We start from the raw sequence: 576,716 nt of genomic DNA, 5'->3' as shown, positions 1-576,716 counted from the left end.
CAGGCAGAGGGAGAGGGAGAAGCAGACTCTCTGCTGAGCAAGAAGCCCGATGTGGGGCTCAATCCCAGGACCGTGGGATCACGACCTGAGCTGAAGGCAGATGCTTAACCGACTGAGTCACCCAGGTGCCCCTAGAGTCCGCCCTCTTAATCACTCTGATGTACTGCCTCTCTAGTTGATGCATCTAGTTCTGGTTTCACACCAAAAACTTGTCTAAATCCTCAACATGAATTGTTTTAAATCTTCAGAACAACACTATGAAGTAGGTATTATTATGAAAAGTGTATTTTAAGTAGAAGAAAATAAGTATAGAGTTTTAACTACTCTGTCCAAGTTTATTCAATGAACAAGGTTCAAAGCCAAGGCAATTTGATTTATGCCAAGGTGATTTGGCTGGAGACTCCAGGCTCTTAGCCACGACTCCATACTCCCCCAGTAGTGAATGAAATTCCTGGAACCAGAGACATTGTTTATCACATGCAACTAGAGATAAAGCCAAGACTGAAATACCCAGCAAAATTGCAAATGAAGTAAAATAAAATGCAAATACGCAAAACACAAAACAACTTTAACCTGCAGGGGTATGGGACCACTGGACAATACGAGAGTATCCTGGAATGGGGTGGGAAGGATATCCAATTCTCCCAACATCATGCTTTGATTATATACTGAGGTGTATATTCTCAGTATTCAGATTCTCTGTAAAACCTATTCCTTCTACATTTAACAAACTGGTCAAATTCACTCAGTAAACAGGCTAGTGAGCCCAGTTCTCCCCCACTACCCAGTAGCCTTCCATCCTGTGTGCCCCCAAAGTCAAATGATGTGAGTTATCTCCATCACCAGGTGCAGGTCCCAAAGCCGCTTAGCCCTGCACCCCTTCTCTCTCCATCCCAGACTTGTACTGCTTTGAAAACAGCCTAGAAAACCCCCTCTGTGCTCCTCAGAGGACACCAGCTCAACGCAGGCAGGGGGCATTAGGCCCACGGCCTTGCCTTGACACTCTGGAGCAGCTGTGGTTCCTCTTTCGTAGAGGTGGCGAAATGACCCACTGAAAGCTATTACTCTGTTATCCAATATCCAGCTCAAGACATGCCCAGGCCCAGAGCTCCTTCCTCACCTCTCCTGGCTTCTGCCAATACTTGGGTTCTTTCTTTGCCCCTCTGCTTCCAGAGCTGAATGTGACTGGAAAAAAACAAAATACAGTGTCCTGGGGTCCTATGTAGCACTGTAGTTACTTACACATCTGACTGGGGAGAGGACTGACACAGTTGATTAAAATGAAGTCTCTGTATTATCTGTGAGTATCATCTGGGGTTCTGAAGAACAGCAGTATTGCAGCTTGCCAGTTCACATCCATGTGAAATAAATTACAGGTGGTACATTTGTCCTCTTGAGTTATCAGTTATACTCATGGGCATGGATGCCCTAAAAATAAATACAGAGTCTCAGAACCACATACATTCCCAACAAGTGACACACATTCACACACCAACATCAGCAACTTTGTAAGGAAGCCTTATCCTTCTCATCAAGTTTGTTCTTGGTGCCAGCAGAGATTCACGAGTAGCAGTCAGCAGCAGTACTATCAATATGTATTTTTAAGCCTATTGTGTTGTTTTGACAAACGAAATGATTAATTAACAGCAATCTAGCAAGCAGATCTCTACTTACCGCTTAGAGTGAGAGAAACACACAGATCGCCATGACCATTCTATAGTCACCATTACTGAGGAAGAATACTGCCTAATTAATTATAATTGATCACAAAGATTAGATTCAAATTCCACTAGCAGGGCAGAAGAAGCCCAAACAGAGGAAATAAATCAGAAAACTATTCTCTGAATCCATAATGAACCAACAAACTTTGCAGATAAACAGATTTGTTTTAATTGCAGTTTTTAAAAAAATAATTTAAGAACATTTGGAGGCCCTTGGAGGGAGAAGAATACAGAATGGGGGGAAGGTTAGGGCCAAAATCGGGGGAGCACTAATTCAAGTGAACACCAAAGTTCTTATTTCTGACTCTACAGAAAATCGGTAAGGTGCTCACCAGGGTGGGGTTTCTGCACAGGACGTGCAGAGATGGGGCCCCACAGATGCTTTCCGCTGATCAGATTCTCCCTGACCCAAAGATAGGTCCTTGTAAGCTGGAAGGCTCTCCCAGCTTTCTCTTCTCAGCTCTCAGAGTGAATATTCACTTTTCCTTCCCAGCGCCCATTTCCCCTCTGATTGTAGAGCCCCACCCCGAGTCACAGGAACGTGTGAGACAGTGGCCCTCACCTCATCTCCCCTCTCTCACCCCCCAGCCCCACTCTAGTGCTTGAGCCAAGGAGAAGACTCGAGACCCAGACTGGAACCACCAAGGGTCTTCTGAAATATTTCAAAAGTCCGAGCTCAGAGACAGAAGCCCCATCTCATACTCAACCCCCTTTCTTCTTTGGTTGTGAAGTTGCAAAGAAGAAAATCCATGACTGCTGCAGACAGTAGAGACAGGGAGTGTCAATGTCAGCAACTTTCTAAGGAAGCCTTATCCTTCTCACCAACTGTTTCCCTTGACGCCAGAAGAGATTCACAAGTGGCAGCGGACAGGGACTCCGCACAGCCCTGGTTCCTGCTGCTGGCCTTTCCAGAGACCCATTTTTGCTTTAGCTAATTCAAAATGGGTTCTAACAGAGTCCCAATACTCTGATACCTAACCAATTCTGGAAAATCCTCAAATAAAGGGGTCTCCCTAACAGAAATAGTCTGATAGAGAATTGGGGCCATTCTTGACAAGAGGGAAGCTTTCCACAAGTTCTTGGCTGGGCTGCCAGAATGTCATCTCCCACATGGGCGATACTGAAGCTGCAGATCTTACAATCAGGATTAGGTGGCAGAGCGAGCCAGAGCTATGTAATGGAAAAGATCTGCTACAAGTTGTGACTCGTCGGTCAAGATCAAGATCAAGATCTTGACCTTTCTGAACCATAGTTTCCCCATTCCTTAAATGGAGGTAAGAATCCCTCATCGGGGTTTGTGAAGATTAAGTGAGCTAATGCACAGAGAGTGAGTAATAGCGTCTGGAACAATACGTATGGACTCCGCTTACGTGTGGCATCACAGTCTGCCAGTATGGCTTCTTTCCTCCTCTCTCTTGACAACCGAGCACTACAACAGAATATAAACTCTCTTTCTCCCGGTACAAGAGAACATGGCAAATGAGTAATTAGGAGCTAAAATCCTATCCCATCTATAAAATATTAAAATCTGATTTTAGCTTAGAGCTTGTTGGATGTGATAGATGTACAAGAAATGTTCATGCATTTATTAATATGGTTGGTTGAATGAATAGTGACCTCACTAACTTAAAATAACTTGGGAGAAGGCCCAGTGCAATTACAGGATACTTTTTAGAAGTATACTTTAATTAGTTTCAAACATAGTCAGTAACCAAAATAATTCTGAAAAGAAATGCCTGGGATAATCTATGATACAATGCAGTGACAAAAAATGATTTATTACTGGTACACCAAAGTTGGTACACAAAATATCGGGTTAATTCCTATCATCTATGGTGGAAGAGAAAGGGCCCGGACTTTGTGCTGGAAAAGCTGGTATCTCTGCATCTTTACCTATAAGATGGGAATTAAAATTCCTCTGCCCTAGGATTACTGGGAGGCTTAGAATTCAGTGAGCAAGAATGAAACCACAAACCCCGTAAGATGGGTTTGTTTATATACACCCAGCTCAGGACAGTCGCCCAGTGCCTAGCACAGGGACGACACTTAGCCAGCTCTCAGTAAATACGTGTAATAAATAAATAAATGTGCAAGTTCGTGATACAGAGCTCGTCACATAAATTGTGAGGACCTGGCATTTCAGGGGTAATTCTGTGGTCTCTAGCCATGAGTGATTTTTCAGGTGTTTATACAGAACCTCTGGAGTCCTGCTCTGGCTCACACTGGCCACATTTACTGATGTTCACCCACTGCAGTTGGTCTCCAGCAGCCTTTTTTATAAACCATGAGCCTGTCATTCTGGCCACATTTCTCTTTTGGACCACAGATGGGCATTTAACCCAAGAAGATTCAATCAGATTTTCTCAACTCAGAATTTGGAATTAGTACTAAGAAAATCTATTTTTTTGTACAACAAAGAGAAAGGGTTTATTATTATTATTATGTTCAGCTAGCCAACATATAGAAAATCTATTTTTTTCCAGGTCAGTTGCTATAAAAGTTATATGTAAACTGAGGAGCTGTGCATGAATCATATTCCTCTATGTAGATCAGAGAAGCAGATCTCAGAGAGAAAAACAAAGAAGCTTTGGAAGGAGACAAAATATTCCATTCCTAGTTCGAGGCCCTAATTAAAGTCTAACTGCTTCTCTGCCCTTGGGATCCATAATATCTTCTCTATACTCTTATGATAAGTTTTCCTCTTGTGCTAGCTTGGAATATAAAGCAAGATAACTTTAATACAACAAGGAAAGAATAAGCAGTAAACAAAAAAAAAATTCTTACTGCAAAATAAACATACCAGAAGGTGTAAACAATCTTTGCTCACACTACATTGATTTTTTTTTTTTTGATCTATAATGCTGGGCTGCAGTAAGCTTGGGTTAGTGAGAGAAGAATCCAATACATGCTCATCATACATGTTTGAATAGCTCAGAATTCTACAAGACTAGCTGACCATGGGAAAACACATTTGCACTGCATGATTTTTTTAATATTTTATTTCATGTTGCTATTACTAACAACTCTTTTCATTCCTTCTGTGTATGAGGTCACTGAGCCTCAAAGAGAAAAAATGATTTATCCAAGATTTCATAGTGAGCAAGAAGCAAGAAACACAACACAATCTCATGCTTTCTGTCTATAAGAGTTAATGCTCTTCCTTTACCAAGCTCAAGGATAGGAGGGAAACCACATAGTTATTTTGTACTTGAGGGCAGTAGATCTCAATCATTTTAGTATGGGAAAAAGATTTTTGAAGTCAAAAGACTTGAAAAGATCTGCACTTCAGAATAAGCACAATTTTTACACTAACAGAAAAAAATCAATGAGAAAAATTAGAATGTCAATAATACTTTAAAATAATTTTTTGTTATTACTCAATATACAAAATTGAAAATTTTGCATGACCACCCTATTTTTCATTTATTCTAAATGTAGTGGTTGGTGCACTTAAGGATTCAGAATCCCTGGCATTAAACCAAGACCTCCCAGGGGACCACAGCCCTCAAGAAAGAAACCACTCCAATGAGGAAAACTCTAATTTTAGACATTTTGAAGAGGTTAATTTTAGACATGTCAAAAATGGGTTTCATTTAGTAATAACTCTTGGAGATAGCCTTGCCTCAAGATATTAAAAACAAGAGGGGGTTTCGTAAGTGAATTACAGACATCCACAGTTTTTGTTAGGGTTGAGAGAGTATAGGTCAAGGGGACCACTGCCATATTCTGGAAAACCCAGGAGTGCATGAATCATAAGGAAGCTCTTGCCAGTGACCACAGCTGCCTGCAGCACAATGTGTAGGATTCCCAGGAGGCTGCCCAGAGCATTGGCTAAACCCTATGTCTGTAACCACTGTGATTATGTGCCTGCCTACAGTTGCTGCCAAAGAATACTCGCTTCTCCTCTTCCTCTTCTCAATTCCATAGGAGGGTTTCTCATTGGTGGAATATAACCTGGAATTATGCCAGTAAGGGAGGCTGGTAAATGCAGTTCTCAGTCTTTCCTGTGACCATATAAGGGGAAAGTTAAGGCTGACTTGGTAACAAATGATCCAGGACAATCTACCCCTTTTCTCAACTCAGACCCATAAAATCCTTTGAACCCATATTTATTTTCCAACCGATATTAGCAACAACTTCGTGTGTCTACCTAAAATGATGCGTCTACCTCTCATTCAAATGTAGATACACTCATCCTCTCTTGAAAAAGGAACTATATCCATCTCTGGGCAGTGTTAACTCCTCTTCTGCTTTAGTCATGGTACTTCTTTAACAGACAGTAAAGATTAAATGAGCAAATTAATCATAACTAACATACCTTATATAAAACTGTATGGAAAAGACAGAAGATACAAAGAAGAAATTGGTGTCAAAGCAAAAACAACAACAAAAATGCATAGCTACCACAGTCCTCATTTTTTCAAGTGGTCACAAGGTCATAGTTAAACTTCCTTCTTCTACCATCAACTCCATGTTCCCTTTATAATCAGTCAGCACCTAAGCATGTCATACTTACTTATCTCCTGGGATGGCCCAAATTTCATTCCTAAAGGTGCCAGTACTGGGCTGTTGTAGACTTCCATTAACTTAACCAGTGAATATCAAATGTACACGAGTAAATCCCCCAGGCTCCAGACACACTCTGCTTTACCTCCCTTATGTACCCATTTCTCCCTCAGAACCATAATCAATCACCAGTGACAGAGTAACTCCCTTCTTTGTCTTTTGGTTCAGTGGTACAAGGAGTCCCTAAATGGTCAGAGTATTATCTCAACTCTCAGAAAGAACAAATGTTGTATCCTCTAGTGACAGGATTCTTCATTTGGGAACTAAGACTACTAAACCAGGAGAGTCCAAAGTTTTGGAGCTGGGAAGCAAAATTTGGTTTTCCAGACCTCCATTCTGACAGTGGGATAAAGGGTATAATATGTGAGTCACTAGTTTTGAGCATTTACTGCTCTTGCTTCTGAGTGAATGAGGGACAAGTTAAGACTAGTGAATCCCATGAGTGTGACTCTTTCCCTCACTTTCTTATTATTTATTATTTTGGCCACAAAATAAAATTCCTTGGGCAGAATAAAAATACTGTGTGTGACACCAAGACAGTGAATAATGCATTCAATACATCTACAGATGGTGGTGTTGGCAGCAATGGACAGCAGACCAGTGTCCATATTATGCATCTATTCCAGGGAGAAAAAAACATTGCTGCCCCCTCAGTGATGGAAGGAGTCCAATGTAATCAACTTGCCACCAGGTGGCTGGCTGGTCCTCCTAGAGAATGTTGCCATATTGGGAGCTCAGCTTTGGTCTCTGCCATTGACATGTTGACATGTTGGGCACTCAGCAGTAGCAGCCAGATCAGCTTTGGGGAGGAAAAATCCATGTTGTTGAGCTAATAAATAACATCCATCCCTGTTAACATGGCCACTTTGCTGGTAAGCAAGTTGTGAAGTAGCTGGGGAAAGAAGCTGACAGCCGTCACAGAACAGGTCATCGAGTCCCTGTGATTACTGAGTATTTTCCCTACAGCAGTTGCCCTTTGGTGAGCAGTGACATTGATAACAGTTATCCTTAATCCTATGCCCATTCCAAAAGGCCCATCCACATGCCTCTTCCTCAGAGGTTCCTATCCCCAAGTCTCTAATCTTGACCTTACCAGCCAAAATTTTTGCCTCTGCCCAGTATAGACCTATACCTCTGGCTCTCTATCAAAGTTCTTCCCATAGGTCAGTTTCCCTTACCCACTGTCCTCTAGGGTCACCCGTACAATGCAGCAGCAATCTATTTGTATCTGGTACCAAATTATCAGAAAGAATTGCCAAAAAATCAGAGAACACAGTTTTTTTCGTTCTTTAGTCAAATGATCATAAGCAGCTTCCCATGAGGCCATAAGGTGTGAGATAAGGGGGAGGCAACAATATGGAAAAAGTAGATCCCACTGGAGTGCAAACCACTTGCTCAAGCAACTTACTCCTACCTCTGGCACTTACTCAAATCCAATCTCATATATACCATTTCTACTTAATTATGGAATGCTGCTGCCCATGCCAAACTTAATGGCTTGGTTAATCAGACAACATTCAGTAGATGATATGTAATTCAGGTTGCATGGTCACATACTGTCCAATGATCAGAGATTCAGTCTCTACCAGGCCTGGTAGCAACGAATGGACTTGTTTTCAACAGGGTATGACTTTACCTCACAACTCTAGGGGTCTGCACTGTGATTGTCTAATCAGAATTTTCCTGTGATTCCAAAAAAACATTCCTACCTGGCGCAGACATTCCACAGGATTTGATTTTATAAGGCTCAAGTTGCAGAGCACCTTAACACTACATCCTGCATGTGCATGCTGCACAGCCTTCTTTTGCTGGGCTCCACTCAAAGCTGGCAGTCTGATGGGTTATTTGGTAAATGAGTCAAAGCATCACACTGAAATGTGGTATTCAGAGAGGTCAGCTATTATTGCATTTCTTTGTTAGTGAGTAGGGATCCAAAATGCAGCCACTTGTCTAACACTATATAGGTGATAGCTCAACATCCCAGACCACTGAACTCCTATAACTGCTCTAAGGTGATGAACCCTGACTTTTCATGGGAGATATTTCCAACCCCTTGTATATATATGTGCTGGTGAGGACACTTCATATATTTTCCACTCACCAGGGCAACTGGTAGGATATCATCAATGTAGAAGACTAGTAAGATGGCCTATGGGTTACTGAGATGATCAAGGTTCCTGCAGAATCCAAATAACACAGGATCTGAGAATTGGCATAGACATGAGGTAAGTGAAAAAAGGCATACTCCTGTCCCTGGTAGGTGAAAGAAACAGCCTCTCATGGACTTTTGCTAGAGAAAAACAAAGGATGGATCAATGACTACATACAAGATATGAAAGACAAGGTGGATATGAATACCAAAAAGGACAACAGGGCCAAAGCCATACATAGAATGGTATAACATGCAGATATCTTCTCTTGGAAAGAGACTATATCTAAAAAAATAGCTGAAACTAGAGTTACTACTATAACGTTTAACAGAAGCCATTGTTCTTCTTCAAGATCTAGTGTGTTCTGTGTAGAATAAATATACATGTTAAGTGGTGAAGACATAAGAATCACACTTTTGCATCTTGCAGTGTTTTTATGGTAGCACTAACTTTCCAATTTTCCAAGGGAAAATAGCTTTCGGTTTACTATTTGTATGGGAGAGACAGTCCCATGGACTTCTGTCTGGCCCTTCTACAATAATTGCTCTAACTCTACAAGTAGGTAGCCAAAGCAGGGATTTTCTAGTGGCTAAGTATGTCCTTTCTAACCATGTATTCAGGAACTGGAGAAATTAACCACAGGGTGGCGTTGTGGATGCACTGCACTGACTGAGAGGGACTAAAGCCAAAAGTCTGTGTATCATCTGACTTTATAAATCCTTACTCTAACTGGTGGTTCACAGTGGTATACTGGATCCCCAGAGATAGTATCAGTGCATAACTAAAGTCTAGGAATCACAAAAAAAATATGTTTTTTTCACTTTCCAAGGGCACAGAAGTCCTAGAAATTGGCTGCACAAGTCTTTGGGGAAGACCAGGAGGACTAACAATGTATATATACTTGTGGCAGTCCTGTAGGGTTCTTTCTCAAGAGGAGACTTTATCCCTTCATTCAAGCATCCTTAGGTCTGGAACTAGCTCCAGCCTAGAAATTGTATGAAAGGAACTTAATCACGAATTTTGTGAAAGAAATCAGGGCTCTCTATTCACTAAATGTACAGTTTTTCAGTTATTCAGATGAAGTAAGACTCTAGTAGACTTATCTGTTTTAGTCCTAAGGATACTAAGATCAACTATCTATGCCTCCAAATCTCTATGTGTAAAATCATTACGATTATTATTTCTCTGGCTCTGCTCTTCATTACCATAACCACTCACCCCTTGTTTTTGGTGTTGAAGCATTATCATCTCCCCCTGTCATTTTAGGATCCCAAATCCCTATTTATTTAAGGGAGCTCATTCCAATCATGGCATTTTCCAGCACCATTCTCAGCCTATGGAAGACAACCATTAACGGGTTTTCAAAAAATACTGATAATCCCTCACGACTGCTTTTCCCCATGCCTCATTTAAGAGAATGTTATCTAGGGGGCGGAGCAAAATGGTGGAGGAGTAGGAGACCTGGATTTCATCTGGTCTCAGAAATTCAGCAGGATAGGGATCAAACCATTCTGAACACCTACGAACTCAACAGGAGATCGAAGAAAAGAATAGCAACAACTCTCTGAACAAAAAAGCAACCACTTTCTGGAAGGTAGGACGTGCGGACAGGTGAAGACGAGGTGATATTTGGGAGGATAGACGGCGGGGGAGGGGGCCTCCATTGGCCGCTTCTGGCAAGTGATAGAGCCGCGGAGCACAAAATCGAAACTTTTAGAAGTCGGCTCCGCTGAGGGACGTCACTCCAGTGGCTAAGCGGGGGGTGGAACCCTCTCAGGACAGTGTGCTCTCAGGACCCTCAGGGTCACAGAAAGACCGGGGGTGCCTGAGTGTGGCAGAGCTCCCAGGTATCGGAACGGGGAAGCCGGCTGCAGAGACGGAGCCGAGGCGCAGGGTCTCAGCTCGGGGTTGCCATAAAATGTGATCTGCAGCCCAGTCGGGCCACTGCTCCTCCAGCAGGGACCCAACAAGCAGCAGATCTGGGAAGACTTCCCTTCCTCCCCGGGGAGGAGCAGCACGGGAGCGCACCACAGGGATCTGCTGGGTTTGGAGACTCCACATGGGGTCAGGTGCCAGAGATAGAAACGCTTGGTCACAGGCCGGGTGAGCACGGAGTGCGGCCAGAGACCGGGGAGACGGGAGTGACTGCTTTTCTCTGGGGGCGCACTGAGGAGAGGGCCCCGAGTTCTCTGCTCCTCCAGGTGGAGATTGGGAGGCCGCCATTTTCACTGTCGTCCTCCAGCCCTGTACAGAAAGCTTACAGGGAACAAAAGCGCCCGAGAGCAAACCCGAGTGGACAGCTAAGCCCAGACCGACAAGGGCGGGGCAATTCCGCCTCCGGCAAGGACATTTGCGAACCACGGCAACAGGCCCCTCTCCCATAAGATCAGCAAAAACAGCCAGCCAAGACCAAGTTTACTGATCAATGAGATCGGCAGAACTCCAGCGCTAGGGGAATACTGCACATACAATTAATGGCTTTTTTACCATGATTCATTAGTCTTTCAAAGTTAATTTTTTTAACTGTTTTTTTTACTTTTTCTTTTTCCCTTTTTCAACCAACATCTTATCAATCCCTTTAAAAAAAACATTTTTATTTTTCATTTTTAGAGTCATATTCTATCCCTTCATAGTAGTTACCCTTATTTTTGGCAGATATATATATAAGTTGTTCTCTCTTTAAAATTTTGAGATACAGTTTCTTCTAACAGATCAAAATATACCCTAAATCTCTAGTGTATGGCTTTGTTCTAGTCTCCTGCCTGATCACATTCTCTCCCCCCCACTTCTTTCTTTCCTTTTTTTTAATTCTCTTCTTTCTTTTTTCAAACATCTTCTTATCAATTCTTTTTTTAAAATTTTTTACACTTTTCATCTTTACAGTCATATTCCATCCCTTCATCATATCAACCCTTATTTTGTACGTATATAAGTCTTTCTTTAAAATTTTAGGAGGCACTTTCTTCTAACAGACCAAAATACACCCAAAATCTAGTGTGTGGCACTGATCTATGCACCAGCCTGATCATATTTAATCATATTCTGCTTTTTCTTGTTGTTGTTGTGTTCTGTTTTTGTTTGTTTTTATTTTTTCTTTTTTTTCCCTCTTTCTTTTTTCTTTCTTTCCCTTTCTTTTCCCCTGGTTTCAGGTCTTTTCTGATTTGATTAGAGTATATTTTCTGGGGACGTTGTTGACCTGTTAGCATTTTGTTCTCTCATTCATCTATTCTCCTCTGGACAAAATGACAAGACGAAAAAAATCACCTCAACAAAAAGAACAAGAGGTAGTACCTTCTGCCAGGGACCTACTCAATACAAACATTAGTGCGATGTCGGACCTAGAGTTCAGAATCATGACTTTAAAGATACTAGCTGGGCTTGAAAAAAGCATTGAAGTTATTAGAGAAACCCGTTCTGGAGAAATAAAAGAACTAAAATCTAACCAAGTCGAAAGCAAAAAGGCTATTAATGAGGTGCAATCAAAAATGGGGGCACAATGGGTGCCTGGGTGGCTCAGTTGGTTAAGCGACTGCCTTTGGCTCAGGTCATGATTCTGGAGTCCCGGGATCGAGTCCCACATTGGGCTCCCTGCTCAGCAGGGAGTCTGCTTCTCCCTCTGACCCTCTTCCCTCTCATGCTATCTCTCATTCTCTCTCTCTCAAATAAATAAATAAAATCTTTAAAAAAAAAATGGGGGCACTAACAGCTAGGATAAATGAGGCAGAAGAGAGAATGAGCGATACAGAATGCCAAATGATGGAAAATAAAGAAGCTGAGAAAAAGAGAGATAAACAACTACTGGATCACAAGGGCAGAATTCGAGAGAGAAGCGATACCATAAGATGAAACAACACTAGAATAATTGGGATCCCAGAAGAAGAAGAAAGAGAGAGAGAGGCAGAAGGTATATTGGAGCAAATTATAGCAGAGAATTTCCCTAATTTGGGGAAGGAAACAGGCATCAAAATCCAGGAGGCACAGAGAACCCCTCTCACAATCAATAAAAATAGGTCAACACCCCAACATCTAATAGTAAAACTTACGAGTCTCAGAGACAAAGAGAAAATCCTGAGAGCACCTCGGGAGAAGAGAGATGTAACCTATAATGGTAGAAACATTAGATTGGCAACAGACCTATCCACAGAGACCTGGCAGGCCAGAAAGGACTGGCATGATATATTCAGAGCACTAAGCGAGAAAAATATGCAGCCAAGAATACTATATCCAGCTAGGCTGTCCTTGAAAATAGAAGGAGAGATAAAAATTTTCCAGGACAAACAAAAACTAAAGGAATTTGCAAACACGAAAACAGCCCTCCAAGAAATATTGAAAGGAGTCCTCTAAGCAAAGAGAGAGCCTAAAAGCAGCATGGACCAGAAAGGAATACAGACAATATACAGTAACAGTCACTTTACAGGCAATACAATGGCACTAAATTCATATCTTTCAATAGTTACCCTGAAAGTAAATGGGCTAAATGCCCCAATCAAAAGACACAGGCTATCAGACTGGATTAAAAAACAAGACCCACTGATATGCTGTCTGCAAGAGACTCATTTTAGACCCAAAGACACCTGCACATTGAAAGTGAAGGGGTGGAAAACCATTTACCATGCTAATGGACACCAAAAGAAAGCTGGGGTGGCAATCCTTATATCAGACAAATTAGATTTTAAAACAAAGACTGTAATAAGAGATGAGGAAGGACACTATATCCTACTTAAAGGGTCTATCCAACAAGAAGATCTAACAATTGTAAATATCTATGCCCCTAACATGGGAGCAGCCAATTATATAAGGCAATTAATAACAAAAGCAAAGAAACACATTGACAACAATACAATAATACTGGGGGACATTAACACCCCCCTGACTGAAATGAACAGATCATCTAAGCAAAAGATCAACAAGGAAATAAAGACTTTAAATGACACACTGGACCAAATGGACTTCACAGACATATTCAGAACATTCCATCCCAAAGCAACAGAATACACATTCTTCTCTAGTGCCCGTGGAACATTCTCCAGAATAGGTCACATCTTAGGTCGCAAATCAGGTCTCAACCGGTACCAAAAGATTGGGATTATTCCTTGCATATTTTCAGACCACAATGCTTTGAAACTAGAACTCAATCACAAGAGGAAAGTCAGAAAGAACTCAAATACATGGAGGCTAAAGAGCATCCTACTAAAAAATGAATGGGTCAACCAGGAAATTAAAGAGGAATTAAAAAAATTCATGGAAACCAATGAAAATGAAAACACAACTGTTCAAAATCTTTGGCATACAGCAAAGGCGGTCCTAAGAGGAAAGTATATAGCAATACAAGCTTTCTCAAGAAACAAGAAAGGTCTCAAATACACAACCTAACCCTACACCAAAAGGAGCTGGAGAAAAAACAGCAAATAAAGCCTAAACCCAGCAGGAGAAGAGAAATAATAAAGATCAGAGCAGAAATCAATGAAATAGAAACCAAAAGAACAGTAGAACAGATCAACGAAACTAGGAGCTGCTGGTTCTTTGAAAGAATTAACAAGATTGATAAGCCCCTGGCCAGACTTGTCAAAAAGAAAAGAGAAATGACCCAAATCAACAAAATCATGAATGAAAGAGGAGAGATCACAACCAACACCAAAGAAATACAAACAATTCTAAGAACATATTATGAGCAACTCTATGCCAGCAAATTAGATAATCTGGAAGAAATGGGTGCATTCCTAGAGATGTATCAACTACCAAAACTGAACCAGGAAGAAATAGAAAACCTGAACAAACCTATAACCACTAAGGAAATTGAAGCAGTCATCAAAAAACTCCCAACAAACAAAAGCCCAGGGCCAGATGGCTTCCCAGGGGAATTCTACCAAACATTTCAAGAAGAATTAATACCTATTCTCCTGAAACTGTTCCAAAAAATAGAAATGGAAGGAAAACCCAAACTCATGTTATGAGCCCACCATTACCTTGATCCCCAAACCAGACAAAGACCCCATCAAAAAGGAGAATTACAGACTGATATCCTTGATGAACATGGATGCAAAAATTCTCGCCAAAATACTAGCCAATAGGATCCAGCAGTATATTAAAAGGATTATTCACCATGACCAAGTGGGAATTATCCCGGGGCTGCAAGGTTGGTTCAACATCCGCAAATCAATCAACGTGATACAATACATTAACAAAAGAAAGAACAAGAATCATATGATCCTCTCATTAGATGCAGAGAAAGCACTTGACAAAGTACATTATCCTTTCTTGATTTAAACTCTTCAGAGTATAGGGATAGGGGTACCTACCTCAATATCATAAAAGCCATCTATGAAAAACCTACAGCGAATATCATTCTCAATGGGGAAAAACTGAGAGCTTTCCCCCGAAGGTCAGGGACGCGGCACGGATGTCCACTATCACCACTGCTATTCAACATAGTATTAGAAGTCCTAGCCACAGCAATCAGACAACAAAAAGAAATCAAAGGCATCCAAATCGGCAAGGAGGAAGTCAAACTCTCACTCTTTGCAGATGATATGACACTTTAGGTGGAAAACCCAAAAGACTCCACCCCAAAACTGCTAGAATTCATACAGGAATTCAGTAAAGTGGCAGGATATAAAATCAATGCACACAAATCAGTGGCATTCCTATACACCAACAACAAGACAGAAGAGAGAGAAATTAAGGAGTCGATCCCATTTACAATTGCACCCCAAACCATAAGATACCTAGGAATAAATCTAACCAAAGAGGCAAAGGATCTGTACTCAGAAAACTATAAAATACTCATGAAAGAAATTGAGGAAGACACAAAGAAATGGAAAAACTTTCCATGCTCATGGATTGGAAGAACAAACATTGTGAAGATGTCAATGCTACCTAGAGCAATCTACACATTCAGTGCAATCCCCATCAAAATACCATCCACTTTTTTCAAAGAAATGGAACAAATAATCCTAAAATTTGTATGGAACCAGAAGAGACCCCGAATAGCCACAGGAATGTTGAAAAAGAAAAGCAAAGCTGGCGGCATCACAATTCCGGACTTCCAGCTCTATTACAAAGCTGTCATCATCAAGAGAGTATGGTACTGGCACAAAAACAGACACATAGATCAGTGGAACAAAATAGAGAGCCCAGAAATGGACCTTCAACTCTATGGTCAACTTATCTTTGACAAAGCAGGAAAGAATGTCCAATGGCAAAAAGACAGTCTCTTCAACAAATGGTGTTGGGAAAATTGGACAGCCACATGCAGAAGAATGAAACTGGACCATTGCCTTACACCACACACAAAAATAGACTCCAAATGGTTGAAAGACCTAAACGTGAGACAGGAGTCCATCAAAATCCTAAAGGAGAACACAGGCAGCAACCTCTTCGACCTCAGCCGCAGCAACTTCTTCCTAGAAACATCGCCAAAGGCAAGGGAAGCAAGGGCAAAAATGAACTATTGGGATTTCATCAAGATAAAAAGCTTTTGCACAGGGGTGCCTGGGTGGCTCAGTCGTTAAGCGTCTGCCTTCGGCTCAGGTCATGATCCCGGGGTCCTGGGATCGAGCCCCGCATCGGGCTCCCCACTCCGAGATCCTTCTCCCACTCCCCCTGCTTGTGTTCCCTCTCTCTCACTGTGTCTTTCTCTGTCAAATAAATAAATAAAATCTTTAAAAAAAATTTTTAGAAAATTTTTAAAAAACAGCTTTTGCACAGCAAAAGAAACAATCAACAAAACCAAAAGACAACCGACAGAATGGGAGAAAATATTTGCAAATGACATATCACATAAAGGGCTAGTATCCAAAATCTATAAAGAACTTATCAAACTCAACACCTAAAGAACAAATAATCCAATCAAGAAATGGGGAGAAGACATGAGCAGACATTTTTCCAAAGAAGACATCCAAATGGCCAACAGACACATGAAAAAGTGCTCAACATCGCTCGGCATCAGGGAAATCAGAACCTCAATGAGATACCACCTCACACCAGTCAGAATGGCTAAAATTAACAAGTCAGGAAATGACAGATGTTGGCGCGGAGGTGGAGAAAGGGGAACCCTCCTACACTGTTGGTGGGAATGCAAGCTGGTACAACCACTCTGGAAAACAGTCTGGAGGTTCCTCAAACAGTTGAAAATAGAGCCACCATACGATCCAGCAATTGCACTACTGGGTATTTACCCCAAAGATACAAATGTAGGGATCCGAAGGGGTACGTGCACCCCAATGTTTATAGCAGCAATGTCCACAATAGCCAAATTGTGGAAAGAGCCAAGATGTCCACTGACAGACGAATGGATAAAGAAGAAGTGGTATATATACACAATGGAATATTATGCAGCCATCAAAAGGAATGAGATCTTGCCATTTGCAATGACGTGGATGGAACTGGAGGGTGTTATGCTGAGTGAAATAAGTCAATCAGAGAAAGACATGTATCATATGACCTCACTGATATGAGGAATTCTTAATCTCAGGAAACAAACTGAGGGTTACTGGAGTGGTGAGGGGTGGGAGGGAGGGGGTGGCTGGGTGAGAGACATTGGGGAGGGTATGTGCTATGGTGAGCGCTATGAATTGTGCAAGACTGTTGAATCACAGATCTGTACCTCTGAAACAAATAATGCAATATATATTAAGAAAAAAAAAAGAAGAAGATAGCAGGAGGGGAAGAATGAAGGGGGGGAAATCGAAGGGGGAGATGAACCATGAGAGATGATGGACTCTGAAAAACAAACTGAGGGTTCTAGAGGGGAGGGGGTTGGGGAGATGAGTTAGCCTGGTGATGGGTATTAAAGAGGGCACGTTCTGCGTGGAGCACTGGGTATTATACACAAACAATGAATCATGGAACACTACATTAAAAACTAATGATGTAATGTATGGTAATTAACATAATAAAAAAATTTTTAAAAAAAGAGGAATGTTATCTAGGCCCTCCTGGTAAAGGAGTAAAGAAGTCATGTATGAAAAACCTAATCCCAAATTTTCTGTCTTGCTAAACCTTTAGATTTGTTCTTCTACATTTTACCCAGGAAAGTCTATCACCTCAACTTCATTTACCACAAGCCACCACTGAGTCCACATTTATGTCCACCAAGTAAGCAATTGTTAAAGTCAGTTTCAGTCGTTTGAGATAAAATTTCAACTCTATATTGATAAATTCAGCCTAATCCAATGCTATATAGTATTTATTCCTTGACATAAACTTTAAAGAAACTACTGGTAACATCTTCTTTTGGTGAATATGCAATTTCTTCCAAGTTTAGATTGTGTCTTATTCCCAGAGGCTGCTGAGTTCCAATATTAGTTTGGGTCTATAGGCAATGAGATAGTGAGGGATAAGCTTCTCCTAACTACCTTAGGTCATTTTATTCCAGGGTCTTTAAGAATGAGGAGACAAGGGCGCCTGGGTGGCTCAGTTGGGTTAAGCAACTGCCTTCGGCTCAGGTCATGATCCTGGAGTCCCGGGATCGAGTCCCACATCGGGCTCCCTGCTCAGCAGGGAGTCTGCTTCTTCCTCTGACCCTCTTTCCTCTCGTGCTCTCTATCTCTCATTCTCTCTCTCAAATAAATAAATAAAATCTTTAAAAAAATAAATGTACCATTCACCATCATTTAAAAAAAAAAAAAAGAATGAGGAGACAAACCACCAGACAGTTGGAAGAAGGAACTGCTTCTTCTGACAAGGGAGTTCAGGATGATTTGGGGTTCAAGGTCCAAATATTCAGAAAAATCCATTCAAATGTGCCAATTATTCTAAGGACCCCGAACCTTCATTAAACTCCCCTATCCATCCCCCAGAGTCCTACAACTAATTATTTCCTTCATAACTTTCTATTACAACAGACATTTTGTCACCCGAAGCATTATATCCAATAGACATTTAATAACACTAAAGTATAAATGAAAACTAAGTTTTTACCATCACATGCCATGGACTACCAGTATTCCATTTTTCCCTAGTCATTCCTATTTCAGGTCTAACTAAATGAGATAACTAATACCACATTTCATATTTGAGATTCTGTTTCTTGGATCCTACAGCCTTATCAAACAGGATTGGATCAGTGTGATGATTAATTTTATGTGTTAAATTAGAGGGTATTTTAGGATAAGATTAAAATGTTTAACTGGTAAACCTGAAGCAAGCAGATTGCTCTTTATAAAGTAAGTAGGCCTCGTCAAACCAGTTGAAAGCCTAAATAAAACTAAGAGAACAGTCTCCCCAAGCAAAAGTCAATTTTCCAACAGACTGCCATTGAACTTCATCTACACCATCTCCCATTCTGGGTCTTCAGGATGCTGGCCTTCAGACTGGAACTGCACCACTGGCTCTCTGGTCTCCAGACCGCCAGCCCACACTACAGATTTTGGATTCACCAGCCTCCATGATCACATGAGCCAATTCCTTATAATAAAATCTTTCTTTCTATACATATACACATCTTATTGGTTCTGTTTTTGTGGAGAACCCTAACTATAAGAGTCAGGAAACCTGACCTGAAATTCCTGGAGAATTAGAGGTTCACAAAACTGTTATAAGGGCTGGGGGTTCAAATGTCAAGGAGGCTGATGCCGGCTTTCAGAAAATCTAGAAGTGCAAGTATCAGAAGGAAGTCACTAGTCATGATCTCAGCTGCCTATAATACCAAACAAGGCAATTCTCAAGATAATGCCAAGTAGCCACTGACATAGCCCTATTTCTGCCACCTGCTAAGGCCCATATCCTGCTCGCAGCTACCTCAGTAACTCATGGCCTTTCTTTCCCTTTGGCTTCTAAACTTATAAAAGTACTTCCCATCAGCAAAACCCAGCACAGAACCTGCTGAGAAGGGAATCTAGGAAATGTAGTTCCAAAGAGCCAGAATCATGTGATCATGGCTGGGAGGTAGGGGCTGTTGCTGAGTGTTCAGAAAGCAACAGGGCTGCTGCCAAGTTGGATACTACTACTCTGGATAATGCACCCTCCCAGCCTGTGATATGAACAAATCACACCCTACAGATTAAAGCATCCAAAGTACTTTACTTCTAGTGGGAGGAGATCTTGGTTTATGAAAGATTCAGACACCCAAACAGATCTCCTTTTCCAGTTTTCCCTCCTTATTCCTTCTTTCTTCTAGCCTCTGCTTTAGGACCCAGGTCCTTAGGTCACCAAAAAAGAACATTCTCTCTTCTAAGGTAAAACCCACTTTCCATTAAATGTTTGATTTACAAATAATCATGACTTGACAGCTGCCCTGGATCTGCCCATCAAATCCTCCTAAACCAGGCTTTCCTTCCTGTTGGTCTACAACCATTCCAGTAAGCACCAAAAGTCTTCCTCTGGGTCTCAAATCCTTTTTTTTTTTGACCACTCATACATTTGTTCCCAGAGCTTCACATCCTGGCTTATTATCTCTGCCTAGATAAACATTAGCACAGCATATTATCATATCTAAAGCCCAATCATATTCCAATTTCTCTGGTTTCAGATTAGAATAACTTAATCTTTTTGGAGAGAGGAAATTTGGCAACATTTCTGTCCTTTGGCGTTAAGAGTAGGACTGTGATTTTGCCAGGCCGCCAGAAAGAAGGAGAGGGCTATGCTAAATCCGACTTTGCCAGGCACCTGTACCCACCGGCCCTTGGGAAAGTTCAAAGGAGCCTAAGAAACAGCAGACACATGGGAAGCATAGTGGTGGCCAGGACCTGATGCTGCAATGCAAGGCCCTCTGGACAAAACAGGAATGGACCTTGAGGGCTGAGAACTGCACCATTGCAGAAGTCCTTGTTCCTATATCCAGAAGCTACGTGTTTACTATCTTCTCCCTGGACACCAGGATGATCTTGCCTCGGCGGCATGTATACAGAGACAGGAAGAGATAGATGCTCCCAGGAAAGGCTCAGACTCAATTTAGCAAGCAGCTTTGTGGCAGGAGGTGACAGAAGGGAGAACACAGTGCCTGCCTACATGACTTAAACCCCATCTATTTCTTTTTTTTTTTAAAGATTTTATTTTTATTTTATTTATTTGAGAGAGAGAATGAGATAGAGAGAGCATGAGAGGGGGGAGGGTCAGAGGGAGAAGCAGACTCCCTGCTGAGCAGGGAGCCCGATGCGGGACTCGATCCCGGGACTCCAGGATCATGACCTGAGCCGAAGGCAGTCGCTTAACCAACTGAGCCACTCAGGCACCCCAAACCCCATCTATTTCTAAGCTAGAGCTTAGAAATCTGACCAATCTACTTAGCTGTTCTTCTTTCTCAGGGCCAACCAAGGAAGAACTCACACATGGAGCAAAGATCAGGGGTCAGTGTGAACTGGGAGCCATGAGTTTGGTCTTTGCTAGACCTGTGTCCCTTCTCCTCCTACATAAAGAACCAACATTCTCTCGTGCCAGGCAGTTTCTAGATTAAGGTGACTTGGCTGAACTCAGGAAGAGTATGGCGTGCCTGCCAACATTTGTTCCTGATTCGTCTCCAGAACTTGTCCATTTCCCAATAGAACAAACACTAAAATAGATAAAATTTCACAACTCTCTAACTGACAGGAAGAAAAAAAAGTCCCTGTTCAGCTTAAAATGGTTTTGCAGTAAGAGGCTCCAGAGAATTCTTGAAGAGATTGGCACTGGCCATGCGTAGGCCAGAATGTACGCTTTCCAATTATCTGACATCCTCTTCCAACACATCCAGGGCACTCTCTGCATCTCATTTGCATCAAATTCATTTTAGCACATTTTTGATTACTATTTTATTATTCCCTTTTCAATCCCAAACTTTCAGTAACAGAGGTTTATTATCTTAAGTAATTCCTAGGCTTATAAGCAACCTTTACTCCCCACTACCCCCTCCACCCCCAATTCTCCACAAACTACCCTTCTTCCCCCACCACTGCACACACATAAGTATTCCTTATTACCACTCCTATCACTGGTGTAAAGTATTTCATAAAAATCATCGAAACTTGGACAGAAGCTGTCAGTCATAAAAAGGTGATCCTCAAACTTGCTTAGAAAATAGTCTTTTTTTTTCATCTCCACCATTCCTGATGTTGAGGGAATCAAGTCTTTAACATAAACCTCAATAGAATAGTCCCTGGTTTCCTGTCTTGGCGACCATATCACAACAGTGAAACATGTCCTGAGATTTTGATGATTGGTGGCGCAAGGTAAAAAGCAGGAGAAAAGAAGACCAAGGCAGTGGAAAGAATTGGACAGGGCAGGAGAACAGAGGAAGGACATGGAACAAAACCAAGAGAAAGAACTAGAAGAACCATGTGATCCTTCCTCAGCATCCCCCAAGGTTCAATGTTCCAGAGTCGGCATGGTCACCTGCCTTCCCAGGGACTTACACGCAGATGGAAAGTGGTAGATAACATGTTCCTGGAGCTCACAACATTCCTCATAGGAGAAGAGACCAAGAGATCTACGTGCAGCAAGGCTGACCCACAGCATAAGAGTCACGGCCATTCAAGTTCTAGTTTCAGAAACCTCACTAGTTTATCCGTGGTCCTGTGTTGTTCCCATCTCCAGACCACAGCTAGACTTTCAAGGCTTTTTTAATAACCTACTCTCCTGTGTTCACTGACCCACACAGAATTTTCCACCATGTAGGGAGAACTCCCCACTGAGAGAGAATTACCAAGTTCACACATAGAAGTTAATAACCACGAGGAAGGGTGAATGGTTCCTACTGCATCTTTCATGCCCAGACTCTAGAACTGAGACTAGAGGAGTGAACACATCTTAGGCTATGCCAGACAGGTGAAAAATGAGCTGTGAACTACCCCCTGCTGGAGGAGACAAGGCCTCTGGTTAAATCATAATAGCACAGTTGATACAATCTCAGAAGGAGGCTTGCCCCACTAATCCCTCAGGAGAAAACTGTCCATGTATAACGTCTCCAGCTCATTAGAGCTTCAGTTCATTTATTAAATATTGAGCACATCAGATGGTTCTCTTTGGTGTGGAGAAGCAGAGTCCTTGTTCTTGGAGGGGGATGCTGTGTATCCTCCTGAGAAAGTCCAGTTGGCCGTGCTAATTGCTAACAGATTTCTCACACAGTGTTATTTCTTCATCTGCCCAGGAAGTACACGCTGCACCACAGGAGATGCGGGACAGAACTTTGTTGCTAGGAGTCTAAATGATAGTGGCAATTAATTATTCACACCAGTAAAAGGAAGAAATTTAATGAGAGCCTAGCAATAGAACCTACTCTGGGAAGTTGTCTAAGATGAGGAAGAAACACAGACATCCCTGGTCACTTAGACTATCAATTGATCTTCAGGTGGAACCATGTCCTATGGCAGTATCCAGGACCTAGGCTAAGACTCATTTACAGGTCCTGGCACTGAGAACTGAAGGAAGGAAGTAACTTGCCAAGACATAAAGAAAGTAAGTGTCCCTGAGGTCTTATGATGTGCTGTATTCTAAGCATTTTATATCTATGTACTCACTCAATCCTAACAATTCTATAAAGTTGGCACCTCACAGCAAAGCTTGGCCGATTACCAATTACACCAATAGTGCCAATAATGTCCCATGTCTGGTAACTCACCTAAGAGAGAACCCTCCCCTACTTAAATTTCTATAGCCTATTTGCCTTCATCCTAGACATAGCTACCAAAACCAGCAAAGCCAACCCAGATTAAACCCATGCACAAGAGAGTTTTCATATATCTATGGAGTGTTAAAATCATGAGACAGAAAGAGTCCAGTTAGATGAGAAACAAAGGGGGTAGCTTCAATGATATGGTATAATACTCTAGATTCCTGTTCTTGTGGCCTCTGTCTCCTATCCTTGAATGCCTGTTGAGATCAAACTCAAATTTCCTTTTAGGCTAGCTCGAGTTTCTCCTCGCAATCAAAATTTCCCTGTCAACACTAATGTGCACACATGTAAGTGTATGCATACATGCACACACGTGTGTGTGTTTATATCCGCATGGTGAATTAAAGCATGTCAGGTAAAAGAGGTTCTATTGAGAAGATAAACAGAAAAGACTTGATCTAACATAACTGAGGGCTTGGAAGGAAAAATACTTCCCCCATTTGATGTCACAGGGTATTTTCTGGTTCTGAGCCAAGAATGATAACTAATGGCAATTAATACTAAGGTCTTCCAGTGTGCTAGCTTCCAAGCATTTTACACGATTATATTCATTTAATCCTAACAATTTTGTAACATGGGTACTATTGTAATCCCCATTTTATAAGTGAAGAAACTAAAAGAAAGATTAAGTAACTAGTTCAACGTCATCCAGTGTGTAAGTTGACAGAGCTAGGACTTGAACTCAGAGTATAACCTCTCAGCCTCTGATCTAGGTGGTGGATGGGCAATGGAGTCTCTAGGTTCCTCTTTCTCTTTAGTGGACCTCAAACCCAAAAAGAGGCTTTCAGAATTCCAGAGCAAAAACCTGGTGGGCATCAGCAAACAGGTCAGCTTCCTAGGTACTAGGCAAAGGGAGGGTTTAGGATTAAAAAATTATAAAAATAATTCTTTAATTTGTCAGCCTGTGTGACTTAAACTACCACCTCAGCAGTCAGACAACTCTTCATTTTGATTTTTACCTAAATGTTAAGACCCATAGATAAGCAATGTTCCCTTTCTTAACATTCTGTCTGGCTACATCAGCCATGAGTCAGAGGCCCACTCAGTCTTCAGAGCCAGTGAGTACTGGTGGTTTGTGAATAAGTGCACACTAGCAATATTTATTATCACCAGTATGACCAAGTATTTAGCCCTCTGAAAAACAAGATTTAAAATAAAGTTTGACATTTAAAAAAAATTGTACGCTATTTTAAATGTGAAGAATTAAACTGTTATGTTTGTTTCCCAAGCCAGAGACCCAGAATCAGCCTGCAAACTCCTCCTGCAATTCAAATCAATCCACCACTCGAGAGCCAGCCCACAGCCATCCATTTCACCTTCTCTTAACTCTTGAGCAGAAAACACGTAACTTCTTCTCTTCTCACTGGCATAAAGAGCCTATCTGCATGAGAGAGGAAAGATGGTTGTGAAGAGCAGAGGACACAGGATACGAAATGCAAGAAACATACTGTAGGTTATTGGGAAAAGGTACCATAAGAGTCATAGGCAGAGCTGGACAGTCATACAAAATATAAACTTCCTAAAGAGAACAGCTATTGTTTCAACGGAATCATTCCAAATTTTGTCTTATGTCTGGAGACAGAAAAGAAAATCTATCCAATTTATCTGAGTTCAGAGTCTGAAGGAGCTGGCTTACAGGATTTCTTCCTATGAAAACTTTTCAAAGGAATAACCTGATTTCCTGTTTATTACAGATTGCCAACCAGATAATGCAATTTCAGCTCCCTGGATATCCTGCAATACTTTATAATCCAGAGAATATAAAGGAGCAAAGGGGTTGGAAAAGCAGGGTAGAGCAAAGGATAAATACCTTTTTTCTTTTTGTAAAACAACACAGGACATACTGTCAGCATTTTCAACTTCAACAAGAAATAAAAGAGAATAAAGAATTTGGAAATCTAGGGCCTAGAAATATTTCCATTCCCTTCCTGCCTTTCATTCATTCCAAGCTGATGTAAGAAACCTGGGCAATTACTAATGTTTGCTTAGTCTACATTCATAAGTGAAAAAAATCTGAGTATGGGAAGAGAGAACAGAGCATGCAGAGAGATTCTGGAGAAGAGAACAATAAGATCAGCCATGTCACAAACACGGCACTGTCCTTTACAAAGCAAGTTTCTAGTGACTCTAGAGGTCACATCTAAAAACACTTACTTAGCATGTCCAAAGTCCACCCATATCCCCTCATTTTCTTCTGTTTATTCCTATCCATGTAACACATAGACAACTTATATTTTTCTAGTATTTTATAATTTACATTTTCCCATTCATCGTGTCTCTTGGTACTCCAAGCAAGCCTACTTACAGGAACCATTACAGATAGGAACACTGAGTCTCACGAAGACTGGGACTTTTACCCAAGATGTGATAGGGATCTGTCTATAACATTTGCCCAGATATTAACCCTTCCCTTTCCTGCATTATTTTCGACTCCCAGAATCCATCTTCCCCTTTAAAAATATTCAGACACAACATCTCATCTGAGCAACAAGTACCTCTTTTTCTCTCAATCCATATACTCTAAGTAGAGCTGACTCCGTTCCAAGTGTTCTCAGATTTGGCCTATTGAGTATCAAATGTCCTCAGTTTGTCTCTTTTTTTCTTTATTTGTTCTTTTGTTTCTTAAATTCCACATATGAATGAAATCATATGGTATTTGGCTTTCTCTGATTTATTTCACTTAGCATTATACTCTCTAGGTCCACCCATGTTATTGCAAATAGACATATATTCTTCTTCATCCACTCATCTACTGATGGACACTTGGGTTGTTTCCATACTTCAGCTATTGTAAATAATGTTGCAATAAAAATAGGAGTGAATATATCTTTTTGAATTAGTGTTTTCATTTTCTTTGGGAAAATACCCAATAGTGGAATTGCTAGATCATATGGTATTTCTATTTTTAATTTTTTGAAGAACCCTCATAATGTTTTCCACAGTGGCTACACCAATTTTCATTCCCACCAACAGTGCACACGAAGGTTCCTTTTTCTCCACAATCTCACCAACACTTGTTATTTGTTTGTTTTGTTTTGTTTTGTTTACTTTAGCCATTCTAACACATGTAAGGTGATATATCTCATTTTGGTTTTGATTTGCATTTGCCTGATGATGAATGATGTTAAGCATCTTTTCATGTGTCTGGTGGCCATTTGTATGTCTCCTTTGGAAAAATGTCTATTGAGGTCCTCTGCTCATTTCTTAATCAGATTATTTGTTTTTTTGGTGTTGAGTCATGGAGGTTTTTTATATATTTTTGATATTAACTCCTTGTCACATATATCATTTGCAAATATCTTCTCCCATCCAGTAGGTTGCCTTGTGGTTTGCTGATGGCTTCCTCTGCTGTGCAAAGAAATTTTTATTTTGATGTAGTCCCAATAATATGATTTTGCTTTTACTTCCCTTGCCTGAGGAGACATATCTAGAAAAATGTTTCTACAGCCAGTGTCAAAGAAATTACTGTCTATGTTTTCCTCCAGGAGTTTTATGGTTTCAGGTCTCACATTTAGGTCTTTAATCCATTTTGAGTTTATTTTTGTGTATGGGGTAAGAAAGTAATCCAGTTTCATTCTTTTGCATGTAGCTGTCCAGTTTTCCTAGCAGCATTTGAAGAGACTGTCTTTTCCCTATTGCATGTTATTGCCTCCTTTGTTGTGGGTTTATTGGCCATACATGCAAGGGTTTATTTCTGAGCTCTCTGTTCTGTTCCATTGATCTATGTGTATATTTTTGTGCCAATATCATACTGTTTTGATTACCACAGCTTTGTAGTATATCTTGAAATCTAGGATTGTGTTATCTCCAGGCTTGTTCTTCTTTCTCAAGTTTGCTTTGGCTATTCAGGGTCTTTTATGGTTCCATACAAATTTTAGTATTTGTTTTAGTTCTGTGAATAATGTTGTGGGTATTTTGATAGGGATAGTATTGAATCTGTAAACTGCTTTGGGTAGTATTAACATTTTAACAATATTGATTCTTCCAATCCATTAGCATGGAACATCTTTCCATTTGTGTCATCTTCAATTTCTTTCATCAGTATTTTCTAGTTTTTGGAGTACAGGTTTTTTTCCTCCTTGGTTTATTTCTAGGTATTTTATTATATGCCCTTAGGATAATAATTCAATCAGGACTAATGAGGTACAAATATATTTGGTTGGGTCTGCTGAAAGAAAGGTGATCTCTTTTCCACAAGAACTGAACCTCACAAGATGGAGCCTGGTATCTCTAACAGCTATCATATGGAACCTGATATTGAAACCAACTATGGCACTTTATGAGCCTCTGGATCAAACCACATATGAAGGGAAACCGTCCATCTTTTCAGCTACATAAAGCAACATGTTTCTTTTTTTTCTTAATCTAGTTTGAATTGGGTTTTCTTCCACTTACAACTGATATATTACCCAATGCCTTGAGTCTGTCCCTCCCCAAAACATTCCTTAAGACAAAGAGGATAATCTTCCCAGATAGAAGATTAGGACATAAATGGTCACACTGCCAGAACTTCCACCTAAATATTCTATCACCAGGTAGTAAGCTTCTTTTCCTGACATCATGATGTTTATCTCTTGCTTCCACTCATAGTTTTTCCTTGGGCTGTATAATCTCACTCTTCCTCTCCTACCAGAATAATTCATGCCCTACTGACAAAGCTAGGCTCATATTTTCCCTTCTTGGAACTCCTCTGGCTAATCCTGGTTCTTAATTACATAGACTTTTTGTTACTATATATAATTTTAGATACCTTATCTTTCCAAATGGACTCTAAGATATATGAAGATGAAAGCATGGTCTTAGACTACATCTAATTCATCACTGGCCTAAAAAGTATGTACAGGGTACACATTATCAACAGGCAGTGTTCTTTACTTGAACTAGCAAAAGGAAGTGCAAAGCGGGTAAGAGATGACACCACAGCCAGATAGCTAAGTGATGAAAGAATGAAGAGATGGCTGAGTTAATCCCTGTGGTATCCGTAATACTGGCTTTGTGATTCCATGTAAACTTTATGAATTTACTGAGGAACCTACAGAATATAACAAGATTCCTAACCCCACAGTAGGCCTTCAACAAATTTTTTAAAAATCTAATTAAGAGTTGGGCACCAATCCAAGTTATTACTCCATGGAATATTCCCAGAAGTGCTTTCTTAATGATAATAAATAATCAAAACATTTTCTCATGGCTTATTTTTTCATGTTTTATTCATGTGTTAACAAATAATAAAAATAGTAACAACCATTTTGTCAAATATCTACTATGTGCAAGACATTGCCAGACTGAGAGATATTTTGCATATATTATATCCAATCCTTTAAAAAAGCTGCAAAGTATGTATTATTATTGACTTTTTGAAAATAAACAAGAGTACCTTAAAGAAGTTAAGTAGGAGTTCTGTTTGGGCAACCAGAAAACCAAACAAATCTCTTGACCAAAAATCACATAGAAATATGGGTTAAAATAATATGAACATCTGTTAAAGAGCTGAGCATGTAACAAACCAAGTGACAATTCCAAGCCAAAAACAAAGAGGGATCTGAACACACAGGAGTAAGGATGTGACCTGCAGCTGCAGCAGTGTGGGAGGTGGTAAGGACTCCTGGCTTCTGTAACCCATTCCCTTGGATTTTATGCCCAGACAGAACCAGGAGATAAAGTAAGGTACAGAGTTGGAATTAAGTCACTTCACGTAAAACCTCAATAGAAACCTCAACGGGCTGTAAATTCAGTAAAAGTGTGAACTAAAAACCCTATCTACTAGCACAGAGAAATATCAGGAAAGCTTTTTCTGTTGGGGCCTGGGCACTGGTAGAAATAAATTAAAGTTTACCCTAACGACTTATAACCAGTTATGTGTCTCTGTGAGTGTGCTGAGTATGAATTTACCACTCCCAGGCTCTAGGAAAACATAAAACAGTTTCTGGCCTATGAATGCCCCTAGAGCACCTGGGAGGAAAAACAAACAAAAAGGACACATGGTTTCAGCCCAGGCCATACAGGATTCAAATAGAAAATGCACTGCTGGATTAGCTTATACTACAAAATGTGTAATAATACAAACTACAAAATGGTAAGAACAAGAAAATCTCCTCAGTAAACCAGAGTCAGCATATAAAACATACAGCAGGATTAGACTCCTGAGATCTTCGAATGATGGAACTATCAGGGAAATTGCAAAATAAATATTTTAAATAGCTAATTTAAACTCAGTGAACAGGTTAAGCAAATTAGATATACCTGAAGAAAGAATAATGAACATGAAAGTATTTGCGAGGGAACTACCAAGAATTATGTCTAGAGAACCAAAGAGATAAAAAATATAAACTAGTGTTGAGGAATATGGATGACAAAATGAGAAGGCCCAACATATGTCTAGGGGGAGTTCCAAAAAGAGAAAACAGAGAGAAATGGGAAACACATTAGTGGAAAAGATAACAGCAGAAGATTTCCGAGTAGTGAAGAAAGACATACTTCAGGATGTACAATTATTTATGAGCAGAATAAGTACAAATAAATTCCTGCCTAGATACTCATTGTGAAGGTCCACAACAGCAAAGAAGAGATGTTAAAGACATCCAGAGAGAAAAACCAGGTCATCCACAAAGGAACAATTAGACTAACAATATGTTTCTCAGCAGCAACAACAGAAACAAAAAGACAAAGAAATCATATCTTCGAAGTATTGAAAGAAAGAAATGTCAACCTTGAATTCTTTATCAATCTAGACCATGATTCATGAGTCAGAGTGAAATAAAGACCACTTCAGGCACACTAGGTCACAGAGCTTTCTCCTAACAAATACTTGCTCAAAGAACCAGTAAAAAATGTACTTTAGAAGGGATTCTCAACCCAAAAGGAAGGGCTGAACTACATGAAGGAATGATGACCAAATAAATTTTTTAAATGTGGTTATTCTAAATAAGCATTAATTATAAAATCAGTAATAATAAGAATTGGTGAATATAAAATCAGACAAATCTTAAAACTGAACAATAAATCCTCAAAAAGAGAGAGGACAACTATATTCTAAGATTCTTTGTTGCTTAGGAGAAGAATAGAGACTTCACTAAGCCAAACATGCATTTAAAATGTTAAGCATGACCTTTAAAAAATGAAAGCAGAAGGCATGAATTTCAAAGAGTAGAAGAGGGAAAATGGATAAAAAATAACAATCAATTGATAAGGCAGTAAAAAAAGGGGAAAAACAGGACAAGCAGAGTCAAGAGAAAGCATAAAATAAGATGGAGAAATAAAATCAATTATTGTATTAATCACAACAAATATATATTACATATATTAATTAAAAAACTGACAGATTACAATTAAAAATGTTCAGTAACATGCTGCTTATATGAACAGATAATTCATAGAAAGCCAAGCCAGAAGACATATTAGAACATGAATAAATGTTCAACCTTACCAGTACTTAGGGAATTGAAAGTCAAAACAATAATAGTGTCCCATTTCAAAGCTATCACCTTAAAAAGTCTGACTACATAATTGGTAGAAATAAAAATTGGCACAACCCCTTCGGAAAGATATTTGGTAAAATCCAGTATAGTTAAAAATACATGTATCTTTAACCTTACAACACTACTCCCAGGTGAACACCCTAGAGAAACTGTTACAAAAGTATATATGAATTTATATTCAGAAATACTTATTATAGCCAAAATTTGTAATCATAAAAAAAACTACAAGCAGTAAATGTACATCATCAGAAACATCACCTTAAAATCTAAATTAAGATAAATGGAATGCTATGCAACCAGTAACACGAACAAATGAATAAATGAGTGAATGAATGAATTACAACTATGTTCATAAAGACAGATTTCAGAAACAATGTTGAGCAACAAGGGCAAGTTGCAGTCAGATATTATACTATTTGATATTATTTGTATACAGCTTAAAAATATAAATTCTTACAGATTCATGGATATGAAGTATAAAAATTTGCAAAAAAAAGGACAATGAAAGGTTCAGGAAAAGAGGGAATACACACATTGTACTAAAACTGAACTTGTAATGCTTTTTTTTAATACATGAAGCAAAAATACAAAATGTTAAAATTAGACAATGTAGGTGGTATGTCCATGGATTTCACTGCATCAGTCTTTGTACTTTTACTTATGGTTGAAATACCTCATAAATTTAGAAAATACATATAGCATAAATACATACGTTTTATTTTTTTAAAAAAGCTTTTAAAAATAAAAAAAATTAAGAAAATAGTAACATTTGAGCAGTGTGTTAGTGTTTCTCAAACTCTAATGGCATATAAATGACTGGAGATTTAAAAAATAAGTAAATAAAAAAATAAAATAACAAATGACTGGAGATTTTGTTAAAAGCTAGATTCTCATTATAAGGTTTGGGGCAAAGTCTAAGAACATGCATTTTGCATAACAACCCCAGTGACATTGACCAACTGGTTTATAGATCCCACTTTCAAAAGAAAGTTGGGAGATTCTATTATTCCCCAAAATGTGTTGCACATCTCTGACAAGGATTATACTTCCCCAACCCCGTTGATGTCAGGCTTGGTCATGTGTGGCTTTCACCATGAAATGGCCAAAAGTGATATGTGATTATTTCCTAGGAGAGACTTGAAGGCCAATATGTTCCTTTCCATGATTTCTTTCCCTTCTGCAATAAAATTAGCAATGGTCCAGGTAGACGTGTCTCAATCAGCCTGGGTCAAGAAATAAAGATTCAAAAAACAAACCCAAGCCCACTGCCTGGGTAAGGTAGCATGGGTGCAAAATAGAAAACTTACACTGATATAAGCCCCTGATATTAGGGGCTATCTGTTACTGCAATATAACCCAGCCTAGTCTCTGATTAATACAAGCCATATGGTATGGTGTATATATGTATATGTATATATATATATATATATATATATATGTATTATATGGGTTTAAAGAACCACCCTGGGGCACCTGCCTGGCTCAGTGTGTAGAGCATGTGACTCTGGATCTTGGGGTCATGAGTTCAAGCCTCATATCAGGGTGTAGAGTTTACTTAAAAAAAATAAAATAAAAAATAAAGAACCACCCTCCACCACTTACTTGAGTGGGGACTTTGGCCAAGATACTTAACTTTCCTGGATCTCAGCTACCTCATATGCAAAATAGGAATAAAACTTGATTGTCTCAGTGTAGAAAAAACATACATACAACAGCTCAGAAAGAGTGTGCTTGTGAATGAACTAGGTCCCCACAACCCCTCCCAAAAAGAAGGAAATGAAGAGGAGAGAAGAGAAGAAAAGAAAGATGAGGAGAAAGAGGAAAGGAGGGAGAAAGACAAATCTAAATTACTTTCCAGATCATACAGCTCACAGGTTCCTAGACTGAAACACCAACCCAAACAGTTTCACTCCAAAACCCAGTCCTTTTCTACTCTGCCAGGCTGATGAAGCCAGTCTGACTGAACAGATGTTGTCAATCTGAAGTCTTTTTTAGTTTGAAAGGGCTGACCCTCACTCTTGACTCATCCCCAACCTCCTCTGGAGCACCCCTTGATGCATCCCCAACCTCCTTTCTTTCCACCTAGCTTCCACTCATTCTTCACCTTTCTTAATCCCAGAAATCAGGAGCACGTGCCATGGCTTTGGAAAAGGAGAATGAATAACACTATAAATTTTAATGGACGAAGGCAGATTTGACCATCCTTGGAAGGCCAACTTCTTACAGTTTATATCTGAAAACTTGCCCTGTCTCCCCAGAGGAAACAACCTAATCACGCCTTCAGCTTTTTACTTAACAAATTACTAAGTATTTGCCAAGTTCTTTCTCAGAGTCTACGACTATGCTCACAGTTAGTTGCATGATCTGGGAACGGAAAGACATTAGCCAGTGATGCTGATAACACTGAATGGGAGAACAGTGCACATGATGAAAACTTAGAAATGGAAAACAAAGCCCCAAGGATTTAAATATATAAAGAAGAGATTGAATTTAAAAAAAAATGCAACTGTATATAAATTAAAATATCTTCATCTTAGGAAGAATTATCCCAAAGCACAGAAAGTCACTGAGAATGAAAAAGAGGCTGGAAGGGATGACAGAGTGATAGGTAAGAATGAATGTTGGTGATAAATATGTATAAGATACGAAATCTCAATGCACTATTCCAACAAAAAGGGCCATTGTTGTTTTGTTTTGTTTGATTACATAAGAAAAGGGAATGTATCCCAGAAAAAACAGATGATCATTTATCTTTAAGAAACTGATTAAACTGTACCTAGAATGCTGCACACTGCACTTGTAGCAGCTTGGGAACTAGTAATAAATAAGAGGATGAACGTTGCTCTGAATAGGATGAGTTGAACAGCTAATGGGTCGGCAGGTGACTCAGAGTCAACTAACACTCAGCACCCACGGTGGGCCCAGCTCTATCTTGGGTCCAAAGATAGAAAGTTTCCAATCCCATTTTGGTTTCAATCCTGACTGGAGTCAAAGGAAAGATCATACATTAACTTTACTATTTTTACCTTCTGACAGGAGTGAAAAGCTTCCCGAGAAGCACAAATCACATACATTTTTTGCTAATTTACTTTTAATCTCAGGAGTTGGCTAACTCCAGCACACAAGCTGCATCTGTAATAGCAGCCTTCATTTCCACTGCTCTTGTCAAGAGGGCTGAGAAATATAAACCAACTGATTAGAAAGAAAGCCCCTTTACTGTTAGAATCAACAGTATGGTGTGTTTGGAAGGCAGCCTAACAGCACTTCCCTCAGTCTCTCTGCTGTGGTTAGATTTGCTCTTTCAAATCAAAATGCTCCTCCACCAAGGCCCTGCCTCTTCTCCCTGAATGCTATAGGGAAAGGTAAAAAGTTTCATTATGCCTCTAACCAATAGTACAGTGCCATTTATAGTGGAAATTTTCCTCTCAGCCTCTACCCAAAGTGCAACATGGGATATTAGCCATTACTATTCTCAATCTAAGACAATGAAGGGAGGTACCCGTCAGAGTCTAATGAAGTCTCCATACGAATAAAGGGATAGTGGTACATCTGGGAATAGAAAGAGGCGAAAAAAAAACTTGCACAGATACAAGATGGAAAAGAAGTGGCTCTGTGTATCATGAGTGGGACGGTTTAGAAAACAGCATGGATCACCACCGGACCAAGGAATAGCCACAGGCACTAGAATTTAAACAGCTCTAGAGGACTAGGTCAGTTCTAAGCTTAACAATAAGTAAGAGTTAATATAGCTAATATTTATTACACAGCAGGTACTGTTCATGTACTCTTTCAGCCACACCCCGATCACCATCATTCCCATTTTAGAGATGAGGAGATGCAGCAGAGAGAGACAAGGTAGTGGACAGTCACAGGGCTAGTACTTTGGCAGAAGTGAGATTTGAACCCAGGAAGTCTGAAGAGGAAGCATGCGGAGACATCAAGGGGCTTATGGCACTTGAGAGCACAACATGGGAACCAAAAAGAAGAGCCACAAAAGAAAGACGTTTTTAAAGTAAGAATTACAAAGTTAATTTTAAGAAAGTCAGCTTATTTATGCCGGAAGAAAAATGAAGGCACACTCCCTGGAGAAGAAAGAGAAGAGAGAAGGAAGAAGGAGTGAGGTGCATTTATATTCTTTTGAAACCCTTGCTTTCCAGCAATTTGCTTGAAACAGGCACATGGGTTTTGACACAATTGCTTGAGCAGTTTAAACGAGTCACTCCAATTGAAGGATTAATAATTCAAGATAGGCTTGTACTTGATTGCATATGTTTAGTGATTGTGAAAAAAAACAAATTCATTTTTTCCTACACTGCTTTACATTTTTATAGGCAAAAGTATGTATTTGGGTAAGGAGGAATGTTAATAATGTCCAAAACTGAATAATGCCCCCCAAAAAGAGAATCCTAAATCAAAGTACTTGCCTCCATATGGTTATCTTTTCTTTTTCTTACTGAATATCCACTTCCCCAGCCTGGATCAAGACCTCAATAGAGGGCGCCTGGGTGGCTCAGTTGGTTAAGCCACTGCCTTCGGCTCAGGTCATGATCCTGGAGTCCCAGGATCGAGTCCCGCATCGGGCTCCCTGCTCTGCAGGGAGTCTGCTTCTCCCTCTGACCCTCTTCCCTCTCGTGCTCTCTATCTCTCATTCTCTCCCTCTCAAATAAATAAATAAAATCTTAAAAAAAAAAAGACCTCAATAAACGTGGAAGAAGAACTCACCATGTATCAGGTGCTATGTGAGGTACTGAAGACACAAGATTCCTCCCCAAATGAAGCCACAATCCCACAGAAAAGACAAATGTAGAAATAAAAGAAATATAAGGTAGAAGTAATAAATTCCAAAGTGTGGGGAAGGGAAAATTGGCTACATACATTTAAAGGGCAGAAGAGTTATAGGTGATTGAAGCATTCTGAAGAGGTTTACAAAAGAAAATAGAGATTGGATTGAATCCTAGGTAAGATTTTGAAAGGGAAAAGGTATTCCAGGGAGGAGGCTTGGCATGAATGAAGGCTCAGTAGTGGAAAAAGACAATGCATATTTGAGAAATACTAAGGGCCATAATCTGGCCAGAATGCATATGGCATGCTTATGTGGTAGAAGTGGCCAATACAGTTGAAAACCTAAACTGAAGCCATATAGAAGATTTAAAATTTTAAGTTTTAACAGAGATAGCTATTAAGGTTCTCATGCAGAAAAGTGGCAAGGTCAGAGAGGATATACTATAGAAAAATCACTATGCTAGTAGAAGTATGGAGAGTGGCTTGGGCAAGAAAGAGCCCTGAAGTAGGGGCTGAGAAATCTTCAGACCCCAGCTATGAACTACACCCTCAGCCACAAACAACCACCATTCAGAGGCCTGCCTTTGCTCATGGAAGGGATAAGGCAAGAAAACATGAATGAATTTGTCTGTCCCACCCTTGCAAGAAAAAAACAAGTCCATGTGAAGTAGCATATGAAGATGGCTACCACACGGCCAGCCTGTGGGACAGTCTCTGCCATCTGTCCTTAAAATTGAAAGTTTCTTCCTCATCCTGCAGTTATGTTCCTGGGCTCAGATAATCTCTTCAGATTTTGCTTCTGACCTTCTGCTCTGTTTCACTGTCTGACTGCTATCCAGTTTCCCCTCATTAAGTTTCTATCTCTACCCATGGGTACTTTGTTTGGTTGCAAACTGGTCGTTTGGTTGACCAGATTCCTAGACTCTACATTCCAATGTTGCCCTGGAATGGTGCTTTCAGATCTATCTTGGTTCCATACTCTGCAGCCAAGGGGCATTCCAGCCCCGTCAGTATCCAAGCTAGGATCTGAAACCTCTTGTGTCTGGAGCCCCAGAACCCCACTTATGAGGAAAGATTAAAAGACAATGTTACTTCAGAGAAGCACTTTCCAAGTGTTTCCACTTCCCAGGCTTTCTGGAAAGAACTGAAATCATCCCACTGACAGTAGCCAGAGTTATGAGCTATAAAATACCAAAACAGGAAGAGACTTTGGAAGTCATCTAGACCTTCCTATCTTCCTCATTTTATCCAAAAAAAGATATTTTAAGTGGCTCATTTAAAGGTCTTTTATTCATAGTCTGAACTTCTTCTACTTCTAAACCACTGTATGTTGAAAATTCCTATAACTGAGTATAATAATTTCATAGAAATTTTGGAGCAAATGGATTATTAATAAATACTAGCAACTAATCATCAAATTTACTATGATTACAATTGTATTCCATTTTTCATTCATTCATTTCACTCATTATTCATAGTCACACAAAGTGGCAACCAGAACTAATATCCCCTGACTCTCAATCCAATAGGTGTTTGTTAGCAGTTAGAATGTATAAGGTGTTATATATCTAAATTACATATGCAATTAAGACCATAGTAGCTGCATAATTTTTACCCTCATCCTATATCACTTTATTATATAACCCTGCATTGCTTATTAATTCTTTCATTCAATCATCTTGGCTTCCCAAATAGACTGAAATTCTTAAAGGGCAGGCACCAGACCATCTTCTTGCATCCCCAGCTACCAAGCATGGTGCTAGACACAAGGTAGACCCCCACCTATTATCTAGTATGTTGGCTGGTTAAAAAGAGGAGGTGAATTTTTACACCCTTCGTATTTAAATATATGATCTAGTATGTTATCAGTGTTCTATTAGGAGTGTAAAATTATGGGCAATTTTTTTTTACTCTTTTTTAGTGATGGTAATTTAGATATATTAATATTATACTCTTAGTGAAATAAATGAGAACTAATATCCTCATCTACCACCAGCAATTAAGGAAATATGGAGTGATTCCATTATCTGCAGATGAGAAAACCAGCTACTGAAATCTTTCTCAGGAAAAAGACCTAATCCTTTATTTAATACACATTTCCTTTGCTGAATTAAGCAAAGTGTCTCCCTTGCCGCTTTCTACCCCTTGCCATTCTTTACCTGTAACAAAACTGCAAGTGTAGAGGGAGTTCTTAATCTAGAACTTGTTACTTTGAACAAAGTGGGAGTTGTTTCCCCTTTAACACTCACAGAATAGTGGCTTCATAATCTCAAATAGATATTTCCCCAAAGTTGGGGAGAACATATGGAAGAAGCGTTCAATTTTGTAAAACCCATCATATGAATTAGGACACTGATGAGTAGTGGTCCGAACATTTTCTTCCACTTCTAAACCACTGTATGTTGAAAAATCCTGTAACTAAATACAGTAAATTTTACAGAGATTTTGGAGCAAATAGATTATTAATAAGTATTAGCACTAATCATCATATTTACTACTAATACAATTGCATTCCATTTTTCTACAAATTACTCTGGACACCTTCACAGTTAAATATAAAAAACAAATAAATGAACAAAAACATCCTAGCACCTCCGGCATTTGAAAGTAGAAATTGCTGGGCTGTAAAACTAGTGAGTTATTTGTCATGTAGCTTAATTCTGTCATAAAATGCTAATCAGCCTTTCTGTCACTTTGCTCTTGCCCCATATCTTTTTATGAGAACATTAACATGGTTATTACAGAACAGAGACTCTTATGGCTGCAAACATACTTACTATTTACGTATATTTTTGTCCAACAACAACAACAAAAAGCATCACCACCAAAAGCCCCCAACTCCCAATTAACCGTAATCCTAGTTTCTGGTATGTTGGGCTTTTAGTCAGCTATGCCATCTGGATGATGGTATCAGGTAAAGGCTAGGATTAGCTTTCTCTTGTCCGGATCATCATGTGGGTGTCAAGCTGTGAGCCTTTCTTCCTATCTCACCACAGAGCAACTGAAGCATCCTTTGTAGAGCTGGTAAAACACAGGCTATATTTTTGGTGGCTCTTTTCAATAATCCTTACAATGGAAATATAGATTCTGGAATACAATTTCTCAAAGGCCTTAAGAGTTGGACCCTATTCCCAGAAACTGAAGCAGTAAGCCCCCCAGAAAGCTTCTTCTTACACATGTGCAATCTCACTAGTGAACAGCTTTAAGACTGGGTAATTCTTCCCAACACTGGGCCTTGTGCTCGCTTCGGCAGCACATATAACAACACTGGGTCTTGAATAGAGCTGTCAGGCATCTTAGGTCTCAGTAACTTGTCTTACGACCCACACAGAAGCTAGTGTCCTGCAAAGACATGTTTATACCATAAAATATGTACTTTGAACTCAGTTCTGAATTTGAATCTTGGCTCCATCACTTAATCTGTCTGTAGCTCTTGTCAAATCACTTGTCTTTTCTGAGACTCTGGCTTTGTTGCTGTTCATTAAGTTGTTGTGAAAATTAGAATAATGTCTAAAAACCACTTGGTACAAAACAATGGCAACCATTACTATTATCCTTATCACTACCGCTACTGTTACTGACTTTCCATCAGAGCCACGTTGGGTGTTCAATTGCATTAACTATATTCTAGTACAGTATTTTCTGTCCTTCATCTAGATTTCTGAGCTCTCTTTGTTTACCTACAATTTAACTCTCTCATTTTACATGTTTTAATTTAGGCTGCCTTGGGTTCCCACTGGAAGTAGAGTAGGCATTATAAGTAATTGTCTTCATTGTCTTGTCCAAAAAAGTAAAGCAAAGAGGGTCTCTAATATTCCTGATGTTTCAATCTCTGCTTTTTGATTCTAACCAAGGAGTGTGAGAGAAATCAATCTCTTGACTATTTCCTTCTCCCCAGCTGTGAGCCCAAAAATCTGCATATAAATTCCACTTCGCATAACACCTAGACATGTGAATCAGTAATTCTCAAGTTTATTCATTAAACGTGATAGCTCTGAACTTGGATGAAAATGGGCAGAATGCAACAAGATTCATCAGCTATTCTTATGTTTAGTGACCTGAATGCAAACCATTCAGGTGATTAAAAATATTTTGGCTTTCTATCCGTATATCTTTGAAATTGTGCAGGTCTACCCTGAAGTATGATGGTGATGATGATGATGGGGAGGATAAATTAATATAGACATGCCAGGAATTATCAGAACTGCCAAGCTCATCAGAGCAAGAGTCCACAATAGACAGGCCTGTCTTCTTTGTCATAGTTCCCTTTTGCTGCCACCTGGGCCCTCTTGGGAGAAGTTTAGGGGAATCCTAGTGGGGAAAGCCTGACAGGAATTGGAGAAACTCTGAGGTCTCCTTGGCAGGTGAGCACTCGGAGTGTTCCCTGTCTCTCCTGCTAGTTGCTATGAGATGTCTAGGCAATCAGAAGTCAATTGTCATCAAGAAGAAAATTCCTGTCAAGAGTCACTTAAACTGTGTCACTCAGGAGGAAAAATCGATACCAACAATCTCACAGACACTACTGATTTGGAAAAGTCTCCCCATCCCCTCCCACTCACACTAAGGAGCTATGTTACAGCGCTCACCTAGATGGTAAAAGAAAACGGAAAATGCAGTCCCACCATTGAGCAAGCAACACCCTCACCCCAAAGCCTTGCTGGCTCATCACTCACTTCCTGACACTCTCTCTAATCAGAAAGAGCAGCAAAGAAATGCTTCAGCATACAAGTCTGAATGAATTTTATAATTTTTTCATGTAAGTGAATTCTCTTCTAGCCTCTATTCCTATCTCACTCCAAATGCAAACGGAGTTCTCCTTTGCTCTGCTTTCTTTTCATGTATTAAGGGCTCACAAAAGGTGATGCCTTGCTGATCGGAGCTGGTATTCTTTCCTGGTTCTGACCCGCATTCAGGAGAAAGCAATTAGCATCAGTAATAACAAGAGGACACAGATGCAGGCTCCTTAGCACAGGCAGTCTGATAAGTATCCAAGTAAGCAGACCTGATCTGGGAGGAGGAGCTGTTATATGTTGCTGCATATTCTGTTCTCATAAAGAACCACTTCCTTTGTAGGTCAATGTCTGCAGAATCTGCCTCCTCCAAGAATTATTCAACCTTTTCATGGGTAGAAGAAAGAAGGCTGGGTTTTGTTTTTGTTTTAATTTTTTGGTAGTAGCTCTACTGCCTGTGGACTAACTCTGAAAAAGCCCCAAATACGTAATATATATATATATAATACCTTCCCTTAGATTAGGCAGAAACACAATCTGGAATGGATGGCCATTCTGGTCAAATCTGGCGCTCTGAACTCAGATGAAAATGGGCAGAATGAAGCAGGATTCAATAAAGGAAAAAATGGTAATACATTTCATGGTTTATAAAAGAAGCACTTAAAGTTTGGATCAGTTCCTACTGAACTCACTTAAATAGGCAAAACAAACCCATAAAAAAATTTTCATACAAATGTTCACAGACAAAAAATTCATTGACAAAACTTTTAGAAGCAATTTTAGCAAAGTCTCCAAAGAAATCTGAGGTCATGGTGTCCTCTGGCTGCTTGCCGGACACTACCCAAGGTTGGAGGAGGATGAGATTTCAGGCCAACCGAGGAACTGATAACTCCTGAAGTTAGAACAAGACACTGAATATCAAAAGATATTGAATCTAAAAACATTATCTCTATAAGTGATTTCAGAAATTACCAAACCCAATCTCCCTCTTTTTGCAGAAAAGGAAAGTGGGTCTCAACGGCTTGAGATTCCGCCCTGACAATACCCAAGAGCAGAAACGTACAGCAGCAGGTTAGAACTCAGGCAGCATGACCCCCAGTCCAGGGCCTTCTCATTCTGTGGCACGTATTTCAGAGCAGCAGAGAAGCAGAAAAGGCAGGGAGGGAAGTGCAGATGGCTCATGATGCCTCCAGAGACAAGAGACCCGCAATCCAACCCCTGTGATGCATGTGCAGCCATCGTCTTCTTTCCCAAGAGGGAATGGGGCCAACTAGCACACGCCTATTCAGAAAGATGCTACCAGGAGCTACAAGTCAAAACAAGAACCCATATCAGCAAACAGATCCTAGAAACTGAGCCTGCAGTATCATTCTGTGCATGACTTTCTCTTGTACTCAAAGAAATGCTTGCAAATGGTATTTTCTTTACTGCATATCCTTATAAAGCTAGTTGACGGTTTATTTGAATGTGTTTACTTATAAGAGTTCTTTATGTCATTGTTCTGTTTTTGATTTTATGAATTTCTGAATTTATTTCTTAATTCCTTCTATTTTATTTAGGAGTATTTAGCAATTGTGTTCTTCTAGTTTCACAGATGTTTTTGGTCTTTCCTCTTTATTACTATATTTAAAACTACACCTTTTCTGGTAAGTTTAGTTTTACTTATGCTGCTCATGTTCTGATATGTAATATCTTCATATTCTTAATTTTCTAGATATTTTCCAATTCCAATTTCAATTTTACTTTTAACCTAAGAACAGTTTAAGAAAGAGGTTTCAGTGTACAAATGGTAGAAATATCTTTGTTTTCTAGTTTAGTAACTAATCTTTCATGTTATTGGATTCTGTGAATGTTGTCTGTGGTTTTGAAAATTTTGGAATCCTTCTTTTGGACCTAATATAGTTCCACTTTTGTAAATGTTCCATAGCACTTGTTAAAAAAGTGTTTTCTGTTTTCAGAGAACAGTGCACTGGTAGATTGATGTAGCTATATTAGGTCTACCTTGTTAATTATGTTTTCTAGGTCTTCTACATCTTTACTTACTCATTTGTCTACTTAATTTGTCAATGGACTGGGGAAAAATTACTAAAGTCTACTCGTACTAATGTGCTTTGGTCTATTTCTCCTTGATAATTTTTGCTCTATTTTGATGCTGTTATTTGATCGAATGACTATTAAATCTTCATTAAGAACAGTGCCTTCATGATTTTAACATGTCCTATAATACTAACCAGAGGAGTTCAAGGTCGTTTCCACATAAATAAGATAAGGACAGTAGTTGGAAAATTGAGTGACATTAACAGAAAACTGAACCTGAATTAGTGCTGCCTGTCTTATAAGCCATCCTCTAACTGCCTGGCCAAAGCAACCTTCCCTTCCACTGAAACCTCTTGTGGCTCTTAAAATCCCCTGCCCTATGATAGTTCAAGAGTAAGTTTAAAAACATACTATAAGGCTAGGAACTTCTTTATTTTATAGTCCTCATAGCACTTAGTGCATTTCATTGCTCTGAATCTACCAGATGTTTAATAAAGAACTAATGAACTAGATTGATTTATCAAAATAATAGTTTCTGTAGCCTCTAAAACATATTCCCTGACTACAGGGTTCTCCAGAGAAATAGAACCTATAGGGGATGATATAGATATGGCTGTATACAGTTCACTAGTTACCAGTATACACTTTACTACTCTAAGAGAAGAGATTTATTATAAGGAATTAGCTCACACAATTATGGAAGCTGAGGAGTCAGCAAGCTGGAGACCAAGGAGAGCCAATGGTATAGTTCTGGTCCAAATCTGAATGTGAAGGTAGGAGATCATTGTCCTAGCTTGAAGACAGGCAGAAAGAGCTAGTTCTTCTTTAATCAGCCTTGTGTTCTATTCAGACCTTCAACAGATAGGGTAAGGCCACACTGGGAAAGACAATCCGCTTTAGTCTACCAACTGAAATATTAATCTTATCCAGAAACATCCTCACAGACATACCCAGAACAATGTTTAACCAAATTATTATGTGGGTACAATTTTATGTGTCAAGTTGATACATAAAATTAACCATCACACTCCCTAATGATACTGATGAAGACCTAGGTTGCTATTTTGCCTATTATGATACTAGATGTTATGACTACTTCCTTAACATCCCTCTTAATACTTTATTCTCAAACACAGGAGAGAAGAGAAACTCAACCACATAGGTCTAGCATCACTTTTGACTTGGAATGCAAAAGGCTTGGAGAATTTATCTATGTGCTATGTATACCACTATGGTAGAGTGGGGACCCTCATTCTTTCTGGGCATATCAACAATATGAGTTTTGAAAATCACAATGAATTGGCTGCTCCTTCTAGTGTTAGGTTCATAACAGTCCTTTTCTTAGATCTAGGCCTAATACCTCTTTACTCCTTTCCTCAGTTTTAGGGAACATTTGGGCTTTTAAAATATTTGAAAATACCTTTGTAGACCTTGGATTAGTAAATTAAAAAATGTCAGTCAAAGAACACACAGGAACTCTACAGTGAGGTCAGAGAACATGTGGAATGTTATTCTCCAGAGGGATGAAGGCAACACTGTCACTGCTCTCAAAGAGCTTATAAATTTGCCTCACAAATTACTTAACTAGAAAATATGAAAGATTGAACAAATGGTAACCTGAGGTACAAGGAATGTCTACAGAGGCCCCACAGAGAGACAACTCATTCTACATGGAAGGAACAGAGAAGGATTTAAAACAATGATATGTGAGAATAAGGGATAAGGCATTCCAAAGGATGAATGTCTTATCCCTTATTGGGTACAGGTTAGTTAGACCCTAAGTAGAGGACCCATCTGACCCTGGACTCAGGGATGAATCTGAGCAAAGCCTCAAATGTGAAAGTGTAAGGCACATATAAATTATCTCTGTGACATAGGATAAGAAGATATTTGGTGGGAAACAAAACTGGAAAGGCCATTGGAGTGAGGGTAGAAGAGCCCAGTCCCTGAAGAGTCTGGAATTTCTTCTGTAGGGAATGAGGAGCTTATGAAAGGTTTTGGGATCAGAAATAATATGAAGTTGGTTATTCAGAGTCTTTATATGTGGGAGGAAGGAAAGTATTTGGAATGGATAGGAAAAGGAAGGGAAACAAAAGAAGAAGAAATTAAGAACACCAATTAGAATGTGTATTAGCTTTCTATTGCCATGGAACAAATTACCACAACCTAACAGCTTGCATTGACACACATTTATTATTTCAGTTTTTGTGGTCAGCAGTCCAGGCTCAGATGGGTCCTCTACTTACGGTCTAACCTGTAACCAAGGTGTTGGCAGGGATATATTACTGAGGCTCAATGGGTAAAAGACAATCTGTTTCCAAGCTCACCAACGTTATTGGCAGAATTCAATTCTTTGTGATTATGTGACTGAGGGCTTCAGTTTCTTGATGGTTATTGCCTAGAGGCCATTCTCAACTTCTGAAGCTGCCTAGAGTTCTTGACACATGGGATTTCCCAACACAGCCACTTATCTCCTCAAAGCCAGCAGGAGACTCTTCTGTGTAATCATATACACCCCATCATTTTGCTATATTTTACTGGTTGGAGGAAGTCACAAGTCCTGTCCACAAACAAGGTGGATACTAAAAAGCAAGGATCACGGGGACCTACGAGTCTACCAAATAATGCTACTGCAAGATTGTGGCCAAGAGATGAAAAGGCTTTGAATTAGCCAGAGGCAACAGAAATTAATGATGATTAAGAGGAAACATACAACTTCAGAGTCTATAGGCAGAGTCTGGAACATAGGTCTAAGACATATAGAAGTTGCCAAACATGGACATGCTGAAGAGATGGAGGTCAGTGGTTTATTGAGCTTAAAATCCCTGAGAAGCTTGTTAAAGATGAAGATTCTCAGTAATCCTTAATTTTTATTCTGTGAAGGACAAGGAATCTGTATTTAAATAAGCAGTCCCATTGACCTTGCCCTAGAAAATGCCAGTATGCTAGAAAGAAGGGAAAAGAGAGAAGTTTGTTTGAATTCAGTTCAACAAATATCCATTAAACATGTGATAAGATACTGTGGAATCAAAGACAAAAACACAAATCTGCCTTAGGTAAACCCAAAGTCTAGGAGGAGAGACAGACACATGGCAGAACATTATTTGGAAAACAGTGTGGAGGTTCCTCAAAAAATTAAAAATAGAGCCATCCTATAACCCAGCAATTGCACTACTGGGTATTTACCCCAAAGACACAGATGTAGTGAAAAGAAGGGCCATCTGCACCCCAATGTTCATAGCAGCAATGTCCTCAAGAGCCAAACTGTGGAAAGAGCTGAGATGCCCTTCAACAGATGAATGGATAAAGAAGATGTGGTCCATATATACAATGGAATATTACTCAGCCATCAGAAAGGATGAATACCCAACTTTTACATCAACATGGAAGGGACTGGTGGAGATGATGCTAAGTGAAATAAGTCAAGCAGAGAAAGTCAATTATCAGATGGCTTCACTTATTTGTGGAACATGAGGAATAGCATGGAGGACATTAGCAGAAGGAAGGGAAAAATGAAGGGGGGGAATCGGAGGGAGAGATGAACCATGAGAGACTATGGACTCTGAGAAACAAACTGAGGGTTTTAGAGGAGAGGGGTGGGGGGATGGGTTAGCCCGGTGATGGGTATTAAGGAGGGCACGTACTGCATGGAGCACTGGGTGTGATATGAAAACGATGGATCGTGGATCACCACATCAAAAACTAATGATGTATTCTATGGTGACTAACATAACATAATAAAATGAAATTTAAAAAAATAAAAATAAAATATACATGACATAAAAAAAATAAAATAAAATAAAGGGAAGTATAGAGCAATATGCTAGCCCAGGAGGATCAATGAGCTGTTTCAGGGGAGAGGAAGCAATGGAAAGTCTACCTAGAAGAAAGGTTTCCTAAGAGTAAGAATAGCTAATATTTATTGGGCCCTTAATATTTATTAGTGTAGGAGAATTATCTCACCTAATCCTTATAATAATCCTCATTAGATAGATGTTATTATTTTCCCATTTTATAGACATGTAAATGTAGACTTAGGGAAGCTAAGTAATTTGCAAAAGTCACTCAGTTAGTAAATGTGGGAATGTGATAAATCTGAGCTCTTAATTATTACACTCTACAACCTAAGGAGACTCTTGAAGGATCAGTAGAAATTTCTAAGGTAAATATGATAAGAGGGAGGCATGGAAGGAAAAAACAGATGGCAAACTATAAGGAAATTACACTGTAAAAAAAATTTAAGAACACTTTGAGTCTACTTGAAATTTTTGTTATTCTGTCAGGAAATTTTATAAATATTACATAAGAAAAAATTTTGTCAGGTATTGTTAGAAACTTAAGGAATGCTAAAGGATCACGGGAGAGAAAGAAGGGAAAGAACTCTGATAAGAACGCTCAGCCTAAATCAAGTAAAGTTTTGCTTTAACTAAAGCAGTTTGTTTTTCTTTATTGGAAGAAGGGCCAAATAGAAAATTGGTCTTTAAAAAGAATGACTGCCCAGAGGACATCTTACCCCTTTGCTTTGATAAAGAAAAACAGCTAGAGGAAAGCCTCTGACAGGAAATGCTTATTTTGTTAACTCCAAAAACACCCCTGACTCCAGGATGGACAGCCCAGAAAGGCCTCTTACTCTGGTAGTGAGGCCAGTGAGGCCACAGTCAAAGGTCATGTTCTGATCAATATTAAAGCTACAGAGAATATGCTGATCTATGTCTAAGGTCTACAGTTTCTTCAAAACTTTCTTCAAATTATACTTTCACGAAGGCGAAGAATAGGCAATCCATATCTGTTGACATTTAGATGGTTTTTAACAGAGCATGATATTTTATATGCAGAATAATGTCCAATGTCAAATGAATTATGAACTTTAACAATTCTCAACCAGCTGGGCTGGGAACTCTTGGTGTCTGGGTCAGTGTTCCAAGATCTTACACACATAGCGGCAGGTGCTGAAATCCCAGGTATAGTTTCTCAATAAAAATAACTAGCTTTTAGAATAGTATAATTTCAATATATCTGGGGCTATGGGATAGTCATTTTTTCTTGTTTTTGTTTGTTTTTAATGTTCAGCCCACCACAAGCCAGTTTGTGGTCCTACTGCACATGATCAATATGTTATCTCGCACTCTGGGTATAACACAACACCAGAACTGGTCTAGACCCTATTCAGTAAGATGGTGTCGCTGATCATCTGCTTGGATTTCATGGTAATGCCAAATCGCTATCACACGCCTAAATGCTCTCAATTTCTGTACTTACCTCATCAGAGATTAGAAATAGTTTGCATCCTGGCCCTGGTCTATGGATGTCTCTTTGGGAAGCACTATATAAGATGCACCTTGACAATCCGAATTACCTGCAGCAGCCATGAATGTGCCATGAGGTAAGACTAAGGAAGAAAGGAGACTGAGCGGAGCCAGAGCACGGGTCTTCCATAAGAGAGGAAATGATGGCTGAATCAATACTTTCTGTCAACATGGCCAAGCAGAATGCTAGCTCTGTGAGAGGAGGGGCCCCTCTCCCGGGCCCCCCTGAAACAAACACCAGCTCCAGCCTGCAGCAAATACATTCCAAACGTCTGCAGACACAGGGACCATGACCAAATCCATGAGGAACACAAACATATGGGACAGGATTTCAGGCTCACTGCCTTGGTTCCCCCAAGCGGGGCTGGCCTGCCCACAGAAGGGAATCAGAAACTACTTAGCTGTAGTGATGGGTTTGAAAGGACCTCAGGAAAACCCCTATCCTTCCCATGAAAGCTCTCCGAGGGCTTGAGAAGAAACCCCTAAATTCACTTCATCTTTAAGACAGTTTTTCCTACATTTTGTCATTTCTGAAATTGGTATGCATGTTAAAACCAATGTGTACACTCAGTATAGCAGTGTTCCATTTTTTTGGTCCCCCAATGTGTTTAAATTTATATTTTACAGTTGATGACATTTTAGAAATGGAGAAAATTAGATACGAAATTCCATTGTAAATCAAAAGCATGTGATATTTTCTCATAGGCAGCCTTGTTTGGGGGAAGTCTACATCAAGAAAATGGATGAGGGCACCAATATCATACAGCCAGGAAATGCTGAAGGCAGCCAAGGTTCAAACAAATGTTGATTGCTGACTGCCTGATAAAGCCGCCTAATCAATGTGTTGCCAAAGCAAAGTTGAAGTTCACTGCTTACTGCAGTAAGGAAGAATACACCCTTGACAAGAGATTTATCTTCCAAGAAGAATATTTATGATGTTTGGGGGCCTGTTTTAGGCAGGTACTTCAATGTGGGGGAGTGACATGATTGGACCAACTGCCTGACATGGTTTAGGATTAGATGACACAGCAAGAAGAGGGCTCCAAGTGAGTCATCAAGAGTAAAACAGTGGTTTGATGGCAAAGTGATGTATCCTCCCGAAAGGGGGTATTTACTCTGACGAGGGATTAGCTGAATCATCTTTTACTCAGATAAATGGATTTGGGGCAGGTTCCTTAGCCAAATAATAATTATTTGTAACATTATATTCCTGAGCAAGAAATTCCTGGAATAAGGTCATTTTAAGGCAGACAAGTGAGCTGTGTTGCTGGAGATGGTTGATGTTCTCACCAGGTGGTTGCCATCTGGTATGGACTGAACTGTGTCCCCCCAAATCCTTATGTTGAAGCCCTAACTTCCAATGTGACGAAACTTGGTAACAAGGCCTTTAGATGGTAATTAAGGTTGAATGAGGTCACACGGATGGGGTCCTAATCAGATAATACTGGTGGCCTTATAAGAAGAGGAAAAAAGACCTTGCTCTCCCTTCCCCTCTCCCTCCCCTGTTTGGCTCCCCTCCCTCTCCCTGTCTCTGTCTTCCTTTCTCTTCTTACCCCTCTCCTTCACTCCCTCCCTCCCTCTCTCTCTCTCTCTCCATCATACAGGCAGAAGGCAGCTGTCTGCAAGCCAGGAAGAGAGACCTCACCTAACCTGTGCTGGCACCCTGATCTCTGACTTCCGGCCTCCAGAACTGTGAGAAAATAAATTTCTGTTGTTTAAGCCATCTAGTCTCTGGTAGTTTGTTATGGTTGTCCAAGCTAACACACCATCCATACTCAAACATTCACTTACCCAGGCTCAGCTCCCTTACCGAATGGCTGCAAGAATTCCATGAAATCATGTGGAGTCCTGTATGAATGTTAGCTGATAGCACTGTTAATAGCAGTGGTCCCTGTGGTTCCTGACTCCGTGAAGGCTCACGACTTGGGCCAGAGCTTAATGACATGGTTGGGTAAAGCAACTGAGCCTAGCAGAAAAGACTCACCTTGAGTTAATCAGAAAGGGAGCTTGGCAAAGGGATCGAAGTACAACTTGGCACCAGGAAAATCCACATTCTCTGTGTTCCTGAGAAAGTGAACACCCAGCTGTGAATTTACTGACTCTCCCTTAAGAAGTTCTAATGGAATAAATTTTGCCTTCTTGGTGCCTGCTAATTAGACAATTATTTAACTCTGTTTCTTTTTTTAATGACTCTCTGCTGTTGTTTGAAGACTTCTGTCTATTATTTGTAATAAAAACCTCTGTCACATTTTTGCCTCATTATCTTTAACAAATAGTGCATTCCCCAGACCCAATCCCTGGTTCCCTTGGTTCTCCCTCCCTCAGCACGTCCCCAGTCTAGAGCTCCCAGAGTTTTAAAGACCAGCTGTTATCATTTTGTTGACTGAGAGATTTTTAGAAACTTCTATCACAGGCACAAGGCTCCATGGGGGGCTGTTGAATTAAATATCAGCTCTTCAAACAGGAATTAGCTCAGAGAACAAAAGCAGCAGGAAGACAAGGGACAAATATAGGCAAGTGCTGCAGTCTTCCCACCAGGGATTGGGAAACTGGCCTTCTATCCCTTCCCCAGAAACCTTGACTAGTATTCCTAGGCCTGCCTATGGCTGGAGACCAAGCCCAGCCCAGCCCAGCCCAGCCCAGCCAAGGGTCACTCATCAGAAGAGGAGTATGTTCAAAGCAAATGATCCTTTTCACTACCGCCTACAGTGACTCAGTCTCATTTGGGCATCCCAAAGGTTTTTTGAAGGTCTACTGAACTACTATGATTTCAGAAGGGAGAAGTGGGGAAACAAGAAAGTGATGAGTCCTACCCTATGTCATATCTGCCTGCCACAAAGATCCTATCTGCCTGTCCTCATGTTGTAGTAACATATAGAGGATAGTAGTATGGAGACTAGATCCTTGCTACTCAAAGCGGCCCAAGTTGCCTTCATGAGTGTGGGACCATGCAGTCACTGCATAGGAGTCTTTGCTCAGGATGGCCATACTTGGTTTAATGCTCTGCTATCTTGAGATTCTTAATTTTATCTTTCAATTTGTATTTTGTAAATGGAATCCAATGGGATTTTTTTTAACCATTCCTTGATGCCCCCTTTGCAAATGGCACTTGGTGATGCCCATAAGCACTGGATTCCAGTAGGCCCATGATGTAAGAGAGTTCAACAAGCCTCAAAGTAAGTACAAGATAAGCACGTCAAGTCCATGACTCAGCAAGCAAAATTGCTGGCAGCTCCAAGAAACCACGCTTTCCTTTCGCATCCTTAGAATTTCTTTCGAACACAGAAAGAAAAAAATGGCATTTCAAGAAACACAAACTACCAAGAACCCTTTCATTTCTTTTCTTACTCATATCACATCGCTGTGTTTGCCAGGCAGTTATGCTGAAAATAAGGACATAGAAGGAAAAGACAAGATAGAAGATAGGGCAACCATAGTTCCCTTTTCTTCTTCCTTTTTCTCTCTTACTCATCAATAACTGGAAGGAGAAAATGTAGATCGTGAAAGCCTCAAGACATGAAACAACAGCTGAGACAGGTTTGTCCAGCAGAATTCTGGGAAGAACGAAATACATGCGGATCCATGAGCAACAAAATAGGAATTGTGTTATTTTGGTGATTCCACGTATGAGTTAAATGCTCTTATATTTGCATTTAAAAGTGACATTGTATAATTTAAAGATAAATTATGAATTTCATGCTAAGAATTTAAAACGCTAGTTTTCCTTTACTTAGTACTACATTAAATAACACACACCATGACACGCTGAAAGTGGGACCGTGGAAGAAAGGAAAAAGCTTTATATTTCAGTACCTTTAAGAACTTTCTTTCAGCTTTTTGAACAAAGGATCCACATTTTTATTGTGCACTGTCCTGCAGTATCCACCCTGCCTACAGCATCACTGTGACCTGGGGGCGGTTAGAAATGCAGAATCGCAGGCCCCTACTCAGATGTGCACCTGAACACTCCCCAGGTGCCTCGAATGCAGTGTGCACATTAAAATTTGAGAAGCCCAGGAATAGAGAATCTGCTCAGCGATGCACAGGTGTCCAGTGGAGGAGCTAGGATCCAAACTCCAGCAGCCTGACTCCAGAGTGAGGTGAAGGACCATGACATTCCACTGTGGGGCTGTGAAGTCAGTGTATATTGCCCCCATTTACAGATGCAGAAACAGCTTAGAAAGGTTAATGGACTTGCTAAAGGTAGTAAATTGCCTGCTAATAAGCAGTAAAGCCAAAATTAACAGCAAATCTGTGTCATTCCAAATCTAAGCTGTTTTCATTTATACCAGTAGTTTGCAAATGAGAGTGAGCATCAGAAATAACTGGGGAATTTTTCAAATGCACATCCCTGGGCCCCACCTCAGACGCACCAAGTAAAATTTTCTTGGTTGAGGCTCCAAAGTCTGTATGTTTAAAAACAGTGGTTCTCAAATTTGGCTTCACAATAGCACTACCTGGAGATTTTTTTTTAAATCCTAACAACCAGGGGCGCCTGGGTGGCTCAGTCAGTTAAGCATCAAACTCTTGATTACAATTTCAGGTTGTGAGATCAAGCCCCATGTCGGGCTCTGCACTGAGCATGGAGCCTGCTCAAGATTCTCTCTCCCGGGAGCCTGGGTGGCTCAGTCGTTAAGCGTCTGCCTTCGGTTCAGGTCATGATCCCAGGGTCCTGGGATCGAGTCCCACATCGGGCTCCCTGCTCAGCGGGAAGCCTGCTTCTCCCTCTCCCACTCCCCCTGCTCGTGTTCCTGCTCTCTCTGTGTCTCTCTGTCAAATAAATAAATAAAATCTTCGAAAAAAAAAAAAAGATTCCCTCTCCCTCTGTCCCACACCGCTTCTCAAAAAAAAAAAAAAAAAAAAAAATCCTCACCACCAGGCCACACCACTGGTCAATTAAATCAGAGTCTGAGGGTGGCGCTCAGTCATCACATTTCAAGCCCGCTGAGAACTACTGTTTTTAAAACAGCTCCAGGTGGTCCTGATATGCACCCAGGTTTGGGAAGCCTGCTTCACACTTGATTATCTCCTGTTCACAAGACTTGCCATTGGATTCCTGGGCACAAAGATTAGGGACAAGCTTCTAATGAGCAAACAAACAAATATGTGGGATTTTAGGAAACTAATTTTATTCTTAGAGCCAACTTAATCAACCAGCTCCATATGTAAACAAATGCAATTAGTACTCAGGATGACTGGTGTATATTTTGCTAATAAAACTCTAAAACTTATCAAAGAATCATTAGCAGCCAAAAGCAAAAACTCTGTCCTAAATATTTACATCTGTTTCTAAATCAGTATTTTTATCTTCAGGTATAATGACATTCACCAGTCATTATTCTGGAATCCTTCTCAGATGCCCATGTTAAAAGAGACAGGCGCCTTTATGAACTGTTGGCAGAGAATCTCAGAAGCTCAGGGTTAAAAAGTCCCTAGAGGTCAAGAATTCAAACCCTCTTCCAAAACCTGACCCTGCCTACAGAAAAGCATCTGGCCTGACACAAGTTTCTCGAAGCTTATGTGGGGACCACCACCTGCATATGAATCACCGGGGTACTTGCTTCAACTGCAGCAACTTCTAATCCTAGCCCAAACCTCCCATATATCAGCATCACCTGAGAATGTTGCCTTTTTTAAAAACAAGTTTCCCAAGCAACTTGTATGCACATTAATGTTGAAAAACAGTTATTCTTTTTTAAAGATTTTATGTATTTGAGGGGCACCTGGGTGGCTCAGTCATTAAGTGTCTGCCTTCGGGGGTCATGAGCCCATGGTCCTGGGATCGAGCCCCACATCAGGCTCACTGCTCTACGGGGAACCTGCTTCTCCCTCTCCCACTACCCCTGCTTGTGTTCCCTCTCTCACTGTGTCTCTCTCTGTCAAATAAATAAAATCTTTTTTTATTTTATTTGAGAGAGAGAGAGAATCAGCAGGAGGAAGGACAGAGGGAGAAGCAAACTCCCCGCTGAGCAGGGAGCCTGACATGGGGCTCAATCCCAGGACCCTGAGATCATGACCTGAGCTGAAAGTGGCCACTTAACTGACTGAGCCACCCAGGCACCCCCCCCTTTTCTTAAAAAAGATTTTATTTATTTATTTATTTATTTATTTATTTATTTATTTATTTATTTATTTGAGAGAGAGAGAATGAGCAGGGGGAGAAAAACAGCTGTTCTGATAGTTCCATCAGATAGTTCCATCCCAGTGTTAGACAATGGCAAACCCACCAAGCCAATACCACTCTAGGGATGTTCTGGTGATCAACTAGCTACCTCTCCCTGCTTGAACACCACATATCTTCAAACCACCATCTTTCCTACTTACTTGAGTTAATTGGCGATTGTTCTCATGTCCTAGAAGGTAGAAAAGGAGCCATGAAAAGGGACTAGGCATTATATCATCAGATATGCCCAATACAGGGGTGACTTCCACGTAAGCCACTAGTTCCTCTTACCTATCCTAGGCAGAGCCAACTGGCTTATTTTGCAAGCTTGCACAAGCATACAAAAATGTCCTTGGTTTTGAATCAAAATCTACTCCCCAAACTACAGAACAAATGATCTGCCCTCAAGAGCTACCCAGAACAAATCTTCCCTCTTCCACAGGACAGTCTTTAAATACCTACAAATACACACCACATTTCTCTCAAACCTTTTGTTTTTCAAGCTAAATAATCCCACGTCCTGTGGGATTCTTTTTATTAATTTCCCTTAAAATTATTTGTATATGGTTTTACATAATATGTATTTTTAGTTCATGTGAATGGAATTGTGTAAGTAATATCTCATTCTGTTCCTTATTTTTTCATCAAATGTGAGGCTTTTAAGAACTCTGTATGTTGCTATGTACACCTTTAATTTTTTTCTCCAATGCCAGTTTCTCCACACCCTCCCCCCACCTCTCCAGCACCCCCATGTCTTCCTGGTTTCCATTGTTCTCCAGGTACTTCTCATTATCCATAAACCCTTTAAACAAGGCACCCAGAATTGAACATTATCTCACCTATTATAAACACACAGGATCCTGCAGATATATTTTAAGGGATGCTTGATTCAAGATTCTCACAGCAGTTAACCATCCCTAGAGTCTTAACTACAGTGACAATACCTCATTTAAATCATTCACCCTGGATGGTCATCTCCCTCCTTCTCAGGCAGAATAAGCCCATGACATGAGAAATATTGTCTCCTAAATAGGCTAACTCTGCCTTCTATTTCCATGTGTTTTTTTTGCTCACAGAAATGCACGTTATGTTGTTGAAAGAGACTTGGAGCATTCAAAAATAAACCTTAGAGATCATCCAGCATAAAGTTGCCTGAAGGACATGGTGGTAAACTCTAAACATTTTGTGAAGGAGGAAACTGAGGCCCGGAGGTATTCAGCGACTTGCCCAGGAACACAAGCCAATTACAGCCCCACAGTGGAGTCAGAAGCCCCAGGTGTCCCGATGCCCAGGCCAGCTTTTCCCAGCACCCCTGTGGGCCATGTTCCCTGCAGCACAGCAGAGGCAGCACAGCTGCCTCCCCCTCCCCCTGCCTCCGATTCTCTGAAAGCGGAGCACACAGACCCAGTCTGTATCACAGCTTCAGAGCTACAAAGCCTGCATTATTTAACACTGGCTTTAGCTATCTGGGATGGAGAATAAATAGCACTATAATAAAATCCATAAAATATACCAAATTGGATTTTTTTTTTCAGGGATGGCTCCAAGCACAAGTTGGTAATCAAAAGGTTTTCAGAAAGACTGGAAATAGTGTTTGCTGTGTTGAAATTTCCCAGAATCTTAAGAGCATCCCTATTCCCCATCACCCACTAGCTGAATACTTTAGGCATGTAACTCTAAGTCATGAGAAAGGAGGACATTTTCAAAAAGCCTGATAAAGTAAATTTCTCCTCAGGCCTTTATGAGCCAACCCACCTTAGAGCATGAAGGTCTTTAGCCCTGTGATTTCCTAATACTCCCCAGGCAACAGCATTAAAGGAAGAAGATATGGTGGATGCACTTGCCAGTGAGGTGAGGAAGCCATCTGTGACAGCGAGTGGTGATGTTTGCTATCCATTTACACACATTTGGGTTGGCAGAGCTACTAATAATGAAGCCTCCTAAGGACTTGACCACAATTTGGGATCTCTCTCAAACCTTAGGAGTCAGAGGAGCCCTGTTTACCACCAGTGTGGTCAAGTGATGGGCAGCGATGAGCACTGTTATTGTCATATTAATATACTTTACAAAGAAAACCTCCAGCTCAAGTTTCATGAGTATACCCTATTACCTCTCTCCCAACCCAAATTCCCAGTGAAATAACTAAAATGATGTTGATTAAAGAAAGAAATCCTAATAGGGATAGCACATAAGAGAGCAGGGCATCAAGAAGTTTGAGGAATCCCCAGAATATCACCACCAGAGTTAGAGATGTTATTCCCAGGAAAAGTGGGAGACAAGCCAAGCAACTTGGCATCAACAAACGACAAAGGACAGGAATAGGCTCTGAGGCCATCAGATGAGTTGATTGGAGAACTCCTTTTAGATCACCTGAGCGCTAACTCCTCTCCCAGGTATACAGAACACAAAGAGCAGAACCTCTCTGCTGGAATGAAGCTTTCTAACTAATCCCCAACACAAATGGGCAGTTATCTGGAAAAGAGTCAATATGTGCATGTTTGGGGCAGAGAGAGGGGGAAAACAAAATTTCACACATTTCTGTACTCTACACCATACCCTAAAGGAAAGGTGGAGGTGGAGGAGGAGAACAGAGCTCTCCTTCAGAATGTCCTGCCCCGGAGCCAGCCCCTTCTAGCTTCAGCTGCTGGGGCAGCCACGGACAACCTGTCTGCTTCACCTCAAGGTGCCCGCCCGTGGCCCACCCACTCACCACCTGCCCTCGAGAGGAGGTCCTGCTGACAGACAGCAGCACAACCGTAGAGGAAACTGTATCAGGGATATACGCTAACCAATCTCATTAACCAAACCCTTATTCATGTGTCTTAACCAACAGCCAGGACTCACTAGACAGCTGAGTGAAACCTAGAGAGAAAGAAGCTCCACCACTGTGACTAAACCGAACAACTGACTCGGGAAGGAACAGGGAGGACAGGGGAACTTCAGAAATCTAACTGGCAAGCTCTGAGGTATCAAAAACGGTATCATGTCCCCATGTTGATCCAAACGATGAAGCAAAGGGATTGAGAAAGGGAAAACATGGAGGGAAAAGTGAAAGTGATATGGAGGACAATGTCGAGTCCAACATCCACTTAATACAAACTCCATTAAGTATAAAGCAGAGACAACGGATGTAAGTGAATAAAGCATAATGAAACAAAATTTCCCGAAACTTGAGACAGACAAGAATCTTCAGATTAAAAGTTTCTACCAAGTGCAAGTGGGATTAGCAATATAGCATGATGAAATTTCAGAATTCCAAGGATTAAAAAAAAAAACTCCTAAAAGTTTGCGTAGAATAAATAATCACTTACAAAAGGATCAGACAGCATTTTCAGTGTTTTATTTATCAACCACTTACCCAGCATATATTATATGCCAGGCCCTTTTCCAGGCCCTTTAAAAAAGAATAACTCGTTGAGTGAAAGCATCACATTCCTCCTCAGAACACAACCAAATAATATCCTCGAAGTTATAAGAAAAATTATTTTTAAGCCCAGAATCCCATACATAGTCAAACCATCAGTCACATGTGGGGGCAAAATAAAGGCACTTTTTGACATTTAGGAGTCAAAAATTCACATGCCCTATGTGAATAAAAAAATATGCTAGAAGCTATTCCAACAAAATTAGAAAGAGATTTTAAAAAAGAGAGAGAATGTAAAATAGAAGAAGCTGTGGTAGCCGAATATGACCTAGAAGAAATGAAGAGAGTCAGAAAGAAATTAAACAATGATCCAGTGGACCTTGACGCTTAAGATACTCTCTTTTGAGCATTGGTGATTTAGTGACACAGGTTGATATTGCCTTCTCTATGGGCAGGCACTAAGCCCGGTGTGACAATGGATAATCTATGCATAATCATAACACTGCAAATGCTTGTCGGGGGCTTAATTTTTGTAATAAACCTATAGTCAAAGCAAGGAAAAATGTCATTACAAAATAAAATATAAATGCAAATGAAAAAATACCAACGTAACAAAAACTGAGGAAAGAAGAAGAGTGACCGGGAGAAAATACAGTGAAATAACATCTCATCCTTCATGTCAGGGAATCAACAAATACAATCTAGTATTAATAAATAAAGAAAAGGAAGTATTAGTGATAATTTGCAATTATAACAAAAACTAGAAGCTTTAAAAAGCAGTTACTAGGAGTGTATGGAAACTGTACTTTCTCCTCAATTTTTCTGTAAACCTAAAACTTCTCCTAAAAATGGCCTATTCTTTTTTTTTTAAGATTTTATTTATTTATTCATGAGAGACAGAGGGAGAGAGAGAGAGAGAGAGAGAGAAGCAGAGGGAGAAGCAGGTTCCCAAGGAGCAGGGAGCCCAATGCGGGACTCGATCCCAGGACCGTGGGATCATGACCTGAGCCGAAGGCAGACACTTGACCCTCTGAGCCACCCAGGCGCCCTAAAAATAGCCTATTAATTAAGAAAATAAAAAGTAGTTACCTGTGTGGAGTAGGTAGATGGCCTTTCAGCATGGCTTGGACATTTTCATTATGATTAATACGTTTAACCTCAGAGTAAGTCTTAAATAACAGACTGAAGCAGGATGGAGGGTTCTTGACAAGTACATTTGATCTTTATTATGGTTATTTATATATTTATCTTACCCCCATAAGCTCTTTGAGAACTTACCTGTGTATGTCCTATGGTAATTAACAGTACTTTTGTTCTTAGGTTGAATTAAAAAGGGTATTTGTAAAAATTTTAAAGAAATACAAGAACTTAGGCACAATTATTACTGCTTCTTACTAATTTTTAACTTTCATCCATCACTTCATGTGTGCAATATCTAGTTGAAACAGATAGTGGCTGGGAATCAAGGTCCTCTTTGTACCCTCTGCTGCCTGTCTGGACCGCCTTTGCCCATGGTTCCCTGGCTCTTGACTGCTTTTTTAAATATGTATCCCTGGCTGGCAATAGCCGCGTCCTTCTGCACGCCTGACTTTACCCTGCTCCTTCTGAAGTATGATGACTCTGTGTTGTCTGGTCTCTGAACGTCCTTCCTCGCTGCTAATAGACCAGCCATCCTACACTCCTCATTCCCACAAACCTCGGAAGTACCTCAAAGGTACTGGTTCTGGAGTCCTGTCACTGATGCCACGACCCCTTCCAAATCTGAGATGAAAAAAAGAACTGGAAATAAAAGGGAAAAGAGCCTAAACCGAACCCCTCAGGGAGTTTCATGTGTTCTCTCTGCACTTTGGTAGGCACAGTAATGGTGAGTAACTCGTGCCTTTTAAATTGAAGAGGTAAGAAAGGTTATGGCTGGCCTCTCATAACATGAGAACAAAGGTTCTCATATGGAGGCAACGGGCACTCCCTGTATTTGTGAGGGAAGTACATTTCTGAGAGTTCCCAGTGATCCAGGTGTGGGCTACTCCTCAGCCAGCAAGGAATTCTCAGAGATCCTGAACAAGAGAGTCCCCTACAGGGGCAAGGGACTTCAGCCAAGGGAGGAGGGACAAGTGGACAGCTGGAGGTCAGGAGACAGAGTAGCATCATAAGCTACAGCTGGAATACAAGTGCATTCAGAGGAGTCAAGAAAACCTCAGGTGAAAGTACCCTGATGATGGAGGGGGCAGGAAAGTGTATTGGGACATCACCAAAGTATCTATCAGGGTGGCTAATGGGAAAGGGTCAGCTGCAAACCCTTGTCAACTTGAAAAAGCATTAATGCCAGCCAACAGTAATATTTACCAAATAGAAATTTTCCCCCCACCTGTAATAGGCAGATTACTTAGATGGCCTCCATGATTCCGGGCCCCCACCAGCCACACGTTTTCGTGATCCCCTCTCCTTGAGTGTGGGCAAGACTGTGCCTTGCTTCCAACCAAGAGAATATGGCAAAGGTGAAGGAATTTTGTAAATATGATTAAAGTTCCTAATCAGTTAACTTTAAGTTAATTAAAAGGGAAACTCTCCTGGGTTGGCCTAACCTAATCAGGTAAGCCCTTTAAGATGCCCTGTCTTACTGACCTTGAAAAAAAACAAGCCACATGAATTCTATAGGTGCAAGCAAATGAATTCTACCCATAACCACAAGAGCTTGGAAGAGCATCTCAAGCCTTGGGTGATATCACAGCCCAGCAGACAGCTAGATGGCAGCCTTGTGAGACTCTGAGCAGAGGACCCAACTTATGCCTGGACTCGTGGCCCACAAGAACTGTGAGATTATGAATGGGAATGGCTTTAAGCCACTAAACTTGTAGTAGTTTGTTACAAGCAGTAGAAAACTAACACACCCACCCTACATACACTACAATTCTCTGGAGATTAAAACTAAGGTTAACAAGATGAGAGAGGGTGGGTTGAATTAATAGGTGGGCGGAAAAAAAGAAAAAAGCTGGCCACAGCCTCTGTCCCTTTGCAAGGACAAGGTCCACCCTACAATAGGACCTAACTGGAAGACAGGAAAGAAATCTTAACTTTACGTTAGGATTAAAGTTTTTATTATTGCCTGGGATTGCATTTGCAGTGTGTTGGTGTATGTGTGTGTAAACTGTGCTTGTTTTCAACAAAGAAGGTAGGGATTCAACTAGCCCCATAGTCTGGGAATTCATGGACAATGCAGAAAAGCCATTGCTTTCAGATTACACCCCACGAGTCTTGCTTGTTCAACAGAACAGTACTTTTTATATCATTTTATTATGCTGAAATCTCCACGTGCCAAACTGGAATTGTCTGTGCCTGACACTATGTCTTTTCCTAGCAGACTGTCCAGTGACCCATATGGCCAGCAACCACTGAGAAGAAACTCCAAGCCTCCCAATCCCCTCAAAAGGGTTCCCTCATCCTCATTTTGTTCCATCTTCAGTATTCTCCCTGCATTTTTCCAGCTCCTGGCTTTCTGATCTCATTTCCTTTTTCTAGCTCTAATGTCTTTCTTTGGACTTGATGACAGATTTGTTCTCCTAGTAAGCTGTAGTCCTCTTTATTCAATCAGGCCTCTCCCTGGGTCCGTCTACGTATGTCTGCTCTTGGTTACTCCCATGCATGACCAAGCCCTGGTTCCTAATTCCCAACCCTGGAATGGTCCACCTGACTGGTATCCCTACCAAGACCATCATGACCTCCCATGATGGGGGATTCCACAAAAGTTGGGTGTTCTCAGCAATGTGCTTATGGAGAAAGGAAGCATAGTCCAAGTAGCCAAGAAAAGTAGGGCACAATCTGCATGCATGCGTGCACACTACATACACACAGACATAAATCTTGGAAGCAGAAAGAGCGAAACTTAGACTTTTCATTTGGTGACTGCTGTAGGTCCATTTTATCACAAGTTTCTTCTGCATCCATTGTGCTACTACAGTTAACTGTCCTAGCCCAAGAGAAGAGTCATGGATACTGAGGGTTTCAGAGGGCTTAACTCCAGGGCAGACCTACAGTATGACAGCTGGTCAGTGACTATACCCTACTAGGAATGCAGACTCTTCCTACTGCTGTAGCTGAAGACTCAGAGGAGCTAGAGACCAATCTCCATCATGAAACCTAAATTTGAACTCTGAGAGGGTAGAGATCTTAATCTTCTGTTAACCACTGTACCCCTCACGCCTATTAACAGTGCAGCTTTTGGTTCATGTTCCAGAAAGGCCCACCAAGGGAATGAATGAATAAGGAATTAATTCCATCAGCCCCATATTAGTTCCGAGATGCCCATGCAAGTGTAGGGCTTTGCCTAACAAGTGGGCAAACCCTCAGCCCCATGCTCTCTCCTTTTGCCTCTCTCTTTCCCTCCACTTTTTTCTCCTCTCTGCTGACCCTTCTTGGACCTCTCTACTCCTACTCTCTCAGTTTCTCTCTCTCTCTCTCTCTCATTCCCTATTATCCCCTTTCTCCATCTTTCCTTTCTGTTTTGTGTACCTCTTCCTCCCACTGCCTCACCACATATGCCCATCTGTTTTCATCTGGCCCTCTCCCTACCACTTACCCAGCCATAACACCAGTTTGAAGTACATTTTATTTGTTATGTCTATTGATTAAAGTTTTATGTTCCCCGTTCTTAATTAATTTTTCATCCTGCTTCCACATATTGCTGTTGTATATTTCAAACAATAGATATATTGCTGATAAAGCAATTTGTAAATCAATGTTCTATAAACTGAATCCTATTTCAAATGTACTGGAAGAATTTGCTAGATAAAGGAATCCTATGATGAAAAATTAAACAATTCCCAATAGTGCATATTTTTGTAAATCTGAAGTTTCAGACAATGGCCATAGGGAATAAAATAAACCCATCCTAATGCACCTACCACCATCATTCTGCCCCAGTTTTGGTTTGATTTCCTCAAGAAAGTTATTCGACCACAAAAAAAATCTGTAGAAGGAACTAAATAATTCCCCTGGGAGGCTCTTCTTTATGAAAATGGAAGTGTTACTGGGTGTTATGAACAAACAATGAATCATGGAACACTGCACCAAAAACTAATGATGTAATATATGGTGATTAACATAACAATAAAAAAATTAAAAAAAAAAAGAAAATGGAAGTGTTGGAAGATGAAGGATGAATGAGAACATGCTCAAAGTCTGCAGATTTATAAGAGGGAAAAATATGAAGAGCATTCACTCATTATACATATGTATGTTTAGTTACCATGATATTCCAGGCACTCTGGTAGGTACTGAGGATAAAAACTTGATTAAGACATAGTGCTTGCCCTCAAGGACTCACAGTCTAATAGGGGACAGAAACATATAAATAAGTAATTTCAAAGCAACGTGTAAGTATTATAAATAATAGTAGTATGTACTTAAAAAAAACAAAGGCTCAGCAGTGGCACCAAGTGGGGAAAGCTTCGCAAGAGCAGAAACGGGGTCTGTTTTGTTTGCTGTTTGATCACCAGTGCCTAGCATGGAGCTCCACCTAGCCTAGACGCACAATGAATCCTTGTTGCTAAAATGCTGAATGATCTGTTCTGCTGTGGCAGGAACTGGAAGGGGTAAATGAGTAAAGTCTTCAACGGGGAGAAAATACATAAACCAGACCTTTAAGGAGAATAAAGGTTCTAGAGTAAGACAAGGATGGAATCCGTATTATGCGTAGATGCAGACTTGAGTGTAAGGTACAGAGTTGAGAGAGAACACTGCGCATTCAAGAATTAAATTTCAAGCAAGCACCTGCCATTCACAAAACATTTCCCTCATTTTATCAGGAGGAAAGAGAACTTAATTTCCTTTATGTGTAGTTGGCAATCTTGTTTTTTTCCCTTTATGACTTTGTCTGCTCTTACCATTGAATTGCTTCCTATCCCCTCATGCCTCTTTGCCCTAATTGGCCCTTCAAGGGCCTCTCTATTTCTTCCAACTACAAGCTCCCTCCCTCCTATACCCCAAAGTTATTGTCTTATCACAATTGTTTGAGGTCATTCCCTACCACGTGTATGTCAGGGCAAAAATATGCTACACATTCTAAATACATCCTTGGTTGCCCCTGTAGGACCGGTTTGATATGGTATACCTACTATGTGGGGTTCCGCAAGCAACATAAACTTTCACCAAGAATTTTCCAAGATAATCTGTATTTCAAACACTTGCTCCTGTTGTTCCCTAAACCTGCAAAGTCCCTGAAGTTTGAATATTTCACCTCCTATGTCTCCTATCACAGCATAAAGCAGCACAAAAGTCTTCTGCTAGCCTCTGTGTCACACACAATTTTTATTTCAAAAATTCTGAAGGCCAGACTCATAGGTCTTGTCCCCCCTGACAATTTATATATCCTAACATTTGCTGCAACGACTTCCCTACTCCCAGGTTACTCTGAGAGCAGGAGTGGTGTGTTTCTAAGGGTTGTGCAGCATACTGGCTAAAAACTGGAGGTCATCAGCACTGCCCTCAGGAAGGGCAGCAGGGTTAAGAGAGGCATCCTAAGGCACATGGGCTTTGCAGCCAAAGAGGCCTAAATTCAAAATCCCATCTCTGTCACTCACTAGTGAAGTAACCACATTCCACTGCAGCTGGTCTCAGCCCATCTAAGTGTTCTTCCTCTACCTGGAGATGAAACGGAGACCGAAGGTCCTCTCCTCGCAGTAGGAATCTGTTGCCCAACAGTACCTAATACAGTAATAAAGGAGGTGCCTTTGGCCTTTCCCACCCCACAGGCTCCTTCTACCACGTCACGCGTGCTCCTATACCACCGTCATTTGGAAGCATGGCCCACACTCTAACCTTCGTCTCCTCTGATTGGTCTCTTATTGATTGCTCTCCCTGCTCCAGGGTCCCCAAGCAATAATACCCCAAAGCATAACTCTGACATACACAGCCCCTGCTGCATGGTCAGGGGTCCTTACCCGGGGTTTGGCCCCTAGGGAGGAGCTCTTTGCAAACCTGAGATGTGCATTCTGGCTTCCCACTTCTCGTCTCTCTTACCACTCGGGATGCTGCATAACAGTTTGTAAGTTTGTCCCGCATAGAGGTGCCCAGCCCAGCTGCAGAATGGACTCTTCGGCAGCCACATAAATGCAAGGGGATGTCTTTCCCTAAATGACACAGAGAGCGGACGTGCCAGCAGCAGCCCTTCTCCTGACCAAGTACATGCCCTCCAGACAGCTACCTACATACTACTCAGTTCAGCCCCCTGTCACCTGCTCAGGCCCCCTTCTCTTTCCCTTGCTCATCCTCCCCCATGATCCCCGCCATCCTCTTGCCTGTCTTTTTCTTCGTTTATACTTCTCTCCATTCTCCTTTCATCCCACGTACATGCCTTGGTCATTTTATGGGAATACAAAGGCTGCACATTTCATCTTGAGTTATACCAGATCCTCTTAATTCTGACTCCTAGTGACTCAGAGCAGCCATGTGAAGCCAGAGCATAGGAAGGACGGCACAGCAATGTGCAGGCAATCATCTTCTAAGAGCTAAAATACACACCCAATTTACATGACTATTTGCATTTGTGTATAAATTATACATCAATATGTATCCTCCCAAGACAGTGAGTTACTAAAATAATTTTGCTACTTTCAAACTTGTCATTGCTCAATTTTTCCTCTCTCCCCCTTGGAACACCCACACACATCTTTTCATTCCTTAGGAGAGAGAGAGAGAGAGAGTGAAGAAAAAAGGAAGAAGAGAGAGAGAGAAGGAATAGGACAGAGAAAAGTAAAGAAGAAAATGGAACAAAGGAATGAATAAAGATGAGAAAAGGAAAACAGGGATGAAATAACCAGCATTTTTGAGTAATCAAATAAAGGATACCACCATGGTCAGCTTATAATGATGATTAAACACAATCTAATCCATGCCCAAAGGCAAAAAAATAAATATAAAATAATATATATCCAACTTCTCTATAATTTCCTACTTCTTTCAAAGAAAAACTCTTAGGACTTAAATTCTACAGAAAGTTTCTTTAATAGGTCACTTTGGGGGGCATCTGGGTGGCACAGTCAGTTAAGTGTCCGACTCTTGGTTTCGGCTCAGGTCATCATCTCAGGATGGTGAGATCTGGCTCTGCGCCCAGCAGGGAGTCTCCTTGAGATTCTCTCTCTCCCTCTCCCTCTGCCCCTCCCCCTGCTCACACGTACATGGGAACTCTCTCTCTCTCTCAAATAAATAAATAAATCTTTAAAAAAGAGAGAGAGAAAAATAGGTCGCTTTGGCAAACATATATATAGAATCACCTTTTAACAGTAAGTGAATATCATAACATACTTCAGCTACAAATATTGTGTGCCCACATTATGCGGCACTGAAAAAGGACCAATCAAGACAAAGTGTATAGTAGACAATACCCATCCTAAAAACTCACTTCATTGAGGATTTCTCTCCTCTGCTCATCCATCCCACCCCAATTCAGGTCTCTAGGCAGCCATGTACTCACTATAGGGCTCCTACACTCTGGACCAATCACATTATTTCTCCTAGATAACTGGACAGGGGGTTCAGACATGCTGGGTAGTTGGAGCTCTTCATTTGAACTCGGGAACTGAGCTTGCCCTTAGGAGGCAGCCTACTTCAACTGGGCAGAAGGAAGCACAAATAATTGCAATGAGAGAAATGGAAAGACAGAGAGAGAGATCTTGAAGTTTAAAATGTGTGCATGCCTAGGTTCTGCTGCGTTCCTACCTCCAGGCTGCAGTCCTATTTTCTGCCCTTGGGAACTCTGAGACACCCATGTGTCCTTATACTCAACTTCCCATTTCTGCTCCAGCCAGTTTGGGTAGGTTTCCATTACTTACACCAAAAGAACCTTGACTAAGACTATTTAATCCAATTAATCCAGAAGCACTTCCAATATAATTTTGTATTTCTAATAATTTTTAATGTATTTGAAGTGTTTTGTGGCTGACAGGATATTTTTCTTTTTCTGTTAAATAAATTTGACTCTTTAGGATACAGCCAGTTTGTCTAAGAAACTTTCCTTAACAGTGTTATATTTTTAGCCATACAAATATCAGATACTTTAGGGGTTATGTATTACTTTGTGTTGCACAATAGATCATGACTTCGTGAATTACACATCTTGGAAAATAAAATACACTGAAGTTCAATAAAATTCTCACCCGTGGGTCTCACTTCTTCATTTCTGCTGTCAAAATACCAACACCTCATTAAATGTGAACAAATATTGGAAATGTGCTAATTCAGTTAATAAATGCAGAGAAGAAGCAAAGGCACAAATAATGAAAAAAGTGTCAAGAAGGAGGCAATAATAATAAAAAGGAATAAGTTTGATAAATTCTGCAAAGCAGGCTGCAGGCTTGATAAGGAATTTATTATAGAAAAAAAGTGGAAAGTGGCAGAACATCAACAGAACCTAGAAGGGGCATCTGGGCCAGCCAGAACAGGGTCTGTTCTTCCGGCCACACTTGGGCGGAGCACTAAGAATTTAACATCAGCACCCCACTGTGTATTGTTTCTACTTGGCTACGTAATCATAGGGCAAGACTAGCGTCTGATAAAATGCAAATCCTTCTCATTGCACAAGGTAGAATCAGGAATTCTCAACTAACTGTTTTATGTTTCAACAAAGAAATAGATTGTGAGCTCGTACTAGTAACTTATCTGATAATTATGCAATGTTTATCCCTAGGATAGGCACAGACTGAGAGCTGCACATAAGAGACATAAGCGCTGCCTTTAGTAGAGATAGGTTTTGACTGAGTCCTATGTCCAGACTTTACTTTCTCCACTCACTGCTACCAGCATAACTAACGTTGGATTGAAAAACGCAGAATCGGGATTATCGCTATCAATATTCAGTATCTACCCTATGCCAGGGACTATATTATGCTTTCTCTATATATCACATATAATTCTCTTTATAACTCTACAAAGTAGATTCACTCTACCTATTTTACAGATAGGCAAATTGAGATTCAAAGAAATTAAGTAATTTTGCCCCAGTCACACAGTAAGTAAATAAGGGAGCCAGGATTGAACCCAAGTCTCTCTTAATCCAGGGTCTATATATTTCTCTTTCATCTGGACTCAACATACACTACACAAAACTCTCTGAAAAATGAAAAGAAGGGCATTCAATCAGTTAGTTGCTTATTCATTAATTTCTATTTTTTACTGAGTACCTACCACTTCGTCACACAACCTCAAGGGGATGCCACTCACAATGTACTCCATGCAAATCTCTTCCTGCCCACACAAGACTGTGACTGGTGCCTCGGAACTTCAAGACCTACAGACTCTGTCTACCCTTGCACATGGCATCCAAAATGACAGCAACATAAGGAAGACAGTTTTCCATAAGAAAGAAGCTTATTATCCACTGCAGGGACAAAGAAAATCCTCCTTAACCCTAAAATAAAAGAAAATATAATAAAAACATAATAACACCTCAGGAAATGTAAAAATACAGTGGACATTCCAAAGCAAGCATCCAATTTCCTAAAGGGCTGCTAGAGGAGATTAATAAAGGAGCCCTTTAAATACCATGAGCAATTTGCTGACTGCACAGGTGGCCTGACATGGCCAACTGCTGCCAAACACATTCAAAGACACCACAAGGAAGCGAGGCGAATGGGAAAAGGGTTTTGCATTTTTTAATCTTCTGTGTTGATTTATCTTCTTCTGTGCTTTGAGTGGAAGCAAGTCATTCTCCCTCCTCCTCCCAGCTTCACCTCCTTTCCCCTTCCAACATACACACACACACAAAATTTCAACTTATAATTCATCTGTGTTCTTCATTCAGGTTTCAGTGACTCAATTTCAGGGAATGCAAATACATGTTCTCTTGCTACCTGCCATCGCTCGATAATCACTTGTCAGTATACTGTCTATAGATGAAATTAAAGGACATTTGAAAAGACCCATGGTTCTCAGAATAGACGTTCGAGAATATTAAAAAGTAATGAATCCATATTTGGACACCAAGTAAACTTCCCTTCACATTATTTCTTTGGCTCATGGATATCTGATAATTCAGTATGCCTATAAAGTTAAGTATATTAGGTCAGGGATCCAATTTTGATATTTTTTTCACCTATCTAACGTGATCTATTGCTACAGTTCCATAAAAATATTAAATTGATGCTAATCACATACGTATGTGAATACAAACACACACACACACACACACACACACACACACACACACACACACACACACACACACACACACACACTCCTCCACCCAGAGATAAACTGTGTCTGTTCTTCATTTCCCTCCTTCCATTGGTATCTAAGTTTTCACTGTTACTGAGGAAGGAAGATATTAATTTTTTGCTCTAGTAGTCAGAAGATTAGAAGCATTAAAACAGATGCACCACAGTCATGTTTATTTGAGATTTTTTTTTTATCTAAAGACCAAAAGGAAGCAAATCTAATTGACAGATACATGAAACAGGGCTGTATTCTCAAATAGATTATTTTCTTGCTGCTAAGTTTCCTCTCTTGCTCTATCCAATACCTCATCTTTGCAAATATAGGGTTTGCTTCATAATGAATCTCAGGAAATCCTCCCTGTCACTCAGCCATCCAGGGAACAGTCCTCTATAGCATGGCACGTCCCTTCACAGGTGGCTACGCCTGCCGAGAAGACAGCAGAGATTCCCCAGTGGGAAGAAAAACCACAAAACAGAAGGCTTTAGAGTCAAATAAAGATTTAAGTGTGAAAGGTTGTTTTAGTTAGGGGAGGAAGGAGATTGGGGAAGAGATCCCAGAGAAAACAGAGCTTAGCCCTGGAAAATGACTGTCCTCTTCAATACAAAGTGAAATGCAGATAAGTGGTGCCTTAGAGCAAACCAAACCTGCCTGATCCTTAGGCATCTGACCTACATAAAACACAGATTCCTGGGCTCCACCCCAAAATTGCTCAATCAAAACTTCTGGGTATTGAGCCTAGAAATCTGTATGTTTTCAAAGTGCTTGACCAAATGATGGAGCTTATTCGTGTTTGGAACCATGGCCTTATAAGACACACCAATCCACGGGTTTTGTCCTAGAAGAAACCAGTCTTGGCATAGCTGACATAGGTTCTGGGATGGGAACAAGCTACTGGGACCTCTAAGACCCTGTTTAAGGTAGGAAACAACCCCTAACAGGATATGGCTGTAACTCGGACATGAGTTCATAGCTCTGGAATTCTCTGGCAAGAATGGGAATGGAAAGGAAAACACAGACGTAGAGGGTATACTGGACAATGTAAGGGAACACGCTGGCTGGTTAACTATGATGTATATTCAGACACAGTGGCTCTGAGGTTCGGATGCAAATCCAAATTTGTATTTTCTCTCCATCTCCGTACCCACCAGCCTTGACCTTATCTTCATACTGCAATGGCCTCCCAATTGGTGGCGCTATGTCCATGTTTGCCCGTTCCCTGCCAATCCAGTCCATCCCCACAGAGCACGGTAATCTAAACATGCAAGTGTGACTCTGTTATTCCCTTACTTAGTATGCTGTTCACAGTTCTTAGGATAAAGACCAAAATCCTTAACATGGCCTCAGGTCCCTTCATGAACTGATTCAGCCTCATCTGTTGCCACTCTCCCTTCCATGTCATTGTTGACCTACACTGCTTTCTTTGTTGCTTTGACTTGCAATTTCCTCTGCCACCCCCACTCCCAAAATTTCTTTTTATGGCTGGGATGTCCCTTTCCATCCCTGACTCATCATCCAGATCTTAGATCAAACATCACTTCTGCAGAGAAGACTTCCCTTCCCTCCTAGCCTAACTCGGATCCCTTGTTCTACACTCTCATGGCTCCCTGTACTTTTCCTTTGTCATTCTTCTCGTACATGTAGTAGGGTCTGTTTTTGTGATTACCTGATTAATGTCTAACTCCCTCACTGTGACACAAACTCCACTAAGGCAGGAACCATATGTTTTAGTCCATAACCTACCCAGCACCTAGAATGGTATCTGAAATATAGTAGATACTTACATTTTCTAGGGGAAAAAGAGCCAATATTCTTGGATGACTGGGAAAATAGGAGTACCACTGAAAAAACAGGGATGCCAAAAAAGGAAAAAAAAAAATGAAATGTTTGATTTCAAGTACTACCTACACGCAATGGCAGCAAATGCAAGTGGATTAATGTAAAGATAATAATAAAATTACAATGATGTTTGATTTTATTTTTTTAAAGATTTTATTTATTCATTTGTCAGAGAGAGAGAGAGAGATTGCGCACAGCAGGCAGAGGGAGACACAAGCTCCTTGCGTGGGACTCGATCCCAGGACTCTGGGACCATGACCTGAGCCGAAAGCAGACACTTAACCAACTGAGCCACCCAGGCATCCCAACAATGACACTTGATTTTAACAGGTAATTGATAATGTATGTTGTACTCTAGGGCTGAAAATAAAGACTCGGAAGATATAATAATTCAAGTGGCAGTTAAATCCTGAGAAATCCAAATGAAAAAGTGCACATACTATCAGAGAATCAAAACATAACCCTAGCATCTTCAATAGGTTGTTCTGGTTCTTACTGAAGAGATTCTAAAGAAGGCACCAACAGTGAAGAAGTCTTGCCTAAATCTTCCCCAGATTAGAACCCAAATTGGTTCTAATCTAAACCAATCATGTCATAATTCTCAATGAGTGTTTACTGATCCTGATGGTGATATTATGCCTTTAATCCATCTTCAGTGTACCCACTTTGATTGGAGCAGAACAGAATCTGTTGTGTTATAAATATCTGTGAAACATTTCATTAAATGTGAATGCAAAAATTCAAATATATAGCAGCATTCCTTCTTGGTATGCTAATTGGCAAACATAAAGGGAGAGTAGTTTGGGGCAAACAGAAAATGTCAGTTGATGCAGATTTCTACTGGACCAGAATAACCCAGACACCCTAAAGTATAAAAAAGATGAGTCAGATAAAGATCAGAGGTCACTGGTGGTTACAAGAAAGAGTTTCACCAAACTGTTGCTCTCTTTTAGCTCTAGTTCACTTGGCAAATGTACCCACCTCTGGACAAGCCCATCCATTGCCCTTTGGGACCAGTGAAAGAATTGGTCAATTGTTGGAATGTTCACGTGATTTTAAGGACCCGTGACTAAGCCCAGGGAAAAGGTAGACAAGAGAGAAGGAAGTTAATTTAAACTCCTCCAACTCCTTGCTTTGATATCATCAGCCTTGCCTTATACCCTTACCCTCCTAGCCACCCAAAGGATAGATAGGCTCATTACAAGTAGCCCTGGACATATGCAGATGTCCTAATGGCTTTAACTTTCTATAACTTCATAATGATCCAGCACTGTATCATCTAGAAATAGAAGGAAGTAGAGGGCAGGCCCTCTCTCTTCTCAGTATATTCAGACCACATCAGATATCTGTAATCCAGCCTGGCAGCCATACTTTTTAGGGATAGAGACAACCTGAAGTTAGTTTAAACCTCAGTAGATAGCCTTGGTGCAAGGCCCAAAAACAATGTCATCTGCAGACAAGTTCAAGGAAATGAGGCTAATTCTGCTCACTGAAGAATAAGATGGGGTGGGATACACAGTAGGGAGATGGGAAGGTAACCATGCGTTGTTGAACTGTACCAATGTCATTAGTTTTCCCATCTTCCCCACTTAACTGTGAGCATCATGAGTGCAATGACCACATTTTATTTGTGTTGGGGACCCAGGGCAGGTCTGGGCCTATAATAGATACTCAATAAATATTTGGTTATAAAGTGAATGATAACTGCCTTCAAATTTTCAAAGAACTGCCATGTGGAGTGGTGAGATTTGTTCTTTGTGATCCCAAGTAACAGAATCAGGAACAATGAATATAAGGTATAAGGAGACAGATTTATGTCAATGTAAGGAAGAATTTCCTATAGAGCTATTCTTAGAGAGACTAAGAACTTCTTCCTTGGAGGAATCTAACAGAGACCAACCAAGTTTGGGGCAGTGACAATGATGCAGAAGAAATTTAAGTATCAAGTAGGTTTACCTACATCATGGTTCTCAATCCTGGCGACACAGTAACATCACTCAGAGTTGAGTTTTTGGTTTTGTTTTAATACAGAAGCTAAGCACAATCCCCAGAAACTTGGTTTCAGTTGGCCCAGGGCATCAGTATTTTAAGACACTCTCCAGATGGTTCTAATGTGCAACTACAGGTAAGAAGCACTAGATGAAACTTTAAGGTTCTTTCCAAACTTAAGACTCTGATTTTACATCTGAAGAATTAGGAGCTCCCATTCAAAATACTCCAATTTGGACTGACTGCCTAATTCATTAGATGTTCTCTTAATGAAGCATCTAAGGCGATGTTCCAAACAGAAGGATAAAAAATTGGAACAAGAGATAGAAACAGAGCATGCAAGCTGTATTAAAGCGCATACCTTAATTTGTAGTTTGCAAATTCTAAATAATTGAATTTTTACTTTATCAAAATTTCAGAAGGTGCAAACATGCAAAGTTCTTCTCCTGAAGTTTCCTAATATGGAACCATCAGCAGTTGGATCACCAGTAGGTGTGGATATAATAAAAAAAAAAAAAAACCTCAGAATTCTCAAATCTCAAAATGCTGTTTGAGACCTTTCAGCCTGAGGACTGAAAATATCGAAAGTGAATGGGAGAGTACATATGGTTGTTAGAACGAAAATAGGTGACAATCAGATAATCTCATATGCTTTTTTATCCCAAACTATTTTGGTAAAAGTCTGCTCTTTGGTAAATGAATAATTCACTTATATTTCAAATGTATTTTAAATGTGTCACTTTTGAAAGCAGGGTAAGAGATATTTAAATAATATGTTATCACTTTTTAATAGGTTGAGAAGTGGTTTGGGGTACTGCTCTAGATAGAAGAAGCCAGTCAGCTGCATGGCTAGAAAAACAAAGAGGGGATGGGCACTGAATCCTTTCCTTCAACCCAATAACTAGAGACACATTCTACTCAATAGCATCCATAGTTTCAGGTTTCCTTTAATGTGCCTTCGGAGACTCTGACTTTGCCAGATGAGCCTCTTCAGTATTTAGCTGCCACTACTCGTGGCTCCCAATAATTGAGGACTTAATTGATCTACATTTACACCCTTAGAAAAGACCATAATTCTGGAATAAACTTATATCATTAAAATGTAAAGGTCCCGAAAACACACAGAAACAAACATAATTAATTTCCAACAAAGGAAGTTGGAGGTGGGATGGCACAATGCCATGTCCATAGTAAGTGTTCAAAGATACTAGAATGCAGTGACCAAAGGTCAGTTTTTGAAGCAGAGATTTTCAAGTGGAAGTCTCATGGGGCAGGAATGTAGCTAGAATACTGGAAGCCAGTGTGGCCACTAACAACACATAGTGAGAGTGAAGGAGACCATTAGGACTTAGCTCAGAAACAGGTAAGAAGAGCCTTCTAGGAAGCTTTTAAGGACTCTGGCTGTTACTCTAAGTGAAATTCAAGGTTGTGAGCAGAAGAGTAACATAATCTGACTTTGGTTTTTAAAGGATCACTTGGCTGCTATGTTGAAACTCCATCACAGGGGGCCAAGGCAGAGAAGCAGGGAGACTATTCAGGAAGGATACGGCAAAAAAACAGGTGACAGAGGATGGCATCTGGGACCAGGGTGAACAGTAGGAGAGGTGATAAGATGTGGTCATATTCTGGATACTCAAGTATTTTGGGAAGATAAACCAATAAGCTATACTGATACACTGAAAGTAGAATTTGAGATAAAAAGATAAATTAAGATGACTTCAAGGGTTTGAGCCCAAGCAACTGAAAGGGAGGATTGCTCTTTACTAAAGAGGAAAGACTAGGAGAAGGATGTTTGGGGGAGAACAGAAGTTCAGTACGGACATATTAATTTTTCAGCATACCTATTACAAATTTAAGGGGAAAGCTGAGTAAGCAATAACCATATGCCTATGGAAGGGTTTCAGGTCAGAGACATAAATTTGGGAGTCTTTAGCAGACAGATGGTATTTAAATCCATGAGCTTGGTTGTGCACGAGTGTAGACAGAATAGGGAAAACATCTTGAGGACTGAACCCTAGAGAACCCAATATTTAGAGGTCAAGAAGGTCAGGATGCACCAAGCAAAGGGACTGAGGGGGAGCAGCCACTGAGGTATGAAGAAACCAGAAGAGTAGGAGATCCTGGAAGCCAAGGGAAGAAGCTGTTTCAAGGGAAAGAGTATGACCCAGCGTAGCAACTGCTGTACTAATAATGCAAATGAGAATCAGAGCTGAACTCTGTCATCTGTTTTTACCAATGAGGAGGGCATCGGTGGTCATTATGAGAGTAGTTTGGTTGCAGTGGAGGAGGTAAAAAGTCTTAGTGGAATGGATTCAAAACAGGAGAGGAAGTAGAAAGAGCAGGTGTAGACGATCCAAGTAGCCATCACTGACTGACTACAGGAGACAGTGAAGAATAAATAGACCTATTCCCCAAGTGAAGCAACAGAATTCAGCACATAGAAAACAGGTCCATATTCCTATTCTCAGAGGAAAGAAAGAGCTGTTTATCTCTTTGTAAAAAGGTGAGACATTGTTTAACTTCTCATTTTGTGAGCCTACCTGGCTTCTGAATCTCAAGTCACAGTGTTCCTGTTCAGTTTGACAAACTCAAGTGGCAGGCTTGGATTTCATCCCCAACCCATTTTCACAGGCCATAATACAAATCCACACCCCAAATGCCTCAGGCCTCCACCCAATCAATAAATTGCAGTTAGTGCCCTTAGGGAAAATGGTCTTTGATGAGACTCGGTGTTAGCAGCCAATCCAAACCCATTAACTTCCACATCTGGAAATAGGTAAGGAAAATGAGGCTGATGGCTTCAATTTAGTTCTCATTTATCAGCATCACAATAACTCAACTCAAGGACATACAATTCAGGGTGATTGGATAAATTTGCTGAGTAGAGGTCCAAGACAGAAATAATAAAGAGGCTGAAGGTCAAGATCCAGGATTACTGATAGAGTTATGATGAAGGAGCAGGTTTAGAGTCAAGGAGCAAGAATAAAGGGCACTGTGTAAGATGCTCAGAGGCCCAAACCCAGAAAAGCTATCAGGCTAATGTAGCACGGTATCGTTTGCCACTCCCCTCTAACTTCTGACTCTTAATTTCATTAAAAAATATGTAATAACACTGATTACAATAAACTTTACATTTCTATGGCTTAATCCCCTCCAGAATGCTTTACTGTCTACTTTTTTCATGAGTCCCTTAGCAGGTAATAATATTCTCCATTTCATAGATGGAAAAACTGAGCTTACAGAGGGTGAGTTACACAGAACAGTAAATGCTGATGACCAGTGAAGAACACGCTTTGCTTCAGGGAATAACACACTCCCCTAATGAGGGAAAGAACTGGCTATTTGAGTTTAACCAAATTCGAAGAGTATATGTAATGGGATGAAAAATATTTTATCTGTGAACAACAGAATTCTTCTTAAGGAGAAAATTGTCTGTGGTTAGGAAAATAATAGCAGATCCTGGTTTGCCCAGGACAATCCCAAATTTTGCCTTTTGTCCTGGAGAAATGATTAATATCACCAACTTTTGCTTTCAAAGGTATTCCATTTCTTAGAATGTGGTCACCCTGTTAAGATATATATACCACATAGAAGGCTGCCTGAGAGAAGTCAGGGAGGGAGGAAGTGAGACCCCAACCCAAGAGCAAGGATTAGCAGGAAATGACGCGGCAAAGGGTTGGCCAAACTGCGCTGCATTGGACATGAACAGGAATGGAGAGAAGAGCCAGGAGAGAGAAGAGAAATGAGCAGTTAGAAGAAACCAGGCAAATGATGTGTGCCTGGGGCAACTGTGTGGGATTAACAGCCAAATCCCCAGTGGTAGGGTGACCTTAGACTTTTAAGAACAAAGATAGCTGATTTCTAATTTGAAATTCTTTTTATTCCTAAAACGTAAAACTTTGCCCTGCCCTCCCTTTCCCCCACTTCAGTCAAGTCTATTACACATGTAAATGCCTTATGTAAGATTTTTTTTAAGAGAAATTAAGGAAACTTGAGTTTTACAGCCAGATCTAAGATACACTGAACAAAGAGAACACATAAAGGACAAATGATGACGCAAAAACGGAAACAGAGAGAACTAGAAGTTTAGAGCCAGGGAGGCCATGAACACGTAAGCCGCGAGGAATTCTCAAAATCCACAGGGTCAAGTATGAAGCTTTGGGACCATGTCTTGCAATTCCCACAGAGCATGAACGCCGAGTTCACACTTGGGTTGCATAAACAGTGAATGTGATAGGGATTGACAGTTGTCCGGTTTATTAGAAAAATCAGTTAAAGTTCCTTAAACATTTTATTAAAACTTGAACCTATAAATGTATATTTATTCACCAATGTATTAATGTGGAGCTAAGGCTGCACAGTCTACCATGAGTCTGCTGAATGGAGTTCTTTATCGTCTTTCTTGCATAAAGCACATCCATGATGCAACATCTAATTTCTTTGGAGGAGACAAAACGATCTAAATGCAGAATTCTCCTAGACTTCTATGATATTTTTCTAATCTCATGCAGATGTTTTGCCCATCCCTAATTTGATAACAATTCTCCTTAGCAATGTGTTATATCAAATCTTTCCAAAGAAGCTTAGCTTCCATAGAAACACTTTCTTCTTGTATTAATTTCCCATCTACTTATGTAATAGTTAATAAAATTACATAATTATGATAACAAAAAACAAATGGCATAAACAAGTTTGCAACCAATGCAGCCAACTCTTGAGAAGTGGAGAAGTTATCTATGGGAGCCGAAGTGGTTGGTGAATTAGAACATTTACTCTGCCATGACTCCAGACAGTGTCCCATGTTTTGCAGAGGAGAGAGCTCTATTATTCCAAGGAACTTAGTAAAGAGAGGTTAGTTCAAAAAGTTTCTATTAGGTTTATACATGATCTTCCTGAAGAGTTAAACAGGATGCCAATGCAAGGCACGCTGGAACCATGGCCATGACCTGCTCCCTCCAGCAGCTGCATCACTGTCAACCTCCAGGTGTCCACATGGCACCCCCGTGATCGCCCTTCATTGGGATGGACATGACCCAGAGGCAAGAGGACCACCTCCCCTCATGGGAAAAACATTCCCACTCTTAACTGAATAATTATACTGTGCAGTGAGCTTTGACATTGGCTCACCCTTCAGTGAAGCCCCTTAAAAGAAGCCAAGTTGTATTAGAAGCCAGACAGAAGAGCTCCAGAACAGATTCTCAATGAGAAGTTGTAACATTTAGTGGTAATGACTAAACGCGTGTATACAGTGTAAATTAGAGGCCTCTCTTCGGCTGGAAAGGGCAGAGAGCTAAATCTAAGGAAGCCGTCAGAGAAAGCAAATTTTCTCCTAATCAGAAAAGTACAATCATGGTGAAGTGGAGCAGGTAAGTGGAGCTAGTGTGTATAATTAGGATCTTTTTTTCCTTTTCCTGAAAACTGCAAGAAAGGAAAGGTGGGCACCTGAGAAGAAAGTTATAACTGCGGGAAGAGAACTTCCTTGGTTAACTGAGCGGACAGGTTACACCGGATGACAGTCTTGGTAAAGAGCTGGGGACAACTGAGGATGTTTATGAATTTAAAGGGACTTCTGCTGTCAGAAATTCTAAAGTGATAGCATTCCTTCTTTAAAGTTACAGATTTTTTAATGGATATTAATCACCACATGCAGTTAATGAGCAAAATTCCTCACTACACGTGGGTTTTGTGTTTCTTTAAATTTCTACTCTTTAAGTTTCTACTCTGCTTATATATTCTTCAATAATACAATGATTAATAAACAGACATGGTGGTAAATTTAGCGCAAAATGCTGTTGTTTTTATAAGAAAAACAAAATTGAGAAAAAGAAATGCACCATTATCTCTGGGACTCAACCTCACCACTGGGCCACCTGGGAATCCACACTTGGGGCAGTTTAATTAACGGGAGATCTAGAACTTCAGGGGAACCGGATGGCAAACTGAAAACCATCAAGTAATGGCACCTGGCAGAAGGTGGGGGGATGGAGAAAATGGCAAGCTGAGCTGGATGTTTTGTTTTTATAATTAAAAGATATAAAAAGCATAAAGATTAAATGGGAGTTGCCTCTGGAAGCTGCAGGAATAAATACCCAAATTTTGTTTTACTTGCTGCCAACTTTGCTGAAGCAGCAAGACTGCGGCTCCAGCATAGCTCTCATGTTTTGAAGTTGGGAGGCAGGTATTACCGGAGTCTCCACACTTCCCGCTTTCTCGTGTTCTCCTCCAGCTCAAATGGATGGTGAGGAAGACCAGACTGAGGCCTCTGCAGGACACCATCAAAAGGAGCTGCTAATAATTGGAAACCTACTGACCTTCTAACGGACAAGTACAGCTAAGAGAATTGTGCAGATGATATTTATAAGAGAAGAAAAAGAAACTATGCTCTAAACCAGAACAAGAGCTGATCAGGCTGGGCACAGTTAAGCCTCGTAAAGAAAAAGCTACAGCCCTCCTAAAGAAAAGACATTTATCATGAAGGCCTCCACCACCTCAGAGCATCCACGGCAACCACCAAACCCTGGGTGTGGCGACACAACATTCACAGTGCACCGTGATGCCTCATAAGACACCTGTGTCAAGCAACATGGTGGACATTTTTTCTTAACCTGCATTTATGAAACAGTGTTGACCCACAGGCAAGACACGGTGGCAGAGTCTCCAAGACCTGGGCTAAATCCAACTGGAACTAAACAGGTTGTCAGTCAGATTCAAATATGGCCACTGTAGCAAAAGACCATGGTTGTACAAGTATTTCTCAAGCCCTGGGAAATCACCTGGTTTTACCAAATTAACCCAAAAACACATTTAGAGCTCGAAGATTTCCATCCCACCCAATCTGGCAGTATTAATATCCATGAAAACTCTAGAACAATGGTTCTCAAAGTGTAATCCTCAGACCAGTAGCACCAACGTTTCCTATTAGAAATGCACACTCTCAAGTTACTGGGCAAATCCAGGGGTGAAGCCTAGAATCTGTTTTAAAAGGCTTCCAGGTGATTCTCCTAACGCACTCAAGCTTAAGAACCACTGGTCTCTAACACTGGATCTCAAACTTGGCTCCACGTTAGAAGCGCCTAGGAAACTTTAAGAAACAAAATGCGGAGGCCAAGTTCTTACTTCCTCCCCCAACTTCTGACATTCTGATTGAACTGGCATCAGGGGCAGCCTAAGCATGTGCATTGTCTTTTAACTCCCCCGCTGATTCTAAAGTTTGAAAACCATGAGAACAAACTCAGGAAATGAACATAAACATAATTTTTCATACCTGGGGCAAAAAGCATATATGTAGTCAACAGGTATGTAGAGCCATCAATTACAAGAATAATAAGTAATCTATACTGAAGGACTCAACAATGTTTTTCCTTGATCATATTTCAAAAAAAAAGAAAATAAATTTTCCCCAAAAGTCTTAGTTTTATTTTTTTTTAAGATTCATTTGAGAGAGAGAGCGCGTGCATGCATGAAAGGGGTGGGGGGAGGGCAGAAGGAGAGGGACAAGCAGATTTCCCGCTAAGGAGGCAGCCTGACGTGAGGCTCCATCACAAGACCCAGGGATCATGACCTGAGCCAAACACAGACTCTTGACTGTAACTGAATGAGCCACCCAGGCATCCCTAAGTTTGATTTATTTAAATGTATATTTGAGATTTCCTTTTTTGTCCTTGCTGTTAGGGAACTCAGAAACTAGTTTCATCCTTAGAAATTTTATCTACCCCTTTTATTTTTTTTAAGATTTTATTTTTAAGTAATCTCTGCAGCCAACATGGGGCTCGAATTCACAACCCCAGGATCAAGAATCACCTGCTCCACTGACTGAGCCAGCCAGGTGCCCCTATCTACCCCTTTTAAAGTAACTGACTCCTGTTCTTTTATACATACTTGAAAGTCTTGTTGCCACACTTCTCACACTGAAATACAAGTAACCTCAACAGTGGCTCATATGTCTAGAGACCCCAATTTAATCAAAGTTAGGTTATTTTAAATGTCTTAATACAAACACAGATATATTATGAATTGGAAGGCACAATTCGATCGTTCTGGGTTCTTTCCCAAGCCTCCCAAGAATCGTGCCCATTTACTCTCCCCTGCCCTTCGGAGCACTTCACTAGGGGTATCCGAAAGGCACTAACATATGTGTGTGTGTGTGTGTGTGTGTGTGTGTGTGTGTGTGTGTGTGTGTGTGTGTGTGTGTATGTATACAAGCCTTATTGAAAACTGCCTGAAATTATTTTGGAAGAAGGCATAATATAAACAAATAAATGATGAAATTGCCCCTTGAGATCTTTTCTATGTACGTAAAGCATTATTATTACCTCCGAACACTGTTTATTCTTTGGATTCCATCAGACACCAATATTCAATAAAGAGAAACAAGCTATTCCCATTTGGTATGATCGATAATGAGATCCCATTATGGCAGACATTCAGAATACCTTTGAAATGATAATAAAGTTAATCCCTTCACTTATTTTTAATGAGAGTAGACGTTAAGAATGGCATGCCAGGTGAGGACTCCTATCTCCACAAGGGCTGAGGTGGGAGCAAGTCAGGACTTAGTGGTAGAGAAACAAGGGAACTGGGCAGGAAGCAAAAAAGAGGTAAGTTGCTGAAATTGGGATTCAAGGCAGAAACCTGTAAAATTATAAGGCAAAAGGCTTAGAAAATAGGGCAGTCTCACCATCTCCCAGAAGAATCAGAGAGAAGAAAGAGGAGAATGAATGACAAAAATCCAAATCAAGACTACAACCTCAAGGAGAAATTGTCAGCATTTTATATAGAATTCTTGTGCCATATTTATGCATTTATTACACCCAAAGGGTTTATTGCTCAGTCTTTCTGCTGTCCTCTAGGTAAAAAATAGAACTCTGCTCCTCAGAGCTTTTAGAGAAAATGGCAATAAAATTCCCCCTAGAGTTTGCCCTGGCGCCCAGCTTTTCCTTCTTCCTAACCAAGTTTGAGCTTTCAGAATTGGCACTCTGGGGAGTCTTTCACGCACCTTTTGCTTCAGGCAGCAGTGCACCTGCATCTTCAAGGCTTCTCACTTCTGCTCGGCTCCATCCGGTGCAGATGGCCACACGCGTAAGTGCAGCATCCCTGGGGTTTGTCAATAGTTTGGAGAAATGCAGTTTCCTTCTTTTTTCTCAGAAGAAAAATTAAAATCTAAAACTCCTGACTATCCTTAGCACTTACTGTTCCGAGTAACAAAACAGGCCTATCCATTTCCCAGAAAGTTAAGGAGAGAAGCCTCTCACATTCTGCGAGCACTGCATTTGGAGTCACAGCGTCTTAGAGCCCTATCAGCAGCCATCGAAGTCCAGACCCCTGTTCTACCAATGAGGGAATCGGGCACAAAGATGATGATCTCTCTCAGGGCCACAAAGCCAATGAGACCAGAGTCCCAGTCTCCTAATTGAGTTCAGTTTTTCCCCCCAATATGCCTTGCCACACCCCTGGAATGCCACTAACAATAAAGGAGGAAGAATGAAAGCTAATGGGGTGCAAATAAAGCCTTGACACTGGACAGGTGCGGAGAACGGATGCGTATGCCAGAGGCAGCAAGTGGATGTGCGGTAGGTCTCTGGCACACAGGGAAGCAGTGGAGGCGGACAGAGAGGGCCTCTGAGACTGCATGGGAAGCTCCAGACGTCGTCGGCAGAGTCTGGCCGAGGGCAGAGACCCTCTTGTTTCTCTCCCGTTTGGATGCTCCTGGACCCGTACAAGGTACAGAATCTTGCACCCAGGGAGGCAGAAACTGCAACAGATAATCTAGAATATGGATTCTAACACTTGGGTCCTTATCCGTAAAAGTGGGTTCATTACTCTTGCCTTGTAAAAAGTGAAGTGAGACACGTGACCTTGTATGTAAATTATACAGGAGGGTGAGATGGTACCATCACTTCTGTCAGCACAACCTCTACCATCTTGGGGGCAAAAACACCTAGGCTTTTCGGGGATTTCTGACATACAGTCCTGAAGTTTAAAGATGGACAAAGCATGTTGTGAAACGAGAAATAGCTTTGGAAACAGAGATAAGACTCCACACCAGCTGATACACAAACCTGTTTCCTAACCTGTATTAGGAAATTAGTAAACTATAGAATTTAATAATAGTAATAAACAAACATGTTAATAAAGCTCTCCCTAAAAAGGAGTCAATCTCAGGGCCAGCACAAAATCTTTTCTTCTAAATGTTCACCCACTCACCTATTGCAAAGCTAATCCCAGGTGGATACCCCTTTTTCCTGAAAACTTCTCCTTCTGTCCCTGACTGTCCAGGAGCAGAAAGCCAAACTCCAGTCATAGCTTAACCTTCAAATCAAAAATAAAAATACAATTAGAACCAAATGAAGAAGAGAAGGAATATCCTGTCAAAGCCATCAGTTTTCAAATTAGCTAGCTAACCAGAGAATCAAATATTTTAAATAATTTTGGAATATTCTTAATAATAACTGGAAATTCTTGCCTTTATTTGGCTTCCTTTTTATACATACAAGAAATTAAATCCTCTGGTAACTGCAAGAAACTTAATATCTGGAAAACAGCAAAAGGTATACTGGGGAGAAATGACAGAAACCACAGTTACCCGATCTGGATCAAAAATATTAAACAAAGAAAAAAATACTCATTATTCTGTCAGCTTTAAGACATTTTCAGCTTGCTCAAACTGGAACACGTCCCCCTGTGGTCTTGTAAAACTCACTGAATTGGAGTAAAGTAGCGTAAGCAGCTGCTTCATCTTCAAAGATGCCATGTAAAATATACATATTAACAAGCAAGGTTTTCTTATTTTTATTCCTTCTCTCCGTTTCTCTGCTCTGTTCCAAGCATCATCCATGTCTTGGTAGCATAATATCAACCATTTTACATTTGCTTGCACCTGCCACCACCCCCAACCTTGAGGCCTCAGCCACTGCCAGAGAAGCCCTCATGGGTTCCTCCAGCAGGGAGTGAACTTCCTGAGCCAATAGATTTGACATAAGTACTTACATCTCTTTCCTCTAAGACAGTACCTAGTAAATAGTGCCCAGGTTAAACTGCTTGTATTTGAAAAAGCAAATAAACCAAAAAGGCATGCTTGTGGGTGTGTGTCCCAGTGCTTTGCTCTGTAAATTCCTCCTGAATAACTGATTAGACCAGGGACAAGCAGTGTCTTAGATCTGAAACAAGAGGAGATGCATGAATTCAAATTCACAGTTCCAAATGCATCTTCAAAATTTGGGAGTTCTGATATATCTTGCTATTTCCATTTTGCAGAATATTGGGAGTTCTACAGACAAAATTAGGGATTAGTCTCCTCCTGACCCTATGCCATCCTTGGCAATGGGCAGGTGGGTAGAGCCATGGAGCAGGATGTCCATGAACTAAGAGAGAAGACCAGGTGATACTTTCATTGCCTTTTTCAGCTCTTTGAGTTTTGACTTCCCTTTTCCTTCCTACCTATGGGAATTGAAGTATGTCTCTCTAAAGGTACAGTAGCCATCGAGGAAAGTGTGGCTGTATATTTAATTCTATACCGTGCAACTAAGCAACCATTTTTGGAAACCCTCTTATAGACCTAGAATATGCAAAACCCTGCATCTCCAGCATCTAGCTCAGTGCCTCCTGCACAGGGGACACTAAGTAGATGAAGTTTGTTGAATGAATGAATGAATGAATGAATATTAGACCTAGATTGCAAAATAGAGGTTAATGCTAGAATTTCCATCAATGCAATTTCAAAATTTAGGAAAATAGACAGGTTTTGATCCTATGGCCAAAAGAAATACAGTTCATGAGAAATGAAAAAAAATACAAAAGAAAAATAAAATAAATCTCATATGACACACAAAACAATGCCTGATGGGGAATAAAAAGGAGACAAGATGAGAGAGGCAGGAGGGGCCAGACAACTGAGGGGAACTGGGGAAATGGGCCAAACCCCCAGAGTGGGGCAGGCGGTCCCTCAAGCATCCATAATTTGGACCACAGACGTACAAGCAGCATCAGTAAATGTCTGGCATGGGCGATCAGCAGACAAATAGGGTCAGCCCTGGGAAAGTCCAGCCACAGCTGGAGATGGCCCCATGCATGAGGTCTGGGTTCACAGACACAGCCCCAGGAACTAAGTACCCTATTTCTTCGGCAGGAACTCTCATTATACAGCTGCAGAAAGAAAGCCTGGTGTCCCTTAAACCTCCCTCGCCTAGAATCTCCCTTGGTCTCAATAGTGCTTAAAATGAGAGAGGGGCTGGGCCCACAACAATATCAACAAGAAACACCAATATGGTGCTCACCGTGCTGGGCACTGTTAACACAGTCACTCATTTAATAGCCTCTCCAGCCTTAGGAAGCAGGTGTACTATAATCATCTCCACCTTACAGATGAGGCAACTGAGGCACACAGCACTTCCAGTGCTTGTCCAAGGTCATGCAGCTAGTAAGTGGCACAGCAGAGATCCGAACCTGGGCAGCCTGGCACCAAAATCCAGGCTCTCAACACCGTATCTGCTGGCTGCGAGACTCCAAGGCAGGCGGTCAGGGAGCTCCATGTTCTTTCCAAGCAAGAACAATAAAACCAATTACCCATGTGGAGATCCACACTTTGAAATGTGCAGAATTAGAAAGCAGAGCACATAACCAAAGACTCATACACAGGATGGCAAGACCCTATAAGAATAATTCAGCAGGGCAAAAGCCCCAAAGGGCCTGAGGCTTGCTCATGCAGTGAATTAAAATTTACACACTATGACTCAGATGTGCAGAAATGAAGTTTAAGTCCCCATGCTCCTGAGCCCTTGTTTCCATTTGCTTGCCCCTGCAGGGCTTCCAAGCAATCTCTTGTGGCTTAATACAGTCTCTTTAGGGTGAATATTCAGTGTATTCACGATTTGCCCCTTTAAAATCTACCCCCAGGTTGGACTTACCAACTCCCCTAGCTCTGAAAAATGGACTGCTGGCTGAGGAGTCCTGCCCCGCTTACTCCTGGGCATGGACCCCTTTAGCATGTGGCTATTTCAATTAAAATTAAATAAAATTAAAAATTCAGTTTTTGGGGGCACCTGGGTGGCTCAATCAGTTAAGCGTCTGACTCTTGATTTCAGCTCAGGTCATGGTCTCAGGATCATAAGATCGAGCCCCACATCGGGCTCTGTGCTCAGCCGGGAGACTGCTTGAAATCCTATCTCCCTCCCCCTTGTGCTTGTGTTCTCTCTCTCTCTCTCTCTCTCTCTCTCTGAAATAAATAAATAAATCTTAAACAAAATTCAGTTCCTCAGGGGCACCTGGGTGGCTCAGTAAGTTAAGCATCTGACTCTTCGGTCCAGGTCCTGATCTCAGGGTTGTGAGTTCAAGCCCCATGTTGGACTCCATGCTAAGTGTGGAGCTTACTTAAAAAAAAAAAAAATTCAGTTCCTCAGTCACACTAGCCACAATTCAAGTGCTCCATAGCCACGTGTGGCTAGTGGCTACTGTAACTGCATAGTACAGACATTGATCATTTCCATCACAGAATATTCTACTGGACAGCGCTATACACACACACACACACACACACACACACACGTGTTCTTGTCTATTTGTTCTTCTTTCTTCCAAACGTAATACACCTACAATAACATACATAGGTAACAACATTCAAAACCAAGATGGAAGCTCCATGCCTTGTAGAACCAAGCTCTGCCAACAGATGGCAGTGAGATCTCAAACAACTCATTTAACCTCCTGCTAAAACCCAGGATTCCTTGGAGACAATAACATCAGTCCTACCAGTCTCTCAAGTGACACTAACAGTCATGAGATAATGCATTGGAGGTACTTTCAAATTTTTAAGACAACACTCAAATCGAGCCATTGCTATTCCTATTCTAAATAAAAACGCACGCTACAGATGGAATATGTGTGTCCCACCAAAATTCATATATTAAAACCTAAACTCCAAAGTGGTGGTATTAGGAGGTGAGGCCTTTGGGAGGTGATTAGGTCATGATGGTGGAGCCCTCCCAAATGAGAATGGTGCTCTTAGAAAAGAGACCCAATGAAACTCTCTTCTGCCGTGTGAGGACACAGCAAGAAGACAGCCATCTATGAAGCTGGAAACAGACTGAATCTGCCGGCACCTTGACTTACCAGCCTCCAGGACTATGAAAAATAAATTTCTGTTATTTAAGCCACTCCATCTATAGTATTTTGTTACAGCAGTCCAAACTGACTAAGACAAATCATTATTTTATTGTTAAAAGAAAAAAAAACACATAGCAGAACCCCAGACTAATTATATCTCAGGTGCTAAAGGAATTTACATCTGTATCTCAGGGTTACCCAGGGCTACCTACTCTACATTAGCATGATGAAATCCTGAAGCATAGACAATAAATTAGAAAACTGCAGATAGAATAATTCTTGAGTTTTTAAACGAAGGAAAAAGAATAGTTCCAGGAAACTACAGACCAACACATTACTTACCAGTTCTTAGAAAATTTAGAGCACACTTTATAACAACAGATTGTGAAATATTCATAACCAAATATATTTGTTAGAATTGCTTACCAACCCAAATAACTTTAGGGATATTGCAAACATAGTCTGCTTTGATTTCAGCAAAATATTTAACATTCCCCCAATATGTCCCTGTGATCAGGATGGTGAAATGGGGACTAACGGGCAGTGTGATTCAGTACATTTGTGTCTGTTCCAAAAAATACCCCCAAGTAGTGTTGATCATGTGTTCAAAGTTAGCTTGAAAGAGGGATGTGGAGAATATTGTCCTTGGAGCCATTCTGTTGCACATTTTTGACAATGATGGATATTCTCGGGGGGAGTCTCTGCATATGACAACACTGCACAATTTACCCAGGCTTCAACAGAGAAGGCTTGGAAGGGCTACTCTCCAGAAAAGTGTGGCAGGAGGCAACTTCAACTCTGGGCAAGAACGCACATGTACACATTATTACCAGACATTTTGTTTTGCTAAGCTAACCAGAGCCATGCAAAGACAGATTATTCACCCCAATTCAGAATTAAGGAAACTGAGCATCAGAGTGGTTACATACATCAGTCAGGGCAGAAGAGCCAGCCAGCAGCACAGCTGGGATTCCAGCCCCGATTTCCCTAACTCCCAAGCTTCCAGTCTTTCCCCTGCCCCACCTCTGAACACAGAGGTGGTAACTGTCTTGACTCCCAACAAAGTACAACTCCCTCTTTAACCTTTTTATGCCCCCCTCTTTCCTCTCCTCCCACCTCTTTCCTTTTCCATGATCTGCTCTTTTTTTGTTTTAAAGATTTTATTTATTTATTTGACAGAGAGAGAGAAAGAGCACAAGCAGGAACACAAGCAGGGGTAGTGGGAGAGGGAGAAGCAGGCTCCCCACTGAGCAGGGAGCCCGATGCGGGGCTCGATCCCAGGACCCCGGGATCATGACCTGAGCCGAAGGCAGATGCTTACCCAACTGAGCCACCCAGGTGCCCTCCATGATCTGTTCTTTACCTTCTCCCCTGCCTATGTTTTATGCCTATTCACATCTAGGCAGGTTTTATTCCACTAAGGTTCTTAAGGAGAGGCCAGGAACTGATCTCTGCTCTAGAAAATGATGTTCATGGTCTCCCAAAGGCAAAATTACTAGATATCCCAAACACAGTTGGGAGTGACCCATATTTTACTGTTTGTTCTATTTTCAACTCCTTTGGGACAAATAACTGTCCTATTTTAAACTGGAACTAGGGTGTGGGGGGTGTGTACATGTGTGTGAGTGAGGCGAAAGGAGAGGGAGAGAATGTGTAATACCCTAGCTTCCTGACTTTATAGTTGAAAACTTCTAGGTCAATCATATTTTGTCCAGTCAGGATTCCAAAACCATGACCTCTTTCGCCCAACACACACATGCATCATCGGATACCTAATAACCTTTTATTTTTAATACTGACATTTGGAACCCCAATATTATCATTCATATCTTACATGTGCATTTTTACCTTCATAACAAACCTGTCTGATAGGAAGAAAAAATATTACCATTCCTATTTTAAAGAATCATCAAATCGGAGAATGTCAGTCAATACATTTATAAGGAATTGTAATTCCAAGAAGTATCCTGGCTTCCAGGCCAGCTCTCTCTAATCTCACAGGGCTCCTTGACAGCATTGTGAGGAAGAAAACTAGGTCTCCTGTCTTGTTATTTCGTTCTTTTTGCAGAAATGCAAACCCATATCCTAAGAGGGGTGGGGGCAGTTTAAATGGAAATAATTTACTCTCCCTTTAAGTGAAAAGGGGAAGGAAAGGAATAGGAAAAGAAAAGGGACAAAACTTCCTAACACTTCAAATGCAGTTATGACCTGCTTAATCACAGACAGAGAAATAGTTATGTATAATCACATAGAGCCAAGGAATCAAAGAGCAGGGCCCCAGGGTCCTCCACCCCTGCACAGACTGTGGCATCCTTGATGATGATGATGATGATCACTAAGGTTCACTGAGCACTCTTTAAGTCCCAAGCACTGTGCTTATGAGTTTTTACATATTTTCTCTCCTTTACTTTGTCTACAACCCTAAGAGATAACTACTATCATCATCCCATTTCACAGATGAGAAAAAACTATTTTATCATCCATCTTCGGTCTTCATAACAGTCCCAAAGAGATTGTTGTTACCACTGTTACCACATTAGAGATGATAACCTGAGGCACAGAAAGGTCAAGTAACTACCCATGGGTCACGCAGGTCTCGCAATGTACAGCCCAAAGCTCTTTCTACAGAGCAATATATCAGCAATACAGAAAATACCGTCACCCCGTCCCCCCAATTGACCATCCATCATCAAAATTTAAAATCAGAACCTGATGTTGACATCGTGTGCAAACAGGCCAAGACTGGGTCTTGCAGTACCCCACTGGAGAAAGGCCAGCACTGGCCCCTGAGGAAAGCAAGAGTCAATAATTCAAAATGTAGACATGGAATTGTCACAAAAACAAACAACCCTCCAAAAAAAGAAAAGTAGTAATTTCATAAGAAGTGAATTTTTAAAAGAGAAACAGAGAACTGATGGCTTAGGAAAGGTAAAGTTATGGCAATGGGTTGTAAATCCTGATCATAAATCAAGGCTGAAAACTAAGAGGATTTTTGATGCAGTCACTAGGGGAACTGCTTTACTGGATACACTAGCACCACCTTGTGGTGAAGAGAAGGAACTTCTATCTGCTCTGTACCAACAAAAAATGCCTTTTCTATGCGGGTAAAACAATTTTGGATGCACAACACAAGCCTCCAGAATTTCACTCACTAAGAGATGATTGCTATTTTTACCAAATATCCTGCTTTGGGGAAATCTTGTCTTATTCAGAGAGGACAAAATGCAAAATGAGGCTAGTCCTGGCATCTTCTATGCCTATCTTTCTGAATGAATACTGAAATACAATGTTGAGACCATATTTCACATTTTTGTAGCACTTTCACATACATGATTTTAATTTTGTTATCAAAACAACACTGCGAGTTAGGCAGGCAATATATTTATCCCATTTTACAGATGAGGAAATTGAGTTCATTCGTGTTATTGGCCAAGTTAGGTATGAAGTTATTTGTGCCGCTTGCAGAGCGGGCTAAAAAGTTAACAGGCCTTCACAGGAAACCAGAGTCTTATAAAGATGAGCACACTGAAAAGGCCAAAGTAGGAGAATCAAGAGTCAGTCAAGTAAATGTCCCGCTCACTTTCAAATGACTTCTAAAGAGTTGATTTCTCAGCAAAGATGTACCTTCCACAAGTTGAAAAATGAATGGAACCATAGCAACAGATGCAGCCTCAAGGAGGCAGCCACAACCGGCTGGACCACTGGGCAGCCCTTTGCCAGGCCCATGTGCCGGTCCATCACTGAAATCCTCCAGGGCCAACACACCGACAGAGAAGGACATTTCTGCCAAGCTGAAATAAACACATCATCTTAACCAGACCACCCCATCCTCAACTTATCCAAAATCTGCTTGTTCTTTCTCGTCCATAGAACATCAGAGAAATTATTTTCATCCTTCTGTCTGAGTCAAGGAACTGAGCCAAGGAACTTCATTTAGCAGAGAATAGTCCTACACGTAAACTTTCTACTAGGACTGTGCTCTGTTCAGAATGGGATGGCATGCATTTGTCAATTTTTTTGGACGATGCTTTTAGAGGAACCTGTGCCGGGGGTGGGATGCTCATCTGCCCCATCTCAGAGGACACTTACTTAATTTCTTTTTCTTATGTGATGTTATGAGACATTTGGAGGGTCATATGTTCATTCAGCATTAATCTTATTGATCTCAAATGTCAATTCATCAAACTTATTAATAAATATACTATAAAAATGTATGTACATTAATCTTTATGTGCACTTCTAATTATCTTTTATTGAATATTTTTTGAAGGGAGAGGTGTAGAATTTAACAGTTATTCTAAATTGGCGAACTATACCTTGAAAGAAGAATGTGGAATTCTCCCTTTAGGGTACTCTATAGCTATTTCTAATATTTTTCCTTGTTCATTGTTTGCCTTTTAATTTGATGATGAGGATATTTGATGTAGATTACAAGAATTAGAGCATTTAGAAGAATTTTTGGCTGCAGATCAGAACTCTTTCTCCTTGGTTGGCCCCAAATTAATTAATAGATTATTTTCTAATGGCAGTGAGTGAAAAGCCAAGATACCAATCAGACATTTTTTTTTCAACAAAATTCCTTTGTTTTCTACTCAAGATAACATTAAGGCATCATCAGATATCACTTCTCCTTGAACCGTTTCAAAGGCCTGAGCCAAGCTAGAGAAACACACACACACACCGCACACATTCACTAGCTTAGGTGCAACCATAGTCAAGTTTCCAGAACATGACCTGGTCCCTCTCTCTCTCCCTTGAGTGATCGAAGCTTCCTCTATTATAATCCGAACATGATCAACAAGAGGCAGGCTTCCCATTCTCTAAAAAGATATTACAAGACAGCAAACATGCAAACATTTTGGTGACATAGTACAGTATAAAGCTAATGAACATCTTAAGTGTTCATTCTCTTTTCCATTGTTGTAACTCGTAGATATATTTATCATATATATTTAAATGATATAATACAAACAACATAATACCTACACATAATATCTATCATTTATACACACACACACACACACACACACACACACACATCTCATGGGAATCACCTAGACCCCACCTTTCACAGACGAAGGCTCCATGTTCACTGTAGCAGCTGAGAAACCTGTTGGTACATGGTGGCAGGTTTGCCGAAGGATCCTTGAGAATGCCGGGTCCAATAATAGGAAAAACATTAAGAGACAGAAGAAATCTTGAGGGACAGTTTTGACAGATTTCACTTTATTTTACCCATCAATAAAATAATACATTGATAATGAAAATATTAACACATTATAGAAAAATAGACAAGGATGAGACAATTCAAGAAACAAATACAAATGGCTGAGAAAACCTTCAAATACCATCACTAGTAGCTGCTGGAAATAGACGTTAAATAAAAATAATTAAGGAAATGTAAATTACCTCACCAACAAGAAATTATTTTCTATGGAGTGGGCAAAGATTAAAAACATTATAAAAACTCCTGACTGTTCTCTTCCATTGTGAAAACGCTAAGACAATATGCATCAAAAGTCTTAAAGTTTTTATAGCTTTTGACCTAGTAATTTCAACTCTAGATAACTACCCTAAGGAAATAATCAGAAATGCAGGCATATTTACGTGCAAATATGCTTATAATAGCATTATTTATTATAGTAATAAATGGAATCAATAAACATGCCCAACAAGAGAAAAATGCTTAAATAAATTACAGGCCATCCAAACACGCATACTGTGGACTGTTATACGGCCATTAAAAATTACATTTACAAGGAATTTTGAATGACATGGGAAAACGCTTATGATGCACAAAGTGGAAGAAAAAACAGGATATAAGGCTCTTCATATAGCACAATCTGACTTTTTTTAAGTGAGTTTGTGTGCAGAGAAAAAGCACCAAAACATAAACAATGTGTAAGATTACATGTGATTTTATCTTACTCTTTATAATAATACCTCTTTGAGTTTTTTCCAATTTTTCCATAGTGAGCATATATTATCTTAACAATTAGAGAACATATTCACTGAAAAAACATTCCAGAGCTTGGTACTGGAGACCTGGAGAGACTCCATTCTATCTACTCCCTTCTATCCCTGATTGTTTGCTAAACAAATCAGGCACAGCCACACCTCCCTGCTTTTCTTCAAGTTCTTACTGCTTGGAAGTCCTCCCAAGAACTTGAAAGTCAGTTCTTCTGGGTGACATGAGAACTGACTGTTCCCTCATCTTTGTTTTATAACCACTCGATATCTGGTGGTAGTGATGTGAAAATCTTGGGGTTCGGAGCTGACGGTCAAGAAAAAATTCTTGAGACATCTTCAGTGCAAAAAGGTAAGGTTTTCTTAAAGCACGGGAACAGGACCCATGGGCAGAAAGAGCCGCACTGGAGTCCTGAGGAGTGACTGATTATATACTATCAAGGTGGGAGGGGGTTAGGGATAGCCTAAGTGTTTAAGGAGTTTGGAAACAAGGTTTCCAGGACCTTGAGGGGCTAGCTGTTGTTAGGAAAAGGTCATGTACCCCTGTCTAGTAAACCCTTAGTCAGGAGACCCTTCAGATGTGTTATCAGTGGACCACATACTAGATGATGACTGCTAACACGGATCTTGGGGAATAGAGATAAAGGAAGTTCCCAAAGGAATTTTGGAGACTTCCTGGATCCTGGAGGGCAAGTTAATGTTAAGCTAAAGTGTTAACCTCAAGGCCGTTGAGTTCCTAGAGGAAGGCCACTCTGACTGTCTCAGGGACTTGTCAATGGGCCGTAAGCTGTAAGGAAATGAAATTTTTTCTTTTGCCTTTGTTCTCCACATCAGTAGGATGCCATTTACTAAATTCATTCTAATTATTCATTTATGTGTCTGTGTCCTACACACACACACACACACACACACACACACACCCTTGGACTTGGGACTTTGAAGTCCCTATGACTTAGAAACCTTTAAATTTCTAATGTCTGGGACCATTCCTGGGCTGCTATAAGTATTAAATATATGGATGAATGAATGATAAATGGAAGGATGCATAGATGGATGGAGGCAAACACAGAAGTTTTTCAAGGGTGAAAGAATCTAGAAACTAAGTCCTCTTCAAGTTGCTTCACATATTTGGATGTACACATCCCGCAGATAACACACAGGAAGCACTACATTGAACACTGTAAGACAAGGTGAACTATAATTAGCTTATAATAGAACTGAAATTTTTCTAGTTGAAACAACAAATCTGTTATCCTGCTTTACAATAAATGGCTTTCTACAAAGGATACCCACATGCTATTTTATTATTAAAAACCATTCCAATAAAAGATATGCTGAAAAATTATAGCAATTTCTACTAATTAAAAACTAATTAAGTCATTTGCTGAATAATACATGTACTCTTCTTGCATTATCTATGAACATGCTCTTCACTTACAAATATTTGTCTCCATTTCATTAAAGTAATTAAACTGCTTCAAGTATGGTTATTTTTACAAGCATTTTATAGCCAACTCTGAATTTTCCATACCAATGGAGAAGCATAATTGAAATATTTAAAACTGAATAAGAGATAATACAGAACCTCCCTGCAGTTCCTCTCCTCCTCCAGTTTAACAAACAACAAAAACAACCAACTTGAGTTTTAGCTTGGCTCTCTTCTCTGACTCCCACTCTGGTAGCCTGAACAGAAAATCATTGCACATAAACAGTACGATTGTATTCATACGCATGTGTCACTTCCTTCCCTCCCGCCTCTCAATACTCTCATTTTAATGTGTGTTAGGGCAAAATGGAGGGATAAGCGAACCTCCTTTCCCAGGGAAGAGGGACCATCTACAAATCAATGACAAAATTAATTGCACTCTCTCTCCGACCACATAGCCCATGCTTTGTCCCTGGCAATTAAGACAATTCCTTAAGTTCCTAGGAAAAAAAAAAAAAAACGCTGCACAAAGCAAAAACTTCTTTACGCGAAAAATTATAATGGAGATTCTGAGTGAACGTGTCAGGGTGTGCACGACAGTGTAACTGGCTGCAGGTTTGTTTGCTATTTTAAAGTAAGGGGAATTACGCAGAGGAAACTTTCCTTCGCAGAATGGGAGGGAGCCAAATTATGAAGGGGCAGAGAGTAAATATAAGTTGGATGCATCTAATTACATATATCAAGAAACGTGACAAGAAAACATATTTTGGAAACCGGTTGACAGTCCACTTTCCGTAACAGTCACTTTGTCGGGGATAAACAGAGGAGAGTTCTTCTAACTCTCTAATTCCAGTTTTTGACCTACTGCAAGAGGTGAGTATGGGAGGAGAGAAATGGTGCTGCACAGAGGAAGCAGCAGCCAGGGAGGCAGGGGTCCTGCAGAGGGGACAGCCAGGGGCAGACGCGGGAAGGAGGAAGGTGGTCAGAGTGCAGACGGCTGGGGGAGACTGGCTCCAAGGGCTTCACAGCTGCAGTTATGATACAAAACAGATGACAGATTGATGATGAAGAGATGGATAAAGAGATATATAGATACATACATACATATATACATACATAGATGGATGCATGGACAAATACACAGGCGGAAAGAAAGAAGAATATTTGGTACCCACACCTATCATACAGAAACCTAACAAATGTACCACACTCTGGAGGTCCTCATATACAATATTGTTTCCTATGGCTAAAGACACAAAACAGGTTGTGTGTGTGGTAGGAGGCAGGGGGAGGGAGATGTTATTGTTTTGTTTCCTTCTAATACAGGCCTCAGAGGTGGACTCCAAAATGTGTTCAGAAGGCTTGAAGCAGAATTTGATTCAGACCTCATGTGTTACATGACATCTCCTTTATCCTGGGCTTTCCCCTCTTTTAAATTTTATTGGATTTTAATCGGAGACCATCTGAGGAAATGTTCTGAACCTAGATTAGAATGGAGCACGTACTACAGCTGAATGAGAGGGAGGACAGTAGAATCACATAATGGAATATAAAATAGATTTTAAAAGCAATAAAACTGCAGCAGCAGAGGGGTCCCCTCAGGGGCAGGGAGAAGCGGGGCCAAGCAGGAACACACTCACTACCCAGAGAAAGAGAACCGAGTAAGTTCCTCCCCAAGCCAAGCGTGGGCCCCCCTCACCTTGGGCCAGGATGTGTTCGGTCCTGCCCAGGGCACCGCAGAAAGGAGAAACAGAGTCCAAGCTGCTTTATGTGGAAAACTGAATAGATTTTATTAAAAAGGAAGACCCAGAGCCCTCAAGAACCTGAGGCAGACTCTGGACTTCTCCAAAATTCATTCTGAGAGACAATGGAGGTCAGTTTTGCTATACCATCTAGAACAGGGTTCCTCTGAACCTTACCATGCAACTGAACCACAGGGGATCTTATTAAAACGCAGATTATGATTTAGAAGGTCCCAGGGCGAGCCTGAGAATCCACATCTCTAACAAGCTCGAAAGGATGCTGATGTGTTTTTTTGTTTTAGGGTTTTTTTTTTTTAAAGATTTTATTTATTTGTCAGAGAGAGAGAGAGCACAAGCAGGGGGAGCGGCGGGCAGAGGGAGAATCAGGCTCCCCACTGAGCAAGGAGCCTGATGCGGGACTCGATCCCAGGCCCCTGGGACCATGACCAGAGCCGAAGGCAGACGCTTAACCGACTGAGCCACCCAAGCATCCCAGGATGCCAATGTTTTGTTCCAGGGACCACACTCAGAGTAGCAGAGGTAAAGCAGTATTTTTCTCACCTGCACCAGAATCATAGCTCGAAGCTACCATGCAGACACCTGGACCCACCCAGAACTGCAGCTCTCGGGACGGCACCTAGTCATCTGCAGGTGTATCAAGCTCCCCTGATGATGTTTTAGGCCTACTCTCCCACGTGACAAATTCCTGATCATTGATAACATGGAGCTCGCTACACAGATGACTGTAAGACGGGAAGGGGAGCTCCAAGCTGGCCAGCAGAACTAAGGGTGATGTGAAGTGGTTGGGAGCGGCTCTCATGGAGGAGTTGAGCAATGAGTCTGTGAACCATGCTGGGAGCCCTCTCTCCAGGCCTCCAGGGCAGGTGTTAGGGCAGGCACACCTACTTAAATGGCTCCAGCCTCCCGAGCACGCTTGTTTGATTGAAGTAGGGCTGACACACAAAGTTGCATTCGTTGCAGGTGTACAACACAGTGATTTGACAACTCTGTACATCACTGAGCAGATGTTTTTTAAACAAACCCCATTATAGTGCCCTCCCGAATGGAATCCCTTCAGGAGCCATCCTGAACTCTGCACGTTCCCTCCCAGCCATCTGCCCACATCATGACCAGTGCTGTTGGCTGAGCCTCTGGGCCCCATCCTGGCCTCCATCTCCTCCTCCCCACTTCCACGGCTACATCCTAGTCCAAGCCACTGTCTTCTCCCCCCATGGACCAGAGTCGCAGTCTCCCAGCTGCCGCCCCAACTACTGTCTTGCTCCTAACATTCCTTCTCTATTCCACAGCTAGCCTAGAACTCCTTCAGAGGCATCCCACTGCATTCAGAATAAACTCTTCACTGAAGCCTGAAATGTTCCACATGGTCTTATTCCTCCACCTCTCTTGAACCTTCTCATTCTCTCTCTGTGCTCCAGCTGCACCGGTCCCCTCTCTGTTTCTTAAATTTACCAAGCAATTTCCCATCTCATGGTCTATGCCCGTGCTCACTTTTTGCTGAACGTTCTTTGCCAGACATAGCTGGACCCCGCTCTTCCTTTAGGCCTAGCCACAAATATCACCTTCCCTGAGCGAACTTTCCTGCCCACCTCCCCATGAGTAAATCCCTCTCTGGCCCCTTGTCCTTCCTTTATAGCGTGTACAAGGACCGGCAATTCATTTGCTTGTTTACTCATGGACTTTTCTTTCTCTTCCATTATACCACTGGTTCTTAAAGTGTGGTCCCTGGAGAAACCACACCAACATCACCTGAGAATCTGAGGGTTGGGCTCAGCCTCTGTTTCAGCAAGCCATCCTTGTGAACTGGTGTATGCTGAAGTTTGGGAACCACCGTACCGGACTCTAAACACCACAGGGGTAAAGACTCAATCTGTCTTCTGTGTACGCCCAACACCTGGCATAGTGCATATAGTCGACATTTGGTAATTTGGGACATTTCCATGTCCCAGCCAATAATCCCTTCTTGAGCCATTAGTATACTTGCAAAAGTGCCATTTGAAAGAGAAATCTCATAAATTTTGTTTCCAATGAAGGAGTTCTAAGCTGGCTTCAGAGTAGCCGATGGATTTTAGGGAGCAAGGCAGAAGTTGGGACACCCACTAGGAGACTGTTGCAGTGTCCAGCTGAGAGATGATGGTGGCAGGAACCAGAGAGATGGCAGGGGAAAGGGAGAGGAGGTGGTAAGCTGAAGGATAGAGCCCAGAGGCTGAGCCAACAGGACTTCATGACTGCTCATAGGTGGAAGGGTACGAGGGAATATGAGGGGCTAGGAAAAGCATAAGAGGTGTGTAAGGTAAAAATGGGCATTCACAAGTGAGAAAAAATAGGACAATAAAAGATAATAAGCAGACTGCCTTTGCCTAGGAATGGTCACACTGGGACCTTTCCCTTCTCTCCTTAACCTCCTTAACCCCCTGCCAAGCCTCCATCTCCCCAAAAACACATGCAAGTAGATATTCTAGTATAACCCACAGTTGGAATGGCATATTTGAAAGAAATCATTTAGTGGCCCCACATCCTTATTATGCAGCTGATAATACTGTAGCCCATACAGGGAAGTGGCTTATTCAGGTCACATGGCTGCTGGAAACCATGAGGATCAAGCCCCAGTCCCCCATCTCCTAGCCCACTGAGATAGTTGCTTCAGTGGGTGCTCTGGGGAGATAAAAGGAAAAACTCCAGGGTCCAACACGACTGAAAATGTTGCAAGCAACGATATCTCTGGAGAGTTTTCTTTCACCTATTTGGGCTGTGAGAAGTCTTCCACTGGAGGAAGCTGTTGAATCCAGCATGTCTCAAACACAGCCGACCACGGAGTCCCTCTTCCCACGCACATTCATAATACCGGTTAGCACCCCAGGCCATACATACTAGGCATGAGCTACAGGAGAGACAAGGATAGATTAATCCCAACCTAAAGAGGCCAGAGCATGCACATAAGGGTGCCTTGGATGCTCTGGAAGGAAAAACCCCCGCATACGGCCAAGAGGAAGTGGGGAACAGGGGTAGTCGGGCCTAGGGATGACCAAACATGGCTGCCCAGCAAGAGGAAGAGGGAAGGGGGAGGGGGCCAGGGCTTGCTGGTCTCTTACTTAGGGATGATGGGGATTTGGGCAGGCTTGAGGCTGAATTCAGGAACCTAGAAAGGGGATCTCTCAGCAGTGCTGGATTCCAAATTAGGAGGGGTGCACAGGCACAAGACCTGCCTAATGGGGAGGGGCGAGGACCCGACATGGGGAGCTTGACCGAGCTAGCGGTGCGATCCAGCTGTGAGGGGAGGGAGGGAAAACAGCAGGGAAAAGAGCCGATGCTCTGGAATTCATACACCACCAAAGTCCGAATGAGTAAGCTTCCCATGTTTTCACTGCATGATGTTAGACATGTGACTTCATTCTCCTGAGTCTTGGTTTCTGCATATGTAAAAGAGACACAATAATGTCTGCCTCCCAGAAATGCTGGGTGATCTAAATCAGATAACGAGTGTGCAAACACTGCCAGATAACCGAGGTGCAAATGAATACAGGTATGATCACAGTAGTTATCACAGGTGTTTACTGAGCATTTACAACGTGACAGGCACTGGGTTAAGTCCCTCACAGACATTAGGTTGTCTATGCCTTCGAGGAGCTCTCTGAGGTAGATCACAGCATAGCTTCAATTTTTCAGCTGAAGAAACTGAAGCCCGGAAAAACTAATTTACTTGCCCAAGGCACACAGACAGAAGGCAGTAAAGCCAGCATCTGAACGCAGAGTCTGAGTACAGAAAATCTTTCCCAGTCTACAAACACTGCTGCAGAAAAGTGCGGAGAGGCAGAGAGGTACATTAAGAGTGAGCCGGCAAAACTCACCGGGAGTGGGGGCTACGAGAGCTGTGGCAGGCAACGGCCCCTCTCGGGGTCAGTTTAACAAGCCCAGTCCTTTGATTTCAATTCGCAAACTCTGCCCGTGATAGGGTAAGCCCTGGAAATCCTGGCAAGGGATCCATCCTGTCCTCGCTGGTGAAAGTACAAGAGCCCAGCTGGGTGACAGGGGCCAGTGGGCTGGGGGCCAGCACCTGGGATGGCATTGGTATGCTCTGTGCTGACTTCCAGGACAGGAGCCTCCCTCCGGGCCCTCAGGCCGGCTCCACCTCCAGAGACAGAGAGCGCCGTGTATGCAAGGCCAGTGGTGCGAGATCATGGCCTCAGTCACATCAGGTGACAGTTGGTCCCAGGCGCCCTCAGGGAAGCCCCGTGGTGCCACAGCCCTCGGCGATCCAGAGGCAAAAGCTCCTAGATGGAAATTAACTCATGGGAAAGATATTTTCCCAGTTGGAATATGACGGACATACCCAGCCAGCCCTGAGTGATCTTTGAAGAAAGCCAGGGAGTGGGGGGTTAAGGAGTGAAAGCTTCCGAGGAACGAGGCAGAAGCAACCTTTCCATCACCTGCCTGCACCTGGGCACAGCACGCAGTCCTCAAAGTTTTATTGAACCAATGCTCCAGTAAAGAACAGCCAATCCCCAACTTAGTTCCGGTATTCTTAGCTGGGAAAAGAGTTCCAGAAGGGCTTAACATGAACCCCGGAGATGAATTACAGTCCTGGGTGAAGCCAAAGGGGTGGGATGGGGGCTGTAAGTGGATTTGAGGGTATGGTGCAGGGAACGGAGGGGGTGTTGCTCAGCCCCCCGTTTCATCAGGGCTGGAAAATACAGTATAGAATAGTTTCTCCCATGAGCGAAATTACAGGTTAGCCAGTAACCTACAGAGTAGGTCCTAAAACCACTCGCAGCGTTGCCTGAGAAAGACAAAATGTATCTTACAGCCCTTGAAGAGGGGGGAAGGCAGAGGAGAAGAGAAGAAGGAAGGGGAGGGGGAGAAAGGACTTTGAGAAAGCGGGAGGAAGGAGACAGAGCCCCTGAATGAAGGTCAGATGCTAGAGGAAAAAATCTTATATCCAAGGCTGGCCCAGAGATGAGAGGACCATTTTATTCTAGTGCTTAGGATTTGAATAAAATCTATCGTTTTAAAACAATGCTGTCAGACTTTTGGGCAAGCCTGCTCTTCATTGTAACTTTAACTCTTGTAATAAAGAAAAAAAAAGAGTTTAAAATTAAACATAAAGGATAAAAACCTCAAAATTTTCAAGTCAAATTTCATTAACTGATAAAGGTCTACCCTGGGCCCTGGGCAAGGTCAGTGGAAGGGATTTGGTTAATTTGTAAGATTAAAGGCATTGTGAATAATTGAGGCCACATTAGAGGGAAGGGCTGTAGTTTGAATGGCATTCCAAGGTCAAAATTTTACTAAAGAGCTAAAACCCTTATCCAAAAACACTAAGTTAACCTTTCAGACAGGAAAAATTCAAGCTACTGTGGCCTTGAACTTCAATGACTGATAAACAAGAAACAGACAATATAAATTGGTAATCTACCTGTTTATACATAGATTTATCTTTCCTTTGGCTAAGGAATTTGACCAGTGGAGTCTTGAATATTTTAAGGTGTTCTTTATAAGGTAATGTGTTATCTTGACAGTTTATTAGCAACAAAGTCAAGAAGGTCAAAACTGAAGACTTCTTCTATAATTTCATTTCTACTCTGCTTACATCTTAATAAAAAGGTGTCTCTTGCCAGAGTAAACAGAAACCAATCTGCATTTGCAGGTGCAGAAAAGGTGCTTTCAAATATATTACAAATAGAGAATGACATAAGCTTATTGGGATCAGCATTACTCAATATTCTTTGGACCTAGGCAAGATACAAAATTATCTGTTTCTTCTCTTGGCTGAATAGAAAGTGAGTAACAAAGTCCATAGGACACAAAACTAAGCCAATTAAGACTGTGGTCGTTTTGTTACTGTTGTCATTATTAGTAATAATGATATCATTACACAGTGTTTTATTGGTTTCTAATAGTTTCCCATTAAGTGGTCAGAGCTGCTTTGGTTGAAGGTGTGTGTGTTAGGTGCAGGTTGGGGGCTGAGTGTCTTGTCCCTCCATTCCCTCACACCCTCAGAGATGGCCCTCCAGGCTCAATGGAACACATAATTTGAATAACCATAGCCATAAATTGCCTGATTTTTTTAAAGATTTTATTTATTTATTTGACAGAGAGAGGGAACACAAGCAGGGGGAGCAGCAGGCAGAGGGAGAAACAGACTCCCCGCTGAGCAGGGAGCCCGATGCAGGGCTCGATCCCAGGACCCTGGGACCATGACCTGAGCCGAAGGCAGATGCTTAACCAACTGAGCCACCTAGACGCCCCAGATTGCCTGATTTTATCCTCAATGTTCCTATCATGGATATTGTGGTTGCTACCCTAACCGCCATTACCCTTCTCTTGGTAGCTGTCAAGATTTCCATTCTGGAATCCACACTCTATCAGCTGGAGCCCACCTGCTTTGGCAGAAGGTCATGCCACGTCTGCTTCTAGAAGTGGAGCACATAGGAAAAGAAGTATTATCCCAACCCCAGGCCTCAGCTGCTACTTTAAGGGTAGGAATTGACACAGTTTGAACACTGAATGAACCCTGTACACTGGAGTTTTCTAAAGGTCTGCAAGAAAAAAAAAAAAGCATCATCTCTCTTCCAAAAGATTTCCAGAGTATTCCCATATATACACACTCTAAATGTGGACAAGAAGCATATGGGTCTCGAGTTGTGACAGCAATGGGTATTTATTCTCAGGATGAAGCTGGCACCAGGAAAGGCAAAAAAAAGACCGAGATGAAAAGAGACATGATTCCTGATGACATCATCTGCTGAATCACACCAATCCTGAAGCCCATCTAATTCTAGACTTCCGATCACATAAGCTAATATAGTCTCTCTATTACGTAAGCTGATTTGATTTGAATTTTCTTTTACTTACGGCTGATCTCACCCTAACTCAGACTGGTACTGTGTGAGGTGATTTAGTCAGGTGTTAGAGATAAGAAGGCTGACGTTCTGAGATCTTACATGACATAGAGCTCACAGCTAATAAGTGATGAGACCAAGTTTCAAATCCTCTGACTGCAAGTCCAGTGCATTGTCGTGTGCCATCTCCACAATGTGGTCCTAGAGAGCCTCGTCTCCAGATTTATAATTTCCACTAAGTTTGAGTGCAAATATCTGACATTATACAATTAAAATAAAAATTTTAGTGTTGGTTCAAAATATTTTTGCCTATTAAAGGGCAGCAGTGGTTTTTTTCTAATAGCAAAGAGCCACCACCACCCACTTGTGGACCTGACAGTAAATCCATCAAATGGCTCCATTCCAATCACCACCAGTAATATCAGGCATAACGACAGGCTGGCAAAAGTATGTGTAGATGGCTAGGTATGTTGTTCTTATTGGACAGGCTATAAAATACATTAAAACAGAAGCCCTAGGTCAGTTATTTAACACCAACTGGCAACACTGGTTAGGCAGTATGGAATCATAAACAGAGTTTCTGCCTTCCAGGAGTGTGTTAGCTAATGGGAGAAGAGAGGATAGTGACCCTTCCTCCCTCTGCTGTTTCTTCCCCCAACCACACTCCTCTGCCACTGCCATGATGGGAGATTAATTCTATTCATGTATGTGCTAAGTAAGTGTGGGTGAGTTGAGAATCTTTCTATAGAGAAAAATGCACCCTGATTACCTTAAAGATCCATCAATGATATGAAAGCAGGTTGAGGCAGGAGGGACAGAGAGAGCACAGTTAGAGAAAAGAAAAGTGATTTGTTCTCTAAAGGGATATCCTGGGTTACCAAAAAGTAAACATGAATGAACCAAAGAAGAAAAAAGTCAAACTGCCTAGAGATAAAATAGACATCAATTATTATTTCAAATTAACATGATTTTTACTAAAACTAATTTCAGACTGACAGGGAGGAGTAGGAACTAGGCAGTTATAGCCAAAGAGGGGCTTATGCTCTTCTTCCCACTTGGAAGACTTCTCGCCTATCAAAATTTCTGCATAATGGGAAGGTCAAGAGTAGTGCTTAAGAGTTCTAGTTTCAAGACAGATCTGGAGCCAAGGTCCATTCCCCGTATTTACTAACTATATGACTGTATGACTGAGTAAATTACTGCATCTATTTAAAACTATCTCCTCATTTACAAAATGGGTGGTTGCAAGGATTAAGATTACAGATGTCAAGTGTTTAAGATATAGTGTTCAATAAAGTGAAGATACTATTATTAGCCATACACCAATCATCCTTCAAAATTTTGCCCAGTTTCCTAATTGTGACCCAGCCTTCCCTGGCTCCCCATAAACCCTGATAATTCGACTTACGGCAGCTACTACAGCAGCCATTACCGTAAGTCTCTCCTAAATGCTCTGGCCACAGACTCCAGACAGTTCTACAGCATTAACTCTTCCTTTTCCAGGAATCCTTAGGTGGCTTTGCAGACTCTCTGTAGGGCCAAGGGTCAAGCCTCTGTAGGACCAAGGATCAAGCCTTGTTTCCTGGGTGTCTAGGCACTCTTAGCTTAGTCTCGCCTAGAAGTATGTAACTCCTGGTGACCCAAACCAGCATTGTGGGGAAGGGTGGCTCTTGATTAGAACCACCATATAAGGCAGGATCCATGTGATCCATTTTCACAGAGGGTCTGGGGAACTGAGAAAGTAAGAACGTTCATGCCTCTTCTTATTTTCTGCAAAGACTTTAAGTCTCAAGGGCTCCCCTGTGGTATTGACTGAAAAATCCATACTACACTTCCAGGTACAAACTCAGGGGAGGTCTTACATCAGTTAAAGCAGTCAGGAGACAGAAAACACAGAAGAAATTTGAATAGAAAGAATTTAATATAAAGAATTACATGAAGTTATTGATCAGAAAGCCGAAAAGTATAAAAGAACATTAAGGTATCATGGTTGCAGCAAGTATAAGAAACAGCTGTCACCCCTAGAACCAGAGGAACAAATGCAAGAGTGTGTAATTATTCAAACTCAGAGATGAGAAAAAAAAGCCTACAGGAGGGTCACAGTCTTCAGAAAAGGGAGTGCTGGCGGACTGGTGCTGGGGAGGAGGGAGTGCAATGAGACTGATTCTCCAGGTGCTGGAAAAAACTGCAAAGGAAGTCAGCTGCTCCTACAGGGAAGACGGCTGCTGCCAGAGTGAAGAAGCTCTACTGTGTGACACTCACAGGAACAAAAAGCAAACAGAAAGGAGTAAATCCCATCTTCCTCTTCTTGCAGTCTCCCTCTTGGTGCTCCCTACTGGCAAGTCCTAACAGAAACCAGCTGACAAAGCATAAACATGATAGGCAAACCATCACAAAGTAGAATACAGAAGGGTACCTGTGGAGGTGCTAGCTTAATGGCTAGCACAAGGCTCCTGTCCTCCCCTTTGACCAGAGATTTCCCATGCTAGGAAATCACCGGAGCCTTCAGAGACATCCACTCTGCCCTTTTCTACTCGAAGGACCCCCAGACCCTCAGCCCCAAGCAGTACCTGTGGAAGGCAGGGATTTCCCAAGGATATGAAAGGCTGAGAGGTACTCCTGAAACTCCCACAGCAGATCTACCCCAGATGGGTCAAAACAGCACATTAAGTTGACCCCAAGGACATGTTTGTGACAGCTAAGGTCACTCCTTATTTAATGACCACATTCTCCACCTACATCACTCGATACACCAATTAGCACTAGGTAACAGTGCATTTAATACAACACTAGCAATATGAAATGTCCCAAACTCTCCACCATCCTCTAAGATGAATGTCTTCCCTTTGCTCTCATGGCTAAATTAACATCTGAAATGTGTACATACATTTTCTTTCCATTTATTTTGCTTAAAATCCTATTCCCGGGGCACCTGGGTGGCTCAGTCATCGGGCGTCTGCCTTTGGCTCGGGTCATGGTCCCAGGGTCCTGGGGTCGAGCCCCGCATCGGGCTCCCTGCTTGGCGGAGGCCTGCTTCTCCCTCTCCCACTCCCCCTGCTTGTGTTCTCTCTCTCGCTGTGTCTTTCTCTGTCAAATAAATAAAATCTTTTAAAAAAAAATCCTATTCCCATTTCCCTTACATTTTTATGCAGAAGCAGCTTAGGTTTCGTAAACTTCCACAAAAAGGGGAAGTCTGGGATTATGGCAACCTGGTACAAGTCCTCCCTCTCCTCCTAAATCCACATGATCTGTTGTTCCTGCCCCCAATTAACTGCTGGGGCTGATGAGCGGCTAATTGCCAGAGAGATGTCAGGCTCTGATTCATGTCTAATGGGGAGAGCACATGGGAGCCTGCAGACCACAGTCAAAGAGATGGGGTAATGATTAGATACCTTAAAGGAGCTCCATCCCCACAGATTTTCACCCCTTAAGGGTAAGGTCAACATTGGCCCCCTGTGTGAGATCTCACAGGTCCCCAGGAAGCTGAGATGTGCTGAACTATGGAGCCAAGGTTTCCCTGCCCTTCAGGTGAGAATGTGCGGGGTCTGGGGGAGAAGGCAACTTTCTCCAGAGAACCCAGACTGCTGTTTCCACTTCACCACCCCAGGAGGTAGAGATCACATTACCTCTGACTGGCATCAAGACTCCTGGCACTTGGAATACCCCAATAACAAGATCTGAGTCTCAGTGACACACAAAAGAGAAGAATAACATCAAATGGTTCCAGAGAAGACCAAACAAAATGAGCACCTAGCAAAGTGGTGCTTCCTTGGCAGAAAGAGGACTGACCAAAAGTGTACCAATAGTTCTTCATGAAATTCAAGTGCAGCTCACAAGCACACACACAAAAATCTTCTAGAACTGAAAACCTTGATTTTCAAACTAAATATCCTGGTAAATTAACTGACAAAGAAGTGCTATACACTGAGGTACAAACTAGTGCCCTGGAACTGTAATTAGAAGAACAATCATAAAGAATAGAAAAGTAAATTGTGAGGGAAAGGATCAAAGTCATGGAGGATAGACTGAGGAGAACTAAGATGTCAGTAATAGGAGTTCTAGAAATCATCAAAGGAATATAGTGACAAGATGAAATAAGAAAAATAAACAAACAATATAAGAACTTTCCTGAGATGTAGGCAAGTCCAAGTTTTCAGATTAAAAGTGTGCACTAAGTGTACACTAGGCAAATTTGACTGAAAAAGATATACTCCTGAGCACACCATCTTAAAATTCCTGAAGCCCAAGGATAACGAAAGAATTATAAGTTTCTACTAAGAAGTGGTATAGAAATTTTTATTCATCACATTAAAAGCTAGAAGATTTTGGAGAACATCTTCTGAGAGGAAAGGAATACAACCCAAGAATTCTATATCCAACCCTGATACTTAACTGTCAGGAGGAAACAATTATATTTGCATACATTTATGTCACCCATATCTCATCAGAAGAAAATGCTCAAGAAAGGACTCTATCCAAACAACTAATGAATCAAAAGGAAGAACTCAATGTGTAACTAATGAAAAGGAGAGGAAAGAGTGGTAACACCAGGCTTTGCAGTGTGTGTGCATGCGTGTGTGTGTGAGAGAGAGAGAAAGAGAGAACTATAAATGAATACTAAAAATTATGGGAATGAGTAACGTATTCACTAAATAAGGATTATTAAAATAGAAGGGATAAATGCTAGTGAAAATTTTAATAATACTAAACTCTCTTAGCCAAACTGTGAAGTTAGGGATAGAGAAAAGAAAGAGGTCTTCCAAAAGTCTCATCTGGTTTGGGACTGGGAGTTTAAGAGATGGGGAAAGTGAAAGTATTCTTAAAGTCTTATTTTATTGGGAGTAATCATCAGGAAAATAGAGGGAAGATACAGGGTCTTAATGGGGGAAATAAATAGTAGAGAAATATGTATATGAGTTTGAGCAACAGAAAAGGGAATAGGAAAGTGAAAAGTTAATAAGGAGGAAATAACTGAAATGAATCTCAACTCTAACAAATCAACAAAAACAATGAAAAGAGTACTCATGTGAATTATTTAAATATTTTTAGTATTCCATTTTAATTTATCTGTTGGCTTTTTGGCTAGGTATCTTTTGCTCTGTCCTGTTGTTAGTGGTTGCTCTAGAAATTACAGTATAAATACCCAACCTTACCTTCTCAGTGTAATTATAGCTAATTTTGTTCCACTTCAGATAAAATGTAGAAGACTTACAAGCACATAGGTCCTCCCACTGACCTTTACAATTGTCATGTATTGCTTCTTCATACATTGAAAATCCCATAAGTTTTTGCTTTTTCTCAGTCATACATATTTTTGAAAACTTAAGAGGAAAAAAAATAATCTTTTCTGTTCACCAAGAGATTTGCAATTCCTGTTGTTCTCCCTTTATTCCTGAAGACCCTTTCATCCTGAACATTCTCCTTGGCATTTTTTTTAATTTCATTTTATCATGTTATGTTAGTCACCATATATTACATCATTAGTTTTTGATGTAGTGATCCACGATTCATTGTTTTCGTATAACACCCAGTGCTCCACGCAGTACGTGCCCTCCTTAATACCCATCACTGGGCTAACCCATCCCCCACCCCCTCCCCTCTAAAACCCTCAATTTGTTTTTCAGGGTCCACAGTCTCTCATGGTTAGTCTCCCCCTCCGATTTCCCCCCCTTCATTTTTCCCTTCCTACTATCTTTTTTTTTTTTTTGACATATAATGTATTACTTGTTTCAGAGGTACAGGTCCATGATTCATCAGTCACACAATTCATGGTGCTCACCATAGCACATACCCTCCCCAATGTCCATCACCCAGCTACCCCATCCCTACCACCCCCACCACTCCAGCAACCCTCAGTTTGTTTCTTGAGATTAAGAGTCTCTTATGGTTTGTCTCCCTCTCTGGTTTCATCTTGTTTCATTTTTTCCTCCTTTCCCCTATGATCCTCTGTCTTGTTTCTCAAATTCCTCATATCAGTGAGGTCATATGATACTTGTCTTTCTCTGATTGACTTATTTCACTCAGTATAATACTCTCCAGTCCCATCCACGTCATTGCAAATGGCAAGATTTGGGGGTTTTTCTGATGGCTGCATAATATTCCATTGTGTATATATATACCGCATCTTCTTCATACATTCATCTGTTGATGGACATCTTGGCTCTTTCCATAGTTTGGCTATTGTGGACATTGCTGCTATAAACAGAGATGCACGTACCCCTTCAGATCACTACATTTGTATCTTTGGGGTAAATACCCAGTGGTGCAATTGCTGGATCGTAGGGTAGCTCTATTTTCAACTTTTTGAGGAACCTCCATACTGTTTTCCAGAGTGGCTGCACCAGCTTCTCCTTGGCACTTTTTAAGAAGCATTTCCTATTCCTGCTGATGAATTCTCTTAGCTTTCCTTCTCCTAAAAAAAATACCTTTATTTTGCTGTCACTCCTGATGGTATTTTCACTGGACATAGAATTTTGGGTTGACGGTTCATTTTCTTTTCAGCACTTAAAGTTGTTTTACTCTCTTCTGGCCTCTATGGTTTTTGATGAGATACCCAGTGTTTTCCTAATCATTGCTTCCTTGTCTGTAATGTGTCACTTTTCTCCAGCTGTCTTCAAGACTTTATCTTTAGTTTCATCAGTTTGACTCTGATGTATCTAGGTACACCTTTCTTTGAGTTTGTCCTGTTTAAGTTTCACTGAGAAGCTGCCTAAATCTATAAACTTACAGGTTTATTTTCCCTAGGGAAAATTGGGAAGTTTGGCCATTATTTCTTAAAATGTGTTTCCTGACTCATTATCTTTCTCCTCTTGTTCTAGGACCACCACAACATGTGTGTTAGACCTTTTGCTATTGTTTCACAGGCCTCTGAGGCTCTGTTAACATTTTTGGTCTTTTATTTCTTTGTTTCTCGGGTGAGATTATCTTCAAATTCACTGACTTTTTTTCTCCATCTTCTCCATTATGCTACTGAGTTCATCAGTGAACTTTTTTATTTCGGCTATTATATTTTTTAGTTCTAAAATTCCCATTTGGCTCTTTTTCATAATTTTTATTTCTCTGCAGGGAACTGCTATTTTTCCATTCATTTCAAGCATGTATGCCTTGACCTCATGAAGCACAGTTAACAATAGATGTTTGAAGATTTTGTCTGATAATTCCAACATCTGGACCAATTCAAGGTTAGCATCTACTGATTGTCTTTTCCCTTCACAAGTGGTCACATTTTCCTGGTTCTTCACATATCAAGTAACTAGATATTGAGATTATGATGTCATGTAGCTTCTGGGTCCTATTATAATCTCTGTATTGATGAGGATGGGGAACAAATGAAACTCTCATAAACTGCTAGTCAGAATGTAAAATGATAAACACTTTGGAAAAAAGTTTGTAGTGTTATAAAATTAAATATACACCTACCATATAACCCAGCCATTTTACTCCTACATCTTTACCCAAAAGAAATGAAAGCATATGTCCATACCAAGACTTCTACATGAATGTTCATAGTAGCTTTCTTCATAAATTCCAAAACTGGAAACAACCCAAATATCCATCAACAGGTGACTGGATAAACAAATTGTGGCATTTCCATGCAATGGAATATAAAAGAAAAGACTATCGCTATAACACACAAAGTAGATGATTCTCAAAATCATTCTGTCATTTGGAAAATGGCAAAAAGGAGTATATACTCTATGATTTTACTCATATAAAATTTTAAAAGATTCAAACTATATTAGCAAAGAGCAGAAGTGTTTGCCTAAAGCCAGGGGTGAAGAGAGGGACAGATTACAAACAAACACAAGGAAATGTTGCAGGTGACAGGAATGCTTGTTATCTTGATTGAAGATATAATGTCACAAATGTACATATATATCCAATACATCAGAAACTGACCAACAGTACACTTTAAATATGGTCATTTAATGTGCTTTATATCTCAATAAGCCATATCAATAAAAAGAAGACTCAACTACGTAAATGAATACAAAACAAAGCAAGAGAGATGGAATAACATCAAGTATACCTGTCTTTGCACTGTGCATGATTGAATTCTCCCATGAAAAGACAAAAGACAATCAGATCTGTTTAACAAAAAAGAAAAAAAACCTCTTAAGCCTACAAGAAATAGTTAAAGTGATAATGAAAGCTTGAAAATAAAGAAACAAAGAGATACTGGGAAAATATAAATAAAAAGGAAGTTGAGTGGAGCATTTTAAAATCAGACAAGGTTATAAAAACATCAGAGATGTCTTAGAAATATTTTGCAATATGAATGCACTATTTATGAAGAAGATGCCACAGTCACCAAAAAACACAGCAGATAAATATGTAAAGCAAAAAGTATTGGAAATGCAAACAGAACTTAATAAATAAATAAACTTAACAAATATACAAGGAAGATTCAATATACTTCTTTCAAAACTGGGTAGACCTAGTAAACAAAAGAATAAGCAAATACCTAGAGAAACTAATGCAAGCAATAAATTGAATAATACAAATAATAAATGTATTAAATATATGGAGAACCACATGGCTCCAAACAGAGAATATACATTTTTGTCTTATGCCCGTGATACATTCACAAAAAAATTAGTCCTATATTTTGCTTAAATAAAAACATATTCAAGGAAATCATTTACAGGCCATGGTTTCCATTCATAATAAATTAGAAACAAAACATAAAAGTGGCTTAATGAAGAAACGGTCAGAACTTTTCTGAAGCTAAATTCCACTTGACATTGATCACGATATAGGCTAAATAAACTCTGGGGTCAAAGGCCACCTCCACCACTGTGTGACACTAGAGACTACACAACCCCATGAAGATTCCAACACCTACAAAGAGCAGTGATTCTACCCACTCTACAAACTTCAAAGGTATTGCTAGTGAAAAGGCCAATTGATATCATGAAAACGAAAGCATTTTTCAAATATCAATTACCATACAAATGTCGGTTTTCCGTGAGAAAACATATCTAAGTAACACTCAACCTGGGGGGAAAAAGAAATTAGAAATAGGTCTTTCCATATTGGGGTCTACCTTGTATGGTATGCAAAGACCTTTTTAAGGAAATCTAGAGACGCCATACACACTTGGAGTAGTAGAAGCTATAGCAACTACCAATGATAACATGTTACTAACTTAACAACTAATGAGGAGGAAAAGTCCCTGAGATAGGAGCTACTTAAATGTTTGATGACTAATAAATTAAATGTTAATTAAATACTTCAGCAATTTTCTTCCCTGACCAGCATATAATTAACATTTAATTTGTTATAAAATATTTAAAGTTATGAAATATCCTATGGCATCCAAAATGTCTCCACTGTCAAACCATCTTGGGACAATGTGCCAAGGGTATAAGAGGTTAGATTGGCATTTAAACCTCAGGAGACAGAACATAAAAAGTACCTTTCGTGACTTTCTCACATAAAGAAATTGAGAATTAAATAAGGATAATTTCATTTTCCAATTGAATTTGGCCAAAGAATTTATAACAAAGCGTTACTAGGAAAATGATGAAATAGGAATGAGGCACTCTTCCAAATCTAAAGCTACAATATGTTTGCAATCACCTCAACAGTAAGAAGGAAAACATAATTAAAAGTTGATTAGGAAGAAAGTACCATTCACTTTGTCCACTTTGAACTTGAAATACATCTGGAAGAATGAGCACTAAGGAGGAGGAAGATTGGAAAGAACAGTTATCTAGTAACTAGGGGTGCCATAAAAGAAGTGTCCTGTTCCCAACTTCCCCACAAGGCTGTTGGGAAGTTTCAGACAGAAATGCATTTCCCCACTGGTTCACCTGGAAAGTACGTGAGCCTGGGTTTAAAGCAAGGAACATAGGGGCTGGAAAGGCAGAGAGAGCTGTGGGGAGACATCTAGCTAGTAAGGAGAAAACGATTTGGGGAATGAGCATCCACACTGCTAGTCTTCAATCTAGGACTGCAGAGAAGAGTCACTGGACCAAGAGAAACTTCTCTTGTGGATCATCAGTAGAGCTACACAATGAACCAGGCTAAGGCCAGTCTCCTAAAAGAAGGCTCCCCAGTGTGCACCTACAATATCAAAGGGAATAGGTGGGTTCCTAAAGATCATGACTTGGGGATGCAGCCTCTGCCCTTCCAACACTTCATTACCCTTCCTGCATGCATGGTTTTCATTCAGCACAAGCCCCGTTCGGGGACTCAGAAAGTAACATGTGTTCTATCAGAAGTGAGATAAGTGCACACCGGACACTAAACTTTGGCCTTCACCAGGACTGATCCCAAGAGCTCCTCAAACTGCCTAAGCCTCTGTTCTAACACACATTTATGGTAGCCCACCCAACTCTCTTACCTATCCACCCTTCTCTCACTAGCTTAAAGAGAGTCCAGCTCCAGGGCCAGGCCCCCAGCCTCAAGGAATACATTATGTTTGGCACAATATATCCTCATTGTGGAAATCTCATTCTGCTTGTCAAGTGATTGATTAAGGAATAAACAGGAACCTAGTTCTTGCCAAAGAGTTGAGGAGAGGTCTACTGGGACCTCTCTGTGAAGAAGGAGAACCTGAAAGAGACAATTCTCATGATCCTGTTTGTTGTTGTGTCTGTAGGCAACTGTAGGACAGCAACAGCCATCTCATCACCATGGATGGTCGAGCCTGAGGGAAAAGCATCCCGCTGAGGACAGAGATCAGGAAGAATGAAAGAAGTTGGCCAATCGAAGATATTAGTGGGTGAATGAATTAATCTACTCTCCAGATGCCCCACCGCTGGATTTCTCACACTGTGTCCTTTTTGTGGCAGCCCTTCTCCCAACATGCAGGCTTCCTTTTATTGCTGTGTTCAATTTTCTCAATATCTCTTGCCTTTTTTAAATCATATCATTTCCCTGCTAGCCGATTCACATATCCATGGTTTCCACTTGGACAAACCCCAGCCTGTTCACACTTAGTACAGCTCAGGACAACAAACATGAGTAGTATCTACTGTGTGTTGGGGGCTAGTCTTTGTGCCAGAAGTTAAGTTCATACCAGCTCCATAAAAATGTTTCTAAAGTCTAGCTCAAAATATGATTGGCGCTGTCCCTCTTAGAGGTTCTCCTCCTGGGTCACCCTATAATTTTGGAGATATCCTATAATCCATAGTGTCTATATCAGAAACTGAATTTCTTTGTGTCCTCTGGGCCTACTCCATCTTCCACTCTATCAATTACTGCACTCACTTCTACCTGCAGGTCTAGAAGCAGCCACCTGGGGAACAGGTATGACCTCAGGAAGAAGCATCTATAAAGTCCAAGGACTGATGATGGCTTGAGTTAAGCAGCCTGATTTTGCAGCTGTTCTTATAATTCTCAGTTTTCTTGTCTGCTTTCCTCTACTTCTTTGGCTCTATAGAACTACAAGTCCTATCCCTTTCTCTGGAAGGTAGACCACCTGCCCTTCTTCACTCTCCAGAAAATCATGGCCCCAGGTCTGGTCTGCTGGCATGGTTCCTTACCTGCGTTTTGGCCTGGTTCTTACACATGGCACTAGCCTCCATGTCCCACCTTAATCACTCACCTGCCACACAAGAAGAGCTGCTGTCTACACCCCAATGTGTCAGACTCAGCCAGAGCTCTGAGAATTACCAGGGAAAGAGAAGGAAGTGCTTGCTTAACATTATGGAACACACTGCCCTGTAAATATAACCAGAGAAAGTGGCAAGGAAGTTTCCACTGGGAAGGTGACAAAACAAATGCATGTATGGCTTTGATATATACAAAGTTATGAAAGACCAGATTGGAGAATGGTCAACAAGTAGAAGGCTGAGAAAAAATGAGGTTTGGGAAACATGTGATCTACTGCTTCAGAAACCATACTAACCAAGACAGAATGGGGAGTATCCTAAATTAAAACTCATTTCAGAGGAGGAATTCTTGTTTTTGTTGCATTGAACCTACCTATGAGAGATTCGATCGAGGAGCTAAGAATGCTGCGTAGGGCTGACTGACCTCGGACACTCCATGAGTGAACGGCAGTGTTAGCACTCTCCTCCAGGAAAGGTTACATGAGGCTCACATGAGGTTGTACGGCAACATGAAGTCTGGTGATGGCTGAAACTCTGCTTACAATGTCAGAAGATGTTTTGTTGGTAGAACAACTTGCAGCCATGCCATTTAACTCTCTGATGAGCCCACTACAGTGATAAAGTTCTTCGTATCCCCAGACCAGCGGGGAACATCAGCGTCACACCTAATTATCATCCTCAGAGAAAAGAGTCCATTAATGATCTGGGCTGAAACCAGGTCTGAATATTAATGAAAGGTGGCCTTCTTGGATATTAATTAGGGGTGACACTTTCAGGGCAAGCTTGACTTTTCTTCCTGGGATTCCAGTTGAGACCATGCATTGGATGTGAACAAAATGCAGATTAGGAAGAGAAGAAACAATGGGTAATTAAAAAAAAAAAAAAGGAAAAGAGACCATGAAAAGCAAATCATGAAAGTTTCAATCCTAAAACCCAAAAGCCCAAAACCTCAAAAATAATTCAAGTGTCTGTAACTGCAGTGTTAGCTCCCCTCTCCTTGCCATTTGAGATTTAATAAACCCAATTCCATCCTTTTTTCCAGTGTTTGGTGGGCAGTCTAATACTCTGTCCTAAGACATTTAAGGTCTCTATGATTTACATTCTTAAGGTTTCTCTGAGTCTAAGTTTCTCAATCCACTAAATGTGACAGTTCACCTACATTTCTTGCCTATGGTTCCCTTGCCTCTCTCCCCAACACTCACAATGTTGTCTTGAAACCAGAGGTATTGGTAAGATCTGGATGCTTATTAGTAAGGCAGAATCTTGGATCTACTACTGGATCAAAATCTACAAGTTTAACAAGATCCCCAGTGATCTGCATGTATATTAAAGTTCCAGAAGCTCTGTTATACTCAATTTAGAAAACATAGATACAGAACTCAATTGCTCCATGATTTCCCCAAAAGCATGGTGAATGTAACAGACTTTATTAAAGATTTGGGGCAATTGGAATTTGGGGCAATCTGGAGCATGGAAGCAATGCCTATAGCTTATATTTGATCATTACTCACCCCGTACTTGTCTTCACACCACCTTGACCTGTTGTTTGTCTAACTCTTGCCCTCGAATTTCACACTCAATTCCCCTCATTTTATTATGCAGACTAATTTAATTCTCCAATCCAGTCTAGCTCTCTGTTCACTTCGGCATACGTTAAAAAAAAAAAAAAAAACCTCATTAGTCTCCTTTGACAAAACAATGGGTTATCTCCTCCATTGGTCTCTCCAAAAAACTCACAGAGACTTTGAAGTTTCATGCTTTCCTTTCTTTCTCCACTTCTGGCCTCCATGAGTAGAGGGAAGTAGTACAGATGTATATTTTTCCTCTGATATGAAATATGTCATCCTACCCCACTTGAAGGGCAGAAATTGCTATAGTCACATGGGATTTTGAAATATTTTTCTTTCAGCCTGTAATGCTCAAATCTCAATTACTCATTGTAAAGCAAGATAAGAATAGCTCAGGTCATTCAAATCCACAGAGTGTAAACACCATACGTGAGCTACTACTTTCAAATGTTTTACCAGAATTACAGGCAAAGAATGAGAATTATTCTAAGTTCTAATTGGCTTCTCTTTATTTGATCTGTCTCTTTGGTCAAAATCGGCTCCTATTTCAGACTCCAGACATGACTTTGGCCACAGCAACCTATTAACATCTGCCTTACCTGGGTTATCGGCTTCACTTGCCTTGTAGCAATGTCTCTCTGGGGTTGGCTCCAGTCCCTAACAGGGTTTACTAAGCACTTCTTGGCTAAGGTAGGTGTTGTCTCCATCTTAAAATCTTATTTTTGGTGTCTTATGATCAGGTGACCAGGAACATGAGGTGTCATCAGACTCATTGAGAGTAGGGAGAATGGAAAGAGATTCACTTGCCTCCAAGTGAGGTGGAAGCAAGTGAATGTTTCAGACATGGAAGTCTGGAGGCACAGGCTTGATAGGGGGCCTGCATGATCAATAAAACATCAGATTAATTTGTTTTATAATGTAGGTGGCCAAATTCAATCAATAAAAGAGATGATAAAAATAGCCTAGAGTTCAGTTGAGCACCACAAACAACAGACATTTTTTTAGCACCTGCTAGGCCCTGAGAAAGCACAGATAATTGCAAAACAGTCCCTGCCTTCAAAGAGTACAGTCACATTCCAAAGTTAATTTGAATGGAATATGGTAAATCCTAAAAGAGATATAAGTATAGGAGGTCTTATGTAAGCACAGAAGATTTCTTCTCCTGTCTTGGGCAATCAAAAAAGGTTTCAGGAGGAGGTGTCACCTGAGAAGAGATTTTTCTATTCTACTGTGGTGGAGATGGATGTCCTATCTTCATCACACCTTTCACCACAAATACACTTATCTTAGGCTTTTAAACCCAATTATCAACATATCTCTCCTGGAAGGTTCATAACAGAATCGTTAAAAACTACCAGGCTGCAATGCGGAGTTGGAGATCTATGGAAAATTGACATTAGTTCATTTCTATCATAAAACAATTTGGACAGAGATTATAAGACAACAGTTCAAGGTCGAGTGGCCTTACAATTTACTGTCCTATAATTTACTTCTAAGAGTGAAGGAGAGACACTAATAATAATTTCTAGGGAATGTAAGACCTGAACCCATAAAACTCCTAAAAGAAAATATAGGTGGTAGGCATCTTGACATTGGTCTTGGTGATGATTTTTTGGATTTGACACCAAGAGCAAAGGCAACAAAAGCAAAAGTAAATAAGTGGTAAGTACATTAAACCAAAAAGCTTTGCACAGCAGAGGAAACCATCAACAAAACGCAAAGAGAGCCTTTGGAATGGGAGCAAATATTTGCAAATCATGTATCAGATAAGAAAGAAGTACCCAAAATATATAAAGAGCTCCTACAACTCAAAAGTGAAAAAGAACCAAACAACCCGATTAAAGAATAGGCAGAGGAGCGGAACATTTTTTTCAAAGAGGACAGACAGATGGCCAACAGGTACATGAAAAGGTGATTAACAGCACAAAGGACCAGGGAAATAAATATCAATACCAAATGAGATATCACCTCACACCTGTCAGAATGGTTATTACTGAAACAAGAAACAACAAGTGCTGGTGAGGATGTGGAGAAAAGAGAGAACCCTTGTGCACTGTTAGTGGGAATATAAACTGGTACAGCCACTGTGGAAAATAGTATGGAAGCTACACAAAAACTTAAAAATAGAACTACCGTGCAATCCAGCAATTCCACTTCTGGGTATTTATCTCAAAAAAATCAAACCCTAACTTGAAAAGATACATGCAGCCCCATGTTCACTACAGCAGTATTTACAATATCTGAGACATGGAAATGACCTATGTTCACTGATGGATGGATAAAGACATAGCGGTAAGTGTATACAACAGAACATTATTCACCCATAAAAAAGAAGGAAATTCTGCCATTTGCAACAACATGGATGAACTTGAAGGCATTATGCTAAGTGAAATAAGTCAGAGAAAGAAAAATATTGTATGATGTCACTTATACACGGAATCTAAAAAAAAAAAAAAAAAACCCTCATAAATACAGAGAATAGATTACTGAGGGGGAGTGGATGAAAGTGGTCAAAAGGTACAAACTTGCAGTTATTCAGTAAGTCAGTCCTGGGATGTAAGATATAGCATGTTGATTCTAGTTAAAAATACTGTTTTGTGTATTTGAAAGTTGCCAAGAGAGATCTTAAAAGTTCTCACCACAAGAAAAAGAATTTATAGCTATGTGTGTTGATGGATCTTAAAAAGACTTATACACACAGATCAAATCATGTTGCATGCCTGAAACTAATTAATGTTACATGTCAATTATACCTCAATAAAAAATAATAATTTCTAGTATTACAAATATAAACTGAGACTAATCTGGATGGACTAGTGGGGTGCCTGGGTGGCTCAGTCGTGAAGCGTCTGCCTTCGGCTCAGGTCATGATCCCGGGATCCTGGGACGGAGCCCCACATCGGGCTCCCTGCTCGGCGGGAAGCCTGCTTCTCCCTCTCCCACTCCCCCTGCTTGTGTTCCCTCTCTCGCTGTCTCTCTTTCTGTCAAATAAATAAATTTTAAAAATCTTTAAAAAAAAAATCTGGATGGACTAGTAAGTGCGTCACCCTAGTGCAAGGGCACATTTCCAGTCATCTTGTATTTTAGTCTGTTCAGGCTGCTATGACAAAAATACCATAGACTGGGTGGCTTAAAACAATAGAAATTTATTTCTCACAGTTCTAGAGTCTGGGAAGTCTACGATCAAGGTGCCGACAAATTTAACGTCTGGTGAGGAGCCACTTCCTGGTTCACAGACAAGCCGTGTTCTCATTGTAACCTCACACGGTCGAAGGGGCAAAGGAGCTCTCTGGGGTCTCTTTTCTAAGGGCACTAATACCTTATATGTACCTTTACAAAGGACCTAATCACATCCCAAAAGCCCTGCCTCCATCTAGGTTTCAACACATGGATTTTGGAGGAACACACACATTCAGCCTGGTAAATGGTAAATACCCCTAACAACATACATCGTCTTCACCATTGGTCTTCCTACGTTTCCTTCTGAAACTTGAGATTTTTGGCCTTGAGAAGAGGCAACTTTTTAATAGTGAGAGTAGGATCCCATCTGAATGGATCATTACTTAAAATAGGATGTAACAGAAAAGAGGCCGGGAGCACACTTGACCCAGGTACAGGGAAGACGCTGAGGAAGACGGTCTCAGTAAATGCCAACAGGGGTTCCTGGTCTATAGCATTCTCCCATCTCAGCCTGTGTAAATACTCACCAGTGGCCGGGGAGAGAACAAGAGAAGGAGAAGCAAAGGTAAAATTAGAGGCTATTTCAGCTGGTAGCAGAGACCACTGAAAGAATAGGTGAAACTCAACAAGTCAGGGCAGGAATGCAGTATCTCAAGAGTCCACCAAAAGGTGGTAAAGCCCAGTTGCAGCCCTGAGTTCATTCAGGTTCTGCCTGGAAAGACCTAAACCACAAATCCAAATAGTGGTGCCGAGGCACTGGAGAGAGAGAATAGTGTTTAATATAATGCTGATTTGATACACATTTTAAAATAGGTTATTTATAATAAGTCTTTTCAAATGATAGTAATAGTAGGGGCCCCTGGGTGGCTCAGTCAGTTGAGTGACTAACTCTTGATTTCAGCTCAGGTCATGATCGCAGGGTCATGAGATCGAGCCCTCTGTCAGGCTCCCTGCTCAGCGAGATGTCAGCTTGTGATTCTGTCTCCCCCTCTGCCCCTCCCCTTGCTCTCTCTCTCTCTAAAACAAATAAATAAAATCATTAAAACATTTATTGAATGATGTTTCAACCACTATTCCAAGTGCTTTATAGCTGTTAATTCATTGTATTTTTACAATTACCTTAAATGCTGGATGCCATGATAAATCTTCATTCTGTACCTCAGAAACTGAGGTATTGAGATAGGAGCTGAAGTCCAGGAGGATACAGGAAGCCGTGCAGCCACCATTTTTGCAGTCCTGCCTCTCTGGAGGTAGATGTCAGCCATTCTTTAAATGCAATGTTGCTTACTTAAGAAACACACAAGAAAGAATTTGAGATTACCCTAGAGAGTGTCTCAAGGGTTAATAAAGAAAATTCTTCCAGAAATGGTGAGAATTTTAAAGGTCTGTTCATTAACATGATGTTGAGCTTGATGCATTATTCAAACTGCATACCTTAATTAATACAATAGTACAATGTAGTTCACCTAGAACTAATGGATGATGGAGGAAGCAAGTTGGCTCCTCTTTCTCAGGGGTGTGGTAAGAAAGAGAAGCTGGAGGAAACTTTCTAATAGAATATCAGCTCTTGTGAGAAAAGTTCACAGCTTCAGAGTAAACCATATTGCAAATTCAGAGAGGGTCACTAGGTCTTGGGACCCTAAAAAGATATCTACCACCCAGTGACTCAGATTGTAATTTAGATAGCCTACTTCTGAAAAATATCAGATTATTGTTAAAGCACACTCCAATAAACTAGAGTTCCTATTTGCCTCAGGATGAATGTTTTTAATTTTGAATGCTACTCTGAATTGTTTATCATGAAAATGTTTAATAATGCAATGTGGCTGCACTATAGGAGTGCACCATAGAGAGGGGCAGAGGCTGAATAATTGACTGGGAAAAGCCTCTCAGCTAAAGCCCAGCAGGAGCACGCTAGCCAGTAAAAGAAACACTGTAGTAGGAGAGTGGAGGAAAATAGCCTGAGGAAGACAAAAAGAATCAAAGACAGTGTCACACAGAGAAAAGGAACTGCAGTTCCTTTCTCTTTTAAGTCCCTTACAGAAGGCCATGTGATGTATGCAGTAGGTTTCAGTGCTACCCAGGCGTCCAAACAACAACTAAAGATGTGCTTTTGGCAGCAGAGTTGGGCAGAGTGGGTTCCACAAGCACTTGGATGATGCCCCTCACTGAGGCCCAGGAAATATGCCCCAAGATTTCAGCCGCAAAGATGAGGTACAAAACATCACAGCTGGCAACACAAGATATTTTATCTTCCATGTGAAATTAATATTTATTGTGTGTTGTTTCCAAATTAAATTTCTGATTAACTCATTCTTTGACAAGAAATCTCCTTAATTCTTAGAATGCTGAAAGAGAATAAAGACTGCAAAATCCACAGTCAATGAAGTAAACTTCCTGAGAATTTTTTGTAAAAAAATCTCTGAATCAAGTCACAACACATGCATATTAAATGAGGTACTGGACATCTCCAGAAAATATCTTAAGTGGGGTTTAGATTTCCTGACACCACCACAGAAGGATTTTCCACCTCTCAGGACTAAACAGAACTAATAGACCATAATCACTATTTGTTAAAAAGGTGTGGCAGGGTCTCTATGTGCCCTTTCCAGAGACTATATATCTACAGTGAGGGAGGAAAGCACGTACGTCTGCAGATTCCTACGAAGAGCCATATTATATAAAAATCTCCTTTATTCTCCCCTTTGACATGTGGGTTTCTATAAAAAAATGGGAGAAGCTAAACCTTTTGTAAGTCAAAGAAGACAAAATAAAACTGTGACTGGGTGTCATATTAGGCCCACAGTTTCAGCTCAGAATAAAGCAATAAAAGGAGTCAGCATCCCTCCCCACCTTTGCTAGAATAGTTGTCTTTTTTCACCATGCTGCCTGGTAGAGGAGAAGGAAAGGCTGGGAATGGGGATCCTGTCTTTCTAAAAAACCTTTGGAAAGAGCATCTCAGCATGACAGTGAGAAACCATGTTGGTTCTCTACGGGAATTAAGCAGCTGCACTGTATGAATCTATAATTCCAGGGAAGTGACAGCCTCATAGCCACAAAGGGTATAAGCTTTAGAGGCAAAGTCACTATTAATCCCTGTGAGGTTTGCAGCAAAGGGTGTGCTGTCAGTAGCAACAACTCCAAGGGCTGCTGGCTTGAATTCTCAGGCCATGCCCACATGAACTGGAGTGTCTTTGTACTCTACAGTGACTCTAGAGGCTGGGGATGCTTATTTCTCTCATCCTATTCTGTGAAGAACAGAATCCTGCCTCAGCTGACAGTATACCCAAACACAAGGACTAGGCAAGGGCACTGCTGTGGCATGAGCTTTAAGGTTAGGACCTAAATATACAAAGGGAGCTCAGGCCAAGATAGAGTCCCCCAAGAGTTGAGGGTCAATAGAGTGACAAGCTCAGAGGCAAATGTAACAAACTGCCAAAACTCAAAGGCAAAATGTGGTAGCTAACATGATTTACAGAGTTGCCATAGAGGTAAGAGCATATTTATAATCAACTCCATGGATGAAGATTTCAGAATCCTACAAGATAATGGAAGCAGGATAGGTTTGTTGTTTATTTAATCTACAAAATTTCCTCCTGAACATCATGCCAAGTAACAAGGACAAGAAATACAAAACAAAACACACAAATATACTTTTGGTTCTGACCATGACAGTAATTCATACCAAACTAATATTCTCACAGTAATCAATGGTAAAATTGGACAAATCTATGAAGCAAATGTTTTCAGATGTTGGACAATAAGCAGTAAATAAAAGAAGGGAAATAATGAGATAAACCCTATGATCTCCCTGGCTTTCTGTATGAAAGCAATTTCTGGGCCATAATTCAGGGAGACAAGTTTGTGCAGAGCATAATGTGTTTATTACCTACAGAGACAGAAATTGGACAGGGCCTCAAAGGGGATGGATTTGTGAAGCCTTGTAGTAAGAAGAAGGGAGCTTCACACAGAGGTAGAGCAAGAAATCTGCAAAGGGATCTTAACATTTTCAACAAAGATTATGTTGCACATGCACAGAATGAGGAGATGAAGAATAACAGATAACTACTACTGGTGTTAAGATCTGTGCATTGAGGGGAGCATGGGTGGCTCAGTCGGTTGAGGGACTGACTCTTGGTTTTGGCTCAGGTCATGATCTCAGGGTCGTGAGATCAAGCCCTGTACTGGGCTCCATGCTCAGCAGAGAGTCTGCTTGAGATTCTCTTTCTCCCTCTCCCTCTGCCCCTCCCTCCGCGTGTGCACATGCATGCGCACTCCCTCTCTCTCTCAAATAAATAAGTCTTAAAAAAAAAAAAAGACCTATGCATTGAGTGGAAATTGCAGAGGTCATAAGTGCACACAGATACATGAGTGTTCCAACGAGGCAATGTGAAGAAACCTCACTGCACACCTCAAGAATTCAAATGAGACCTCAGAAAATCCGAAAATGATTTGCCTTATTCTAGCTATATAGTAAAGCCTACTCTAGGTCTATCCTAACACAGCTTAAAAATACACGCCTTGAAACCATCAAACTGATCCTCTATTAAATTAATTACCTGACAGAACAAAATCCAACACCCTTAAGAAAAAGACAACAAAAGCCAGGTGTTTTTTTGTCTGTTTTTTTGTTTTTAATGCAGCATTTTCAATGTCTTGTACACTATCAAAAATTACCAGATACAAGTAAGAAAATGTGATCCATAATCCAAAGACCCCAAAATGCTAAGAATTTCGCTGACTTCTCCTTAGAAACAATGCAAGCCAGAAGCTAATGAAATGACATATTTAAAATGCTGAATGTAAAAATGAACATTGTCAATCAAGAATTCTATACATAGTGTATTCTTCATACACTAAAATAAAATAAAGACATTTTCAGATAAATAACAACTAAGATAGCTCATCACCAACGGACCTGCCCAACAAACATTTGTTAAGAAAGTTCTTTGAACTGAAGGAAAATGGTCAAAATTATAAACATTCATGAAAGACACTAAAGTACACATGAACAAATGAAAAGATAGAGCACATACTTAAATAAGAAGACACAGTATCATAAAAATCTTAATTCTAAGTTGATTCATAAACTTATTGTAACCCTAATAAAAATGTCAATAGAATCATTTTCTAGAGGCAGACATCTTAATTATAAAGTCAATTTGGAGAAGAAACAAGAAAAAACCACCAGAAAAACCCTTATAAAAGAAGAGCAAAGGGGGAGAGGCTACCCTATATTAAGGCACTTTATAATCCTTTAAAATTAAAACAGTATAATATCAAAACATGAATAAACAGAATAGAAAGTCAAGAAACATACTCGTGTATATGATAATTTGATATATGAAAAAAATGGTTTCTCAAATCATAGAAAAAAAGACTTTTTAATAAATAATGCTAAGATAACTAGATTGCATTTTGGAAAATAAAACAAAATTGAATCCTTTTCTCACACTACCCACCAAGATAATTTCCAAATTGATTAGAGATTTAAATATAAAAAATGAAATCATATAAGAAAAATAGGCATACTCTTTTTAATTTAGAAAGAGGGAAAATCTTCCTACATGACTTAAGTTTCAGAAGTAAGAAAGATAAGACTGCTCTATTTGACTACACAGAATATAAAGAAAAAGAAAAAAACTTTTACATTTAAAAAATAAGAAAAACTAAAATACAAAGGAACACACTTGGGAAAAATGCAACTTATATCAAAAAAGTCTAGTCTCCATAAGTACATAAGGGCTCTTTAAAAAAAAAAAATACTAGCACAAAAGATCAATAACCCCAAAAAATAAAAACAACCACCAATCATTAAATTCACAAATAAGGAAACGTTTCATAATCATATGAAAAGATGCTTATCTCACTCCTCATAGGAGAAACACAAATTATAACAACATTGATATATTATTTTCTCACGTATTTGCCAGCAAAACCCATGAGTCTAACCATGTACCCTTTGGTGAGGCTATAGGAAAACATTTTTCTTCATCTTAGCTGGCAGGTAGACAAAATGACAACCTCTAGTAAGATTACATTTGCATTTATCCAACCTACATTTATTTAACTTTAGTTAGTGATGTCCTGAATTCTGTTTTTATCTGGAAACATTTTACAGACTCCTTTTATAATTAGGGTGCTTTTGGAGTTGGATTGTTCCATCAACTCCATATTTGCTACGTCGTCGTGACACAACCTTGGTATTTGACTTGTCTACTGATACAGGACGAGAGGACACTCAGAACTCTGTTCATGAACAATCAAACAAAAAGCAGAATCAGACCCATAAATACAGAGAACTGATCACTGACAAAGGCGTAGGGGATGGGGGAATGAGCAAAATGGATGAAGGGGAGTGAGAGATACAGGCCTCCAGTTATGGAATGAGTAAGTCAGAGGGATGAAAGGTATGACATAGGGAATGTAGTTGGTGGTACTGTAATAGTGCTGCATGGTGACAGCATGACACGCAGAGAAGTCGAATCACTACGTTGCACACCTGAAGCTAATGTAACACTGTGTGTCAACCATACTCAGATTTAAAAAAAAAAAAAAAAAGGTTTTTTTTAAAGAACTCTATTCAGAAATGCATGCCCCAAAAGGGTTTTCAAATGCTGACTGATCAGGGATACATATCTTATCAAGGGCCAAGATCCCAATGAAAGGCACCAAAACAAATAGCTTGAAATTTTAAGCCCCTCCCACCACTCTTAATAACTATGGAATATAGATTGTTCCAGCGGTGGCAAGAGTTTCAGATGGGAGAAGACTGTAAAATCTATGTTTTTAAGTGTGTTGGTACCAAGTCCTGGTTCAACTTGATATATTACATATTTTTTTAAGATTTTATTTATTTATTTGACAGAGAGAGAGAGAGAGCACAGGTAGGCAGAGCTGCAGACAGAGGGAGAGGGAGAAGCAGGCTCTCCACTGAACAAGGAGCCCGATGCGGGGCTCGATCCCAGGACCCCGGGATCATGACCTGAGCTGAAAGCAGACGCTTAACCGACTGAGCCAGGCGCCCCCTGTAAGAGATATTTTATATCAGGGGGCAGCCAACTATGGTCTGTGGGCCAAATCCAGCCCACAGCCAGCCCCCTGTTCTTGTAATAGTTTTATTAGCATACAGCCATGCTCACTCATTTACATATTGTTTGTGGCTGCTTTTATGCTACAATGGCAGAGTTGAGTGGTTGCAATAAAAATTGGCCAACAAAGCCTAAAATATTTACTATCTGGTCCTTTACAGAAAAAGTGTGCCAACCCCTGCCTTAAAGTAAAAAAGGATTTGAACTTTGCAAAATTCTGGAACAGTTTCGTTCTGTGAGCAGGTACCGAACACGCTGCTTCCATGATACCAAAGCAACAAAAGGCCGGTTGGATCTGAGGTCGCCGTGGTCATGAGCTGAAAGCAGAGCCAGCTGGCCCGCAGCGTCCCAGAAAGCCACGTGTCTTCAGAAGCACCAGCCACAGTTCAGAAACCCAACACTGGCCCCCACCCGGCTAACAAGGTGTGGCATGCAGAATGTCATCCTGGGTAGTTTCCACCGTGGATCTCTGAACCCGGGGACAGTTACCTCACCGACAGCTGTAATTAATTAAAATAAACCTTTGCAAAGAATCACCCTTCTGTCTGAAGTATTGGGCTTCCAGCTCTATCCCAACAAGAACAATAAAAACATGGGATTTGGGGAATATGAGAACTAGGTGACCCAGGACAGGGGAGCTGCAGCTTTCTTTCTGAGCTCACTGATCGAGGCATTTATTTTCTCCATGTCACACCCCCCACTCAGGCTAGACAGCTCCTCCGACACACATACACGCCCCTCCCCCCAACCCGGGCACCAATGATTTCCTCCACTGTTTCTCACACAAATCTCTCAACTCTGGTCTCTTCTGCTGGCTGGCCTAGCTCTCCGGTGGCTTTCAGTCTCCTGCATACAAAGCCCCCACAGAGATAGGTTCTACTTTGGTCATTCTGCGGCTAAGCACGCTTTGCTTGCGTTCTAGCTCCTGGGTCTGCACCTGAGGGAGGGAAGATACTAGAGTTACTTTGCCAGGCACAGCATGGGGGCTGGTGCCCGTGGATGTGCTACCCCCGCCCCAAGGATTTCCCGCGGCCTCTTTGCCTATCCTTGCCTCTGATAAAGGGGCTCTGTACACCCAGGACAGGCAGTCGCTGGTCTGGAGATACTGAGCGCCGTGAAATTGGCCCAGGTGTGCCCCGCTTTCTAAATGGCTTAAGCAAGACCTTCAAGGTAATTTGATTTGCATCAGTCCTCAGCCCCTTTGTTGTTTCTCCTCTACTGACTGTAAAAAGGCCCAGCTCTTCTGCATATGAGCTCCCAGTGACCTCCTGCTTCTCTTCTAATAACCCTAACTGTTGTGTAAACACGCTGATTACGATTCTGTTCCATGACATTCTTCCCTGGCTTAAGGAGAAGCTGGCTGCTGGGTGCACTTGGAACGACACTCCGACACTCCTCCAAGTGCATCTGCACATGAGGACGCAGCAGCAGGAGGACTCCAGCTGGCTTTCTGCCAGCTCCACCACCACTGCCAGGGAGCAAATGCAAAGGAACCGCTGGTCCCCAAACCAGATCCCGGCCCTTGGTTCAAAGCTGTCCATCTCAGGGGCAGGAACCAAGAGTCACATTTCCCTCCACACATGTGACTGAGAACATACCACCTAGCGTGAAGGTCTTTAACAGTAATAAACCAGAAGGCCAGATAATAAAGGTTTTTCTACTACAGAAAGTACCCATGGATTTATTAGTGTATCCGGAGCTCACCTGTGTGTGGAATTTTCGCTCTCTCTCCCACCCCCCTCAATCAATCCTCCCAAGTCCACCAGTCCACATCATCTGCTGTCTCCCTCAGCACCATGATCTTTATGTCTCCTAGGTGCCACAAGCCTGAGAAAGGTGTGGGCAATTTAAAAAATGAAGCAAAGCGCCTGCCAGTGAAAACACCAGAACCCAGTTCTGGCAGAGCTCCTCTCTTTTCCTGACAGAGTTCTTGAGTGGGTCACGATCAGTTCACCTTTATGGTCGCAGAGCTAACTTCATCTCTGATCCCCTCACAGCTGGAGTTCTTTTCTTCCTACCTCTGTTACATGGCAGATGGCAGATGACAAGAGGAACCGCTCAGCATGGATGCAGGCAGGCCTTGCCCCCCTGGCCATTTCTCCCCACCCTCCACGGTCACACTGCCAATACCCTCCATCCCCTGGTGCCTCACTCGCCTTTCACCACACTGCTCAGGTGGGAGAGAGTTTTCTCACCATGAATGTCGCGCATTCCAACTTGGTTCTTGTTATGCACTGAACTGTGTCCCTCCAAAATCTATATGCTGAAGTCCTAACCCCCAATGTGACTGTATCTGAAACAGGGCTTCTGGGAGGTAACTTCAGTTAAATGAGGTCATAAGAGTGGGATCTTAATCTCTTAAGACTGGTGTCCCTATAAGAGGAGGAAGGGACATCAGAACACTCTCTCCCTCCACCATGTGAGGACAGTGAGAAGGCAGCCATGTCTCGGCAGAAACCAACCATGCTGGCACTTTGATCTTGGACTTCTGGTCTCCAAAACTGTGAGAAAATAAATTTCTGTTGTTTCAGACACCCAGTCTGTGGAATTTTGATACAGTAGCTCATGCTGATTAACATAGTCCCAAACAAGATAGACTTGCCTTGTCGCTTGCTTCCAACACACTGTTATGTTTGTGGCTCTGTGTCCTCAGTTTGTTATACCCCCTTCCACAGGAAGTTAGAAGTGCCCTACTTGAGTCTAAGTCTGAGGCATTATGGAATGCCTGAAACCATCCACATCACCCTGCCCACCTAAACTTGTCCAGAGTTCCCTCATGCCTCTTCCCTATTCTCCTCAGAAGATCCATGTAGTCACTACCCCAAAGTGTCCCCATCCTTGACTTCCCCTTCTTGGGAAGACAGCATTAGACTCTGCAGAACTCTCATTCCATAGTGATTACTTTTCTCATTTAAAGTTCTCTTTCCCTATGTCTCTCTGTGTTTCTCACTCTTATCTTTCCTCGTCTTTTTTATTTTTTTTAAATATCCTTTTATTATTCTCTCCTTGTCTCATTCTTGAGGTCTGTCATTGTCTCTTATTCCTAATCATTCCCTTTTCTGCTCCTTCCCTTTCCTGCACCTTTCATATTGAAGTACACTTTTTAATTATTTTTAACTTCGTGAATAAGATGCGCTCTCTAGTATTAGTTTAAGTAAATGAGTCAAATGCCATGTGCCTTTTCTTGAATGAAAACAAATAAGCAAATGAAACAAAATCAGTATAACTTCTCTAATTCTTGACTATTCTTTTTTATTGGGCGCACTAACCAACATTTGTTGGTACCACAAAATGTCAGTCTATCAAGCAGATCATTTAACGCAAGCAATTACAATACCAGAGGTCAGAGGAGGCGGCCAGTGGCTTTCTCCTGGAGAAAGGTAGGGCCAGAGTGCAGTGTCGTCTGGGAAGAGCCATGACGGACCAAGAGCATGGAGAAAGACTCAACAGGTTTCCTGACTAATCAGTTTTCTTATCTATGAAATGAGTTGACATCCAACAGAGGACCATAAAAATTCATCCCACCTCTTCTGTTCTGTTGAAAATCAAGAGGTAGGGGAGGGTGGTGAGATTAAGGATGACTTCAAATCATTGATATGGCTACCAGAAGGACCCAGCAATTTTGTTACAAACATGTTGACTTTGTGATGGGAAATGGCCAAAAAGAAATACTTAGCTGACATTTGTAAATTTGCACCCACTGCTCAGAAAGGAAATGAGGAAAAAGGTGGGATTTGGGAGGTCACAGAAGCCACATACATGGAGAGCTTAATGTCTTGTGGTCTTCATCCTGATGACTTATGTACCGCTCCACTTGGTGCTTCTGTGTCTTCCCAACCCCTGAGCTGAGATCTAATATGTGCCTGTCCTCTCATTTGCAAGTGACAAAAACTCAATTCAAATTAGACTCATTTAAAAAGGGAAGTTACTGGCGACTGTACCTGAAGAGTCTAGAGAAGTGCCAACCAATAGAAATATAACATGAGACATATAGAGTTAAAAATTGTTAGTAGACACATTTAAAAAGTTAAAAGATCCTGGTGGAATTAATTTTAATGATATATTTTATTAATTCAACATATCCAAAATTATTCTATTTTCAACATGTAATCAGAATGTTAAAACTATCAATGAGTCTTTTTTTTTTTTTTACACACATAAAGTCTTCAAACTCTGGTATGTATTTTACATTTCCAGGACATTTCAATTTGGACTAGCCATATTTCGACTCCACAAGAGCCACCCGAGCTAGGGGCTACTATATTAGACAGCACAAGGCTAGAGCTAGACCTTCCTGTTTGTATCCAGGAATTCAAACAGTGTGGTTTGGCCTCTCTCTCAGTTTTGCTTCTCTTTGCATATTGAGCTCATCCTCTCTAAAAAGAGAGATACCTTCATTTAGCTGGGCAAGGTGGCCCACAAGTCAGTCCAATTTATATTATACTTATAGGTCAAAGTCACAGAGAAAAAGATATTCTGATAGTTTTGATCAATCCTGCTGATATCACCTATTCATCCATGAACCAATCACTGAGGCCAGGGGAATGGAGTCAACTCCAACTTAAATTGTCCTCAACAGTTCTAGCAAACAAAGCACTGATTGCCCAAGCCTGGTGACATGCTCCATTCTGGATTTGGGGGTACAATGAGGGGGCTGATGAGTCCCGGGTGAACCACAAAGAATCAAGGAAGATAGGTCCCCAAATGAAGGGATGTGACACAAATCACATAGATCCATTTAACATGCATATCCACCTGTATGTTTAAACTGCCCCAGACCCTGCACTCAGTGGCAAGGCAAGGGGAATTAGGAAGGTGGATATTAAAAGCTGATTTGACTACTCATTCCTCTTCATCTGCTCACAACATAATCATTGTGTCAGGGAGCCAAATTCCCACTCAATTCCCACTCCTGATCTGCAGCTTCTTTAACCAGCTTCTCCATGCCTGTGGCTGGATCCCTCCCATGCTAACCTGTATGGGATTCCTCTGAGAACCTACCTTGTGCCTCCATTCAGCCCTTGGACCTTGCATTTAATTTTAACTGCTTGCCTGTCCTTTCTTTCAGGCCGAGTGGTACCCGAGTCTGGAGCTTACATTTGTTCTGATGCTTGGGACCAGTATTCTCAGGCTCAGCTTTTTCATGCAAGTCTCGCTGCCCTTGAGAGGCAACTTCAGTCCTCATGGCTCTCTCCTGACCACTGAACTCCAACAACAGCAATAAACAGAATAATCAGGAGAGACTGTGCGATATGGAGAATAATAGATTCAAATCCCAGCTCTGTGCCTTAGTGGCTCTGTGATGCTGAGCAAGTTAGTTAACCTTTCTATGCCTCAATTTTCTCATCTTCAAAATGCAGAAAGAATAGGACCTATTCACCAGGCTTGTGTTACAAATTAGATACGTAAATACACAAGTGCCTAGAAGAGTCTAAGAGCTATCATGGAGGTTTGCATCAGGGAAGAAGAACCACTCTGACTGACATGGAAAAGGGTTTTATTATAGGGATTAGACCCTAGACGACTGTGGGGGGAAATGGGTAAGTAAAGGTGAGCATGGGGAAAACTGAAGGATCGGACAATGTTATCTCATCAGGAGCCTCAAAGGGTTGCTGATAAGAAGACTACTGCTGAAGATACGGTCTCTGCATCTGCTGGAGGCCTGAAATGCTAGGTCGGGAGAGCCGGCAGGTGGGGAAGAAACTCTGGACCAAAGCAGAGGAAAGCAAGGGAGACTGGAACCCACGACTCTCGCGCACGCATTTAACTCACTCATTGCTGGTGACCCAATAAAGGGGGTGCCCTCCTCGGAGCTGCATAGGTGCCTTACAGGAACTTGGAGATCTGGCGGGAGCGGGTGGAGCCCCAGGCCCAGGCGCTGCTCCACGCCGACGACGTCAAAGCAGAAGAGCGACGACGGCACGCGGCGCCTTACGCCGGGCGCAGAGCCCACGTCCCCCTCCCACCAGCCGCTGGGTCGCATGCGCCCTGCGACTTTCGCGGGAATCTCCCCTGTGGCCGACCGCAGACCCGAATCGCGCCAGGAGGGATCCTGGGGATACCCTCCCGCTCTAGCTGAAGCGTCAACGTGTGAAGGCACGAAGCGTTAGCTAGGACTGTTCTTACTGCTGCCAATGCCTTGCCTGGGTCTTGTGTCATTATCAGGTCTTGCCTGTATTACACTCGGCGAGTGTAAGGTCCCTGAGGATGTCTTAGCATGACCTCTTAGAGTATGCAAAGCGTTGCCACCTGTTATTTAACCCACATAACAACCACGTGCTCGGCGAGGACGTTTTATGACCCACAGAAAGGTTACAGAGCTTATAGGTTGCAGGGGACAACTCAACCAACTGTGGTCGCCTGATTCCAAGTCTAGGGCACCCCACTACGTCCCGTTGCCTGTTACGCCACACGGTGGCAGCACAGTGCACAGTGTGAGTGCTCAATCATATTTATTAACTCGCTTGTAATTTCCAGGCGTACATCAGTTAAACAAGAATGTGGTATTCCGTGCCACGATGAATCTGGTTTTCATGGGAGGTCTGTGGGATCGTGTCCTTCCTAGCCCGTCACGTCTTCTACGCCCGAGGAAACCCAAATGTTGAATTTTTAAGAGATACACTTCCTACAATTTGCAGCAGGCGTCACCCTAGAGCTACTGAGCAATCAATTCTTGATCATCTGAAAGCATCAAGGACAAACGGTGTAATGTACATCACGTAATGCAAGACGCTACCTACATTTTCACCTGGACAGAACAATACAAAACAAAGAGGAAAAAAAGAAAACCCACTGCACCATTTCATGTTACATTGCATATAACAACTTTTTAGCAGAGGATTTCTCTCCACCCTGCTCCACTTCACTATCAATCAGGAAGTGCCTATAGAACAATAGCTATGTGCTAAATGTTGGGGAGCGGCAGAATTTGAAGTCGATTTTTCAAAACCAGTTCCTGTTCTGTTATGTTTTCATATCTCCAAGTCCTTACGATTATCTCTCGCAGTTGGGATCCTCTCTGCAATGCTATCCCTAAGAGCACACCGTCCTCTCCCTGCCTCCTTTTCGCTTTTGCAGAATCAACAGTCATGATGAACTTAGCTGTCCTTAGGTCTGAACAAGCCCTTTTAGGCCCTTATAATAACGTGGGAGATAATAAAAACATTATATTAGTTTTAACCCTTGTACTTTACAAAATATTTTTCACATCTGTAATCTCACTGAAATGTATAACCATCTTGTACATAGGTAGGGCAGAAATTATTGTACTCATTTTAGAAAAGTGGAACTAGGCTGAAGAGTCTAAGTCAATTGGTCAAGGTTCCACAGCTGGTCAGCCGAGTACTGCGTCTCCTGAATCCAAGTCCAGAACACACCATGCTACTACTGTTGAAGAGAAACCAGAGTCTTATATGTACATATTAGAATAACTTATGCATGTTCTATCCTAGGTAGATGTTTTTTATATTCTTATTTCAGTAGGGTTTTTTTTATTTTATTTTATTATGTTATGTTAACCACCATACACTACATCATTAGTTTTTGATGTAGTGTTCCATGATTCATTGTTTACGTATAATACCCAGTGCTCCATGCAGTACGTGCCCTCCTTAATACCCATCACCGGGCTAACCCATCCCCCACCTCCCTCCCCTCTAGAACCCTCAGTTTGTTTCTCAGAGTCCATAGTCTCTCATGGTTTGTCTCCCCCTCCGATATCCCCCCCTTCATTTTTCCCTTCCTACTAACTTCTTCTTTTTTTTTTTTACATATATTATTTGTTTCAGAGGTGCAGATCTGTGATTCAACAGTCTTACACAATTCACAGCACTCACCATAACACCTACCCTCCCCAATGTCCATCCCCCAGCCACCCGTTCCCTCCCACCCCCCACCACTCCAGCAACCCTCAGTTGGTTTCCTGAGATTAAGAATTCCTCATTATCAGTGAGATCATAAGATACTTGTCTTTCTCTAATTGACTTATTTCCCTTAGCATAATACACTCTAGTTCCATCCACATTGTTGCAAATGGCAAGATATCGGGGGGGTTTTTGATGGCTGCATAATATTCCATTGTATATATATATATATACCACTTCTTCTTTATCCATTCATCTGTTGATGGACATCTTGGCTCTTTCCATAATTTGGCTATGGTGGACATTGCTGCTATAAACATTGGGGTGCACATACCCCTTCGGATCCCTACATTTGTATCTTTGGGGTAAATACCCAGTAGTGCAATTGCTGGGTCGTACAGTAGCTTTATTTTCAACTGTTTGAGGAACCTCCATACTGTTTTCCAGAGTGGCTACACCAGCTTACATTCCCACCAACAGTGTAGGAGGGTTCCCCTTTCTCCGCATCCCCGCCAATATCTGTCATTTCCTGACTTGTTAATTTTAGCCATTCTGACTGGTGTGAGGGGGTATCTCACTGAGGTTTTGATTTGGATTTCCCTGATTCCGAGCGATGTTGAGCAGTTTTTCATGTGTCTGTTGGCCATTTGGATGTCTTCTTTGGAAAAATGTCTGTTCATGTCTTCTGCCCATTTCTTGATTGGATTATTTGTTCTTTGGGTGTTGAGTTTGATTATCCTAGGTAGATTTTGACTGAAAGAGGATAATCAGCTTCAGTGATATCAGTAGCCATAAAACCATAACCTCCAGTTTATCTAGAATCTAAAATGATAAAGGATAGAAATTTCTGGTCAATTGGGAGGGCCACACATATCTATGATTTGTACTGTTGGGATGTTCCTAATACTTATTTCTGCTATAATTTCTAGAATGTAAATTTCTTTCAGGGAGTAACTTCATTTTATTTACTGCAGCATCAAGAACACCTAGAAGAATCCCTGGCATATAGTAAATGCCTAATATTTGTTGGAAAAAAATGATAATGAAATCTTGCAAAAGCAAAGGGGGAAGGAACACAAGTGAAAATGTGTACACTACACCGTTACATTATCCACCTTTTTAAGGTTTGCCTCAGTCTGTGTATGGAGGTAACTGTCTTCCATTTTACGTCTTAGTCTATTTGATAAGCTACCGAACAATAAACTGAGACTTTTAGCAGTAGGCAATCCTGCCTTTTCTCTGAGCCCTAGTTATGTCCCCAGCACTCATAAATGCCATATTCAAATATAAAGTTGTTCATGATCCTTCTCCAAATCAGAATCTTGTATCTCAGATCAAAGATCCCACCCAGAGATGGTATTGATTTATAAGTTTTATCCATCACAAATGGCTTCCTGAGTTTTTGAGAAGGATATAGTGTGGTTTAAAAAAAAAAGTATGCTTCTTTCTGAATATAGGTCTCATCTCATCCCTTCACTTTCTGCTTTCAAACCTCATGGTACTCCAGTTCCCAAAGAATAAGGACCAAAAACATAGCAAGGCATGTAAAACCCTTGAACTCTCACTCAAGCTATTTGACTAAATTCTTGCTCTTTTTCAATAACCACCCATGCACAACACTACCTGCTTTCCAGCATCTCCAGCCCAATTCCTTTTTTTTTCTTTTCGTTATGTTATGTTAATCACCATACATTACATCATTAGTTTTTGATGTAGTGTCCCATGATTCATTGTTTGCATATAACACCCAGGGCTCCATGCAGTATGTGCCCTCCTTAATACCCATCATCAGGCTAACCCATCCCCCCACCCCCTCCCCTCTAGAACCCTCAGTTTGTTTCTCAGAGTCCACAGTCTCTCATGGTTCGTCTCCCCCTCCGATATCCCCCCCTTGATTTTTCCCTTCCTACTATCTCCAATTCCTTTGATTATTCTGTTTTCTCTACCAGGAATGTGCTTTCCTCCCTCATGGAATAGTTGGGAATGTTTATTACTCAGGGCCTCATTCTAAAACATCACCTGAGAATACCATATGTTGCTACTAGTGTTGTAGCTTGCTATAATCTTTCTAGATAATAACTTGGCAAAAGATATCAAGAGGCTAAAGATTCATATTCTTCGACCCAATTATTTGCCAGGTCTATCTTTTCTAGGGAAACAAACTCAGGAAATTATCCATGGAGAAATCCACTATAGTATTATTTACAAGAGTAAAAAATGTAAGTAACCTAAATATCTGCTGTTGGAGAATGCTTAAAATGGGATCTTTTGAACTTCTTTGACTATTGTATATATATATTCACACACCAAACATACATTTGCATGTACATATACATATACAAATACAGCGTGAAACAAAAACTTCATGAGACAATGTTCTTACTATATTCCTACTACATACAGTGCATCCATTATAAAATGTTGATTGCAACTTGCTAAACCTACATATTAATAGGTGATGAGCTACAGTTTGAAAAACACAAGATTAAAAATATGGTAATCATGTAATAGAATATTATTTAGCTACAAAAATACTTCTTAAAATAACACCTAATAAGAATATATTAAGACAACATTAAGTGATAAAAGCAAGATACCAATTCTCTAAAGAGCCTGATTTTTAGATTTTTTTAAGTATGTATGCATTCAGATGGCTCTCTGGGGCCAGAGTGAAGAGATTGGGTACTTCAGTGTGTTTATAATTTGCCTAATATTTCTATGTCATAGTTTCTCACAGAAGGCAAAAGAGAAGAGCATGGAATTTAGACAGTCCTGGAGTCCTGTGTAACTTTGGGTTAACCTATAAAGTATATTCATTTCATTCAATAAACACTTATTAGCCATAATCATTATGTACTCAGTACTCAAAATACAAAGTGCTTCAACTCTATCATGGGAAGGCAGATGTTTAAACAAATGAATGCACTGATGTTGCAAATGAACATTAGATGTACAGTGGGGGCCCAAAAGAGAGAGTGTCCTCATTTCTCCTGGGAGGTGATTCCTGATCTGAGATTTAAGAGGAGTTCACCCCAAGAAGTCAAGGAGGAAAAGAAGAGCATTCCAGATAGAAGGATGGAGCAGTGGGGTACAGGGAGAGGGAAGGGTGAAACTTCAGAGTGAATGGGGGGGTGTCAGGCATATTAGTATGACTGGAGCATGAGGCCAGGTAGAGATAGGGTGGGAAGTAAGGCTGGAGTGCTGAGCACAGCGGGATCATGGAGGGCCTGGTGTGCAGAGCTGAGGAGCCTGGATGCTCCAGGCCAATGATTGTTAAGAATGCACATTACCATCGCCCATGCAGCTATAAAAACTTCAGATGCCCAGCTCATCCCCTGTAATACTGATTACTTGGCCCTTAATGAGATCTACCATTTCTGAATTTTTACTCCCCCTCTTTCTGTAGGCAATGAGGGGCTATTTAAGGCATGCAATAAACACAAGTGTAATATCACATTTCCCATCAGCAACAGTGTGGAGACTGGACCGGAAGTGGACAGATCGAAGGCAGGGAGCTCAGCTAAAGAGACCATCGTGATAGTCCAAGTGAATAAGGGGGGGAAACACAGGGTAAAGGAAGAGTGGTTGAGAAGGAGAGGGGAGAGGGTAGTGAAATGTCAGGGCTCCAGCTCATAGTCATGTGGAGGTAGTGTGGCTGGTTGGGGTACTGGGAGGGTTAGCTCTCCCATGATCTCCTGCTGCCCTCCTCAATAAACAGGTAAAATAAAAACATTTGCTGTGCTAACAGAATTACAGGAAAAACCCTCCACCTTCCCTTCCTCCTCCTTGCTCACTTTCCAGTAGCTTGCCACCCCTACACAGCTCCTCTTTCTGAAGCCGCCGCTAGCGTCTGGGGGCGGAGAAGGGGGACATGGAGGTGGACAGAAATTAAAAATGACTGCTTTTTTCCAACACATCAGGGAAAATATTACTTACCTCATGAATTTGAAGTGAGAATAAGTAAGATAATGTATGGACTGTGTCTGGCACATGGTGGGCTCTGGATAAATCATTTCCTTTTCCCGGATGGGAGTGACTAAGACCTGAGCCCTCTCTCTGTCTGACCAAAAATTTCTACCCAGCTCTGTTTTCCTCTGTTAAACATATTTATAAGTTTTCTAGTGCAAGACTAAAATGACAAGTTTTCACTTTCTTTTTTAGACTAGGCAGGGGAAATTTTTTCATCATATGGAATAATTAAAGTCAGAGCAAGGTGAAAGATTTTCCCCCTTTCGGTTGTGTTTCAACAACTGAGAAGAAATTCTCTTTCCTGATAATCCTCCCCAAAAAATAACATTCTTTTCACCCTCATACTCAATGAAAAAAAAAAAGTGCTAGCAGCAACACATCTGATGATTCCTTGTACCCATCTACAAGTTAATTCGTCTTCAGTGCTTCTCAGGTAACCAAAAACACTACAGTTAAAAAAAAAAAAAAAGGCTACAGAAGCCTCTATTAAAGCTGTTCTTTTTATAAAAGTGCAGTCACAAATCAGTGCATTGTTAATGCAAAGTTTTCCTCTACAGGCTTCTGGAGTTATGAAGGCTCAAGACTTGCTCAGGACTTCTTGCCCAGGGGCAGGGATAGGCTGGGAGTTTACACAATGGGGGCTTTCAGCTCCATTTGCTCCAGAAGAAGCTAGCCGAGGAAGTCACATGCCCCACCAGCCTCCTCCCCTCCTTTCCAAATGTTAAGCCCAGGTCTCGTGGAAGTGCAAATATCAGAAAACACTGTATGTCAGTGAAGAGCCAGGTGGCCTACATTTAACCCTCGTCCCAGCTCTGCTGCTTCGTAACCTTGGGCTACTTCATTGCTTGTGCCTCGTTTCCTCCTCCGTAAAAAAGGATAGTAATAGCACCTGCCTCACTGAGTTGCTGTGAGGATTAAAATGAATGAATAGAGTTAAAGTGCACAAAAGAGTGGCTGGTATGTCGTTTCTGGACACCCAATCAGCAGAGGACAGCCCCCAAGCTGATCAACTCATGGAGCTGCTAGAAATCGGTCTCTCCTAGAACAGAGACCGTAGGTACCAGACCACATTCTTCCTTCCTCCTTCCCCTCCACTGGGGTCAGCTGGGCAGCATAGAGTTGAGTTTCTACTCCCATCCTGTAGCAAGTGGTACAGGGTTACTCAAGCACCCTTCTTCTTCCCTTCTGGGTTTCAGCAGGGCCCAGCCAAGAGCTGGGTTTATACCTTCTACTTGAAGGAAAGAACATGGTATAGATTGGTGCCCAACTTTTACCATGAAAGTGTAAGCAGAGCCAAGGGGGAGCTATCCTTCTACCCCATCCATCTGCAAAGAGACAGTGTAAACACTTCACTTTTGCTGAGATGCTATCGGTGGTGTCCACCAGAAAAGCAAACATATATACACATCTGGCTCGTGTGCTACACCTCAACAAGGGGAATACTTGCTAAAATAAATGAATATTAAAAAGAGGTTACAGGGGCGCCTGGGTGGCTCAGTCACTAAGCCTCCGCCTTTGGCTCAGGTCATGATCCTGGGGTCCTGGATCGAGCCCCACATCAGGCTCCCTGCTCAGCGGGAAGCCTGCTTCTCCCTCTCCTCCTCCCCCTGTTTGTGTTCCTGCTCTGTGTCTCTCTCTGTCAAATAAATAAATAAAATCTTTAAAAATAAATAAATTAAAAAATAAAAAGAGGTTCCAGAGTCTCATAATTCCAAAATGTCTAGGAGAAAATTAAAAAATCGCTCATCATCCCAAGAACCAGGAAAATCACATGAATGAGAAAAGACCATCAAAAGATGTCAGTATTACAATGAATTGGATGTTGAAATTATCTTGCAAGATTAAATAATCTATAATAAAAATGCTTCAATAAGCAATAACGAATTCTCTTGAAACTGAAAAACTAGAAAATCTCCATGAAGAAACAGGAATCCAGCAATAGCACAGCTACAACATGGACGAATCTAAGAAAACATTGTGCTAAAGCAAAACACACACACACACACCCATATTGTAGGATCCCATTTACATGAAATGCCCAGAGTAGGCAAATCTATAGACAGAAAGTAGATTAGTGGTTGCCTGGAGTTGAAGGTGGTGTAGAACAAGGAATGACTGTTAATGGGTACAGGTTTCTTTGAGGCTGATGAAAATGTTCTAAAATTAGATTATAGTGATGTTTGTGCAACTCTATAAACATACTGAAAACTACTGAGTTATACACTTCATATGAGTGAATTTTATGGTATATAGATTGTATTTTAATATGATTTAATGGGAAATTGTAACTAATGATTAAATTTTGTTTTAAGAAGAATCAAATATACGTTGCCAAACTAAAAAATACAGTAACTGCAATAAAAATCTTGCTGATCTCACTAAGCAGAGTGGAAACAACAGAGGACAGAAATCAGTAAACTTGAGGACAGATCAATCGGATTTACCCTGAACAACAGAGAGAAAATAGACTGAAGAAATGAAGAGAGTCTCTGGAACCTGTAGAACAATAACAAAAGATCCATCATCAGAGTCCCAGAAAGATATGAGAAGGAGAGGGGAGCTGAAAGAGTGTTTTAAGAAGTAATGGTGGAGACAAACCATGAGAGACGATGGACTCTGAAAAACAAACTGAGGGTTCTAGAGGGGAGGGGGGTGGGAGGATGGGTTAGCCTGGTGATGGGTATTAAAGAGGGCACGTTCTGCATGGAGCACTGGGTGTTATACGTAAACAATGAATCACGGAACACTACATCAAAAACTAATGATGTAATGTATGGTGATTAACATAACAAGAAAAAATTTTTTAAAAAAAAGAAGTAATGGTGGAACACTTCCCAAATTTTTCAACTGCTAAAAGAAAAGAACTGTCAACCATGAATACTACATCCAGTGAGGAATGAAGGGGAAATAAAGACATTCTCAGACAAAAGAAAACTAATAGACTTCACTCCTAGCAGACCTACCCTAATAAATTGGCTAAAGGGAGTTCTTCAAACAGAAAAAAAAAAAAAGATCAAAGAAGGAATCCTGCACCAACAGAATTGAAGAAAAAAAAAAAAAAACAGAAATATGGGTACATATAATGAACTCCTTATCATAAACTTTATAAATCCTTTTTGATGATTGAAAAAAATTACCCATCATATTGTGATCAAGAAAAAGATATTTAAAAGTGGTGAAAGAAAAGGGATATATATGGAAGTAAGTTTTCACACTTCACTTAAAGTGGTAAAATGTTAATACAAGTAGATTGTGATATGTTCTGTATGTTTATTGTAATACTTAGAATAAAGGCTAAAAAAACTATATAAAGTGATATACTCACAAACACTATAAATAAATCAAGAAGGAATACTAAAAATTATTCAAGCAACCCACAAGAAGGTAAGAGAAACAGATCATTTAAAAAGGGGGAAAAACAGAAAACAAAAAATAAAATAGATTTTAGCCCTAAACATATCAACAATTGCCTTAAATGTAAATGGTCTAAATATGCCAATTAAAAGACAGATGTTTGCAGAGTGGATATAAAAATATGATCCAACAATATGCCACCGACAAGAAACTCACTTCAAATATGACATTGTTGTAAAGAATGGAAAAAGATATCCCATGCAAACAGTAACTTAGAAATGCAGGGTGGTAATTTAATGCCAGATAAAGTAAACTTCAGAGAAAAGAAAATTCCTAGAGACAAAGAGGGACATTACATAATGATAAAAGGATCAATCCACCAGGAAGACATGATGATTCTAAATATATCTGCACCAAAAAGAGAGCCTTAAAATACATAAAGCAAAAATTGATAAGCTGAAAGAAGAAATCAACAAATCTACAGTTATACTTGGGGATTTCAACACTTCAGTTTCAGAAACTGCTAGATAGACAATCAGTAAGGATATAAAACTGATCAACACACACACACACACACACACAAACTGATCAACAACAATCACCCAACTGACCAACACAATCATCCAACACACCATCTAATTGTATACAGAACATTCTACCCAACAACAGCAGAATTAACATTGTTTTTTAAGAGCCCATGGAACATGTACCAACAGGGACTGTCATAGGTCATAAAACAAACTTCAACAAATATAAAAGAATTAAAATAATACAGCTTTTTCTAACTTCAATAATACAGATTTTTTTTCTAACCTCAACCTAAAAACATTAACAGAAAAACGACCAGAAGATTTCCGATAACTTGGAAATTAACACATTTCTGAATAATCCATGGGTATAGAGGAATTCTCACAGGAAATATAAAAACACATAGAATTCAATGAAAATGAAAATGCAATAAGTCAAAATATGAGGATGCAGCTATAGAGGCGCTGAGGGAGAAGTTACAGTCCTAAATCCTTACATTAAAAAAGAGCAACAATTTGAAATCACTGCTCCCACTTCAAAAAACTAGAAAAATGAGAGAAAAATAAACCCGCAGCAAGCTGAAGGGATGAAATTAATAAAACTGAAAACAGAAAATTAGAAAAAACAAAAAACAAACAAAAAAACAAATAGCTGCTTCTTTTTTAAATAATCAGTAAAATTTGTTGACAAAGTTCAGGCAAGATTGATAAAAATAAGTAAGACACAGATCACCAACACCAAGAATGAAACAGAGATATCAGTGTAGATCCAGCTTCCGTTAGAAAGATAATAAGGGAAAAATACAAATAACTTTATGTCCATAAATACTAACAAGCCAGAACAGATGGATCGATTCCTCAAACCCAGAAACTATTAAAACTCAATCAAGATGAAATAGAAAACCTGAATAATCCTATAACCATTAAAGAAATTGAATTGGTAATTTAAAAGCTGAAAAAGAAATCTCTAGCCACAGATGATTTTACTAGAGAATTCTAGGCCGTTATACACAAAAATCCTCAACAAAACATTAGCAAATCAAATCCGGCAGCATTTTAAAAAATTATACACCATGACCAAATCCAATTTATTCCAGGTATGCAAGACTGCGTCAGCATTTGAAAATCAGTCAGTGTAACCCAACATTATCAACAGGCTAAAGCAAAAAACCAAAACAAACAAAAAGTATGACTGTACCAATTGATGCAGAAGAACATTTGACAAAATTCAACACCCATAAATGACAGATCTTCCCAGCAAACTACTAACAGAGTGAAACTTCTTCATTTGATAAAAAGCACCTACAAAAACTTAGTTAACACCATACTTAATGGTAAAAGAATGAATGCTTTCCCCCTACAACTAGGAATAAGGAAAGCATATCACACTAACCATTTGTATTTAACATAGTTTTATGAAAAAGAAAAGGCACACATATTTAAGGGAAAGAAATAAAACTGTCCCTATCTGCAGATAATGTGATTCTGTACATAGAATATCCCAAGGAATCTATAAGAAAACAAAACGCAAAACAAATAACCAGACTCTGAAGAAGTAATTTCAGCAAAGTGGCAGAGTGCAAAATCAACACAAAAAATTCAATCACGGGGCGCCTGGGTGGCTCAGTTGGTTAAGGTCTGCCTTTGGCTCAGGTCATGATCCTGGAGTCCCAGGATCGAGCCCAACATCGGGCTCCCTGCTCAGCGGGGAGTCTGCTTCTCCCTCTGCTCCTCACCCCACTCGTGTTCTTTCTCTCTCTCAAATAAATAAAATCTTTAAAAAAAATTCAATCACATTTCTATTTACTAAGAACAAATACATAGAAACCAAAACTTAAAACACAGTAACATTTATAATTGCTTCAAAGAAAATTAAATACTTAGGGATAAATCCAACAAAACATGTACAGGATCTGTATCCTGAGAATTAGAATATGCTCATGAAATAAATCAAAGTAGGTCTAAATAAATGAAAAAACATACCACGTTCACAGATTTGAAGACTCAAATAGTAAAGATGCCAGGTCTTCCCAAATTGGTCATAGGTTTAACACAGTTCCTATTAAAACAGCCCAGTGTTTTGTAGATATGTACCACTTTATCTAAAATTTATATGGAAAGGCACTGGGACCTGGAATAGTTAAAACAATTTCAAAAAAGAAGAAGAAATGGGAGAAACCACTCCACCAGTTAAAGCTTATTAAATAGCTACAGTGGTCACCATAGTATTGGTGGAAGAACAGATACCAAGATCAGTGGAACAGCTAAGGAACTCAGAAAGAGACCCACACAAATACGCCTAAATGATTTTTTCAAAGATGCAAAAACAATTCACTGGAAGGATAGCCTTTTCAACAAATGGTGATAGAGCAAATGAACTCTCAGGCATTATCTCAGAGAAATAAAAACTTACATTCACACAAAAGCCTGCAAAAAATGCTGTTTTATTTGTAATAGCCAAAAATGGAAAAAACTCAAATACCTTTCATAGCCTTCAATAGGTAAATGCTTAAACAAACTGGTATATCTGCACCATGGATGACTAGTCAGTAATAAAAAGGAATGAACTATTGATACATGCGACAACTTGGATGGATTTCAAAAAAGATATTCTGAGCAATAAAAACCAATCCTCAAATGCTACATACTACCTGACTCCATTTAAATACCATTCTTGGACAAAATTATAGAGATGGACAACAAATTAAAGATTAGGGACTTGGGGAGGTGGGAAATAGTGGTAGACACATCAGTCTACACATGTGATCAAATTGCATGTAACTAAATGTATGCACAGCACATACATGAATGCACGTACAACTGTTGAAATATGAGTAAGGTTGATGGACTGTATCGGTGTCAATTTGTGATACTGTGTAACACGTATGCAAGATGTTTGGAAAAATTTCCATATGGAAAAATTAGATGAAAAGTATATGGGAGTATCTATTATTTCTTAAAACAGGATATAAATATATAAATGATCTCAAAATAAAAAGTTAAAACAGGGGCGACTGGGTGGCTCAGTCAGTTAAGCGTCTGACTCTTAATTTCGGCTCAGGTCATGATCTCAGGGTTGTGGCACTGAGCCCTGCATCGGGATTCTCTCTCTCCCTCTTCCTGTGCCCCACCCCACTCACGCGAGCTCTTTCTAAAAAAAAAAAAAAAAAGTTAAAACAAAGGAAGAGAGCTGCAATCATGATCATAACTTTCTGTATTGGAACTTTGCAACTCAGTTTAGAAATCATCAGTCATTCACCCACTCAATACCTATAGTAGGCACTGTGCTAGGTGAGGGATTCAGAGTAAAAAAAAGCAGTCATGGCCCTGGTCTCATGAACTTCAGACTGGGAAAGAGGAAAATTGCTCATGCATGAAAAGGTCATTACATCTCAGTCATACACATGAGAACTGGACTCAAATTTCTAACAAGAAGAGTAAGGTAAAATAATTTCTAGAGTACTATTTGCTCATTAAAATTATTACGTATACTTTTTAACAGAACGGAAAATTCTTGTAACATTAAAAAGAACACAAAATATAAACTCATAAACCCATTAATATATGACAATTAATGACAACGTGTTTTTATATGAATAAACTTTTATTGAATTTTAGATAATTAGAAAGAATAAAGAAATGCAAGATAAATGCTTTCTAAACAACATCTGATAGCATCTTTTCTGTCATGGTATTTTCACTCTTCTTTATAAAAAGTATAGACATTCATTTATTTAAATTTTTACAAAGTCAAGAACGATCACATGGAAAAAATAAGTAACGCTAACATAAATTCAGCATCTCATCAATATCGAAATGGCTGCAATGGTTAGGTTCTGAGCTTAGCCCTCCCAGAAAACAGCATACGCAGCAGCTGCTGGTTTCCATTTATTAAAATGGGTCTGAGAATCAGGAAGCCACTCCCCGTGACGACTATTTTTGCAGGAAAAGAGGGCAGAAGGCATGGTGCGAAGAGGGAGTGAGAGACATCCCGGGAAAAAAATGATGCTCTTATCGAACCATGAGGTCGGCCTCGTAAGTAATTCAGAGAACGTTCTGGGATGAAATCATTTCTGTGCTGCTTAAAGTGTGATTAAGGCGAGACAGTCCCCGATACAAGTATGCCCAGATCCACACAGCACAAGACACGAGTGGGGAGTTTGTAAATTATCTGCTGAACTCCAAGGCCAGCCAAGCCAGGTAATTAATCACAGAAGGAGTCTCTTTACAGTGGTGTAAAATGCATTTGGGCAGAACTGCAACCCTGAGCTGTGACAAACATAGGGCAGACCCTCCCAGGAGCATTCTTGAAGGCATCCCTTTTGTCTTAATCTTATCTCTCTTGCAAAAAGAATTATTTTGGAAACAACAGAACAACTCCTGCCCTCCCTGTAACAACCTACTAACCTCCACTTGTCAAACAAGGAGAAAGTTATCTCCCTCAGTGCAAAAGGCATCAGGTGCTGCCTTCATTAAGGGTAACCCACTGTGATAGCCAGGGAGCCCCGGCCAGCCCTGTTCAGAGGCTGCCAGGAAGGCTCCAGTCCCTCACACCTGCCTTCCTGGTTCTACGTGGCCCATTCAACCCAGCTCCTTCGCCCGCGCGATGGGCCTCCCGCAGAGCCCCACAAACACAGTCACTGAACGTGCTGTTAATAATAATCTTTTCTTTCCTAGCCCTATGCCTCTCATGTATTTTTTTTAAAAAACAATAGTTTTCTTATAAAAAAATATTTTTCCAGGAAATAATGAGTGGTAATTATCATGGACCCAGAACAGACCCTAGAAAAACGCAGACAGGCAAGAATCTGTCAATATAGCAATATTCCAAATATGAAATTCATGGTTTAGGAAGACATAAATAAATAAATAGGAAGGGGCTTCTCAGAGAAGTTTCCTTTGTTTTCCTCCATTTCTTACTGAATTTTGTTTGTGTAAAAAAGTTTTGATTCTAGGATACAAGAGCCAGCCCTGTTGGGACCAATATGAACCATTCATGCCATTAAGCCCTCTAGACAAAGAGGGAACCACGATGATCCCAGGGTTGCTCATTATTTTTTATAAAGACAACTATATTTTTAAATAATTTCATTATTTAAACTTCACCTGGCACTTTAGTCTCTTGAAAAATAATTAAGTTAGGCATGAATTAAAGAACAAGCCCATCTGGACTGTAGTTTGGGTTTTAAGTGCTATTCTGCTCTTATATCTTTTTTCTTGGCTTGGCACATCTTTGAGATCCAGTTTTTTGAACAGAATGCTGGGACATCTGTGGTGGGGAAACGAGTCTTCAAGATGAAGAATTCCAGTTCATGTCACAAATTTCACTGGCCAGGTAACAGCATTGCCTTTTCCTTTGTGCTTTTTACTAGTATCCTTATAAGGAAAGTGTTTCTTTCCCCGCACTTGCTCACCCCCCTCCCCCTGCGTGGGGCACTCCACTGACCCTGTTATGAACACTCTGTCCGCCCAGGTACTATACCAAGGACCCAGCCCGACTCTGGGCTGGCACCATGACAGGGACAGCACCAATTCGCTCGAGTGTTGCTTGGCTGATGGTGTACGAGTGTGTATGCTGAAGCCAAGGCTTCCTGCTGACTGAGCCATTGCTCCTGGACACCACCTGCGGGGATGACCCTCTGTTGGCTGTCACTACTAGAGTCTTAGGCGGAGCTGGGACCACGTGGGTCCCATTAGCATAGATGGATGGGATGTTGGCATTGCCTGAGTGGAGAGAGAAAGACTGGCGTAAGTCACTGAAGTGGTTGAAGGTCTCCGTGTTCCTGGGAACTTTGGGATTGTTGCTCCAGTATCGACTGTTGTAGGTATTGGAAGAGGTCAATGTGTTGTTCTCTGAAGAGGATATCTCGGTGTGAAATGCTTTGGCAGAAGAAGAACATTTAGGTGGAAGATCATCCTCTCTGAAAAGGAATAAAAATAAAGTCGTCATCAGGATTTACTTGAATGTCACCCTACCCTCCTGCCCAGGACTCTTGCATCTTCTGCTAAGGCCAGTATGTCTGTGAGATACAAACCCTCAGGACAGATCAGACTATCATGAAAGCAAACACATCAGCCCTGGTGGCCTCGGCTCTGACACTCATTCCCTTTGAGACAATGCTCAAGAAAAATGTTCCCTCAGTTTCTCAATAGCCAAGGGTAGAAAAAGTAATGTCAAATGTCTCAGACTATACTTTCCAATATAACTGAAAAAAAATGTGTGTGAATATATATGTGTGTGTATGTATATATGTATGGGTATCTACCTATCTACCTATCTATCTATCTATCTATATATATATATATATATTTTGCTCTAAAAAGGAAAACAGACCTTGAAGAAAGACACTGAGCTTGTTGTGTAAAGAATTACAAGAGGCTAAGATAAGTCACTAATTTAAGATGTTAACTAATACATTCAACATTTATTGAGTACCAGGCATTCTACTAGATGTTTCATGTAAAAAAAAAAAAAAAAAAAAAAAAAAAGACACAGCTCCTATACCCCAGAAGCCTATGGCCAAACAAGAGTGCCAATCAATGCAAGAACATCTCCAAGTCTGAAAGGTTGGACAGGGACGAGAGTCAACTTCTGTGAGGAGGTCTTGAATCAGATCAAGGAATTTAGCAAAGAGGTGGATGTTTGGTGCTGGAAGAGGGTGGAGGCTTGAGCAAAGACCCTGAGGCATGAGCAGCTACGGAACAGACTGGAACACCAGTGACTGTGGAAGTGGTGAGAGAGGATCAGGGAAGCAGGGGAAGGTCAGATCCTGAAGGGCTGTGTGGATCATGCTAAGTAGACTGGAGTCATTAAAGCGTTTTCGACAAGGATATGATGTGGTGCAATGTGAGACAGAGCTTGAACTCCTCTATCCCCACAATATGCCAAGAGTCACTTTTCTTTAAAGATGATTTTCACATTGTTTTCTGAAGATGTTGAGACTGAACTCTCTCACAGCAAGCCATACTGCTTTGGCCGAGCTGTGTACACAGGTACGGGTATGCTCTTGGGGTGTTCCTTCTAGCTTCTGTTATAAATGCCAATGTCAACCACATTTCCTAAACTAACTTTTCTTCTGTGGCAGCCACCTTAACTCCACCCATCTTGGAACTACGGGAGGTAAAGGAATTCTTCACATGTGTCCTCCTAGTTGGGCACATATTGGACCCTCTTCCCCTTTCATGATCCGGTAAATAAAGCCGAGCAGTATCGTGAGGAAAAGCGAAATAATATACAAGAAAATATGACGTGGCTACTTTAACTATCTTGGCCATCACAGCCATTGGATTAGCAAAGAAATCTTAGCTGCCAAAATTAATAGAAATACAGACACTGGCAATGTAGGACAAATTGTCTGACACACAAACCTTATTTCATTAGGAATTTCTTCTTCCTCTTCCTCTTTATTTTTGCTTCTCCAGTAAAAGAATGCCCCTAAAATTAGTGCAATGCAAAAAATGATAATAACTGCACCAGTGCCAATGGCTCCAGCTATTAGTCCAATGCTCCTGGGCTGGGCTGCAAAATATATTTAAGGTAGATTTAAAGAACAAAAAAAAAGAGAGAGAGAGAGAGAGAGAGAAATAGCATACATTCATGCAACTTCATAAATATGTCAGTTTACCACGGAATCGTCTTAAAATTCACGAAATCGCCTAAAGTGTTGCGTCCTTATAAAATTAAACGCTGGTTAACCTTCTGTGGACTCACACACAGTAGGCTCACAGACACATGCTGAATGAGCGAACAGTGTAGGACTCACCACATCAGTAGAGCCACACTTAGAGCAGAACAGGCCAAAGATGCTCACCTGTCTGATCTGCCCAGAGGAACCCCGGCAATCAGTGGGATAATGCTCACCTCAGCCCAACCAGGGCACTACTTTTTTAAGTGGAATTCAAATAACCCAGAATTCTCAAATAAAGAGAAAATTTCTGCACTGCTTATTTATGACCTGCCCACCCAACAATTAAGCAGATATAAAGGGATAAGGAGAAAATACAAGAAGGTCTCACCGCGGACATGAGATAATTACAAGTTTTTATAATGTCAATAGTACTATGCAATCACTTGAAGACAAGCAACTGACTTTATTCTAATGACCCTGAGGAGAAAGACATTCTGCCATAAAGATGTCATATTGCTGAGGCTGAAAAGTATACTAATACATTTATAGAACATTTCAATAATTAATAAAACCAAAAGAATTTCTATTTTATCTTCAAACAACCTAAAAACAATTAAAAGAAACTTTTCATTCCCTGGTTTAACAAAGATCTTGGTGTTCCAGAATTTTATATACTTACGTGAAATAACCTGGAGATCCAACAGACAGGTGCTGGTTCCGATGGCATTCGAAGCCACGCACTGGTACAGGCCTGAAGACAGAGCACTGATGTTCCGGATGGTAACTGTCCCCTGGACCTGGTCTGTCACAAAAATCATAAGTGAGCAGGTAGGGGGAAAAAAATTGGAAAACCAAAGAAATCAGCAGGAAACCACAAAAATAAACACTGAAGAGTCATCCATAGCCTTTGCCGAGGAGATTCTCTTGGTTCATGAAAAGACTAAAATCACATCAAAGACCCAAAGACATGGAGGCCCTTCCTAAGTGCAATATTACAACTTAATCTGACGATTAGTCTGAGGTCCTAATTGTGGGTAGCCCTTCCTGAGGAAACAGTGGCTAAGGCCTGTCCTAGAGAATCTATGATCAGTAACACCAAATTTCAATTCTGAGGAAATGCGACAACCTAAAGATGAAGCTAAACTCATTACAGTCATGTTCACTTTATACTTGATGGAGAAAACATCCACTCTGTGCTCAAGGGTGTCGACTGTTACTTCCAACAACTATTTTAACTATAAGCCCAGATCCTCCACGAAGCAGACACCAAGATAAGTCAAAGGTTTAGTGGAAGAAATTCTAGTTCAGGAAATGGGAGAGGAAGCTGGGGAGGGTGGGAGAGCCTCTGACTGCAATGCAGGTTTGGACCCTGTGAAGAGGAGAGGCAAGGAAGGAGGGCCAGACAGGGAGCATCTCAGATTGCAGCATCATGTTAGGGAAGTCTCCATCAGGCTGCGGGGGAGGCCCGGCACTAAAATCACCTGTTAGAGGAGTCCTACACCTTGCAGGAATAGGACTGCATTCGCAGGCTCACTGTGCCCAGTCACTGGTTGGGAGCAGCCCTGGTGAAACCTGGTCTGGGTGCAAAGCAGTGGTAGATTCTGGAGGAAGCAGTTAGGGCTGTCTGTCAACTGTGTTCTCCACAGCAGGGGATGAGCAGGGCATTTTCAGGACCACCACACTGATATTGCTCAGAAATGTTTCAGTAGTTCATATTTTATTAGTTCATGAACATTAGCAGAGATTATTTCTTGTAAATAAAATGCAAATTATAGTAATAATAAAAAACTAAGATTAATAGTTGCTATTACTATGTGCCAAGCATTGGTTAAGCTTTTATAGTATTATCTTTTTTTTAAGATTTTATTTATTTGACAGAGAGAAAGAGAGAGAGATCACAAGTAGGCAGAGTGGCAGGCAGAGGGAGAGGGAGAAGCAGGCTTCCTGCGGAGCAGGGAGCCTGATGTGGGGCTCGATCCCAGGACCCTGGGATCATGACCTGAGCCGAAGGCAGACGCTTAACCGACTGAGCCACCCAGGTGCCCCTATAGTATTATCTTAATCTTTACAACGACGCTATGAGGTATTATTACTCATCCCACTGAACTGGTAAGGAGACTAATAAGGTTATACAGCTAGTGACACAAAATGGGAATTAGACGGGGTGCTGTCTTACATCTAAGCTCTAGGCTTCCCTGCCTCCCTTAGGCAGAACATAACACTACAGTCATCTCAACCATTCAAAATAGCTGCAAATTTAGAAGTGGAAAGCCTACTGATGGCACGTTTCTGGCACCAAGTCCATGTGCTCCTAGGGCAACACCTGGAGCTCCCCTTACCCTGGGCTATTTTTACGTGAAACTAACATTATCTTGTTTCTGCTGGCAATCTTCAATTCTATCTAGAGCAAAGGCCAAAGATGGATCAGCAAAAGCAGACCTAACCACAGCACTGCATGCATTTATTGGTTAAGTCATTTAAGAAATAATTATGTATTGAGCACCTTTCTGGAATTAACTTAAATAAACAAGCCAAGGAAAGAACATTTTTTTCTTGCTTTTGTTTCTGGTTTCTAATAGGAACATTTTTTTCTTTTTTTTTAAGATTTTATTTATTTATTTGACAGAGAGAGTGAGACAGCAGAAGCAGGGGGAGCAGTAGAAGGAGAGGGAGAAGCAGGCTCCCAGCCGAGCAGGAAGCCCGATGCAGAACTCTATCCCAGGACCCTGGGATCATGACCTGAGCTGAAGGCAGAGGCTTAACCAATTGAGCCACCCATGCGCCCCTAATGGGAACATTTAAAGGGTCAAATCCACATTAGATGGGTATCTTACTTATTCAGAATATGACGAAGAATTTGGACATTTGAATTGTACTGGACACACCAAGTCAATATATTCGGTGGTTACTTTGTTTGCACTTGTGTATTATTTCCTTTTCCTTAACAAACAACTCTGAGGGCTACCAATGTGTGAGAGCCTTTCAGTGAATTCACTCAATAGTTGGGCCAGTCTGAGAGGAAACTGTTTTCTCCTCCTGTGTTTTTGACTTGCTTTCCCAGGCCTTCATCAAATGCCCCCTTCAGCACCATGTATTCTCTAGTGCTGGCACTTAACCCCATTTGGTGTCATTTCTTGCCTATTGTCTCATTAAAAGAAGGGGCGGTGGGGGCCCCTGGGTGGCTCAGTCAGTTGAGCCTTCGACACTTGATTTCGGATCAGGTCATGATCTCAGGGTGGTGGGATCGAGCCCCTCATCGGGCTCTGTGCTCAGTGGGGAGTCTGTTTGAGATTCTCTCCCTCTGCCTCTCCCCTGTTCTCTCTCTAAAAAAGGGGGGGAGGGCTGGGTTTGTATTGTTCATCACTGCATCATCATCCTTCGAAGATACCTGGCACACAGGAAGGTGCTCAATAAATAAAGGAGTTACCTTCTCTTTAGTGTCTACTGTGTACCATATGTACTGTACTAAGAGTTATACATCTGTATCATCTAATTGTCAAAATCCTAGGTTTTAAGGGACGCCTGGGTGGCTCAGTTGGTTAAGCAGCTGCCTTCGGCTCAGGTCATGATCCCAGGATCCTGGGATCAAGTCCCGCGTCGGGCTCCCTGCTCAACAGGGAGCCTGCTTCTCCCTCTGCCTGCCACTCCTCCTGCTTGTGCTCTTTCTTTCTCTCTCTCTGACAAATAAATAAATAAAATCTTTAAAAAAAAATCCTAGGTTTTATATAGAGAACAAACTGAGGGTTACCAGAGGGGAAGTGGGTGGGAGATGGGTGAAATAGGTGAAGGGGATTAAATAGCACACTTAACCTGATGAGCCCTGGGTGATGAATGGAATTGTTGAATCACTATATTGTACACCAGAAACTAATATTACACTGTATGTTAACTATACTGGAATTCAAATAAAAAGCTAAAAAAAAAAAATCCTAGGTTTTCTATTCCCTACTTTTCAAAGATGAAAAAGCTCAGAGAAGCCACACAATTTATTCAAGATTACACAGTACAGAAATCTATAAAATCAGGTCTCTCTGTGTCCAAAGCTTATAAGCCCCATACATATGCTTGGTTTTCTAGTAAGGCATTTTAAACCACAGTATTCCATAGGGTGCATCGGCAGGATGTTTCCTAACCATGCAATGTTACACAGCAGCTAGTGTTAAACTAAGCTGTCTGCCCAACTCCATCTTCAATACATTACCAGATGTCACCAGGCAAGAAAACCATAATCTCTGGGCAACTAGCCCTACAATTCCAAACACTGTGGTGCTGTCTTCCTAAGCCCTGAAATTCTAGGAATTTGATCAGCTCACACCAAACCAGTAATGTTGTTGACCTTTTCACAGAGATAATTTGGGAAACTTTTAACAGCTGAACAAAGCAGCATTCTGGCATGTAGAAAGAGGTAAACTTTAAAGATTCTTGCTTTCAAAAGGTTATTTTTAAAAGGTGAAGTCACTGTTCTTCCTTTTATCTCTACCAACACAGACAGCACATGCAGATTGATGGAACAAATTCTTCCTGACTGAGGCTGACATAGCATGCTAGAGCTAACTCAGAATGTAACCAGGGAAGGAGGCACATGGATAAGAGAGGATTAGCCAGAAGCAGGACAGGGCTGTTTGTGTAGTGAAGGCAAAGAGCAGACGGGAGCCCCTCCTGAGCCAGCACCAGGGTGCTTCCAGCCACAAGCACAGGGCTCTTCCTCAAGTGAAAAGGACTAATTCTTCAACTCAATCTGTCACTTCACTGGGTCTGCTCTGGTGCAGAAGTAATTTGTTGAATCGAAGTTAGAAAACAAATGTTCTTATGATCTTCTTTCTTTTAAGGATAGGTAAAGTTCAACTGTGTGGAACCACAGTTTGGAAAGCACACATGACATCACAGCCCACGGTCAGTTCACAAGAACGATGCAGTTGGCCTAGGATGCCCTTCGGAACTACAGCGGAATAAACATGTGTCCATTTCCACGTCCATCCTTTTTCCTTAGGCCAGAACCATATTTCTGACTGCCTCAGGGATGGTGCACTGACGAAGAGCATGTGTTCTAGGCTCAGACAGCCTGGGCTGGGATCCGCCCTACCACCTACCAGCCGGTTTCCTCATGTGTGAAGCAGAGCTACCAACCTAGCCTCCATATTGTGGGTCACCGTGAGGGGGAAATGAGGTAATATGCGCAACAGCAGAGTATAGTGCCTGATAAAGCTTCGGTATAGGAATTCCATGCTGGCGTCACTTGGGAAACTTACATATATTTCTGAATCAATGGAAAATCAGTCAAGAAATTGGGAAAATGTTGGATGTCTCCAAATCCCCAACAGATATTAATACTCAGGATCTGAGGTTGAGAGACAGGAATTCCTAAATCATGAATTATTCTATACTTTTATATGATTTATGTACTTTGGAGTAATGAGTGGCCATAATAATAAAGTCAATCATTTCTTATATAAAAGTTCCAGAAGTGGGACATCTGGGTGGCTCAGTCATTAAGCGTCTGCCTTAGGCTCAAGTCATGATCTCAGGGTCCTGGGATCGAGCCCCGCATGCGGGAAGCCTGCTTCTCCCTCTCCCACTCCCCCTGCTTGTGTTCCTCTACACTGTCTCTCTCTCTGTCAAAAAATAAAATCTTAAAAAAAAAAGTTCCAGAAATATCCTGTAATAAAAAAATAATAATGAATACATGATTTCTTGTTATTTGAACCAATTATTAGTACAAAAGTATAAACTTCAATACTATGTAAGAATGATCTCAACCTGATACATTTGATAATTAAAAAATAGTAAAAAAGGGAATATCACAAAATAAAGGCCAAATTAAAATCTATTTAAAAATTCAAAGATATCACAAATACTTAATATTTAAACTGTCATTCTAAAAGAAAATTTTAAAACACTATGTAGCACTAAGTGTACTATCCAATAATCTTGATCTTTTTTCATGCCAAATATTCCAGACATAGAAAATTTTATTTCATTTTTGAGTTGATATTTGTTGAATTAAGATGTAGATGAAGAAAGGACAGGGAAAGGATCTGTCCCCATTAAGAGACTATCCAAAGTATCTTTGAGGCACACATTAAGATACATGCTGCTTCCTATTAGCTCTTTTTTTAATTTATTTAATAATGAAAATATTTTCTGTTTGCTCTGCTTTCGCTTTGCCATTGAAACAGATACCACTATTGCCAATTCAGATTTTAAATTCATTTGATTTCATGTCAGTGTATTTCCAAACCAACATTCCCAACTTCTTCTCTTTGCATTTCTGCTATTGAAGTATTTACAAAGAACTGAAGTCCACAGCAAATATTCAAACACCGGAAAACAATGATGAACATTACTGGGCAATATGTGAATAATGTAATATTTGGAACCCCCAGTATTAACATTACATAGAATCACACATCAAAATTACCAAGCTAAGGACTTCTTTTGCTTTTAAAACTTCTTATTTCCCAAATACCACTCACAAGGCATGTGTATAAAATATACTATGTATATAAACTTATTAATATTTACTTGCAAGACTGACTCACCATTAGCAACAGACTGGGGCACAACTACACACTTACAACATGGCAACAGCTACAAGCAAGACCGATTAAATCAGATCATGACAGCTTCTCTCCTACTCACTTCTGTCCAGGTTCCCAGAAAATGTTGACTCTGAGTGTTCTTGCTTTTAATTTGACATCAGTGGATTCTTTTGAATCAATATATCTCTATGTTGACTGTTAAGCTTTAATTCTCAAAGAAGAGTACTTAGTGCTCAAGAAATGTTACCTTTTATCATTACCTTGGCCCCCGGAGGACCACTAACTCACTCACTACCTTCCTTAAGCAAATCTTAAGTATTCCTTCTCTGAGTTAATACAGTTGTTATTCATTCAATGGGCCTAAAACAGAAATCTGAGTTAACTCTGACTCTTCTCCGAGTCCCATGTCTTGTTGATTTTTTGTCTTCAGTCTCTCCTGAATCCTACCCTCCACACCTCCCCGACCCTTCTCCATCCCCATCACAAGGGCCTTAGTTCCAGTTCTCCTCCTTTCATGATGGAGCTATTATCAAGGTCTCACATCTATGACCAGGCTATCAATCGCACACCCTGACTGCTGCAGCTGTTTCTAAAATGCAGATCTGGATATCTTTTCTTGCTTTATAAATGCCTGGGAACACCCACAGTCTCAAAGACAATGCCCAAACCCCCTGAATGCTATACAATGCTTTTCACAATCTGGATCTGAACTTTCCAACCTCCTCCCTCACCAAACCCTCATGAATCTTTATGTCAGCTTCATATATTTTTCTCACCTAAAAGCATCAAACTTACATTTGCAGGATTTTTTTTGCATGGCTCCCTCTACTAATAATATCCCCTTTTACCTGGTAAAACTTCTACTCATCCTTTAAGATGCATTTCTTTTCAGGAAACTCTTTCCCTATAAAGTTCTTCCTAGACTCTTTGGGGGAGAATAAAGGTTAACAGTAAACACTTTTATAGCATCTGATATTCAGTATACTAAAATTACCTATCTCTGTCTCTCCATTAAACAGTGAACTCTAGAATAAAGATACATCTCTATGTTTCTATTTCTCTACTTTCCCAAACACCCTACCCTTAAGTAGTTACACAGAATAAGGGTTGGGTCTGTGTGTGTACATATGCATACACAGGCACACATATATTCAAAGAATGGACAACTGCATAAACAAATCAATATAGTTGTGACAATTACTGGTATTTAATTTTTAAAGAGGGAGGACTGAACATTGCATGGGGTCTGCTTCTTTATGTCAGAGGGCAAAAACAGGAAAAATTTGCCTTCAGTCAGAATAACATCTTGATAAGGAGGAAATAAGTACCTATTTATTCAGCAGCTGAAGTGGGTGAGAACTATATTACTCCCCATGAAAGAATTATGGAAACACTCACTGGGAAGGGAATTAGCAGTGGCAATTCAAGGAGAATCAAGATTCCTGAGGCTTCAAATGTGGCAAAAGAATTGCAGTGCTTTGTATGTAGACACTGGACAAACTTGGTAATATGACAGTGTTACTACCGTAATGTTTGAGACACTCTCCTGCTCCATCTAAGTTCTCCATACTAAGTTCTGCAGAGTTCTCAAGCAAGCAGCAAGCAGGAGAGTTAATCACTTCTCTTCACTGTATTAAATTATGAAAGGATGACAATTCCTTAGGAACAATGAAGGAAAAAGGCATGATTAAAAAAAAAAAAACACTGAAATAATCAGTAGACGGTATGGAGAAAGGGCAAAAGAAAAAGCTTGATAGATAAAAAACATAAAATATTAGAAATTAATCAAACTATATCCATTATCACAATTCACATAAATGGATCCAATCAATTAAAGAACGAGGCTCTCAGATTGTAGATTGAAAACCAGATTAAATCCAAACACATGCTGCTTACAAGCAATACACCTAAGACTTAAAACATGGAAACCTGAAAGTAAATGAACCATAAAATAGAAACATACCAGCAAAATTAACCAAAGAAACCTACTGTAGGAATTTTAATAACAATTAAAATAAGGCAAAAATGCATATTAAGCATAGAAAATCAGGGCGATATAACACTCTGTAAGCAGATAATGACAAATAACTGGGGGTACGTTAAAAAAAATTGGCAATAACTGCAAGGACAAAGTGACAAATCCACAATCCTGTGTGACTTTTAAACACATCTCTCTTATAAAATAATAACTGAAACAGATAAGACATTGGTGAAGATAAACAATATCTGAATAATACAATTAACAAGTTTCTCATTATATACACAGCCATACCTTGTTTTATTGTACTTCACAGATAACTGCATTTTTTACAAATTGATGGATTGTGGCAACCTTGGGTTGAACAAGTGTATTGGTAGCATTCTCCAAGAGCATCTGCTCAGTTTGTGTCTGTGTCACCTTGTGGTAATTTTCACAATATTTCAAACTTTTTCATTATTATTATATTGGTTATGGTGATCTTTGATGTTACTATTGTAATTGTTTGGGGGTGCCATGAAGTGCACCCATATAAGACAGTACACTTAATGGACAAAGGTTTTGCTCCAGTGACTGGCCATTCTCCCATCTCTCTCCCTCACCCCAGGTCTCCTTCTTCCCTGAGACAGGCTAATTAATAACCCTACTATGGCTTCTAAGTGTTCAAGTGAAAGGAAGAGCCACACATCTCTACTTTAATTCAAAAACTAGAAATGATTAAGCTTAGTGAAAAAGGCATGTTGAAAGCCAAGATAGGTCAAAAGTTAGGCCTCTTGCACCAAACAGTCGGCCAAGTTGTTAATACGAAGGGAAAACTCTTGGGGGAAATTATAAGTGCTACTCCAGTGAACAAATGAATGACAAGAAAGCAAAACAGCTTTACTGCTGATACTGAGAATGTCTGAGTGGTCTGGGTAGAAGATCAAACCAGCAATAACATTCCCTTAAGCCAAAGCCTAATCCAGAGCAGGGCCCTAACTCTCTTCAATTCTAGGAAGGCTGAGCGAGGTGAGGAAGTTGCAAAAGAAAAGCTGGAAGCTAGCAGAGGTTGGTTCATGAGGTTTAAGGAAAGAAGCCGTCTCCATAACATGAAAGTGTAAGGGGAAGCAGCAGGTGCTGATAGAGAAGCTGCAGCAAGTTTTCCAGAAGATCTAGCTCAGATAATTCATGACGGTGGCCACACTAAACAACAGATTTTCAATGTAGTCAAAATAGTCTTCTACTGGAAGAAGATGCCAGTTAGGACTTTCATAAATAGAAGTCAATGCCTGGCTTCAAAACTGCAAAGGACAGGCTGACTCTTTGGTTAAGGGCTAATGCAGCTGGTGACTTTAAGCTGAAACCAATGCTCATTTACCATTCTGAAAATCCTAGGGCCCTTAGGAATTACCCTAAATCTACTCTGCCTGTGCTCTATAAAGGGAACAACAAAGCCTAGATGATAGCACATCTAGGTTTACATGGTTTACAACATGGTTTACTGAGTATTTTAAGCCCACTGTTGAGACCTACTGCTCAGAAAAAAAAGATTCCTTTCAAAATATCACTGCTCGGGGCGCCTGGGTGGCTCAGTTGGTTAGGCATCTGCCTTCAGCTCAGGTCATGATCCCAGGGTCCTGGGATCGAGCCCTGCATCGGGCTCCCTGCTCCGCGGGAAGCCTGCTTCTCCCTCTCCCACTCTCCCTGCTTGTGTTCCCTCTCTCGCTGTGTCTCTGTCAGATAATACACACACACACACACACACACACACACACACACACACACATATATATATACACATACACATATATATCACTGCTCACTGACAATGTATCTGGTCATCCAAGAGCTCTGATGGAGATAGACAACATGGTTAATGTTGTTTCTGTGCCTGCTAATACAACATCCATTCTGCCAACCATGGATTAAGGAGCACTTTTGACTTTCAAGTCTTACTATTTAAGAAATACATTTCATAAGGCTGTAGGGGCTATAGGTAGTGATTCCTCTGATGGATCTGAGTCCGGAAAGGAGTCACCATTCTAGAAGCCATTAAAAACATTCATGATTCATAGGAAGAAGTCAAATAGCTTAACAGAATTTAGAAGAAGTTGAGTCCAACCCTCATGGACGACTTTGAGGGGTTCAAGACCCCAGTGGAGGAAGTAAGTACAGATGTGGTAGAATTAGAAGTGGAGCTGAAGATGTGACTGAATTGGGGCAATCTCATGATAGAATTCTTAAAGGATGAGCAGCTGCTTCCTATGCATCAGCAAAGAAAGTGGTTTCTTGAGATAGAATCTACTCGTGGTGAAGATGCTGTGAAGACTGTTGAAACAACGACAAAGGACTCAGAATCTGACATAAACTTACATGACATGACAGTGGCAGGGTTTGAGAGAACTGATTCCAATTTTGAAGGAAGTTCTACTGTGGGTAAAATGCTATCAAAAGAGCATCACATGCTACAAAGACAGCATTCATGAAAGGAAGAGACCATCAATGTGGCGAACTTCACTGTTGTCTTATCGTGAGAAACTGCCACAGCCACACTAACCCTCAACGACCACCCTCATCAGTCAGCAGCCATCAAGACGGAGCCAAGACCTTCTACAAGCAAAATGATAGTAACTCACTGAAAGCTCAGATGATGGTTGGCATATTTTAGAAATAAAGTACTTTTAAATGAAGGTACATGCATTGTTTTTTTAGAGATAATGCTATTGCACACTTGACAGACTACAGTACAATGCAAACATAACTTTTACATGCACTGGGAAACCAAAGAATTCACTTGACCCACTTTACTATGATATTTGCTTTATTATGGTGGTCTGCAACTACACCCACAATATCTGTGAGGTGTGCCTGTATCTCCATCCTAGCACCTGTAACTGGACATCATAGCTCTCACTATCCTCTGCTTCACTTGCTCCACTCAAAACACACTGGCCTCTGTGCTGTTCATCCAAAACACAAGGCGCATTCTGGCCTCAGGGCCTTCAGATGGCTGTTCCCTCTGCCTGGAATACTCTCCAGCCCCCATATTCACAAAGCTCATTCTTTCATCATTTTTACATCATCCTTAGGTTATCATCCTCTTGGTGAGATTTACCCTAAGCACTTTATTCAACATTGCAGCAGAACTCATGCCCCAACGAATCCATTTTACCTTCCTCCATGTTTTCCCCCCAGAAGGCATCATATGATAATAAACTGTGATTTACTGATTCGTTACATTCAGTCTCCACCCACTAGAAAGTAAGTTCTATCAACGAAAGAAGCATTTCTGTTCTGTTCTCCACTTTATCTCCAGCAGCTAGAACAGTGTCTGGAACCTAGTAGGTGTCTACCATATATTTGTTGAATGAATAAATGAACAACAGAATTAATATCAGTATACAAAAGTATAAAATCGAAAGCTTGATTTAACAAGATTGATCCAAAAAATAAAGATGAAAAAGCATAAACAGAATAATGAAAAAGGAAATATAATAGAGTTTTAAAATATACAAGAAAATAATACTAATGATAAAAACATTAGTATTTATTAAATGCTTATTCATGCCAAATGCTGTTCTAAAAGCTTTGCACATGTTTTCATTTAATCTTTATTCCACCCCCGTGAGGGAATTAGTATTATTGTGTCCATTTTACATGTAAGAAAACTAAGGCACAAGGTCACATTACCAGTCACCCCTGGAGCCAGGATTCCAAATCACATCCTCTGACTCCAGAACCTGCACTCTTAACTACATTCTCCTGACTTCATAGAATATATGAACAACTTAATGCCAATATGTATAAACTCAGACAAAAAAAAAAGATGTTTTCTAGAAAAATAGAGAAGAGGGGTACCTGGGTGGCTCAACCAGTTAAGCATCTGCCTTCAGCTGAGGTCATGATCTCAGGGTCCTGGGATGGAGCCCTAGATGGGGCTCCCTGCTCAGTGGGGGGTCTGTTTCTCCCTCTCCCTCTGCCCCTCCCCTCCCCAGTTATGCATGCACTCTTTTTCTCTCTCAAATACATAAAATCTTTTAAAAAAAGAAAAAAATAGAGAAGATACAGAAAATCTAAGTAAACTCATATCACTAGAAAAATACCTACTAACAGTAGTCAGTAGTCAAAAATCTACCAACAAAATATAACAGCAAGGCAAAGCTTTTACAGGCAAATTTACAAAATCATCAAATAATCTCCATCTTATTCATACTATTATCAGAGTATAGAAAAAGAGGGAAAACTGCCTAACTCATTTTATGAGACCCTTATATAATCTGGTACTAAAATTGAACCAGGGCAATGGAAGACAGAAAAAAAAAACCATAAGCCATTCTCACTTATGATCACAAATGCAAAAGTTCTATTAAAATGTTACCATACCAAATGGAGCAGTTTATTAAAAAATAATCACAATCATATAGACTTTATTCCAGAAATGCAAGGATATTTAACATTAGAAAATATGTTAATGTCACTCACTCACTGGCATTTTGGGCCAGATAATTCTTTTCTATTTTTTCTCAGATTTTATTTGAGAGAAAGAGAACAAGTTGGGGGGGGGAGGGAAGAACACAGGGAGAGGGAAAGCAGACTGTGCTGAGCATGGAGCCTGAAATCGGGCTCAATCTCACAACCCATGAGATCATGATCTGAACTGAAATCAAGAGCTGGATGCTCAATAACTGAGCCACCCAGGTGCCCCATGGGCCAGATAATTCTTTATTGTGGTGGCATCCCTAGCCCCTACCCACTAGCTGCTGGTAGCACCCTCTTGTATCAGTTGTGATAACCAAAAATGTCTCCATATACTGCCAAATAAAACTGTCCCAGTTGAGAACCACTGAGGCAGGTGTTGGTGAACTGTGACACAGGCCCAGACACTTACTGAAACCTGGGCAAGTTGTGCAGACCTTAGAAGCACAGGCCAAACAGTACTTCATATTTCCTAAGAACAAAGACGTTCTTTACATAACCACAGTACAAGTTCCAAAGTGAAGAAATTTAACATCAATACAGTAGTATTACCCAATCTACAGTGTACACTCAGATTCCATCAACTGTACCAGTAATGTCTTTTCTGGCTCTTTCTTCCCCTGTCCAGATTCTAATCCAGGATTCTGTATTGTATTTTCTTAACTCCTTGGTCTCTTTCAATCTGGAACAGTTTTGTCTTCACCTCTGTTTGATGTTTCCTCATGACTGGATTCAGATTATGTGTTTGTGACAAGAATACCACAGAAATGATGCTGTGTCCTCCTCAAGGCATACATATATTAGTAGGCACAGGATATCAGTTTCTAACAGTATTGGTAATGTTCACTTTGAACACTCGGTTAAAGTCGTTATCAACCAGGTCTCTCCATTATAAAGTTATCTTATAATTAATAAGGAATATGTGGGGGCACACTTTGGAACTATGTAAATATCTAGTTCCTCATCAAACTTTTGCCCACTATTTTGACACCAGTGGTGATTTTCAAACTCCACTGTTCCTTCTACAAACATTAGTTGTCATTCTAACCCTAAGAAAACACATTTCCTTCTCTCCCATTTATTTATGCATATCAGCAAGGATTCGGGGATTTTCATTTTATTCAATAGATTATATATTTATTTTAATTTTCAAATTGTCCCAGATTTGGCCAAAAGGAGCTCCTTCAAGCTAGCCCCTACACACAAGGACAATTCTAATCCCCAAATATTATGCCCCTGTTACTAATTTGACTTCTAGAGTGCCCTTCCCTGATGTCAAATATTCTTTTCTCAGAGAATACATCTTGAGTTTATATTAAACACCTGCAAACATATTAGTAAAGTGTTTTTAAAATCTGTTATTTTAGTATTATATACTATTTTGAGATCTATTTTATAAATATCAGTACCAAGAGGTAAATTTAAATAAAAAATCTGATTCACTTAATGTACATTATGATAAATGAAGTTATTCAAAGTAATTCTGATAACTAATCCAGAGTTTGAATTACAAAAGCCAAACATTTTCTTCTTTAGCATTAAAGTTCACTTTCCTACCTAAAGTACTAAAAAATATTTAAGTTGCAAAGAAGATACCAAAAAACTTGACTGATACACTTATTCAAAGACAAAGAGATGTGACAGGCTCTTTCTACAGTGTATTTCTCAACTTACATACAAACAACCACTCTTAAGCATTCACTTGTAATTCCAAACCCAGCCCAATATTTCACAGAAATGTTTTTAATATAAATCATAGAATCTCAGTGCTGATACAAAGAACATTGGAAATGATTATTTAATCCCCTTATTTTAAAAAAAGGCTACACAGGCCCAGAGAGGTAAACTGTCACTGGAAATACATACTGGAAAAATCTGGAATTTAAATATGGTTTTCAGGATTTCAACACAAGAGCTAGATTAAACATGCCACTTACATGTAAATAGTGAGATTAACAAGTTAGTTCACAAAAAAAGCTATTTACCCCACAGTGTGGCTGAAACATTTAGCAATTTAGCAATCCATGGGGAACGACGGTATTGCAGTAATCATTACCAGAGTAAGTCAGAAGTTATTATGCCCCTGTCACTGAGAAGTTTTTTTAAATAATTAATTTTGAGCTGAGTAAATTAAAAAATGATGGAAAGGTCCATTAATATTTCTGTTGGGATTCTTACAGAAACCTTACAGGCTCTTACAGGGCTGGTGGCCCTGGTTCTTTCATATGCTACCTTTACCACACAAGTTAGGACTTTGCGTTTCAATGACGGCCATCGACCATCAATAGGATTCAAGCTTATCAGCAATAATTCAGGTTGTTTGGGACCCCTTCATTAACTGCCAACTCTTTAACTTAAGATTTATACACGTGCCCTGAGAATGCTACAAGGAACATACCCTGTATCACAGATGATGCAACACTCAAGGCCGCTAAATTTTATTTTGTTGGAATAGAAGATTTTATATACAATTCTGTAATTTTCCCTCATTCTATTTTATCAGTTTTCCTCAAATTTTCTAGAGTATTTCCTTTATTAACCAATTTAAATCGCTCGATTTACATGTAGAAAATCATCGATGACACTCATGTCTCCTCCTTCTTTACCTGTTTGGTGGGATCAACTCCTGGTTCTCCCAGGATCTGAGATCTTTTCCTGTTCTCTTTCCCATCTTCTTCCTCTAACTAGACTTGAGGCTGAAAACAGGATGATTGACCGCCCCCCATGATCATGCTGATGTTTCTCATACTAAAACAGGCAACTGTGCCTCAAGAAGAAAGTGGTTTCTCAGTGATAAACTTCAAGGATTATTTTACAGTTAACAATATAAAGAAGGCACCATTTAGCTATTTTAAATCTTCACTGTAATAGAATGGAATTTCCATATATAGTTACCACTGGATGAGATACATAAAAGCAGCACATGAGAGAGAAAATGTTTTATTCTCTTTAAAGTTGAAAACACAAAATGATTTAGATAGCTTTTTAGCAGTTACAGATACAGTGTGTTATTTTTCAAAATCTATTAAACTTAATTACTTCATGAGTCTTAGAATTTTAATTTTGCATGGTAACTGATCAAATGGGTAAAGCAACACCATACATACCCTGAGTGGCTGTTGGAGGTAGTTTGAGGGTATTGTCTAACTTCTCCCAAAGGTAAGTTGGCCGAGGGATGCCCTCCTCTGAGCTGCAGAGCAGGATGACATCGCTGCCGATATCCTGGGATCCTTGGATTTGGCAGTGTGGGGCAGAAGGGGGAACTATAATAGGAAGAGTAAGGAATAAAGATGCATTTACTGTAAGCCAACTGATGACGGAAAGGACATCAACATTCAGGGTGCTGGAACCTCAGACAACAATGTTTGTAGGACACATACCAGAAGACTACCACATGAGGGAAGCCTGTGGCTTGTCAGGTACTATTCACGGAGCTTGGGTACAGGTGCAGGACCCCCAACTTCAGCTCGCAGGGGGCAAACATGTAAAAGGGGCTACACCCTTTCATTCTATTTTCAAGGAATCTTATGGTCTTGGTTTCACTCTCCTTCCTCTAAAGAAGAACGTTTAAGGTCTTTAGGCCCACAGGTGGCCTTCAGAGACATTAGTGAGCACACACATGTATGCAGCAGCATGATTCACAGAGGCCAAAGGAAACAGCCCAAGTGTCCACGGATGGATGAACAGATAGACAAAATGTGGTACATACATACTATGAAACATTATTCAGCCTTGACTAGGAAGGGAATTCTGACACATACTACAGCGTGGATGAACCTTGAGAATATTATGCTAAGTGAAATAAGGTGGTCATAAAAAGAGAATTATTCTCCTTCTGTGAGGCACCTAGAGTAGTCAAATCCACAGAAACAGAAAATAAAAAAGTGGTTACCCACGGCTGGTAGGAGAAGGAAATGTTGTTTAATGAGCACAGTTTTAACCGGCTGAGCCACCCAGGTGCTCCCATGAGCACAGAGTTTTAGTTTTGCAAGATGAAGAATGCTGGAGATTGGTTGCACGGCAATGTGAATGTACCTAACACCACAGAACTGTACGCTTAAAAACTGGCCAAGATGGCAAGTTTCATGTTGTGTGGATTTTACCACAATTAAAAAATATTTTTAATTCCTGAAAGAAGCCACTTTTAGAAAAGATATTTCAAGGAAGAGCAACCAATGACCCAGGGAGCTACTCTCTGAACAAGGTTCTTTGTTACTTTACAAACAAAACCCAGACAGGCCTAATTTATATTATTCTGCTTTGTAGTGGGGGAAGTTAGAGTAAGGTTCACGTATGTCTACTGCTTGGTCGTAACTCAGTGGACATGTTAAGGCAGATAAGGACACAAAGGACATGAAATAAAAAATTACCCAAAAAGAGCAGTAAAGGAAGAAGGTGGTGCTTTGCAAGAAGAATGCAAGCGAATAAAAATATAAACTAAGACCACAGCTTGGAGTCTCATGCTGGGGTACATAAGAAGTAAAGTTTAAATCCAAGTGATGATGTACTACTTGCTTAATGACTTTTCAACAAATGTGTTCAACCTTTCAAAAATGAATGTATGAATGCATAAAAGGTAAGTGCAGTAGACATAGGCGCCAGGAAAGAAAGCGGGTGGGGGCAGAGAGAACAATGAAAGGGTATAAGGTAGGAAAAGTAAAAAATCTCAGAGAATCATAACTGCTGTGATGGGGTAAACCAATCTCCTCAATTATTGCCTTCATCATTGCCACTATGATGCTGTCAAGGAAACCCAAAACAATTCTTTGAAGGTAGCAGTAACTATAAGATAAATTAAGGCACTTTTTTTCTTCCTTTAAAAATTGAAAAAATAAACTTAGATACTGTGGGAAGACAGTTATCTAACTTAGAGGTATAAACATCAGAAAAACATTGAAATTCCATCAATACTCTGTATTCAGTACTCAAGCATTTTTAAATCTCCATATTTAATAAAAATCTGTATTAAACATTCTATATAAATATACAACATATAAAATATAATGTAACATACATGATATAAAAATAATATAATTAAAAATTCTACAATTTTAACCATATTACAGTATTTCTAGGATAGAAATCCCCAACCCGGTCCTTAGTTTTCTTATTTTGTTTGAAGACTAGGAAAACAAGGCACCAAGGCTATAGCATTTTGTCACCCAAAAAGGGAAAATGGCAAAAAGCCTCAGTACTGATATTCTCAAATAACTCAACAATGGGAGGGAAACGGAAGGGCAAAATTTGCCAAGGATAAGGGAGTAGATTCTGAGACATGAATAGGATGGAGGACAATCAAGAGCAGCAGCCTTCTCTACCACAAGTATGCATTTAGGAGGCAGTGTTTTATTTCAGAGGCAGAAGTGAGAAATAAAAAATGTTTAGAATGGACTTAATTTAGTATGAGATAGTCTAACTATACCGTATAATGGGAGAAGTGAGACAAGAGATCTACATTTTAATCTTAGCTTTATTGTTCATTGTCTATGCCACCTTGAAAAAGGCCCTAAATCTGTATGGTCTCAGTACTAAGACCAAATTGATCAAATAACTTACCATTCTTAGACTTTTCAGAGTAAAAGGAGGTCTTACTGAAATTACACCAGGACATGAGGTGTAAGCCGAGAACTGTGGGGAGCCTACTCAGTGTTATGTAGACGTGCAATAATCATTTTCTTCTCACATGTGCTGAAACTTCTACTTCGTACTCAGAATAAATGATTCTTGATTTAACTTACTCTCAACGATAAGTCCTAACCCGTAAACGCTGGAGAAAAGCGACAGGCCACTTGTGATATTGGGTATCACAAAGGGTATTTTACACCCTTTCTCCACTTTCAGAACAAATCATTTAAGAAGATTTAGAGAGCCACCAGAAGTGGAGAAACGGATGTGAAGATGATGTGTAAAAAGCAGAGAGAAGCAGAGTCCAAACAGGGCAGACAGGAGAGGAGACTGGAAAAGGACATGATCAGAGCAAATGTGTAGAAGGATGGGCAGAAATAAATACGCTCAAGAGAAAAGTCGTATCATAAGCAAAACCAAGGTGCCTGGAACATCCCATCACTCACCTAAAACTGTGAGACCGGTGACCCCAATGTTTCTGCCCCCTCTATCTGGAAGGTTATTGACCAAACATTGGTAGGTGCCTGTATCTGATAGTTGAGTGTTATTAATGAAGATAGAGACATTGGTGGCTGGCATGGTGCCTGTAAATCCTACCCTACCATGGAACCGGGGGGCACCATCAAACATCTGTCCACCCTGATACAGAATGACCTGAAAAAGAAAGCAAAATAAATAAATAAGCCACTACACCCCCTTCTAGACACATAGCACATAACAATAACCAACTGGTAGATAGTGGACTGCACCAAACATTGGAAAACTGAATTTCTCATCTTATAGTTGTCACCCACTTGTTACTACAGCACCAGTGCATAGGTATATTCTGGGATTCTAAATTCTCATATCCCAAGTTGGAATAACACTGTTCCCTTGTCTAAGTCATCACAATATAGAAAATGTCTTGAATGCAATCCTACTATCAGCCCGTAAATATTTTTATTCAAATAATTCCAAAATAAAAAGTTTAAAAAATCAGTACTCCATTCTCATGCTTAATAGAGTGACAAAACGATAGATCATAGTCATAGCCTGAATATAAATGAATGTCATAAAAGGGAAGAAGAGTTGTAGGTCCATGACTCTTCTTTCGTCAATTTCTATTATCTAAGTTAACTATTCATGAGACAGGACTCAGGATGGTGTTACAAAAAGCCTTGTGGGCTGAGAATGAAAACTTGGTTCTATTTCAGCTCTATCTGTAAATGTTTGAGTTACAGCCAAGTCTTTCTTTACCTCCTAAAATGATAAGGTTGAATAAAATCTCAAAGGCTCAGTTTAATTATAATAAATTCCATGGTTTGAAGAAACAAAAAAAGCTCCTATTAAATATACATATTTGAATTCATATCAGAAAATTTAGCTTATCACATATTTTTAGTCAGTAATAAGCTTACTGAAGCAGTAAAGCTTCATAACGGTAATAAATTATCTTTGGGAATGAAGGTATAATCATGATTACTATTCATTAATTTTCTGAGCATCATTTTCTGCAATAGTTAATACAAATTATGGGTCTTTTACCTGTAATTGGGTAGTAGCTTCTGTTTTCATGTACCCTAATTTATCTGAGACTCTTTGAGGCTGGCTAGCATGCCTGTGTTTATTTTAAAACACTTGTGAAATTAGCCAAATAAATCAAGTACTGCTATCTAATGTTACTTCCTTAACATTATCAGTCTCTAAAACATACTCTCATCCACCTGTGTCAGTGTCAGTCCCTTCCTGTCAAAGTATACTTTGCTTTTTCTGTCTTGGTATTTCCTATCAGCAATGCCTTTTGATAAAATTCCAGATTCCTACATAAAATTCTCAGAAGGAGTCCCTTGACATCTGTTAAAAAAAGGAAAAAAAAGTCTCTTAAAAAGAGGATAATCTCTTCTGATAGTTGACTAACAACACAGGAGTAAGATTTAAAACTATGAGCATAGGCTCACTGAAAGTGCTACCTTATTCTAGAAATCAAATATGTACTCAGGATGCTTTTCTACCCACCTCTTCTGAAAAGATTAACGTTTGAGAGGTAGCATGGAATGAACAAAAGTACCTGCTCAGGCTGGTTAGCGTTGGAGAGAGGAATGACCATCCAAATGACATTGAGGTTAATGAGGGCAGCGCTGGTAGTGAAGGTACAGGGCAGGACTGCCGTCTGGCCCCGGGCCACCTGGATACTCCCAGGGCTCTCGGAAACTTCCAGGGAAGCTGCGACACCTGCAGAGGAAAGAAGAAAGGTTATGTGCTCACCCTTTCCCAACAGACCAAACCTCTTGAGAAAAGGTTTGTGTGTTACGTTATTAGGAATGTAAGCAGACTAACATGACAGTCTTACTGAACAACTACTGACCAATCACTGACTCAAAATAATAAAAAATGTTCATCCCTTTATCTCTTAGAAACCACAAATGAAAAATTTTAACAGCTACTTACTTTATTTTGTAAGAAAGTAAGTAGCTGGTATTTGGCCAGATTCAAATACAACATGGGAGAAGATGACTGATAGGGTTTGAGCAAAATTGCAATGGTGAAGAGAGATAAGAAATTAATTTTTTAAGAGCATCATTACAATAGCACACTTAAAATTAAATGTTTACATATAAATCTAACAAAATATGTGTAAGATCTATATACTAAAAACTATAAAATGCTAATGAAAGGAATCAAATAAGACCAAAAATGGACAGATATGTAATGTTCATGGACTGGTAAATTCCATTCTCTCTAAAATGATCTATAAAGTCAGAGCAATCCCAATCAAAATCCCAGCAGTCTTTTTGTAGCTATTTACTAATTCTAAAACACATGAAAAGGCAAAGAACTAGAATAGCCAAAATAATATTGAAAAATAGGAACAAATTTGGAGAATTCACACTGATTTCAAAACTTGCTACAGAGCTATAGTCAAGACAGTGTAGGGCGCCTGGGTGGCTCAGTTGGTTAAGCAACTGCCTTCGGCTCAGGTCATGATCCTGGAGTCCCAGGATCGAGTCCTGCATCGGGCTCCCTGCTGAGCAGGGAGTCTGCTTCTCCCTCTGACCCTCCCCCCTCTCATGCTCTATCTCATTCTCTCTCTCAAATAAATGAATAAATAAAATATTAAAAAAAAGACAGTGTGGAACTAGCATAAAGATAGACCACCAGATAAATGGCACAGGATTGAGAGTTCTGAAATAAACCCTTATATTTTTAGCAAAATGCCTTTCAACAAAGGTACAAGACAATTAAATGGGGGAAAATATGTCTTTTCAATAAATGGTATTGGAACAACTCGATAGTAATATGCAACAAAATAACTCAGACCCTTACCTCAAGCATACACAAAAATCAACTCAAAATGTATCACAGACCTCAATGTAACAGCTAAAGCTATAAAACTTCTAGAAATAAACATAGGAGAAAATCTTTGTGACTCTGGTTTAGTCAAAGAAGTCTCAGATAAGTCACCAGGACCATAAAGCATAAAAATAAAATAAAAAGCTGGATTTCATTACAATTTTAAAAACTTCTGTGCTTCAAAAGATTTAATTAAGAAAACAAAAAGCCAAGGTACAGGCTGGGAAAAAGTATCTGTAATTCACACATCTGATAAAGGACTCAAATATAGAACATATAGAGAACTATTACAACTCAATAATGAAAAGACAACCCAACATCAAAATGGGTAAAATATTGGAATAAACATTTAGAAAAAGTAATAAGCACATGGAAAGATGCTTAACATTATTACTTATTAGGAAACTGCATATTAAAACCACAATAAGATACCATTACACGGCAGTGGAATGGCTGTCATCAAGACAAAACCAAGTTTTTATAAGGATGTAGAGAAAAACTAGACTCCTCATTCAACGCTGGTGAGAATATAACATAACAACCCAGCAATTTCACCCCTAGGAATCTACCCAAGTACAGTGAAGATATACATCACAGAAAGACCACAAATGTTCATGGTAGCATTATTGATATCACACCCCCAAACAGAAATAATAGAAATATCCATCAACTGGTTAGTGGACAAAAACAAAATGTGGTATACCCATACAGTGAAACATCACTCAGAAATAAAAAACCACAAGCTACTGATACAACATGGATGAGCTTCTCAAAACCATTTTGCTAAATGTAAGAAGCCAGGCATGAAAGACTATATACTGTATGATTCTATTTATGTGAAATGCCCAGAAAAGGCACATCTAAAAAGATAAGAAGCAAATCAGTGGTTGCATGAGGGATTGATGGAAATACGTTCCATGGAACTTTCTAGGATGATGGAAAACTTCCAAAACTGGATTGTTAGATGGTTGTACAACTCTATAAATTTCCAAAAAATAAATGAATTTTAAATGTGTGAATTTTGTGAAATGTAAATTATACCTCAATAACACTGTTAAAATTCAAAAAAGAAAATAGTTATCTGCCAGAGCCAAATCCTGGGAAGTGAAAATCAACTGTTATCTCTTCTAAAGAGAATGCCTGTCCCCCTGGGACTACAGAACAGTATGGGACTAACAGGAGATTAAAAGAGGCCAGGGAGATCCAACAGAGAAGCTATTCTCATCATGAAAAATACATTATGCCCATGGCAATATCTCAAACTGTTTTACTTTGAAGTGATATTATCTTAATTCTCCAAAAAAAGTAACACAATAGCATACCAGTATGATTAAAATTAGTTTAAAAAAATAAATCTACATAACACCTTCCTTCTATAGAACCTCATGTTCTTCACATATAGTCTGGTGATTTCTCAGGAGTTAAATTTACAGGATAAAATGTTTCATAAAATATGCCATCTGTGATAGGATACAAAGCAGTTGATAACATCAGGAAAAGTCTCTAAGGAAAATAATATTAGGGAAAGTCTCTAAGGTTCAAAACGAAAACCTGAAGGAACCTCAAGCATTTAGAGGCAAACAGGGGAGGTTTATCATGGAACAGGCAATGAACCTGGGAATGAGTGATCTTAAAGGGTAGAAGAGGGTTAGGGGAGTGAGTCTGTTACAATGATTATAACAAATGCCACTGGAGATGTTTTTAAGAATAAGAGTAGAAGCCAAACTGGCAACCTTCTCCAAATAATACTCCAAGAAGTGAAGGGAATATGTCCCCTTTAAACCAGACAGGATACTGTATACCCTCCACCCCCAATTCACTCATTTCACACTGAACTCACACAATCTTTCATACAAACTTAAAAAAAAAAGGCCAATGTAAACTGAGAACAAAAAAGAAAGATGTTGATGGGAAAACTACCAAAATGCAACAGGAGTAAATAAAGGAAGAGTAAACTCCTAGGCCAGGTGGGAGCTGAGGGGGAGGGAGCTGGTCGGGCAGCGGAGAGCAGGCCCTGGGGTGGAAAGAAGCTATCAAAGTTTGACTTCATCTCCTTCACGTTTCACAGAAGATGAACTCTGAAATCTCAAGTACTGAGATGGCTATAGAAGAAATATTCGAGACGAGGGGGAGAGATGTAGTTTGAAACCTGGCACCTTCATCAGCTCAGCTGTGTGGCTCCAAGTACAACACTTCATCTCTGATGCAGGGGCTTCATCTGTACCATAGGGCTAACTGTTCCATCACATCAGCAAGAGGGCATGATAAGGGCAGTGTCAGATGCCAACAGCTGATGATGCCAGCACTGCAAGTACTGCTACCGGCATACGCTACATGCAATGCTGACCATACGCCAAGCCCCACACTCAGCACTCTTTATAAACATATGAGTATGCACATACGTGCACACACTCATTTCATCCACACCCCAATTCCTTTCCTTAGTAACCTCCTACTCATCCTTCCAATCAGCTCAAGTGTTACTTTTTACAAAAGAGCCTTTCCTGACCCCTCAGCCTAGGTCAGGGTCTCATAAGGCAACGTTCCTTCCATCTGAGCACTGTCCAAACTTATAATCACACTTTCCTTAGTTTTCATATTCATTTCATTACTTAACATATCTTCACCAGTATACTCTAAGTACATTGAGAACTCCTTTATTTTTTTTTATAATTGTTAGCCAACATACAGAACATCATTAGTTTCAGATGTAGTGTTCAAAAAATCATTAGTGGCATGTAACACCCAGTGCTCATCACCACATGTGCCCTCCTTAGTACTCATCAGTCGGTTACTCCATCCCCCCACCCCCTCCCTTCTGTAACTCTCAGTTTGTTTCCTGGAGTCCAGAGTCTCTCATGGTTTGTCTCCCTCTCTGATTTTTTCCCATTTAGTTTTCCCTCCCTTCCCTGTGGTCCTCCACACTACTCCTTATGTCCCACATGAGTGAAACCAGATGATAATTGTTTTTCTCTGCTTGACTTATTTCACTTACAGTAATCCCCTCCAGTTCCATCTATGTCCATGCAAATGGTAGGTATTCATCCTTTCTGATGGCTGGGTAATATTCCATTGTATATATGAACCATATCTTTATCCATTCATCTGTTGAAGGACTTCTAGGCTCCTCCCACAGTTTGGCTATTGCGGACATTGCTGCTATGAACATTAGGGTGCATGTGCCCCTTCTTTTCATTACATCTGTATCTTTGGGGTAAATACCTAGTAGTGCAATTGCTGGGTTGTAGGGTAGCTCTATTTTTAACATCTTGAGGAAACTCCATAATGTTTTCCAGAGTAGCTGTACCAGCTTACATTCCCACCAACTGTGTAAGAGGGTTCCCCTTTCTCCACCTCCTCACCAACATTTGTTGTTTCCTGCCTGGTTAATTTTTGTCATTCTAACTGGTGTAAGGTGCTAACTCATTGTGGTTTTGATTTGTATTTCCCTGATGGCTAGTGATGTTGAACATTGTTTCATGTTGTCTGTTGGCCATTTGCATGTCTTCTTTGGAGAAATGTCTGTTCATGTCTTCTGCCCATTTCTTGACTGGATTATTTGTTTTTGGGGTGTTGAGTTTGATAAGTCCTTTATAGATCTTGGATACCAGCCCTTTATCTGTAATGTCATTTGCAAATATCTTCTTCCATTCTGTGGGTTGCCTCTTTGTTTTGTTGACTGTTTCCTTTGCTGTACAAAAGCTTTTTATCTTGACAAATTCCCAAAAGTTCATTTTTGCTATTGTTAACCTTGCCTTTAGAGATGTGTCTTGAAAGAAGTTGCTGTGGCTGAGGTCAAAGAGGTTACTGCCTATGATCTCCTCTAGGATTTTGATGGATTCCTGCCTCACGTTGAGGTCTTTTATCCATTTTGAGTTTACCTTTCTATATAGTGTAAGAGAATGGTCCAGTTTCATTCTTCTGCATGTGGCTGTCCAATTTTCCCTTCTGTTTTATTGAAGAGACTGTCTTTTTTCCATTGGACATTCTTTCCTGCTTTGTCAAAGATTAGTTGACCATAGAGTTGAGGGTCCATTTCTGGGCTCTCTATTCTGTTCCATTGATCTATGTGTCTGTTTTTGTGCCAATACCATGCTATTTTGATGATCACAGCTTTGTAATCTAGCTTGAAGTCAGGCATTGTGATGCCCCCAGCTTTGGTTTTCTTTTTCAACATTCCCCTGGTGATTCAGGGTCTTTTCTGGTTCCATACAAATTTTAGGATTGTTTGTTCCAGCTCTGTGAAAAAAGTTGATGGTATTTTGATAAGAATTTCACTGAGAGTGTAGATTGCTCTGTGCAGCATAGACATTTTCACAATGTTTACTCTTCCAATCCATGAGCATGGAATGTTTTTCCATCTCTTTGTGTCTTCCTCAATTTTTTTCACAAGTGTTCTGTAGTTTCTAGAGTATAGATCTTTTACCTCTTTGGTTAGGTTTATTCCGAGGTATCTTATGGTTTTTGGTGCTATTGTAAATGGAATTGATTCCTTAATTTCTATTTCTTCAGTTACATTTTTAGTGTATAGAAATGCAATTGATTTCTGTGCATTGATTTTGTGTCCTGCCACATTGCTGAATTGCTGTATGAGTTCTAGTAATTTGGGGGTGGAGTCTTTTGGTTTTTCCACATAAAGTATCATGTCATCTGTGAAAAGAGAGAGTTTGACTTCTTCTTTGCCAATCTGAATGCCTTTTATTTCTTTTTATAGTATGATTGCTGAAGCGAGGACTTCTAGTACTATGTTGAACAATAATGGTGACTGGGCATCCCTGACATGTTCCTGACCTTAAGGGAAAAGCTCTCAGTTTTTCCCCATTGAGAGTGATATTTGCTGTGGGTTTTTCATAGATGGCTTTTATGATATTGAGGTATGTTCCCTCTATCCCTATACTTTGAAGAATTTTAATCAGGAAAGGATGCTGTATTTTGTCAAATGCTTTTTCTGCATCAATTAAGAGGATCATATGGTTCTTGTCTTTTCTTTTATTAATGTGCTCTATCACGTTGATTGATTTCCAAATGTTGAACCACCCTTACATCCCAAGAATAAATCCCACCTGGTCATGGTGAATAATCCTTTTAATGTACTGTTGGATCCTATTGGCTAAGATCTTGTTGAGTATTTTGGCATCCATGTTCATCAGGGATATTGGTCTGTTATTCTCCTTTTTGATGGGGTCTTTGTTTGGTTCTGGGATCAAGATAATGCTGGCCTCATAGAACGAGTTTGGAAGTTTTCCTTCCATTTCTATTTTTTGGAACAGCTTCAGTAGAATAGATATTATTTCTTCTTTAAATGTTTGGTAGAATTTCCCTGGGAAGCCATCTGGCCCTGGACTCTTGTTTTTTGGGAGGTTTTTGATTACTGCTTCAATTTCCTTACCGGTTATTGGTCTGTTCAGGTTGTCTATTTCTTCCTATTTCAGTCTTGGTAGTTTACAAGTTTCCAAGAATGTGTCCATTTCTTCCAGGTTGCTTAATGTGTTGGCATATAGTTGTTAGTAATAATTTTTAATAATTGTTTCTATTTCCTTGGTGTTAGTCATAATCTCTCCCCTTTCGTTTATGATTTGATTTATTTGGGTCCTTTCCCTTTTCTTTTGGATAAGTCTGGAGAGAGGTTTATTGATCTTAATTCTTTCAAAGAACCAGCTTCTAGTTTTGTTGATCTATTCTGTTTTTCTGGTTTTTATTTCATCGATTTCTGCTCTAAAGTTTATTATTTATCTTCTCTTGCTTGGGTTAGGCTTTATTTGCTGTTCTTTCTCCTTTAGGTGTAAGGTTAGGTTGTACATTTGTGATTTTTCTAAGTTTTTGAGAGAGGCTTGGATGACTATGTATTTCCCTCTTAGGACCACCTTTGCAGTATCCCTTAGGTTTTGGTCCAATGTATTTTCATTATCATTAGTTTCAATGAATTGTTTAAGTTCTTCTTTAATTTCCTGATTGACCCAATCATTCTTTAGCAGGATGCTCTTTAACTTCCAAGTGTTTGAGTTCCTTCCAAATTTCTTCTTGTGATTGAGTTCCAGTTTCAAAGCACTGTGGTCTGAAAACATGCAGGGAATAATCTCAATCTTTTGGTATCAGTTGAGACCTGATTTGTGACCCAGTATGTGGTCTATTCTGGAGAACGGTCCATGGGTACTCAAGAAAAATAAGTATTTTGTTGTTTTAGGGTGGAATGTTCTGTATATATCTACGAATTCCATCTGGTCCAATGTGTGCTTCAGAGCTCTTGTTTCTTTGTTGATCTTCTCCTTAGATGATCTGTTCATTGTTGTGAGTGGAGTGTTGAGGTCTCCTACTATTAATGTATTATTATTGATATATTTCTTTATTTTGGTTATTAATTGGTTTATATAATTGGCTGCTCCCATGTTGGGGGCATAGATATTTTCAACTGTTAGATCTTCTTGATAGACCCTTTAAGTATGATATAGTGTCCCTCTACATCTCTTACTACAGTCTTTGGTTTAAAATCTAATTTGTCTGCCATGAGGATTGCTACCCCGGCTTTCTTTTGAGGTCCATTAGCATGGTAAATGGTTCTCCATCCCCTCACTTTCAATCTGGAGGTGTCTTTAGGTTCAAAATTAGTCTCTTTTAGACAGCATATGGAGGGTCCTACTTTTTTATACAATCTGAAACCCTGTGTCCTCTCATGGGAGCATTCAGCCCATTTACATTCAGGGTAACTACTGAAAGTTATGAATTTAGTGGCATTGTATTGCCTGTAAAGCCCCTGTTTCTACAGATTTTCTCTGTTTCTTTCTGGTCTATGTGATTTTGGGGGCCTCTCTTCACTTACTAAATCCCCCTTAGTATTTCTTGCAGGGCTGGTTTGGTGGTCACACATTCTTTCAGTTTCTGCCTGTCCTGAAAGCTCTTTATCTCTCCATCCATTCTGAATGACAGCCTTGCTAGAGAGAGTATTCTTGGCTGCATGTTCTTTTCATTTAGTACCCTGAATATGTCTTGCCAGCCCTTTCTGGCTTGCCAGGTTTCTGTGGACAGGTCTATTCTGATGTTCCTCCATCTACATGTAAGCAACCTCCTCTCCTGGCTATTCTCAGGATAGTTTCTTTGGCTGTAAAATTTGCAAGCTTCACTATTATATGTTGGGGTGTTGATCTATTTTATTGATTTTGGGAGGGGTCCTCTCTGCTTCTTGGACTCAAATGCTTGTTTCCTTCCCCAGATTAGGGAAGTTCTCAGCTATGAATTGCTGAAATATACCTTCTAGTCCTCTCTCTCTCTCTCTCTCTCTCTCTCCACCACCTTGGGGATCCCAATAATTCTGACACTGGAACGTTTCATGGCATCATTAATCTCTCCAATCCTTTTCTCATGTGCTAACAGCCTATCTCTGTTTTCCTCAACTCCCTTCCTTTCCATCAGCTTATCTTCTAGAACACTAATTCTCTCTTCTGCCTCATTTACCCTGGCTGTTAGAGTATTCAGTTTAGACTGCATCTCATTCATAGCATTTTTTAATTTGGCTGGATTAGATCTCATTTCTGCTCTTAGAGATTCTATATTGTCACTAAATGCTTTTTTTCAAGCCCAGCTTTATGATTGCTATCCTGAATTCTATCTCTGACATCTTCTCATGTCCGTATCTATTAGTTCTGTGGCAGATGACATTTTCTCTGTTCCTTTTCTTTGTTGAGAGTTCCTCCTCCTAGTCATTCTGTCAAGGGATGGTTGAGTGAATGCGCAGAGTCCAAAATATCAACCAATACCCAAGCAAGATGCACCCTAGCAAAATCTGGAGTGGTCAGAAGCCACCAAAACCAAACAAAGCCAAAATGAAACACAAGAATAAAATTTAAAAATTTTTTAAAAATTTTTAAAGGGGGAGAGGGACAAGGGTGCTGTAATCTCTCTCAGTGTGGACAAAGCAGGGTGTTTCAGTTGTTCCTGGGTGTATTTTGGTCTGTGTGCTAGAAGACAGTACATCCCAAAATTATAAGGAAAGTAAAACATGTATTTATATAAAGATAAAATTGAATAGAGTGAAAAAAAGGACTAAATTAAAGCATATATCTATAAAAAATATGTGTGAAAAAATAGAAGTTGAAAAGCGACTATGAGATATAAGTTGATATAATAAACATCTAGTTGAAATGAGGAGAAGGTAAAAAGAAAAAAAAACAGAAAAAGTGTAAGAAAAAGAAAAAAAGGAGAATTTTCATCTGAAAAATAAACAAGTCATGAGGCCACACCTGGAACTCAATATACAATTTTCCCCTGGCATTGGGATTTTACAGGCTTATGGGATCCATAGGATTGTCGTCCACCTGTTCTTCCAGCCTGTCTTCTGGGGGAGGGGCCTGCCGTGCTGTTTCTCAGGTAACCCTGCCTGTGCAGAGTTGCCCTGCCCCCTGTCAGGGGGATGGGCTCTGTGGAAACGGGTCCTCTATGTGGCTTTTGTTCCCTGGGGGCTTTCCACGCCTCTTCAGAGGATCAGAGCAAAAATGGCCGCAGCCAAACCTCTGGCCCAGAGCAGAAAATTCGCAGTCTGGCCTCTTCAACAAACCCTCCAGGACAAACAGTCTCCACTTCTGTATGCACCACCGAAAACCACAGTCTCCCACAGTGCGTGCCCACAGCAGCTCTCTCAGAGATCGTCCCAGGGGTCCCGGAGTGCCACCGCCCTTAATGATTCTAAAACCGCGAGCAGCTGCCAGCTCACGCACATCCCCAAAGCTCCTGGATCATGTCTGGGTGCCGCTCTAAAGTCCATTCTGGCCACTACCAGAAGCTCTGGTGAGGTTTTCCTGGTCACAGGCCAAAGTTCCAGATTTTTTCAGGCTGCTCAAGAGAAAGGCAATGGCATATATGGTGATTGGAGCTCAGAGTCCCTTCCTGGGCTCACTGACCATAACCTGCTTCCTGGCTCCACAACTCAGGCACTCTACCAGTTCAGGAACCCCCTTTTGCTCTGTGGTTCCTCCTATCCAGAGTCCACAATGCCCTACCTAGAATTCTGCCTTTTCATTTCCCGAGCCCCCTTCAGAGAGGGATGTCTCTCACTAGAGCAGATTTCTAAGAGTTCCAATTTTGCGCTCTGGTGTTATATCACTTTCCAGGAGCCAGCTTATGGAGGCTCCCTCCCCCTTCTGTTTATCTTCCAATATCTCCCTGCAGATTCATGACTCTGCACATCCTACCTTGCAAAAAGCAGTAGCTTTTTTGCTTGTAGAGATCCAAATATATATTCACACATCTCAGGCTGATTTCATGGGTTGAGTTCAAAATGACTTGATAGATATCCAGCTAAATTCAGGGGACCGGTTGAAACAGGGTCCCCTACTCCTCCCTCTACCACCTTGCTTCCTCCAAGAACTCTATTATTTTAAGAATTTAATAAAGAACTCAATAAATACATCTTACTGAATTGATCTAATGCAATTCCTTCAGTTTCCACATAAAAGACTATATACAGTATAGTATCTAGACCTAGACGAGACTGTCTAGTTTTGCCAAAGGTCTTAAGGTTAGGACCTGTGTCTTCTGACTTTCAATACAGAATGTTTTGTACTATGTCAAACTCCTCCACAGATCATATCTCAGAAAATAAATGACAATGTTATCACTTCTATTAAGATTAGAGTGAAGGGTTACTTCCTTACCAATAAAACTGATACTGAGCAATAGAAGCTCAATTTACTTACAAATATATCTCTTCTACTCTCAGTCTCTTTTAGATTTGCTTTAGAAATAAAGCAAAATCAGAAAAATCTCAATTAATAGATGGAAATATATGTGTAGTTTCCAGAATACCAGTGATCCACCCTCTGGGAATTCAGAGGTCTACCCCCACCTTCCTTCTAGTGAGATCTCATCAGCCAGCCCTCTTAGGACAATCTCTTTTAGATAGAAACATCTAACATAAAAAGGCTGTTACGTTCTTTAGCTACCAGGATTCTCTATGGAACAGAATTTTAAAAGAAAGTCATCCAAAACCCATCTATTAGGATAGCAGATACCAAAGCAAATTGTACAATACACTATCCTAAAGGACTCACGTAAAGAAAATGGCTGAAAACCGGCTACCTAACTTTCAGAACTACACGGCCAATAAAGAGGTCAAGAGTGAACATCTGCAGAGAGTCTCTGAGGAGCCTCCTTGAGGAGGCTTCCTTCCTTCACCTCACAGAGCTTGGTGAGCTACAAGTCCCAGCCCTTTCCCACCCAACAACAAGGCCTATATTCCTGGAATATGTCAGGGCCAAGGACATCTGAGAGTTCCCAATGGATCAGATGTGAAAACAAAAAGAGCTGGTGCAGGGCCACCTTCGATTGTCCTAAGAGGGCTGGCTGATGAGATCTCACTAGAAGGAAGGTGGGGGTAGACCTCTGAATTCCCAGAGGGTGAATCACTGGTATTCTGGAAACTACACATATATTTCCATCTATTAATTGAGATTTTTCTGATTTTGCTTTATTTCTAAACTCAGAGTGAACAGAAGAGTTGTGTAACCTGCTTACGTTTTCACGTCGAAAAAGGAGAACTGGATCTTGAATAAATGTAAAGAAATCTGGAAGATAAAGCTGCTTTGGGATTGTGTCTCAGAATTCCTATTTAACATACTGACTAAACTGAGTACAACTGAAAATTTCTTAGAAAGAGTAAGAAGGAGAGAAATGGGTATTTTTCACATTTTAAATGACTGATTTTTTCTATCTTATTAAAGAATCAACTAAAAACCCCCATTTCCTTTTAGAGTGTATTTCCATGTTTGAAATTCTAGGCAGGAATTTAAACTTTAATGCTAAATATTAGATTAAAAATTCATTTAAAATACCTTACAATTTGCAATATTTACATGAGAAATGCATAATTTAAGAGCTGGTTTGGCAACATTTTTCAAGCTTGAATCTTTTCTTAGTACTTTCACCCAAGAAAAAAAATTAAGTCAACTCATGAATTCTGAATGATTCTAAGCAATTAAATAAGAAAGACATAAAGCACATGGCCCTGTTTCCTCTGAGGAGCCGAAATCATAAATAACAGTTGTCTATACTCTTTCTTTAGGCCCCTGTTTCCCAAGCTTTAAAGCCAAAAGAAATTCACACTTTTCTCAGACCAAGAATTACCCGTTAGAGGAAAAGAAACTGGCAGCAAAGAATCCTCAAAAGTCCTAAGAGGGATCATCCACACTGTAGCCAAGAGAACAAAGGACATTTTACAGTGACCTGCAGACTCAGGGAACATGAAACATCCCTTGCAAATCCATCAGAGCCAGAACAGCTGAAGTTCAGGAGGAGGACTGGCACAAGCAGTCCAACTGGGATTTCAAAACACTGATATCTATGGAGCATGTACTCCTGTTTGAGGATCAGCCCAACAGCCAGGCTACTTCCCTCTGAGAATACAGTCAGCAAAGGATCAGAAGGATGTGATGGTATTTTGGGAGGACTATGTTGCCCTGTCACCCAAAATATTAATATCAGCAGTCACAAAATCCTAATTGGCTTATATGATTCCCCTGTGATTTCATAAGTGCTATTTCTAACATATAAAAATGTAATATAAAATTCATTTAATCCATGCAAATTCAGTTCTGTAGTTCCAGGAGACTAAAATAAATGTCAAAAAATAAAAATTCTACACTCCTTGTTTTCTAAAGGAAACTATGGAATAGCACAGATCTTTAATATTGCAGTGATTTTTAAAACAAATCACTTTCTCTTCATACTGTAAGCAAATTCCAATTAGATGAAATAATCTACTATTATAATTGTTATTATATGATTTTTTAAAACTGCCAACTGAACTAAAAAATAATGTTTGTGTTAGTTGACATTAAATTATATTTTGGCCATCAACACAGTACTAAACTAAATGAAGAGTAAATATCTGGTTAATTTGATCAATTTAGATGGCTTTATTTATTATACACTGGTCATCCATATTAATCAATTTGTAGGATCACTGCCAAATCTCTACTTCATTTGATGCCATATCAAATGATATACTTTATTGTTGATATACAAAGGAAAGCTACTGTAAAATTATATAACCTTATCCTCTGGTTAAAGCAGGGAATACTCCTACATAGTCTATGACTCATGGTATTGCAGTCTTGTATTTTCATGGTTTTATGGTTCCCCTTCAGGTATTATTACAGTGCCTTCTCATTAACTTCTCCTTTTCAACCACAAACATTCCTTAGGGACCATACCAAGGGCAAACAGCATACCAGGAGACCTAGGTATTGAAATTATTTCCTCAGAGCAGACCCCAAGATGAGACAGAGGGAGCCCAAAGCCCTGTACTGAACCAATGCTCATGGTCTACATTATCACTCCCCTTTGTCACTTTGCAAATAATCAAAAAGTATATACATCTGCCTAGTTGGCCCCGTCATGCCATGCCATATCTATTATGTGAGTGATTTAACTCAACAACAGCTCCTAACACTTGAGGTGAACTTGATCAGAATCCTCTACAGCAAGTCTCCCATTATTACTGACCTCTCCTGATTTCATATATGGCTTCGGGAATAGGTATTTAAGAATTCTCTTACAGGGGTGACCACAGCCTGGCAAGGCGACAGATCATTTACATACACATTTTGTTTGGCCAATATTATATGACTCACTCAAAGTTTTTCAATACTTTGAATTACTTACAATTAAATAACACAAAACTCTTAATAGATTACCACTTCTCTTGAAAAACTGTAAACATTAGTAACATTGGGCCTGCATTTCACATGATAATTAGTGCTGCCCCTGTTAGACAAAGCATGAGCTCTCCATATTGCCAGAATCCCCACAATCCCCAAACCCCTATTACTCTACAATATGGCCCACTTTACTCAGTTAGGATACCTGCCTGACTCCTGTGGGCATCTGTGTTTGCAAACCCTTTTGTAAAACTAAGTGAGTAATGTGATTATAATTAAGTGTTTAAAGAAGCAAGACACAAAAGCAGAACCAGGTTTTGCAATGTTATGATGGGACATGATATTACGACAACACCAAGGCCACAATTCCCTTCAGGGAAAGCAGAATGAGATAATTCCTTACCATGGGTTACCATGGTTTGTGACACAGGATCTCATTCACATCCTGGCTACAAGTGATTGCACCAGGAATGGGCACCTGACCAAAACTGTCACCTACAGCCTGGACAGTTGTTTGAGAGATAATTATCATGAGATCCTTGTCAAAAGATACTACCAAATACAATGGTGCCTGGCAAATCCAACAGGACCTTCCTTCTTGGTGGGGAGTTTGAAAAAGCAGCAGCATGTGAAGAGAAGAGCTAGGTCACTAAAGTAGGAATAAAGAAGGACATTAAATAATGATAAAGGGGTCAATTCATCAAGGACATAATGGTCTTGTGTATGTACCTAACAACAGGGTCTCAGAGTACATAAAGTAAAAACTGATAGAATTGAAAGGAGAAAAAGAAAAATACCAATCATAGTTGGAGACTGGAACACTCTTCTGTCATTAACAATGACACAGAACAAATTCATAGAATAGATAAAAGTCAGTAAAAAAAATCAGTAAAATACAGAAGACCTAAACAACACTACCAATAAATAATTTAACATAACTGAGATTTTTTAGGACACTCTACTCAACATCATGGAATACACATTATTTTCTAACTACAAGAAACATTCACCAAGATAGACAATATTCTGAGTTACAAAATAAACCTTAACGAATTAAAAGAATTAAAATCATACAAAGAATGTGAATTAAATTAGAAATTCAATGACAGAAAGAAACCTAGAAAAGCATCAAATATTCATGAAAATCCACTTCTAAATACCTCACTTCAAAGGTGAAATTACAAGGAAAATCAGAAAATATTTTGAATTACATGAAAACGAACATGCAACATATCAAAATTTATGAGAAGCAAGCACTACTTAGAGAAAAAATAGCATCTAAATGCTCATATAAAAAGAAGGCTTATAATCAACAATCCAAACATACACCTTAAGAAAGTAGAACAAGGGATGCCTGGGTGGTTCAGTTGGTTAAGCATCTGCCTTTGGATCAGGTCATGATCCCAGGTTCCTGGGATCAAGTCTTCATCAGGCTCCTTGCTCAGTGGGGAGTCTGCTTCTCCCTCTGCGCCCCCCCCCCCCGCATGCTCACGCTCTCTCTCTCTCTCTCTCTCTCTCTGACAAATAAATAAAATCTTTTTAAAAAAGAAAGTAGAACAAATTAAATCAAAAGCAAATCAAAAGAAGAAAAAGTATTAAGAGTAGAATTCAGTGAAAATAATAAGAGTAAATCAATGAAATCAAAAGCTGCTTCTCTTAGAAGGTCAATAAAATTGATAAATCTCTAACCAAACTGCTCAAGAATGAAAAAGAAAAGATACAAATATCAAAGAAGGGACATAACTACAGATACTAAAGACAGTGAAAGAATAATGAAGGGATATTATAAATAACTTTATGCTAACATATTTGGTAACACAGATGAAATGAGCAAATGCCCTGAAAGACACAAAATGCCAAAGCTCACTCTAACAGATATAGATGGCCTGAAGAGCCCTTGGACCATTAAAGAAAATTAATTTCATTTGTAGTTCAAAATCCTCCCCACCAAGATAACACCAGGCCCAAACAGCTTCATCAGTGAACTCCGCCAAACATTTAATGAAAAAATAATGCCAATTCTATATATAAATTCTTCCAGATTAAAAAACCCTCAATTTATGAGGCTAGCTAACATTACCCCAATACCAAAATCCAACAAAGACAATACATGCAAAGAAAATTACAGACTAACATCCCCTCTAAACACAGACATAAAAGTCCTTAAAATATTAGCAAATTGAATCCAGCAATATACAGAAAGAATTAATCATGACAAAAGTAATGTTTATCCCAGGAATGCAAGGCTCACTCATTATTTGAAATCAATATAACTTACGTGTCAACATACTAAAAAAGAAAAAAATATATATAATTTTTTTCAATAGGCACAGAAAAATTGACAAAAATCAGTATCTAGGGGCACCTGGGTGGCTCAGTCAGTTAAGCATCTGCCTTTGGTTCAGGTCATGATCCCAGGGTCCTGGGATCCTGCCCCATATCGAGCTCCATGCTCAGTGGGGAGTCTGCTTCTCTTTCTCCCTCTGCCCCCCCCCATGCACACACACACACTCTCTCTCAAATAAATGTTTTTTTAAAAAATGAGTATTCATTATAAAATATTCATTTTAAAAACTCTCTTCAAACAAGAGAAGGAACTTCCACACACTGGTAACAAGCATCTACAAAACAAAACAAAACAAAACAAAAAACAGCTAACATCATATTAATGATAAAAAGACAACTTTTACTAAATGGCTAAAGTTGCTTTCTTACGATCAGAAACAAAGTAAGAATGCCTGCTCTCACCAGGTCTATTCAACAATGGAGGTCCTGGCCATTCCAGTTAAGGCAAGAATAAAGGGGAAAGGCACATAAATTGGAAAGAAAAAAAGTAAAATTGTATTTATCTGCAGATAACACAACCATCTACATTAAAAATTCTAATAAATCTACAAAAAAGCAACAAATTAATAGCAAGGTTGCAGAAGTCAAGGTCAATATACAAAAAATATACAAAAATATTTTTATACAATAGCAAATAAATTTTGAAAATTAAAAATTTTAAATAATACCACTTATAGTAGCATCAAAAGACAAAACATTTAAGGATAACTTTAATGAAATATCTGTAAGATCTATATAATGAAAATTACAAAACTTTTCTGAGAGAAATTAAAGGACCTAGATAAATGAAGAGATAAAACACAGCCATTAATCAAAAGACTTAAATACTGTTAGATATCAAGTCTCCCCAAAGTCATATACTGATTTAGTACAATTCTAACCAAAATTCCAGTGAACTATTTTGTAGAGATAGTCAAAATGCTTATAAAATATATGTGTAAAAGCAAAGATTAAAATAACAAAATTTTGAAGGGCACCTGGGTGGCTCAGTAGGTTAAGCATCTGACTCTTGATTTTAGCTTAGGTCATGATCTCAGGGTCATGAGATGGAGTCCCACACTTCAGTGGGGAGTAGGCTTGAGGATTCTTTCCCTCTGCCTCAACCCCACACTCACTCTCTACAATAAATAAATAAATCTTTTTTAAAAATAGCAAAATTATGAAAAGGAAAAAAAAGTTTGAGGACTTGTCATATCAAATTTTAAAATGTTCTATAATGCAAGGTAGCCAAGATAGTGTGATATTGGCACAAGAACAAACTTAGTCCAGAAATAGATCTACACATATATGGCCATTTCCAACAAAGATGTCACAGATGTTCAGTGGGAAAGGATACTGTTTTCAAAATACAGAGCTAGAATACTGGACCTACAAATACAAAGATATTAATTTACCTTTACCTTATACCTTTATATAAAAGTTAACCTGAAATGGATCAAACAGTTAAGTATAAGAGTAAAAACTATAAAATTTCTAGAAGGAAGCACAGGAGAAAGTCTCTATGACTCTGAATCAGGAAAATACTTCTTAGGATACAAAATGCATGAGTTATTTTTAAAAATAATAAATTAGACATTCAAAATTAGTAATTTCTTGTTTTCAAAAGATACTGTTAAAAAAATAAAAATACCAGCCATATTTTGGTAGAAATTAATTTCAAAACACATTGGGGGGGGGCACCTGGGTGGCTCAGTCGGTTAAGTGTCTGCCCTCGGCTCAGGTCATGCTCTGGGGGTCCTGAGATGGAGTCCAGCATCAGGGTCCCTGCTCAGTGGGGAGTCTGCTTCTCCCTCTCCCTCTGTGTGCGCTTTCTCTCAAATAAATAAACAAACTTTAAAACGCACACACACACATCAAGGACTTGTAATAATACAGAAACAGCTCCTACAATTCAATAAGAACCTAATTTTTTTTGAGAGGGGGAGAGAGAGTGAGGGAGAGAGAGGGAGAGAAAGAAGGGGAGCATGCTTGTGAATGGTGAGGGGTGGAGGGAGAGGGAGAGAGAGAGAGAACCCCAAGCAGCCTCCACACCCAGCACAGAGCCTGACATGGGGCTCGATCTCATGAACCTGAGATTGTGACCTGAGCCGGAATCAAGAGTGGGATGCTTAACCGAATGAGCTACCCAGGCACCCCAAGAAACCAATTTTTTAAAGGCACCATAGAAAACATACAAATGAGTAATAAGAACATGAAAAGATGCAGAACTTCATTAGTCAACAGAGAAATTAAAACCACACTGAGGTATCACTACAAGGAGTTAAATTAAAATGACTGACAATACCAAGTGTGGACAAGAATGCAGAGTAACTCAAGCTTCTACAGCTTTCTAGAGGGACTGTGAAGTGGTGCAGATCTTTGGGGATATTTTCACAGTTTCTAGGTTAAGTAAGCACTTAACCATACTAACCAACAATTGCAATGCTAGGTATTCATCAAGAGATATAAAACCACAAAAACACCTATATGCAAATTTTCATAGCATCTTTATTCACACTAGCCAAAAAACTGGAAACCCAAATGTCCATCAACTTACAGATGAATAAAACAACTTTGGGAAATTACTCAACAAAAAGGGACAAACTACTGACACATGCGACACAGATAAATATCAAAGGCAGTATGCGAAGTGAAAGAACCCAGAAACAAAAGACTATAGACAGTATGTATCCATTTTTAAAAAACTCTATATTATGGAAAAGATAAAACTGCAGCAGCAGCAAACCCCATCCGTGGTTGGCGGGGGTGGGAGCGAGAGCGGAGGCGGAGAGGGGGGTGGGCAGGGAGAAGGACCGCGCATGGCATGAGTGGAGTCTTTGGGGGTGACAGAAATCTTCTACATCACAACTGTGGTGGTGATTAGAAGACTGTAAACATTGGTCAAAACTCAACAAACTATACATCTAAAAGGGGGGCGAGGTATTGTATATAAATTGTACCTCAATCTGATCTTTTCTTTAATTAAAAAAAAAGGATGTTGGGAAGCTCTCAGCATCATTGAAATGCCTAAGGAAACAAGCTCAAGGATAAACTTCTAGGAAAATATCCAAAACTATGCTGTAGAATGGGCCTGATGAGAAAATTGCTGCAACTGTCCCTGTCACCAAACCCTAAGTGCGAGGACCCTACCGCAATGACTAATGAGGCCAGCTCTCTATCTGGCACTCAGCCCAGCAACACCATCACCCCCAAAGCCATGCTCTTCTGCAGCTATCCAGGGGGCTCAGTCCAGAGCCCGTTTCTCACACTGTCCTCTTCCAAATCATGGTCTCACCTCTGTGCATCTGACTGGAGAGTCAAAGTCCAAGCTACGAAAGAGGCTGGAAATTTGAGTTCACACTTCTAACAGTGGGAAGTGGACATATGACCTAAGAATTTCTCCAAATATAGAAATACTATTCAAAATAGGATGGCCGGACAGTAACAGGACAAATGGTAAGTGAAAACATTAAAGGCTGTTTCTTTCGTTCTCCTCCCCTTCCCCTTCGGAGCCTGTCTTGGTCAAACCCTCTCTTGTTCCTGCCCTCACAGGCTTCTGCAAGGTGGAAAGCTGAAACTACTCAAGACAACAGGCTTCCTGTCTCTAGTGAAAGCCTGCACTCGGCGAGGAAACCATGCTGGGGGAGAGGAGCTGGGAGGGCCCCCCTCCACACTTGCGAGAGGAGAGAGAGGGCTCCTGGGAAGGGCATGGAAGCTGGCCAAGGTCCTGGAGAAGAGGACCAAGGGAAAGAGCAGTGCTTCCAAGAGGATGGCTGCTCTGGACATCAGGCCCTGTCCTTCCAAGGCTCCTTCTGCTGTGAGCACAGAGGCTGCAGGGCAAGACTTCAAAGGACCCTGGTGGTTCAAACGTGAGGAATGTAGTAGCTACTGCATGGAAGACCAGAGGGGTCTCCCGTGTTTTGGGTCTGTAGGAGACCTTGCTGTGGAGGGGGGGGGGGTCCCAGTAACAACTGATAGTAAATTTCCTGCCACAATGGTAAGAAGAGCTTCAGATTTGTATTCAACTGGACCTAAAGAAAGTAGATGAATGGACAAACCTCATAAACCTCTGTGGGTCCTAGGAATTATAAGCATAATTTTAAAATAAATCTAATGCCCTAAAGATTATATGAAGGACTTAAAAAAAAAAAATCTCAGGCGCCTGGGTGGCTCAGTCGGTTAAGCGACTGCCTTCGGCTCAGGTTATGATCCTGGAGTTCCAGGATCGAGGCCCACATCGGGCTCCCTGCTCAGCAGGGAGTCTGCTTCTCCCTCTGACCCTCTTCCCTCTCGTGCTCTCTATCTCTCATTCTCTCTCTCTCAAATAAATAAATAAAATCTTTTAAAAAAATAAAAAATAAAAAATAAATCTCTGCACTTTCAAATTTCAGAAATCCCTGTCCAGAGACAGGGCAGGGCATGGGGAGAGAAAACTGACATTCCATGGGCTATGTTTTCAGTGTTTCAGGATTGCCATTTATCACAGGGGTAACTCTCTGGCCAAATTTCAACTTGCCAGTGACTAGCCATTTTCAGGGGGAAAAAAATCAAAATTCTTTGTTGTTTAGTTTTCTGAAGAACTTCTGAATATCTAGGTTTTTAACCTGGACAACGGCTAGGGTAGGAAGAATGTACCTTTCTTCCCTGGCTTCAGTTTTGCTTTGTTTTCTAAAGAAATTACAGAGTACTTTATATTTTGGTAGGCCTTTCTGACATCATGACACTATAGCTGAATGCCAATATCAGTCTGGTTAGCAAATTGAAGATTTATACTGGGAAATACTAACTAGAGTTTCCAGATGGCAAAAGGCCAAATAAATGGCCTCTACTGTTAAATACAGCCATGTACTCTCAACTTCACCACCTGGCTGAACACAGCTTCTCTCGGCTATAATGAGCAAGCGCCAGTTGTTTAATGAAGCATTCATGTGATAAGAGAGGCTAAATCAACAAGTAGAGTTATTTATGAATAAATAAAGCCATCTGAAACCATCAGGAAGGATGTTATATTCTGAAACCAATTAAATTCTTTTTTTAAAAAAATGGTTCTACTGAAATATTTTATTCTCATTCACCAATAACACTGCCTCCTTCCAAAACTAAACACTATTTTTTAAAATTTTCTTGATCTTGTGAATTTGTCATGACTAGTTTAACTTTTAACTAGTTTAAACCATTCTCCAATGTATACATTTTTCAGTGTATACAACATGAAAAATAAAAAATTTGACATATGGAAATAGGATAAACAAAATGAAAGGACAACCTCCTGAATGGGAGAAAATATTTGTAAATCATGTATCTGATAAGGGGCTAACATCCAAAATACATAACGAACTCATACCACTCAATAGCAAAAACACAAACAATCCAATTTAAAAATGGGCAGGGGGACCAGGGTGGTGCAGTCAGTTAAGCATCTGACTCTTGGTTTCAGCTCAGGTCATGGTCTCAGGGTTGTAGGATGGAGCCCCACATCGGGCTCCACACTCAGTGTGCAGTCTGCTCAAGGCTCTCTTTCCCTCTCCCTCTGCCCCTTCCCCTGACCTGTGTTCTTTCTCTCTCTGCCCCTCCCTCCCTCTAAAATAAATGAATAAATTTTAATTTTTTTAATTTTTTTTAAGATTTTATTTATTTGACAGAGACACAGCGAGAGGGGAACACAAGCAGGGAGAGTGGGAGAGGAAGAAGCAGGCTTCCCGCTGAGCAGGGAGCCCAATCAAAATGACCCTAGGATCATGACCTGAAGGCAGACACTTAACAGACTGAGCCACCCAGGCACCTCGAATAAAATTTTTTTAAAAAATGGGCAGAGGATCTGAATAGACATTTTTCCAAAGAAGATATACAGAAGACCAACAGGTACACGAAAAGATGCTCAACATCACTGATACTGGGAAATGCAAATCAAAACCACAAGGAGATATCATCTCACATCTGTTAGAATGGCTACAATCACAAAGACAAATAACAAGTGTTGGCCAAGATGGGGTGGGGGGGGAACCAAAGGAAACACTTGTGCACTGCTGGTGGGAATGTAAGTTGGTGCAGCCACTGTGGAAAATAGTATGGAGGTTCCTCAAAAAATTAGAAATGATCCAGCAATTTCACTTCTGTGTGTTTATGCAAAAAAAAAGAGAACACTACTTTGAAAAGATAACATGCACTCCCATGTTCACAGTAGTATTACTTGTAAGAGCAAGATACAGAAACAAATGTCCATCAAAGGATGAATGGATAAAGAAAAAGGGGTATGTTTGTGTGTGTGTGTGTGCACGCACATGCATGCGAATGAGTGCACGCAATGGAATATTATTTGGCCATAAAAAAAGAATGATATCTTGGGTGGTTGTCAATTGAGCATCCAACTCTTGGTTTCGGCTCAGGTCATGATCTCGGAGTTGTGAGATCAAGCCCCACGTCAGGCTCTGTGCTGGGCATGGAGTCTGCTTGGGATTCTTTCCCTCTCCCTCTGCGCCTCCCCCCACTTGTGCTCTCTCTCTCTCCAAAGTAAGTAAATAGATAGTTAGAGAGAAAGAGAGACAGAAAGAATGAAATCTTGCCGTCTGGACAACATACACGGACCCTGAGAGCATCATGCTAAGTTAAATAAGTCAGAGAGAAAAAGATAAATACCGTATGATCTCATTTATATGTGGAATCTAAAAACAAACAAACAAACAAAAACCTAAGCTCATGGATGCAGAGAACAGACTGGTGGTTACCTGAGGTGGTGGGGGTAAGGATGGAGTAGATGGGCAAAATGGATAAAAGGAGGACAAAATGTACAAATTTCCAGTTATAAAATGAATGTCATGGGGATGTAATGTACAGCATGGTGACTACAGTTAATAATATTGTACTGCATATTTGAAACTATGGGAGTGAACTTTGAAAGTTCTCATCACCAGAAAAAAAAATCACAACTTTATGTGGTGAGAGAGATTAACTGGACTCACTGTGGTGATCATTTTGCAATACACAAATATCTAACCATGACATTGTACACCTGAAACTAATATAATGTTATGTCAATTACACTTCAATTTTTAAAAATGTGGAAATAGGGAGTTTGTTAGCTATCCTGTTAGAAGTTCTTACTAATCTGAGAATGCAGAGAGATAATAGGGCCTCATAATTATACACTGACCCAGTGCACTGGAGTACTTTCCATGACCTTCCAGGCTCTGCTTAACCTGGCCTCTGCCTGTCTCTCTAGTCAGTCTTACAGTACTTCCTCCCACAGGGGACATTTCTCAGGTCCGAGAATAGACTGGACTCTCCTGGATTAATAGTCATTTCTCTAGCTTGAACTTCTCTCCCTGTTACACACATATACCCTTCTAATTTTACCTATCCTTCAGATTTCAAAATTTCCCTGATCCAAAACAGGTTACATTTCTCCTTTAAATGCCTCCACAGTACCGTATACTTCCTTTAAACTGTAATGAGACTTTATATTCTCTTGGCATAGGTCTTTCTCACCAGATTCTAAGTATGCCTAGGTCCCAGCACACAATGACCATAATACAGCAAATGTCTAATATGTATTTGATAATATTCATCAAAAATCTGTGTGCCAAATATACTTCTAAGCACTTTCCTTTAGCTTAGTAACAAACATGACTGGAAGGTGATATGATTATTAATCATATTTTACACATGAGGACACCAAGGCCCAGAGGTGTTAAGAAAAATGTTCCTATATAACTGGGATTCAAACCAATGTCCAGCCTGACCCAGGGCCTTCCTAACATCTACCCCATACAGCCTCCTAATTATAGTGGAAAGGGCTCAGGACTTAGACTCCAGAGGCCACTACTTACTAGTTGTGTAACCTTGGGCACACTACTTAAACTCTTGGATCCTTCGTATTTTTCCATTTTTATAGAAATAAAAACATCTACCTCCCAAGATCACTTTGAGAAGTATACATTTAATGCCTGGCAAAAAGGGAGTTTTTAAAGAAGAGTAATTAAATCTGATTTAGGAAAATAGCCCAAAACAGTAATAAATAAGTAAGAAACAGAGAAGAGAAGAAAGAAAGCAGTTGGTATGTATTCACCTACATTCCTATAATTGTCCCAGTGGCAGGAAACTTCTCAAGAAAATTATGGTCATACACTTATTTTGATGCATACCTACCTACAGATCTGGTTTTCTTAGTTATTGAGAGCTCTATGGAGTTATGCTTCAGCATATGTTTAAGTTGAGAGAAAACTTCTTTTGGTGTGTGGGTGAGTACGTATCTATATCCTCCACACCCCCACCATGTAAAAGGCCAAAAGACTCAACACTTTCCTATGACAAAGCAAAAGTGAAATTCAAAAATGAAATGTGAAGTAAAAATATAAAAGAAACATTAGAAAGCAAATAACTGGTAGGAAATAAAAAGATAAATCTAAAGAAACCAAAGATAGTACAGGAAGAATAAGAAAAGAATGGGGACCATAATGGGGTAGAAGGTCCTGTATTGTTGGCAGCATCTGATCCACTGATTAATGTTATTTCTAAGCAGATTAACCAAATCCCAACTGTTCTACATCAGGTCCTTTCTCTAAGCTTTTCCTCCCTCCTATGAGCAAATAAAGAATACAAATTTTAGGGTGCCTGGGTGGCTCAGATGGTTAAGCGTCTGCCTTCGGCTCAGGTCATGATCCCAGGGTCCTGGGATCGAGTCCCACATCGGGCTCCCTGCTAGGCGGGGAGCCTGCTTCTCCCTCTGCTTCTCTCCCTCTCTCTCTCCCTCTGTCTCTCATGAATAAACAAAATCTTTAAAAAAAAGAATGAAAATTTTAAACACACAAACAAAACAGAAGGAAAAAACCCACCCCCACAAGTCAGAAGTGTTCTGAGTTGACGATCACCTGAGTACATCTATTCTTTCCTTCCATTCTGTGCCCATACTAAAATGATAAAGTGATAAAGTTGAAAAGTAAAAAAGAGGAGAATCAGCTCCTCTGTATAATGTTTTAAATAGCGCATCAAGCCACCCTCCCTTCAGCACAGCAGTGCAGTATGGAGACCGTCACATGAGGGGTAGGGCGTAAAGAGATGCTGTCACGGGGCAGGTGGGGGGGACTGTTATTTCCGTCCCAGATGTAGGAAGAACTTTTAACCTTCTGATGCTTTTCCTTACCATAACCTTCTCCATAGCAACCATGGAATTGCAGTGGCAAGAAACAGAAGGGAAGATAAAAAATATACATGTTATACATATACTCACTTATATATAAATCCTGCAAAACTGCTGAATTCAGTAATTTTTTTTAAAAAAACACATATTTCTCTGAAATTTTATATTGCTGTGGAAGACTAACCCACTAAAAAACAGAGTATACTTGTTATTTTTCTATAACACTTACATTTGTTAACAATTATTGCACTTTACAATAGATTTAATGTACCTTTTGAAGTCTAACAGATTTCCCAGTGTTTGGTCCAGAAGAACAACAACAGTAATGTTACAAGACTAAACCTTGTGCCCACTGTATGTTATACCTCTGGCGAAAAGTTTAAGACTAGAAAAGCTAGAAGGGGCCATTCCACCCACAAGGACTGTTCTACCAGGTAAAAGCAGCAAGAAAGGACTACAGTCTCTTTTCAGATACTACTTACCTTAGTTTTTGGTCACTGTTCCCGTTTTGGCTTAACTTTGATGTCTAACTACAGGATCAACAAATATGCATAAAACATACATTTCCACATGAAGAGGTTCTGCAACCAGGCAGGCATGAGGGAGTGTGCTTTCGTGAAGAAAGCACAGCACCCCACAGTACCACCTTACAGAAAGGAAAAGCACCCTTAAGGGTGCAGGTGGCAGTGACATTAGATGAGTGAGTAGATGAGTGAGTGTTCCCCATCAAGACTTGCTCTTGCGAGGGAACAACTATTACAGATCTCATTGTCTCCATTCCTAACCTCTAGGGTGCCTAGACACCACCTCAGAAGGGGTTAGACACCTGTTAGAAGCCTACACTAGAAGCCAGAAGGCCTCCCCAGTGGGGGACTTTGTGACGTTCACTGCTGAATTATTTATTACATATTATGGCGGCCTCAGTTCTCTCACTAAATGGTGAAGTGTTGTTATGGGCTGAGTTCGTAAATTTACATCTAGTAATTTGAAGTCACAGGAAGATACATTTTTATGGCTCCCTTTATTAAAATACAGGGAAACAGGCAATAAGGAATATGGGTACAATGGTTTAAGTGGAGGAGAAATGGGGAAAAAATATTTTGATGACAGGTATATTGTTAATAACTTAATGAAAAAGAATTACTGCTTTTCAGGAATGGGAAGGAAAGTGAGGCCAGAGCACTGGTGTGTGTGTGTGGTGGGCAGGGGAGGATGGGCGGGAGGACAGAAGGAGGAGGTAATGGCTGGGGTGGGGGCGGGGGCTGGGGAGCACTGAGACTCTCACTCTATGCTTCTGCCTTGGTCCACAGGCTCGCGTGTGCCCAGGCCCACTGAATTCTACACTCATTAATCCAGGCAGCTAAACAAACGCCAGGCACTGGTAAGAGTGGCAAACATAAGTGACACATTTTCTACCCCCATGGAACCAACAATCTAGTGGAAATAGAGCTGTTAATCGATTAAACACAATGGTGATAAATGTTATGCAGAGGATACCCACTTCTACTTCTTTTCTCTCAGGATGAGGTACTTTAGATTGTGAGGTTTGGTTTTAATTTGAGAGGCATTTCTCTAACACATTTGGCTACTTCTGGAACCCCTGACCTGTCAACAGATGGATGAGTCTTCCTCAGGTCTCAGGAAAACTAATATGGAGTCCAGGCTAGCTAGTGGTCTGTGACTGAGCCACAGGGCTCAGTGGATGAACGGAGGAGGCAACTCTCCCCCGGAGCCCTAGGACTCTGTCATCTGAAGGGAAGGGGGGTCTGTCTCCTCCCAATCTGCCTGCTAGTCTTTCCAGAGCTGTCTCAGGTTCAGAGAGTATTTCAGTTGAATTCTGATCAAACTGATGTTCAGAAGAAGCCCAGACAGACTGGTAGGGGGATGTTTTCTTTGGCACAAGAGAAAAATGATGGTGAACTGGAGACACCAGGCAGGACAGATAGAACTTTCCACACAGCTACCACTTTTGTGCAAAATTTTAGCAGCTTCTTGCAAGAGTCTGACTGATGGTTCCAGAATGAAACTTAACCAGCTCCACTCCAGCCACAAGGAAAACAAAAGCTGTATACAATAAAATACGTGTTTCCAGCAACTTCTGAGTTAAAGAGCTTTGAAAAGTGTAAAGCACTCTCAGAGTTAAGGTATAACAACTTATACGGTATCAATATGTTCCTTCCAAATGATTTTTAAAGTTCTCTCCTTTTCTCCTCTCAGCAGCCCTAGCCTCTGACTACTCTTTGTACAGTGCACACCATCTTATGTCCTGCTCCCAGGAAGGCCACTCTCCCAGCACCCTGTGAACTAGAGAGAGAATCCCTTAACATTCTGATTCACTCTTTTCAGACAATTCCATGGCTCTTCAAAGTTGTCTGTAGTTTTCAGACTCAGCCAGATGAAAACAGATTACTAAGTGCGAAATGGCTTCCAACAAATAAACTACCAACTTCAGATGCATCCAACACACACACGCACACACACACACATGTACAATCTGAGAAACTGGAGACAAAATCAGCAACCCACACTGGACATCAACAAGAGAACAGCATTAATAAAGTTTTATGAAGAAAATAGCCATTGAGCTGAGGACTATGAGAACAGTAAGATAACCACATTATCCACAATTTTCAAAGGGTTGAATATTTTTTTCATGTTTTTTCCCCCAAAAGAAGGAGAAGTGAGAGGTCAGAGGTCTGTTCTCTTTGTCCCAGTTTCCTAACGAAAATATCCTCAAAGTAACAATCTGCTTCCCTCACCTCCCCTTCTCCCTTGAAGCCAGATTCCAGTGAGGACCACCACCTCATCTTCTACAGAAGTGATCAATAAAGAGGAAGATGATATTGAAGACAGAGGTTTAAACTACCCACAAATGGAGTAATGCACTCCTCAGTTATGAGGAATCTCCTATGGTATTTATGACCATTCTAACACTACATCTCAAGGTATGTGTATATGCACGTAAAACACACAGAAATGACTGAAGATGAGATTGAATCAGATAAGCAGCTCAATTTAAAATTCACTAGTTGTTCTATTTAAAATAATAATTTTCTATTTTTGATGAGGAGTTGGCAGGAATAGCCTTCTCCAGATGCTCACATACCACTATCTAATGGCACGTACTATTAGACAAAACCGTATCTCTGCTGGCTCTGTAACTGAGATGGGAGTTATGTTCCGAAAATAAGTGCGTACACAGACCCAATTCAGTAAATATCTATGAGTTTTGACAAAAACTAAAGTGATACCTTCTATCCAATCCAGTAGTCAGGTGGTGCATTTGGTGAGTCAGCTTTCAAATAAAATAGTGGTCTACAACAAGTTTCTCTATTTTATAAACTAAAGCTTTAAGAAAAAAAAAGCATTTAAATTGTAAGGATTGATTCAATCTTACCTTATTTATTAGCTTTCATTTCCAAGTTGTATTTGGCTTAGGGTACCCTGCAATCAGTATTTCTACCTACAGTGAGTTTTCTATCCCTAAGTGTATCAGTTACCTAAACTGTGTTCAGAAATCAAGTCAGTGAACAGATGGCTTTTGCCACTATTGCTCTCTTATTGTGCTTTCATTAAACATCTCTTTGAAAGTATTTATTTTGAATGGTTTTATGTGCTACTCTGAAGATTCCCATAATAGCTGGGTGAATAAATAGGTTATAGTCCCATAACCATAAAGAGGTGAAGGTTTTGAAAAACTTACAAAACTAATCACACACACACACACACAAAGAAAACAGTACTTAACAGAGCTTAAGGATTCATTTTCCTATAAAAATAAAGGTTTAGGGTAAATCCTAGATATGAGAGATCATTTTATTTTTTAATTTATTTTATTTTTTGAGAAAGAGAGGGCTTGAGAGAGCGCGGGGGGGGGGGGGGGCGGGCAGAGAGAGGGGAAGAGAGAATCTTAAGTAGGCTCCAGGCTGAGCACGGAGCCTGAAGCAGGGCTCAATCTCAAGACCCTGAAATCACGACCTGAGCCACAATCAAGAGTCAGAGACTCAATCAACTGAGCCACCCAGGCACCCCGAGATACCATTTTAATGTTTGGGGTTTTTTTATTTGGAGCTTTTCAGAATGTTGAAAGAGTACAAAGTGACCTTAAATATCAACTATTCCAATCCCTTTATTTCATAAATTAAAAAAGTTTCCCACACAACAGGGAAGTCATTGGTCTGAAAGCACCACTGCCAGTCCTGAATTCGCAAATGAGTGTTATTTTCACCGTTATCAGATATGTTGTACAAAGGACAGAAACTTAAATACCCAGGAATAAATCTTAAATACTTATGAACAGGAAGCCTAAAATCTCTGCTTATCTTTTCCACTGTTATTCATTCTACTACTCATTTAAACACTTACCAATTGGTGGAGGATGGAGAAAAAGAAAATGACTTTGAAATCAATTCATCCTAATAATTTCTAGAAGACTTAATTATTTTAAATTTTTTAGATGAAAAGAGGTTGAAATTATAGAAGTGAAATTGCAACTGGTGATTTAAGTAACTTCAATTATCTATGTTTTATGTCTCCCTACCTTCTAATACTTTACATCACAATCCAAATGAAAATTCAATAAATATTCTCTAAATTAGAAAATTAAATATTGGTGCCAATGTTTCTGCATTAGCGCCAACTAAATTCAAGAGCTTTAAAAACTTACTCTGTCATAGAGAAAATACCTAAAAGATATTTGGCAACAACTATTGCCAGGATATCCTGTTTGTGATAATTTGATCCACTGTATAAAAAAACAAAAAATCTATATTTTTTTAAGTTAGTGAAATATTGTGATTTAAATTAGACAAAAATGTGTAAAGCATAAAATATCCAAATCATGTACCACAGCATATACAACCGAAGCTGGTAACATGAAGCATAAGTTCTGCAGAAAACCTACAAGTAATTTACAAGCTGTTTAAGAATTAGAAGTAAATCCTGCCACTTTGCTGAATTCCTCTATGAGTTCTAGCAGATTTGGGGTGGAGTCTTTTGGGTTTTCCACGTAAAGTATCACATCATCTGCAAAAAGTGAGAGTTTGACTTCTTCTTTGCTGATTCAGATGCCTTTTATTTCTTTTTGTTGTCTGATTGCTGAGGCTAAGACTTCTAGTACTATGTTGAATAGCAGTGGTGATAGTGGACATCCCTGCCATGTTCCTGACCTTAGGGGGAAAGCTCTCAGTTTTTCCCCATTGAGAATGATATTCGCTGTGGGTTTTTCATAGATGGCTTTTATGATATTGAGGTATGTACCCTCTATCCCTACACTGTGAAGAGTTTTAATTGAGAAAGGATGCTATATTTTGTCAAATGCTTGTTCTGCATCTAATGAGAGGATCACATGGTTCTTGTTCTTTCTTTTATCAATGTATTTTATCACATTGTTTGATTTGTGGATGTTGAACCAAACTTGCAGCCCAGGAATAAATCCCACTTGGTCATGGTGAATAATTCTTTCAATGTACTGTTGGATCCTATTGGCTAGTATTTTGGTGAGAATTTTTGCATCCATGTTCATCAGGGATATTGGTCTGTAATTCCCCTTTTTGATGGGATCTTTGTCTGGTTTGAGGATCAAGGTAATGCTGGCCTCATAAACCGAGTTTGGAAGTTTTCCTTCCATTTCTATTTTTTGGAACAGTTTCAGAAGAATAGGTATTAATTCTTCTTTAAATGTTTGGTAGAATTTCCCTGGGAAGCCATCTGGCCCTGGGCTCTTGTTTGTTGGGAGATTTTTGATGACTGCTTCAATTTCCTTACTGGTTATGTGTCTGTTCTGGTTTTCTATTTCTTCCTGGTTCAGTTTTGGTAGTTTATACATCTCTAGGAATGCATCCATTTCTTCCAGATTGTCTAATTTGCTGGCTTATAGTTTCTCATAATATGTTCTTAAAATTGTTTGTATTTCTTTGGTGTTGGTTGTGATCTCTTCTCTTTCATTCATGGTTTTATTTATTTGGGTCCTTTCTCTTTTCTTTTTGGTAAGTCTGGCCAGGGGTTTATCAATCTTATTAATTCTTTCAAAGAACCAGCTCCTAGTTTCGTTGATCTGTTCTACTATTCTTTTGGTTTCTATTTCATTGATTTCTGCTCTGATCTTTATTGTTTCTCTTCTCCTGCTGGGATTAGGCTTTATTTGCTGTTCTTTCTCCAGCTCCTTTAGGTGTAGGGTTAGGTTGTGTATTTGAGACCTTTCTTGTTTCTTGAGAAAGGCTTGTATTGCTATATACTTTCCTTTAGGACTGTCTTTGCTGTATCCCAAAGATTTTGAACAGTTCAGTAAAGTGGCAGCATATAAAATCAATGCAGAGAAATCAGCTGCATTTCTATACATCAACAACAAGACAGAAGAAAGAGAATTAAGGAGTCGATCCCATTTAAATTGCACCCAAAACCATAAGATACCTAGGAGTAAATCTAACCAAAGAGGCAAAGAATCTATACCCAGAAAACTATAGAATACTCATGAAAGAAATTGAGGAAGACACAAAGAAATGGAAAAACGTTCCATGCTCATGGATTGGAAGAACAAATATTGTAAAGATGTCTATGCTACCTAGAGCAATCTACACATTTAATGCAATCCCTATCAAAATACCATCAACTTTTTTCAAAGAATGGAACAAATAACCCTAAAATTTGTATGGAACCAGAAAAGACCCCAAATAGCCAGAGGAATGTTGAAAAAGAAAAGCAAAGCTGGTGGCATCACAATTCCAGACTTCCAGCTCTATTCCAAAGCTGTAATCATCAAGACAGTATGGTACTGGCACAAAAACAGACACATAGATCAATGGAACAGAAAAGAGAGTACAGAAATGGACTCTCAACCCTATGGTCAATTAATCTTCAACAAAGCAGGTAAGAAGGTCCAATGGAAAAAAGACAGTCTCTTCAACAAATGGTGTTGGGAAAATTGGACAGCCACATGCAGAAGAATGAAACTGGACTCCTGACCCCAGGGTTGTGAGTTTGAGCCCCATCTTGGGTGTAGAGATTAATTTAAAAAATACAATCTTCAAAAAAAAAGAAATCTGCTGCATTTCCATACACTAATAATAAAGTAGCAGAAAGAAAAATCAAGGATCAATCCCTCTTAAAACTGCACCAAAAACTCTAAGATACCTAGGAATAAACCTAACCAAAGCGGTTAGGAGTTCTCTTAACTCTTCGGCAGAAGACTTGGTTGCACATACAAAGGGCACGATTCTATTCAGCTCAGGAGAGAAGAGCTTTTGGGGTGTTGAAGAGAGACACTCCAGGCTGAGATACTGTAGAGGATCACGGCCTCAGGGTCCATGAGAGTCTCTATTTCCAGGAGAGCTCAGTATCTAATGGCAAATAGGGTGGTGCCCAGGAAGGCAGATGATTACATCAAAAGTCTACGGACAAACTGTGGTCATTATGGGTGATACAGAGATGGCAGGAGGCATGAGAGGAAGTGGCTAAGCCTCTGTAGTAAAAATAGAGTCTTAGAGTGAGAAGAGGGACACCAGTGGAAAGGCTACTGTATTGCAGTGTGGACAGACGTTAGAGCCTTTTGTTGTATAGCGTCCCATTCAAGAGAGGCTGGTTTGCAAGTTGTAGCATAAACTGGAGTAAGTAAAATTCGTTAATGTAAAATACGCTATCTCTCAAACCCAATAAGACCTGAAGACGTTGAGCCCATTTTAACATCTGCTAAAAGGGTCATCAGCTGTTTCTTGACACTGCTAGGGATAGAGTGGCCCCCAGATTGCCAAACAATTTTCAGTAATTTAACAAAGATAGCAAGGCCCTGCACTATGTGTGGGGCAATGGCTCGTGTCCTTTGTGAATATTATTAGTATGTCCTGAATGAGTCTGTTACGGGAATCTCCCTGGAGAAGAGTGTCACCAGTGTGATGTCACTCTTGTGCTTCTGGAGAAGCTGGATGTGATAAAGATCTTGCCTAGAAAGACTGGATGCAATAATGGGGCTATTGAGGTACCCCATGGATAGCTGGGTAGAGGGCTATTGTGTCCCTTCAAAGATGCAGGCAAACTGCCACCGAAAGGCTGCTGAAATAGGCTTTGAACAGAACGTATTAGTGAAATCTCTAACTGTAAAGTATTACCAGTTGCTGATTAGATGGTGTCAGTAATTTTAATAATATTAGGAAGGGGCCTTAATGGGTAAGATTATTGCATGAAAGTTATGGTAATCCACTCCTCGGCACTAGTCTCTCTTTCCAAGTTTAAGAACAGGTCAGATTGTGCTGTTAAATGCAGAAAGAGTAGAAATAATTACCCCTTCTCTATAAAGGTCTTATATATGGGTTTTAATTCTTGAAGGCTCTATTTCAATTTACATTGGGCAATATTAACTATTTGAATCATGGAATCGGGAGGAGGGCAAGGCAGTCCTCTTTTTCCAAGCCTATTGTAAGTGCCAAAGATGCAATTTAATTTAATTTATTACCCACTGGGTCAGAACACCAATGCTGACTATGGGATATTTTAGGGCAATAAATGGTATGAACATAGGAAATTTAAGCATACAATAGTTTAAATGGGGTTAAAATAAGGCATTCCTATTTGTTCTCTGTTTTATATTTGATAATTTCCCTGTTGCGTGTGGGGCTAACTTATTAAAATGTAATAGGACCCCCGTGTATAGGATTACCTTGTTTAAATTTATTGGGATTCTCAGGTGTAACCATAATCTGAGCCCCAGCATTAATTAAGACCACGGAGATGCAGTTCAGCAGATGTTAAAATCAGAACTCATGTAGAAGTGCAAAAGTCAATCAGTGCCTTTTTATCTTCTTGTTACATAAATTCTTCTAGGACACTCTGACTTTCCAATTGAGTCAAATTGTAGACCTCTGATTCGGTACTTTGTTACCTCTCCATATATCCAAGTATTTGTTTGTCTGTTGGGAGTTTTTTGGAGGTTACTACAAATACTTCAGTGAGATCCTCTCTATTTGCTCATATTTATAAATTTCTTCCTCCAGGGGGCCTCAAATAAGTATCATTACTGTTAGGGGCCTCCCCCATGGCAATGATGGCTTAACTGGGTCAGCTTTGAATTAACCCCTTGGCTTTGCCACAAAGTACCATGGGTGTTTTTCTCTATAATCTTGAAATATTTGGGATGCAGCTAAACTAGTACTTAAAGGGACATTTACAGCTTTAAATGCTTATATAAGAAAATTACATAATAAAGCAAATAAAATGTATAACAGTTGTTATTGCTATAATCAGAGACAAAACTAAAGAACAATAAATCTTTAAATTGATGGGTTAGCAAGAAAAACTATTTATGTGCCAAAAGTAAATACATCCAACCCTTAGAAATAAGATTAGCTATAAATTCATATTTTAATGTAAAATTTTTGAAGTATAACACATGTATAGAAAAATGTTCACATCTCAAGTACATGCCTTTGTGTACTTCACCTCTGGGGAAAGGAATACATTCATTTTTTTATTTCGCCAATTAATCTGAAATTAATTTACCACTAAAAGTTGACTGTAGTCCTCAAACTCAAGGTTTGGAATAAATTAAATTAGGCTAGGGGATGAGGGGACAGTTACCAACACAAAAGCTTAGGAAAGAGGGAAAATATAAAGAATTAGCCCTATATTTATTGAGTCGGGAATGGAAAGACAGATTTGTTCAGAAAAAATAGGTAATTCCCCATGACACATATAATACCTGATGTCACCAACTCTTCCTAAAGAAATCATAGCACATACACACGCTCCCACTGTGCTCTATGCTTTCTCTGTTTATGGAGAAACACATGGGCTTTAGCATGAACGGCAAAAGAGATACAATGCCATCCACTAACGTAAACCATTCTAAGAGATTTGATCTGTTCTATCACCTCACCATCATTTCAAACTTCCTCCAGTTAAGTGTTAACAGTGAAAATTCTTCAAGTCACGATTCTATGATCAAAAGTGTGCTATTTCCCCATTATACATGATAAAGCATTATTCTAGCAATAGCAGATACTGACTGCCACCATGAGATACAGCATTATGATGACAGTTAAAAAATTTCTAAGGCAATACACATTTCTTTTAAAGATTTTGTTTATTTGACAGAGAGAGAGAGAGCACAAGTAGGCAGAGGGAGAGGGAGAAGCAGGCTCTCCGCCAAGCAGGGAGCCGGACGTGGGGCTCCATCCCAGGACCCTGAGATCATGACCTGAGCCGAAGCAGCCACTTAACCGACTGAGCCACCCAGGCGCCCCAAAGGCAATATACATTTTATCTACTTAGTAAATAATACATAAAGGTTAAAGTTTCACATTGATGTACTTCTTTTAGTGGTGAAAAATACACACACGCAAACACATATACACTCCAATTTTCTCCATCATCCCTAGAAAGGCACTAATAATATATTCCTTAAAGTTTAGGGGTGGCGGGCGCCTGGGTGGCTCAGTTGGTTAAGCGACTGCCTTCGGCTCAGGTCATGATCCTGGAGTCCCGGGATCGAGTCCCACATCGGGCTCCCTGCTCAGCAGGAAGTCTGCTTCTCCCTCTGACCCTTTCCCCTCTCATGCTCTCTCTCTATCTCATTCTCTCTCAAATAAATAAATAAAATCTTTAAAAAAAAAAAAGTTTAGGGGTGGCAAAAAAACCCACCCTTATTACTCCCTATGGAATTTTCTCCTCAAACTGGAGATTCACCCAATACCAGAAGCCTAGCACCAAAGAGCTTTTTAAAAAATACTTAAAAAACAAATGTATAAATTGCTGCTAGAGAGATTAACAGCTGTAGGTCAAGCAGGTAAACAGCTCCGCCCAATCCCACACTAAGGTATATGTAAGTTGGTAGATAGCAATGAGTGAATATTTTTATAAACCATTATATCAGCTCTCTCTGATGAAGCTTTCTGTAATGATGGAAATGTTCCATATTTGCACTATCCGATACGGTAGCCACTAGCCACATGTGGCTATTAAGCACCTGAACTGTAGTTTGTGTAACCAAGGAACAGAATCTTAATCTTAATTAATTTAAATTTAAATATCCACATAAGGCTAATGGCCAACATATTGGATAGCACAGTTTTAGATTCTTAGTCTTTTAATAGAGCTGAACTACTTACCATGCACGGATTCCTCACACCAGGGACTGCAGACTGGTAATACATGGACCAAACTTGGCTGACAAATGAGTTTGGTTTGGTGATCGCAGCATTTTTACTTTTAATGTAAATTAAATACTTTTAGACAGGTACTCACCAGTTGACCATTATATCTAACATTTTTTTAAAAAGATTTTATTTATTTGAGAGAGAGAGAATGAGAGAGAGAGAGAGCACATGAGAGGGGGGAGGGTCAGAGGGAGAAGCTGACTCCCTGCCGAGCAGGGAGCTTGATGCAGGACTCGATCTCGGGACTCCAGGATCATGACCTGAGCCGAAGGCAGTCACTTAACCAACTGAGCCACCCAGGCACCCTTATATCTAACATTTCTTGTTCTAAATTCTTCACATGTATTAGCTCAATCTTTATGACCTTTATATAAGTTCTATGATTACATACTATTTTCTCTAACTTACAACTAAGAAAAGTGAGACACAGGGGGATGAAGTAATTTGCCAACTTACTGCTAACAAATGCTGGAGCCAAATTTTGAATACAAAAAGTCTGGTTCTGGAGTCCCTGCCTGAGCTTCACCACCAGGCTCTCCACTGCTTGCAGGCTAGCTTTTTTGCTTCCAATCATCACCAACCTCACTAGCAACATATTTCAAACATAAGTTCTTCAAAGTAATTACTAATCTCCACTTCAGGCTTGTTTTAAGGGGTGAAATGAACTTCCACTTTGAAACAACGGCCAGCTACTAACAAAGGTTACAGGCTAAAATAAAGAGACTGCTGGTTTTGTTACCGTTGTGAGCAGCAGTCAAGGAACCAGCATTCCTTTATTCATCTCCAAGAAAGGACATCAACCTCTGAATTTTCTTATCTTTCCTACTCTCTCTGAGCTACTGAGCCTGTTAGATATTTTCACTTTGACTAGGAAAACATTAACAAGCTGCACACCCTGCCTCCAAATTCAGTGGTGCTGAAATCCAAAAGGAGAAATTCAGAAGAAAAAGGAAACCCTAAACTTAACACCGCTTAGTCTTCAAATCACCTTGTTTCTTGTATTTCTTGGAATCACAGACACTGCCACAATGTTCTCTATATTTCACAGGAGACCTTTAAAAAACTTCAAGTCACGTTCAAGGAAGGGTTAAAGTTCACAGTTAACACTGCCAATAATGAATGCCACTATTGTTCCTTTATAAAGGAGAGAGAGAAATAAATCAAAGCTGACAAATGTGGCAGGGAACCAGAATCCAGAAACCGTCATAATTACCATCACTGTGGCCACCATTCATGCTTTAGAGGGAGACTCAAGGCAGAATGTCGGCCTGTTTTGTGACTAAATTTGGTAGTTTCAGCTCTCCCTTTTCTTACTTTAACAAGATGTACTCAGAGATGACTTATATGAGGACTGTGGCCAGGAATCTTCTAGTCATGCATTTCATTTGTCTCCAACTTTCCTTAGTCATTGGGAAAAAAACAAGGATGAAGTTATAAGCAGCAAGATAAAGAAAACCATTACAAAGGGATACACGCAAATTCACTAAAGTAACATCAAGAATTATAAACATTTGGTAGTTTGACTGCTTCTGCCACTGGAATGAATTTAAAAATGAAGAACACTAGATTTAATTGCAGGGAGTAAAAAGCTGAGATAATGACAAGTTCAGCCAGTGGCCTGAAGGATTAATAAGTATATTTTATAATAGATGTTCTTCAACACATAATTATCATGAAAGGCATTATTATTATAATAAAATAAAATAGAAATGTAGATGAACAGAGAAGAGATATTTTATTAAGGGCAAACTTTGTCGTTAGCATTGAGTTAAGTGTTGTGAGAAATACAAAAACAGCAAATGAGACTGCATTAACAGAAGTCATCAACCCATTTCATACATTCCAAGAACTAATGCCCTCTTGGCTCCCAGAAATTTTACTTCTGCTGGATGCTATGGACTACAGAGGCACCTGTGAAATATGTGTGGGGGAGACAAATTGTTTTACCAATAAATAAAGTTGAACACACCAGATTTCACTGGATGTTAAAGAATGCACTCTGGAGGTGCTGTCTGGATCAGGCATGAAGTACAAATAGACTCTCAGCCCTCCAACATGCATAGATTATTCTCTAAACAGGGATCCACTTTTGATGTTCTCTACCATGAATTGCAGGCCACAGGTCTCTGCTTAGGGAAGACCTAAGCCACTAAAAAAGATCCCTGATTTAGATTACACATGCTAATGGATGTGAAAAAAGGATGAAGCCGACATGGCTTAACTCAAAAGGGAAAGACTGTGGCTAGTCTGAGTCCTGAGTGAGACCTGGACAGGAAGGAGAACAATCAAACAGCAAGGACGTAGGACCATACTCCAACAGAGGAAAGAGTGATGAATTCCTCTGAGAAACATGTCAAGAATTACTCCTGATGGAATGATAGGTAAGTAGTAACACTCTGGGATAACATGACCCTACAAAGAAGTTACTAGCACAGGGGCACCTGGGTGGCTCAGTCGGTTAAGCGGCTGCTTCAGCTCGGGTCATGATCCCTGAGTCCTCGGATCGAGCCCCACGTTGGGCTCCCTGCTCCGCGAGAAGCCTGCTTCTCCCTCTCCCTCTGCCTGCCTCTCTGCCTACTTGTGCTCTCTCTCTCTCTGTCAAATAAATAAATAAAATCTTAAAAAAAAAATTTACTAGCATAGCCATTCCTAGATGGTTTTCCTTGTCGAATTCACAGGAAAGCAAATCCTATGAATAGTAAAATTTGTCTCTTCAAAGAGAACAAACAGACAATAGGTGTCCTAAATTTTTAGAAGAGCAAGGTCGAGGAAGCCTTGATAGGGAGATAAAACAGCTGTGTGTGTGTGTGTTTTAATTGTTGCTGTTGTTATTAATAACAAACGTGTGGAATGAAAAGGTGATATCCAGGTAACATAGCCCAGTCCTTTGTCAAGGCTCCCAAAGAATCACTGAAATTAAAACTGTCTGATATCTAAGACTTCTTTTAAAATGTTCCTATTATCTGGCCTGTCATACCATTTCAAGGAATCTACTTATCCCCAGGAAACAATCAAGGAAGCAAAGGTTTACAGGACACAGTCTTTGAGATGCTAGTCTGCTGTCTCCCTGGTGTTGGCCTCACTGAAAGAAATTCCTTTCTTGCTTCACCACCACTCGTTTCTCTGCCTTTGGACTTTGCCAGCGGTGAGTGGCCGAACCTGGTCTGTGTGGGACCCCCAGAGCCAGGTGCTCTAGCAGCCCTGTGCAACCAGCAACATCAGGATTCAAACTCAGGCTAGTATCATGGGAAGGGTCTGCTACTGAGTTAGAAGAGCTGCACGCAAGTCCTGGAAGCTGTGTACAAGTTACTGAACCTCCACAAACCGCATTTTCTTACCTATAAAATGTGGAAGACAGGACGTGCCTCTAAACTCAGAAACTCCTTTCTAAGAAACTCAACTTTGCAGTGATTCAGGCCTTCTTCTGAAGAGGAGAGCCTCTTAATGAGTGACAGAGAACCACCAGACACTCAGAGGATGAGACCTATGGTGATCCAAACACATTTAATCTGAATTTCAAGGGGCCTGTTGCCAAAAGGAGTTGTACAGATGTTCTGTGCTGCATAATCTTCATACTGTTCATTACTGGCTACAGTCTTTTAGGATTTGTTGTCTGGGTACATGGTGACCCCAGGAGAGGGGCCTATCCTACAGACAGCAAGGGCCACTTTTACGGCCACACGTTCTCACCCAATGAGAACAAGGCCATTTTGTTTTACTTTAACTTACTCAGCTGTATCAGTGCCTCTGTGGTGGTAAAACTAAAGTGCCCTATCACACAGATCTGTGTCTCCAAGTGCCCAGAAAAATTTTTAACATACATGGAAACACCTTTTACATAAGAACAAACAAAAACTATTGGATATACCACAGCCAGTTCTGCAAGTCTACTTTTGTTAAGCCTGCAAAGACTCTCACACATGTTTTACTGAATGATGATTGTCCAACAGTGATTTTTCCAAGCAAATCATTTCTTCAGAATGTCTCCCTGAATTCTCTACTAAAAATGGCACTTTGACAGTAGGAAATAAGACAACATTTGAAGATGGGAGTGGAAGGACAAGAAATGCTGTAGAACTCACAGAAGCTACAAATCGTATTGATGAAATCCTGGATGCAAGGGCAATTGGAATGAAAATATTTGAAGACGAAGCAACAACTTGGTATTGGATTCTCTTTGGCCTATCACCACGCTCTTTAGTTGGATGTTTGTGATACTCGTGAGATTCATAGCTGGATTCCTCCTCTGGCTCTTCAAGGTGGGTGTTATCAGAATTTTAAGTTATAGAATATGGCACTGTGACCAGGAATACAGCAGTCTTCAGGGACGGCCAAATTCTGACTTAATCAATTACGAGATCGGGTTTCAGACTGACTTAAACATGTACTTTCAACTGAAACAATCATGGTTCGCATTTAGTGAGTGGTTTTTATTTTTTTTTTAATTTTTTTTTAAAGATTTTATTTATTTAATTGACAGAGAGAGAGAGAGAGACAGAGAGAGAGGGAACACAAGCAGGCGGAGTGGGAGAGGGAGAAGCAGGCTTCCCATCGAGCAGGGAGCCCGATGTGGGGCTCGATCCCAGGACCCTGGGATCATGACCTGAGCCGAAGGCAGTCGCTTAACCAACTGAGCCACCCAGGTGCCCCTAGTGAGTGGATTTTAAAAACCTTGTTAAAGTTATAATAATGGAAGAAAATCTTTTTTGTCTAAAGGAAATCTTGGGTGCATGTTACATTTGAACTAAAAGAAAAAATAAAACCATTCTAGTTTCTTACTTGAAAAAAAATAAAGGAAGTCTTGGGTTGTTGTAAACTGTTAAATACACTTATCACTAATGTCATTAAAGTAAATGTGTCTATGATCTTAGTAGCTACAGTAAACAGAAAAGTCGCTGGGGGAATTTAAGAAAATATTACTTTACAATTATCTCATGCTATCTGTCTTCAACTTAAAATAGTTTGGATATGGATGTTTATAGCCATTAACTTGACATCCAGAAAAGGTGTTTTAAAAGGAAAAAAAGTTTTATTTTTCAAACCTGTTTTGAAAACACACAAAAAGGGCACCTGGGTGGCTCAGTCAGTTATGCGTCAGACTCTTGTTCGGACTCAGCTCAGGTCATGATCTCAGGGTCATGGGATGGAACCCCAGATAAGGCTCCATGCTCAGTGGGCAGTCTGCTTGAGATTCTTCCCCTTTTCACTCTCCCTCCCCCTCTGCTCCTTCCCTGTTCATGTGCGCACTCTCTCTCTAAAATAAATAAAATCTTGTTGCCCACCAGACCAGAGTGTTCCATGGGCCACTAAGAGAAAGTGCAGGACAGGTATTCCCGGCGCACTGGGAGGGCTGAGCCACTAAGGTGCCCTGGCACTGGGGGAGCGTGAGGACCCCAACCACACTGAGACAGCCCGCAGAGTCCTTCTCGTGTTTTCTTTCTGCCTCTTCCCCGACCATGTGCTTTCCTGCACCTGTTCTGCAGCTGGGCACCAAATGGTTCCACTGGGACAATCAAAGCCTCTTCTTCACGGTCACCGTTACTTGGGACAGTTGGCAGAGTTCATAGAACCTGACCTTTGTTCTGGGCACCACTGTAGATTCAAGCAAGGTACCTGCAAGGGTCTAATATGCACTGTCATCTCCCTGGTGACATTTGAAAATGCTTCTATCTTCATCAAAGAAAAATTTAGTTGAAAGATGCTTTCTGATCAGAGGGAGGCAAGATGGTGGAAGAGTAGGGGACCTCATTTCATCTGGTCCCTTAAATTTAGCTAGATAACTATCAAATCATTCTGAACACCTATGGATTCAATCTGAGATGTAAGAAAAGAACTGCTGGAATTCTACAAATACAAAAGTGACCACTTTTTGCAAGGCAGGAGGTGAGGAGAAGTGAATCTGAGGGGATATATCCAAAGATAAATGGTGGCGGGGAGGGAGCCTCTGTAAGCGGGCTACCAGAAAGTGATATAGCAGTGGAGCACAAAATCAGAACTTTTAGAAATCTTCTCCAGTGAAAGATGTCCCTGCCTGAAAGGTGCTCGGGTGACAAAAGAGGGCAGAATCCTAGGTAGGACAATGTGGTCTCAGAATCCCCAGGGTCACAGAAAGAATGGAGGTACCTGAGCCGGCAGAGTTCCCAAGTATTGGATCAGGTAAACCAATTACAGTCAGCAAGCCCAGGAGTAGGCTCTCAGCTGGGTTTGCCATAAACCCCTAATGGCAGCACGACTGGGCAACTTCTCTCTGTGCAACTTCTGGGCATCTTCTCTCCACTGGGACCCTCCTCCCTCCCCTCAGGTGTGCACCACAGGAATGTGCAGAGTTTGGTGCACACAAAAATGAAGATTGTTTTCCCTGAGGGTTTACTGAAGAGAGGGTGCCACCATCCTTCAGCTCCGGGACTGGGATCTGGTGGGGCCATTTTTATTTTCATTCTCTGAAGTGGTGCGGAAAGCCTTCAGGGAACAAAAGCCACATAGAACAACCAGGAGCACCTCACACTGACCCCAGCCCCCTGGCAAGGGGTGGTACAACTCTGCCCAGGCAAAGACACCTGAAAATCAACACAGCAGGCCCCTCCCCCAGAAGACCAGGTGTAACATCAGGGGAATGCCAAGTTTACCAAGCACACAGAACTGCAAAACTCCAGCACTAGAGGAAAATAGTATATAGAATTCGAGGGTTTTTTCTCATGATTCTTTTATCTTTAAGTTTAAAATTTTCCTTTTCTTTTTTCTTTTTTCCTTTTTAACTAGTTTCTTATTTTATCAACTCTTTGTTTTTGTCTTTTTTAAATTTTCATGTTTACATTTACATTTTCTAGATATATTCTTCATTTTTGGCTTCCTTTCACTGTATTTAATTTTATTTTTGTATATATAAAAGGCTTGCTTTCTTTAGAATTATGGGATTTAGTGTCTTCTAACAAACAGACCAAAAAACACCCAGGACCAAGTGGATCACCCTGTTTTGCCCACCTGGGAGATTATATTTTTTCTTTCTTTTCTTTCTTTCTTTCTTCTTTCTTTCTTTTCTTTCTTTCCTTCTTTTCTTTCTTTCTTCTTTCTTTCTTTCTCTTTCTTTCTTTCTTTCTCTTTCTTTCTTTCTTTCTTTCTCTCTCTCTCTCTCTCTCTCTCTCTCTCTGGATCATGGTTGATATTTTTGATTTTGTTCTCTCGTTCATCCATTGTTCTCTGGGCAAAATGACTAGAAGGAGGAATTCACAACAAAGGAAAGAACCAGAGGTAATACTTTCTGTCACAGATCTAATCGATAATGGATATAAGTAAAATGTCAATGCTGGAATTCAGGATAACGATTATAAAGTTACTAGCTGGGCTTGAAAAAAGCATAAAAGACACTAGAGACTCTCTTAGAGCATAAATAAAATCTAATCAGGCTGAAATAAAAAATGCTTTAACTGAGATGCAGTCTAAATTGGATGCTCTAACAGTTAGGGTAAATGAGGCAAAAGACAGAGTCAGTGACATAGTAGAAGATAAGATGCTGGAAAGGAAGGAAGTTGAGGAAAAGAGAGAAAAACAGCTAATGCACCATGATGGGAGGCTTTGAGAAATCAGCAATACCATAAAGCAAAACAATACTGGAATTACTGGGGTCCCAGAGAAAGAAGAAAGAGAGAGAGAAGGCATATTTGAGCAAATCATAGCTGAGAACGTCCCTAATCTGGGGAAGGAAACAGGCATTCAAGTCCAAGAGGAATATAGAATGCCCCCCAAAATCAATAAAAATATACCCCAACATGTAATAGTGAAGCTTGCAAATTTCAGAGATAAAGAGAAAATCCGTAAAAGCAGCTCGAGACAAGAATTCCTTAGCCTACAAGGGTAGGAACATTAGACCTATCCACAGAAACCTGGCAGGCCAGAAAGGGCTGGCATGATATATTCAGGGTGCTAAATGAGAAAAATATGCAGCCAAGAATACTTTATCCAGCAAGGCGGTCATTCAGAATGGAAGGAGAGATAAAGAGCTTCCAGGACAAACAGAAACTAAAAGAATTTGTGATCACTAAACCCGCCCTGCAAGAAATATTAAAGGGGGGGGCGCCTGGGTGGCTCAGTTGGTTAAGCGACTGCCTTCGGCTCAGGTCATGATCCTGGAGTCCTGGGATCGAGTCCCGCATCGGGCTCCCTGCTCGGCGGGGAGTCTGCTTCTCCCTCTGACCCTCTTCCCTCTCGTGCTCTCTATCTCTCATTCTCTCTCAAATAAATAAATAAAATCTTTAAAAAAAAAAAAAAAGAAATATTAAAGGGGATCCTGTAAACGAAGAGAGAGCCCCAAAGTAATATAGACCAGAAAGGAATAGAGACAATACACAGAAACAGTGATTTTATGGGTAATACAATGGCACTAGATTCATATCTTTCAATGGTTACTCTGAATGTAAATGGGCTAAATGCCCCAATCAAAAGACAAAGGGTATCAGATTGGATTAAAAGGCAAGACCCATCCATATGCTGTCTACAAGAAACTCATTTTAGACCTAAAGACACTTCCAGATTGAAAGTGAGGGGTTGGGGAACCATTTATCATGCTAATGGACCTCAAAAGAAAGCTGGGGTAGCAATCCTCGTATCAGACAAATTAGATTTTAAACCAAAAACTGCAGCAGGGGATGAAGAAGGACACTATATCATACTTAAAGGGTCTATCCAACAAGATCTAACAATTATAAATATTTATGCTCCTAATTCGGGAGCAGCCAATTATGTAAACCAATTAATAACCAAATTAAAGAAATACATTGATAATACAGTAATAGTAGGGGACTTCTACACCCCACTCACAGCCATGGACAGATCATCTAAGCAGAAGAATAACAAGGAAACAAAGGCTTTTAATGACACACTGGACAAGATGGACTTCACAGATATATACAGAACATTCCATCCTAAAGCAACAGAATACACATTCTTCTTGAATGCACATGGAACATTCTCCAGAATAGATCACATACTAGGTCACAAATCAGGTCTAAACAGGTACCAAAAGACTGGGATTATTCCCTGCATATTTTCAGACCACAATGCTTTGAAACTTGAACTCAATTACAAGAGGAAATTTGGAACGAACTCAAACATCTGGAGGTTAAAGAGCATCCTACTTAAGAATGAATGGGATCAACCAGGAAATTAAAGAATTAAAATGCAAGCTGGTACAGCCACTCTGGAAAAGAGTATGGAGGTTCCTCAAGTTAAAAACAGAGCTACCCTACAACCCAGCAATTGCACTACTAGATATTTACCCCAAAGACACAAATGTAGTGATCTGAAGGGGCACCTGCACCCCAATGTTCATAGGAGCAATGTCCACAATAGCCCAACTGTGTTAAGAGCCCAGATGTCCACTGACAGACAAATGGATAAAGAAGATGTGGTACATACACACACACACACACACACACACACACACACACACACACACACACACACATATACATACATACACAATGGAATATTACTCAGCCATCAGAAAGGATGAGTATTTACCATTTACATCAACGTAAATAGAACTAGAGGGTAGTATGCTGAGCGAAATAAATCAGAGAAAGATTATCATATCGTTTCACTCATATGTGGAATATAGGAAACAGCACAGACGACCATAGGTGAACGGAGGAAAAACTGAATGGGAAGTCATCAAAGAGGGACAAAAGCCAGGAGAGACTCTTAACTATAGGAAACAAACTGAGGGTTGCTGGAGGGGAGGTGGGTGGCAGGATGGGGTAACTGGGTGATGGGCAGTAAGGAGAGCACGTGATGTGATGAGCACTGGGTGTTACATGCAACTGATAAATTACTGAACACTACATCTGAAACTAATGATGTACTATATGTTGACTAATTGAATTTAAATTAAATAAATAAGTAAATTTTTTAAAAAGCACACACACACCAAAAAAACACCAATTTTTCATAGTAAGACTTTTAAACTGTTAACAGGAATTAGAATAATAAGTAACAAAATAAATTTATATTTTTGAAAAAAGATGCAAATATTTACAAAGAATTATGTATATTATAGGATTACTTAAAATGGTGTTATTTTTAAAATAACCTAGATATTCAGTAACAGAGAAATTATTCATCAACAAACTATCTACAGCTGTTTGTTTTCATTAAAAACACATTTAGGGGGCACCTGGGTGGCTCAGTTGGTTAAGCATCCAACTCTTACTTTCAGCTCAGGTCTTGATCTCAGGGTCCTGGGATCCAGCCCCACATCTGGCTCCACACTAAGCGGGGAGTCTGTTTCTCCCTCTGTTCCTTCCCCTGCTCGTGCTCTCTCTCTCTCAAATAAATAAATAAAATCTTAAAAAAATAAAAATAAAAATAAACACATTTAGGGGAAAGGGGAAATGATCCTGTTATAATATTAGGTGATAAAAAGCAAAATATAAAATTCCAAAAATGTATTGTATCAAATATTTACATGTAAAATGTATACCATAAGGCTTTGTCATAATGTCTATACATCTAATAAATTATTAGTTTTTTCTGGTTGATTAATATCTATTTTTAATAGCATTTGTTTCTCCTAGCTATAAAGCATATAATTTACTTCAGGCAATTTAGGGGGAAAAAAACATAAAAATAGAAAAAGAAAATAAAAATCACGTCTAAAGTCACCACTCAGAGATGAAGACTGTTGGTGTACATTATTTCTGATCTTTTTCCCGTGCATTTATCATATTACTCCTATTGTCACAGGGTGACATTACAAATCTATTTTTGGCAGGGGTTATTTTCTGTGGTAAATAATACAAATTTATTTTTGAAACATTCAGTTGGGAAAAGAAAATGCAGTCTCTTTCATTTCTATAGCTGATTTAATCACCCTCAGGAGCCCCATCAGCAATATTTCAATCTCTTCTAGTTTATTTTTTTTTAAAGATTTTATTTATTTATTTGAGAGAGAGAGAGAATGAGAGATACAGAGCACGAGAAGGAAGAGGGTCAGAGGGAGAAGCAGACTCCCCGCTGAGCGGGGAGCCCGATACGGGACTCGATCCAGGGACTCCAGGATCATGACCTGAGCCGAAGGCAGTCGCTTAACCAACTGAGCCACCCGGCGCCCATCAATCTCTTCTAGTTTAAACAAAGCTTCAGCTTAAATATTTACCTATTGAAAATCTGACCTGTCACAAATGCTGGTTTATGACATGGTCCCCTCTGGAAGACTGTCTTTAGGACAAGTCTCTGGGAGCTCTCTCACCCCGTTTCCAACCTTATCCAGGAAGAATAAGGGAGACAATACATGATGGGGCTCACGAGATCCTTCTGACCCAAACAATGTCCCCTGGACATCACCGCTCTTGTTGGCTACAATGCGGCTCTCTTCCTTGGACTGGTTCCTGCTGAGCTGTGGCTGGTCCTAGGCTTCGTATGGACTGCTTGCTGGCACGCCTCCTGGCCTGTGGTCCCAGAGGGCTGGCTCTGGCCATGAAGCCCTGCATGCACAGACCTCTGGGCTCCAATACTGAGCTTCTATAGGGCCACAGGATTTTTCACACTCCCACACTATTTTCAATCCTCAAAACTCACTGTACTGTCCACTAAAAAAAGAGTCAAGTTTACTATATATAAATGATACCTCAAAAAAAAAGCTATATATTTAAAGTGGTAAAGGCAGATTTGCCAAAAATGTTCCCTTAAGCAAAAAGGAAAAGTCTCCAAAATAATGAATTAACCACATCATAAAGAAGTCAGAAAAAAAATAACAAAATAAACTCCAAAAGGAAAAGGAATTTTAAAAATGATTCTAAGGCTTCCAGCTTGAGGTAAATGTGTGAATGGCACGACCCGGTGGTGTAGTAAGGGCATAGGGGCAAATCTGACAACACGGGGTGTGCTGTTTACACCATCAACTTAAAAATAAGAATAAAGCTGATTAAAATCCAGTTGGCTTCTTTTTGTCACCATGAACCAGCAATTCTAAACAAGGTCACTGATAAATTATTCTCTGAAAAAACTGTGTTGGTCTAAATTCTAAACAAGTGCAACAGTGACTATTAAGTTTTAGTAATACATACATAAGCTTGGAGTTGGCATATTTTTTATTTCTTAACCTCTAATAAGCATGGTATTCTACCTGGAAGTTATTTCACAGAAATTATGAATTACAAGGGATTTACATTTATGGAATCTAGGGCCTGGCCTCTAATTCATGTTTGTTTCAAAGGACTGGGGCTCACTTCCGGTGTTCTGTCTCCAACCACATAGTCCTGTGTTTGAAGAGTAGATTCCCCATAAACAGGATGAGCATAGTGGTTGTAAAAGAAATATACCGGAATCATTTCAACTCTGCCACTCCCCCCACTCATGTGCTCACTCGCGCTCTCTCTCCCGCTCACTCGCTCGCTCTATCTCAAATAAATACAATTTTTTAAGAAAAATGAAATAAAATAGGAAATACAGGTGGAGGAAGTGTCTGGGAAAAAATGATCTGGGCTCAATTCTAGACACTGAGTTTGAAGGTGCTGAGGGACAAGCAGATAAACATGCCCAGTAGGTAGCCAGAAAGATAGGAAAAAAGCAAGCTCTAGAAGTCACAGACAGTGGGGCCAGTGAAATCATGAAACTGAACAGAAGATCCGTCAAGTAAAACGCAAAAATTAAAAGCCAGAACTTCATGGTACAGCCACATTTAGGGGCAGGCAGAGGAAAGGGCACTGGGGAAAGAGCAAGAATGACTTAGTGCAGGGGGATGACAAGTACCAAGAGGAGAAGAGTAAGTAAGCACAGGCAGAAAAATCTGTAAAGTCAATTTGTAAGTTTAAGTCAATTTATTATGAAACCCGAATGGCAACCACCCTGCATTTGGCAACCAGGAGGTGTTCAGTGATCTTTATAAAAGCAGTTCCCAAAGGATAGTAGATCTGGCCACTTTGCTGAAACTTAAATCTGCATAATTACGAAGCCACATTCCCAAACTTAGGTGAGCCAGAGTGGGACTCCCAGGGCTTCAGGGACCTATATAAGGAGGTCCCTGAACCACACACATCAGGATTATCTGAGGCACTTGTTTAAAATTCCTGATTCAACGACCCTACTTCATTCAAATCAGAATCTCAGGAGGCAAAAACAAGACGTGTCTTTAATGAGCTCTCCAGATAATCCTTACACATGCTTAAATTTGAGGACCCCTGGTCTATATGCTCTTCATGGCTCAGTCTACTTCTGCCATTCTGTAGTTCAATAGTTTCTCTCTCTCTGAAAACAGGATGCTAAAGCAAGGACTGTTAAAATCCACCCAGAAGTCAGACATTACCTGATAAACATATAATAAACAGAAGTCCTCAGGGCAGAAATAATATTTTTGCCTTTCATTTATACGAATCCATTGTGATTATGTGGTCCCATCATTCTGACGATGATCACTTCATGGAGGAAGTGCTCTGGCCATGTAGAAGGACTACATCTGTACGTAGCTAAGACACCCCTAGAGATGGGGATTGGGGGCAGGGAAACTAGGTAAAACGAGAACGAAAAAGAAAAAGTTCTGTTTGGTGGCACTGAGGTGCTAAAAAGGTCATGCAACCTAAAAGCACTACATTACTATTGTTAGATACCTTCAAAAGATATTCCGTGTTAGCATCTTTCATTTGGTTGCAGGGGGGAAAGCTGTATTTCTGTTCATCTACATATAGAAATAAAGAGTCAACGTTTTTATCATAAAGAGAAGCAGGGAATCAATGTTTTTTCCCTTAGGGAGGCTACAATTTTAATTAATATTCCCTAATTGATATTGACTTGAATTGACTGATGACAGTCTTATGATGGGCCTTCTGCCAAGCTTCCCAGGTCAGGAGCATGCTGAGCGCCATTATGCACAGAAACCTTTTGTTTTCAGTGCTCTCTGACTAGGGCAACACTTTTTAGGTCTCAGAATATTGGAGCCAGAAAGATCCCTGAGAAGCCATGTGGGTTCAGCCTTCCATATACTGTTTTCTAAAATCTCTCCAACACCTCCCCAGACCCCACACAGAGTCTAAAGGATCTGCTTATTTCACTTGAGTTCTTCCAGTTACTTCCTCTTGAGTCATCTGTAGCATTCTAAACATTTGATTACCTTGGAAAAGATGGTCCTGGGGTATCATTACATTCTGGGCTAGCATGATTGCTCTGAGGATTTTTAAATAAAACAGCAAGAACGTGAAGAGAAGTTAAAAATTTAGATGTGTTCTATGACTGTGTATTAACCACAGCGATCCATAAACAGTTAACACACACACGGAGAATGAGTGCAAGTCAGAAGGCTAAGAATGGACAGAACTAAGGAGGAAAGGAAGGGGGTCAGGGTAGAAGGTGTCCCACCAGTATGTCACAGGCTGGAAAGAAGCTTTGAAAACACTAGCTTAAGGTACATACACACATTACCGCAAATACACAAATTACTTGCAGGAAGAAAAGCAGGGCAAGGGGAGGAGATGCAAATGCAAAGAGGGAAAGACATTTTATACTTTTTACTAGCTATTAGGGTTTTGGGGTTTTTTTTAGCCTCTGAGCATACGAGCTCTTTCATAGATAATCCAACCTATTTTAACTGCAAACAAGATCACTTTTAAACCATCTCACACAAATAAAAATTTAATCCACTTTATGAGGGCTTATAGAAGAGATTACACAAACTCATTCTTGTGTTTGAAATTCTTCATAAAAAATGTTTCCTTACAGTCTACCTAACTCTATCACACTAGAGTATTTAGTCTGTATCTATTTGTTACCCAAATCCCACAGCTTACAGCTAGCTGCAGAATACAGTTAACAATAATTTATATGGTTCAGATGGGCAGTAAACCATCCCTTGACATTTTTCTGGCCAATAATCTCAATTTGTCATAAACTTATTTAATTTCTTTTTTTACAATTCCCCATGTACACTGTGCACAAGTAATCCCTCTTCTTTCCAGAGAGGTTATGTGCCTTGTCCAGAGTTAACAATAATTTAAAGACTAAGCCACAACAGATCTTAGATTCAAATCTTGAATCTTTTTTCTGGCAACAGAATCCTTTAAAAATCTGATGAAACTCATGGACCAATTCTCTTCCCAGAAAGGCCCATATATAAATACATTTTGGTATATAATTTTCGAGGATGTAGATATCTCCAGGCCAGGAGCCTCCAATTTAGATATATCAGTACATCTTCTAAGGAGACACAGCACCCCAGAGATCTACCGGGGCTCTATTCCTTAGCTAAATTCATAAGCTGAAAAGGAGTATAAGAAAATAAAAAGAGGGAAACGTAAGAGAAAAGAGAAAGAAAATGAACTATTTGTTGAACATCTAATATGTGTCATAAATTATTAAATAAAAGAGCCCTTCTCTCTTCTGATTTCTACTTCAACTCTTTTTTGGCTCAAAAATGAGTCAAGGTTAGTGTTCACAATAATCTTACACAATTTGAGCTTTAAAAAAAAAAAAACAGGGGTGCCTGGGTGGCTCAGTCGGTTAAGTGTTGGATTCTTGGTTTCAGCTCAGGTTATGATCTCATGAGTCATGAGATCAACCCCAAGCTGAGCTCTGCACTCAGGGAGTCTGCTTGAAGATGTTCTCCCTCTGCCCCTCCCCCCATGCACGCATTTTTCTCTTTCTCTCCCTCTCTCTAAATTTTTAAAATCTTAAAAAATAGTACATAAACAATCAAATCCACTTTCCTATATAGAAGTGATTGTATTTCTTAAGGAAAAATAGTCCCAAATTATTGGGGATCATTCATAAATATGTCAGTGTTACCTTCTAAATGTAGCAAGTCTCTGTGAGTTACACTGAAAATCCAAATGTTTGCTAAATAATTTTTTAAGAGACAGAAAGGATATGCCAAAACTTTAACAGATGGGACCTCTAGGTGCTAAAACATTGTGGATAGTTTTTATTTTCTTCTTTATACTTTCCTATACCCACTAAAATTCCTGAAAAAAAGCATAGATATTGTTTAGAATTAAGGAAGCACCCAGGAACATGTTTACTGCATAGCAACAGAAGCGTCATTTTAGAGAGATGGAAGAAAGATGAGGAAAGGCCAACTCACTTTATGCTCAGCAGCTGAGGGGACGAGTTCTGGGTGTGGAAAAGTTTGCAGTATTCAGAAAAGACCAGACCGGAAGATTAAGAAAGGGGAAGAAAATGGTCACAGAAAGGAGAATAAAATAGAAAAGTAAGAAGAATTTTATGGACAGAACTGCAGTAGTAGTCAATCAAAGAAACGAGTATGATATAAATATAACCTGAACCCATTTCAGCGCACAAAAACACTATCTCCTTTTTTATACAAAATGCATCATGAGTAATACAAAAGCAGTATCAGAAGCCTCCCCTCTTGGTAAATTTTACCTCGCCAACCCCCATGTTCAGAGCTCATCACGGTCTTCACCAAACAATGTCCATACGCTGAGTGACTGCTATGTGGTCGTGCAGGCTCTCTTCCACCCTCCCTGATTCTGGTGGACTCACCCCCACATCACCAGCCTGGGTAGCAGTCAAACCAGGACGATTCTCGCACTCCCTGATCACACGTGGTCCAGCAGGGTGGCGATACAGTGAGCTTCCTGTCACATGGTCCCCCGTCTGATGCAGGACCCTAAGAATGACCACCGGTCTGGCCAATGATTCAAAGCATAGAACAGAAATGGCACCACCGGTATTTTTCCAACAACAAATTGAGCAACTATTAAGAGGGTCAGTCTCAAAACTAGTGAACTGTAAAGTGCTGAAAGGCAGGGGCCAGGGATAGCTCACCAGCAGATTTAACCTTTCACATTTATGTGCTGAACAATAATTAAATTCATTTGAACGTTAGGGACCACGCACCCTTATGCTGGGCACTTTCACATGTATCGTAATGCTCACAAAAGACCTTAATAAAGCAGGTATTGCCATCTCCATTGCACAGGCGAGGAAACAGCTCAGAAAGGCTAAGCATTCAGTCCAAAATCACAAAGCTACTTTGTGGAAGAGCAAAGGTATTAAAAAGCCCCTGACTCCACACTGCTTTCCCTATACCACAGCTCCTTTAGATTGAGTTATTTATCTTAATTATATTCTACACAAGTTAAAAATCAGAAATGATTGGGTAAGTCTACCAAAAGACATCTAACCTTCCTTCCCCTTACTTTATCAAGCATCTGGCAATGTACTTCCTAGGGAATGGAATTAAAAAGGCAACTTTCACCTCTGTATCATGTATCTCCCATGATGTATAAAAGGATTTCCAGACTCAGGTCAGTACAAAGGCATCATGAAGACAGTATATCAAAGATTATACATTTGCCCAAATCAAAAGCAGCCAGATTACATGAATAAGGACCAGACTTTAATTTAAGACAGTCAACTGAAAAATAATATTCCACTTCCTATTCTTTCTATACGATTTATCCCTTCATAAACCGAACACGCCACAGCTTAACCAAGCCAGCCCAGTGTTCCTGTCCCTTTGTCTGACCTGCATTCCCAGGATATCCTTGAGTGCACAGGGCTGTGCCCACACAGGAGGTGCTATGAGGGCACCACACGTGGAAGAGACAACTGCTTCCACCACCCCCTGTAACCCTACCTCACAGAGAGGCTGAGGAAGGGAAAGGAAAACGAAGAAGAAAAAAAGACACATGCTCTGAAGTTAACTCAGGACTGAAGGAGGGCTCTAACTCAGTCATACTATTATATTCTTAGGGAGATAACACGAGTTCTAAAGGTTACTCAACATATGGGAAGCCAAATCAAAAAGACAACTATATATAAGTATGAAATTTGTCAAGTGAATGCCGAGCTATTCCACTCATTACTTGGCAATAAAAGAGGAAAAAGTTTCTAAAAGCCACTGATCACAGTATGATCTGTGTTACAGCTCTCCTGTGGTCTTCCTTCACATTCTCTATGAGGAGTTAGGTACGACTGCACAGGTAACTACTGTTTTAGCAAATTGTGTACAACAAACTGTTTCACTTGGCACAGCTATTCATCAAACATGAACCCCAAAATTATCTTTTAAAAATTAAATATGAGGGGCGCCTGGGTGGCTCAGTCATTGAGCATCTGCCTTCAGCTTCAGGTCATGATCCCAGGGTCCTGGGATCGAGCCCTGCATCGGGCTCCCTGCTCGGCGGGAAGCCTGCTTCTCCCTCTCCCACTCCCCCTGCTTGTGTTCCCTCTCTAGCTGTGTCTCTCTCTGTCAAATAAATAAATAAAATCTTTTTAAAAAAATAAATATAAGCCTTTCTCAGGGCCACTCCCTCCATCTCCTGCCACTCTCATCAGTCGCCGTGCCATGGGTCTGGCCCTCAGGGCCTCCAAAGCACCCAGCAGCATCCAACCTCCTCACCTCATTCACTCTCTAATTCCCCCTTACTTTCCAGGGCTCAACGGAGACCACACTGCCTTAAAGACCCCTCTCAGAAAGGCCCCCTAGGCATTCTGTCTCAAGCACCAGGTGCTTTTTCTCATCAGCACTTACTGAAACACATGAAATAAATAAGTGAATGAGCAAGGAAGTGAGCCAATATAGTTGTACTGCTTTTTCTTTGTAGAAGCTTTTCTATTTATTTTTTTATTATGTATTGGCAAGCAGCACACTGCATGAGGAAAGGAATCCCCCCCCAAAGTTAATGCCTGTTCTTTCTTATTATTCCCACAATAAGGACACACTCTCTAATAACCTTACTGTGACAGACTATCATCAGGGTCATTGCCAGTAGGAAAGTGTGTGTGTGTGTGTGTGTGTGTGTGATTTTTCAAGAGCTTCTTAATAAAAAAAAAAAAAGCACCTCTGATAAGATTACCTTATAAGCAGAGTATTATAAACCTCAAATTACTTGTAAGGCATCATTCAGGATTTAAAAATATTAGATGCACTATATATTTTTATATATGAAAAAGGATACATGTTTTAGAGGTCATCCCCAAAGAGGGACATAGGACCTCCTTCTGCAGAATGGGTTCTGTGTTCTGCAGTGGGACAGGGGAAAACCAATGCATTGATGGGGGAGGGGGGGACAGAGGAACAAGATAGCATCCCTGGGTGCCTGAAGTCTCTCAGGTTTCAGCTCTTTCCTTCCCCAGGTCTTCTGCCAGCCCTGGGCCTCCAGGGAATCATTACAGCCAGGGAAATAATATGGGAAAAGAAGATCCAGCCTCTCTAAAACCTAACAGAGGAGGACCTTCTATGAAAAGGCTCCTAATATCAAATAAAAAAGAAAGTACAAAACAGAGCAGGAAAACAGCTGAGTTTCTTTCAAGCAAACGAGTGAAACACAACTAAAATCTATGACAAAATTATTTTTTGAAGTTCTGTCAAAAAAGGGCTCTAATTAATGTCAGATAATTTTTCATAATTAAAAAAAACTAAACAAGACAGATCATTAGCTTTCTTTATCCCTTCAATAACTTGGAGCAAGAATTAACTAAAGATACTAAACCTGTGAGGCCTATATTCCAAAGGCCTTTTTACCAAAGTACACCACTGCATTAGAAATACTCAGAGTATTTATTTAGCTACCCATTTTTAAGTGACACTTGAAAAAAGAACACCATCAAGCTTTCCAAAAATAGAGCAAATCAGCTTTGTTTTACTTTTCAGAGACATGCACAGTACATCCACCCACTGCTTGTTTCTTTAACTACCAGAGTGGAAGAGAGATAGAAATACACAAAGAATAAAACAGATAAAGATAAAATTCATCTCCTACATTATGTAAATAATAATGGTTTCTATCCTATTAATTAATGAATAATTTTTCACTATCTACCCTATGCCCACCATGTGCTGCCTTCAACAGAATGCAAGAAAAATATGGGTGCATGGCCCATATTCCTAAGAAGCTTAGCACCTAGTTAGATGAAAAAAAACCCCAAAAACTAATGGCTGTAGAACAAAAATCAAGGAACAAATAAGTCTATGTAACTAAGTAACTAAGTGCTGAGTGGTATTGTAATTTTTTTAAAAATCAATACAATTATGAATCTGAAAATAAAGGTTTTTAAAAGGTAGCATAATCTGGGCTGAACCTTGGAAAAGGGTAGGATTTAGACCAGCAAAAAAAGAGAAGGGGGCCTGTCCCCGTCTGAATGTAAGTAAGGAGGAGAAATATAAGCAAAGAGAGAACGGTTGGGTGGGAAGCTGAGAAGTCATCTGACAGACACAAGGCTGATGGGCTAATGAGGAGATGGCCTTCCTAAGTGAGAGATACCAGTTGGAGACCAATGCGAAACAATGTGGCAGAGCCTGACACAAAGAATCTGGATATCCAGGTCGTGTACCACAAACTGCCCCGGTAGATTCCTCCACCAAAAGCAGCAAGACTAGAGAGGTAGCCCTGGAAAGGAATCAGTGCAACAGGTACCCCTGCAAAGCACAAACCTGGGTGTAGAAGAAATCATAGTTTAGTTCTGTGTAATTGCACTTAATTTCCATTTTAAGGCTCCCATTCTACTAATGGTAAAAACTAAATTACAGTCAATTCAAGGGAATCTCAACCAATTTCTGGTTTCCTCTTTCTCAAGGGTTATGTCTAAATTCCAGAGGATTACAAAATGCTAGATTTGGGGGGTGTGGGGACAGGAGGGGTGGGAGGTCGTTTACCCCTGCAAACATCTGAAGCTCTTCCACCAGCAGGTCCCCCCAGGTCCTTCCCTCATCCGCTTCTTCCTCCACAAGCCTCCTGCAAGTCCAGCTCTCTCTGGGCGACATTCATGGCCTTCTGGCACACAGGCATCCCCTCGCTGCCCTGTTATCCTTGCAAGAGAAACCAGCAAAACTGTCTCAGGTCCAATCAGGCAGACAGTCCCCATGGCCATCTCTCCTGTTCTCTAATGTGCCACCATCCCAAGCCTGACTCTTCTGAGGATGGGAAGAAATGACCTGGAATCCTTCAGACCAGTTCCCTTTCTGCCTGGGACTCGACTTCTAAAATTCACAAGAATTTGTGGACTCTTTCATGGTATGGGATTAGAATGTGTTTGTCTTTTCCTTAAAAAATAATTCAGACTGCTAAATTAGACAAAGGGAGTATAATAGGAAACAACTGGAAGAGATATTGAGGTTAATATCTCAAACATTATCACATCAAACTAAGGAGGAGGTAAAGAGGACCTGAACCAGAGGATCTTTGGGAATAGAGAATAAAATAGGTAAGCTTGGAGATACTGAAAGAATAAACTGTCAGGAATGTCTGACAGAAGTAAAGGATACTAAATTTAAAAAGCAAAAAATAAAATAAAAAATAAAAGCAATCCAGCATTTCCAGCCTTTGAAATTAGAAAAATAATGGCATTATCAAAACAGAAGCCAGCTTAGAGTGGAAAGGTTCTAAATTTGGTTTTGAATTATATTCACATAGGTTTTTCTAGTTCAAGGTGATGATTTAAAATACTAGCAAAAAGGACTCAAGACTTATTCTAGGAGCTGGTACTGCAGGGACTGAGATGTTTCTCGGTAACACATTCACTACTATGGTTTTCAAATAAAATACTAACAGATTTCAAATAATTTATGAAAGAGAAAGCACAACTGATCTTTTTTTAAAAAGTATTTAAAATTTTCAGACATTAAATACACTCTTCCATTCACACTTTTCTACTAAATGGTCCCTTCTTTTTTAAGAACAGGTACATAGGCTACTTACAGATGGAGGATAATGCCGCAGTGTGTGTGCAGCACTCGGGCCGCTGGAGCAGAATGGGCAGCGATAATGCTGACAAGAACGAGCACTGGGCCCAGCTTTACACACCCAACCAAAGCCCAAGGCGAGCCCAGTGGGCCTTGGAACTGACAGATGCACCTGCTGCCCCCTCACTAACTCACTCTGTGCCCAGATGATAACCAGAAGGAACGTAAGTAGGAGTCAGTCACCGTGTTGAAGGGCAGAAAGCCCTGGAAAGACTGAAGGATACCATGGGCACTTAGGGCAGGCTATGTCGTTAGGAGCAGACTGAGATCTTCGCGTTATAAATCATTAGGTCGGCGTCAGTCAGATTTGCAAACTTCAGGGAGTGAAAATTCAGTAATGGGAAATAAATATCCAAAGGAAAACATTTTAGGTTTGTGTGTGCACATGAAAAATTGAACATCAAAAATCCAGAATTATGTCGGGCCATGTTGTTTGATCTTAATTCTGAGATGCATTTCCTCATTTCAATAACACTGATTATCCTAAAAAGAAGTGACTAGAAGAATTCAGTGAAATAAAAGGTGTGAAAGGATAGTGAGTGGATGAAGGAAATCTACTCTTTCTCCACTCACCACCTTTTTAAGCCGTCCCTGGCAACTGAACATTTTAGTGTATAAGTAAAAAGTGAAGAATCGGCATGTTTAAAATAACATGTTCCCTGAACATTTAAATCTGTTCAACAAGACATTTCATCAAAACCACCTAAAACTCAAATTATGATTGTTGTAGACTGAAGACAAATACTAGAACAAGATGCATTTCTATCTTTAAGGAGAAAATCCCAAGTCCATGAGAACAGAAAGAGGGAATTCAGTGTTTTCTCTCCTTTGGAGCTTCTTCTCACTAAATTTTGGTTTAGACTGGAGATTTTTCAGTTTATTCCTATCCTTGGCTCCAGCCCCAAATGGCCAGGACTAAATGGCCAATTATTCCTCTAAGATCTAGAAACAAGAATCTGAATGCCTGACTCCTCGTGGTCCTATAATCTAAAAAACTCATGAAAAGGCACAATCTCTTCAAATTATATTTGCTTAAATATGAGGTTTATATGTATTCAAATGGAAAATATTAAACTACAGTCCCATTCACATGTTTTAAGTCACTCCTTTAGTGTTCTCAGGTTTTTCTGTTCCCCAAGGTACTTATCACCTCCTAACATACTACACATTGTATTTATGATGCTCAATGTTTTCTGTCTGTCCCTGCTAAAAGGGAAGCTCCATGAAGGCAAGAAACTTCATCTTTTTTAGATCAGATACTGTTCAATACATAGTTGTTGAACGGGTAGATTGCATAGTCTGTGCAAATCCTGACACCCCGTAAACCTGACGTTTTGAAGCAGCAGAATCCATGTGCCTAAAACATAAAGCATGGGTGTTGGGCTGGAGAGCTATATCCTACTCATTCTGGGCAGATGCCATTATTGAATTTATAAAAGTTATAGCTGAATGCTTGGGGGGGCTATAATTCAAGGACAAATGGAACAGTTTCAGTTATGTAGACCAGGGTCTCACTGTCATAAACTAAAAGCAAATTAAGGAGTTCAGTAGCCCCTGGAGAGCTAAAATATGGACACCTTCAATAAAGAATGAACACCTTCTTCAAGCAGAGTTGGGATAAGGCATAAGTCATGCCATAAATTAATTAAAGATTGAATTCAGCAGCCTCCAGGTGATGCTAGGACCTGGGTAAAGATGCATTACACTGTGAAAGACATCACAACCCTGCTCTCACTGGCCGTTTCCATCAGGAATGTGCATACCTATTCCCTCTATTGTAAATACCCCCTTTTCTTTCTGCTCTTACCCTCCCTCTCAGTTCCTCATTCCCAGTGTTTTGTTCCCTCTGCCGCTCTCTAATGCAGGATCTCTCACCCAGGCATATGCCCCACCCCGCAGGAGCTGCACTCGTCATATGCACAGAGGCAAGCCGGCCTCTCCTGGCCACCAGCATGTGCCAAGCTCAGCAGTGGCCTGGCACACATAAATGAGTCCAAGTCTAAATGGAGTAGAGCATGGACAGCCCCTAGAATTAACTGTTCCATGCATACAGCACTGGGCACAGACCCAGAAGCTAAACACATTCAACGCATCCAGGATAAATCCCCTCAAAACTGGAGAAAATGGCTTCCTCTGTCAACTGCCTGAGCATGGTAGAATTCAGTAATACCAGGACTCTGAACGCAGATTAAAAAAAGAAGTGAAATAAGGACCCAACTCATTTCTTTCAGCTGACTTGTCTGTGTGAGTTCCCCAAGACCCAGTGCTACAACTATTTGGAATTCAAAACAAGATGGGTCATCTTGATCTCTAAAATCTCTTCCACTTCTCCAGGCCTATGGTTCAATCACCACTAGCTTTTCTGCATCCACTGCATTACCAACAACCATTCTGAGCACGGTGAGGACTAGTAAATACAAATGTAAGAGACAACAGCGGCAGGAAATCATTAGGATAGTGAGGGACTGAGAGCTTAAAGGATTTAGGACTGAGAGAAACAAGGGGGTTTTCAGACAAGAGCAATGGCACGTGCGTGCAGAGAAGCAACAGAAGAGACGGACATGAAACACTTTGATTCAGGGAAGACACTAGACTAGTCGGGAATAGGGTGCAAGCAGAAGCTACGGGTGATAATGTCGGTCAGGCTCCCTTTGGGGGACCCTGAATGGCAGGATAAGAAGTCTGGCATTGCAGGCAATACAGAGCCTTTACTAAAAGCACGTGAGTAAAAAAGAGACAGAGATGAAGTGATACTTCATAAAAATGTATTTGGTGGCCAAAGGAAGGTTGAAATGGAGTAAATAATGACTTAAGAAAGATCAGTGGGAAAAACAATGCAATAGTTGAGTTACTGGCAATATGTTAATAATATTAATGTATTATTAATTATTACTAAGGTATTGGCAATTGTAATGAAGGCAAAGAAGGCAGAGGAGGAGACAGAGCAGGAAGGAAGAACGGTCAGCCCTTACACAAAGCCCCTTCCAGGCTGTGGAATGCACATTAATCCCAGGTGGGTGTGTGGAATGGCACTGGCATCCTATCCAAAGGACCCCACATTTAGCATGTTGTGGTTATGGTACCTAATCCCCTTGCCCTTCGGCAGCGTTCAAACCGTACATATGTGACTGGTTTCCCTAACAGAGTTTTGCACATCTCTGATTAATGCTGTTTCTCTTCATTCTCCTTGCTCCTTTTCTCCACTCCCTCCTTCCACTGGGCTCAGTGTCAAAAATCGCAGAGCTTTTCACCACGATCCCCACACCACACAGCCCATCTCCTCTCTTTCTTCTACAGTCTTTCTTTTCTATCATCTTTTGAGTTAATCTTATTAAAAATTTATTTGTCGCGATACCTAGTTACCATGGTGATAAGAAGGCAACATTACAGATAAGAGAAAAAATTGCCCTTATTCTTTTACTAGCTTAAACCCTTTTCAGTTTCCATCAGTTTACCTAAAAGATTAGGCCATTAATCTCCAGTCTTTCAAAATAAGCCTGCAAATAGCTCAACCCTCATTCCAAGACCAATATATAGTGCAAGCTTCATCCTAATTGCTCTAATTACATGAAGAACATAATGAGATACAGCAGCAGATGGCTACAGATTAAACGTGACAGAGAAGAAATGCTCCTCTCTCTCCTCTTATTGAAGGAAGTTTGCCGTTAAAAGAATTATTTTGTTCATAAAGCCAAATCTATGTTTTAAAAAACGTTATCCCACTTTTCTATTTTCTCCACTAGTATCTTTCCTTAAAAACAAAATTTGTTCATTTCATGTTGGTTTCTATTACTATATATAACAGAGATAAATTTGTACCCCTGCTGAACAAAAGAAGATGTGCTCATAGGAAGTTTTTTTGTCAGAGTTTATATAATAAATCATACACTTCCACAAACCAGCTCCATAATCCCAAAGATGTATTCTATTAAATAGAGATGGGGCGGGAGTGTCTTTAATTTGGGCCTAACAACAAAAAGTCAATGTCTTACCCTTAAAATTAAGTTTGTTTTCCCACCTTCTGTCTTCTGGCTTAATGGTAGTAACTGGCTCAAACCTCGGCTATCCTTTCAAACCCCTCATGCTACTACTGGTAGTATCAGGATCTTGTACACAGGAAATCCCTAAGTCATGACCCCACAAATCACCATCATCACTGAACTTCCAGGGCTCTGGGAGGAGCATCTACCACTGCTGCCATGATCGGGGGGCTCCAAGAAAGCCTCCGTGCCACGACAGAAACTGTGTGCAAGAACAAAGAACAAAAGCTCTGCCTCTAGTGAAACAAGAGATAGAATCAAACTTTTCATCTCCTCCTGAAGATAGACGATATTCCAAAAACTGGATCTAGGCCACCCCCATTCCCCAAAGTGATAAGCCTCTCATTCCAGTTCTAAGATCAGCTGTATCCAGATTATTAGTGTTTATGAATGTTCCTGCTGCCATGGCACTCCACAGTGGACCAGAATACATACAAAAACCGCAAATCGTAGGAGGCTCTATGCTTTCTTCACCCAACAATGTAACACTCCACTGTCAGGATCAGAAAATACTATTCTCTGTAGAAAAAAAATAGTCACTGAATTTTATCAGCCACTCCAATGCAGCACTGTACAATCTTTTGTTGTTGTTAAAAAAATTAGGGAACATTTGTTTGCATGTTATCTTCTCCAAAGCAGGCATTAGTGTAACATGAAGTGAACATATGTGATATGTGACCACTGATCCAGTAATGCCATGGGTCAAATATTTTTTTCACATATCAATTTCCATTAATAAATGAAGTTGTTCTGCTTACACCTCCAAGTCAGTCACCTTAATACTTGACTATACTTAATACTATTTTTCTTGTATTTTATTCTAGTATTACTCTGCCCATCTTCATAATGACAATCTGAGAACTACATGAAGGATTAATAACTGAAAAGAGGAAAATGATACGGGAAACATTTTGAGAAGTACTATTTTCTTGAGGTAGGTGTTTAAAGATACTTGAAAACTTGTTCCAAAAACCAAATCCATTTACCATTTTGTATGGCATGCCCAGGAAGCAGAGAAACTACCAAAACAACGGCTGGCAACACTTTGTCACTCTCCAGGCTTCACCTCAAGGATCGCGTCACCCTGTTTACAGACGGCCCATGTTTTATCCTCAGCCTCCATGTAATTCAGTCTCTAATAAAATTATTAATTACCATTCCAGAATACACAACTGCTTGAAGTTCAAAAAGATAAAAGAAGCTTTAAAACAAATAAATTTCTTGTATAGGACGCGGGGCAAGAAAAAGAAGGGTTAAGAACTGTATCACCTAGACATGAGTTTACATGAACCCCCTTTCAAAAAGAAAAATTAATCCTAACCTTGTCTGTTTCCTTAATAAAATCCCCTCTTCTCTCCTTCTTAATATCTTCATTAAAAAGGCCTCTACTAAAACTGATCCCTCAACAGTGTCTTCCACTTGGTGTTCATCTAATCAATAATAATAATAGCCATACTGTACTAATCCACACAGACTAGATTATGCATCAATAGCAAATCAACTCTGAAACCTCAGCAGCTTTATACAACGTCTATTTCGTGCTCACACAATATCCTCGATGGATCCCAAAGCTCTCTTCTGAACGGTGACTCAGGGACCCAGTCCCGTATCGTCTTATGATTCCCTTATCTCAACATGTGGGTCTCCACAACCCACACCCTGTCACCCTCACTAAAGTCTACTGGTTAGAATACATGCATGGCCCCAACCTAACTGCAAAGAATGCAGGAAAATGCAGCTTTGGTCTGGCTCTAAGAGGAAAATAAAACAGTACTAGGTGAACAAGTGGCACTGTCTCCATCCAATGAGGTGCTTACTCCACACCTAATGAACTACCATGCACCTGGAAGTCTTCACATATACTAACGTCTTTAATATCTTCAATGACCATTAAGATAGTTATGACTATCCCATTTTACAAATGAGGAAATCTAGGTCCAAACAAGTTAAAGTAACCTACCCAAGCTAGTAAGTGACCTACCTAGCTGGGATTCAGCAACATGCTCCAGAAAACACTATGAGGTCCTGCTTCTCAAATACGCAAGACACAGTGCTAGGCACAGTTAAGGATATTGGTCTTCAAATACTTGTAGGGCTATCACATGAAAGAAGTATTTAGATATATTCTGTAAGTCTTGAGAAGACCAAATAAAAGGTAGTACTGAGAGAAAAAATACAGTGAAGGAGAGTATTTTTGAGTGCTTATGATAAGCCAGGCATTGGAATAGATCCCTTACATACATCTCCATCTAGGCACTGAAGCACTCTCACAGGTGGGTGTTATTAATCCCCGTTACGCAAATGAGAGAGACAGACTCAGAGAGATGAAGTAGCCTGGCTAGGATATTAGGCAGAGCCAGGACTGAAACCCACATCAGGCTGGCTTCCAAACCTAAGCAATCTTCTACTGTATTCAGTACAGAGACAGTGAATAGGACTTCATTCTACAAATCACATGGGCAAGGAATGTAACTTCATTCTTTTTTAGAAATATTTTATTTATTTATTTTAGAGACAGAGAAAGAACACACGAGCGGGGTAGGAGCAGTGGGTCAAGCAGACTCTGTGCTGAGTGCAGTGCCTGATGTAGGGCTCAATCTCAGGACCCTGAGATTATGACCTGAGCTGAAACCAAGAATCAGACACTTAACCAGCTGAGCCACCTAGGCACCCCTAACTTTGTTCTTTTTATGTTTTTCTATGACTAAACTTCATTTCGTTTGTGACCCCCCATTTAAAAGAAGGGCAGAAACCTGATCCTTGCATTTCTGCACTGATGTCTCAGGGAGAAGTCCACTTACCTCTAGAACTCAGCAAACCCTTTTAAAGTTTTCTTTCAAGCACAATGCCAACACCTACGCTCCCTCAACTCCCTATCTGATTCTCCTTCCTCAACTAGTCTACAAAATCTTTTTTCTTAACTTTTCCAAATTTAGTTTTATAGACACAGCAAGACTTTGTAATTTCTGAAATTCAAAAACTAGACCATCGCCTCTGCATTCTGCTGAGGTGTCTCTTTCCTCCCCCTGATAACCAGAAAAAAGTATAACTGTCAGAGGGCAACAGGAAATACCAGGAACAGAAAGCACATTGGTTAATGTGTCACAATATCACCCTGTTACATAAGGGAGGCCTTTTGATAATTAAATGAGCTTTAGTATAAGACAGTAAACTTCCCAGCACAAAAATTATTTACGGAAGGGGCGGTTGGTCATGTGGCTAGAGCAACACAGGGATCTAGCTGGTATATTTTGGGGGGCATAGTGATTGGGCCTAGAGTATTTTTTACCTTAATGGATAGGAGGAAAGGATGGAGGAAGGGGAAAAAAAACAACAGTCAAACTTATAATTTCAAGGAAGCCAGAAAAGAATCACTGATTTTCTATGTATATTCGAATGGAAGAGGACAGGAAGGACAGACTACCGTAAAGCTCAGGACTGACATGAGACTATTTAAGTAAAATACGTATAGACCACAAAGGAACAGAATGAGACTATCCAAGAATGTAGTTTCCTAAGAGCCTCTGAAATAAGATGAAGTCTGTCCTCCTTGCTGAGAAAACGTAGGGAATGGTAACAGGGAAAGGTGATGGTGTGGAAGATTAGCTAAAAAAATCCCGAGCTTCAACAACTTTATCTGAATACTGTCACTCAGTAACACCTTGATTCTGATCTAAAACTGCAGAGCCTCCAGGAGAGAGACAGCAGCAAGTGAAAAGACAAAAAGCCATTGCAGCTGAGACATTTACATTTATTCCTCTTATAGCCCAGGGAATACACGCAGATTTTTCTAATAATTTTCTCTAAACTTTTGTCTGAGAGCTAATGACAAAATAACAACAACAATATTAATAATAATAATAAATTACTTTGAAGCACTCCCAGAGGCATCAGAAGATATGCCAAGCTGCATTAAAATGCAGCTTGGAGTTATGTAAACTATCACATTAACATGTAAGACCCTTCAAAGTCCAATCTTACTTAATTTCAAAGCAGTACTTCAAACCAAAAGGCACTATGGGAATTGAGAGAGAAAAGGGAGATAACAATATTCTATCTCTATTTAGGAGAGAATTGAGATCGAAGGGGGGTGGGAGATCTACCAGACATTTTTAATGACAGCTTCATTTGTGTTATATTATAAATGTCCGTCCCTCTGTCACAATGCAAGGACAAAAGGACTATTTTACTTTTTGTTTCCTATATTACTATTATCAATTAAGATTAATGTGAAAACCTACATTTCTGGCTCTGACCTCCTTTAAACCCTAGACCCATATGTTGAATTGCTTGATTTTCTTCCCCTTGGTCACATTCCTCAAGCAGAACAAATTCAATTTGTCCAAAACTGGATTTATCATCTTTTCCCAAAACTAGATCTTCTTCCTTTATTCTCCATTCCAAGGCATCCAAGACAAGAACCAAGAGAATCGCCCAGGACATTTTTGTCATCCTATAGGACAAAGGAATTTTATCTCCTAAATTGCTCTCAGCTGGTGGCCTCCTCTTTATCCTTTCTGCCATTTGCTCTTTCTGTTCTGGCCTTCATCATCTGTCCTCTGAACCCCCTGCACCAGCCTCTCCGCACATCTTGTCTCCCGCGGATACATTCTGTGCACCGTCACCAGAAGACACTTCGAAAATGAAGATGTGCTTATGCTCCACCCTAGATTAGAACCTGGGGATGAATGGAACTCACTCTCCACTAAGGGATACACCAAGTCTCTCAGCAGGACACAAAGTCCTCCCATGAGCTGCCGTTCCACCACCAGCAACTGCTACAGCTAAGCAAACCTGAAAACCCAGTTGCACTCCCTGTGCCACTTGACACGTTTTTGCCTTTCTTCGTGCAGTCTTCTCTGCCCGGAATGTCCTTCCCCTCTTCAAGAAGCCACAGTTCAAAAATCCATTCCCTCAGGAGCCCCTCCATCTCTCCCACCCCTCCTCCTCCTCTTGCTTCCTCCCCCTGTGTTTGCACAGCCATCCCTCCTCGGCACCCACCACACCCTCCTGCATGCCTGTGCTACCCATTAGACTACCAGTAGCTCAAGGAAGTCCTATTCACCTCCATTCACAAGGGAGAAGAAATATACAAGAAATGGTCTCTGAACTAAATTTTTTTTCATTAAGTGACTCAATTTCTACTTGATGCTATTTGTAACATTTTCTCCCAGTTTCTAATAGTGCAAGTGAGAGATTTAGAGTAAGGAATATTTGGTATGCTCAATTTACCAGGAATGGAAAGGAGACTTGACTAAAGTCTTCCCCAGGTCAGCAGTACACCACGCCAGGCATACACTTTCACATGATATTTAATGTTTAAAACTGCCATGTAAGCTGAGTAGAGGCAGTATCCTGTTTGTATAGAGAAGAGAGGGTAATCAAGTCTCCCAAGTTGACACAGCTCAAAAATAGAGGGTTCAATACTGAGATACAGGTTTGATGTCAACTCAGCAGTACTCCTCCCATAAGAGACAGAACAGAGGAAGTCAATGGAAAGAAAAGAAATACAAAAAGTGAAAAAAGAGGAAATTTCCTGAGTTCTCCTCTAGTCTCATAGTTTTCTCTTTTTTGCACATTTCTCAGCAGAGTAGGTGATTCTGGGTAATGGGGTCATTCTAATACCGTGGCTGCTATTTAGAACACCGTGTTAAGAAACGTTAAGGTCAGTGGTTCAATAAACTTAAGCATTAATTAGTTTCGCTCCACTAGACATCCATCCACTAAACTTCTAACTCTTGTGAACCTCACAAACACACAGACTAGGAAAATGTGTAGAGGCTCAGATTTAATCCACTGCCATCATTACAAATACAACTAAAAGTACTAACCTTCCTAATGATGCCTGCACGTTGGTATACGAAAGCTACTAACAGAGGCTCAAGGCTCAGCTCCACAAATAGAATGCACAATGGAATGCCTGACAAGAAAAGCTAAATGTGAGGGGTATTTCATATACATTCCAGAGGGTGAGGATTTCCGTCCTTCAGCAAATGGGTGAGGAGAAGATGCCTCTCACACTGTACCCACCCACACATACCCTAGGTTGGGGTTCTGGGGCAGGCTGTGGGTACTGAGGATTATGGCCTCAATGTGTAAGTTCTGGCTCCAAGCAAAGACTAGAACAAGTCTAATACCCCCACTTCTGCCAAGACCTGCCTGGTAGCGTGGTGTCATAAAATATGCTTGGCCTACTCAGCAGAGGTAGCAGCCCCAGGAAAGATTGCAACTGCTACTAAACAATGTTTGTAGCTCGCCCCTGGGAGAAATAAAAGAGCTACAATCCAGGGACACCAGGCAGAGATCCCAACAACAAGAGCCTTGAAAAAGACAAGGAAGAAAAAATGTAACAGAAACTCGCTGGGCATGTGACTTGAGACTCTTGGCAGGCTGCCCTGCTGGGATGGACGGAATGTGGGCAGAGAATTCACATCTTTCTCCCCACTGCCAGAGGCCAAGAAGGCCCAGACACAGGAATACCAAGTCAGACCCTTCATCAAGCTAATAATCAATGAGAACTTTCTGAGGAGAACAATGAATGAATAACCACCTCTCTCAACTGTTTCACACATGCATGTGACTGATCCCCACTACTCTAACGGCTTTATGACTTTAACAACTTCAAACAGTCCTGTAATATATTAATTAGGTATCAAATATGCAACCAATGCAAGGTTTCTCACCTGGTAGGCAGATTGCTAAACAAAGCTCTGAAGCAAAAACAAAGGACAGAGTTCAGCTTAACATGTCACCCAACATTAACAGGGCAGGGATTGAGACACTGGGCCAAGAGCAGCTAAAACAAAGATGAATAAGATGTCTTGGAGGAGGCTACAGTATCCTGGGGGGAGGGGGGAGGGAGGGAGCAAAGAGAATGCCAATATAAGAAGGGACTGTATATATATGATAGTATATGAAGGTTGCCAGTCAGAGTTAAAAGACCAAAAGCAAAGCAAGCAAACATCGACCCCCACAAGGACCAAAGGAAAGAATTAAAACAAAACAAAACAAAACAAAAAAACCTAGAAATAATCTAATCTGGATTTTCAAAGGAGGACCCAAATTATAAGAGGAGTGTAACTTGTCCAGAGTCATGTGGTCAGTAGCAAAGCCTGGGAGGGAACTCAGGTTTCCAGTTCTTTCCACCAAAGGAGAAAACTGAGGGGGGGGGTGTCGGGGGCAGGGGTGGCGAGAGGGGGCAGGTTCCAGGCTTCTGAAACTGGATGAATACAACTTCAAAAAGAGCAGATTCTAAAGACAACTTGATTAATGAACTGTGAATAAGAATGAAGGGAGGGACATGAGGGCTGGATCTCCTCAAGGAGGGGAGACCTGGAGGACAGAAAGGCTGACATGTGCTATGTCAGTAAAACCAGAAAAGTTAAAAGCATTTCATTTGTAACTGGCAGTAAACATTCTCCTCAAAGCAGCTATCTGCTAAAAGGTTGCTTCAGTGGTGTTACTAGTTTACTCTCCCCTACTGCAGAGAGCTATTTTATCACTGGTGCTAAAACTGTAGGGATGTTTTACATGCAAGATTTCTTAGAGACTGCTGAAATTAAGGCATATCACAACACAACTGCATCTACTTCAGAGTGTGCAAGCCGCTTGCCCAGCGGAACTTCTCTGTGACATCATGAAGTTCAAAGTAATACCCACATAAACTAATATAAAGCTCTACCCAAGTTGCGAAACTCAAACCAGTTGTGCCTATAAGGTAAGGAGGTCGGGCGCCTGGGTGGCTCAGTTGGTTAAGCGACTGCCTTCGGCTCAGGTCATGATCCTGGAGTCCCGGGATCAAGTCCCGCATTGGGCTCCCTGCTCAGCAGGGAGTCTGCTTCTCCCTCTGACCCTCTTCCCTCTCGTGCTCTCTCTCTCTCATTCTCTCTCTCTCAAATAAATAAATAAAATCTTTAAAAAAAAAAAAAAAAAAGGTAAGGAGGTCAATGCTACACTTAATTCATTCAACAAAATTTACCGATTAACTCTGTGTCATGCACTACTTTAAGACCTGTTTTGGGGGGGTTAGAAGACAAAGGATGAGAAGCCACATAAAGGAAAACACAAGATAATTAAGATAAATAAGACCTAACCCCTGCCTAGTGAGAAAAGTAAATACGATACATCAAAAACTATAAAACTGTTTGATAAATGTTATAAAGCAATGCTACTCAAAATGTGGTCTATGGACCAATGTCGACCCATGAATTGTTTGTTGTTGGTCTATAAGAAGACAGCAAGTTCAGAAATTGAAAATAAACATTTAGAAACTTTTATAGCAATTTAACAGTAATTTTAGGTCTGTTGAATCTATTGATCTAAAAACGAGCCTTCTGTTTTGTACGTCTTTTTTACATTTCATTTTTCTATTACTTTATTTGTATTACTTTTCTTTTTTACAAAATATCAGTCCACAAACAGTTTGAGAAGCAATGCAATAAAGTGATGTAACACAAATACTACATACTATACTATACTAAGATGAAGAGAAATAACCTAAGATATTTAAGAGTGGCTCCAGAGAGGAGATAACCTTTAGACTGCAAAGGATAAGTGGGGGTTAACCAGAGACAGTGAGAAGTGAAAGGCACCCCAGGCAAAGAAAGAGCATCTGCAAAAGCCTGGGGGTCACAAAAGTGGATGGCATGTTTGAGGCTAAGTAATAAACAGTAAAAGTGCAGGAAGTTAAGCCACAAAGAGATTACAAGAGACTTGTATGACTTTACAGGTTAGGCTTTTAGGTTTTTACATAAAACACAAGAGGGAACCACTGAACATTGTTACTATCCAGAGAAGGATGTGTTTATATTTTCATTCAAGTTACTCTGGCCTCAGATTTGAAGGAAGAGAGAACAGAAGGAAGGGCAGAGAACAGTTATGAACATACTGGAATAATCTAAGTGGGAATTGAAGAGAACCTGCATTATGTCAAGGGGAACAGGCAAGAGAGAATGGCTTAGAGAAATGTTTCAAAGGCAGGAATGTATAATATTCCTTACTTGCCAATATGTATCAGAATCTGCAATTAGACAGTTGTTCACTTAATTCATAGATGGTCTGATTATACAAGGGGGAGATCAGTAAGCACAAGGATGATGAGCAGGTCACCGAGAGGAGAAAGGTGAGGATGAAATGGTAAATTCTAGAAGGAAAATGTTGAAGTTCAGTAAATACAAGTATGATGAGTGTGCTGCTGAGAGACAGGGAAGGTATCCGGGGCAAAACGTGAAATTCTAGAATGATACTGGGCCTTGATAACATGTGTACACACACACACACACACACACACACACACATTATACATACAGAGAGAGAAGAAGAAAAGAGTTATAGCCAACACATTTATTTTGCACATTCTATGTATAAAGCAGTATTTCAAACACCATGAGAGATAAAAAAAAAAGGGGAATAAGAATAATCCTTTCACTACTAGCCCCAGGGCAACTCTAGGGTCTCCTGAAACCCCCTAGTTAGTTCTGGACCACAGCAGACCTGAGGTACTTACTCCAATAAGTATCAAACCAAGACTCGTTTTCAATCCAGAGAGTTCTATGGGTTCAGGGAGACTCTAAAGGAGAGGGGGGTGTAAGTGCATGTGTGTGTGGGCAGGATAGGAGGGTTTCTCGGCTAGAAGAAATTATACCCTAAAATAACCCTATGGAAAATCTGTCCCTCAAATGAAAACTGTTGAATCAAGCCAGCTCCTCTAGAGCTCCCGATCTTCAGGGAAGGTGTAGCCCTTCCAAACCCAGTGTAAACTCCACAGAGATCCAGAGATAAGCTTCTCCTTAGAATAGCTTCGTCTCACAGTTTAATGAGTCCCTAAAATTCAGTGACTCTTGAGAGAAAGCAACAGTGGTGGAGAACATAAGGCAAGCATCTACCATTTTTCACAGAATATTTGGGAAAAAGTAAGCCTGTTGTTAGATGTAGTCAGAAATAAATCAAATATTGTTCTATTGTGGATATATATATCCCTGGGAGCCACAACCAACACACATGGAGAATACCACTTATCTTTCACTGTGGCCATGGGACAGGCTCAGTATCCATGTATGGTGGTCTGATTGCTTTATCAGGCTCTCATAATAAGTGCCTGCTGTATTTCAGGGCACATGATTTTCCCAAAAGATATAATGGCCTTAGTTTTATAACAACTTCTACTTCATTCTGGTCATGAACTGGGACAAATAACACCCTGTGCATCTTTAGAGCTTTATCTGTACAAGTGAAATTCAGCAATTAACCTGTGAATTTAATCTAATTATTCAACAAGTATACAAGATTAAATATGAAACAGTTTAATTTACCTAAAGAGTAATAAGCTTTTAATCTAAGATCATCAACTGCCACTTCATTTTCTTTTATAAAACATAACGTTGCCCATGTCTTTGTAAAATGACACTGGATATAAGACAAATGTTTACATGCAAGAGAACATAAAACTATCTCCCAAGAGCATTAATTGCCATTTTGTTATCAGAAATGAACAAATTCTCAATCAGTGCCTACCCATCTGCAAGACACGACTGGGAATCAACAGAAAACAAAAAGATCTAATTATCCACAAGGTCTGGAAAAGACAGAGAACAGAATCGCTTAATACCAACAGTGTATGGAGGTAAGCAGAGGAGAAGCTCTCCTTTCAAAGTCTCCAGGATCCTCTGCAAGCCCCGTACAATGCACCAGCATGGAAAGTGATGAATAAGCTTCATTGAGAATAGTGACTGCGTCACGGCGGGCTGAACATTCAGTCCACAAACAGAAGGCTTCTTGTATTTGCTCAAATCAACATAGGAAAGTTTTAGCAGAAAGACTGTGATATTCAAATGGAAATCAGTACTTCCCAGCAAGAATGAACAATCAGCAATTCCTTAAACTGGCACTAAGAGGAAGAGCAGGGAAATGTACCAAAAACAATCACAAACAACCTATATTCCCAAATGTGAAATAAATAAGAAAGATTACGACAGTTAGCATTTTGAAAAATGCACACAGCAAACCTAAGTCTGAATGTTAAGGTCTCCCAATTATCAACCCACTGGTAAGCTTCACCCAAATACTCCTCTTTTGTAAACTGCTTATTACAGGCAAGTTTAAACCCTCATCTAAGATTCTAGGACATAGTTAATTTAAATGGTGTTCCGTGAACATTAAGTAAAAAAGTGCAAAGGCTGTCTGTACCTTTGAAAAGCCTTTACTCACCAGATTAACAGATTCTAGAAAATATCTTTCCAAGACTGGCAGGGCAAATAGTTACCATCATTGCCCCTGTCTGCAAGCACGCATGCAATTTTGGCCTATTTGACCTATGGATCTGGCACTGTGAGTCTGATCTGGGGGTATAATGAGTCCAAAGTTTCCCAAATAAGTTATGATGGTTTCACAGTCACGTTGGGATTGAAGAAAAATATTCAAGGGAAAAAGACAGCTTAAAAATTTGCACCAGCTTTAATCAATGGTTTCTTAAATATGATAGCAAAAGCACAAACAACAAAAGAAAAAACTGATAAATTAAACTTGGTCAAAATTAAAAATTTTATGCTTCAAACTATACCATCAAGAAAGTGAAAAGGCAACGAACAGAATGAGAGAAAATATCTGTATATCATATGTCTGATGAAGGACACAGATCTTTAAATTTAATAATAAAAACACAACCCAATTAAAAATGGGCAAAGGGTTTGAATAAGACATTTCTCCAAAGAAAACACACAAATGGCCAATAACCATATGTTTAGCATTATTAGTTATTAGGAAAATGCAAATCCACAAGGAGGTATCACTTCAAACCCACTAAAATGGCTACAATAAAAAGACAACAGCAAGTGTTGGTAAAAATGTAGAGAAACTGAAACCCTCATTCTCTGCTGGAGAGAATGTAAAATGGCGTGACCACTTTGGAAAATAGTTTGGAAGTTAGAGGGCTACAAGATCCAGCAATTCCACTCTTAGGTATATATCCAAGAAAAATGAAAACAGGTCCACACAGAAACTTGTGCAAAAGTGTTCATGGCAGTATTCATGATAGCCAAAACATGGAAATGTCCATCAATTGATGAATGAATAGAAATCTGTATATACATGCATGTAATATTATTCAATTATAAAAAAAAGAATGAAGTACTGATACATGCTAAAACATTGATGAACTTCAGAAACATTATACTACGTGAAAGAAGCCATACACGAAAGACCACACGTTACATGATTCCATGGATAAGAGATGTCCAGAACAGGCAACTCTCTAGAGATTGCCCAGCACTATGAAGGGGTGGGAGAGAGTGGAGAGTGACTGCAAATGGATACAAGTTTTCTTTGTAGAGTGATGAAAATGTTCTAAAGTTAGATTATAGTGAAGGATGCACAAATCTGTATCCTGAAAACCATCCAATTACACACTTTAGATGGGTGGATTTTATGGTATATAAATTATACCTCAATAAAGCTGGTATTTTTTAATTGTGCCAAACTGCAAACCTTTATGCACTCCTTGAGAGCTTGTTTGGAGGTTCTAGCAGGGAGCGCGGCTACTCGTATACCCTTGACCGAAGAACAGTCCTCCTCTATCGGGGAAGGCCGTCCTCTTTGACCAAGCACACAGCTTCAGGAGGGACGCACATGGAGCAGTGAGGGAGGAAGGGGACACCCGCCTAGCCAGCCAGATCAGCCGAATCAACCCTGGCAATCAATGGGGTGACAGATGTTGCAGCCAGATCGCCTCACATCCAACCTTTATGCACTCCTAAAAGCTGTCCTTCAAACCTGATATCAAATTGGGCAAAGTATATCTGAAGTAGAGTAATTATATTCACATCAACCTGTGTTTACAACCTAAGCACTGTCTAGAATTGGACTGGCTCTGGGGGCACCACAGAACCCAGTATATACAATTTAAACACTTTGAATTTCTATTAATTACCAAAACCTCTTAGCACTTGCTGCCAACTTTGGCTCCATTTACTTCAACAAACAGTGATAGGCTAAGGATTATGTTTAGAATACAAAAACAAAAGGGGCACCTGGATGGCTCAGTCAGTTGGGCATCTGCCTTTGACTCAGGTCATGATCTCGGGGTTGGGGTCCTGGGATAGAGCCCTGTGGCGTCAGGCTCCCTGCTCAGTGGGGAGTCTGTCTCTCTCTCTCTCCCTCTTTCCATCCCCCCCAACTCATGCTCACTCTCTCTCTCTAATAAATATTTTTTTTAAAAAAAGGAATGCAAAGATGAAAGAGAGAGTAGGCCTAGCACCCAAGGAGTCATACCCTCTTAAGTCTAAGACCAACATGTATGCACGTGATTCGAGTTTAGGGCTGTGTGTGCAAATTATGGGGATGAGCACAGAGCAGAGAAATAGAGCAGAGAAGGGAGTGATTTCATCTGGAAATGACGCACAAAGCTTTCGCAGGAATGATGACACCTGAGCAGGGCTTCAGAGGCTTGAGTAAATAGGCAGAGAATGGTGTGGGAAAGGGGACAGAGGAAGGAAAGCAAACCACACTGATGGCAATGCAAAGGTGTATGTCATAACAAAGCAACTTACAGGACTGAAAGAAATTTGGGGAAAAAAAAAAGTGAGACAAGAATGTTAGGTGATGGTCAGGGTGAAGAGAAATGGCTTCACTGACAAAAGGAAATATACAAGGGATATCCTAAAGATATTCCAAGCCTAATAATCCCCCAAATGGAGCTCTCATCCCTCCACCCCAGACCTATTCCCCAGTGTCAACTTCCATCATCTCAGTATATGGGACCAGGCTGATGCTGGTGCTTGAGCCAGAAGCCTGGGACTCACCTTTGACATCTGCTGCCTCCAGCCCCCACAATCAGTCCATAACCAGTGCCACTGATTCTAATTCCAAAATGTGTTCCATCCAGCCACCACGTCTTCCTATTACCACCGCCATTACTCTAGCTCACGCCACCAACATTGCACCTGATTTCTCAACAGCCTCTTCATCAGTCTCCCTGCCACAAGCTTTGACTCACTCCAATTCATTCTACACACAGGGATCTTTTTAAAGTGTCAAACCCTTCAATAAATCCCAACTGCACTAAAGTCTAAAGATGGGGAACATGCCTTGGGATATTCAGTGCCTCATACATTGAAAGAATACTCATCATCTGGGGCGCCTGGGTGGCTCAGTCGTTAAGCATCTGCCTTCGGCTCAGGTCATGATCCCAGGGTCCTGGGATAAAGCCCTGCATCAGGCTCCTTGCTCCACAGGAAGCCTGCTTCTCCCTCTCCCACTCCCCTGCTTCTGTTCCCTCTCTCACTGTGTCTCTCTGTGTCAAATAAATAATCAAAAAATCTTAAAAAAAAAAAAAAAAAAGAATACTCATCATCTTGCCCTGACATGGGTACAGGCCTGTTGGGTTTGAGCTATCTAAGGAATATCCAAGTAGTTACCCTGCTGGCAACTGGCAATACGGGCCTGGATCCCAAATAACATTTGGCTTCACTCTTTCAAGACTAACATAAGCAGAATTACCTATGGTAAACAGGACTAAGACTATTTTAGATAATCATGAACTAAGTTAATAAAGCTTGAAGCAGGCTCAGCTTCTTAGAAAAGATTAAAGTGGCTCTCTAATCTGAAATTCTGCCGTTCTGGGTCAGGTCTAGGTTAGCATTTCAAGGACAACAGAAACCACGGATCTAGCACCAGATTTGTGGTGGGATCTTTACAGGGAGCAATTTGGTAGCAAACCCTATGATGTGGCCACTTCCTTCAAACTATTTTCACAATACCTCTGCCCCTCTGCTCCCTGATGTCCTCACCAATTTTCAAATGACTTCTCTATTAGTTCATCATAAATTGCTCCCAACTCTCAGACACTCCATCTGGGGTGGTCCCCGGAAGTATATATTCTGACAAATACACCAGGCAGTTTCTGTCTGGGGATGCCACTACGTTTATAGCTTAGGGAACAGACACAAAGGTTATCTTCCTTCCTCTCTCCTACTGACCCTAGAGAGCTACCTTACAATGTGGGTGCTGTAAGGATTTTCAGACAAGAATTAAATGATAATTGGTGGGCTTCCCATGGTACTGTGTAAAGTATTTAATATGAAGTACTGTACATGACAAATAAATGCAAAGAGCTTCCAGAGAGTTTCTAATAAGTAACAATTACTTTTCCAAATGCAGATATGGGAGACAGTGATTACAACCTCCAATATCCTTTTTCCTCCTCAACTTTCCCCAATATCAGTGTTTCTTAACTACCATATACAAACACTTCAAGTTCAGTAAGATGGTGATGGCATCTATCTCTCTGTTACTTTTTAAGTCAATATGTAAAATAATCATTCAAATGTCTTAACCTTTAAAACAAACACATTGAGAACTTCTGTCTACATATCCAGAGAGCTTGTACAACAGTTAGTCACGTAAGACTGGTCAGGTTAGGACCTAGTTGGTTGGTGTCTTATTCAGGTGATCACAGGCAACAGCCTGGCGAATTTGATAGTAATAAGATTTTTAACTCATTCATGTTTAGTCCTGTATCATTTACTTTATATCTGAAAGGACCATTGATTAAAAACAGAAAACATAGGAATTATTCAAATATAAGTGAATAAAGAACACATTAAATCCTACAAATTTAACTCACAATGATTTTTACCAGTGTTGTATATTGCATTATCTGATCACGTTTCTTACAACTTACCAAAAAAGTCTCCAACACTTTAAAATCCAATAGGAAAAAAAAAGCAGAAATATGGAAGATAAAATATCAATACTGGCTTTTCATCTACAGGGAATAAGATTGCCTCCATAATGTGTTATTTACCAGAAAAGTACTTATGAATAGCAGTTCGAAAATTTTTTGTATTTTGAAAGAAAGCCCCAAAATAATTTTTTTAAAAATAGGACAAAATAGACTTTCAACCACTGAGTGATAAACTAAGGTTATTATTTATTTTTTGGTGCCTTGACACAACCTTAAATTTCAACCTGCACTTTAATCTACATACATCCCAAAAAGCATGTCATCTTAAAATTTGACAAGTGGGGCTTTATTTTATGTGATTAACTTAAACTAAATTAAGCAACCTTGGTATACATGCAAAATAATATATGTATAAAGTTATTCATTTTAGTATTGTTTAAAATAGTAAAATATTGGAAACCATCTAAGTATTCACCAGTGGGGAACAAGTTATGGTACATCAATATGATGCAATGTTACACAGACATAAAAAAAAGAATAAGAAAGCATACAGTATAATGTGCTACTGCTTGTGTAGGAAAATGGGGGTGGGTTATAAATGTATTTGATTGTATATGCTTAAAATAACTCAATGATACTTTAAAAAAAAAATCAGTTACCTGTGGAGGAGACAAATTAGAGGAATTGAGCCAAGAAAAACTTTTCAAGAAGTATTCTTTTATTTATTTTTTTTAAATTTGAGTCATGTGAATATATAACCTATTCTAAGAAAGAAATGTTTAAAATAAATATTTTTAAAAGTAAACCATGTAAAAGAGTATTTTAAAAGAAATGAATACTTTCAAAAATGTAGTACTCAGTAACTAGTTTATATATAATCACATAAAGTCATTTTGTAAAAGAACAATCTCAATTATGTCTCTAATCTTAAAACTGCTCAGTACATGCACTCTTGAATCACATGGAACACAGCAATCTTAGAGTTAATTCCATCTCAAACCCTTTTCATGTCCCATCAATGGGTGAAATAGCAGCAACAATGGGTTCCTTCATTTTCTCAGAGCTACAAGGAAAAAACAGTACAAATATGAGCTTCTTGACAAATCCCTGTAACAAGTGACTGAGAACAAAATTTTTGAAAATACTCATTTTTTCTCATACACTATACATCACTTGTTAAATGGAAAAGTCAAAATGCCTTTTCATTTATAATGCTACACTAAATCATACATTAAATATAAAATTTATAACACAATACTTAATAATAGAATATCCATTTAAGATCAATTTTGTCTTAATCACATTATCTTTTACAGACCCCAAATGACAAAATGCTTTTTAAAATTCAAAAGGAGGTTCTTGAGAAATAGGGTCTCAGTTCAAAAAAAGGTGAGAACAAAGCAAAATGTCTACAGTGCACCGATGACCAACTGACACCCAGAGTTGTTGGAGAACAAAAATCATAAATCTAAAGATATAAAACAAAATGAACAAAGAAGGTTGGCTTTTCTATTCACCATCCAACTTCAAAAGGGTATTCTTGTTATTCATCTCTCACTGAGTCCACACCCAATTGACTTTGACAGTGCTTCCAAAGGTTCACCTCTCTTGAGCTCCTTCTCCTATCCTAACCTAACTCTTGGCAAACACCTCACTTTTCACCTTTATTAGAAGAAATGGAAGGGGGCTCCTGGGTGGCTCAGTCAGTTGAGCGTCCGACTCTTGATTTCGGCTCAGGTCATGATCTCAGGGTGGTGAGATCAAGCTCCTTGCCGGGCTCTGCGCTCAGCAGCCAGTCTGCTTGGGATTCTCTCTCTCTCCCTCTGCCCCTCCCCCTACCCGCTCACACACAGGCACGTGCTCTCTCTCTCTCTCTTTCTCCATCAAATAAATAAATCTTAAAAAGAAAGAAAGAAAGAAAATGTTAGGAATTCTGGACACTGTGCCACACCAGAGTGTCCACCTTCTTGCCTACCCTTTCACCTTTCTCTCCCACCGCAGGAGGCAGGGTAACTCCTGTCCTGCCTTAGAGCATCTCTCAACGTCCATCAAGATCTTGTTTGGGCCATCATCCTACCACATCACATGTCAACTGCTCCCTTTTCTTTGGCCCCTCTCTTTGTGCCTTCAAAACAGCAAAGACCTTGCACTATTGTGAAAAATTTCTCTTGATCCTGCTCCATCCTCTATTTTCCTATTTCTCTCCACTTTCTAGTCAAGCTGGCCAAATACATAATTCACATCCATTACCTCCTCCTTCTTCCCTCAGAAAAGGTATACTTCAGTTTCAAACCCTCTACTAAAAAAACGTTATCAAAGTTCCCGAATGTCCTCCTAATCACTGAATCAAAAGTAAAAGGGACCTTCAAGCTTATCTACTCCATTTAGCTTAATTATATGGGTAAGTAGCTGAGAATCATGAAAGATTAATTTGACCAACATTATACAGTGAATCAGTTGGGCTGACACCTTGACGACCTTCCATCCAGAAGAATACACATTCTTTGGTAAAAAACAAAAAAACAAACAAACAAAAATCCCTAACTTAAAAAAAGCAAGATGGATCCTCCTCAAGATTATCTTAGGTATCTCCACAAAAGAAAAAGAAAGAACCATAATTATAATCTGAAATGGAGGTCAATACAAATATAGCAACAGATAATCCAAAGTCCATTGCAGTTAGCTTTAGAATATGGCCTTGCACTTCATGAATTCCTAAGCATCTAAACCAAATAATAAAGTTCCATTGTGGAATTTTTTGGGGGAAAAGCCAATTCCTCTTCCTTTTCTCTACTCCTCCCTCTGCCATGAACTTGCCTGCAGTACACAATCTAAATCTGGTTGCTGAAAGACTCTGCTTCAAAACTGTACAAGCAGTCAGAGAAGGAGAAAGAGAAACAGGGAAATAAGAAGCAACAAGTTTCCAGAAGGTAGAAGCAGTCCGTCGACAGCCCCAAATGCTAATAGTGCACATTCTTCCCCCTGCAGACTTCTTTTTGTGCATTCTTAGTCATCCTAAATAAGTCTGAAGTTTTACTGAATTAGGGCTTAGCCTCTTTTACAAATAAACATGCCCAGCTGAGCATGAAGAGTATAGATTCCTTAATCTACTTGTAATCTACTTGTGTTCAGTCTCCCAGACTGTACATTCTAGAGGCCGACCTACAGTCTTAGAGTAAAATATTTGAAATTCTATTACCCAAGGTTTCTCCCCATCCAACACCTTCTTCCATAATACTCTCTGAAACATTCATATAACTACCCCCAAAAAATTATAATAAATGAGGACCTTAAACAAAGAACCAATGGGAATTAATAGATAAAAAAGTTATTTAGATTATACTCTTAGCTTTGCCAGGTATTCCATTCCAGTTAACTGGTAGGCTTCATAGACTTTTTTGCTTCACTTTTTACTGTTTTATCACACTATTTTCAGTTACCCCAAAAACTGAGGAAGGCAAGGTACTATAAGAGACATCCACCCAGGAATATACGATACCTAGATTTCAAATTAAACAATTTAAAAAAATTAAAATAATAGGTTACTGGTAGGGAAACATAAAGACACTATTTTGTCATGATTTTGAATATTACTTTAATAAAATTAATCAGCAGAATGAGGAGAGGAGGGAGAAGAGTGATGGGCAAACCAGGGGAAGGATAAGATGGAGGGATGAGAGATGAAGGGCAAGTAGAAGAGTCTATGGAGAGAAGAGCCGTCCTATATGCTGCCCTCTAGGGCTCTGTGCGGTGTCCACTTGTTCTCCTTTCCTTCAGACTCCTACCTCAGAGCCAGCTAGACTTAGAGCCATGGGACACCCCTGCATGGTATACAAAGTATACCCAAGAACTGAGAGGGTTTCCTCTGGCATGAGGTCACGGAGATTCAACTGGGATTCCCCAGCGGCCTTGTTTAAAGGGAATAAAGAAGATAATACAACAGGGAAGGCAAGAAAGATGGGAGCCATTCCTAGGTCAGCAAACTCCTCAATGCACTTCTGTTAATAATTTAATCCTTGTGCATAATAGCCAGAAACAGCCCATCTGGTTACCTTCAAAATAATTTTAAACTCAAGGAATTGTACTAATCAAAAGTGAACTAAGAAGTCATTCAATCCAGCCTCCCTTCTTAAAGGTTACTGGGATAAAGATACTTGGATAAAAATCATTGCAGGGTCTACTTCTAGTATGGAAGAATAAGCTTCTAACGAATTAAAATTCCCACAAATAACAACTAAAACTCTGGACAACATATAAAAAACAACTACCTGAGGGCTCTGGCAAGTGAACAAAAGCCAACATGTTTGGAAGTCTAAACTTGGAAGAAGTGACCAGCATGGAGTGAGCTGAAAGTCCTCAGCTTTTCCCTGAACAGCCACAGTCATGGTGGTGGTGCTAAACAGCTAAACTCCTATTTTAAAAAACCCATCCTCGGGGCACCTGGGTGGCTCAGTCAGTTAAGCACCTGACTCTTGACTTCAGCTCAGGTCTTGCTTGATGTCAGGGTCGTGAGTTCAAGCCCCGCATTAGGCTCCATGCTAGGCATGTGGTGGGCATGGAGCCTACTTAAAAACAAAACAAAACAAAAAAAAAAACAAACAAAAAAAACTGGGGCACCTGCGTGGCTCAGTCGGTTAAGCATCTGCTTTCGGCTCAGGTCATGATCTCAGGGTCCTGGGATAAAGCCCTGCATCAGGCTCCCTGATCAGCAGGGAACCTGCTTCTCCCTCTCCCTCTGCTTCCCCTGCTTGTGTTCTCTCTCATTCTCTCTCTCTCTCTCTCTCTCTCTCTCTCTCTCTCTCTGTCAAATAAGTAAATAAAATCTTAAAAAAAAAAATACTCTCCATGACTAGAAGAACCTGGGAAAGTACCTCAGGGAAACCAGAGCCACCAGACAATGAGGGAAAACCCTAGAAAGAACACAGGCAGAGAAGGTGAACATCAAATTCTGTCTAAAAACTCTGCCCAAGCCTCTGGCAGACACTTAAAGCATCTACGCATGCGACAGACCAAAATTAACCTCAACTGTGATATGAGCCACCATGCACTGTGGCCACAGCATGTGAAAGCTAAAACTCCAATGGAAAAATTTGCCATCTTTTTGGCAAAAGAAATCAGAGCTCAAAGCAACAAAAGCTACCAGGAAGTGACAGAGAATCGCTGCAAAAATGAGAAGCAGAGAAGCCAGAGTTTTGTATAAATCCTGCACAAGTCTCAGGCTGAACCCTGAACCACATATGTGCAGGGCAGACCTGAGACCGCCTGAACTAAGATCTGAGCCACTACCACCACAGGTGTGACAGTTTGCTCCTTGAGTCAAATGCCTGCTCACATACTTCAGAGCAAGAAAACAGAAACAGAGTCTATACAACGTAACATTCAAATGCCAGAAATATAATCTAAAACTTATCCACGTGAAAAGGCTAAGAAAATTTGATCCATTCTCAAAGGAAAAGAAAACCAACAGATGTTAACCTCAATATAAAGCAGTTCCTGAAATTATCAGACAAGGATTTTAAACTAGCTATAGTAACTATGCCCAACAAAGAACATATAGGAAATCTCAGTTTAAAAACAAACAAACAAACAAACAAACAAACCCAGGGGCACCTGGGTGCCTCAGTCGGTTAGTGTCTGACTCTTGGTTTCAGCTCAGGTCATGAGCTGAGGGTTGTAAGATCCAGCCCAGAGATGGGCTCCAAGCTGGGTGTGGAGCCTGCTTGAGATTCTCTCTCCCTCTCCCTCTGACCCTCCCCCTTCCTCTCTAAAAAATAATTAAGAATAATAAAATAGAAAAAAATAAAAACTCTAGTACTAGAAAAAAATCTGAAATTTAAAAATTCATTAGGTAAGCAGAAAAAGGGGGAAAAAGAAGAGAAAAAAAAATCAATGAACCTGAGGCTAGAGTAATATAAATCATCCAAACTGAAGAGAGAAATAGATTTAATAAACATGAATAGAATCTAAGAGATATGTGTGCCAATTTCAAAGTGTTGGCATACAGTAGTTGTATTTCAAAAAAGGAAAGAGAAAACAAATGGAGCAAAGAAAAATACTAAAGATAAATGACCACAAACCCCTCAAACCTGGTGAATGACACAAATTTACAGATTTAAGAAACTCAACGAAACCCAAACAGGTAACTTCAAAGAAAACTACAGGTAGGAAATGTCACAGCCAAAATGTTTTTTAAACCTAGAGAAAATCGTAAATGCAGTCAGAGAAAAAAAATAAACAATGTAATGTAATGTATGTAAACCCAGGAGGAATGATTCCAATGACTACCGACTCCTTACGCAAAGCCACAGAAGCCAGTTGAACAGTATCTTTAAAGTAACAAAAGAAAAAAACTGCCAGCCTAGAAATACTACTTTCAGCAAAAATACCCTTGTAGAATGAAAGAGAAACAAAGACATTTTCAGAAAAAGAAACATAAGGAAATTTGTCATGAGTAGACCTGAACAATAAAAACTGCTAAAGAAAGTTCTTCAGGCTGAAGGGTAATAATGCCAGAGGAAAACATGAATCTTCAGGAATGAATGAACAGCATCATAAATAGTTATTATCTAAGCAAATATAAAATATCTTTCTCTTAATTTAAAATAAATGACCATTTAAAACATAAACTGTCTTTGGGGTTTATAATACATACAGATGTAAGACATATGACAATAATCACATAAAGAACAGTGGAAGTTATAATAAAATGTACCTCTATGTTTGTAGAGTTTGTATTGGTACAATGTTAAATATAAAGTATACCATGACAAGTTAAGGAGGCATATTATAATCTCTAGAGCAATCACCAAAAAATAGTAATAATATAAAAAGGAACAGCTTACAAGTCAATAATTAACAGAATATATTAAAAATCAAGACCCACCTATATGCCACCTATGTGTGTTAAATATAAAGACACAGATTGAAAAAAAAATGAATGGGAAAAGATAGTCCATACAAATGGTAAGTATAAGAAGTCTGAAAGCTTTATATTAATATCATATCAACAGACTTAAAGAGTACACCCAAAGATAAAGAGGGACAATTCATAATGATGGAAGAGTTAATTCATCAGAAAGTCATAATAGTCATAAATGTGTATGAGCCTAATCACAGACCTTCAAAGCGCATGAACCAAAAATTGATAGAACCAAATAGAAACAAGTAATTCCACAATCATAAAAGATTTTTAACACCTACTCTGAGCAACTAATAGAAACACTGGACAAAAAATTAATAATGAAATAAAGAGGATCAGAACAACACTATCAACCACCTTGACCTCTAAGACCTGCAGAATACACATTATTTTTAAGTGCACATGGTACATTAACCCAGAGAACATGTGTTTGTCGATAAGTTCCAGTCAGTTTTCAAAGAATGACAACATACAATGTTCTCTGATCAAAAATGAATTAAGCTGGAAATCAGTAACAAAAATATACCTAGGAAAACTTCCAGCTGACTGGAAATTAAATAAGACACTTCTAAGAAACCTATTGGGTCACCTCAATGAGATACCACCTCACACCAGTCAGAATGGCTAAAATTAACAAGACAGGAAACGACAGATGTTGGCAAGGATGCGGAGAAAGATGAACCCTCCTACACTGTTGGTGGGAATTCATCAGCAGGAATGGGAAGTGCTTCTTAAGAAATGCCAAGGAGAAGCTGGTGCAGCCACTCTGGAAAACAGTATGGAGGTTCCTCAAAAAGTTGAAAATAGAGCTACCCCACGACCCAGCAATTGCACTACTGGGTATTTACCCCAAAGATACAAATGTAGTGATCCGAAGGGGTATGTGCACACCAATGTTTATAGCAGCAATGTTCACAATAGCCAAATTATGGAAAGAGCCTAGATGTCCATCAACAGCTGAATGAAGAAGATGTGGTACAAATACAATGGAATATTACACAGCCATCAAAAAAAATGAAATCTTGCCATTTGCAACAACGTGGATGGAACTAGAGGGTATTATGCTAAGTGAAATAAGTCAATCAGAGAAAGAGAAGTATCATACGATCTCACTGATATGAGGAATTTGAGAAACAAGACAGAGGAAGTAGTGGAAGGGAGGAAAAAATGAAACAAGATGAAACCAGAGAGGGAGACAAACCATAAGAGACTCTTAATCTCAGGAAACAAACTGAGGGTTGCTGGAGTGGTGGGGGGTGGTAGGGATGGGGTGGCTGGGTGATGGACATTGGGGAGAGTATGTGCTATGGTGAGCGCTGTGAACTGTGTAAGACTGATGAATCACAGACCTGTACCTTTGAAACAAATAATACATTATATGTTAAAAAAAAAAAAAAGAAGAAGATGGAAGGGAAAAATGAAGGGGGCGGGAAATCGGAGGGGGAGATGAACCATGAGAGACTATGGACTCTGAGAAACAAACTGAGGGTTTTAGAGTGGGGGGGGGGGGATGGGTTAGCCCGGTGATGGGTATTAAGGAGGGCACATATTGCGTGGAGCACTGGGTGTTCTACGCAAACAATGAATCATGGAACACTACATCAAAAACTAATGATGTAATACATGGTGACTAACATAATAAAGTTTAAAAAATTAATTAATTAAAAAAAGAAAGAAACCTATTGGATCAAAGAAGAAATCACAATGGAAATGAGAAAACACTTTGAACTAAATTCAAATGAAAAAGACAACATATAAAAATATGTGGGATGAAGGAGAAACAGTGTTTACAGGGAAAGGTACAGCTGTACATGCTTACATTGGGGGAAAAAATCTAAAATCAGTGAGTTAAGTTTCTACCGAAAGAAGCTAGAAAAGATCAAGACAAATTAAGTAGAAGGAAAGAAATAAAGATAAGAGGTAATTCAATGGGGAAAAAGAACATCTTTTAAATAAAAAGTATTGAAACAACTGGATATTTGCATTTTGAAAAAATGAACATCTACTCTTACCTCACAACATATAAAAAAATAATTCAGAATGGATCACAGACCTAAATGTAAAAGCTAAAACTATAAATCTTCTAAATGAAAACAGAAAATGCTACAACTTCTGGATAGGCTTTTCTTAGAACACAAAAAGCACAAAGCATAAAAGAAAAAATTACAGTGGACTTTTCAAAATTAAAAACATCAGCTCTTCAAAAGACACCATTAATAAATTGAAAAAGCAACCCAAAGAATGACAGAAAATATTCCCAATACATACCTGATAATGTAATGGTATCCAGAAAATAAAAGTAAGTCTTACAACTCAATAAGATGACAACCCATTTTTGTAAATGGGCAATAGAGTTTGAACAAACACTTCATTAAATTACATGAATAACCACTAAGCACACAAAGAGATGCTCACCATCACTAGACATCAAGGAATCACAAACTAAAACCACAAGAAATCACTACACACCCGTTAGAATGACTCAAATTTAAATAGCTTGACCATACCAAGTCTTGGTAATAATGTGAAACACCTAAAACTCTTACACACGGATAATGGGGGTAAAAAATGGTGCAACTACTTTGGAAAACAGTTTGGCAATTTCTTAAAAAATTCAACACCAACCATTCCACTTATAATTATTCACCAAAAAAATTCAAATGTGTTCACATGAAGACTCATACAACAGTAGTCCCCCAAACCGGGAAATAACTCAAATTCTCCTGAATAGGGGAAGGGAGAAACAAGTTATAGCACATCCATACAATAGGGTTCTACTCAGCAATAAAAATCAACAAACTACTGATACATGCAGCAACACAGATGAATCTCAAAATCATTATGCTGAGTGAAAGAAACCAGACACAAAAGAGAACATATTGTGGGATTCCATTTACAAAAGTTCTATAAAATGCTGAACTAACACCCAGTAGCAGCAAGTAGATCAGTGGTTACCTGCACCTGGGGGCAGAGGGAGGGAAGAATGCAAGATGAGACAGGTAATCTTTAGGCAACAGAGGCAATGTTCTGCATCTTGATTCACCTGGTGGACTTATGGATCTGTTACAACTGTCATCAAACTATACACTTTAAGTGGGTGCAGATTTTTGTACTTAAGCTGCATCTTATCAAAGTGGCTTTTTAAAAAAATTACCAATGCTCACTGGAGGGCACTTTTTTCTGTCGTCTGATGAGTGGATTCATCATAGGTGACCCCACCATCTTACCACCTTCCACAAAATCATGGCGTCAGCGAAAACTGTTATTACATCAACCAAGCTAAAAAAACAAATGTTTTATTTCCATACAAAAACTACCCTAAATAAATGAAACATTAATTTTGAAAAATAAAATTTTGAAAATTTCAAATTTGCCTGGTGTTGGGGGAGGGGATGAGAGTGAGTGGGAAGCTATATTTAAGCAGGGCTAACCTAGCAAAATGTGCTTCTACTGGGGAGGAAGTCTAGGGGAGGAGGACAGACAAGAGGGGGCAGTGGTGTGACCCCCCCCCACTCCAGAAGGGTGGGAGAGGATCCATTACCCGGAAGTGTAAGACACGACTTAATTACAATCTCTGCAAAGAGCCCTGAGGCCAAGAGATTGTCAGAGATTCTTGGAGACCTCTGAGAAATATGGAGAAACTGGCAAACTATCAGCCGTTAGTCTCTCGAGGAAAATTCAAGAAAAGGGAAACTGCAAAGGTCTGCCATTCCTAGAGTTATTAATTCTAACATTTCTCAAACCTTTATGAAATTCCCAAATAAGTGCTACACTATAATTTTACATGCTTTATTCAATGTATTCATAATTTATATACTCCCCCAAAAGGTGGCCTGATTTAGTCTGTGCTCAGATGAGTACCATTTAAGTGAAACTGAAATTTCTTCTTTTGCCATGTTACCTAGATTTCTAAGGTCTGGCCTGGTTACCAATACAAGAACTAGCAAACAGACAAAAATGGCTAGATTTTAATCTCAATACAATCACCTTTTAATAATTCACATTTATCCATATATTAATGAATCAACCACAAATTTAATATTTTTTCTCCTTTTTACATTTGCCCCATTCTGAAAAGAAAATCTTACAAGTCTTTCCCCTTTGGGGTAGAGGTTTTTGCAAAAGCAATTATGCCAAGCTTTTAAAAGATTCATTGAGGGGCACCTGGGTGGCTCAGTCAGTTAAGCATCTGCCTTCAGCTCAGGTCATGATCCCGGGGTCCTGGGATGGAGCCCCGCACCAGGCTCCGTGCTCAGCGGGGAGCCTGCTTCTCCCCCCTCTCCCCTGCTCGCTCTCGCTCTCTCTCTTGCTCGCTCACTCTTTCTCTCAAATAAAATCTTAAATAAAAAAAAAAATCCATTGAGAATATGTCTCTCTTCTTGAACTTAAACTTAATTTATCAACATTTATGAAGAATTTCACATGACCTTGAAATAACACAACAGCCTCTTAAGTAATCTGCCTGTTTCCCTCCTGGCCCACTTCCTATCCACCCTCCTCCTGCTACTAAAGTCAAATTACTTAAAAGAGCCAAGGTGAGCAAGTCATTTCCCTGTAAGACCCTTAGAAGGCTTCCCACTGCTCACCAGATGAAGTCCAGATCTCTGGAGCTCACCTATCCTTGCGGCCCCATCTCTAGCCTCTTCTGCCCTTGAACCCTAACCTCTAGCCATGCAGAGCTATGTGTAGCTCCCAGACTACTTTATGTTTCTGTAACTCTGCTTGTCTACTCTTTTTGCCCACAAAGCCTAGCTCTCACAAACCCTCTCCCTTCCACATTACCCCCTCGCTTCCTGGATTCCTACTCATCCCCAAAGATGAAGCTTCTGGATTCGCTTCTTCTGCAAAGTTGATCATTCCACTTCCTTTGGCATGGACTTACAGATCATTTTCCGCTTTCCATTCTGTGACTTTGAAATAAAGGTTGTTCTACCAACATATTCATTTATATAAAATGTGATTCCCCATACAACTCACATTCCAATGAGAGGTGGTATGTATATACAAACCTCCTCACTTATCTGGATTTTGCTTTTTTATGTCCTTGGATCATTGTTGATCTCTTCAACTTAACTATAAGATACCAGAGAGAAATAGTATAGCCTACTAGGGGCAGGGTAGCCATAAAGCACTTAGTTCTTAAACAATTTGCCTAATGAATTTTGTAAATTGAAAATACAAGACTGATTCTTTTGTCAATGTTTACTAAACATCTACTATGTGCCAGGCACTGTGCTGGATTCTAGGGACACAACACAGTACAAAATAAATTCTAGACAATTTATAGAAACAAAGAACTTCATAACTAACAGGTACATGAGAGACCATTGAGTCTAGTCCACCCACTTTATGGTAGAGGAAGTGTCTTGCCCAAATTTATACAGCCAGTTAGTCACAAAGGCAATATACAAGAGACTTCCCATCTAATATCTCTTTATCTTTTTTCACCAGTTTGAAGGAATTTTGAGTAATAAGACAGATTAAACACTATTTTGGTTTAAGATGTTATATAAATCTCAATATTTTAAAATAATATTAATCCATATGTGAAAAGAGGCTTGAAAGCAGTGACATAAAACAAATCTAAAGGGAATGAAATAACAGAGACCCAGAAGTGGGAGCTGAGATTCATCTAAGTCAGCAGATGACATCTATTTGCACTCGTTAGCACTGCCTGGCATGTGCTACACCACCCCCTCGGGTAATTTACATTTTTTTTTAAAGCATGTATTTCTAAATTTAGGAAGTTAGGATAATCAGGGTGGAAAAGCCCATCTGTTTGACGTTCACTCCAGCTGCTGCAGATTCTGAAATGAAATTTGAGTATTTTCTTTTCTGTTTCATCTTATCCAGTCTGGAATCTGAGGACATTATAGTAGCATAAAAGTAGCTCAGGGCAGGGGATCCAATATGTTTTTTGTGGTTTTTTTTTGGCATACACAACACCCCCATTGTGTTTAACTAACCCTACCACAATTACACAAGCACACCCACCATTTATACACATTTGTGTACACTCATGGTACGTACACATTTCCTTGTGTAATATTTTGTTGGGCTGGTAGGGTGGCAGAGACAGAAAGACCCTAGGAAGAGATCATGTTTGACCCTCATGAGGTTCAATTTCATTTGTACAAGCCAGAAAAAGTAACTGAAATATTGCTTGACTCGATTACTTCCCTTAAGTTATTAGAAAGAGCTTTAACCTGGATCCTGGTCCAAACTTTGCCACTTGAAAGCTATGTAGTAACCTGAAAGAATAGAGGCAGGAGGGGAAGGTAGAGAGAGTTAAGCGAAGAAGAGAAGCCAGGAGACTGAAGGTGCTTTCCAGATCTGTAATTCTAGGACTTGATAACAACTGCATGAATTTTCAAAGAGAAGCCTCTGTTAGGTAGAAGAAGCTTTCCCCTTCTGGTTTGAAATTATCAGCTTTAACCCAGAAGCAAATCAATAAACATTAATTTATATGCCTTTTTATTTAACTTTAAAGTACATGAGTCATATATATTGGAAGCTAAATAAATATTTAGTATATACTAAAGCAACTTAGAAGTATTTTTAAAACAAACACAATGCAAACAAGTCTACATTTCTAAAGTACAAAAATACATTAAAAGAAAAAGAGAAGCAAATATTATCTAGGATGTTTATTACTGGTGATAAATATTAAATGCAACTGTTAATAAAGCCTCAAGAAGAGAAGTGTAAAAGCTCATCTAGAGAAATAAACATTTCCGGTATCTGTAACCCTTTCCTGAATACCTTCACCACGTGAGGTACTATGGTATAAGCAACAGGGGATCAAGAGGAGCCAAAAATCCTACGGGTCGTGGGAGTCGGTTCCGATTTCTTATGTAAGATCCACCTGGCCCGACACAACCAACAAAGTGCAAGCGTTTCAGAGCCAGAGACCCAGCACAGGTGGCAATCACCGTGACCCTGTGACTTCAATTAGCAAACTGTCACATACCTGGACAACACACCAAAAATCATAAGGCTGTAAAAGCTTTAAAAAGCTTGTTTAGCATGACTTCAGGAGACTTAGGTTCTTAACAGAATTTCTCTCTGACAGTTACCTTATTCTCAGCCTACCAGTATCTTAGAGGCGAACAAACATTTTAAGAAGTGGGGACCTGAAAGAGAAACTTGCTAGGTCATCTTGTACTGCCTTTGATGTTGTTAGGCTATTCTTGCCTCTACTGTACGCCTAGTACCTAGAACAGTGCCTACCACAAAGCAGGCCCTCTCGAGAAATGCTGAGTGAATAAACAACAAATGTTAAAGGTAGTTTGGCCATATCAAGGGCTGAAGGGAAGGAAGAGACAGACTTTTGCTCCACACCAGGCATTAGGGCCCTTTCTTCGTCCGATCCAGCCACTCCGTGGAGAGGTGTGCAGGCCTCTCTTTCCAGACAAAGAAAAAGAGTCAAAGGTTAAACAACACTCCAACCAAAGAAAAGCAGAAAGCATGGGACCATGCAGTCTATCTAGGTGAGCTGGGGTGAAGGTGCTGAGCTCCTCTGAGAAAGAGAGAGAGAGAAGGACATAAAAGACTGCGGTCTGAGACCAGGCAGAAAGGCTGGGCCGGGAAGGTTAGCGACAGGCTGGGCAGCAGCAGGAAAAGAGCAGGCACACACACAGGGGCGTAAGTGCCTGGACCAGAGCCAGGCAGGAGGCACAAAGGGTGTCCCGAGGGGCTGCAGGAGTCCCACAAGGAGAGCCGGAGGTTCAGGGACTCTCAGGAGTGAGGGTGTGTGGGCCCTCAGGCCGGAGAAATTGGGGGAACCAGGGTGGTATAGGTCACGTGTTCAAAGCTTCTCAAAGTAAAAACCGCCTAGAAATACGTCAGGGCAACCAAATAATGGCATGAACGTTAGTAATAAAGATGATGGTCATTTATGGTAATTTATTAGTCAAGCTGTCATTCCTAATCCTTTTTAAAACCATCTTCAGAAATCTAAAGGGAAAAGCCAATTTTCAGCAGAAGGAAGAGAACACTGCAAATATAGAATTATTGACTATGCAGGAAAATGTTTAGAATGCTGAAGCACATAGTTCAATGTGTACAGATTACATGCATAATAGAGCTTCAAATGAGTTACCATAGCTACAAAAAGATAATTAATTTTGAGGAAACAAAAGAAAAGAGATATCATTAGGGGCAGTTTCAAAGAGCTGAAATAATAAATGTGGCATCCAAATTTAACTCACATTACTCCCCAACAGGAGCTAGGAATGCTCCTTTCCATGTGGCCACTTCTGCTGTGGCTCCCCACCCCCTCCCCAGTCCAATGTTCCAGGCCTCCGCTGTGCCAGTCCAAATCCTATCCAGATGCCGGGATTTATATTCCATAGAGTCTCTCTGAACTCCAGGTGCCCTCGTAGCCCAAACTGTACAATCATTACCGACTATGTATGAAACACGGGTTGGGCACTGGCTGTGTCCCGGGCACAGTATGAAGGAGAAGGAATGAAGAGGGGGATTAAACACACAGGCGAGTGTGTAGGTCACAGTAAACAGGAATGGGCTAAAGTCTGAACAATGTTCTATGAAGACGTGGAAGAAGCCAACTCAGGGGGAGACCACATGAGAGGTAACATCCAGCCCACACCCAGAAGCATAAGCATTATTTTCCTGGCCCAGAAAAAAAGAGGAGGAAGGGGGATATCAAGTTGAAACAACAGTATTTTCTTGTTCCCTTTCTCCTGAAGCAGGAAGAAGGTAGATTTGAGAAACCAAAAGGCATCAGCTGTTACTTTATTTAACCTTTCTGAACATCAGTTTTCTTGTTTATCAAATGGAAACAATGCAAGAGTGTGGTGAAGATTAATCATATAATGTATATTGAAGGACTAGTACCTAGGACACATTTTATTTTATTTCATTTTTAAAGATTTATTTATTTATTTCAGAGAGACAGGGGTGGGGGGGGCACAGAAAGAATCTTAAGTAGACTCCAAGCTAAGCACGGAGCCCAACGTGGGGCTCGATCCCATGACCCTGAGATCACAACCTGAGCCGAAAACAAGAGTTGGACACTTAACTAACTGCACCACACAGGTACCCCCCTAGGAAGCATTTTAGATAGGAAGCAGTCAAAAAATGCTGCTTCTCCTCCCTCCTCAAAAACTGTAAACTCAGTGAAGGCAGGGATAGAGATTTATACTTCTTTCCTGTCACCAGCACTAAAAGAACTTCAAGCATGATTTCTTATTGACATAATAATTTTTCAATCATTCCCATTTGAATTTGACAATTTATAAATCTTCTATCATGCCTACCTATTTGATATAAATAAAAATAAAATTTTAAACTCTTACATCCAGTGCTGTATTACCCAAAAGGGGCAAATACTTAAGGCACCAGCAAGACAGGAACAGGGTGGTGGGAGGAAGAAAAGAAGGGGGAAACATTTTTAAGGCTGATTGATTCTTGATATTTCAGAATAAAGACGAAAGTAGTCCTCATGAAGGAAAGAACACAACTGTGCTGGGCTTGCTTACTCTTTATAATTTAGTGTCCCATTCCGAGTGTCACAGGAAGGGTCACCATGATCTTTTCATGCTTAGGGTTCCAAAGATCTCTACAAGCCCTACTCACAGATCATATAAATGTTCCCCAAGTTCTTCTCCAGTCAGGCCCTAGAATGGAGACAAAACCACCACAAAGTCAAACGGAGCTTAAAAGAAAAAAAAAGACTCCACTAACCAACTGCCTGAGCCTGGCACAGTATTAGGCACCTTACATACTGTCTTAATCTTCCAGGCACTTAACTCCAGGTACTGAAATTCATTCTACTCTACAACTGCACAATTTCCTCACTTGGAAATAGGGATCATAGTCATCTTTCCCACAGACTTGTCTTGGAATTGGTGAATAAATATACACAAAATGCCCAGGTAATGCATGGCATGCGGTAGGTACCCAATAATGGCAGCTACAAATTTCATGGAGACTTGACAGCCAGCCTGGAAACTGATGACACTCTGAAGTCAGAAGAAATGCATGTGACTTACAGAGGGATCCAGAAGTGGTGGCAGCGGCAAGCCTGAAGCTCGTCAGAGCTGGCCCTGGGGGCAGGATGACTTGGCTTACCACCCTTTGGCACATGTGCCCAGAGCCTATTCAACTCCAGTGTTCCAAGCTGTTTAACCACATTCAGTTCACTGTGGGTACCTCAGTATCGAAATGCCTGCCAAAATCCAAGTATTTAAAAAAAAAGCACTCCAAGTGATCAAGCAAATAAAGAGGCTTTTCTTAAAAGAAAAGATCATTTATCGAGATTCAATAAACCTCTGTAGTATGGTTCTTGCAAATGCTTACACATTTGCTGCCGTGTTGATACATCGGCTTCAGCTGAAAACTAGGACAGAGCTCAGGCTTGGCGCATCCGGCCAGAGAAGGACCCCGGACTCTGCGTCTAAACCCCACGTTATCAAGAGGACGGCAATAAGTAAATTTACATTTCTTCACTGATAAATGAGCATATGCATAAAAGCACGGTCTATTTTCTTTCAAGCTGATATGCTCTTCTTACTACTTCCTACCTCAACAACCCACCCCAAAACTAGATGGGTGGCAGGGGTCAGGGCATAACTAAATTCAGTCTGATCTGGTCATCTAAGACTGATGCAATAACCTCAACAGCCTTTTTAAGTAATCTTACAGATGTCTCCCTGGATGGCTCAGATAAATGCTCAGTCTTTTAGATTTCTTTCCCCATGTCCTATTTTTCTTCCAGATGGTATCTGACCGCCTGAAGGAGAAAATCCTCAAACCATCCCAAGGCGGAGAAGAGGAGAAGCGGCCCTCCCATCTACACAAAGCTGCCTGGGTCTTTACTGGATTCAGCTCAAGAGTATCTTGACTGAGGGGCGCCTGGGTGGCTCAGTCGTTAAGCGTCTGCCTTCAGCTCAGGTCATGGTCCCAGGGTCCTGGGATCGAGCCCCGCATCGGGCTCCCTGCTCGGCAGGAAGCCTTCTTCTCCCTCTCCCACTCCCCCTGCTTGTGTTCCCTCTCTCACTGTGTTTCTCCTCTCTGTCAAATAAATAAAATCTTAAAAAAAAAAAAAAGAGTATCCTGGCTGAGTACCCCCTGAGTGGTAAGTTACAACTGGTCCTGTGGGGGGTAGTTGTAGTGGTACTGAATGGGGAACAGGGGTGAGGATGTGCCAGTTCCCATCTTTAGCCAATGGTCCTGGCCATTTGACTCTGATTTTGAAATTCGTGTACAACACATAGACTTCCTTGCAACCTCAGACCACTCTAGGTCCCCTCAGCAGAGTCCACATACACCCCTAGTCTCTTACACCCCTCATGTCAGGCCCCAAGGAACGAGGAGCACTGCCTCGGACTCCACCTGCTTCTGCCACTGCCTCCGGGTCATCGCTCTAACACATGTTCAGAGTGGCCGGCTGCAGAAGCTGCAGACCCCAAGAACCAGACCACCCAGGGAAATGGCATGGACTGCCCAAAACAAGAATGAGAATCAAACAGGAGACAACACTTCACTCATACCACTGATGAAACACATTCTATCATAATGAGCTGAGTCATGTTTGGCTTTTAGACTTAACGATAGGAGTCTTGAGGACTGGACCCAACCCTTTTTCATCTACCTGATTCCGGGAGCATAATGGACCCTTCATTTTTTTGTTGTTGTTGTTTTGTTTTTCCTTAAAAACTGCTTATTACCAAAGAAACAAAGATGATCTGCCTCATTGGCTGGGATAAAGATGAGTCAGGCAGTGCACAAGACCATTAAATATCTTCTTCCACCTGACATTTTAACTTCTAGACAGCTGCACTTCCTTTTCCTCACATGATCTAACAAGTGTTCCACAATGACTCCTTTTCTGATTCACAAATTATAAGTGTGCTTACAACTCTAATCATAGTTACACATGTATTAAGCTCCTCAAGACCAGGTACCATACTAAATACTCCATATAACCCACAATGCCTAGTACAGTGGTATACAAAGAGTGGGTTTCTCAATAGTTTATTGGAAAATGAAAGGATATACTTTAAAGAAGTTGAGATATTCTCCCCCAGGAAAAAGAAAAAAACCAAATGCCTACAACACTAAAGTTTACATAAAATTTCTCTGGAAACCATTTTTGGACCATAAGTTCAAATTCCTTGTAGAAAACAAATGTAAGGTGGTGCTGTTATGATGCAAGGTACCCAACAATAAGAAAGGCTATTCTACCACTAAAATTATTATTTTTAAAGGGAATTACTATACAATGGTAAAGTGAAGATGATGAGATTCAGAATGTAACCTCAGCTCCGTATGATGAAGATGGTATTAATGAAGCAGGAAATGATGCTGATAAACAGGGCAGAGGCAACAGGGGCGGAAGAGGAAGATAACAGACCAAAAACAAAATAAAACCAAAGGAGAGAAGAAAATAATGCTGTGAAGAGGAAATGAATACTATTTACAAATAAAGTCAGATTTCACAGCATTCTGGTTGGGTCCCTTGTGTCTTTTGGGAAGTGAGTGTTTATGGCTCAACCATTGTTAGTAAACAGTTATTGATCACTTACCATGTGCAAGGTATTATACTAGACCCTTAAGATAAGATGAAACATAAGACCATATCAAAGAACTTAATTAAACAAAAAGACTGGACGTAAACATAAATGGGTAAAACACCACAAAAGTCCCTAGCTCCCAACTCTCATCGCACACCCAAAAGATCAATTCCGGATAGACTGTAGCCCAAAATATAAAAGGTAAATAGCACAGCTTCTAGAAGAAAACAAAGAATATCTTTATGACATTGGGACAGGCAACAAATTCTTAGCCAAGACACAGAAAGTGCTAGTCAAAAAGGAAAAATTGTTAACACTGCACTAATTAAAATCAAGAACTGTTCCTTAAAAGACACCAAAATAAGAGAGTGAAAAAAGTCACAGAGTAAAAGAAGATTTCTGCAACACATATAAACAAAAGAGTGCCAGTATTCTGACAGACATTTTAAAACCCGTACAAATCAGGGAGAAAAAAAGACACACAGATTCTCTTAATTTTAAAAACTGGCAGGGACACCTCAGTGGCTCAGTCAGTTAAGCATCAGACTCCTGATTTCAGCTCAGGTCTTGATCTCAGGGTCCTGGAATCAAGCCCTGTGTGGGGCTCTGAGCTGAGCAAGGAGTCTGCTTGAGATTCTCTCTCTCTGCCTCTGCCTCTCCACCCACCTCTCTCTCACTCTCTCAAATAAATAAATAAATCTTTTAAAATAAAATAAAATAAATAAAAACTGGCAAAAACCCAAAGGTTCAGCAACAGATAAATGGATAAACAAAATGTACTACATATAATACAATGAAATATTGTTCAGCCATAAGAAGTTATGAAGTTCTGATACATGCTATCACATGGACAATCCTTGAAAACATTATGCTAAGTAAAATCAGCCAGACACAAAAGGACAAATACTGTATGATTCCACCTGTGTGAGGTACCTAGAATAGGAAAATTCATAGAAATATAAATAGACTAGATGTTACCAGCGGCTGGGGAAAAAGGAAAACAGGGAGTTACTACTTAGTGTTTATAGGGTTTGTCTGAAGTGATGAAAAAGTTTTGGAAATAGTGATGATATTTCCACAACATTGTGATGTTTCATGCCACTGATTTGTACACTTAAAAATGGTTAAAACAGCTAATTTTGTGTTATGTTTTACCATGATTCTTAAAATTTAATGACACATTATACCAAAACCATTGAATTATAAAATTAATAATGTAATATACAAAAAACCACTTAATTGTACACTTTGAATGGGTAAATTATACAACATGTGAATAGTATCTCAATAAAGTTGTTACAGAAAAAAACCATCAAGGCTTGAGCAGACAATTTACATAAGAGGATACCTAAATGGCCTGAAAGGGGAAATGGTGAGCAACCTCATTAGTAATCAGGGAAGAGCAACACACTTACAGACACACACACACACACACACACACACACACACACACACACACACACACAATGAGATACCCTTATTCATCCATCATAATGGTTCGAGTTAAATAGATACAATAGCTTGCGTTCACAAGATGTTGAGGAAACAAAACTTTCAAACACTGCTTGCAGGCATAAAGATCGACACAACAACTTTGGAAAAAATGGCACTACCTACTAAAGCTGAATACACACAATTTGTTTCTTAGGTATATACCTGACAGAAATGCACTATGATCTGCATCAAAACAACACATGTCCAAGCCTGTTCAATGCAGCATTATTCATTATAGGCCAAAACTGAAGAAAACCCAAATGTCTATCAGCAGTAGGATGGGGAGGTTGATATCATGGTATATTCACATAATGAAGGTCTATACTACAATGAAGATGAAGAAACCAGAGCTACACATAATACGCACAAATTGCACAAACAATGTTGAATTTTAAGAGCCAGAAACAAAAGAGTGCATAATGAATATGGATGAATCTATTTACATAAATTTTAAAAACAAGCAAACTAATTTCCAGTGTTAGAAGTCAAAAAGTGGCTACCTTTGGGGAGCCAGGGATGCTAGGGTGATTGAGAGGGGCACTGGAAGTCTACGGGGTGTGGGCAATGCTGTCTTTGGTTACACAAGTACGTCCACTCACGATAATTCATTAAGTAGTACTCTCAAGATTTTTACACTATTTTGTGTGTATATTACACTTTTTTAAAAAATTTAGTCCGTGTCACTATTGCCCCTTCTAATTAAATATAGCAACTCTAAAATACATCATAATCAAAGAAAAACCTGCCTGAATATAAGTCCCCGCTCTACAGTGGGATGAACAAAGTATCAGTTAGACAAAGACAGCAGGAGCTTGTTCCAAGATAGTGGGAAGCTACTGTAAACTTAGCTCACAGTAAAGGAAAAGGGTGAGAAACTATTAACCTTTTCAAAACTGGAGCACACTTGAAATGCAAATTCACTCCACAACCTAAAAGAAAGTTTTTTTCATTCTTTGAAAATGAGAAAGGCCTATACTCTAGCAGAAAACTTTAAAATGTATAGGCATATCTCAATTTCATATATGGAATTTCAATTCTTTGCCTGTGAAACGAGAGAACTGGATTGTCCATTACCTAATACAAGATAAAAGGCACTGAAAGCAGAGACTTCACATTTATCCATTCACTCGACAAAGCAAGCACCTGCCATGTGCACGGCACAAAGCGCTCGTCCTTCAGAGCTTGCAAGAAAGCGTATGAGAACAAGGCAGGTCAGTCTAGAGGCATGACCAGAAGAGGGGCGCAGACCGTCCTGCTTTAGGAGACAGTGAGAGGAAACCACCCCCTCCTGAGGGGTGAGGCCACGATGTAAGGCAGTCCATCTCAGAGGAAATGGGCAGGAGCTGGGCCTTGAAGGGCAGGGATGTGGCTATCAAGAGAAGGAGGTGAGGTCTTTCAGATCCACCAGCAGAGGATGGGAAATGTGAGCAACAAAGCTGAAGAGGCAGAAGGACAGGAGTGGCAGAGGGCACTGGGGACATGCTGGGTGGGGAAGAGCAGAAAGTCACCGAGGGCACGGATGATACTAGGAAAATTTCGGATTTTATCCTTTAAGGGGTTCTGAGTTTGTGTTGTTTTGGTTGTTGGAGGAGGAGAGGAATATAATGAAAGCAGTGTTTGACAGAAAAGCAACCTTGCAGAAAGCAAAGGGTGGATCAAAGCGAAGAGAGGTGAAGGAAACATCAGCCCGAAAACTGTTAGAACAGCGTAAACTTAAAATGACAAGGATAAAAAATACTGAGGGTGGAGAGGAAAGAAAGGAGAGTAAAGGGGGCGCCTGGGTGGCTCAGTCGTTAAGCATCTGCCTTCGGCTCAGGTCATGGTCCCAGGGTCCTGGGATCGAGCCCCGCATCGGGCTCCCTGCTCGGCGGGAGGCCTGCTTCTCCCTCTCCCACTCCCCCTGCTTGTGTTCCCTCTCTTGCTGTGTCTCTCTCTGTCAAATAATTAAATAAAATCTTAAACAGAAAAAGAAAAGAAAGGAGAATGAAGTTAAGAAAACTAAGAAGAAATATTCTCAAGATTCGGGCATTTTCAGATATGAAAAAATGAACTCTTTTGCATAGGAACAGGCCACAGGATCACACATTTGTACAGCATGATGCCACCACAGTCCACACAGACTCCAGAGTCTGCCCGAGAGCAGAAGCTTGTGCCAGACACAAAATCAGTCTGCCTGAGATCTAAATATATGGATATATCTCCACCATCCGTGAAAACTGCAGTATTAAAATTAGATAATATATGTGTGTTTACCTAATTAGCTGCTATAGATGAAGCAGAAGGGCAAGGAAAGGCTTTATGAAGGTTAATCTAGATATGGAAAAGCTGAATTACTTCCCCTGCCACGCTCAGTAGGGGAAAAGGTTCCACTACCCTTTACTCAAGTCAAAGAGAAAGCTGGCATGCCAACTTCCACTATGTCAAGAGAATCTGAGCTGAGAATTCAGAGGAAGTGCCCAAGACTGCAAATTATTTTTGTGTTCATGGTCTTCATCATCAGTTTATAGAATATTTGTTAGACATTGAAGGAGTAAGCAGATTTGATTTATTTTAATGCAGGCAGATGGCTTGGTTATGGAAATTGTGAAGAGATTACTGAGCGGCTTCCTCAGATCAAGGACATTATGGAATTAAAGCCTCTAAGAGACCGTGCTTGTCCAGGTCCCCCTGGCTCACAACCTTACACGTTCTTATTAATGAGAAAGAAAACTCAACCCCTTGAACTGGAAGTAACCAGGGAGGAAGGGGTGGGGTGTAGAGCAATTAATTTGTCCAAAGAAGTATAAATGTTAAGATGGAAACCAGAAATACAGATTGATCAAAGGACAACTAAAACATGCCTTGCTCTGAAGACACTGAAATCATAAATTAGGAAGCATTAAAAATCACAATTTTAGAAAATATATTCATGAAAACAAATCATGTTTAAGTTGCTATAACTATTTTGGAAAATTTTAATGATCTGAAAACACACTATACTTACCAAGATAACATAGTAGGCTGTGAGTTTATGAATCTCTGGATTATTTTGAAAATTCTGCCAATGTGACTAACTCTTATCCATTTTGGAGACCACCTGGCTTTGTACAAACACATTCTCTTTCGTGAAAATGCAAAGAAAAGAGCTGGGAAACACCAACAATGACATAAAACATAGAGTCAGAATCCAGACATGCCCTAACCACACCCCCAAAGCTTTCCATTTAAGTACCCCTATCTCCCTGACTAAAACTCCCTGGTTTTTGTTTTTAAAAAGTTCACAGGTGGCTCAGTCAGTTGAGCTTTCAACTCTTGGTTTCAACTCAGGTCATGATCTCAGGGTCATGAGATCAAGAGCCCTTCTCTCTCCCTCTTCCTCTGCCCATCCACCCACTGGAGCACACTAAACAAACAAACAAACAAATAAATAAATCTTTTTAAAAAGTTCACAAGCTTTCCACTTTCAATCAACAACAGCACTATGAAAATTTCTGTATTTGTCATGTAATCTCATACAGATAAAATTTAGACAAAGAAAAGTCATTATGAGAGAAAGGCAGAGAAAAGTCATAGAAATCAAGACAAAGGACCAGAATACAGTGATTGTGACAAAAAGATTTCTGTCATGTTTATAGTCTGCTTATCACTACTGACCCTCTCCTGACACATACAAGATCTATGATATAAAGGATTTAAGAGAATAATTATGTACATAAAAAAAATATTTGAAACCACTTTTTCTAATCTTTCCACAACAGACAAGGATGGTTTTAATTCCTAGAATTAAAGAAAGTCTCACTATATTGATGGGGAAAAGGAGAGAAAAAGTCAAATAACTTGCCCTAAAATAGAGCAAGTCTTGTAAATATGTTAAAACCAGCCATATATTCTCTCCAACTTATATTATTGCCAATATTCTTAATACTTGGATGCCAAGTCAAAGAATCATGAGATTACAGAGCTGGAAAAGAACAAGAGATTACCTCATCCAACTCCTTCATTTTTTTAATGAAAGCAGGCCTGGAGATTTGCAGGATGTGTCCCAGGCCACACTTCCCGCTGGTACTCCCTATACAGAACTCTTACCTTCTGACTCAAGTTGGAGCTGACCAATCCTTGTAACAGTAACTGCCACTAACCAAGCATTTTTTTTAATGCCAGACTTTATGCTAGACCCTTTAGAAATGTGTCATTTTATTAAATTTATATGTATAAAGAAGTTCACTACATCATCATTAATACCAAAAAATCAGAAATAAGGGTGCCTGGGTAACTCGGGCACCTAAGTGTCCAACTCTTGATTTCAGCTTGGGTCTTGATCTCAGGATCATGAGTTCATGCTCCAAGTTGGGCTCCATACTGGGCGTGGTGCCTACTTAAAAAAAATATCCGAAACAACATAAATGTCCAACAATGGAGAAATAGTTAAATATATGTGCTGCCAAAGCAAGCACTGGAGAAATAGTTAAATAAACTATGGCATATACATGCTATGACATACTAAATGATCATTAAAAAAGAACGAGGTAGATCCATGTAATAGATGGAAAAATACCCATGTTAAATTGTTATGTTTTACAAATAAGTTATAGAACAATATTTATGACGTTATTTATTTTTTTAAAAAATATGAGAAAATGAGTGAATTGGGTTCAGTTTAAATAAGCTGAGTTAAAATTTTTAAAAATAAAATTATGTAGAACAGACAAAAATAATATACAGATAATATCTAAGATACCAAATATAAGAGATACCAAATATGAAGTAATATACCAAATATAAGATATAAAATATAAGATATGGAAATATCCAGAAATACAGGAAAACAGATCTGAAATGCAGGAAGACATGAGTAGGCAGACTGAAAAGATATATCTCACAGAAAAAAACTGGTAAAAACACATCACCATAAATTATGACTAAGCTATCGAACTATAAAGATAAAGGAGGGCTTTTAACATCCAGGTACAAAAAGTAAATCACCCTCAAGAGAGAAAAATTAAATCTACACTGATCTCAGACTTCACCACAATAATAGTCAATGCCAGAAGATATGGAGTAATTTCTAACAAATTCTAGGAAAGACATTTTGACTCAATAACATACGTATACAAATTCTCCTTTGGTGTGGATAGAAATAGGCAGCGAAAACATGAACTAATTCAGAGAACAAAGTAAGTACTTAAACAGTTCTAAATGATAGGAATTATCTACATTTATCAAGAAATAAATCATCATCATCAAATGTTAAAATGGACATATCTGGGTGGTGTGGTTTGGAATGATATGTTGAAATATTCTTTTTTCCTGCTTTGTGTTGTTTAACTCAAAATGAACATGGATCTTTTTAATAAAAAACCTGAAGTCTGTACTTTTCAAGCACAAATAATATGATTTCATTTAGGTAAAATAGTCAAAATTAATGTATACTTACAGAAACAAACTGACATTTGACTAGACCCAAGAGTGAAGGAAGGAGTGAACTGCAAAGGCACATGAGGGAACTTTTCAGAAATTTCTACATTTGACTCTGCTTGCACAGGTGCATAAATTTATCAAAACTATATAATATTACACTGAAAATAGGAGCATCTTACCATAGTAATTATACTTCAATAAAATTGACTTGAAACACAATATGAGTAACTCATGAAAAATTATCTGGTGGCATGGTGGTTGTTAGTCACATACAAAATACATACACATACACACACACACACTTTCTACCTAGTGGCTATGATTATTTTCCTACTAAATGCAATCAAACAATTGAATTTTGAACTTAGATTCTAGATAAAGAGGGTAAACAAAAGCTCCAAAAAATGTAAATGACTGGTCCTCTGGGTGATCCATAAAGATCCTCATTAAAGAAAACAAAGTACACGTACATGCAGACTTTGTCATTAGAAAAAGGCCTGGAACAATGCACAGCAAAACCAGAGAATTTGGTGGGTGGAGGTAGGGTATGAGTCAATTCTTAAACACTTCTGCATTGTTTGAATTTTTACGCCTAGGATATGTTACTCCTGTAATTCAAAACATACATAAAATACAAAAATAAAGAATTTTAAATGAGTTTATTATGCTTAAATAATTATATGCATACTTCATTTAATACCATCCTACATAGTATGCGATAATTATTGGCTATCAGTCTCAAAAACAATTCTCAAGGAAAAAAAAAGCAAACAAACAAACTAACATCCCATTATAGTAACACCAGAGTTTCGTAGTCCATGGACCTAAAGGGGTCTCCAAGATCCTTCCAGAAAATCGGTGAGGTAAAAGCCATTTTCTTAATAGCAGTAAACTGTCATGTGCCTTTGGCCTGTGTTGACCTTTGCGCGGACGCTGCAGACACAGCGGAGGGTGAACCTAAGGGCCTTACCACCGTCAAGGTCCTGGCGCTGAATGCCCCCCACGGGCAAAGGGCACTGCCCCCCACGGGCATGGGCCTTCACCATCATGGACTCCCAGTGAAAACGGAAAATCCAGTTTCACTAAAGAATGCTTTTGACAAAGCACTAACAGTAATTTTATTAAATCTTGACCTTTTATAATATCCTGTGTGACAAAATGGGCAGTATGAGCCATAGGTCACTCATGCGTAGGCCGAAGCAAAACGGCTGTCCCCGGAAGAGCACTGCCGTGACTCCTTGAGCACAAAGCTGAATGAACTGGCTGCTGTTTTCGCGAATCAGCATTTTTACTTGAAAGAACAACTCACAGACTACAATTATTCACTTAGGTACGTGGCAGGCATTTTCTCAAAAGTGAACAAAATAAGAATGTCTCTTCTTCAAGGGAAATAAATGACAGCTTTCTGTTTCCAATGATAAAATTTGGGGAAATACTAAAATTTTACAAAATCTGTATCTGCCATTGTAGCTTAACAGCTTTCCAAGACTTAAACACTCTTTTGATAAGATCAATGGTGATATTAACAAATGTGATTGGTTTATATTATACAATTTAATGTATGCCAACATTTGTAAATCTGTATCGAGGAACCAATATTTTCCAAATTATCAATGCACAGTGTACCAAAAAAATCATGCAGGAATAAAAGACCCACTCAAATTGCAAGATACATCAATGAATTTTAAAATAACAGAGCAAGAAATATTTATTGATATGGTTTCTAATTTTTCATGGTAACCAATCTTTAAGAAACTACTATTTATTGAGTTTTGGTAAATATCAAAGAATATCCGAAATTATTTGAAAATGCTATCAAAATACCCCTTCCTCCTCCAACTACATATCTGTGTCAGGTCAGATATTCTTCATATATTTCAACCAAACCAACACATCATAATAAATTGAATGCAGAAGCAGATAGGGGAATCCTGCTGTCATCTAATGAGTCAGACATTAAAGAGATTTCTCAAAACTGGAACAGTGCCACTCTTCTTGCTAATATTTTTTGGTTTGGGCAAAAATTCTCACTTGTCATGAAAATATATTACTTATGTCAATATACAATGGATTTATTGTTGTTTTTAAATTGATTAATAAATATTTCTAAACATTCTTACTTTTAATTTTTAATATGGTAAATATTAATAGATATAATCCACATAAACAAAAGCTCTTCGTGGTCCTCAATAATCTTTAAGGCCACAATAATCCTAAGGCCAAAAGTCTGAGGATGTTTGGGGCACCTGGGTGGCTCAGTCGTTAAGTGTCTGCCTTGGGCTCAGGTCATGATCCCAGGGTCCCGGATCGAGCCCCACACTGGGCTCCAGCCCCGCATTGGGCTCCAGCCCCGCATTGGGCTCCAGCCCCGCACTGGGCTCCCTGCTCAGCGGGAAGCCTGCTTCTCCCTCTCCCACTCCCCCTGCTTGTGTTCCCGCTCTCGCTCTCTCTCTCTCTGTCAAATAAATAAATAAAATCTTTAAAAAAAAGAGAATCTTTGCAGTACATTGTTAACACATTTTTACATGTTCTGCATACTGTCTCTTTTTATCTTCTTTCATAAAATGGGAGTAATGACAATAATATTTATTGAACCTTTACTTACACGAGTCTCATGACAGCCAGATGAGGTAGGCACTATATCCTAATTTTTCCCCCCTGGGATGAAGAGTTTTTATTTATTTCAGTAAGCAACATGGAAACACTGAAATCCTTTAAGTAAGAAATCTTGAGTCATTCTAAAATGTATTGAAGAAAATGGATTTTTTTTAAATTAACATATAATGTATTATTTATTTCAGGGGTATACGTCTGCAATTCATCAGTCTTACATAACATCCAGTGCTCATTGCAACACATACCCTTCCCAATGTCCATCACCCAGTTACCCTATCCCTCCACCACCCCCAGCCCCAGTAACCCTACGGTAATCTGCATTTACACACAGACAACATGCATAAGTGAAATATACGACAAGCTTTCTTAACCAATGAAAGCCTAAAATGCTAGCCTGACTGCAATATGTTCTGCAACAAGTGATGTTTACTACACTTCACCCTCACTTTTTGCCATGTATTTTCTTTTTTGGCAAATAATCCTGACCTGTGGAGCTGACAGAAACTGTGTAACAGGTAGTGACAGACCTGGTACAAGGAAACGAAGATGAAGTATAAAAGATGTCTGATGTTACTTAAGGCATCTTTGAGTACATGGTGGAGGATGGAGCTATGATTAGCAGAAGACGTCTGACATTTCAGGAGATACAAACATCACTGCAGACTGAGAGGACTGTCCAGAGGGAATGAATCCTAGCTGGAAGAAACTCTGGGGGGAAATGGGTAGACTGCAGGAAAAGGGGGAGCCTTGGGAGGGGAGCACAACTGGAAATCTCCCTTGGGAGCAGGCTATGATGCCTCCCCTTGGGGCTCATCTAGCTAATGCTCCTATTTCTAAAAAAGCATTTCCAGTACTTTGTATATATAACGTCAGAGGGTGGGGAGGCCAAGCTTAGACTACACAGGTGTTATTTTAATTATCTCCGTTCTTGGGAGACTAGTTTTGACATACAGGCCCTTAGGACGAAGAACACTAGGCATGGAAATGGGAAACTTGATGGCTTTAAATGAACACCCAAAGGTCCGAGGTCATTCTTTATTGCATGGAGCAACATCTTCAGAAATTCCTTAGGAAAAAATATTTCAAACATAGACAACCTCAAAGTTTTGTGATTAAAAATAAGCTAAAAATCAATGTCAAAAGATCTGTATTATATTTTTAAATTAACTTCCAAAGTCATAGAATCTAAAAAGTCTATGAAAATAAATTTCTATCACCTCTGTTCCACAAAATATACACTAAGGTTTAAAGATAAACTGAAGCTGACACAGTCACACTAAATCCCTAAAAAATCCTTAGCAAAAATTCTTTTTCTTTAAAAGGGGGGGCATTCTTTTCGGGTACTGCAGACACACAGGATTACCGATTATATGAGTAACCACTCAGTCATTCTCAAGTATCTACTGAACACTTACTCTGTGCCAGGTATGGTACTGTCTTTTAGAGAAAATATACATATATACATATACATATTATACACACACACTGAATTATATCATAAAGTTAACTTCATGGAACGAGGGGAAAATACTAGCATAGAGTTACATCCACATGCTCACATAACCTCAACAATGCCCAGCTTCGAAAGTGACTTCCTGGTCGGTCTGCTGGACTCCAGGGTTGATATATCCTTGAAATAGGTAGAGCTAAGTCATTGGAAGGAGCCATGAACGGCTAGATGTATTTACCTTAAAAGAACCTGATGCTAATAGAACAATGTAACATCCTCCAAAAGGGAAGAAGATGAGGAGGAAAGAGGGCAGGAAAGAATCAACATTAGTGAGAATATGAGAGCGAAAGGAAAGACGTTTTCACATGAGCAACTACTGTCAACAGGGAGAGGCTTTAGACAAAGGTGGGTAAGGGGCTCTCTGAACTAGGACATCTGTTAAAAATTTCCACTGGTGTGATCTTCAACAAACTTCAGAAAAATTTAAACCTCTTTCCAATTTTTAAAAATATTAGATTAATTAGTCTTTCAAGACTGGCCTAGAAGTGGCCCCATTCTACTCGAGTTACATTCACAATGTCACACTGTGTTATTACACAGTTGTGACACTTGATGAAAAAACAGCATTGAATTTTCAACCAATCCACTATCATTCACAGCTTCTGATTTTAACCCAATTCTCTGAAGATTCTTCCAAAGAACTCTACATAGTACAGGAATTTCCTGAACTCAGTGCTTCTGGTGTCTCAACTTTTTTACTGGCAACGCTTTTCTAAAATAAAAGTGTGCATCTAGTACTGTCAGTTTGTTACCTCTCAAGATCAAAATGCTAAATGAAGGGAAACCAGTAAGTAGACTTCCTCTAAGAATTTTTTTTTTATTGAACAGACCTTTTTTTCACATTGGCAAATTTGTATTTTTTAATCCTTTTCTAAAAACATAGAAATTGTAATAATATTTGCTAAAATATGATCTTCCTATAATATATATGTGAGGCAGAGTCCCACCATATAGCACCTCTGTGGTATCCGACGATGGTGAAGATGAACTGGTACCAGATCAGGGGCTGAGTCTATCGTTTGTGAAATTAGGAAACAGATTTTATTTCTTTGGCTGACTTCATTTTTTTTTTTAATCCTCACAAATGTAAACTATTCTTTCTTAGGTGGTAGGAAACCCGGTACAGAGGGAATCAATTACCCAAACTTCAATAGAAAGAAAAAAAAATCCACAGTTTAGGTAAATCAGCTTAACTAATAAGTAACTAATTAACTTTCCACTTTTAAGACCAAAATCACCTCAAATTAGATGGTGTTTTGAACACCACCCAAGAACTGACAACCCCTCTGAAACCCGTTACTCTCAATTATAATTGAAGGAGGATATTGGAGCCTCCGGATGGTCTAAGGGACGATTTCAAAATGCAAGGGTGAGATATATGCGTGCCAGACAGTTCTTATCAAACAAAGGAGGGGGGTACTTGAAGTGAGGGGACTACCAGAAATGCAGCAATCTTACCTCCAACTGCCTAAAATATCACTAGTGTAGATAACATAAATTCAGAATCCTTATTCTAAATGAACTAATGTAGATCAGAATTTCAGTGGGAGTGCCATGATTTTCCCAAACCAGCTAGTATTCCCAGTCCCTTGTTCTGTAGAACTCATTGCAACTAAAGAATCTTGTGTCCCAGCACATCACCTTGTTTGGCACTAAATCACACGGTTTAAGTATGAAGACCCAAATGAGACTTTTCATTATAAATGCTTCCACTATCAAAGCGTGAAAACACATTTGAAAATGTGCCACATATTGTTACTGGGGGGAAAAATCTTTACCCATTGCATCATTACCTTGAGTCTGACAACAGTTCTAAGTATAACACTGTAGAAGCACTTGGTGATTTAATGTTTAAATTCCTTCCTCAATAGTCTGCATTGAAAATACAGTGTATTACGTTTAATTTCTCTAAAGCTTTCATCCAGTGGCTGTCACCTTTCATGTAGGCCAAACTACAGATTTTTTACTAAAAAGTGAATCCTGCCAAAGCAGTTACATAATTCAAGTTAGAGCTAAGAAATCGAAGTTCACTAGAAATTTTTCAGAATGCTAACATTTAGGCTCATAATTCTTTTCATTTTCATTTCATTTTTGTGTGATCTTTTCTTTTTTTACAGATTTTCTCAGATTCTGGGAAGTTATCTGCTATTTCAATGAATCACAAGTAGCACAAAAAACGCTTCAAATGTATCTAACCTATTGGTAGGACTACATAGAAGTCAACTTTTCAGTTCAAATTCCCTTTTAAGTTACTCCACAGAAACGCAAACAAAAATAAAAACAGAAATCTCTTGACATCCATTTTCTTTCAAAAATGTAAGAGACTCTCTACCTTTCATGCATCAAGACTTCATAGTAGCCAGTGCTACAGTGGTTATCTACTTCGCATTCCTGTCTTTTCCCCCTTCATAATGAAGCCACTTCATTCAGGTTTCCACCCCTTCCCTTCATTCTAAAGTCCTAGGGATGGGCCCTAATTCATTCAAAACAACTTTGCCTTGACTTCAAGCACTTAATGGCAGTGAGGACATGGTCTTCTCCTGGAGACTGTTATGCTAGGCACAAGTAGGCACACACAGCTGTTCACCCTCCTCCCCCTCTTCATCTTAAGGAAACTGAGTAACAGTGGCCTTCCCATGGCCTCCTGAATAAATCCCAAATTCAGCATTCAAGGCTCTCTACTATTCTTTTACTACCTTTTTAGCCCTTTCTCCTTTGCACACATCTCCTGCTCTAGCAGCTACACACTTGGCCTTTCAAGAATATGCCCCTGCACTTTCCATTTCATATCCTTCGCCCAGGCTGTTCCTTTGACTAGGAAAGAAGGCCCAACCACTCCCATGTCAGCCAGTTCAAATCTTACTCAAAGTCCAGATCAAAAGTAAACTTTTCTATCAAGTCTTCCTTGATATCACCATTAATAAATGGTACTCATCATACATTCCTTGTATCATTAATCATTTTACATGCTTACAGCCTGTTTTAAAACCCCAGACTCCTTAAGGGCTGCAATCTCTTGTGCATCTTTGTCCTCCACCATCCCTCCCCACCAGACACCCAAATTCAGACTGGTAGGCTCAGCAAACATTTGTTGAACACATGAACATAACTGTTCATTTCTGAGGGTGAAAAGTACTTCTACAGAATAGATTATCACGAAGGCTGAATTGTCCTTGGAAGTCTTTAAAAACATCCTAGGATAGCTGAGGAATAGTTTTGCTGAAGGAAAGGAAACAAATCAGATGACCTTCTAAGGCTGCTTCTGCAAATTACATCAACTCTTTAAAAGTACTGCCTAATAATTCAAAAACAAACTATACACAAATGCTATTTACAAAAAGAGAGCAGCATTTATTATAATAGATGAAGGTTAAGAACAGATTATTTTTAGCAAAATTTCAGCTGCTCTTATAGTAATATACCATTTTTCAGTTATATCCAAGGAATTGTACAAAAAAGCTCATTTACTCTAATTATTTCACACTTGAAAGAAGTAGAACAGAGAAAAATGCCAGTCCCTTCAAACGGGTAACCAGACAAAATTAATCTGGAAGCACATACTCATGTCACTTAATTATTGTCTACACATCATCACCAAATATATACCTACTGAACTCCAAGAAAGTTACCTGTAATTTTGATTATTTCCTTCACTGGCATTTATGGAAAAAGAATATGAAATTTTGTATTCCTTTCTCCCCTACTAAATAAATTTGAAAAATTTAAGTCGACTAAAATGAAGTTACTTCAAGATCCATGGGTACATCATCAGTTCAAATAAGGCCACAAAACTATGGGAAACACTGGTATCTCCAGAAACAAACAAGGTTAACCACAATATTCCAGAAACCATTGAGCCTGCTCATTAAATAAAACTTTCAGAATAAATCTCATCAATTAAATGGGACAGAAAACTTGATTCCAAGGACAGTGCACTCATAAAAGAAAAAGGCACTGTGTAAGAGGAAAATCAGAGTTAAATATGATGGCTATTCATAGAAAATAAAATGTAAGAAAGATTAGAGAGTAGAAAATGAAATAGTTTTTTTAAACATTAAGAAAATTAAACACACGTTTAGTCTTTTTGTTCCAATATTGTTACACTCTATGTACTTCTGTAAGCCACTTTAAATGCTTTGAGGAAGAAGCTAGAGTAGAAAAAATATATTGTTTTCGAACATAATGTAGCACACTGTATAGTTATTTTTAAAGCAAAGATCACATTTTCAGTCAAACCTGACTGTGCTTGTTAAAGGTTAAGGTAAAGCTACAATTTAAAGTTTTCTCAATTATTTTAAAGGCACCTCTAATTTTCCTGGAGCCGCCGGATAACGGAAACTGATTCTAAATACTGTTTCTCCCTGGACCCAGTAAGTGAGGGAGCGGTTACTTAAAAAGCACAGCGGGGTCAGAAGCCGGCCCCGGATCAGCGGAAACCGAGCAGCGGGTGCAGTTACCTCTCGGATCTGGGACACCTGAGCAGCGCGGGGGGCGGGGCGGGACGGGGGCGCGGGTGGGCGCGTGAGCCCCGGCCCACAGCGACCAATATGGCCCCTGACAAAGTTGGGCTCGCAGGACCCGGCACAGGTCTCCCCGGGCCCGCCGGTCCAGCCTGGCCCCACCGGGAGCAGAGGGCTCGGGCTACTCACCGTGCAGAGAGAGGAGCAGCAGAGGCGCCAACGGAGAGCCCGGAGAAGTCATCCCGGGGCCGCGGGGAGCGCGCCCGCCGCCCGCCCGGCTCCTCGTCGCGACGGCGGAGACGCGGGCCGGGCTCTCGGTGATCTTGGGGCAGTCGGGTCCGCCCGGAGGGGCCGGGACCGTGGGACGCGCAGCGGTGACAAGTGGCGCTCCCGCGCCGCCCCGCTTCGCCGACGCTAAGCTACGACCAGGCGCGTCCCGGGCTCGCCGGCCTCGTCCCGCAGCGCCGCGGCCACCTCGCGCTGCCCCAGGACCCGACGGCCCGCCGCGCCGCCGGGGGAGCCACTCCCCCCCCAACTCTCGCCCAGCTAGTCCGGCAGCAGCCCGGCTCCCCTCGGCTCCGCGCCGCCCACTCGCCCAGCTCCTCGGTCTCCCGGGCAACCGCGGCTCCCGCGCGACGCCTGGCGGCCCACCCCCGGAGCAAGCGCGGCGCGCAGCTGGCGCTGCCCGGCCACCTGTGCGCGGTGCCGCCCACTGCCCCGCACGCCGCTGTGAGCGCCGCTGGGGACCCTCGGGAGGACGCCCTCCTGGCCTGCAGTCAAGGCCTACCCCCGCCCTAAACCACTCTCCAGACAGGGGTGTCAGACTTGATCCCCAGAGTCCTCTAAGAAGGACTTTCCACAACCTTCGTCCAGCAAGATTCATTTCTGTTGCCGTTTTCAGATGATTTCTATTTGTCCACTTCCTCTCTTCTGTAATCTGGCAAAATTCTGATTCTGGCAAAATTAGGAATTGATGAGGTTTGTTCTGTTCCATAGCTTTTTTTTTTCTCCCAACACCCACCCACTACCTTTTTTTCCTTAAAAGAGCATAAGGGCTGTACCATGCTCCTTATTCCCCGTTTCTATCAAAGACACTACCATCTTTTCTTGCCCTTTTAGTAAAACTTATCTCAACTTCTAATATTTAAAATTAGCCGCCTTAAACGTTATGGCTTTCTTTTTTTTTTTAAGATTTTATTTATTTATTCATAAGAGACAGACAGAGAGAGAGAGAGGCAGAGGGAAAAGCAGGCTCCCCGCTGAGCAGGGAGCCGGATCCTGGGATCATGACCTGAGCTGAAGGCAGACGCTTAACCGCTTAACCGTCTGAGCCACCCAGGCGCTCCGTTATGGCTTTCTTAAACTAATTTCAACTATTTGTTAACTAGTGAGAGGGTGATTTTATTATGGTGATTTTTACTTTGGGTTTTTATTTTTTGTTTCCTGTTCGTTTTGGTTAGGTGGAAAGAGAGACCTTCTTGGCATCTGAAATTATTTTACTTAAATATCTACCTACTTCTCTACTTATAAAAACTAATCTTCGTTCCTTTTCCATTGGATCTCTGGTGTCTTAACAGCCCATAGTCACTTTCTGCTTCAGCCTCCAATGGGAACATACTTTCCCCAGAGGAATGTCAAACCATTCTGGTCAATTTCTACAGCAGCATAGATTAGGATTCTTGGGGCCCCCCGGAAATTTTGAGCCCCCATCTGGCAGATATAATACTCCCAGGGCAATTCTGAATGAAAATAGTATGCACTGGAGAAAGGCAAATATGTAAAACACCCATACATTGGACAAAGATTGGAAGATAAATGTGAAAACAACAGTAGTGGTGGAATTATGGATGCACCTTTTTTTTTTTAATTGGTGATGTTATAATTTTAAGTTAAAAAAAGAGAGAGAGAGAGGGGCGCCTGGGTGGCTCAGTTGGTTAAGCGACTGCCTTCGGCTCAGGTCATGATCCTGGAGTCCCGGGATGGAGTCCCACATGCGGCTCCCCGCTCATTGGGGAGTCTGCTCCTCCCTCTGACCCTACCCCCTCTTGTGCTGTGCTGTCTCTCACTCTCTCTCTCAAATAAATAAAATAAAATCTTAGAGAGAGAACATATTAAGAAATGCCAATGACCTTTAATACCAATATCCTAAAAAGATATAGCTTGATTATGAATTGAAGATGCTTCAACTTTGCTCACTACTTCCAATTTGTCAGAATCCTTTACTAGAATCTCTAGTGGTAAAAAAAAAAAAAAAAAAATATGACAGTATAGATTATTTGACATTAATAACAGAAATTTTAAATTTCAACTGTGATTTCATCACTGGGCTCATTCTCATTCTTTTAAATTCCACAACAAGGACTAGATTTTCTTTCTCCATCCAATTCAATTCCTTGTTTTGTCCTGTACATATTCCCACATTCAAATCCAGTCCCAAATAGGGCATGGATAATATAAAATAGGTTTTTTAAAGGTTTTATTTATTTATTTGAGAGAGAGAGAGATCACAAGCAGGGGGAGGGGCAGAGGGAGAAGCAGACCCCCTGCTGAACAGGGAGCCCAATACAGGGCTCAATCCCAGGACCCTGGGATCATGACCTGAGCCAAAGGCAGATGCTTCACCGACTGAGCCACCCAGGCACCTGCTTAAGAGTAATATAAAGAGAAAAGCAAGGAAGCTGTCAAATGGCAGATGCTACTCAGAACAGGTCTTCTGGGATATATACTCAAGGTCGTGAATCAGAGAAAGTGAGCTCCCTCTCCTGCCTCTATGTCACCATAGTGTACTTCTACCTTCTACCAACAGGAGCTGCTGAGTTATTAAGACGAGTAGCCCTTTTCACAGAAAAAGAAATGTAGCTTCTGAAGGGAGAGTGGGAATGATCTGATTTCAGGCGGCAATCTGGCTGCCCAGAAGCTCGGGGGCAGATGGTAGATGGTGGACTCACAGGAAGCAGATTGGGAGTACTGGAAACTCTAAGTGCCGTTCACAGAACATTCCAAAAGGACACTCTCACAGGAAACGGGGAAAAAACATGCTTTTAATTTACAGAGATAACACCATGGGCATGTATTTTGAGTAAATTTGTTATTAGTAATGATGAGTTCCACCAACTCATCTTAATCTGTTTTATGACTGCAGTAATTTCTTTAAATCTCTTAAGTATTCTAAGTTCTAAAGCAACAGACAACATCTTACATTTGTATAATACTTTATAAACTTCAAAATGTTTTCACATATATTATCTCTTCTGATCTTCACAGCAATCCCAGGGGGTAGGTAAGGCAGGTATTATTACTCCCTCTTCACATATTAAGACACTAAGTCTCAAAAAGATCAAGGGATTGCAAATACCGAGGCAAAACTGAAACCAAGGTCTTCTGACATTCATCCTATAGTTGTTTCCTACCACACCATGAAATCTTTCTCTTTTATCTCTTTATAAACCAACACCTGAAGAAATTTATATAAACCACAGTGTCTTAAAGCTGTCTCTGGGGAACACTGCTGTTGCCGCCCCAATATTTTCCCCCCTCCACTCCACCCTTACCACTTCCACCCTACCCGCACATAAGTAGCCCATAAAATTTTGACCATCTCGGTGCCACCCCCACCTCTAAGGGAGCTATATTTGGTCTATGTGACCAAGGAAGAAATGGAGAGGGGAATGTCTGGGACAAGGAACCCTAGGGTAAAAGACTCTGATATAGTATAATAATAATCTTGGCTCAAAAACATTGATGACATGAGAATATGGTCAATTTCTAAATATCTAAATATGGATTATCCAAATCCAAATGTAATCCTAGACCAGCTTCTAGTCTCCATCCATTGAAATGCTGGATCATCTCTCTACAATCAGTTACTCTGCATTCAAGAATGGAAAGTTAATTTTAATATTAGCTTAGGAGAAAAACAATTAAGAAAGAAAAACGGAGGAAATTATAAGGCTTTCCAAAGCCAAATATAAATTATTTTTAATTAGCTACTTTTAAATTATTAATAGCACCTATCCCTCTCTGTTTATGTATATAATTAAAAGTTAATTGCATTTAAGTTTTTGAGGATGTTTGTCTATGGAATATTTTATAAGAATATAAGAATAAGAATCTTAAAATTAGAAAATACTTTTTGATCCTTGTTTGAGTCAGTAACTCATTCTGTAACTATTTTAACCAAGCTGCTTAGGACCATATATAACCTAGAGTAGAGCTTGGACCTTATAGAAGTAAAATTTGAAAGGAATTGTTCCCCCTTCCCCTTTGTGAAGAGATAATTAAGGCTCTAAAATAACAATAGGGAGCTAGGATGGCCCCATCTCATCGGTTAAGCATCAGACTCTTGATTTCAGCTCAGGTCATGAACTCAGGGTCCTGAGATCAAGCCCCACGTAGGGCTCTGTGCTCAGCTTGGAGTCTGCTTGAGACTCTCCCTCTGCACCACCAACCCCCACTCATGCGTGGTCTCTCTCTCTCTCTCTCTCTCTCTCTCAAATAAATAAATAAATAAAATAACAAAGGAGTAGAGAAGATAATAATGGAATTGTTAGAATAATTAACAAGCCAATAACGGGTTTATTCTATGTTAAGATATAAAGAAACCATTTAATATTTTAAAACCTCCTTCTCAAATGTTGGATCAGTTTATAACCTAGATATATTGACAGTGTAGTCTTTCTGATATTTGTTTGTTTTGTCAGTTTCTGCCCACTCCTCTGGTAGAGCAGTGCCAGACAGGGTTTACACAAAGGTAGACAGCATTTCCATCTCCGTCACCATAGCCTAATCCCTATCACCACTGTGAATACTGCTTAAACAAAATTTCGCATCTTCATCCATTTGGGGAAAAGTTGGCCCTTTTCCTTGAAATCCTTTTATTATGAACACATTTATTTTCAGGCATAGTTAATCTCTGAGCAGGGCCCATTGGGACAAAATGCTACTGAATTCATTCTAATGGCAAATCTAAAATGGTGCCACTATGATTTTTAGGACTTGAGTAGGGAAATAGCATAAAATGCATTTTATGTCACCTCAGTTCTTGTATGCTCTTTCTTATAATGCAAGGAAAATAATTTTTAAATGTTCCTCAAAGTCTCTTTACCAGTATCCAGTAATCTAAACTAATCTCTTTGAACCTCTCACTTGATTTTATATACTTGGTACTGGCAATCACTTATTTCAGTTGGTTCCAACTCTGAGTTTTCCACAGAAGTTTTCCATGGAAGTTTAAAGTACAGTTCAAACTTTTATTTCTGGCAGCAAAACAGAATAGAGATGTTGACTTACAAAGAAATGTGAAATTAGATTTTTTTAATCGTAAATGAATTGCTGAGACCTCAATAAAATAGGGGAAAGTCAAGCCAAAAGCTACAAGGAGGAAGGAATTCTTCAACAGTCTACTCACAACACAGTATCCAGAATGATCCTATTGAATCACATCAGATCACTCTTCCGCCCGATGACTTCCTGTCTCACTCACAGTGAAAGTAGATGTCTTTACTATAAACTACAGAGCTTGTGTTAGATTTCTATTGCTGCTATAACAAATCACTGCATACCTAGTGGTATAAAACAACACAAGTTTATTATTTTATAGTTCTGAGGTCAGAAGTCCAAAATGGATCTCACTGCGCTAAGATTAAGATGGCTGCAGGGCTATGTTTCTTTCTGGAGAATCCTTCGCCTTACCCTCCCCAGCTTCTGGAGCCCACCTACTTTCCTGGGCTTATGGCCCCCTTCCTTCATCTTCAAAGTCACCAACATCAGGCCACATCCTTCTCACATTGCTGTTTCTCTGACTCTCTCCCCTGCCTTTTCTTCCACATTTAATGATCCTTGTGATTACAGTGGGCCCACCTGGATAATCCAGGATAATCTCAACATCCATTTCATGGACTTAATATTCCACCAAAAATTTTTCATTGCATTGTATTTTGTAGCCATTAAGCAAATATTTGAATTCATTTAATTCTCAGAATCAAGATAACTTCACAGAATAAACTGAAAAGACCTCTGAACAGATCTTTGAAAGGAGAGACTTTAAGGCATTATTGCTTTAACAAATACCTTTGCCTCACAACCAACCCTACCCTGTCCTTCCACCTTTAATGAACGTACATAGGTTTCATGCAGCCCTTCATCAATTACACAAGTACAGAGAAATCCCCATATGACGTGTTAAGTGGAAATGAAGCAATTAGATAATATAAAATACATGTTTGCATTATTATGAGGTTAATAAAATGACTGAGTTAATAAATCTTCTAGCGGTTCAGGAATTCCAGAGGTCCTATTGCTGGATCCAGATCTATTTCTGTCCTAGCTGTGGTTTCGCGCCACCTGGTGGCACATCAAACTAAAGCTTGGCTACTGATGGCATTTGTTTCATCACCTTAATGTAAGAATACTTGGCCATAACGACAGGAACAAACTTAGGCTTCCTAAGACGTAACTGCCTGCCATTTAACCTTCTAACCTCACCCCACCACATCCTCCCTTAGAAAGTGAGCACTTTAGCTTCCACCCTGTCCCCATACCTCCAATATGCAAAAGTGCTGAACATAGGACAGGAATTAATAGCCAATTCCATTATATGTGAATTCTTATGATTTATGAGGCATATTATAATATGGTTTTACAGTATTTACATATCCCAGGCCCTGTCCAAGACTGGTAATACATTAGGTAGCAAAAATCAAAAGATCTTTGTTATGAAACCTCCAGTTTAGTGGAAAATGCAGAAATGTATCACATGATCCTACAAACAAATGTGACAGTGGTATGAAGGAGCGAGTTTAGGTGCTAAAGCAGGACTGTAACAGAATTTAACATAATTAATGAGATCTGGAAAGAATTCTCTGGAGAAATGGTTCCTCTAAAAAGACGGAAGGTTTACTAGCAATGGAGAAGTAGATAATTTCTGACTCAAGCAACAGAATGTGTAACTGAGACATTTTGAAACAATTAAAATTATGCATTTTTAACTTCCCTTTGTAAATCATATTTTCCTTCAATCTTTCCCCCTTTTATGTAAAGCCATGACTTTTGTTGTGCAGAAGACAGAACAGGCACCTGGGGAGGGAAAGCTTCGTTCTTTTGCTTTGAGAATGATGGCTTCTTCTTTGAGCCCATGGTAAGGTCACCTTCTAGTAGCCAGACTTCAAGAGAGGGAAAAGTTCTACCTACTTATGTTGTTGTCGTCATTACTGTTTATAGTTTTATTTGTTTTTTATTCAAATACCTCCTTTTTAAGTATTAAGAGACAAGTCAGATGGATTCAAACAGAAGGATTCTATTGTTAAGTCATCCTGAAGACAGATCAGGTTTACATAAATGAAGTTCCAACCCTATCAAGAAGATTAGGAAAGCTCTCCAAAGAAGAACCAAGGAAGAGAAAGAGAAAGAAGGTGAGGAAGTCCAATTGAGGTGCCCTCACTTTCCCTGACAGGTGCAACAGTTCAAGGAGGTACTACTGCAATTTAGAAAATGAGCAGTGGGAGAGGGATGGCTGGGGAAAAAGTGTTGATGGGTAGAGGCCAGAAGATGGTCACACAGAACTGCACATACTCTGTGACGGTGGTGAAGAAAGGACAGATTAGAGTTGTTATCGTGTTCTTGGTTGAGTGAGGTAAGGGAGGCACTCTGAGATGCCAAGAACACTGGCGAGCCCTCACATTGGAATGAAATGCCCACAGACAAAGGACTACAAGGTCAGAAAGATGTTCTACATTTTCTTCTAAAAACGTTATTGTTTTACCTTTCACATTTCTATCTGCAATCCATATGGCTTTGATTTTTGTACATAATGGGAGGTAGAGATAGTCAGGTAACCCAGCACCATTTATTGAAAAAGCTAGCCTTTCCTTACTGAACTACAGTATAGTTTTTGTCATAAATGAGATGAATATGTGTGGGGTTCGATTCCTCTATTCTGTTCTCATCGAACAATTTCTCTTTTCTAGCTCCAACACTATACTACCTTAATTACTGTAGATATGTAATAGTCATGATATCTGGTAGTGTACATCCTCCAGGTTTTTTTTCCTTTTTTTTTTCAGTTTTGTTTTTCCTAAGACTGCCTTGTCTATTCTTTTTTTTTTTAAGATTTTATCTATTTATTTGACAGAGAGAAACACGGCAAGAGAGGGAACACAAGCAATGGGAGTGGGAGAGGGAGAAGCAGGCTTCCTGCTGAGCAGGGAGCCCAATGCGGGGCTCGATCCCAGGACCCTGGGATCATGACCTGAGCCGAAGGCAGACGCTTAATGACTGAGCCACCCAGGCGCCCCTGCGTTGTCTATTCTTGCTTCTTTGCATTTCCAGGTGAATTTTAGAACCAGCACCTAAATTTCCACAATAAAATTTCCTGGGATTTTGATTGGGATTAGGTTGAAACTGGTTAATTTAGGAAAAACAATATCTTTATAATATTCGTTCTTCCAATCCAAGAACATGCCAGATCAAGCAAAGCAGTTAGGGTCCTTTCATTTCTCATAATCATATTTAGTAGCTATTTGTCCACTTTTAGTTATATTCCTGGCTAAATGTATCCCTAAATTTAACTGACTTTAACCCTTTGATGCTATTGTCAATGGTATCATATTTCAAATTTCATTTTCTATTTGTTTTTTCCTGGTATATAGAAAAAAAGTAACTCTTGTACATCTTATTTCCAACAATCTTACTAAATTCACTTATTGATTCTAATAGTTTGTAGTCTTTTGAATGGTCTACATACACAATCATGTCACCTGAAATAATAAGCTTATTTCTTCCTTTTCAATCCTTATTTCTTTCTCTCACCTTATTGCACTTCCTAAGGCCTCTGAAAAATGTTGAATGGAAGTGTTGGTAGTAGACCTCCTTTTCTCACATCCAATATCAGAGGAAGATTTGTGAATATTTTATCATTTAATATGATGTCTCCTATAGGTTTTTCAACAAATATATTTATCAAATTGAGAAAATTCCATTTTATTCCGTGTTTACCAATATTTTTAAAAATCATTAATGTCTCTTAAATTTTCTGAAATGCTTTCTCTGTATTTGTTGCAATGAGCATGACATTTCCTTTTTTTTTTTTCCTTGATAATGTGTAAGTTACCTTAATTGAGTTGTGAATACTAAGCTACCATTGTGTCCCACTGGTCATGTGGTATTATCTTTTTTACATACAACTGGATTTTTTAAAGTGCTTTATTAAGAATTTTTCGTCTACATTCATGAGAAAGATTAACCAATCATTTTCTTTTCTTGTAATTTCCTTGTCAAGTTTAAGAATCAAGGGTATACTGGCCATATATAAAATAAGAAGGTATTCTTCTGTCTCTATATTTTTTTGAAGATTTTATTTATTTATTTGTCGGAGAGAAAGAGAGAGCTCAAGGAGGGGGAGCGGCAGGCAGAGGGAGAAGCAAGATCCCCACTGAGTAAGGAGCCCCCCTTTGTGGGACTTATGACCTGAGCTGAAGGCAGACACTTAAGCGACTGAGCCACCCAGGCATCCCTCTTCTGCCTCTATTTTAAAAAAGAATTTGTGAAAGACTTGTTTTGTTTCTTCCACAAATGTTTGTGAGAATTTACTTGTGTGTCCATCAAACCTGGGTTTTCATTATGTAAGGTTGTTTCTTTATGGACAATCTTTTTAATAAATATTACACTATTCAAGTTTACTATTTATTCTCTGGTAGCTTTGGTTGGTTGTTATTTTTCAAAAATCTATCCATTTTATCCAAATTTATTGGCTCCAAATTCATAATAATCTCAGTGTATATGTGATTTCTATAAAACCCATAGTAATATCACCTTGTTAATAACTGATGCAGATAATTTGTATTTACCTTTCTGTTACAATAGTGGAAAAATAATAGGATAATAGTTAGGCTCCACCAGGATTAAATAACCAAGGATGACATACTCATTTCAAAATTCTAATCCAATTACATCTGGGAAAACCCTTTTTCCAAACAAGATAACACTCACAGGTTTCAAGAATTATGACATGGATATGTCACTTTGGGCATCACCACCCAGCCCATTACACCTTGATTTGCAACAGTATTACAATAAAGTGCAGTATTCTTTGTGTAGTATTCTTTGTATTTATCATGCTTGTAGTGGGCTGAGTTCTTTAATCCATGGCTTGATTTATTTTTGAAGTTTTGGATATTCTCAGCTATAATCTCTTCAAAGGTTGCTTCCACCCCATTCCATTCCCTCTTTCTGGGTTTCTAACATATTTTAGAGTTTTGGAGTATGACTCACATGAAGAGTACAGTACAACTAGCTTGTACCAGCTTGCCTAAGTCAATTGTTAAATATTCAGGTATTCTGTGACGTGGCTATTAAATCATTGGTTGCTTGAAATCAGCCATGGTGACAGTATTTATACCATGGCAGTAAGTTGTATCATTACAAATCAAGACTTTCTTTTTTCGGAGAGCAGGATTACAATACGCATTTGTCACACTGTTCTGTTCTTTCCATTTTTGTGTCTCTCTATGGATATTTTCTTGGATATTTTCTCTTTAATTGTCTTCCAGTTTATTAATTCTGTGTTCAGCTCTGTCCAATCTCATAAAACCTATTTATTGAGTTCTTAATTTCAGATACTGTATTTTTTAGTTGTATATGTCCATTTCACTTTTTTAGAGATTACCAATCGCTGGTGGGATTTTCCATCATTTCATCTCTTTGGCCATGTTTTCCTTTATTTTCTTAGAGATATTAATCATAGTTATTATAAATTCCTTGTCTGCAAACTTCAATATCTAGACTATCTGTGGCCCTACTCAATTTTCTTTTTCTCTTAATTATAGGCCTTATCTGTCTTGCCTCATTGTATGCCTAGTAATTTTTTATGGTATACCAAACTCTGTGTGTTACCCTTCACCAAAGAGGGTTTTTCTTGTCCTTTACTAGCATATAGGAGGAGGGGCCGATTGCCTCAATCCAATCAAGTACTGACTGGGTTGGGACTAAGTTTCAGTTTTAGTAAAACTCTGGTCTACCTCTGGTTCCCCTCTTTTCCTCAGGCTTTCCTGAACTGTTTATTGAGAACCTGGTGAGTTTCCATCTCTTCAGCTCTAACAAACTGTGAACAATCCAGCTCTACCTTTCCCAAAGTTCTCAGCCCAGCTTTTCAGTCTCCTGCCCCTATATTTTAAAATCTAGAAATGTCTTGAAGGGGAGACCAGTTGTGCATTTGAGACATGTCCCTCCTGTGGCAGGTCTTTGTTTCCTAAGTATCATAAGACTGCAGGGGATTTCACTCTGCCTCTGAGAAGCTTTCAGCTTAGCTCTTCAGCTACCTGTACAGAAACAAAACTTGGCGAATGTCTGGTGAGGGAAACCAGACATGCATTTAATGTGCTTCAAATTTCCTTTTCTCATTCCAGCCCTGCATGACCACTAAAAACTTCATACATTTCTCTTTTTATTAGCAGAGTCTTCTACCTAGGCTGCAATAGATCTGCAGCCCATGCCCAGAGCTGGCAGGTGACTCTGGAAGAGAAGTGGCTGTTGTTCATCCACCTACCTGAGAACAGTTCTTTCCTCTCTGAAATTTTAGTATCATAAACTTGCTTTTACAGCTCTCTGATACTTTTAGAAATATATTTTTAATTTGTATGGCTTTTGCAACAGAAACCCTGGCCTGCCACTATCTGCTACATCATACCTATTAGTAGAAGTCCCAACATCTAATTTTTAAAAAGTATCCTCTGGCAATTCTAAGAAGCAGCCAATCTAAAGCAACAATGACCTCATCAGGAAAACTATTACAAGACTGAGGTCTGAGTTGAGGTATCTGTGAGGTACCTAGGCTTTCCCTTACCTCTACAAGATAAATAGACCCACATCCATCATGCATTTCATGTTTCATTGGGAAAAAAAGGAAAAAGTCCATAGAGCAGCAAAGGCATACTCACCATAGGTCACTCACTTTTAAGAAGTATTGCCAAAACTTCCAACCTTAAACTTCCATTTGTACATCATTGAACTGAACTGTATTACTTGCCCACTTCTATTTATAAGGAAGGCTGAGAAAAATAATATTTGTTAACCTGAATACAATACCGCCCCCAAGAAAACTGGGTTTCCCTTACTAAAGAAAAATGAGAGAATGGATATTAAGTGAGCAGCTAGCAATCTCTGCTACAGTTCCATTCTTAGCACTTTCAGATTCTTTCTTATCTAACTAATTCCTCTCTATAATTGCACATGAGAAAAATTATTTTCTGCTCCAAATAACTTACCAAAAGCCCAGAGAGTTCTTCCATTTCGTATTTGCATGCAAGAAGCATGACTTCCATATCTGCAGTAATCCTTTATCAATGAGACGGGAATAATTTTACTGACATGTTTCTTTGTCATTCAGTTCTTTTCTCAAATAGAAAATTTCAAATTAAGAATTAATTTTCAAATGAAAAAAACAATCTCATTCACAATTACATCAAAAAGAATAAAATACTAGAAATAAATTCAACCAGGGAGGTAAAAGACCTGTACTCTGGAAACTATAAGAAATTGATGAAAGAAATTGAAGATAATATAAATAAATGGAAAGCTATTCCATGCTCATGGATTGGAAGAATTACTATATTTTAAATGTCCATATTACCCAAATCATTCTAAAGATCCAATGCAATCCCCATCAAAATCCCAATGGCATTTTTCACAGAACTAGAACAAATAATTCTAAAATTTATATGAAACCACAAAAGATCCTGAATAGCCAAAACAATCTTGAGGAAGACCAAAGCCAGAGGTATCACTCCTTAATTTCAAAATGTACTGCAAAGCTACAGTAATCAAAACAGTATGGTATTGGAACAAAAACAGACACATAGATAAATGGAACAGAATAGAGAGCCCAGAAATAAACCCATATGTGGTCAATTAATTTTTGACAAAGGAGGCAAGAATGTACAATGGGGAAAGGACAGTCTCTTTGATAAATGGTACTGGGAAAACTGGACAGCTACATGCAAAACAATGAAATTGTACCACTATCTCCCACCATATACAAAAATTAACTCAAAATGGATTAAAGCCTTGAATGAAGACCTGAAACCATAAAACTCCCAGAGGAAAACATAAGCAGTAAGCTCCTTGACATTGGTCTTAGTAATGTTCCTTTGGATCTGACTCCAAAGGCAAGGGGAACAAAAGTAAAAATAAGCAAATGGAAATATACCAAACTAAAAAGCTTCTGCACAGCGAAGGAAACCAACAAAACAAAAAGGCAATCTACTGAATGGGAAAAGATATTTAAAAATCATATATCTGATAAGACATTAATATCCAAAATATATAAAGAACTCATACACCTCATTAACAACAATAAACAATCCAATTAAAAAATGGGCAGAAGATCTGAATAAACATTTTTCCAAAGAAAACAAACAGATGGCCAACAATCACATAAAATGATGCTCACCATCACTAATCAGCAGGGAAAAACAAATCAAAACCACAATGAAATATCATCTTATAACTGTCAAAGTGGCTATTATCCAAAAGACAAGAAATAACAAGTGTTGGCAAGGATGTGGAAAGAAGTGAACCTTTGTGTACTGTTGGTGGGAACATAAACTGGTGTAGCCACTATGGAAAACAGTATGGAGGTTCCTCAAAAAATTAAAAACAGAATTACCATATGATCCAGGAATTCCACTACTGGGTATTTACCCAAAGAAAACAAAAACACTAACCTGAACAGATATTTTCATAGCAGCATTATTTATAATACCCAAGATATGGAAACAAGCTACGTGTTCATCAATGGATGAATGGTTAAAGAAGATGTGGTGTGTGTGTGTAATATATGATTTTATGTACATATACTATAGATTTATTTTATATACATATATACAAATATATTTATTTTATATATACATATAATATATATTTACAGATATTATTTTGTATATAAATATATATTTTACCTATATAATGGAATACTACCCAGCCATAAGAAAGAATGAAATCTTACCATTTGCAACGGCATGGATGGACCTTTAGGGTATCATGCTAAGTGAAATAAGTAAGAGAATGACAACTATTGTATGATTTCACTTATAAAAAAACAAAACAATCAAAACAAAAACAAACAAACAAAAAAACCCAGACTCTTATACAGAGAATAGACTAGTGATTGTCAGAGAGTCAGAGGGCTTAGGGAAGGGGGGACAAAATGGGCAAAGGGGATCAAGAAACACAAATGTCCAGTTATAAAATAAATAAGTCATGGGAATATAACGTACAGCATGGGGAATATAGTAAATAATATTGTATTACCGTTATATGGTGACAGATGATAACTAGCCCTAATCATTTTGCAATGTATACAAATGTTGAGTCCCTATATTATACACCTGAAACTAATATATTATATGTCAACTATAACTCAATAAAAAACATTTTTTATTCAATAACTTCTTTACTGATCTCTGAAGCCTGACCTTTGTTACAGATCTCTGCCAAACTGCTTTTAAGGAATCAGGCTTTCAAAACAAGCTTTTAAAAATATGTTTTGGGGCACCTGGGTGGCTCAGTAAGTTGAGTGACCAACTCTTGATTTGGCTCAGGTCATGATCTCAAAGTTGTAGGATCAAGCCCCCCCGCCATGGGCTCTGTGCTGGGAATGGAGCCTGCTTAGGATTCTCTCTCTCCATCTGTCCCTCCACCCCAGCTCATGCTCTCTCTCTCTCACTTTCCCTCTAAAAATAAAAAATAAATAAAAAATAAAAATAATAAAAATACGTTTAATGGAACACATTGTTTTAAAATAGCTTAGAGCACCTGGATGGCTGGCACAGTTGGTTAAAGTGTCTGACTTTTGGTTTCAGCTCAGGTGGTGATTTCAGGGTCCTGGGATCAAGACCCCATACCGGGCTCTGCACCCAGCATCGGATTCCGCACTGAGCTTGGAGCCTGCTTAAGACTCTCTCTCCTCCTGCTGCCCCTTGAGCCTGCTTGCTCGCTCTCTCTCTCTGTCTCTCTAAAAATAAATAAATAAATAAACAAAAAAAAATAAAAATAAAAATAAATAAATAAATATTTAAAAAATAAATAAGTAAATGAATAATAAAATAGCTTTGTACTTCACATGACAAAAAGTTAACTATCATAAAAAAAAACCGTACCTTGGGATCTTAATTAGAGCAAATAAAAATATATTAATAACAATGATTAGCTATTTTCTATATCTTTGGTAAAAGAGAGAAGAGGCTTAAGTCTTAGTAGGTTGGGTTGGTTATTAACACCACAAAAACTATGAAGGAGTGAAATATATTACCATGGAAATTAATTGAGTCAACTTTAGGCATGTCAAAACAAAGAGTAGAAAAATTTTTTTGGATATGATTCTCTTTAGAGCGTGAAAGAAAGTCTAAATGACCATTGTAACTCTGAGATTTTATGAATAATATATAAATATAGCTTAAAGACATCTGACAAATACAGACGTTGATTATGAAACAATCTAATTTTAGATTATAATAAAATCCCAGGTACTTTCCATGATATTCTGCAGGCAGCAGTTAGAAGGCAGGTGATATAAAAGTACTAGATATCATTGCTAATATTGTCATGGTAAGTAGAAAATCACTAACTTCTTTTGGTTGGTTCAGAGTAAATACATAGGATTAGGGAAACTAGTTGAAGCAAAGGGGGAAAGAGAAGGAAAGAAATCACATATTTGCCACCAATTTAAAAGGTGCTACTTTGTTAACAGTTGCTCCTGTTTGGAGAGGAAATTTTTCACTGCTCTGATTCTGTTGTCATGGCAATGAAAATTGAGATCTATTTCTTCCCAGCTCTGAAATTCCATACAGCAATGATTCGCTGAAGTACGAGACAACTCTGGAAGAATAGGCACTGTGTAGGAGGAAGTAACAATCGTCGACCCTCTAGATACGAGGCAATTTGCATCATTTTATTTAACCCAGACATGGATACTGGGAAGTATCTTCAATTTTCAAAGGGGTAAACTGAAGTCCATAAAGCATAATGACCAAGAATATATAAGTAAGTGAAGTTGGAATTCAGGTGTTTCTGACTTTGGAGCTCATGCTCTCTCACAGTTCTTCCAGACCAAAAAAGGCAGAAACTCTAACTTTTAACCCTAGGCCCTAAGCATGAATTTCAAATGTATTTTTCTTATTCTTTTGAAAATTGAAAGCAAAAATAAATTGATCTCTAATACAAGGAGCTTATCTCTTTTCCTGGGATTCAGCCTGTAGGATTACTGTATTTATATCCATGCCTGAAACAATATGTTGCAATATTGTTCTAGATATAAAACTAGTCCATATTTGGAATACTTAAGGGAAAAAATATAAAGTAATGGGAGATGAGCTGGGAAAGCAAGCATACCCAAATAACAACTGACGGATGATATTTTATGCAGATTCTAACATGATTTAACAATTAAAAAAAATTTAATTGTCCCACAGTACCTTCCTGGACAGTTAAGAATCAGATTGTCTGAAGTATCAGTAGCATCTAAGTATCTATCTTTAGAGAATATGTGCCTTTGGGGTGCAGGGGTTGGCTCTTTTCTGCCTTTGTTTCTTTTTGGTTTGGGGTTTTGCTTTTTTAATTTTTGCTGAGAGGAGACAGAGATGTATAGATGCAGCTGTGGAATAAAGACCAGAGGAAATTGGGGACAGTGATGGGAATGCTATGACCTTTTTTTCATTTCTTATTTCTCATTTCTCATCAGTACGTGGCTGTACTGATGGATGAGTTCAAGATCCTCTGAGAGCAGTAGTAGGGCAAAAGGCCAAGGAAGTATATTTATGAAAGACTGCAGGAGGCTCTGAACACAACAGAGCCAACTTCTGTCTAGGTGACCAAACGCATACGGAATCAGAGAGACTCCTCTCCCTTTCCCCCAACCCCACGAGGAAACACAGCCCTGGCATAGAGCAGGTCGAGGGCAGCAGTGCCCAGCAGAGAAGCATCCTCAAACAAAAGCTCTTTGCCAGGGGAAATTACCTCTCTGGTGGTTTGCAGTCATGGGGTTATGCAAGAGGGGAAGAGCGCAGACATAATTATTTATGAGCATATGTGAAACATCAGAATTGTGGCAGCTGCTTGAAACAGCTAGGGGAAATCTCTGAGAGGGAGATGAGGTCCCACAAGAACAAGGAGAGCTAGGGAACAGGCTGGGCATAAATGTCCCATGGTCACAGTCATACTCACAGTTGGGTCAAGCCTTGGAAGTCTGGGTTACATATTTCCAGACAGAAAATATTTACACTAAGAAGGGGTGCCTGGCTGGCTCAATCAGTGGAGCATGTGATCTTGATCTCAGGGTTGTGAGTTTGAGCCCCACATTGGGGGTAGAGATTGCTCAAAAATAAAATTTTGAAAAAAAAAATTACACCAAGGAAAAGTCCTTATAGGAAATGGTGATACATCATGTATCATAGCAGTTGCAATCTTCACATTATTTGTGATCACTGCTTTTGACAAAAGGTGATCCTGCCATGGTTAAAAGAAAAAGAGACTCAGGATGAGGGCTCATAAGTGAGGATATTCATTTGACTGAGGAAGTATGGTATATTCACTGTGTATCTTACCCTGTGGGATATTGTATGTCCTGGAAATTTAAACCCAATTATTTGACACAACTATCAATGTATAGGTAGTGATGCTGATTTATTTCATTTACTGTTGAAGTTGAGGAATTTAAGTTCTATTTCTCCTTTTTATTTTTTTAAAAGATTTATTTATTTATTTATTTGACAGAGAGAGACACAGCGAGAGAGGGAACACAAAAGCAGGGGGAGTGGGAGAGGGAGAAGCAGGCTTCCCGCAGAACAGGGAGCCCGATGTGGGGCTCGATCCCAGGACCCTGGGATCATGACCCGAGCTGAAGGCAGACACTTAACGACTGAGCCACCCAGGCGCCCCCTGAGTTCTATTTCTAAGGAATGTTATATCTGATGCCTCCTTTAATCTCCCCAAATCTCAAAACATGTAAGATTGGTCACATAAGTCATCACAGCCAGTACAGTAACCCCCTTCTTTATCTGTTGATTCTGAGGCACAAGGAGCCCAAAGTTGACAGGTGGCCATGTCAACTTCAAGTCAATGAAACAATTGTGTGCCCCTGGTGGAAGATTCCTCTCTTTGGAATGAAGGCTTCTAGACCAGTGGAACTGAAAGATATGGGGCCGAGAAGCAAAGCTTTTGTGTGTCACTAGGGGAAATACTGAGAGGAGGCGGTGGTATGATCACATCTTGATTCTTGGACCCATGAATCCTGGCTATGGAAGGAACAGTCTCAAATATTATACACTCAATTTAGAATACATACTGCATCCTGGAGGATGCTCAGTTCTGCAAAGTATTTCTATGCACCTGTCATCATAGCTGGTTATTCAGATAGGCATTCACCTATTATTTTAAGCCAGCTTCTTGGAATGATGGAGAACATGAAAAAACCAGGGAATCGCATGGCCATGGGTCCATTGCTGCACTTCATGTGCTATGAAATTACTTTCTTGGTTGGAAGTGATGCTATGTGGAATACCAGGACAGTGGAAAAGGCATTCTATAAATCTATGTATGGTAGTTCTGGTGGAAGCATTTGTGTACAGAGAAGGAAAATCCATTTTGAGAATAAGTTTGTATTTTAATAAGGACAAAGTGATGCATTTTCCATGATGAAAGCTGTCAAATGTAATCAACCTGCCAACAGGGAATCAACTGAGCACCCCAGGAAATGATGCCATAAGGGGGGCTCAATGCTGGCCTCTGCCTCTGGCAATTTGGTCACTGAGCAGTGCCTATAGCTAGGCTGGCCTTGATGAGTGCTCTTCCCTTTTGCCAAGCCCATGCATAACCTCAGTCCCTGTCACCATGGCCACTGGTTCATGAGTCCATTGGGCAATGACAGGAGTGGCTGGGGAAACAGGCTGACTGGTATCCACAGAACATGTCATTCTATCCACTTGATTATTAAAGTCCTCTTCTGCCGAGATCACTCTGTGGTGAGGATTCACATGGGATGCAAACATCTTCACACTTTTTCCCATTCCCATCCCTCTTCCCCAAACTTCCTGGTTACCACCTTTCTAACCACATTCCTCTTAAGTCCCTGACCATCCAGACAAACCATTGGCCATAGTCCATGAATCAGTATGCAATCACATACCTGGCCATTTCTCCTTCCAAGCAAAATAAACAACCAGGTGCACTGCTCGGAGTTTAACTCACTTGGAGGATTTCCCTTCACCGCTTTCTTTCAGGATGTCCCAGAGAGGGGCTATATATAGTATGGCAGTTGTCCACTTTGGGTTGGTGCCTGAATATCATACAGAAACATTTATAAAACCAAGGTTGAATTTTTTCGTGCTCAGTCAACTGGCCATAGAGAACTCCTAATGAAGCTATAAGAACAGGCCGGGAAAGAGAAGGTAATAAAGCAGAAGAGATCATTGGCATTTGGACCACTTCCTCCTGCAATGTGGTTGTGCCTTCATGGTCTATTTCATACTTACTGGGCTCAAGCCCAATCTCATATATACCACTAACCTTTGCAGGCAGGAGTGTAAAGGGTGCTTCTACTAGCAAAAAAAAAAAAAAAAAAAGCCTTTTAAATTTAGGGGTCCAAGTTTCCTCATCTTCACTGGAATCTACCATAGGTTCTTGATCCCTTTCCATCCCAGTAAAGGTCTGTTTTTAACAGAATAGATACTGTAGGGTTGTAAATTCAATTTGTGTCATAATTTAGCCGCTTGCAAAAGGAAACTCTGGGTTTGGTTTTAGGAAATCTTGGCCTTGCAGCTAAAGTAAACAAGTGTTTCTTCCAAGAAAGTTAAAGAAGCTTTCAGGTCAGTACCTGTAACTTGAACTGGGAATTTGAAGCCCTGAGCTCATCATTTTCATCCCCTACTTTTTCTGGTGCCGTTCAAAACAACCAAACAATCCCATTAAATTCCTTATTTTGACTAAAACATACTGAGGTTGCTAATACTTGGTGACCCAGAGCCTTGCCCTCTGTAGTTGATTACGGGTATCTAAATGTGATAATTTTAACATTATTGCCACTTCATGCCACTGGAAATAGAGCCAGTACGTCATACTCTTGATCTGGGCTCAGGTCATGATCTCAGGGCCCTGGGATGGAGGCCCGTGTCGGACTCCACTCTCAGCCAGGAGCCTGCTGAAGATTCTATCTCTCCCTCTGCCCCTCTCTCGGCTCAGCTCTCTCTCTCTAAAAGAAATAAATAAATCTAAAAAAAAGAATGATTCTGTTCCTCTGGAACCACAACTTCAGGTACCAACTTCTATATTGGTCACCATTCAACTGGAGAACCAGTAGGCTACACACACACACACACACACACACACACACAGAGAGAGATCTAGGTCTAGATATAGACATAGACGTGGAAGGATTTATTACATGGAACTGGCTTCCCCGTAGTGGGGGCTGGCTCAGCAATGCTGAAGTCCACAGGGCCCACACACTGGAAGGGAAGATCATGAGCATGCTGGAGCTCCACAGGAACAAGGTAAAGGTCATCATTCACAGTTAGGCATCTCTGCACTCAGAGAAGGCCCAACCCTCTTTTAAAGGCCTTCCAATGATTAAGTCAGACCCACCCAGCATAAGCTCCCTGATTAATTTAAAGTCAATTAATTAGAGGACTTTAATCATATCTGCCAAATCTCTTCTCAGCAGCACCTAAATTAGTGTCTGCTTGAATAACTTGGAAAAGGTGTATGTTGCTACCATCCTCCAACTCTCTCATCTTAACTAGGTACATACTAAAAATGAAATTACGGGGACTTTCATTCAGCCTAGCCAAGTTGAGATGTCAAAAACTACCGCAAGAAGCTACCGGAGGAATTTGAGCAGGGGAGTAACACATTTGGTTATTTTTTTGAAAGAATACTCCAGCAGCAGCATAGAAAATTGATTGGCAATTGGGCAGGAAGGCAGGAATTTCAGCTCTGTACCACAGTAATTCAGGCTAGATTTGATCAAGGTCTGAACCAAGGCAGTGACAATAGAAAGGAGAGGCGGGGATGGGTTCGCAGAGAGACTCTACAGAAATTAATGATTCATTGTGAGAAGTGATAGAGGATCTACTTGGCAACAGAGTGAATGTTGGTACCAATCACAGAGATAAGCAGCCTAGAAAAAAAACTCAGATTTGGGGGAAAGATCAATAAATTTGCCTTTATACCTATTTAATGTGCCTATGATTTGTGTACAAATCTGTAGTTCAGGGAGGTGACAGCTGCAGAGGCGGAGGCAGGAGTATATGCTTGGATGGGAGTCATGGTGAGACTAAGATTGTCCAGAGCAAGTATAGAGAATGAGAAGCTGAGGAGAGGGCTTGGCTCACAATCCTGTTGTGGCTGAGGTCACAGCCCAGTTTTCTATTGATGCTGCACCAAATTACCACAGTTTTGGTGGCTTAACCAATACACATCTATGACCCTACAGTTCTAGAGGCCAGAAGTCCACAATGGGTCTAGAATCCAGGCATGGGCAGGGGGGCTCTCCCAGCTTCTAGAGGCTGTCTGCACTCCTTGCTTTGTGGCCCTCTTCCTCTGTCTCAGACAGCGGGTTGAGACTTTCTCATGTTGTCATCCCTCTCCTTCTCGCTTCCACTTTTGTAAGGACTCCTGTGACTAAACTGGGCCCACCCACTTAATCCAGGATGATCTTCTGATTTTTAGGTCAGCTGATTAGCAACTTTAATTCCATGGGCAACCTTAATTCCCTTTTGCCATGTGACCCAACACATTCACAGGTTCTGAAGATCAGGACTTGGATGTTTTGGGGGCCATTAGTCTGCCTACCACATCTTTCCAGCTCACTCATTGCATGTGCTTCCTAGCATCTTGGCCGTCTCTATTTCCTCTGCTGACTCCTCCTTTGCTCAACTTTAAATGTTAAATATTCTCTTTTCCATCTGCAAGTGATTTCATCCATTCCTATGGCTCTATATGCCATTTCAATGCGTTTCTTCTGCTAGAATATTCTTCTGCTCTTCACACTATTACTGGTTTCTCCCTCAAGAGGCCTTCCCTACCCACTATATCTATAGTGGGGCCCCCCATCAGTCACTCTATATTTCTTTATGGCACTAATCATAATTTGTAACTGTTTATTTATTTGTTGCTTTACCAAAGATTTCCCCAATTAGAATTAAGTTCCAGAAAGGCAAAGGCCTTATCAATGTTATATTCCATTGTACTTATCCCAGTACCTAGGACAGAGTCTAGCACATAGTAGGCACTCAAAAAACTGTGTGGACTGAAATCTATCAATAAATGAAAGAATAAGCAGATGAGAGAAAGAAGAGCCTTTAAAGGAGGGTATGATATAAAGATCAGATAAACAGAAAGAAAACCAGGAGAGAAAAATGACTTAGAAGCCACAGCTGAAGGAATGAATTGTCAAAAGATTAAATAACTTAAAAGGGTTAGGAAATATTAGGAGAAAAAAAAATCCCATTGAATTCTAGTCACTTGAGAGATTCCAATATTAGAGACAAGTCAGATTGGAGTGGGCTAAGGATTATATAGGAAACGAGAAAGTAAAGAAAACAATCTCTTCTGGGATGTCTGGGTGGCTCAGTGGGTTGGGCGTCTGACTCTTGGTTTCAGCTCAGGTCATGATCTCAGGGGCATGAAACTGAGCCCCGCATCGGGCTCCACTCTTGGCACAGAGTCTGCTTGAGATTCTCTGCCTCTCCCCTGCCCGTGCTCTCTCTCTCTCTCTCAAATAAATAAGTAAAATCTTAAAAAAAGAAAGAAAGGAAAGAACCATAAGAAATAAGTAAAATCTTAAAAAAAGAAAGAAAGGAAAGAACCATAAGAAAGAAGAAAGTATAATTTGCAGGTGTCAGGAGGAAATTGAGGAGGAACCTGATGTTGATTTTCTCAGCTGAAAAAAAAAAAAGGACAAGGTCAAAAGGTCAAATTCTTGGAGTAGGAGATGAGATGCTAGGTATGGTTTGAGAAGAGAAGTAAAAATGTATAAAAGCCACTGAAGGTATATTGGAGGTAGAACAATCCGGCAGTATGAAGGCTCAAATCAGGATGAAAATGCTTTGCTTTCCTTCGGTGCTTTAATTATAGTAAAGTTCAGCCCTGTGCATATAAGAAATGCAACAATTCACAATCCCCATGAGAGAAAATAATACTATGTTCAACTTCTGATCTCTGCAAATCATAGCACTGTATGAAGGAGGTTAGGCCTAAGTCACAAGGCAAATGGCCAGTACTCATAGTCTTCTAGTAATGCACTTAAACCATGAGGATATTGCCACCACAGAGGCCTAAGAGACCAAGGAAGCACAAAGGACAAATTACAGTTTCGTTGTCAAGAACATGGAGAGAGTCTGCAAAGTTACAGAGAGGAGGCAACAATGTGAGCTGGGCCTTAAGGAGTCAGTTCCCCAGTCAGGTGAATTTAGATTCAAATTACCATTCAGCGAGTCTTCCTTCTTTGTGCTAGGCACTGTGCTATATGGTTTCATACACACAATCTGCTCCTCACCACACCTTAGTAAGAAGAATTACATTTGTTGTACAAAGGTTAAGTGACATATACAAGGGACACAGTTCACACTTGTAGAAATAGTGAGGACTTGATACAAGTCTGGAATTGATACAATGCTCTTTCCACTCTCCCATACAGCCTATTGTAACATGAAATGTTTATAACCCAGTGTGAAAGCAGTGTATCAGAAATAAACCATGTATACAGCAGATGCAGAAGCACTAATACTGTCTATTTTTTTCTACTGCATGCCACTAAGCAACTTTGTATATCCTGAGAAATTATGTAGGATTCAGAGATACTTCTGTTTCTGGCCCTGTCCAAGCAGTTGGTGCCCATGTGTCCTGTTCCCTAATACCAAGGGAGCCAATCCACGTCTGAGAAAGACTTATTTTATACAATCAGAAGTCTTTGAGGACCATGTGGGAGCTGCTACCTCCTCATGGTTATCCTCTCAAAGGAAACATACAAGAAAACATGAATACTGACTTATATTTACATCAACACAACAGACTGAGAAATCTCTTAAGACTGAGGCTGCAGAGCAACCCTTATCTGAAATATCACACTCACATGGCAAAAAGTTCTGTTAGAAATCCAGAGTATCAAATTCAACTACATAAACTGAATAGCTCACGCCCTATCAAAAATTCAAACCTAAGAATACAGAATTTATAAACAAGTTGCTGTAGGCTAACATGTCACTTGCCATAGATTCAACTTACTTGCATCAAAGAGTGAAGACAGCTGTAGACAGTCCCCTGTTTTAGGGAGGCACTTGGCGTCCCCCGAGAAAACCTTCTGGTATGAATTTGAACTGAGGTGGGTTGGAGAGACTTGCTCTGGTTCACAGGAAAATCCACAGTATAGGCCTCAGCTGCACCAGGGTTTTGGGGACACTTGCAGGGCTCACAACCACTGAGATTCACCCAGGGGTTTGAATTCATCACCATGTCCTTTCAGAGTCCTCTGGAGAGAACACTGTTCCAGGTGCATTAGATGTGGAAAAGGATGACCCTAATACCTTGCCAAGCCGGAAGGTTCTGAAGGATTTTTAAGAGCTCAGAACACAGGCTTACCAGGATGGATCCAAGACCTCAGTAACAGACCGTACAAAGTACCCCACTTCCCTGGCCTCTCTGAGCAACTATGCCACAAAGAATTGCAACGGGTAATATATCTAATAATGGTCATTTCAATCTGACAAAGAGTAAAAGCTAAAACAAAATGGTAAAGGGGAACCTAGTTAGATACTTTCCTTGGTGCTTTACATGTTATCTCATTGAATCCTCCCAATTTTGAGGTATATATACAGTATTTTTATATTAGAGATAACCATCAGTTCCTCTCACACTCCATTTTTGAGAAGCTATGGCCCAGTTTGGAGACTTAGGGGTTACATTCAATACCTCTCCCCTCCCCCAATAAGCAAGCCAGAGTCACCACAAATCAGAAAATGTGAATCTTTTTTAAAAAAACAACCTTACTGAGACATAATTTATCTGTCATACAATTTGCCCATTTATAGTGTATAATTCAATGGTTTTTAAAAAGTCATAGAGTTGTACAACCACCACCACAATAAATTTTAAAATATTTTCATCCCTCCAAAAGAAACCCCGTATTCATGAACAGTCACTCCCATTTCCCGCCCCCAACCCCTTCCCATCTCTAGGCAACCACTAATCTACTTTATCTATATATATATTTTCCTATTCTGGACATTTCATATATATAGAATCATACAATCTTTTGTGACTGTTTTTTTCTTTCACTTAGTATAATTTTTTCAAAGTTTGTCCATGTTGTAATATGTACCAGAACTTTATTCTTTTTATGGCTGATAGTATTCCATTATGTGGAGGGACCATATTTTGTTTAACCATTCATCAGTTGATGGATATGTGGTTTGTTTCCACCTTGGGCTATTATGAATAAGGCTGCTATGAACATTCTACATAAGTGTTTGTGTGAACATACATTTTCATTTCTTTTTGCATATTGCTGGTAGTAGAATTGCTGGGTCATATAGTAACTCTATATTGAACCTTTAGACGAACTGCCAGACTATTTCTAAAGTGTCTGCACCATTTTACACTCTCCCTAGCAGTGTCTGAAGGTTTCAGTTGTTCCACATACTAACCAACGTTTACTATCTCTCTTTGATTCTAGCTATTCTAGTATTTATGAAGTGGTATTTCACTGTGGTTTTAACTTCCATTTCCCTGATTCTTAATAATATGGAGCATCTTTTCATGTACTTATTAGCTATGTGTATATCTTCTTTGGAGAAATGTCTATTCTAGTCCTTGGCCCATTTTTAAATTGGGTTGTTCTTTATTTGAGACTTCTTGAGACTTTCTGTCTTGAGTTATAAGAATCCTTTATATATTCTGGATATTAGACCCTTATGAGATAAATTATTTGCAAATATTTTCTCTCATTCTGTGGGTTGTCTTTTCACTCTTTTGATAGTGTCCTTTCATGTACAAACATTTTTAGTCCAATTTATTTGCTTTTTCTTTTCTTGCCGGTGCTTCTGGTGTCATATTTATGAAATCATTCCCTAATTCAAAACCATAAAGTTTTAGAACTATTTTTCTTTCTAAGAGGTTTATAGTTCTGGTTTTTCTGTTTATGTCTTTCATCCATTTTTAGTTAATTTTTGTATGTAGTTTGAGGTAAGGCTGCAACTTCATTCTTTTACATATGGATATCCAGTTGTCCCAGCACCATTGTTGAAAAGACTATTTTTTTCACATTGAATGTTCTTGCATCCTTGTTAAAAATAAGTTGACCATAGATGTATGGATTATTTCTGGACTCACAATTATGTTCCATTGAATATATAGGTCTGATCTCATGCCAGAACCACACTGTCTTGATTTCTGTAGCTTTGTAGTAAATTTTGAAATCAGGAAGTATGAGCTTTCCAATGTTGTTTTTCATGATTGCTTTAGCTATCCTGTGTCTCTGGGATTTCTATATGAATTTTCTATATAAATATTTTCTATATGAATTTCTATATGAATTTTAGGATCAGCTTGTCAATTTCTGCAAAAAAAAAAAACAAAAAACACAAACAAACAAACAAAAAAAACCTCCACACTCAGCTGGAAAGATGATAGGGACTGTGTTGAATCTCTAGACCAATTTGGGGAGTATTGCCATCTTAACTATATTAAGTTTTTTAATCTGCAAAAAATAGGATGTCCATCTATTTATTTAGGTCCTCTTTAATTTCTTCAGGAAATACAAATCTTGCACAGGAATCATAAATGAGAGACTCTAGGAAAACACTCAGAGAAAAGGAAAAGCTGCCTAAAAACTTTTCAATTTCCGTAAACTGGACTATAGTTAGTGCGTGTGGTGTTCCATGAGATTCCTTTGTTTCCTTGTAGTAAATCTGCTATGCTTAATCTGACTTGAATGGGTTTCTACTCCAGGTAATCAAATGACCCTGGGCTAAGACATTACCTATCAAGATCTGAAAAGATTTTGGAGACTTCAGAAAGGGTCTAAAAATCAGGCCACTGATAAATGGCAGAGTTGAAATTTGAACTCAGCTTCAGCTGACTCCAAAATCCATGTTTTTCCCTTCACCATCCTTTGAATCCTTGGATTTAATTGTTTCCCAATGTACCCTTAAGATTTAGGCCAAACTGGGGACCTACTAAGTAACTATGTATCAAATTACACCTCTGCCTTCTTAAGTAACTTTTCTTAAACCCCACTTCTAATTTTACATTTGGCTCTCTAACTTGTCTTTCAGCTGTAACCCCTAGAAGTTTCCCATTTTATGATTTTTCTATGCTTAGTTGAAGCTTTGATTCTTCACACTCTGAGGATTATGGGAAAATTGCTTTATTCTTGAATATTATGCTTCTATTAATATATCTATCCTAACAACATGTTGGCTTTTAATAATAGCAGAATTGTATGGTACCCCTCATCTTGCTCCAAAACATTATGGACATTCGCAAACCCCAGCTTTATACCAATCAATATGACAGTGTGGAAAAAGGAAACACTATCTACACAGTTTCAGCAGACAGATTTTGCTTCTCTTCTTTCTTAATAACAGTGGGAAGTCTTCTCTAGTAACAAATAACATGGAAGAGACAAAGCCCAGAGAGGAGGGGCAGAAGCTGGAGATGGTGTATTTTTAGTCATTTGATTAAATCATGGAGATGTGAAGTTGATAATTTATTGAAGGGGTACAGGGAAGTCTATGTAAATGTTTGCAGATGAATAATTAATGTGACTTTCTGACATCACTAGGCCTTTAATTAAAGCCACTGTGAAACAAAAGAAGAACCAAAGAGCATATTATAGCAGCTAATTGTAACTTTCCTATCCTAAGTAACATTTGAGAGTCCATGCTTAATTTGCATCTTTAAAGGAATATACACCATACCTAGGGTGACAGTTGTTTTTTTTTTTTTTTCAGTTTAACCGCTTGCCTGCAGACGAAAAATCTATTCATATATTAATGAATTCCCTCCTACTAAAATTTTACCCAGGAAGTTTTCTGTTTTATTTGTTAGTTTTGCCTTTTTAGATGTTCCATTTAATTTTCATTTTAGGGCAATATATTGTTGCCTCTCAACAACTTAAAAAGTAAAATAAATACTCATTTTGTTTAACGTTAATCACTTAAAGTGTTGTTTCACCTGCTATTTACAATATTTGATGGTGCATCTGACTGCCCACGGGTGCTCCTCATCCCTTTTATGTCTTATTCTTTTTTTTTTAAAGATTTTTATTTATTTATTTGAGAGAGAGAATGAGAGAGAGAGAGAGAGCATGAGAGGGGGTTGGGTCAGAGGGAGAAGCACACTCCCCGCTGAGCAGGGAGCCCGACAGCGGGACTCGATCCCGGGACTCCAGGATCATGACCTGAGCCGAAGGCAGTCACTTAACCAACTGAGCCACCCAGGCGCCCCTCTTTTTTTTTTTTTAGATTTATTTATTTATTTGAGAGAGAGAGCACACAAGTAGGAGGGGCAGCAGAGGGGGAGAGAATCTCACGCAGACTCTGCGCTGAGCCGGATTCAGGGCTCCATCCATCAACCCTAAGATCATGACCTGCGCCAAAACCAAGAGTTGGAGGCTTAACTGACGGGGCCACCCAAGCACCCCTCATGTCTTACTCTTTACTGTATCTTTCTCACTCACTTTTCAGCCTCAGTCCCTTTTTCTCAGCCGTTTTTATTTTGCTCATTTCTATTCTCTTTTTTGTCTCCTTCTCTTCTGTTTTTGCCTTGATCTTTCCCATCTGCTTCTGTTTCTCCTCATAACCTTCTCCTTTGCTTCTCTCCCCTCTCTTCTTTATTTTTTTAAAGATTTTATTTATTTGAGAGAGAGAGAGCATGAGTAGGCAGAGTGGCAGGGAGAGGGAGAGGGAGAAGCAGGCTCCCCACTGAGCAGGAAGCCTGACAGTGGGCTCCATCCCAGGACCCTGGGATCACGACCTGAGCTGGAGGCAGACGCTTCACCGACTGAGCCACCCAGGCGCCCCAGCCCCTCTCCTCTTTACTGCCACTTGTTTTCATGTATTCTTTTTCCCAGACTATCTCTTCATACCCTACTCAACCTCTATTCTCATTATCACAACAATAATACTTGGAGGAACACTGAATCCCCAAGAGCCGGGGCGGGGGGTTCTGTGCCAGCTCTGAAGGGACACTCCTTTGGTGGAGCATATAAATAAATATACACTAAATATATATAAAGAACTGTACGATGCCATACAGTTCTTCTAAAAATCTATTTTCTATCATACGCTGGGTTGGAAGCCAGGAGTTCCGGTCTGGTTCTGGTTTTTTAACATTTATACTATGTATGCCCTCGGGCAAAGCACTTTAATCTCGGGGAGTTTCAATGTCCTCTTCTACAAAGTGAGAGTTCTTTGGGCTCTCTAAAGTTCCTTTCAGCTTTTTAATGCTGTTGCTTATCCATACCCACTTGTGGAGGGAAATAGAAATATCCAATTCTTAGGCCTTCCGTAGGCATTTTCTTGGTGGTTCAAATAAATCTGTGTCTGGTGGAATTTTAGGCAGCAAGAGAAGATGTTTGAGGGAAAGAGGCCTCCCCTTATAAGAACACTCTTGGTCTGTGCAAGCTCTGAAAATGGAAGATAGGGAAGAAAAAGGAGAGAGTTTGATGTCACAGTCCTCAAGTTTGAGGTGACAGTCCAAATTAAGAGTGGGAGGATCCAACAAAAGAAATTGTAAAGCATGACCTCTTGCTTCCTCCTACATTACGGGTTGTGGGATCATAATCTAGAGTTCAGAGCAACTTCCTGCTTCGTGCAGTCTGCCCATATTTAGCACCAACGCTGGAGCAGCTGAATTGGACCATGAAAATGCCTACCACTTGTAATTATTTATAAGGGCTACTCATTTTGTTTATTCAACCTAATTAAATCTTGTCACATAAAAAAATAAACAATATTATAAGTTATACGTAAAAATTAATAAGTAAGAAATAATGGTAAAATAAAAGTTAGATGAAGTGTGAGGTTAAGGCGGATAATATATGCCATAATATCCTCCAAATTTACTATGGGTCAGCTGTAAATATGGCTCTGAGCTTCCTGGCAGGCAATGCAAAGAGGAACATAATCAGTTAAAAAAATCCTTAAAACGGGGGTGTCTGGGTGGCTCAGTCATTGGGCCCCTGCCTTCGGCTCAGGTCATGATCCCAGGGTCCTGGGATCGAGCCCTGCATCAGGGTCCCAGCTTAGCGGGAAAACTGCTTCTCTCTCTCCCACTCCCCCTGCTTGTGTTCCCTCTCTCACTGTGTCTCTCTCTGTCAAATAAATAAATGAAATCTTAAAAAAACTTTTTTCTAAAATAACATTTAATTGATATCTAATTTTTTTTTAGTTCTGGGAGTCAAAATGGAGCAGAATAGGGAAAAGGGAACAAGAATATCGAGACCAAGTAGTATACGTAAACAAAGCCAGAAAGCAACCACCATATTTTTGACACCATATCAAATAAGGAGCAGTGTACACATAGATCAATGGAACAGAATAGAGAGCCAAGAAATAAACCAACATATATGGTCACTTAATCTACAACAAAGGGACAAGAATATAAAATGGGGAAAAGTAGTTTCTTCAATAAAGAGGAAAACTGGACAGCTACATTCAAAAGAATGAAACTGGACCACTTTTTTATACCATACACAAAAACAAACTTTCAAAATGGATTAAGGACATAAATGTGAGACATGAAACCACAAAACTTCTAGAAGAAAACATAGGCAGTATTTCTTTGAAATAGACCATTCCAACATTTTTCTAGACATGTCTCCTCAAGCAAGGAAATCAAAAGCAAAAATAAACTATTGGGACTATACCAAAATAAAAAGGTTTTGCACAGTGAAGAAAACTATCAACAAAATGAAAAGGAAGGGGTGCCTGGGTGGCTCAGTTGGTTAAATGGCCCACCCTTGATTTTGGCTCAGGTGGTGATCTCAGGGCTGCAGGATCAGGCCTGGGATTCTCTCTCTGCCCCTCTCCCTCTGCCCCTCCCCATCCACCTATGCCCATGTACACACATACACACACACACACACACACACACTCTCTCTCTCTCTCTTTCTCTTTTAAAAAGAAAAAAAAAGAAAAGTCAACCTATTGAATGAGAGCAGATATTTGCAAATGATATATTTGATAAGGAGTTAATATCTAAAATATATACGGAACTTATACAACTCACACCAAAAAAAGCAAATAATCCAATTAAAAAATGGACAGAGGACCTAAATAGACATTTTTCCAAAGAAAACATACAGGTGGCCAACAGACACATGAAAAGGTGCTCAACATCACTCATCATCAAGGATATGCAAATCAAACCCAAAATGAGATATCACCTTACATCTGTCAGAATGGTTAGAGTAAAAAACACAAGAAATAACAAGCATTGGCAAGGATGTGGAGAGAAGCAAGCTCTTGTGCATGGTTGATGGGAATATAAACCGGTGCAGCCACTACGGAAAACAGTACAGAAGTTCCTCAAAAAATTAAAAATAGAAATACGATATGATCCAGGAATTCCACTACTGAGTATTTATCCAAAGAAAATGAAAACACCATTTGAAAAGATACACGCATCCTTATGTTTATTGCAGCATTTTTTACAATAGCCAAAATATGGAAGCAACCCAAGTGTCTATCAATAGATGAATGGATAAAGAAGATGTTTATGAATGGAATATATATGTGTGTGTGTATACATATATACAGTGGAGTATTACTCAGCCATAAAAATGGATGAGATCTTATCATTTGTGACAACATGGTTAGACCTAGAGGGTATTAGGCTAAAAACTGAAATAAGTCGGACAGAGAAAGACAAATACGATATGATGTCACCTATATTTGGAATCCAAAAAAACAAAACAAATGAATAAACAAACAAAAAGCAGAAACAGACCCTTAAATACAGAGAAGAAACTGATGGTTGCCAGAGGGGTGGGGGATAGGAGGAGGGGCAAAATGGGTGAAAAGGAATGGGAGGTACAGGCTTCCAGTTACAGAATGAATAAATCATGGGGATGAAAGGTACAGCATAGGGAATATAAGTCATTGGTATTGTACTGGTGTTATATGTGACAGGCGGTAGCTACACTTGTGGTGAACATAGTACAATGTATAGACTTAGGAATCACTATTTTGTACACCTGAAGCTAATGAAACATTGTATATCAACTATACTTCAATTTAAAAAAAAGCCAACTAAAAAAAGTTTAGCTTCTGCATTGAGATGTGCTCTAAGTATAAAATATACACTGGACTTCAAAGACTTAGTATGAAAAAAAGTAAAGTATTTCATTGCTAATTTTTAAATATTGATTACATGCCACAGTTAAAATATTTTGGATACATTGGGTTAAATAAGATATCTTATTAAAATTTTTTAAAAAGAAGGAGATCTGTGAAACTAAAGAAAAAAAAAACAAACACAAAAAACTTTTCTGAAACCCACCTTAACTAAAAGTTCAGGAAATCAACATTTCATATAAAAATGAGCTAAGGAAAAGTATCAAAGTAAAACCCCCCAAAAAATTATTATTTAAAAATGACAGAAGCTAAATCAATATGTCTCTCTTTCTGTCTCTCTCTCACACGTGCGCGCGCGCGCACACACACACACACACACACACACACACACACACACTTCACATCATGGTTCATGCTCAGGTCTGAGAATAAGTAATCTTTCTTTTAGCTGCTACCCTTTCCTTCACACTAAGAACCATGAGCTAGTAAAGATCTACTGCAAAGAGGATGCGCATGATCACTTTTTCCAAGAATTAAACCCATGAACCGAGTAGATCTATAAAGGTCAGAATCAGCAAGATTGCTAAAACCTTCACAGGATAAACTTGCCTGACTCAGTGTTATCTGACATGGTGTATGTGACCTTCTCATGAGCCTAGAAAATCTATGTTCATTCCTCAAGTCTCAGTTTACTTCCCCAATGCAGAATACAGTCAGAAATTGTGAAAGGCCTGGGATTTTACCCTACTTACAAGCTAAGAAGTTAGCTTCCTACATTTCATGGATGCTGGCAGAAGACATGAGACTGCTGGTTCAGAGACAAAGGACTTTGTTACTTACGGCTAAGTAGTAACCAAAACTTCCTGTCGTGCCAGTTCCTTGGGTCCTCCAAGTCTCACAGGGGTGACACAGATGGGGCTAGAAAGTTGTCTTCATATGCAGTGGGTTGCATTACAGGAGAGAAACACTTAACTTGGAGATTCACCACTTTTATAGCGAGCGGTAAGCTATTTGGAGACATTACCTTATCCTTGGGGTTGCTTGCTGCAAATCCAACTCTGAGAAATCAACCAAGTAAAGAAAACTTGGGGCCTTTATTCTTGGCATAGCAAGCAGGAGCATGCAGGATGCTCAGAGCTCATGGGAATTGCCTCTTCTAAACATCTTTATTTTTCATTTATGTCCTACTGTGTTTTAAATATTCATTTACATTTCTTTCTTTTTAAGCATATTTGAGCTCCTTGAGGACAGGGCAGTTTGGTTTATATATATATTTTTTTATCTCTGACAACTACCTAGCACATGTTTATACTTAATAGGGACTCACTGAATAAACAATGGGTGTACTGAGTAAAATCTACCATGGTTAGTGACTTTCCTTTCAGTATTTTTCTTGGTGGGAGAGTACATATTGGTGCGCACACTTATTCTCAAGGCTTTCTTAATTGGCCTACTCTCATGGCCCAGGCTCTGGGGCATACATGTGGATATAGGATAAATAGTTGTGACTCAAATGGAACATATATGTGGCTTTAACTTCTTAAAAGGAAATGCGATCTTTATTGATGACAATAAAGTCCAAAAAGCCTAAAGACTCTTTAAATGAAGAAAACAACTAGACTATACTCCCTGACCCCGAATGAGATTCTTCCTCTTGCTTTGGGTCTTCCTGCAGATTACTAATGCCATCATTATATTTGCCTCTGGTTGTAAAGTTGCACTACTTCGCATTTAACTATCTACGGCATACTGTGCAAATGTGTCTTTACGTCCAGCAGCTGGGAAAGACCGGACATTCATGCTGTTACTAAATGCCAAGGCATATCAAAAGGGAAAAGAAACAGAGAGGAACACAGACCTTGATTGGCTTATATAAGTTGTAACTTTCTCTCTGTCTTGCAAGCCCCATTTTATTTCATGGGACCTTAAGCAGGGAGCATGGCCATGGAGTTCCTCTTCTTTTTTTTAAGATTTTATTTATTTATTTATTTATTTATTTATTTATTTATTTATTTATTTATTTGAGAGAGAGAGAGAGAGAGAGAGTGCATTCAAGTGGGGGGGAGGGGCAGAGGGAGAGAGTCTTAAGCAGACTTCCTGCTGAGCACAGAGCCTGACACCTGACACGGGACTCCATCTCACAACCCTGAGATCATGACCTGGGCAGAAATCAAGAGTCAGAGACACTTAACTGACTGAGCCACCCAGGTGCCCCGTGGAGTTCCTCTCTTTAATCCACTGAGCCTTACTCCTAATCCGTACCATACAGCCTTCTATACCAGGAGTCTCAGATATGTTAGACAAGCATTTTGTCACAAGGTCTGTATTCTCATACTTTTTAAGCCAAGTCTTTGTCATGCCGCAATCTCCTAGACTCTTCCACATCCTTACTCCACTTTTAAGGGTGATTACATTGTACCTAACTTGTCTCAGTCAGAGCGGGCTGCTATAACAAGACACCACAGGCTGCCTGGCTTAAACAATAGACATTTATTTTCTCACAGTTCTGGAGGCTGGAAGCCCAAGATCAAGATGCCAGCATGGCTGAGTTCCCCTGAGAGCTCTCTTGCTGGCTTGCAGATGGCTGTCTTCTCACTTTGTGCTCACATAGCCTTCCCTCTATGTGTGCTCAGGGAGAAAGAGAGAAATTTCTTTTCTCCCTCTTGTTATAAGGACACTAATCCCATCATTAGGGCCTTGCTCTCATAGCCTAATCCAAACCCAATTGCCTCCTAAAGGCTCCACCCCCAAATACCATCACATTAGGGGTTAAGGCTTCAACATATGAATTTTGGAAGGACACAAGCATTCCATCCATAACCCTACTGGATAATTCAGGATAATCTCCCATTTTAAAGTCAGCTGATGGGGCGCCTGGGTGGCTCAGTCATTAAGCGTCTGCCTTCGGCTCAGGTCATGATCCCAGGGTCCTGGGATGGAGCCCCGCTCCGTGGGAAACCTGCTTCTCCCTCTACCAGTCCCTCTGCTTGTGTTCCCTCTCTCGCTATGTCTCTCTCTGTCAAATAAATAAAATCTTGAAAAAAATAAATAAATAAAGCCAGCTGATTAGCAAACTTAATTCCATTTACGACCTTAATTCCCCTTTGACATGTAACCTGACGTTCACAGGTTCCAGGGATTGGGATGTAGACTTATTTGAGGGATGATTATTCTGCCTACAGCCATGACTCCTAAAACAAAACAAAACAAAACAAAACAAATTTAAAAAAAACCTAGTAAATAGCTGGCAAGAGCTAGAAAATACTAGGGAGGTATGAATCTCCATTACTTCTGATGTTTCCTTCCCAGAAGGAACTCACTAGTTGTAATTACTGGCTTCTCTCTGCTCAGAAGACATAAGGTGATTTATCTGAGTGGTGAATTTGGGAAGAATAAACTGGTCATGTTTGGCTCAGAGCCTCCCTTCTTCCTTTTGGGGGTGAGGTGCTTATAGGAGCATCCTATAAGCATCCATTTCACTGCTCCTCTACAGACTGTGCCCTTGCTGGTGGCAGGTGCTGGGTGGAGGGTTGGGGGTGAGATGTACCCTAAGCCTGGGCTTCCCTTCACAGGGTGGGGAGGGGTGAGTGGGGAAGCCTGCTAATTCTGTGGTTCAATATCAGTAAGCCCATTTTGCTAAAAGATCTAAAACCAAATGCTCCAGTTTGGCTTCTATCAGTAATAAAGGTGATATTTTGGCCCCATCTCCCATGTCTTCTGTTTATTCCTTAAACTGGTCAGAATCTAGTTGAGAAAGAGGAATCCTTTTATTAACACTTTGTCATAGACCTCAAGAAGAAGCACTTAAGTCATGATGCTGTTTATTTCCCCAGGATGTCTCATTTCTCCACAAGTAACTGTTTTTTGAGAACAGAGCTTACATGGGAAACAGTGGAGTAGTATAGTGATGGAGTGTAGGTGTTGTATTAAGACTGCCTCACTTCAAATGCTGGCCCCACCACTTAAATGTTGTATGATGCTTGGCAAGGTACTTAACCTCTTGTGTCTCCATTTCCCACCTGGAAAACAACAATACTGGTTCCTACTTCTTAGAGGTTTCTTTGAGTAGTGAAATGAAAGAAGTAAAGCAACTTAGAACAGTGCCTAGTGCATTGTATACATTTGATGCATGCTACTTATTATTACATCTTATACATATCTGGATCCCCTATTTTATTTAGCATAGGAAAACTCAAAAATTTTTTTAAATAAAATAGGGTTCTCTGCAGCAAGGACTATGTCTTCTTCAGCTTTGTATTCCCAGGAAAAGCACAGGGCCTAGCACAGAACAGCTTAAATCACGTTTGCTGCGTGAACAAATAAAATGAGAAAAGAAGTTGAAAACTAAGGTAAGAGAATTGTTCTGCTACGTAACACAATTTGCTTTGTTAAACTTAATGGCTAATACTAGGGCTTAATTTCTACTTGGTCAGAAAGTCACCAAGGTATATGCTTTTTAAATTAGTGACAAATGCATTTTGTCCAATTTTGCGTTGGAGACTGTATTCCAGGGATAATTCCAAAGCATTTTTACTATCGCCTAATGCAATCCTGAATCATTGCTGCCCTCTAGTGGAAGAAATCATATGGTGCACATAAAGGTATTGTCCTTAGCTAAACGACTTCTTTAAAAAATAACTTTTCTACTCAAATATTTCTTTCAAATACTTTTACACATTTTCAAAAACTGTTCCAAAATTTGCATTAATATTCCAGGTAACATATTTGTTTGCATTCATCATCTAGTCTCTTTGGGAAATCAGTCATATCAAATACAATGTTTCACTTTTAAAAATCTGCACAAACTGTAATAAATTGCAAAATAAATAGACATGGGAAAATTGCAACTAAGAAAAGGTCACAAGTGGAGAATGCCATTTAGAAGTATAGCAAGTCTCCAGGGTACTTCTGTTGTGCTATTACTTAAATATTTGTGGTTAATCCCTCTGGTTTCTAACCTGTTTTCAAGCCACTTTCAGACCACTAAAGTTCTGCAGGGGAGTTACAAATTTCTGATTCACCTGGGACATCATCTCTGAGCCTATAGAATGTGCAAAAGTTTGGAAAGAGAAAGTTGGTGGAATATACCAAAATGAAAAAGACACAATCTCTCTATGTAAAGAAAAAGTACATGGACACAAACACCACTAACTAAAAAGTAAAGCAAACCACTGTCAGGACACTATTCTATTGATGGCCCAAACTCAAAGACATGGGGGTAAAGGGAAGATTTGCTCTAGAAAGCCAGATGGTAAATGAACAGCCTCTTGAAGATGGATAAATCTTCAATAAAAATAAACAAAGGAAAAGTTACTTCAGAGTGAAAAAGTACAGACTAAATTTTGGGAAAGATGACTAGTCAGGTATGGCAACAGTGGCAAGTATATTCAGAAATAAAATCAGAAACAAAGGCTAGTTACAAATCATGGAGGCCTTGAATGCCACCCAGGAAATCTGGACTTTGATTTACCTGCTTTGAACAGTTATTGAAAATTTCGTGAGAGGTCACAGTAAGATCCACATTTGTACAAAGTAACATTTGCTATAATTCAGAAGATAAATTGAAACAGAAAAATGCTATGGACTCTGAGAAACAAACTGAGGGTTTTAGAGGGGAGGGGGGTGGGGGGATGGGTTAGCCCGGTGATGGGTATTAAGGAGGGCACGTACTGCACGGAGCACTGGGTGTTATACAAAAACAATGGATCGTGGATCACTACATCAAAAACTAGTGATGTAATGTATGGTGACTAACATAACATAATAAAATTAATTTTAAAAAAAAGAAACAGAGAAATGCTAAAGTCGAGATCAGTTTGAAGGCCACTGCTATGGTCCAGTCTGAATTCCAGCTGTAATAATGGCAATAAAAGAAAAACACCAATGTGTTTCAGAAGAAAAACAAAAGCCATTCAACAGTGGATTGATGCAGGGTATGGGATAGGAGAGTATAATTAAATAAGAGAGAATAAAAAAATCTTTACCTCTTGAGTCTAGGCAGCTAAAGAGATGTTGAAGCCAATGAAACAGAGATCACAGAGGAGACAATTTGACATTCTCATTCTTTTCTTTTTTTTTTTTTTAAGATTTTAGTTATTTATTCATGAGAGACAGAGGAGGAGAGAGAGAGAGAGAAGCAGAGGGAGAAGCAGGCTCCCAAGGAGCAGGGAGCCCGATGCGGGACTCGATCCCAGGACCCTGGGATCATGACCTGAGCCGAAGGCAGACGCTTAACCATCTGAGCCACCCAGGCGCCCAAAACATAAATGGTCCTTAAAGATTAAGACTCCTGCGCAATAAGGCAAAAAGATCAGATTTCATACATGGAAAAAAATGTTTTCCTGGGATGAAGTATGCCTTTTTCATAAATAGATCCAAGGCTTTGTTTCTAGGGGGGAAAAAATCTTAAATTATACATTTAAAAATTGATCTGTTCCATTTAATCTGTACCCTCTGATGTATGTTGGATCTTCTTTACCTTTCCTATCAATTATTTTTTTAAATTTAATTTAATTTTATTATCTTATGTTAGTCACCATACATCATTAGTTTTTTTTAATTTTTTTAAAGATTTTATTTATTTATTTGAGAGAGAGAGAGAGCATGAGAGGGGGGAGGGTCAGAGGGAGAAGCAGACTCCCTGCTCAGCAGGGAGCCTGATGCGGGACTCGATCCTGGGACTCCAGGATCATGACCTGAGCCGAAGGCAGTTGCTTAACCAACTGAGCCACCCAGGCGCCCACATCATTAGTTTTTGATGTAGTGATCCACATCAATTATTTTTGTTCCCAATTCTTTTACTTTTTTTATGGATTGTTTCATTTTTCTTGCTTCTCTTAATTCTACCTAACCTCCTTGTCTCCAAAGTGTTTTCAGTTATGTCTAGTCTCCTTTGGGCTAGTTTCAATGAGACTTTCATTTCTATAATACTTTCTTATTTCTTCCCTGAGTTCATTACTCAATTCCTTCTGTGGTCTTAGTATATCTTCCTTGAGTCTTTGGAGTTCTCTGTTTTGAGTTTTAATTTATAGAGAGAATGCAAGATTGAAATTTGCTATTATTTTGTTTCATCCTTTAATTCATGACAACATGCTTGGTCAAACTTTATATCTGATCCATTATGACCATTTTCCTAATGAAAGTTTTCTTTCTCCACTTATTTTGCCTGTTTATTATTTCTAACCTTTTTTGGAGGGTGGGGGATATATTTATAAGATCCCATGCTGATTCCTTTTTGAATTACTGCTCATATTTTAATGTGTTGAGTTCTTCCTGTGGTCACTATTGGTAAGAGCTTTATAAGAGAAAGGAGCCAAGACCATGTTCTAGATTAGCAGAAATTCTTCCTGGTTCATAATGATGTTCCTTATGGTACAGGGTTATGTGTGTAAATTTTCTTTGCTTTTAGTTCTTCTTAGTCAACAAAGATCAGTAGCTCTAGGGTGCCCCCAAATGCAGTATCTCTCTTACCAATAAAATCTCTCTTACCAATAAAATCTCTCTCCTCCACCCTATCTCACTTATAAAATAAAATAGAAAACCCAGATATGGCTTATCAGTGTGATTCTCCATTCACTCTTACTGGCTTCCTTCTCATTTTTCTGAACTAGGTCTAGGGATACTCCCACTGGCACACTCCCATTTTTCCAAATAAGGAAAAGTTTGGGGATTTTTTTCCCCCCTCAAAGTATAGCATCTCCTCTGGAGAACTTTTCCCTGCCAGTTTTGGCTGAAATATGCAGATGTAAGCAACATCTTTCTCTATCTGTTCATACTCCTTTTAACCATAACTGCTCTCAGGAATCCTTTCTCATATATTGTGTTTCGGGAATATAGATCTCACCTAATTTTTTTTTCAAAGATTGAATTTGCAATTTTATTTCTTGCTCTTCTTATCTTGCATTGATTTTTGAGAGAAGCGTAGTGCCATCTTTCCTTCGCCATTTTATAAATGGAAGTCTCTATAATAGCATTTTATTAGTCTCCCCACCTCTAGTCTACACCTTCAGTCTATTTTTCTTTACAACAAAAATCTAAAATGCAAATATGATGTCAGTACCTTGCAAGAAACCCTTTCATGACTCTGCATACTATTTTATCATTTAAATTTCAGTGTAGTTAGCTTACAGTGTTATGTTAGTTTCAGGTGTACAATATAGTGATTCAACTGTTATATATATTACTCCATGCTCATCAAGATGAATGTAGTCTTAATCCCCTTCACCTGTTTCATGCATTTCCCCTCTTCCACCTCCCCTCCACTATCTCTTTGTTTTTTGGTTTGTCTCTTTTTTCCCCTTTGTTTGCTGTTTTGTTTCTTAAATTCCACATATGAGTGAAATCGTACAGTATTTGTCTTTCCCTGACTGCCTTATTTTGCTTAGCATTATACTCTCTAGATCCATCCATGTTGCTGCAAATGGCAAGATTTCATTCTTTTTGATGGCTGAATAATATTCCATTGTATGTATACACAACATCTTCTTTATCCATTCATCTATTGATGGACATGGGCTCCTTCCATAATTTAGCTGTTGTAAATATTGCTGCACTAAACATAAGGGTGCACATATCTTTTCAAATCAGTGTTTTCATATCCTTTGGGTAAATACCTAGTAGTGTGATTCCTAGATCATAGGGTAGTTCTAGTTTTAGTTTTTTGAGAAACCTCCATACTGTTTTCCACAGTGGCTGCACCAGTTTGCATTCCCACCAGCAGCACATGAGGGTTCCTTTTTCTCCACATGCTTGCCAGTACTTGTTGTTTCTTGTGTTGTTCATTTTAGCCTTTCTGACAGGTGTGAGGTGATATTTCATTGTGGCTTTGACTTGCATGTCCCTGATGATTAGTGATGTTGAGCTTTTTTTCTTTTTTTTTTTTTTTTTTGGTTCTTGTACTGCTTTATTTTTTTTTAAATTTTATTATGTTATGTTAGTCACCATACATGTATTGTATGGTGATGTTGAGCATTTTTCCATGCATCTATTGGCCATCCATATTTCTTCTTTGGAGAAATGTCTGTTCGTGTCTTCTGCCCAATTTAAATTGGATTAATTGTGGGTTTTTGGTGTTGAGTTGTATAAGTTCTTTATATATTTTGGATACATTAATCGGATATGTCATTTGCAAATATCTTCTCCCATTCCATTGCTTGTCTTTTAGTTTTGTTGGTTGTTCCCTGCTGTGCAGAAGCTTTTTATCTTGATGAAGTCCTAGTAGTTTATTTTTGCTTTTGTTTCCCTTGCCTCAGCAACATACCTAGAAAGATGCTGCTATGGCCAATGTCAGAGAAATTACCGCCTGTCTTCTTCTCTTCTGGGCTTTTTATGGTTTCGTGTCTCACATTTAGTTCTTTAATCCACTTTATTTTTGTGTATGGTGTAAGAAAGTGGTCTAGTTTCATTCTTTTGCATGTAGCTGTCCAGTTTTCCCAACACCATTTGTTGAAGAGACTTTTTCCCATTGCATATTCTTGCCTCCTTTATTAAAGATTGATCTTATAATTGTGGGTTTATTTCTGGGCTTTCAATTCTGTTCCATTGATCTATGTGTTTATTTTTGTGTCGGTACCATACTGTTTTAATTACTACAGCTCTGTAATATAACTTGAAATCTGGAATTGTAATACCTCCAGTTTTGCTTTTCTTTTTCAAGGTTGCTTTTGCTATTCAGGGATTGTTTATTCTAGTTCTGTGAAAAATGCTCTTCATATTTTGATAGGATGGCATTAAGTATGTAAGTTATTTTGGGTAGTATAGACATTTTAACAATATTTGTTCTTCCAATCCATGAGCATAGAATGTCTTTCCATTTCTTTGTGCCTTCTTTAATTTCTTTCATCATTGTTTTATAGTTTTCAGAGTACAGGTCTTTCACCTCTTTCATTAAGTTTATTCCTAGGGATTTTATTTTTGGTGCAATTGTAAATGGGATTGTTTTCTTAATTTCTCTTTCTTCTGCTTCATTATTAGTGTATAGAAATGCAATGGATTTCTGTACATTGATTTTGTATCCTGTGACTTTACTGAATTCATTTATCAGATCTAGTAGTTATTTGGTGGAGTCTTTAGAGTTTTCTATATATAGTATCATGTCATCTGCAAACAGTGAGTTTTGACTTCTTCCTTGCCGATTTGGATGCCTTTTATTTCTTTTTGTTGTCTGACTGCTGTAGCTGGGACTTCCAGTATATGTTAGATAAAAGTGGTGATAATGGACATCCTTATATTGTTCCTGACCCTAAAGGAGAAGCTCTCAGTTTTTACCCATTGAGTATGATGTTAGCTGTGGGTTTTTCAGATATGGCCTTTATTATATTGAGGTATGTTCCCTCTGAGCCTACTTTGTTGAGGGTTTTTATCATGAATGAATGTTATACATTGTCAAATGCTTTTTCTGCATCTATTGAAATGACTATATGGTTTTTATCCTTTCTCTTATATATACACCAACATGATGTTTCATGTTGATTGATTTGTGAATATTGAACTACCCTTGCATACCAGGAATAAATCCTACTTGATCATGGTGAACGATTTTTTTTAATGTATTGTTGGATTCTGTTTGCCAATGCATATGTGTTTTAGAGAGGGAGCGGGGTGGAGTCAGAGGGAGAGGGAGAGAGAGAGTCTTAGGCAGGCTCCACATTGAGTGTGGAGCATGATGCAGGGCTTGATCTCAGAACCCTGAGATCATGACCTGAGCCAAAATCAAGAGCCAGACACTTAACTGACTGAGCCACCCAGGTGCCCCTGTTTGCCAATATTTTGTTGAGGATTTTTGTATCCATGTTCATCAGAGATATTGGTTCTCTCTCTCTCTCTCTCTTTTTGTGCTGTCTCTATCTGGTTGGGTATCAGTGTAATGCTGGCCTCATAGAATGAATTTGGAAGTTTTCTTTACTCTTCTATTTTTTGGAAAAGTTTAAGAAGAATGAGTGTTAACTTTTCTTTAAATGTTTAGTAAAACTGTTGTTCAACATAGTACTGGAAGTCCTAGCCTCAGCAATCAAATAAAAAGAAATAAAAGGCATCCAAATTGGCAAGGAAGAAATCAAACTTTCACTCTTCACAGATAACATGATACTCTATGTAGAAAACCCAAAAGACTCCACCAAAAAATCGCTAGAACTAATACAGGAATTCAGCAAAATTGCAGGATATAAAATCAACATACAGAAATCTGTTGCATTTCTATACACCAATAATGAAGCAGCAGAAAGAGAAATCAAGGAATCAATCCCATTTACAATGGCACCAAAAACCGTAAGATATCTAGGAAAAAACCTAACCAAACAGGTAAAAGATCTGTACTCTGAAAACTGTAGAACACTTATGAAAGAAATTGAAGACACAAAGAAATGGAAAAACATTCCATGCCCATGGATGGGAAGGAGCAAATATTGTTAAAATGCCTATACTACCCCAAAGCAATCTACACATTCAAAGCAATCCCTATCAAAATAACACCAACATTTTTCATAGAGCTAGAACAAACAATTCTAAAATTTGTAGGGAACCAGAAAAGACTCTGGAATAGCCAATGTTGAAAAAGAAAAGCGGGGCACCTGGGTTGCTCATTCAGTTGAGCGCCCAACTCTTGGTTTCAGCTCAGGTCATGATCTAAGGATTATGAGATTGAGCTGGGGCTCAATCAGGCTCCCTGCTCAGCAGGGACTCTGCCTGACATTCTTTCCCTCTGCCCTCTCCCTCCATTCTCTCTCTCTCTCTCAAATAAATCTTTAAAAAGAGAGAGAGAAAAAGAAGGAAGGAAGGAAGGAAGGAAGGAAGGAAGAAAGGAAGGAAAGAAGGAAAGCAAGAGGCATCACAATTCCGGACTTCAAGCTGTATTACAAAGCTATAATCATCAAGACAGTATGGTACTGGCACAAAAACAGACACATAGATCAATGGAACAGAATAAAGAACCCAGAAATAGACCCACAACTATATGGTCAACTAATATTCAACAAAGCAGGAAAGAATATCCAGTGTAGGGAAAACCGGACAGCAACATGCAGAAGAATGAAACAGGACCACTTTCTTACCCCATATACAAAAAGAAATTCCAAATGGATGAAAGACCTAAATTTGAGACAGGAAACTATCAAAATCCTAGAGGAGAACACAGGCAGTAACCACTTTGACCTTGGCTGTAGCAACTTCTTACTAGACATGTTTCCAGAGGCAAGGGAAACAAAAGCAAAAATGAACCACTGGGTCTTCATCAAGATAAAAAGCTTCTACACAGTGATGGAAACAATCAACAAAACTAAAAGGCAGCCTATGGAATGGGAGAAGATATCTGCAAATGACATATCTGATAAAGGGTTAGTATCCAAAATCTATAAGGAACTTACCAAACTCAACACCAAAAAGACAAATAATCCAATTAAGAAATGGGCAGAGGACATGAATAGACATTTTTCCAAAGAAGACATCCAGACGTCTAACAGACCCATGAAAAGATGCTCAACATCACTCATCATCAGGGAAATACAAATCAAAACCATGATGAGATACCACCTCACACCTGTCATAATGGCTAAAATTAAGAACACAGGAAACAACAGATATTGGTGAGGCTGTGGAGAAAGGGGAACCCTCACACACTGTTGGTGGGGATGCAAACTGGTGTAGCCACTCTGGAAAACAATATGGAGGTTCCTCAAGAAGTTAAAAATAGAACTACCCTATGACCCAGCAATTAAACTACTAGGTAGTTACCCAAATGATATAAAACTACAGATTCGAAGGGGCAAATGCACCCCAATGTTTATAGCAGCATTATCAACAATAGCCAAACTTTGGGAAGAGCTTAGATGTCCATCGACAGATGAATGGATAAAGAAGATGTGGTATATATGTACAATGGAATATTACTCAGCCATTAGAAAGAATGAAATCTTGCCATTTGCAACGACATGAATGGAACTAGAGTATATTACGCTAAGCAAAATAAGTCAGTCAGAGAAAGACAAATACCATATGATTTCACTCATATATGGAATGTAAGAAAAAAACACAGATGAACACAGGAGAAGGAAAGGTAAAATAAAATAAGATAACAGAGGCAAACCATAAGATATTCTTAACTATAGGGAACAAACAGGGTTACTGGAGGGGAGGTAGGTGTGGGGATGGACTAAATGGGTGATGGGTATTAAGGAGGGCATGTGTTGTGATGAGCACTGGGTGTTACATGTAAATGATGAATCACTAAACTCTGCTCCTGAAACCAATAATAAATAAATAAATACATAAATACATAAATAAGTGTATGTATGTATGTATGTTTGGTAGAATCCACCTGTGAAGCCTCTTTTGTTTGTTGGGAGTTTTTTGATTACTGATTCAATTTTGTAGCTGGTAATCGGTTCACGTTTTCTATTCCTTCCTGCTTCAGTTCTGGTAGGTTATATGATTCTTGGAATTCATCCATTTCTTCTAGGTTGTCCAATTTGTTGGCATATAATTTTTCATAATATTCTCTTACAATCCTTTTGTATTTCTGTGGTGTCAGTTGTTGTTTCTTCTCTTTCATTTGTGATTTTATTTGAGGCCTTTCTCTCTCTCTCTCTCTCTATTATGAGTCTAGCCAGAGGTTTGTTAATTTTGTTGATCTTTTCAAAGAACTAACTCCTGGTTTCATTGATCTGTTCTATTGGGTTTTTTTAGTTTCTATATCATTTACTTTTGCTCTAATCTTTATTATTTCCTTCCTTCTGCTGATTTTGGGTTTTGTTTGTTCCTCTTTTTCTAGCTCCTTTAGGTGTAACATTAGATTGTTTATTTGAAATTTTTCTTGCTTCTTGAAGTAGGCCTGTGTTGCTATAAATTCCTCTCTTAGAACAACTTTACTTGCATCCCAAAGATTCTTGACCATTGCATTTTCGTTTTCATTTTTCTCAATGTAATTTTTTATTTCTTCTTTGATTTCTTGGATGACCCATTCATTGTTCAGTAGAATGTTATTTAACCTCCATGTATTTGTGCTCTTTCCAGACTTTTTTCTTGTGGTTGATTTCTAGTTTCAAAGCACTGTGGTCAGAAAAGATGCATGGTGTGACTTCAGTCTTTTTTAATTTGTTGAGATTTGCTTTGTGGCCTAGTATGTGATCTATTCTGGAGAATGTTCTGTGTGCACTTGAAAAGAATGTATATTCTGCTGCTTTAGGATGGAATGCTCTGAATACATGTTAAAACCATCTGGTCTAGTGTGTCATTCAAAGTTTTTGTTTCCTGGTAGGTTTTCTGTTTGGATCATCTGTCCATTGATATAGTGGAATGTTAAAGTCCCCTACTATTATTATATTACTATAGATTAGTTCCTTTATGGTTTTTATTACCTGTTTTATGTATTTGGGTGCTACCATGTTGGGTGCATAAATATGTATAATTGTTGTATTTTCTTACTGAATTGTCTTACTTATTATTATATGGTATCCTTCTTTGTCTCTTGTTACAGTCCTTATTTTAAAGTCTATCTTGTCTGCTATAAGTATCGCTACCCCAGCTTACTTTTGACATCCATTTGCATGATAAGTGTTTCTCCATCCCCTCACTTTTTTTTTTAAGATTTTTTTTCCATTTATTCAACAGAGATAGAGAGAGAGCATAAGTAGGCAGAGCAGCAGACAAAGGGAGAAGGAGAAGCAGGCTCTCCACTGAGCAGGGAGCCCGATGCAGGGCTCAATCCCAGAACCCTGGGATCATGACCTGAGCCAAAGGCAGCCGTTCAACTGACTGAGCCACCCAGGTGCCCCTCTCCATCCCCTCACTTTCAATCTACAGGTATTTTTAGGTCTGAAATGAGTCTCTTGTAAGCAGCATATAGATGAGTTTTATTTTTTTTATCCATTCCATCACCCTATGTCTTTGATTGGAGCATTTATTCCATTTACATTCAAAGTAATTATTGATAAGTATGTATTTATTGCCATTTTGTTACTTGTTTTGTAGTTGTTTTTATAGTTCTTCTTTGTTTCTTCTCTCATGGTTTGCTAGCTTTCTTTAATGATATTCTTGGATTCCTTTCTCTTTATTTTTTGCATATCTATTACTGGTTTTTGATTTGCATTTACCATTAGGTTTGTATATGACATCTTCTGCATATAGCAGTCTATATTAACTTGATGGTCACTTAAGTTTGAGCACATTTTTTACTCTTCATCCCCCTATGTTTTGGTATACAGTATCATACTTTACATCTTTTTATTTTGTGAGTCCTTTGACTGATTTTTACAGATACACTTATTTTTATTGTTTTTGTGCATCCTACTTTTCTTACTCTTATTTAAGGCCTTTCCTTTCCACTCAGAGTCCTCTTTAACATTTCTTGTAGGGTTGGTTTAGTAGTCATGAACTCCTTTCGCTTTTGTTTGTCTAGTAAATGATCTCTCCTTTTATTCTGAATGATAGCCTTGCTGGATAGAGTACTCTAGGCTGCAGACCTTTTCCTTTCAGCACTTTGAATACATCATTCCACTCCCTTCTAGTTTCTAAAGTTTCTGCTAAGAAATCTGCTGACAGCCTTACTGAGTTTCCCTTGTATGTAATTGTCTTCTTTTCTCTTGCTCCTTTTAAAGTTCTCTCTTTATCACTACTTTTTGCCATTTTAATTACTATGTGTCTTGGTATGGACCTCTTTGGGTTGATTTTGTTGGAGGCCTCTTATATTTGGATATCTGTTTCCCTCCCCAGATTAAGAAGTTTTCAACTACTATTTCTTCAAATAAATTTTCTGCCACTTTTCCTCTCTCTTCTCCTGGGATCCCTATAATGCAAATGCTATTGCATTTGATGGAGTCACTGTGTTCCCTGTTTTCTCATTTTGCATAATTTTTTCTCTAACCTGCTCAGCTTGATTACTTTCCATTATTCTGTCCTCCAAGTTTCTAAGTCATTCTTCAGCTTCCTCTAGCCTGCTATTTATGCCATCTAGTGTATTATTTCATTTGTTGTGTTCTTCATCTCTGATTGGTTCTTTTTTATGTTTTATATGTCTTTGTTAAAGGTCTCACTGAGGTTCTCCACTTTTTGCTCACATCCAGTGAGTATCTTTATGATCATTACTTTACATTCTCTATCAGATATCTTACTTACATCCATTTCACTTAGGTCTTTTGCTGTGGTTTTGTCATTTCTTTCATTTGGGACATATTCCTCTGTCTCCTCATTGTGTCTAACTCTCTGTGTCTGTTGCTGTGTGTCAGGGGTATCAGCTCTGTCTCTTGCTCTTGAAAGTAATGGCCTTATGAAGAAGATGTCCTGTAATGCCCTGCAATGCAGTGTCCCCTATTCACCAGAACCTGATGCTTCAGGGGTGTCTCCTATGTGTGTGGTGTGTGCCCAGCTGTTGTTTCTTGGCCACTTTTTCCTTCAGTCCAGTCATTTGCAGAGGTTCTCTTTGCCTCTTATGGACAGTATTTGGTCCCTTGCCAGTGTGGGGCATGCGGTTTTAACAAGGTGAGCTCTGGTATGCTTCCAAAATGAGACCTGCCACCACCACCACCACTGGGACCAAGGCCACATAAAACGCATGTGTCAAGAGATGCAGTGTTGGCAAGGTTTGCACTGGTCTTCTGGGGGAAGGGATCTGCAGTGCCTTGAGGCAAACATGACCAGAAGGGGTGGATCTGCGGGGGGTGGGGGTGGGAGGAGGGCTTGGTTAGTTAGGTAGTGAATGTCAGTGTCCCACTGGTGCCCATATGGCACTTCCCAGTTCCTTTGTTCCTGGAGAATTCCCTCCAGAACATGCTCTGAGATGGGTAAATAACTCTCCCACCCATGTGCCCCAGGTGTTTTCAAACTGTTGCTTCTACACTATATCTCCAAGAGCTGTTTGTTGTGCTGTTTATTCAAGGTTGAGGACTCAACTTCTTGTCACCCTCGGGCTCTCCAAGAACTGAGCCCACTGATTTTTTTTAAGATTCCAGGATTTAAGTACCCCTGGTTGTAAGAACTCATGAAATTTAGCCCCTCCAATTTCCAAGCCAAATGCTATGGGGATTCATATTCCCAGTGCAGGATCCCATGTGATAGCGTGTTTCTCACCTTTTCCTATGCCCAGGGCTCCCTGCCTGCAGCAGATGACCACATTTCCACCTTCCTACCTTTTTCTATGTGGTGCCTTCTCTACTTTAGTCGTGGAGTTTGTTCTGCCAGTCTTTGGGTCATTAATTACACTAATTTTAGTATTATCTAGTTATCTACACTAATGTGAGTATTATCTAGCTGCATCCGTGGGAAGAGGTGAGCTTAGGGTCCTCTTACTCCACTATCTTGGCCCCCCTCTCAACTCTGCATACTCTTGGCATAAAGACCAAACATCTCTCTGATCTGGCCCCTGTCTATCTCTCCAGTCTCATTTATTTTTCTCCAGCTCCCTCCTACTCAGTATTACAGCATAATACATTTCATTTAGTTATTCAAACTCTCCATGATCTGTTCTGCTTCCAGGCATGCAACACGCTCTTCTCTCTGCCTGAAATATTCTCCTGACATTGACCACACCATTTACTTCTTAACTCTTAATAATGCTTCAGAATAATAATTCTTTCAGAATCATAATAATGAGTTACCTTTTTTATTGTTTACTATGGCACTGTGCTAAGCACTTGATATTAACTCATTTATTTTCATTGAAAACCAATGAGATGAGTACTATTATTGTCCCTATTTTAAATATGAGAAAACTGAAGGTACTAAAGATGAAGAAATTTGTCTAAGGTAACAGAACTAGTAGATGTTGCACCTGCAGCTAGACTCTAGGACTCCAAAGGTCCTACAATAGCAAACTGACTATACACTACACTACTTTTATGTCACTGCTCCTCTCCCTTCAACTTTGATTCAAATGTCTCACTTATATGCACCAATACCTGTTTGTACTTCTCCTGCCATAGCTCTTAACACATCGTATTATAGTTGCTTGTTTTCTTATCAGAAATCCTTTCTAGAATATGAGATTCTTCAGGTTGAAAACTGTATCTGTCTTGTTTCCTTTTGTATAGACATAGAGCAAGTGCTCAAAAATATATATATTATTGAAATTAAAAAAATATTTTTCCCAGGATCGAGAAATGGGAGAGTATAAGAAGAGGTCAGTATCATAAAAAGCCCCTCTTTCAGCTAGGTCATCAGAGATAATAACTATGAATAGTTTTAAAATTTAGTATTAAAGTAACTCACCACTATTAGAAAAGTAGTCCCACCAGAGCAAAAGTCCCACCAGAGACATCTCCTCTTCTTACCTGAGAGAGGTGAGGAAAAGAAGAAGAAAAGATTCTATGTTTTGATAACATTATAATAAACAAATCCCATATTTTAAAATTAAAAAATAATCACTTTTAATAAGACATCTTTGGATACATGATTTGAGTACAAAATATTAGGGTGGGAACCATTTCATTAGACTACTTAGTCACACAGAAACATCAAAAAAAAAAAAAGTTTTATCTGAAGCTAACCCAGTTTAGATTTACATGAGATCACCTAATGGGGTGGGAGCACCATGCAGGAGCTCTGACCTTGCTTCTCTCCTGTTTTACTCCTTGTAGTAAGTTATCTGCCTCAGTTTCAACAAGTTATCAGAATAGTAGCACACTCATCCAATCTTTCTTAGTAAATTATGGCTTCTCTGCCATAATCAGTAAGGAGTTAAATGTTATAAGCTCTTTGCAGATTAAGAAACCAGATACATTGAATCTCTTCACTAAGAAGATGGCATTTACTGGTTTTCATCAATAGATCTAAATCTTTGAGATCTAGGATTAGACAATGTTTTCTTAAACATGACAACAAAAGCACAGGCCACGGAAGATCATTAAAATTTAATACTTCTGTATGTCAAAGGATACCATCAAGGAAGTAAAAAGACAACACACAACATAGGAGAATATATTTGTAAATCATATATTCCATATGGGATTTATGTCTAGAATATATAAAGAATTCTTACAACTCAATAATAGATAAGCAACCCAATTTAAAATGGGCAAAGAATCTGAATAGACATTTCTCCAAAGCAAATACACAAATGACCAATAAACACAAAAAATTGTTCAACATCAGTAGCCATCAGGGAAATGAAAGTCAAATCCACAAAGATATACCACCTCATACCCACTAATAAGGCTGAAATAATAACTACATAATAATAAGCGTTGATGAGGATGTGGAGGAATTGGAATACTCATATACTGCTGGTGGGAATGTGAAATTGTGCAGCAGTTTTGGAAAAGAGTTTTGGTGGTCCTCAAAATATTACACAGAGTTATCATATGACCCAGTAATTCCACACCAGGTATTTAGCAAATAGAAATTAAAATATATGTACACATAAAAACCTGTACATGAATGTTCATAGCTGCATTATTCATAATAGCCAAAAAGTAGAAACATTGTGAATGCCCATCAACTGAAGAATGGATAAACAACATGTGGTATATCCAAATAATAAAAATCATTTGACACTAAAAGGAAAATGAAATACTGATACATGCCACAATGTTGGTAAACCTTGCAAACATTATATTAAGTGAAAGACATAGGTTATATTTTTTTATTCCATCTTTGTGAAATGTCCCAAATAAGCAAATCTACAGATACCAAAAATAGAATGGTGATTACCAGGTTTGGGGTGAAGTGGGGGAGGAATGGGGAATTATTGTTAATGTGTATAGGATTTCTTTTTAGAGTGTTAAAAATACTCCAAAATTAGATTGTGGTGTGGTTGCAAAACTGTGAATATACAAAAAAAAACACTTAATATGCACTGAATTAATCTCATAGTATGTGAAATACATGTTAATAAAACTATTTATTAAAAATACATAATTAAGTATGTTTAAAACACTTAGCCTTGGGGCGCCTCGGTGTCCCAGTCGGTTAAGTGTCCAACTCCTGGTTTTGGCTCAGGTTGTGATGATCTCAGGGTCATAGGATCAAGCCCCACGTCAGGCTCCGTACTCAGCACAGAGACTGCCTAAATTTCTCTCCCCTATCTGCCTCTGCCCTTTCCCCCTCACTTTCTCTCTCTCTCAAATAAATAAATAAATAAATCTTAAAAAAAAATCTTTAAAAACACTTAGCCTCATGCTTAAAGAACAAGAAATTCCCAGACACCAGCCAAAAGGAATAAAACAAAGCAAAAACAAGAAAAAATTATCTTCCCTAGTCCAAACCATAGATTCTTAACTAGGTTTAAGGATAGGCAAAAATGATACCTTGAACTCAGCTCGAAGTTGCGTTCACTTTGGTTTACTCACAAAGCAGTAAATAAGTAGGTTACAGAATATAAATGAGAAAAGATGCAGGAGGCTCCCCACTAATCCCTTTGTACATCATGGACACACACTTCAAATTTATTGATCTTGGTAGTCCATACAGAGATATTATAGGTCAGAGGATCATAAAACTATAAACTCACTGTCTAGTATATTATATCCTCAACACCCAAAAACAACACACAATATACCTGATAAGCAAAAGAGAGGTTTCTTTAAAAAGGCTGTTTAACAAACATTAAAAGAAACATACTAGGAAGAAAGTATAACTGAATCTAATCAAGAAAGAATGAGAACTTACTATTGGAAATATAAAAGGAAATATAAACATATATGGGGATTGGAATAATATTCTAAGAAAATATTTATGCTCAATAAATTTTAAATTTGAAAGGAAATGCAATATTTTTCTAAGTGAAGTTGAATTTTCAAAAAATTTTCAAGTAGGAGAAAATTTAAGTAGCCCAATAACCATAGAATAAACTGGAAAACCTATAAAAGATCTGTACACAACACAACCATAACCCCCACACGCCAAGAAACCAGATCATGTGATTTTATAGGTGAGTTTTAACAAAACTGGAAGAACAGAGAGTTCATATATAAACTGTCCCAGGTCAAAGAAGAAGATAGTAGGTTTCTAAAATCATTTTATAAAGCTAACATAATGCTGATACCAAAAGTTGATAAATATAAAACAAGAAGAGGTAACAACAGACCAATCTCACTTGTTACTAAAATATAAACATCCTAAATAAAAAATTAGCATAACTGATCCCAGAATTGTATTAAAAGACAAATATAGGATGACCAAGTAAGGTCTATTCTAGGAATGGATTACTGATTTAACATTTAAAAATCTATGGATGTAACATGAATAAATTAATGGATACAATCATATGATTATTTCAATATGTTCTACACATTATTTTATAAAATTCAAAAGCCAATTAAAATCTTTTGTAAAGTGGAAATAGAAAGAAACTTCCTTATCGTAGAAATTATTTTGTGATATATTCTTTTTTTTTATTGTTTCTGTGATAAGTATGTTATTTTTTTCTCTTTTTCTTTAAATCTTTTATTGTTATGTTAATCACCATACATTACATCATTAGTTTTTGATGTAGTGTTCCATTATTCATTGTTTGTATTTGTGATATATTCTTATTCATATATCAGAAACAAAAATTAAGCATTGTATTTAATGGGGCATTCCCATTATATGCAGGAATAAAATGACATCTGTAATCCTCATAATTACTAAACATTGTTTGGCAGTCTTATTCAATATTAGGAAAAAAAGAATTAGAGAATAAATATTATAAACATAGAGGAAAATTATCATTACAATGTCTATTAAGAAAAATGAAACTATTATGAAAATCTATTTAATCTAATAAGAAAATAAAAAAGATGGCAGGAGAAAAGAGAAACATGATTATCTTTCCTACATACTAGCATTATCTATTTAGAAAACATACTAGGAAAAAATATCCAATTCACAGCAATAAAATTTATAAATTATTAGGGCGCCTGGGTGGCTCAGTTGGTTAAGCGACTGCCTTCGGTTCAGGTCATGATCCTGGAGTCCTGGGATCGAGTCCCACATCGGGCTCCCTGCTCCGCAGGGAGTCTGCTTCTCCCTCTGACCCTCTTCCCTCTCGTGCTCTCTATCTCTCCTTCTCTCTCTCTCAAATAAATAAATAAAATCTTTAAAAAAAATTCATAAATTACATAAGAATAACATTTTTAAACAAATATACTCAACATATAAGAAAAAAAATTCCAAACATTACCAAGGGACATAAAAAATGACTTTAATAAATTTACATTAAAACTCATGACAACTGGGGTGTCTGGGTGGCTCAGTCATTAAGTGTCTGCCTTCGGCTCAGGTCATGGTCCCAGGGTCCTGAGATCGAGCCCCACACTGGGCTCCCTGATCATCAGGAAGCCTGCTTTTCCCTCTCCCCCTCCCCCTGCTTGTGTTCCCTCTCTTGCTGTGTCTCTCTCTGTCAAATAAATAAAATCTTTAAAAAAATAAAATAAAATAAAATTCATGACAACTATATTTACTTGCTGAATGTTAGGCACTGGGCTGAATTCTTCACAAATGTTATATCATTTACTTATCTCAATAACTCAGTTGAGTAGTTATGTTTCTCTTCATTTTACAAATGAAGACGTTAAAGATCAGAGGACAGATCACTTTTCTAAGGACACACAGCCTTTAAATGGTGAGGACAACATTCAAATCCAGTTCTATCTGGCTCAAGGCCTAGGCACACAGTCACTATGTAATACTAAAGAGACTGAAAATTAAAATGGGTGGAGGAACCAATCAGGTGACTTAAATGATTAAGGAGCAGGAGGGAAAGTGCAGGAAAAATGAAGAATGTATGTCCTGCCTGAACTGGGCAACCACTACTCACCAGGCAACTGTTGATATGTGGCACTGTGGGCTCAGTATTGACATATTTTCCAATTCTGCAAAAGAAGCTAGACATCTGATGTGAATAGACAAGTTGCCATTTTCAAAACTTTAAGGGGGGAAGGGTAGGGAGTGATGTCAGTGAAAGTGGCAGAATATAGCTAGCTCCAGGGATTCATCCTTCCATAAAAACAATGATGAGGAATTCTACCAACAACTTACAAAAAAACTAACCACAAACTTTCTCAAATTCTTTCAAAAAATAAAAGAGGAGGGAACACTTTTTAACTCATTCTATAAGCCAGAATTACCCTGACACCAAAACCAGACAATAACAAGAAAACTATAAACTAATATCTCATGAATATAGATATAAAAATTATCAACAAAACACTAGCTAATTGAATCCAGAAACATACTAAAAGCATCACATTCTTTTTGTGTGTGTGTGCAGAAAGTTTATTTGTACATGCTCAATATCAACAGTTATGAAGTGAAGAAGCAGAACTGGGCAGAGGGAGAATCTGAACAGTGACATAGTCTCAACCAAGACCTTAGCTGATTCCATAGCTAACTTTAGAGCTGGGATGGTTCTTCAGAGATGTTCTATATTGTGGCATGGGGGTAGACCCTAATGCCTCCGTATGACCAATTATTGAATTGAGCTGTCTCTAGGAAGGGGGCAGGACTTTAGGCAGGTAGAATCTCTTCAGCTAAGACAAAGTCTTGGACAAGAACCCAGTTGAGAACAGCTGGTTGTCAAGACTCCCAGGAGCAGAAGAAATGAACACTTGTCTTAGAGGATAGTCACTGGATCATGACCTCTATACAGCCACTCTAAAAACATCACATTCTGTGACCAAGTAGGATTTATTCCAGGAATGTAAAGGTGGTTCACCATACAAAAATGAATCGATGTAATACACCACATTAATAGAATGAGGGAGATTAAGGAAGGCACATGATGTAATGAGCACTGGGTATAATATAAGATTGATGAATCACTGACCTCTACCTCTGAAATGAATAATACATTATATGTTAATTGAATTTAAATAAAAATTAAATAAATAATTCAAAAAAATAGAATGAGGGAGAAAAAAACACATAATCATCTCAATTGATATATAAAGAGAATTTTAAAATTCCAATACCCTTTCCTGATTAAAAAAAATACTCAGAAAACAACGAACAGAGGGCACTTCCTCAATCTGGTAAAGGGCTTTGATGAAAAATCCATATTTTACTCAGTGGTGAGAGCCTTCTCCTTATGATCAGAAACAAGACAAGAATGCCCACTTTCATCACTTCTAGTCACCATTGTCCTGGAAATTCTAGTAAGAGTAATTAGGCAAAAAAAGAAATAACATGCATCCAAATTGGAAAAGAAAAATAAACCATCCCTTTTCACAAATGACATGATCTTGTATAAAGAAAATCCCTTAAAACCCAATAAAAAAGCTATTAGAAATAAGCAAGTTTAGCAAAGTTGAATAGATCAACTCACAAAAATTAGCTGCATTTCTATATACTACCAATGAGCAACTGAAAAAACAAAGTTAAGAAAACAATTTCATTTACAATAGCACCCCCCCACAAAAAAAAAAAAAAAGACAGAAAAGAAAGAACCCAAACCTGATGAAACCTTGATCTTAGACTTCTAGCCTCTAGAACTGTAAGAAAATTAACTTCTGTTGTTTTCGGTCACCCAAGCTGTGGTATTTTGTCATGGCAACCCTAGCAAACTACTGTAATGTAATTGGATAGGAAAAAAAAAAGTATTTTCAACAAATGGTGTTGAGACAACTGAATATCCACATGCAAAAGATTGAAATTGGACCCCTACCTTATACTACATACAAGAATTATATCAAACACATAAATACAAAAGCTAAGGCTATAAAACTCTCAGAAGGAAACAAAGGTCTAAATCTTCACAACCTTGGATTAGATAAGGGTTTCTTAAATGAGACACCAGAAGCACAAACAACAAAACAAAATATAGATAAACAGAAGTTCATCAAAATTTAAAACTTTGTGCATCAAAGGACACTACTACCAAAGTAAATATAGCATGGAAGAATATATTTACAAATCATATATCTGATAACGGTTTAGCATCCAGAATATATAAGGAACTCTGACAATCTCCAAAAGACAAATGACTCGATTTAAAAATGGGCAAAGGACTTGAATAGACATTTCAGCAAAGAAAAACTGCTCAACATCCTTAGTCATTAAGGAATCAAAACCGTGAAAAGATACCACTTCACATTTAGTATGATAGCTATAATCCAAATACGGAAAATAACAAGTATTGGTAAGGACATGGAGAAATTACATTACTGATGATAATATAAAATGGTGCAGCCGCTGGGGAAAACACTCTAGTAGTTCCTTAAAAGTCAAACATAGAAATGCCATGATTCAGCAATTCATTTCTATGTATATACCCCAAAGAATTAAAAACAAGTACTCACATATCTGCACACTAATGTTCATAGGTGTACTATTCACAATAGCCAAAAGGTGAAAACAACACAAATGTCTATCAACAGAAGAATGGATAAAGAACGTGTGTTATATATATTACAGTGGAATATTATTCAACCATAAAAAGGAATAAATTATTAAAACATGCCATAAAATAGATGAACCTCAAAAAACATATGCTAAGTAATTCAAAATCCAGTCACCAAATACAATATATGTACGATTCCATTTATTTGAAATATCTAGAGGAGGCAAATCCGTAAAACAGAAAGCAGATTTGTGGTTTCAAGGGACTGTGGGGAGGGGATTAAGGGGAGGCACTGCCTAAGGGGTATGAGGTTTTCTTTGGGGGTGATGAAATGTTTGAAACTTGATAGAAGTTGCACAACACTGTGAATGTACTAGATGCTACTGACGATATGATTAATTGAAATGATTAATTTCATGTTGAATTGAAATGATTAATTTTGTTATGTGAATTTCGCCTAAAAAAACCCAACATTCATTTAAAATGTATTCAATTATTAGATTCCTCTCTCTTCTCCAATAATGTTAAAATAGCTACTGAGCATCAAATGTTAAAAAAAAAAATTTAAAAACTTGATGGGAGCTATATTAGTCTGCTAGGACTTCCGTAAGAAAATACCCAGACTGGATAATTTAGAACAACAAAAATTTATTTTCTCACAGTTCTCACAGTGAGAAAATTTCATTTCTCACAGGCTAGAAGTCCAAGATCAAGGTGTCAGCAAGTTTGATTTCTCCCTGGCTTATAGATGGTTCTCTTCTACCTCTGTCCTCACATGGCCTTTTCTCTGTGTGAGCACCTCTCTGCTGTCCTTTCCTCTTCTTGTAAGGTCAACAGTCAGATTAGATTAGGGCCCCGCCTCTATGTCCACCCCTAGGCTTAAGGTTAATGACCTCTTTAGAGACCCTATCCCCAGGGACCTCTGCAGGGGTTAGGGCTTCAACATATGAGTTTTGGGGAAACACAGTTCAGTCCATAACAGAGATCAGTGCAACAACATCAGCAAGTCAGACACACACATCCTCTGCCTAGAAGTTTTTCCTTAAAATAATATTTAAATTTAAACAGTTCCAACAAGTTTTTTGTTGATGTCCTTGTTGGAATTGAACAAAATTATGCCAAAGTTACTTGGAAGAGCAAATATATGAAGGAGGTGCAAATTATTTTTAAAGAAAGCAAATGAAAGAGAATTTGCTGTATGAGATATTAATGAATAGTACAATAATGTATACTACAACAATAAAAACAGTCTGAGAGAAACACCAGAACAGGTCATTTTTTTTCTTGATAAAACAGGAGTGAAATGTCCAGAAATAGACTCAAGTATGTACTAGAGAGTGTTATATGGAAAAGCTAGTATTTTAAATGGGGAAATAATTTTTTTAAAAAGGCATTGGAATATCTAGATAACCTTTTACAAATAAGATTAGGTTAGATTTCTATCACAAACTATCTACCAAAATAAAATACAGAAAGCTTAAAGCTTTACGTGTTTAAAAAATATACACATACCTACAAACACACACATACAAGCATGCTACATAAAGAAGTCCTACAAATCAATAAGAATAAGACAAACAATGCAACATAAAAATGGGCAAAAGATATGAATAGGCACTTCTTTTTTTTTAAGATTTTATTTATTTATTTGAGAGAGAGAATGAGAGATAGCACGAGAGGGAAGAGGGTCAGAGGGAGAAGCAGACTCCCCGCTGAGCAGGGAGCCAGATGCGGGACTCGATCCTGGGACTCCAGGATCATGACCTGAGCCGAAGGCAGTCGCTTAACCAACTGAGCCACCCAGGCGCCCATGAATAGGCACTTCTTTAAAAAGGATATCCAAATGGCCAAAAAATACCTGTAAAAGACCTTCACATCATTAGACATAAGGGACATACAAATGAAAACTCCAATGAGAACCAACTAACCGGAACAGCCAACAGTAAAAGGCAAACACGCAAAGTAACTTGAACTCCTTTATGCATTGCTAGTGAGAGTGTAAATTGGTATTACCATTTTGGGAAACTATCTGGCCGAATAAAGTCTATCCTATGACCCAGGAACCCTATACTCTGGTATATTACAGAGAGATAAGCATTTATGTCCACCAAAGACACACACAAAAAAGTTCTTCATAGTTCCAAGCTGTAAACAATCCAATGTCAATCAACATCAGAATTGATCAGTAGTTTGTGGTATAATCATACAATGGAATACTGCTCAACAATCATAAATAATATTTACTTCTACATGTAAGAATATAGTTGAGTCTCACAGACATAGGCCAGAACAAGAGTCATATTGTCTGATGTTCAAAAGCCAGAAAAACGAAGCTATGGAAGCAAAGATCAGAACAGTACTTAACTTTGAGAAAGGTATTCACTGGGTGGGAACATGGGAGAAACCTGCTAGAGTACTGGAAACAGCCTATCTCTTGATCTGGGTGCTATATGTGTGGATGGATGCATACTTAAAAATTCATCAAGCTTCACACTTAAGTTTTGAGTCCTTAACTCTATGTAAGAAAAAAAGGAACACACACATACTGAAAAATACTAAAAGAAAATATAGATGGGGAACACTTATTTAATCTTAAGAGATAGGAAAGGTCTTTGTAAACATGACCCGAAGATAAAAACTAGAAAGAGAAAAATGAATTTAACTTCATACAAATAAAACAAATAAAACTTCTACATGGCAAATCAGCTAGGAAACTTTTTTGCAATTATATAACAAAGAATTACAATTTTTACATAGGAAGAATTAAAAATTTAATATATAGGAAGCTCTCACAAATCAATAAGGAAAAGACAAGGGCACAGCAAGGACATTTACCAAAAACAAAAATAAATAGCCATTAAATATATAAAAAGAATACAAATTAAAACAAGATACTATGTTTCACTTATCAGACAGGCAAAAATAAAAATATATTCAGAAGTGGTGTTGGTATAAGGAAATAGCACTCTCATACATTACCGGTGGAGTCATAGAATGGCAACTTTTCTGAAGGGTATTTTAAAATATAGTACTTTCCGAAGACCAGAATGAGCACATTTCCTTAGCCAAGCAATTCCACGACTAAAAATTCATCTTAAGGGAAAAAAACATGACAAGTTTGTAAAGTTTCTGTACAATGATGGTCAATGCAGCACTGTTAAAAGCAACAAAATAAATTCATATAATAGATTACATATAAATTTTAAAATAGCTACTCTTTATGAAGCACATATGAACTAATTACATATATTATCTCATTTGGTTCTCACAAGAACTCTGAAAGCTATTATGCTATTCCCATTTTCATCTGAAGATGAGAAAATTGAGGTTCAGAGAAATAATGAGATTTGCCCAAGCTCAACAATCTAGTGAGTGACAGATACAGAATTAGAACAAACTTGGTCTGACTCCAAAAGTCAGTGTTCTTTAATTTAGATTACATTTATTGACAAGGAAGAACATGTATACCACAGTGTTAAATGAAATGCGGTTTATAGAACAATTGCACAGTTTGATTCTATTTTGTAAAATATACACATAACTATAGCTATTAGACGTACAGACGTGAGTGGAGAAATTCTAGAAGGATATACATTAAAACGTTAATGTATATTAACTGTCCATGTATATTAACACTCCTTTAGGTGTTTGGGGAGTTTTATTTTTTTTGTTTGTTTTCCTTACTTTTCTACAGTGATTAAATTTAATTTATAAATAGGAAAACAAGTCTACAAAACCAATGCCTCTTTGAAATTGTAAACCATAGCCTATCACCTATTTTACTACAAATGCGAAGTTTATTTGCTCCACACATTTTAAATAAATAAATAAGGCAGATCCTTCATACATTTATACTCAGCAAACACATCTTGAGCACTTCCTATGTTCTGGGAACTATTACATAAATGATTTTGCTTCAGTGTACCTAGATTCTCCTGTCTGCGCCTAAGTATAGCATCAAAGGTACGCACTCTCCCTCTCATATCTTGATCACAACTATCTGCGTTTGGATTTTGTTATCTCTAATTATTGAATGCAATTAAACCCATATTAAAGGCATACCTGATATTATACTACCAATGGTTGGCTTGCCTCAGTGATTTTAGGCTTTGAAGAGTCAGACACATAAATGTCTCATCAATCACCTCTGTGCTGCCCTACTCCTGAAAGTAGGGGACATGCTGGCCTGAAGTGGATTCTTAAAGTTTATTTCAAAAGGGGAGGGCCACATCTCAAAACCCAGACCACAGGGGCCACCACCATCAGGTGCAAATTCCCCACTTGTTCAATATCCCTTCTCCTATCTTCCCCCCATCTTTCCTACGCCCTTTCTTTCTGGAACCCTGGGTCCTAACCCTACCCTCCCTTCTGCTATAAGCCCATCAAATGGGGTGATTTTAGAACCCATTCTCACTGGATCTCCTCTCTTTCCTTTAGACTTCCATGTACGTCTCATTCAGAAACGAAAAAAAAATAATAAACAAAACAAAACAAAAAACACACACACCGTGGGGCTTTCACAGCCAAGACAGCTCTTCCCAAAGGGGAGGAAAACAGCTGCTCACCTGTCCCTGGAGACAGAGAAGGGGATGATTCCGCAGCAGTGAATGCCCAGGGGTACGTGGTGGTGAGGGTGGGGAAGAGAGCAGATCTCTCCTCTCTACACTCTTATTGTGAGGAAAGATCCGTCTGATTTTGCTAAAATGAGTGTTAGGAGGACTGAACTCTTCCGGGTACCACTGAAAATAGCACGGGCACTGTTTGTACAGGCAGGATTTTTCCCAAATGAGTTTTGCAAGTAAAAGAACCCCCCCCCCCAACACACACACACACACACGCACACACACGCACACACACACACACACACAGGATTTGGCCACATCACAACAATACCGATTAGAGTCTAAAGCAGACGAGCAGTTATGAGCAGGAGCATTCACTAGCACAGTGCCCAGCACTAACACCGTACTACGAGCACGACTCCGATTATACAGGAGTCTGTGGGACGGAGCGTGGATCTGATTGGATGGCAACAGTGAGCGCCGAGCGGGGGTGCTGCCCTCCGGTGGTCCGCCGCGGCTTCCTCGGCTAACACTTGGGTGGCGATTAGAGACTTGCTGTACCTGAGCAAGTCCGGTTCACGCACCCGCTGTGAACCTCCACAAGAAAAGGCGGCGGGTACAGCTCTGGAGCCCCGATTCACAGAGCCCGGAGCCTAGTGGCTGGGCGGTGGCGACCGCCACGTGTGCGCATCACCTCCTCTCACGGGGAAGGGCGCTCGCCCTGCGCTCGCGTCCACACTGAGCGTCAGCGGATTGGGCACTCCTGGCGGCGCCCAGGGCCCGAGGCAGCCCTGACCCGGGCAGGGGTGGCGCCCGAGCACCCGCAAGGGCCGGCGCACTGAGGCCCGAACAAAGCGTGTGGGCCGCAACGTCGCGCACCCTGTGGAGGTCACCTAGGAGACCAGGCCGGCCCCGCCCACGGCGTCCGGCAACCTAGGCCCGCCAGGGCAGAAAATGAAAGAGCCTCCCGAAGAGGGTCCCGCAGACTCCTTGGCACCTGAAAGCACAGCCAAGTCCCCAGATGACAGCCACACAGATGGCCAGGAAGACAACTGGCAGAACCAGGATGAAGAAGAGGTCGATGACCAGACTGACCCCAGAACGGCTGAGCAGGCTGCCCAAAGAATGTCCGGACAGACTGACCACAAAGGATCTGAACCCACTGGGCGCCAAACATCTGATCAGGCTGATCTCAGAGCCTCTGACCACACTAATGCTGCTCAGCGTAGTGCATCTGATCGGGACGACCAAAGAATGTATGAACAGACAGACAGCAGGACATCTAGCCAAGCCAGTCATGTACAGTCTGAAGAGACTGACAGCCAGATGTTTCCTCCACGTGAACAAAGAACTTCTGAACAGATTGAACGCAGACGGTCCAGCCAGGCTGAAGGAAGAGATAATGGGCAGACTGACCGCAGAATGTCCGACCAGACTGAGCCAAGAGCTTATGAGCAGAGTAACCGTAGATTGTCTAGCCAGTTGGACAGAAGAACTTCTGAACAGACTGATGGTAGATTGTCGGTCTCAAACGAACAAGGAGCCTCTGAACAGATTGGCCGCAGAATGTCCAGCCAGGCTGACAGAAGGACTTCTGAACAGATTGACAGCAGGTTGTCTGGCTTGGTTAAACCAAGAACTTCTGAAAAGACTGGTCACCAAGTTGACCCCAAAACATCTCTAAAGACTCAGCAAGAAGTGGATGAAGAAGCTGCTGAGCAAGCTGACAGCAGTGCTGATCACCTTCCTGTGGACAAGGCTGACTACAGTGACCAGATGGATCACTTAATGGCTGAAGAGAATTACTACAAAGACTACCTAGCTGACTATGGAGCACCTGGCCAGTATGACGACAGAATATTTGCCCAATTTGGTGACATTAAGGGGTACAGAGAGGCTGAGCCCAGAATAGAACCCTGCGAATTTCATACCAGAGAAATCGACAGTGACAATTCCCCAGTTTCAGTGGAAACAGACACGGAAAGTGTGACCAGTGTGCAAGCATTTGACTCATTTGGTCCCAGATTCGCCAGTAATTTGCAAGCAAAAGACCAAGTCTATTCCCAGAGATTCCCCTGTATCTCATCCAAGTTGGACTATATCATCGGTCGAGAAAAAACTGAAGCCATAGAAACCAAGCCTGTACGTTAAAGGGTCATTTGATAACCACCTAGGGGATTGGAGGCCAAACCAAGGGTTTGTTGTGGCGGTATGGGGGCAGGGAGAGGGCATGTGTTGAATCAAAGATGAGGAATAAACCTACCTGTTACAATGTATTCAGCAAGCGCAGGACATTCCGGAAAGGCAGGAGAAGGGGAGTGGGAAATAGATTTGTTGCCCTCTCTGCTACAGGAAGGCCATTCAGGAAAGATCAATGAGCCAGGATTCAGGAGACCTGGGTTTCAAGTCCTAGTTCTGCTGCTTACTCTGGGACACTAAGTCATTTCCCCTCTCTGGGATTCCTCCAAAGGAAAGGCATTTGGAGTCAGTTGGAGATCCCTGTGAAGGGAAAAGTATTTGAAGTAGATTGGACATGCATAAGGTGCCTCCGGGGACTTGAGGCGCATTATGTTGCCAGGAGGATCAGTCAGGTTTGTCATCAGAATGTGTCTTTTCTCCAAGTCCTGGTGTTCAGGTCCCATCAACAGATTCCACTGATAATAACAACAATAACAACAAAAATTCCTGGAGCTTTTGAATTTATTAAAGACTCTCTGCTGGGGTGGGGGGGGGGTATTTCTATTTCAGGATGATATTCCAGAATACCAAGAAGGAAGGAAATCTTTTGGATACAATCAAACTTATAGGAGGCAGTTCCCTCCTATTGTATATGAAGATCCTTATCAAGTTTCACTACAATACATGGAGAAGCACCACATTCTGCAAATATTCCAGGTAAACCTCTCAACCCTGTTCTTTAAGAGTGAGTTTTACAGTGATTACAATGTAAAAAACAAACTTGGACCTGGCTTTTAGAGGTACAAGAATGGGCCTTGGTTATAAAAAGGATATAATCTCTGGGTAGGGTATGTGCTAGGGTGAGCGCTGTGAATTGTGCAAGACTGTTGAATCACAGATCTGTACCTCTGAAACAAATAATGCAATATATGTTAAGAAAAAAGAAAAAGAAGAAGATAGCAGGAGGGGAAGAATGAAGGGGAGTAAATCGGAGGGGGAGACGAACCATGAGAGACAATGGACTCTGAAAAACAAACTGAGGGTTCTAGAGGGGAGGAGGGTGGGGGGATGGGTTAGCCTGGTGATGGGTATTAAAGAGGGCACATCCTGCGTGGAGCACTGGGTGTTATGCACAAACAATGAATCATGGAACACTACATCAAAAACTAATGGTGGTGATTAACATAACAATAAAAAATTTTTAAAAAAAGGATATAATCTCATTGAGAAGTTAGTAAGTGCACTGAGATGTATTAAGCAAAAGTAGTAAATGAGAAACACCAAAGAATGGGGGCGCCTGGGGGGGTCAGTTAGTTGAGGGTCTGCCTTCGGCTCAGGTCATGATCCCAGGGTCCTGGGATCAAGCCCCGCATCAGGCTCCCTGCTCCGCGGGAAGCCTGCTTCTCCCTCTCCCACTCCCCCTGCTTGCGTTCCCTCTCTCGCTGTGTCTCTCTCTGTCAAATAAATAAATAAAATCTTTTTTTAAAAGTGACATTTCCTTGGTCAATAGAGAATTAGAAGAGATTATCACATTTACACCATGTTTTGTTATTTGGTGGGTTGTTTTGCTTTTGTTTGCCTGACGTAGTTATTTTTATGTTAATGCTATTACTCAGCAAGGCACAAGTATGTGTATTATGACGTGTACATGTAGTAACATTGTAGTTAGAAGGGTGTAAAATAAAAATGGCCCACCTCAAATGAAAATATGCAAACTGGGGGAAAAAAAATACATTTAAACTGGGAAAGTTTAAGTTTAAAGAAGTAGGGTATAGAGGCAAGAGCAAATTATGCAAACTGTTAGCCCGAAGTTCCAACCTAACTTTGCCACTTCTCATCTTTGTGATTTGGAGAAAATGAACTTCAGTGAATCTCCGTTTCCTCATATAAAACAGAGTGATTTTACTCCATTAACCCTGCTCTATGCCTTTTCTTTCTTAAAATGTCCTTTTGTGGGAGAGTGCTAATGGCTGGGTTTTCTGGCTTTAATCAGAGAACTACTAATTCTTAAACTGCAGGATGAAAGCTATTGAAGAAAGTAGAAATCAAATCATTTTATAAATAATTTTCTTCATCTGTCAAGGAAAAACAATACTTGAGAATACAACATTATTATAAGAAAAATTAGTTATCAAATATGTGTTCAATAGAAACATATATGAAATATGTAATTGGCATGGGTGCATTAAACGGATATTAAATATTTTATACTTGAAACTTGCCCCATTGTTATTCCCTGCAAATGAGAATTCTGCTTACTTTATTATAATGTTTTGGGTTATTAAACAACAACAAAGTATGGAAGTGAATTTCTGAAGTTTTGTGTATGATTTCTCATTTATTATTATAAACATGAAACATCTTTTTCACCTTTTAGAATCAAATTCCTCACAGGAAAGTTTCTATGTAAAGACACATCGTGTTTTTAATTTACTCAAAAGACTTTTCTTTTGAATAAAGTGATTAATTCATTAATTTCTCAGTCTAGCAAAATCACAATTCTCAAAACAAAAACTTTGTTCAAAACTTTCTCACTACCTGTTTGATCTTGGAAGCTAGAAAAATATCCATTGCTATTTATTACTAAATTTTTATTCCTCTAAATTTTACTTTAATTTGCCTAATTTTATCAGTAGTCAGAAAGTAATTTGTCACTTTGTAGAGATACATAAATTTCTTTAAAAGACTATGGTGCAAGAGAAAGCTGGGGTGGGAATCCTTGTATCAGACAAATTAGATTTTAAACCAAAGACTGTAATAAGAGATGAGGAAGGACACTATTTCCTATTTAAAGGGTCTATCCAACAAGAAGATCTAACAATTGTAAATATCTATGCCCCTAACATGGGAGCAGCCAATTATATAACCCAATTAATAACAAAAGCAAAGAAACACATTGACAACATTCCAATAATAGTGGGGGACTTTAACACCCCCCTGACTGAAATGGACAGATCATCTAAGCAAAAGATCAACAAGGAAATAAAGACTTTAAATGACACACTGGACCAAATGGAGTTCACAGACATATTCAGAACATTCCATCCAAAAGCAACGGAATACACATTCCTCTCCAGTGCCCATGGAACATTCTCCAGAATAGATCACATCCTAGGTCACAAATCAGTTCTCAACCAGTACCAAAAGATTGGGATCATTCCCTGCATCTTTTCAGACTACAATGCTGTGAAACTAGAACTCAATTACAAGAGGAAAGTCAGAAAGAACTCAAATACATGGAGGCTAAAGAGCATCCTACTAAAGAATGAATGGGTCAACCAGGAAATTAAAGAAGAATTAAAAAAATTCATGGAAACCAATGAAAATGAAAACACAACTGTTCAAAATCTTTGGGATGCAGCAAAGGCAGTCCTGAGAGGAAAGTATATAGCAATACAAGCTTTTCTCAAGAAACAAGAAAGGTCTCAAATACACAACCTAACCCTACACCTAAAGGAGTTAGAGAAAAAACAGCAAATAAAGCCTAAACCCAGCAGGAGAAGAGAAATAATAAAGAGCAGAGCAGAAATCAATGAAATAGAAACCAAAAGAACAATAGAACAGATCAACGAAACTAGGAGCTGTTCCTTTGAAAGAATTAACAAGATTGATAAACCCCTGGCCAGACTTATCAAAAAGAAAAGAGAAATGACCCCAATCAACAAAATCATGAATGAAAGAGGAGAGATCACAACCAACACCAAAGAAATACAAACAATTCTAAGAACATATTATGAGCAACTCTATGCCAGCAAATTAGATAACCTGGAAGAAATGGATGCATTCCTAGAGATGCATCAACTACCAAAACTGAACCAGGAAAAAGTAGAAAACCTGAACAGACCTATAACCACTAAGGAAATTGAAGCAGTCATCAAAAATCTCCCAACAAACAACATCTGGGAGGCCAGATGGCTTCCCAGGGGAATTCTAACAAACATTTAAAAAAGAATTAATACCTATTCTTCTGAAACTGTTCCAAAAAATAGAAATGGAAGGAAAACTTCCAAACTCATTTTATGAGGCCACAATTAGCTTGATCCCCAAACCAGACAAAGACCCCATCAAAAAAGGAGAATTACAGACCAATATCCTTGATGAACATGGATGCAAAAATTCTCACCAAAATACTAGCCAATAGGATCCAACAGTACATTAAAAGGATTATTCACCATGACCAAGTGGGATTTATCCCTGGGCTGCAAGGTTGGTTCAACATCCGCAAATCAATCAGTGTGATACAATATATTAATAAAAGAAAGAAGAAGAACCATATGATCCTCTCAATAGATGCAGAAGAAACATTGGACAAAGTACAGCATCCTTTCTTGATCAAAACTCTTCAGAGTATAGGCATAGAGGGTACATACCTCAATATCATAAAAGCCATCTATGAAAAACCTACAGCGAATATCATTTTCAATGGGGAAAAACTGAGAGCTTTCCCTCTAAGGTCAGGAACGCAGCAGGGATGTCCACTCTCACCACTGCTATTCAACATAGTATTAGAAGTCCTAGCCACAGCAATCAGACAACAAAAAGAAATCAAAGGCATCCAAATTGGCAAAGAAGCAGTCCAACTCCCACTGTTTGCAGATGATATGATACTTTATGTGGAAAACCCAAAAGACTCCACCTCAAAACTGCTAGAACTCATACAGGAATTCAGTAAAGTGGCCGGGTATAAAATCAATGCACAGAAATCAGTGGCATTCCTATACACCAACAGTAAGACAGAAGAAAGAGAAATTAAGGAGTCGATCCCATTTACAATTGCACCCAAAACCATAAGATACCTAGGAATAAATCTAACCAAAGAGGCAAAGGATCTGTACTCAGAAAACTATAAAATACTCATGAAAGAAATTGAGGAAGACACAAAGAAATGGAAAAACGTTCCATGCTCGTGGATTGGAAGAACAAATATTGTGAAGATGTCAATGCTACCTAGAGAAATCTACACATTCAATGCAATCCCCATCAAAATACCATCCACTTTTTGCAAAGAAATGGAACAAATAATCCTAAAATTTGTATGGAACCAGAAAAGACCCCGAATGGCCATAGGAATGTTGAAAAAGAAAAGCAAAGCTGGTGACATCACAATTCCAGACTTCCAGCTCTATTACAAAGCTGTCATCATCCAGACAGTATGGTACTGGCACAAAAACAGACACATAGATCAATGGAACAAAATAGAGAGCCCAGAAATGGACCCTCAACTCTATGGTCAACTAATCTTTGACAAAGCAGGAAAGAATGTCCAATGGAAAAAAGACAGTCTCTTCAACAAATGGTGTTGGGAAAACTGGACAGCCACATGCAGAAGAATGAAACTGGACCATTTCCTTACACCACACACAAAAATAGATTCAAAATGGTTGAAAGACCTAAATGTGAGACAGGAGTCCATCAAAATCCTAAAGGAGAACACAGATAGCAACTTCTTTGACCTCAGCCACAGCAACTTCTTCCTAGAAACATCGCCAAAGGCAAGGGAAGCAAGGGCAAAAATAAACTATTGGGATTTCATCAAGATAAAAAGCTTTTGCACAGCAAAAGAAACAGTCAACAAAACCAAAAGACAACTGACAGAATGGGAGAAGATATTTGCAAATGACATATCAGATAAAGGGCTAGTATCCAAAATCTATAAAGAACTTATCAAACTCAACACCCAAAGAACAAATGATCCAATCAAGAAATGGGCAGAAGACATGAACAGACATTTTTCCAAAGAAGACATCCAAATGGCCAACAGACATATGAAAAAGTGCTCAACATCGCTTGGCATCAAATCAAAACCTCAATGAGATACCACCTCACACCAGTCAGAATGGCTAAAATTAACAAGTCAGGAAATGACAGATGTTGGCAGGGATGCAGAGAAATGGGAACCCTCCTACACTGTTGGTGGGAATGCCAGCTGGTGCAACCACTCTGGAAAACAGTATGGAGGTTCCTCAAACAGTTGAAAATAGAGCTACCATACGATCCAGCAATTGCACTACTGGGTATTTACCCCAAAGATACAAATGTAGAGATCCGAAGGGGTACGTGCACCCTGATGTTTATAGCAGCAATGTCCACAATAGCCAAACTGTGGAAAGAGCCAAGATGTCCACCAACAGATGAATGGATAAAGAAGATGTGATATATATATACAATGGAATATTATGCAGCCATCAAAAGGAATGAGATCTTGCCATTTGCAATGACGTGGAGGGAACTGAAGGGTGTTATGCTGAGCGAAATAAGTCAATCAGAGAAAGACATGTTTCGATTTTTTTTTTTTTATTTGAGAGAGAGAGAATGAGAGATAGAGAGCATGAGAGGGAAGAGGGTCAGAGGGAGAAGCAGACTCCCTGCCGAGCAGGGAGCCCGATGCGGGACTCGATCCCGGGACTCCAGGATCATGACCTGAGCCAAAGGCAGTCGCTTAACCAACTGAGCCACCCAGGCGCCCCGAGAAAGACATATTTCATATGACCTCACTGATATGAGGAATTCTTAATCTCAGGAAACAAGATGAGGGTTGCTGGAGTGGGGTGTGGGTGGGAGGGATGGGGTGGCTGGGTGATAGACATTGGGGAGGGTATGTACTATGGTGAGCACTGTGAATTGTGCAAGACTGTTGAATCACAGATCTGTACCTCTGAAACAAATAATACAATACATGTTAAGAAAAAAAAGAAGATAGCAGGAGGGGAAGAATGAAGGGCGGGAAATCGGAGGGGGAGACAAACCATGAGAGATGATGGACTCTGAAAAACAAACTGAGGGTTCTAGAGGGGAGGGGGGTGGGAGAATGGGTTAGCCTGGGGATGGGTATTAAAGAGGGCACGTTCTGCATGGAGCACTGGGTGTTATGCACAAAAAAAAGACTATGGTGCTAGGTTAGTGCAAAATATGGCTTTAGCTAGAACCTGACCACATAACTTTAGCTCAGAACCATAACGCGATGCCTCATGCTCTCTCTCAGCAGATCACTGAAAACTTAGTCTATGAAAAACCAGAGGACCCCCTCAGTTTTATGCTGTGCCAGGTATGGAATAGGAGAAAGAGAACAAGCTTTTAATTCTGTTTATTGTAAAATACAGCACACGTACACACACCCAAAACAAAACACATCCAACTCCGTGGGTTATCATGAAGCGAGCACTTATAAACTGTTGAATGCTAATGTCTTTTTAGCATTAGCCACATATTGATGGGTGAATTGTAATCTCTGCAGCGCCCATCTGCTTTTTCCTGATGACTAAGGCAGCTGCATACCTTTTAATTTGTTTATTGGCCATTTGGAAGTACTTCTTTTTCTATTGTATTGCTTGTCTTTTTCATACTCATTTGTCACAATTTTATATGTATTCTAGGTGAGGAGCCCTTTGTTGCGTTTCTTGCAGGTTTCTTCTCCTGTTCTCTGCCTTCCCTTTTTATCTCTTAAAGGTATCTTTCAACGAACAGAAATTCTTAATTTTGAAACAGTCACATTTAACAACCTTTTTAATTTGTGATTAGTACTTCTGGTGTCCTCTTTTAGAAGTCTCCTTAGTCCAAACTCCTGACATAGCCCCTCCTGACATAGCCCCTTATATTATCTCATAGAAGTTTGTGCATTTTTTATTTTTTGGTGGGGGGAGTTAAATTTAATTTATTTTGCCTTTCACATTGATATCCAGTCACTTTGGAATTGATTTTGTGTACGGGTGTGAGGTGGGATCAAGTTTTATTTTTTTTCCTAAACAGACATCCAACTGACCAAGCACCTTTTATTAAAAAGACCGTATCTCCCTTACTGATTTTTATTTGATTTTGATGGTATGTTTGTTTATCCTTGCTCCATACAAGACTGTCTTAATTAGTATGCCTTAAAATAAGTCTTAATATCAATCAGAGCAAGTCCTCACATATTACTTTTCTTTAAAAATATCTTGCTTATTCTTAGGCCTGTACATTCCCATATCAATATTTAGAGTTATTTGTCAAGTCACATACACACACAATCAGAAGCACACCCTGGTGGGATTTTTATTAGGATTGCACTGAGTCTGTAGATCAATTTGGGAAGAAGGGATGGCTTGAAACAATGAGTATTTCCAATCCTTTATCCTCTACATTTATTTAGGTCTTTAATTTCTCTCAGTATAGTTATTATTTGCACGAAGATTTTACATATTTCTGATAGATTTATTCATAGGTATTTTATAATTTTGATGCTTTTGCAAATAGAAATTTTTAAAACTTCAGTTTCTATTTGCTGGCATATAGAAATACAGCTAAGTTTTTTGTTGATCTTATATCTAGCAACCTTACTAAATTCAACTTATTAATTCTAAACACGTATATTTAGATACTGTGGGTATTTCTACATATACAATCATATCATTTGCAAATAGTGACAGTTTTATTTGATCTTTCTAATCCTTACCTTTTTTTTCCACTTGTCTCATTCCATTTATTATGTATCTTCTCTTTGCCTCTTCAGATCCACCTTTTGCTCTTTTCTACCCTACAAAGTAGCTAATCCATATGGACTAGATCAACAGGCTCTCCTTCCTTCTGACTTCTGGTTGGGTTAAGCCAATGGAAAACCCTGGAGGAAGATTAGGAGGAAAGAGAGTGAGATCAGGTTTATTTCCCTGGTCTTTTCCCTTATGATCTGTCTTGAGTTGTCTGGAGGTCCCTGCTCCTCTCAAGACATCTTTTTACATGACTCTTTACTTCTGAATTCCAGTAATGTCTCCTCCTCTTGACCTTCAAGGTTAAGAGGTTAGCTCCCTTTTACTAGCTTTGGATTATTGTGTTATCTTCTGTGACTCCCCTATGCCTAATTCTTTTAAATGGACCCTTTCTGAATGAACCTTCTTTGAATTCTTCTATTTTGAATGTGCCATCTATTTTCTGTTGGGACACTGACTGATACAGTACACTGGTTAGGGATCTCCAGTAGAATTAATATTGAATAGAAGTAGCTACAGTGGTTCACTTTGCTTGCTCTTGATCTTTAAAAAAAAAGTTTTCCCTATTTAACCGTTAAGTATGATTTTTGCTCTGTTCTATAGATACTAGTAATCATATTAAGGAAGTTCTTGTCTAATCTGTTTTCTGAGAGTTTTTCATTATGAATCATTAACTTTATCAAATTATTTTTCTATAGCTTTTGAGATGATTGCATGATTTTTCTCCATTATTCTGGTGATGTAGTAAAATATGTCTATTTTCATTTCAAAAACTTTTCAAGCATACATACAGGAAATTATACAGATCAAAACTGTACAATTTGACTAAATATCACTAATTTAGTAGACCCATGAAACTACCCACCAAGTCAAGAGACAGAATGTTACCAGCTCCTCAAATCCCACATGGTGCCTATTTCCAATCACTACCCTTTCTCTTCCACAAAATAACCACTATTCTGACTTCTAGTTTAGTTTGGCTTTTTTAGATTTTCATATAAATGAAATCAAATATTATGTACTATTTGGGGGCTGACTTCTCTTGATCAACAGTATGTTTATGAGATTCATTCATCTTGTGCATATTCATTCCTTTTCATTTCTGTATTCTCTATTCTGAGTTAGACTTTTGGTTGTTCTGAATAATGCTGCAGGGAACATTTGTGTACTTACCCCTCGGTGCATGTGTATGTGCATTTCTATTGGGTTCATACCTAGAAAGGGAATTGCTAAGTCACAGGGTATTGACATAAGTTCAGCTTTAAAAGATGGCTGCCCAAAAGTTTTCCAAAGTACTTGATCAGTTTATACTCTCACTTAAAGTGGCATTGTTCTAGTTTTCTTCACATTTCTTGTGCCATGGTACTTTGAACTTCTAGGAACTGTAGGCTCATGGTTTTCATCATATTTGGAAAGTTGTCAGCCACTATTTCTTCAGACATTCTTCTGTCCCAGCCTCCTCCTCTAGGAACTCAGTTACACATATAATGGGCTCCTTGAAGTTGTCTCACAGCTCACTTGATTCTCTTTATTAAAATTTTTTTCCTCTCTCTGTATCATTTTGGATACTTTCTATCACTATGACTTCAAGTTTACTAATCTTGTCTTCTGCAGTGTCTAAAGTACCATTAATAATAAAGTGCCAGTGTGTTTCTCACTACATACATCATAATTTTGTAGTTTCATCCCTAGGAGTTTAGTTTGTGTCTTTTCTAGAGTGATGATATCTCTACTTTACTTTTTGCACATGGAGAATACAATTATAGTAACGGTTTTAATTTTCCTGCTTCTTTATATGTCTGGTAATTTTTTTTATTAAGATATAATTGACATAACATTGTATTATTTGTAGGTATATGCCTGGCAATTTTTTATTGGTGTAAGATATTGTGAATTTTGCCTTGGTGGGTGCTGGATTTTTTTGTATTCTTGTAGATATTCTTAGACTTTATTTTGGGGCTCAGCTAATTTACTTGGAAACAGCTTGGTCTTTTGAGATTTTGCTTTTAAGATTTTTTTTTTTTTAGAGGAGCAGAAGGGTTTTCAATCTAGGGCTAATTATTCCTATATACTGAGGCAATTGAGTATTGAGTATTCTACCCAATGCCCCATGAATCATGAGGTTTTCCAGTTTGACTGGTGGTAATAGGAACTATTCTTGTAGATCAATTTTCCATGGCCTTGCTAGTTTTCTCACACACATGCACTGATAGATTTGCAGAGGACAATTTGAGGGTGACTTTCTGCAGCTTTCCAGAGTGTTTCTGTGCCATTCTCTCATCTCTGGCCCTGTGAACTATAACTGTCTTGGTTTCCCCAGGATCTCAGCTCCATCTTCTCAACTCAAGGGTCTGCCGAGTTCCTCTTGGGTTCTCATTCCCTACACTAACGCCAGGACATTTTCTGAAAACCGCAAGGTACATGCACATTTATGATTATTATGTCTTTCCGATTAATTGACTCTTATCATTATGAAATGTCCATCTTTCTCCTTGGTAATATTCTTTGCCTCTGACATTAATATAGCCAGTCCAGGCTTCATATCTTACAGTTTACTTGGCATATTTTTTTCATCCATTTATTTTCAACCTATCTATGCTTTATATTTAAATTGTGTCTCTTGTAGGTACTACATAGTTGGGTCTTTATTATCCTTTCTGATAATCTCTCCTTTTTAACTGAACCGTTTAGGACAAGGGTAGGCAAACTATGGACCACCTGGTTTTAAATGGCCCACAGGTTAGAAAGAATTTACCCTTTTAAAGTGGTTGAAGAGGAAGGAGGAGGAGGAGAAGGAAGAAGGAGAAGAGAAATAAGTGCAAGGGGGCGGGGGATTCAGCAGCAGCAACAGATAGTTTGTGTCCTGCAAGGCCTAAAATGTGTACTATCCAGCTCTTTTCAGAAAAAGTTTGCCAACCCCTGGTTTAGACTATTAACATTTAACCTAATTATCAGTATGGTTGAATTTAGAGCTCTCATTTTATTATTTTTCTTTTTGTTTCTTTCATTCTTCTCTTCCTCTTTTATCGCCTTCTCTTGGATTATTTGAATAATTTCAGTATTCTACTTTAATTTGTGTATTGGCTTTTAGCTATACCTCTTATTATATTTTAGTGATTGCTCTAGGGATTGCAATAGCTATCCCTAGCCTTCCACAGTATAAAATTAATACTTGTATCACTGCACATTAAAAGGAAACTTTATAATCATATAGGGTCCTTTACTCCCATCTGTTCTTTTATGTTAAACTTGTCATATCTATCACTTTCTACATAAGTGAAAACCCCCACAAGACAATAATTTTGGCTTTAAATAATCATATGTGTTTTAAGGAACTTACGAGAAAAAAGTCATCTTTTACATTTATCCAGATAGTTTCTGTTTCTTTTTTTTTTTTTTTTAAAGATTTTATTTATTTATTTGAGAGAGAGAGAGTGAGAGATAGCATGAGAGGGAAGAGGGTCAGCGGGAGAAGCAGACTCCCTGCTGAGCAGGGAGCCCGATGCGGGACTCGATCCCGGGACTCCAGGATCATGACCTGAGCCTAAGGCAGTCGCTTAACCAACTGAGCCACCCAGGCGCCCCTGGATAGTTTCTGTTTCTAATGTTCTTCCTTACTTTGTGAATTTTCATGTTTCTCTCTGAAGTTATTTCCTTTCAACCTGAAAAACTTTTTCCAGCATTTTTTGTATTGCAGCGCTATTGGCAAAAATGACTCTTGGTTTTCTTTTACCTGAAAATCTCTGACACATTCGTTCTTGTAGAACATTTTTTGCTGGCTATAGAATTCTGAATTGAGTTGTCCAGCTCTTAAAAATGTGGTTTCACTCGTTCCTGGCCTTCATAGTTTTGGTGAGAAATCCATAGTCTTCCAAATTGTTGTTCCCCTGTATGTACTGGGCCATTTGTCTCTGACTGCCTTCATAATCTTCTCATTTTCTTTAGTTTCCAGAGGTTTTACCATGACGTTCATTGGAATTTATGATTTTGGGGGTTAGCTGAGCTGCTTAAATCTTATAAATGTATATCTTTCACCAAATTTGGAAGTTGTCTGCCAGTTTCTTCAGATATTTTCCTGCCTCATTCTTTCTCTCTCCCTCTTTTCTTTTTGATACTCAAATTAACCTTATATTAGACCTAGTAGTATTATCCCACAGATGCCCTAAAATTCTCTTCATTTCTTTCAAGTTTTCTTGCTCCCCAGGTCAAATAACTCCTTGGCTCTATTTTCAAGCTCACTGACTCTTCTGTCATCTATATTCTCTATTAAGCCCATCCAGTGATTTTTTATTATTATTTTTCAGTTCTGAAATTTCTGTTTGGTCCTTTTCTTTATTTCTATTTATCTTCTGGGATATTTTATATTTTCTTTGATTTCCAGTATATTTTCCTTTACTTCACTGAACACAGGTACAATAACGGCTTTAAATGCTTATCTAATAATCTCAACATTGAATCATCTTGGAGTGGGCCTCTGTTGATTATCTTTTCCATTTATTTTTAAAATTTTATTATGGTGGGTGCCTGGGTGGCTCAGTTGGTTAAGCGACTGCCTTCGGCTCAGGTCATGATCCTGGAGTCCTGGGATCAAGTCCCGCATCAGGCTCCCTGCTCAGCAAGGAGTCTGCTTCTCCATCTCCCGCTCCCCCCCCCCCCCTTGTGCTCTTTCTCGCTCTCTCAAATAAATAAATAAAATCTTTAAAAAAAAATTATAAAATTTTATTATGGTAAGAACATTTAACATGAGATCTACCCTCTTAACAAATTATTAAGTGTACCTTACATTATTATTGACTATAGGTACAATGTCATATAGTAGATCTCTAGAGCTTATTCATCTTGCTTACCTAAGACTTTCTGCCCATTAATTAGTAACTCTCCATTTCCCCCTCTCCCTAACCATTGGCAACCATCCTTCCGTTCTTTGATTCTGTGAATTTGCACTTTAGATACCCCATGTAAGTGGGATACAGTATTTGTCTTTCTGTGACTGGGCTATTTTACTTAGCATAATGTCCTTATTCATCCATATTGTCACATATTGCAGAACTTTGTTCTTTTTTGAGACTGAATAGTATTTTATTATGTGTGTATAACACATTGTCTTTTCCCATTTATCTGTTGACTGACATTTAGATTGTTTCCACATCTTGGCTACTACGAATAGTGCTGCAATGAACATATCTCTTCAAGATCCTGATTTCAATTATTTGGGGTAAATACAGCAATCCCAGAATTGGAATTGTTGGGTCATATGTAGTTCTATTTTTAATTTTTTGAGGATTCTCCATACTGTCTTCCATAGTGGCTACACTATTTTTGCATTCCCACCGATAGTGGGCAAAGGTTCCAATTTCTCCACACCCTTGCCTACATGTATTGTCTTTGTTGTTTTATAATAGTTATCCCAACTGGTATGAGATAATGTCTGGTGGTGGGTTTTGATTTGCATTTTCATCCTGATTAGTGACACTGAACATTTTTTCATAGACCTGTTGGTTATTTGTATGTCTTCTTTAAAGAAATGTCTATTTGAATCCTTAGCCCATTTTTAAATTAGGTTATTAGTTTTTTTCACTATTGAGTTGTAGGTGTTATGATATATATTTTGGAGATTAACCCTTTATCAAATATATGGCTTGCAAATATTTTCTCCCGTTCTGTAGGTGACCTGTTCACTTTGTTGACTGTTTCTGTTGCTATGTGGAAGATTTTTAGTTTGGTGTAGTCCCACTTATTTATTTTTGTTGCATGTGCTTTGGGTGTCATATCCGTGAAATAATTGCCAAGACCAATGCCGTGGAGCTTTCCCTCTACATTATTTTCTTGGAATTTTACAGTTTCAGGTCTTATGTTTAAGTATTTAATCCATTTTGATTATTTTTATTAAGGGTCCAGTTTCATTCTTTTGTGCGTAAACAGTTTTCCCATCACCATTTGTTGAAAAGAGTTTCCTTTCCCTCTGTGTATCTTTGGCACCCTGTTGAAGATCTGTTGACTGTGTGTGTATGGATTTATTTCTGGGCTCTCTATTCTGTTCTATTCGTCTGTATATCTATCTTTATACTGGTACCATATTGTTTTTATTACTGTAGCCTTGTAATATATTTTAGAATGAAGTGTGATGCCTCCATCTTTGTTCTTCTTTCTCCAGCTTAATTTGGCTATTCAAGGTCTTTTGTGGTTCTATAAGAATTTTAGTTTTTTTTTCTATTTCAACATTCACTGGAGGAATATGACAGAACTCAGCCTATACAACATACTATTCACAATATTCATACTATGATCTAAAATTATGCTACTTAGAAAAAAAAACCTAGAAAATGCAATCCATTTTAAGTGGAAAAGATGATTTTACATCTTCCTTTTTGGTTTGGATACCTTTTATTTCTTTTCCTTGACTAATTGCTCTGGCTAGAACTTCTAGTACTATGTTCAAGTGGCAAGAGTGGGTATTTTTGTCTTGTTCCTGAACTTAGAGGAAGAGCTTTCAGGTTTTCACCACTGAGTATGATGACACCTGTAGGCTTTTCATAGATGGTCTTTGTTATGTTGAGGTAACTTCCTTCTATTCCTTCTTTTTTGAGAGATTTTATCATGAGAGGGTGCTAAATTTTGTCAAATTTTTTTTGATCTATTAAGACAATCATGTGATTTTTATTCTTCATTCTACTAATGTGGTGTATCACATCAAATGATTTTTGTTCATAGTATACAGGTGTTATTTGCAGGATTCATTTTGTAAGTGCTTATTCTTGCATATAGGAAGCAGCTCTTACTTTTTGTATAAAACATATGCATTTAAGGTTTTATCACATAAGTCTAACTATGTGGTATTTTCACTTACTTAGTTCAAAATCGTTTCTAATTTTCATTGTTTCTTTTTCAACTCATGGGTTTAGGGACATTATTTATATAAATTACCAAATACTGGATTTTCTAATTGCCCTTTGGTTAATGATTTCTAAGTTAATTGCATTTTATTTATAAAACAAGATTTCAAATATTTGAAATGTGTTGACTTGCTTTATGATGCAACATATGATTAACTGTGAATGAACTAATTGGGGTTGAAAAAATGTAACTGCAATTATTAGAATATATCCATTAGATCAAGTGTTCTAAATATATCCATTAGATCAAGTTTGTAAAATATGTTGTTCAAGTCTTCCAATATGATTGTGAATTTGCCTGTCTCCTTTAGTTCTGTTAATTTATGCTGTGTGTATGTAGTTAAGATTATGTTATTAGGTACATATGAACTAGAATTCTTATCTTTTTCTGGTGACTTGAACTTTTTTATCATTTAGAGGTATATCATGAACCCTAACGACTCTATTCAGTATTGTTATAGCTACATCGGATTTATTTAGTCAATGTTTAAATGATATAATATCCTTATTACTTTTAACTTCACTCTAAGTTTTAGATGCCTTTCTTATAAATAGCATATAATTTTTATCATTATTCAAATCTGACAAGTTTTTAATTTTAGCCCATTTATATTTGATGTTATTAAAGATTATTTGGGTTTACATCTAAAGTCTAACTATATGCTATTTGTTCTACCTGTTCTGTTTCTTTTTTACTTTTTGCCTCCTTTTATCACTCCATTTTTCTATTAGTTTAGAAGTTACACACTCTGAATTTTTTTTGTTGGTTTCCCATTAGGGTAATTTCAAAAAATTGATAGGCTTTATATTTTTAGAGTAGTTTTTACGTTTACAGAAGAACTAAGCAGAAAGTACAGTGAGTTCTCACATACTCCCTTCTCCTTTCCCCATTTTCCACCCCTAGTTTCCCCTGTTATTGACACCTTGAATTGGTGTGGCACATTTCCTACAGTGATAAGCCAATATTGATATATTATTATTAACTAAAGTCCATGGTTTACGTTAGGATTCTGTCTGTGTTGTGAATTCTATAGGTTTTGGCAAATGTATAGGATATGTATCTGTAATTACAGTATCACACAGAATAGAGTCACTGCTCTAATAATTACTTTTAATATTTTTTAATGGGGGTGCCTGGTGGCACAGTTGGTTAAGCATCCAACTCTTGGTTTTAGCTCAGGTCGTGACCTCAGGATTGCCCAAGATTGAGCCTTGGGTGGGGCTCCGCACTCAGCGCAAAGTGGGCTTGACACTCTCTCTCCCTCTGCCCCTCCCCCTGGCTCTCTCTGTCTCTGTCTCTCTCTCAGATAAGTAAACAAATCTTTAAAATATATATATATTTTTAAATAATTTTTATTGTTATGTTAATCACCATACATTACATCATTAGTTTCTGATGTAGAGTTCCATGATTCATTGTTTGTGCATAACACCCAGTGCTCCACGCAGAATGTGCCCCCTTTAATACCCATCACCAGGCTAACCCATCCCCCCACCCTAAAATATATATATATTTTTAATGGTTCCCCTGCAATTACAACAGGTATTCTTGACTTATCAAAGTCTGAATTATTTGTACTAGGTCAGTACAAGGACTTTTGTATTTTAAATTTCTATATATTTTAACCCCTCAAGATATGGTAATTCCAAGTTGACCAAAATTGCAAGTGGAAAAAAATTCTTTTTCATTCTCTTCAGGTACAGGAAATGATAGAAAGCAGAGACAAAAGTGAAACCTACAAAGAATGAATTTCTCCTCAACATTGTTTACAACCCTCAGTGTCAACACTATGTTCTGTCTCTCACTCTGAAAAATGATTTTTGAATGGTCATTGGTAGTGACTCTGCCTAAATATGTTCTTAATTTTTAAGTAAAAATCTATAGGGTATCTACTTCAAAAATTCACATGATAGTTACAGATATCTCTGACTAATCATGCAAAATATATATATATATGTTATACTTATCCATGCATTGGTATTTCAGTACTCATTCCTCCAAAGCACTGCACAATAGTCAGTTTACAAATCTCAAGGAGGATCAAGAAAATATGAACAATTTATACATAGGTCTCATAAAGCATACAAATCTATCATATTTCCAAGCTGTTTATGAAATTTTCAATCAGAAAATATGTGGAAAATAATTTTTAACAGTCCTTTTTTTCCCTCTTAATGGAAGGTGATTGTCATAATCTCTTTTTTCTTGTAATACCTCCAAAATATTTTTACTATTTTCCTCTTTGATCCTATTATATTCTGCCATTAGTAGAAGAGATTTAATCTAATCCTAGGGATAGCTCTCCTCTGATTTTTAACCTACAGCAAAATTCAAACACGTTATACTACTGGGTACACACCTGTGGGAGAGGCAGAATCACACTTCCTCATTACCTTTATCCCCTGAAGAGTATTGACATTGTATAGACTGTGTAACTAGTGGAACTGGTATTTAAAAGCAAAAAGCCTTAACATGGTCTGTCTGGTATGAGAGTATCTGCCCAGCAATCATAACTGAGATGATCATCTAATACTATTTTTGTAAGCTGAACCTGTTGTTTGATTTCTATTTGAACATTAAAGCAGACTTGATTTTTTATACTGGTGACTTGGTATGATTATGTGGCTGCATCACAACGAATTAAGTTTCTGTTTGAACAGTCAAGCACAAATCCTATTTTTTTTTATACCTGCATTTCATTTCTAATAATTATACCAAAAAATCTCCTGCTGACAACTTTAGAGTTTATTTAGTTCCTTCAGTTTTCCACAAAATGTGCCTGTGCTCAGACTCAGTAAGTGTTCTCCGCTCAGATAGGCAGCTTGTCTGTTGATTGTGGGCTAGCAAAACCAGGTGAAAGCTGGATAACTTATGGGAAAAGTTTGAGTGACATGACTAAGGTTATAGTCAGTTGGTTGAACAAAATAACCCAAAGATTATTAGTGTTTGAAAACTTGGATGTTATAACATCTGAAATTAAGTATTAAATTTAGTTCACTGGTTTTCAGCCCTAACACCAGACAGCTTTAATATACTTCTCAAAGCAGAACACTTCAGACGAGACCTCCTCAGTCATTTCAGCCCTTCTCATTGGCGTTCTGTGATACAATGACCTCTTGCCAACGAGGCAGTGGACCAGAGGGGATGAGCTTAGTGTGGCCCCATAATCCTTTACGAACACATGTGACTGAAAGAAGAAGGAAGATGGGAGATCAAGGCTCACTTTCAGTGACTCAGGCTGTCTACTAAAAGAGCTGTCTAGAAGTAGAAGATCAATCAGCTAAAAGTAAATTGAGTTCTTAGTCCCTAAGTGGTAAGAAGTAATCCCAGGCCAGAGTAAACACTAAAGGTGAGAATCTAGGCGGAACGAGTTGTCGGCTAACAGGGGAAGTGGAGTCTCAGAGAAGGCTTTTCCCAAGTACAGCTGACAGAGGACACGGATGGCCATGTGGAAGAAAATGTCATGGGGAGTAAAAGTTACAGTGTCAGAACAACCAGAGATCAAAAGATGTGATTCCCCTTGAGGGAATTCTCCAAGGATTCTTCTGAAGCAGGAGTTACTCCTACAGCTATGAGGTGTGAGTGTTCCAAGTGTTAAATGAGATAACATGTAAAAGCACTTTGAACACTGCCTGGCACTGTTAGCTCTTATTATTTTAGTGCTCTTCTTATCCACAATATTAATATTCCATTTTACTTGAGCAATCGCAATGACCTTCCCTCACTGCATTCCCCACCAGCCCAATCCCACTGTAACAGAAAGGAAAGCTACTAGACCAGTTTTCCTGGACCCGTCCCCTCCCCTCTTCCATTTAAAGAATAAATGTGAGACATCATTTATCATTAGGGAAATGGAAGTCAAAACCAAGATGAGCTACCACTTCACACCCACTAGGATGGCTATAATCAAAAAGACGAACCATAACAAGTGTTGACAAGGATGTGGAAAAATTAGAATACTATACACTGTCAGTGGGAACGTAAAATGATACAGCCACTTTGGGAAACAGTCTGGCAATCCTTCAAAAAGTTAAATGTCATATTACCATATGACTCAGCAATTCCACACCTAGGTATATACCCAAGACAACTGAAAATATACGGCCTTACAAACCCTTGTACACACATGTTCCCAACAGCATGCATAATAACCAAAAAGTGGAAACAGTGCAGATGTCCAGCAAGTGATGAATGGATTTTTAAAAAATGTGATAATCGCCAGATGAATGGAGAAACAAAATATCATAAATACATACGAAGGAAAAGTATTCAGCCTTGTAAAGGAAGGAAATTCTGTCACAGGCTACAATATGGGTGAAACTTGAGGGCATTCTGCTAAGTGAAATAAACCAGCCACAAAATGACAAATAGTGTATGATTCCACTTATGTAAGGTATCGAAAGTAGGTCAGATTCATAGAAACAACGTAGGCTATCATGGACTGGGGGGAGGGAAAATAGGGAATTACTGAGCAGGCACGGAGTTTCAGTTTTGCAAGATGGAAAAGTTCTCGAGGTTTGCTGCACAACAGTGTGAATGTACTTAATACCACTGAGCTGTATATTTAGAAATGGTTATGCTAGTCAATATCATGTGATATGTTATCACAATTTTAAAAAATGAAAAATGAAAAAAATGTGATATATGTATAGAGAATATTACTTAGTTATAAAAAGGAATGAAGTACTGATACACAACTATGACTTGGATGAACCTTGAAAACATTCTGCTAAGTGAAAGAAGCCAGACACAAAGGCCACACATTATCCGATCCCATGTATGTGAGATGTCAAGCATATAGGCAAATCCGTAGAGATAGAAAGTAGATTCGTGGATGTCAGAGGCAAAGGGGGAGCGTAATGGGGAGTGAACGCGACAAGGATGAGGTTTCTTTTGGGGGTGATGATAATGTGCTGGAATTGGATGGTGTTCTAAAAACCCTGAATTAGGCATGTCAAAAGAGTGGATTTTATGGTATATGAATTATATATCAACAAAGCTGTTATTTAAAAAAGAATAAGTGTGGACATTAATATTTTTAAGTCCACTTTGTGACAGAGGAGAGTGAAGGAGAAACTCAGAATCGTTAGAAACAGGAATATCTGAGCCTTCCAGAATTATCCTATATCCTCCATTCTGTACAAATTCCCTTGTTTTACTCTTTGGTCTCTTGCATATGCTTTATTGTTTTTGAATTAGCCTCCTGTTACTTCACACACATGCACCTGTGTGTCCAGCTTTCTTGAGATCTAATTGACATATAACATTGTGTAAAGTGCACAATGTAATGATTATAAATATATGTGTATACTGTGAAATGATTTCCATAATAAATCTTATTTCTTGACTAACTTACTCTGTTTTACTCACCCACTCTCCTCCACTTACCTTTTTTTCTTATGTAATCAATGTGAACATATATATAAGTATATAAGTGCAATTATGACTATTATGTTTTTGTGCTCGTGTGTCTAGATATATTTTTGTCGACAGAGGTGTGGCCAAGTGTGTTTCCAGGGATCTGTGTATCTATGCTTGAATCTTCATGTCAGTTGTTTGGGAATAATGTAAGACTAAAACTCAGAATTGTGTTTTTTTATGTGTGGCAAACAATACTAGTGCGCCGGTGCCTTATTAGACTCTCCAAAGGCTATTTTTTTTCTTGTAGGATTGGCAGAGTTTGCAATACACTAGCATCAGAGAGAGAGTGGGAGGTTGGCCTGTAGTTCCGAACAGAGGGGATTCACACAGACAGAGTTAAGTTGTCTGCCTAATTCTGTGTTGTAGTTTTGTTTAAAAAAGAAAAAGCAGTTATTCTCAAACTCCATTAAAATTATAGTAAAGATTTACAAAAAGAAGGAAATCCATCTTGATAACTCAAAGCAGAAGAGACAGGAACCAGATATTTTTGTGATTTCTGAAAACAGAAAGCAGATGGGACAGATAGAGCAGGGCCGAAGTTCCACCTCAAAACCCACAAAGGAGGGAGATGTCTTTCCAGGCAGAGCCTCAGAGGCTCCAAATGCAGTGTGGGCAGACATGGGGGAAAGGAGTGAGCTGTGAGTAACAAAGGACTCCTCCTTTCTCATAACCTTCACACTCAGTTTTAGTCACCTACCCCCAGAGCTACATCGTGTGATCACCAAAACTGCTCCAAAGTGAAATCACTCATAGAGTCAAATGACACATCCAGAAAGGACACAGAACCTGGAGAATTTATAAGGAAGATCTGTGTCAAATTTTTATATTGATAAAAAAGTGAGGATAATTTTCCAACCTCAAAAATGTCCAACCCCAGATTGATCAAATAAATTATGACACATCTATGTAATGAGATTCTATGCACACAATTAATGTTGCTGGACTGTTTAATTATTTAGATGAGTATAGTTGGATCTACTCGATACCACATAGCATACATATGCATATATAACGGTATACATATATGCCTAAAGAGTTAAATAGAGAAAGACAGACTGAAAGAAATAAAAGAATTGGGAAATACAAAATCTTCAGTTGGAAAGCCCTTTTTAAGCATAATGCCAAAGGTAAAAATCATTAAGGGAAATATTTATATAATTGACATGAAATATTCTAAAAGTATGAAAGAAAGTTATCAAAAATGCAAATGATTAATCAAGAGTAATAGTTGTGGTGAACATGGCAGGTCAATATCCTAAAGATATGACAAGTTCCCACAAGTCAATTTTTAAAACTGTAAATGCTCCCAGTCAAAAAAGAAGGCCAAGAACATGAATGGAACATTTATTGAAGGAAATATGTAAACAGCCAAAGAAATATAAATTTAAAAAAGTAGATATCAATTAAATATTATTTTAGGAAAAAAGTTTTTTTAAGATTTTATTTATTTATTTGACAGAGAGAGACACAGCGAGAGAGGGAACACAAGCAGGGGGAGTGGGAGGGGGAGAAGCAGGCTTCCCACTGAGCAGGGAGCCCGATGCGGGGCTCGATCCCAGGACCCTAGGATCGTGACCTGAGCCGAAGGCAGCTGCTTAACCAACTGAGCCACCCAGGCGCCCCGACAAAAAATTTTTTAAAGATGGCTCCTAACCTGGCTAAAAGCGCAGATAAATGGGCCCTTTCGTACACTGTTGTGGAGTGTATACATTTTATAACCTTTCTGGAATTCAGTTGGATCACATAATTCCAAACATACTCTTTAGTCAGAACTTCTAATTCTAGGAATTTATACTAAGGAAATAACAAAATGTGTTTAAAAATTTATGTATAAGAATATTCACAACATTATTTTATAATATTGAAAAATTGCAAATCTAAATTTTCAACCTTTGGGATTCAGTTAAATACATAACAGCATATTCATATGGCAGGATATATGTTGTACAATAATCCCATAGGGAAATGTCTGCACCATATTATAAGTTAAAATAACTGGTTTAGAAGACTTTAAATAAGTTATAATCCCAATTACGTGGGGGGAATGCAAAGAAGAAAGATCAAAAGTGCCATAAGGGCAGGGATTTCGTCTGTTTAATGCCTGCTAGAACTGTGCCTGACACATAATAGTACCTCAAATAGTTCCTGAATGAATGATTCTATACCAAAATGTGTATTGTATTTATCACTGGATAAGGAAGTATAGTGATTTTTATTTTCTGCAAAGCACATGCATTCATTTTGTTATCAGAATAGAATAATGAAGATTTTAAAAGCAGAGAATAATTTAGAGCAATACATAAAGAAATGCAGATCCCTTCATAAAACTGGCACTTTGGTCATGCACTTTTGGCTTTTCTCAAGCTTATTTAATGCAATGGGTTTTTTTTTTCCCCCGCCAGGACAAATAGATCTAATTCACCCTAAACCTTTCAAATCAGAAACTCATTCATTCATTTTAAACTATTCTAGTTTCAGTGAGGCAGAGAAGGCAGAGGAAGAAAAACAACAAATAAACAAGGTAATGCCAGCCTGATTATTTTTACGAAGGAAACAAACCATGTTTATATGAGTGAGAGTAACTGGAGTGGAGAGGGCAGGCCACTCTCGGAAGGGCCATCAAGAAAGGCTTGTCAGGGGAAGTGAGGGTAGAGCAGCACACGAAGGAGGACAAGGAGGAAGCCCAGAAGTGCCAGGGGAAACGGATTACCACTCACGGGAATGGCAAGTGTGAAAGCCATGTGTTTGAAGCACACATAGGATGAAAGTCATGCCCAGTGAAGTTGGTGAATACATGAGCCAATTATAAGCCACGGTGAGGAGCTTGGATCCTACTCTTGAGCACAAAAAGAAGCCACTGAACTGTTTTCAGGAGGGGAACCACAAAGTCTGATTTACGTTCTTAAACGTTCTCAGGACACTTCTGATTAAGAGTATAGTTTTACACCGCATCACAGAATTTTCTGCCCCCGATATCTGATAAAATAAACAAAAACTTGACAAACTCAGAGGCATATATTCTTACTAAATACCAAATTAAGAGAGGCCGCAACCTAATTCACTATTCTTCAAGAGCTGGTGGCCAAGGAGAGAAAAAGAAGGTTCCAGGAGAAAAGCAGAGAAACACACCGGTTCTTGTAAGGAGACAAAGATCTGGAATTCTTATTATCGTCCTTAAATCTAGACAATGTTGCTTTATCCTGTTGAACCTTCGAACCAGGAAGTAGTGGGAATGAGTGAAAGGCGAGGGGGGAGGGGCTGAGTCCTGACGGTCGTAGTTTCAGAGCCAGATTCAGAATCAAAACCTGGACCCAGTTCTTGAGTTTTCTAATGCAATTGGTCAGGCCCAAGAGGAGACAGCAAAGGGGACTGGGAGGGAGCAGAGAACTTGGTGAAGCATGAAAGAATATGGTATCATGGAAGCCAGAAGAAGAGAGTAGTAGGAGAAGAATGGAGTCATCAGCTATACCAGTTGCTTCTGAGTGACCAAGTACAATGAAGCCAAACAAGTGTCTCCTGGCATTGGCAAAATAGAGATTGTTTGTAACTTGACAAGCAGTTTCAATGGAAGAATGATAAGAATGGAGGCGAGATTGAATTTGATTGAAGATTTATCGTGTTCAGTAGTTAAAAATAGTTTAAAAATAGTTTAAAAAAAGCAAACTAGTTGATTAGGAAAAATATAATCATCCCAAATGCTGAGACCAAAGGGAATATTTAGACCTCTTAGATCCAACATGGGTGATTGTGTACAACATCCTCAACGATATCTCTGCAGTAAACACAACAAGTTTCATAGACTTGCCCCTTAATACTGGCTATCAGAGATGTTACAGAGGCATTTCTTCATTGGGTGAAAAATTGGGCTAACTGGTTATTTTACTGGAATATAGTTATTCCCTATAATCATTCCATATAATAACCATAACTGGTTATTGAAATGGGCTAATGTCCTGTCCAATTATAAGAGTCTATTAATAATGGCACGTCCCTTTTCTGGGAGAGGGCTAGGTTTGCTTTAAGAAGTCGTCTTGTGGTGGCCATAATCTAAAATATGAAAAAAATAAAATAAAATATGAACTAAGTTAAGCATTTATCATCTACAGGAACTGAAGAGAATATGAGAATGTCAGTTAATGTTGAGCGAGAGGAGGGCTGAGTCAGAGAGAGGACCCATTAAAGGCCAAAAAGCCTGAATTTACATATTTCAGTAAAGTTTGCAAAGAGAGTCAAGACCTAGTGGAGAAAAAGCAGTCTTCAGAGGCGCTAGAGAATTGGCAGATCTGGGCACTTTGGGCACATAGTTTGCAAGTTTGGTTCAGTTATTTCTAATAGAAGCTGAGCTCTGATTGGTGACCTCCACTCCCCAAGGAGCAGAAGTGCTCTGGCGGACTTACTTGTGAGCCAGTTTTATAGACCATGGCTTCTCACATATCCCACGAACAATATTCTACTCTCTGTTTACCTTATTAACTAGTTAATAGGAAAAAATTACATTAACAATTTAAGATTTTAATGTCATTTTCAAAGTTACACCAACTTCTAACTCTATTCACATAGTATAGCCTAGTAGTTAAGAGTGCAGTCTATGAGGACAGACCGAGGGGGGTCTTCACCCCTCAATGGCTCTGGAACCCTGGGAAAGTTAGCCTCCTCAATCCCTGCTTCGCTCGTCTAGAAAATGGAGGGTCGTAATAGTATATACTTCACAGGGCCACTGGGAAGGGTAAATCTTACAAGTGCCTGGGAGTTTTAGAAGAACTGAAAATATGGCAGACAAAATCATGGTTTGAGACAACTTTTTCCCTAAAACTGGGGAGGAGAACAAAGGCCATTAAGTAACTCGCATTCCTAACTCAGAACTTCGAGGTGGGGCCAGTTGCTTTCCCATCCAGTTGACACTGCAACTCCCTCCCTCCCCCAGCTACTGGAAGCCACCTTCCCAAGGCGACCTATACCTAAGGACTGATCACAGAGGGGCCCAATGCAGAACAACTGGGGCAGGCCATTTTCTTCTGGTGCTTCCTGGCTGGAGGGAGGGGGGTGCCTGTGGCTTCCCACCTCCGTGACAGCTTGTCTTCTCTGTCTGCCCAATCCTATATCTTCCCTCTCCTTCCAAGGGCATTAATCGCAAGGGCATTCCCTAATAAATATATTGCACACAAAACTTTGTCTCAGAGTCTGCTTCCTGAAGAACCTAACCTGTTACAGGGATGATCCAGACCCAGGAGAACTCCTGAGTCTATTGATGAAAGCACTCGACAAATTCTAACATCACTGCCATCACCCATCCCTAACTGCAGGCTAAATAAACTACGGTATGCCTGTACCATGGTATGTTACACAGACATTAACAGAAATGTTGTTGGTGCTGGGTATGACACACAGTAGCTTCAGGGGAGGGGAGGGGAGGGGAGGGGAGGGGAGGGGAAGGGAAGGGAAGGGGAGAGGATGGGATGGGGAGGAAGAGAAGGGGAAGGGAGAGGGAGGAGGGGGAGGGGAGGAAGGGGAGAGAAGGGGCAACAGTAGTCTTACTAGTCTTTGGCCCACCTACAGTATGAGTGTTAATTGGGTGAGCACTCCCCCCCAAATGTAGCATATGCAAGTTATAAAAACTGAAATGAGACATGACCTTGGACAGACAGACATGCACCAGCATGACTATGAGCAGTCAGGACAATAGATAGGCAACTTTAAAGGCACAGAAGCAGAAATAAGGATCAAATAGTTAAAAAAAAAAAAAAAAAAAAGTCAAAACAGGAAAGTCCAGACCTAGGAGAAATCCAGAGGAATGATGAGCTAAGCCCCGTCAAGGTGCTTCCATCTGTCAGAATCACACATTCCAAAGTGGCAGAAATCTACTGTCCAAAACGTCCTGTTACTTCCGGCCTCAGCGAGGCAAGCTCAGGCAGCATCAGGCTCAGCCCATGTGAGATGCCTCCTCCCAATCACAGACCACTGTTCCCTGGTCCAGGAGCTGGCAGAAAAGCACCTCAGGCCAGAGCAGCTTGCAGAGTGGGCCGACACAGCACGAGGAGAAGGAGAGGGCAAGGTGAGTAGACTGATCTCCCTCTGCAGGGAGGACAAGTGCACTCTCAATAGCTGGGCTGCTTTCCTGGGAGGCCGGCGGGGGTCTGAAAGGGCAAAGGGGAGAGGATCATTTCCTCGGGAATAGATCTGTCATTTTTTGTAACTTGGAATATTATAACAATTTTGTTCTCTTTTACTTTAAATGGTACAAATTGTTTTCTTAAACCATTTGATATTGCTCAGTTCTCAGAACTGAGGTTAAAATTCTGGGAGTGTTATTCACCCACCCTGATTCCAACCTCCAGTTTCCTGACAGAAAGACCAAGAAAAATCCAAGAACCCTGGGAAAACCTTTATCTCCTGATTAAAATTTCAGACAGACCCCTGTGGACCCCAATTTCCTCGTGAAGTCAGAGAAGCAAAAAGAAAATTTAAGGAAACGGGCCATGTTCTTTCTTAATAATGTAGTAGGGAGAAAGTTCCCTAGTCGTCTTGTCAGAAATCATTTGATCCTGCCTACTCGTAATGGGATTTGTGAGGCAATTTACTCTTGTTTCTTCTCTGCAAACAGTTCTGTTTAATAAATGTGTCAGTTGAAATAAGTAAACAAATTAGCTTTATCTATGCAATGTTATTTTTACATAATTTATTTTTACTCTTCACCAATTAGTTGATCTACAGGATCCACAGGCCCTAACTATTTTTTCGTTCTAACAACGTTTCTACACATAATATGAATTAAGTTTCAAATAATGCTAGTATTATTCTGTGTAAGTTTAAAACCCCACTTATAACTAATTTCAAAGATTTTGAACACATTTTGAATTTCATTAATTTCAATGTCTTTTTAAAATTAAAGACAATGTTGGTCGACCGTTTCTCGATATATATACATATTTTTACATACTTAAATAGTTTTCAAATCTTGAAAGAAATGGTTTTCCCTTTGATTAGCTCTTCTCAACGAGGAGAAAATTTTCTTATTTTGCTTTCTGCTGCAACAGACTTTTTTCCTTTCTGCTACAATAGGCTTAAAAATCAACTCACCTACTTTTTTTTTGTTTTTATTACCTGGAAAGAATATAGACTTGTAAATCCAAAGGGGAATTTACATACTGTTTAGTCAAGAAAAACAAATGAAATCTCAATATTTCTTTTTGACCTCTCCAGCTTACATTCTTACCGAGAGCAAACATTGATCAGCCCATGCAGGCTGCCCACACCCCTGAGGTTCCCTAACTGGGGCAAAGACCAAATTCACAAAGAGGTGCCCTAATATGACCTCTCCCAAGGAGTCTCCACAGCATTCTTGCCTTGGGGCCAGGCTTCCTGCTGGCATTGCCCACACCTGAGGTCCTCACTTGGCTGAGAAAGCCTGAGCCATTGCTTCTACCTTAGTCCTGACTTCAGGTGGGTGAATGACTCTGAGGTCAGCATGGCAAGCATCAGGAGTCTAGAACTCTCTGTGATGATGGAAATGCTCTATACAATAGCCACTACCTACCTACCTGTGGCTATTGAGCACTTAAAATAGGGTTAGTGTTACTAAAGAACTGAATTTTAAATTTTATGTAATTGAACTAGTTGGAATGAAAATACCTACATGCAGCTACTAGTTACCATATTAGAGAGAGCAGGTTTAGAGCTTTAAAGCAAGAAAAACCAATGGAGGCTGTGAGCCCTGGGTGTCATGGTGTCATGACCCTGGAAACAAGCACCATTTTTCATCATTCCCAGGGACTCATCCTACCCTAAACTTAAGCAGACCAGCAATTGTTCTGATCCAAAATCCTCACACCCATCTTTCTTCTCCCCTCTAAGTCATACAACTGTCTACTCTTGTTCTGGGTTTCAAGGGCAGGGCTGAGGCAACAGCATGGTGTGTTTCTTGTTTCTTCCTCTTATTTCTCTATTTTTTTTTTCTTTTGTTAATCCAAATTTCTCTAGCGTGAGCTAGAGTTTGAGGTGTGGTTTGCATGTTCTCTGGTCCAACAAATTTGAGTGAGGAAAAGAGGTAATGAATTTGAAAACATGATCTCATGCTTGGTGGGAGAGTCTCACTTCTTTTTCTTCTGCTTTGAAAGTGGTTTGTTTAGTGAGCAATGGTTTTTAGTCCTATTCAATGTGTCTGGAAACATCAACACTGTGGATATGAGTAATTTTTATAAGAAAACAAACTGAATGAGGGCAAAAGAAAAAAAAGAAATAAAACTCTAGCCTTTTAAAATGTTTGCATTCCTCAGAGCAAAGGAGCTCCTGGGATGTTGAGCAATTTGAGTATATCATCATGGTGCCAGGCCACTGGGCAGTTTTTAACAGGGCGGGGCTCACAGAGGCTATTCTTGAATGCAGAAAACATTTTGAGGCAAGCTGCATACTTTCAGTCAGGGGCGATAACATTTCTGCAGTGGACAGCCACCACTCGGCTCTCTGCCCTCTAACAATCCCACCTTTTAAAATTCACCTCACCCCATTTGTTTCTTTGTTATCCCTGCCAAGTTTAAGAAGAAATCTAATGCCTATGAGGGAAGTGCTACTTTGGAATAACACACAAAGTTTCCGCAGACCCCATATTTGAAATAGCTGATACATACTGGAGGCTACAAGGGAAGGTAGGAGGGGAAGACACATCATATTGTCAGGACTCAGTCTCTATCCATGGAATACAGACCCAAGACTCCAGATCATGCATTAGGTTAGTCCACTGAGGCTCTACACTCCTTGGGTCTCTTTCTCTCTCGTGTGTCTTTCCTCTCCCTTTGGAAATACAAGGAAGGGATTTGATAAAATCATTCACAATGAGGCATTGACATTGATGACTCATAAGACACACTGTGCCTCTTTTATATGGATGTGCATTCTGATCAGAAGCAAAGGAGTAATTCTCTCGTGGGATTTCAGAAATTAGGGTAAAGAGGGAGGAAGACTGAATGGAGGGCAAAGACAGAAGGCTCTCTCTTTGCCAGCTTTGTTTATGTGACTCCCTTCATGGCTTAACCTGTAAGAGAAAAGAGCAGGGCAGGGCATGGGACTTTCTCTCAACTTTAAAGAAACATAAAGGGAGGTGTTGTCTATCTACCTTTAAAAAGAAGAATGATTAGTGACAAACTCAATAAAAGGCTGTGAAGAGTCAGGAGAGCTGGACTTGAATCTTGACTCTGCAAACAACACATCCGTGATCTTGAACAAGTCACTTCGCCTCTGGGAGCCTCACTTTCCTCATTTGCACAATGAGAGGACTGACTACAAAGCCTCTACATCTTCAGCCAAATAAAGAGAAATTAGTTTTAAGGAAGTGGCTCCCATGGCTGTAGGGGCTTGCAAGCCCAAAATCTGTAAGGCAGCCGCAAATTCAGGAAAGAAGTTGATGCTGCAGTCTTGAGTCTGAAATCTGCAGACGAGCTTTCTGTTTTGCAGTTTGGGGGCAAAGTGGCTTCTTCCTTGGGAAATCTGTCTTTGCTCTTAAGGCCCTTAACTGATTGGAAGAGGCCCATCCCTGTTGTGGAGAGTAATCTGCTTTCCTCCAAGTCTATTGATTTAAATGTCAGTCATGTCTGTAAAAATGTCTTCACAGCCACAGCTAGACTGGTATTTGACCAAACAACTGGGCACTGTATCCTAGTCAAGGCCCTAGAGAACACCACAGTTTATAGTCTGTATGGAGAGTGCTACCATCTGTCCTTACCTTTTGTTCTCTCTCCAGGCCTGTCCTCTCCGGTAAGGGCAATACATTCATAACGTCTTTTTTTTTTTTTTTTGTAACAGCCATTGGTGTGAAAATTTGTCAAAGTTTTTATTGTTTTAACTTAAATTAGTCTGCCCTGGTGCACAGGCATTCAGAACCTTCAAAGAACTCTGAAAGATGAGCCAGGCCTGATGGTTTCCTTTCATGGAAATCATGTTGCCTTTGCTCCAAGTTTGCCAAGAACCCCTTCCCGGACGCTCCTCCAGCTGTCTATTATGGAAGTCGCCTGTTTTCCAGGGAACTTTCCTAGAAGTGTTCCACTCAACACAGGTCTCTTTGACACAGAGACTATGTAATATCAATGTTCACATTTTGACCAGGGTTTTCCAACTTCACTTTTGAGTGTCTCCTAACTCCCTGGGAACTAACTTTCTAGCTCAGTACTTTTCCTACATCTTTCATTCCTCTTAGTTCTAGAAGAGTGGTTCGTAGCCACTCTGGGGCTCACCTATGTGGCTCAGAAATTCAGAGTTGATGAGGGAAAGCTCTCCACTCTTGCTTCAGCCAAATTTTGATCTGATTTTATATATTAGCATCCCATATTAAAATCTTATGTCCTTTGAAATGTGGCTCTGTGTTTTAAAACAAAATTAAATCACTAGTTTTAGGTGTTTTCACCATTCAAGTCTGTTGGCTTGGTCTACCTGCTTCAAGAAACTGAGGCAAAAGTAAAGAAAATGAATATTGGTTGAGGAACTAATATTGTGTTAGTATTCACCTATATTCTCACTAAATTTTCACAGTAACCTTTTGAGTTAGTTACTGTGATACCCATTTAGACATAAAGCTCAACAAGATTAAGAAACTACCTGAGCTCATAAAACTGCTAAGCAGCAGGGATGACTGGGTGGCTCAGTCGGTTAAGCGTCTGCCTTCAGCTCAGGTCATGATCCCAAGGTGCTGGGATCAAATCTTGCATCGGGCTCCCTGCTCAGCGGGGAGCCTGCTTCAAACCTCTGCCTGCCACTCCCCCTGCTTGTGCGCTCTCTCTGACAGATAAATAAATAAAATCTTTAAAAAACAAAAACTGCTAAGTAGCAGAGCAGAGATTCAAACCCAGGTCTGTCCAAAGCCCCTGCTCATCCCATTTCACTGTACTTTCTAACCCATTCTGCAACAGAGGTCTCAGCAAACAAGTCACTCATATATTCATTCATTCGTTCATTCATTCAAATACACATTCTAAGATCTACTTTATCTGTCTTTTGTTTAGCAAAATAATTTATTGAGTGCCTACTATGTGTCAAGTACTGTGACACCTTGGACCTAGAAAGACAAATGAAACAGGGTCCCAGCACCTTCTCCTGCTTCAGAGACTCTTGCAGTAATAGAGTGCAGGGAACTCTTTGAACATTGATAACAGAAGAATGCACAGGGGGAGCAGAACAGAGTCCCCCCTAAGTAAATTCTGCAGCCCGTGCACGGAGGAGAATCTCGAGTGTCAGCCTGACATCACCTCACCGTCCAGAGCAGAAGCACTAGAGCTAGCCAAAGCCAGAGGGATGGAGCCCAGTGTCTGGGTGTTCTGTTCAGGAATGTGGACGCAATGCAGAGAGGGTCCCTTCCATACAGATGTGCTGCTTGGTACCTAACTCTGGCCACACCCCAAGCGCAACTGGGAAGCTTTTTTCTTGTCCCAAAGAGATTATTCCACACCCCCCATGAATCCTTCCATGGAAAATAAGAAGCAGCACACATGGGTAAGGCCTATAGATCCCCACAGCAGAGCACACCCCAGGCAAGGGACAGAAGGAAGGTAGAAGGGGCTGCTTCCCCTCAACCTGGAAGACATTACCTCCTGGCTAGGCCCCGGGTGTCACTGGTACATAAAGCCAAGCCACAGCCCAATATTCTGCCCTTCCTAAATATGCCCCTGGTTATTAATCATGATTTCTTAGGTTTATAAACAAACAGTATTTGCCAACCCCTTCCCCATCTTTTTTCTCAGCGATCACAAAGACCCCATCAAACACACTGTGTTTTACCCATTTTATAAAGAGGAAGCAGACAGTGAGTGACATTGCCCAGGGGTACACAGAAAGGCTGGGCAAGACTGGGGTTTGAAGCTCAGCATTCTGACACCACGTCCAGTGGGTTCACAGACCACAGCCACTAGGCCACAGTGTGAGCCACGAGGAGCCTACACTTGGCTTCCTAACTGCCATCTCTCTTGACATTTGTGGCTGTTTGGCAGATGCAACAAATGTTTTAGGTTCTCTATACACCGACCTAGTCTAAAATAGAGGTGACCAAGGAGAGGCTATGAAACGTCGACTCTCACATTAACCTACAAATGTGCACCTTTTCCTTCCAAGAATTTTGGTCCCAAGGAGTGGGTGAGAAAACTGCAGGTTTGGGGTACATCTAAACAAATTTTGTGGGAAAACGTGGGTGCAGCCCTGGGTCTGGGGAAGATGTGCAAATATGAGTGCAATGTCAAGGAGCCTAGGAGACAAGAACCTGGAGAAGTGAATGAAAAGAGGCCCAGTGATTCTGACCTTGGCAAAGGCGGATCATCTGAGCAGCAAAATGGACCTGTTCTCTCTGTTTGAGGGTTAGCAAGGAAGTGAGCCAGGTATTGCTCTTTAGATTAGCTCTGTGACAGGACTTTATACATTGCGCAGTGTTAAGGAAATGATCCGAAACAAGACAGACCTGGGTTTGAATCTCAGCTTTTTTTTTTAAGATTATTTATTTATTTATTTGAGAGAAAAGGGAGAGAGAGAAAGAGCTTGAGTGGGGAGAGGGGGGCAGAGGGAGGGGGAGAAGCAGACTCCCCACCTAGTAGGGAGCCCGATGTGGGGCTCGATCCCAGGACCCTGGGATCATGGGATCATGACCTGAGCCAAAGGCAGATGCTTAACTTACTGAGACACCGAGGCGCCCCTGAATCTGAGCTTTTGCATTTTCTGGCAATGTGGCTTTGGGCAAAGTAAGCAATCTCTCAAGCCTCCCTTCCTTCATCTGCAAAATGGCAAGAAAACAGATTCTCCCCTAGATGCTCCAGGAGGGCAGCTCTGCTGACGCCTTGATTTTAACCCAATGAGACTCCCGCCACACTTCGGACCTCCACTTCAGATGTTACATCTGTGTTGTTTAAAGCCACTAAGTTTGTGGTAACTTGTTATAGCAGCCGTAGGAAATTAATACAGATTTCGGTAAAACAAAACAAAAAACAAAAAACAAACAAACAAAAATCTCTTGGATCTGTTGAGAGATGAACTAAGTGCCTAACATGTGCTGAGGACATCAGTCTTTAATAAATGAGAGATTTCATCATCGTTTTGTTATTTTGGAAGATGGGAGTGACTTCCTAAGTTATTATGCACCACTGATCCCAGAGGCCTGAAGGAGAGGAGAATGCACCGGGCAAACAGAAAAATCTAGTCATCAGCAACTGGAGCAGGTCTTGCCCATCACTATATCCCTGCCCTTCCATAAATCAGCCCGCAGTCAGGCTGCATCCCCGGCACTTCCTACCGCATGCCTGGCTCGATTTCTTCCCTTCACTCTTCTCTTTGCTCAAAGCAACCCCTCATCTATCTCCCTCTCCCCCTCTTGTCTGCAGGGTTCCCCCTGATCCTGATGGGCAACCCTCTCACCGAGTACTCAGTTGTCTCTTTCCCGCTTTATAAAACTCTGTGGCCGGTCGTCTTTGGAAAAGTGTTTAGGGGGTTGATGAGTCAACCGTGTCCAAATCCCATGTTGAGTCCCTTCAGCTCCTTTCTGGCCCAGTAAAGTCCCTCTTTGGTGGCCTGCCTACCCTCTGCCTTAAATCCCTAGTGCTATCTCCCCCTTTATTTGACCGCATACAGTCATTTTTGCTTGAATCCATGTTGCTGTAATCACACTTTAAATTCCTTAAAAGAACCAAGTGCTTTTTTCTGTTCTTTAAACGCAACTAATCAACACAAGTAGGCTGCTACCCAGCAAATGGGTGCATAATCCATACTGGTGGAAATGGCACTGCACTTGGCTTCTCCAGATTTTTGCCCTTTACTCTCTATACTTACCATTGTCTGAACTTTCACCTTTCACCGTCTATTTATTTTTGTCTCTAGATGGTAACTCAACTGGTCAGGAGCAATGTCTGCACATACCAGTCATGAACTTTACAATGTGGCTGGTCTGGTCACAGGAGTAAAGATCTCCCTTGGTGGAGTTTGTGCATTCACTCCTTCAGGGCCCTCGGGCTCCACTCAGTCTGGTGTGTGACAATTACTGGAACAATTGCAGGAAAGAATAAATGTCACTTCTAAGCAGAAACTACACAGAAAGGTCTTGTAACAATGGCCCGATTTCTTCTATTCACTCAGCAAACACTGATGGAGAAGCCATGATGCACCCAATTCTGGGCCCAAAACACTTATGGATTTTAACTCCTTCAATTCCCACCGCTGTCCAGGCAAACGAGTAAGGGAAAATAGACAAGTGGAGGTTATGTGGAAGGTTGTTGATGCTTACAGTGTAAAAATGAAGTTAAATTTTAACAAGGTCTAAGTAGAAAGCTTGCCTCCCTTTAATTCCCTATACAAACTGGGATTTTAGCCAAACTGCCTCAGTTGCTACCTCATGGTCACCTTGCTCTTCTGGGTCTCTGCTCCCTGATTTTTCCTTTCCCTGGAATGTTGGCGACCCCCACCTTCCTCCCACATTGCCCTATATCTCTAGTCTACTTACCAAAACCATACACATTCTGCAAGGCTTACACCTTCCCTACTCAGAACTCCCACAGCACTTAGGGTCTTACTAGATGTAATTAAAGTTACTTAGGAACTATCTTAGCTTCCCTACTAAAGCATAAAATCCTAGACTACAGCAATCTCCCTTATTATCTTTGTATACCTCAAAACTCAAGGTGTATCCTTTAATACATTTTGATTTAGAGCATGAATGCAGAAGTGATTAGTCACTTAAATCAATACCACAGTAAGAGATGGCTTTTCTGAAGGTATTTTAAAGTACAAAAGCTAAAGTAATTGACCCATACACTTACCCTCATGTTCCTTCCAGAGACTCCTCAGAAGGGAGAGGCCCACTTATTTTTAGTGCCATACAAAGCACTAAACCTCGTAAATAATTCCTGGGAGCCAGTGTGGGCTGGAGGATGAGCTTGGGCTCCAGAGTCATGCAGACCAAGGTCTCCAGCCTGGTTCTTGCACTTACTGGTTGCATGACCCGGCGGATCTGAATGACGTAAATTAAAGCTTTAGTTTCCTCACCGGCAGGATGAGGCTCACCTTTTTTTTGTTTTCTACCTAATCTTGGGCTATGAGAATGAGATGTGTGTGAGAGAATCACCGAGGAGAGCCGCGCATGGAAGGAACTATACGTCCGCCCCTCTTCCCCCACACCCTGCCTTGTGCAACAGGGTACTTTATTTTTATTTGCTTATTTATTTTTCCAAGTTTTTATTTAAATTCAAGTTAGTTAACATACGATGTCGTATTGGTTTCAGGAGTAGAATTTAATGATTCATCAGTTGCATATAACACCTGGTGCTCATCACATCACACGCCCTCCTTAATGCCCATCACCCGGTTGATTACCCCATTCCCCCACCCACCTCCCCTCCAGCAACCCTGTTTGTTCCCTAGAGTTAAGAGTCTCTTATGGTTTGCCTCCCTCTCTGTTTTTATCTTATTTTATTTTCCCTTCCCTTCTCCTATGTTCCTCGGTTTTGTTTCTTGAATTCCACATATCCGTGAAATCATATAATTGTCTTTCTCTGATTGACTTATTTCGCTTAGCATAATACCCTCTAGGTCCATCCATGTCATTGCAAATGGCAAGATTTCATTTCTTTTTGATGGCTGAGTAATATTCTGTTATATGTGTATATATATATCACATCTTGTTTACCTACTCATCAGTCAGTGGACACTTGGGCTCTTTCCATAGTTTGGCTATTGTTGATAATGTTGCCGTAAACATTGGGATGCAGGTGCCTGTTCGAATCTGTATCTTTGTATCCTTTGGGTAAATAAACAGGGTACTTTTTAAATTGCCAATTATCTTTGAAGGTAACGAAATATTCTGATAATAATGGTTTTTAACAGCTGCGTGTAGCCCATATGGGCCCTGTCAGCTCTGGCCATGTGTTTACTTTTTGGGTTTTGGTTCACCGCAACCAAGGGCAGGAAGAGCCATGCCAGGATCCCTGCCCAGTCCTCAGCACCCCATGTTTGCACTTGTCGATGTACAGGACCTCAGTTCATCACACAGATGTGTGCAGTCTGCATATTCTACACCTTAAAGGACCACTGAAAGTCACTGATCGGACTCCAGCAAGCTTTCCTTTTTCTTCTTCTTCATAAAATTACGGTAAAAAAAAAAAAAATTACAGTGATTCCTGAGCTTAGTAACCAAATTCCCACCCTTGCTAAATGATTGCCTAAATTTGGTTTGGATGCTTTGGAATGCAAGAAGGTGATCCGCAATGGTGTGAGGTAGTCACGTCATGGAACATGAAGCAGCATTTGTCACCTGGTCCTATTCAGTTGTACTGTTCTCCACTGTGTCTCCAGCTTGTGCCAAATCCTGAAGATGGCCAAAGATGACTCCACCATTCATTGTTTCCAGGGCCTGCTGATTTTTGGAAACGTGATTGTTGGTGTAAGTACGAGTATTTTTCAGGAAATTCTGTTCCTTCTGTAATCCCAGTTTTTGGATTAATCAAAAGTGAGAGTTTAAAGGAAAATAATGATATAATTACTCGCTTCCTCTCTCTTTTCTTCATTCCAGGAAATGTGTTAGTAAAATATGTTAGCTAGAACTTATATAAATAATCATATATAACTATGCAATATGTTGAAAGACCATGGTTTAAAAAAAAAAAAAAAAAAGGATATTTCCCTCCCAACTTTAAAACACAGGAATCTGAAAGAAGCCATGTCCACCATGGTCAGTGTCCAAACATTCCCACCACACACACACTTTGGTGTTTCTTTCCTATTTCACCTTGGTTTGAGCTCCATGGAACTGTTCTGTTAAGGCTGTTGGGGACAGATGTTTGTGTTTACATGTCTTTATCACACGGAGGCCAGTGCCAGGAAAGTCAGAGTGGCTCAAAGGCTGTGTGGGCTCAGTGTGCTGACAGAGCACTCGAGAGTCAGGATCACTGGCTCTAGGCCCAGCCCCACCACCAACTGTACTCTGGACAAGTCGTCAGCTTTCAAGGCCAAGAGCCCTCGTCTATAAAATGCAGAGTGTGGGAAAGATAACCACCAAGGTTCCTTGGTTTTTTGGCACTCATGTGTGAGTATGACCAGGACTAGTTCAAATATTATAATCCAGGAATTTGGGCAGAGGGCAGTGGAAGTGGGGCTGGGAGGTTATCTCCATACGAGAAGATATTGTTGAGTGGTTCATGCCCCAATAACTCTAGATGGTCTAAAATTGCCTGGGTCTTTTCCCAAATAGCAATAAGACAGAGTGACATGTGGGAGGAAGCATACAACTTATTAATAGGTTGGAAGGAGCTATTTGATTTCCTGGTAATGAGTTTAAGTCCATGGCTTTGAGCCTATGCAGGGACAGAGTGAGTCTCGCTCATAACCCCCTCCCCACTGTTCGGCATCCCTTTCCCAATGCTGCTCTCCTGACCACCGGCCTGATAGAACGCCCTCTGCCCCCAGATGTGTGGCATCGCCCTGACCGCAGAGTGCATCTTCTTCGTATCCGATCAGCACAGCCTCTACCCACTGCTTGAAGCCACCAACAACGATGACATCTACGGGGCAGCCTGGATTGGCATGTTTGTCGGCATCTGCCTCTTCTGCCTGTCAATTCTAGGCATCGTAGGCATCATGAGATCCAACAGGAAAATTCTCCTGGCGGTGAGACCTTAAAACTCTCTACAGTGCCCTCCTGGATCAATTCTGATGGACTGTTTCTTCCTCCCTGAGCACAGTGATTTGGCTTGTAGTGGGGCAGGTGGGAGCAAAGAGCCAGGTGAGGAGTGACAAGGAGGCTGAGACTCTCCCTGCGCTGAAGCTTGTCCATGTGGGGGCAAGGATGTCCTCCACTATTGCAAGTCCAGAAGATGCCAGTATAGAGGACCCACAGGGGAGAAACCTGGGGGTGACCCTGGAACACTTTCCAGCTCTGTGCTTCTCTACCTGGTGTCTGCATGCATCCAGCAGGTACAGCCAGGAGCTCCACAGGCCAAAGAAGAGACAGAGTGAGAACATGATCATTAGATTTTTTTCTCTTGACAATAAGTAGTCTAAAGCATTATTTTAATATTAATCAGTCATTGATATTTTAGGATACAAAATGCAAAATATGCACGAATTTTTAAGAGAAAGCATGAGCTTTTTCCGACATTTTTGAGCTCAAGGCTGATGATTTTGTATAAAGACCTGCATTTCCCATATTTTGCATTCATTCTACTTTTCAGGGACCCTAGAAAACCTTGATGCATGCACTAGAGAGGATAGAGGACAGCTTCAGCTCCCACATGCCTGTGGTGCTCGAACACCATGCACCCACAGAGAAGCTTCTGTCCTGAGCCACAGACAGCAAGGTCATGCCCTGCCTTTGTAGATGGAAGCAGACGTGCAACCAGCAGTGCTAAGAACCCTTGGTATTGGACCTAGACCTCTATTCTCTGCCCCCATGCTCAGGACAATAGTTTCTCACACTGTGATGGCGTCCCACCCCCACTCCCCACCCTAAAATAACTCTCCTACCCAAATGCTACAGGACCTGAGTTACCCCTTTATGGAACAAGCCCAGCAACTTAAGATGCTTGTTGGTTTACTTTTCCTGTAATCTAAACATTGTCCCGGCACCCAGAGAATGCAGAACATTTACATTCTCTGATTCCTTTAGCATGAGTTGGTTCCAGGGCAAAAGCACCCACTTCTTCGGGGTGGGGAAAAGAATGCAGGGAAAGGGGGAGGAGGGGCAGGTGTCCCCAGAGACAAGTTTCACCTGCATCCTGGTCTCATTTTGGACCAGTCACGTATGCATGACACAGCCAGGAGGGAACATTCTTCACTGTGTCCTGCAAAGGAAAGGAGCAAGGGAGAAATGGAGAAAATCCCTGTACCCTAGGCCTCCTTTCTGGAGTGTCTTTAAGGGGTTTCCAAGCCCCTTTAAGAAGAACCATCAACACTCTTTTTTTTTTCCTTTTAAGGATTTTATTTTTAAGTAATTTCTACACCCAACGTGGGGCTCGAACTCACAACCCCGAGATCAAGAGTCACATGCTCTTTGGACTGAGCCAGCCAGGTGCCCCCAACCACCAAAGCTCTTGACAAAAAACAAGGCAGCAAATGTTATGAGGCCTCTGACGGTGCTCCTGCTACTCACTCCCCAACCAAAGACTTTCTGTGAGCAGTAGCTGAGTCGTTAGGGCCGCCCAGGGTCCTGCTCAGAGAGCCGTCCCTGCCCAGGGAGAGAGCACAGTTTTCCTTTGCCTTCCCCCACCTACACTGACTGCAGCACCCCTTCCCTAGAAGAATGCAGGGACCCAAAGCAAATATGCAAGACTGAGGAAAGCGAAGACAGACCCTTGCGAATAGTTCCCATCCCAGATTCAGAGGCAACTTGCTGTTCAGATATTTTTCAGTCATAAATAGAGGCAGTGTGGTGGGGAGGCATCGTGTGAAAGTGTGTGCGCATGCGTGAGCGTAAACACACAGACACACAAGGGCAACACACAGTGAGATGTGTTCCGCTCGCCTGACCCATACCTGGAGGCCTGGGGGCTGCGAGAAGAGTGCCGGCGAAGGGCTGTGTACCTGGAGGCTGCCCGCTCCTTTCTGATGAGACTGGACCCTTGTCAGGAGGGACGATGAATGTTAAACGTGATCCAGTTCATCTTCTTCTGACCTCTGTAATTCTAAAGTTTCAATAAACCATAAAGAAAATTTCTCTCATCGAGAGGGGATTTATGAAGCTCTATATAGTGTCTGATCCCTCCAAGACTCTCTTGCCAGCCATTGAATGACCAAACACACGCACACACACACAAACACGCGTGCACACACATGCACACGCATGCACGCACACATCAGTTCGTTCTCTTGTGTTTGTTTTGCTCAGTTAAAATAGAAATGTAGGGTACTGGGCTGAGAAAGCTCTGTATTCAGTAGTCATTTGTTCTCTGGGCCTAAGGAGGGAATTGAGCTGATTAGCACCTAGCTCCAAGTCTTGTTCCAAACAGCTGATCAATGAAGGTTTGTTGAATAATTTCATTAATGATTAGATGGTTTTACTTAGATGCATATGCTGAAAGAATATGACAGTTATTTTTAATTCTCTTTTTTTTGGAGATAAATGTAATTCTTTTTTTCCCCATTTGTTCCCCTTCCAGTATTTCATTCTGATGTTTATAGTATATGGCTTTGAAGTGGCATCTTGTATCACGGCAGCAACACAGCGAGACTTTGTGAGTACAGTCACAAGAAGCACAGAGCGAAAATGGCCCCGGGGTCTTCACTATCATAGTCACGATACCGTGGCTGACATGTATTAGGCCCTTACTCTGTACGAGGTACCCCAGTATGTGCATTAATATTAAATATACAAGTCTACTTAATTCTCATAATAACTTTATGAAATAGGTATTATCACAAGGGTCACTCTATAGATAAAGAAATGAGATTTAAAAAGGTGAAGTAACTTGTCCAAGGTTACGCAGCTGGTAAGTGAAGGAGGAGGATCCTGAGTCCAGGCCGAGCAGCTCCTGGGGCCCAAGCCTACACTGCTATGCCCTTCCCACTATGCCGTGGCCACTGGCCCTCCCGTAGGATGATCAATGATCCACAACATCTGAGATTTCCTCTCAATTCAGCAGCCTGCTTTCTCTCCTTTTCTCCACTTCCTAGCCTAAGCCACCCTAAAATGCCTGCCCACCTGGTCTCACTGGGATTTCTTTGAAGATGGGGGTTGGGGGTGTCTTCTCCCTTCATGGGGACTTCAGCCGTCCAGAGCCTCACACCCCACCCACCCCTTCTTGGGGGCCTCTGCGAACAGTTTTACTCCAGGAGACAATGTTGAGTGCCCCTAGCAGTAGGCTGAGTAAATCATTTTGCTTCCTTGGGGATGAGCGTGCTAACTCTCCTCTTGTTGTCTCCTCCCACCATAGTTCACACCCAACCTCTTCCTGAAGCAGATGCTGGAGAGGTACCAAAACAATAGCCCTCCAAACAATGATGACCAATGGAAAAACAATGGAGTCACCAAGACCTGGGACAGACTCATGCTGCAGGTAATGCCTGCGATTTTGGCATTCTGTGCCTAAACCAGTATCCAGGAGTGAAGGTATGGATGGGACTGAAGTCAAAGAGTGGGGACCACAGCCTCTAGGACAGTTTCATTCAAAAAGAGACTGGACGGGGGCGCCCCAGTGGCTTAGTTGGTTAAGTGTCTGACTCTTGATTTCAGCCCAGGTCATGATCTCAAGGTCATGAGATAGAGCCCTGCATCGGGCTGGGCATGGAGCCTGCTTAAAATTCTCTCTCTCCCTCTCCTTCTGCCCCACTCCTGCTCACACAGGCTTTCTCTCTCTCTCTCAAAAAAAAAAAAAAAAAAAAAGAGAAAAAGAAAAGAAAAAGAGACCAGACATAGGCAAGTTCATTTATTCTTCTTATCTATTCCTCCTGTGTGCACATAACTCAATGGAACCCGTAAATGTATATTTTATTTCTGAGCCATGATGTTGATTAATTTCCATTTAGGGATAATGACATTGATAAGAAATTGAGATCAATCACACACACTGCCTCTTAGAACTCAAGCATCACTTACACTGAAAGAACAAGTTTGCTTCCTCCACATCACAGTTAACTCAAGTGGCAAATATTGCCTATTTTGCTTACTTAGTACCGATGGGCTAGTCCTGCCAAGGACCATGGGCTATGACCTGACTTGATTGCCCACTTGTCTGTATGCATCATACCTTATATGCAAGTTTACCTTAAAGATCATCAAAAATCCAAGTCTTTCAGAATATCCATTATTACCCCTACATTGCCTTATGTATATGAATGTCTATCCGTACGTAAGCCCTAACCTGACCCAACTCTCACACTGCTCCCTGCCTCCCTCCCCCTCCACTGGCTCACAGTGCATCATCAGCCAACTCCCTTAGCCCCTGCCCCCTCCTTGATGTCTCTTTACCCTCTATCCTCTAGCACTTCCTTCATTTATCTGAATATTCCCATTCCAACCATTCTTTTTACCCCATTAGGACCTCCAATTCACTGGCCACTTTTTTACTTTCTGTCACTCTTCTGACTATAGGTCACGTACTTTTTCTACTCTCTTAGCAAGAACTAAGCTCTTCAAATGAAAATGCAAATGGCCACACATCTGAAAAATCTTACCAACTTTTAAAAACCCAGTCTGAACTTAACCATTTTCCCCCAAAAAGGCTCAGATCAAAATATAGGATAATTACTTTCCTTCGCAAGGTATTTTCCATAATCCAGTGACAAAATAGGATATACTTTAAAGACACTAATTTGGGGCGCCTGGGTGGCTCAGTCGGTTAAGTGTCTGCCTTCAGCTCAGGTCATAATCCCAGGGTCCTGGGATCGAGCCCCGTGTTGGGCTCCCTCCACGGTGAGGAGTCTGCTTCTCCCTCTGCCCCTCACCCTGCTTGTGCTTTCTCTCTCTCTCTCAAATAAATAAATAAAATTAAAAAAAGATAAAGACAGCTGATTTACCATCAAGTTTGTTTGAAAGTAATTCATTCTGGAAAGTTGGGAGGGGTCTATAGTTTTAATTTCTCCCCTTGAAACATTTTAGCAGAATTTCTACAAAGGAAGGAAAGTGATATGAAGTATGTTTTATCCTCTACCCTCAACTCTATCCAGAGTGTGAGGATATTAACTATGTGTTCCTTGATCTTCCGCTCTTATGTAGGGGCAGAGCTGTGTGCCACCAGGTTTGGGTTATTTTTTTCCAGTTTACTCTAGAAAATGTTAAAAGTACAGAAATGTAAAATAAGAATTACTCATCACTTCTTCACTACTAAAAATTTTAATTTTCTGATTCTCAATTTGCTCATATGTCATATGAGAATAATCATACCTCCCTCACATTGCTATAACCAGATATTAGTATTAATAATAATTAAGGGTTTACTGGGGTACCTGGGTGGCTCAGTCGGTTAATCGTCTGCCTTCAGCTCAGGTCATGATCCCAGGATACTGGGATCAAGCCCCGCATCCGGCTCCCTGTTCAGCGGGGAGTCTGCTTCTCCCTCTGCCCCTCACCCCGCTCACGTTCTCTCTCTCTCTCACTTTCTCTCACTCTCTCTCTCAAATAAATAAATAAAGTCTTTAAAAAATAATAATAATAATAATTAAGGGTTTACTATGGGCAAGGCAGTATACTAGACAGGTCAGGCACATTAGCTAGTTTAATCCTCACAGGAATTCTGAGGACCATGGACTGCGTGAAGGAAACAAGGCCATATTTTACAGTGAAGGAAAATGAGGCATAGTAGGGAGTTGAACTCATCAGAGGCTACAGAGCTCATTAGTGGCTAACAGAGTAACAAATGTTGAAGTATTTTGTAAGCTCTAAAATGTAGGTTATCGATACCCTCAGTTCCCATTTGGGAATTCTGGGGAATTTGGGGAATTCTGGTAAACGTAAGATAGGGTATACTTTCCATATCTTCTTTCTCCATAAAATCTCAGTTGCTACATTCATGGCTCTAGCAAGGAGCATGGAAGAGAATTTTGTATCTCTCCTCTGCTGACAGGACCATTGCTGTGGTGTAAATGGTCCATCAGACTGGCAGAAATATACGTCTGCCTTCCGGACTGAGAATAATGATGCCGACTATCCCTGGCCTCGCCAGTGCTGTGTGGTGAACAATCTTAAAGAACCTCTCAACCTGGAGGCCTGCAAACTAGGAGTGCCTGGTTACTATCACAAGCAGGTGAGTCCTCTCTGCCCAACACCCACTCTTTATGAGGGAAATACTGATTAACTATAGGTAATAATCTCTCATGAAGAATTCTGCATCCTTTTTCCCTAAACCTTATGTCAAGTATTTCCTTCTCTGTCAATAAAATGCAGTTGCTAATCTAGGGCTGTTCTGGGGAAATCTACCTTTTAATAAAATTAACAGAACATGAGAATTGCAATAGCAAAGTCCAACTTTGCTTAAATGCAGACTATTTGTACAATAGAATATAGGCTTGGTATTTCAAAAACTATTTCCATTAAACGAAGATTTATTCTATTTTTGCAAAATATAAATTGGAAGGGGTATGTACAAAAAAGATGTTTTGCTAGTGCCAAAGCAATGGTAATTGCTGACAGTAAATGCAGCAATTATATAACCACCTTCATTATTCAGTGGTAATATAGGATGGTCTTAATAGAGTATTAAGTTGATGATTTGGGTAGAAGGCAGTTTACATACAGATGGTTTTTGAGAAAGTGTTTCCAGCCTGATTAGAATGATATAAAGATCCTGAAAACTAGCATTTATTACTTACTAAAGCCAGATACCGTTCCAAGTGCCATACATATATTAACTCATTTAGGGCTCAAAGGTAGGTGCCAGTATGATTCTTATTTTATGGACGAGGAACTGAGACATAGAGGTAGAAGATGTACCTTGCCCAAGGTCACTCAGCAAGTAAATGGTTGTGTCAGGATTCAAACCCAAGCAATCTGGCTCCAGAGCCCAGACTGTAAGCCAAGAAAGAACTTGGAAATATTCCCAAAAAGCCTGAGGAGAATTCTCCTATACTTGTGGTCAGCCTCCGAAATGCTTCTACTGCTTTGCGAGTTACCACTTTGAGGGAAGCTGGTTGTGTGCCAGTTCATTAAATATTGAGAAATGTCAGACTCCTTTAGTCTGGGAGCAAATAATACAAAGCGCACTTTCAAAATGAAGGACACCGAACAGCTGATCATCATGCCATACCTGGAAAGGTGCCTGGACTAGGATGCATTCATCCAGAAAAGGACATGGGAGTGATGCAGATTATTTTGCAGAGTCCTTCAAAGCAACCCTTATTTAGCTTTTTGGCAATGTTGTTTTGGTGTCATTTTAACCAGTTACTTTCAGACTGCTCTAAGAATTAAATGTATTTCTTATAATCACAGTATGCAGTATAATGATCACTCTCGGGAATGATAAATGCTTTCAGTATTTCAGCCTTGGCACGGGCCCACACAAACGTATCTTGATTGGATTGGATTGTGTATAAACCGTATCATCTCTGTGAAAGGGACAGAAAAAGGTATTTGCCCTGAGATAATCAGTTGATCTCCTTAGGACATGCAATGTGTCTAGTAGCAAGGGACCTCCCCATTGAGTTTTGACAACCCTTCCCACCTCCTCCCTTGAGGTTCCTTGGCCTCACCTGTCCTTAACATTTCTACCTCCTCTAGCTGCTAGCCACACCACAACTACAAACTTACCATCATGTAACCCTACTCGCCTGCCAAAGTTCTTTCTACACCTGAAATTCCTCTCTCTGTCCCCACCTCTCTGGGCTCCTACTCTCTCAATCTCACTCATTCTTCACCCTTGACACCTTTCCACCTCTCCCTCTCCCAGTCCCCCAGATTCACACACACCACCATTCTTTCTGAGTTATAGGTCCTGCTACTTCTCCTATAGCAATCCCTTTCTACCAAGTAAAATATGCCGCCCAGTACTTCCTATACTTTACTTCTATTATTGCAGTTGGTGCCTTGAGTCATATTGTAAGTATTTGCTCACAAATCTATTTTTTCTGAGTCTCCTCGAGGACCAGGCATTACTCAATTCTGCATCTTCAGTACTTCACATATTGCCTAGCTCAGAGCAGGCACTGAGAAATGGTTGGTGGGTGAGTGACTGAAGAGGGGAGTGACTCTGTTTTTCATATCCATATTGCAGCTTTTCAAAATCTACATTGCATAAATGAAGGCTAACAAGATTAGAGATGTCCTCATAAATGTGGGGAAATAGAAAAAAAAAACAGAATTTCACATAGCATGTCAGATGCAGATATATGTATTCTTACACGTGGTCCATCTGCCCCAGAAATGCTACGTGCAAATTCTGGTCATTATACCTCAGGAACATTATCACAGAACTGAAGAAGATCAAGGGAAGCAACATTACAATGATAAAAAACAAACAAACAAACAAACGAAAACCACCATGACAAGGAACTAAATTAGAAGAGGTGAAACAACTGGGGCTTTTGTCTGTGAGTTCCATGAGAACAATACCCACGTCTGTCTTGTCACCGCTGAATGCCCAGCCCAGCACCTGGCGCCTGACATAAGTGGGTTCTATGGGTACATATTAGGACAAACGACCCCCTCCCAGGATTGTCGGGAGGATCCGTGAGTAATGGATATAGGGATGCTTGTGAGTTACTGTGTCATAGATGATACTGTTGTAATTATTACTTCATATCGGGCTCCATTCATTCTATCAATGTTTATTAGGTGCCTACTTTGTGCCAGGCACTTGTGATGGGCTCCAGAGATTCAGCAATGGGCACAATAAGATCCCTGTCCTCGTACTTGTACTGTAGTATGGGAGAGAGACACCAAACAAATACATGATAAATTCCAGGTAGTGATAAATGCCATGAGTAGAAGCAAAGCAGGGGAGTGTATACGGAATGACAGGGGAAAGAGTGTTTTTCTCTATGATGGTCAAGAAAGGCTTCATTGGGATAATACTTGCACAGAGTTCTGAATTAAGTGAGGAAATGAGACACTCACTTAAAGAAGATTGGAGAAGGGTGTTCTAAGCAAAGGAAGCAGCAGGTGCAAAGGCCCTGAAGTGGGAGCATTCTTAGCTTTTTAGAGGAACATCAAGGACATCAGCATGGCAAGGCCAGAATGAGTGAAGGAAGGGTAGAAGGCAAGGATGACTTAGATTTTGTAGGGCTTGACTCTACATGGAAGGATCCCCTCCTTAGGAAAAACGATTAAAAATGTGCATACAAAATTAGGTGCAGGGCCTTGAAATGGTCTTGTATGTAAGCAGCCCTGAAGTTTAAGTTCATTAGCTTTACAGGGAAACAGCCTCTGGTAGAGGACGCTGGGCTCACAGAGAGAGGCAGAGCCACATCAGACAGGGCCCCATAGGCCACTGGGAGGACTCAGAACTTCATTTTTAAGGTGGTGGAAAGCCATTTCTTTTGAGCAGGGATTTGAAGTGATCTGATTTATGTTTTACAAGCATCCCTCTGGCACTGTATAAGGATAAGTAGGGTGCCCACAGTGGACTCAGGCCCCAGGGAGACCAGTTAAGAGGCTGTTGTAGTAATTCTGGAGTGAGACCATAATGGACCAAGATGGTAGCAGGAAGTAATAAGTGTTTGGATTTGAGATATATTTTTAAAGTAGACCCAAAAGGTTTTGCTTAAGTATTTGATGTTGGACAAGAGGAGAACAGTTAAAGATAATTTCAAAATTTTTTACTTGAGCACATAGGTGAATGGAGATGCCTACAACATAGAGAAGAGTAAAGGGGAGGGAACTAAAAGGCTTAGCAAAGTCAGGGTGTGTAAGTGGGTTAACAAGGGCCTCAAGCAGGGTCAGAAAGATGAAACCTCTATGTTCACCTGTAGCCACTGGGCAGGGTCTAAACTTCAAGGTCAGCCTTTTGAGGACATTTCCCTCTGGAGCACAGTGGTCCCTGGAACCACCTGGCTATTGCATTCCCTAGACTTCTCCCGGAGCTTTAGCACAGGTCATTCAGAGGGCAGCTCTAACCCCATGCACTTTGCAGTGGTGACTGGAACAGAGTGTGCTGCGTATAAAAACTCACTGGATTATGGCATGCATGAATGAGTGATTTGATTAACAAAAAATGAATTGCTTGCACGCACACCGTGGCTTCTCAAGGTGTCACTAGAATCCAATAAAGATATGTTGAAATATGATAGCAAATGAGAATTTAGACAGCATGAAATAGGGGTTCATTTAATGGTTAAAAAAAACCCTTTGATTTTTATAGATCAGAAGCACTTTTATTTAAGAACAAACAAATCAAAAGGTACCTCTGCCCTCAAAACAAAAAAATCTGTAAGGAGAGAAAAAATACTCAAATTTTATTAAGAATGCTTTATATTGTACTTTATACTACAATTAAAAAAAAAAAAAAGAATACATTGCCCATGTAGTCAATACGAAAAAATGTTAGCCTAAAATAGCAGCACCTTTGTTAGACTGAGTGGTAAAGACACAAAATAATGTGATTTAGAGTAATTGTTGAACAGGACTATTTCTATTCCCTCAGCAAAGCCCCATTTAATACCTGGCTCTCCAGGGGATGTGGAAATAACCTGGTTATGTTAACCTAGACTTTGGAATAGTATTGATCCAAGTGGAAATCCGCTTTCCCGCCCATCCCTTACATATTTTTCTCTGGTTCCTCTCACACCCACGTGGAATCACCTGCTCCTCTAGGGATGCTATGAGCTCATCTCTGGACCGATGAACCGACATGCCTGGGGGGTGGCCTGGTTTGGATTTGCCATTCTCTGCTGGACTGTGAGTATTTCCCTGCACTTGATAAGGAGAGAACTTGAGATTGCCCCTGGTTAACCCAACCACACTAAAGAGTCTGGAAACAAAACCTCAGACCTGAGGGCTAGTCAGGAAGCTGCGGGCACCAGGCCAAGGACAGTGGATTCGATTGGCAGGTGGGGCATTTATATCCCCTCCAGGGGAAGGGATGTGCCCTACTAGCCAGGTCCCCTAGCTGATGGGGGAGCATTTGTCTGCTGCTCCAGCCCTCCGGATCTCATTAATTCATTATAGTTAGATACCAAAGAAATCTAAGTGGTTAGATACCACTTCCTGGGGAAGCTTGGAGAAAAGAAAATATGCCTGGGCCCAACCTCTGAGATTCTGATTCAGTGGATCAGGGACCCAGACATTAAAAAAAAATTTTTTTTCCTATGATTCTAATTTGCTGTCAGGATTAAGAGCCATTATATTGGGGAAGCAATTCTAAACTTTTGGTTTCAGAACCCCTTTACACTCTCAAAAATTATTGAGGACTCCAACGAGCTTTTATTTATGACGGCTATATCCATTTATATTTACCCTATTGGAAATTAACCCAGAATTTAAAAAAAAACTTATTCTTTTGAAATAACAATAATAAACTAATTACATGTTAGCATTAACAATATATTTTTGTGGAAAAAGTGACTATTTTCCAAAACAAAAAATAGAAAAGTAGCTTTGTTTTACATTTTTAAAAGTCTGGTTTTAATAGAAGGCAGCTGGGTCCTCATATTTGCTTCTTCACTTAATCTGTTATAGTACGTCGCTTAGGTTGAAGGATTTGAAGAAAATCCACCCTCACGCTGATAGGTAGCTGAAAAAAAACAGGAGTGTTTTGATAGCCTTATCTTAAGATAATTGTGAATATTCTTCTTTGGTACTACACAGAAGTTGACAACTAGCAGTTTCTTAGAGGTTAGTTGCAATGTGGAATCTCAACAAACTTTTCAGACTCTATTATATTAAAATACATTTACATCAGTTTGTCTTACAATTTACATAAATCTTTTACGCATTCATGATTCTATAACATCATGCATTGGTCATTTGGGAAAATACTGGTTCACTGAGTTATGCTGATCTTCCACATGTTGGCTGAATTCTTTACTCAATACCAAGAAGTCACATTCTTTGCTATTGCCACATTGGAAAGGATCTTTATCGTGGAGATGCTATCAGCCTACCATGACAGAAACAAGTGGCCTGATTTTTGCTTGAGCGCCCAAATTTATCACTGGCAACAATACTGCCAGATGTTTTCCTCAAAGACACAGGCTCACTTTGTAAATTTTTGAGAAAAAATCTGCCAAACATCCAATCTGAATAACTGTAGCTTGTCTATTAATCATTTTTTCAAGTAAAAATCATGTTTCATGCAAAAATGGCTAGTTCAGGGGCACCTGGGTGGCTCAGTCGGCTAAGCATCTGCCTTCGGCTCAGGTCATGTTCCCAGGGTCCTGGGATGGAGCCCCACGTAGGGCTCCCTGCTCAGTAGGGAGTCTGCTTCTCCCTCTCCCACTGCCTCTAACCACAGGCCCCCCCACCCCCGCCCAGCTCATGTTCGTTTTCTCTCTCAAATAAATAAATAAAATCTTTTTTAAAAATGGCTAGTTCAGTATACAATCAAACAATCACACAAGTGCTTTTCCTTAAGACAACCATCAGATTTCAGTATGCAACAAAACTACTTTATGCATACTTTCCGTTGCAAGAATATTAAAAAGATGTATATTCAGGGGCGCCTGGGTGGCTCAGTTGGTTAAGTGGCCACTCTTGATTTCTGCTCAGGTCATGTGATCTTAGGGTCTTGAGATCGAGCCCCCCATGTTGGGCTCCCCACCCCATCCCGTGCAGGAGCGCACGTGCACTCTCTCAAAGAAGTAAATCTTTTTTTAAAAAAAGATTTATTTCTTTGAGAGAAGAGCAAAAGAGCACAAGGGGGGAGAGGGGCAGAGGGAGAAGCAGACTCCCCGCTGAGCAGGGAGCCTGATGAGGGGCTGGATCCCAGGACCCCAGGATCATGGCCTGAGTCAAAGGTAGACGCTTAACCGACCAAGCCACGCAGGTGCCCCAATAAATAAATCTTTCAAAAAAAAAAAAAAGATGTATATTCAAAGGTGAACATTTAATAAAACTAGTCATTCTTACTGCTTCATCAAAAACAATCTCAAAATTCTAAAACTCTAAATCTCTTATAGTGCCTTTGAACTGCAGGTACATAGCAGTGAAGAATACACTGACTCCTAACACAGTTCAATGCCTCTACCTCGAATCCTGCTAAGATGCCGGCATTTTTACCTTCCCCAGCTTTTGCACCATCAATGCAAATGTGGAAAACAGTGAAAAGAGCAAATAAAGTCTTAATATTATTATGCAAATGGTCTTGACATCAGGCCCACCCACAAGGGTCCCTTGGGTGTTTGTGCACCACACTTTAGGCGATGCTGGGTTCGGGGTGAGAAGCTGAGTGAGGCAGGAAGGGAAAGTGAACTCCTCTGAGAGTTCATGCTCACCCACCCTCAGGAAGTCCCATGGACACCGCACACACCGTGTCACCGTCACTCCGCTATGATGTATTTGTCTCTGCCAAAAGCCTGGGAACCAGCTGCCTTCTGTATCCCCAGGGCCTAGCAGAGCACGTAGCAGGTGCTTGATAGTTTGTTGAATGAATGGAAAATGGTAACAGTGAAGTTTCTGTTCGTGAAATGCTAGCAGGAACTGTGGGACAATGCTTAAAGGCTCTAAACAATCTTACAACTCCAACTCCAGACCAGTTGAAACTCTTGACATTTCCATAAGCATCAAATGGACTCTGAATCTAGTAAATCCCCCTGAAATTCAAGAGGCAAGTGAGAGGAACTAAATGTATTGAAGGCCTGCTATGGACAAGACATTATATCCAATACTTTTAGCATTAAATCCCCACAATAGTAGCTAAGTAGGGAGCCAGTCTCCTTGGGTAAGTACCTTACCTTCTGTGTCCTTGGTCTCTTCATAGAGTTCTGGAAGCATTCAGTGGGGTTATATGTGTAGCACTCAGAACAGTGTCTGATGTATAGTAAGTTGTCAATAAACATCAGACATTAGTGGTCATAGTATTTCTTTCTCATTCCGTCGTCTGACTCCGGGGTAGGTGAAGAATATTATCATTACCTTCCAGATGCAGGGAGGAGTGGTAGAGCTGCAACAGAACCAGAACCCAGAAATTCTCACCCCTCCCCCAAGTCAAAAACCTTGAGTTCTGTGACATTCTGCAGGGGCAGCCATTCCAGTCACATTTTCCCAGCATTTCTGGGAAAAGAGGGGGTTCGTGGGAGGAGAGATTCAATGCTAGAAAGCAAGAAACTTGTACCTCCAATTGGTACATACAAGAAATAGGAATCCACTGGAAGGTCATTAGCCCTGATGGGAAGAACGAATTTCTTTAGTTTAGTTGGTTTAGCACAGACGTGAGAGGTGCAACCCCAGCAGACAGGGAAGTCTAGGGCAGATTGGCGCAGGAAAGGGGGAACGGAGATGCTATTGCTGGGTGGCAGGATAGTTACCTCTGCCCCAGGAGGTTTCTTAAGGCAAGATTACTCTTAAAAATTCAGCATCATCTAAGCCTGAGTGAACCTAACATCCTTTTTCCCCCCGAGTATGAGTTGTTTCTAAAACAATTCCTTATTTTTGTTTTTTTCCTTTGTATTCTAGTTTTGGGTTCTCCTGGGTACCATGTTCTACTGGAGCAGAATTGAATATTAAGAACAAAGTGTCACCGCCACACCACCTTCCTGCAGTGACTCGGACCCGGTGCTGCAAGCGAGCTCTCCTAGTAGAGCTCACATCTGCGCCCCGCTGGGGCCCTGTGCCTTCCTGCTCAAACTGCCAAGTCAGTTGGTGTGGTGTTTGCTGGGCTCTCAGCCTCTCAAAATTATTCTCACTAGTGTTTTCAGCCTGGTCTAGGGTTCTGTAACATTCTTACAGCCAGTAGGAAAGGGAGATTTTAGGAAGTCTATAACTACTTCCATCCCTGCTTATTTTTAATTTGGGGGCATAAAGACTTCCGCAAGAACCTGTTACTACAGCAAGCCAAGTCTGTTATTTGGACAGCAAGGTTGCGTGTATTTCTCACTGCTTTCTAAAAGGGCCTTGCAAAGGCTGTCCTTCTTCTCAGTCTTGCCCAGGTGAGAGAACTGAGGAAAAGGTTGCTGAGAGAGAACTTTGGTCCTTGTCCTATGGTGGCTCTCCTGTACACAGACTCAGGCGATTCCCTTAAAGCAACCTTACGACTCTTTTTTCTCCAGGACAATGCCCAACCTTGAGTTAATAGTGGTTGAAACTTCCTCTCGGACATGGCAGGGTGACATGCGTGGAGTAAGCTCAGTTCTCCCATTAATTTCTTTTACTGTCAAAATATTTCTCTTCTGAACTATGTTTCCATTTGTGGTCCTGAAAGAAATTCTTATAATTCAGTATTTGTCTAAGTCTTATAAATAAAGAGGGCTTTTAAATATGTTCATTTTCTTTTGTTTTTACCAGTGGCGTAACTGGTCACATACAAGTGTAACAAAATGAGTGTTCCAACAGAAGAGCCATTTAGGCTCATGGGAATTAACGTTTAGGAGATGGAAAATGCAACTGGGCGAGGTTTCCTGCTGGATGCCCTGTAACCTGGCTGTACAGTTAGATGGTTGGAACTTCTAAATTTACTTTTACTTTTCACTCCTGCTGCACTTACCCCAGTAGTGGTGATGGAGCTCTGGCTCCTCAATCCTTTTCCTCCTGCAATGGAAGCATCTCGAACTTCCAGCTGTGAACAATGTCCCTTATGAAGGAAATGTAGGTTTTCTTCAGGGTCCTACTCACAGCCAACTCAGTCACAAGGAGTGCCCCAATCCCACACTCTGGTGCCCTGGTGAGTTAGGCTGAGCCCCGGGGTTGGGAGGGACAAGGGAAGAGTGGGGTGGGGGCACACTTGCTGGTAAAGCTGGGACAGCAGCCTGATCCTTAATTCCCAGCATAAGGGGGCAAAGTCTTCTGTCCTGACTCCCAACCAGCTTACCCCACCCATGTCTCACCTTGTCCCTCCCGGAAGAGGGCTTCGGGTGTCAGGATAAATGACACCTGCACTTAGCTGAGAAGGTTCTCTCCATGGTCTTTTAGAAGAAAGAAAGAGAGGGAAGCAGATAACTCTGGGGCAGGCTTTGAAATGCCTCCCATGTGTTCTGATGCCTTTTTCTTAACACTGCTATCCAGGTTTTCCAATGCCTCATGCTTTCTGCTGGCTGAGCTAAGTCTGCCTCAGATCCACTTCTGACTTCCCTTCTAGGGCTTTGTGCATGCCCCAAGACTCTGTCTACCCACAAAATTCCATTCTCCTTGTGATTTGATCTCAGCTAGGTTAAGGGAAAGGCTTTGTGCAGACTAATTCATACTAAGGGGTGAGGGACAACTAGTTTCCACTCTCTTAATCTTCCCTGTGGATTTTTCATTGATAACTAAATTGATCTCTGGTTAGTGGAATCCAAGGCAGCAGTGGGAGCAGGAAGCGCTATCGTGGGACAAGATGGCCCTCCTGCTGCTCTCTAAATCTTACCTCCTGCCTTCCCTACCAAGAAGTACCTAGAAAGAACACAGGCCTTTAGTCAGTGCCCCTTGTCCCCCCTCCACCTAGATGCTTGGGGAGCTTCAGCCTCATCTTCAGAGAAGGTGCAAATTCCACTATAAATATGGACAGGTTTTTGTTATCCCCAAAACCAAATAAGGCCCTGAACTCAGGTACCCACTATGTCCAGGCCACCAACACTTGAGGAGGACATACCTTTCAGCTGAGACAAACCCAGACCTGAGGACTCCTCTGCAGAGTCAGGCCATTCAGAACCCCTGTGCTTTCTGCTCCAGAGGTCTTCAGTTTAACCTCAGAGCAATTCCCACTCTGCCTAGTTCCTGCTTCCATCCCTCTCCACCTTCCATGAAAGCCCAGCCTTCCCCGTTCTTCCTTCTGGCTTCTGGGACTGGGAGTGGGCCTCACAGTGGGACTCAAACCACCATTCAGGGTGTGGCCCAAGTCCAGCCTCACCAAAGCCACCTCCAGCCCCACTAGGCCAGGGAGTGGAAGGAGAGCAGGGGCATCTGGCTCTTGGGAGCTAGCAGGTTGCTGGGCTCAAGATCCACCCAGACAAAACCATCCTGAGAAAATGCCACTTCTCCAACAGACCGTGGGCCTGCTTATCAGGTACACAAAGAACAATTACTACCTAACACCAAAAATGAGTCAGGCTAACTCTGGGGTAGGTTTTCCTTGGTTGCAATGCCAGATGGATCATCATGGTCTCTTGGTTGGCTGATTCCTCCCAGGCAGCCACTCAGGTTCCTGGTGGGCTGTGTACGGGGAATGTTAGAAAGCCTACTGCTCAGGGGCCCCTGGGTGGCTCAATTAGGCAAGTGGCTCTTGGTTTCAGCTTGGGCAGTGATCTTGGGGTCCTGGGATTGAGGCCCCTCTGGGCTCAGTTGGGGAGTCTGCTTGAGATTCTCTCTCTCACTCTCCACCACTAAAAATAAACACATAAATCTTGAAAGAAAGAAAGAAAGAGAGAGAGAGAGAAAAGGAAAGAAAGAAAGAAAGAAGAAAGAAAGAAAGAAAGAAAGAAAGAAAGAAAGAAAGAAAGAAAGAAAGAAAGAAAGAAAGAAAGAAAGAAAAAGAAAGAAAGAAAGAAAGAAAGAGAAAGAAAGAAAGAAAGAAAGAAAGAAAGAAAGAAAGAAAGAAAGAAAGAAAGAAAGAAAGAAAGAAAGAAAGAAAGAAAGAAAGAAAGAAAAATTAAGGGGAAAAAAAGAAAGAAAAGAAAGAGAAAGAAAGAAGAAAGCCAGCTTAATACTCAGGTTTGTAAGCCCAAAACTTTTTTTCCTACATGAGCTGGAATACACAGAAACTGCTCCAATTCTAAGCAGCCAATTCTAAGCCAATGGAATAGTAATTGGCACTGTACTTCCTGGCTACTGATAAAGAAGAGAAAGAACAAATAATGATTGATTTTGAAAATCCAATCGCCTCTCAAACCTCCACCCCACCCCAGCCCCACCCATCCCCGACAAGCCAGGCGGCCCCTGAGGATCTGCAAACTCAGATGCTTTCTTATCACTAGTGATTGAACAAGTATCTTTCTCCTCCTGTATCTAATATTTCCTTTCCTTTGTTGTTTCTGCTTCACCACACCCAGATCCTTAATCACCTTCAATGCATGAAGCTGAATCATAAAAGAAACCCAGTGAAGGCTAGTTGTAAGGTACAGAGTTTGCTTTCGTGTGTGACATTTTTAGAAGGCTTGAGTGGCCCCGGCTAATGAGATGCACAAACATCTTGGGAAAAGGCAGCATTGCTGAGAAATGCATAGTTCCCAAAGCCTCCTCCAAGCAACCTTCCCCCCAGTCCCCAGCCAACTCCCAAAACACACACACACACACACACACACACACACACACACACACACACACACACACACACACACTGAACTTTGACAGAGAAAAAAAAGCCAAATTCTGGCGTTAAAGAGAAAGGGTGCCATCATGCCCTACTTTCTAGTGGCCTCCACCCTGAGTTCCTGCTAAAAAAGAAAACAGCAGCCCCCAACATTCAGAAACTAGGCTGCACTCACACCTAGGCTATTAGATGTAAACAATCCTACTGGATGTAAACAATCTCACAGAATACCAAACTCAGATAAGGTCACACAAATGAGGCAAAGTCAGTCCACTTCCTAATTTTGTCCAAGCACAAATATAAGGTCACTGTGCCACCTATGAAATACCAAACATACCCTCTTTTGGCTAAAAGAAGTGACTGCTGTGAGTTTACCAATTACAGCTCTATTCTCCTGCTAGTCCAGATGAATAAAATGTATTCACACTCAGAATTGTCTCTGCTTTCCGACAATGTCCAATGTAGAGCACACCCTGCTTGCTTAGGCCCTCCCCAAATGACCCAACCGAAACCCAGATGCTAGAATAGGTTCTAACTCCCTTTTCCTAAGACACCTCATGGTTCCCTATGGTGTGTTCTCTCTCACTGGGAGTCATAATCCCAACTTATTTAACTGCAGATGTGTTCCTGGGGCGGGGGGGGGGGGGATCTTTGAAGGGCACAGCCCCTCTCCAAATAACTGCCCATCCCTATTTCCTCTCTTGGTGTATTTGTTGGCTGGTTAAGAACATGAGCGCTGGAGTCAAATATCTGGCTCCAAATCCCAGCTCTGCAGGACTTTGGCAATTTACTTAGCCTCTTGGAACCTACTTCAGGAAAACAGGTCTATCCTCACAGGGGACTGGGAGAGTTCAGTAAGATATGTCAAGTGCATCAGAATGGAAAGAGGCTATGAGACACCAATAAGAAGTTATATACTATAAGTCTAGAGCGAAAGACTCTGCTTGGCCCATAGTCTTTGGAAACATGCCAACTAATGTCATGTTGCTGCAATTTATTACAGTAAGTTTGAGGACCAAATATACTGGTCTAGATTGACTGGCCCTCAAACAATAATTGAGTAATAGCTTTTCAGCAAAACTTCTACTGCATAGAAGAATGTACTAGGGTCACCAAAATAAGACATTTTAACGGATACATCTCATGTTCTGTGTATTATTTCTAGAGTCCTCGCTACAAATGAGATCTCTGCCCTTGCTGGTCTCACAGAGAAATCTTATCATCTCCTGACGATGTGATATTCAGGGTGGGGGGACACAAGGTATTGGAGAGAGACTCAGTTCAAGACTTATCTCTTCCTTTTACCAACTTTGGTAAGTTACATAACTTGAAACTTTTTTCTTTGTAGTACATACATGCCTATAGGATTATTGGAAAGTAAAAAAAACTCATACACACACAGGTAATTTGGCTAATGCAGAGCAAGCATTCAATTATTGTTATGACACACCCTTCACCAGTCTCTCTTCCAAGGCCTGAAATCACACACACACACACACACACACACACACACGGTTCAATTTTGAGTTTTCGGCTTAAATAGCCATCAGTGGAAACAATGGAGCCTTTGCCTGTACAGTCCTGTTCCCTGGGGGTGGGACTCTCAGCCACTCCTTTGTGAATATCTCTGAGACCTGTCGGACCCTCTCAGCAGGTGTAAGGTGGTCCTTAGTGTACTTAACCCCAGTGAGGGTGGCAACAGCTTAAATATCTAAGGTACGAAGGGATGGACTTAAAGTTTGGAATGTGACTGGCAAAAAAGTACTTATGAAATATATCTGAATATGCTCCATCTAGGAGGATGTGTTAATGGCTTTGCGCAGGAACTGTATATATGTACAAAACATGGAGAAAGTGAAGGTTTTGAGTCTAGTGGAAAATATCTTTCATCTCTCCCAAGAGCCCATCCACAGAGCATTTGGGGCCCTTGGGACACCTGTCCAATAGGGGCCTGAGTGAAAGTCAAGGGGCTAGGGGCAGAAAAACAGGGAAGGAGTCTGGAAAAAAGTTCCAAGACCAGATGAGAATGGAACATACCTTTTAGATCCCAGAAGATACCAAACTTCTCTAGGAGCTAGAACAGGGATACAGATTCAGGAAACCTACCTTTAAAAATCAAAGAAGTCCCCCACCTCAAAAAAAAAATTAAAAATTAAAAAATCAGAGAAGCAACGATGATGGCAAAAATGATGTCACGGTCTTGAAGTCAGAAGACCTGAGTCTGTACCCCGATTCTGCCATTTACTAGCAGTGAGATTTCTGGCAAGGCCCCCACTGTTCAAAACCTCTACTTCCTCATCTACCCTACTAATCTCAAGAGTCAACAGGATCAATAAAGTGTGTGTAAAAACATCACAAACCACACAGCACAATAAAACTGAGTGGCAGGGTGAGAAAAAAAATAAAAACTGTGTAAAGTAACGCAGTTCACGTATTTGTGATGTCCAAATAAGATTGCGCTCCTACAATCCTTAACAATCACAGGAGGCCTGTGTACAAAGCTCAAAAAGCTTGGCCTCTTTGTAGCAGTTGACAATGAAAACACACAGGGCAGGAACACTTGGTTCTTCTGAGGCCAAACTCCTCTGCCCAGCCGAGAATAGAAGCAGGAGGGCGAGAGCAATAAGCAAAGGTCTTAAAAAATTCTCTTCCGCCCTGGGAAGTTTCACGATGAGTCACTGAAACGACTTACCTTGGTTGAAAGAAAACCTGAAGAATAGTAATTGGCACAGAGCAGTGGTTTCTAAAACATTGAAAGAAAACCTGAAGAACAGTAATTGGCACAGAGCAGTGGTTTCTAAAACATTTCCGCAAAAACGCAGATGCCTGTTGGTAGCTGAAAACACGTGGGGGAATTTCTACATGGTAGGAGCTGTATTTTGTTCCCATTTACTAAAAAACTGAATTCTCAAATATGGATCCTCAAATTCCTTGCACACAGTATTCTTTTCCTTGACCCTCCCAACCACGACCAGGAACCCACAGCTCCAAACTGGGAATCCCTGGCATGGGCTGTTGGCAATCACAGCAGTCCAGTCTGTATAATTAAGAGAATGTGGGGCAGAATGCTCAAGATTCTGCAGAAAGAGAGAGAAGAGCAAGGGCAGAAAGCTGAAAACCATCATTATTTCTTTGCTAAATGAAAAACAACAACAACAAAAAAAACAGCTTTTACTTGTCCCTACCGAGTCAAAGGTAAACCAGGCCAGCCCTAGGTAAACCCGTCCTGTCTATAAAATGTATTTTCCTTTCAAATTCTCCTTCCCTACTTGGGAGGTGACTGCTGCCTTTCTCGGGATCCCCAAGCCCTCCCTCCCCTTCCTCACCCTGTTTGGGAAGGACATTATTTACACTCATCGGCTGGCACTCATTCATGTTCAAGTGGAACAATTAAAAGTGTCATGTAGTAATGATGGCTTGGGAGAGCCTGGGGCACAGTGCCGCAATGCTTGCTGAAGAACGTCCACATCTACATTATTTATGTGTCCATTCACCCATGCAAACACAGTATTATTTCTGTATCCGAGTATCCATCTCTGAATATTTCTGTGTTCCGGTATCCACCCCTTATTACCTTCCTGAGACTATCGTCCCATGTCCCTGCCCCCCACCCCAGGAAGCTCAGCAGTGCTGTCCTCTTCTCTCCCAAGTCACAGCCCCCGGGGGGCCCCATCTTCCTCCCAAATCAAAGGCTTCCTGAGCCCTGGCCTCCATCCCTTCCTATCCTATACCCAACCAGGCGAGCCCCAGAGGCCAGCCCCACTGCAGCCGGTATTGATGGGGGGGGAAGGAGCAAGCACAAGAAGATGAAGAGAACAGAAGCATGACGCAGCCCAGGAAATGAGATGCAGATGCACCTGCCACAGGCCTGGAGCTGGTTATTCAAAGGGGTTTCACACAGGAAGAACAGGAGAAAGGAACAGGAGGACCAAGAAGAGAGGGAGCGAGGGGCCTCAGTCCAATGTGTGTGTTTCTAAACCGCTGAGGATTAAGGATGCTGAAATGAACACATCCATAGGCCTCAAACAACAGTGAAAAACCAAGATGGAGCACCCAAAGCTTTTTTCATTATTTTACTCCAGAGGTACTTTCGATTTATGACTAGTTAATAAGTAATTTGTAAACTGCTAATTCACATCCTGCAGGTACAAAATCATTTTACAAAAATACTTTAAAAACTAGTAGATAACATGTGTCCTGCTGGGCTATTCCTGGGAGGCGTATGTGGGCAGGTGACGCCCGCCACAGAGCAGGGCGCCCAGCACATCGGGGGTTGCTCCTCCGACCCCGGCCTCCTGCCGGCCATTCGTGCCCAAGTTCACTGCATCTTGATTCTTCACCTTTCTCCTACCTTCTGTGGCCTTCTTCTCACCTGGGGCCCACCCCTTCTCAGACGACCATGCAGGATAAAAGAGTAAACAGACGGACTTCTTCGTACCTTTCTACCTCAGACGAGAACAATTCCGGTTCTCTGGAACATTCAGCAACCATACTTCCCGTGGGCTTTTCTGATCCCATCATGTATCACTTTAAACTTAAATCTCCTTCAGTCCAAGCTTTCAAGTAGCCTTCATGTTATCCCTTGAGTAGTCCTTTCAGACTCAGCCCTTCAAGTATGTGTATTACAGTCTTTAATAACCCCCAGGAGCAAACCAACCACGAAAGCTGTCTTCTTACAACTGTTTTACAGTCCGTATTACTTGGAGCTCTGCTAAGAAAATACAGAAAGGAAAAATTCAGCTCACTAATTAGCTGCAACCAGTTCTTAACGTGTGCTACTAGGGAAAGTCTCTAGTCCATAATTATTGCAATAAAATATTCAGTTCTTCCGAATATCACCAGAAGATCCAGGGTCATGCACCAGACCATAAATCCACTGTGATGTTGGTATACAAAGGATTATAATCCACAGAGAGTAATTTGTAAATACAACTGGTCAACCCATCTGTTCTCCAGACTCGTGATACCTGATGTAAGAGCTTCATCCTAAAGATAAAAAGAACAATGTAAATTGTAATGCAAGAATTTAACATAGATTTCCATTGCTTTTTGCCTTGCCCCCAAATTTGACAAAAGCATCTTTGTAAATCATTGCACCTACTGGGTTTCCTACTGCAAAAAGTTAATTTTCCCCATCTGAAGTAACAGACACCAATGATAGCCACGTGGTCATGTGTCAGACCCCATGTTAAGACCCTAGGGACCAATGCACCCAGTCTACAGGACAGAAGGATGCCCAGGTAACACCAATACAATGTGATACGTGCCATCCACTGCTAACAGGGCCTGGGCTAAGCTCCAGGGGATCTAGGAATCCTCCCATGTTGTTGTCTGTAGGCAGGAGGGTACATAGCTTTCCTCAGAGTCTCAAGCAAAGTTAGAATTTATGTAGAGGAGGATGAATGAAGCAGCACCTGACTTCATGAGGGAGTCGAGGGAGGAGCGCAGAGAAAGGGAATATGGCCGAGGCTTAGAAGAGGAGAAAGGTGAGACGAAAGGACACGAAGGCAGGGACACCATCCTGTGCCAGATGCAGAGACATGCAAAGTAGCAGGATGCATTTCAAGAAGCAGCAACAACTGCATGGCTGGAGGCCCAGTACGTTGGGAGTGGAGCAGGTGGTGAACTGAACTGGTCTCTAGGAACTCTGGATGAAAAGCAATACATCTCGGTTACAGTATCAATGTGAATAGTTTTTTTTTTTTTTCAATGTTGACAGAGATCAGAAACACAATGTTGAATTAAGTAAGGTCAGAGAAAAATGCGACAGTATGATTTCACTTATATAAAATTGGAAAACATATAAAACTAAACAATCTTTTGTACAGGGATACCCACCTATGGGAAAACAACAACAAAAACAAAGAAATAGCAGAAATAATTATCATCATCACAAGTAATTGTCACAAAAACCCGTGACCTCTTGGGGTGGGAGGAAATGGGATTGAGGAGGGTTACACGGGTAACAAACAAATTGGGTGGGGGACACTACCACTGTTCATGGTATCAAGAATCTTCAGACTTTCCAAACAATTTATAAGTATCCTTTTGTATCTATTCCATAATTATTACTATTATTTTTTATTTTTTATTATTATTTTTTAATTTATTTTTTTGTCAGAGAGAGAGAGAGCACAAGCAGAGTGAGAAGCAGGCTCCCCGCTGAGCAAGGAGCCCAACGCAGGACTCGATCCCAGGAACCCAGGATCATGACCCGAGCCAAAGGCAGACACTTAACCGACTGAGCCACCCAGGCGCCCCTTTTAATTTAAGAGAGGAAAATGCACCCCTATGGACAAAGACTAGAAAGACGCATGGAAAACAGAAGTTTTATTAAAGTCACAGATTCTAACAAAAGGGCTAAAGCCTTTTAATACTGTTTTAAAATATAAACTCTGACAAAGCCCTATAATATTTTAATATTGTTTTAAAATGTAGATTCCAACAAAAGGGTTAAAAGCACTTTAATATGGTTTTAAAATTTAGAAGGAAAAATCAGAACAAAGAATTGCAGATTCTTCAACTATGGCCCCAGAAAGAAGCGGCTTATCTGCCAGGATTCTTCGGTGAAAGGGCCAATTCCTGGGGCAAGAGAAGCACAGGATGAGCCTAGAACAGCTCAGCACACAGAAGCCCAGGCAAGGGGGCTCTCAAAACTAGTGTAGTTATGTCAAAGGATTGAGGAGGCAGCTTGAAGAAGATGCCCCTCGCCAAAGATGAGACAAACTGAGCACTGAAAGGAATATTAACTATATCCTGAAGGATGCTGGGGAAGAGCAACTCATCATTTTGAAAAATGAAAAATCAGTACTGATTCTGCCCCCTTCATTCTGCCCTTTCTATAACAACCATACCTTGGTGTACTCAAGTAAGAAGGCAAGTCCTTTGCTGAAAAATCTATCTAATAAATGCAAAAGGCATGATAGAATATCAGAATTTTGCAATACCTAACTGAATAATGAATTTATGCAATGAGCACCAACGGCTGCTAAGATCATTAGATGCTGTTGGGGAACCTGGATGGGGCTGAAAACACCTAAACCCAAAGATCAAAGCTAGAATCACAAAGACCCGACCAGACATCATGTCTTCCTGTTGTGATATAAGAGGAGCTACGTGGCCCCATAGGTGAAGTGTTCTTGCCCCCAAATTGTACTGGATTCTATTCAAGCCTCCAGGATCTAACTCCCAGTTTACAAATGAAGGCAGAGGTCAGAGGCACATATGAAGTTTTACTGCCGGGATGCAATTCACAAGACCCACAAGGTAGCAAATTCCATCAGACAAATGACCTGGTTTGTTCAATAAATAAAATGCCAGGGGAAAAAAGGTAGGGGAGAGGTAATCTGCAGATTAAGAGATTTCAGAGAGTTCATCTAAATGCAATGTGTGGACCTTGTCTAGATCCTGATCTGAATAAACCAACCGTTAAGGGGAGAAGAAAAATTTATGAGATAATCAAGGAAATCCAAACACTAACTGGGTATTTGATGATTTTGAGGAAGTACTGTTAATTTTATTTTAGGTATGATAATGCTATAGTGGTTCTTCCTTTAAGACGTCCTATATTTAAGGATATATACCGAAGTATTTACACATAAAATGCTGTGATATCTGATTTGCTTCTAAAAATCTAGTGGGGGGAGGAGAAGAAGGTGGGAGAAAGAAGAGAGGACATGCGTTGGTAACTGTTGACGCTAGGTATGTGGTACGTGAGGGTTCAATATGCCAGTCCCTCTGCCTTTTTTTTTTTAAAGATTTTATTTATTTATTTGACAGAGAGAGACACAGCGAGAGAAGGAACACGAGCAGCAGGGGTGGGAGAGGGAGACACAGGCTTCCCGCCAAGCAGGGAGCCCGATGCAGGGCTCGATCCCAGCACCCTGGGATCATGACCTGAGCCGAAGGCAGACGCCCAGTGACTGAGCCACCCAGGTGCCCCCAGCCCCTCTACTTTTATGACAGTTTGAAAATGACCTTAATAAAAAGCTTTGAACAAAACAAACGGACTAATCTGATCGAATTCAGCAAAGTCCTTATTGACAAAAGATACTGAGCAGGTGCAAGCCTGGCAAGTGAATCCAAGACTTACCGTTCTATATTCACCTCATTGCCTCTGTCTCTAGTATGGAAGATCATTGTATATTTACCCACTTCAGGCATTGGCCGGATTATTTTCATTCTATGAAGCTCAACCCTAGAAGAGTAACAGAATTCTTTTTTTAAAGTCTATCCTACTTAGCTACCACCAGGCACTTAAAAAAATCATTTGCAAAAATTTACACATATGCATACACACACAGTCACACAGAGTTTGATTATTATGATATTTAAAAAAAAAGAATCTTCTTATGATGTTGGGCCTCAGGCAGTAAGTCCATAAAAGAATCACATTTAACATTAATATTGGGGTACAAAGGAGATGTGTCAATTTATAGTTTGCCATTTTCCAAAACACCTGAGAAAGTACTCATTCAATTATTTTAAAAACATCGTGACAAGTAGGAGAATCAAGTCTCTTCAGATGCCTAATTTACTTAGTGTTTCCTTTTTTTAACAAAGAAAGTAATGACCATTTAAGGTCCCAAGCTTAAAAGCCCACAAACGCAGGTATAAATCTAGACTTAGTTATTCACAATCTGGGTAAGTCAGTTCATGATTCCGGGTCTTGGTTGCTTCTTTGTAAAATGGCAATGGTGTTATAGAGGTGATATGATAGGCCCAAATCAAACAGTCCACATGCAACACATTTTGCACACATAACATAATACGGAAGTGCAGACAAGATTGCCCAGGGGAGTAAATTAATGTTTAGCAAACAAATCTTAGCCAACAAGGATGTTCTTCTCAAGTGAAAGCAAAACTGGGGTCTCCCCTTTACCTTGCTGCTGAGGAGGATCAAGAAGACAGCGAAGTTACATGAAATGTGCAAAATTCTATTAAGCATCCCATCTGGACAGTGAAATGGATTTGGGGAAGACAGTGGATACTGTTTATCTCTAGTCCTTGCTACTCTCACCCTGAAACCCATCAGGTTCCCTCTGTCTCCTTCATTAGCCAAGGCCACACAGGCTACTGATGCGCTGGGCCATAAAGTGCTGTTGCCCATCACTATGACTATTCCTGTGGAGCCTTTGGTGAGGGAAATCCATTCTCTCCTGCCAGAAACATTCCAGAGACTCTCAGCCTAGACATGGGAACAAGACCAACATGGAACCCTGGCTTCTTCATACTAAAGCGATGGAAGATTTCTGGCAGTCACACATCTATTATTTCAGAACCCCAGCTAGGAAATTTCCTTTCTAAGAGGCAACAGTAGGAGGAAAGGGGGTCTCCTGATAGCCCAAAGGGCCTTGTTATTAGAAGTCTGAAGATACTAGCCTCAGGCTCTTGCATAGTTATTTTGGGGAGCTAGGGATACCCATAACTGTCTAGTCACAAAACCCAAGGCGGGGGGCGGGGGAAGGCGGGTGAGCTGAGAGAAGAGGCCAGATATGCTCCCTTTGAGCACCCCCGAGCAGAAAGTAGTCCAAGAAAATCTGAGGAGCCAACAGCTCCAAGTCTGGCCTGGGAGTCAGGCCAGCAACCGCTCCCGGTGTGTGGGGCTGGCTAAGGCATAAGCACTAAAGGACCTCTTGGCCTGAGCCTGGGGGTGCCACTCCTCACAGGCTGTTGGCACTCTCAGCTCTGGAAACTGAGAACCGAGCCAGGATTCCCTTGGGGCGGGGGAAAAGCACGGCTTACGGCAGGCTCTCTGGCCATTTCCCTCAAATTGCAGTTTTGCAGCATTTTTGGGCCCTGTCTCCGTAAATAATACCCACCAGCAAGTCCAGAAACCTCCGTCACCATTTCTGGTCCCTAAACATCCGGGAGCCAGAAACAGACGACCCTCCATCATTTCTGAACTGCCAGTGGCGAACAGCAATCTGGGCCAGCCTGCCCTCCCCCTGCCCCCGCCCTGCTCTCTGCCCGATTCTGCGGCCTCAAGACCTGCTGGACTGGCATCCATGGGAACTATGGGTAAGCACAGGTTGCTAGAGCCACCAGTCACAGCAGAGCCCCGTGAAGGGGACCTGCCCCTGTTGTTCACCTGAGTCTGAGGTCATCGTCTTCGCCTCCCCATCCCCAGTAGTTGTTAGAGAATCCATTCACCTTGAAAAATTGCTCTCTGCTGAGGGCAGTGACACCCCCAAAATATCCATTGTAACGTAACCTGGAGCAGAAGAGAGGAGAGACATGGTAACATTAGCACAAGGCCGTTTTGTTCTCCACACACTCTTCAGTAGTCTCTTGTGTCAGGGCTGGCATTCTAGGAACACGCTGAAGACCGTGCACTTTCATCCATCCACTCCTGCTTGACCTCCACCTCCCAGTGTTCTGGCCTTCCCTGTCGGCCCTTCTTTCCTCTGTCTAGATTAAGTGCTCACGTCCACTCACTAAGCAAAGTGCTCCCCACCTGTGACTGTGAACGTTTGTGTGCAGAGGTCTACAGAGGTACCTGTAAATGTGCACCACAACATCAGAGGTGAATGACAGATTTCATCTCATGTGCCAATCCAGTGAGGAGTAATGGCGGCCAAGGGCACTGCGTCAGGAAGGATCCTGAGGCTGCCTCCAGGTCCAGCATGAATGAATGCCCTGATGAATATACTGGTTTTTTACTTTTACTTTTTTTGGCGGGGTGGGGTGGAGAGGAGAGAGCTCCTGCACACACTTTGTATGCAAACTCCACACCCGTGTATGCAAAGTTCCATCTCCGAGTCTGTGTCCTGGAGAAGCCAACACACCTCAGCAATCTTGAGGCTTCTGGCTTGGGCGACAAGATAGATGATAGAGTCTTTCAACAGAAATAGAGTATATGGAACAATAAGAGGAAGACAGTAAATTATGTTTGGGGTAAGCTGAATGTGAGATACCCCTGGTGCTTTTGCTGCTGGGCAAAAGGACGTAAGATCCAAGTTCAAAGGAGAAGAGCGACAGATATGACTTTGGAACGAAGATGTCAAGAGGTGGTGGGTGAAGATGTAGGAGCAGGAGAAATTGCCTGAAGACAACACAGTAGGTGAGAGGAGGAGAGTGCAGAGGGTAGAGCTGTGGGGATGCCAATAAGCAAAAGGGGGCGGGGAAAAGATCAAGAGGAACAAGGCAGAGAGCATCTCCCAGTCGTACAGGACTCTGACGGATTATTGGTTGACAAATTAGCAAATCTGAGAAAAAAAGACAACCCTTGAATATAACACTGTAACAGTTTAGAAATGCAAACGAAGGCAGCTTAATAACTTGGGTGTTACTGAATAAAAAGATACAAACATATGGAGGATTTCTAACTTGAATTAACTTCAGTTCCAAGTGTTCCAGGACCAATTAAATATTTCCACTTTTCTAGACAAAAAAAAGCAAAAGGAAAGACCAGTAAGCACGGAGACACTTGCCATCTAACAGGTGGAGTCCCAAAGGCTAATTTGTAGTTCAGCTATTTGTCTCTATGTTCTGAGTATAGACAGGGAAGCCCTGTTTAACCCACAATGGAAATAGACTTACTTGTAACCCCTCAACCTAAAATTCTAGAAAATGGTATCACAACAACCTAAAATAAGCAAAAGGAACAAAGTGTTCAGAAGGCAGCTGTTACCAGCCAAGACATCGTTCTTTTTTTTTTTTTTTTTTTTTTTGGAGATTTTATTTATTTATTTGACAAAGAGAGACACAGCGAGAGAGGGGACACAAGCAGGGGGAGCGGGAGAGGGAGAAGCAGGCTCCCCGCCGAGCAGGGAGCCCGATGAGGGACTCGATCCCAGGACCCTGGGATCATGACCTGAGCCAAAGGCACGCGTTTAATGGAATGAGCCACCCAGAAGCCTCTGGGAAGGCATCCTTAAGGCCCCACAGACCAGAAACTTCATCAGAATACTGAGTAGCAGCCCTGCCCAGATACAGCCTGCCAGGCACCAACAGCGGGTCACCAGGAGAGAACCGCCATTACTGATCTGGCCGTGATTGATTTAAGGAGTCACTAGCCACCGTGTGCAAGACAGCAAGCTAGATGCGGGAACAGCAGGGCCCTGCCCTCCAAGAGCTTCGGGTCTAACATAAGACACGAGCGTCATCAGGGTTCTGAGGAAGGAGATGTCGTGCGGCGGAGGCAGGTGGGCCAGAGAGGATTCAGTAGGTAGGAACATGGGGAAACTCCTGGTGGCCAGAACTCCATGAGGAACAGTGAAGAGAGAGACAAATGCAAGCCGCCTGGGAGCAACTGGAAGCACCTGGAGAGCCGTGTAACCGCAGTGGGAGGCACAGAAGGACACCGGCCAGAAAGAAGGGTCGAGGAGCTCTCGGTTTCTCAGCTGTTTCTCAAATGGCAAATGTCTATGTGTTTGTCGATCTTTGCTTTTGGTTTTTCTTCTTATCGGGAAAAGCATGACCACTTAACTGGCCCTGGAACAGTCTTATTTATTTGTAAAGGTCTGTAAGGCCCAAGGCCGGGCGGGGGGAGGGAGGGGATGTAGCGCTAAAATAACAGCAGTGTCCTCGTAGAAAGCAGTTAGGTAGCAAAGGAATTCTTGGCAGTAAAATGTGCCACAGGCTGGACCAGGGCTTTATCACTGATCCACAGTCGTGAGATAAACAAGATTTCTGGCCTCATCAGAGTCTGAGACAGCAGGGGCAAGTTCCTTTAAGTTATTTCCTCTGCAGGTGCGTGAAGTGAAAACCTTTCTTGCACTTCTCATCACACTCCTGGGGCAGCAGCCACAATGATCAAAGCATGTGCATTTCAAGCTGTGTGACACAGTGTAACATAGTGACCAGTAGAGAGCAGACGTTCAGCTGCCTGCAACCCCACCTGCCCTCTGGCTCGCAACTAGAGGGATTTTGCCCAAAACAGCAAAGAGCTAGGGGAGGGGGACGAGGGCAACTCCTAAGTTACTTGGGCCAATGAAGATGAGGCCGTCTACACGATACACACAATAAAGTAGAAAAATATAAATGACAAACATCCAGGGCCAGAGGAAAAGTTAAAACAGAATAGAAGATTAAAATGGGAAATATATTAGAACTCTGATCTACAATTAAGATTCTTTTCAGCTTCTAAAAGAAGCCCAAGGATTTGGCTCACAGCTTCCTACATCCAGATCAAAAGAAGAGACACACTCAATCACCTGATTCATAATAAGAAAACCCTGCCAGTTACTCAAAGAAGACAAAGGCTTTCTAATATCTAATTACGAAAGAAATGTCTGGCCAGTGACAACAGCAAATCAAAAACATCCAAGATTCATGCAGGGGCTGTTTTTAGAATGAGCAGCATCTGATGAAATTGCTGCTTGTGGCACTGAAGTTTTATTCAAAATTAATTTCTAGCAGGAAACCCCAAGAACTTAGTTTCTTGTGGTCCAGCTGAATACAAAAAAAAATAAAAAATAAAAATCTAGAATCCCAATAAAAAGCCTTTAAACAATCCCTTGTGTCCACACTCCAAAAATAAAGAACAATCCTGTGTGGTTGTAATTTCTCATCACAGATGTGCAGAAAGAACTGGGCCACAGAAAGTTATCTATGGAAGGGTCCAAAGTACAGGTGTTCTGTGTTCTACACGGTGATATCTTATTAATTTTAGGTAGACTGTTGACATGCTTCTGAAAACACCAAGGTAGCCCAATATAATACGCTGCTTTCTTTCATGCACAGGTGGCTCAAGGAGACCAGAAAGCAAAACCTCCGGGAAAGGATCATGATAAAATTCCCTGAAGGAAAAAAATACTGCAATTCTCTTCCAGACCGCTCCCCTGCTCTCTGGTTCCACTGTCCCCTGCCAAATTCGGGAGCATGGCATCTCCTCTTTCAGCTTCTCCCCTTCGGCCTTGCTCCACCCAGTACACTAAAGGCCAGTTGCACGGAGCTTCTCCTGTCATTCTTCAGCTGTATCTAGGTGTCAGAAGCCCCTCAGTCCCTTCCATACAAAATTCAAATTCCTTAGCAGACTGAACGAGGCCTCCCTACTCTGGCCCCTGCCTACCCCCATCTCTTGCCTCTCTTCCCTCCACCATCCCGGACATTCATTCTTGAGCACTAATAAACTCCATGCATTTCCCCAAAACCATGCCATGCTCTCTCATTTCCATGTCTTGGAACTCTACTGGGAAGCTCCCATTGTTGCACCTGCTAAAGGGGCCACGTTCCCTGGGGAAGAGGTTTAAACCCTTCCATAGGTGTCTTAAAGACCCTGTGTGCCTGGGGTGGCTGGGTGATAGACATGGGGGAGGGTATGTGCTATGGTGAGCGCTGTGAATTGTGCAAGATTGATGAATCACATATCTGTACCTCTGAAACAAATAATACATTATATGTTAAAAAAAAAAAAAAGAAGATAGTAGGAAGGGAAAAATGAAGGGGGGGAAATCGGAGGGGGAGATGAACCATGAGAGACTATGGACTCTGAGAAACAAACTGAGGGTTCTAGAGGGGAGGGGTGGGGGGATGGGTTAGCCTGGTGATGGGTATTAAAGAGGGCACGTACTGCATGGAGTACTGGGTGTTATGCGCAAACAATGAATCGTGGAACACTACATCAAAAACTAATGATGTAATGTATGGTGATTAACACAACAATAAAAAAAATTTAAAGGAAAAAAAAAAAAGACCCTGTGTGCCCACCCATTGTGGCTTATTCTAGGTATTTGTTTATATCCCACAATTTACATAGGGACTGGGTTTAAAGTCAGTACCTAAGGCAAAAATAACCTGAGATGTTACTCTTGGAAATCTCTTACAGCCCAAAGTGAGAGACCTACACGATCTGAGCAGCATGGAAACTGAGATTAAGTGCGGTATCAAGGGATTCATGGTTTCCGTCTCATGTTCCCTTCCCAGAGTAGACAATGGTGCAATCTCCTGTGTTATAATTGTGTAATTCTCTCCCTGCCTCCTCCTCTCTCCCCATCATGACCAACTGCTTACAGTTGAATTTGTAGAAGTGCCAAACCGATGCACCTCCATGGCAGCTCTGTCTCCCTCAGACCCTGGGAAGACGCCACAGTCTGAAAAGAAATGTCATGATCTCACAGCAGAGACCTAAAGTTCGACCTAAGGGGCACACTCTTGTTGCCTCCTGGAAGGGGAAGTCAGGATAGCCAGGCAAGTGACGTGAGTTCTACTCAGTGTGGACTTACTGGCAAAGTTCCACCACAGGGGTGCCGTGGGTGGGGCTGGCTGTCATTTGCAATGCTTGGCCTGCTTTCCCTCTCCTGTTCTTTCCCTGTTGTCCTTCATCCTCTGCCAACACTGTTGTGATTTCTGTTTTGAACTTAAGTGATAGGTCATGCATCATTTTTCCTATTCCTCATTTTTCTGTGATAGTCTGGACACTACGTCCCACACAGCCCTGATGACAACAGAGTGAGCTTCTCAGCCTGTGCAAGCCATGAGCGGCGTCCGCCTTCCCGCTTACCTGTACCCTGTGCTGTTCCTGCCGACCACCAAATGCTTGGGCTGCTCCTCACACTTATAGAGGTTCAAGTCGTTCTCGGGCACCAGGTCCACATCGTGGAATATAAAGCAATCCCAATTTTCATCCTTGAGAGCTTCCAGATAGCCCACATTCAAGAGCTTGGCTCGATTAAACTTTTTGCTTCCAGCCTATAGATACAGAAATTAAAACTTGGAAAGCTCCAGAGATAAGGTTTCACACTGTGCCCCTCTCCAGCTCAGAGGCAGGAGTTGGAATTATTCTTCCCAAGTAAAAATCTGGCAGAGTAGATGCAGTAACAGTAAAAAAAACCATTTGGTTTCTTTGTGTTCTTTCATATATACTTATATTCCAAAAGTGACAAACATGCCTTAAAATGGAGAGTTGTTTAATGGGTACAGAGTTTCAGTTTTGCAAGGCGAGAAATGTCTTGAGCCTGGTTACACGATAATGTGAATATACTTCACACCACTGAACCGTATACTTAAAAACAGTTAAGATGCACTTTCAGTGACTATGAACCGGAGAGATCCTGGCAGGGCTGAGGACGTCGGATCTCATTGTTCTCCCAGCCCACTGACTTTGCCCTGAAGCCCCTCAATAAAACGGTCTGATCAGAAATTAAAAAAAAAAAAAGAGTTAAGATACTAAATTTTATGTATATTTCACAATTTTAAAAAAGGTCATGCTTTTAAACTACAAATAAAAATAACAGAATTTTTTTAAAAACATACATTTATTTATTCCACATAAAAGTATAAACCTTCTTTATACATTAGTCATACCAACTAGTATCCTGCTTTACTGTCTAACTTCCAGCTGATCCCAATCTTACCATATGTAACAAATTTACACTAAGCTTCCAAGAGACATTGCTTACCAGAGAACACCAAGAAATCTGGACCTATAAACAGAGGTTATTGCTAATATTTCTAAGCTACTTAAAAGTTTCTTAGAATCACTGTAAGAGAATCCTGTTTTAATCTTGGCAAAAGGTAATCCTTGAGGCACCTGAGTGGCTCAGTCAGTTAAGTGTCAAGACTCTTGATCTGGGCTCAGGTCATGATCCCAGCGTCATGGGATCGAGCCCCACGTGGAGCCCCATGTGGAGCCTGCTTTTCCCTCTCCCTCTGCTCCCCGTCCCTCCCCCCACCACTTGCACTCACTCTTTCTCTCAAATAAATAAATAAAATCTTAAAAAAGAAAAAAGGAGGCAATCCTCATAGTGACCTTACAGAAGGGATTCATCACTGAGTAAGAAGAGAACACAATTCAAACAGGGATATGTACAAAGCTACAGTATGAAAAAGATTTTACAGAATTAATTTTTTCATGGCTGTTTGGATCATAATCCTTAAGAACGAATTCCAGTTTAGTAAAGGGTTTATCATAAAGAAAATACAAGCAGTTCTCAAAAGTTATCACAGTATTTTCATGAAAAGAGTAACACCAAGCAGACATATTTTTCTAGTCACAAATATACTATACATTGGGGGTGCTGTCCTGAGTAAGAACTGAGAATGACCAATAATGTTAAAAAGAAAAATAATTATAGGGGCGCCTGGGTGGCTCAGTCGGTTAAGTGTCTGACTGTTAGTTTTGGCTCAGGTCATGATCTCAGGGTCCTGAGATTGAGCCCCACTTCAGGCTCTGTGCTCAGTGCAGAGTCTGCTGGAGATTCTCTCCCTCTCCCTTCCCCTCTGCCCCTCCCCGCCTTACGTGCACTCTCTCTCTCTCTCTCAAAAAAAATAAATAAATAAATAAATAAATAATTTTTTAAGAAAATTATAAACCAACAATAGTAAAATTTTGTTTCAAATCCTAAAAAATGGGTGTATTATATATGCACATTGATTTCAAGAGCCCCCGTTTATTTTAAAGTATATACTGCAGAACTGCATCCTCTGATTTGTCAAAAGTTTTCCTAAAACAAATACTACCAATTATAAAACAATATTAAACATGTAGTGAATGATTTTGTTGACATTTTTGGCATCTGTAAGGATTTGAAGGGAATTATTTGAATGGTCTGGGACAATCCTGGAAAGCTAGACATGGATATTTAAGTTGATGCCCTTTCTTTCGATAAACATTAATACCAAATACAGGCATCTTCATCAGCCTCTCCACTTAAGAGCTAAATTCTTCAAAAGTAGCCCAAGCTTACCACTTACGGTGCTCCTAATGAATCACGCTTCTGGGAAGCCAAATAAGGGAGTCGAGAAAGTGAAAACTACACATAATCCATCTGATATAATAGAAGTTATAGGCAGAAAGATGGAGACAGTCATAGAACCCCATGGCTATTACTACGGTAGTCTGTTGGATCCTCTGCCTAGATCCCCACTGATTAGCCATGCTCAATAATGAAAAACAGTAATTCCAACGTCTCATCATGTAGTGTATAGCAAAGGCAGGAGAAAATACAAGGCAGATCTCCAGGGAAATTCTTTGGGCGGTCATTGGCTAACATGGAAGGGCTCACACACAAAAAGCGGAACAAAACTAAACTAAACAAAACAGACTTCCTCCAGAGGTTCGTTTAAGAGGCAGTAAAATTTCCCAGCGTTTAGTCTGATTATTCCACACTCCGAGACAAGAATTTCCTTTACTCCTTTCATGGATAAATGAGGTAGGAGACCTTTTCTTTAATGAGTTTGATGCTCCTTTTAACCGAGAGACACCAATGGCCAAGTCCCTCAGTCACATCCCAGAGAGAGAGGAGGACTCGGGGCGAGGGGGGGAGGGTGGCAGACCAAACCACTCACCTGGTGGATGATATAGATGCCATAGTCCAGCTGCTGCCTCTGCAAGAAGGGGTGAAGGTGTTCTAGAAGGTACATCAAGTGTTTCTCTCTGTTCCGGTGAGGAATGAGGATGGCAACCCGCTGCAAAGCCTTACATTCCTCAGGGTGATACCGGCCTCTGTGCACTTGGGGATTTTTTGCCGCCACTTCTTCCAGAGTGAGATCTGGTTTGAAAACGAGCTTGTTCTGGCCCCCTACAATAGAAACAGGACCCAGGAAATAACCGTAGTTATCTCATCAAGGGCTGATGGGGTCCGTGAGCATTTACCTAATACACTTAGAACACTATCTGGCCGACGGTGAGGACCATAGGAGTGCTGGCTTTTATTATTACTTTTATATTTATATTATATAATCATATATTATTATTATTACTTTAAAAGCCTCATTCGGTCATGAACTGTAATCAGAGTCATGTGACCCAGGTTACTGGCTGCAAAAGGAAGTAAGTGAGACATGAGAGCATTCTCTTGTGGCTGGGTAACCAACTTGGTGTTTGTGATTCATCCGTGAAGAGGAGATGGATGCATCCTGCCCCAGTGGCCCGGGTAAAGAGTAGAGGTCGGGGCTAGACTAAGTAACTTCAAATTGCTCAAATCCTCTTTTCCTGCTCAAAACTCCAAAGGAGGGTAAAGTCCCTTAAAAATCAGAAGCATTCCATGGACTCAAGCTCAGGGGCAAGGCCATTTTCCCACTCTGTCCCTGAGCTCCTGGAAGCTATTGTAGCTCACGGAAGATAAAACCATGAAGGGAAACAGCAACCAGCCTCACGCCTCACCCCGCACAGCATGCATGAGCAATAATCCTAATTCTCCCATTGTGCCCCGGTGGCTGACACCCCCCAACGCTGCATTTGCCCAGCGAGTCCGGACACAGCCTGACTGGGTGAACTTCAAGGCCGTGAGCGGTAACCGAGGCTTCACAGATCAGGTGCAAGCCCCAGGCCCTCATCCTCAACCTGAATTAACAGGGAATATACTGACTGATAAGAGAGGAGGCAGAGCTCTGGTCAGAGAACTCAGCCATGAGTTTTTTTAAGCTCCATATACACCAGTCAGGCTGTAACATCTCAGGGGGCTGGCATGCTGTGTGCCCTCCCTTCTGGAGCAAGGCAGTCACAGGCCCTTCCAATGTGTAAGTTACCAGGCCTGGCTCCGTGGGACCACCCCTGCCCTGGCCGTGGCTGCATAGACCAAAGCGCCAGGGTCCGTGAGGCGGTTGAAAGTCTCAGCCCAGCAGCACCAAGGGCAAATAACGGCTTCCAGCCACCAAGAGAGACTAACTGGGCTATAAGGAAGAGCCTTTCCTGAAGGTGTGAGGCACAGAGTTGGCAGGCAGCGGTGCCCGAAAAGCCACCAGTAGGAAGATGAGTGGTGTGAAAGGCAAGCCACCAGAGCTGCTGGGAACAGGATGGTGTGGCTGCTAAGATGGTTTCCCAGGCAGCCCGTGAACAAGCCCACCATCGGCGTTAACCTAAGCCTGTATTCTTGCCCCTGAAAGAGCCCCATGCAACAGGTCTGATACAAACGAGTCCCCTTGTTCACTTTCTCACTGTCCTAACTTTGTAGGTGCCCTAACCTTCTATAGTGCCTGCTTCCGCCCCTGCCATCAGCCTCCCTGCCCCGCCCACAGCATCTTCTCCAATTCTGTCCCTTCTCGGCCCATCTTAACTCATCACTGCTTTTGTCACTCTCTTAATCCAGGTACTTCCTCAGTACTGGGTCACTGCCCATTTTATTTTTACGAATACTTTTATCGCTTAAATATGTTGTGAGAATTTTGAACAAGGGAGATAACACAGCTGGATTTGCCTTTCAACAACTCATTCTCTCATCTGAACTTGTATCACTTGTAAGCAGAACAATTTCCCTCACAACACGATCAGGAATCCTATTTTGGCTTTTCCAAGACTGAGTAAAGAGAAGCAGTATGCCACTAGGAACACAGCACAAGACTGTGATTCAATTAGGAAAGAGGGTCTGCAGGTGTTTGTTCAGCTAAGCGCAAGAAGCCACCCCCACGGAGGGCTACTTTAGTGTATGTACTTTTCTGAGAGAGAAGAATCTAAATCAGATTTTTGATGAACAAACAGGAATCCACCAGGCAGACACAGATTGAGGAAAGGCAGTCTGGAAAGAGGAAACAATTTAAGGCTCAGAGGAGTATCTGGAGAACTACAAGGACTTTGATGGTCTGGAGAATCAGAGGTCTGACAGAATCTCTGTGGGTTATTTCTAATATCACCGTGGAGTTTTTCCTCTCTAATCAAGGTGTTCAATAAAACCAACTTACTGTTAATTTAAATAGAAAGGCAAGACACCCAAGGGGAATCAGAACATTATGAAAGAAAAGAAAAGAAGAAAGAAAGAAAGAAAGAAAAAAAGAAAGAAAGAAAGAGAAAGGAAAGAAAGAAAGAAAGAAAGAGAAAGAAAGAAGAAAGAAAGAAAGAAAGAAAAAGAAAGGAAAGAAAGAAAGAAAGAAAAAGAAAGAAGAAAGAAAGAAAGAAAGAAAGAAAAGAAAGAAAGAAAGAAAGAAAGAAAGAAAGAAAGAAAGAAAGAAAGAAAGAAAGAAAGAAAGACAGACAGACTAAAGACAACATTGAAAAACCCACTCGGTCTTGTCCCTTGACTCCATACTCTCAGCCAAGGGAATGCTAACAGATGTGACAGGAGTGGATTTCTCCACCTGTCCCCTGTGCATGTCAGGAGAAGGACAGACCCAGGCTAGCTCATCAGTCCCAGGAGGAGAATGTGAGACCCATGGAGCAGAGCCACTGGCCTAGATCAACGGAGCCCCAGTTCATCGGGCAGACTTGTGAACTAAACACATTCCCACTGACATGTGCTTCTGAGGCTCCAGTGGCTTGGTAATAAAACTGGGTATGTTCATATAATGGAAGACGGACTGCACACAGCAGATGTATGGATACATCTCACAAACATAACGCTGAATGACAGAAGCCAGACACAAGAGAGACCACAGTACATGTTTCCAATTATGTAAAGTTTAAAAAAACAGGAAAAATCTAATGCCTAGTGTTGGAATCTTGAAGTCAGGGTCATGACTGAAAGAAGCATGAGAATTCCTGGGGTTCTAGGGGATTCCATTTCTTAATTTACATACTGATCACACACGTATGTTCACTTTGTGAAACTTCGCCAAGCTGCACACTTCTGATTTTTGTGCTTTTCTGTATATATGTTATATTTAACTAAAAAGTTTACACAGCATTTGTAAACAAGAAAAAACGAAAAGCCTTACTGAGGTACGGAGACACAGAAGGGCAGTCGTCCAGGTCTGCTTCTTTCACGGAGTCTTCCTTCGTCAGAGTTTCTTCCTTCCCCCAAACCAGGACCTTGTTGAAATGAGCCATGAAGTCCTTTGCTTTAGGAATGTCTTGAAAAGCCCCCACAAAGTAGTTACTGGTGGCCCACCCAACCACTGTCAGGCATAAGAGAAAAAGCAACAGTAACCGGACTTTGTAGGAAAGGTGGAAAGTCAGTAGGAAGCCCATGTCTGTTACTCTGTGAGCAATATGTATCTCTCCGCTTCACCACCGGGAAGAAGCTTCAAGCTCAACTTTTCCAAGCCAATGGCAAACGTGGCGACAACTAGGGACACCTGCTTTTGCTCAGTAGTTCTGCTCCAGCCTCTGAAAGGCAATCACAAAGACAAGTTGTTTCACACGAAATCCTATCCTGAATGATTCACGCCATCACAGACTGAAAACCTATCCCCAGTGGATCTTGACTAACAATAATGGGAGCTCTCCAATGGGGGCTTTGAGGTCAGAAAATCAGAGATTTCAGGGGCAGAGGGTTCCAACCATCTATACATCACAGGATTTCTCTCTCGGTTACCACAGGGGCTCAGTAATCTGTAAGACTAATGGGTAGAATTACAGTGCAGCGTTGAAGATCAGGGGTTTGGATTTAGACAGAAACTACAGCTCCACCACATATCAGCCATGACACTTCAAGCCAGTCACTTAACTGAGCCTCAGTCTCCTCACCTGTAAAATGGGGATAAAAACGGTACCTCCCTGGAGAGGTTAATGTGGGACTGAATGACCTAATGTATTAATACATAAAGCGTTAGCCCACCTCCTGATGCATAGTGAGCACCAAGTGGTGACCATCACTGTTGTTGTTGGTATATTACTTCCATTAAGTGACTCTAGACTAAAGATGGCCAACAGGTGGACACAGCGGGTAGCTGCCACAAGCGCCATGCTACTGTACTACTTCTCACTGTCAGTTGATGAATTGCCATTCTGATTTCATTGTACAAGTATGTGGTGATACAGTATGAATTCACCTCCGAGAGGTGGCTACGCTCTTAGTTATTGACGAAAATCCAGTTTCGGAGGCCACAACGCGGAGGCCCACCCTGGACCATAGTGAATGCACTAAAGTGATGAAGGCTACTTGGCAAGGCCCCCGGGGGGACAGCCAGAAATTCCCCTCACATCCTGCCTGTGTGGCCACAACCACCTCTCTCCTCAAATTCTAAGCGCGTTATCACAGGGGTACAGAAAATTCTAAATACAGCCAGGGCAGCGATCATCTTCATAGCCAAACACATCCTCAGTTAAATGGATAGGATGGAGACCAAAATATTTTCTTTGCCAGGTAGTAACACGAAAAAGGTATGATTAAATCTTAAGAAACAAAAAGGAAAACAGAAATAAATGCTGTATGTATATATGATTACCACTAAAACTATAGAAATAAGAAAACTCTAGAAAGAAATGTAGCCCAAAGCTAACAATAATTGTATTAGGAGTATGGGATTAGCCAGGGCGGGGGATGCACAGAGCACAAGCAGGGGGGCGGAAGAGGGCAAAGCAAACTCCCCGCTGAGTAGGGAGCCCGACGTGGGTCTTGATCCCAGGACCCTGGGATCATGACCTGAGCCCAACGCAGACACTTAACCGACTGAGCCACCCAGGCACCCCGTGTTTGCTTTTTTAAATTAGACATAGGGATGTGGTAATTCACTGTGAAAAACAAAAACAAAACAATCTTAGCACCTCTCAAGATAGTCCCCTACTTACTGAAGGGTAGTATTCCCAAAATTTAGCTCTAGGTTAGTTCGAGGGATACCTAGACAGCATTTCTCTCTAGATTCAATGTTATAAATGGAGGTTAGGTTTCTGGGTCAAGCCACAAAAGAGAAGATTTGACTCAGGAAGCAATTAAACAGTATGGCCTGTGTTTAGGGTCTTGCAAAAGTATCACAAGAAACTGATACTGAAGGCAGTAATAACAGCTAATAAGAAGAGTGATTTATTTGTGCATTTACTCTGTGGCATGCACTGGGGTTAAATCGCTTGCCTTGATTTATCTAATTCTCATTCTCAGCCTTGCAAGGTAAGAATCATTAGTCTCTTCATTTTATAGAGGAGAAAAATGAAGGTTTAGAGAGATTAAGGAACTTGCCCTTGACCACACAGTGTAATATTAGTTGCAGGTATACAATACAGTGATTCAACGCTTCCATCTCATTCTTGGAAAGTTTAGATTGAGAACATTGTTTTTCTAAGAGCAGCTTATGGAGGAATAGTCCCCTGACAGGGAGACTCCCTTGGCTGAAGAGACTTCTGACCACAGAGGTACTATGGTGTTAGAAGCAGAAAGGACCAGAACGCACACAAGTCCAGCACCCTGTCCTGTTACAGAGGGAGGAAGAGTGGCTTAGAGAGATTTAAAACCCACCCAACCAGGAGCAAGCTGGGAATAATCATAGATGAGTATTGCTGAACTGCAGACCATTGAATTTGGCCAAAGATAAGAAATTTATTATAAAAGCAAGGAACTATTCTTACGGATTGCTTAATAATTAGCCCCTCACTGCTAACTCGGCTTCATGAGACGTGGATCTAGTTAAAAATAATCACTTGCCCTTTTTTCTAAGCCTTAGTGCCAGCCTCAAAACTCACAGAGAGCCAGCATGAGGGAAGCTCAAGTATGAGGTCTCCTTGGTTTCTGGGAGTAAACATGTGAGGTGTGAAGGGTCTATAACACCAGTCCAACAGTCTTTCAAGAGACAGCCCAGCCTGCTTATTGGCTGAGTGACTGAAGGCAACCCCTCTCACCATGTTTATCAAGCTATTAAACATATATGTATATAATATTTATATATATATTATATATATACGTAATATATATATATACAGACTTATCTTAAAATGTTGCCATAAGAGGGGCACCTGGGTGGCTCAGTTGGTTAAGTGTCTGCCTTCGGCTCAGGTCATGATCCCAGGGATCTGGGATCGAGCCTCTGCCTAGGGCTCCCTGCTCAGTGAGGAGCCTGCTTCTCCCTCTCCCTCTGCCTGCCACTCCCCCTGCTTGTGCTCTCTCTCTGATGAATAAACAAATAAAATCTTTAAAAAAAAATGTTGCCGTAAGAATTTAATGAGACAATGCAACACACCTGGTACATTCCCAGGAACATAGTAATCATTTACCAGTGTGATTCAAATTCAAATTTTATCAGACTGATAGCCATGATGTTATCTTGGGAATTACATATTGACATACAGGGAATTATTTTCCATTTCTCTGTTACTTCCTGTTTTTCTCTTGATGGGTTTATATTACCTTTAAAACTTAAAAAATAATGATTTTCAAAAGAAAGTTCTTTCTACGGCAGGTAATTCTTTTTTTTTTTAAGATTTTATTTATTTATTTGACAGAGAGAGACACAGCAAGAGAGGGAACACAAGCAGGGGAAGTGGGAGAGGGAGAAGCAGGCTCCCCGCGAAGCAGGGAGCCCGATGCGGGGCTCGATCCCAGGACCCTGGGATCATGACCAGAGCCGAAGGCAGACGCTTAACGACTGAGCCACCCAGGCGCCCCTAGGGCAGGTAATTCTTGATTAATGTTTGGGAAAATGTCACTAGATTGGACTTATTTATAATAACATATAAGTAATTGAGAGACCTTGAACCTCCCCTTGAAAAGAGTTTTCTTTTCTACCAAAAAAGTGACAGGAAAATTCTGACCCTAGACAATAAATTCGGGAAATGTGAAAGAAGTTATTTTAGGGCAAGACTTATTTTCTAGAAGTTAGCCCTATGGTTCAAAATGATGTTTTCATAAGTTTTCTTTTTCCTCCTCCCAATTCAACCAGTCTTTTCTGAGCATCTGCTATTTTCAGGCATAGTGCCAGGCACCAAGGGGATAAAAAAGGGAATTAAGGTAGCATCCTTACACTTTAGAGTTTATTTCAATCCTTTTTTAGATTTTAATGACTGCTTTATTTTTTTAAGATTTATTTATTTATTTGAAAGAGAGAGAGAATGAGAGAGAGAGAAAGAGAGAGCACATGAGAGGGGGGAGGGTCAGAGGGAGAAGCAGACTCCCCGCCGAGCAGGGAGCCCGATGCGGGACTCCATCCCGGGACTCCAGGATCATGACCTGAGCCGAAGGCAGTCGTTTAACCAACTGAGCCACCCAGGCGCCCCAATGACTGCTTTATTTTTTAAAATATGCCAGCCCCACCCCTGAAAATGGAAGAATAGATGAAATAAGATTGGCAAAATATTGAGATGTATCGAAACTAGGTCATAGGTACCCAAGGGTTCATTTTCCTTTTTCTCTCTACTTTTGTATATGCTCGAAATTTTCCATAATAATGAAAGAAAAAAATCTAGCAAGGAAGATAAACCATAACAAAAGGTAAATCAGCATGAGCACTAAGTATCATTTTTGCACCATGGGGGAATGGAAGGAGGATACCAGGTGTTACTTCATAAATATTTATACTAAGCATTTATCACCAGGAAGAAAGGGTGTGGTCTTCATTTAGCAGCTAAGAGTGCCAACTCAGCGTTCCAAACCCATCTGGCTTCCAAACCCATCTGCAAGTCAAAGGCATCTCAGAGTGGGCATGATGTGGCCCCAGGCACATGACCCTACTCTCTCGCGCCTCTGGAGCAGCAAAGGGGAAAGGCTGATTATTTTGCTACTCTTTTTACTCCTGCAGAGTTCCTGAGAGCTGTGTTTGCACACAGGTTGTCCTACCTTCTTTGGGCCTCCGGTATTCATCTCCTTTACCTGGCTTCTGAGTGATCACTGCCCAAACCCCAGTGGTTTCCTGGGTGGGAATGCAAGGATGACAGCCACTTACAAGTACAAATCATCTAAATTCAAAGACTGAGCTCTAAATGGCCAAAATTGGAAGCATTCGAGCAAGAAAATAACGATGGCATTGTGTTTTAACCCACAGAATAAAATTAATATCCATAAGTCCATACTGATACAAATGATCAAATAAATAAAAGGGAGGAAAAGGAAACTCTCAATTAATAAGGATGCAGAAGGAAAAAAATCACCACTAGGGTATTAAAATTAGTAGGTGAAAAAATTTGAGGATAAACAGAGTTTGTATAGTCTCAAAGTATCTCTCCCAAGACATTTACTAGTTGCAAAGGGAAAGACAATAACTTCATAGTGGGGAAACACAGATTTCACCCTCACTAAGTGATTAAGGTTTAGTATTACCAGCGATATGACCTATCAACCTCATGAATTAGTGATATTTTAAAGTCCACAAAATAACTTATCAGCACTCTTCAAAAGGGTCAAAATAATGAAGGACAAGGAAAAACTGAGGAACTATCTCAGATGGAAGAGACTAAGGAGAAATAACTAAATGCAATGTAGGATTCTGGATAGAATACGGGAACAACAACAAAAAATTATTAGGAAAATTAATGAAATTCAAATAAAATCTGGAGTTTAGTTAATAGTTTGATAACTGAACCATGGTTATGTAACGGTCTAATATTAGGGGCAGTTGAGGGATTTCTCTGTACCGTGTTTGCAACTCCTCTCTTAATTAAAAATTAAAAGTTACAATTTTAAAAGTCAGAGGCTGAGTATAATCCAAGTCAACATAAGGCAGTCAAATTAACTTCATTCTCAAAGAGAATGACTGTTTTTTTGTATTCCTGGACCTCAAACTGACCTGATACATAGCAGTAGCAGGTGCTGAATTTGGTAAATAACCAACGACAATCTAGAGTATACTAGTTCAAATACATGAGGACTCACCATCGTCCCAGGCAACTACTAAAAACTGATGAGACAGGAGGGAAAGAGAAGGAAAAATAAACATTAATAAAGAGGGGAAAAAATTGGGGAGCCTGGGTGGCTCAGTCAATTAAGCGGCTGCCTTCGACTCAGGTCATGGTCTCAGGGGTCCTGGGATCCAGCCCCACGTCAGGCTCCTTGCTAAGTGGAGAGTCTGCTTCTCCCTCTCCCTCTGCCTGTTGCTCCCCTTGCTTGTGCTCTCTCTCTCTCTCTATCTCTCTCTCTCTGTCAAATAAATAAAATCTTAAAAATAATAATTTTTTTAAAAAAGGGAAAAATTAAGTGGGTCTAAAATTCCATTTTGGGAGCATTTAAAACCTGAAAAAGGCTCACCCCCATGCTAGCTTCCTTCGGTTTACTAACACCATCACTTTTCTAAGGGTAAAGAGCCCCCTCTCTAATAAATGGCACTTTCTTTTGGTCATGCCCACCACTTTTTGCTCCTCTGCCACTGAATATTCAAAAGCAGGCCTTCTCTCTCCAGATTCTGAAAGGAATTGCTGCTTCCACTGTCCCTCCCATCCTGAAGCCCCAGGGCACCCTGGAACAGAGTCCCTGACTCCAGGCAAGAGCTGCCGGATGGTCCCGCCATTACCCATTTCACAGCAGCCAAGAGTTGCCACAAAATGGTCAGGAAACATGAAGTAAATTTAATTAGCAAAAGACTGAAATTGTCTTATATAGCATATGTTACACAGCATAACAGAATTCAAAAGAATTTCTGATGGGGGATTGTAATGGAGATTCATCGTGTACTTGGGAGTCAAGTTCAGGTACCCCAGAGAGCCCTGCAGGGGGGTCAGAGTTCCCTTTCTGCAGTCATTAGGGGCACACCAATGAGAAGGCTTGAGAAGGCCTAAGGAAGTGGGGAAAACATGGCTCTGAAGTCACAAAGAGCTGAGTTCAAATCTTGTTACCAGATGCATGAATGGCTTTAGGCGAGTGACCAAAATTTCTGAGTCTGTTTTGCCATTTATTTATTTTTTTAAAAAGATTTTACTTAGTTATTTGACAGAGAGAGAGCACAAGCAGGGGGAGCAGCAGAGTGAGGGAGAGGGAGAAGCAGGTTCCCCACTGAGCAGGGAGACTGATTGGTTGGGGGGGGTGGTGATCCCAGGACCCTGGGATCATGACCTGAGCCTAAGGCAGCCGCTTAACCAAGTGAGCCACCCAGGTGCCCCTGCCATTTATTTAAAAAGTCTGTTGAGTGTATGGTTCCAAGAATGCTTCCGGCAAATACAGTGGGGATTCTGTTAAAATTACAGATTCCTGGGCCCTACTCCAGAGCTAAGGGGTCAGAAGAGCTAGGCATGGGACTCAGGAAAATGAATTTTTAACAAGCTCCCCAGGTGATTCTTGTACCCATTAAAATTTGAGAACCACTGAAATGAGAGAATGGGCCTAGAATGCAAGCGATCCTTCAGAAATGTTCATTTTCCTTCTAGTGAGGACAAGCAGTAAGATCTGTGAGGGGCGGCCTGGTTGGCTCAGCCAGTAGAGCATGTGACTCTTGATCTCAGGGTTGTGAGTTCGAGCCCCATGTCAGTGTAGAGATTACTTAAAAATAAAATCTTTTAAAAAAAAAGATATGTAAAAATGAGATTGTTAAAATGCATTTGAATTTTTTATTCCATCATTTAGTAATTTATTCTAAGGAAATAATCAGAAAGGCAGACCACAATATTCAAGCCAACATTATAAAAATAACCAAAAATTGAAAAGAATCAGAATGTTAACAATACGAAGCTGATTTAATTAATTACAGTACCTCCATATGCTGGAACATATGCTTTTATTTAAAAAGTGTTTAAAAAACTTAGCTACATGGGGGGTGCCTGGGTGGCTCAGTTGGCTGAGCATCTGCCTTCTGCTCAGGTCATGATCTCAGGGTCCTGGTATTGAGCCCCGCATAGGGCTCTCTGCTCAGTGGGGAGTCTGCTTCTCTTTCTCCCTGCCCACCCCCCCACCATTCATGTACGCGCACACATGCTCTCTCTCAAATAAATAAATAAAATCTTTTAAAACAAAAAACCAAAAACTTAACTACACGGGAAAGTGTTCATGATAGCAAAGTGGAAAAAACCCCAGAATATAAAAACGTACATATACAATTCCAATTATTCTCTGTATGTATGGTGTGCATGTCTTTTATATATAAAATGCCAAAAAGAGTGACTGGTGGTTATTTGTTAATTATAAGATTAGGGAAATTTTTTTTTTTTCCTGTATGTTCTAATTGTTCTAAAGTTGGATTTTTGTGATCAGAAACAATGTTTTTTTTTCTGATAAAATGACTGCATAGATTTTCTTCAAAATATATTAAAATTTAGAGATGACACAATAGACAGGATTATAACTTTCAGTTACATAAGTATGGCAGCATTTCATTCATATAACTTTTTTTTTAAAGATTTTTATTTATTTATTTGACAGAGAGAGATATAGCAAGAGAGGGAATACAAGCAGGGGGAGTGGGAGAGGGAGAACCAGGCTTCCCGTTGAGCAGGGAGCCCGATGCGGGGCTCGATCCCAGGATCCTGGGATCATGACCCGAGCCGAAGGCAGACGCTTAACGACTGAGCCACCCAGGCGCCCCTCATTCATGTAACTTTTAAGGAGATCTGTTCTAAACAGGCCCCAACAAGCCCAAATCTAAAAAAAATAAAATAAAAACAAAAAAGCTCAGAGGCTGTCAGTAAATTTCAATGCCAGAGAATACTGCAGTCTCGGTTTGAAATTCCCATTCCTAGGTTCTACTCCCAGAGATTTTTATTTCAAAGGACTGAGGTGATGTCAGGGGACCCATATTTTCAACAGGAACCTAGGTCTGTTTGAGAAACCACTGTCCCTTGATGGCTTAAAAAAAAAGAGACTAAAACCACCACTAACTTGCTTTTGATGTTCCCACTCTGAATAAAAGATCTTCGAAGAGATGGTTAGCTCCCAAATTATTTGTATGCATCTCTGGAAAAACCACCCATTATTATCAGCTCAGTTTAAAGTAGATACTAAATACTTATTCTCTCAAGTGGCATATAAAATACAGTAACAGAACTCATTTTATTGCCCCCCCCAAACAAGATTACGAGGGCAAACAATTCAGTGCTTCTCTCTAACAGATGTTTCTAATCTGATCAAGGCACACAGACAGGAACCTGAAAATTTTTTGCATTCGTGGGGTTTAAAGGCCAACCTTGCTCTAGAAGATAAAATTCCAAAAAGATAAACTATGGTCCAATCAAGCATTATCTACTTCCCTAGAGACACATTCCAGCACTCCTGCCCAGCCCTCCCGCCTAGGATAGCACTCCACCCCTCTTTTTAAGCCAGTATCTCAGCCTGGGCCCTAAATAATATTCATTCCTAGCCAAGATTCCCTGACTTTCTTTTATCTCCAACATGTTATCTTCCTTTCTGAAAAAATTTAGAAATTAAAAAATTAAAACACACACACCCCTCTCCTCAATCCTCAAATTCCTATTTTTCTCGCTCCTCGTTTTCATCACCAAAGGGCTGCAGAACTCTCCCTGTGCCCTGAGCGCCTCCACGTCCTCAAGCCTCTCCCACTCTTGAACACCTAGCAACCCAACGCACGCCCACTTTGTTACTAAGGCTAGCAATCCAAAGGCCTTTTCTCAGTCCGTCTTCCTGGACTTTTCTATTCTTTTCAAACTAGAGTTAGCTTTTATCTAATGGAAGACCGATCCACAGGCACCGATCGAAAGACGAGGGATGGACTCAGAGCCCGACTCCGGGCAGGTGTCTCTGAAGTACTTTAAAATCCAGGTGACTCCGACAACTCGCCGGCCACAACAGGCCCCAGGCTGAGATCAGCTGCGGTCAGTTGGGATTGGTTTCCTAGGAGAAACCCTGGGAGAAAGGGCTCCAAGGAGGAAGGAGCTTTTTCACGTTATTTAGCCCGCGGGGAAAGAGGTGCTGGAGAACGACCCCAGATTCGTGAGACGACCCCTGAATCGCTCCCCACTTGGCAGCATCTCGCCCGACTCCCCCGCCGACAGCAGAGGGAGCGCCGCGGTGGCGCGGGCAGCTGAGCCGGTGCCTCCCCTCCCGCTAGGCTCGGCCTCCGCAGGCCCCCAGTCTGGCCCCACAGCTGGGGCTGAGGCAGGACCGACCCACTGAGCCGGGCCGCACCGCGCTGGCCCCCAGGGCGCCCAGCCCCAGCGCGGGACCCCCACCCCGGTGCGCCCCACGGCGATGCCCACGCCGCGCCCGCCACTGTCCGCCCGCCCCCGCACGGGATTGCGCGTCCCAGGCGCCAGCGGAGCCCAGGCCCCAAGTACTCACCACAAACAAACGGCCTTGGCGAGCACCTCCCAGAGAAAGAGAAGGCGAGATGGGCCATGAGGACCGCCCCGCCACCCCGGAGGAGGTCCCCGAGTGCGGGCTCCGCCCCCTGCCCGCCCCGAGAGTTGCGTCGGCCAGGGCTTGGGGGCGGGTCTGCCAGTTTCTCTGCAGGCGTGGCGCTCCACCCCCCCGCCCCACGGACCCCACCCGGGCGATGGAAGAACTAGGAGGGAGAGAGAGGAGTGGACATCTTGTCTTTTGAGAGATCTTAAAGCCTTGTGCTAATAATACTGAGCTAGGTGCTGGGTGCGTCCCACATCCATCCCCCTAAATGCTCACAAAGCATGGGTTAGTTCAAAGAGACGGTTAGTTCTGGTTTTACGTGTAATAGGAAACTGAGGCTTCAGAGGTTAGTAAACTTACCTTACATCACCCTGGCAGCTTTCAGCTTTCTCAACTACATAATGTACCAAATTACCTGCCTTTCCCATTTCGCAGGACGATTAAGAATATTAACTGAATAAATTGTGAGAAATCCTAACTTCTTCAAAGATATCATAACAGAAACTCAAGACAGAATCATATTTATAACTAAAGATTTAAGTGAAAAATCATGGTGGGTTCTGCTTAGGCAGGCAGAATAGCAGTCCAGATTCTCCAGGGCACCCTACCACGCACGGGAAAGTAAGAGAGTCTCCAAGAATTACCCCAACCCAAAAGGACAAACCATGGGAAGAACCAGCACTGGGCCGTTGAACTCTAAGCAGGAGATCTGGGGCTTTGCTGAGGGCACATGGAGAGCTTCTGCCCACACTGTGATCTGGGACTGAAAGAAGGAGAGCCAAACCTGAGCCTTCAAAGAGTTACCAAGTCTCCTGTGCTCTAAGCAGAAGCAATAGAAACCCACTCTGAAGGATGCATCCTTGATTCAGACCCATAGGATTCACACAAATGCAAGTTAACAGCAACAACAACAAAATCGCCACTCATAGGAGGTCACACATAAGTGACAGTCAGCAGAACTGATACACAACAGATTAAGGATTCTCTAACACAGAATACAGAACTTTTTTTTTTTCAAAAAATTTAAAGGAAAAGAGAAAAAAAAAGGACGCTCCTGGAGATTACTTACCAGTTATGATGGAGATAGAGTACCAGTACATTGGAGACATCCGGCAGATACCACCTTAATCAAGTACTCAAAGTTAAGTTCACCAGTAGTACAAATTGGCATCACACATGAGGTGGTTTTCTAAGAACATGACATCACCTTCATTGTATTCCTGACAAAAATACAGAATTGGAATTTAAACATGAGGAAACAGATAAGCCCAAATTAAGGGACATTCTACAAAATGACTGGCCTGCACACCCCCAAAATTTCCATGTCATAAAAGAAAGAAAAATAAAAAACCATTTCAGATTAAAGGAGACTGAAGAGATTTGACATCTGAATTTCTAGATTGAAAAAGAGTTGCCGCAAAGTATATTACTGAGACAATAGGAAGTGAAAATGTACAATGTGATAGATTAAAAATGGCCTGAAATTCGTTGACATTCCTCTGGCTGAGAAATGGGTACATATTTCCCCTCCTTTTAAATCTGGGTTAGCCTATGACTGCTTTGACAAATGGAATAGAGTAGAAGTGAAGGAGTGTCAATTCTGAATCCAACCTTTATTTTTTTATTTATCTATTTTTTAATTTTTTTAAGATTTTATTTATTTTTCAACACAGAGAGAGATAGCAAGAGAGGGAACACAAGCAGGGGGAGTGGGAGAGGGATAAGCAGGCCTCCCGCCGAGCAGGGAGCCCCATGTGGGACTCAATCCCAGGACCCCAGGATCATGACCTGAGCCAAAGGCAGATGCCCAACAACTGAGCCACCCAGGTGCCCTATTTTTTTATTATTTTTTTCTGAGCCCAACCTTTAAAAGGCAATTTCTGGGAGCATCTGGGTGGCTCAGTTGGTTAAGTGTCTGACTCTTGATTTTGGCTCAGGTCATGATTGCAGTGTCATGAGATTGAGCCCTGCTTCAGACTCCACACTGAGGGTGGAGTCTGCTTGAGATTCTCTCTCTCTCTCTCTCCCTCTGCCCCACCCCTGTGCTCTTTCTCTCTCTCTCTCTCTCTCTCAAAATAAATATATAAAATCTTTAAAAAGAAAAGGCAATTTCTGCTTCTTCCACTATGTTTCTTGAATTTGATCATTGTATTATGGTTATATAGGAAAGTGACTTTATTCTTAAGAATTATTTAATGATTATCATGATGTCTGCAATTTCTCTCAAATGGTTCAGTTAAAGTCTGAGAGAGAATGAGAGAAAGCATGCAAAAATGTGGCAAAATGTTAACAACTGATTAATCTAGATGAAGTGTATACAGGTGTTCCTTGAATAATTTTTACAACTTTTCTAAACCTTGACATTTTACCCTCAAAAAAGTGCAAATAAAAGAGAAAGGATTAAATATCAAAGAGAAAAAAAAACAATGACTTGACTTCCTCTTTTGGCCAAGATGAACTAATAAGGACAAGATGTACCATCCCAACTAAAGTATCTAAAACAAAACAAAACAAAAAAATAGACAAAATATCTATAACAACAGTTTTCAAGATACTCTATATGAAGCAACAAAGGATAGTGATCTCTGAGAACTAAGAAACTAACAAGGTGAGTCCCATAATTGCCCCAGTTTGCTACTTTGAGAGTTTCCAAGCATGGCAGAAGGAAGAGAAAGCTGAGACAGAGGCTGGCAGATTACTCGAGTTGAGAAAACAGACCCTAGGGTCCAGAGACCAAAGCAGGTAGAGTTCACATGACAGAATAACAGAAAGAAGACATATGCACAGAGACAGAATACTGGACAGATCCACTGAGTTCTCCCTCAAGTATTTATGACCAATGTATGCATCTAAGGAGACTGTTCTAGGCCCAGGAAAGAACCATATAAGGATTAGAGGTGGGCGCCTGGGTGGCTCAGTTGGTTAAGCAACTGCCTTCGGCTCAGGTCATGATCCTGGAGTCCCGGGATCGAGTCCCACATCGGGCTCCCTGCTCAGCAGTGAGTCTGGTTCTCCTTCGGACCCTCCCCCTTCTCATGCTCTCTCTATCTCATTCTCTCTCTCAAATAAATAAATAAAAAATCTTTTAAAAAAAAAAGGATTAGAGGGAATGGTTCTTGTCATTCACATTGGTCTAGGAATAGTGCCTATTTCAATCAGCCAGACTGGAAAAACTCATAATTCACAAGGCACTGGGTAGAGTATTCAGGAAGATCTTGCCTCAGTAGTGGAGAAGTAGCCCTACAATGAGCACTGCTTCAGACCTACCTACTAAAAAGTGAAAACAAGATCCCAAAGGACCAAACTATATCCAAATAACTTAAGTATCTCCCAGAAAAAAAGCACAAGAAGATTTATAGAGCTATAAAAATAGTCAACACTGAACAAGGTAAGATTCACAATGTCTAGCATCCAAACAAAGATTACCAATTATACAAAGAGTCAAGGAAATACAACCAATGGGGGAGAATAATTAGTGACAAGCAACCCAGAACTGACACAGATGTTAGAATTAACAGAAAAGAACATTAAGACAGTTATTATAACTGTATTCCATATATTCAAAAAGTTAGAAACACAGAAAATATAAAGGAAGACCCGAATTAAACTTGTAGAAATGAAAAATAAAATGCATGACAATATCATATAGGCCAGAAAGAGATAAATGAAAGTATATATTGTAGGGTTCTTATATTATGTGTGAAATGGCATAAGATCACTTTAAGATACACTAAGATAGATTAAATATATATATTATAAACAGTTAAGCAACCACTAACATAAAAAAATAAAGAATTATAAGTAATAAAGCAACAACAGAGATAAAATCAAATCAAAAAGAAACTTGATTAGTCCAAAAGAAGGTAGAAAACCAGGAAAGTGAGAACAAATAACAGGCAGGACAAATAGAAAACAAATAGCAAAAGGATAAACTCAAATCTAACACCTTAATAATCAAAATAAATGTAAATGGTATAAACTGCCTGATTAAAAGGAATAGGTTGTCAGGTTAAATAAAAAAGCAAGCCCCAACTATATGCTGCCTACAAAAAAGTGCACTTTAAATATAAAGATAAGGGGAGGTTGGGTGGCTCGGTTGGGCAACTGCCTTCAGCTCAGGTCAAGATCCTGAAGTTCCAGGATAGAGTCGCACATCGGGCTCCCTGCTCAGCGGGGAGTCTGCTTCTCCCTCTGACCCTCCTCCCTCTCATGCTCTCTATCATTCTCTCTATATAAATAAACAAAAATCTTTAAATTAAATAAATAAATAAATAAATATAAAGCTAATATAATAAATAGGTTAAAAGTGAAAGGATGGAAATAGAGAAACTATGCTAACACTAGCCAAAGGAAAATGAGATTAACTACTTTAAAATAAAACAAAATAAATTTCAAACCAAAGACTATTACCAGGGATCAAAAGGTCATTTTATCACTATAAAGATAAAGGGGTCAATTCATCAAGTGGAAATAACAGTCTTAAACATTTATGAACATAATAATAGTGCTTCAAAATACATGAAGTTAAAATTGATAGAACTGCACAAAGAAATAGATGAATCCAAAATTATAGTCGGAGATTTTAACACTCCTCTTTCAATAATTGCTAGACCATGTATGCAGAAAATCAGTATGGATATAGAAAATTTGAATAACACTATTAATTACTTGATCTGATTGACATTTAGAGAACACCCAACAATAGCAGAATACACATTCTTCTCAAGTGCACAGAGAACTATTTTCAGCCATAGACTTAATAAAATTCAATAGGATTCAAGTCATACAACCTATGTTCTCTGACCACAGAAAAATTAAATTAAAAATCAACAACTAAAAGATCCTTGGAAAGTCCCCAACAATTTGGAAACTAAACAACACCCTTCCATATAACTGGCAGACTGAAGAAGACATCAAAAGAGAAATTGAAAAGTATTTTGAACTGAATGAAAATGAAAACAACATATCAGAATCTGTAGATGCCATTAAAGTAGTACTTAAGGGAAAACTTACAGCACTGAATGTCTGTATTAGAAAAAAAGAAAGGTCTTAAATCAGTGATCTCAACTTCTACCTTACAAACCTAGAAAAGAAAGAGCAAAGCAAATGTAAAGCAGAATAAAGGTAGTAATAAAGACCAAGGCAGGAACCAATGAAATAGAAAAGAAGAAAACAATAGAGAGAATCAAATAAAACAAAGGCTGGTTTTTTTCAGAAAATCAATAAAATGGACTAAGCTTTAGGTAGACTAATCAGGAAAAAAAGAGAAAAGACAAATTATCAATATCAGAAATACAGAGTTGACATCACCACATATTCTACAGGTATTAAGGATAAAAGTAGGTCTTTTTATAGTTCATAAGTGTGATGATTGAGTATTCACACTATTTTGTGACATGTGCCTCCTTCAAACCTTGTTACGACTACAACATATTACCCATCTGACATGAAAAAAAAAACAAGAAAAAAAAGATAAAAATAAGATTATTGTGAATAGGGTGCCTGGGTGGCTCAGATGGTTAAGCGTCTGCCTTCGGTCAGGTCATGATCCCAGGGTCCTGGGATCGAGTCCCGCATCGGGCTCCCTGCTCCTTGGGAGCCTGCTTCTCCCTCTGCCTCTCTCTCTCTCTCTCTGTCTCTCATGAATAAATAAATAAAATCTTTAAAAAAAGATTATTATGAATAATAATAACTTTATGCCAATAAATTTCACAACATAGATAAAATGGACAAACTCCCTGAAAGACATGAATTACCCCAGCTCACACAAGAATAGATAACCTAAAAAGCCCTATATCTATTAAAGAAGCTGAAATTGTACTTAAAAACCTTCCCACACAGAAAATCCCAGGCCCACATAGCTAGAAGAAATAATACTAACTCTCTAGAAATTAGTATTTGTACTAATTCTATAGAAGGAAGAAATAATACTAATTCCACACCAAATTTTCCAAAAAAATTGAAGAAGAGGGAGTACTTCCCAACTCATTCTATAAGGCCAGCGTTACCCTAACTCCAAACCCAGACAAAGATATTACAAGAAACAAAACTATAGACTAATATCTCTTGTGTATATAGAGGCAAAAAAATCTAAACAAAACTTTAACAAATTGAATTTAATGGCATAAAAAAGGATAACACAACATGACCAAGTGGGGTGGATTCATCCCAAAATTGCAGAATTCGTTTAAAGTTCGAAAATCAAACAGTAATTCACCATATTAGCAAACCAAAGGAGAAAAGCCATATAATCATCTCAATAGAGACAAACGCTGCATTCGACAAAATCTAATATTTATTACTAATAAAAATTTTTGGCAAGCTACGAATATGAAGGAACTTCTTCAACCTGATAAAAGACATTTACAAAATACTGACAGCTAACATCATATTCAATGGTGAAAGACTGAATGCTTTCCCACTAAGATCAGAAACAAGATAGAGGGATGTCTTCTGTCACCACTTCTATTCAACATTATATATAGATACAAAAATTATAAACATAATTTCAACAAATTAAACAATATATAAAAAAGGATACTACATCATGACCAAGTGGGATTCATCCCAAGAGGGATTCAACCCTGCAAAAATCAATCAATGTAATTCAACATATTAGCCAACTAAAAAGAAAAACCAGATGAAATCATATTTCTAAAAAAGAAATAAAAGGAGTCCAGATTGGAAAGAGAGAAGAAAAATTGTCTTTTTCATAAATAACATGATTGTCTCTGTAGAAATTCCAGTGTAATATACAAAAAAATGCTACAAAAACTAATGAGTTTAGGGAGATACAAGATACAACATCAATATACAAAAATGAGTTGAATTTCTATATACTGGCAATGAACAATTGGAAATTGAAATTTTAAGATAGCATCAAAAAATATGAAAGACTTAAGGATAAATGTGACAAAATATGTGAAAGGTCTTAAACTGAAAATGACAAAACATTGCTGAGAGAAATTCAAGAGACCTAAAAGAATAGAAATGTAAGCTTTGTTCATGGGTCCGAAGACTCAATATTGTCAAGACGTCAACTCTCCCCAAAGTGATCTGTGTGTTCAATGCATTTCTAACAAAAATCCCAGCAGGTTTTTCTTTGTCCCAGAAACTGACAAAGTGAAAATCATAATGAAATGCAAAGGAACTAGAATTCCTAAAAACAACTTTGGAAAAAATACTATATGATTTTGAGAATTACTGTAAAGCTACCATAATTAAAACAGTGCAATATAAGCATAAAGATGGACAGATTAATGGAATACAATCGAGATTCCAAAAATAAAGGCACCTACCTGGCTCAGTCAGTAGGACATGTGACTCTTCATCTCAAGGTCATGAGTTTGAGCCCCACATTGGGGGTAGAGTTTACTTAGTAAAAAAAAAAAAAAAAAAAATTTTAAGATTCCAAAAATAAAATCATGTAAATATGACTTTTGACAAAGGGACAAATGCAATCAAGTAGAGAAAGGATAGTCTTTTCAATAAGTAGTGCTTGAACAACTAGTTATTCCTTAAAAAAAAAACACCTCATCTTAACATGTACAAAAATTAACTCAAAATGAATGACAAACCTAAATGTAGAACTTCAATCTATAAAACGTCTAAAAGAAAATACAGAAAGAAATCTTTTAAACTGGACTTCAATAATTAAAACTGCTCTTAGAAAAACACTGTTTAGAAAATGAAAAAGCACTAAAACCAGATAAAGACACCACAAAAAATGTGAATTATAGGCAATATCTCTCATGAATATAGATGCAAAAATCCTCAACAAAATATTAGCAAACCGAATCCAACAATACATTTAAAAAAATCATATACCACAATCAAGTGGGATTTATTCCCAGGATGCAAGTGTGGTTCAATATCCACAAAACAATTTACATGATATGTCACATCAATAAGAGAAAGGATAAAAAACATACGATCATATCAATAGGTGCAGAAAAAGCATTTGACAAAGTACAGCATCCATTCATGATAAAACCCTCTGCAAAGTAGGTCTATAGGGAACAAACCTCAACACAATAAAGGCTTTGTATGAAAAAAACCACAGCCAAAATCATACTCAGTGGGGAGCAACTGAGAGCTTTTCCTCTATGGTCAGGAATAAGACAAGGATGTCCACTCTCACCACATTTATTTAATATAGTACTGGAAGTCCCAGCCACAGCAATTAGAAAACTTAAAGAAATAAAAGGCATCCAAATTGGTAAGGAAGAAGCAAAACTGTCACAATTTGCAGATGACATAATGCTATATATAGAAAACCATAAAGACTCCACCAAAAAAACTACTAGAACTGATAAATGAATTCAGTAAAGCCACAGATACAAAATCAAAGTACAGAAATCAGTTGTATTCCTACAGGCTACTAATGAAGCAGCAAAAAGTGAAATTAAGAAAACAATCCCATTTATGCACCCAAAACAATAAGATAGCTAGGAATGAACTTAACCAAAGAGGAGAAAGACCTATACTCTGAAAACTATAAAACACAGATGAAAGAAATTCAAGATGATGCTAAGAAATGGCAAGATAGGGGTGCCTGGATGGCTCAGTCTAGTTAAGCGTCTGCCTTAGGCTCAGGTCATGATCCCAGGATCCTGGGATCGAGCCCTGCATTGAGCCCTGCATCGGGCTCCCTGCTTGGCAGGAAGCCTGCTTCTCCCTCTCCCACTCCCCCTGCTTGTGTTCCCTCTCTCGCTGTCTCTCTCTCTCTCTGTAGAATAAATAAATAAAATCTTTAAAAAAAAGAAAGAAATGGCAAGACATTCCATGCTCACAGATTGGAAGAACAAATAATAGTTAAAATGCTTATACTACCCAAAGCAATCTACAGATTTAATGCAATCCCTATCAAAATAAAAAGAGCATTTTCACAGAACTAGAACAAACAATCCTGGGGTGCCTGGCTGGCTCAGTTGGTAGAGCAAATGACTCTTGATCTCAGGGTCGTGAGTTTGAGCCCCACATTTCATGTAGAGGTGTAGAGATTACTTAAAAAAAAAAAAAGGTGTAGAGTAAACAATCCTAAGATTTGTATGGAACCACAAAAGACCTTGAATAGCCAAAGCAATCTTGAAAAATAAAACTGGGGGTATCACAATTCCAGATTTCATATATTGCAAAGTAGTAATTAAAATAGTATAGTACTGGCATAAAAATAGACACACAGATCAATGGGATAGAACAAAAAAACCCAGAAATAAGCCCACAATTCTATGATCAATTAATTTTCAACAAAGGAGGAATGAATATACAATGGGAAAAAGTCTCTTTGACAAATGGTGTTGGGAAAACTGGTCAACTATATGCAAAAGAATTAAACTAAACCACTTTCTTCCACCATATGCAATAATAAACTCAAAATGGATTAAAGACTTAAATGTGAGACCTGAAACCATAAAAATCCTTGAAGAGAGCACAGGCAGTAATCTCTCTGACATTGGCTATAGCAACTTTTTCCTAGCTATGTCTCCTGAGCAAGAGAAAGAGAAGCAAGAATAAACTATTGAAACTACATCAAAATAAAAAGCTTCTGCATAGTGAATGAAATAATCAACAAAACTAAAAGGCAGCCTACAGAATGGGAGAAGATATTTGCAAATGACATGTCCAATAAAGGGTTAGTATCTAAAATATATAAAAAAACTTATACAACTCAATACCCAAAAAACAATCCAATTAAAAAATGGGCAGAAGATATGAACAGACATTTCTCCAAAGAAGACACGCAGATGGCCAACAGACACGTGAAAAGATGCTCAGCGTCACTCTTCACCAGGGAAATGCAAATCAGAACCACAGTGAGATATCACCCCATACCTGTCAGAATGGCTAAAATCAAAAACTCAAGAAACAACAAGTGTGGTTGGTAAGGATGTGGAGAAAAGGAACCTTCATGCCCTGTTGGTGCAGCCACTGTGGAAAACAGTATGGATGTTTCTTACAAAATTAAAAATAGAACCATCCTATGACCCATGTGTATACATATGCCAAAATGATCAAATTGTGCATAGCACTATGGAAACACATGGGATAATGTTGTTATAATCTGTAAGTGGAAGGTGCCTTTATAAGCATGATCAATACTCATAAATTACAAAAGAATACACAGATACATTTAAAATATTTTTTAAAAATTGCATGGCAAAAGCATAAAAAAAGTCAAAAGACAAATTTGGGGAAAGCATCAGCAATATTACAGATAAAAGATTAACGTCCTTAATGTAAAAAAAGTTTACAAGCCAGTGAGAAAGTTCAACAAACCAATAGTAAAATGGGAAAAATATATGAAGTAACAACTTATAGTTAAGAAAATGTAAAGGGTTGGGGCGCCTGGGTGTCTCAGTCGTTAAGCGTCTGCCTTCAGCTCAGGTCATGGTCCCAGGGTCGTGGGATCGAGCCCCGCATCGGGTTCCCTGCTCCGCGGGAGGCCTGCTTCTCCCTCTCCCACTCCCCCTGCTTGTGTTCCCTCTCTCACTGTGTCTCTCTCTGTCAAATAAATAAAATCTTTAAAAAAAATGTAAAGCCATCATTATTTTATGAGAAGATCCTCATTCTTATAAAATAAATGAAATTCAAATGCCAATTAAAATCACACTGAGAGAATTAGTGAACAGACTTTCAATAATTGCATTGTTGTGAGTGTGGGATAACAGTCAATCTTCTACTTAGCTAGTAAGAGTATAAATTAGTATGATTTCCATTGAGGATAATTTGGCAATATTATCAAACCTTAAAAAATGCACATTGCCTCTGACCCAACAATTCTTCCCTAGATATTTATTCTACAGATATTCAAGCATATGTGTCTACAAAGACATTCAATAAAGCGTCATTTGTCATAGGCAAATCAGAAATGAATTGCCCTCGATAGGACCCAAATATACTTGTATGCTTGTAAAGGCATAAAATATCTCAAAGATAATACATAAAAACTAATGAGAGTAGTTACTTCTGGAAAAAAGAACTGAATGGCTGAGGGACAAGTGTGAAAGGAAGACCAAGTTTTCACTATATATCTATTATTTCCTTTTAAATTATGTAATATGTACATTTACTACCTCTTCACAAACAAAATAAAAAGTAGTATAATTAAAATCTGGAAGTTCTTAGCGATGTTGATAGGAAAAGCATGTTTAAAGAGAATTTAAAATTTAAAAATATTTAATTTAAAATTTAAAAAGAAAGTCAATTGCAAACTCTAAGTAAAACAAAAAACTTTTAAAAACGTCGCATGAAATATGAGGCAAACTGTGTGATGTGATTTGAGCAAGTTATGCAGTTTAAGAAAGAAGAATCCACTTGGCCTTGATGTTTGTTTCATTCTCTTTTGAATAACTCGGGTTTAGAGATGTGGAAGTAGTTTATCTTCTGAGCAAATCACTCTGTATTCTGTAGGAAATAATATTTGCATGAGCATAAACTATACATCATAAATTTATTGATCTCAATTCTTAGAATCAATCCATAGATAAAATGCAGAAAAATTAATTATACTGACAGAAAAAAATGCAAACGGTATAAACCCTAACATTATAAATGTAAGGGTAGTGAAGAGAGAAATTGAGTGGTGGCTAAGGGCATAGGGTGGCAGTGAGGGGAGAAGAAGAGGTGAAGACTAGTTTGAGGGTGCTGTTTTTCTCGTACTACTTTGTAGTGAATCAAGAGTTACTACCTACATTGATAGAACAAGAATTCAAAGGTATTTAAATTTACAATGATAAAGGTACCCGGGGCTCAGTCCACAGGGCATGAGACTCTTGATCTCAGGGTTGTGAGTTCAAGCTCCACATTGGGCGTGGAGCCTACTTAAAAAAAAAAAAAAAAAAAACTTAATGATAAGCAATAGAAAAATGGGAAATAATATAATTAAGAAAGCACATGGAGGTAGAAAGCAATGGAGTGTCTCAATGAGGTATATTTCTCAACATTCATAACATGAAGTTAACAAACACCAAATAAAGTAAATAAATCAAGAAAGTGTTATCTGCGTAGAGTTCACAATTATAATACTAACTACCAAAAGAATTAAAAGCAAACTCTTGAAGGTGATAAGACATGGGTGTAAAGGAGAGGTTTGAGGGATGGAGCAGGAAACTTTTATCTTTTTTCCATTTAATACCATTCTGTACCTTTTGAATTTTTTGACCAAGTTCATGTATTACCTTTATAATAGATATTCCTTATACAATTTTATCATTTTAGTTTTGTTTAATTTTAGATTTCAGGCACATGAGGAAAATATAACGTATCTATTTTAAAGTTTTATGGTCTGACCATTGCTGTTTTCCAGATAAAGCTAAGCTACTTCACAGCCAAATTCCACACGGTGGTATTTTCCAAAGAAACACTAACCCGCATCCAAAAATAACAGTAAAGCAATTTAAATCCTTACAGCACTGTCATGAAAACATCAAAAGGGGATTCCACTCATAATACATAACAAAACTTCTTAAAATCTTCTTTCTCTGACCCTCTCTCAATATCTCACACCATATGGTAGCTTCTCCCAAATCTCTATCCTTCTCTTGAAACTTCCACTCCACACAGCCCACACTGCTCCCAGTCTCCTTTTACTCACCACTTTCCTCCCTTTCCTTTGTGGGCCCGTTCTCTTCTAAATATCTGCCCATTCAAATATAAATCAGGCTTCCTCTATATCCATTTCAGACCTTACCACAAGGGTCTTTCTTCTTAGTCTGGGGAAACCAGCATCATTGTAATGTTATTCCTAAAAGAAAATCAAATTCTAATTTCCAAAGGATCTGCCCCGAACAAACATTTGAGACATATTCTGCTGGAATTTAGTTATGAAGCTGTAGGTTTCTCTCCTACAGGCATCCTAAAGATAAGAGCTGGGTCTTATTCATTTTTGTATTCGGGTAGATAATGACATGCTTCACACATAGTAACACTTCACCACCAAGGCACATTTTACTGTTGAATTGTAATTTGGAATTGAGCTTTTATGGGAGAGAGTGGGGGAGAAGAAGAGGAAGGAAGCTAATGTTTACAGAGTACCTACTAGGGAGCAGGCACTATGCGTTTATGGTGACGATATATCTTTCTACCTTCTTTTCTGGATCAGTAATTCTCAAATTGGAGCAAGAAAAAGCAATGTGGAGGAATACAAGTAGTTTGAAAAAAACCCTCCATGTGATGCTATTATTCCTGACTGTGTGTATAAGCACACACATCATAAAACACTCACATATCCTGACAGATATAAACTAAGACACTTCTACAAACAGTAATGTGTCCAAAATACTGTTTGGCCTTAAGTGTTGAGGATGGGAGAGTAAGATAAAGAACCATGGATGGAAACTCTGTGTTTGTGTGTATTTGTTGTATCTGTCTATATAACGCATACAAACTCAAAGATGCCCACTAGGGGCGCCTGGGTGGCTCACTCGTTAAGCGTCTGCCTTCGGCTCAGGTCATGATCCCAGGGTCCTGGGCTCGAGCCCCACATCGGGCTCCCTGCTCGGCGGGAAGCCTGCTTCTCCCTCTCCCACTCCCCCTGCTTGTGTTCCTTCTCTCGCCGCGTCTCTCTCTGTCAAATAAATAAATAAAATCTTAAAAAAAAAAAAAAAAAGATGCCCACTAGATGGCAAGCCCACATTTCAAATGTTAACAATTACTGTGATGCCCCTGCTGGGCATTTTAATAATTCAAGCCAAATTCCTATAAGGCCGAGGTATCACATACAGGTTAAGAAGTATACAAGTTAACTTTGTGGTGATGGTCTTACAAATACTTCCTAGAAATAGAGTCTGAATTTATAGCTCCACAGTTTCTAAAATCTGCTGACTTGTTTTCCAGCCAAAATATAGTATTAATGGAGGTAAATTAAATTCCCTTATTAGATCATCTGATTTCATAATTTGGCTTCGATATGAATTAATTGCAGGACTAAAGCAAGTGGCAAGGCCAGGATTTGACCCCACGTAGTTTACTCACAGAAGCCAGGCCTTAACCGGGATGCATCTCCACCCTTCTCTAGGATGAAAGGGAAGAAGCCAAAGAGGAACGCTAGTGCCCTTCCCCCTAGGTTAGCCACCTCCCTCTGTTCCTCCCTTTACCCCCACATCACTGCCAGCCTTAGCTGACAATGCCTTGCTCAAAATTCTCCAGTGGCCACCCCTTACAGGATCAACTCTGAGCTAGCACAAGCTGGATACGCCACCAATCTCTCCCACACCCAACCCCACTGATTTGTTTTCATTCCCTGAACAAGTTCTGGGCTCACTCACCTCCACGTCTCTAGAAATGCTATCCTTGCAATCCTGGAAAACCTCACCCCTGCTCTCTGCAGGAACAAGTCATCAGCCTTCAGGATTCCCCCACGGTCACCTCATCAAAGGTGCCCACTCGGACTTTGCCAGGAATTGGGCCCTCCCATTTCAATGCTCCCATCAAGCCATTTATCTCATGCTTTGGCAATCGCCAGTGTGCCTGGCTCTCCTGCCACCGGAGGGAGCACTCCAGGGTTGGTGTCTTTGCAGCTTTGTGTCCTCAGCACCAAACCTTGTGTCTGGCCTACAGAGGACGCACAGTAAATTTGGCTGCTTGAATAAATGAATAAACACAAGAGTGTAAACGGTCAGACTGCCGACTCTCTTAAAAATCCCAGCGTTTGGGTCATGGGATATAGAGGGAGGTAACTCCTACTGAATCCCTTGCAGAGGTGTGGACTGCGATGGAAGAACAAGGGGCCAGAGCCAGAGAGGCCTGCTCAGGGGGGGTTGCAGGGCTATTACAGTGAGTCCACAGAGCTTACTTGCTCTGGTGTCCCAAGGATAGTTCTTCAAAACATTAAAATACATGGGAAGGAGTCCCCCTCACAACCTTCTATATCCCACCATCCTCTACAATCAGGTGAATCCCTGGCTATTTTTGTAACTACTCTCTTTGATTTCCTTTGGAACTCTCCTTGACCTCCTTTGAAATGAGCCTTCTTTGCTTAATATCAATGCCAGCTGGAGATTCAGATATTTTCTGGGGGCTCCACCAAGAGATATCTTCCGAGATTTCTTGGCCATTAGAGAAACTGGTTTCAGTGCAGGACTTGGGAGCTAGCTCTGCTCATTAACTATGTCAGCTACATTAGTCAGCTAGGGCTGCCATAGCAAAGTACCACAAACTGGGTAGGTTAAACAACCGAAATTTATTATCTCACAGTCCTGGAAGCTAGAAGTCAAGATCAAGGTGTTGGCAGGGTTGGTTCTTTCAAAGGGATGTGAGGCAAAATCTGTTCCATGCCTCTCCCCTAGTTCCTGGTGGTTCCCTGGCAATCCTTGGCATTTCTTAGCATCACCTCAATTGCTGCCTTTGTCTTCACATGGCATTCTCCCTGTGTGCCTGTCTGTGACCACATTTCTGTATTTTATGTAGCAGATACCAGTCGTATTGGATCAGAGACCCATCCTACCCCAGTTTGTCCACATCTTAACTTAATTACATCACAACCACCATATTTCCGAAGAAAGGTCACCTTCTGAGGTCCTGAGAGTTAGAACCTCAACATATGATTTTTGAGGGAACACTATTCAACTCAGAACATTGGCCATATTTTCCACAGCAAAAATTAGGACACCCTCATTTCCATATGGTGTGACATTAGGACAGAATGTTTGGAATCAGGACTATCTGGGAAATGTGGGGGTTTAGGGAACATCATTTTTAAAAGTAATCCAGGCAAGTGCATGTTAATCTGCAGGGTTTTAAAACATCCCTAAGTAGTGGCGCCTGGGTGGCTCAGTCGGTTAAGCGCCCGCCTTCGGCTCAGGTCCTGATCCCGGGGTCCTGGGATCGAGCCCCGCATCGGGCTCCCTGCTCAGCCGGGAGCCTGCTTCTCCCTCTCCCACTCCCCCTGCTTGTGTTCCCTCTCTAGCTGTCTCTCTCTCTCTCTGTCACATAAATAAAATCTTTTTAAAAATTAAAAAAATAAAATAAAATATCCCTAAGTAGATATCCAATTGAAGAAGTTCTAAGTACCTAGAATTAGAGCAGACACCTGTCACTGCTGTAAATCATCAGGTCCCATGGAATCAGAGAGGACTTCCCATGAAATCAAATCAACATAAAATGAATAGATGCTAGATAGGGAGATAGACACACACACATATATCTTTGAAAGAGTGCACAAGTAGGTGAGATTTGTGGGGGCGCCTGGGTGGCTCAGTCGTTAAGGGTCTGCCTTCAGCTCAGGTCATGATCCCAGGTTCCTGGGATCCAGCCCCGCATGGGGCTCCCCGCTCAGCGGGAGGCCTGCTTCTCCCTCTCCCACTCCCCCTGTCTGTGTTCCCTCTCTCGCTGTCTCTGTCTCTGTCAAAAAATAAATAAAATCTTTAAAAAAAAAAAAAAAAGAAAAAAGTAGGTGAGATTTGTGTACATTCTACTAGCTTCTTTTAAGAGCATATGGAGAATTAATTACTTGTGTATTGAGGATTGAAAAAAGCAGAATGTTCCCTGAAATAGAGGTAAGACTTTTCAAATGTGATTTTTATTACAAACTGGTATCATTTTCCCACCAAGAACAACCCCCACGACCTTGTAAATATATATACATAAATATATAAATATATATAAGGTATAATATATATATACGTATATATAAGGTATAATAAAAAACAACAGAAATATATTATCCAATTTCCAATTTCCAAGTGTTCACAATTTTAGGGGTAGAATTATATACTGAAGATAACTTATATCTGTAACCTATTATAACTCCTGCCCTCAAACTAATTTTTGCATACTGTGTTCCCAAGATAGAAATAAAAACAGGTCTGGGGACACCAGAGATGCAAGAAAAGTATGTTAAAAAAAAAAAAAACCTCACAGGGCCATAATGGAGCCACTTAAGTTAAAGCCCCAGGTCAGTAAACCAAGACTTAATACCTAAGCTAACTGCAGTTCCAACCCCCCAGGAATGCAGCCTTTAACTAGTTAACATGGGAACTTCCTGGTCAGCACTAGGAAATGTACTGATAGACCCCTTCCATTCCCCTTAGGAGGGCAACCCTGCCCAAAACAATGGCTTCTTTGCTAATCACTTCCTTTTCTCTGCTCCCTCTTTTACCTTTAAAAACCTTTCCCTTTTGGCAACTTGATGGGGCTCCTTTCTATTTGCTAGATGGGGATGCTGCCCAATTCATGAATCATTTAATAAAGCCAGTGAGATCTTTACATTTTACTTGTTTGAATTTTTGTGACTCAACAGATTTGGTGGCAGCAACAGGATCCAAAGTGAACTCATCTGGCAACATTCGGGAACAAGAAACACAGGTGTAGCCCCCTGTGAACACTTCTGGGTTCGCTGTCTTTCTCACCGTCTCCAAGGGCCCTTGGTGAGTTCCTCTTGGTTGAGTTCCACTCTGTTTGTCTTTGAGCTTTGGATCTAATTGGCTTTCCCTTCCAGGGCAGGGCAGCTCAAGTTGACAGATGGTTCTGCCTGGAGCCCAGCTGAGCTGGCAGAAGTGTCAACCAGAAGCCAAGCCCCAGATGTTCAGACCCCAATTCCCCAAGTAGAAAACCCCAAGACCTTACTTAGCTCTGTCCCTGGATTCCATGCTGGGAACTGTTGGTGGCAGCTGCAGTTCTCATGCCTTGGGGTTGGCTGGATCCATCCCTTCTGCAGTCCAACATCCCATGGAAATTGGTGGTGGTGTGCAGGTGGTCCTGTGGGCAGGATGCCATAACATCTCTTGGTCACTGCCGATATATTAAGGTGCACATGTTTGTCTTGTTTTGTGTATATAAAAGGTATTACTAAGGGAATCTCAGAAATCAGAAAGCGGCAAAAATTGGTAGGCCCAGGTCAAGCATTTAAAGGCTGTTTGTTAGAGGGCTTGCCACCTCAAAAAGACTCCCGTAATAGGGTAATTTGGTCTGAAAACAGGTTGGGTGGACCCGCCAACTTCAAAACCTCATGCAACGAGGTACGCTATAAAACATTCCACAATTCCCAACCCACAGCCTGTCCCTCTTCTAGGTATTAGTTTGGCTCTGAGAAAACCAAAAGTCCAGGTAAAAGAAAGGGGATCCTTTACATCCAAGGAACTGAGCCTGCCACTTTCAAGCATACCTGTTTATGTTATGTCCAAGAACTAAAGTCCCGGAAGTTGCAGATTATCTACAAAAATGGCAAAATCCTACTAAAAGCAACCTAAAATTACAATGGCCCTTATGGGGGATGTTGCAATTAGATAAGACCATTTAAGAAGGGCACTTAAAAGCAAGGGTCCCCAAAGAAGACAGAATGAAATACCTGTTTTAATCAGCAAGCAGAAGCTTCCAAAAGGTTTTGAAATTCCAAAATAGCTTCCTTGAAAGTTTTGCTGCAAAGAGCTGATAAAAAAAAAAAATGTAAAAGACACAGAGAATCCCTTCTTGGCCTTTTGGCTAAGATCAAGTGTAAAAGACACAAGAGGTACCAAAAACAAAAAGCTGTAAAACTGATGTAATTCTTAATGCTTCCCTTTTTATCCTCCTTTATTTGAATACTCGTTCTAAGTTTCCTCTGAATTGACTTTACCCGACCATAAAGGCCATTCAAAGTTCGTCTATCCTTTACCATCCCGCAAATTTCCCCTATTTATCCCAAACATCTTATAAATTATTGGCCTTAAGAAACCAAAATCCTTCTTGGAGAAATTTATATTCTTTGTGGGCCTCTTTTTTTTTTTTTAAGATTTTATTTATTTACTTGTCAGAGAGAGAGAAAGAGAGCACAAGCCGGGGGAGTGGCAGGCAGAAGGAGAGGGAGAAGCAGGCTCCCCGCTGAGCAGGGAGCCTGATGCTCCCTGAGGTAGAAAAATTTTTCTACCTCTGGGTGTTATTGATAAAATTAATTTGTAAAACAGTCCTTTGTAGTTGGTTTAAAAGCAAGCACTTGTAGGTTTGGGTATTCTAAAAATTTCAGAAAGATCTAAACTAATCCAAATGTTTTTCAGGTTCACATAATCTGGGAAAATATTCAGTATTAAAGCAAATTTAAGGTTGTTGGTTTGCCTACAATAGACATGTCTTTAGAGTTATCAGCATTAAATATAAAACGTTTATTCTGCCTGGATTTACTGAAAGTCAAAAAAGTTCATACTATTTATGTTGCAAAATTTGCCAGAAAAAATAACTTAGAATAATGGTTGACTTTGTCTAATGTGTAATGAAGTTTTTGTGAGTAACCTAAACATAAGAACAAGTAAGTTAAATAGATGTAAATAAGATAAAAAGGTTTTAGATAAACTTTCTAAATAGTTTCCCCCAAATCTTTTTGGTAACCTGAAATCTAAAAGTTTCATTAAGGGAGGAGTTAAGTTCATTAAATATCTAAATCATTTCCAAATAAGATAATATAGTGAAACATTAATTATTGAACATTAGTTTATTTACTTTTTGTTTCCTTATTACAAAGAAACTAAAGATAAATCTTGAACTGTTGATAAACATGTTTTGTGCTTTTTCAGAGATGATACAATGAAGAAGAACATTTCTAGAAATTATAAAATGTATTCATAAATTTATCTAAAGAATACTGGTGTAACAGTTCACAATTTCTTACTTCTTCCACTAGAAATTAGTTTCTAAGGGTTAAGGATTCTAATTAATATATGTGGTTAAAGCTATTAAAAATAATAAGAGAAATATCTCTGTATGCAAGAAAAGTAGGATGTGTGTTTTCTGTAAAAGAAGGTATGGGAAATAGAAATGCATTTTTGTCAAGGGAAAAGAAAGAAATTTTGTCCTAAAGTGAGACTGGTTGTTTAAAGAGGGACAACTTAGGACAAAATCTGAATGTAAAAAGAAAGTTGTAGAAGATTTATGAAAAAGCAATCCTTGGAAAGAAGTTTTATGTATGGTCAGTACTGGCTAAGATTAAACTAAACTTAGGTAGATAAATGAGTTTTAATATCAAAAGTATACTGAGGCAAAATTAAAATTTTGTTTTCTCTTTGGTAAGAGGACAAAGTTTTCTTGGACTACTGGTCTGCTCTTAGTAAGAAATTGTAAACAATAGCTTTTCTTTACCTTTAAAGTTATCTGCTTAGAAAACAAGGATTCTGTGCTTTGCCAAAATAATTTCTTATGTTTATTAGGTCTTTGATTACTTAAGAAAATTAAGTCTTAATAGTAAAAGAATTAAACTTTGTTCACAAATATATAACCTGCATTTCCCTTTAAGATCTTTTATTGTCACTTAGATTAAACCGATAATTAGGTATTATTTCATAATGATCTGTGATCCTATTTAATCAGATGTTCAGATCTTTTGCTATTTTTGACATACTTCCAAAAATCAAATTCTAAAGTGAATTCTTTTGACCACAGTCTAACTGAGGAGATCCAGAGGGCCCTGGAACATTTCAAGGTTTTGTTTTCATCGTAAGTGAGAGATAGTAAGCCAAATAGGCTTATTTAGTATGTTAAATTACATGGGAAACATTGCCAAATAAATGATGCTAAACCTTCTTTGACTATATTTGTGTAGGTACACATCATTAAAATAACTGTTCTAGAGATTGTATGAAACTCCTAGAAACCTGATATTTCTTAATACGCTATTAACGTAAAGTGTTGTATGTCATGGAAATAACCAAATTTCCTTGTCATTTTCATTGTAATGAACTATCAGATCTTTAGCCATGGTCACTTTTAAGTCCCTTGTCATTTACAGTTATTGTTTTACTCTAATGCTTTTGCAAATGTGTCTTTTCCAGTGAAATTCATGGAAAGGAATCTGACAAGTACTGTAGAATACAGATTTCTGATAACCTTCAGCTTATACAACGAACTGGCATTTAGAAACTCTCAAAGACTGTCCTGGAATCTCCTCGGAAGGGACTCTCCTGGGTCCTCATCACTAACATATGGCAGACCAACTTCAGGGACTTCACCTTGCCTATACACATCACAGCTGAAGAGGGCTCCACCTGACACCTACTACTATACAAGAGTTGAAAACCTCCCAATCAAACTGACCAGGAAGAGAAGTAGCCGACATCAATGTAGACTGCTTCTGCCCCAGATTCTGAGTCGACTTCATACTAACTAAGCATGAAACTCTGGCTACCCCTTCTTGTCTTTACTCTGACCCTGCCCTGTAAAGATAATGCCACCATCGGCATCTTCCAGGCTATTGCTAAAGGGGGTGAGCTTTGCCTTTCAGGCTGCTGGATTTGTCATCAAAAACCTCGATCCGTCCATTAACAGGGCCATGTTAGTGAAGGTGCCCTGACAGGGTTTTGTCTGTGTCTGTCTCTGTGGTGGTTATCATTCCCCTCGTGTCTTTGAATGCCCAGTTGCTGGTGGCCAGGCTCAGCAATGATTCCTCCATTGTGCCCCTCACTTTTTTTTTCTTTTTTAATTTTATTGTTATGTTAATCACCATACATTACATCATTAGTTCTTGATGTAGTGTTCCATGATTCATTGTTTGTGCATAACACCCAGTGCTCCACGCAGAATGTGCCCTCTTTAATACCCATCACCAGGCTAACCCATCCCCCCACTCTCCTCCCCTCTAGAACCCTCAGTTTGTTTCTCACAGTCCATCATCTCTCGTGGTTCGTCTCCCCTCCGACTTACTCCCCTTCATTCTTCCCCTCCTGCTATCTTCTTCTTTTTCTTTTTTCTTAACATATCTTGCATTATTTGTTTCAGAGGTACAGATCTGTGATTCAACAGTCTTGCACAATTCACAGCGCTCACCATAGCACATACCCTCCCCAATGTCTATCACCCAGCCACCCCATCCCTCCCACCCCCCACCACTCCAGCAACCCTCAGTTTGTTTCCTGAGATTAAGAATTCCTCGTATCAGTGAGGTCATATGATACATGTCTTTCTCTGATTGACTTATTTCACTCAGCATAACACCCTCCAGTTCCATCCACGTCGTTGCAAATGGCAAGATCTCATTCCTTTTGATGGCTGCATAATATTCCATTGTGTATATATACCACATCTTCTTTGTGCCCCTCACTTTTCACAAGCAAACTGAGACATCTCATGGGGCAACTCCCCTGGATTTACATTGTCTTGTTAAAAAAAAAAAAAGACCTACTAGGACATATTCATGACTCAGGATTTGCTTCCTTTGGCAGGGCCCTACTTCCCTGGTTAGGGGTAAATGCAAATGAGAATATGATCAGGAACTTCTCCTTCACACTTAACTATATTGCAGAATCCATTGCTAAGACAATAGCTGCTGGACAAAGATCCTTAGATTTTTCTGGCCAAAGTTGTTCTTGATATTGGATAGCACCTGATGATCTTTTAGCCGAGCAAGGAGGCGTCTGTGCTGTAGCCAGCACCACCTGCTGCACCAGTGTGAACACTTCTGGGGAAGTTCAAACCCAATTACATAAGATCACCGAGCAAGCCACTTGGCTTAAAAGGGAGACTCCAACAGGGTCTTTCTTTTACTTCTTTGATTTTGATTGGCTTGGGTCTGGAGACCATGGCTTCAAAATGTACTCCAGACATTGGGGAATCATCCTGCTTTTAGTAATCATGCTAATCTCCCTGGTGCACCGTATTCTCTCAAAAGCTTTAAATGCATGTTCGCAGCTGCTAACATCCAAGCAAATGATCTCCCTAAGAGAGGAACATCAGAAGAATGGAGAGGATGATGGGCTTAAACACTGAGAGTGAGAAGTCATAACCTGTGACTATTACAGAGATGAAGCAAAAATGTCATGACCGGTGAATAGCTCACAAAAAAAAAAAAAAAAAAAAAAAACCAGAAACAAAAACAAAAACAACAAAGGCTGGGAGAACTCTGGAGCGGTAGCTGAGAGTGGTGTTAATGCCTTAAATTTTGATCACATTTCAAGTAGGCTGAGAGCCTGATCAAAAAGGAGGAATTATTAAAAAGAAAACCACAGGGCCATAATGGAGCTCCTTATGTTAAGGCCCCAGGTCAGTAAACTAAGACTTAATACCTAAGCTAACTGCAGTTCCAACCCCCCCAGGAATGCAGCCTTTAACCAGTTAACATGAGAACTTCCTGGTCAGCACTAGGAAATGTACTGATAGACCCCTTCCATTCCCCTTAGGAGGGCAACCCTGCCTAAAACAATGGCTTCTTTGCTAATCACTTCCTTTTCTCTGCTCCCTCTTTACCTTTAAAAACCTTTCCCTTTTGGCAACTTGATGGAGCTCCTTTCTATTTGCTAGATGGGGATGCTGCCCAATTCATGAATCATTTAATAAAGCCAGTGAGATCTTTACATTTTACTTGTTCGAATTTTTGTTATTTAACAGTGCGAGCCACAGTCAGAACTGCTTCCCCAATAGCCCACAAACTGCAGTATACCTTCCGTGTGAGAAAAACTTTAACAAGAGACAGTTTTACCGTATCTGAGAACTTTTCCACTTTTCTAACAAACGTAAATTCTCTCAAATCATGTGGAAATAAGAAAGATAAAATAAATTAATTAAAATAAAATAAACTTAAAGTCATAAATGTGTATTACATGGGATATCCTTGTAATGGGAAATAGGAAAAGACCCTGAGAAGTTGGATAATGATGAAGGAAATGGAAGAACTGCTCAGTAAGGAGACAGTAATCAGTGTTTGTGTATGAGCACTAACTTAGGTCCAGGCAAAGGGGTAGGCTGTTTCCGTATTTAATCCTCTCAATAACCCTACCAGGTAGCTATCCTTACCTCCATTTAACAGATGGGGCAACTGAGCCTCAGAGTGGTTACGTGATTTGTCCAACCAAGGCCATGGGGTAAATAAGTGGCAGAAGCAGGCATGGAATCCAGGTCAGCCTGAACCCACAGCCCATGTGCCCAGAGCTGGTGAGGGGCCTGTGGGGGATCTGAGGCTTTCATGAAGTACCTGCACAACACCTCCTTCTCAGAGAGAATGGAGTAGCAACACCAGGCATGTGGAGGAAGGTTGGAATGGCCTGGGAGGAGAGGGAGGAGGTAGATTAAGGGGCATCAAGGCTTCACAACAACTGTGTATTGGGAAAACAATTTTGTTCAAGAGGGCTATTTATAGGGATGTTTTTCCTCAGCACTCCCTTCCCCCATCTCCTCCCTTTTGTGTTAAAAGGCGCCTGGCAGATTGGTGGAGGGTTACAGGCAATGCACAGGAAACTCTGGAACACAATGCATGGGGCGGGGACAGATCCCCACCCACCTAGGAACACCGCTAGCTCCGCACTCAGAGACCCTGCGGGGGGACGGCTGGAGCTCCCAGACAGGTCTCTGCTCCTCTTTTCTTCTTTCTCCCAGACGGAAAGAAGTCACCATGCCCAAAGGGGTGCAGAACAGAGTAAAATTAGGAAGCAGAGGCAGAATAAGAGGCAACAGAACAAAGCAAACAAACACCAACATAACTGAAATCGGCCAGGTAGCCAAGTCATCCCCTACCCAAGCGGACGCCTGAATTCTATGAGGAGTCCAGCTTTTTCCACCCAAGTCTCTCTTCAGCTTTCAAACTTGCAAGACACAGAGTGTGGAGTGGGAGAAGTGATCCCAAACCCAGCTGCTGAGAGGGACCCCAGAACCTCCTGGACCCTCGGGACAGACCCAGCCAGGCCTGTGGGGACAGCTGCTTACAGGAACAGCCTCTCATACCCTTCCCTTTGGGCCACCAGACAGGGGCCCCCAGCCAAAAAGATCCACATTCAGACTTAGAGGTAAAGGCCAGACCCTGGGCGGATTCAAATGTCTGTCTACTAGTGATTCAACCCACAGCACTTGGCTCTCCCTCTGGCCTTGTGAAGTCTCTCCACATGAGACTGGGAAGGATGCTTCCTGCGGCTGTTTGGCAGCGTCCCGCGCCCTTGCTGGAGTGGGACAAGGCGGTCTTGTGCTGCCTGGTTTGCTCATCGCGTCTGAAACACTAAAGACTCATTTAGCGCTACGCTGTGCATCATGGGTCAAATGGCATTACAGTTTTCAAAACACTCTGCAGAACACAAAAGATTTCCAAACCTCTTGTGTTTGAACAACATTCAATGCAAAGAAATTAGAGTCTAACTAAAATACTGGTAGGAAAAGACACTTCTCAAATAATTTCAAACAGTCTGTGCAGATGTCTCATCTAATTTCTAGGCCTAACCTCTTCACTCCTACCCAGTCCTGCATTTTACACAAAGGGCATTTCCTCCTGAAAGCTCTGATAGTGTCACCAGCTGGACCACAAGACCTAACCTTTACTTCCCACCTGCTTGGACTCACTGACTTTTGTCCCACATTTTTTCTTAAGCTCTTCTTTCCAGCTTATCTCTTAACTCAGGCAAAAGACCCAATGGGCATAACATCCTGTGATGGAAACCGAAACTGCTCCTCAAGCAATAAAGACTGGCTCAGACAAAGAGCTCCTGCTGGCCCAGACTACCCAGACCAGTATGAATTTAACCCTGACTCACACTTGCCCAGATGGACCGAGGGACTGACAACCACCTTTACTTCATTCTAATAGTCAGATCTCCACCCAAGGAGCACAAGCCTCATTTACATAACATACAATTTATGTAAAGGCATGATTCCTTAAGGTGCATGCGCCACCTTCTGCCCGCCTCTACATATGATGACAAGGCTCCCCGATCTAAATATTCATCCTAACCCTAACCCGATCTAAATATTCATCCTAAATATTCATCCTAAATAAAAGGAACCCATTCACCCTTGCTGGGGAGTCACGGCTTTGGAAATTATTCCCCATGATCTCCTTATTTCCTGCAAATAAAGTTTCCTTTGTGCAACAACTCACCTGGTGTAGTTTCTTTTTCTTTTTCTTTTTTTTAGAGAGAGAGAGTGCATGCAAACACAGAAGCAGCATGGGGGAAAGGGCTGAGGGGGTGGGAGAGAGAAGAAGAATCTTCAGCAGCCTCCACACCCAGCGCGGAGCCAACTAGGGGCGATCCCATGACCCTGATGAGCTGAAATCCAGAGTCAGATGCTGAACCAACAGAGCCACCCAGGCACCCCTGACATAGTTTCTATCTGCGACTCACCACAGAGTGAACTCATGTTAGTTTGGTTACAGTAGGGCCCTTGACATATAGAGAAGTTTTATCTTTCGGCAAAAAAATAATTTTTACCCTCACCAGCCCCCAATCTTTTTAAAAGTTTTTATTTATCTATTTATTTAGAGAGAGAGAGAGAAAGTGCATGCACAAGCAGGGGGAGGGGCAGAGGGAGAGAGGGGATTCCAAGCAGACTCCTCACTGAACCTGGAGCCCGATGCTGGTCTTGATCTCACAACCCTGAGATCATGACTTGGGTGGAAACCAAGAGTCAGATGCTCAACCGACTGAGCCACCCAGGTGCCCCACCAGCCTCCAATTTTATAAACTTGGGGTCATCTTAGACTCTACTCTCTCCTACATTTACTCTTTTAAATAAAAGTCTGAGGTTCTTAAATATTAGGTAGGGGTACCGATCAATGCAATCGTTTTTATCTAAATTCAATTAGTCAACTTATAGTACATCATCAGTCTCAGATGTAGTGTTCAGCGATTCATCAGTTGCATGTAACACCCAGTGCTCATCCCATCATGTGCCCTCCTTACTGCCCGTCACCCAGTTACCCCATTCCCCCTCACCGATCCAAACAATTTTATTATAAAAAGTCAGCAAAACTTTATTTTTTTATAATTAAATCTTTTTCTTTTTCACTATTCCCTCACTGTCTGCCCTTTCTATCCCAAAATGCCTAGCTGATGGTGAAGCCACTGAACCGCATTCTCAGCTGGGGAACTGGCTACAAAGCAGGGTTTCCCCATGCTTTTTTCTCCTCTTGAGTAATGCAGCTTTGCAGTTCTAGGAACTGAAAGGGAACTAAACTAGACAATGCTTCAGAGAGAGAGAGAGAGAGAATATCATGCGTAATAATAACTATGTCTGCTCTTCAACTTTTGAGCTAGGAATAGGACCATGTGAGGCCCTCCTCCTCTGTTCTTCTCACTGCAACGGCTTGCTCTTGGAAGCCCACTCTGAGGCAAAACTGACTTTCGTGGGCATAGAGGTGGTGGAGCAACAGGAGCCCAGCTGGCTTGTTTCAGGGTGTATTGCTAGTGGGCTGCCCCTGCTTCTGGACCTAAGACACTGATTCTGGTTCCTTGTCCCTTCTCATCTGTCAGGGGGGGCCTGTCTTCCACTCTGTCCTGTTTGATTCGAGAATGGTAATGTAGACCTCCTCCAACCCTACTAGGGATGCTTCGTCTACCTCATCTGAACACTTAGAGGCCACAATCTGCAGCATAACCTAGATCTGGGAACTCACGGCACAGAGAAATGCAGTAATGGAACTTGGGATGTATAGCTTTTCTAGAAGTCCTTTTGCTGTGGCTCTCCCCGTCCTCTACTAGCTTTCAGACCCTCGGGGCACTGGCGTCCGCACCCAGGGTAGGCACAAGGCCTGTCTCATAGAAGAGCCTCACCCAACAGATTAGTGTGCTAGAGCTGCCATAACAGAATACCATAGACTAGGGGGTGGAAACAACAGACGTTTATTTTCTCACAAGTTTTGGAGGCTGGAAGTCCAAGACTGAGGCATCACAGGTTAGGTTTCTCCTGAGGCTTCTCTCCTTGCCTTGTGGACAGCCACCCTCCCACGGTGTCCTCACACGGTCTTTTCTCTGTGGTTCACATTCCTGGTGTCTCTCTGCATCTTCATCTCCCCTTCTCACAAGGACACTAGTCAGACTGCATTAGGACCTACTCTAAAAGCCTCGTTTTAACTTAATCACCTCTTTAAAGGCTTCCAAATACAGTCAGATTCTGAAGTCCTGGAGGTTAGGGCTTTAATACATGAATCTGGCAGGGGAGGCACAATTCAGCTCAAAACATCCAACAACAGGTGATAAGACCAGCATTTTTAAGCTGGAAACAGGGAAGACGAAAGGAGAAGAGAAAACCTACCCAGCGGGAGGATGAGCTGACATTCTCTAACCCAGAACAGAGAATTCAGAACACTCTAGAACTGCTAATTGCTGAAGAGCCCGGGTGGCTCAGTCAGTTAAGTGTCCGACTCTTGATGTCAGGGTCCTGGGATGGAGTCCTGGGTCCTCATCGGGCTCCACAGGAAGTCTGCTTGAGGATTCCTCTCCCTCTCCTGTGCCCCTCCCCCCACTCGTGTGTGCATGCTCTCTCTCTCTCTCTCTCTCTCTCAAATAAATAAATAAATCATTAAAAAATAAAATAAAATTGCTGATTGCCAATTCTAGTTTTATGGCCAAGTAAAAGAAAAGGCTACCCCACACATGACACTAAAATCTCCCCATACCCCCTCTCTGTCTTCTGTATCTAATTTATTTATGGCAGAGAAAATTACTAACATCACTGGCGAGGGAAGCAGATGGCACCCTTTGATAGGCAGCAGTCTTAGTTGCCGATAAGGGAAATCGTAGGCAACAGCAAAACTCTATGGTGGGAGCTCCATATGAGTGAAGTGCTTTTTGTCCTATGATAATCTACTGAAGGGATCATTTATACTACCGTCAAACAGCTTAATCCGTCCTCCTATTAGCTAACATTCTTATGCAATCTCCATATAATCTTTACTTTCTAGGAAATCCCAAGCCCAACGGATAAACCCTTTGAAACCCAAATCTGATTTTCTTCAGCGGACCCAGAAAAAAGGCACACATCTTCGGGTAAGCAAGGAGAAAGAAAAATGAGAAGAGGAAGAGATAAGCAGAGGAAGGAAAGAGAAAGAAAAATAGAGTGTCCAGAACAAGGGCTAGATTCAAGTTTGGCATCTATCACAGGGCATACTCAGCAATGAAAGGGGACAGGGACAAGTGGGGAGGGAGAGAGTTTTCCAGCTTCCTGAGTCCTGCCGTCACTATGTGGCTTCATTATCTGGCTTGAGAAACTGGGAGTTCTTCCAACCAGAAGTGTAGATAATTGAGAGTTATCAAATAAAGACAAAGAACCACCATGAACATGTATCAAATGTTTGTTCAATCAGCCCAGGCATCATGGACACCTTGGCCAGTGCTCAGTATTACCTCAACCCTGAACGCAAAACAACTTGAACCCAACTTAACATGACTTATCATGAAGCAGGGACCAAGAGGTCTCAGGCTGTTCCAGGATGAAACTTCTAGGATTACGGCATCCCCCTGGGGAATCCTCAGTGAAGCACAGAAGAATCTTAGGGCTGTGTCAGGGTCACCAGCTTTCTAGGTTCACCTAGGCATCTCTGTTTTGTGACAACCTACACTTCTGTGTTTGTTGGTGAAGAAGAGGATCTGGTACACAGTTAATGTTATACTGTGAAGTGTATGAGAATTATTTATAAATTACTGGTGGACTTTATTGTGAGAAAGACTATATTTAACAAAAACTATATGTAATAAAAAATTAATTGATATTTGAATAAGGGCTGTTGATTAATTAATATTATGGTATCAGTATTAATTTCCTAATTTTGATAATTGTGCTCTGGTTATAGCAGATATTAATATTTGGGAAAGCAGAGTGAAGGGTAATGGGAATTATTTGACTATTATTTGCAAATTTTTTATAAGTTGAAATTACTTCAAAATGAAAAGTGAAGAGAAGATTTTCAAAGATTTAAAGAGGTAATTCAAGAACTTTATCCATATGCACCTCTTTGGCCTCTCTCCTTTGCTGCCAAAGTGATGAAATCCACTGTAGGGTAGATGAAATGAACGAATATGAAAGTCCTCGCTAAAGTAAACTCCTAAACAAATGGTAATAGTAATAATTATTGTCTCATATGGAAATGCTTCTCTATAAATAAAAGGAGGAACAAGCCATCATACTGAATACCCTACCAGATATTCTCTAAGTAGCTTACAAAATGCTTAGAAATTGCTGTCCTGGGGATCCATTGACTGGTTTTGAACAAAGCAGGGATATAACAACAATATTTCAGGAAGGTTCATCGGGACTTTAGTACAAAGGATGGATGGAGTAGGCAGAGCCCAGACTCAGCAAATGCCACTATGAGTTATTCTAATAACTGAGGAGTGAACAATCCTTACTGAATGGGCGTGGAAAAGAAGAAACCCAGAGGAGAGGCATTTTAAAGGACTAGCCTGGAGGTGGGGGTGAGAGGGAAGAAATGAGTCAGTGGTTACTTGAAGATGTCTAGCCAAGATGACTGCAGCAATGCTGGTGTCACTGAGAGACGGATGGAAAGTGGAAGGAAGGAGACCCCATACACAGAGCTTGGGTTGGGAACTCAAGTGGCTCCAGAAGCCAGGCAGGTGCAAAGCAGGGAGGACAGGCGGTGGGAGCTGCAAACCTGAAAGGGGGCTGTCACAGCTGGGCATCAGCAGTCCTTGCCCTGTGGGATTGCACTTTCTTTCCATGTTACCAGATCGCCCATTTTTTCAAGAGAAGCTAGAAACTCAGATCTCTTAAGTGAAATCTCTTAACCCTTTAAAGTTGGCAATTAATTTTAAAAAATTTTAGAGCATTGTGTGTGCCAAACCCAACACATCTGTGGACCAGATTCGGAAGGCAGGCTGTCACTTGTGACCTTTGGCAAAGACAGAAGGTTGAGGGTCAAAGTTCACTGTCACTGTGATACATAGGGAGTTAGGTGACTGTAAAGGGATTCAGTAACTAAAATACTATACTTAAAGTTTCATCAGCAATCTGAGCTGTATGCATGTCCCTACCCTTCAAGTCTATATATGGATTTGAATTTATACAGGAAGTTTAATCTCATCTTCAAATGGTTAAATCACAAGAATTTGAGTGCTTACTGTGTGCTGAGCACACAGAAGTCAAGGAATTTCAGATCTAACTGCAGAAGAAAAATCACGTCCTCCTGAAAACTTGAGACAAATTTTGGAACAGCCCGGGAGACTCCTTTCTCCACATTATGCTAGAATATAAGTCACCTTGAATCCTGGATACCCCGCAAATCACTTCCATTTGGCAAACTTGGAATAATGCGTGTGTGGCGTGTGGGGTGGGGTGTGTGTGTGTGTGTGTGTGTGTGTGTGTGTGTGAATCTGTAACCAGAAATCTGATTTCCTGGGCAGTGGTTACAAGGCGGCAACCCCCAGTCTTCCCTCAGCGTAGGAGGGGAGCTAACTGGGTTGGGGGTACCCGGGCGCGGGAGAGGAGGATGGGAGTGGCTGGCTGGCAGAAAACCGCTCGCCGTCAGGTTTCTCCGCTGGAATCCCAGTCTTTGTCTCTGTCACTACTTCAAGTGTTTGTGTAGAAGGCAGGCACCACAATAGAGAGTGTCAAAGAGATGGTGACAACGAGGATACAAACAAGGCAGGACTTTTTCTCAGTTCCACCTAGCGCCCTCCGTCCAGAAGGCCAGCGCGCCTCCTCCTGCGGTCCTCCAAGAGCCGCGGTGGGGCAGGAAGCGGCCGGCTGGGGCTGCGGGTCCTCCTGGGAGCGCCGCGGTTTCCTCCCGAGTTGCCCAGTTATCTCCGGAGCCGCAGACCAGCTCTCCGAGGAGGGGGGCGTCCCCCCGTCGGCCCCCCCCCCCCCCGCGCTCCCCGTACTCCTCAACCCACCCACCTACTTCCTCCGGCCCCGTACACACGCAGCACGGAGCTGCCAAAAATTTCCACCCTCCGCCCCCCTCCCTAGCTAACTTCCTTCCAGCATTTCCTGAGCTGGATGATCCTAGGATTTGTAAGACAGGAAAAAAAGGAAGGCGTGAGGGCGGGCGAGAGAGACAGGATGCTTGTTTGTCGCGTTCCCAAAGCCATCTGAAGGCAAGACAGCGGGCGCAGGGCAGAGGAGCCACGCAGCCCCCGGGCTGTCTCCTCGCCCCCCGGCTGCTGCCCGCTTCCCGCGCTCTCGTCCTCTGCTGGGCATCTGCAGAGGCGGAAAGGAGAGCTCGCCCTCCCTCCGAGGCGGAGGAAAACACCCGAAGACACCGCAGGAGCCTGTGAAAGTCCCTGGGACTCCAAGTGAGGAAGTGACACTCCCGCCGGCCGGCCCGCGGCCGCCAGCTCCGCCCGGCCTCCGGCCCCGCGGCCCTGGAGGAGCGCGCGGTGGACTGCAGGCTCCGCGGCCGCGCCGGGCTCAGCGCCCCGCGGGGTCCGTGCGCGCTGCCCCGGGCCGCACTTCCTCCGCGCGCCCATGCGGCCCCCCAGAGCCGCGCCGCAGCCGGTGATCTGAGCCCGGAGACCAGCCTAGGCGCGGTGCCAAGCCCAGGGGAGGGGGAGACGGAGGGGCAGCCTCTTTGGGACTAACTCATGAAGAACAAGGGTGCCAAGCAGAAGCTGAAACGAAAGGGAGCCGCCAGTGCCTTTGGCTGTGACCTGACCGAGTACTTGGAAAGCTCAGGACAGGATGGTAAGGTGCCTTCGCTCCCCCCCCAACCCTTCTTTTTGTTTGAGGGCGAGATGGATTCAGCTCACAAGGTAATGTAGTCTAGGCCTGTGGGCGCAGCGTCCTTTTTTTTTTTTTTTTTCTTTTTCAAGAACACGTAGGATTCCTAAGGTGCACGGCGCTGCCACCCCGACGTGCCGAGGTTGTGGCGGTCCTTCCGTTGGTCTCACACCAGCCGTTAATGGGCGGTGCTGCTTCGAGTGTAACCGGCTGCCTCCGCGGGCTGGGGGTGGGAGCTCCAGAGGTCCTCCTGATCGCAAGTTCTGGGTGTCGGAGGGGAGGGGTGCGGGCTGGCCTCGTGGGAGGGTGACCAGCGGGCTTCTCCGGGTGCATAATCATGACCGCCTCGGGTGTCCTTCCCGGGATCTCCAGTTTCCTCTGCTCACATCTTTTTTTATTAATGTGCTGGAAGGCAGGGGGTGCGGTGGATCCTGGCTGGGGGAGTGGTTGCACAAACATTTTCTGAATTTCTGAACTGATGCCAGATATATGGTACCTCCCTCCCTCCCCTTCCCAACCCCCCAGACCCTTTACCTCCTCTTGGCTTTCAGATTAGCATTTGGTGTGTCAGACAAGAAGAGTGCTGTAAAAAGGTCAGAGGGCCTGGATTTTAAAATAGTTTAGGGTATATAAAAGAAAAGGAGAGCCAGCGTCTCTGTTTTCAAGGTCAGATTGGATTTTTTTTTTTTTTAAAGGGAATCCTGCAGAGTAGAGACAATTTAAACATTTGTCGGGGGAGAGGGAAGGAAAACAAACTAGAATACAATAACAGCATTTGAAGTTAGAAGTTTTTAATCATAGGAAAGTTGTGGAAATTGAGCGGAAAATGACTCCTTTTGTAAGGTTGACTGGTCTTGTGCATACCGTGACAAAAAGGCCTTGTCTTCAGAAACTTAAGTGAGAGAGAAAATAGTCCACTATATAGGCCTTGTATTTACACATAGATAGCTATAACAAAGGAGGAAACTGGAGGGCTGTTTAACGCTGCAGAATAATTCTGCCTACAGGAAAATCATCTCAAAAGCAATTTGATCAGCTCATATCAAACGTGCATCTCAAAAACAGTGCAATGATTTTGTTTCAATTCCGTTTTTTGGTTTTTTTTTAAAGACTCAGCACCACCTAGTAATTTGCAGTGGTGTGATATTCCTGCGGTATTCTAGACTTCAGCCTCCGCTGTGTCATTAGGACAAATGGCTTAGTATCTTAGAGCTTGGGGGACCACAGGTTTCAAAACTGCCTCTTTTGAAACCGAGGTTTAACAGTCAACTCATTTCATCCTCTCCAATAATCTGGGAGAGGGCAATTTGAAATAAAATTGGACTGAACTTTTTTGAATGTGATAGAACTCCAAGAGTACATCTTAACCTCTGCCCTCAGAAGTTCAGAAGGAAAGTTTCCCTCCACCTGTTTTTGTGAGGAACTTCAAGTTTAAGTCCAGGTTCACTACAGATGCTCCTGGGATGCCCCTGTCTGCCATGTTGGTGTTATCCTGGGCCCCCCTTCAAGCATGAGAGATGCATGGGGGTGCTTGCTGGTCCCGCCCCATTCTTACAATGTCATAAATCATAGGATGAGCCAGGAATCCCAGCATTCTGTGAAGACACCTCAAAGGCAGACTTTGGCAGCTCTTCTTTCACGTGCTTTATATTTTGGGCTTCCATACAGGTTTTGTTTGAAAAAAGAAAAAGGGGAGGGGGCTACTGCTTAAAGAAAAAAAATTGAAAACCAGTACCCAGTGTTCCCAGCCTTGGCGGGGGGTGGGGGGGGGGTGGATGGAGAAGAGAAAGCAAGGAAGCCCAAACAGGTAAATTGACCTGCCTAAGGTCATACAGTAAATGACAGAGGGTGCAGAGGGACCTGGCTTACCAGGCTCCTCTCCCCTCCCTAGCTTTCTCATCTAGGCCAACATTCTCCTCTAATGATTTTTTTTTCCTAAATTGAAAGCAGACAGCCCTGTCACAGGATCAGCAAACTTTCAAGTCTGACATACCTGAATACAGTTTAGCTTTGAAACAAAAGGAAACTGACCCAGTTAATGATCTAGACACCATTCTTGTGCCACATGAGAATTAGGCACGCAAAATAAACAGCTTATATAAATGAGAGTGATTAGGATTTCTTTTTTGCCACATCTAAAACTATTTATGTACTTGTCTTTTATTTTTCCTGTAGCATCAGTAAGCAAAATGCTAATGGTTTTTTCTCAAAAAATGTGTTTTCCTCACGGACTTTGTGAAACATGTATTCGTTAGTAGACAAGGCCTGGACTCTGCTTCCAGGGAGGAAAAGCTGATCTGGGCACTGCCCCTCTGCCCACCACTTTGGAAGTTCAACCCAGAATCCTGAGGGTGACAAGTCAGCATGGTAAAGAAACCAGAAGGCTGGGGAGGGCCTCACAAGATAGACATTGCTGAATTCTGGAGTCGAGGGTAAGGTGATGATCCTGCAAAGAGACAGAGAAAGATGGATCCAGGTCTGGGAACACAAGGGCAGAAGAAGACAGAGATGTAGGGATGCCAGGAGAGCCCTTGTGCTTGGCCAGGGAGGGAGAGCCCCAAGCTGAGGTGGAGGACAAAGCTGGTGACAATTCGCTTGTGCTCAGGCCGTCTGAAAATGGGGAAGCTACACCCCTGAGGCCGAGCAGAAAGGATGAATGCCATCCACTTCAGTCATTGGCTCTGGCCAGCCCTGCTACCTTCAGCTGGATAAATCTGCCAGGCCAGGGTGTGTGGGTGACAAATGGGTGTCCAGCTTAGAGCGGAAGCTGCTCAGGGCCAAGTGTCATCTTTAATCTTTAGGAAGCTGATGAAAACCAGAAGCCCTTTCTCATAGAAATGTATGCTCATGCATACACACACACACACACACACAAATCGTGTATACAGTTTCCGTGGGCATCCACACAGATGCCAAGTTCAGACCCTGCTCTTGATCATCCCAGCTGCACACAGGCCTGATGTGAAGGGTCAGTTTCCCCCTTTTGCTTCTTTGACCACTTTCCTCCCGCCTGGTATGGCACAGAGTAGTTGCTCGTGGCCAACTTGGCCAGCACAATGCCTGCCACCCCAACCCTCGGCTCTCCCCTGGGAACCAGATAATGTTATCTTCCTGGCTGGAGTAGAGGGAGAAGAGCGTCCCGCCCTCACTGGTATGCTGAAAATAGTTTTGGGGATCTTCTTTTTGACTACTGAACGAAAAGGCCATTCCTTGCAGCTATGTAATAAAACCCCATCATTTTGTCACCTGTGGTTGGAAGGCTGCGGGTGAAGCCCTGTGAGGCCAGAGCGCATCCACAAGCATTTCCCACCTCTCTGTTCTCAGCCCAGTGCCCCGGGTCTCCCCACACGGCTTGGAAGTGCTGGGGCCAGGAGACAAGGGACCAGTAAGAGAACGTTATCGGAAAAGCTGTCTTCACTATGAAGGCTGAGGACTTTCTCACCCTTCTGAAAAAATCTGTCATTTTATTTGATCCCTGGGAAAAGGTGATATTGTCTGACGCAGTGGTTTGCCATGGTGGCGGCACATTAGAATCACCTGAGGAGCTTTAAAAAAAAAAAAAAAGGTGATGCAAGGTGTTGCCCAGGTCCCATCTCAGAACAATTAAATCAGAATCTCTTGGTGCCCAGGCAGGCATGGGTATGTTTTAAAAGCTTCTTAGATGATTCTGATGTGCAGGCAGCGTTGTTTGCTGTGTAGGATTTTACAGACCATTTTCTCCCTGGATAAGGAACCTTGACTATTCAGAATGCATCCTCTGAATGTTTGATAAGAACTGTGAGCCTTTTTACGACTAAGATTTTTTTTCTAGTTCTTATCAGATATAAAAGGAAGAAAATATATATATATAAAATTTCTGAGGCTAAATCATTCTCTCAGTTTGTTTATTGGTTTATTTAACAAATAGGGATTGAGGCACGGTGGGGGTACTGTGAGAGAGAAAGAAACATGCACCCCAGACTTGAGAAATTTACAGTCTAAGGGATGTGAACAAACTCTCAGAAATGAATGGCTCAATGAAGCTTTGAAATTAGCTGTCGTAACTGAAGGAGAACATGGAAAAGCTACTGTCTACAATCAAATAGATAAGATACCCAAACATAAATCGGAACAAAGTCTTTCTGTTCAAGGCAGGGTTTAACACTGCCTGGAGAACCAGGGCAAGTACTCTCTTTGGCTTAGCCTTTTCCTCCCCAGCATCTTGCCAGGCATATCCTTATCACACCCTCCCTACCTCCTTCTTCATTCTTTAGGTCTCAGCTCCTTCTGGAAACTTCCCTCACCTCCCAAGTCAGGTACCCCTGCTGGGGACTCCCATTAGGAGTTCTAGAAGCTTACTATCCGGCATTGAATTCCAGCTTTGCCTGTTCCTGACCCTGGTGTAAGTTACTTACCACCCCCCCAGGCCTCAGTTTCCTCACTTGTGATATGGTGATTAAGAGGACTGATATGAAGATAAATGAGTTCATACTGGCAAAGCACTTGGCAGGGGACATGCATATGGACAGCTATGAATGTAGCCATTATTATCGGAAGACCCCTGGCTTGCCCTAGTATAACCACATACCATCCATGACTGAATGAGGGAGGGCTCCAATGGAACAGGAAAATGATATGGTCAGATGGGTTAACCAGTCATGAAGAGGGGTGGCGAGCAGATTGATTGCCCCACTGAACGAAGAGGCCGTTTCATGCAGTCATTTCCCGGGGCCACCGGGGAGTGGACCATCAGTGCATAGCGGTGGAAAAGCAAAATGTCAGCCTGAGTCGAAAGGGCCCTCAGAACGCTCTGAGAAAGATACCCAGCCGCTCCTGAAACCAGAGGGGACTGAAAGGGAGAAATCAGGTCCTGGAGGTAGAGCTTGTGGGGACAGAACAACAACCTCACAGGCCTGATTTCGAGGGGCATCCCCATATCTGGGTCTCAGAATTGAACAGGAAGAACCCAAAGAGAAGTAAGCAAACTGAAGCAAACTGACTGATAACACAAAGTCTGACTGTCCCTGACTCTGTATGGTCTGGACATGGCAAACAACCCTTACGGAGAATAGAAACAGCTACTTCTAGCTGCCCACAGCCCTCCCTCCGGCCACTCTCCAGACCTATGCCAACAGCCCCTTGACCACAGGCACGGCCTCACCCTTCCACTTTCCCTCCCCACCCCCACCGGCGGCCACTCAAGTGCCTTCTAGCCTCAGGAGTCTCAGGCGTTGGCCCTGCTGAGGAAGCCCACTCTCCGGCCACCCCAGACGTTCGCTGGGGCCACGTGAACCATCTGCTGTGGGGTAGGAGGGAGCTGGAGGCCTGGCCTTCTGCTGGGGCAGAGGGAAACCTGATGAAAGCGGGGACACGTTTTTCCGTAGCCGACGCTGTAAATGGGGGGTAAGCCCCCGGTGCCAGGGAGCTGTAGTTTTTGCTGTATCCTTCTTGTCTTCCACCCGCACCCCCACTCCGTCAGGCGTCTGTAGGCTGGAAAACTTTGCTGTGGGAGTGGGGAGGAGGGGAGAACGCATCCTGAATTCCGGAAGCTGATTGACCTAGGCCGTTCTGAAACACTTAGTGGGGACTGTTTGCTCCTGGGAATCACCTCACTGGAGAGCTTCCTGGGATCTTGTGGCAGCGCGTGTGACTGTGGGCGGGAGAAGCAGGTGGACTGAAAGATCCAGGACTTAGTCTGTGGGTGAGAAATGTGCCCCCCCACTCTTTTTCCATTAGATATTGTAACTAAATATTTTTGGAACAAAGTCGTGACAGACCCTTCTAATTGGGGCACCCTGGTCCCCATTTCCTCCAGGACAGACTGATCAAGCTGAGCTGTCCGCCTGCACTGGCCTCTGGGTTTCAGAACTCCAGGGTCCCCCCTGTGGTGCCTTCACACCAGTCTTGAGGCCCGGGAACGTGGAGCCACTTGCTTTATTGTTTTGTTTTTCAGTCATGACTTGCCTTGAATATTAGCCAATGTAGCTTTTTCCCACTTATCCCCACCCTTCGAATGACTTGTCTTTTTGCTTACGGGTACATGTCCCACTGGATTTTCTGAGTTATTTCTATGCCGCACTACAAATGCCATGCTTAGGTTTAATTGGTCTTGATGCTCCTCCGCTTCAAGTCTTTACTGAGGTGGGGCCACAGCCTGCTACAGCTTCAGGAGTCTAGAGCCTATCCCTCTAACTCTCCGCCCCCGCCCCCAGGATAGGGTTTTAGGTAAGACTTAAAATAAAGAGCACACAGAGGAAAGAAGCTGACTGCAACTCAGAGAAGAGCAGATACTGCTATTAGATTATTTTCTAAGAGCAACTTTTAATGGAGAAAGAGGAGAACATGATGGTGCTAGATGACTAAAGGAAGGAGGAAAAGAAGGTCTCTTGGAAAGAGAGAAGGGAACCTGAAATGAAGGCCGAGCCCCAAATCAGACTTGCTTGTTATTTTTTTTAAAGATTTTATTTATTTATTTGACCGAGAGAGACACAGCAAGAGCAGGAACACAAGCAGGGGGAGTGGGAGAGGGAGAAGCAGGCTTCCCACGGAGCAGGGAGCCCGATGCGGGGCTCCATCCCAGGACCCTGGGATCATGACCTGAGCCGAAGGCAGATGCTTAATGACTGAGCCACCCAGGCACCCCTTTGCTTGTTATTTTTATTAGGAGTTAGAGTTACTGTCTACATTGATTGCTTCCTATGTGCCAGTCACTTTATACATACCAAGTAATATTTTTGACATCTGTAAGAATCAGGCATTTTTTTTTCAGGCATTTTTTTATTCCCATTTTATAGAGGAGGAAACTTGATGAAAAAGGTTAAATATCTTACGAAGATTATAGAGATAGGAAAGGCAGGATTTAAATCCAGATCTCCCTGACTCCCAAGGCCACAGTCCTCGGCACAAACACAGTCTCCCAGAATAGCACATTTTATAATTTGGCATTTACATTACAGTTTTGTCAAAACAAACAAACAGACAAAAACAAAAAACAAAACCCACAACCCTGCAAAAAAGAAAGTAGTTTTTTCTCTCTTGGTTTTGTTCCCCCCCCCCCCCCCCCCCCCCCGCCTCCCCCGGCCGCCATTAGATCATTAATAATAATAACAACCGGACATTTGCATGGCACTTTACCCTCCACAAGGCGCTTTTCGCATACATCTATTCTAAACCTACCAGCTTTCAAGACCAACCAGACCCCACCTTTTCCTCCCAGGCCCCCCGCCTGCCCACAGCAGCCACACAGTCTTCTTCCCTCTTGGAACACCCTTTGCGTGAGAGTCAGATTCACTCAATTTGATCTTCATTCCCCTATTACTCTATTTTCTGGCTGGCACGTCAGTGGTGAGCTCTGCTGAAGGCAGGTGGCAGTCAGCAGCTTAGGCTGACTGGTTGTGCCCTGTGCACCTCTCAGGGTGAGCCCTGTGGCCAACACACAGCACTTGATTGACTGACCCTATTTCCTCCACAGGAAGTCAGTGTTACAGCCCTTCCAGGAAGCTCAGGACCAGAGACATTGCTGATGTGCTAGAGCATCAGGAATCCAAGATTGTTTATGGTTCCCCATGGGGGCCTCTAGCTACTCCAAGATAGAAACTGACCCAGACTTTGCACAGGACGCCCCAGAAACACTGCCTTTTCCTAGTGCCTCACCAGTCACTCCTTGGTATGAACCACATTCTTGGCGGGGCCCCAGAACCAACTGAGTTTCTGAGATGGAGTCTCAGGCACTCGTTGTTCTAGTTCAAGCTTGGCTGATGCATACCAGGCCCTAGTACCACGCCCATGGCCTGATGCTGCCCCAGAATGCCTTTGGGGTCCCCTCCCCACCACCCCCAGAGAGAGAGGGATGAATGTCACCCCCCCCCAAAGCAACATATCCCAGCTCTTACTGTTACAGACACTAGAAAACAATTTGACATATAAAGTAGGACTCTGGCAAACTATAAATAAACCTATAGCTTTCATGACAGGCAACTGAGCTAATTTGTGCAATTATGCATATTTCTTTCCCTGGCTCTTTTCATGTTTTTATTCAGAAACCATCTTGTGTGGGGTTCTTCATTTCAACGCAATAAGTATTTAATGGGACTCTAATGTGCAAGACACTCTGGGATTTACAAAGATGCTCTCAAGTTGCTGTCAGCCTAGTGGGGTCGTGGGGGAGGAAGAGAGCTAAAAGACGTACAAAGAATGAAATGAAGGCTCTGTGATAAATATCATCTGACCCTGAGGAATGACAGAGATGGGGGGAGATGGGATGCTTGGTGTCTACAGACAGGAAGCGACGTGGTCTTGCCTGATACTTGTGATTGGTCGCGCCTTCTTGCCCTCTGAGGGAGATGATGAAGTTCTGGGAAAGGTGGTTGAGAGTGACTTCTAGTGGCCAGGCTTGGGGGCGGGGGCTGTTTTCAGTGGCAGGAGAGTGAAGCTGCCCTCAAGAGAATACAGAGTAGCGGATCATACCAAGAGTGGCAACTGGTTTAGCTGTTGTCTGTGCCCTGCCTAAGGGCAGGACAACGAGGGAGTCTGTTAAAAGAGAAAACTTTTTTTTAATGATGTTAAGTGACCATCCTAATTATGTGTCTTGATTCAGTCTAGCAGTATGGCACCAGTGTACCTCGACCTCTCCCTATGGTGTGGAACGTTCTTTTTGTCTCCCATTTTTTATATGAAGACCAACTCAGGTTGAGTAACTTGCCTAACATCACCCAGCCAGGAGGTAGAGGAACCGGGACTGAAAGCCTGCCTGTCCGACATTAAATTCCCATTCCACAGCTTTGTGTCCTCTGGACCCAAGCAGGTCAGCTGGAGGTAAATCAGGCTCTGAGATGCAGAGCTCCATTTTACCATGCAGTGCGAAGGTGGTAAGTTCAGCAGGATTTAGCTAGACTTTAATAAAACTTCTGGCAATGGAGTTCTCATCCCCAGTTTTTCAAAGTAAAACATTGAGGTTCCAAATGGCAGGCTTCTAAACAGAGAGCATGCCCTGTTACCATAAGTAGTCCCTTCCACCACTTCTTTCCCATCTGTTTCCTGCATGCAGAGTATTATTGGGAAACAATGATGTCAGCTCTTCCATATAAATCTACACCTCCCTGCTTGCCCCTCCCCTACAATGCATATTTTTGTTCCTCTTTCTGGCTTTTGTCTTGCTGTTCTGTTCCTTAAGGACTCACGCTTTTGGCGTCAATTGTTGGCTTTCTTTTTTAATATGTTTTAGCTATTTAAGCTTATTGTGGCCTTCAAAGTGCACATGCTTTTTTGGGTCCATATTTGGAAAATCTTTTGTTTGGCTAATAGCTAGAACATGGGCCTGATGTTAATGGGGAGGAGCCATTTTGCTTTATGGCAAAGCAAAGCTAGATGCAGGGCCCTGAATGAGCTCAGAACTGAGGACACAAACACTACTTGGGGGTCCTTAGGGGGTGCATTAAAGCTGTTTGGACCCTGGGCACAGAGCCTGTAGCTGAAGGTCAGGAAAATGTACTCAAGGAGTAATCTGTTTTTTTCTCACCCCAAGCCTGACTTTCAAATGGGACATGGTTTCCTCAGTTCCCCTTTCTCTACTGCCCCTAATGACAATTTGGTTTCAGAAAGGAAAGGCGGGTTGGGGGGGGGGGGTTGGCCTTAGGGGGTGGGGGTGGGGAGCATGAGTTTTGAATTCGGAGTTTAAGAATTCTGGACCTCTCTTTTTAAGCCTCAGGCAGTGATACTCAAACTCTACTGGGCATAAGAATGACTAAAATTGCAGCTTTTTACTTTTAAAATTGGAATCTAAAATTGAATTTCAAAAGGTAAAAAATATTAAAGTTAGTACACTTTAGTACACTATAAGGAGTATTAGAGATACTCCTTAAATTCCATTTCAGATGCCTTGAAACAAAATGGACATCTAGTAGGAATTTCTGACGGGCACTTGCCTAGGTCCTGTAGTATCTGGGTCTGTGGAGAGCATGAGACTTCACTGAGTAAGTTCTACGGTTTCTAGGGCTGTGAGCTGGAAAGTGCGGCTGCATCGCAACATTCTGAGCTCAGTCCCTCAGAGATTCTGCTTTTGTAGGTCTGAGATGGGGGTCTGAAGGAATCCACATTTTAAAGATGAGCTCCAGGTGATCCTGATATCTTTCGTCTACTGATCTCATTTTCAGAAACAGGGACTTAGCCCACAGAAAGAAGCAGCTGAGCGAAACCACATCATTTTTATTTTCTTCATTATATTTTACATATTGCTCAAATCTTCAACAGTAAACATGCAGTTTTACTGCTCAAATTTGGGGCGGGGGCAATCTTTTAAAATTACAATGGGAATGGGATTGTCCTGATTCACTCAACTTTTCATAAAGCCTTTTTGTTTTAATCCTTATGAAAAATCTTCGTAAGTTCTGTTCATTTGCTTTCCTGCCTTAAAGGTGCAGTTTAGTGAAGTCAATTAACTTCTCTGAGAAGCAGTGTGACAAGGTGGTTAGCACGTGGCTTTTTCGCTGAGAATCTGCCTTGGTCCGGATTTCAGCTCTGCCACGTGCTAGCTTTGTGACCCTGGACCAGCTACCAGATCTCTCTATGCTTCTGCTTTCTCATCTGTAAAGTGGGGATTATGATATCATTGCGCAGGGTTATTATGAGGACCAAATGAACTAGTGCACTGCTTGGAATTTAGTCAATCTTCCGTAAGTGTTAACTATGGTTAGTATTTCCTTGGTGATTGGAAATCTTACCCTGTGTCAGCCCCGTTACTCAGAACGTGGTTCCTGAGTAATGCTGCAGATATGGAAAGTTAAGGGAGCTGAGAACAAATACTAGTCCGAGGCTCCCATATGTCTCTCTAGGGGCTTCCTCTTTAAAAAAAGAAATTCTTTAATATACATCCAATTATTTATTCTCTTTGGTTGGCTGCATAAAAATGCTAGTCTTAAGACTTTCATTTGTTGATAAATATTTCTGGGGGTAGGACCGTGGCAGCCTTTCTAAATTTTACATTTCCTTAGTAATCAGAAAAAATAACCGAAACACAAAATCAAAAGGGAAAAAAATGAGAGGTGTGGTACAAGGTCACAACCATAGTGATAGCCATCTAATCTTCTAGTTTCCATTTGTATTTCAGGAGGGCTGTAAATCTAGAAAATGAGCCTGTTTTCATCACTGATGGAACAACGTAAGGCCTGGGTTTTAGCTGGCCCAGATGCTATTTCACATCTGCCTATTTCTTTGTTCCACGGCCGCATTTTGACAGTTGACTGAATGCAGTGAATCTGGCTCAATCTTAGGCTGTACGAACAGAATCTTAGGCTGTAAAATGTAAGGATCCATCCTGTACTCTTCATGGGTTGAATCCAATATGGAGTCTGTGTTCATTTCTCAGGGCTATATTTGAAGACGGAAGCTTGTACATAGAAGTATATTTAGGAGGGTAATCAGGGTGGCGAAGTGTAGAACTTCATTACCTCTCACTTTCAACGGCCACCTGTCCTGGTTTCCTACATTATCTCCTCCCCCGTGTAGAAAGAAAATCTGCTCCTTGAAGACTGGGACCATGCCCTGTTTATCTGTGTGTTCAGTGTCGGCAGGACTGGTTCCTTTCTGGAGGCTCTCAAGGACAATCCATTTTCTTGCCTTTTCCAGCTTCTAGAGGCTATTCTCATTCCCTGGTTTGTGGCCCCTCACCACATCTCTCTGATTTCCTGCCTCTTTCTTATAAAGACCCTGTGATTACATCAGATAATTCAAGATAATCTCCTCATCTTGAGATCCTTAGCTTGACCACATCTGCAAAAATCCTTCTAGACATAGGAGGCAACATTCACAGGTTCCAGAACAAGGACATGGACTTCTTTAGGGTGCCATTACTCAACGTACCACAGTCTGTTTTCCCCACAAGCCCACTGGCTCAATAGATCTTAATAATGTGAATGAAGGGAATAGGGTGTTGATTATGGGAGGGGAGGAAGAGATGAACGTCAGCATTTTAAGCACTTACCATAAACCAGGCCCCGAGTTAGCTGGGACACAGGGATGAACATGCATTGTCTGTTCCTGTGGGATCTCACAGTATCATGCAGGACATGAACACATTCTCAGCTGATTCTCACCCAAACCACAATAGGAGGTGGATGACATTAATTCTGACTCAGAGGAGCTGGGTCTTCTAAGATGAGTGGAATCTGAGAGGTCTCTGCCTGAAAGGAAGATATTTCAGACAGAGGGAAGAATCTAAGCAGAGGCATTGGGTGTAAAATATTATGGCAGGATCAACATTCTCAAAAGAAGAACAAAGGGAACAGGGATGAAGCATGAGCCATCCACCTGCCTGGACTAGGTTTATAAGAATAAATGGCTTATTAAATGACCGTTATAAATCTTCCAAAGAAAAAAAGAGCGATTGGCACAAATGTGCCAGTTTATATTCCAATTCGATAAAGGAAGAATCTTGAGCCACCTTTAAAGCTTTTCTGTCCTTTTTGCTGTTTCTGTGTTGCTGGTAAGAAAAAAATTGGACCCCAGTCTAGGAATAAACTTCCTCCAGGGGGAGGAAAAATGAAGTGCCCCAAGCAGTTATATCCCAGAGTTTTAGTTTATTCCATCTATTTATAATCTTAGGAAATTTCACTTTTCTCTGTCTTGTGGATGATAACCAGAGCGATGTTTAATATTTCAAACCCAAGTTTTATTTGAGTTGAAAAATTTTGTAACGTCCCTTCCCACCTACCTCCTGGCCACGCTTCTACTCTACCCCATCTCTTCTTCTTCCACATGTCTCTTCATCCTTGTCCTTCCTCCAGTTTAAGAAACCATGGAGTAGTTATCAGATCCATTGTTCTTGTCAGTTGTCCTCCCAGGAACCATTTTGAGCTTGGCCCAGTATGCTCCCACCCCACTGTAGGATGGCCATCCCCACCTCAGGGCAGTGTCGTCCCCACCCTGAGAGGTCTCCATCTCCTAGGAGACCTCGGGGTCCGTTGGAGGTGGGCCTCCCTGTCCAGTGCCCGCCGCGCCTCTGCCAGATTCCACAACGCCAAGAAGTAAAACTACTTCAGCCTCTGCTTCTCCCTCTGGCAGGCACTCAAACTGATTTTGTTCCTTGTGACTGAAAAGCAGAGGACCAGAAGGAAGCAAGACTAGCTCGATGGTCAGCACCTACTTGAGGGGCTCCCTCCCAGAGATGCATTTGCTCCCATTCCGCATGGCGGTGGTCTCCATTACCCCCTCACCAGAACAGCTCCTCTGGCAAAGCTCTGCTATCCCTTGACTCCTGAGTGGAATTGGCAGGAATCATGAAAAATACAGGATGTGATTTTAATGAGGCATAAACACCTGCCACAGATGCAAGCCATCGTCTTCTCTTGTAAAATTTTAAAAAGTAATTGTAAAAAAAAAAAAGAAAGAAAGAAAGAAAGAAATTGAAACAATATGGAGATTTAGAAAGTACAGAGTCCATTCTCACACCTTTGTGGTCTCATGTGTGAGTCAGGGCTGGATTCAACCAGACTAGTTCTGTATGGCGGAACCTTCTGAGGGAAATGTGCTCTGTCTGCACTGTCCAATTTGGCAACCACTAGCCACATGTGGCTGGTAGCACCCGAATGTGGCTAGTGCTACTGAGGAACTGAACTTTACATTTTAGTTAATTTAATTTACATAGCCATCTGTGGCCAATGGCTATTGTATTGAACAGCCCAGAGAACTTTCTCTGTGTATATGCTAAAAAATATACACATAGAATGACTTTCTTTGTTTTTTTTCCCCCCACAAAGTTACAACATATATACATTTTGAGATAGGCTATTTTAAATAACAGAAGATCTTGCAGAACTACCCATTTTTGTAATTGTATATAGCTCAGTCTCACTCCTTTTCATCACTGCATGGGATTCTGCTGAATGCATGGGTTGTTAAGTTTAATTTTATTTTTTTTTAAATCGGGTGTCACATTCCTGTGTTTCCAAATGTAAAAGACTCTAATGGGCATAGTAAAAAAATCTCCCTCCCACCCCTGTACTCAGCCTCCCTATTCCTCATCCCAGAAGTAACTAGTGTTAATTTTCTTGGAAATCTTTCTGTAGATATCCTGATACAAGCAAATATATATACTTTTTATAAAATATCATAATTTATTTAACCATTTCTTTCCCTTTTTACAAGTTCCCATAAAGCTTCTCTTATTGTCTAAATACTGATCAATTGACTTAGTATTTATCGAATATGTTGTATGAGACATGCATCATTTTCATTGATAATTGTTATTATCTATAACTTATTGAATAGTAATACTGCTTCCCTTTGCTTATAATGAGGGGAGAATTTGCTAGTCCACAGGCTTCTAGTTATACTTTAAACTTGTGTTCCAATATTCCTTAGGGATGTTGGCTGGTCAATCCATAGCCTGTCAGCTGGAGTCTAGGCCCTGGGTTAAGACTGAGGCTGGGGGTAGGGAATAGGTAGAAGCTATTTGGCCCTCATGGTGGCAAAGCTACGGCATCTTGATCACAGTGCTCTGGTCATCTGAGCCATGTTAGCACAGGCCACAGAGACCCAAGAAGTGGCAATAACAGTGAAACAGGTGACAGCCTAAATAGGAATGTATCCTGAAGCTGAGCGTCCATATTTTTGCAAAAACTATAGCCAGAGTATATCTTATAGTAGGATTGGAAAAGAGAATGTCTGATAAGAGCCTTTCATCAGTATCACTCTCTACACCCTTGACTGGCTTCTCAGTGCCCTTAAGACAAACATCGGCTCCATAAATGCCAATAAGGTTTACCAGATGTCATCCTCAGAGACGTGCTTTCTCTGTGGCCTCAACGGACATGACCTACCCACCCGAGCATTACCCCCCCCCGCCACACAGTTCTTCTCATAGTTCCTCAAAAGTACCGAGCTCTTCTTGCCTTCAAGTGATTGATTGTTCATGCTCCTTTCTCTGTGCAGAATATTCATCCTATCTCCTATCTCTCTCTTAAGCTGCACCAGGGGTCTTGCCAACTCCAACCCATCACTTGGGTCTCGGCGCTGATGTCTCATCCTCCAGGATGCCTTCCCTGATTCCTCTGAGGAAGGGTCGGGTGCCTCTCCTATGTGCCGCCATTCTACCCTGTACTGCTCAAAGCTGCTCTTGTCACACTGAATGTACCATCCTCACATCCACCCTATATCCCTGCCTCACTCTAGACTCTCGATGACTCTGGATCAACTCTGTGAGATCAGGAGTCATGCCTCCTGGTTCACCACTTTATCACTGGTGCCTAGCATAATGCTCACAAATATGTGTTAAATGGGTAGATGGAGCCAAGGAAGGGCAATGCTTGCTGTCTTGGGTCCTAGTAGTGGTGGGGTGGGGATGGAGGTGTGGGTCTGTGTGAATATTTTGCACATATGTGTGCATCTGTCATGTGACTATGTACCCAAAGTGGAGACTGTGGAGGTGGAGGCAGAATCCACTGGTGGAGCATGGGGTGGAATCTTCCTTCAGCAAATAATTGTCCACTGGTGTTAGGCAAATCATCACACTCTCTGAATCTCAATTTCCTCATCTAAGAGACAGGAGTTAGACTTAGATGAGAAAATTTAGGCCAAAGAGCTTTTAAAATGGGAAACGAATTCCAGTATTTATGAATACCATAGTTCTGCTGCAGTTTAGACACTTGTGTTCAGGAAAGACTGAACGGCCCCAAAGGCTGTGTTTACTGATATGCTGTGAATTTGATGCCTCCTTGTAGACATCACCCACTGCCATATTGGAAGGAAACCAGGAGAGCTGTTTCCCTAACATAACCCTGCCCCCCACCCTTGTGCCTCCCCATCTCTGCCAGCTTCAAGCATCGGCTACCAACAGAGGTTCTTCTTCGGGGCCTTTAAGTAACTCATGCAGGTGCACAGCTGGGGCTCCCCTTCCATTCAGTGCCGGGGTCATCCTGTGCCAAGGCAAACACGGAGATAAATGAACTAGAAGCTAATGTGTCATTTTAGAGCTGAAGGAATCTCAGAAAATTGTTACCCAGACTTCTGGTTTCATACACGGAGAAACCTGAGGCCCTGGACAGGACAGTAATTTGCCTGAGAAAATGCAGCTGGCCAGGGGTGTTTTCTGGCTGCCAGGTGGCGTTAGCCAGAGAGAACAGCTCAGTGCATTTCTCAGAACCATCCAGCACCAAGAATCCCTGAAAGAGAAGAGGCTCAGATGATAACTGCCTTTAAGAGAGAAGGAGGATTCAGAAGACTGACTACCTCACAGCCTGAGAAAAAATATCCTGTATTATATGGCTGGCTACAAGGAGGACATCTATTTGCTGGCATAGAAAGATGTCCAACAATATCTAAGTGAAAATGCTTACAAAACGTATACTGTATAATTTTATTTTAGTAACTATATATATAAGAAAAAGTCAGGGGGAATATACTCAAAACATTAACAATAGCTTTCTTCTGGATGGATGCCTTTCTCTTTCTTCTGCATACTTTGCTGTGTTGCTGTGGGTTTTTTTTTTTTTTTTGAATGATTTGGGGTTTTTTAATAATGTATATGTATAATGTGTATACTTTGGAAAAACAATAAGGCATTTTCATTTTGTAAAAGCATACAGATTCCCTAAATTATTCCACCTTTCTTTACTCTGGTTTTGTTTTTATCAACAACTTTTATCATCTGCATTTACCCTCCTGAGGGAGGCACCCATCTATACAGAGGCTAGACCCAATTGTGAATTCCTATAAAAAAAAATTTTTTTTAAAAAGATGAAATTGCCATTAGATGTCACAAAGTCATCCTCACAGGACTTGGTTGCAGAGAATGGATCACTCTGAACCAAATTCAGGTTCTGATTCTGCCAAGGAGAAGACAAGGAGCCTAGCCAGCTGTGATGACCCCATGAAGGCCCAGCTTCTCCCATGCACACACCCCTTGAGGCCCTCCATAACACATCAGCCGGACTCACAGTCCTTATGGCCACTGCTTGGGGTTCACGGGAAAGCACTCTTGGAAGCCTTTGGCAGCGTATCCTTGAATCTCCAACAGAGGGAGAGAGAACTTTGGTTTGAGGTTATGCAAAAGTATGGCTGGCTGACTGCTCTAGTCACCTGCCGAATTCTGCAAGAGACTTGCATGATGCCATCAAACAGTGTGAGACAAATATTTTTTGGTTGTAAAAGTAAAGTCCAAGTTAATAGAAGGACAGAGAACCTGACAAGATTGCCTGGAGGTGGGGGGGTAACAAACCCTTAGATGGTGCCTTACCAAGTGTTTTTACCAAATTCTCTCCTTTGTTCTTCATAATCCTGTGAGTGAGATGAAACAGGTTATTGTTGCACCTGCTGTGTAATGAGGACACTGATGGTCCCCAAGGACACAGAACTGGTAACACCGAATCCATGGCCTTGCTGCTTACTAGGATGCAAGATTTATGTAGCTAGTATGCACGTGTAAAGCTCTGGATTAGGAATCAGAAGACCTATGTATTTGTCGTGTGACCTTGTGGGAGTCCCTTTATCTTTCTGAGCCTTAGCTTCCTCATCTGTAGAATGGGGATAATAATACCTGCCCAGCTTACTTTATGGGGTGGGAATCTGACAAGAAAATGGACACAGAAATAGTGAATTGCTAAAGGAATAAATAAGTATGACAGTTTCCCCAGTGCAGGACCGAGGGATGTGTGTTTGAGAATAACTTTCTCTAAACAAAACTGTTATTTTAGAACTGGATAAACTTAATGCAGCCCCCAACAACCCAACAACTCCCAGCGAGTTCCCTAGGAAGCCAAACCGTCTATTCTCATGCCTCCTATCCTGCTTCAGGTAGAGTCTCAGCTTTGAAGATAAGCAATCAGATTTCCAGGAAAAGGAAGCATCCCTGACCAGCTGCCCCTTTTCTCTGAAACCCCCCAGGGTTGGAGTGGGCTTGATTTAGGAACTCTTCCTGAAACACTTGCTCAGGAGCCCATACTTTTATCCTAAGAAATTGGGCTTGCTTACTTACTTTGAGGGATATTTAAATGCAAATAAACTTAGATTTGTGGGGTGCCTGGGTGGCTCAGTTGCTTAAGCGTCTGACTCTTGATTTTGGCTGGGGTCGTGATATTGGGGTTGTGGGATTGAGCCCCGCATCAGGCTCTTCGCTGGGCATGGAGCCTGCTTAAGGTTTGCACTTTCCCTCTGCCAACCCCTCCACCCCCTAAATAAATAAATAAATAAATAAATAAATAAATAAATAAATAAATAAATAAATAAAAAGCTTATTAAGTTTGTGCTATGCTTTTCCCATAGGAGGGACCACTATAGGGGCCTGGAGTGAGAGCCCTGGGGTCTCCCAATCTGCTTAAGCGGAGCACTCTTACTTTCTTCAGTCCTATTTGTTTTATGCTTTGGGGTAAAATTTATCTGAACAAAACATTTCGTGTTTAAAAAAATAAGTTTGAAAACCATGCTATTTAAATCCGCAAATCAGCAAAACTTTTTTTTTTTTTTTTTTTGGTCTGAAAGTCACCTACCCAGCCAACCACTTATCTCCTGCGCCCCCTCCTGACCTCATTAATACCTCCTTTCTGAGATCTGTTGCCTGAGGTTTGCCCTGGAACCCTTCCTTTGGACAGTCCAGGTGTCCTGTGTGTTTTGTTTGGTTTGGTGACATTTCACAAAGGGCCTGCATAATACCATGCAGATTCAGTTCTTTGGCAAAAAATGTCCATCACCCATATGTATTGTTCTGTTTTCTGTTTTATAGGATAGTGAAGTTTCCATTTTCAATGGGAACAGTATAGAAATAAGGCTGAGAGAGGGTGCCTGGGTGGCTCAGTGGATTAAGCGTCTGACTTTGGCTCAGGTCATGATCCTGGGTGCTGGAATCCAGTCCCATGTGGGGCTCCCTGCTCAGCGGGGAGTCTGCTTGTCCCTCTGCCCCTCCCCCTGCTCTTAATCTCTCTTTCTCTCAAATAAATAAATAAAATCTTAAAAAAAAAAAAAAGAAAGAAGGCAGAGAGAGAGGGCTGGCATTCATGCCACTTCTCGAGATTTCTACGAATAATTCTTAGCCTTCTTGCCATTGTGGGTATAGTTTCTTATGTGAACACCAGCAACGTTGAATAATTTCTGACACTAAAGAGACATCCCTCAATAATGTGGGAAGAAGGGGAAAAAGAAGAAACAGGGGGAAAAAGAAAGGAAGGGAGATCCGAAGGAAGAATGGAATTGGAAGGTGGTACGGAAGAGTAGCTTTAGAATTTTGGAAGTGGCCAACTTAGGTGGAAGACTAGCCTTTGCTAATGATGTTCTGTGTGATGGGGAGTAAGGAGCTTCAGTTTCCTTATCTGCAATAAGAGGGTAAAAATATTTACCTGTTAGACTCACAGGGATGCTGTGAGGATCAGCTGAAATAGTGAATAGGAAAGGGACTTTCAGATCTCAGTTAAGAGGTCATTGTTCCCCCAGATGAAGACTCTGTCATCATTTTTTTCACTGTTCTTTGAACAGATGGTTTGAGGGATTAGGATCTTTCCCTCTTTCAATTTAATTTTGGAGCTCTGAAACTAAACCCAGCTGTTTCTACAAAGTTTTCAAATGTTAGGCCTCAATGGTTTTTTTACTGGGTAAAACTCAGAATCTTTATAAATGATCTCTGCTGGAAGTGTCGAATAATACTCTTATAAAAATAATTTAAAGATAGCACTAAAGACAGAGAAGTTACAGTCTAATTTTTTTAAAAAATGTCATCTAATAATTTGAATTTTACCTTAAATATAACGTTTCCATTCTGCAAGAGCAGGCCTGCTTGATTTTTCTTGAACCTCACATTATTTAGAAAAATGAAAAGATATTTTACTTACTGATCAACTAATTTAATCTGGTTTCACTGAGCCCAAGAAATAATAGTTCCTTCTTTTCTTGGCTAACATGGCAAATTTCCAAATGATATAGATTATTTACATATTTTACTTAGGTTTCCTAAGACTAGATTTTTTTTTTATTCTTCCATACTCCTAATCGGATATTGTAGAATCAGTCTCTTGCTTATGATTATTTTTATTTTAAGTTAAACATTCAAATTTCTGTCTAAAAATTAAAAAAACTAAGCTTAGTAAGTGTGGAATGTAGTAATAAGCCAATGAACAAATATTTCTGGGAAGAAAATTTGAGAAGTGGTGAAAACAAGCTAAACTGCATTCCAGTATTGGATGGACATCCATCTCTTGGTCCGATGACCTGCCCCCCCTTTTTTTGAACATACAGGTCACATTACTTAAAAAAAAAAATGCCTTTTCAAAATAAGCAGTGCCTCTGACCTAGTCTATCTTGGGACTCATTGTTAAAAATTCTTCCCTTCTGCTCTCTTCTTATGGGCCATACCAAACAGACATTACCAACTGTGGAATAGAAGATTCCAGAGCTGGGCTCAGATGCATCCCAGGCAGAACAAGACACTGACCACAGAGATTAATCTGCTGGTATGGGTGTTATGAGATAAAAGCATCTTCTGGATTTCATCACATATTTTTATAAAACAGTCTCTAGAGGGTTGTGGTTTTTTTTTTTTTTTAAGGGCAGGGTCAGAAAATTCTTCCATTTTGTGACCCAAGTGTTATCCCAATGCTTATTATTCCGTGTTTGGTATTTTAGGCAAAGTAACCCAAAATGCTTTCCATTCCTCTATTATAATTTTTAAATAACGTGATTTCTCTGCCACCTTCTTTGATTTTGATGGAAGGTATTAAGAATTCACTGCACATTGTAGCATAAGACACTTTATTTTTATTTATTTATTTATTAGATTTTTATTTATTTGAGAGAGAGAGAAGGAGAGATAGAGAGCACGAGAGGGAAGAGGGTCAGAGGGAGAGGCAGACTCCCCGCTGAGCAGGGAGCACGATGCGGGACTCGATCCTGGGACCCCAGGATCATGACCTGAGCCAAAGGCAGTCGCTCGACCAACTGAGCCACCCAGGCGCCCTTAAGAAGATAACATTTCACTGCATTCCTCGTGTTGCAGGATATCCAGCAGGATGGGCTCCCACCTTCCATCTAGGCACTGATACAAAGTTATATCCAACAACACATTGTGCTCTTTATTTCTTCATTTAACCAATAAGTATTTGTAGAAAGCCTTAACATTGTCTTAGGACTGAAACATCCTATGTCCTGGCTCTAGTAGCCTTTAATTTTAAAAGGGTGGTTCCTCCTGCCCTCCTGTAACCGACTTCAGTGATTGGAAAACAAAGTCATGAAATTGGGAAGAGTGGGGGGTGATAGTATTGGGCCCTCAATCTAATATGTCCTTCTGCCTCATCCCCAGTAAAGGGTGCAAAACCTTCAAACAGATGGGGCAGAAAAAGTGAGATCAGCAACAGAGGTGACATCAGTAAGGTATCTCCCTTGTCAGGGGAAGAATCAAGGGAGGGGAATTGGAAATACCCAAGACATCCTTAAGCCCAAATAGGGAGATTTTGTATATCTATCTATCTTTTGTTAACTACTTAGAGAATCCTAGATTTCAATCCCAGAACAAGAATTTTGCCTTCTACCATAACATAGGTTCTCAATATGGTTTATGCTCCATCTGTGATTTTCATACCATATCTAGTATTAGATAACTTGAAGGATACTGCTGTATTCTTCATTCTACTAGGTCCTTACACAAGACTGGAAGTTGTCAAACCAAAAAAACCCTGCTTTTATGAATTAGTACATATTTTCCTGCTGCTACATAAGGATCTCCAGGAACACGCAGAATAATAGACATGTGGCTTTCTTGATTTTCTCCCCTTCCCTTCTCATAGAAAAGTTATGGGCCCCAAATAAGGGGCCATTTCATTGTTAGGCATTTCCTAACCCCAAATTAGCATAATTATCATCTACTTGGGTTGAGATACAAAATACTGTACTGGTATCAACAATCTCGGGCCAAACATAAACATGTTAAGTTCATTCTGCACATCTAATCTTAATCTCTGTGATTAGAAAATATTCTTCTGATAAATACATTTATTGTAAAATAAACTTTTCATAATGTCATTATTTTACCTTTTACTCCTTTACCTCCTTTCCTAAGTAATCATGTTTATGAATGTATTCTTTCCTGTGCCATTAAGAGTTCCATTCCAACTTGGTCCCTTCTGCCCATGAATGAGCATGAGCATGTCCTTGCCAATCAGGAATCAGCTGCGATCTCATCACTTCCTTTTTATGTATTCTAAAACTCAGATTTTGGCCTCTCCTTTGGCCCAACAAGGCATGCTCTTCCCTTTCATTAATGTCTTGGACGTAAAAAAATTGCCCCATCCCCTCTAACTTCCACATATCTTTTAAATTATGGAAAATCTTTCAATTGATGGAAAAATTGTTCAAGTACATCTTATCTTCTTTCATCCAAGCCTAGTGACTTCCTGTTCATTAGTGATTTCATATTTTGTATGTCTGTATGTATGTGTGTATGTGGGTATGATATGGAAAGTTTCTGAAATAAATATTTTAATATTTTAATTAATAATACATGCTTATCCACATTGTAGAGAAATTGGAAAATATATAAACATTTTAGGAAAAAAGATCTAATTTATTTCCAGGGTTTTTCCTATGTATATTTTCCATATGGTTGTGATTACATTGTGTGTGTATGTATGTATGTGTGTATATATCTTATATTTCTTTAGAATAGATACCCAGATGGGCGCCTGGGTGCCTCAGTCGGTTAAGCCTGGGACTCTTGGTTCAGCTCAGGTCATGATCTCAGGGTCTTGAGATCAAGCCTTGCTTTGGGATCCCTGCTCAGCAGGGAGTCTGCTTGAAGATTCTCTCCCTCTGCCCCTCCCCACTGCACTCTCTCTCTCAAATAAATAAATAAATCTTAAAAAAAAATCCTAGAAGTAAAGTGACCTTTTAAGGTGTATTATTAGGACTTTTTTGGTTGGGAGTGAAGGAACTCTAACTACATAAGAATAAGAAGGGAGTAGGGGTGCCTGCATGGTTCAGTTGATTAAGCAGTTAAGCATCTGCGTTTGGCTCAGGTCCTGATCTCAGGGTCTTGGGATGAGCCCCATGTTGGGCTCCCTGCTTATCAAGGAATCTGCTTCTCCCTCTCCCTCTGCCCCTGCCCTTACTTGTGCGTGGGCAGGTGCACACTTTCTCTCTCTAATAAATGAATAAAATCTTTTTAAAAAAAGAATAAAGAGTGGGAGTGGTGGTGATTGATTCGTAAAATAAGTAGACTTGGGCCCTGGCTTTAGGGAGTTGGGACCTGAGACTGAAATTTTAACTTCCTGATTTTTCCCTTGTCTCTGGAATGGGATAATAGCATTTATCTTACAAAGAAATGTGAAAACAAAGATTATGCATTTAAAGTGCCTAACTCAGAGAGACAACCTTGCACCACCTTACATCTTTTTTTTTAGAGCCAAGATTTTGTTTCTGACCTTGTCTTGCCTGGAGGTTGAGCTTTGCACTCCATTACCCCTCATGGCACCTTTTCTCATTTTCACCAGCTTGTGTTCCAGATGGGTTTGTCATGGATGTCTCCCTTGTGCCCTCCTGCAGCTACCCTGGTGGGTAGTTCCCCGACCTCACACCCCAATCTTTGTTTCCACTGCCCCAGCTCTGTTTAACCATCTTCCTGTCCAGCCTCCCACCATAGGGCTGAGAGGCCAACGTTGGAAAACAAAGGAATCTCTGATGGAGAACCGGCTAGTCTGGAAAGGACAGGCTGGGAGGGGAGGTGGACGGGGGTTCTTAGGGGGGCCCTCACTTTTGCACTTCCCTCGAAGCCCTCCTGGCTCTGGGTCCTGGCCGTCCTTAGCCTGCTCCTGTCATTTGCTTGCTGACCTGGGTCTAGGTCAGACCCTGCGCCTAGCTCCGTGTGGGACGGCGGGGAGAGGGGGACCCAGGCAGCAGGGTCCCGGGACACCCTGCCACTTCCCGCCGCCCGCCCCTCCGCCCCCTGCCCCGCCCTGCCCCCACCTCCCAGCGCCGGGTTGACGGGGGCGGATCCTCCCAAACGGGGCCCGGCGTCCCGGGCCCCGCGTGCGCACTGCCGGCGCGCAGTGCCCTGGGGGCGACGTCTAAGGTTTTCATAAGGTCAAGGCCACGTTCCCTCCGGTCCTTTTCAAAAGGAATAGCGACGCTTCCTTCTGCTCGGTGCGGCTCGGCTTCCTCCCGGGCCACTCCGCCCACGGGTTTCTGATCCCCATTTCGGCGTCAGGAACCCGACACCCTGCGGCTGCGGGGAAAGCCCTGCGCCCTCGCGCGCCTCCCGCCGCTTCCCGGAACGCCTCGGCCTGAGTCACCCGGAGCCCGGCGGCGCCCCCACCGTGCCCGCGCCGCTCCCGCAGCTGTCCCAGGGCTGGGGAACCCCCAGGGGCCACCGAGGTGCAGACTCCCGCAGCAGCTGGGGTTTGCGAGGCACCCGCGGTAGGGTGGCATCCTCACACCCCTGGGGCCAAGGTGCACACCCAGCCCGCACTGAGCGAGAACACGCGGAGGAGGGGCGCTCTGAACTGCAAAGGGGGGGGGGTTGTTTGTCTTTTAACCACATCCAGGAAGAAGGGAAACCTGACTGATAACAGGAAAAGAAGAGAGAAAGGATACATCAAAACTTTAGGAAATTGTTTTAATTGCCTCACGTGATGTACTATCTGTGGAGAGCGGGAAACCATGGAAACACCCGTGGGGGCTGGGGCAAGCTTGGCTTTGCCATCTGGGGCTGGACGGTCTTGGGCAGATCCTCTGAGCTTCAGCTTCTCAGGCAAGATGAGCTCATCTTTAACTGAAAATGTTCATATCACTTCTGTGGCTCATATCCTTACTTTCAAAGGGAGGGATTCGGTTCATTGTGAAAGTTTTCAACTTCAATGAGAGAGTTCCTTTTCTTCTTCCTTCCTTACATCTTAGTTACATTCTAGTTTATGTTTCCGGTTGTTAACACTGTTTTCACATTTCCTTTCCTTCATCCTTGCTCTCTCCTCCAGGGAATGGAGAGGTGGGTCCCCAGGGAGACAGCCAGGGTACACTCGTGAACGAAAAGAAAAGTTAGTCCCAGGGACCCTCTGCCACTGTGCGCTCGCATTCTTCAGGTTAATATGTGCGGCTCCTGCACTCCCTGCTTTACAACCAAGGGATGAAGTTCCCTTCGGGTCCAGCATGGTGGGGCTCTGTTGTCCGTAGCTGTACATGATCCTAGGTCAAGTCACTGCTATAGAGCCTTCCTCTCTTCTCTCTTTCCCCCTTTCTAGAATATACCTTCTTCTTTAGCCCCTACCCATCTCCGGGACACTCAACAGTCTCAATTCACTTCACATCCCCCTAGCTGTCTAGGATGGTAGCTCACAAATGGAGAGCCATGGAAAAAGTGGGAGGGATCATGTAATATATTTGTCTGTACATAATCATCACAGTTTTAAGATTACAATTGTCCTGTCTTGAAAAGAACAGCCCTGGGGCACCTGGCTGGCTCAGTCCGTTAAGCGTCGGACTCGTGGTTTTGACTCAGGTCATGATCTTGGGGTTGTAAGATCGAACCCCACGTAGGGTTCTATGCTCAGTGCAGAGTCGGCTTGAGATTCTCTCCCTCTTCCCCCCACCCCGTTCATGCTCTCTCTCTAACATAAATAAAATAAAAAAAATTCTCTTTCTCCCCCTCTCCCTTTAAAAAAGAAGAAAAGAACAATACTTTATTCTGAGATTGTGTTCTTCCTGACTTTCTTTATTTTGAACTGTCCATTCTATTATGAAATGATGATAGTTTGTTAGTTGATGTCTTCTCTCAGTAAAATAAAAAAATTAGTAATCCCATGTGAGCCCCCCCCCCCCCCAAATCTTTTAAAACTGAATTACAGGGCTGTCTGGCTGGTTCAGTCAGTAGAGCATGCGACTCTTGATCTCAGGGTTGTGAGTTTGAGCCCCATCTTGGGCGTGGAGATTACTTAAAAAAGCAAAAAAGAATTGTAAAAAAAAAACTTATTTACAAAATCCAGAAATCCTCGGTACCATTGCTCTATTCAGCATCACACCATTCAGTTCACACCAAAGTGCTGGGGCCTTCTTGTTGCCCTTCCCAAGGGCACTTGTATCCATTCAAAGAAACTGCCACCATGAGAACCTCAAAGAATATCTAGAGAGATGTGGGGAAAATATATTTGGGCAGAGGGGCCTTTCTATACTCACGCAACATCTCGCACTTGCTCTAGATAAAGGTAGTACGGTTGTATCTAATTTTAACCCCAGGCGTTTAGCTTTTACCATGACTTTAAAGGGACTGTTCCTTTTAGTAAAACAAAGAACGTATTTTAAGCCAGGTTCTCTTGATCTTTCAGTTTGCACATCAGCAGAACAGCTAAATGAACGTGCTATACTTTTCCTTAAAAGGTGAAAATTATGTTCCTGTGGGTAAGAGATAAGTAGCACTCCTTACTTCAATAGTGGCATAGCGTGGTCTTACCATTGTACCATCTTAAATTAGGCCTCACTAGTTAATATTTATTGAACACTCACAGGATGTTTGGTGCTAATCAACATATCCTCAAGTCACAGGATCACTTCCTTCTGGTAACCAATGGTGCAGCAAAGTGTAACTTGAATCACCTACCCATGTCAGTACAGATACTACACAGGCATATTCATCCCTTTTGGATGCTAAGATAAAATTTCACTTAGAGCGCCTGAGTGGCTCAGATGGTTAAGCATCTGCCTTCGGCTCAGGTCATGGTCCCAGGGTCCTGGAATGGAGCCCCACATCGGGCTCCCTGCTCAGCGGGGAGTCTGTTTCTCCCTCTGCCTCTGCCTCTCTCTCTTTCTCTCTCTGTCTCTCATGAATAAATAAAAATCTTAAAAAAAATAAAATTTCACTTAAAATTCTTGCTTAGATTTGAGAAATAGGGGAAAGGCAAATTTTTTTTAATTTGAAATGAGTCTCCTAAGACTACTGGACAGGAAGATACAGCAGCTTTCATGTACATTATATTCTCCTATTTTAAAAGTGCTTTCACAGATGACTTCTGTTGATCTTCCCCAAGCCCCTGTGCTCCACGAGGCACACTGGAGAGATCCTGTTGTTCCCCCTTTACAGAGAAGGTATTTAAGAGTCTAGCCCAAGGCACCTACTATTAAGGCCACACTACTGTGGGGCAGGGGTTGGGGGCGGTGTGGGGGGGTCCTCTTTCTTTCTCCCACTGCCCTGCTGACTCCTTCCTACTTTCAGTCTCCACACCTATAAAGGAATTGGTAAGGCCAAGCCCAGAGCCCCCAAGTCAGGAGACAAAGGGTGGAGGGAAGCCTCTTCTGGTTCTTACCTCTAGGGAAAAATGACCAGGCTGGAGGGCAGGCTGTTTGCCAATTAGGGAAAAAATGATGGGGAGAGGAACTAGAAATGAAAGAGAAGCTAGCAGTGATTCTCAAACTTTGCTGCATATTAGAATCATCTGGGAAGTTTTCAAAACTCTCAATACCCAGCACTCACCCCATACTGATTAAATCAGATTCTCTGAAGGTGGAATAAGGCATTGGTATTTTTTTAAAAGCCCTCCAAGGTTTCACAGTGTGCAGCCACACTTGAAGATGAGTGGCCTAGTGTTCCTTAAACTTTAGTGGGCCCGTGGATCACCTGTGGATCTTGTTAAGATGCAAGTTCTGATTCAGTAGGTTGGGAGGGAGACATGCTAGTGTTTGAATTCAGACGAACGGGTGCTGGGTGGTCAGGAAGAGCCCCATGAAGGAGGATGTGTTTGGGCTGGGCTTGGAAGGTGGCATAAGATCTAATGGGACGCCTGGGTGGCTCAGTTCATTTAGTGTCTGACTGGATTTCGACTCAGGTCAGGATCTCAGGGTCCTGGGATCAAGCCCCAGGTTGGACTCTGCCCTCAGCACTGAAGTCTGCTTGAGATTCTCTCCCTCCCTTTCTCTCTGCCCCTCCCCCCACTTGTGAGCGTTTTCTATAAATAAATGAATGAATGATTGAATAAATAAATAAATAAAATCTTAAAAAAAAAAGATCTAATGCAGAAGTATGGGTAGAGCATTCTGGCCTCTGTGGCCAGCTAGGCCTACAGATGGGAACATGCAACGTGTATTTTGGGGGACAATGGCTGGTCCAGTATAACTAAAGAGGAAATTTTCAATGATCTGATCTATGCTATTTAGCATGTGGCAGTTGACTGCCTATTGTTCTGAGTACAGATGTGTCCCTTATCCCTCAAAATCCTGTGCACACAGACCTGTGTTTTACTTCTTTTTGTCAAACATGATGCTAAACACAGCTGATTTTGCACCTTTGACTGAGGTTTTACATTTGCACTTGATACCCCGTCTGCCTGGAATGTTCTTCTGATAGATAGTTATTTTTCTCACTCGCTTCCTTTAGGACTTTATTTTTTTTAAAGATTTTATTTATTTATTTGAGAGAATGAGAATGAGAGAGAGAGAGAGAAAGCACATGGCGGGGGGGAGGGGTAGGATCAGAGGGAGAAGCAGACTCCCTGCCGAGCAGGGAGCCCGATGTGGGACTCGATCCCGGGACTCCAGGATCATGACCTGAGCCGAAGGCAGTCGCTTAACCAACGGAGCCACCCAGGCGCCCTCACTTCCTTTGAGACTTTAAATTTAATTGTTACTTTCTTTGTGGGGCTCCCATCATTTAAATAAAATGTAAAGGGACTTGACCAGCTTGTTTAAATGGAAACATCCTTTTTCTTTCCCCCATCCTCCCACACACTTCTCCCTGCTTTATTCTTCTGTTTAGTGAGTGTCACCATCTAGTATATATTTTGTTTATCTTGTATATATTTACTTTTTTATCTTGTTTACTGTCTCCTCCATTAAAAGCTCCACAGGAGCAGAGACTTTCGTTTGTGTTATTCACTGCTGTTTCCCCAGTGCCTAGAACAATGTTGGACTTGCCACAAATGTTTATTGAATGAATGAATGAATGATCTGAATTGAATGCATACATAGTACTATTGCCAATGCGAGTAAATTCGTCATTCAGGGATATGAGAAACCAAAGGAATTCATCTTGCTACTGTTCCATCTGGAAGAGGAAATGATGACAGTATTTGGTCGCTAGGTAGGAAAATTTGGAATAATGTGTTCATAAAAATAAATCTTCCTCCGTGATGGACAAGAGATTTGCTTAAATATCCCATGTTAGAAATCTAGGACAAATGTTTGGCTGATCAGAAAGATCAAGTGTCTTTAAAAATTTCTTCAAGGAAATCTCATAAAACCATCAATGATTAACTTAATATAGAAATATTTTAAGATACAATTGATTCCAGTGAAGGGAAAAAGTAAAGTTTACCAAGCACAACAGATTGAATGCAAATGGGATATTAGGAAGAAGAAATACCGAATCTGAGAGGACACTTATGATGATGAATTTATCGATGAATTGTGAGATTTGAAGGGACTCCAAAGGTCATGGAGTCCTAATGCTTGATTGTCGCCTACCTCCCCGTGACAGGAAACCCACTACCTCACAAAGCAGACTTCCATCTGTGAACAGTTTCCACACACTGGAAAGCTTTTCTTTCTGTTGACAGTTAGCAACACCCTTATGCTAGTTTTATAAGTGAATAGAGCCATTCATTAACATCACATTGGAGAACTGCATTCTTCCTTTAGACAGCATTACAAAGTTTGGAGATACCCACTATGTCCCTTCTCCTGGCCACATACCCCAACTCCTACATGGCACCAGAAACTCCAACTCTTCTCCAAGCCAAATAACCTCAGTCTCTCAGTTTTTCTGCAAAGGAAATTGTTTAGGTGCACTTCCTTTCAAGGTCAGACTCTTCTGAATGTGGCTCGGTTTGCCTGTGTCTCTTTTAAGCTGTGTTTCCAAGGATGGAACATATTGTTCCAGGTGTCGACTAAGGAGTGCAGAGTGGTGTCCTCCTTCCTCTTTCTAGACACTATGCGTCTGGTAATGCAGCCTGAGGTAGTTCAATGTCCTTGTCAGCCTCATCATACTTTGGCCACAGTGTACTTCCTGTCAGGTATAATCAGCAGGATAATGACTTGTGCCCTTGGAGAGGAAAATGATACTCAAAATTGAATGCACATTATATGGCAACTAAGAAATTATAAAATACTTAAAAATTGAATGCAGTGTCTGCTTACTACTTTTTCATCTATATTTATAATTATAAAGATACAAACTTTGGGATCAGACAAACCTAGATTTGAAAGCCACTTCTGCCCCTCCCTAGTTGGGCAGCCTTAACCTCTGAACCTCTGTGTTCTCATTTATTCAAGGGAGTACTAATACCCACTTTCCAAGATTGTTGGGGAGAAGAAACAAAATCATATAAGTAGATGTCTGGCATATCATAGATGCTTTTTTTTTTTTTTTTAGGATTTCATTTATTTATTTGACAGAGAGAGACACAGCGAGAAAGGGAACACAAGCAGGGGGAGTAGGAGAGGGAGAAGCAGGCTCCTCACCGAGCAGGGAGCCCAATGCGGGGCTCTATCCCAGGACCCCAGGGCCATGACCTGAGCCAAAGGCAGACGCTTAATGACTGAGCGTCCACACCCAGCAATGGAGCCCAACGCAGGCTTGAACTCACGACCCTGAGATCAAGACCTAAGCTGAGATCAAGAGTTAAATGCTTAACCGCCTGAGCTACCCGGGCACCCCTCATAGATGCTTTAAATGCTAGCTACTAGAAAAAGACTAATCATCATTATTATTCCAAGAAATATCTACCGGATAATTAAATCACCCATGATAGGACTTGATAACATGATCATATAGCCACCTCACATACCTTGGAACAAACCTAGAAACCCTATGGCAAGGAAGTCTGTCTGAGGATATAAGTCCGGTTTGCAGAGTCTACCCTGAGCGAGAGACTATGGAGGATCCTGTCATTTCACTGCCTTTTAGATCATGGTGGCATATGGTCACCAAGCTCATCTCTCTTTGCTGCTTATCTCCATCACACATCAGCACTGCCTGCATCAAGTCCCCTGGCCCTGCCTGACGTGCCATTGCAGGACCACACACACGCACATGCACGTGCCACAAGGACACCCTGGGCTCCAGGTCCTCCTGTGCAAAACCTTGCAGCCTGTGTGAGTGGGAGCAGCCGACAGGAAACATTCAAGAGGTGTTGAAGGGTGCTAGGAAACCTGGAGAGCTTATTACAGTGGATCCGCCCTGGCCTGGGTCCTTGGTTTGTGGGCCTGCAGTTCTGGGCCCTCTTTCCAGTTCTTTTCCCTCCTTCCTTGCCAGGCCCAGAACCCAGCTGCCCACACCCTCCTGCTAGAGAGTCTCCAGGGGCAAACAAAGGCCCCTCACAGGGCCTTCCCACCCCCTGCAGCGTCTCCAAGGTTACAGCGGAGAACTTGGAAACAGGACTTGGCCCTCAGACAGAGGATGCCCTGCGTGCCCGCTCACAGAGCTCGCGCTCATTCCACAGTGGCCAGTGAAAGGACAGACTGTTCTGTGACTGAACCATGAGCGCATGGAGGGACCGCATGCGCAGTGTCCCCACGGCAGTGTTAGCCAAGCCTCATTGTGTGGGTCTTCCCTGGTGCCGAGAAACGGGTAAATGAAGACCCTGTCTGGGTAAACAGAGACACTGATGAAGTCACATGGAGAGGAGAATGAGGCTGTGTCTTAAGTGAAGCAGCTCTTCCACTATCATCTCCGACTCAGCCAACTGCTTCATAAAACCTACCGGTGTGGTAGATATTTCCATTGAATTGATTGATTGTTTGAACTGATCTAATCACCCCAGTTAGTATTGTGGTCCAAGCCTTCAGGAAAGGAACAAACCAGGCTGAAAGGCAAGAGCTACACACTGGGGAAATGTAGGAGATGGAGTTTCGGTATCTTCCCATTTGACTCCTCATGTACCTAACGGATCAAAACAGCAGTGGTAGAAAACCCAGGGCTGCACAAGAGAGGGAGCGTGGCGTGGCTAGCTCTTCGCTTTGCAAGCAGGCTGGTGCCAGCAGCTGGTTCAGAGGGATGACCAGCCATCTTGCATTCCACGCCAGAGGCATGACTGTTCTGTGACCCAGTGTGTGGGCCCCATGGTTTCTGTGACAGTAGCCAAAAAATGGGACACGATGTGCCTTCCTTTGCTGGGATAAAAACCAGGGCTCCCGGCCCCCAGTGGCTTTACCCATTTTTTAGAATTGTTTTGTGACTGACAGTGTGGATTATTTTCTTTCTACTATCACATAGTAAACTCCAGTTTTTAGAATCAGGAAACCTAGGCTCTAGGGCCTAACTTTCTGACAGCCCCAAAGCAAGTCACCTCTCTTCTTGGAATCCCAGTTTCTTCATCTGTCAAATGAGGAAGATAGGGGTGGGCTGGGCATTCCACAGTTCTGTGGGGAGACACTTTGCCTCCTTTATCTCTTTATCCTTCACCCCACAGCACTTAGGAGAAGCCATTACTAAATGGGCTTTGAAATGCTTTTAAATAGGCTGCAGTGTATACATGCCCTGCTTAGAAACAGACCTATGCTCTATATGTGCAATATATTTATAAAGTGTGTGCCTTTGAAAGCTGCAGACATAATCTTCGCTGTCAAACTCTCTCCTCACCAGGGCACTTGAAAGCTGCTGTGCTTATCAATAGCTCCTTCAGATCTGCCACACTGCACATTCCTCAGGAGGTGGCAGGGCTGCTGGTGGGAGTGAGGTTGTTTATAATTTTTCAGATTAAAATGTCATTGGGTTCTCCTCTAAAACTGCTGACATGTTTCAAATGTCCACTTCTCGTGGTCTTGCCCTTGGTCTAATGAGTTCAAGGGGGGCTTGGCCAGGACCTTAGAGTCCCCAAAACTCCTTTAGCCCCCAGGGTCCTCATGCTGAATAACTGAACATTGTTTGAGCACTGAATCACATTTCTACGCCGTTCCGCACTTGAGATGACATACATAGTGCAGTATCTGTGGCTTTCTTTAGAGGAAAAAGAGAATCAAAATCAGCCCAGCCCTTTAATTGTTCATTTCTGTGTGTGCATGTAGTATTTCTACACAAATTCATTCTGAACTTTAGAACAATTGGAGAGAATAGAAAACCATGGAAGGGGTTAAGAAAAGCGATATTAACCTTTTTAGACTTTAAATTAAAAAATACTTTAACTTTCGGGCAGAGCACTAGTAAATAGGACTCTTTGATTCCCGGTTGGATTTTGAGGGAGGGCGGAGGAGTCAGGGAAGGTATGTAGATAGTGCCTGGGAACTTTAGTAACTGATCAGTAATTCTAGACCGGAATGAAAATCATCCAAAAGCATTCTGAATCGAATGATGAAGCATAGTCACTATTTCCTCTGGCTCTTCATATGTCTCAGGAGGATCACCCTGAGGAACAGTTTTGAAGAACTTGAGATTTATAAAATTTGATTTAATAATATAAAATATGAACAGGAAATGTTAACAGAATTTTACAAACAGGGCTCTGTGAAAACAGGGCTTCTGTTGACTCAGAAGCGACCTCGCAGGGCAGCTACTCTCAGTCCAGCCCAGGGCAGGAATCCTGGAACCCGGGGAGTTGCCTGCCGTGACTTTCCCTGAGGTGAAGAGCTCCCCTGGATGGAGAATCTTTTCTGCCATTGAGCCAACTAGTGCTTCTGTCATTTCTATCTCTGGGTCCTGGTTTGCTTTCTAGACCCATGAAGAATATGTCTTCACCTACGTCCACATGAAACCCTTCAACTATTTGAGAACGGTTCTCGCTTTGCCCTAAGACCTCTTTTCCAGGTTAAATGCCCGGGCTTCTTCAACCATTCTCCACATGAGGTAGTGTTCAGGCCCTCTGGCCTCCTCTTCACCCTTCCGGAGTCCCTGTATTTTAAGACGGATCTCCACAAGTTGCCCCCAGAGCTCCGGATGTGGTCTAACCAGAGTAGAATGCACAGAGATCAAACACACGCCCGAGTGCCAGGCCCTCCGCTCCCATGCACGAGGCCTGGGCTGGTTTAGCTTTCTTGGCAGCCTTGTCTCCCTGCTCACTGCCATCGACTAGTCACAGCTACTGCCGTGGCCTTGGTCCCCGACTTCTCAGCAGTGCAAGGCAGATGTCAAGGTGCTTTCATAGTGACAGTATGGCAGGTGTGATTTAATTCGGTCTTCCCAGCAACCGCCCTCTTCATTCTCCAGGTGAGAGCACCTCGGCTCAGAGAGAATGAATACCTCAAGTCGCAGAGAAGCAGGAAGGGCTGGAAAGGGGCCCTGGCTTGTCAGATTCCAGAGCCCACACTTTATTCTGTAACACTATGCTGCCTTGATCAAAGGGCCATTTGTCCCATCTGTTGGGAATACTGGTCGAAAACAGCCCAACTCAGCATTCTGGTTCAGACCAGGAGTGTTCATTAGAAAGAAAAGATTGTCCTTCCTTCTTCAAAAGAGGACTCTGGATTTTCATTAATATTAATATTCCCATGTGGGACTATCACCCCTATACCTATCCCAACCTTTTGGGAGGATATTTATAGTATCTGTTGTATGTTTCCAGAGGGAGGTGAGGTTAGCAACTCCCAGTAACATATTCAAGGAGCATGTAAAAGGAGCATTTCTATAGTGTTTGAAGTTGTTGCGATTCTAATATACTAGAATTTGTTTGCTACATTCACCCCAGCTATATTTTTTTTAGGTAGGCTCCACACGTGTAGCCCAGTGTGGGCTTGAGCTCACAATCCTGAGATCAAGACCTGAGCTGAGATCAAGAATCAGAAGCTGAACTGAGCCACCCAGGAGCCCCAGCTACATATTTTTTAAATACAATGTTATTTTTCTGAGCTTTTTTCTTTGTAATTTTTTTTAAAGTAGTCTCCACGCCCAATGTGGGGCTTAAACTCATGACCCTGAGATCAAGAGTCACATGCTCTACAGACTGAGCCAGCCAGGCGCCCCTGAGCTTTTTTGCTTAATACAAATGATAAATGCTTGTTTTATAAAATACTGCTACATTATTATTATATTGGATATAGTCCAGCTTATATGTATTTGTATATTTGTTAGCGCTCCACGATCTTTATAATGCTTGCATACCCAAACACTCTGTGTTTACAACTGTATTCATCATTGACAGATGAGAAAAATGAGCTCAGGGAGGTGAGGTGACTTAGCTCAAGAGTCAGAGTCAGAAGGAAGCAGAACCAGGATAGAACCTTGTTCTGACTCCTACCCTGTTATTTCTTTTTGCCAACGAACCTTTGGATTAGTAGGGTTTTCAGTCATTGCACCCCATTTATGAGTTTTTTTTCCGACAGTTGCTTTGTGAGAAGGACTCAGGTAAAATTGTAGTAAGCTGCCAGTTCTGTTTCTTCAACGTGGAAAAGTGACACAGGCAGTGTCTCGGGAGGTGTGAGTGGCCCCATGCACATTATGTTTGGTCCTTGTTATCACCAGCAGTCTTCGCAAGGTCACTGATTAACCCTGGCACATCGTGGCATCGTGGAGGGGGACACCATGGACAGTGCCTCATCCCCTTTAAAGATGAGGAAGGGTGGAGCCAGGTACTGGGGGAGACTGATGCCCAGCACCTCTTTCCACACACAGGGAGTCCCATCACCCTTCTGGTACTTTGCTGAGCTCCCTCACTGGTGTCCCTTGTCTCCTGGCTCATCCTCACCTCTTATTTAGCTTGCCATATTGACCCCCTCCCCAGCCTCCAGCCTGCCCCTGTGGCCTGGCTGCTTGGCAGGGCTCCTGGCTGACCAGACACTTGCATGACTGTTAATTCTTTTGGCTGGACTCCCTAATCCCTGCAAGCTCTCTTCCTGGTTTCAGACCTCAGCGGAACCCAGACTCAGCTTCTGGAAACATCCAAACGGTAGCTCTCAGCTCCCTGATGGTACACTCTTGACAAAGGCCGGATTTTCCTATGATTTGGGAGCTCCGGCCTTAGAGCTGTGCAGTCCCCTAAAAATCCCAGTTCCTGGGCCCTGCCAGCAGCCATCTGCAGGGAGGGTGATTTATCAGTTCTCATCCATATTGGGGCACCAGAAGAGTGGAAGGGATACTATTAATAATTTCACCTGCACGAGAGGATAAACAAGGGCCATGCCTGGCCAGTGACGATATATTCTGGGTTGTAATCAGCCTGACTGCCCTGTTAAAACAACACCACATAGCTACAGCAGATGGACTTTGCACCAAACATCACCCCACCCCGGGCACTTTACATATGTGCCTTATTCATTTAATTCTTACAATATTCCTCTAGGTATAATGTTGCCCTCTTTTACGGAGGAGGAAACTGAAGTTCAAAAAGGTTAAATAATCTGCTTGAGGTCACATCTAGGAAGTGGTAGGCCCAAGCCTGACTCCAAAGCCTTTGTTTTTAATCCTTTGGGTCTTGACCAGTGTAATAATGAAATCAATAAAAACAAAACCTGGGTGCCTGGGTGGCTCAGTTGGTTAAGCGACTGCCTTCGGCTCAGGTCATGATCCTGGAGTCCCAGGATCGAGTCCCACGTCGGGCTCCCTGCTCAGCAGGGAGTCTGCTTCTCCCTCTGACCGTCTTCCCTCTCGTGCTCTCTATCTCTCATTCTCTCTCTCTCAAACAAATAAAATCTTTAAAAAAAAAATAAAATAAAATAAAAATAAAAACAAAACCTTTGGTGGAGAGCTGATAGAGACAGCCCCCAAATTAAAAATGAGTTAAGCTCCAGAGAAACACTTGTACATTGATCACTTGGAATTCAAAGTGCATTTTCCCATGGGAAAAAAAAAGCCTAAAATGGTGGTTAGGTTCCAAGACCAACCAACGAAAGTCTATGTAGATTATAATTTCACTGTGGTTTACTCCTCTGTGTAATACTGAGCTGGAATAGGAAGCAGAAACCATAGGCTTCTATCATAGTTCTTTCATTTGTTGGCTGTGTGACTTTGGACAAGCTGCTTAACCTCTCTGAGCCTTGGTTTTATCAGAACTGAGAAAACAGGGGCATCTGAGTGGTTCAGTCAGTAAGCCGACTCTTGATTTTGGCTCAGATTATGATCTCAGGGTCGTGAGATGGAGCCCCGCATCAGGCTCCACACTCTGTGGGGATTCGGCTTGAGATTCTCTCTCCTTCTCCCTCCGCCCCTCCTCCCGCTTATGCTCTCTCACTGTCCCTCTCCCTATGTAAAATAAATAAATAAATCTTTTAAAAATTCGAGAAAATATCTAGAAAATGTTCAGTTTCAAAAAATAACAAGAATCACAGGAGATAATGGGCATAAAACTCCTTTAAAAATAGCACTTGTAGTCCTATTGGAATGGACCACCATTCATGACATTGCCAGGAGGCAAGTTAGGTTTCCAAGAGCTCTAAGTAGAGACAACAGCTCCCTCCAGCCAGGGACGTAGTGGGAAGAGAGGTGACCACCAGGGCGGGAGCCTTAGATGGAGCTGGTGGCCCTGTGAGTGGGGGGCAGAGGGATACAGAAGTGTGTGAAGGGAGGAGAGCACATAGGCTCCTACAGGGATTTGGGGCTCAGTCAGGAGAAGAGAGGTACGTGGCAGCCGTGCTGTAGGGGAGGTCTGGACTCTGAGGTGCAGGACCGTTGGGCCTTGGCTGGAGAGGGAGGTGACCTCAGGGACAGTGTCTCTACCGCCGTGAGAATAGGGGCTCTTACCGCTTTGGGGGTTGGAAAGAGCAGCAGACACGTATCCGTGGATTCGGTCACAGTTCATCAGTACAGGGTGCTCTCTGTTGGTCAAGTGTACAGGGAATCTAGATCCTTGGGTCAAATGAGTTTAAAAACCAACCGTGATTTCTGAGTAAAAAGTCTACAGAAGACTCACTTAACTATATAAAAGTTTTTATTTCATTTGTAGGGGCTCTCAATTCCCCCCAAAACAAGAGTACTCCTTCAGTTTTTTAAATGTTAAGTCCCAAATTGTACATTTTTAAAAGATTTTATTTATTTATTTGACAGAGAGAGACACAGCGAGAGAGGGAACACAAGCAGGGGGAGTGGGGGAGGGAGAAGCAGGCTTCCTGTGGAGCAGGGAGCCCGATGTGGGGCTGGATCCCAGGACCCCGGGACCACGACCTGAGCCAAATCAGATGCCTAACGACTGAGCCACCCAGGCGCCCCTATACTTTTTCCTTTACATAGGCAATTTATATCAGCCAATCACCAGGTGGGCCCTGATGTAGCTATACATTGAACATATCAAGAAGGTGCAGTGGTGGGAGAGGTCCAGCCTATGTGCCCAAAATGAGGGGTTCACTGTCTGCAGAGAAGTGAATGACAATAACACCAACTAAGAGGGGCATTGCTTTTCTTAATCACCATGTGCTGGTAGTTCTAACAATGACAGTGATAAAATATCCTTCCCCACAAAAGTCTTTTGTTGGTCTCAGTTCTAAACAAGTGCTATGTTTATTATTGTATTTTAAGAAAAAGTTGTATTGAGCTATAACTGACCCATCCTACAATTCCCCATTAAAGACAGATGGACGGTCTATAGTGCCTTCAGAGTTGGGCAGGCATCACCATAATGATTTTTAGAACATTTTCATCACCCTTAAAAGAAACTCTGTGCCCATTAGCAGTCACTCCCCATTCCCCGACCTCTCTGCTTACTCCTCCTGTGCTAGGCAACCACTAATTTGCTTTCTATCTTGACAGATTTGCCTATTCTGGACATGTAATATGAGTGCAGTCACACAATACATGGCTCCTTATGTCTGACTTCTTGCACTTCACAAAATGTTTTCAAGGTCCATCCATGTCATAACATGCATCCGTACTTCTTTCCTTTTTGTTGCCAAATAATATTCTATTGTATGGATACACGAGAGCTCATTTACTCAACAGCTAATGGACGTTTGGGTTGTTTCCTCTTTTTGGCTATTATGAATAAGGCTACTATAAACATTCATGGGCAAGCTTTTGTGGTGATGTATGATTTTATTTCTTTTGGGTATATATAACTAGAAGTGGAATGGCTGGATCCTATGGTAACTCATTTTAACATTTTGAGGGACCATGAGTTTTAATAATGTATATGCAAATATATTTAGTGTGTTAGTACATTTTTATGACTTATCCTTTCATAAACATTGTATTCTACATAGATGTTGACTTGAAGACCTCTCGCTTAAGCCTTCCCCAACCCATGTGGACTCAACCATAGGTATTCAGTTTAATGACCATTCATACTGGCTTGAATAGTTTGAGCTCATTTCAGGTGCAGTTTGTGCCTCCAACCCCCGTGGTGCTACATATTCTTGCATTTAAACAATGGATGTGAAATAAATAATGATAGCACAATGCTTACAAAGAGGGAAAAACAGAACATAAGCCATTATATGACCACTTGAGTTTTTTTATTTGTGGTTAAAACTCGAAATAGTGAAACAGTCTAAACTGCAAGGTATGATATTTTTGTTTTACAAGTGTAAATTTTAGTTCATACTTGAAATATTTGACTGAATTTGATTATCTTTAAAATACAATTTTATTTTCCCTTTTTAAGTGATTGATTCAAAACTGAAGAACAAAATAAGAAAATAACAACTATTACTATATTACTATTTATTTTATGCTAATTACTAAAAATAATTTCATTATATAAAGGAAGATGGTATTAAAAGTGATCTGCTCTGGGGCCGCCTGGGTGGCTCAGTCGTTAAGCGTCTGCCTTCGGCTCGGGTCGTGGTCCCAGGGTCCTGGGATTGAGCCCCGCATCAGGCTCCCTGCTCAGCGGGGAGCCTGCTTCTCCCTCTGCCTCTGCCTGCCACTCTGTCTACTTGTGCTCTCTCTCTATCTCTCTGTCAAATAAATAAATAAGATCTTTAAAAAAAAAAAGTGATCTGCTCTGGATGTCAAATTATTTTTATTGATCTGACACCAGACATGTCACTTTGTATGAACAAGTACAAGACGACCAGGTTATTTAGGGTATGTTTCTTGCATAGAGTAAACTTGAATTGGCTTTCCATGAAAGATGAAAACAGATTAGCCTGGTAGTGTGGAAGGAATTCCTGGCTAAGTTATAGGAATAGAGAATGATACAGAGTCATGAATTACCTGGATATATAAAAAAATGAATGGAAAGTGGAAATTTGGGGAGTTTAAAGAAGAGGGTAAACCTGGGTTTGGGTCTGGAGCAGAAAGCCATTTGAGACTGCCAAACAAAAACTTTGTGGAAGAGGGTTTGAGTTCATTATTTTGGCAGCAATATGTAAGATGAATGGGAACAACAGAAGACCACAATCCAAAGTCGAGTTACAAGGTTGGTCAAGTAATTGGGACATGAGCTAATGACATTCTCCTTTGGGTAGAAGTTACAGGAATGGTGAAGGAACAAATAAAAAAGATCTTATAAACTCAACATAGGAAAGATGTGAATTTCCCCCCTAAATTGCCCTAAAGGCTTAAAGCAATTCTTCTTAAAATCCCTGCAAGGTTTTTTGTAGACATAGGCAAGCTTATTCTAAAATTTATATGGAAAGGCATAGGCCTTAAAATACCTAGAGCAAACTTGAAAAAGAAGAAAATGGGAAGAATCAGTCTACCCAATATTAAAGCCTAATACATAGCTACAGTATGAAGGCAGTGTGGTATTGGCAGAGGGTGGACACATAGAGCAATGGAACAGAATGGAGAACCTTGTAAGAGCCCCACACAAGTATACCCCAACTAAGTTTTGCCCAAGTTGCAAAAACAATGCAATGTAGAAAGGATAGCCTTAAAAAAAGAAAAACGGTACTGGAGCAACTGGATATCCACAGGTCAAAAAATGAACCTGGACCTAAACTTTGTACAAAAGTTAATTCAAGGGGCACCTGGGTGGCACAGTTGGTTAAGCATCCAACTCTCGGTTTCGGCTCAGGTCATGATCTCAGGGTCGTGAGGTCGAGCCCCACATCAGGCTCCATGCTCAGGGTGGAGTCTGCTTAAGACTCTCTCTCGCTCTACCCCACCCCACCCTCAAATAAATAAATAAATCTTTTAAAAAAGTTAACTCAAAATAAGTCATGGACTTAAATATAAAAGGCAAAGCTATAAAACTTTTAGAAAAAAACAAATAAAATCTTTGGGATCTTAGACTAGGAAAGAGTTCCTAGACTTGACACCAAAAGCATGATCCATAAAAGGAAAAATTGATTAACTGGACCTCATCAAACTTAAAAACTTATGCTCTGCAAAAGACCCTGGTTACAAGGTAAATAAGCTACAGAGGGGGAGAAAAAATTTGCAAACCACATTTGACAAAGGACTTTCAAACCTTCGCAGTAAATAAAACAACAACAACGATAATCCAATTAGAAAATAGGCCAAAGACACGAGCAGGCGTTTTATTGAAGAGGATATACAGATGGATAAACACATGAAAAGATGTTCATCATCATTTAGCCACTGGAGAAATGCAAATTAAAACCAGAGTGAGATACACGTCATGCAGTCATTTCTAATTTTGCTGAGCCACACATTTATGGCACACATTGAGGGTCTGGCATATAGAGATCAATAATTTAGCCAGCAAAAGAGCTTAGCTGACCCCAGTCACCATCTCCTAAGGTAAATTGTTCTGTTCTCATTTTATCATCTAAATTAAGTGCTCTAGTGGTATTCACAAATTTGGGGATCCACAAAGGTCTCCAGAGGTATTGCTCCCAAATGCCGTATATAATTCCAGCAGGATTTAGTGACTAAGTAGATAGAGGAGTAGCTCTAGTGTCTATGAAACTTGGCACCAATCGGCCATATCAGCAGCAGCTACCTGAGGTGCACAACACCTGGGCCACTTACCAGCTGTGTGCTGTGACAAGGGACCTCTTTCTTTGAGACTCAGTAACTGCCTCTGGAAATGAGGATGATAATTCTTACCTTGGAAGGTGTTGTGAGGATCAGACTGAAATCCATGAATGGATTTGAGGTACTCAGCCTCATTCTCAGCGTGGGGGTGGATATTGTTTCTACCCACAGCCAAGACCCAAGTCTCCAGGAGGAGTTTAAGGGACTTTCTGAAGCAGTGTAATTTTGTCGACCATATGGCCAGGACTATCTGAGACAATTCCATATTTATTATTCTGTCTTGTTCTTCACTTAAGTATCCTCATGTTTGTCCGAGCACATATCTTGATTGAAAAACCCATCGCTGATATTATATAACGAGCAGAAATCTGTGCACAAGACATTCCTGCTATCTCTCAGGGCTCTTCCAGATGTCTTCCCACTTTCTGACACACACTTAGGAGTTCTGGGCACTCCTGGAATGTTGATCTAAACCATTCCAAGCTGCACATCACAGCTTGTACCTCACTGGTCCCCACCACTTGTTTCTTAAGACAGTAATGGTTTTACTTTTTCATATTCATGGTCACATTCCTCAAAGTAAAATCCCTCTGTGTTTCACAGCCTGATGTCCTGTGACCCAGTGTGTGTGTGTGTGTGTGTGCGCGTGCACACGTGTGTGTAACAATGTGTGGTATAAATAAATGTATGGGCTTTGAAAAAACAATTCTATCCTAGGCCAGCAGCTTCAAGGACTTTTCTCATAATAAGCCCTGCATCTTCATCCAACTCGAGCAGGGCTCTGCTAAAAACAGACTGAGGTCATTCATGTGTAAATGGAAACACACCAAGAAAAAAATTAATACCAAATGTACATCAAGATCAAAAGAAAAAATAAATTTCTCAATGGAATACTCAGAGCTATGCAGAGACCCCTGGTTTACTGCTGGTTCACATAAAATTGAAGGTCAGAGCATGTTTTAGTGAAGTTCTTTAAAAGGCAGGGACCAGCCAGAGGCTATGATTTGAGTATCCCACAAGGATGATTTCCCAAAAAGCCAGCTGAATCCTGAATTACACAGGGAACATGTTCCCCCCAAACATTATAATAAATGTAAAATATGACTAGGAGCATCAAAGTCTGTGACCCAGGACCTATAACCACAATATTTTCATTTAAAAACAAAGATTGCAATGATATTAGCAGCAATGAAAGACTTGATCACAAATTATACTTTGATGAGTCTCCAAAATCAAAAATATATTAAATCCATCATGACAAATCATTCTCCTGTTGAGCATTGTCTATAGAGGCAAGTGTAGCTCCTCGGGTCTAGACACATTTATTCACACATATTCAGTTGTGCACTTATTCAGGAAATAGTTACTGAAGGTAACTGGTACCTAGAAGGTACCAGAGTGAATTCTCAAAGAGGAGCAGAGTGGGAGGCCAGTTAAAGAATGGGATTTGGAGTCAGAGAGACTCAGCTTATATACTGGCTCCATCACTTGCAAACTGACGGAGGTTCAGCAAGGGAGTCAACTCTTAGCCCCTGATTTCTCATCTTTGAAATGAGGATACATATACTTACCTTGCAGGTATGCACTGAATGAAGTAATACATATGAGATACTTAACCCAGTGCCTGGCATGCAGTAAAGGTCTTAAGGAAAAGGAGGAGCAAGGGGAGATGGTACTCCAAACATTTATACTTCCTAAACTCAGAGATACCCAGGTTTCTTGCTTCCTCCTTTTCTGAAAGAATGCTGCCAAGATACCCCCACCCACCCACAGACTCATACAATCAAAAATATACTTGGTCACCAAGAAAAAGGGCCAGCAGGAGGTGGGAACATGCCGAGATAGGCTTAGAAGACAAACCTATGGGAAGAGAAATCCTAATTAGATATCAAGACTGGCTTTACCTTTGCCATCCCTTTTCTCCCAGAGACCAGGTAGAAAAATAGCTTTCCCTTACCTCTACAGGGTGGAGAACCCACAGACACTTGTGGACATCCAGAGTCCTCTGACCAGTGAGAATTCTGGCTCCCTGACACACCCATGCCTGCTGCCCACCCCTTTCTCATTTCCTCCTTACGTCGGAGTGAGCTCAGTCGTGAGCAGGGTCTCACGTATAGGCCCAGGCTTGGCCAATAGGGCAGATAGGAGTCAGGGGAGATTTGTGGCAGTGGCTTCATGGCTATGAGGCTTCAAGGGAACAGGGGCAGGCAGCGGGGCAGGCAGCAGCCAAGCGTGGGAGATGGACTCAGGAAATAAGTTTACCATATTTAGCCAATAAAAATACAAGACCCTCAACTAAATTTGAATTGCACGTAAACAATAAATCATGTTTTAATGTTTGTCCCATGCAATATTGGAGCTACACTAACAATTATTTGTTGTTTAACTGAAATTCAAATTTAACCGGGTGTTCTGTAGTTTCGCTGGCAGCCCTACTCAGAAAGGGAATGAGGACAACATCGTCCATTTTCCTCTGTTTCTGTCTGAGACCAGATGGGAGGCAGCATCTCTGGACAGACCATCAATCTGCTATTCGGCAGGTTCACCCTGCTATGGCTAAAGCCTGTGGCCTGGTGCCTTTGAGTAGACTTTGGGTCAGAATCTATGTGCACGGCACAGTGCTGGGTGCAAGGAATTCAGAGAGAAGTAAAACAGTCCCTGACATAAGGACCCACTCACTCTAGAGGACCAACGTCCAAAGGGACCATAATCACAATAAAAGTAACAATGGCAAGTGTTAATATTTACTGGGAGCCTACTGAGCACTATTGTTCCAAACACTTTGCAGATTATTTTATTTAAATCTCACAACTACCCTCTGAGGTAGATTTTATTAACTCCAGTTTATAAGTAAGGAAACTGAACATTAAAAGTAAGGTAACCAGGGGCGCGTGGGTGGCTTAGTCGGTTAAACGTCTGACTCTTGATTTCAGCTTGGGTCATGATCTCAGGGTTGTGAGATAGAGCCCTGCATGGGGCTAGGCACTGGATGTGGAGCCTGCTTAAGAATCTCTCTCTCCCTCTCCCTCTGCCCCCTGAAGTAACCGTATAATTTTTTCCCCAGATTGGGAAATGTTTTTAAGTGAAAGGGATTAGTATTTGTTCTGTAATTATACAGAACAACAGGCATAAACTGGAACCAACCAAGGACACCAGGATTATGGCATCAACTTACAGGAGACGTGCCCAGGTCTCACTGGTAGAAAGGTGCAGTGGAAGGATTTGAACCCAGGCAGAGTGGCTTGAGAACTTGTCCCCTTCACCAGGAACAGTAGAGGAGGAGATTAATTTCAATGAATTCCTTCCCACTACACTCAAATCCCTGAAGATGAGGCCTCTTGTTTTGCTTTCCGTTGTGTCCTTGACACGAGCACCCACCACCCAAGTATAGAGTGGGTGCCAAAAAATACTTGATTGACAGATGAATCTGGGAAGCCTTCATGGAGAGCATGGGACATGAGCATAGACTGAATAATGGGAAAGACTAGGGCAGGGACTACTTCCTCTTTCTTGATCTGTCCCTCTTTCCCGGATGCTTGAAGGAAGGTAAGTGAGAGATGGCCATTAAGTGAGCTAGGCAAGCGATTCCAAACCAAAATGTTGGGACATGATCAAGAAGTCTGCGCTTGAGACTGAGCCATGAAGGGCTCTCTGTCAGCCTTTGCCCACCCCGTTTATGCGGCCACCCGGGCGTGGCCGTCCTGCCCTCTCCAGTTTCTCGGATCCCATGGGTTGAGAATTGGTCGCATCGCCTGGGTCCTGTGGCACCAGGGCTGCTCTGTCCTCCATATAGAGCTGATCTTCTCAGTTAAGTCCCCCAGAATTTCCCCAACCAGCTCAGGCCGGCTTTCCTGTGTGTTCCCAGCAGAGCCCCTGGCCTGAGGCCCCCCTCCCACACCCACACTGCGGCGACAGGCTGCTTGGAGAGCGCCTACACAGCCTGCAACTTCCACCTCTCTTCAGGGAACTTAAGCCTGGGACAATTCACTGTGAGCCTACATCCTCTTTCAACAGGAATCAGGAGGTCTTTAGAACAATAAACAAACCCCTCCTCCTTGCTGAGGATCAGCTACTCACTTTTTAAGAAGAGACAGCAAATTTGTAGAAGAGGAGAGAGCCTCTGGTAGCTGACTCCCTTTCCTCTCTCTCCAGAAAGATACCATTAAACCCAACTGACTCCTGCCTGACAGCGGTAGAACAAATGAGAAAGGGCTCTTCTTGACATTTTTGTTTTACCCACAATTTCACTGCATGTAACTGAACTAACTAGAGTGTCAGCTGAGGTCATGGGCAGTGTCTTATAAGTACAAGATACTTCTTTCAATCCCAAAAGTTTGGCACAGGATTTTACACGTGGGGATTCAATAAACACACTTAATTTGGTTTGACTGCTCAGGGTGTGCCTAAGCTTAAATATCATAAATTGCTTCTGGCACTGAAGTGTGTGTTAGTCCGGGCCAGAGAGAGGCCTACCAGGTATTTAAACCCTAAGCCTCAAAATTGAAAAGAGAGGAAATCCTGCTCCCTTTTCAGTACTCCTGCCCCCTTTTCTCAGGCTCTCTCCAATTCTAGATCTTTGCCACCGTAGAACTGGGGAACCTTAAATAGGTCCCCAAACTTCTTAGAGCCTTGCGTACCTGGCACTGAATCAAGCAGCTTCAACAAGAAGATCTTAAGGCCCCTTGCAGCTCTGACATCCCAGAATCCCAGGATGCTGGTTGCCCAAGCAGTGAGGAGCACAAATAGAGTATGGAGGCAATGGTTGCAGGTGGGGATGGGGTGGCCAGAAAGGAGAAAATAAATATGGAGCTGGGAAGGAACAAAGCCTGGGAGACAAAGGTGCACTTGGCCTCTACTTTGGTCTTCGCTAAGATGATGGCACCTTGCCATGTGCCCCATGGGTCCAGTTGATGCATGCACGTGCGGGCCCAGGCTTTCCTTTCACTCCTTCATCGGCGAGCGCACGCCGCCTTGTTCCAGGGGCCGCTCGGGAATGGGCCGATCACTAGCCTACCAGCTGAGCTCATGAGCAGTGTCTTCTAAGTGGGGTAGGATGGAATAGCTCCTCATGGAGTTTACAGAATAGATAAAAAGCAGTTGTTTTACAGCACAAAAACAAAACCACTCAATTAAGTATCAAGTGTCTATCAGTTACTCTAAAACTGTATAACAGGGGCACCTGGGTGGCTCAGTTGGTTAAGTGACTGCCTTCGGCTCAGGCCATGATCCTGGAGTCCCCGGATCGAGTCCCGCGTCGGGCTCCCTGCTCAGCAGAGAGTCTGTTTCTCCCTCTGACTCTCCCCCATCTCATGTGCTTTCTCTCTCTCTCTCATTCTCTCTCTCTCAAACAAATAAATAAAATCTTTAAAAATAAATAAATAAAAATAAAACTGTGTAACAAGTCCTCCCTCCTTTTGGGATCAGAGATGGCTTCCCAGAGGAAGTGACCTGGAGGTGAGTCCCTCAGTGCCTGGATCTTTCCCAGAAGGTCTCTCCACCTCTTGGTTCTCCTCACTATAATTGATCCTGATGGATCTTGTAAAACACCAATTTCTTACCATTGTTTCCTTGATGGAAGCTTTACAGTGGCCTCGTTGTATGCAAATTTGAGTAGAGACTTAGTCTCCCTTTGAAGCCTCTCTAGGCTGTTACACCCAGGCCTAGCTGCTGCCTTCTGGCACCCAGAATGCCCCGGAGGCATCCCCGACCCCTTCCCTGACCCCTTCTGAGTACCCAGGAAAGGGATCAAGACCTGAGCCTTAGCATTTAAAAGCTGTCCTTCCCTGGGCTACCCTTGGATCAGATCTGACGCTCACATTTCTATTGCAAACAGCAAACTGCAGAAAATTCCAATCCTGAAGCTGTTACAGAAAAAGTGAGAACAAAAGTTAGAAATTTAAAGCAAAAGAGATCTGTTTGATATTTAGCTCCTCGTACTCTAGACATGAGGGTATCTAAGTGGTACGCTAGCATTTTCTTCACTAGCTGTCGGCATCCTTTGTATATTCTGACTGCCTCCTCCTCTAAGAAGGTGTCCAGAAATCCGACAGTAGTCCTTTGTGCCATCTTCATTACAGAGCCGTAATCCTAGGTGTACCTGGTGACAGTCATTTGTAAAGACAGGGGTATAACAGTTCTGAGTGAAGGGAGGAGTGAGCACGTTCTGGTAATTGTAATATCTAGTCTCTGAATGAATGCTAGTTCCTCATAGAAGACATTCAGAGAATAGGGGGTCATTTTTGAGCTGCAGAGGCTCAAGATAAAAGCTTGAATATCATCATCCCTTGCTGTTTTTAGAAACCACAGATAGCCACTAATTTTTGCCTGATTTTATGTGAAGGATAATACATTACCTGCAAAAGTAAAGATGAAGTCTTTCTGCCGGAGCACATCTTTTGTTGGGATCTGTCTGATTCACAGAAAAAGTTGGGGAAGGGGAGTGTGTTAGTCTCCGAAATACTCTACATCACATGCCTCAACTGTGTTCCTTGGAACCGTAAAACAGAAACTCCCAGAAATTAGGATATCTTGATTTGCATCATAAAATAATGTCCAGAATTCTAGACAATACAGCAAAGATTTGTGTCCTGTTTTGGGCGGTTTATTCTGTTTGAGATTACAGGAAAGTTGTGGGATGGTGCACTTCGGTAGGAGGAAGGAGAATGCAAAGGCATGAGTGGTGGTCTTCATAGAACTTTGATGGGACTACAGAAAGTAGTGTCACAAAGACCCAGCTAGCCCTGCGATGGACCTTGGTCTTGGCAAGGGAGAAACACAGTCAGATCTGTTTTTGAAATCTCATCCTGGCAGCTGGCAGTGAGATGGATTGGGTAGACTCTGATTCCTAAAAACCCCAACGATGTCATCCCTCTGCCACCTCCCTAATCCTTTCAGGTTCAATTGCTCCAGGAGCTCCTCCCAAATTCTTTTAACAAAATTCTTAGAGAGGACCTCTCTCTGAATTTCTCTAAGAGTAGTCCTGAGAATTTGCAGGGGAATCCCCTAGAGTCTATACTTCCCTGAAGCTGCCAAGGGCTTTTGCATGCTAATATGTGAGAACCTCAAGAGGCTGGTTTCCAGGCAGGCCTCCTTGCCTGTCTTAACCATCAAGAATGAGCATCTCTTCAAGTCCTGGGTCCTGTGGTAAATTCTGTGTATGTAGATGCCTGATGCAGAGTCTTAGCATATGAACACCCAAGAGATTTTAAGTGCTAACAGAATGGGTGAGATTTGGTGATTTTTTTCTTTTTTTCTTTTGCTCAGCTATATTTTTATATTTGCATTTATAAATGATAATAACCCTTTTTTAAAAGTTAAAGAAAATAAGTTTAGTGAGCACCTAGTACTTGCAAGCACCAAGCAAGCTTATGTAAGAAATGAGTTGCCCCAAAAGGGTTACATACTGCAGGGAAGTGCCCTTGTTTTCAGCAGGAAAGAGAGGCCTTGTAACAACAGGAAGCGCTGGGAGGCTGAGGAACCCAGGCTTCCAAGCAGAGCTGTTCTGGAAACAATGGCTGCCTGTGGCTCGGGAATATTGGGCAGGAAATGAAAGGATGCTGGGACAGGGGGTACAGCGAGAAGCTGATAAGCACTACCTGGCTGTTCTTCACGTGGACCTAGAGGGCCAACGATGAAGTTGTTTTTTCTAAACGCTCCTCATCTTTCATCAGCAAATTTGGTTTTAGAAAAACACAGAAATGAAAAGAACCCATGGTGCCATAGGTCTGGAAAGTATTAGGAAGCTGAGCCTCCAGGGAAACCAGAAGGTACAGTAAGCAAGAGAAGGTATTTCTCACCCTCAGGGCACGGTCACCTCAAGTGAGGAGGGGGGGGCCTTCAGATGGACTCACACCGTTTCAAGCTAAGTCCCCAGAGGACTCTTGCGTCCATAATAATAAAAATAGCATTGAGCTAATAGGAGCTCAGTTATACCAAGAGAGGTATGTATAAACCTTCTGAGATTGAAGTTTATATTTATTTAACACAAATTTCCATTCATATGGGAAGGGTAAGTTCAGGAGACACTCATACAAGTAAGAAACAAAAACAAAAGTAACAAAAACGGAAGAGAGCGATTTGCCCTGGAAGACCTAGATAGAAACCAGCAGGGGTGAGGACTTGAACACTGCCGGGAAAAGTCAAGTCTGCCTTCTCAATCTCGAGCCCAGCTTTATCCAGGAAGTTCACGTGTCACGGGATGTTAGACCTGGAAGGAACTTTAGTGGTCATCTAGATCCAAAACTTGCTCCTGGTACAGATGGAAGTCTGAGGCTGGGAGTGCCTATTTTTCCCCCCTGGAAGAAATACAGCTGATTCTGTATTTAATATAATATATAATTAATATATATAATAATAATATAATATAATATAATTAATATAATATAATATAATATAATATAATATAATATAATATAATATAATATAATATAATATAATATAATATAATACAGCTTTAACTGATAAGAACCCAGCCCCTAGTACCTGTGGGAGAATTCAAAAGGCGAATAGTCCCTCTCCTCAAAGGTCTGACATTGGTACCTGGGGGTCCAGGCGAAAACTCAGCTTTCTTAATTCATTGCTTTACATCCTTGTCCATCATCAGGTTGCTCTTGGACAGGAAATCACCTCTGCTTCCTGCTGCTTTCTGGTCTTCCCCGTGCCTGGGCTGTGCCTTAGTTTCCCTAGCTTGGAGGTCATGTTTATAAAATGTACTGGAAAGTGCATGAACTTTGGACTTGAGCAGGCTTGTGATGGCACCCTAGTTTTGCCACTAGCTGTTCGACCGTGGACAAGTCATCCAACTACACTGCATCTTAGTTGCCCATCTATAAAATAGGAATAGGACTGCCTACCAGTCAGGGTTGTAAGAATTAAATGAAATAATGATCATTAAGCATGATACTCCACACAGCATTTGATGAGTGCATCCCATGACCACCCACTAGGCATGCAAAAAAAAAAAAAAAAATGTGGCCTGGATACACTCAGCTGAGAAAAAAAGTCACATTGTCCTCATTCTTAAGATAACTGGTGTTAGTGAAGCATACCATTCAAGAAACAGGTTTATTTTCCCTGTTTATCTCTTGTTAACCTGCTCAGCAACCATCCGTTCTCCCCCTGGGACTCTCTCTGGAGGCATATGCGATCACATTCTTTATCCGTTACCAAGGTAGAGCCTCTATCCATGGCATCCCTAGAAGCAGGTGGCAAGCAAGAGGGGCTGCTGGTCCAGGAACTAAAACCTTGATTAGGTGACCAAAGCTGACTGTGGCCTTCATACAGTTAAATTGAGGATGTAAATGATTTCTTGGCAGTGAAAAGGAAAGTGATGCTCTCAAGCTGGACCTGGGAGTATACTGAAAGGTCAGCCCCCCATGGAGTGAGTGATGTCTGCCCCACAAATACCCTGGGAACAAAGTCAAACAGTAGGAAGGATGAGCATTTAAAAAGTCTACAAATGACACACAACCCAGAAGCCTCCATTTTCAGCAACAGGACAAGGTCCTTCTGTAGTGTTCCTGAGTACAAGGTGAACCGGGCCACCTAAGCCCCAGGCCATGGAGGGGCTCCTGGGAGGCTTGTTTTCCCCTGAATGCAGCCTCCTCCCTCCCACCCCTTGTCTCTACTCAGCACTGTCCTTCCTCAGGGGCCAGAGCCCCCTCCCTCCTCCACCCCACCGCCAGCCCTTCTGAGGTTGTTTCCACTTGCCCACTAACTCACTGACAATGTGTGGTCCCAGATATTTCCCTGCCCTCAACCAGCCTTCTACCTCTGAGTCAGAAAGGCACTAGAGAAACTTCAGGAATCAGCTAGAAAAGAGTGAGCCTTCTCGCCCTCTCTTTCATCCTCAACAAAGCATAAACGTCCTCTCCACTGACCTTCATCTTTTTTCTTTTTGGAGCAATAGGTTTGGGGTAAGTCTTTTCCCTCATAGTATCTCTTCTCCCTGCCCAGTTTTCTTGAAGGACTATTTCTTGACAGGAAGAATTCCTGGTGAGGCAGCTAAGAGTCTGGTCCTAAAGCTGATGATGTCCAAACATCATCCTGCAGGCAACAGGGAGCCACTGAATGTTCCAGAGGAAGGGAGCTTTATCATCAAGTTAGTGTTTTAGAAAGATTTGTCTGGCAGTGGAAATCAAGATAGAACACAATCTTCCTGCGCTGTCATTAAAAACTCCCCCAATTTACCTGAACGCTTCTCCACCAGACTGGTCTGGTCAGCATTCTTGGAATTCACCACATTGTTTCTTGCTTTCCCACCTTGTTTATACCATTCCCTGCACCAGAAAGTGGGTGGCATTTTTTTTTAAGATTTTATTTATTTATTTGCGAGAGAGAGAATGAGAGATGGACAGCACGAGAGGAAAGAGGGTCAGAGGGAGAAGCAGGCTTCCCGCTGAGCAGGGAGCCCGATGTGGGACTCGATCCCGGGGACTCCAGGATCATGACCTGAGCCGAAGGCAGTTGCTCAACCAACTGAGCCACCCAGGAGCCCCAAGTGGGTGGCATTTATTAAGTGCTTATTATATGCCGGGCACTTAACCAAGCGTTCTGCGTGTGTCATAGTATATGTTATATACCTTACCTCACGTTGTACCATATCACATCATAGCATCTCCCATCACCTCCTCAAACCAGCATCAAGAGTTCTAATGGCCTAGCCTGGATTTGTCCTTCTTTATCCACCGATGTCACACATGTGAGCCCTTCAGGGTGAGGGTCCTGTCCCAGCAACCTCTAGTGTGGTCCCCCTGTACCGTCAGCACCCTATAAATGCACACAATCTCCTCTTTTGTTCAGCACCCCAAAGCCCTGCCTGACCTCCCCCACTGTGTGTAATCTCTTTAGGAGGACTTCTATCACATTTTTTGTGCCTCTGTAGAGCCCTCAACATAGTTTGCTTGATATTCTCATACTGGCCAAGTCACTAACACCGCTGAGATTTAGCTTCCTCATTTATCAAGTAAGGATGAATACCTCCCTCATAAGGTGGCTGTGCATTGGGTACAACTAATGGATGAAAGTGTAGAGCTCAGGGATCAGCACAAAGTAGGTGCCCAGGAATTTCCATTCCTTTCTTGTCTTCCTGAGGACAAAGGTCGTACTCACCTTTTTGTCCTTGGGGCTAGATGGCTTCTCTATACATTTTACAGAGAATCATTGTCACTGGGAAGGACGGGGTGCATTGAGAGCAGCTGGGGCAAGTTAGGGTATGCACCAGAGGGAGGATCTGGACACTCCTACAAGAAAGAGCTGACTTGACTTGGCATCTGAGACAGAGAAAGCGCGTAGAGGAGGGACCTCCAGGATGCAGCCCACCATCGCGGGCCCAGCTCTGGAACAGAGCTCATCCTTGGCCACACCAGGCCAGCAGGTCAGGCAAATACTTGTATTTAACAAGGAATAATTATCTCAGTGGGGTCATCGGAGAGGATTTCAACATTTAGAAATTGCCTCACTGACTTCAGCAGGCCCTCTGGCTCCTTTTTTTTTTTTTTTTTAAGATTTTATTTATTTGAGAGAGAGAGAATGAGAGAGAGAGAAAGCACATGAGATGGGGGGAGGGCCAGAGGGAGAAGCAGACTCCCCACCGAGCAGGGAGCCTGATGCAGGACTCGATCCAGGGATTCCAGGATCATCACCTGAACCGAGGGCAGTTGCTCAACCAACTGAGCCACCCAGGTGCCCCAGCCCCTCTGGCTTCTTTAATGAAACTTGTTTTGCAAAAACCTAGGTCTTTCTTTTAAAAAAATTATTTCTACCCCATCCTCATTACAGAAAATTCAGAAAAGCAAAATTTTAGATATAACAAAGCAAAAGCCGTTTTTGGTTTCTACCACCTAGAGGTAACTGCTATTAACATTTCAGTGTGTGTTATTTTTTATCATTTAAGCTTTGGGAAAGTGTGGTATAAAAGAGAGACTGTCACTATATGGTCTTTAGATTTGTTTCTTGCTTTCCAGCTTGTTTATACCATCAGGGTTTTTTTTTATTATTCATTAGAAATTTTTTCTAGTTTTATGGAGTTATCATTGACATTACTGTATGAGTTTAAGGTGTACAGAATAATGGTTTGACTTACATATATTGTGAAATGATAACAGCAATACGTTTAGTTAGCATCCATCATCTCCTATAGTGAGGATAAAAAGAGAAAGCAAAAAAGAAAAAAAATATTTTCTCTGTGATGAGAACTCTTAGGATTTACTCTCTTACCAACTTTCCTACATGTCATATAGCAGCTTTACTAGAGTCATCATGCTGAACATTATGTCCCTAGTACTTATTTATCTGGTAACTGGAAGTCTTTTGACCACCTTTCTCCAATTTCCTCTTCCCCTACTTTCTGTCTCTGGTAACTTCAATTCTGATCTCTCTCTGAGTTTTGTTTTGTTTCGTTTTGTTTTATTTTTAAGATTCCACAGGTAAGTGGGATCATACAGTATTTGTCCTCTGCTGACTAATTTCACTTGGCGTCATGCTCTCCAGGTCTACCTATGTTGTTGCAAATGGCAGGATTTCCTTCCTTATGGCTGAAAAATATTCCTCTGTGTGTGTGTGTGTGTGTGTGTGTGTGTGTGTATACAATCCATTGATGGACACTTGGGTTGTTTTCACATCTTGGCTATTGTAAATAATGCTGCTATGAACAGGCAGGTGCAGATATCTTTTGGAAGTTAGTATTTTCATTTCCTTTGGAAATATTCCCAAAAGTGGAATTGCTGGATCATTGGGTAGTTCTATCTTTTTTAAAACCCCCATACTGTTTTCCATAGTGGCTGTACCAATTTGCAATCCCACCAACAGTGCACAAGTTTCTTTTTTCTCCACATCCACACCCGCATTTGTTATCTCTTATCTTTTTCATGTTGGCCATTCTAACAGGCATGAGGTGATACTTCATTGTGGTGTTGATTTGCATTTCCCTAATGACGAGTGATGTTGAATATCTTTTCATCTGTCTGTTGGCCTTTTATATATCTTCTTTGGAGAAATGTCTATTCAGGGCTTTTATCCATTTTTTAATGGAATTTTTTGGTGTTTTGGTTTTTAGTTTATTTATTTTTGGTTTTGTTTTATTTTTTGCTTTTATTTTTTTTAAAAGATTTTATTTATTTATTTGAGAGAGAGAGAATGAGAGATAGAGAGCATGAGAGGGAAGAGGGTCAGAGGGAGAAGCAGACTCCCTGCTGAGCAGGGAGCCCGATGCGAGACTCGATCCCGGGACTCCAGGATCACGACCCGAGCCGAAGGCAGTCGCCCAACCAACTGTGCCACCCAGGCGCCCATTGCTTTTGAGTTATTGAGTTCTTTGCATACTTTGGATATTAACCCCTCATGAGATAATAACATTTGCAAATATTTTTTCCCATTCTGTTGGTTGTCTTTTCAATTGATTATTTCTTTTGCTGTGCAGAAGATTTTAGCTTTATGTAGTCCTATTTGCCTATTTTTTATGTTGTTTGTGCTTTACGTATCATCTCTAAAAACTCATTGCCAAGACCCATGTCAAGGAACTTTTTCCTATGTTTTCTTCTAAGAGTTTCAGGTCTTACATTTAAACTTAATTCATTTCAAGTTAATTTTTGTAAGTAGTGTAAGATAGGGGTCTGGTTTCGTTCTTTTACATGTGAGTATCCGATTTTATCGGCACCATTTATTGAAGAAACTGTCTTTTCTCTATTAAGTATTCTTGGCTCCCTTGTCAAATATTAGTTGGCTATATATACCTGGGTTTATTCTAGGCTCTCGATTCTGTTCCATTGATCTATCTGTCTGTTTTTATGCCAGTACCATACTGTTTTGGTTACTATCACTTTATAGGATAGCTTAAAATCAGGAAGTGTTTTTCATTTTTTTACGAACATATGTTGCCTGTGTAACTTTTTCAAGAAGAATTTTGAAATAGATATTAACCATGAGGTACTGAATGCCTAAGGCCTGCAGTAGTAGAATTACAGGCATGTGGGTTGTTAAGGGCAAGGAACCTATCAGCTCTTCTCAAATGGATCTCCATACTTAGCCACCAAGTCATGATAGGGAGGCTTTTCTTATTCCTCCCCAACTGTAATACTATGAAAAAAGCATGGGCTTTGGAGTCCGTCACACCTGGTTTTGGAGCCCAGCTCTGGCATTTATAGCTGTGTGATGTTGGGTAACTTACCTACCCTATCAGAATCAACTTTCACATTTTCAAAAGGGAGAATTTCACCTATTTCATGGATTGGCTATGATTATAGAATGGAGAATGCTGTTTTTTAAAAAAGCATCTGATGTGGTGCCTGACACATGATAAATGTGGGATCCAGGTATCCATGGAGCTTGGAAAACCCGTCTGGAGAAAAATGACCAATCGCCTATTCAGCAAAATATTTTGAGTGCTTGTGTTTTCAGTGCCATTCTGGATGAATGAGACACAGTACTGTCTTCAGTGCCCCCACGGAGCTCACAACTTAGTGTTGGATAAGAGTAGACTTGCAGTAAATATTTGTTAAATTTCACATTTTTGTTGTTGTTAAATTTCATTTTTATGACTTTTTTTCTTATAGTTCAAAATTCAAAAGTATGAAAGAATATTTAGTGAGAAGTCTCCCTCTTACACCCCTAGCCCACCCCTTAGGTCGTTCTCCTGTAGGCAGCTCAACTTAATGACTTTCTTATGTGTCCTTCCATAAATATTTAATGCATATACAAATGAATTGCATATCTATTCTTCTATTCTCTCTTTTTAAAAAACAGATGCTAGCATACTGTCATGCTTGTCTGCACCTTGTTCTTTTTGCTTGACAATATACCTTGGAGACCACTCTATATCTGTACATAAAGGTTTTCTCATTCTTTTTAATAACTATATAGTATTTCACGGCATGGATGTTCTATATTTATATAAGCAGTCTCCTATTGATGGATAATCTTGTGCTATCACAAAAATTGCTGCAAAATGAAATAAGCTTGCCTATATGGAAATATCCTAGAACTGAGGTAATGAGAATGTTCTGAAATGTGATGGTTGCTTAACTCTGTAATATACTCAAAGCCACTTAACTATATGCTTTGAAAGGGTGAGTTTTACAGCTTTTGAATTACATTGGAATATTTTAAACATAAAAATTAAAAAAAAAAAACTTTCTTCTGAGGAAAACATGCCAAAGCCTGAATATATTTAAATTTTTTTCCTTAGAAAATTAGAAAGCAGTTAATTTGCTTTTTTAAAGAACAGAGAACATTATACTTCTTAAAATTAATACCACACAGGTGTGCCCGGGTGGCTCAGTAGGTTGAGGGACTGACTCTCAGTTTTGGCTCAGGTCACGACCTCAGGGTCGTGAGATCAAGCCCCGGTTGGCTCCGTGGTCAGGGCAGGGTCTGCATCAGATTCTGTCCCTCTGTCCTTACCCCCCACGCCGAGCTCTCTTTCTCAAATAAATAATAAATAATAAAACCTTTTTTTAAAGATAAGAATAAATAAAATCAATATCGCACATTTTCAAACATTTCTTTAACTCCACACTAGGCCAGGAGGAAGAGAGTAGAAAGAAGTTACAAGAGGTGGAAGAAGAATCAGAGGGGAAATGGGGGGGAGGGGACGGCGACTTCTAGCCAAGCTGAGACTCCCAGAGGCTAGAGGGGAGCGTGGGACAAAAAGCCTGAGTTGCAGGACAGAAAGGGTGGGACACAAAGAAAGAGCAGGAGTTAGCAGACAGAGAAATTTCCAGGAGCCACTGCGACAGCTCTTAGAGTCCCCAGGGGTGGAGGGGAGCTAGGAGGTTCTCTGCTGTTAGCCAAGAATAATGGAAAAGTAATTGAATTCTTTACTCCATCTCATGAAAAAAATGCCATAGGACCACCTCAATCACAGCACAGCAATGCTGCTTAAAGACCTCACTCTCTGCCCAATGCACAGCAGCAGAGTCTCAGAGAATTTCTTCCCTGTGCAGGGGCTTGTCTCCCTTACCCTTTTACCTTCCTCCTGCAAGTATCAATTCTTCTTCACCTGCCCGTGGCCCTTGGTCCTTTCTAGCACCTCAGTCAAGATGATGAAAATATCCTTCATTCCTGAAAGTTTCCCTGACCCCTTCCCAATTCCTACCTCCTGCCTCTCCCCTGCTTTCTCCGACTGTAAATTAGTGTGCATTTGCTAATGTAAATGGAAGTGTACAGCATGTACTCCTTTATAGTCTGGCTTCTGTCACGCATATGCTATATCATTCTTTGTGTATGGCTGAGCAGGATTCCACTGTGTGTATACACCATTAGACTTCACTTTTAAAGATTAGGAATGCAGGACCCAGAGAGGGGATGAAATCTGATTAGTAGAAGACCTTAACAAAAATCCAGAACAGAGAGGAAAGAGGACCATGTTTTCCTAAAACCCAAAAGCACTTTGCACTATGACATCATATGGCTGCCATGAGCACATCAGTAACCAAGCAAAACTGTGCTTGTTCCAATCTCTGTCTCCAGATCTGATCAGGTCCTGGGCCACAAGGGGAACCGGGGCAGCTTAGCAGACATTACTTCTGGGGGAACTCAGAGAAACGATTTAACTGCTGGTCTTTTCTGTACTAAACCCTTGAAGATGTTAGGAATTGAGGAAAGAAGTGCCCCACATTATGTATAAGTATAAAATGTCTTTTAGTTGTACCAGGTTGCATCAAATGAGACAAAGGACTTTAAAATGTTGTGTCAACTGTAAGGCATAAATCAAAGGCAGAGTTTTCTTTTCCATCAGAAACTACTTCAAGACTTATTTTGTGCTCAGATTAAAATTTAACATCTAAGATCACTGATCCAGGAAAAACAAAACAAACAAGGGTCTTTGAGAACCTTCAGTGAAACAGTTCAAAGAAGTTATAACATTATATCACAATCAGCAACTGTGTGGACCTCTGTAGGAGGGGACTTCAAGTTCTTTGGGTCCATGATAAATCCTCCAGAACTAGCTCTGTGACTCTGACCTCTAGCATCACTCCTTCCCATGCCCAAAGTGACAGTGAAAGCTTTCTTTCCGTCTATCACCATTCAGCTATTTGGTGTCAAACTTCTACCCCGTCCAGAATCCTAGGGTGTCCCCAATTTGGTTGGACCCCAGGGACAACAGTCTAAACAAATCTGAGACTGAGACTAAATTCTGGGTCGCCCCTGCAGCACCACACACCAGTATTACTGTTAGACCCTGGTTACCCTAAGTGTGGGCGGCAAGGTGGGCAGTGTCCCCATCATCTGGGAATTTCTTAAAAATGCAAATTCTTGACACTCTTCCCCCATTGGAACCCACACGTTAACAAGATCCCAGGGATTTGTGTCACATTAAAAAGTATGCGAAGCTCATGTCTAGACTAGTGGTTCTTCAACCTTAGCACATATCAGAATCTTCTGGATGCAGCTGCTGCTGGTGCACCTGGCCGGGGGGCCCCAGTCTAAGAACCACTGCTCTGGCTCTTGAGCTAGATGATTACAGAGATGAAGTGGATCCTTTCACATTTGCTGGGTTGATGGAGAATCCCTCTATCTTCCAACTCAGCCTGAGAGAAGAATCCAGGAAAGCTAACACTCCTCAGAGACTGGGACCATGGCCTCCTCCCCTGAGTTGTTATAATATTGCCTCTTGTTTAAACAGAGCTGTGGACGGAAGGTTCTAGGGCCTCTATATGAAAGCCAGAGTAAATTTATGGCAGAGGCTCCGTCCGGGAATGTGTTTTCTCCACCTTTAAAACAAACAGACCCGAGGTGCTACAGCTAAGAGCTATGGTCCTGGGAGGGCCCTACCTGAGAATGGGATAGGACGGGTTGGTGACCCCTTCTGTAGAGTGTTTTATAAAGGCCCTTCAAGGCCAGGGCTTTTGTCTTGAGTCCTTCTTGGGAATGCTCAGAGCTCTTAAGTCCACTTGTGCCCTGCACGGCCCAACAACCATACACCTCGGTACAGAGACACACTGCAGAACACACCAAGGCCAACCATAGCCGTGGGACTCTAACTCAAAGTCTGTACTCTGGGATCCTGCTGCCTTTGTGTTATGAAAACACACCTAAATGCATAGAAAAGAGACTTCAGACAAGCAAAATTATCTTCAAGTAGAAATATTTAACCAGAGAAGGACACAAAAGCCATTCCAAATAGTAGAGATGAGTGTCAGCTGGTAAGAGGTTGATCCACTCTACCCTAATCATCCACTGGATGAGAGGAGGCAAAATATTTTCACCAAGATTACTTCTCACAAATTAAGAATTTAAATCACAGACAGGCTTCAAATAGGAATAATAACTGTCATTGTAGAATGCTTATTATATGTCAGGATCCATTATCCTCATTTTGCAGATGTAGACTCTGAGAGACAGAATTATGACATATGTTATTTTGCTCAAGTTTACAGAGGCAGTTTGATATCCAAACGTGTATTCTCAGCCATAGACCAAATGTGGCAGTTTATGAAAACAACAGCTTGGCGTGGTAGGAAAAGAGTTGACCATTATTGTGCATGATAGGGGTTAAAACAAACAAACAAACAAACAAACAAAACGAAAAAAACCCAAAACAATTTTTTTAAGCATTGGAACTCTCTTCGCCTATTTATTTACTTATTTGTTTATTTATTTACTATTTATTATTTAGAGGCATGGGGTGAGAGACAAAAATCTCGTGAGAAACACTATCTCATACAACAGATCAAAGTAGAGCTTTTCTGGTGGAAGCCAGGCAGAGGCCCTGGACCCCTTCCCCACCCTCACAACCCCTCCTCCACTGCACTCTGGTCCCACCCTGTATTCACTCAGAGTGAGTGGTACTACCATGCAGGTCTCTGCTCTCAATATTTCCAAACCCAAGTCCATTCCTTGCCTGCTACCCACCTGGGATAATGGAGAAGTTCTTCCCCAGCTCTGGTCATGAGACACCAGGGCCAAACATGGCTGTGTCCTGGAGGGGAATGGTCCTGGGGCTGCACAGCCTTTGAAAGATGGGTGGAATACTTGAAGTAGACAAGCTTTACTGAGCATCCAAAGTTACAGTTAGTAGTTAAAAGAAATGTCAGAGAATTGTTTAGAAAATGTTGTAATAGGGACTCCAGGGAGAGTGTTGTGTCTAAATACCTGGTGTCTACTTACATAAAAGCCCAGCCCAACTTGGAATTGTGTGCAGGCACCATCATGTACATTAAGCATTAATGGATTGGCATTAACTCTAAGCCTAAGGCATTCATGGATTGGGTGTATTTTAGGGAGAGGGAACACAGTGCCAACAACCCAAGCACTAGCTCATGGAGTTCCTACACCCCACCACCTCCACAGCTGAAGACTTCGGTGTCCAAGGCTTTGGTAGCTCCATAAAAAACCACCATCCACAGCACTCTCATGGAGGGACCTCAGGTGGATCTGTCCAGGGACCAAAGTGGCAAGTAACTCGCTGCTCTCTACGCCATCCAAAAGGCCTGCAGCTGCCATTCTATGGCACTGAATTGGCTGGGCCAATCAGGGTCAGCCTTGAGGAGAGGTCGGCATATCCAGACTTTTCTACCTGGACATTGAACTTCTGGAGTGGCTGGAATTCAAAGGGCCATGTTGGTCCCTTTTAGGTGGTCCATTCAATCAATGGCTGGTTTGACCCATTCAGTGGTGTTGGTGGAGGGTGGGTCTCACCTTTATTTTTTTTTTTTTAAGATTTTATTTATTTATTTGACAGAGAGACAGAGAGAGAGCACAAGTAGGCAGAGCAGCAGGCAGAGGGAGAGGGAAAAGCAGGCTCTCCGCTGAACAGGGAACCGGATGTGGGGCTCGATCCCAGGACCCTGGGATCATGACCTGAGCCAAAGGCAGACGCTTAACTGACAGAGCCACCCAGGCGCCCCTGGTTCTCACCCTTAAAAAAAAAAAACACTTTAACCTTATAATCGCCTTTGACATTCTAGTAGACATCTTCAGTCTCTTCCTTTGCATCTTTTTTAACATAGCTAAGTTCACAATGTATATTTGAATTTGTGCCTTGTTTTTCTTTTACCGACTTCCATCATAAGCATTTTCCCATGTATTAATTACTTTTTATAAGCAACAGGTAATCTTGAGTGAGGTAAGTGAACTTATCTGTACCCTTGGTTTCTTCATGTGTAGAATATAGATAGTTGTATCATGCAACAGTCACCTGGAAAGCTTTTAAAACACAGATTGCTGGGCCCCACCTCCAGAATTTCTGATTCAGTGGGTCTGGAGTAGGGCCTGGGAATTTGCACGCCCAAGAAGTTCCCAGGAGATGCTGATGCTGCCAGTCAGGAGACCACACTTGGAGAACCAGTGAAATGTGGAGATTGAGTTGTGGGATTTCCAAGGTCACTGCTGGTTTCAAAATCTAAGTGTTTGCATATTTTTCAAATTCTTTGAAAAAACCCAACCAACTTTTAAAACACATGACTTTTCTAAACTTTAACAAAACCTCATGGTTTTTTTAAATACAAAAGAATATCATCTACCATTTAAAAGTAATTGTTTCCACTTGTAACTCATATGCATTCCATACTTGCTTCTCTTTGAAGTTACCTGTATTTTTAAAAGGATATCTTTAAAGGACAGTTAGACTTATATCTAATACTTTATTGTTTTTCTTTACATAGTTCCATATGTATTGAAGAGCTGTGCAGAATTTATAGAGACTCATGGCATTGTGGATGGAATTTATCGGCTTTCAGGAGTCACCTCAAATATACAAAAGCTAAGGTAAGCTGAAAGAATAGCCCCCAAAAGAATTCTCCCGCGATCCTTCCTCTCTGGCCATAGCTCCGCCAGCATTGGGAGAATTAAAAACCTGAAGGGGTTGAGGGAAGGGTGGCAGAGCAGATCAGTGTGATGTTTTCAGATGCCAAAGTGTTCTTAATCTAATCAGGAAATCCTCTAGTCTGATGTAATTCTTTCCAACAAAAGCTCCTGAGGGTTTTTAATCTGTTTCTTTGTCTTGCACCAGGTTTATCCTTCTTAGGTGGATTCAGTTGAACTCAAATGAATTTAGATCACAAGTTAGAACAATGTGATTTATTATTCACTTGCCTACCCAGAGCTCAGTTAGGTCCCCGTTCAGAACTTGGAGATGATGGGAGTTTTTCTGTTGACACACACTCAACATTTGACAGTTCACTCGGTCAGGAAATAAAAAATCTGCATGATTGTGCATTTCTTTCAATGAGGTTGATATTTTGAAAAACTATTTCCAATTCTATAGATTTATCCTAAACAATTCTAAAATATATCCTAGAATTTGGGGGAAGAAATTTCTATCACATTGAATTAAGAGTACAATAACCTTGGGGCGCCTGGGTGGCTCAGTCGTTAAGCATGTGCCTTGCAGCTCAGGTCATGATCTCAGTGTCCTGGGATCGAGCCCCGCATCGGGCTCCCTGCTCCGTGGGAAGCCTGCTTCTCCCTCTCCCGCTCCCCCTGCTTGTGTTCCCTCTCTCGCTGTGTCTTTCTCTGTCAAATAAATAAATACAATCTTTAAAAAATAAAAAAAGAGTACAATAACCTTCACACAAAACACAGATATGTATGTGTGTGTTTTATATGTATTATATATATAAAATAAAGGGAGTAGATATATAGTATATTTACAGTGTTTTATCAGGTGTTATTTTTATATATTTCTATGTTTAATTATAAGTGTAGACTTTTAAAACAATAAAAACATTCATGTTACCATTATATTGAATAGATTGTACAGTTAATTCATCTTCTGTCTTCTTCCTCTAACTGGGTTTTCGGCCCCTCCTTCCCCCCAACGCAATTGTAATGACATTCCACGAAAGGAATAAGACATCCTTTTTACTCATGGAGAAGTGGCGACTGTTAAAAAACTAATTGCTTTGTTGCAACCATCAATTTTAACAGATCTATGTACTTACATAATTTCACTAATTTACTAGCGTGACGTTTTTTAGAGTTTCAACAGCAAATACTTTCTAATGTTTCACCCTTAGCTCTGAAATAGACGACACAGTAGTTGGTATGGTGGGAGAACACTTGGGCGATAGCCAAATTCTTTTTCATTAAAGGACAGACCAAAGCCTCCGCTGGGAAATTTTGGCTAAATAAATGGATAAGCTCCGAATTTGTTCTTGTTCTGCTCTTCTGCTCTCTTAAAAACAAAAACAAAAACAACAAAAAACCAAAGAAACAAAAAACATCCCGGTGAATTTATAAGGCGCTGCAAGGTTTTCTTTTCAGGGCCCCACCCAGCTCCTTTCAGGTTCAGACAGCATCAGGGATTTCCCCACCCTTTGTTAAAGGGCCAGAACCAGGTGACAGGAAACCAGGCAGGGGGCCGTTTTTGAAATGCTGGCTCTGTGAGTCCCGTTGAATTTGCCACTATGCGGCTGACCAGATGAATTCTCTCAAGAAACTTAACTTCTCCTCTATATGAAAGCTCCAGCTTGTCACTTTTTTAAACAGGTTTTTAACTTGTAAGTATATATTATTTGAAGCAGTGTATTCACATCACCTTGGTCAAGAAATGTTTTTCAATTAGAAACAAGGCCTGGAATCTGATGTTGTTCCCAAACACCTCACTATACATTGTTCATAAGAAGATATTTATAATCTCATCTATCCTATGGGAGTCACTATCAGGCAGCTTGGAAGGGCTCGAGTCCTCAGATAAACAAGTTTGTTGACATGAGTGTATGGAGTGAATGATAACAATCTGACTCACCCTGGTTTTGGTCTCTCCTCCAAGAAAGAGAAGTTCATTTAGAACAATCTTTTGGAAGAACTGAAATCTCAACAGGCTTTTTTTGGCAACAAAAATTCATATTTCCCCACTGTTCATAACTGAGACTGGGACATAATGCCCTGAGAAATCCATTTGTAAATGGGCATTATGTTTTTCCAGTGACTGCAGCTTTCACAGAGAAGATCCAGACCTGAAGTAGAAGACTTCCCGGAGCTTCCTTGTGCCGGGAAGAGAAGGGCATCTTGATCGAGGTCAAAAACAGAGTCAGATCAGCAGTTTAGGGTCTTTTTACCCCTAAGCAGCCAAGCAGCTGCTGACATGGAACATATGCTCTCGGGATTGTTATGTCTCTGTCTGTGTTGTTTCAGGCAAGAGTTTGGCTCAGATCAATGTCCAGATCTGACAAGGGAAGTGTACCTCCAGGACATCCACTGTGTGGGCTCACTCTGCAAGCTCTACTTTAGGGAGCTGCCCAACCCCCTCCTGACTTATGAGCTCTATGAGAAATTCACGGTGAGTGTTTGGATTTCCATTATGGTTATTGGGTGGGACTCCTAGATGGGCCAAGGAGAGTTTCAACACTAAAATAACAATAATAAAACTCACCAGATGGTTGACATTATCTTAGCCAGGTAATGGAAGTAGGATACTATAGTGAGGAAAGTAAGGTAATGGGTCCATTGGCTAAATTTTTCCTTTCTTAGATTTTCAGAATCATGTTTATTTGTTTCAAGAGCTGGATTAGAATTATCTCCGTGTTTACTTAACCAAATGTGCCTCACTGTATAGGGGGAAGCTAAGCACCAGAGATGTGAAATGACTGGCCCAAGGTCACACAGCAGGACAGAAACCTAAGACTCCAGATGTACACCTATGGCTAGTTCATTTTCATCAGGCTTCTCCTTTTGTAGTTCTTTTGGGGGTTGCGGAATGAGGTGGGCAGGGAGAAGGGAGAGAGAACAAACCCAAGTCAAGGGAGAGATCAGAAAGGTGGAAAGAGAAAAGAATCTGGGAAATGCAGCCAAGAGGAAGAGCAGGTTGGGCCCATGAGTTGGGTTGGTGGAGGGTGGATGGGCAGAATGCCTTACTAGCAGCTGTGTGGTCACTAGATAGGGGCACCTGTAGGAAAAGTAGAAAGAATAAATGCTTACAGGATGTCTGTAGAGAAAGCATGGAAAACCAGGCTGCTGGGGTGGAGGTGCAGAGTAGGTGGAGAGATGGGTTTAACCAAGATTGAGGTTCAGCTAATGAAGGGGGGTGAGGAAGATGAGAGTGTATGCAAGAGAGTGATTGAAATAGTTGACCATGGAATTTTGTCTGGATAACAGGGGAAGTGAGGCCATAGGCACTGAGTGACAGTGAAAAAGTATTATCTATGGATTATTCATCCAATGAGGTCAATAGACAGAGTCGGATGGTCAGGGGGGTGTTTGCAATTAAGATTATGGAGGAGTTGCAATTATTGATAAGGACCGGGTTTAGGCTCTAACATGGGAAGCAATCTTTCTCATGGCTCCTGTAATAAACTTATTTTGAGCATATAAAAGTTTGTTCACTTCCAAATAATATAGGAATAAGTGGATGCATTTTAAAAGTTGGGTTTGGACCATTAAAATATATTTAAGAGTTTTCAGTAATAGAGGGGAAACACTCATAATGATAACCAGAAAAGAACAGATGCATAATTGTACAATTATGATTATGAAATATGATTAAAGAGAAAGATGTTCAAAGGATTAATAGCCATTTATTTCAATGATGAGATTATAGTTTTCCCTGCTTCTTCAGACTTTAACTTTCAAAAATCTCATCTACTAAAAGTATGTTAATTTTTTAATGAAAAAAAAAATTAGGCCAAAACACAAAGAACTTGGGCCTAGAGGTTGACTACTGGAGAAGCCAACATGTACAAGCTGATGTGAAGTGTCAGGGGTTTGTGGACCCTAAGGCTAAAGGCAAATGAGCCTCCGCTCTGAGTGGCTAAGTCAAAAATAATGGCAGCCTCTAGCCATTGTAACCATAGAGGAGTCTTTCCTGGGAACCAGGAGGAAAAATTGTGGGTCTCACGTGAGTCGGCCAGATTATAATCTGTGATTATTTCCTCATTTTAAAAGTAATCATATTTGGTAACAGACAGTTTGGAAAATGGAAGGAAGTAGAAAGGAACCCTGTGTCTCCTCTCTTAAAAACCAAAGGCAGCTACTGTTAACATGTGGGTATTTCTTTCACTCTTTTATTCCTCGCTTAGTGTTTTTGTTGTATTTGTTTTCCCAAATCAAAATGGAATTTTATTGCAAAAATGAAAGCAATACAGGAAAGTGTAAAGGAGAAAGTATAAATCGCTGGAAATCCCACACCCCAGGCATATCTGCTGCTAACATTTCAGGAGACATCATTATAGATCTCTCTCCTTTTCCCTATCTCTCTTTCTCTCTCCCCACTTTCCCTTCTCAGCACTATATATATCGCTGCTTTGGAATGTTAACTCAACAATGTGACCATCTTTCTGTGCTAACAAATAGAGAAACACTGTTTTTACAGAGTATTTTCTCATATGAGCAATGAATTTCTGAAGCTAGTTTCCTACTGATGAACATTTTGACTTTTTGTTTCTCAACACTTTGATTTTATAATAATAAATATTTTTGTATATATATCTTTATCCTTTTCTGTTTATATCTTTAGGAAAAAAATCATAGATTTGGATTTACTGAGTAAAAAGCTCTTACTTAAAATTTTGTTATGTATTGCCAAATTGTTCTCCAGAGAGATAAGAATGGTCTTTTCCCTGCAACCTCGCTAACACTTGGTATTTCTAATTTGTCAAATTATTTGCCAATCTGAACAACCAAAAATATCTTATTTTTGTTTTAATTTGCGCATAAGACTTTATTGTCTTTTTCTACATAGCTTTAATCCTTTTATCAGTATAATAGTACATCTTAGAATATGATAGAATAGAATATCATCATGTTAAAGAACAGAATGAGTCTAATTTATTTTAACTAAATTTCATTTTATGATAGTTGGGAGTAGGTAAGAATTCTTATCTGGAAACTTCAGAAATATGTTTTTTTCTTAAATCTTGCTTATAGGCTCAGAACAAAACCCATATTTATCTCTTCCCACTCTTGTTCCCTAAAATTGTTAATCGTTCTCTTCTCCCACAGCAACAGAATAATACCAAAGAAACATTATTTTCAACTTGTCATCAGATTTCCAGGAAATCTAACATGGTATTAATGCTAAAAAATAAAATAAATGTTCTGCTGTGCAACGGGATTTCTACATAAGTAGGACCTAGTGATGTTAACTATGTTGAAAAATTTATCATTTAATTAATTTCTTTGGTCACAATAACAAATTATGATAATATAAGCAAACCTTCAGGAATATGTAAATAGCTCTGTTAACATTGTCACACATTGTTAAAATGATTTATTTAAACCCACTTGCACAGCTAAAGTAGAATACTATCTCAGTGGAATAACAGAATTAGAAAAATATTAATGAAATAATAATGAGTTTATTTATTGAGTACTTACTATATGATAAACTTTTTAAAATATTATTTCATTTAATCTTCAGAATAACTCTATAAAGCAGGTTTTATAGTCTCTTACAGATGAGTGTATTACAGATCAGGCTCAGAGACACTCTTGCCTGGGCTTGTACAGTTAGTAAATAGAAGGAAAGATTTAATATTCTGTCTGAAAACTATCATACTATTTTAAAACAGAGTTAACAGCTCTTAAGTAGGCCCAGGTAGTTAGTAACTTAATATGAGATAAAGAAAGCATCCCAGGCTAACAAAGAATTCAATAAACGGTATTAGGAAAATTGACTATTGGGAAAGGAGGAAAGTCAAGTTACATTCTTACCATTTAACAGATTTCAGGGGAAAGCTTTCTAACAACAAAAGCAAAAGGAAAAAGATCACCAGAGACAAATGTAACAAACTAAACTACATATAATTTTTTTCTATATAAAAAACACATTAACAAAATTAAAAGGCAAATGGTCAACTATAAAAAACATTTACAATAAAGATGACAGGAGATTAATATTCTTTAATTATACAGAACTCCTACCTATTGATAAAAAGAAAAAAGCCCCACATAACAAAAACCACCTGCTAAACAAATGAGCAAAGAACCTCAACAAACAATTCGTAGAAGAAATATAGTTTTTAAAAAATTATAAATGCACCTGAAATTGATATAACATGGTGTATAACTACACTTCAATTAAAAAAAAAGTCAGGTAGACAGGTTTTTTTAAAATTTTATTTATTTGAGAGAGAGAGCGAGAGTTGGAGCAGGGGAGAGGGGTAGAGGGAGAAGCAAGCTCCCCACTGAGCAGGGAGCCTGATGCAAAACTCCATCCCAGGACTCTGGGATCATGATCTGAGCCAAAGGCAGATGTTTAACTGACTGAGCCACCCAGGCACTGTAGATAGACAGTTTTGAAATGTAAAAAAAAAAAAAAATTTAATTTAAAAATAAAAATTATAAATGTATTAGAAAAATATATTTTCATATTAAATAATTTTTTAACATTAGTATTTCATGCAGCAATCCTGTGTTGACACTGGCTCTTTTATGGTGTTTTGTTGTTATCTTTTTAAGATTTTATTTTCAAATAATCTCTGCACCCAGCATGGGATTTGAACTCATAACACCTAGATCAAGAGTGGCATGATATCCCAACCCAGCCAGCAGGTGCCCCTCTATGGTTTCCTATGTTGGAAAGTATGAATTGGCTGGACACCTCAGAAAGTCATTTGAAATTACTATCGAGAATCCTAACGTGCTCATATTTTTTAAATATAATACCTCTATTTCTAGGACTACATTCTAAAATAATAATCAGATGTGTACACAAGTAATGGACTTCTAAATGCTTCATTGCAATAGTATAATACCAAAATGTGGGGAGTATCTATGTGTCTAACAACAGGGATAGGTTAAATAAATGATAATAAATCTATTATTTTTGGTCCTGGGTAGCCATGAAAAGTCGCATTTCTGAAGAGTATTTATCAGCCACAATGTAAAGTTAAATGGAAGAAAGCAGTATATGCACCTGAATAGGAAGCAATGCGTGGTCATATTTGGTGCCAGGAAGTCAGGCAGATTGCTTCTTATATGCTTCGAATATGAGGAGGTTAATAAGTAGTATGTCTGGCTGGTAGGATAGCAAGTGATTATTAATTCCTTCGTATTTCGTATTTTAATTTTGAGTACACGTATTAGTTTCCTATAGCTGCTGTAACAAATCACCACAAACTTAGTGGCTTAAACAACAGAAATTTGTACTCTCTCAGTTCAAGAGCCTGGGGCGGGGGGAGCGGGGCGGGGGGCACTCGGAAGTGCTGCTCACCTTTTCCAGCTTCTGGTGGCTGCCCGCACTCAAGGCTTGTGGCCACATCACTCCCATCTCTACCTCCTACGGCGTGGTCTTCTTGTCTTCTGTCTGTGTCCGATCTCCCTCTGCCTCCCTCTTACAAGGATAGCTCTGATTGCATTTAGGGCCCATCGGGTTAATCCAGGATCATCTCATCTCAAAATCTTTAATTGAATCACATCTGCCAAGACTCCTTTCCCAAATAAAGTAACATTGACAGGTTCCAGAGATTTGGACCTGATATCTTTGGGACCAATTGTTCAGCCCACTATATTACATTTTATTTTATCAGAAAAAGGTTCATTTTAGGAAAAATTCAATTTTGATCCCATTGATTCAGCTGGAATTACTACACCCAAAAGAAAAGTTGCTGATTTGGGATTTTTAGAGAAGGCAGTTTAGAGAGGTGTTTAATTTTATACTGAGTTTATATTGAAAGAACTTCTTTGTGTATCAGTCTCCCTCATTCAGTTGTAAGCTTCCTGAGGGCAGAAACAGTGTTCATTTTGTTCATTGTTGTGTTTCCTTTTCCTGCTCTCCAGCTGCTGGAAAATTTTTACCTAGTAAGCCTTTGCTGACAGGATTGTGGACCCACACATATCATTTGAAATGTCCCTTGGGGTGGGCTACTAGTGTGTGGCAGTAGGCAAAAGCAGACTGGTTGGGAGCTCAAGATAGCTGCAAGGTTGGCGGGGGGCAGGGGCCAGCTTCCCTTGGTTTGCCTAGGACCCCCCCAATTTTAACACTGAAAGTCCTATGTCCCAGGAAACCCTTAATCTCAGGCAAACCAGGATGACGGGAAATTGCAGATGGGCCAGGTCACATAATTCTAGCCGGGGTGCAGGGCTGCAAGAGCCCCTGACTCCTGGGGTGTCGCGGGGGCCAGGTTCCATCACTCGCCACTGACGAAATCCAAAGGCAGAGACGTGAGTGGTGGTGAAACAAGAAAGGAATTTATTTCAGTGAGGCCAACAATGGGGAGACTGCGGACTAGTGTCTCCAAGACTGTCTTCAAAGTCCCAAAGATATTTTCCAGGTTTATATAAGGAAAATGTGGGGCAAAGGTGGGTGGGGACATGCAGGTGGGCAGTGAAGCTCAAACAGATCTTTGTCTTGGGGTCAGTCACACAGGGTCTTGTCCTTATGGCTTGAGGGGTAGTTTCATTCCCCTCAGGGGATGCTTTGCCTGTAGGGTCTTTTGCCTAAGTTAAAAGATAAGCTGGAAAGAAGAACGTAATCAACTGAAAGTTGGAGGTAGTTCAAGTTCTCTGTCACAATCAGGCTTGTTTCATGTGTGTGACAAAGACGGAAAGGTAAGGACTGTCTGGAAGGACACACAGAGGTTGCCTCTGGAGACAACCTCTGAAGATCTGCGGTCGGCAGGAAGGTTAACTTTCCTCCGTGTACTCCTCTGAATGCTTTCATTTTTTAAATGATGGGCATGAATTAATTACTTTCTAGTCTAAATTGCTTAAAATAATTTACTGAGTTGTAGCTGGGGCGCAACTGGAAAGAAGAGACATGGGTTGTTTGTCCCCCCTGGTGACAGGGCTGCCCCGGCAGCAGGACTTGAGCTCTAAGGGTGACAGTAGTGTTCAGGTAAACAGATAAAACAAGAGCAAGGGCCCACCAGAAGGAAGGAGTCCAGTCTTGGACCAAGTCCTCAAAGGGCAGGCAGGAAGCTGGTCTTATTGATACTGACTGGAAGAGAACGCATAGTCACAGATTCATCCTAGGTCTTTTAAGATTTAACTCTTAGCCAGATTAGCTTGGCAAACGTTGAATGAAATTCTCTTTCAGGCAAAATATTGGGGTAGGCAAAGCTTCAACTCCCCTTCCCCAATTCCCTGATGATAGGTTCAGCCAACCTAATGGGGGAACAGAGAGCTAAAAATAAGTTTGTAGGACTGGACCCCTGGAGGAGAAACTACAGGATCTAGAGGGCTTCTGAAGGTGGGGGGGGGGGGGGGGCGGGGGGGGGGGGAGGCTGTGAACAATGAAATAAACAAGAATCCCAAATGGGACCTGCAGGCATTAGGGGGAGGACCCGCCCGGCCTCTCCGAACAAAGATGACTAACAGCTTCCTAAAATATCAAAGAAACTTTCCATGAGGGCTGTTAAATTGATCTGCACCTTTTTTCCCCCAGACACACTTTTAGAAAATGGGGAGCAGTGTACAAAGTTTGCTGAGAGGAAGAGAGGCTTCCCACCCTTCCCCCTTTGCAGGACAGAGTGTGGGAGGGTCCACACAGCATTCCACAGCCCCTCCTTCTTCAAGAGCTTCTCTCTGCTGGCTCCCCTTGTGAGTTTCTCAGGAAGAAAGCAGGGGTGTCAGTGTTCCTACTCCAGGCTCTGATCTTGTTCCCTCCCTCCACCTCCTCCCTATCTCAAAAATTGAGGGTTGCAACAGAGATCATGCTTCTGCTGGTTCTGTTCTCAGGCTTGCACCCCCACCTGAAGATTGGGACACCTGTGACCGTGACCCTCCCGGTGCCTCATTGCTCCCACCAATGCTTAGGAAGTAAAATCTCAAGTTTTCCCCTGTGGAGAATTTTGACAGCCTTTGAAAAAATAGTTGGTGTCTTTGTTTTACTTCAATTAAATTAAAAGGGGAGGGGAGAGGGGAGAGAAGAAAAGGGGGAAAAAATGGGTGGACAAAGCCCTGGCATGATGTCCCACTCAGATGGTGTGTAACAAATCCAACAAATATGGAGGGAGTGCCTCCTGGGTGCCAGGCACTGCTCTAGGCGCTAGGACTCGTCACACCTGCAGAGCTTACATCTAGCATGGGAGACTGACGATAAGCAGTAGGCCTAATTAATAAGTACGTGCTGTAGTATCTGTAATGGTGGGGAGGACCGTGGGAAACAATGGAGACAAGTAAGGGAGTTGGGAAGTCCAGGCTGGGGCAGCACTTAGGACATCTTCTCTTACGTTAAAGCAGACCAGACACCGCAAATGAGGCCTAGAACAGCGCCTGGCATAACAGCAAGTGCCCAATCAACTTCCTTCTACTTTCCTGTGCCTAAAAATTCTCATTACTGAGAGTCAAAGTAAAGAATGCATGTCCTGATTTGACTTTTCCTTATATTCAAATGTAAAGCAAGTTTCTGGCACTGGGAGGAAATTCAAGACTGTAAGTCACATATGCCTGTGAATTCAGGGTTATTAAGGATTGACATGAGCTCAGGAACTCTCTTTAAAGTGTGTCTTGATCTAGGCGGGGTTACAACGGTATATGCATATGAAGGAATTCAGGGGGCTATGGCTTAATGTACCTAAAGTACACGTCAGTAAAAAAAAGATGTGATTACCATTGACCTTGCACTTAGGTACCGCTCCCACACTGCAGTTCTTGAGCACTCGGCCACTGCACTGGAAGGGGCCGCCTTGAGCCTGGGCACAGGCAGGACAGCTTCTCAGGAGAGGGCACTGGGCATCTGCCCAGGGACATCTACATCAGGCAGAAGTTCTGGGCAAGCCTGTCATCACACTGCCTTTATAAATGCTCTTGGCTCTCCTTGAAGGACCTGGGCAGATGGACGTGAAGCAGGCTGGCTGGGTCCTCCGACCCAGAGTGGGGAGTCCCATAGGACCAGCCAAGAGGGTCCTTGGCTTGTCACAGGATGGAAATCAAATGCAAGCCAAGAAGTGAGAGTAGAGTTTATTGAAGACATGGAGAGAGTAGATACAGACAGAGCATTTTCCAGAAGACTGAGAAAGGAGAAAAGAGTGAGTCTCATCTTTACTTGGGGCCTGAGGTTTTTATTGAGGTGTGGTGCATGTGTCCTCTCAGTAATCCAGGAACAAAGACTCCATAAGTCACTTATGCCCTGGAGCCAAGGGGTCTTGATGAGTCAGTGGTCTTGGAAAGTGGTCATGACAACCCGGGTCACTCCTGAGATGTCATCTATTGTGCTGGAAGACTCCAAAGAGATCATTAACTTCTCTTCCTTTGCAAGGAGGACATATGTTATCTGTTCTGTAAGGCCTGTGTAAGGCGAAGGGTGTAGGTCCTAGCAAGAACAGAAGCAGGAAAAGGAGCAAAGAGAAAAACAAACAAACAAACAGCTTTTTTTTTTCATGGGATCCCTCTGGTTTCCCTGTCTCAGGAGAACAAACACCCACACAGGAAACAACCAGACAGCAAGCACGTCCAGGTGAGACCATCAGGTCTCAGGGAAAAGGTTCTTACTCTGCTGAGAAGGCTCGTCTACCCTGCTTCCTCACATCAGCATCTATAACAGTAGATGAGCCACTGAATAGTGAGGTCCTGGAATTGTGTCAGGCCAGGTAGGAAGCAGCTGCTTGCACCCAAGAAGACAGCTGACTGAGTAAACATGGAGCCACCCTGTCATCCCCATCTCTCTCTGTCTCTGTCTCTTTATCTCTCCCAGTGTGAACCTCTGTCCCTCTCTCTGCCACACCACACACCCAAGATTCTACACCTGTATCAGATACCTAACAACCTTCTGAGGATGCACAGAGACCCGAGCAATCCACATGTCCCCGTGTGCACTCACTGTTAGACGCTTCGCATCACGAACCCTCGGGTTTTAGGTGTTTATTTTTACTAGAAAAGCATGCCTCTTGGAAGGATGATCTCTAGGCCTGGTTGGGAGGCTGGAGTACCAGAAACCTAAATAAAGCCAGGAGACAAGGTGGGCATCCACCCTCTCAAGCACTCACTGGGCTGCTTCACGTTCTTCCCCACAGGAGGCAGTGTCGCATTGCCCGGAAGAAGGCCAACTGGCCCGCATCCAGAATGTTATCCAGGAGCTTCCCCCATCCCATTACAGGTAAGAATCCTTGGTAAAAGATGTCCGCGACCTCTCAAGGTGGTATAATACCAGAGATGCAGGCTGGTGTCATAAAAGGGAACAAGTTCAGTGGACAGTGACTTTCCTGTGGCATTTTGAGGTGGGTGAACAGGTCAACTTTTCTCAGAATGCATCAGTGCCTGCCCGGGGACATTGGTGGGAAGGGGCAGCCCATGTCCTATTTACTTGTGGGGCCCCCCTCAGAGTCTCACAGGAGGTCATTCTGATCACACAAGCCAGGCTCACTGGCTGTGATATTCTAGGTTCTTACCCAGATTCATAGCATAAACAAATCTCTGGAATCCAGGAGGGTTTTTATTTTTTTTTTATTTTATTTATTTATATTTTAAAGATTTTATTTATTTATTTGACAGAGAGAGACACAGCGAGAGAGGGAACGTAGCAGGGGGGAGTGGGAGAGGGAGAAGCAGGCTTCCCGCGGAACAGGGAGCCCGATGCGGGGCTCGATCCCAGGACTCTGGGACCATGACCTGAGCCGAAGGCAGACGCTTAACGACTGCGCCACCCGGGCGCCCCCGGGAGGGTTTTTAAATAGGGTTTGGCTGTAGCTCTTGAGTTTCTGGCTGACTGATGTCTCTGTTTGCTCACCAGTACCATCCCTCACATCATCCCATCCTTCCATTTGTTCTCAGTTTATCCCTTCATCTTACCACCTTTCCCAGGGTTCTCTAAGCCTCTTTTACAAGGGGGCAGATTTTGATGTGGTATAAGAAAGAACTTCCTACAGTAACAGATGTCATTCATCCATGAGATGAGCTCTCCACCTAACAAGGACCAAGTTACCCGTAGCTGGGAGAATTCCAGAAAGAGCAGAGATAAGAACCAGTTTCAAGATTGTGTGGCAGCAATGGTGGCCTGGGTAAAAGGGGGCCCAGGGAACTGTCTCTGGCTCTCCAAGGGCCTCGACTGACTTCTAACAAAACCATTCCCCTTCTCCACCCTGGGCCAGCGTGCCTAGGGCCAAGAAGATTATTTCCATCAGTCTTGATACCTTCCTGATATTCCTCCAAAATTCATGAGATAGAAATATTTAGAATCTCTTAAATCCAAACATAGAAATCATCTCCAGATGTCAGGCTTTACACAGGCACTAAAGTTTCTTACTTTGTTAAAAAAATTAAAAAAAAAATGAACCATTACAGGACCTTGGAATACCTGATTCGACACCTGGCCCACATTGCCTCCTTCAGCAGCAAGACCAACATGCATGCCAGGAACCTGGCCTTGGTGTGGGCGCCAAACCTGCTCAGGTAACAACCATACCCTCACCTTCTCACCACCCCCATGCGCTCAAAGCAGCCCACCAACCGAAACAAAGGCCCTTGAAGACACACCTGTAGCTAAGTGGTCATTTGTAACACATATAAATTAGGACGATTGTAATAGGCTGAGCTCTTTGTCTGCTCTCCTGGAAACTCTGGGTTCCAAAGGCGTTTTCTGGCTACAACCAGCATGTGGCTAAAGTTACAGGTCTGTATGTTATAAGTTCTTGAAAAGGCCTTTCTTGTCTTTAGGGCTCATTGGCTTTTGTTAGTTTTGGTGGGGTCACTGCTTCATAGGACTTCACAAATGATGACCTGACCCACAGAACAATTGGGTGGGGGTGGGAGGAGATCCTGTGCAGACAAAAAATCAATTCCTGTATATTCACAAATACAGTGTTTATAGTCTAACAATGTATGGTACCTGGTCATTGCTTTCAAATTTGTTCAGTGTGTTGGGCTTCACAGCCTTTGGGGAGGCCTTTTGATAGGTCTTAAATAGTTAAAATAGTCTAGAGATTAACAAACTGTATACATTTAGGAAATGGGGCTTGTACAAAAGGCTCACGGGCTCCCCCTGACTGCTTTCCATTGTGGGGCAGACTCACTCACTGACTGTGTTTCATTCATGATTTAGATCCAAAGAAATAGAAGCCACTGGGTGCAATGGAGACGCGGCTTTCCTTGCAGTTCGGGTCCAGCAGGTGGTGATTGAGTTCATACTGAATCATGTGGATCAAATCTTTAACAACGGCACACCTGGGGCTTTGGAGAACAATGGTAATGGCTGCTTCTGGCACACTCCCCAGCAGGCCATCCTTCTTCCTTGCCTTAGTGCTGGGGCCCAAGAAGAAGTTAGGGTGGGCTTGCTTCAAGCTCTGAGTGTTGGCTGTGTGCATGTGTGCTGACTACTTCATGTGTCAGCGTCTGGGGATCGTGCGTATATGTCCTTTAGTCTGTGTGCAGCAAGATGTGTTCATGGGTGGCTGTAGCATGTTTCTGAGCAGTTGCATACATGACCTATCCCTTGAACGCAGAGTTCTGAGCTGGAATAATCTGTTGGTTTTAGTGAGTTATTAAACTCTCTGGGTTATTATCTACAGGAAACATTCCTCCCTCACCTTTACTTTCATTGTGGTATTTCAGAAGACCCTTAGGTCTTCGTCTTGGAGTTTTATGTGAATGGGTTAAGTGGCAGCGTGGTCATACACACGTGTATATTCAGAATGTGTTCTCTTCGCAAGCATTACTTGAGTGCTTACTTTGTTCTACCCCGCACCAGGCACTAGGCCTACAAAACTGAGTGTGTATTGTGGGCATGCATATGCAGAGACTGGTTAGTGCTGAAACCCTCTGTGGCCATGTTGGTGAGAAAGATATAGCTATTTGAGGCTGGATGTGATAAGATGCAAGACTATGATTTCCGATAGCGCTCATAATGATATAATGAACACTAGGAATGAATTGGTTTCTGTTGCTCGAACTCCTGTGAGCTTAATTTGTAAAAATCAAAAATCTATTTGGTCAAGAAGCCTTGTAATTACCACTTGTGTGAGTTTTCCAACATTAGCATACATCACAATCACCTGGAGGGCTGTTCAAACACAGATTACTAGACCTAATCCCCAGAACTCCTGATTCAGTCTGTCTGGAATGCTGCTGAGAATTTGTATTTCTTTCTTTCTTTTTTTTTTTTTATGTTATGTTAGTCACCATACAGTACATCATTAGTTTTTGATGTAGTGTTCCATGATTCATTGTTTGCATAGAACACCCAGTGCTCCATGCAATACATGCCCTCTTTAATACCCATCACCAGGCTAACCCATCCCCCCACCCCCCTCCCCAGAATTTGTATTTCTAATGAGTTTTCAGGTGATGTTGCTGCTGCTGGTCAGGGTCTACACGTGGAGAACCAGTGGTATATGAGAACCCTATCTGCAAAATATTTGTGTTAGCTGATTAAAGCATTCTTTTCTAGTTTAGCTAATGTATTTGGAACAAACACGCATAACCATCAGATTAATCGATTGCAGCTAACATCCAATTTTGATTCCTGGCATAATTGTGCCCACCCCTACCCTGTCCTCTATGTGGTTTATAACCTTCCTTTGAAAAAAAACTTTTTATTGAAATAAATTTCACATAGCATAAAATTCATTTTAATCATTTTAAAGTATACAGTTCAGTGGCTTTTAGTGTATTCACAGAATTGTGCAACCATCACCACCATCTAATTTCAGAACATTGCATCACTCCAGAAAGAAACCCCATACACATGAAGCCGTCTCCGCACATTTCGCCCTCCCCTGAGACCCTGGCAACCACAAAGCTGCTTTCTATTTCTAGGAATTTGCCTCTTCTGGACATTTTATATAAATGGAATCATACAACATGTGGTCTTTTGTGACTGACTTCTTTCACTTAGCACATGTTCTCTGAGGTTGACCCATATTGTTACATATGTCAGTGTTTCCTCCCTTTTTACGGATGAATAATATACCTTCTGTAGTATACCTATACTACATTTTGTTTATACATTCCTCAGTTGATGGCCATTTGGGTTGTTTCTACTTTGTGGTTATTATGAATAATGCTGCTGTGAATTCAAGTTTTTGTGTGAACACATGTTTTTTATTCTCTTGGTTATATACTTAGGAGTGGCGAATGTTTCTTTTTATCTTTATTCTAACTCTCCCGCTAGAGATGTATTTTTTTATTGTAAGCTGTATAAATCCTTTTTGAAGGTAGGTGAGAAGATGCATTCATTCATTCTTTTGAATCAACCGGTAAATGGTTGGGGACTTATTCTCTGCCAGGAACGGGTGCTCCCCATACATCATCTCATTGACTTATCACATCAACCAATAAGGTCATTCACCTTATTTTATATGTGAAGAACCAGAGAACCAGAAAAGCTTAGTAACTGCCCCAAGCCACACAACTAGTAACTTTGAGACTGAATGTTGAACCTACTTTTTCAGCCCATTCCTCTTTCCTTAACTCTATGCTGCCTCTATGAAGAGAAAAAAATAGGAAAACAGGCCAATAAACCATTGTGCAGAATTAATGACTTTTGGGAAATGTTCTTCTTGACAGCAAATCCTATCCGTGACTGTTAGTGTTAAAGCCGTTCCTGATTCTAACCTGGAAATGCCTTTTCTCTTTGTGACCATTGCCTCAACCATCTTTTGTACCGTATATTGAAATCCAGTTTACTTGTGAGCCTTTAACTCTTGATTGCCTCTAATGCTTATTATATAGTGCATTTCATTTAAAGGTTCTTGTCGTGAATTCGTATTGACTTTGGTAAGATAGCATAGTTAATGTTTACACAAAATGGAAGAAGCCACACCCTCTGGAATTTTAGATTTGGAAATAGGGCTCTATTTCAAATTGGAAAGATTTTAGTCGTGGAATCCAATACTTTTGTTTAATAAATGAGAGCAGTAAGGCCAGAGAGATTGTGATGTACCCAAGATTCATTAAAATATAAATATGCATTGAGCAACTTCTAGGTGCCAGGCCCTACTCTACACACTGTGGACACAACAGTGTGCAAAATGGCAAAGATCCTGCCCTGCAGATAGTTATGGTTTAGTTGGGAAGGCAGGCAGTATACAAGATTACAAATAAATACATTATCACTTCAAAGACAATACTGTGAAGAAAACACATCAGGTTAATGCAATGGTCGATGATTTGGTGGTGTTATTTTGATACAGAGTGGCCATGGTCTCTAAGGAAGTGATCTTTGAACTGAGACCTTTCGACAAAAGAAACCAGTCATGTGAGGATCTGGGGGACGAATGTTCCAAATACAGAGAACAGAGATTATAAAAGCTCTGAAGTGGAAAGGGGCTCATAGTGGTACAGAAAGTAGGCCAATGTGGCTAGAGCCAGTGGGGTCTCCAAAGTGGGGTGCGCCACCCTAGGGGGCACCGAGGACTGAAGTACCGAACCACAGGTGTTGGAAGAAACTATTAGCATTTCTTTTTCATTTCTTTCTATTGTATATTTTGTAATGTCTATGATTTTGTATGTCTTTTGTTATATATGACAGAAATTATATATAATTATATATAATACAGTGGTATATGTGTGTAATTTACACATGTGTAATTATACACATGTATATATGTGTATAATTTACAATGAGAATATGCATTCAAAAAATTTTTACTGTATATTTTTGTAGACCACTGGGTCAGTGGGCAAAGAGGAGAAGGAAAGCAGATGGAAGGTCAAGCTAGGAGTTTGAGGCCATGGGAAAGCGTTTGAGGATTTGGAGCAGGGAGTGCAGGGTCTGAGCACTCTGACAGTGGTGTGAAGGAGAGATGGAAAGGCAGCAAGTCTGGAAGCAGGGAGGCCAGCGAAGGAACAATGGCAGAAATCAGGTGGGCAATCACGGTGGCCTGGACTAGCATGTTAGCAGTGGGTGGAAGGAAGGTGGTGGGGTTCAGGATGCATTTTGGAGGTAAGAATCATGGGACTTGCTTATGGGCTGGATGTGGGAGGCGGTGGTGCATCGAAAAAAAACAAAAACGAATGAATGAAACAGAACTCTTCCAGTTTTCGGCTTACAGCTGGGTGGTCCGTGGTGCCATTTACTGACTTGACGAAGATGGGAGAAGGTAGCAGTTTAGAGGTGAAGAGCAGCAATCACAAGCTCTGTTATGAAATGATAAGTTAGAGATACCTGTTAAACATCTAAGCAGAGACAATGAGCAGGCCTTAGGATACTGCAGCCTGAAACCGGGGGTAAGTGCTATACCAACTGAGGTCTCCTGACCCTACAGTGTAGGTTCTTCCCATTGAGCCAGTTGCTCCCAGAATGACTGAATTTCTTAAGTAAATAAATAATTAACAAATCGTAAATAATCTAGAATGCAAATATTAAGAGTATATAAAATTTAAATATTTTAAACTCCTTGGGATTAAGTTGGAAAACTGGGTTAAAGTTGGAAACTTTACTGAAAAGATTTTAGGATCGCGGATTTACTTAATCGCAGTCCTGCCGAGTGACTGCCATATGCTCTCCTGCCTGGAAGAACCCCAGTATTGCCTACCGTCTCTGTTTTCTACAAGGCCCTTGTTCAGTGGTTTTATTTCCCTCTTCCCAGAGAAGGTCATGCTCTGCAAACAGAAATGGTGCCGTCAAGGTGCTTTCTGAAAATTGGGTGAGTCCTATACAAAAAAAGATGGCTTTAGTCTCAGTTGGTCCAAGTAATCTTTGAGTCTCTTCACACCTTCTGAAGTTATGGAATACTGGCAAGGTTGCCAGAGGCTACACAGAGGCCAACTTGGACCTCCTCTTCTTTTACTTAGATCGAGGTTTCTCAATCTTGGCACTATTGACGTTTCGTGCCAGATAGTTTTTTTTGTTTTTTTTGTTTGTGTGTGTGGTTGGGTTTTTTTTTCCTTTTTATTTTTCCACACTGGACAGCCCCCTTCAGCGCTCACAGCCCACCAGTGAGGAGGTTGGGCAATGGTTCGGGGCTGCCCACTCCTCTGGCATGGGTCCACAATGAGAGGCCCACAGAGAAGGGCCCGCCATTAGCATATCCCCATGTGCTAGTGCCGGAGAATTCTTGTTGTGGTGTGCATTCATGTGCTGTGCATTGTAGGATGGTCAGCAGCAACCTTGGCCTCTACCCACTAGATGCCAGTAGTACTCCTACACATGCTTATGACAACCAAAAATGTCTCCAGACACTGCCAAGTGTCCCTGGGGAAGGGGGGAGGGTGGGGGCTGCAAAATTGCCCCAAGTTGAGAACCAACGACTTGGAGAAAAGAGATACCCTTGGACACCAGTGATCTATCATCATCACTTCCATTTCTTTAAACAAAAAATAAAAACAAAAACAAAAACAAAAAACAAAATAAAACCCAAAACCCTAGAAAGAAAAGATTAGCTTGCATACACTTAACGCCACTGAGTAGTGAGTAAAAAGCTAGCTATCTTTTAGGGAATAGTGTAGGCCATAAAATGTCTTTTCATTGCAGGGATATAAACCTTAGTGATCTAGGGCAAGTATAGGCTCCCACGTTCAATCGTCTTGGAGTGTGTGTTCTGTGGCGGCAGAGAGTAGGAATGGCCTCCTGCCTTGTTCTGGCCGAGGGAGGCCATGTCTGTGGCTGGACATGCATTCCAACCTGGCCAAAGTACTAGGCAGTAAATGCTCAATAAATGTCCTAGGAAGTAAGGAAGGAAGGAAGGAAAGGAGGAAGGAAGGAAGGAAAGGAGGAAGAAGAAAGGGAGGGAGAAGGGGGGGAAGGAGAGAGGGAGGGCCCCTCTCTGAAAAGTACAAGAAGTACAGGTTACCTCCTGAAGCCCTACATGCCTGCTGGCTGTCTGGCCATGAGGTTGTCAGTTTCCTATGTTCAGCCTCTGCCCCCAACCCCCAAACCCCCCAGAAGCCTCCTGTCAGGGGGTCAGGAATGGAGGCGCTGTGGATGAGGAATCTGGCTACACCTGATGCACAGGCCTCCTTCCATGACTGAGCTCTTTTCTTTTTTGTATAGAAAACCCACCCATCACCAAGAGCCTGACCTTACCAGCCCTCTCCTTGCCCATGAAGCTGGTGAGCCTAGAGGAAGCTCAGGCCCGGAGCCTGGCTACTAACCATCCTGCTCGGAAGGAAAGGAGGGAGAACAGCTTGCCTGAAATTGTCCCTCCCATGGGCACCCTCTTCCACACTGTTCTTGAGCTACCAGACAACAAGTAAGCAGCGTTCTCTTAAATTCTGGGGAACATTTGGGTGGAGGGGGACAGAGGAAGTAGTTATACAGTCTCAGGGTCACAATGACAGCATGGGTTGGGGGTACAGGCTGGGTCGGGATGTGAGGGAACATTCCAGAAGAGAAGGGAGCTGTCTCCACAGCTCTCTCTCACTGGTGATTGATGTCTTCCCTCCCTGCCGCCAAGTTATCAAGACTCTCTCCCACCAGAGATCCCTAAGTACCATGATGGGGATGGGGCTCCTAGGGGTCAAGAGTCATGGCTAAAATCCCTGACTCCTTAGTTTAGACAAAACAGTCTTGACATTTTCAGAAGGAAGTTTGCTGCAATCAACAACTTGACCCCCTCCCACCAGCCTCCACCTCCAGGTGACATTATAAAAGGCATAGAGACGAATGGAGGATAAGCTGACAAGAAGTTACACTCTAGACCAAGAGCTCTGGGCAGGCGGCATGGGGAACACACTTGCCTGGCTTCCATTCCTCCTTCCATACCCGTCAGGGCCCTCCTTCGTCTCCAAAACCAAACCGAACATCAGTTTTATTCATAGGATATTTTCTTTCTTTGTTGCTTTCTCTGTTGGAACCCTGGTCTCCACTCAGCCCCCTTTCCTTCTCAGCTTCACAGCCCACTCTAAAAAGTCAGCAGTGATTGAGAGGAGTCCCAAACTCCAGGCAGACAGTGGGTGGTGGGGCTGGAAGGCAAACTTTTCACGGGAGACTGTCATCCTCAATGTTTGGTCAATAGAAAGAGGTATGAAAAGAGGCACCTCAGTCTTCTTATCAGCATGATCCCCAAGATGGCGGGGCTGTTTCCCTCTGGGAAGGGAGGAGGAGTTCTGCCACATTACACACCAGTAGGGGTGTCTGTCACAGTGCATATATATGCATTATGGGAATGGCACACGTAGACCTCACCTGGCAAGAAACCCTTCTGTTTCCTGAAGTACATGGATCATGCTCTCTCTAGACTGAGCCCCATTACTTCACTCCCTAAATCCCTGGAGAATAAGACTTCCACCCAGGGATCAGAAAGAAGAGTACCCCAGCTGGACCATCAAGTGCATTTTCTCTGTGCCTTAGCGACACTTGGGGTGGACCATACCCCAATGTACGCAAGCCTATAAAATACATCCCAGGCCAAGTGCTTGGAAAAAACTGGGCCAGATTCAAAAGAAACCACCAAGCGTTGCAGATCTATCTCTGACTGATTGTAAAAACATGTTGGGCTTGAGATCTGGGTGTTCTGTGAGAACCCTGTGGAGAAAAGGTCCTTTGTGGAACCCACAAGTTGGAAGGTTTCATCAAGTCTGATAGCTGGGCGAGCCAGAGTGGGGCAAGGCCTCCGGTGACCTCTGGTGGCCCCAGGCCCTCCGGACCCAGTCTAGCACTCTCCTTTTCTTGCCTCCTACTGAGGCAGCCCTGCGAGAGGCATCAGGGAAATGAGAGTGAAGCCAGAGACCCACTAATTACCCTCTGTCTTTCTCTGCAGTGACCTTTGGCCACACCCAGCAGCCTCTGACTCTCCCAGGCCAGACTCTTTGCCAAGTCATTTTCTCCATCCACCCCTTTTCCAGTCCACGGAAGTCTTCGCCAGCCCTTTCCTTACCTGCGGATGACCCACCAGGATGGTCAAAGTGCAGGGGGCATATCGGCACTGAGTTCTTTGGTCTTTAGTGTTTACTCCTGCAAAAAAAAAAAAAAAAAATAGGTGTCTTTGAAAACCCAGGACTGCGGTGCTTACCAGAATTCCTACCAGAATTACCAGAACTGTGTGCTTGCTTGTGACCTCCGAGTCTCCCACCCATCTTGCTTCTGTTTGCCCTCACACCTGCCTTTAGTAGCACACCTTTGCCCCTTCCCCTGAGGAATATGAAAGCCTAGCTTGGTCATCCAGGGCATCCCCAGATAGGACCAGACTCGGGCTCAAACTGAATTTTAGAGAGGAATTTCCCAAAATGTCAGAGCCATTCATAACCAAGAGCATGACTGGGGTATTGCTTCTCAATGTAAAGGTCCCACTGAAATGACCAGTCACCAAACTAACCCTTTATTATGGCTTGGCTCTTTTAGAAGAAAGCTCTCCAGTAAATCGAAGAAGTGGAAATCAATATTTAACCTGGGACGTTCTGGATCAGACTCCAAATCAAAGCTGAGTAGAAACGGGAGTGTATTTGTGAGAGGACAGAGGCTCTCAGGTAAGAATCACTAGCAGTTATGTTTTATGAGATGTATAATGTATATCGTATTAGAAAAACTCTGTTCAATCCACCTCCTGCATAGGGAAAAACCCAGTTCTTCCTTACTGTTTCTCTGCTGTGTGTCTCCTCACTACCTACACAGAACACCTCACTTCTGACATTCCTGGTCACCAAATGTGTGGAATTTTTCTGTGCTACACCACGGGGTGTTCTACAACTTAGCTCAATTCTGACACTGTCTATCCGGCGACAGCGTCAGGTCCCACAGGTTAAGGGCTCATACCCACAAGACTGCCCCCCACCCCTTCAGGTGCCAGTCACAGGCCTAGTTGTTACCTAAGCTCCTGACCAACCACTTATAGATGGGAGGTTCTAAAGACCCCCTCCTTGGGTTTGATTAATTTGCTAAAGCGGCTCACAGAATTGAGGGAAACACTTCATTATGTTGACCAGTTTGAAGGGTATGATGAAGGACACAGATGAACAGCCAGTTGAAGAGATATATAAGTGAGGTCTGGGAGAGTCCTGAGCACAGGAGCTTCTGTCTCCTCCATAGAGTTGGGGTACGTCACCCTCCTGATGTTTTTGCTTATCTGGAGACTCTCTGAACCCCATACTATTGGGATTTTATGGAAGCTTATCACATAGGCATAATCAATCATAAACTCCATTTTCAGCCCTTTTCCCTTCTCAAGAGACTAGGGGGTGAGGCTGAAAATTCCAAGTTTCCAGTCATGGCTTGGTCTTTCTGGTGACCAGCCCCTATCCAGGAGCCATCCAGGAACCTACCCAGAGTGGCCTCATTAGAACAAAAGACACTCTTATCACCCAGGAAGTTACAAGGGTTTTAGCAGCCCTGTGCTCCTGAAACATGGACAGAGACCAATAGGTTTTTTATTTTATAAATATTTATTTATCATATATATATATATATATATATATATATATTCCCCCCCACCCATCTCTGCTTCTTAGGTCTTTGGTTTGATCATGTCAAACTCACTAGACCTGAAACATAAACTTAAAGATTAACTAGGGAGTCTTTTTTAAAAAAATAATTTTAGATTTACAAAAAAAATTGCAAAGAGTACACAGAGAACCCTTGTACCCTTCACGCAGCTCCTTTTGATGTTAACCGTAATACAACGAGCCAAGCCAAAAAATTAACATCAATATAATACTATTAAATAATTTACAGACCTTATTCATAATTGACCAATTGTCCAACTAATATCCTTTTTCTGGTCCAGGAATACACATTGCATTCAGTTGTCATGCCTCCTTAATCTCCTCCAGTCTAGGACATTTCCTCAGTGGTTCTGACCATGACACTTTGGAAGAGTATGGCCATTTATTTTGTAGACTGTACTTCAGCCTGGGTTTGTCTGATGTTTTTTCATGATTCGACTGAGGTGATGAATGTTCTGCCTGTCTCAGCGTGTCATATCAGGAGGCACATGATGTCAATATCTTATTGCTGGTGATGTTAACTTTGATCACTTGCTTAAAGTGCTTGTCCATGTAAAGTTACTATTTTTTCCTTTTGCTTAACAAGTATATTGTGGGAGATACTTTGAGACTATGAAAATATCCTGTTTCTCATTATACTTTCATCCCTGAATTTTAGCATCCATCAATGATTCTTGCCTGTAAAAGTTACTGCTGTTATTTTTTTTTTAAGATTTTATTTATTTATTTGAGAGAGAGAGAATACAAGCAGGGGGAGCAGCAGAGGGAGAGGGAGAAGCAGGCTCTCCGTTGAGCAGGGAGCCTGACTCAGGGCTCCATCCCAGGACCCTGGGATCATGACCTGAGCCGAAGGCAGACACTGAACTGACTGAGCCACCCAGGCGCCCCAAAAGTTATTACTGTTATTACAACAGTTATTACTGTGGTGTTTGCCAAATGGTCATTTTCTGTTTCCATCATTCCTTCTACATTGATTAATTGAACTGTATTATAAGGAAGATCTGTCCCTTCTCCCCCATGACTCATGCCAGGGTTATAATTTTTAAATAGGAGTGTTGCATTGTGGGAATGATATCTGAATAATTAATGGGAATTGGTGCAGGAAGGAACTGAGGTAATCATGGTACAATGGGGAATATAACCAATCCAGCTGAGTACTGTCATAAAGGGAAGTCCAGAAAAATCTGCCACAATGACCTTTAGTGTGATAGACTGAAACTCTGATTTTTTTTTTTTTAAATGGGGGCAAGCGTTATGAAAATGAGCTGTAAAAGGTAAATGTACAAATGCAATGAGCAAACTTTGATTGGATCCTTTGAAAAAAGGGGCTACAAATGATAATTTTGGGGACAGGTAAGTTATTAGATGAAATTAAGGAACTGTAAATTTTCATAGGGTGCTAATGGTTTTTAGGAGGCATATGCTAAGGTTGAAGTATTTATTTATTTATTTATTATTTTTAATATTTTATTTATTTGAGAGAGAGAGAGAGAGAGCACGAGTGGGGTGAGGGGCAGAGGGAGAAGCAGGCTCCCTGTTGAGCGAGGAGCCCGATGTGGGGCTCAACCCCAGGACCCCGGGATCATGACCCGAGCTGAAGTCAGACACTTAACCAACTGAGCCACCTGGCACCCCAAGGTTGAAGTATGTAAAGATGAAGGGTCAAAATATTGAAACTCACTTTCATATGATTCAGCAAAATTTAAGTACATGGGGAGATACAGATACAGGAATAGAGAAAGCAAATATATGGCAAAGGTCAGCTTGGGTGGTAGGTTTAGAGGTCTTCCAATTTTGTGAATGGTTGAAGGTTTTTTTTTTTTTTTTGAAGATTTTATTTGAGAGAGAGAGAGGGAGCGCACACACGAGTGGGTTGGGGGGAGGGAGAGGACCTCAAAGCAGATGCAGGGAACCATCCCATGACCTGGAGATCATGACCTGAGTGGAAACCAAGAGTCCAGCTCTTAACTGACTACACCACCCAGGTGCCCCTGAAGTTTTTAGTAATAAAGATTTTGGGGGAAAATGAATGCTTATAGGAAAAATGAGAGAAAATATCTTGAAGGACTCTCCTTGAAGCCAGTGATAACTGTGTGCCAAAGATAGATGTTAGAAGCCTTCACATGTGCCTCCTGGAGTAATGAGGCATGTTATGGGGTACAGCAGGTCCAGTGACTGGAAATAAGAGTACATCCAATTCAACTGACTTATGCAGTGAGGGAACTTACTGGGCTCTGTAACTGGATACCCAGATGTAGGGGAGGCTTCAGGGTTTAACGCAGTGGCTCTGTCTCCAGTCCCCTGTTTTCCTCAGCTCTTGGGTCAGCTTCACCCCCAGTCTGGCTTCTTTGCCGCAACAAAGTGGCTATAGTACTTCTAGGCTTTACCTTTGACTATCACTACGTCCAGAAGGAGAAAGAACATCATTTCTGGTAGCTTGCTCCTCAGAGCAGGGACTCTTCTTTCCCAGCAGCCACCCATCAGAAACACCCCCAACCCACCCCCATCTCAGTTGCCTTCACTGAGTCATATGGATCAATCCCTATGGCCAAGGGAGTGCCCTGTGCTGACTGGCTTAGGCCTGGCTTCCTAAACCAATCACTGGCATGAGGAATGGGATGCACCCAAGAAGTACAAGGGTTCTGTGAGATGGAGGAAGGGAACTGATTCTGGGTAGGCATCTACAGCCTACACTGTATGAGGAAACATGGCTTTCACCAACTGGATGTATCTCAGGTGAAGAGGGCAGGTTGCCGCAGGTATGCTAGATCAGATACTAATCAGAAATTAGGACTCTCAAAGGAGAATTTGAGGGGAAGAGTACCTGGCAAGAAACTCCTGATCTAATAATAAAGAGATTTGCTTAAGCACATCGAAGAGCATTTCAGTTACAGAATCGGTGATACAATGAAAGAAGTTTACCACATAACAAAAAGTCCAAAACAATAGAGCAAAACAATGAAATAAATGATCTGCTTTGATCTTGCCTTAGGAAGATTTCCAACACCCCCACCCCCACCCCCGCCATGTGGTTTTCAAAAGGAAGAAGTCCAAGGTGCTGGATCAAATGGTAGTCCACTCACAGAATGCACAGGATGTTCCTGGCCAGGGGGTCTCAGCCTGGCTGCACCTCCGAGGCTCACACCCATAGCAGTTTTGCCTCAGGAGGTCTGTGGGGAAGCCAGAGTCTTGGTCATTTTTAGAAAGTTCCCCAGGTGATTCTGAAATGCAGCCAGGGTTGAAAGCCACTGGTCTAAGGCCTCATGAACAAACTAATCAGAGACAGATCACTGGGATGGCTGAATTTTGATGGGATGCGGGGGTGAAATGAAAGAGCCATCAGTGCCAGTACAAGTGACTCTCTGACCTTGACCAGGGGTCCTAAGTGCCCACTTTGCACCAGAGGAGTGTTGCTGGGACCCTCAGAACTAAAGACCAGGGTTGGGGCCCACTTGTGGTCACATCCGCCAGCATGGTGTCTGTAAGTGACACGAACTCACTATTTGTGGAAATATGCATTTGAAAAAAGTGAGTCAGTGGATTAACATATTTAAATAATTTTTAAAATCTTTTCTAAACTCCATAACTAAAGGGAATTTTTTTTTAAAGATTTTATTTATTTATTTGACAGAGAGAGACACAGCGAGAGAGGGAACACAAGCAGGGGGAGTGGGAGAGGGAGAAGCAGGCTTCCCGCTGAGCAGGGAGCCCGATATGGGGCTCGATCCCAGGACCCTGGGATCGTGACCTGAGCTTCGAAGGCAGACACTTAACGACTGAGCCACTCAGGCTCCCCACTAAAGGGAATTTTAAAAATTGACTCACCATGTATAGCACTGGGGATTTTTTTGGACGGGGGCAGATGAAGGGGATGTACTGGAATTGATGCATTATCCCCCAGGGAGAGTCCAGGGAACTCTCCAAAGTAAACGCCTTTCGGCAGGGAAGTCCCAAAGCCATAGGGATAATCTAAGAGAAGGGACTTGAGGACCCCAAAGCTGCCGGAAAACTGGGAGATGTACCTCCACGAGGCCAGGACAAGGTCCCAGACAGAAACCTATGAGCTAAATATAGTCCTGGGCCAAGGAGCCCTGAGTGCTCAGTTACTTAAATGGAGCCAGGGAATCCTTGGGGACTGTTCCCAAAAGCAGCTGCTGTGGCCACCAAGGCCACAAGAAGCCACATCATCCGAAAGAGGGTCCAACGTGAAAGGTGAACACTGGTGGCCGTGCAGAGAGAACTGTCGCCCATCCTTCATCATGACACTTAGTGTCATCAGGTCACGGCCCTCAAGGCTGACACATGAGACCCAAAAGAAGTCCAGAAATACAGCCTCTGGAAAACCAAGGCTCCCACTCAGCTCCCAGACTGCCCTCATTCCCCTCTTGGCAAGCTCGCTAGGAGGAACCACCTTTCAGCCACTTCAGCTCCCTGGGAAGAAGCGATATTTTGAAGTGCCTAATGCCGTGCCTGGAATAAGTGTTTATTTATTTAAGCCACACTCTTCCTCAAAGCTGCCTAGGTGGCTTATCAAGGTGCACAGAGGACACCAGGCGCATAGTAGGTGCTCAAAAAAGGTTTGTTTGGTTTGGATCTGCTCCAGGGTGAGACCATTTGGAGGAGCAACCAGCCCGCAGACCTCAGGAGCAGAGCTGCACGTGGGAGAAAGGGGCCTTCCGTCCCTGGGGCCCCCTCCCTTGCTGTACCAAATTCCTGGATGCTGTCAGTTGCAGCTGCAGCCAAGAATCCTACTCTCCAGCCTGCAAGATAGGGGGGATTGCCTTGAGCCTCATGGACTGTACCCCCTGGATGAATCTTTGTATCATAAAATTTGGTTCAAGGCTCCTCATTTGCTAACAGCTGTTTGACAAAATTGGAATTTACCTTTATCTGTAAAATATTCATGAAACTTTGATCTAGAAATGACCTGTTTTTATAAGCTCAGTCCCATTATTTTTTTTTAAAGATTTATTTATTTATTTGAGAGAGGGAATGAGAGAGAGAGAGAGTACATGAGAGGGGGGAGGGTTAGAGGGAGAAGCAGGCTCCCTTACTGAGCAGGGAGCCCGATGTGGGACTCGATCCCGGGACTCTGGGATCATGACCTGAGCCGAAGGCAGTCGCTTAACCAACTGAGCCACCCAGGCACCCAAGCTCAGTCCCATTATGAAAGTAGGAGCATCCAGGGTGGAATGGAGGAATGTTTTCCAAAGGGGAAAATTATAAATACTTGAAAAACTTTACTAAAGAACGTTCTCTTGTGTCCTTACAGCCTGACTTTTGTTCTGAATGCTTCCTCTTAATATGCATTCATCAGGGATATTTTTTCTTTTGTCTTTAGTGGAAAAGGCTACTATCCGACCGGCTAAAAGCATGGACTCACTGTGCTCAGTGCCTGTGGAAGGTGAGCTCTCACAGCCGCTTTCGGAGCTGGGGATTACCACCGGGAGACAGGAGCTCCTGTACCAGACCTGCCTTCACAAGCTACCTGCCTTCTAGTCTCATCACAATCCCCCCTGACCTTCCTGAACCCAACGGGTTCACACAGCCCTTGCATTAACCACCTCCCCCCTCCCCACATTACACCACAAGTCTTGGCCTCAAGGGTAACCACACCTGGAACTGGCAGCCATTGTACATGCAAATCTGAACCGGGTAAAAGGGCAACACCTGAGAATCAAGGCAGACGAGGCCTCCCCCCTGGGCATAAAGAAGAGCCGAGCACTGGTTTTTACCTCCTACTTTGGTGCCTAGATTCGTGTGTGTCTTGAATTTGCACGGTTCTTCACGTCGATGGGCACTGGGCAGGTTCTCTGCCGCTCCGAGTCTCGGTTTCCTCGCGTGTTAAAGGAGGTCATTACACTTCTCCTCCATAAGCAGCCTGGGAATTTTAAACCTAATGTTACAGAAGATGCCCAGCAGAGCCCTTAGTACCTCGTGGGGAGTTTTTCTCCCGATCCCAGGCAACTCACATGTTATCTCGCGGCTTGTCTATTTCCCATCTGGATTTTTCTCCTCTTTGCTGTCACTTTTAAGTCCGTTGAGAACTTGCTCCTCACAACTGGGCTTTCTAACTTTTAGTTAATTTACATTTCTAGTTTCTCACCCCCTGAATCAGCAGCAGGAAGCCTGGGAAAAGGGAGAAAGGTCTCGCTGAGAACAGCATTTGTCTCCTTGCTGGGAAATCGAACCCCTGTTTGGGTCCATCTGCCAGAGGAGGCTTGAAACAACACATTTTTCAAGTTTTAAAGTAAAACAAAATTCTATTATTTTGCCCTTTTTGTCTTCTCCTTCATTTTGAGCAAACATCATTCTGCTATCCGGCATCTTTTTATTTTTTCTTGATCTACATTTACTGCTGGGTGGACGACGGCTCTGTCTAGCTCCCTTAGCCTTTTGGAAACTGCTCCCCCTGCAGAGTTTAAAACAGATGCATGCATACGACGGCATCCTGCCAACATTCTGTGGACATGAGAATATTCTTACTCTCTTGTCAACCAAATGTTATCTGTCTCTCTTAGGAGGGCTATGCCCTTACTACAATGCTTTGCCTTTCCAGTGCTCAGGTGTTGGGCACCGTCCCTTACTGGAAGGCTGTGTCATGGTGTGGGCGCCCAGGCTGCTGACTGTGTGTTTGCTTTTTCACTAGGGAAAGAAACCAAAGGAAATTTTAATCGAACGGTCACCACTGGTGGATTCTTCATCCCAGTGGCAAAAATGCATTCGACCAACACTGGCAGCTCATGTGACCTCAGCAAGCAGGAGGGCGAATGGGGCCAGGAGGGGATGCCGGCGGGGGCGGAGGGGGGCTTCGACATGAGCAGTGACCGAAGCCAACTTCAGGGCGCCCAGGCCCGGCCCCCACCTGAGCAGCTGAAGGTGTTCCGGCCGCTCGAGGATCCGGAGAGCGAGCAAACAGCCCCGAAGATGCTGGGTATGTTCTACACCTCGAACGACAGCCCCAGCAAATCTGTCTTTACCAGCAGTCTCTTCCAGATGGAGCCCTCTCCCCGCCACCAGCGCAAGGCCCTGAACATCTCTGAGCCCTTTGCCGTGTCAGTGCCGCTGCGCGTGTCAGCTGTCATCAGCACCAACAGCACCCCGTGCAGAACACCCCCAAAGGAGCTCCAGTCGCTTTCCAGCCTGGAGGAGTTTTCTTTCCAGGGGTCAGAGAGTGGAGGTTGGCCCGAAGATGACAAGCCACTGGGAGCTGAGTCCTCTACAGGTAAAGCAGGGGAGGGAGGGTTTCTTTTCATTGCAAGTGATTAAAAAACAGATGTAAACGTGTTTAAACAGAGTTTGCAAGACAGTGCAGTGAAGTGGTTAACACTGTGGGCTCTGGAGCCAAATTGCCCCAGTCTAGTCTCAGCCATTTCACTGTACGACCTTTAGCAGCTGTGTGCCTCACCTGCTTGAGCTATAAAATGGGAATGATGTTCCTAGTCCTATCTTCTTCATAAGTTTGCTGGGAATATTAAGTTAGTCAATACACGTGAAGCTAACAGAACAGTGAGTAATACATAGTAAGTACTCAGTAAATGTTGCCTATTCTTTTATTCACCCATATACTGAGAAGACAGGAGAAAAAGCTCAAGGAGTCCAACTCTTCTAGACTCAGCCTCTCTCCATCCATCCCTCCCTCCCTTCTACCTCATATCTGCAGGGAACATGGGTAGCAACCCTAGCAATGAGAAAGGGTATCTTGCTCCCAATTTCCATATATCAAATGCAGGGAAGACTCTGATTGGGCCTGCTTGGGTCACATGCCCAGCCTTGGACCAATCATGGTTGCCAGGCACTTAGGGTTCTAAGATTGGTTAAGCCCGAGTCTCTGAACCATCTCTGGAGTTAGAAGGGGTTCTATGGTCAACAGCCAACTGTGAGCCACATAAAACAGAAGTAGGAAGAACCTCAAAGGAAAGGATGACTGACAGACACACCAACAAATGCTCAGTGTGGTTTAAGCATATTTTCATTATTAATATTAGCTAACTTTTTTTGAACAACTGTTATGGTATCAGGCACTGTCCTAAGTGTTCTATATGTATTATCTCTATTCTCCTCACAACAGCCCTGTGAGGTGTAGGTAGTTATTATTATCCCCATTTGCTTAGAGAGGAAATCAGTTAACTTGCCAGATGACTCAGAGCAAGGAAGTGGAAGAACCAGGATTTTATTTTATTTTATTTTGTGTTTTGTAAAGATTTTATTTATTTATTTGACAGAGAGAGACACAGCGAGAGAGGGAACACAAGCAGGGGAAGTGGGAGAGGGAGAAGCAGGCTTCCCGCTGAGCAGGGAGCCCGATGTGGGGCTTGATCCCAGGACCCTGGGATCATGACCTGAGCCAAAGGCAGACACTTAATGACTGAGCCACCCAGGCACCCCAGAACCAGGATTTTAATCCAGATTTTAAAACCCCTGCTTTAAAACACTCCACCATGCACCTTCACATGTTTACAAGGGGCTGTGGAGTTACAGAGATTGTTAGAACACGATCCTTGTGCCCAGAGAGTTCATGAACTAAGAAGAGAAACTAAAACTATACCAAAGTGCAGCAGAGGGTCAGCCTGCAGAAGTAGCATAAGACTCTCCTTGGGCTTTTTTTTTTTTTTTTAAAGAGATTTTTAATTTATTTTTAAAGAAAACAAGAGAGCACAAAGGGTAAGGGCAGAGGGAGAAGGAGAGAGAATCTCAAGCAGACTCCGAGCTCAGCATGGAGCCTGACGTGGGGCTCGGTCTCACGACCCTGAGCTCATGATATGAGTCAGTCACTTAACCGACTGCATGACCCAGGCGCCCCTCCTCCCTGGGCTTTTTGAATGAGGGAGGACTTCGGTCCCTGAAACATAATGAAAGAAGTGTTCAGAGAGGATTGCAAGGGCATCAACAAGAGGCAGTACTCTCAGGATTCTAGGAAGGCTTCCCAGAAGAGGTGACATTTGGGTGGGCCTTCATAAATGGGTAGGCTTTCTCCATACAGAAAAGGTGGGGAAGGCATTCTGGGCTGAGAGGCAGCTGAATATTGTGGGAAGACTGTAGGTTTTGGACTTCACCTGGGCTGATTCGAATGCTAACTTCAGCACTTTGGGGCTGTGTGACGGTGGACAGTGGTTGACATCTCTGAGCCAGTGGGGGTGGGGGGGGAATGTCCTTAAGATGCCTGTTCACGGTCTGGCTCACAGTCAATATGCAGTAAGTATTTGTCCTTTTCTCCTCCCTTTCGCTTCAGGATAGGGGGCAGAAGATGAGCAAAAACTCAGGGGCGTCAAGCGATGCCCTGGGTGGAGAATGCTGGGGAGGGGCGGTTGATGGGATCGAGCAGGGTGAGGGCTAGAGGAAGAAGGGAAGCCTTCGAGGAAAAAGTGTTTCCAGAGGCTTTTGTGTGATCGGTTCCTGTCCTAGGTATTTGGTCCTCACTCTACCCCGTGAAAACAGTGTTATACAATGAGGTAGGACCTGCTGCATGGAGGCAGTAGAGGTCAAACTCGGGGTCTGCCTCCCTCTTCGATGCCTTGGTGGATGTTTAAGACCAGAGCTTAATCACTTGCAATATATCCGAATTGGTGTGGAGTTAACCCCGGGGAAGAGTCACACAGGAAGCTGTCAATCATAATCATAATCATAACACATCTTTGTAGCTTGGTGTAAATCACAGATTCTGTGAAGTAAAAGATTAGAAAAGGGTTTTTCAACTTGGTACTATTGACATTGTGTGCCGGGCAATTCTTTATTGGGGGCAGGGGCTATTTTATGCTTCTTAGGATATTTAGTAGCATCCCTGGCTTCTGCCCCACTAAAGGCCAATCACCACCTTGTCCCCACCCGAACGTCTCCTGGGGAGGGGAAGAGCAAGTGGTCCCCAGTTGCGAGCCCCTGGCCTAGAAGATCTTCAAGACCCCTCTCATCTCTGACAGTCTGTAACTCTGGTAACTAAAGGCAGGACACGGCTGGGGGAAAGGGTTGAAAATGTGAGGGGCAGTGAGCTGGGAGAATTCCCTCCACCCTTGTGAAGCAGGACTAGTCCAGGACAGTGACTATACGGGGCAAGGCCTCTCTGCAAATGACGTCTTCAATGGCTAACTCTCATCCATTGCAGCTTCCATACCTAAGAAGGTGGTTCTTGAGGACGCCAAGCCAGGACCAGAGGCAGTGAGGATGGTGGAATGCAACAAAGACCTCTCCCTGGAGTCAGGCCCCCAACAGGAGGAAAAGAAGGCCTTGGAAACCTCCCCGGGTTCTCAACATTCAAGTGAATTAGAGAAGAGGCTGGACCCGGAGAAAGCAGAGGAGGAGGGTCGAGAGGCTGGCCAGGTGGAGCCCAGCACTCTGCAGAAGAGCCCCAGTGTCCAAGCGGGACTTCTCCATGACATGGTAAAATGGACTCACTGCTGGGTTCAGCTAGTAGAGTTCTCTTTGTCCCAAGGGCTCTTGGTATAGCTGAAAGCAAGGATTTGTGGGGGGGGGTTGTTTGTTTGTTTTAAGAACCAGTTTCTGCCAAAGGGACTTTAGGAGACAACCTTCACAACCATGTGCTGGGAGTTAGGCAGTGCGGGAGTGCTGTAGCAGCCTCAAGAGGGCTGTTTGCAATTGTAGAAAGAGAAGGTATACAGAGATTCTTACAGGGATTGAATTGGGGCGGGGGGAGCTCAAGTATAAATAGTGCCACCCAGGCTCCCCTGGAATTTTATGCTTTAAAGGTCACTATTTTGTGAGGAGAATGGCTTGGAAAAGGCAGGAGAGGAGACAGGGATGCCAGTTAGAAGGCTAGTATATGACAGGCCAGGCAAGAAAACATGGTGGCTTGGAGGAGAGTGGGGGCAACAAGGATAGAAATGGAAGGCCTCAAGCGCTATTTAGAAACTAGAAGGCGGGCGCCTGGGTGGCTCAGTCCTTAAGCATCTGCCTTCGGTTCGGGTCATGATCCCGGGGTCCTGGGATTGAGCCCCGCATCCGGCTCCCTGCTCCGCGGGAAGCCTGCTTCTCCCTCTCCCACTCCCCCTGCTTGTGTTCCCTCTCTTGCTGTGTCTCTCTCTGTCAAATAAATAAATAAAATCTTTAAAAAAAAAGAAACTAGAATGGTGCTTGCTTCGGCAGCACATATACTAAAATTGGAACAATACAGAGAAGATTAGCATGGCCCCGTGCAAGGATGACACACAAATTCGTGAAGCATTCCATATTTTGGGAGGGATTCCTGGCTGGCTCAGTCAGTAGGGCATGTGACTCAATCTCAGCGTCGTGAGTTCAAGCCCACATTGGGCATGGAGCCCAGTAAAATAAAATGAAATGAAATAAATAAAAAGCTGTGTCTGAAATAATATTTATCACACACACACACAAAAGCTAGAATGAACAGGACTTGGTGAAGGATTGGATCAGAGAGGGAGAAGGAAGAGTCAAGACACCTCATAGATTTCCGATCTGAGCAGAAAGTAATATGTAACTATGTAGTATGTAATAAGTAACTATGGTCCACTTACTGAGCTGGTGGGGGAGGGGAGTTTACGTGCTCATTTATTTATCTAAATGTATTGATTTCTTAGTAAGAGATTGATTAGCGTAGGTGCTGAGGAGAGTAAAGAGATGAGTAAAAGGCTGCCTCTGCCCTGAAGGTGAAATGGAAATAGACACAAGTGTGATACAGTAGAATCAGATCTCAAAAACATGCCTGCCTTTTCACCAAGGAATCCTACTCCTGGAGAGTTCTCTGAAGGAAACAATCAAATAGAAATACTGCAAAAGAGAACCTCTCATTGAGCAACTACTCACAGTATACCAGGCACCATTTGGCCTTGAGGAATCAAAGATGAACAGACACAATTCCTTACCTCAAGAGCTCATAGTCCATTGGGAAAAATAGCATCAAATTAATTGTAATATGAACATGTGATGAGAGGCAGGTGGGAAGTGATGTCAGGTTGGCAGCAGGTCAGGTTTCTCATAAAGGCCTGAACCCCCCCAACACACACACACACAGGATGGATATGCCTCCTGGAACTGCTGCTCCTTGGGACCGACAGGTCTTGAGCCAAGAAATGAAGGCCACTGAAATGTTTCCCTGGCCCTGACCGGGCCTCCTTTCATCCCTTTCCTGTCTGCAGTTTGGGGCTTTGTGTAGGGAAAGGAGGAGTCAAAGAGAAACTAGACTTGAGGAGAGACCAGGAGCAGCAAACAACATGGAGGAGGAGGCACCCCTTTAGATCAACAGAGGTTATCTGTGGGTAGTTGGAATATAAGGTTTTGCTGTTTTTGTATTCTCCTTTCTTTCAACATGTGTTAAATATTTTTCTCCATGGGAAATACGTATTTCTTTAGTAATAAGAAAAGCTGTATTTATTTATTTGGAAAGCAAATGTCAGGGCAAGAGTTAACATTTACATTCCCCTGGGAGAATCTCATTCTTGTGTGCCATCTGGTAAACCTGAGGTTAACTGAGACCAGGGGTTGGTTGCTGTTGTAAGTCAACAGTGCGCAGGGATTAAGTGTTTCTGTTCTGATGTGGACATAGCTGGATTTCAGTCCCATACAGGCTGCTGCTGTATGACTTAGGTAAATTGTTAAATCTGTTTGAACATAGGTCTCCTCACCTCTAAAATGGGAGTCATTATAGTAGTATTTATCTCTTTAAGTTGTTGGGACAGTTCAACAAGAGCATGCAGTTAGAATGTGTTGGGGCATGCGGTAAGCCCTGAATAAACATCCACAATTATTAGTAATGTGGTGGCCTCTATTTGCTGGGATAATGCAGCCTGGCCCGGCGCCAGTCCCTTCACTGTCACTGGGAAATGGTGCCGTTGTCAAGGCCGGGAGTCCTTGGCTCTCAAATAATCCGTTTCTTGATGTTTTTCAGGATGAAGATGATCTGGCCAATGCCCTGATCTGGCCCGAGATTCAACAGGAGCTGAAGATCATCGAATCTGAGGAGGAGCTCTCCTCATTGCCACCACCTGCTCTAAAGGTCAGCCCCACTCAGCCCAATTCTGGAGTCCAGTCCAGGGCCTTTCGCTTCCCGGGAGCCTCCTGGGAGCTGGTCTTGCGGCCCAACACCAGGCTCCACCCCTGCGGAGGAGGGGACTACGGATCTAACCAATCAGAGTGCAGAGGGGACTTCCCTGGCAGCCAATAGAGAAAAGCCGGAGACAATGAGCATCCTCCAGAGACCCGAGCCCGAGAAGCGTCCGGACCCCACCAGCTTGGCTCCTCAGGAAATTGTTCCATTTGAGACGGCTTCTGCACAAGCAAAGGTGGACCAGGAAGGCCCAGGAAATCTGTCCCCTCTTCTCCCGCCTGCTGCCCCTCCTCCAACTCCCCCTGGAGGAGGCACCTCGAGTCCAGCTATCAAAGGGCAGTCCTGAGAGAGAAGACTCGCCTAGGAATTTGAGTACAAATCCATACACAGACCAGCTGAAGTCCAAGTCCAGCCTGTGTCAGGAGGAGGAGGAGGCCTCTCTAGGACAAAGTGAAGAGCAAAATTCTAAGAATGCTGCTCCTGAGGAAAAAGGCTCTGGTTTTCAAAGCCCAACAAGAGAGGTTGAGATCTCCCCACAAGGAGAGGGGATGTAGCCCATTCGGTGCAGGAGCCCTCAGACTGTGATGAAGACGAAACTGTGACAGACATTGCCCAGCAGAGCCTGGAGATGGTGGAGCCCTGGGAGGAGCCCCAGTGGGTAACGAGTCCCCTTCACTCTCCCACCCTGAAAGATGTGCAAGAGGCCCAGGTGCAGGCCCCCAGGGCCACCGACTGGAGAAGAGGCTCCCCCACAGGCCAGCCTTCGTCAGAGCCGTTCTCTAGATAGCAAAACCACCACGGTTAAGAGCCAGTGGACTCTTGAGGCTCCCTCCTCCAGCAGCTGTGCTAACCTTGAAGCAGAGAGGAATTCCGACCCTCTGCAGCCCCTGGCACCCAGGAGAGAGATTACTGGATGGGATGAGAAAACCCTGAGGTCCTTCAGAGAGTTCTCTGGCCCAGAAGGGACAGAGGCTTTTCCCAGCCAAAAGGGATCAGGTGGTTTGCAGCCCAAATCAACAGAAATCAGCCCTGTCAGACTAGCAGAGGGAAAGGAACTGGGGACACACCAAGGGCACAGCAGCCCTCAGATTGAGCAAGGTAGTGTTCCTGGGCCAGACAATAGCAAGGAGAGTTCACCTCGTGTGCAAGACAGCACCTCACGTGGAGAGCATCCCCCAAAGTTACAGCTGAAGAGCCCTGAGTGTGGGCCTCCAAAAGGGAAAAAACAGGCCTTCTTCCCTCAATTTGGACTCTGCCATTACCATCACTGACCTCTTCCGGTTTGACAATGTGGCCTCATTTGGTTCACCTGAACGCAGCTCTCTGAGCCAGGAGACACAAAAGTCACATGGATGACCTCATCCCACTGTAAAGGAGACCCATGGAGCATTTGCTCCCAGGACCCTCAGGACCTGGACATTGTTGCTCATACCCTGACAGGCCGCCGTAACTCAGCTCCTGTGAGTGTATCAGCTGTGAGAACCTCCTTCATGGTCAAAATGTGCCAGGCTAGGGCAGTCCCAGTCATTCCACCCAAGATTCAGTACACACAGATCCCACAGCCCCTGCCCTCTCAGAGTTCGGGGGACAGTGGAGTCCAGCCTCTGGAGAGGAGCCAAGAGGAACCCAGCTCAACTGGTGGGACCTCACAGAAATCTGCCAGAGATGATTCTCTCTCCTTGGAAAGCCCAAAAGAAGAGAAACCAAAGCAAGATACAGGAGCCATTGAGTCCTTGCCAATGGATACCACTACATCCCACATGTGTGAGGGACCTGCCCTTCCTCCAGAACCAGTCTTGGCTAACCTGCTCTCCACCCAGGATGCAACAGTGCAATGCAGAAAGCGCACATCAGAGACAGAGCCATCCGGAGACAACCTTCTTTCTTCAAAACTGGAGCGACCATCAGGGGGTTCTAAACCTTTCCACAGGTCAAGGCCAGGAAGACCTCAGAGCCTAATCTTATTCAGTCCTCCTTTCCCCATTATGGACCACCCACCCCCTTCATCCACAGTGACAGATTCCAAGGTTCTCCTGTCCCCTATCAGAAGTCCCACCCAGACAGTTTCCCCTGGCCTTCTTTGTGGGGATTTGGCAGAAAACACGTGGGTCACACCAGAAGGGGTTACGCTTAGGAATAAAATGACCATCCCTAAGAATGGCCAAAGACTAGAGACTTCAACCAGCTGTTTTTACCAGCCCAGCGCAGATCAGTGATTCTGGATGGAAGAAGTGGGAGGCAAATAGAATGACAGCAGTTCACCTGCTGGTGTCAGGAAAAAAAAAAAATGTCCTGATTCATCATCTGGAAGTTATTACAGGGCTGCCTTGCCATTATTCCAGGCATAGGTTATCCAAGTTTGGGCTTATTTGGTGTCTTTTCTTTCTTCAGCTTTTTGACCACTTATTAATTAGTCCATTTGCCAGAAGAGAGGTCAAGGGAAGGATCAAGAGATGAAATTTAGATAAGTCCATAACAGCAGGTGGGAAAAGGTCGGGTAAGGGAAGAAGCTGAAATGCCTGCTTCCAATGAGATTTGGGGTTGTTTGTGAGTTGCGTTTCTCCCACACTGTCATTATCTATTACTGTTGAGAGCTGGCTAAAATAATGTCTTTTGAAAGAAAGAGAAATCCTTTGCCTGTGCTGGAAAATGTTGCTGTTGAGGTTTGAAGGCCTCCTTTTTACTTCACGCTTTTTAATGCTCCTTAAAGCACGTGTTCTTTTAGACCAGTTTTCTGATAAGCTTTGTAACGTGTACACTCCAGAATAGAAGCAGATTTGGAAGTACAAACTAATGTACACTTAAAGATCCAAGTGGGTGAAGTTACCCATGCTCTTTCCCTGGAATCTCTCTGCAGACCTGTCAGAGATGGTTGTGTCTATCAGCGTAGAGAATCAGAATCTATACGCAAGAGCAAATTCTGAGGACTGGCAAAATCTAAGAAGACTGGCTGTGGCTTTCGTTAATTTGGGACTCGACCATTATCCTGACCTCTGATTTATAAATCCAGTGGCTGGGCAGGGTGGACGCTGAGCCGAGGGTTACCTCAATGAATTGTGCTGAATTTTCACTTAGGTATGCAATGGTGAAGTGATCTGTTTTCTTTCCAAATTAGAGCCCATGAACAGGATATCTTCATAGAGAAAAACCTCACGCATGGGTAGAACTACGCTCCAAAGTCAATGTGTTTAAATTGATGGGGCCATTAATAGAAAACACTTCTAGCTCAGCTTCCTTGTCCTTCCACACTAGGCTGGGAGTGCAGGAGAGGGTAAGGAGGGAGCCCTAGCAGGGTGGCCATCTCTTCCACCTGGGGAGAGCTGCCCTTTGGAAAATGTATTTCTTTTTAGCCAGGGGGTGCCTCCCTTTCTCCCTCTCCTTCCATTACTCAGAGCAGATTTGAGGCATCTTTCTCCCTCCCATCATCCCCCTCATCCGTCACCCCACCCCAGACACTCGGACTTGCCCTTTCTCCTGTCTATATGCAAGCAGAAGCAATAAACCAATCTGATTTTATTTCAGTTATTTAGAACTTCCAGTGGTTCTTTCTTTTTCAGCTGGTGAGAGGAAAAAGAACTAATAGAACCTGCTGGCAGATTTTTGGTCCTCCTACAAAAAGGGGCTACACAGGAGCACTTCTCAAGGCAAAACCCATTAGGGTACCTACAGTTCTAACCTTCTAAGACAACAGTCTTATTTAGAAACAAATTAAAATAGACCTGTTTCTAGCCCTGTGCACGTCATCTCAGGTTCAAGTCTGGCCGAACTCCGTCCACAAGCTCCGTCATTGCAGAAATTTCTCTAGGGGCTAGCAGTACCTCTCGGCAGACCTCACAACCAAGGCTGCTGCTGGAGTGGGTAGGGGCTGAACTGAAGTTACCTCGACCGGGAGAAATTGGAAGCCGATGCCCTGCAACAGATCCATATTCCTCTCTCCCTTCTCCCCTGATAAACCTTACAGTTTGAAATCTTGTGCTGGACATTTTAAGCCAGTGTCTGTGGCAGGGGTAACTGGTAGGCCAGCTGATGAGTTCTACTTTCAGAGGGCACTGAGGTGAGTGAGCAAGGGGAGCGGTTAATGGGAAGTTCAGTGTCTTGCTTTCTCATTAGGTGAGCGAGACCCTGGACCGACAAGCCAAATGGGATGTCACCCATAAAAAAAGTCCTAGGGTATGGCATTTTTTCCTCCTTGGCAAGCAAGGTGAAGAAATATAGTGGTGACAGTTGAGAAAGGCCATGTTCAGGAGATTTGAAAAGTACATTCCTGCCTTATCAGAAAATGTGGACAGATAAGCTTTATCCCAAATCGCAGTGTACTATGGTGTCTATGCTTTGATAAAGACCATGTTCCAGTTAGAATGTGAGAGAAGAAAAAACTGGACTTTGCTTCACCGTCAGAACTCTGAGCCGAGTAATGAAATATTTAAACTATTTTATGATATTTTGAATTTTTGTTTGTAACACTTAGAGGATAGATTTTATTTGGGGATAGACTGAGAAGCCACTTAGTACACATGAATGAGTTTGCTCGAGGCACCTAGGCAGATTCTTAAATGGCTGCCATGCTCCTTAGACTCTGACATCTTTTGTTTGTAGCATCATCTTCAGGACTGTGGGTGTGTGGATGCCATCATGAGACACAATGACCAAACTGTCTGGAGATACTCTCTACTCTGAGCTTTCCTAAGCCTGTCAATCTGGAAGGCTGTGGAAGCTGACTCACCTTCTTGATCAGTGTCCCATGGCCAAAGTGTGGACTTCTTCACTATAGGCCAGCCTGTCAACTGTCACAAACACATTCATAAGCTTCCTGTGGGCTAACCCAGCACTGAGGAAATTCCGTTTCATGACAAAAAGAACTCAGATTTCCCCCCTGAAATTGTTCCCTCAAATGCCCCGAGATTACCTATTTGGTCGTTCATTTGGGACTGAAAAATGACCCCCCTGAGAATGGCTGGATGGAAATCAAATTGCCTGCTTCCGTCCAGAGGAGGGACAGGCCAAGGGCTGGTGTTTTTAGGAGGATCTGCATGGTGCCCTAGGAAGGGCTGCAAAATCAAATTCTCAAAGTGCTCCTTCAAATCAGTTACCAGTCCTCAAAATGGAGATGGTCGATTTTAAATGTTAAATTTGAAATGAAATGCATGCATCTTCTAATGTTTTCTTCCAATGTTAGTATTTGCTTAAGAAGATAATAATCTATATTTATTGGCAAAATGGCCCTCTCAGGCCAAATATTTTTTCCTTTTTTTTTCCCAAAATGGACCAAATAGAAGAAATTTGGTTTTTATTCTTGCTTCAGATGGAATGTGAAGAGACCTGACCAAGAACCCCATTAAGACAGCCTGATCTAAGCCCTAAAATTAAAAATATTGGCCAAGTCAAAATTCTGGGTTCTGGGGAAATTAAAAATGTAAGCATCATCCTCCTCAAAAATATTTATCAAGAGCTTAGTAATATTGCCCTGGGTACCTTAGTACTCTTAAATCCCTGAAGAGTCTAATGAAAAAAGGGATAGGGGTGGTAGCAAATGAAACAGTCCATAAACAAACAGGAGGAAGATGTAGAACCATTAAATTACCAAATGAAAGCTGAAAGGGGAAAATGTAGCAACTAGCATCTTTTAATAGGATTTTTAATAGTGTTCAAGTTACCTACTGACTTCACTCAAATTAAACAATTGCAAATCCAATAGAAGGTACTAGGGAGACACTCAGGCATTGAGAATTTTGCTTTGATTGCTTAAAAAATGTGAGAGTGATAATTAAGAACAAAGAGTTCTGAAGTTGTGTGTGGTCTTAATTGGTTTGGTTGTGAAGTCCTGCTGGATCGCTGCTCATGAGCCAGCTAATATCAGCATTCCATGCTCCTGGGGAGGGGGCTTTAGAGACTTCCATCATCACAAGACGGGTTAACATGTTGGTGATGAAGTCATAGGTCCAAGATAAGGTGTTACTTTTGTGTCTAATGTTCAGCATGCTGATCACGTTTTATTAAAATTGGGTGGTACAGTCATTGGTCTACACAGGTCTCGTGTTCCTGCCTGAAGACATAGTGGGAACATAAGATTCATCGGTCTGGAATTGGAGTGGGAGAGGTTCAGGACAGGTCCAATTCGCACCATGATTGACTAGGACCACATTCTACCCTGGCTTGTCCTCTCTGATGACAAAATGAATCCTGGAGTTAAATGTTGTCAGGAGTATGATTTTAGGCACTTCCAGCAGAAGGTCAGCTCAAAATGTAGAATGACAAAGAATGTGTCCTCCTTTGTCAACACCTTCTCTAGCAAAGTTGGGCCAGAAGAGGGAGCAGGCACCTTTCCTGGAGAGGCACAGGAGATGGAAGAAGGGTGATTGCCTGAGATCAGTGTTGGTCCAGATAGTATAAAACTGGGGGCTACCACAGATGGATGGGCACACAGTAGGTCATTTAGCAGCCTTGAGGTTCATGAGCAGTGCAAAATCACTTCTCTGTGAGGATGAAGGAGGATGTAGCTAAGTATAAGAAACCCACGCAGTCTGTAGCCGTGTGTTTTACTGGATGGATCACAATGCTTTGCAATAACTTAATGCCATACTAATTCCTGGCTGATAATTCTGCAAGGTAAAGAACTTTGTCAAAGGCATCTGTTAGAAATCCACATGGTTTCAGCTTGTTTGTTGAGCTCGACAAATATGTTTCCAAAGATATAATCAAATTTTTCTATTGATTAAAAAAGTATAAATATTAAACCTATCCATAGAGACATTTAAGTGTAATTAAAACAGATTGTTATGCTTTAAAAATGTATTCTAATAAATGATATAAAGGATAATGCTTATGATGGCACTATGAACTAGAGGAGGACCTGGGGTCACCAAAATCAATATTAGAAAAAGTAGATTATATGCATCAGGCTCATTGTTCTAGTTCGATGTTAGTTTTTACTTCAAGGTTTGGTCTCACAGCCAAAGTCTGGATGATTTGCTTCAGTAAATTTTTCTTTTGTTATTTTACTTCTTACTGTCAAATAGTTGCAACTTCTCTCTCTTACTGTTGCAATCATACACGTTACCTAAGATACCCCGTATAAATCAATGGATATTGTCATGAAAACTAAGAAGAAAAAACCTATTGCTTCTCAAAAGTCTGCAGCTTATGGAGTTATGTGGGTCCATCTGAACAGATGTGAACTCAATTTTTCTATTACTTGCATCAATCGAGGGGGACTACTCTTTCATTTGAATGATTATGTTAATGATTATGTTAAAGAAGAAAAATCCTGGCATATGTAATCACAAAAAAGGGGGAGAAGGGCACTCAATGGGTCTTAATCACAGGCCCTTAGAAAAAACAATCATACAATGGAGGCTCACAATCTGGTGATATTTGCAGTGAGAAACACCATTGCCAAGGGGATAAAAATACGGAGTATTTTGACAATAATATTCTTTTTAGAACTTTACGCTACTCAGGCCTGCTCCTGTCATCCTCATTACCTCCCTAAATGCCTTTTCTCCTCCATACTCCCAGATCCCCATTCAGCTCTGTTTCTCTTTCCTTTATCCGTGCCCACTGCCCCCCGAATGGCAGCACATAGTTGCCCTCACTCCTAATCTATCCCACAGTTGCTCTGGAGTCTTCTCTCCTCACAACCCTGGGGTCTTCCCTGAATGTTGCTTCCACTTCCTGGACTCCCATAAAAGTTGACGCTCCCCTGAGGGCACCCCAGTTCCTACACTGAAGGCTACACATTCCTCCCTTGTTACAGACTACAAATTGCTGAGATGTTCTCGTGTCTCACTTCTGTTTTCTGCACCATTGCTTCTTCCCATTTCATACAGAAATCTCTCATTACCAAAATTCATGGAGTCCAGCTATTTTTTTTACCATTCTTTGTGGCCATGATGTAGTCAATGTCCCAGATCTCCCAGTCTCTGGCACGAGCTTCCTGTTTCCACCACTGTTCTGGATGATTTCAGTGTTTCTGAGGAAAACCCACTCCACAGTCTTGGCACAGTAGCTCACAGCTTTTTACCTCTCTTGAGTTTTGGCCATTTGCCTCCAGGGTTACACATTATGCTGTTTCACAACCTAAACTCTCATATTCCATTCTAAGAACTTCTATCCTTGCTCCTTTATTTCTCCAACCTGTTCAAGATCGTTTATGCCTGGTCTACCTCTACCCTTTCTGACAGACAGTACGCCCAACCAGACTTCAATTTTCCTTCCCCAGCCTTTCCAGACCCCAGGCTATAGCATCTCAACTATTCACACCAGCACCACTAACTCCCTTGAACACTTCGGCCATACCTGCCCGGTGAACCTCCAAACTAGGACCAGGACTCTTACCACCCATCTTCTCCGTCCTTTTATCTATTGAGTTAGACCAGAGAAAAATCATAAAACCGTGGAAATTTATGGTTTACCACCTCAGCAGTACCCTCATTCCCAAAACTCACAAAAACTATTCCACTATTCTAAGCCCCCTCCTAGATTGACCGCCCAAAATTGCCTCTTACTTCACCATGTTTCTGCTGTCAGATGTTTCTCCCACCCCCACACCCCCGGCAAGCACTTCCCCTTCTCCATGTACGTGTGTATCTAACCTCCCTTCTAGCTCACAAAAATTTCTATTCCTCCTTCCCAAGGGCTCCCAAGAACACTTTTTAATTCACTTCTTCTTCATTCCAATTCACTACTCTGGACCAACCAACCTAAATGACCTCCGCCCCCATTGCTCCATTAAAATTTCTCTTACTAAAGTCACTAATGACCTAATAACCAAATCCAACAGTTCTCAGTCTCTTGACTTCCTTATTTGATACTGTCGATCATTTCTTCCTTTTTATTTTATTTTTTTTAAAGATTTTATTTGAGAGAGAGCACACATGCGCACAGAGGGAGAGGGAGAAGCAGACTACCCGCTGAGCAGGAAGCCGGTCGGGGCTTGATCCCAGGACCCAGAGATCATGAACTGAGCCTCCCAGGCACCGCTGATCATTTCTTCCTTGCAACACTAATTCACCTTGTCTTAAACTTCCATTTCCTTAGTCTTATTCATTTGAAAGCTTCCTCTTCCTCTGCTCTTAAATGTTATTTACCAGAATTCTGTCCATCCTCTTTTCACTCCACTTTTTCTATCACCCACACAGTGGCGACACCCCCCCACACACACACCCTCTCACCTCTTACATAGACTTTTTAAATGGCTGGCTAACTGATCTCCCTGCTTTGTCTTTTTTTAATTTTTTATTGTTATGTTAATCACCATACATTACATCATTAGTTTTTTTTTTTTAAGATTTTATTTATTTGAGAGAGAGAGAATGAGAGATAGCACGAGAGGGAAGAGGGTCAGAGGGAGAAGCAGACTCCCCACTGAGCAGGGAGCCCGATGCGGGACTCGATCCTGGGACTCCAGGATCATGACCTGAGCCGAAGGCAGTCGCTTAACCAACTGAGCCACCCAGGCACCCTACATCATTAGTTTTTGATGTAGTGTTCCATGATTGTTTGTGTATAACACCCAGTGCTCCACGCCGAATGTGCCCTCTTCCTGCTTTAAGTCTTATTGACATCTGTCCATCCTCCAGATTGTACATATTGCTGCCAAAGTTGTCTAAGATAGGATAGTGGATCCCATCAAAATCACCTTGAGTGTGTTCAGACAGATATCTGGGTTCTCTCCAGAGTTTCTGACTCGGTAGGTTTAGGGCGGGGCTTGAAATTTTCCATTTCTAACAAGTTCCCAGTTTGGTGATGCTGCTGCTGCAGCTGTATTATATTTTGAGAACTCCTGACTTGAGAACACTTGGGGTCATTAGTCCTCAATTGAAAATCTTTCACTAGCGGTCTTCAGTTCCTAGACTTCTGTCTGCTTAAGAAATTACTTGAATTGGGGCGCCTGGGTGGCTCAGTCGGTTAAGCATCTGCCTTTGGATCAGGTTATGATCCCAGGTCCCTGGGACCAAGCCCCGCATCGGGCTCCCTGGTCAGTGGGAAGCCTGCTTCTCCCTCTCCCTTGCCTGCCACTCCCCCTGCTTGTGCTGTCAAATAAATAAAATCTTTAAAAAAAAAAATTACTTGAATTGCTTGTGCAAGGGGCAGTTTTGGGCTTTACTCTCAAGATTATGATTTAGTAGATCTGATGTAGTGTCCAAGGATCACACTTTTTTTTTTAAAGATTTTATTTATTTATTTGACAGAGACACAACGAGAGAGGGAACACAAACAGGGGGAGTGGGAGAGGGAGAAGCAGGCTTCCCACAGAGCAGGGAGCCCGATGCGGGGCTCGATCCCAGGACCCTGGGACCATGACCTGAGCCAAAGGCAGACGCTTAATGACTGAGCCACCCAGACGCCCCTAAGGATCACAGTTTTGAGAACCTGTGACCTACAAGATAATAAAAGTTCAAACCCCTTAACATGGAATTCAAGACCTCCTATAATCTATTCTTTGCCTACTTCTCTAGCATTATTGAACTAGTTATTTAAGAACTGGTGCAAGTCCATGCCTTGGGTTTTTGTCTATCTTGTTCCCACTACATGAACCCTCTCTCCCTCATTTATGTGGTACTCTCCCAGTCCTTTAAAATGCCTATGTGTTACTGCTGCAGTGAAGTCCTCCCTGACACTGCAGCTTCCAAAGTTGATGATGCTTTTCTGTGTCACCTCTGTACCTTGTATGTACTTCCTTTCTGAACACCCTTGTGTTATGATTATTGATTTACTTACATGCCTTCAATTAATCAACTCTAGATATCACTATCTC

General features: G+C 41.0%; 5 protein-coding genes, 1 long non-coding RNA gene and 3 other non-coding genes across 17 annotated transcripts; 5 read left to right on the top strand and 4 right to left on the bottom strand.

Moving 5' to 3' along the window:
- Positions 1-144,700: 144,700 nt before the first annotated feature.
- Positions 144,701-345,210, bottom strand: IGSF11 (immunoglobulin superfamily member 11). 4 transcript variants are annotated; one of them, XM_027586072.2, is made up of 8 exons: positions 344,964-345,210; positions 332,793-332,854; positions 169,388-169,551; positions 167,787-167,994; positions 164,823-164,978; positions 149,423-149,545; positions 148,484-148,634; positions 144,701-147,036 (listed from the first exon to the last, which is right to left on the bottom strand). In XM_027586072.2, the coding sequence occupies exons 2-8, from the start codon at positions 332,839-332,841 to the stop codon at positions 146,592-146,594; spliced, it is 1,296 nt and encodes a 431-aa protein (XP_027441873.1). In that variant the 5' UTR covers positions 332,842-332,854; positions 344,964-345,210; the 3' UTR covers positions 144,701-146,591. The 4 variants fall into 4 exon arrangements, with proteins under 4 accessions (XP_027441873.1, XP_027441872.1, XP_027441871.1 ...); XM_027586071.2 differs by lacking the exons at positions 332,793-332,854; positions 344,964-345,210 and adding an exon at positions 282,451-282,871; XM_027586070.1 differs by lacking the exons at positions 332,793-332,854; positions 344,964-345,210 and adding an exon at positions 242,261-242,349.
- Positions 345,211-345,322: 112 nt separating this feature from the next.
- TEX55 (testis expressed 55) lies at positions 345,323-369,912 on the top strand. 4 transcript variants are annotated; one of them, XM_035722569.1, is made up of 4 exons: positions 345,323-346,544; positions 347,151-347,297; positions 353,563-353,625; positions 369,827-369,912. In XM_035722569.1, exons 1-4 carry the CDS (start codon positions 345,357-345,359, stop codon positions 369,833-369,835), a joined length of 1,407 nt encoding a protein of 468 aa, XP_035578462.1. In that variant the 5' UTR covers positions 345,323-345,356; the 3' UTR covers positions 369,836-369,912. The 4 variants fall into 4 exon arrangements, with proteins under 4 accessions (XP_035578462.1, XP_027441869.1, XP_027441868.1 ...); XM_027586068.1 differs by lacking the exon at positions 369,827-369,912 and adding an exon at positions 363,631-364,509 and having other exon boundaries at positions 353,566-353,625; XM_027586067.1 differs by lacking the exon at positions 369,827-369,912 and adding an exon at positions 363,631-364,509.
- Positions 369,913-373,376: 3,464 nt separating this feature from the next.
- UPK1B (uroplakin 1B) lies at positions 373,377-399,551 on the top strand. The gene is made up of 8 exons (XM_027586709.2): positions 373,377-373,406; positions 383,657-383,744; positions 384,767-384,967; positions 387,454-387,528; positions 388,228-388,350; positions 390,856-391,035; positions 395,535-395,618; positions 399,333-399,551. The coding sequence occupies exons 2-8, from the start codon at positions 383,676-383,678 to the stop codon at positions 399,381-399,383; spliced, it is 783 nt and encodes a 260-aa protein (XP_027442510.1). The 5' UTR covers positions 373,377-373,406; positions 383,657-383,675; the 3' UTR covers positions 399,384-399,551.
- A 7,606-nt stretch (positions 399,552-407,157) lies between these two features.
- On the bottom strand, positions 407,158-434,884 carry B4GALT4 (beta-1,4-galactosyltransferase 4). Its single transcript, XM_027584732.1, has 7 exons — positions 434,772-434,884; positions 424,630-425,020; positions 421,330-421,562; positions 418,544-418,731; positions 413,189-413,311; positions 411,191-411,295; positions 407,158-408,084 (listed from the first exon to the last, which is right to left on the bottom strand). The coding sequence occupies exons 2-7, from the start codon at positions 424,880-424,882 to the stop codon at positions 407,952-407,954; spliced, it is 1,035 nt and encodes a 344-aa protein (XP_027440533.1). The 5' UTR covers positions 424,883-425,020; positions 434,772-434,884; the 3' UTR covers positions 407,158-407,951.
- A 5,293-nt stretch (positions 434,885-440,177) lies between these two features.
- Positions 440,178-440,281, top strand: LOC113919124. Its single transcript, XR_003518851.1, has one exon. It is a non-coding gene; the product is annotated as a small nucleolar RNA U13 (small nucleolar RNA).
- A 26,712-nt stretch (positions 440,282-466,993) lies between these two features.
- ARHGAP31 (Rho GTPase activating protein 31) lies at positions 466,994-572,698 on the top strand. The gene is given in 20 exon segments (XM_027583132.2): positions 466,994-467,123; positions 529,422-529,524; positions 531,895-532,039; positions 541,650-541,732; positions 542,917-543,024; positions 543,674-543,816; positions 549,563-549,761; positions 551,852-551,976; positions 558,290-558,352; positions 559,598-560,173; positions 563,048-563,322; positions 565,802-565,924; positions 565,926-566,258; positions 566,260-566,503; positions 566,506-566,676; positions 566,679-566,717; positions 566,720-567,174; positions 567,176-567,269; positions 567,272-568,159; positions 568,162-572,698. Coding segments are annotated over 20 exon segments (4,317 nt in total). The 5' UTR covers positions 466,994-467,023; the 3' UTR covers positions 568,212-572,698.
- On the bottom strand, positions 544,953-559,292 carry LOC113916588. 3 transcript variants are annotated; one of them, XR_003517979.1, is made up of 4 exons: positions 558,921-559,292; positions 558,684-558,829; positions 551,388-551,464; positions 544,953-547,707 (listed from the first exon to the last, which is right to left on the bottom strand). It is a non-coding gene; the product is annotated as an uncharacterized LOC113916588 (long non-coding RNA). The 3 variants fall into 3 exon arrangements; XR_003517978.1 differs by having other exon boundaries at positions 558,684-559,292; XR_003517980.1 differs by lacking the exon at positions 544,953-547,707 and adding an exon at positions 548,106-548,223 and having other exon boundaries at positions 558,684-559,292.
- Positions 548,473-548,609, bottom strand: LOC113919104. Its single transcript, XR_003518834.2, has one exon. It is a non-coding gene; the product is annotated as a small nucleolar RNA SNORA42/SNORA80 family (small nucleolar RNA).
- Positions 564,030-564,135, top strand: LOC113919010. The gene has a single exon (XR_003518756.1). It is a non-coding gene; the product is annotated as a U6 spliceosomal RNA (small nuclear RNA).
- Positions 572,699-576,716: the final 4,018 nt, after the last annotated feature.

The sequence above is a fragment of the Zalophus californianus genome, chromosome 1 (genome assembly GCF_009762305.2).
Source record: "Zalophus californianus isolate mZalCal1 chromosome 1, mZalCal1.pri.v2, whole genome shotgun sequence".
NCBI lineage: Eukaryota > Metazoa > Chordata > Mammalia > Carnivora > Otariidae > Zalophus > Zalophus californianus.
The sequence above is the reverse complement of the archived record's forward strand: the minus strand, read 5'-3'. Positions and strand labels throughout refer to the sequence as shown.

Coding starts and splice junctions, on each gene's coding strand:
- IGSF11 (XM_027586070.1), bottom strand. CDS start 242,342: ATGCTGGTGCATTGTACGGGGCTTGCAGAGGATCCTGGAGACTTTGAA. Junction 169,552..242,260: donor TCTGCTTACCTCCATACACT/GTTGGTATTAAG, acceptor TTTCCTCTGCAG/GTGTCGCAGCTTCCCTGGAA. Junction 149,546..164,822: donor ACCTCCAACAGCCACTCAGG/GTATGTATGGTG, acceptor TTTTTGTGACAG/ACCAGGTCCAGGGGACAGTT.
- TEX55 (XM_027586067.1), top strand. CDS start 345,357: ATGAAAGAGCCTCCCGAAGAGGGTCCCGCAGACTCCTTGGCACCTGAA. Junction 347,298..353,562: donor ACATTCTGCAAATATTCCAG/GTAAACCTCTCA, acceptor GCTCTCTCTCAG/CAGATCACTGAAAACTTAGT. Junction 353,626..363,630: donor TCAGTTTTATGCTGTGCCAG/GTATGGAATAGG, acceptor CATTCTCTTCAG/GTACAGGAAATGATAGAAAG.
- UPK1B (XM_027586709.2), top strand. CDS start 383,676: ATGGCCAAAGATGACTCCACCATTCATTGTTTCCAGGGCCTGCTGATT. Junction 387,529..388,227: donor CAGCAACACAGCGAGACTTT/GTGAGTACAGTC, acceptor CTCCCACCATAG/TTCACACCCAACCTCTTCCT. Junction 388,351..390,855: donor GGGACAGACTCATGCTGCAG/GTAATGCCTGCG, acceptor CTCTGCTGACAG/GACCATTGCTGTGGTGTAAA.
- B4GALT4 (XM_027584732.1), bottom strand. CDS start 424,882: ATGGGCTTCCTACTGACTTTCCACCTTTCCTACAAAGTCCGGTTACTG. Junction 418,732..421,329: donor GCATCTATATCATCCACCAG/GTGAGTGGTTTG, acceptor CTGTATCTATAG/GCTGGAAGCAAAAAGTTTAA. Junction 408,085..411,190: donor AATGAGGTGAATATAGAACG/GTAAGTCTTGGA, acceptor TTTTATCTTTAG/GATGAAGCTCTTACATCAGG.